This window comes from Caloenas nicobarica, chromosome 1 (genome assembly GCF_036013445.1).
Source record: "Caloenas nicobarica isolate bCalNic1 chromosome 1, bCalNic1.hap1, whole genome shotgun sequence".
Classification (NCBI taxonomy): domain Eukaryota; kingdom Metazoa; phylum Chordata; class Aves; order Columbiformes; family Columbidae; genus Caloenas; species Caloenas nicobarica.
This window is the reverse complement of record NC_088245.1, coordinates 42,129,115-42,681,249: the sequence shown is the minus strand read 5'-3', so window position 1 is coordinate 42,681,249 and position 552,135 is coordinate 42,129,115. Positions and strand designations below refer to the sequence as shown.

At 41.6% G+C, this 552,135-nt stretch overlaps 9 protein-coding genes and 1 non-coding gene across 18 annotated transcripts; 6 read left to right on the top strand and 4 right to left on the bottom strand.

Moving 5' to 3' along the window:
* Window positions 1-135,293: 135,293 nt before the first annotated feature.
* On the top strand, window positions 135,294-253,627 carry ATF7IP (activating transcription factor 7 interacting protein). 6 transcript variants are annotated; one of them, XM_065658581.1, is made up of 15 exons: window positions 135,348-135,427; window positions 198,745-199,790; window positions 208,282-208,365; window positions 211,747-211,892; window positions 213,069-213,206; window positions 214,976-215,041; window positions 215,699-215,772; window positions 216,261-216,349; window positions 217,616-218,248; window positions 219,771-219,838; window positions 237,209-237,287; window positions 241,754-241,909; window positions 242,849-243,034; window positions 246,586-246,698; window positions 248,170-253,627. In XM_065658581.1, the coding sequence occupies exons 2-15, from the start codon at window positions 198,752-198,754 to the stop codon at window positions 248,584-248,586; spliced, it is 3,288 nt and encodes a 1,095-aa protein (XP_065514653.1). In that variant the 5' UTR covers window positions 135,348-135,427; window positions 198,745-198,751; the 3' UTR covers window positions 248,587-253,627. The 6 variants fall into 6 exon arrangements, with proteins under 6 accessions (XP_065514651.1, XP_065514653.1, XP_065514652.1 ...); XM_065658580.1 differs by having other exon boundaries at window positions 241,751-241,909; XM_065658579.1 differs by lacking the exons at window positions 237,209-237,287; window positions 241,754-241,909; window positions 242,849-243,034; window positions 246,586-246,698; window positions 248,170-253,627 and adding an exon at window positions 221,287-227,797 and having other exon boundaries at window positions 135,294-135,427.
* On the bottom strand, window positions 251,806-297,449 carry PLBD1 (phospholipase B domain containing 1). The gene is made up of 11 exons (XM_065658582.1): window positions 297,299-297,449; window positions 288,287-288,506; window positions 281,462-281,545; window positions 279,403-279,541; window positions 272,609-272,773; window positions 271,162-271,306; window positions 264,474-264,674; window positions 264,220-264,360; window positions 260,782-260,967; window positions 259,558-259,664; window positions 251,806-258,137 (listed from the first exon to the last, which is right to left on the bottom strand). The coding sequence occupies exons 1-11, from the start codon at window positions 297,378-297,380 to the stop codon at window positions 257,970-257,972; spliced, it is 1,638 nt and encodes a 545-aa protein (XP_065514654.1). The 5' UTR covers window positions 297,381-297,449; the 3' UTR covers window positions 251,806-257,969.
* Window positions 297,450-301,142: 3,693 nt separating this feature from the next.
* Window positions 301,143-352,485, bottom strand: GUCY2C (guanylate cyclase 2C). The gene is made up of 27 exons (XM_065652254.1): window positions 352,275-352,485; window positions 351,248-351,360; window positions 349,841-349,908; window positions 346,732-346,947; window positions 342,803-342,924; window positions 341,891-341,987; window positions 338,959-339,073; window positions 337,617-337,752; window positions 335,197-335,282; window positions 334,652-334,763; window positions 326,599-326,680; window positions 324,160-324,265; window positions 323,539-323,601; window positions 322,660-322,731; window positions 321,611-321,715; window positions 319,989-320,075; window positions 315,755-315,887; window positions 313,792-313,929; window positions 310,154-310,242; window positions 309,333-309,424; window positions 307,572-307,730; window positions 306,079-306,271; window positions 305,571-305,745; window positions 304,466-304,564; window positions 303,608-303,702; window positions 302,876-302,952; window positions 301,143-301,317 (listed from the first exon to the last, which is right to left on the bottom strand). Exons 1-27 carry the CDS (start codon window positions 352,483-352,485, stop codon window positions 301,143-301,145), a joined length of 3,216 nt encoding a protein of 1,071 aa, XP_065508326.1.
* Window positions 352,486-367,245: 14,760 nt separating this feature from the next.
* Window positions 367,246-414,941, top strand: IFT56 (intraflagellar transport 56). The gene is made up of 18 exons (XM_065640966.1): window positions 367,246-367,317; window positions 367,433-367,570; window positions 368,580-368,672; window positions 374,277-374,391; window positions 381,899-381,948; window positions 383,547-383,692; window positions 384,390-384,561; window positions 384,960-385,034; window positions 386,213-386,315; window positions 388,991-389,046; window positions 390,823-390,876; window positions 391,297-391,360; window positions 398,169-398,257; window positions 403,448-403,531; window positions 405,709-405,778; window positions 408,633-408,739; window positions 412,354-412,487; window positions 413,842-414,941. The coding sequence occupies exons 1-18, from the start codon at window positions 367,315-367,317 to the stop codon at window positions 413,951-413,953; spliced, it is 1,665 nt and encodes a 554-aa protein (XP_065497038.1). The 5' UTR covers window positions 367,246-367,314; the 3' UTR covers window positions 413,954-414,941.
* Window positions 414,942-428,453: 13,512 nt separating this feature from the next.
* UBN2 (ubinuclein 2) lies at window positions 428,454-480,847 on the top strand. Its single transcript, XM_065635818.1, has 17 exons — window positions 428,454-428,924; window positions 433,457-433,549; window positions 437,322-437,423; window positions 448,287-448,424; window positions 449,649-449,761; window positions 450,784-451,282; window positions 454,728-454,798; window positions 455,495-455,624; window positions 456,947-457,065; window positions 457,712-457,825; window positions 459,227-459,370; window positions 461,441-461,491; window positions 462,837-462,879; window positions 463,553-465,091; window positions 469,220-469,466; window positions 470,238-470,327; window positions 471,527-480,847. Exons 1-17 carry the CDS (start codon window positions 428,454-428,456, stop codon window positions 471,574-471,576), a joined length of 4,014 nt encoding a protein of 1,337 aa, XP_065491890.1. The 3' UTR covers window positions 471,577-480,847.
* Window positions 480,848-481,348: 501 nt separating this feature from the next.
* On the top strand, window positions 481,349-481,421 carry TRNAR-CCU (transfer RNA arginine (anticodon CCU)). The gene has a single exon. It is a non-coding gene; the product is annotated as a tRNA-Arg (tRNA).
* A 552-nt stretch (window positions 481,422-481,973) lies between these two features.
* On the top strand, window positions 481,974-517,457 carry LOC135990837 (putative RNA-binding protein Luc7-like 2). 4 transcript variants are annotated; one of them, XM_065638964.1, is made up of 11 exons: window positions 481,974-482,149; window positions 482,292-482,418; window positions 495,755-495,849; window positions 503,657-503,755; window positions 504,631-504,741; window positions 505,454-505,597; window positions 506,686-506,862; window positions 509,101-509,192; window positions 510,024-510,053; window positions 511,022-511,216; window positions 516,479-517,457. In XM_065638964.1, the coding sequence occupies exons 1-11, from the start codon at window positions 482,012-482,014 to the stop codon at window positions 516,669-516,671; spliced, it is 1,401 nt and encodes a 466-aa protein (XP_065495036.1). In that variant the 5' UTR covers window positions 481,974-482,011; the 3' UTR covers window positions 516,672-517,457. The 4 variants fall into 4 exon arrangements, with proteins under 4 accessions (XP_065495036.1, XP_065495019.1, XP_065495027.1 ...); XM_065638955.1 differs by lacking the exons at window positions 481,974-482,149; window positions 482,292-482,418 and adding exons at window positions 485,749-485,847; window positions 494,003-494,073; XM_065638939.1 differs by lacking the exons at window positions 481,974-482,149; window positions 482,292-482,418 and adding exons at window positions 493,129-493,154; window positions 494,003-494,073.
* Window positions 517,458-523,977: 6,520 nt separating this feature from the next.
* LOC135984434 (cytoglobin-like) lies at window positions 523,978-526,972 on the bottom strand. The gene is made up of 3 exons (XM_065626748.1): window positions 526,878-526,972; window positions 525,323-525,554; window positions 523,978-524,106 (listed from the first exon to the last, which is right to left on the bottom strand). Exons 1-3 carry the CDS (start codon window positions 526,970-526,972, stop codon window positions 523,978-523,980), a joined length of 456 nt encoding a protein of 151 aa, XP_065482820.1.
* A 5,296-nt stretch (window positions 526,973-532,268) lies between these two features.
* Window positions 532,269-536,312, bottom strand: LOC135984392 (heat shock 70 kDa protein 12A-like). The gene is made up of 4 exons (XM_065626671.1): window positions 536,016-536,312; window positions 535,233-535,457; window positions 534,706-534,877; window positions 532,269-533,556 (listed from the first exon to the last, which is right to left on the bottom strand). Exons 1-4 carry the CDS (start codon window positions 536,295-536,297, stop codon window positions 532,511-532,513), a joined length of 1,725 nt encoding a protein of 574 aa, XP_065482743.1. The 5' UTR covers window positions 536,298-536,312; the 3' UTR covers window positions 532,269-532,510.
* Window positions 536,313-536,615: 303 nt separating this feature from the next.
* LOC135985350 (uncharacterized) lies at window positions 536,616-544,600 on the top strand. The gene is made up of 9 exons (XM_065628627.1): window positions 536,616-536,732; window positions 537,923-538,030; window positions 539,144-539,206; window positions 541,016-541,102; window positions 542,022-542,111; window positions 542,593-542,770; window positions 543,391-543,495; window positions 543,910-543,990; window positions 544,541-544,600. The coding sequence occupies exons 1-9, from the start codon at window positions 536,635-536,637 to the stop codon at window positions 544,598-544,600; spliced, it is 870 nt and encodes a 289-aa protein (XP_065484699.1). The 5' UTR covers window positions 536,616-536,634.
* The last annotated feature ends 7,535 nt before the right edge of the window (window positions 544,601-552,135 follow it).

Sequence of the window (552,135 nt, the reverse complement as noted above, 5' to 3'; positions counted from 1 at the left end):
ATCTCTCATCCTACCATCTAAAATCAATAAGCATTTTTTGAAAGTGTAAACACCATTGTTTTCTTGCTCATCCTTTGCCTTATTCTCCTCATCAGAAAGATCGAGATGCACCTTCTCTGCTTCACAGAGTTCGAAGGTTTAATTATTTATAGTATTTAAAGTACTTTTGGCTCTCAAGTGATAGAAGCTACAGGAGCTGAGAATATTATTATTGCTTTCCATTGCACTTCCCCGAAGGCAGCAATGTCTTCTTGTGAGATCATACCCAACATTACTCACAGGATCCCAAGAGAATGTATTAAAACCTGTATGTCCAAGATCTTCAGGACAATAAATCCTGGTTTAGCAAGGAGCAGAGAGAAAGGAATTGCTGTAATACCATAAATAGTTGTCCGTTTCCAAGCAAAATCCCTGATATTCAATATCAACTTTGCCACACTGACTCCAACTGCAAAATACTGCTGATCAGTAGTTTCTGATGAAACAACATGTTTTCAGCAAATGCCAGTTTGTTAAGCCTATTCTCATGAAAATATCTCAACTCGCGACACATTTTCACCTACTCCAAAGCAGCTTCCTTGCTGGCAAGGAAGAGCAACAGCAATGAAGAGCTTCAGAGTGCAAGGCAGAGCTGCAGTGAGCAGCCAGCCTCCAGGGTCTGGGCTGGAGGTGCAGCTCTTCTGTGAACCAGACCCCATATAACGAGCAATTTTAATCTGGGCCTAGAAATCTCCTGTTTCATCAAGAGATCCGCCCTATGGGTCTGCCACAGATCCAGGGAGTCTAGTTCCAGCAGATCTGGGACGGTGGAAATATAAATTCCAGCTCAATATTAATTCACTTGCAGAAATTCGAAATCCAAGATCTCCTAGCTGTGGGTCTAAGTGGAGACCCGCAGACCTTGGGCTTAAACAGATCTGGAGACGGTGGCCAGACCAGAGTCACCAGGCTTTTATAGCATGGCCAGAAAGTCCTGAGAGCTCTGGTTCCCTCTAAACAAAAATCCTGGTCTTACACCAGGGAACCTGGAGACCCTGAGAGTCCTGGCTTGGGGCTATGGTGTCAGAGGTGCCAGAAATCTGGGATTCATAGAGAAGTCCTCAGGTGTAATTCTGAGGACCCACAACCTCAGACAAGACCATTAGTCAAAGTGACCCACAACTACAAACCCTACAAGCCCTGGAAGCCAGGAGAGGAAACCAATAGCTTTGGCAGTTTTACAGCAGTTATTAGTCCCTTTTTTTGGTTCCTCTGAACTTGTAGTTCCCCAATATTTCCGGGTTGCAAGGAGGAGGAGGGAACTTTGCCATTAAGTTTGGATTAAAACTAAGTTTCTACCTCTGAACATCCCCCCACCTGGAAAACCTGCCTACAGCCTGCTGCCCTGTGATTCTGTTGGACTTCACAAACTACACTGTGTGGAGAAACACAAGGGTTTTTGAGGGGTGATGGCAGCCACTGGATATCTGTTGTCATTGATGAGTTTACAGAGAACAATTGCTCTGCTTTGGGGGTTATTTTGCTGAACAGAGACAGGAATAGTCCTGAAGTCAGAAAAGATGTTGTAGTCCAACCCAGCCCAGTTCCTATCATTTCCTGGTGTGCACTACCATAGCATAGTGTTGAAAGACTAGTGCATTCCCACTCCAGCACTAAGTATAAAGTAAAATGAGGGTGTGTATGTGCATTTGAAATATAGATATTTACATACACACTTCATATATTTATTTGTAAATAAATATTTTTTAAATTATTGCTTATATATATATATAAAAAATTAGTATTTATGCACTCCATCTCATCTTGGACCAGCAGACAGGACTGTATTTCTTTGAGGGAGGAAAGCAGGTGAGAGAAGCAGCTCTTTGCAGAATGGCCAGTTACCCCTTTCCTGCCAGACCTGAAATGCCACCAGTTCCTGAAGGTACTAAATCCCTATATTCCTGAAAACAGGCAAGCTGAAAAACGGCCCTGGGAAGAGGAAGATTAAAAAAAAAAAAAAAAAATAGTGGAGACAATTTTCAGGTTGCATCCCTTTTACATCCAGGCTGGTTCTTGTAGGAAATCAGTTTCCAAGATAGAAACCCAAACGTTGCTGCCATGCCAGGGGTCAGCCCCTGGCTGCTCTCCCTACCGAGAGCTGTTTCTGGGACAGAGGCAGAGGCATCATTCAGCCAGGAGGTGGGGGTTTAATGGATATGGTGTCAGGGCTGTTTTCACACTGCCCATCCTGAAGTGCTAGAATAACGCTGAGATGACAGTCCTGTTTTGTGAAGGGCTTTATACAATCCTGAGGTTATAATGCCATATAACCATCCAGTTAAAGCATTCAGTGACAAGCTGCAGTCTTCAGCTAAGTCTCACCCTTGTTTGTGTATGACAGTACCAATATTGACATCCTGAACAGCCAAAGATTATATGCTGCAAATATCACCCAGTCCTTAAAATGAAGTACAGAAAACGAACCACCACACTACACTGGGCTACACTGACTTTAGGGGTTCTTTGTTTCCCCTTCTTATCACAGCTTTGACACTTCTCCAAGCCACAGGGCTGAACTGTGGCCCCACATAGTCACCACTTTCAATTAAAAAAAAAAACAAAACAAAACACACACACCACAACAAAAACCCCACAAACAAACAAAACGAAACACACATTAAAAAAACCAAAACAAAAAAAACCAAACCACCACAAACCAAAAAACCAACACAGCCCCTAAATTCCACCTATGCTGGCTTCCTGCTTTGGTGTCCTGTCAGGATGACACTGTGACAGGACCTTGTTTCAAAGACAGGAGGCATTTTTGCACGCAGCTGCATCATTATACATACAAAGGTATCCAGGTACAGTAAAGTTCCTGGAGGCCTTTTCACTACGCATTTCCACTACCCCTATGCCAGAGGGGTGTGAAGCCTCTCTGGTCTGATGTGGCAGCATTTTAAACCCACTTTGCACGTGTTAACACCTTTGTGAGGCACTGGATGCCACGGGAGGGGGCTTACAATCGATAAACACAGCACACATCCAGACAGGAGCCTCTTGCTGTGCTCTCCGTGATTTTTCATCTCAGGAGAGAGAGGGAAAAGCTGGAACAAACAAGCCATGTATGCATTACCACCTGACTACATTGCCATGCTGTTGCTTTTGGGATCCCCTTCCTTTTGTTTGTACTATCTCCTGAGCCTGCAAAGCTTCAGGGATCCTAAACCACCTCCCTGACCATAACCCTAGCACAGCCCTGTCACCACCCCATCCAGAGGCCAGATGAAAAGCAATACCCATTTATCACTCCTCTTTTTCTAATTAAAGAGATCAGAGGACATATCAGACCACGGCTGAGCTCCTAGCCCTGGAGCTGAGGTGAGTTGCTGGGCAAGCTGTGCAGCCCCTCCAACAGATTCATTTACCCCGGCTGCCCTGGCATGTGGCTAAGGGACCAGTCTCTCCATCTGCCTTACTTCCCCCACTGATAAAATTTTAATTTCTTTATAAAGAGCAATTGCCTAAAAGTATACATTAAAAAAAAAAAAAAATCATCAGGTACCCTGGCATTAGGAAAAGGAAAAGCACTCGGGCAGTGCACAAAGTCCCCAAGGGAGGTGCTCAGGCATGACTTACTGCCAAAATGACATCTGTAGGGAAATAAGCAACCAGATGCAGGGGAATGGACTGGAGTGGCCCAGAGCAAGGGGGCGGGGAGAAGAGCGAGAAATAAAACAAGAAATTAAGCAGGCTGGTTTGCCCGTCACTAGTTATTATGCTTTACACAATTTACAGGTGTCTTTCACTCCTTATCTCTGCTGAAGCAGCTTCCCAAATGTCCTAATACCTGCTTCAAACCATCTGGCCTGCCAAACCCCATTCCAGCAGACTCCCAGCCAAAAAGGCTTCAGTCTCTATTGCAGCAGAGCGAAAAAAGAGCCATCTTCTCTAGCCACTGTGACCTGCCTCTCCCCTCCACCTAAAGGGCCTCCACTTCTCTTATAAGCAAAAATAATCTCATGCACAAGCACACACATCCCAGCTTTAAAAGCAATGCACCTCCCTAACCATCCCTTTGGCAGCCATCATGAGGACACAGTCCCATCTCCCTCATGTCCTCAAGCCCACATCGGTGCAACAGCAGTGGTGGTGTGAACACAGGATATGTCCCTTGCCAACAGAAGCATGAAATAAAGAGGATGATGTTTCACCAGATGGCTTCAGACTTGTCACATCAGGGAGAGAAATCCACTTGGAAAACCTAGCTCTGGCACTAATCGACATCTCTTGGACTGGTGGTGCAAGACCATGAGAGCAACTGAGGCTGAGTACGAGGCGTGAGACAAGAAGAATGTGGAACAGCAATCACAGAGTGAACATAGAGGCAGTGAGAACCACGAGCTTCCTCTGGGACTGCAATGACGTGTTCAGGCAGGCAGCACGCTTGGAGCATGAGCAGAGGAAAAGATGCATATACCAAAGAGTCAAGGGAGCAAGATAATGAAGAGTCAAACCACCTGACTACAGCTTACAACAAACAGCATCAAATAGTTGCAAGCAATGGGTGAAAGGAGAAGAGCAAGCTCTAGAGAAGGCTCTGCAGCATAAAACATGCAGTGCACCAGCCTGCCTATGGAGCTCACTAGCCCAGGAGACTTTACCCTCCCCAACTCAGTATCAACTTAGAACCACAGCAGGTGCCAGTGATGATTCATGTTTCACACAGCCCCTCTAAAGGGCCATCTCCTTAGACCTCATGCCTGAAAATTCAGATGATCCCCAGACAACTGTGAATCCTGCTGTTGTCCAGCACACTGAAGGAAGTGGAGGAAGGTCGTTGCCCCTTCTGCACTGCTTGCTGTGTTCCAGGAAACAAGCCTCTGCCAGTACAGAAAATATCGTCACACACTGAAACCTCACCTAGAGATACACCTTTTCTTTTTTCCCACATTCATTCAACTTCTGTTTTTGATGGGCCTTGTCTCAGCACTGGGGGAACCAGCCAGTTGTGTGGGCACAGCTGACACAGAAGTCTGCTGCAAGCCCACAACTGGTAGAACAAGGGGACCTCATGGTGAGGAACGTGACCATGCTTCCATTTGGATGACTGAGCCCATGCACTCCTCTCCTAAAAAAACATATCAGCCAGAAAGTGACTTAAAAGGAAAAAGGCTGCCTGATAGTCCCAGAGCAGCTGTTGCATGTGCCAACAGCAAGACAGACAGAGTTTGCAGACAGATGAGCTGCATCATGAAGAAAGATAGTAGAAATGCGTTGCCTTTTATTGTCCCCAGGGTGCTCCCCTGAGTCAAGAGGTACCCACTCCCCAAAGAGGCCATCAGCCTGCACCCTCCTCGAGTTGTGTTTTTCCGAGGAGGCAGGAATGCTCAGTTAGATGCAGTCAGTGCCTCCACCCCTCCATCATGGGCTGATGTCCACTCCAGGGGCAATGTATGCAACCACACACTAGTGAACAATGATCACAGAAAGAGAGGAAAAGTTAAGGGGAAGGAAACAGCAGGGCAGAAAAGGTGAGGATAAGAACAAAAGTGAAAAGTGAGAGGGACACTGAAAGAGTAGTTAAGGATGGGAGGGAGAGTGGAGAGGGAGTTACTTTGCAAGCAGTAGCTAAAAATCTCCCAACGTTTACAGCAAATGATGCATGAAATACACTGTCAGGAATGTGATGCCCAGAACCTATTACTGCTAAATATTTAATCTGATTGGCAGGGAGCCATTAAAACCTCAGTGTCTGGATCTCAGGCTCCTACAGAGCAACAGGTAAAGTAAATACATCAACATGTAGTGATTCAGCTTGGGTGCCACCAGCCTTTCCAACCTGCAGCGCTGTGCAGGGGAAAAAAAAGTTGTCAATAGATATTAACAAGAGCAGAAACAGGCTACAGGAAAGACACAGCTTATGTATCTTGGCTCCCACTGCAAGCTAGGGACAAGTAGAAGGTGGACATGCTGAGTGTCTTCTTCAGAAATTACAACACACTGCTGCAAAGATCTCACATGATGCAGTTCATGCCTCTCAAGCATGATTAAGTCACGCAGAACTGTGGTACATCAAGGCTGCAGCTCTAATGGCCCACACTTCCCTGCATGTAATCCCCGAAGCCAATCTGCGAGCAGACCAAAAGCTGCCTCCAGCAATCAGCTTCTACCGTCTGTCGAGCATGAAGCAGGTCAGAACGTCCTATATACATGTGTCCTAACGCCAGCACACAAGAGCACAGCCAGGCTGGCTGGGTATGTGCAGGTATGCAGTACTTTGGGGTAGGAAACCTCATTAATTGATACTGCAGCGTGCTGAGGGAACAACAGGACAGCCAGCTGCTAGCAGGGGCACGTAAGTGCGTACATTTGCACATCCAGTGCAACCTCCCACTTTGCTGACTCTACCCACACAACCTCCAGAGCAGCTGCTGCCCCTGTCAGCTCTGGTGTCCCTGAACCAGCACCTGAGCAGAGTCTGTGCTCCCAAACAGCCACTTCTTGGAGCTTTGCAAAGGAGAAGGCTTATGTCTGGGCAACGCTTGTACAGTTTCAAACTACAACTCCATTCTGACTCAAAGGCAAACCTGGCCACTCAGAGATAATTAAGAAGAAAATCTGTTTCCTTCCCCAGAGTATTTGGTATCATTCAAACAAACTCATTTCTAGAATGAAGGTGTTGGGGGGAGTTATTTATTTATTTAGGTATAAAGTAACATTTTAAATTTTCCGAAGCTAACTTAAAGGTGGAAACATTCTGTTCTGCTGTAGAAAGCTCCAGACCAAGTTCCTCACCATCATCCAGTACACCAGCAACAGGAGTGCAATTCTTCCCAAGGACTCTAAGTCCAGAGCACGTGGTCGACTTGCTGACACTGACACTGACCATTCACAGTCTGCACAAGCCCAGTGGCTGCCTTCCAAAAATAAATAAATAGATAGATAAATACTTACATAAGAAGTGGAAAGTCATGACGGATGTGTAGGGAAAAGCAACATGCCTCATGCTTGTGTCACAGAGGACTGACTGTATCTAAAACCCCATATCAAGCAGGACATCTGAAAATCTAACACTAGCTGCAGAGCCTTGGAAGTCTGGGGTGAGGACTTCGCAGGTAACACAGCACTGAGCAATCTTCTCTAGGCATAGATCTTGCAGGACTCATCATAGACTAGTATCCACCAGCATAAATCTATCATCGCATTCCCACTTCTGTATTTCTGGCTGCTTCCCTGTCCCTGTCGCAGCTGTGCAAGAAGCTGACTTCATCAGAATATGCTTTGTGAAGTGCTTTTCTGCTCTGCATGATGCTTTTTCTTTATTTCTTTCAGTAAGTGCCAAAACACTGAAGAATGCCAAGGGTAGAGCTCTGAAAGTCAAGACCAAGAGTAAGTACTTTTCTATGGCATCATCAGCTGAAAAGTCTCAGGGCACCTCACGAACACAAAAGAAGTTGTGACTTTTGAATACAGCTGTATGGTGTGTGTGTCCATCATCCTGGCTCACAGATGCTGAGCGACTTGCTCATGAGCTCTGACAAACCCTGCTACTGTTTAAGACTTGTCCAACCCCAGCTTGCCATGCTCATGAGAAGGTACTGCCTGTAGCTGGCAAGGCAGAAGGAGATGTGTGCCTGCATTTCAGCCACTCCAGCTGACAGTCCGACATGCTATCCTCAACCAGCAACGAACGTGGGTTTGCCAGACCACTGAACTGCTGCAGGAGCAAACTGCTGGGACAAGGAAGGGAAATTACTTTATTGACCACAGCTTTTGATTAACTGAATAAGAACCAATGCATGGAAAAGTAAGATATGAGACTCTGCTGACTTGCTTCCTGTCTTTATCGCAAGATGAGACTTCCCTGTCGCCCAGGACAGCACAGCCCCACTTGCACATAGTGCATCAGCCTTTTCCTTAAAATGTGCTTTTCTAAGTTTACAGCAAGACCTGTTTCTCTGATCCTGGGCTCCTGTCACTCTTTGAACACCCCCTTAAAATTGCCTAGGAATTAGCTGTGTCACTGGGACACAGTCACTGTCATACAGGGAACTAAGCTAAAGCATTTATTTTACAAACAGCCCTCCAAACAGTTATCACAAAAGAATATAAATTTAGGATGCTTTTCACGTCAGGCTTGACAGAGCCATTCACCCAGAGAGACTGGAGCCACTGGCTGAGATACTGCACCGGCTCATGCCTCTGTTTCTTATCCTTACCTCTTCATTTCACTTGGAAATGCACTCAGTCTTAAAAGCAGATCAGGAAATTAATATTTCCAGGTATGGAATATCCTCCTAGCATCTGAAAATGGATTTTATATGAAAAAATGCAGAGACTTTCTTAAGTACAACTGCATGAGAAACACTCTGATAAAAACTCTTGCTTCATGATATTTTCCTGTGCCTGTCAAAATAAGGACATATAGTACTGTACAGAGATCCTTTTTTTAAAAAAAAAAATAAAAGCTAATTAAGCTATTTCATACCTCAAAAAATATTCACACCGAAGCGGGGAAAAAAACCCAGCTAATCCACACTCTGCTGGAACTAGCTCCTCATTGCATTTTTTATAAGAAATGTGTATTTCATACATAGTCCTTCCCTTGCAAAAGGCAGCATTCAAACAGATCCATAATCAAATAAGAAAATACAATTAAACAGAAACATTAACATGTCCTGAACAAATAACCTGCAAGGAAAAAGCACCGCAGCACCAGCTCATTTAGAAGCTCTACAGTCTTTTAAAGACTATCATATGAAATCTTGCTGAAAAAAGATCTGTTTCATGATGCCTGTGTCGCCCCCTGACAAACAAGTGTTTAATGTCATCCCTGGGTATCTACACTCACGGCAATTCCCCCACCTCCTCCAAGCCTCCTTGTCACTCGACACTTAGGCTTCTCCTTCATATGGAACCCACTTTTCCCACCTTCAGCTAAGGGCCCATTTTATTCCAGATCTGCCCTTAGTGAGTAAAGAGAATAATTGGCCCCTGTTCTCTCTTTATAACAGTCCTTTACTGGTTTGCAGACAGTTAGGTTTCCACCCACAGTTATCTTTCCTCTAGACTGAACATGCCTGGCTCTCTTAGCATTTCTTACGGAACTTAGTGTCTACTGTCGTCTGCCTTGCTTGCTGCCCCTCTAGCCTGCAAACTATCATTTTAAAAACACTGCACCCTGACATGAATGCAACACTACACAATCACAGCCAAAAGGATGGGGGAGAAATGATTGGTGGGTCCTGCAGATCAGAGGGGGAGGATTCCTGCAGGAACACCGCATCATTTCCCTCCTCTCCTAGAGAACTTTGGACACTGTTTGTAGCAAAGCTCACAGGGCTACTGCTGTTCCAAGACTGCCATCACTTCCCTAGGAATGGTACTATAGCCTCTGCCACACATTCCCCTCTTCACAGCGGGAACTGTGCGTCTATTGGGTGCTTCTTTTTATTCGGTTTGCTGCTATTGTTTGGTTACGGCTACTTCTCCTTGGTTCTGGTGGGACTCCTAAACAACTCCCCTGGCAGTGCAGACCAGGCATCCAACCAGCCGCCGCTCCGACAGCACTAAACCATTCCTCACTCTCTTTCTCTCTTCTCGGTGTTTACATTCTTAAGCACACACTTTAAGGCAGTCATCACATCTCCCTTTTAATTGTCATTTGGCCAAGCTAAATGTAATTAGTTACTTTAATCTTCCCTCTTAGATCAATCCCTCCAGCATCTTAATCATTTTTGTTGCTCCACTGAATTTGCTCTAATTTGCTGCCATCTTTGGGGCACCGAGTTCTATAAAAATGAACTCAATATCCTAGGTACACTCAGACCAGGCACGTGAAGAAAACGTGACTAGAAGTAGGTAGAAAACATTTCCTTGCTCTGAGATGCAATATCTCTGTTTATGCAATCCAGAAATCACATCAGCCTGTTCGCTGCCGCATTGTATTGCAAGCCCATATCTCATTTGCTAACCAGTGTAACCCCAGTGTCATTTCTGGCATTACTGCTTTCCAGGGGTGTACCTCTCATCTCTGCTTTCTTTATGAGTGCAGTCTGATTTTAACTCCTGCTATTCAATTTATTATCCACTTTGCTAATCCTCAAATCCTATTCTGAGGTATGACTGCTTAGCCAGCTATATATCTCAAATCTCTTTGATTTCCAAAGGAAATACTCTCACAAAGCAAAAGGCACGGGGTTTGTCATCAGAGTAAAGTCAAAGCACATCCCTAAATTCACAAGACAATATGGATTTTTCACACACCTGTCCTCAGCATCAGTCCCTCACAGAAAACTGCCAAAGAGTTTTCAAATGCTGCAGTTCAGCTTTGGTGGCGTATGAACGTTGTACCGCTGTGCTATGGCTTTGCGTCAGGCCCTGCTGCTCTCAGAAAACGCAGTGGCCCCTGGAGACCCATGCACAGCTCTGTGAGAACAACTGGGAGCACCGGGTAGGTTCAGATTAAGCATCACCTAAATGTACCACTGCTGGGGTCCATTTCTGTGCACTGCTTTTCTCCTCACGCACCCTCAAAGTGAGCATGGCACCTTCCTAACAGCCTGCACATCAGCTTCCTCTGAACAGTGGTGTCAAAGGCTCCCCTCCTCCTTCATCCCAAAGAGGGGAAGGCTGGGGAAGGTTTCTTCAGAGCCTTTCTGTGAGACACTACATTAGTGCAAAGCACCCCAGATGCTGCCCAAGCACTGAGCAGTAACAGATGTGAGACCTTGGTGCAAATAGGGTTTTTTAGGATGCTGAAGGAAAAACCTTCCCCCTCCTCCAAACCTTGTCCCTCTGAAATCTCCTCCAAAACTCTTTCTCTGCCCCACTATTCACCCCCTCACCCACAGACACCTCCAATAGCTCCCAAACTGGTTCAAAGGCAGTCAGACAGGGTGGCTTTGCCCCCCAGCCCCACCCATCGCCTGCAGGGCTGCCCCAACCCTGAGCTCAGGATGATGGCATGAGTTCCACTTGAGCTTGTCCAGCGTGAAGAAGGGGAGAAGAGGCTGGAGGACCAAACGGAAGGTAAGGTACAGCAGGGTCAGGGTGGGTGGAGAGCCATCCCCGGGCAGCATCGACGCATCGCCTCTGTGGTTGTTCAGCTCTGTGGGGGAGATGCTGCTCAGCTCGCTCCTGCTTCCACAAGCTACAAGGCAGCTGCGGCTCAGCAGTGTCTAAATGAAGTGGATCAGGGGTCCACGACACTATGCCTCTGGCTGTGCTCTGCTCTGCGGCCCAGGTGGAGGGAGGCAACGTCTACCTACACCCAGCAGGCTGTAGCACCAGTTTGCCCAGAAAACGGGAAAACAAAGCACTTGCTGCTCCCTCCCACCCTCTCCTCTGCATAGGTACTGCTAACACATAGATTTATGAGTCAGCCCTCAGTCCCTCATGGTCCAGGCTTTCCTAGGACCGGAATGCAATTTACTGCCAGTGAAAGTCCAACGAGGTGTATAAATCTGCCGTTCTGCCACCACCTATTCTCATGACCCATGTCAGCCCACCTCCTCCTCACTGGCAGCAAGAGAAGGTCTTCTGCTTAACTTTCCAGTCTCATGTGCCCGCAGAAAGAAGTGCGGGAAGAGGCTTAGCACAACCCAAGTCACTCGAAAAGCCACAATATGTGTGAATTGCCTGGATTTATGACAGTGTTTAGTACCGCCACAAAGATCCTCGCTACAAGTAACAGGATCAGTTTGAGCAGAGAGAAAAAAAAAAAGTAGACTGAATAAAAGCACAAAACTGCAGAGTACCCATCCTTTAGATGTTCAGAAAATGTGACACATGGGGCAAATGCACACAAACACCTCTGCCACCTCTACACTTCGCACTGACTTGATGCCCATGGGTCCTCCTTGCAGGAGGCTGGTCCACAAGATCTTTGGATGCTTTTAGCCTGAAAATAAAGTCCAGACCTATGCATACATCTAGAGGAGAGGAACTCCAGCCAAACCACCTGATCGTATCTCCTGCACAGACCAAGGATGGGCATTTTCTGCCAAATGCTGATCGGCATATACTAGACCAGCTCAGCCAGGATGGAAAAGGTCAGCTTGGCTTCAGCCAACTGGGAGCAGCTATGGCCAAGAAAAATCTTAGTGTGGCTCTTACCATCTTGCCCTGACAAGCAATGAGACAATTCTCAATTATGTCTTCTCCAAGCCCTCCAGTTTTGCACCAAGGAGCACCACCCATTCTGTGCACTGCAAGTGGTGCTCCAGGTCGTATGGCTGCTCCACAGCATGTTCTTCTATTTACTGGTTTGAAAGTATAATGTTTCATTTCCAGTTAGATTAAGTGGCACAGCTTAACCTGCTGCTTCTAAGTGAAATTTGCTGTCTCTTTATTTGCTATGTTGATCTTTCACTGAACAGACTATCTCTGGATGCTTTTATCAAAGTTCTGTATTGCTTTAGCTGGTGTGATAAATGTGGCATTTCAGTAAAGCCAAGGTTCAAGTTACATCTTTGCATAAAAACTTCTCTAAACCTCAGGCTTCACCTGAAGTACATGTAGATTTGTCATACGCTGGAGAAGCATTGGACCAAGCACTGTCTTTTTGCCTTCTCCTTTAAGTTCACTAAATATTTAGACATCCTATAATAAAGGAAATGAGGGCTTTAAAAGGCAATTTAGGTCTTTTATTCTCCCTCTGGATCTCTGATAGTAAAAACAAGTTCTATGATTTTCCATCAAGTTTCGTCCTCCAACTTTTAAACCATTGTTTTGTATTACTCTTTCAAAGTCATTCAGATTATGATAAAATACCGTTAAATTGCTTTAAAAGTCTCAAATTCTGTTCAAAAGGAAATTTCAGCTATGCCGAATACTGCCATTTTAAGCAGTTCTTACCAGAGAGTCATTGATTTTTCTCCTCCAGGCACAGTCCATGAGGCTTTGGGGGAGGAAACTCAGCACAACTTAATCTAATCCCAAAACTGAATGTCAACCAGATTCTATACTTATTGCTGTTTTATACTGCAGGAAAAGCAATACATTAGGCGATCAAGAAGACACCTGAAAACTTATACAGCAAAAGAAATGTTAATGAATCTGTTAGTGTCCTTAAAATTACATCATTTAATGCTTGAAAAACAAGAAAATCATCAAATACAAAGCCAAAATGACACCCATTGTATGCAACTAACATCAAGGGTTTATGCAGCATTCATTGCAGGCACCAAAATATCAACCTAGACCGTGCTGCAATAGCTCATTGAGATGTTCCTCAGATGACAAAAGTGAACAAGTTTATAAACAATAATACTTTGAAACGAAGCTGATTTAAAGAAATATTGCAAGCCCTTGTGTCTCATATCATTGAGCAGACATCTGAAGTCAATTCAACCATCACCACAGCCAAAGCCAAGATTCTGCCCAACTTCAAAAGGACAGCAGATCTGGCCTCTGGGCTGCAGCTGAGCCCTTCTGTAGGTACACACAATAATTTGTCCTGCCATGGCTACCGAACTACAGCATCACAGAAGGCTATCATGTCAGAGAAGATACACGGATTTCTGTATTGCCCTATGCACTTAAAAAGACACAGATAGGCTGCAGGGGCAAACCTTCCCTCTAATTTTCTGGTTTGTTCGATTTTTATGCTTCCTCATGCAAACAATATTTTCTTATGAAACATCTTTCTTGGTGGAAATGGGCAATGCTTCTAAATGCATGCAGGCAAAGATGTAGAAAGACGTATAATTAAATGACATTCTTACATCAGCTCCCTCCTGGGACACAGTGGTTATAGAAGAAGCAGGCCCTGACCCTCTCTCCTTCACCTTCCTGCAGCATCCTGAGGGACGGTTCTCTTGTGGAGTGCCAAGGACTAGCCCTGTGATACCTGGTCATGTCAAGGGACCTCACATGCCAACTTGCCACTTGCTGGCTTGAAATTCAGGTCTGAGAAGCCCAGAGATCGTGGCTGGGCTGAGCTATATGGACATCGCTGTTTCTTGTAAATTCAAATCACGTTCGGGAACCATTTACATCAGATCCAGACTGAGGGATCTCCAGGCCTTCATGCTCAAAAAGAGAGACAAACTATCAGGTAGCCAGTTTTCTTACAGTGGAAAAATACAAGACAGAGGACCAGGGATTTGGAGACTTTGGATTCCTCTTCGATCGTGTCTATTTTCCAAGCTGGGTGGCAAAGAGGGATATTTTAATACAACTACTGTATCTTCCAGCCCCCAACCCTGTATATCGTGTATACACACAGAAGAAAAGAGAGACTTAAAAGCCTTTTAGGAAATTCACCTATAGGCTGCATTTGCAATGGGAATTAGCTTCTCCAGAGGGCAAGCTGGAGCACATTCTTTGGGCTCCTACTCTACACTGCCCTTCGAAGGAACCCCTCTTTCTCCATCAACTCCCCACAGATCCTGTGGAAACAAGTCTCTCACAGCTAGTGTTAGCTTCTGAAAATACTCCCCTTTCCATATAAAAGTCAAACATCTTGCCAAGCTTATAAAGGCAAATGTATAACGAACAACAAGGGGGGATGTACCAAGGGATACGAACTGCAGGAATGAAAATCCCAAGTGATTTTAAAGATCTGAAGACAGCTTTAAAAAGCTACCTGCACATTATAGGAAATGATAAAAATTTTCATTGAGGCAATAACTCTGGTTTCCTCTCACAGAGTCTCTGTAGTTCTCATCTCTCATCCTTTGTTTAAGAGCATTTGCTTGAGGATCAGGCCTCTGTTCCCTGGGAATTCACCTCCTGCTGTCACTTTTTCTCCCACCTGGAGTCAGCACTGGAGCTGGATGCTAAATGAAACATTTTGTTGTCACTGGGAAATACAAATGCGTCCAAAGCAGAACAAGAACAAACCTGCACTGCCTAATTTGGAGGGAGAATTAGCTCCCATGTCTCTCGTATCTCAGAGGACTCCACAGCCTCGGGGCTATGGGGCCTGCTTCTCCATTTCTTTCATGCTGAAGTCATTTCCCTTTATATAAGTAATTACTTTATATCGGGCCAAAGAAACAAACTACCTCCACAGCCCAGTCACTAGAGCACTCCCTCTCCAGCACAATGAATAGGCATTTATATAAAGTAGAACAGCTCCAACTGGAAAAGCTCCAGCTGAGAAAGCATTACTGCAGAGGACCCAGTAGCCTGAGCCCTCACGTTAGCTAGGACAGCTCTGGGGACAAGTCTGCTTCAGAGCGTGTTGAGGAAGAGGCACTCAGCTTCTGCAAAGTTCTCTGAGCCCTGAAGTTCAGAGAGCCTTTTAGCCTCTTTACTCCCCACTGAAATGGTGCAAATTGGAAGTGGATAAAGCATGATCCTTACGGCTCTCTCTGAATCCCTGGTTTGAAAGTTTGCAAACTTCCAAACCAGGGATTCAAACAGAGCTTTCTGTAAGAGTCACTATGTCTTTCAAGGCAGCCGTCCCACAGCTGTCCTATTTTTCTAAACTACTCAGTTTTTGTCTCCTCCTATTTAGAGTACAGGCCCCCCATCATGTAATGAAAAGATTGCCACGTCTTTTCTGAGATTCCATTTATGCTTTTGAGGCATTTACCACTATGTTACCTCCAGATGGAGTCTTAAAAGCTTCCTCCCAGAACACTCAAATACATTGTACCTCAGACCACATCCAAACTGCTTTTATACTTTGACTTCCAATGTTTCAGGACACTATCTTTGCCATTTTAATTATATATAATATTCACCTTTTCAGTAATAAATTAGAGGGTAATTTCAAGTTGCACCAAAAACATGGAGAGCTGAGGAGAAGAGACTGTGAGAACAGCTTATGTCATTCTGTCGCTTTCATTAGACTCTCCCTTGGGGATTGTCAGCCTCTGATGTTTCAGCTTGCCTTTGCTGAAACATGTCTGACACAAGGGAATCTCCCCCGAGATGTTTAGGCCACTGACTACAGCAGCCAGCAATACCAGAGAATTATAAAGGAGGAGAGAGAGGGGTGCGGGGATACGCAGATCCCTTCCGCATGCTTTCCACACAAGCGTAAGCCTACGTGCAAGTAGCCGCGAGCTAGCGCATTTTTGTGCGCTTCCTCTGCCACGATGCACTTCAAATGCATTTCTCAGCAGAGTCCTGTGACAGAAATTCCCTAGCAATCCATGTGCAATTAATTAACATCCTGCTTTACCTGGCACAAAGAGATTCACAGCAGCAACCCTTTCTCCATCCTCCTCCCGGAGCGGCTGGCAGCATGTCTACACCTTTCCATGCAGCAGCGGAGCTTGTCTTCTCACTGCACAGGTTTCTGATGCACCTGCCCCCAGCTGCTGTGAAGATTTAGGATTGCCCTTGGAATCAGAGCCAGCTTTAAGCTCCTAGCAGATCTTTTGCAATTCGTTTCCAGGCAGTATTCATTTGGAGCCTTTGCCTTTCCCATTCCAAACATCCACTGTGTATGCCCAGGACCTCATTCCCAGCTGGGGATGCTGGAGTAGCAGAAGTCCCATGTGACAGAGGGAAGCCACAGTCCCTTGCTATGGGAGGGTACAAGCTCTCACCTACCCACATCCACCTGTGTCCTGTTCATGGCCCACGGCTGGATGCAACAGCACAGCCACTGCTGTCTTCAGCTATCATTAGGCTATTATGCCTATCACCTGAAAACAATTTTCTGTTCATTAGGCAATCAGCTGTGATGTAGGACATGGCATTTGTGCTAGTAAATTATCAGCATGTTCATGACACCAAATCTTATCTGTCTCAGCTGGCTCCTGGTAAGCATCTCACCTTCTAGTCTGTTTTGAAATAGTGGATTTATTAAGGTTTACATTTCTTTCCTTTGGCAAAATCCCCCAAATTCTTCAGAGGCCATACATGCAAGAAACTACATTCACGTGAAAGAGTTGTGCATATTAGCTCCTCAACAGTGTATGGCAACCCTAGCTAAGAGATGAGGAGAAGAGGTGAAAAAAAAGTAGTTAAATCCAAGTATAATAAAAAAGAGAGCTTATAATGTCATTTCCTCCATTTGAGTTTGAGTTTGTCCTGGACACCTGTATAGAAAACCCCTGATTCTTACAAAAAACACCAGAGGCCAGGATTACACACTTGCTATTTTGCTAAAAAATAGTGTAATCCAGCAGCAAGGTTGTACCACAGTCCTGGCTTCTGCTGATGCACAGGAAGATAAAAACTGACATAGGCTTTAGGCCACACAGCACATTCCTAATGCTGGCCAAACTCACAATCTCAAAATGGCACTTTCAGCCCTCTCAGCTACCGGCCGGGGATTCTCTACTGACTCAACATAGGGAGACCCCTCTCTGAACCTATTAATGGGCCCACCCATCCAAACCCCAACCATGCACAAGAAGCTTCTCCAGCTCAGAGCATAGAGAGGTGCAATTTTGAAGGCTGGATAGAGAAGCCAGTAATTCTCAGAAACCACAACACTCATAGCTCCTCAAATCCCATTTTATCTTCCGGACGCAGCAAAGGTGAGTAAACAGAAGGCACCTTTAAACTGTTGCTCATCTTGCAAGACAAAAGAATGACATCATGAAAGAGCAAGGCGTGTATTTTCACATTATTCACTATGTGATGACATACGTCCCCTCCCTTTGCAGTATCAGGTTTTGGCACACTAGCCTATTAGATGCTGTGATAGTGTAAAACATTGAAAGCTATGGCTACAGATGGATGAAACTTCTTAAGGAAAGGGACATGGTCTCAATCTAGGGGAGCCCATCTTATGCCAAAATTCAAGAACTACACCTGCAAATGCTAAAGTGTCATCGACATGGGAAAGGTTTGTATGTCTCTTACACGCAGATTTCTATACTGAAGCCCTAGCCGTCCCCCAGGACAGGACACACTGTCACAACATACCAGAGGTTTTGAAAACGAGACATTTTTGGGGAGGTCCCAATACACTCAAACTGTGCCGCCTGTCAACACCATCATGTTGACTCCTACAGGTACCATATGAGATTTGGAGCACAGGACCAAACCCACTCAGGTGGGGAGGGTTTCCTCCAATGGGACTGTCAGTCCCTCCCTCCTGCACACAGAATAGATCAACCTCATTATCTTCCTTCCAAAGTTGTTTCATTAGGCATGAAAATATCATGACCTGTTGTTCACTGGAGGCAGGCTTTATTAGATACAAAATCCTGATAGTTCAGCACCTACATCTAGCTTTAAATATCTTTGGTCACAGCCGTTCTGCCACGTTTATCAGCATCTTCTACTGTCACTAAACCATTATTGCAGTAAACATTTAATTTGATGTTTAATCTGTATTCTCTCTGCTTCATCTTAAACTCATTTATTTCCTGATCTGTCCTTGGTGACTAATGAGAATAATTGGTCCCTGTCCTCTTTCTGTAATGGTCTTTTATGTATTTCAGACAGTTAGGTATCCACCCACAGTTGTCTTTTCTCCAGACTGAGCTTGCCTGGCTCTCCCAACCTTTCTTTACAGGTCTTGTTTTCTCCGATCTGTGATCATTGTCTTTGTTCACTCCCCCACACTCTCCCCAGTCCTTCCCTCTCTCAGAAGTGCAGCCCCCAAACAGAATGCAGTTATCTAAGCAAGGCGTAGCCACATCTGCAAATAGGTGTTAGACACATCATTTCACCATTTTGAACAAACAAGGATTGCTTACAGAGCTCACACTTGAGCTGGACAGCAGGTCCAGTACAGGATGGTGGTAGCTGGAGTGATTCATTTCAAACCCAGACTAGGAGTGTAGTAAGCAACAACTGGCCCCATTTCCCAACTAGATAGTTACACACAGATCAAGTAATGTAGGCTGACTGCTACCTTGAGAAATAACATACGAGTTGGTCACATGGAGAGATAACTGGATGTGGGCTCCTACATGCCCAGCATGCCAGAGGAGAGCAGGAGGGACACAATAATGTCCCATAGATTACTCAGGTCAGATAAACCGGTGGACCCACACCTGGTTTAGTGGATAAGAAATCCACAGGCAAGCCTTCAAACAGACCATGAAGACCAAATTCCCACTTTTCCCCTAAAAGTGTTTCTTCCCTATAAATGTTTCAGAACAGCCATGCACACCAATATTAATGACACTGTATGTGCTCTGGGAATACAGAAATACCTTCAGTATTCAGAGCTGGCAACCTAACATTTTACGTGAGCCACTCTCAGTGCCTCTTTCCAGTTTTGAACCTTCGTTGTGGATGGGGTTAGAGGTGTAGGGAGTGAATGCTGCAGAGGTCTCAGCTTAGTATCTCTTTCACTTTGAGACAGTAACCACACTCTCATTTGTAATTTCTCTTTTTCCCCAGATGCTTAATCAGTCTATCTATATTGATGGCTCTGAAACATGGTCTTTGATTGGTTGTGTTAGGCAGGGAAGAGGGTCACACAGCATACTTTACAGTCTGCAAATACCCTCTGTATTAGGAAGTAACAGCCGACAGTGAATCTCAGAACACATACCCTTTCCCTCTCCCCTTTTTAGTGGCCTTGAGCAGAGAAAAAGCAATATTTTTATTCCCCTCACATTAAGTATATTCAGTGTATGTGTACAAATTAAAGAGAAGCCAGACTCTCCTCCTACCCAGAGCCATAGTTCTCTCCTGCTTCTAAGAAAACACTGAACAAAATGCAGCCTTGCCTCAAGAGGTCCAAATTAGCCATGGTTTGAATTTACTTGATTGCAGCACAGTTTGCACACTGCCTAATGCCACACATTTGTTTCTGAGTGCATAGAATGTTTTTTTTTCTCTGCAGTTGACCTCAGGCACATGGCGGTTTTCACAGATCACCACCGTGCACTTGGTCAACTTTTACACACACCAGTTCACACACTGATAAACAATTCCAGCTGCAAGCTGGTGGTTTGCAGCTTAAGGAAGCCATGAGCTCTTGAACTATGAAGAGTGGGTTTATCTGGATTTTTTTTTTTTCCCAACATGAAAGGTAGCTTTTACATTTAACCCTGCTGGGTCAGTCTTCTGGTTCCCAGGCAGTTAGCACCATGTCACTAATTTTGCCAGAGCAAGTGCCAGTCCATACCTGCCAGGAAACTCTCCCATCTTTGGAAGAGCAGACAAGCAAGACAGATTTGTTAGGGGGACAATGGAGTCCCCTTCATGGCTGGAGAAATGGTCTTTTTCATTCCCTTTACAATGCACCTAACTGAAGCAGAAACACAAAGCTCAGAGGAAGGGACTAGGCAATGGTAGCAGGAGGGCCATGCTTAGCTCTAAATATCTTATTTTCCTCTGTTTCCCCTTCCATATATTTCAGTGCTGCAATTTTCAAACTGCCATTTCATCTTATGCAGGGAGGCATCCAGGGCAGTAGTTAGTTTGTCTGACTGCGGCGAAGCAACAAAATGAGTAAGTTGATTCTCTGTGGTTTGAAGAACTCTTGCAGACAGGTGGGTTCTCCCAAACACTCCCTGCTTTTCCAACAAGTATAAATATATCTCAAAAGAAGGCTAATCACAGAACTGCAGAAGAGTCGGGCAGTCTTAGAGACCCCGATGCAGGGCAGAGCCAACGCTACCAGCATCTCGCTGTAGATTAGGCAATCACAGTACATGAAGCCATCTCAAATAGATCATCCAGTTCATCTCTATTAACTAATCCATTTCTTTGTGATAAATTGCAGCTTACACGAAGAAAATAATTTTTTAAAAACTCTGCATATTCTCCAGCTGCAAGATAACTCTCCCTACTGCTCACCAAGCCATGCTGAGAAGTAGAGTACACACACAGTAGAGCTGTGGCCTCTCTAAAGGCTGAGAAGATTAGACCTCTAGGGACCAGCCCTCAGTCTGACTATCTCATAGGCAGCTTTTGCGCATCCTAAGGAGCAAAAGACAGGAGCAGGGAATGAAGCCCATTGCAGAGACAAGCAGTGCTGTCTATACAGCACTCCCATTCTCTGCCAGCCCGGGGGAATGAGAAAACAGCACTGGGAATCAAATCCAGACCTCCCACATGGTACTGCAGAGACACGGATGCCCGGTGCCAGCCCAGGCAACGTGAGTCCAGCGTGAGAATCCGCGCTCAGCTCCATGCGGTAGCGCAGAATGGTTCCAGGGCCGGAACCGGGGTCCACCTGCCCCCTTCCAAACCAAGCACAAGAAACAGCCCCAGCTGAGCTCCAATAGCAGAACAAACACAGAAATTAATGCCACCACCTTTTCCCCATGTAGGCGATGGTTTGGGGATAGGGTGCTGGTTCGTAGGTTGATTGGGGTTTTATACAGGAGCACTTGATAATCCAAAATGAGAATGAAACAAACTAAAGCCTAAATTATTAGACGGGGATAGAGGGTTGGGATTTTTACCCCTCTCTGTACGTTCCATCTCCACATGATCTCTTTGTGCTCTTACGTACACAGGTAACAATGTAAAATTCAGCGACCAACTGAGAACCCTTCCCACTGCCAACTGAGAACCCTGTTGGGGGCTGCTCCTGACACCTTCCTTTGCTCAGCTGTGGCCTCACTGGCAAAGGGATCATGAGAGGCACCAGGACTGGTGTAGGCTGAGCTGGGCTGGTGCAGCAGGTATGTGTCACCAGACCAGAGCCCAGGGTCCCCAGGAAGAGGAGTAGCAGCTTTGACCATGCTTCATTCCTTTTCCCTGCTGAGATCTGCCTCTGTGTACCAAAGGAGGAGCCAAGGGGAAGTTCAAGTGTCTCACACCCGCCTGGACTGCTTCCCCACTCTGCCCTCAACCTGCTCCATCCTGTCACAACCCTCTGAGACCCCAACCCAGGACTGGGAGACAAGCTGGTGCAGTGGGAGACCAGAGAAAACCAGGATACGTGGAGGTGACATGAGCTGCTGCTTCGAGGCGGCGTGGGTGAGCACTTGAAAATTGCCCATACCCACATCTCCCCTCTTGCAGAGCACCCTGCACCTATGCACGCACTGCTGCTCTCTCCAGAGCTGCAGTTCGGGCACAGCGGGTCACCCACACCCCTGGGTGCCATGCAACTGCTCTGCTTCCCAAGGTCTCGGGCAGCGGGGCAGCACTGGGGCCCCATGAGCTGGGGGTACTGCATACTCAGCCCTTCCTGCCTGCCCAGGGGGCAGCTCAGGGTGGACTAGCTGCGCCCCCCCCCGTGCTGCTTACGAGGCCTGAGGTGGCTGTGCTTTTATGGTGAGGGACAATATTAGAAAGCACCTCTTTTTGCCCATGCTGGAGCTGGCAGGGAAGGTGAGGAAGAGTCCCAGGTAAAGGCAGCAGCAAAAGACACTGGGAGGTAAAGGTGGGATGAGGATGGGGGCCCATGCTCCCTGTCTCCACACTGAGCATCAAAGCTGCCCATTCACCCTGCTCTACCTCTGCCCAAGCCTGGCCCAAGTCACAGCTGAGAAGGGCCATGGCAGGGATGTGGCACCCGCTTGGGCCTGGAGCCCGGCAGGCACGGCTGGCTCCTGTGGCGGACACTGGGCAGGCTGCGCTGGGCACCGCTTTCCAGACGCTCTTTCAGGAGATCCGAGGCAGCTTCCCCCCTCCCTCCGATCTGCCTGCAAAACCTGGGGCAGGGACAGAAGCTGAGCCGTGCTCACCCAGCATTTCCCCTTATCTCCCCTTGCTCTGCTCCATGAGGGGTGGGGGTGCATCCCACCAGAACCCTGCTGCTATACTCCCCCCGGGGGCTGTGCTTTTAGGGGCTCCCATGAGGAAATAAGGCCCGAGGGATGGGTCTGCAATCCCCCCACCCTGGGCGGTGCTGGGGTCCCGGGTGGATCCGGGCAGCAGCTGGGAGCTGCGAGGCCTGAGAAATTCCTCCCGAAAACGGGAGAAAGGCTCCCAACACGCCCTCCTCTCCGCACAGGTAAACTTTCTACTCCCACTTGCGGAAGGAGCGAGAGGGAGGGAGCGCTCTAGCAAGGAGGATCCAGGCGCGGTTAAACCCTGGGAAGCCTTAGATATTTATAGAAGCACAGCCAGAATATGGTAGGAAAGGTGGCTCTCAACTGCTCGACGGGGAACCGCTCCTGGTTTTTAACCATAGCACGAAAAGATGCCCTCAGAAATGTGGGAAAGAGACACTGGAAGGACCAAGGGAAGGGAGAGGGTGGGAGAGGCGCGTCCCCTCCGCAAGATGACCTGGGTGCCTCAAGGGCTGGGGGCCCTCGCCAATGGCCCCGGCCCACCGGCTCGCCCGACGGCAGGGCTGGGGGGCCGTGCCCCTCCTCCTCCGTGATGTGGGCTGAGTGCACTGCTCTGTATTGCGGCCCCCTCCCCCCTCCCCGCCCACTGCCAGGCCTCCGGTCTGCTCTAGGGACGAGAGGCAGGGGGAGACGGGTCGCGGGGAGCCCAGGCGGGGGCTGGCGGTGAGGGTGAGGGGGGGGGTCCGCCTCGGGCGGGGGAGGGGGCTGCAGCAGCTCGCCCCTGCCCTCCCCGCCTCTCTCTCGGCGTGGGGGCGCGCAGCCCCACGCGTGCCGAGCGAAGCGGCGCGGCGGACACGGGCTGAGGCTGAAAATAACCCCGACACGTTCAACACCTTGTGCCCGGCGCTCCCGGCGGGGCCGCGGGCTCCCGCACCCCCCGGCGCTCCGCTCCCTTTGTCTTGCCACCATCTTACGGAAAGACTCACATGTCACGTTACGGTCGGGATGCACCGGTGTCTCTCGCGTATCTACAGCCGAGCGGCACGATAGCCATTTTGCATCCCTCCCAGGTGGGCTGGGGAAGGGGCTGCCTGCGTGGGGACGCGGGGTGCAAGGCGCGGGGGGGAGGGAGGCGCCGAAGAGGCGCCACGATGCCCGCTGACAGTACCAAGAGGACGGGAATAAATTAAAACCCGTGAAGTTGCCTGAATACAGCGCCTCGTAGGTTCAGGTTAAATCTTTTGACGTGCTTGGACTTAAAATAGCCCTTCACCTCCACGCAAGCAGGCGCACTCGCCCCGGCGCTGGGCGGGTTCCTGCCGCGGTGCCAGGGGCGGCCCCGGGCCCCCCCGGGCCCCCGGCCCCAGCCCCCGCGTTAGGCCGCTCACGATCGAGAGGCTGGCGTGGGTTTTAAGTAATGCACCACCCTCCTCGGCAACAAGCAGCTTTCTACGGACTGTTATTCCTAATGAGCTCTATTTTCACATCAAAGCGTGACGATGAGCCGCTGGACCAGTGAAAAGAAAAAGGCGATTTGCGAGTGGATGGATGGATGGAAATTATCTTCGTTTTCATCCCCTTCCAAAACCGTACTCCTCCTCTCGTGTGTCCCCCCCACCACACCTGCCCACCGAAAAAAAAAAAATCACAGGGGACTTTCCCCCGATTGACGACAAGGTATGTAACTCAAAGTATCCCTCTCGCCTTGTCTTCATGTCCTATTTGACGAACCAAGAGAGAATCAACATGTCTGGTGAATGTTTCCTCCTTGATTTTTGCGGTATCTGCTTCTAAGAGCAGCATCCCTAAACCTTTTGTTCTAGCGTGAGTGATCTTCCCCGAGCAAACCCCTGTACCAAAATGAGCTGCCAGCAAAAACACAGAAGCAGGAATTTCCCTACCTTGGTTTGTAGAAGCAGAACCTCTAGACGGACAGATCAAGGGAGAGAGCATGTTGGGAATGTCCAGTTTCCTCTTCTTGCTTGCATATCCACATAAGAAGAATAAGGGTCGGGGGGCAAATGTGGGGGAATGAGTTTTAAAAAATCCTGCTTGGCTGTAAAAAAAAAAATAGAGGATTCTTTGAGGCAATCTTGTGTCTTGAGACGGTGCAAATTTAAAAGCCGGAGAAAATCATTTCAGAGGGTATTCAGCGCGAGTGGTGAAGATCGTCAAATGCAGGTTCCAGAGTAAGCATTCCTTTCACCTTTTTAATGGTTATTCTTACAATTATTCTCTCTTTTTTTTTTTTTCCTGGAGCCCTAGTGGAGGAGGTTGTGTTTAAAGCAACTGGAGGTCGGTGCCGTTCTTCTGTGAAGCATGATTATCCTCAAAGCGTCCCCTTCCTGAAGGGAAAAATAAGCATCAATTTTGTATTAGAAGGGTCTGAAGGGGGTAAAAACCGCTCCCCAACAAAGACATTAATAAATTGAGAAGAAAGGGAGGCAAAACGCATTTCCCAACACTGCACACAAGCTGAATTAAAAAAATATATTTAAAAAAAAAGCCACAGCTGGCACGGGTCTATAAATAATTCAGATACGGGCTGACTACACCATTCCCGGGACAGGCATGCATACGAGACGGGAAAGTGGGCGCGATGTGAATCGCGGGAGAGAAAGCGAACCGCGCCCCCCCCTCGCGCTCACGGCCCCCTCCCCACGCACGCACAGCATTTCACCCACCCCCGGGCCCAGCCCCCGGAGGGCTGGCGAGGGCCGTGCCCACCCCTCTGCAGTGCTGCCGGCACCGCTGCCCGCCGCGCTCGGCTCCACGGGCAGCGCGGGGCGCGCTCCGCGCAGCCGGGCGCACACATACGCACACGCACTGCCACGGGGGTGCTGCTTCACCTGCGACGTGGCCGCTTTGCACTGCGCGGCCCCCTCCCCACCCCCCGATCGCCCCCGGTAACACAACCCTTGGCTCTCTGGGGTTTGGGTTGGGCTCTTTTTTTTTTTTTTTTTTTTTGTTTCCCCTTTCCTAGGGGTGGGTTGATGGCTGGGACTCTCCCCCCACAGCCACCTCCAGCACACACGGACAGGGTTTGCAGCTATGCAGACATTTATTTCATGAACTCGCAGGTATTTTTTTCATTTCCACACACACACACCAGGTCGCACGGAAAACAATTCACACTAACAGCTGTCATAAAATACAGACCCACATACATACCAGCAAATCCTGCTTCAAGCACTCTGGCTGCTCTGAGCAGCTACTGCCCCCCTCTCTCCCTGCAAGGCTGATCCACCTCAGACATGCTCAACTTCTTCAGTCTCTGATACTGGCAGGGTAGGAGATACGCGGCGGAGAGGGGGAAGTGTTCAGAGCATCACCCTAAAAATACATTTTAAAAAACCCCTCTGTAATATAAAAGCTCCGAGAATGCTTCCCAGAGGTGGAGAAAGCACGGGAAGATGAACTAATGAAGCAGCTTAATTATTAGTAACAATAAAATATACACTAGGAAAATGGTGGGGAGGGGGCAAAATCAAGGCTCGGGTGGGGGCTATGCGAGTGAGCAGTGGGGAAAAGGAGGGGAGAGGAGGAGAGACCGTGCGGGGAACGGGAGATCAACCCCTCCCCGTCGCCGGAGGGGGCAGGTCTCAGCCTCCGGCGGGGGAGAAGGGGGAGCCCGTGCCCGGGCGCCGAGACGCGGGCGGCACCGGTTCCCGCTGCCGGGCCGGGGCCGCAGCCGCCGGGGCCAGCGCAGCTCAGCTCCGCGCAGCACCGCGGGGAGCGCCCGGGGCTCCGTGGGTCCGGCCCCCCGAGACTGCGACCTGCGGGGTTAGAAGCGACCGAGAGCAGGAACGTTTTTTTTAAAAAAAAATAAAATATTAACAATAACCATAAAATAGTAATAATATGAAGAAAGGGACAGGCGCCCAGCCAGCAGGCAGGCAACGGAATTGGATCTGAACGAAAAGGAGAGCAGAGATAACACTAATATCCAAACTGGATACTCCACAATTAAGCCCGGTACTTTAATTGCTAATCTCAGAGCCCCCTGGAAGCTAAGCAATGTGACATCAGTCTGAAGAGAAAGCGACGTGTGTTTTGCATGCTCCTCCCTGCCCGCACTGCCCTGCCAGCGGGTGTCAGCACCTTTGCTACCCAGAGTGCTCTCAGCCTCCACCCTTCAGTGTGACCCACTCTGTGGTCACAGTTCTGTCCCTGTCCCCTCCTACGCCTGGGTTTAGCTGTGGGTGGCCTGAGCAGAGCATGCCCACCTGCCCTCCGCAGCACTGCAAAGCAGCCCTGGGGGAAGCCTGCCACAAATCAGGGCAAGCCGCAGAGGGTAACAAGGCAGAGCCCCTCCGAGTGGACGTGCCAAGTGCACCCTTCAGGACATGTAGTCATTCCAGGCTCACAAACACCCACCTTGCCACTGGCTGGGTCTTCGTAGGTTTGGGAGGGCTCAGTCGGGCCTTAGTGGCTCACAGCTACACTTGTCCTGCAGGAAACTGGAACCCAGGCCCAACACCATGTGCTCTGTTTTGGTGCCGATGTAGGCTGCACTGTCCAGCCTTTGCATCCCTCTCACCAAAAGCACCTTCTGAGGAAAACAGGTAGCCTCTAAATACCTAGGCATGCTCTGTGCCCAGGAGCGGTGAGGAAGGTACCCCTCAAATGACAGGCAGGGAGGGCTGGATCCCACATGCTGAAGAGTTGTGCTCCAGCGAGCAGCCAAGCGCTTTCTGACTCAGTGCTGGCGCTTTGTTGCAGGCATGTATCTGCAGGGCAAAACATGGATAAGGCAAATGTCCACATTAGCATGGCTCAGGTTCCTGGGGCAGAAAAGCTTCCTGAAAGCACCAAAGCGAACTCAGTCCCCAGGTCCTGCCAGTTTGTACCTCAGAGTCCATCCACATGGTTCAAACAGAGTTTGCTGGTCTGCAGGGAGGGTTATAGATGGCGATGTAGCTGTAGCATCACACATGTGTATCAGTGTGTCATATGGAGTTTAAATGACCTGCTGTGTCCATGTATGCTGGTGTACAGTGGTATTTTTCTTGCAGCTGCAGTGACCACAAGCAATCTCAATCTGTGCTGAGCTCCTTGCCAAAACCAGACACCAACATTTTAATTTCGACAGCCAGGATCTTCCTGAGGGTGGTGGTAAGGTTTGTTCTGTTAGAAAGATTTTCCTAACATTTTTAGGCATGGTTAAAAAAAAGCAACTATGATCTTTTTCATTCTAATTTCAGTAAAAATGGAAGACATATTAGCCAAAGCCTAAAGTAATCTGAAATTATCTTAGAACAGTTGGAGGAAAGAAATGTAGAGTGATACATGCAGAAGTTGCTAATAGCTGAAGAGATTAGTCATTTGACTTTCCCATTCCTTACATTGATTCTAGTGATAAAAGAATAGCAGATAGGATTTGGCCAAGGGATATTTTTCCTTTCTGTATGGCAAGAAGGGATAAACTAGGACTATGCAGGTCTTCCTGCATTCTTCTGGATGAAATAAGTGGAAAAGAATCTTGACAAAAAAGAAAGGGAATAATTTTTATTCAGCATATTACTTAGAAACACAAAATGGAGGGTTTAGAAGTACCTTAGGAATAAAAAAAAAAAAAAAAAAAAAAAAAAAGGAGCCTATCAATCAGAAGAGAACAGCTGCAATTATTTTAAGCAAGGAAGCAATATTTAAGATTATCATTCTCTGTGACCTTAAGACAAAGGAATTCATCAGCTGCAAGTTTTCTTTCTAAAACTACACTACTCCATGGTTACATGACACATGGCAGTCTGTGTTATTGCTCACTTCTAAAGATAAAGCTAGTTGCCTTTCTACTTAATAGATATATATGTCCATCATATGTAAACATTACACCTATGCATAATTCTCAAATAAATCATAAAGGCCAAGTTCCCTATAGCAATTAGGGGCCTGAGTGTCCCATTTGATACTTTTTTCAGCGAAAGAGGTTCGTTCCCTGCGACCAAAGAAATCGAGCTCACTTACAAGTTTGTAATTGGGCACAAAAAAAATGCGTATTTCTTCAGAATTATCTTCTTGAGATTCTGCACAGCTTCTAACCCACAAATTACTTTTACATTAAGATACAGTATTTATTGTAAACAATGGGTGTGGAGGCAGTCTCCAAATAAAAATTGTTACAAAATTTTCAACAGCATAGTACTATGACAGGGTTTACTCTCACTATTTGGGGTTGGCTTTTATTTTTTTCTTCAGTCAGCCAAGATGAATGAACCGCATAAAATGAAACAAATAGCATCTCTGATGGAAAATAGGTTTTTCAAACATCTCTTCAATTCAAAACCACTTAAATGTTATTTGTAAGACAAATTGGGAGATTTATTTTAAATGTGTCCATGCTTACTATAAATTAAGGGCCACATTATTCTTGTCCTGCCTAAGATTAAAGAATGTGGATGGAAGTTCTTACATCAAAAGCAACCAGGGCTGGATATGGTAGTGACAGTGTTGGGAAGGATGCGGAGCAGCAGAGCCATTCTGCCACTGCAGAACAGCATCTGCCAGCACTGACATGGACCGAATGCCCTACAGTGTCTTTAAACCTTTGTAAATACCTCACTGACTTTGTAAATCAGAGCCCACTTTCAGCGTGGTATGTCCCTAGACAAACAGGCTCTGCAGCTATGGGAAAAGATGGGCAATTCATGGATCACCTGCACAAACACAGATGCAGTTGCATCAATGTAAATGTGCTGGTTTGACTGAAACAGAGTTAATTTTCTTCATACACTTAGAAACTCTTATGTAGCTAGCACAGTCATTATTTTGATGTAGCTCGAGTATAGTAAGACAGGACCCCAGGATAGAGTTAATGTTTTCTTCAAGTAATTTTCCAATGTTTTTGAGTTGGACTGAAGAGCATCAAAGAACTTACTGATATCTTAGCCATTGCCTGGGAGACCAACATCTTTCTGGGCCTTCGATCGGCAAGTGTGAGGCAGCTAGGAAGAGGGCCATAGACGAGACAGACCTTGAGCGACATCCAGGTTGATCAATGAAAATATTCCATACCATTAATGTCATGCTTCCTATTTGATTGGAGTGCTGGTTAGACCCCATTCTGATTTAGCTCAGTTTCAGCTGAGTTTCTGTTCAGGAGTTCCATTAGTTCAATTAGTTTTTGTTAGTTTGGCCTTTTCCCGTTCTGTCATTTTGGAGTTGGCCTCTGGCCCTTTCTGCTTTTTTGGCCTTTTTGGTTTCTACCTGCGGTTGGCTTCTTGGGACCAGGGTACTCTCTTCCCAGGACCAGCTGCTTGGCATGGACAGAGCTTGCATTGAGTATAATTTATTTTACATTTTATCTTCATTTTATATATTATTAGTACTAATAGTAGTAGTATATTAGTATTATTTTGTTGATTTATTAAACTGTTTTTATCTCAACCCACGAGTTTCTCCTTCCCCTTCGATTCTCTCCACTACTTGGGGGAGAGCAGGGATTGAACAAGCAGCTATTGTGGTTTTGATTGCTTGCTAGAATTAAACCACAACAGTAAGAAAAGCCATGTCTATGAAGAGCAATTCCTTATAATCAATGAAATTGATCAATTGCTCTGGATAATTCATACCATAAAAAGGTTTTTCATAATAGCACTCCTTTGAGTGTTTACATACAGACTGCAGAGCATGGCAGCCAAGTCTCTGGCTTGGTGCTTCATGCCCTGCACCACTCAGCCAACCTGATTATAAAGCGGCCAAATACCAGTATGTCCCAGTTCTTCGCATTGTCTAAGACACTGTGGGAAGTCCTGGTATTCAGGTACTAGGCCTATGATGTTTTTGGCACATCACCATACCACTGGCCACACAGGTCCACAAGCAAGGATGCCATGGCATGCCGCATAAAGAACAGCATGAAGAAATTTTATCAGGCAATTAAAGGGAAAGCAAGTGGAGAAACAAGCATACAAACCTGACAGTGTCACAACCACCTGGCTGAAGGACTCAGCTGAATTTCGGCATGAAACCTTTTATCCTTTCTTTTGCACATAGCTCAGGACCAAGAGGTGCTAGAGCAGGACCGAGCCAAAAGCTACTTGGGTTGGGGGGGGCAGTGACGCTAGTCAGTCTCTTGCAAAGACACGTGGGCACAAGGAGACCGCTCACTCATCCTGCCAGCAGCCCTGTAGAAGAGAATCGTGAGCACTGTTGCCTTTCTTTGAAATTATATATGTGTTCTCTCAGCTGTCATACCAGGACACTTAGCTGAGCTCTCATCATTTTGCATCGCAATAGTTGCAGCATCCCCTACTCTCTCTGCCATGGTCAGTCTGTCCCTAGAAATCTTAAGCAACTAACAGATTGAGGTTTTTGTCACACAGAATCAAAATAAGTGTGAAGTAGATTAAAGAAGAAATAGCTTTCTCTGTGTCTTTATAGACTTGTTTTATTCATTTGAGTATGGAATGTCAGGCTCACTGAAATTGCTTTTCCAGGATGGTCCTTTGTATGTGAAATACATACACATTAAACTAAGAAACTGTGGAGTTCTTTCTTTCAAATGGAAATGTGTTATTTCTAAACTGCAAAAGCACAGACAAGATTTCAAAATGACACTGTCACTTATTTAAGATGTTATATGCAACTCTACCTATAGCACAGCCAGACTGAATAACCTGTCAAAAGCAACCATGTCTAATAATAAATAGTGATTATTACCAAACTATGTATACCATCAAAGCATGGTACAAACATTAGCCATACGTACCATCCCTTTTCACGTGCCATTCAAGAGCATGAAGGAAAGGCCAAAACATTGCCTTTCACCACTCCGAGAAAGAAGCCTTTCTTCTCCCACTCCGAGGTGCAAAGATCATTCCAGTGCCTGGAGATTTTGTCCCACCTTGCTGGTCTTCATGAGGCACAGTTTCCTAACACACTTGAATGAATGGGAAACCATAGCCCTCCACCCTGCTCCAACCCTGACAGACAAACAGGTTTTCTATTTGGTTGTGGGAGTTTGTTGTTGTTGTGGTTGTTTTTTGCATGTGTTGTTTTGGTTGATTGGTTTTTTTCTTTTCTAAAATCAAGTTTCTGCTTGATGGAAACCTTTTTGGTTGTCTCCAGATTTAAGTGATGACACTCATCTCTTTACTGGAGAAGCTGCAAAATGGATTGGGCAGATTGACTTTGAGGTTTAAAGGAAACTGGAAAACCACTTTTGGTAAGAGATAAAGTGTAGCTTTTGCCAGCTTATTATGAAGAAAAGCTAAAAAACAGTCTCTTCAAGAAACTGCCTACATTCACCTATTCTCCATACAGGGCACACAGCAGCCAGGAAAAATCACCCTTTTGTCTGAAAGCTATCTTCAATGTTCCAGCAGAGTATCCATCAGAGCATTCAAAACTAAATTAAAATCCCAAGCAGGAATAGGGTATTTAATTCTAGTTGCTCCCAGGAAATAAATTATTATTGGATGAGAACCAACACACCAATTGTCTGGTTTACTGCTCATGCTACTGAGAGATGCTGCACACACCCTGAGGAATCAGATAACATGGCTCTACCTAGTCAGTCTTGTCTTTAACACAATATCCACATAAAGGCAAAAGCTCAGCAAGTCGCATTCCAAGAAACTTAGCTTCACAGCTCCCAATGTTAACAGGGAAACCGTCCGCTACAGAAATATAGGGCAATAAGATTCAGTCACTTAAACTCTCTGCTTTTCACCTTTTACCTTGCTTTGTTGTAGATAATAGAATAGTTAATAACATGTCACTTCTTTGCTCTGTATGTTATAGCCAGGTCAAAGCATTACAGTATCGGTGCTGCCATAAATAAGCACATTTATTTTTCTTACACAGAAGGCTACACACTAGTTAAGTAGCAGACAAGCCCTACTCCATTTGAATGGTGTCTAGAAAAAGCAGGGGACATATCCAGCTTTTCATTTGCTATTCCACAGATTTCTCCAGGCCACCCAGAATACTTCACCTTCACTTACGTAGCCTCAAATCCTTAATACTTGCTCAATGGGACATTGCTGCAACATGAACCACCTCCTGTGGATGCAATAAGTAAAGTTAAATAGCTTCAAGACTGATAAAAGTGTCTGGAGCAAAAAGGAGTACAGACATCAGAGATGATATTTCACTCAGACTAAATGCTACGAGTTAATCAGTGCTATTATAAACTCAGAACATTAAGTTACTGCGGGTAAAAAATAAATCCTTCCCTCTGAAAAATATACATGTCACCACTGAGGCAAAAGCTGGCAGCAGCAGTGTACACAAATATTTGGTTTTCTCCCAGAGAATGTATTTTTTGCTTAAACACCTTATGACCTAAAAATACTGCCACCAAAGCACCACTACTTTTTTTCCTCCCAAACACATGATTCACGTCTCTTCTCTGTGTATTCCTTTTTGTCCCTAACACAAGGAAACCATGTATGCAAAACAAAGACAAAAATCTCACCCACCTCCCATGTCCTCTTTCACCTGCAATCCCTGTCAGAACTTTAGATACCATTTAATATACACAGGTACATATGGAGTGGGGTGTATCCAGTGAGTGGATTCATGTTAATGGCAACATGGCCAAGCAGAGACACTGGTTAGTGTCACCAGCTGGGCTCCCTGTCAGTGCAGCAGTTCTGACAAGCCTCATCGCTCACATCATCCTAACAGACCCCGCTTTTTTCCAGAAAAGTTTGGGGTCGACAACAGCACTGAGTTTCTCTCTGTTCCCCTCATTCCTCCTTCAGGTGAAGCAGATGGTATTGCAGGTAACTCATCGAGCGGGTGCTGGGGGAAAAAATGGTAGTGAAGGAAAATATTATTCATACTGACAGGGATCTGAACAAGGAGCTGCATGACATTAGAAAAGCAGATCACTTTTCTAACACAAAGATGTGGGTCTGAAAACATTCCTTGAAATAGAAGTAAGAATGATTTTTCAGCAGCGAGCCAAGAGCCTGTGAGCTGGGGATGTTCCCATAGGATTTGGGTTAGGTGCTCACCCCAGCATTTATTGTCCATTTGTATTGATCATCTAATTTAAGGCAAATGTTTTCTGTAGACATATTTTAAAGTGAAAAATTATCTCAGTTAGCGTGCAGATGTTGTCCTCAAGATAGCTCCTTGCCCAGGGGCAAACAGAGAAGAGATGTTAATGAGCTTAAAAGCAGCTCTGAAAACCACTGTGTCCATGGTCAGCTGAGAGCCAGCAGGATCAGGGTCACCTGCTCCTGTGTCCATTTATTTAGTAGTATCATTAACTGAAAAGGTGGAAAAGCGTAGGCTAAACCAGAATATTTACAGAGCAGGGAGAGAATATCTAGCTCCAGCAACTGAGGTTATCATGCTGCCCGCCCATCACCACTACCACCCCTTCCAGAAAAAAAGATAGTTACCCTTGGCAAATTACTTTATGCAGATGGAGACAGATTTCCTTTGCCTGAGCTGTTTTCAAGTGAGCCAGCTGACTCAGTAGTTCAGCCCTCTGGCTGGAAGAAGCATTAGGATTTCTGTCATATTGCTCTATATTCTAAAGAAAACCACCACCTTCTTCTCTGCTTTACTTAGACATCCCCTTATTTAAGCATCTAGGAAGAAGCAATAAGTAAAATACCTCCAGTACACCTTAGCTGCCTCTTTTAATCTACTATCAAATTGAAATAAAGGACATTTACCTCAACTGCTTTGAAGCCCAGAAGTCCATTTTTGCTCTCAGGTTAGGTCTGACTCAAAACTCAAGCCTCAGTGTCTTGATTGCATGTACTACCAACAGATCCTCTCATGCTCTGGCTATTTTTTTTTTTTTGCCATATATCAGCTGTAATCTGACCAAACCTTACTCAAAAATAAGTTCTCTTTTACCTCCACAGTGATTATGAACTCAGAGCATGATCTGGCTTCAGCTCCATTGGCTGCTGGTCAGCCTTCATCCTCCAGCAAGCAAGCAATTTTGCCCTCTCCCCTACACGTTACTCCTAGAACTCACGTGTTGATTGCATCTCTATGGCCCAGCAGAGGGAAAACAGGGAGTACGAACCCTTCCCATGAATGGGGTATGTCTTTTCCTCACACCTTACCAAGCACTGAATTCAGAAAAGCACATGCTCTTCTGTCCCTGACCCCTCATCATCTTTAGAATATGTCCACCTAGAGCTTTGGCCACACTCTGACAGCTTTCCCAGTCCAAGGCCAGAGGCCCTATAGACATAGCAAGGCAACGTTTATTTGGAAGGACAGCTCAAAGCGGCTCACAGTGAAAATTTCGGCTTCCTCTGGCACTCGTAAACAGGTTTGCCTGAGAAGGGAGAAATCTGTGATAATATTCTGTGCTCTTTTCACACCCTTCCCCTGCATTTATGCCGTTGTGCTGTTTCATTTATGACAATGCCATTTGTCCTTTGTTGTGCCCTTTAGATGCAGGTACATAAAGCTCCTGTGGAGCTGTGGCTTGTTCCCCTGGCAGAAGAGCAGCTGGGCACCTCTGCTCCGGCGCCCGTGCCGGTCAGGAGCCAGTGCTCTGGGCTTGCCGCGCTACCAGGCTTTCCCATGCTGACAAAGAGCGGGTCTGCAGGCTGTTGTGTGCTTGCTGGTCACGTCCTTATTCTAGGTCAAGGATGGCCACGTGTTTTCATGCTACCTGAAGGGAATTGTACATTTTTTTTTTTTTCCTCAAAAACTGATTGGTGTCTCTCACATGACTCAACTCCCATAGGCCCCCATCTTCACGCCTTTGCCGGCTAACAGCTTTGTCAGACTGGAGCCCAGCCTCTGCAGAGGACACTGTCTCAGGGGCATAGACAGCACAAGGGACAGTCCATGACCTAATGAAGGAAAAGCACAGGGAAAAGGGAACATCACTAATGCCACTTTTCCCACGTATTTTTATCTTCCGGACCATCACAGGAGGTCTATGTCTCAGGGAAACAAGTCCTTAGGTACACCAGCTATAAATAAACGGGTGCACACAAAATATACACCGAGTCATAAAAGCAGTTTCTTTGCTTAGTGAAAACAGCCTGGCAAGACCACTGATGCATCCTGGGGCACAGAACAGCAATACCGCAGGCAGCTGACAGCCCCATCCCCACCAAACTGTCACCAGGATCTGCATTACTCTTCTGTGCAGCTACCAGAAGCTGTAGCTCAGCTGAATAGAATTGAAATAACTAATCACACAATTTCAGGTAATAATGGTAGGCCTTGAGTTCCATGATTTCAAACATCCAGTGTATGTATAGATGATAAACGTCCCCTGGAGTTACTGCTCAAAAGACCGGTTTCAGAGTTTTCATCAGAAAGGACTGGCTCCTTAAAAGCCTGGTCTGCCTTTTGAAGTCCGACAGATGCCAGAACCGCTTGGTGTCTCGGTGTGATGCAATGAAAGGAATGTAATCTCCTTCAAGAGGGTGAATAGGAACAATTAGCTTCCTTATTAACTGCATATCTGACTGTTATTGCGTCTGTGAAATTGTTGTTTTCCAGCTTCTCTTGATGGCCGCAAGGACTGGAAACTGCAGGGGTGCCGTATTGACCTGAAGTGCTTGGCTCTGTGCGTGTTTTACAGTGCAGCGACAGAGGAACAGCAGTACCATGACTTCCTCACCATCAAAGTCACAGGATAGCAGGATAATTCAGGTTGGGAGGGACCTCAGGAGGCTCTAGTCCAACCTCCTGCTAAAAACAGGGTGGGCTGTGAGATCAGATCAGGTTGTTCAGGGCTTTAACCAGCTGGGTCTTGAAAATATCCAAAGACGGAGACTACGCAGCCTCTCTGAGTAACCTGTCCCATTGCTTTCCTGTCCTCAGTCAAGTCCTGGAGAAGTACACTCTGCAGGATCTTTGAGCCTGAATTTCTGAGGAAGCCCATGTTGGTTGTAAAGACTACAGCCCCCCATGTTCACCAGCATGCCTTCGTAAGGTCACGGGGAGGCATGCTCCAGGGTCCCCACACCCTCACACCCCATATATCTCTTCAAAACTCAGGTTGGTATCAAGACAGGGTGTCCAGCCTCCTCATCAACTGCTCTGCCCATATCCCTGTTCAGCATCAAGTTGCTCACCAGCTCCCTGTGCCCATCAAACTCACGAGGGAGTACACACACAGCTGTAACCAGACCCAGTATTTGCTCCACCACACAGCCCTGAGCAAAGCACAAGCAGTGTTGACCACCATGGCTATCGTACTTACCCTCCTCCCCCAGCTCTCCCTTCCCCATAGCCATGTCCTCCAGAGTGCCCCCTCCTCCAATATTGCCAACTGAACCGTGAGAACAGGGTTGCCAAGCAACACGAATCCTCCAAGTAACCAACCACAGAAGATCGCAGCAACCCATTGCAGATCAACTCAAAAGCTGGTGGGCCTGCCACCGTTTTCTCTCTCAGCAGCTCTTCCATCCAGCCATAGCTAAGAACTACTGAGGTCCATTCTCGTCTCTTCCCTTGCTGACCAAGAGCACTGGCCCTGGTACTCATACTGTTGCCAAGCAGCCAGTATGCCCACAACAAATCAAAACATGCTCACAACACACACAAGCACAGAGGCCAAGCAAGTCCAACCAGGAATGGCCTTCATACAGGCACCAAGCACTTCCCTGTCTTGCACAGGTCATTGGTCTTCTGTCATACCCCTTTTCTCTTCCCCTTAGCCTTGATTGTCACACATTGCAGGTGGTCAGGACACTGCTATACGTCATCCTCACAGAGCTGTCCCATCTCCAGATGGCATGCTGACCAGCCTGGTCTGCACAAATGCAAAATACCAATGAGGGCAACTTGGGATAGTGGCCATATCTGCAACGCAGGCCTTACACTTAAACATTCACCCCTACCTCCACCTAGCCCCCATTCACTCCCCAGCCTCTCTGCAACCTGACAGCTGCTGCAGGCTGTCCTCCTGTATCTCCAGAGCCAGGGCTGAGACCCAAGGAAGGGACTTGGCACTGCTCTCAGCCTAGACCTGTCTCTCTGCCCTTCCCATAATCATGCTACATACCAAGAGACAGCTCCCCCACATTAGACCAAGACAAATGACCCAAGTGCCCACTGCCTGTGTCGCATTTTCCTTCCCCTCAACAGCATTGTTGCAATACATGGAGTATTTCCTCCAGCCTCAATCTTTCAAAAAGAAGCAAAACGGTTTTATCTGACTTTGGCAACACAGCTGGTTCCTTGCAGACCCTCAGCAGATGCAAAGGCACAATCATCCTGTAGAGGAGGGCTGTTCAGCCAAACACCCCAGCCACAGGGTAGGCAGATCCCAGTTTCTCTTGGGCACTTTTGGAACAAGCTCCTCAGGGGATATAAACCACAGTGTCAGGAGACAAACACACAGCAGCAAGATCCACAAGTGACTATCTGCTGCAGTCCCTCCCTGCTCTTTCTTCCATCTGTCTCTTCCACTTTTCTTAAGGAGGCAGTCACAACACCTCCTGGGACCAGCACTAGTGACTCCCAAACACCACATACTTGGTCTCACCGTCACTTAGCTTCCAAGACAAGAGAGAGAGAGACAGGTCCCGACTGTGTTTCACTGTCCTGGAGTTTTTAAGCAAATACCATGAGCAAGTGGAAGGTAGTAAACTCTTGAAGGGCATTCATGGCACTCAGGAGAAACTGAAGGCTTGGCCCTGCTGCCTGCAACCACCTGAGTTCAGAGGTGGAGATCTCAGGGTGAGCCAAGTGCTACCTGTACTCAACAGAGCCTGAGAAAGAGGCTTCCCAGGCTGCCTTAGGCAAGCTCAGAAGCCACCCCAGAAGACAACTGAGCTCAGGGACTTACATGCTAGAACCATCTATCTGGTATGGGTAGCACTCAAGGGCAGCCCAGATAGCTAAAGGACTCTTTAGACACAGTTTTCACCAGGTATAATCGCCATTAAGGGCTGGGATCACCCCCATGGGTTGCTTCAACTTGACTGTCCAAGCACAGAGGACTCTGAGGAAGGCTCTGTCTTGTTCACAAGGCCACCAACTCTTAGCACCAGGCACAGTTTTAAAAGGAGCTTTTCAGAAGGGCCATGGCAGGACCATCTTGTCTTGGAGTTATTTGTGTTTTGCTTCGTGCCACACCACACATAGCCCAAAACCCAGGTCTCACTAAGAAGACAAAGATTCCCCCATCATGAGCATTGAGCAACATCTTGGACAACCATGAAGGTCAATGAGGAAACAAGGCTGCAAAAAGACCTGGTTTTTGCCCACAGACATGAGAAATGAAAGCAAAGGTGTTTCAGCCTAATCAAGGGGTTGCTTCTTTCCAATGCATGTGGCCTTGTATCCTGACTAAGAGACTTGAGAAAGGGCCTTGGTCCTCAAATTGAGTGACAGGCTTGACAGGGCATGTCTACACTGCTCCATGATATAGTGCACTGACATTAAAAAAGTCCTAACTGAGATATGTCATGATGCTAATGTGGCATTGCCCTGCCATTAATCAGACCTGGCACAGTAGCCTGCTGGTATGAATTCTGGATTTGGTCTGTCTAGACCTAGCTTACATATATCCACCTCCATCTCTATTGGCTGGGCAGACATCCGCTTGTACAGATTCATTTTAACTAGACTGCAAGTGTTCAGATTAAGTAAATCTATTCTTCCACATGAAAGGGGTTACATACACTTAATTAAATTGATATCTGGGCCAACCTGGATGAAACTAGTGTAAATTTGGGTATGGGCAAGGCTTTCTTTTTCTTACTAAAATCATTCACTAATCCAAGTTTTGATTGGCATTAACTGCATAGTAACAAATGTGAATCCTCAGTCCAAGGCAACACCCCAAGTGAGCACCCAAAAAAATGTGGCCCTGATGGGCATGGGGTCCCACAGCCTGTGTGCCAGTCTTCTAGTGCCTGTGTCTCCACCTAGCCTCAAATATGACCCACGAAAGATCCGAGCACACTCCTGATCCTGCTTTCAGAATTCATATTTAGTGAGTTCTTACCTTGAAACCCAAAAGGCCCGGTTAAGACTGATGCTTTTTCCATAAAAATAACTTTACAGAAGCATCTGCACAACCATTCCTCACAGAGGAATTTGGGCAAGGCTCACTCTTACAGAGAAGCTATAATTTCTAAAGAAGCAGCAGTTCACCGGATCATTCTGTTCCAGCATCTCATCTATGGGCCCTGTATAGGGATGATGGTATTATCCTATTTTTCCTTCCCAGCTAGTTAATAGGAAATCCCTTTGAAAAGGCAATTTCCATTTTAAATCACCCACATTAAGAGAGACATGTTTAATACCAATAAATCCGCTTTCTTAAAAGAGACAGAGAAGCCAGGCTCATGAGCTGACTAATTCCTTTCCCCCACCCCCATTGCTGCCTTGCAATCTGTAGATCTTGCAGAAGGGTGATCTAAGACAGCTGTAGTTAGCTATCTACACTCCTGAGCACTAAGCTGCTCCTCACTTTGTATTCACTCCGTGCCACACCAAGGTCACAGGGACACGAGGAGCTAAAAGACTCTTCTCACTCTAAGGGACTGGGAGTCTCAGCCAGAGATGATTTAAGGCTGAGTTTCCACATACCTCCCATGGGAGCCTCTCCCTACTCCAGTTTCTCGGTGTAAGTCAGAGGTGGGTGCTACCAAAGGGCTCTGCAGGTGAAACTACTTAAAGTTTTTTGTAGCACATCTAGGAGAACTGGCCACTGACTCCCAGAGGGATCCCTGCACCCAAAACACATGCCCTGAGGGCTGCTCCTCTGCTGTGGGGACCCCACTCCATCCTCACCATCACTGCTTCCCCCCTCCAGAGGCATTTCTAGCCTCGTGGCTCTTGCAGACAGTTTTACCACACCTTTGGCAAGGAAGAAGGTGGCAGCCTTTCCAAGACTGTCTTGTGTGCCTAAAGCAGCAGCTAACAGCGTGGACAATGCTCCATCAGAAGCCAGAAGAGGGTGACTTCAAAGGGCCCACCAAGATCAGGACTGCACCAGGGCCATGGCACTGGTACCTCCCTCACCTGACAGGAAAGGACACCACTGACTAAGCAGGGGGAGTATGGGGAGCTCTGAAATCTGAATAAACTCCCTCCTGCTGGGAAAAGGATCAAGAGCAAAAACTACAGACAAACTAAGATAAGGCTTGGGGAAAAAAAAAATTTAAAAATAATAAAAAAAAGAAAGGTACAGCAGAAAACCTTGGCCTGGATGCCCTTGGTGGTGCCAAGAACAGACTTAAAGTCACTCATGTGCTATTCTCCTGCCTCATCATGCAGCTCCAGTAGCCAGAGCTTCTGCTGGCAAGTACCATAGTGTGTCCCTGCAATAGTCTCTCCTGGTAGAGAACAACCAGCTCCTTCATCAAGCTGAGATCATGATGCAGGAGTAGGAATCCTGAAAGTTACTTTGAAATCTATCTGAAGCACATGTTGGATAGAGAGTATAATTCATCATATATTTTTCCAGTTGAAAATCTGAACACCTTATTTGGCAAAACCACTTTTTTGTTGTTTTGTCAGCAAATGGGTCCATTTACTCTGGGACACATCCCACCAAGTATGCAGGCTCCAGTCCTGCAAGCACCCCCATAGGCATGTATAGTTATGCACATGCATGCAAGAAACAGCGCGGCTGTCAGCAAGTACCTACCTGTGTACCTGTATAAGGTAGGGCCTCTCAGAGAGGGGGACAGAGCCCACTGACCTAGGAGGTCCCTTCGGTGGTGTCCCAGCCCTGCAGCAGGACCCATCTGAGCAGTTCCTTCCCTTCTAGGAACACTGCTTGGGCAAAACCTGTTGACAGAGGACCATTTCAAAAGCAGTTTCTTTCTTTAAGAAGCATAAAGGTAAAAACATAGGAGTCTTATTAGGAGACATTCCAGGCCAGGCTGGACAGGGCTCTGAGCAACCTGATCTAGTTGAAGATGTCCCTGCTCATTGCAGGGGGGTTGGACTAGATGACCTTCAAAGGTCCCTTCCAACCCCGACTATTCTATGATTCTATTTTTTGCTTTGTTTAAAGAACTTCGGCCTCATTCTGCTCCATGAGCCCATGGCTGACTGGGTGCTTGCTCAGCAGCAGGGACAGCTATTCCACTGTGGGCAACGTCCCTGTCTTTACTGCATCAGGAAGCCATCCTCCTCCTCCCTCGCAGCACTCTTTCTAGTCTAGATAGCATGGATAATTATATCTGCTTCCATGCTCTGCTCAACCAAAGCAGTATTTCTTAAACAATTCCATAAACACAGACAAGAGCACTAATTTTTCAATCTTGCACTTATTTTGCACCTGATTAAGATCTGTTTCTTGATTTTAGAGTGAATAATCCTTAAAAAAATATTATAATCTTCTTGTCAATAGGAGAAATAAGAAAGGGAAAAATCATGAGTTGTGGCTTATTGCTCTGCAACTTGTCATAATAGGTCATAGCAGTTAGGTTCTACTACTACACAAGACCTATGATAAGTAGACCAGAGTGAAGCATACAAAAATTAATACAAAATTTATACAACAACAACAACTTCTAAATACTGCTGCTACAAAGAAAGCAAGTTAAGGGAAATAACAGGGGGAGGGAGAACACAAGCCTCATTTGTTGTTATTCTTAGATCTTTTTACCCTGTTCAGTGGACAAAATATCTCACTTGATCAAAATCTTTTTGTTTTATAAAAAAGGTGAATTAGTACCCTAAGTAACTTCTGCCATGCCACAAAGTGGAGTTAGGTGTGTGCTAGAATGTTCCTATCTGTCTGTATCTGCACTGAACTGTTAAGCAGATGCTCACTGAGGAGAAAATAGACTGCAATAAACTGGTCCTGACATAGATCTGAATCGCTGGAACCGCCATAGAGATAAAATTCATTTAAGAAATGTGGTTTCCATTTCATTTTTCTTTTAATGAAAAGCTATTGAAACATTAAAAATATCTACTACTTGAAACAGTGCATGATACTTGTAAGTAAGAGAAGAAAGAGACTTCATTTTATTGATATAAAATCTGAATACATCACAATACTGGACCTCATGGAAGAACCAAATTAAAGTCTCTTTTCATAGCAAGGAACAAATCCCTGTTCTCATGTACACAGCTGACTAGTGCTTGAGGTCTGGTCCATTTTAGAAGCTGTAGTCAATGTATGAAACCCCTACAGACCCCAGCAGGAGAACCACACATGGGAAAGAAGAGCACATGCGGTGCAACACACCTAAGTGGAGGTTTCTGTGCTGTGTTGATAATGAACTGCCCTTCCCTCCCTCAATGGATCTGCTCTTCAGTCTTACTCCCAGCACTCTGTCTCAGCCACTGTGCAATGTGAGCCTATATATATATATATATGCAACATGAGCCACTACTCTTCCCAGGGTGGGGCAAGATGCTAAAACAGTCTATTCTTGGCACAAATCCCTCTGAGTTCTGCCCAGGCTGCTTTGACAGCATGTAATGAGCTCCTGTCCTGTCCAATGAGTAGTCATGACAAAGCCCTCAGATTACATATATAAATGGGTTTCTCCTCTCCGGATCCTGAGAAGAGCTCAAGCAATTACTCTGCCAAATTAACCTGCCTCCAAATCAAGGCTTTGTTCCTGCACTCTAGGAAGATTTAAGAGCATGAATTTGAAGTACCCTTAGTACTTGGATGATATCAGAAACAGGAGTGGAAAGCTATAATGGAGAGCTATATGTCACTGCATCCTCTCCAATAACCTCTGTAAGCCAGACTGACAGCTCCAGAGCTGGTGGTTGGTTGTCACACCAGCCTTCTAGAGATATGTAAAGGTTAGACAGATCCAACACCCTAAATGCCTGCCATTATGTACCAAAGAGAAAAATTACCATGCTAGCCTAATGGGTGATCAAGTCTTCTCTAACAATGTGAATGAAGATCACCATGGATACTATAAGTCACTGCATACTTTCAACTCTAAAGTAAAACAAAAATCTGAAAAGAGTTTCAAATTTCCTTTTTGCCTGGCTATGGTCCCCCCACACTCTGCCTTGCATATTTCTTCTGCAAATATTCAGCACCACAGTGTCCCAAGTCCCATCTCTTCATGCTCCCTCATACTCACTGTCACAAGGCAAATGAGATGCCTTGCACCACCCTGCTGTGAAAGAAACATGGAAGGTGGAATCTTATCTGTGTTGCCACAGAAAGTTTTCAGGTCACTAGTATAAAAGGACAGCAATCCAGAATTAGCAACAACATCAAAATCACCAGAAAAATAGTAGGAGGCTCATAGCTATGCTGAGTTTTTGGTCTCCACGGAGAAGCTAGGCAGCCTTTTCCATGTAACCACATCTTAATACATGAACATACTTGCACTGACTTAAGGAAAGCCAAAAAAGTAGCAGTGCTGCTTCCAATAACACCTAGAAAAGTACCTGCAATGAAGAAAAAGAAGTTGCAGCATTTTAGGGAGATACTGGAGACAAGACCCATGCGTCTCCCAAGACCTCTACTTTTCTTCGGACTCTGAGGGAGCAGAGGGTGCAGGCTGCTCTATAGGAAAAACCAAGAGAGGATGGGGACTACAGGGCCATGCTGTCACCAACACAGCCATCAAACAACCACCACAAACCACGTTCAGTCCAGGAAGCCAAACCATATGCATTAAAACTGACAGCAGACCTGCCCACCACACAGCTCAAGCACAGAGCAAAGCCGAGGCTATATAGTGTTCCCAGGCCAAGGAGCAGAGTGGATGAATGGGTGGGGGTCCCAGGTGAGGCTGCTCAGGGCAATTATAGCCCATCAGGACAGTCAGGGCTCACTACACAGCAGCTCACTTCAGGCACTGAGCAATACTTAGAGTCTCCATTTCCCATGCATGGGCTGTGAGTCAGCTTCCATGGCTGCTGATCTGAGTTTTTCACCTAGCAACAAGAGAAACGGATGGATGGGGTGGGGGGGTGTTAGGAGAGACGTTGAAGCAAAATGAGATGAGAAAGGTAGAAACTAAATTGTCAAGGAGAATAAGAGGCAGGTGCGGTGCCTGAAGCTACTTGAGTTTCCAAAGGGCAAAGATCAGTTTGTGAATAGCAGAGTCCCTTCTGCACTTCAGCCTCCCTGGGAAACCACGACCAACTCTCACAGGGTGAGGTACACGTGCAGCTCTCCCTTGAGTCACACTGTAGATCAGTGGGCTTTGTCCCGCGTGTCAGAAGCTCTGCACCGGCTTGGCTGTGACCAAAAGGCTTTACCTGTGCACGAGGTCACCCTGAGCCTGCCTCTTACCAGTCAGCACAACAGCCAAGGGGTAGCCATGAGGCAGTCCTCACCATGCCCACCAAGGTACAGCAAGTGACACTGCCGTAGCTGGTTGAACTGAAGCCACTGGGACGACTGGAAGGCGTGACACCAAATTCTTCCTTGGGGACAGCCCTCGTCAGGGGCCAGAGCCCTGCACCCTCGCCCATGACACACCATGCCGCAGCCAGAGCTGCTGGTGGCAGGCTGAGGACCAGGGGGAATGACTTGCCTGCCCCACCACCTCTTCCCAGAGGAGCGGATGCTCTCAGAAACTCAGGGGTCGGCACTAGGGAAGGCTGTGCCTCCTCAAGCTCTAAAAAAAGGACTTTATTCCTGCTCAGCATTTTTTTTTTCCCATCTGGGCTAAATCCACTCTTAGAGATATCTCTATCTCCAGGGAAACAGGCTCTCTGTGCTCACAGGGGCTCAGCCAGCTTCCCCTCTCCTTTTACCATGGGTCACTCAGCAGCAAGGCTGAGGCACGCGGTCAGTGGCGTGTTGGGCTCACGGGGCCACCCCAGGCCAGGAGCATTGCAAGTGCTGCATGCTCTGAGGCAACATGTGTTGGTCTCCATGCTGAAGCCAGGGTCACCACAGCCCTGGAGAGCTCACACAGGAGTGATTACAAAGACCAGCCATGCTCAGAAGTCTCTCATTACTGAGACTGACTCGTGCAGTCTGCTTTGAGTCTTCTTCTTTTCTGGCCGAAATAGCTCTGTGTTCTCAGCACCAGTTTTCATGAACTCACTCACTGCTCTCCCTCCCACCGCAGCGAGCCAGACATCCTGCTCACAGAAGTCCTCCCCAGCTGCACTACAGCACCCCTGTCCCCCATATAATCCCCCTCCATCCTCTCCCCACGCGGGCACTGCAGGTCCATGGGACACTTTGGGCAAGCTGTGGGGCCAAAAAGGCTAGGGGGAGAGGGGGTGACATGCCAACAGGCTGAACTCATCACAGAGCCCAACCGGCCCTTTTTCCAGCTCGCTCAGGATGGTTATCACCTCCTCTCCCACCTCCCTGACCACCGAGGAAGCAATTCATGTCACGGTGGAGGAAGGTTTCACCCAGCAGCTTCTGTATTTCCCATCTCTAGGCTCAAATCCTCAAATCTGAGCCCCAAGGAAATTCACACAGCAGCTGCGTTTCAGGGTGGTTCTTTGTTCCCACAAGCCTAACTCCATTTGAGAGAGTTGCTTTGCAGTAGCATCTGAGCTGGAAAGGAAACAAGCCTGCAAGTGTCTTCTGGGCTATAGTCCCTCACCCCTGTGTGGCCACAAGACCTCTCTTACAGACGTCAGCACAGGTAACTCTGCCCTTGCCTGCTTTGAGGACCAACCCCCAAACCTATGACTGCTGCTCCTGGGTGCCTCTTCCTTGCTCAGAGGCAGAGACATCCACTGCACCCCACATCACTTTGCGGGAGAGTTATACCCAGGTTTCCACGAAGCCCTGCCATCAGGTCTGCCCTGCTGGGACCCCAGTCCAAGAGCACACGTCAGCAGCGGACACGCACCTCTCGTGGCCTTCCTGCACCTCAGGCTTTCGGGCACAGCACGGTGCAGAAGCCCAGCCCTGACACGATGCCGGCATAGGGTTCGTTGCAGGATCCGTGCCTTATCTCGCCTCAGCATCTGAAAGCAGACTTTGGCTAAGTCCTACACGCTGCTATTTAAAGTAAGCCAATTTGTATTCATTCTGCTTGCTACATTCACCAGTTGTTCTGAATTGTGTTTGAAGCTGAAGGGAAGAGGAAATGTACAACAAGAAAAAATTATACACTGGTAAATTTTGTTCTAATCCCTTCTCCTCCCATTATCGCTTCCCCTTTTTTTGGGTTTCTTTTTTGTTTTCTGTGTTTTATGTATTATTAGCTTTAGCATAATTTTGACTGAGAAAATATGTAGCTGATAGGACGGACTAATTACACTACCTAGAAGAATTAATTACACCATCTGTGACTGACAGTGGAGCCTGACTCGTTGCTTCCTGGTAGATGGAGCTACAACACCAGCTGCCCCAAATCTTTCCCTGTAGAAGGCAAAAGAGGAATTACTGTAGGAAACTTAGTTTAAAAGCCATTACTACTCTTTTTGAGCAATTTAGCATCATTGGGTGACCTAGCCCGACTGGCCGAGTCAGGGACGAGGCTGATCTGCCATCCCTTTTGATATAGAAAAGAAATACTTCTAGACGTGCCCTGGCCCTCTGCTGCTAGCAATCAGCTTGGCTCAGTCAGTCCTAGGAGCTAAAATGGGCCAGGGCCTGTTTGCGAGGCAAGTGGTACAGTATGGCTCATGTCCCTCATGTCTTCTCTTCCTCTCCCTTCTCACCTCCTGGGACCAGTCCCTGGATAAAGCCATCCCTGGGGCAGGACCACTCACAACTTTGTCTGTGAGTTGGCACAAGCTAAATCTGTGCTGGGGGCTGCACTAAAAATGTGATGGTCAGGATGCTCCCAGGACAGCCAGTCCCCTGGCCCTGCCTGGTTTGCTCACAGAGACTCCCAAGATAATAATTTGCTCTCATTCTCAAAGTCCAGCAGAGGTGGGAGGGCACGCTGCTGTCTCAGCGCCCACCCACCGTGGATGGACCAGAAACTGCAACACTTTGGAAGAAGCAGGAGCACTGGAGGCAGTGAGGTTTTGCCTCACTGGAAAGACTGCGTTGCATCTTTTACAGGTTCACCCAAGTCCTGTCAGGCTGCTGCTGGCATGTTGTCATCAACAGGCTCTGGCTGCAGCCCTGGAGGGGTGGTAGCAGCCTTGGTCTCTGCAGACAGCTGAAAATCTGCCCTGGTTTCTGTCCTGCCGTACAACGGGCCCGATGAAGATTGTCGTGGCTGAATGTGGGTGATGGAAGATCTGTTCAGAAGCACAGCCTTGAATGTGTGTTTTCAGCTAAGGGAGGGAAGTGGTGCCCCCATGGGTCAGGAAAATTTAAATAGTCATGCTTTAAGGTAGCTGTTCCTGCCCTTTTTGCCTCCAGCTCTGCTGCAGTTCTTTTCCTCCCACTCCTCTTTTAAGCCCACTCGGCTTACACAAGATAAGCTGTTGTAGTTATGATGTTAGAGCAAAGCTCTTGACTGCATTAACACATTCCTAACTAAAACTGAGGACCCCAAGTATACAGTTGTATGTATAGCCCCTTGCTATTGTTTGTCAGGTGCACATTACATGGACAAAAAAAAAAAAAAAACAACAAACTGGACTGCCCAGCTCTTGATCCCTAGTTTAGACCAGGAATCTGGTTTCTCTCAGTGCTGAAGAACCCAATGCAGTGATCCTTAACCTGAAGAACCTGGATCCTTTTCTAGCTAACCCATGAAGAGCTCAAGACATCCACTAAGACTGGATGTTTTCCTGATTCAGTTTTTGCCCCAGGTCTTGAACAGCCCCCAGACGATATTTTGGTTAAGCCTCTAGGAAACACACACTAGCTGGACACAGACAGATCCTGGGGAATTCCCAGGCGCTCACAAGGTAAGCAAGCTTTATTTTGGAGTGGGTATTGGGAAAGGTCCAGAATGGTGACAAGGGACTGTCAATGCACAAAGATGCTCTGGCCTCATCCTGTAGGCAGGGTGTTGTGAGCAGCCCACGGGTCTCTAAAGGGCTTTTTTTACATCATGAAATTCCTTGGCAAGGGCTGAAGTACCAAAGTAGCATTCCTGCACTGCCAGAGCAAGGACACGTCTGGCTCCTAGCAAATATTTGCATAGAAGCATTTCACATGGGAGAAACTTTCCGAAATCCTCCTCTTCTGGAAAGAAGAGGAGCTATGGAGAGGAACCAAATTTGGTGGTTTTTCTCTCCTCCTCCCCAGGTAATCCTTGTGCCTCCCATTCTCATCAAAAGAAATTCTCCACCTCCAACTTGGGAAGTGCTTTGCACTGCAGACTACAGCCTCTCCCAGCTCCAAGGACATACCACCATTTTCTCCTGCAATGACCATTTTTTGCAATTTGCCAGGTTCTGCAAATGGGTGAAGGGTGGAAGAACAGTGGGCTGGCACAGAGTTGGAGAACAGAAAGGAGATGGGGCAGTGAAGGAAGAGGAACAAGAAGCCAGAATCTAAGGAAAGTGTATCCATATGAAGTAAAAGGACATCTGATGAAGTGGAACAGAGTCACTGGGGAAAAACAGGAAAAATTTGGGGAGCAACAACAGAGATGCAATGAGTGAGCAAAATGAGAGAGGGAAAGAGGAGCAGATGCCCAGAGAAAAGACAGGGAGATAGATGCCAGTCTGCTGTTTGCAATACTGGAAATAGCAATGGAGTGAAAGATTTGGATGTGATACAGGATACTCAAGCACATATTTTTCAAGAAGCTGTTCCTGCATTTTCAGCTGGGTTTTGCTGCAACCTTGAAATGTCACTTTATTTCTTTATAGTATAGCTTACTTACCTGTTACTTGGAGGTAGTGATAATATTTCCATCACAAGAGCATGGGTATGCTTAAACAAAAAGCTTCAGGATCACAGACAGAAGTGCAAAGTATAGTCACATTTAGTCAGATTTCACATATATACACGTACAGACACGCTTGGATGACCACATACATTGGTAACCACACATATGTAGATATAAATATATTACAAAGATACATATCCCTTTTTTATTTATTTAGGCCAAGCTGACATTTCATGGTTGCTTAGTTACCAGAGAACAATAATGAGAATCTGTTTAGTATATATTGCATGAAGAAGGAAAGGGAAAGGGCAGCTGGGTATCATGTCAGACACAACCGCTTGTCGGCCAGATTAGCCCTTTTGGTGGGAAACATGGAGAAAGGCAAAAGAGCTCAAAGCTGAAAGGAGTTCAGACAGGGAGGCAATGATCTGGGGCCTATGGTGTGCGTAGTTTTTGGTGTTCCCATGGCACCTCCATGAGTGTGAATCAAAACTCAGGTCATCAGGAGTCATGAAGTGTTCATTACTTTTGTGATATACGCCAGGTCTCAAGTTAAACAGACATTAGAGACATCATAAATGGTTACAAAATACGCCTCTTTATACCAGACCTCTACTCTCCTGCTCCCCATCCACAACAACGCTGACACTCTTCCTTCAAAACAAATGCCTTTATTACAATTCATATATTAAAAATAGAATTACAAAGCTCAGAGACAGGCATACAGCAATTAAAGAAAACCAGATTTTGGCTATAGTTGAGCTGCCAGAAGTTCACTCTCTGCTTTACTCCGTTAAAAAGACACGAGAACACATTCCTTTTATCAGGGATTCAAATTTTAGGTAAGAACCTTGTCCTGCGTGTTGCTCAGACACATACTGGATATGTCACTTATCTTAAATACATAGTTCCCTTACAGGGTTCCACTGGGAGTTAAGCCTTCCTCCCATTCTCCCCAGTCTCCAAGAACTCCCTATGACTCATAACATTAATATTTAATCAAGGTATGTTAACATTTCCTTCAAATTATTATTGATCTTCCTAACTTTAGAGTTGCCGTTGTTGTCTCTTGATCATATATAGGAACAACTCCTGACAAGGTAGTGAAAAAAACCTCTCTGCTGATGAAGTTAAACACCAATGTTTAACTTGACTCCAAACAAGCTGTTTGCATGTTCTTAAAGAAATATTGCTAAGACAGAGCATATGTCTGGTACTGGACCCAAAGAACCACCCAGACCAGTGCTCTGATTGCAGCAGGAAGCAGCAAAGGCTTAGGCAAAGTTGGCACAAATATACAGTGATGTTTCTCCTACTCTCTTCTCTCAGCAGCCAGCTATCCACTGCAGAGAGATTTTCTGAGACAAAGATCACATCTCTGTCAATGTGTTCAGTAGATCTTAATGGCCTTTTTTTTTTTATTTCCATAAATGTGTCAAGATGCTTTTAGAACTAATTATAATTTTGCCCTCCATACCATCCGATGAATTTCACAGTTTAAACATGCACCAGATGAAAAAAGGTGCCTCTTTTTGGTTTTGACTGGCGATTCCTACTTTTCATATTAAGAGAAAACAGCCATTTCCTAACCCAGCTCTGTGATCCTCCTAGACCTCTGTCATGTCCTACTCAGACATCTCTTCTCCAAGCTGAAAAGACCTAACACCCTACCAAATAAAAGGAAGGATTGTAATCTTGCTGCTTTATGAGCTGAAACATTAAAAAGTGTGCAGAAATGTAGAGAACAGTATAGATGTAGTATGAAGTAGATACATTTATACAATCGCATTAATGAAAATAACAAGTGCAGTTGATTTCCAGCCCTTGATGAGACTGGACAGGATAACAACCAACCTTTGGGAGGACAATGTGCTTGGGACAAACCATTCCAGCCCTGCTATTGAAGGATATTGTTACATCAGAGCAGTAAAAGCAAACATTTGCTCATAATTCCAACTAGTTTCAGCTCAGCTAAACTGACCCCAGATTCAGCTGTGCTGCCACAGAAATCAGATTTCTGCTGTATTTCTATGAACCACATTACAAAGCGTGTTCCACATAAGGCTGAAACCTATCCAGAAAAAGTGTCTCTGACTGCCTGAAATCTGATCTAAGTTACAGTTCCAGCAAGTCTTAGATCAAGCTTAATTGAGCAGGTTTTTAAACTACCTTGAATTTTGGAAACCCATTCTCCAGGTCTGGAGTTTGGTTTTTTTTGGTTTGGTTTTTCATTGTTTTGGTTTGTTTTTCTGTACCCCTGCACCCGGATAAGTAAAAAATATCACTTTTTAATCCCTTTTGCTGGACACATGTCGTCTTGCTGCCTTACCAACCTACCTTCTGGGCTGCTCCATAAACCATGCTGGTGTCAAAATGTACAACAGAAATGAGCTAAAGAAACAACAAAAGAAAGACAAATACCTAAAAACATCCACCTGTAAATTACAACTCAACTTTATTCTGCAGCCTATACCCTCAAAGATTGTGGTACCCGGAGCCAGATTCTTGTGATAGATATTGAAGTGACCCTTGACTATCATACTGCCTACCTACTTAGCAAGACATTTATTTCATGTTCATCATGCAATCTGAAATCATCCAATAATAAGTATTCTAAAAAAGCCAACCACGTTTTCATATTTAATGTACATACTGTAGCTAAATAAAACCACTTTCGAGGGGTAAATAATTGCAGAGGAAGAGAAAAATTCAAGAGCGTAGGCTATGAAGATGCACTTTCAGCTGAAATGTTTTAAAAAGCGATTAGTTGAGGCAGAAAAGCAGGAAAGCTGTTCCTATATGGCTAAATCAACACTAGAGGAGGGTTTCACACAAACTATGATAGATAAGTAGAAGAAAGCAAGGCAATACACATGAAGGAAAGGATGGGAAGCAGGATATAGTCTAGCCTCGCCTTGGATTTAGAGGCAAGTCCCTTCGTCTCTTCTGTCTGGCAGATTTTCCATTTGTACTGGGGGAGGTGGATCTTATGAATGGTTTATTGTGAGGATTAATAGTGCAAAGAGGTTTAGGAATATAAGTCCAGAACAGCCAGCTGCAAGAAGTGGAAAAAACAAAACAAAATAAAACAAACAAACAAACAAAAACCAACAACGACAACAAACATAAAAAACCAGAGCTGGACACTAGAAAAGAAATTACCAGATCCTCATATTTTTTCCTTCTGGAAATGCCACTGTGTTTGAACCGCCTTTGGAGCACCCCTATTTCCAGCTCCACAGCATGCAACATTCACAGAGTCACCAGCGTTCCCAAAAGCAGATGGTGACTTTGGATCATCTCTGCAGTGACTCTATCTGGACACTCAGCGAGTCAGAAAACCCAACTCCTTGCCACAAGTGTCAATGATCTCCCCCCATGCACCTCCCCGTCTGCGAGACCAGTAGTGAGTTATTCACTTCTCAGACCCACCTCTCCCACCGTTGTCCCAGCTTATACGGGTTACTTTCCAGTTCTCCACCTTACTCCTTGGCACACCTCTGCTGAGATTCTTCTTTGCCCTTCTACCCTTATCATGACCTACCGTGTGGGTTGCGGTGACACATGGTGGAGTAGGATGGGCTGAAAAAACACAACCACAGTAGTGTTCAAGTATTGATGTTTCTTTCTTGCCCAGGAGAGAAAAGAGTTTGGAATCTCTCTTTCTCTTTTCCAAGCCTGGTGCTACAATGCTAAAAGTGAGTGGAGCAAAACGAACTCAACCTGTTTTCCCCGAAGGTGAGAAGGCAGGAGCGCTGCGCAGAACATTTGCTCCCTCCACTGTCCACTGAGAGGAGGTCTGCTGCCCTTTCTCCCAGGTTAAAAACCAAGGTTTTCCAGTCTTATTCAGAATCTACAAAAAACCAGTAGCCATCTGCTCAGTGAAAGAAGGGTCACAGCTGGGGGCTCTGACCTGGCCAGAAACGTAAGGCAGCTCAGGCCCGGACCCCAGAGAAGTATCATGAGGTGATGTGGGGACCTTTTCCGAACAGACCTGACAGGTAGATAGGCTAGGCAAGGTCAGGAAAGAGTGTGAAATAAGGAGATAACGCAAAAATCAGCTCCTGAAACACATGGGAATTGCTCTGTTGGAGAGGAGCAGGGAGAAAACCTAGAGAAAGTTGTTGCAATGGACAAAAGGGATCTGAAGTAAAAATAAGGGCTTTTCTGGAGATAGAATTGAGTTAACTGGTATGTGCAGGTCACACACATTACCCTTCCTGTAATGACACCACCTCAGGGTGCTTCCCCACAGAAACAGCCCAGCCTAGATTTGGCCAGCAGTGGGACGAGCAGCACCAGGAGATGAAGCAGGAGCTGTGTCGGTGGCTCTGCAGACAGCGCTCTGCCACCGGAGACAGCCCTGGATGAGCACCTCCTGAAAGACTGTAGCTGAAGATGCTGTCGGCCAGATGGCCCCGAATTCTTCCCAAAGCTTTGGAGTTTGTCATGATTTCCTCCCATCTTAGGGCTATGAAATCCTGCCTCATGCAAAACGAGGCTTCGTCTGCTTTAAGCTGTAGTGAGGCAGACGGCTCGGAGAGCTCTTGGCATGGGAGACTGTCATTTCTTTCCAGCATTCACAGGTACGGTGACACTGCTCACGCCAAAGGCAGCCGCCACACACTGATGTTTCCAGTGGGGATGAAACATGTCTCCCCAGGTAGGAAGAAATTTGATGGATACCCTGTAAGGAGCAGGCTGGGTCAGGAAAACAGTTCAGGAACAGAGATGAGAAAGCAAGGAAAGGTGGTTTGTAAAGCCAAAGAGGACTAGGACCACGTTTTATCTCAGGTGAAGGGGCCATCACCAAAGCAACATGATGTGCAGGGGACCAAAAGTAGTAAAAATTAAGAAGAAAGAGGAGAAGACCAAGTAGGAAAAGGAGGATGCTGTGGGGCAGAAAAACAGGCAGATGAGATGAGAGAACGCAAGCTGGATAAACACTATTCTATCCCCTTTCCTTATTGAGCAAAAGCACTTTGAAAATAAGTCATTATTATTATGAACATAAAGAAATAATCCCAGTTTTGCTCTATCATCTGTCTGTTTGGTTGAGAAATGTCAGATGCTCGGGGAGGGGAGGTGGAAAGGTTGACATCAGACGAAATCCATTTGTAAAATTGTATCTGCCAGTTTCCCAGCAGCTGTGATCTCCAGTTAATATCAGAAGTGAATGTGAGAGGCTAGACGGAGGGGAGCTGGGGGAGGAGGAATTATGATTTTCAGTTCTCCCAAGCAATGCTTGGCACTAGAGCCAGCACTTGATAAAGAATTGACTCAGTCACTAACTCACGCAGGCTCCCTCTCTAGTAATGGACTCCTCTCTCATTAGCAAATACAATTGACAGTAAAAATAAACACTTGCACCCTCCCCCTCTTGTGCTGCTGACACAGTCCTGATTGACGGATCTCACAAGTACATCAATGAAAGGAGAGGACAGTTGCTGTTATCAGCTGGCTTGAACACGGGACAGAGCTAATAATAATATCTCATGTTTACACAGAGTCTTTCTGTCACGATCCAAAGCACCGTAGAGCAAAGACAGCAGTCTAGCAGGCTCTGAATGGTTTGCAGGAAGTAAATTTGAGAAAGGGCTCTTATTCTAAACTTCTCTGTTCACTTGCTCAAAATTTTTTTATTCATTTTCTGTTAGAACTGACAGTGAGCAATATCCAAATTTAACTGCCTAGAAAAGAGACAATAGAAAGCACCCAGGCTTTGTTTTGTTTGCAAAGTGAACAAAGTCCCAAACAGTTCCTTTGGTTCTGAAGCATGACTGCAGATACCTGTGCCTTGTCCCAATGATGAAGTACTCTGGCAAGCCTCAGGAAAAAAACTGCAAAGTTGTCATACCTGAGTTATCTGAGAAGGAGGAGGGAGGAGAGAGGGAAGAAAGCGTATTTGCTGCCTTTAATCAAATAATTAATCAGATCTTTTTGCACTGAAGTGTAAATAGTTGAGATTAACACTTCGCTGAGGCATTGTCATTACACCAGATCATAATGAAGGAAAAATCTTCATCATTTCAGAAGTCTGTCTAGGCATTAGCAATATACACATGCAGTAACACCAGAACATTATGCACAGAACATGCCCAGCAGTCTGCAGTGGCAGATGCAGTTTTGTGCAGAAGCAAAGCCTCTAACTCCCATCAAAGATTATACATTACAAAAACTTCAGCAAAGAGCCATTATGCACATACTGCACAGTCTATGTCTGAAGACACTATTTTGAGCAAGAGCCGTATGTAAGTCTTCCAGCACACAGTGTTCTGCATGCATTATCCCACTTCACGTTACTCACTGCATATATCCTCCTGCCTGAACTGTCAGCTGCAATCTCACCGAAAAGGGCAACAGAGTTGAACCCATTCCCCAAGTATTTAATATCATGGAGTCCATCCGCTTTTCTGGCATTCAGTTTCTCTCCTGAGTGGGAGGGTTTCTGGCAAGGCCCTACATTTTCCACGGCAGCAGAATTTCTTATGGAATACATTTTATGCCAGAGTATTTCTTCTTAAACTGCAGGACTTCATTCTTCATGGAATAACATTCTACTTTAAGGTTGTAGTGAAATCTTAAAATACCAAACAGATGTAATCTGATGACACACGGTCCTCCTGAATCCATGGCCAACACAGAAGCATCCTCTACTATTCTCTTCCAGGGAGGTTTTATGCCTGAGCCAGCTCTGTGGCACTTCAGCACTTGTAAGAAAGGCATAAACCCTTCCCTTTTCCTTACTAGAATCTAATCCAAATTAAAACAGAAATATTAGCTCTATTAGGTTCATCTTAATGGAGAAAACAGCTAAATGAACCTGGGGTTCCTTAGCCCCGTTACAGACAGCGGCTGATTTACCAAACCCCAAGTCATTGCCTTCTCCATCAGCTGGTTCAACAGTGAACCGAAACCGCTGCAAAAACTCATAAACTCATTCCATATTGAAAACAGAGATGTTATGCAAAACTAATTCAATGCAACCTCAGTACTGTTAAGGAAAAGTACAAAATATAAACCAGAACATTATAATTTTATATGTAAATACACGATTTAAAATAATTAAAAATAATAACCTCTACAAATGGTACATGCTAGAAGGGAGTTTTCCAGCAGCCATAAGAACAAGTCAATGGAAAGACACTAGTTCTGTTTCTAGCAGCTGTGTGGCAAGGCCATCTCAGACCAGGTTTCTGCAAAGAATCCAGCCTGGCCAGTTATTCCCCAGTCTCTACCGTCTTCTGCTTACCCAGCACACCCCACCTACTGGCATATGTTCTTCACCAGTGCTTCTAGACAGGAGTCTGTGGACATCAGCCTGTGGACTTGAAGAAAAAGGCATCAAACGCAGATCAGCTAAACTGGCAGTATTGAGGGGCATTAGAGGCTGGAGGCTGCCAAAATCTCAGTCACTTGGAGGCTGGAGATTAGATTTTCTGCATAGATTAAGGTCCTGGAGGAAGTAGAGAAAAAGTGAAAAGGTTTCTTTAGGAGGGAGAGAGAAGAGGAAAGAGACACTAGCTGGTCCTCACCTTTCCATTCAAATCCTCAAGAACACACCTATTCCTCCTGAATGCGCTGGGGCTGAGATGGAAAGCCGTCATTTTTCCTTCTCAGTCTAACTGTGGTACCATGTTTTGCACAAAAACCCATCTGTTGTTGATGTTCAGTGTGCTCGACAGTTCTCTGTTCCCCTCCACCACAAGCTGTTGCTGTAGGGTTCAGTTCTTCTCATCCCAAATCTGATTTGCGTTCTGCAGCCAACAAGCTGCAGCTCTGAATGACTCCTAAAGAGAACAGACGACATGCAGCTTCTCATCTTGCTAATGGAAGCATTTTCTTTGTAACCTTTATCTCTTTGTGCTAGCTTACAACAATTCCTCTGTGTACAAAGACCCCTTTATTTTTGTATGCATCTGCCCCAAATTTTTGCTCCTCCAACCTCCTGCATTGCATTCAGCACATCCCACCTCCTGGGTCAGACTCTTGTGATAACATCAAGGTGAACAGAATAGAAGCAGCTCCATAATAGCAAAGTATGTTTGTTTTAAATCTATATTTGTCATGCCAGCATGCAACAGAGAAGATTTAATTAGCCAGTGAAGCTCGCCTTTGGTATGTTTTCATGAATACAGTAAGAGTTTTGATGCATGACTTCAGGCTACTACAACAAACAAAGAAAACACACCATGAAATTAAGAAACACAATAATATACAAGGGAAGACACTTGGCTGCTGTTACATATTTCACCGAGAAATGGGCCACCACCAAACCTGGATCAAGCTGCCTAAATCTAGGGAGATTTATAAATTCAGACCTGAATTTTGCACTACAGTCTCAGTTAAATGCTGGAAAGAAGTTAATCGCATATGAGATGACTGCAGAGGACCCTGTGCAGAAACGAGGAGGGAGAAGAAAGCATGGGTGACTAAATGAATGGCCCTGATGTGACACATTAGCAAAACCCCAAGGTTGTTTTGCGTTGTTTTGACAGCAAGGGCTGCAAAAAGGCTGCTGTGCCAACCAGGACAACACCAGACCACAGCGTGATTCTGTCTGTATTTCTGCCATGCTCTCTATTATGGGTCTGGACAACTCTGAAGGGGACCCACCTAGCTACACAAGTGCTCACACAGCTCTTCAGAGCAGAGGTGTGCCTTGCTGGTGTCAGTGATGTACTGCAGGTGGGTAATATTAAGAGTCAGCAGTAAGAGTTAGAGCTAGACTTTCCACTGACCTTTTCTAAGCAGCTGCAAAATGGCATCCTTGGGGTAACCAGACCACATGTCAGTGAAGGAGGTCTTCTGCCATAGGGTGCCTTTGATTCAGTCCTGACTGTCACACGTCTTACCTGACCTTCTCTGATGAGCAGAAGTTAAATGATACATTTGAATTTGCAGGTATGTTATAAGGATTCATTATTTAGCATTTACACTTCCCTACGCACACTGCTGCGTGATGCTGTTTATTATCTTTCAGTCCTCGTTTCATGTTAAGAGGAGAAATCAAATACACAAACCAATTTTCAGACCACCAAGAGGAAAACTATCCAGCCCAAATTTCTAGCAACTGCTTTCAATTTTATCTACCGTGATTTCTAGCTGATACTTTCTCTCCCAGGTTTCAGAAATGCTGGTAACCTGCAGTCTGAGGGACAAGCACTACATCAGCAAGCTTTATCAAGTATGGTTCTGCTGGCAAATTCCTTACAGCTTTACCTGTGCTTGCAGCACCCATTAATGCATGTCTGTCTTTCTTTGCTACTGTTTGCGCATAGCATAGCACAAGAAAGAAAGTAGCACCTGCAAGCAGACACCTGGAGTTTGCGTCCAGGTGTGAGCAGCTGGGGCTTTTTCATATGACTTCAGGTTACAAGGAAGCCACACTTGGAGCACACGGATGAGGAGCAGTGTGGGAAGGTCTTACCAAAACTGGCTCTGTCACTCCAGGGCTGAAGAGAAGACTTCATTCTCCAAGAGCTGCCAATCTAGTACTTTTTTGCTAGTGATAATATTTTCTATGTTTAAAAATAAACTTAGTGAAGTATGTGCTACCTAACAATGTATGTCCCTTCAGTCTCAGGATTTATAAAAAAAGAAAAAAACAGACTGAATATCAAGCACTGCAAACCAGTATCAGGTATAACCAAATTATAGTTTAATATGTTCCAGGTATCTCATTTAGAGCTTCAGATCTTTCAAGGAAATAGGTTTTCCCCACTGAGAAATATATATGATGTATATGCAGTGAAATTAAAGCAACTTTAGCCCCATGTGAACCAAAAGTAGGTTGGATATCTATTTTAAATAATCACCCAAATGTTAATTTTTCATGATGGAAGAAAGGCCTGAGAGGAGAGGAATACTCCCCACTTCTAACCCTTACATTCATCTCTAAACTACTGTCTTGGCTACTCAAGCCTGAGGTATAATACAGCACATGGTTAAATAGGTAAAACCCAGCTTTGGTTGCTATTTGCCATTTTTAGAGACAGAGCAGGGCACCAGTGGCTTGGAGAGTCCTCCTTGAATATTTGAGGCACCATCCAAGTGCCATCTATCAGGGGAGGAGAGCAAGATGCCAGGGTGAGGGGGAGACCCTCAACATATGTCCAAGCATTGATGCCCAAACCCTTCTTCCATCTGACGTCCATCCTCCCTCTCCCCTTCCTCGTGTGGGAGGCGGATCCCGCAGGAACGCTGGCAGTCCGGGTGGCCGTGGGGCAGGGAGCTTGGCCCCAGCTGCATGTGGGGCTCCTCCGGCTCCCCCCACGCTGCCCCTCCACGCACCAGAGGGAAAAAATTCCGCAGGCAAAGGAGGAAGGCAAGTGCTGCTAAGTGGCTCATTGGTTTCTATGGCAACTGGCTCCGCTCTACTCCAGCTGCTTACCCCACAGTCCCTCTGTCACCCTATTTTTAGCTGAAAAATCAAAGAAAGAGGAAAAGTGGTGGGGGTTTAGGGAAGGAGAGAGTTGGGAGACTTTATTGGCTTTTGCAGAGAGGAGGTTAATATGGATGCAGCCTTTTCTTGCTTTTAATCACAAGTGAAATCCTCACTGCAGAGGTTTCCTATGGGATTCCTCGGCCTTGATGCTCAGCCAGGTCCCATATTTGCCAAAGCCATGGAACAGCATGCAAGCACGGCAGCCACCCCCGAACTGCACCAAGCAGCTGGGGTGTGAATTTGACCTTGGCAGCAAAAGTGGAAAGAGCAAGAAGGGTTTTCCACACTTGGGGAGAAAGACTTCTCCTCTCCCACAACCCGACACAATGAAGTGATGCATGTCAGCATACCAAAGTTTTTTTTAACTTTTTGGTCTGAAATGTTATTTCTTTTAAAAAAAAAATAGTTGAGCCTGCCCATGGTGTCGCTGTCCTGCATGGTACAAGGAAGTTGTAACACTGGATGCAACGTGTTTTGCTCAAATATCTCATTAATGGAAGACCTGGAGCCAAATCTACCTGGGCTGTACCAAGGCTCTACTTTAGTTAATGTATTTTGGTGTCAGGGACTTTGGTTGTTGAGCTGCAATATGTCTGCTGGTAAATCTACAGCAAAGATATTGTAGCCTGCAGTTTTAGCATGCACAGGAGTGTGTATTCACAAAAGCATGGGTCCTCTTTGTCTCTTCTGACTGACTAACTGCCTTTCTGAAATGGATATACTCAAATACTGTGAGATACAGCTATTTCAACAGATGTTTCTAGCTTCACCCACCTCCCTCTCTCCAGAAATTCTAGAAATTTTATAACAAAATGTTAAAATTATCCTCAGAATAATAATCCTTAAACTCCAAATCAAGGCAGATTGATGTCATAAACATCTATATTCACTCTTTTCATCTCAACTGCCATGACATTTGATACTTGCCTCCAAGCTGCTCCTGCTAACAGGGTTGTGGAAGTCTACTTTTGTACCGCTCACTTTCATTTTCTGCTATGAGAAGGGATATTGATCTGTGTATCTCTGCTCACACAGCAAGGCTTCCCATTTTGGAGCTGTGATATTGTCAGACTAAGAGGACAAGGAAAAGATCAATGATTTCTAACGATGATTGCTTTTAAGAGTAAGTGCATTGGTAAAACGACTTACTAGTCCAAGTATCACATTTGCAGTCTCGGCGACCAGTTCTATATCCTGGCAGGCATTAACACTCTTGCTGTAGATAAAAGCAATGTATTGGGACTGAATCGTCCACTTAAAAAAATGTTATTTGCTGTGGCATGTGATGATATAGACTGTACAGGGCTTAAGAGAAACCATGCGATTGGAGAAGGACACAGCTGACAGAGTCTAGCAGTGCCCACACCAAACAGTGTAAGAAGTGTCCGGGCACTGGGAGGGCTGGAGGCTCCCCAGGGACATCCCACCACTCCAATCAGGGAGCAGAGCAGTTGGGGGGCACCGGGGGCAGCCCCGTCCCTGGGTATCAGGTCCCTCTCTGGTGCAGCAGAGCCCATGGCCAGTCAGGGCAGAGCTATGGGGAGCTGGAGATCGGCACTGCTGCAGCGTCACTGGGGCAGGGACGGATGGCCCTGGGGGGCTGAAATTGGGTTCTTGAACCAGGGCAAAGTGGAAGGAGCTCCAAGAGATGCTATACAGGGACAGTCAGGGCTGTTGGTACCCTCGGAGCCCTGAAAGAAGTTGTAGTGGGAGGCTCGAGGAACATTTTAATTCCTAGACATTTGGAAACTGGCTCACTCCATAGAGCCACTGGAATTTTTTACTTTATTTTGTGACCTCCAGAACACCAAAGCAACATGCATCATGGTTTAATTACAACTGTGCAAAGTACTTAAGTACTGTATTTGCCAGTTTTTCCCCGAATGGCCCTTTGTTAGTTTCTGGAGAGACACAAGTAAAAGGTGTTCCTGATAGAATTCTCCATGCTACATCGATCAAGTCCCTTCTGACTAAATTACATTTCTTGAGGCCACTACCAAGCCCATCCTCCCAGAGAACCTTGTAAAACCTGTTATCAAAATCTGCCCTGTCAGGAAACAACACACTCCCCTTATAACCCTACTGCATCTCTGCACAGTTTGGGGGGATGCCAGGATGAAAACCCACACAAGAAATCAGAGAGAGGACTCAGAACTACAAATCTTCCTCTGACACCTGGAAGATGAGAGATCCCTGAGAAAAGGACAAGAACAATAGGAGAGGTACAGAATACCCAAGCACACAGTTAGGGGAGAAGACATCCTTTGCAGTGAGGGGCACAAAAGGCAGAAGAAGAGGTGACCTGAAGGGAAGCAGCAAGGCAAGGAGGAAGAGAGACAGACAGAAAATACATGCCAGTAAGTACATGCGCACAGTCAGGATGGATGGCAGCCTGTGCTGGTTGGTGATGGAAAACGTCATGCCTGGAGCAGTAAATAAAAGGGTGAGTGACTCCTTTTAAAAGGCACAGTCAAGGATGGAAGAGAAAATAATCAAATGTGCATCCTCACTTGCTTCTGCAGGTTAGGTAGAGAAGTGGAAACTCTGTGACTGTCAGACAAGGTACTTTACTGAGGAACCGGGTCCCATTTGCAAAATTGGAGGCTATGATCCTGACCTTCCTTGTAGAGCATTTTCATACCTACAGATGGAAATCACCAGCTATAGGTGGTGATTCTGATCATTATTTATTCTGCTTTCTGACAAGAGCAGTGTACAAGCACTTCCAGATGAAGTGTGTGTGCACATTTGATATTAATTTATGGCAAGGAGTCATGTGCAGCCTTGACATCTGTTTTCCATGTATACTAGCAACAGGAAACTTGAGCCTTTGAATGTTTATGAGAAATGAGCTCACATGCAAACAATGCTGACAGAAGATTATCTTCTTTAAAACCTGACTATTTTCACTTATTTTGCATTTCTCCTTTGTCCTTATTCAGCACATTTTAGCATGCAAACATTATCCTCAAAAGGTCGTAGGAAACTCAGACTATCAAATAAAGATGAGGCACTGAAAAGATGGTACTTAGTAACACATGCAGGCTGAGGCTGAGATAAACAGAGAGAAATCTTACAGAGGTCTGAGCATAGTGTAAGGTCTGATAAAAGAATCCTCCACTCATCAGTGGGGACTCTCAGCTCTATCTCCACCATAAAATAGAAGACCAAGTTCAAAAGAGAAAGCCATAGCAATTATCTAATGCAAACCAGAACCATGGGACAGCCTCTTGTATCCCATGTAGCCCATGGCAGTAAAGTGATACAAAACTATTCAGTTTTGGTGACACAGCCTAAACCTCAGGACTGAGCCCTTCCCTGAAGTACCAGGGTTGTCAACAAACATGTGTAGAGCAGCCACAAGGCATCAAAGTCTATTTGTTCTGCAGAGCTCTTGGATAAGTCCCTCCTGACAGCAATCCTCAGGATGACTGAGCTACAAAGCTGGTGGGTGCCAGTGACCACTCCAACACTTGCTGTCTCTCTAATGATCTCAAATCCCTCAGCCACAGGGGGAAGTAAGACAAATTTAAGACACAGACAGAGAGGGGACTCTCTCCTGGAGAGAGAAATAAGCTCTTTGGAGTGTCCCATCCAACAGTTCTTGTTCATGGGAGACACTCAAGGGAAGAAAGGAGAAAGTCAGATGAATACATTTTGCTCTTTCTTTGTAAGGACTGCTAAGCCATTTTGTATTAGAGGGATGTTCCTTTGTCCAGGATAACTCCATGGTCACCAAATCTCTTTTAGCAATGTCATGCATGAAGGTTTATCACCTGCTGTGTTAGACCTTGTCTGAACTTGATCCCCCTGGTATCAAGCAAGAGTCTAGCAGTGTCTATCTGGTTTTTATGCCATTTATGTGCTCTGGGTTCTGGGCAAAGAGACACAGACAAACCAAATCTCGAGATGGCTTGTTTCCTCATGAGTTGTTTTAATGAAGCAGAATAATTCCATTACTCTATACAGAGGGGACAGGCAGTCTATCTTGTCCTTCTGAGGTTGATTTTCTTGTTTGAAATTTGCAGTGGTGATCTTGAAAAAGCCAGTATAGTTTACAAACAGCCACTCTCCAGAAAGGAGATGCATCACTGAGACTTACTTGCTTAAGCAGGCCACTGTCGACATCACCCAGTGCAAAAGGCCTGTAAGCTGATTTCCACTCTACCTGGTGTCCTAAGTCCATGTCAGTCTGATGTTTGCAGTGCAGGAGTTTATTCAGTTTATTCACATCCTTAGAATTTCAGCTACACCTTGGTATCCAGTGACCCCGGTTGCCTTGGCTGCAAAGAGACGGCAGGGGCATTTCAGGATCTTGTGCCAGCAAAAGAAGCAGAAAGAAAAAAGGAGTAGGACACTGTGTTATACAAGACATTCAGGAAAGAAATTATGCAGGACACTAGCAACATCCTGCAAGACAAGCAGACTTCTAGGTATTCTTTCAGATACTGACAGTGTCTGAAACATCACAGGATGATAATGCTGTGACTGCTTTTGTGCTTCAGCATCTCCATCAGGAGACAGCTCACAAGGTGCTTACACTGAAAAGCGGGAAATAGCTGGAAGTTAGGATTTCACAGCAGCAGTGTTCCATAGGAGTGATCCAACCACCAGGCACAAGCATGCACTGGAAGAGTGTGAAACACATATCTTACAAGCAACTGTGGCTCACCTCTCAAAATAGCCTTTCAGTTGGATCAATGAAGACTCAGTTCAGAGAAATGATGTGGTAACATACATCCTGCTGAGTTTGTCAGGCACTGGACTTCTTTGAGGATATTGCTGCTTCCTGATCTGTCTCTCCTGCCCCATCCTGCACAGGCACATCTTTTTCTCCCTAAGGCTTACCTTGATGGATCCTCAAGGATTTTTTTTCACTGATGTAATATTTCGAGACACCTTTGCAGCAAATTACATGGCATCATTCAGCAAGAGACAAAGGTCTAACAACCAGCTTGGGAGTGGGCTAGTAACATCATACTGCGTGATGCCTAAAAAGGGCTCTAATAATGGGGATAATGTAAGGGACTGCCGTAACAGCAATCTGACAATTTAGTGTTGCTATGCAACTCGAGTTGTGAACAGACTTTTGCAGTTGCTTCTTGTTTGTCTGTTGAATGCTCAGTGACAGTGTCTGGCAACCTTCTCCCATCATCATTTTACCTAAAGCAGCAAGAGTTCATGTGCAGGTTACATGCCAAGCTGCCCTCTTCAGCTACTAGTCTGAGCAGACTGAGGTGCAGACACCTACAATGCTTTTTCCAATCTGAATGAGATTCCCGTTCTGCAACACAGATAAACAGCTACATATATTCACACACATTTCTCCTTTCCTCTGATTCATTGCATGTCTTCCCCTTTTTCCTCCTTTCCTACCCTAAGGTCATCATGTTGTCAAAGAAGAGCACTGTCTTTGAAAGCTTTTCCCTTGCCATGTCCCAGCTCTTGTCATGGAGTTCATACTCATTTCCTAACTTTGTACATGAGGTTCCTTCAGACCTTGTTATCTTTCTCCCAACTGTTTTCTCAGACATACACAAAGTGGGGATAGATATGGCTATTTGCTCCATCTAATTTTATTCACCTGTCCTGATACTGCCCTATCCTGTCTCGAAACTTTGACCTGTTTTAAAACCCTCCAGCAATGACATCTGCAACCCTTTCCTTGGGACTTTGACAGTCTGATAGAACTCAGTGGTTAGGGAAGCTGACCTGCTCATCTCCCCGGCTGAAACCTGACTACTCCTAGTGACCTCTCTTTGTCCCACACTCCAAAGCTCTCCCTTGCATGCTGGTATCACTTGAGTATCAAGGTGACAGCTATTCGGCATCACTATTAACCACTATTCGTTCCCTATAATTTTTGTAATCACTTCCCAGACAACCCTTGCAGTCCTCATTCAGTTTGTTGCTTTTCTCTGAATTCCTTTGCTTTCCGCAATCTGTGTCATGGTGTTGCTTGTGTGATGTTTAATAGCCGCAGCTCAGAGTTGGCTGCATTTCAGTGGTAGGAGGGGGAAGACAGTGAACTGTGAACTGAAACTCAATATAATGTTGCTAGAGATCAGAACAAGTAAAGGAGGGCTTGCTACGCATGTTATCTCCAGAAAAACATCTTTGCAAACGTGTATCTGTGCAGGCATTGTGGAGATAGGGATTACGTTATGCAGAGGGGGAAAAGAGTTGACTGACAGGAAAGATTTGCAGTCTGTATCGATGTTTCACAATTGTGCATCTGTCTGCAGAACAGCCATGGAGCTTTCGAAGTCATTGCACTAGAAAAAAAAAATAAGGAAAGATAAATCAATAACTTCACGCACCCTTTCACCACAGCTCAGAGGGCAGAGGAGAAGAGTGTCGTAACAGCTCACTCTAGTAAGAAAATTTTAATCAAAACAATCTTCAACCAGAAAATAGTATTTTGATAAAATCTAAATTTTTCAGAAAATCATAAGTACAAATGAAAAATCCCTACGGAAAAGGAGGCTCAAACAAAAACTTCTGTATTGGCAAGTTTGCCTCAGGAAAAAATATCCCAGATTTTCTTTCAAATTAAAATACTCATTTTGAAAGCAACCTTAGATTTTCTTACCATACTCTATGGCTTGTATTGTTTTTACATTCTTCAGTTAATAATGAGAGACACTGTCGCATTCAATATCCTGCCACTAGCATGGAATCAGGTTTCTAGGATATTAAAAACAATTGGTCCCTAACTAGTACCCAGCACATTTCTTCTTCAGAGTGTAAAAATTTAAATTGTTTCATTCAGCACAGACTAATAAAGCTGGTACCACTTTTGATAGAAAACTCATTACTTGGTAGGAAAATAATTTGTTTTGAAAATAAAATATCACCTGTACTAAATTATATAACAGAATATTTAATTATGATATTCACGGTATGCTATGTTACTGGTAAAATTGCATAATGTGCCCTCATCTGAGACTTCTTTTGGTGTGACCTAACTCAGCATTACAAGTGACACGTAAAACGGTAACAAAATTTAACTTATTTTCAAAATAAGACACTATTATGTTATTAAGTTATTTTTCTAAAAGTATCTAATTGAAATGTTCATAATTTTCAGTTCTTCGGAATACATTGAAAACAGTATTTTTATCACTAAGAGTAACAAGAAGCTTTAAAATCATAAACTTTGAAATTTCTCTCCAAATGAACATTTCAAGTTTCATCTGGCTCTCACTTAACCTGTGATTCACTCTTTGTACTAACTCTAAATTTCCCTATTTGGAATAGTTTTAAGATTGGAGGCCTTGTCGAAAGCAATCATCATAAATACAGCATGCATTTCATCTTAGCTCGTTCTACCAGCATTTTTTGCTAGATAAATCAGCTCATCAGTACTCACTCTCATCTCAATTTTAATACTTTTTATATGCATTCACGGGGATCTCAAAGTTACCCCCATCAGGATAAAAATGAGGATAAAATAAATCAGGGTAAATAAAATGGAGCTTGCAACCGAACCACACCCAAGAACTAGAAAGTCTTCAACGCTCCCCCCACAGCCCTGCTCACAAAATCCTCTTGCAGGAAGGAACTGGGATGGGACAGACACTTCTCCATTCCTCTGCTCATCCCATTCCGCACCTGGAAAGCTTGGACTTTCCTTTCTAGCATGTGAGAGCAGCAAGGAAAGGAAAAGATGTCCCTTCTGAAGCACCGAGTCCTCTGCTCTTTCCGCCTTCACGACGGCGGTGGAACCGCAGCCCAAGGCCTCCACCTAGCGTCTGCCGGCACGCTCGGCACACCACCCCGCCCGAAAATGTGGGGTGCCAGTGCGTGCCCTGAAGCTCGCAGATAAAGAGCAAAGGCTTGGTTTATTTTCGAGCTGAGAATATTTTCCTTACGACACAAAAACGTGTCTCGGCTCATTATGAACCACCCAAGCCTTGTATGCCATCACCTAGAACTCGAACACTAGATTCTGGTTTATGTGTGGGGAATAAGATTATCTTTTTTTTTTCCCCATCATACAGACCGTTCTAAAACCCAAGGCTTTAGTAGGATGCAACACAGGAGAGAGAAGCTTGTTGGATTTAGGCAAGACTGCTCTCCCACACCCAAGGAGATCTTCTTAACGATTTTCCGTGGTGCTCCATTCACTCCATGGTCAGCCCCAAAGAAAACTGAAGGGCTTCCTAATACTTCAATAGCTACTAATTGAGAGACACTTAAAAATTAAGCCTAGCCTCTAGAACAGATACGTGATATACAAGCAATTTCTTTCCACCTGTGTTTGACTCTCTGCTCCACGTTCATTTCATAGACTTGGTGGGAATTTAGGTAGAAAAAAGAACCAAGGACCTTATCACCAATTATTTCTGCCTATCCCTTTTTCCATCCCAAGAAAAGACAACGTGTTTGCTGTTAGGTTTTTTTTCCTCAAGGGCAGCTAAAGCAGTATGATCTTGACAGCTGTCAAAGCAGCACCCTTCCTGTTCATTGTCACCCTCATATGGTGGCATCTACCTAATGTCCTCTACATTCTCTGGTAAGTCCAGGTTTTAAAAATCTCTAGTGCAGGTGTTTCCATGATCTTTCACAAAAGGCTGTCCCTTCCTGGTTTTAAAATGCTACTCCTCATCTCTTCACACTCCTTGCACTCCCCTGTGCTTTAGTTTATGGAGGCTACAGGCCATGCTCTCTTTCCAATGCCTGTTATTAGTCATTTGAGCAAGTGAGCATGTATATATAGATCCATACGTACATCCATTCACAAGAAAACTCTGTTAAGAGGAGCTCAGAGCTTACAGTGCAGCACCAGAGCTTTTTAGAATACAGAGTCACACTTGGAAACTGGAGTCACTGAACACCATAAAAACTCCGCAAGTCAGGAAACCTAATCCAGCTGCCCCAGCATCCCACTAGCCCACTTCTCTTGCCTGCAAAAGTCCATCTTCCTTCAGCCACTCAGCTACCTAATCTTTTGAGATGTACATGAAATTCAGGATATGTTCTGTGGGGTCTGAAGCCCATTCTAGCTGAATCTGTCTGTGTGCAGTGAACAGGTAAAAGGGAAAGGAGAAGCCATAGATGGAAGATATGGTTGGAGCAGATGCACACACTTCACTCCTTGAGCATAATGAAGGCATCGTGCAGTACAGACGCTTCAGCATCCTTCTCACATAAGACCACCAGACTCCTCTGCAGGAGCCCCACCACTGTACTGGTAGAAGCTATAGGGTAGAGACAGAGGGTATATTTTACTGACGTCACCAGCCGGCATTACTTAGAACAGGGCTAAGCACGATTGCAAAAAGAACTGCCTCCAAGCTATTCTATTTATATTCCTACCAGAGCTACCATTGGTAGAGTCATCCTGCTGCTGAAATCCTGACCCTGTCATTGCCAGTGTAGCCACAGACCTGAGAAGATCATTTTGGATCATTTCAGAATTTGGCATGTCTTAATACCAGCAAAAGCAGCATTGGCAGGGGGTGGAGTGTGCTATTTGCACAGGACCTGCGTCAGGATTGGCATTCAGTGAATAGCAAGACATATGAAGGCATTTTATCCCAATATAGAGAATAACGCATCTTCCTCTGCGTTGCTGGTGGTAACTTTGGCAGTCCAAGGAACAATGGTAATTGCTTGTTACTGTGGAAACAAGACCTCCAGAAATAACACTAATGAGCCAGCAGGGTTGTGGGAGAAACACAAGCATACTGTCTCCTGCAAACACACATGATTTGGCTGCACACAAGAGATGGGGCTCTGGGGATAGGATCAATTTATTTGAACGCAACAGGCACCCTCCACAACCTCCATTCATCCGCCATGCCAGTCTGAGCCTGCAAACAATTTAAATTACTTGCAAAAAAGTTCAGATAACTTTGGAAATCATTGCTTTTCACCTTCCTGACCACCTTAAATTTTTGGGGACTTGATTGGGAGATGCTCCCTTTGGAGGGAGCCATTTTATGGTCTGTGTGATATACCGGATAAGAAGGTGTCTCCAAAAATCTCTGGGGGGAAAAACACATTCTTACAAATTTCTCTACCCAGTTCTGCAGATGCAAGGGTATTGGTAATCTGGGAGATGTGTCTATAAGCCTCTGAATGGCAAGGTCCTTTTCCTAATAACAGTCTGTTGGTGATCCAGCACTCAAATCAAAACAACGCAAAAGGAGGGGAGCGTACAACAGAAGAGGGGGAAGAGGGCAGGAGACACCAGAGAGCTTAGTGCAGCCTCACCACACCGTGCCTTTTTCCCCTTTCATGCCGTGTTGCCCTTGACAAAGAGAGAAGATGGTGTAAAGGAACTGAGGTGGTGGATGGCAACCTGTGAACGCAGTTATTTCATGCTCCACATTCTTCTACTTGCTGCCCCCAGGCCCTACTGGCACACCAGTGTGGTCAATGGCTGCATATTTATAGTCAGCTCAGCCTCATGTGCAAGGTGTCAAGCAGCAGACCTAGTGCTAAAACTGCCTTGAAGGAGACTTCCCTCTGCTTGCCAGTGACTCTGAGGCATTCAATTTTTTTTTTGCCAGACTCTATAAAAGAAATGGTTTACCCTTGAGAAGAGCAGGTAGGAGCTGGCAGCAGCTATGTGTGCCACCTATAGCCTCGCTGCTGCATTTGAGATGGCCTTGCAGTAGCCCCACTGCTCACTGAACACTCCGTGCCAGCTCAGAAGGAGCAAAATTATGTTCATCAACAGTTCTCTTCAGTAGCTTTTTAATCTATGTCAGGCAGGTCATGGGGCAAAACATAAGCTAAGAACCATTGAGAAAGAAATTGCTGCTGTATGCAAGTACCCCTCAGAGCTTTACCCTTATTAAGAAGCCACATTCAGATATATTTCCAGTGTACTCAAATATATGTGCTAACCAAGAGCTGATGGGACCTTAGCAGAAAGTATAAACCAGCTGCTTGGTTGTTTTCTAAAAAAAAGTCTTACGAGTGACACCGTAGCACAGGTCAGCTCCTCAGAGTAACTACTGATGCACAAGCTCCTTCCTCAGGATTAATCCAAGGCAGTTTTTCTCTCCTTAGTGAAGGGTGAAGTACTGCAGATTAGCAGACAACTACCAAGGAGCAAAGAAAGGCACAGAAGCCAGAGCTGGCCCAGGCCAGACAACACTTGAAGTCACACCCTGCCTTAATATGAAGGAATGTTTTTGATGGCCCACACCCTACGAGGGAAAGAAAAGAAGGAGTAAATGTCAGTCATAGGGAGAAGAAAGAAGTGGATGTACTCAGATGACAGGGGTTTATTTACTGATAGATCCTGCAGCGGGCCAAGAGCTACTTATATTTCATCTTGAATACTGTGTTCAGTTTTGGGCCCCTCATCATAAGAAAGACATTGAGGTACTGGAGGGAGTGCAGAGGAGGGCGACGAAGCTGGTGAGGGGTCTGGAGAACAAGTCCTGTGAGGAGCAGCTGAGGGAACTGGGGCTGTTCAGCCTGGAGAAAAGGAGGCTGAGGGGAGACCTGATCGCTGTCTGCAATTACCTGAAAGGAGGTTGTAGCATGGAGGGTGTTGGTCTCTCCTCCCAAGTAGCGAGTGATAGGACAAGAGGAAATGGCCTCAAGTTGCATCAGAGGAGGTTTAGGTTGGACATTAGGAAAAATTCTTCACAGAAATGGTTGTCAGGCGTTGGAACAGGCTGCTCCGGGAAGTGGTGGAGTCACCATCCCTGGAGGTGTTTAAAGGGTGCTTAGACGAGGTTCTTAGGGACATGGTTTAGCGCTAGAGTTAGGTTAGGTTATGGTTGGACTCAATGATCCTGAGGGTCTCTTCCAACCAAAATGATTCTATGATTCTGTGATAAGCAAAAAAACAGGTAGGATCACCACTTTGGTTATTACTGCATTCCCTCAAATAATTTTTATTTACTATTTATTTATTAGTGACACCAAGAAGCTTCAGGTAAAATCAAGCCACTACTGCACAGATGAAGAACATCCCTGACTCGAGCGCTTGCCACACTGTATGCCAACAGAAAGCAAAAGGACAAGAAGAAAGATTGTGTGTTGTCTACAGACTAGGACCTCAGGCAGAAAGACACTCAGCCTTGGTTACCCCAGGAGTTAGTGGCAGAGCCAGCATTTCACTAACAGCAACTACTGTCAACACAGCCTTTGTCCAGAACTTTAATTATAAACTCCTGCCTTTTCCTGCAACCTAAAGGCCAGAAAGAGAACCTAGGCAAGCAGTGGGATACAGTTTGGCACATAAAATGGGAAACAAAAATCAGAAGTTAAATGATCAGGACAGTGACATGTCCTTCAAATAATATTGCATTGAGACAATATTGTGGGGGAAGGTTCTCTAAGGCTTTAATCACTTTATTTTCAGAAGTCTTAATGCACATTTGTGTCAGTTTTTTTCCCTTCAAAAATAAAAAATAAAAAATAAAGCCAAAACAAAAAAAATGTTTAAGGCCCCAAGTCACTTTCAGACATCTATGGCAACCACAACTATGTGTATATTGAAGCCAGTAAGTGAACAGCATACTCTCCAATGCCGAGCTGCTGGGACCCCAGTTCAGGATTTTTCTGTTTCCCCAGCAAGAGTGAGTGACATTGCAGACACTGGAGCAGAGCGTGGTCCAGTAGCTCCCAGATAGCTGAGCTGGCTTGGAGCTGCAGCTAGGGAAGAATGGAGCCAGTTCAATAAGCGAGGAAATTGCCCCAAACACTGCTCCTTTCAAAGAAAGAAAACAAGAGTTCAAATTCATATGGCCTCCCTCTGATCTGGTTAGGTGAGCAGCTGCCCAGCGTATAAGAACCTCCTAGCTGTTAAAGAAAGAAAGAAGAAATTAAACCAGATTTGGATAACAATTTCTGAGGTTGCGGACACATATTTGACTAGAGCACCCCGCCCCTCCAAATCCAGAAGGTTACCATGGTGACAATTTCAGCTGTAGGTAAGAAGAAAATGTTTCTGTATGAAAGCCATTTTGTGGAAACATAAAAACCAAAAATTAAGCCCCAATGCACTGTTTATAATCTTTGTTGCCATATATTCACAACTAGATGAGCTTTCTCATCTCAGGAATGGTTAATCGCAATGCAAATAAGCTGCTTTTGTTTTAATTCATGTATTCTGCTAATGGAGTTCATCTCCGTACAGTAAAATAACGCTTTCAAAATTTAACAAAAAATGGGGATATTCATTTGCTTCCAAACTGCGTCTAGGGGAGTTATCAATACTTCTGATTCTCAGAAGCCAGATCTATTCCATTGCCTGACTGCGAATTAGAAGAAAATTATTTTAAATCATGTTTGGATCCGATTCACAGCACGTTAAGCACGGAGAGTCCCTGGTGCAGCCCACAGCATGAAGACACAGTGGGGACCCAAGCTCAGCTCACATCACAGACCTCCTCTCAGTAACTCAGGGGAAGGTCACAGCCCAGTGCTCACACATTCACCAGGCCGAAATCCTACATCAGCTCATGAAAGCCACCACAGTAAACTCCCTCTGCCCCCATCCAGGGTTCCCCAGGTGTTTATTGGGCTGCCATTTCCTTGGTTTCCCCAGGTGTTTATTGGGCTGCCATTTCCTTGGTTGCCCCAGGCTGAGCAGCTCCGCTCACACGGCTTAATTCTTCTCAGACTTTGCACAGCAGCAGACATAGGCAGTCACACAGCCTTGGATCACACCACATCATCACCTGGGAGCTGGGGGCAGAGTTCTAGCTGCTAGAAGGTCCTGTAAGGTTACTGACCTTAACACCACTGAGGATCTGGCTTTGTGGCATTCAACGATGCCTTTCTCTGCAAATTCTTCCTCACCTGCTGAGTCTTACATAGACACCAACATGTCTGTAGCTGTAAAACCACTTCTCACAGCCATGAGCGCAGCTAAGTCACACTCTGGCTATAGTAGGGTCAAACAAGCAGCAAGACAGCACCCATGCTGTAGAATAAAACCATGGTTTAAGCAACATACCTCTTTAATGGGGAAAAAAAAATGGTGCAATGTTGTCACACCCCACTACTAAGTGCAGGTCCATGATGGGATTTGCAATGCATTCTCACCTCTTTGCCTCCAGTTCAGGAAGGAAGGCTTGATCTTTCCTTCTCCCCATCACTCTCCCCATCACCCCATGCAGCCATGTACTGCTTGGCCATCTCCTGTCAGCACACACAGCCACATCGCAAGCATTGCAGAGCACTGCAGGTATTCTCTTTTTGCTGCAAATCCTTTCAAAAGGCTTACAATCTGAAATCTCAACATCCTGCTTTATTTAGTCTTCAAATTGCCTTTCAGTAGTCACTGAAATGTAGTGATTACAATCCATTTATTGTGCAAGGATTTACAGTGAACTATGCCACAGTGAATTGTGCCAGGTTAATTGTGCACTAAGCTCCACAAATACACAACCAAAGTTCAGCCCTTGCCTAGCTAAGAGAGGTGCTCTCTGGATAATTTATTATGTCCTCTAGCCACAGGCTCAGAAGAGGGGGCGATCACTAGCCAGTAAAGCCAGCAGCAGTTTTGAGCCTTTATCACACAGTAGCAAATGTGCCCTTGTGGTTTGTGATGGGTTGAAGATCCTTGCTGCTCGTCGTTCTTCCTCAGATTGTCACAGGACTATGAGTAACGTTTGTACTGGAGAACCCAAGTTAAGCAAAGGTCCAGCCTGGTCAGAGTTCAGATGGGAGCAGGACCATGTAAGCAGTCATTTCATTCACTTCAGTAGGACCAGGTGTCAAAACCCACCTCCAGACATCTTCACTCCCTGCATCCTCAGCCAGGAACAGCACCAGCTGTGCTCAGCTCAGCCACCAGCCCTCCCACTGTCTGACCAGGCTCAGGCCCCAAATCTCTGCCCCACACAAATCTCTGCCCCACTTCCAGAACTGATGGGTATTATCCTGGCAGCCCAAGACTGCAATTCCCCATGGGAAAATCATGCGGGAGAAGGAGGGACATTCTCTTGGGAATCTGAATTTTCCTGGTGCTGGGAGTTGTCTTCTTTCTGGATGAAATAAAAAGCCAAGGTTCTTCCTGCTAATAGTCATTAAATAACTTTTTTTCCCTAGTACTATTTCAGTATTTTGATCAAGTTCCAGCTTGGTTTAATTACATACTTTCTATCTGAATTCCTGCCCAAGCTTCATTTAGAGAAATTATTCATTTCCCATCTTCAACATTATTATTATTGTGCTTATTTGCACGATGTGCTTAGAATTCATTGTACGCATCTTCGGTGCTCTGATGGGCTCATCAGAGTGGTGCCAGTGGGATGGAACAGAAGAGCACTCCTCATTCGCCACCCTGAAAAATCAGCCTTTCTCCCCATCACATACAGGAAATTTTGCACTGCTGCAGATTAGTGAATGTTCACAGTCACATCTGAGGCATCACAAAAACATAACCAATTCCTCCTCAGGACATGTCTGAATGCTGAACAGTAATGTTATTTAGAAACAAAATCTTTATCTGACTGCAAATAACAAGTCAAAGCGAAAAATGTTCTTTCAAACTATTACGTTTCCCAGGACACATCTTCCCAACAGTGAAGATGACAAGGAAAAGTTGAGTGGGACTGGCAGAAACACGTCCTGGGAACAGTTTTCATTTCCTTGCAAGGATAAAAGATTGAGCAGTCTTCATCTCACATGACTGTCCTGTATGAACCTCATGAAGCATGTGGTTTTCTGTCACATGGTAAAGGATGTGTATAGAGAATTTCAGTTTATGAAATTTAGTCATGTTGAAACTGACGTTCTCCTTGACCCAGTGATTTGTTTTCTGCCCATCTGTTTTCACCAGCTTTTAGACTTCTCAATATCTCTCCTGTAGCCCCCGGAGTTTTACTATACAGGATCAGAAAAGAGCACTTTTTCATTCTTCCCATCTCAGCCAGGGACTTAGTTTGAAAACTGCTGGAGACTGGCAGAGAGACCAATATGACAGCCATTTTGCTGGCTCACTGACACAGGAGCAGGACAGCCAGAAATGGAGGAGTGCAGAACCCCACACATGCACACACACACAGCTGTGATCATTCCCAGCATGTGAGGTCAGGCAAGCATTATTTAATATTATGATGAATATAAAATGGATGATCTGACACCAACTGCATTATATACTGTTGATGGGTAATAATATCCCCAGGACAAGAGAGAGCCTGGCATAAATGTCAGAAATCAAGCAAACACCCAGACAGCTTATTTTAATACATCAACTGCACTCCAGCTCTTGGGGTTTGTTTGCTTTTTGATGCCGATTAGGATCTGATTCCAAACACAAAGCAGCAGCAGCAGCATCCGGACAGGGAGCCTTATATGAGACAGCTCCATCTGTATCTAACTGTGGACAGACACAGAGCAGCGATGGAGCAGAAGTTGACATATCACTATCCAGTTGGAAATCAGCCTCCTTCCCAATGCTGAGATAAAACACAAAACATTCAGTGGCTCAGCCTCAGTCTGAAGGGCAAACAAATTTCAGTGAGGTGACACCTGATCCTCTGCTTTCTCACTGTGCTGGTTTTGGCTGGGATAGAGTTAATTTTCTTCACAGTAACTAATATGGGGTTGTGTTTTGGATTTGTACTGGAAACAGTGCTGGTAACACAGGGATGTCTTAGCGACTGCTGAGCAGCTCTTACACAGAGTCACGGCCTCTTCTGCTTCTCACACCACCCCACCAGCAAGTTGACTGGGGATGCACGAGATGCTGGGAGGGGACACAGGTGGGACAGCTGAACCCAACTGACCAAAGGGATATTCCACGCCATATGACATCATGCTCAGCATATAAATCTGGGGTAAGAAGGAAGGAGGAGACATTTGGTGTTTAAGCGTTTTGTCTTCCCAAGTAACCATTATGTGTGATGGAGACCAGCTTTCCTGGAGATGGCTGAACACCTGCCTGCCCATGGCCAGTAGTGAATTAATTCCTTATTTTGCTTTGCTTATGTGCACGGCCTGTTGTCCCTCTGTCCTGGGTGTTTGGTGTTTGCGCCGTTGTCTCTCTGTCGTGGGCATTTGGGCCGTTGTCCCTCTGTCCTCAGAGCGTCTGGTGTTCGGGCCGTTGTCCCTCTGTCCTGGGCATTTGGTGTTTGAGCTGATGTCCCTCTGTCCTGGGCGTTTGGGCCGTTGTCCCTCTGTCCTCAGAGCGTCTGGTGTTCGGGCTGTTGTCACTCTCATCCCACTGCAGGGGAACAAGCGAGTGGCTGTGTGGTGCTTAGTTTCCAGCTGAGGTTAAACCATGACACTCGCACACTCCTTGCTGCACTACCAGTTACTGAAATCTCTCTTGAGAAAGTGGAAAGCCCCTTAGAGGCAGGAACTTTCAGTGTCTGTAATATCAAGACACGTTACCAGCACCTTTCCAGCCTTGCCCTAGGTTAATCACACATTTATTCTACAGAGAACTGAAGGTGATTTAAGGCATTAACATTCCTCAGATGCATGTCACCCCCAATCTCCTCAGTCCTAGTAGGATCCTCACTCCCACTGCCAGGAGGACAGAAGGTGCATCCACTGCCATTCAGATCCCATTATCTGAGCTTAAACTGCTGTGGAAGGTGATTTAACATTCCCATCACACCAGCTTGGTTGGGGAGGCAGAAGTCTCCAGCACTGGGGGAAGCTGAACAGTTTGGGATAGGAACATCTTAAACTACCTTACCAGAAAAAGAAAACCTGTCCACATCCTTAAACATCTTGCACATCCTCTAAAATCACTCTAGATTTATCTTCCCCTCAACACATGTGAACATGTATATGTCCCACCCTGGGATTTAAATCCACGTTCCTCACAGCACATAGCTGTGAATCTCACCAATTACACAATCCTGTAGTAGTCACTCCCAGCACAACTGTTGTGATACCTGATGGCTTCGTGAGTATTGCAGAGGTTGTAATCGGGTAACTACCCTAGAGTCCAAGACATTTTTTTAAGCACATTTCTAGCTTTCATGACAATGTGGCAAACTTGCAAGCAGACAATGCTCCAACACCAGACAGCAAATAAAAAGAATCCAAAATGTAGTGCTCTAGGTTATTGTTGGTAGTGGTTTAATCTTGTAATTTTAAAGGCAATCTCATTTTGGAAGGACGGCTTGGCACATGATTTCTGTATGTTTGGGCTGACAGCATTGTTTTGAATAAGCAAATATCCTGCCATACTAAATATGTACACTTTCAGGGACCAGCTTGTCATGGATATGTTTATGCAACATATTTCTGGTAGCCACAAGCTCACGCTGGCCCATAATACACCATGTAGACACACCCGGTGATTCCCCAAGGAAAGAGGTCTTTGCTTCACTCTCTTTGCTTGCTACTGCAGAGACTATCCCAGCTCTCAGTACAGTTTGAGAACTGACTTCTCTGCAGTTTGCTCTGAACATGCTTGGTGTTTAAGTGTCACTCTTCCCCCAAGCCATTTGCTACCAGCTCCACGCCCTTTCCTGCCTTGCATGACTTCAGGGTTGTAGGAATCCAAGTCAATGACATTTTAAAACAAAAAAATATGCTTTGTTTTTCCAGTAGACTCTTTCCTGTCAATAGGTTGTTAAGACTGAAGAATCTACCTCTTTTCCTAACTCTCGGTGCAGTTACCTTCAGTTTGCCAGAGCCAGGATGCTGCCCATGTCCTGCTTAACTTTCTACCTCCCTAAACAAGGTCCTATCTACTTTGGAGTTTATTATGGCTCTGGTTGTATTGGGCATGCTATGTACAAGCAGAGAACATTCCCTGCACTGATGGTAGCTCCTTCCCATTTGTGTAGTCTCGTCTTTGCCATCATGGAGGTTTCCCATGTGGAAATGAGGGAAATTTTTGCATAATCTGACATAACATGACTATGTCAGCAGGACTTCACAGCCCAGACATAGCATCACTCAGTGCTCTTATGTAGAAATTACAACTTGGCCTGGGGATGTTTAGACTATGTACCTTTTTCTTTATTTAATGTTACATATTTGTATTATTTAATTCAAGGCCTTATTCAATCCTATTAATATTGACTTTATCAAACTTTTTTTGTTGTATGTTTAAGCGCAAAGCCTACATTTGTGTCATATGCAAAAGGCAGTTGTGCTCTGCTAAGTCTGTGGTAACGCTGGCCAAAACCAAGGAGACTCCAAGGGGGGATGCAAAAAGGAGTACTATTAAGTAGTATGGTCACTATCAAAATTTCCATTAAAAAAAAGAAACTATATGACTGGAATAAAGACCTTACAAAGAAAATTCACATTTATTCCAGACAGAAAAGAAGAAAAAGGAAGAAGATACATTAAAGAAGACTGTGCAGATACTTACAGTTTAAAAAGTTACTAACCACTACCCCAACCATAACCCCAGAACCAGAAAGAAATTCCTCCATCATGGGAATCTGAAACTCAGTTTCTGGAGGGCTTCAAGAAGTGATGGAAGAATTTCTCATAATTTCTGGGGTGAGGGCCCAGATCAAAAGTCAGCAAAAGGTGCTCTCTGAATGCTGGAGGGGGAGATCACAATGTGTCCTTCAGAGGAGACCAAGTATTTTCCAAAGTGGGGAAAAGATGAGGAACCCAGGCGGGGGGAAAAAGGCAGGAGAATCAGATGTTTAAAAAGTAAAAATGGGATTTGTGTGATATATGTGATTGTTAAAAATCTCAGTGCAGAGGAGACAGAATGCCTGTGGAGGGGAAGAAAGCACACGGACTAGAAGGGTGGTTGAATCAAATCCTGCAGAGGGAGGGAAAGGGTTTGGCATTCGGCAAAGGAGGTGAACTGGCACCTCTAGAAAAGGGAAGACAATTACATAACACAGACCTGAAACACAGTTGCTTTTTACAAAGAGAATAGCTAATGGGTAAGAGGAGCCAGATAAAAGGCTGCTGCAGAGATGTCACTATCGGTTCACATAGCTTGTTGCAATGCTGCATGGCCGTCCTCAGTATAGAAGCAGCAGAGAGGCTGAAAGTCAATAATGCAACCAGGTGAGAAAGGAAAAACAAGTTTGTCTGGTAAATTCTACAGAGATACCTGCAAAGATCAGCTGACGAGCTGGATGGGAGCTTCAGTGAAGCGCCATCCTAAAACAAAGGGAAATAAGCGACAGCACCTGGGAGCTGCTGTTTGAAAGCAGCAGGAAGCAGAAAAGGAATAAAAAGCTACCAGGATTCCCTCTAGAGCTCCCTAGAAAGCTCATCCATTTTATTAAACCACAAGATCTTATGAAATCAAAGCAGCCTTGGCTCTACTTTCTCTTTCACACACACACACCTTTTTTTTTCCTTCACTCTCCTTGTTTGCTCCTAAACAAACCAGCCAAAGAAAAAGTGTTTCATTTCTAAAGAGCCCTTAATCAATACCACCATTACCCTGTTCCCAAAGCATGAGGCCACTGGGACCTACTCAGTAAGAAGCACTAACAAACACAGGGGCAGCAGCATGCAGCCCTGTATCGGTGCAGGACCACACAACGACACAGGATGCTGCTCTGCAGCAGATGTCAGGACAACAGGACACCCAGGCCTACAGCATGTGCATTCAGAGAATCAGGGTGGGAGACACCTCTTCACTACTTTTTTAGCCTGCACAAATGCAAATGATAGCCACAGCCTCAAAATTATCACCCTAACACCCCTCCCAGTCTCTGAAAACTCCACTTCTCCTCCAAACGCAAGTGGCCCACTTCTCATTTCCCCAACAAATTTCAGCTTCTCAACAGCTTTGTTTTTCAGGTGTCTTTATAAACACACGCCACCTCTCCTCCACTGCTGCTCCTCCCATTCCAAAATAAATGTGTGTAGCAGCAGGATTTCATTTGGGGAAGAACAGAAAAGCAATTTCAAACAAAATGCATCTTTAAAACACTTCTCAGATCTGATTGCCAGGCCTCTGTCAACCAGCACGGGCTCTGATATTAGGTCATAAATTACCTACCCAAGAGCACCACAAGCAGAAAGAGTCAAAGAAAAATAGTAATTAAAAAATGCCAGACTAACAAACTTACAGAATGACATTACAGCGGGGTTTTCTAAGGAGACAGATGTGAAATTGCGTTACAGATCCAAATATTTCTGAGTCATGAGTTCTGTTCCACTTTAGATCAGTATTCTATAACATAAAACTTCTGAGCAGTGTTAGAAATCTCAAACCAGTTGTCACAAAAAAGGCACCCTCATTGGAAATGTACCACCTCATATTGTAAGAGGAAAACCAGAGAAGTCCAAATGAAACTTTACATTTACTTATCACTGATTGTAGACATTTTAAAAGGATTTTTAAAAGCATTTGTGGAAACAGTTAGACTGGCATAATTGTCTTTATCTACAAAATGCATTGGCCAAGACAGGAACTATCATCACACCAGTTTGTTTCAGTCTGTCCAAGAGGGAGTATAGTTAGAAACAAGGACAAAGTTCATTTTCATCTGGCTGCAGAGATTAGATCTGTTGAGAAATGTTATCTTCCATTCAATATAATACCTAATCATATTAATTTTCAAGATAGATCGAAACATAACTAAAACTAAGTTTGGGGGTTTATTTTGTTTTTAATTCAGAAATAATTTCAGTAGGGTTCTACAGAAATATTCTATCTCAATAATTTCAAAATGATACCTTCAGATTTCACTGTTTTCTATATATAGTAGCTTAAAAACAACTGTCATTTTAACCCAAAATCTTAAACTTCCACATTTTAAAACACTGTTAAATTGGAAAGAAAAAGAGGGGGGTGGGAAAGATTTAAAAAAAAAAAAAAAAAAAAGAAAAGACTAAGCTTTTTGTAAAGCTTCAGGAAAATATAAACCTATTGAAATCTACCCTTTTCCATTAATTCAGTCAGATATGAGAAACTAGTATCTTCCAGTGACAAACTTTCTGGCTCAAGGGAAAGAAGAAAAAAAAAAAACCACACCACAAAAACCACAACAACACAACTAAAATCTCCATACAGAATTATCATTTGGAATCAACATATTGGATTGCCCACTGGAAACTAAGCTAAGACCCTATTTTATAGAAACTCCAAAGCAACCATTGCTTAGTAAGAGAAAGTGGGTTTTCAACTTCCATGAAATCAGAAAGATTTTGTAGTCTCTACACCCATCATGGCTTCCAGTCATAAAAGAGACCTTTTAGGAGTCCACAAAGCACATAGTACTACTGGATGGAACTATTGTTTTGATTCCTTTGATCTCTCTGTTTCTCAGTGTTAATTTTTAATTCGAATGACAGCAATTCAGAACAACCTCGAAGTTTGTGTGACCCAGCCAGGGAAGTTATAAAAAAATATAAAAGACTGAAAGTAGCTTTGCTTGAGGTAAATGCAGCTATGTGTTTGAAGAATTTATATAAAAGTTGAGAGGCTTTAGGAGGAAAAAAAAGTAATTTGTTAACTCCGAGGTTTGGAGGGGTCTCCGTTTTGGTTTTAAGAAATCTGACCATACAGCCCATCAATTTTTAAGGGTGGCAATACCAAAAAAAAATCAAGAGATGGCAGCATTGGTAAAGCATCTCACCGCTCGGCCAGACTTCAATACAATTGTTTCACTGGTGCTAAAATCCCGACCTCAAAAATTGTTATGATTAAGCATTCGCTGTCATTTTGCAGACCTTGTTTATGAGTGGTACAAATGTGGACTGAGAAAAAAAAAAAAGAAAGAGGGAGTAACTACTCTTCTTACTGGAACACAGGCCAGCTTTCAAAGACTGGAACTGCCAAGCATGTTACTGTCACATGTATAATTAAGATTAGTAACTGTTTGCCTTCGGTCCCCAATGTTCCAATCAGAACTACATCTACCTGTAGCAATGCTGCAAAAGCATATATTAAAAGGCAGTCCCTGCCAAATAAATTTACAATGTAAATTAGGACACACAGAATGAAAATCCACTAAATCACTGAAAACAAGAGGAGTGCAAAGATAACACAGAAGAATCATTCTACATGTGATAGTCGACCCTCATACATATGACTTGTAGCAACATGAAGATGTACAGTGAAAAAACCTTAATAATAATAATAGTATTTTATTGAAAAATACCTCTACTTATCTCTTCAGTGTCTCCAGCATTTTTAAGAATCTAGCCATCTAATTCCTATTCAGATCCAGGAAAAGGGTTGCACAGTGCAAGCTAGTCTTTTTTATTTCAGTAAGACTTCAGCCCACCTTTAAATATAAACATTTGGCTGGGCCGTGTCTTGGAAGATGATCTGAGGTTCAGTCTGAAAGATATACTACAACAGTCAAGGACTTAAAACATGAGAACTAGATTAGAAGAAAATCAAGCGGGTTTTCACAACTTCCAGCCCACTACATAAACACGTGTGTTTCTGAAGTGACCGAGGTCACCATGAGATCCACTGCCAAACGTTTTTGTGAAGATGAATTTGTGGTACGCCACGTATTCATGACCAGTGTTGGAGATGTAGTTAAAGAAATAGCTTTGGGGGACCTGCAGTCATCCAGCTGATGCTGTGGCCAATGCAAGCTAGGTATATTGTCTTTGATCCCATCAGTTCAGTGTAACACAGGCACCCTGTCAGAGAGGCTGGGAAGTCCTTGGGACATGCTGTTTGTGCCCATGATCCATGGACAGTCACTGGAAAGGGGAACCAGTGGTCCCACTGCAGGGGAAGCCCAGGCTTGTACCCACACGGGGCTAGAGGGAGATCAGAGGACCAGGAGTCTGGGCCATGGGGCAGAAAGGGCTGCTCTTCTTCTGCACCTCTCAGGTTGAGACTTCATGAGACACCTCAGCCTGTCCCTTCAAAGGGGAGCTCCACTCCTTCCCATCCATCCTCTGCACTTACCTATACCCTCCCTCCCCTACAGCACCCATCTGGCCCTTTGGTCAACCAGTGCAACTTGCTCAGGAGCAGAAAGCAAACCAAAAGTACAGCAACAATGGTTTTCTGCTACTTCAGCAAGCACTCAGCTCCCTAAAAGTCACCCAAGGGGACAGAAGTATACATGGGAGGAGGGGAAAGGCAAGCAGGACTGCCCTTTTCGATAGCCACGAGTTATTTGATCAGCTCCAAATATCATGTGAAACATCACTCAATTAATATCTGAGGACTACAAGTGAGGAACTTTCACATAACATCACTCACAACTCTATGCTGGTGATGACTTAAATTTTAACAGACCTATTGAACCACTTAGACTTTCAATCTCATAGTAGACTTAAAATCTCATGGTACAACAATCTTAATTCCAAATATTTCTGTCCTTCTTTGCATGTTCAGAAATGCTACAGACTGTTTTAACACACAAGCTTGATAACCTAAAACCCACACCACACTGGATTGATTCCAGAACAATGAAGGAAATGTTAACAGTCTCTTCTTCCGTATTTCTGGTCTCCTGGAAGTACGTGAGCCTTTAAATGTTGGATGGTGGCTGAAATAGAAATATGGGGAGGCCTGGCAGATTGATTTTATCACACTCCCACGAACCTGCCACAGCAAGTGCCATGTGCTTACAAAGGTGGAAGCAACCACTGGATGTCTGGAAACATACCCTGTGCCACATGCCACCACCCAGAACACCATCCTGGGCCTTGAAAAGCAAGTCCTATGGCAATGTGGTACCCCAGAAAGAACTGAATCAGACAACGGGACCCATTTCTGAAACAACCTCATAGACACCTGGGCCGAAGAGTATGGCATTGAGTGGGTATGTCACATCCCCTGTCATGCACCAGCCTCTGGGAAAACTGAACAATACAATTGACTGCTGAAGACTGAGCGCAATGGGTGGTGGGACCTTCAAACATTGGGATACACATTTAGCAAAAGCCACCTTGTTAGTCAATACTAGGAGATCTACCAATCAAGCTGGCCCTATCCAATCAAAACTTCCACATACTGTAGAAGGGGATAAAGTCCCCATAGTGCCATGAAGAGTACATTAGGGAAGACAGTGTAGGTTAATCCATCTTTGGGTAATGTGGAAGGATGAGGCAGTCTGATGTGTACTTCAAGGGGATTTGATTTTACGTGAGAATTGTATGATATTAATTGCTACATAATACTGTACATCATTACTACTATGGTTGCTACATGCCAGATCGACAGTATTATAGGAAGAATCATGTCGATTAATGAATTAACTTTGATGAAACCAAGTTAAGTGTAGGGATGATGGAACCAGAACTGACTTCAACAACTAGCAAACAGCAACTTTCTCAAGATCAGTATCTTCAACCCACAGACCAGGGGCATGGACTGCACCAGATACATCAGCTACAAGCTTTGGATGCAGCAGTGACCTGACCCGAGCTGGCTTTGGTGCCCAGTAATTCCACATAACACACCACCTCTCCTGCCCTGAGTGACCACAGTAACAGATGGAGCTCAAAGTCATGGATTAAATGAACTCAATAGACATTTTACTGGCATTTTGCAGAGGTGGTCAATAGACCAAGGGAATGATATCTGTGTATTATATCAAAGGACGGGAAGGGTCGTAGTGGGCAATGAGAATGCATTGGATAGTGTGCGAGCTAAGCATCATGTAAATGATACAAAATAAGGGGTGGATACTGTCCTGGTTTTGGCTGGGATAGAGTTAATTTTCTTTCAAGTAGCTGTGTTTTGGATTTAATATGAGAAGAATACTAATAATACACTTGTATTTTGGTTGTTGCTGGGTGGTGAAGACCTTTTTCAGCTTTTTGTCTCTCTTTAGTGTCATGACATACAAACTTCTAGTAAGAAAGAAATTGATTTCCATTTAATCCTCTTTCCTCAAGTTTTTTTAGAGAGAAAGCTGCAGCAAATATTACTGTGGCATGGTTTGGATTCAAGATGAACATAATTTCAGGGAAGAATCTCCACTAAGGATAAACTTGTGGTGTACAAACTTACATTCATTATGAATATGGTAGTAATTTAAAAAAAAAATCAAGTTAGAGTCCACCAAAAAGGCAATGTCATCCCACCTGTGACTCAGGACACTGCTTCTTGTTTTGACCATGCAGCCAGTATGTCACTTTCATTGTCATAAGTAACAAAGAAAATGATCAACAACATTTCCTCTTTTGGTAGTCAATGTATAACATAGATAAGATGAACATGAAAACTATGAAGCAAAGGATGAGTGGCTCTCACATTCAGCAACATAAATCAATCTGGTGGGCAAATGATTTACAGCCTTGCACATGAGAACATCAATAAAGTGCCCCTAAGGTGCTCCGTTGACTCCCAGACTGAAGATCCCAGGTGACCTTGCAGGGCTGGGTGCAGACTTTGTTGTCTGTCTTCCCACCTCCCCCTGCTCACCAAGATGCTTGGTGAAAGACAGTGAGAGCACAGTCTGCACTCTTGCGGTTACCAAAGCAATAAATCAGGGCAGGGCTCAGTAAAGCAGACAGCAATCGAGACAAAGACACTCTATCATCTAACAGACAAGCTTCACTGGATGCACAGGATACAACTATACAACACTAAGTAAAGACACAGTTCTGTAAACAAGGCCTCACTAATCTCAGCAGCCTTGGGGACCTGGAGGTGGTATATTGCAGAGATCCAGGCAAATGTAGCTCCTTTATATTCAGTGTTTATGGGTCCTTTCTTCTTGTAACTTCTGATATTTTTCCCAGTTCTTTTGAGTCTTCTAATGCCTTCCCCTACTTCAGCACTTGGTTTTCTTCCCTCTTTTCTAAATTCTTACAAAGACACTTTCCTCAGCTTCTTTATCTCTTTCCATCCTGCTTAGAAGCTTTGAAATCACACAACAGCAGCTATTCTTCTTTCCAGTTTATTTTGCTGGTACAGTTCTGGATTACTTAAGCCAACTACTGCAGATGCCAACTACAGGCTGCACCAGCTACATTAGAACTGCATGTGTAATGATTCTCTGACAATGTTTCTTTCACTTGAAATACAGTGCCGCAAAAATGGGTTTGTAGCATGTTGTGGTTTAGCCACAGCCAGCAACCAAGTACCACATGGCCGCTCACTCACTTCTCCCCCCCACAGTGGGATGGTGTGGAGAATCAGAAGAAAAAAAAAAGGTAAAACTTGTGGGTTGGGAGAAAAACACTTTAACAGGACAGCAAAGAGAAGACATAAACAACAACAATAACAACAAGAAAAGAATATACAAAGCGAGGGATACACAATGCGATCGCACACCACCCAGAAACTGATGCCCAGCCTGCTCCCAAGCAGTAATTCCCACCCCTAGCCAGCTCCCCCAGTTTATCTACTGAGCATGACATCATATGGTATTGAATATCCCTTTGGCTAGTTTGGGCCAGCTGTTCTGGCTGTGGCCCCTTCCAACTTCCTGTGAAAATTAATTCTATCCCAGCCAAACCCAGGACACAGCACTATATCTGCTTCTGTACATATTTTTCAGCTGACACTACATTGACCACCTTGAGGATTTTAAAGTATTTCAAGACATTTGAGGATGACAGTATTGCACTTAGGAATCTAAAGAGAGATGATGCAGCAAGATCCCATGCCAAATTCTGGCTATCCTCTATACCTAGGTTGCCATGAGTATTATCAGGCTTTATTGTAGGGATTCAAATTCTTGCAGGGATTCAAACCCTGTGTTAATTTCTGTAACCATGGCAAATGCCAGTGAATTCTCAAACCTAGATGAAATAAATCATAGGGATAAAGAACAAAGGTAAATCCACATATCTGTATGGGGGAAAATAAAACAAAACAAATAAAACAAAGCACACATAAATTTACATATGTAAATTCTGATCTAGCAGTCTTTCTTATTAAATATTGATTTCAAATCTATTATTTTTAATGTACATTTCATAGTTTCTTATGCACTTAATTATACATTTCTTACACACATATAAATTGTTTGGCAAATACACAGAACCAAAGTGGCAGAGGTGCATTTGGCAGCAAGAATCTCCTGTAGATTCTGCCGAAACAACTTTGACCTATAGCTGTGGCCAGCTCCCTCAGTCAGCTGCCAAAGCTTTAGGTCTTACAGATCCCTAATAGGTCAAGACACTTCTGAAGCCTGCAGGCACAGTCTACCTGGATCTCCATTAGATCCTTAGAGGCTTTCCAAGATTATATGCCCAGCAGCTGTTACAATTAATCAATTTATCCAAACTGAAAGAGTGTGGTTCTCAGGCAACTGGTTTTTTGCTGAAAAAAGAAAGGCGTGTGGATGCAAAAAGCAGACTAATTAATTCTGTTGAAAATCAGTTTTCCATAAAGCTATCAATACTTTGTAAAATCAGTAGCAGTACCACCAACATTAGCACATAATAACTTTTGTCATTCCTTTCTAACTTAAACTGACTATTAAATGAACATCAAAGAATAATCCTGTTCACCTCCCTGCCTGGCTCCAGACACTTTTTCCTGTTGCTGTCCTTGGGCTGGCATTACTGTGTGCACTCTCGCAGTGAGGAAAACTAGACTAGCAAAAGAAAAATTAGCTTTCAAGCAGTGTGGTTCCCTGAAGCAAGTCATCACACAGCCAGGAGCATGCAAGTCACACAAGGGAAGTGGTGGAAAGAAGTGGCAGGAGACAGTAGGAGAAGGAAAGCCAGCCTGCTCTTTTCAACAGCAGCCAGTACTTCCGCCAGATTCAAACAGCAGTGTAACAACAGTCTAAACCACTTTGAACAAAGGAGGGAAGCTGCTTCCAGGAACACTTCTTTCAGGTGTCCATAGTAGAACATCTGCGTGCTAAAGGCAAAGCATTTAATTATGACAAATTGTGGAAAAAACAACACGTTAAAAAATCTTCCAGTTCCGTCAGAGTAGGAGATCCCAGTGAGTTTAATGAGCCAAAAAGTTTGAAGAGTTATCACAAGACAGTCATAGAATTGAAGAATGGGTTGGGCTAGAAGGGACCTTAAATATCTAATTCCAATCACCTTGCCATGGGCAGGGACACCTTCCACTACACCAGGTTGCTCCATCCAACCTGGCCTTTAACGCTTCCAGGGATGGGGCATCCACAGCTTCTCTGGGCAGCCTGTTCCAGCGCCTCACCACCCTCATGGTGAAAAATTTCTTCCTTATCTCTAATCTAAATCTACCCTTTTTCAGTTTAAAGCCATTACAATCCAGGACGACAAAAAATATTTGACAAACGACTCTCCTAAAGGGCTCTGACTAATTTACCAATACACTTGAATTTTCTAAGAATATGCATTCTGCATTCAGAGCAAATGCTGGTGTACTCTTAGTAAAAAGTACAGTTGCTGAATGCTTGTTTTGCTTTTTAAACTGAAATGCAGGAACAGAATTGTTTGAATTTTCATTACTTCTATACTGTATATTCTGTAAAGTAATTCTTCAAAGCTTTTTTATGTTGATTATATTTTCCTTTGCCTTCTAAATAACAAAATAATCCCAATAACTACTTTCTTGTAACTCAGACTCTGGCATTCCTTATGCATCTCTACAGTTCTGCCCTTTTCTCTCCTGAATGCATCGATACCAATCACTAAAACAAAACAACAACCACGACGTAGATTTGCAGTTGAAGGACAAGTTTCTGCTTATGACTAGAAGACTATTCTGAAATAAGCCTGTGTTTAGTTTCCATATTTTAAAAAATGGGAAAAGGAGGTGGCATAGTGGTGGCAGGAAGGCAACACAGCCACTGTACAAGTGAATACAGCTCACTGATACATTGGGACATGCAACTAATTGGAATCTTTCGGGCTACAGGATACTCACATTCTTCTGCAGCCCATAAATGAAATTAAATTGGAAGGTCTGTTTGTCTTAGTCTAAATAACACATTTTATCTACAAAAGCTTCACAACTAGACACAATTAGCTGTCCTGTCCACAGAAAATCCCTGATTAGACTCTCAGTGTGCTGAGGGTGATGCCTCCAGGGTCCAGAGGTCTGTGGAAGTCTGGACTTAACTGGCAGTTTCCATGGATAGTGGCTGAGATGGATTTCAAAGACAGAAAGTGATGGGAATGAAACAGTGGCTAAAATTTCTGATAGGAAACTATAAGGATGCAGAAGAAACATGCTTGGCATTGTGCAGTAGGTCAGGAATGCAACTGAGATGAATTACCAGAACTGGGACTATTGGGTAGCCCTTGAGTAAATACTGCATTTGGGGAGTAACAGGTTCTGTCAGAACTATACCAGGAAGATTATTATCTGAGTACTCCTTAGTTTATTCCCAGGCTCTTCATTATACACAACAATAAATTAGTTTGTTGTTGTTGTTACATACATTTTATCTATATGACTCATTAAAGCAAAAGGTAAAGATTGGCAACCTGCAGTGTATTATGTCAATACTAAGCCTTTAAAAGGTAGAAGAATTCCATTTACTATACCAAAACTGTCAAATTCCCTTAAACTGACTGACTCCACCTCTTCTCCCTGTCACCACCTCTTCAGAAATGCAACCACCGCTTGGCTCCACTATTCCTGGCATCATTCCAGGGTGCTGAGCTTGGCTGAAAGTGAGCACTCCCCTTAGCAGATTTCTCTGGCTCATTTTCAGAGATATGGCAAGATTTATGTTTTCATTTCAAGTCTGCAGAGGTGAATTTTTTAACAGATAAATATTTATTTAACCCTTCAATACACTGAAACAAGTATGTACACATAAAATCTATTTTGCTCAGCCACATATTCACTTTAAGTTCTTTGCGTACTGCCAAAAGCCAAACAAAGACTTCCCTACCCAAACTCCACAAAAATCTAGAAAAAAAAATAACTGCCATTGACCAGGAGAGGGAGACAAATGAAAACAGCCAAAATCGGGACTGTTGGTGCTCATCCTAACTGAGGCATAATGTACTATAAGGAATTTTTTCAAGTCTTGTTTCAAAGAGGGCAGGTGGGACACGCCTCTTACAAAATAATCTGTATTCAGTTGCAAGGTAAAATGGTTTTCTGATTCCCTACTTTCCTGAATGTTTCTACTTTTTTCCTTTTTTTTTGCCCCGATCCCTGCAGTTACAGATAAAAATCCAAACCTTTTCCCTCGAGTATTTCAGAGACAATCTTACCTGTCTTTCCCGAGAAAATTAGGGAGAGTGCAAGGGCACAGGGCAGGCAAGTAGAGCAGACTTTCCCTTTGTCGGCCTCCCAGAGACAGATGCAGGTCTGCCAGCATCTGAAAGCCATAAATATAGTGTGAAAACAAGGCGATACTTTTGATTCTATGAAAAGCGTGAGAATGCAAGTATTTTCTGCTGGCATGAGGGCTGGAGGCAATGGATATGGTGGGGGAAGGGGAAGCAGAGCTTTATATAAAGGGGCTAGTCCCTTTTAGCAGAGGCAGTTGTTGGCAGACAGTCTCCTGTGAGATGAGAGTGAGACTCTTTTTTTCCTTATTCTCTTAAATCTTGTCTGTTTTAAGGCTAGGCAGGAACTACCTGCTTTGAAAAGCAGCATTCTTCTACTCCTGGAGCAGGGGGTCTTTGAAATGGATACCTAAAATGGAGCACAACTGCAAATCACCACAGTGCAAATCCACTTTGTAATGTGTGTGCGCGTGCATGCGCATGTTTGCACATGTACATAAATTCCCCCCAAGGTCATTGCTGTGAGTAGAAGTGTTTCCTTCAACAGGCAGTGAGGGCAGTGTGTGAACAGCCTTCTGTAATACACTCTGCAGCTGGTGAAGGGAGTCTGCATGCTGTGGATGGAAAACTGGAAGGGGACGGGTGAACAGGCTTGATGGCTGGGCTGCCACTCAGCAGCACTCCCAGCAAACAGGAAAAATACATCAATAGAAACCTTGTGAAGTTCAACAAAAACCCAAATGTGAAGTCTTGTACCTGGAACAGAAAAACCTCATGAGTCTGTAGAGCTTAGGGGATCAAGTATAAAGCAGTTTTCCAAAAAAGGACCTGTGACTCCTGATAGGCACGAAGTTAAACATGGCTCAGCAGTGCACTTCTGCAGAAATCAAGGCCAACTACTGAGCTGCACTAGCCAGAAGCAAGATTCAAGAGAACTGTTATTTCCCTCTGTTCAGCATGTGCAAAAATACACCACTCCAAAGTAATGTGTCCTGTTTGGTCTCCCCAGTACTAGACAAGTATTTGCAAGCTAGAGCAAGCCCAGTGCACGGCCACCAAGATGGTTTTGGGCCTGAACTGGATAAGGTAGGTGAGAGGATACAAAATGTGGGAAATAATATTGCAATATTGTAGCAAGAATGGAACACTCTACAGGAGGAGAACGTGATTTCATGTTAGAGAAAAATTGGTTAAATTTACTTACATTTGGTCCCAATGGTCTTGTCAGGCTTCCCCGCAATTATAGTTAAGTGATTCCAGTTACCAAGTGCTTCTCAGATTTCCTGGATTCATAGCTTTGTGTCAAGACGTTCTGGTAGATGTGGGGTTTTTTTAGTTTTGGGTATAGTTGGCTGTGGTTTTTTGGTAGGTTTTAGGAGCTGACACTAACTGGTCTATCCACCTTCCAATCTCTGTGAGTCATTAGGATATAATGACAGTCTTTTGTGTTTGAATAAGTTGTCTGTAGAAGAATGCAGATCTTGATGACCTGCTAATCTAGGTGCCATCAAAATATGACATTTTATAGCCATTTTTTCTGCCATTCCTTCTGGTGCCACCACACCCATTCACTCCCCATTAATATTAACCTTAATGTTTTTGTCCTCTACAAGACAGCTGGGTTTCTTTAAAATGGAAAGGCGGCCATAGGGGAATCAGATTGCTGCCTTGAACTACCTATAGGAAGTTACAGAGTAAATAGAACTGCACTTTTGTTGGGGGGAATGTTAAGTAGGTATAAGGGAAAAAATCTTCACAGCAATGATGCTGAAATATTGGGGTAAGTTGTCTAGACAGGACACAAAACTACTGTCTTTGGAGACATCAAAAATTTGTCTGGGCAATGCTGGGAGCAGCCTGACTGACATGGAAAACTGGCATTTTTGGCAGGAGGGGGCCAGAGGATCATGGCACCAGATGACCTCCAAAGGTCCTTTCCAACTTCAGTCATTCTGTGATTTCACAACTCTAAGTCCCATACTAAGTGCAGGTGTCCTGGTGTTGGCAGCGGGGGCTGCAGGGGTGGTGTCTGTGAGAAAAGGCCACTGTACCAGGCACAGTCAGTTCCAAATGGCTCCAACAGAGGAGAAGGAGGATGAGGAGGTGATCCATGGCAGAGCAGATGCTCCTTGCAGCCCGTGTGGACCCATGCCAGAGCAGATGAAAAGTGTGAGGCAAAAGGAGTATCAGAGAGAGAAACTGCGATGTACTAAGCGTAACACTCCCCCTTGCCCCACTCCTCCTCACTGAAGTAACTGAGTGTGACCTGCAGCAGTAAGAAGCTGGTAGGACAGGCATCTGGAGAGAAGGAGCAAAGTGAGCTTGGGAAATGGGGGAGGAAAGGAGATTTCCCATGTTTTTTATGTCTGTCATTTTGTTTTCCAATACCCAAATCAGTAATTCTATATACATCTAAATTGCCAATAAATTAAGTTACTTTTCCCAAGGTGAGCCTGTTTTGCCTGCAATGGTAATTTGTAAGTGATACCCCTGACTTTATCTAGACCCAAGAGCTCCCTCATTCCTGTTATTCCTATTCTCTCCACCACCCCACTATGCATGGGGCACAAGCGAGCAGCTGGGTGAGAGCCCGACTGCCAGGAGGGGGCCAACCCTCCACAACCCATTTTGCATGAGGCTGGCCAGCTAGTTGCATGTGTAAGATCTTTTCTTCCTACTTTCCTTGGGGAATCTCCACTTTTTGCAAACATTTGTCACAACATACCAACCAGATGACTTGTGCCTGTTGTCTGTGCCATCCTTGAAGTCAAAGGAGTTGTATACGTATTTTTACATCCAGATGTGGATGTGGATGGCATGCACCTAGTTGAGAAGTCTTTATAGCTATAGTACCTATACTCCTAAGAATAACGAATATTTGACTTCCAGAGATTGAGGTGGAGGCACACATCATTATATGTGGTTGCCTCTCCTCACTAAGGAGGAACTGTTCAGGAACAGCTTGACAGTATCAGTGAGAGAAATGAACCATTTGCTGCCACAAACAGGGTTGTTTATTCCTCTGCCACGCCCCACTTGTGTAACAGACCTACTCCAGAGCTGGCCACAGCATTTTGCTGGACTCTTCAGTGAGCCAGCTCAACTCATGGATCTTGAAAAACATTCCCCGTGGAGAATCTACCATGTTAGTGGACTAAATTGGCTCAGTGAGGTGTCCGACAAATGCCACCCTTTAGAACTTCTTCAGCAGCAGCCAGCTGCTAGGTCTACTCAGCTGAATCATCAAAGCCCAGGAGGAAAGTGGTAAACATATACCTGTCCCTCTCTCTTGAGGTTGTGGGAAACATCCCCCTGAGGCGCGTAGAGTCGCTACCTCAATGCCTTCAGAAGCATGGAGGTCTGAAAACAAAGTTTTTACTAAAACTATAAAAAATGCAGCAAAGCTGGCTAAAGCCCAAGCACACATACCGCCCCAGTCTGGCAAAAAACCCTCCATGCCTGACAAAAACACTCAGCCACAGAGACGCCGTGCCAGCCACCGGCTCCGAACGGCAGAGAGGAATCCTGCAGCACCCAGGGGACGAGGCGCGCTGGCTCCCTTCTGCTCCAGATGCTGCTGGAGGAAATTGCTCCATAGAGGGAAGTCAAACCTCCCGGCAACGTCCTCTCCAAAATGGAGTCCAGGTGGTTTAATCTGTAAGAACGGGGGATGGGTTAAAAAAAAAAAAAAAAAAAAAAAAAGAAGATGGATTGTTCTCTGTATTTATGGGGTGACAAAGCCAAGGTGTGCTTATCTTCCTGGTGACTGTGTGGGCCAGCAAGCAGAGAGTAACACCCAGGTTTCTTTGTCTTCTGTAGTGACAGGGGGTGACTGGCCTGACCATGACTGGGGGAAAGAGACGGGTGGGTGCAGGGGGGAACCCTTCTGTGCCATGAGGGTGGCGGGCAGCAGAGCTGCATTCCTCTTTGCAGGGCTGTGTCGAGAGGGGACAGAGCAACTGGGGTCCGTATCTTTGGGGGGGTGCACGCGTGCCGGGGTGGAAGCAAGAAGCTGGGCCTGGGCAGGGAAGGGGCCGTGTCCCCTTGCTTGTGGGGGGCAGGGGCCTGCGAGAGGCCCTGCCGCAGCCATGTCCACTGCACAGAGGTGACTCTGACCGCTAAGGGCAAAGCTGCTGGTGTGCCCCTTCCCAGAGTGGAAGAAAAAAAAAAAATCTGTGGAACATGCAGTATTTCCCCGGTTGTGGCGGAGAGGGAACTGTTGAGCGGGGCTCCAGGGCAGAGCGGCAACATGCGGATTAGATTGAAGGGCAGCAGCACCGCCCGCAAACGCGGGGGGGTGGCAGCGGGCAGCGCTCTGTGGGGAGGACGCGGGGCTCCGCAGCGCCCCGCCGCCCGCCCACGCAAAGCAGGCCCGGCGGTGGGGAGCACAGGCTCACGGTTTTTCTGAGAGAAAGGCCGGGGACGTGGGGAAGAGGAGCAGAAGGAGGAGCAGGGGAAGGGGGGGGGCGGCAGGCGCGGCTCCGGGCCAGCAGATCCGGCTTGAGCCAGTTCGAGCCGGTTTAGGCCGGTCGGAGCGATGGAAGGAGACAGCAGCTGCTGAAGACGCCGCCTGCATCCGGGCGGGCGGTACTCTCCGGACTGGATCGCGCAGAGCCCTCGGAGCGGGGTTCCGCGCCACGTCGCCCCGCGCAGTCGCCGCCGGCAGCGGCCGTTCTGGGCACGCCGCAGCCTGGAGCTGGAGCTGCCTCCAGGCGGAGATCCACCCCTGGGTTTCAGTCTCGCCCCGCGCGGCCGCAGACTGCCGGAGGGGCAGGGAGGCCTCCGGTGTCGGGTTTCAGGCGGAGCAGCGGGTTGTGCGGCCGGCGGGGGAGGGGATCGGCGGGGGAAGGAGCTGCGGGGCTGGGCCTCATGGGTCCTGCCGCCCGGGCCTGTTCTCCAGCGGGCCCAGCAAGGCAAGGTTTCCCCGGGCCACCCGCGCAGTCGTTGCTCGTCAAACGGCCGAGTCACCCCCCGGGGTGCTGCCCGAGGCCCGGTGCGGGCCGCCGCCGTGCACAGCCCGCTCCTGCCCGGCGGAAAACCCAGAAAACGGGCTGGCCCGGCCCTGGGTGTTCTCCGCCAGCTGCTGGGAGAGCAGGGGTGTGGGGCAGCGCCTCTGAGGCCTTTGGCTCACTGGCCACACGTGCAGAAAGGAGCTTGGTTTTTCCCGGTAACCCTTGAGCACTGGGTTGTTTCGGGCTTGTGTGGATTCTGCCTGGAAATACCTGCCCAACCACACCTGTTTTCTCCTTCGCACTGTATTCGCAAATACACAAATACTGCATTTGAAGCGCTAAAAGGCATCTGAACCGTTTTGCAGGGGAAAGGGGAAATCTCCCCTGAAATCCATGTGCTGTTTTTTCTCCCGTGGCTGATAAAATCTTGTTATTGAAGCGTCCGTCACTGCAGCACAGAGCCACAGGCTCCTGGTTTTCTTTGGGGAATTATTTTACGCTTTATTAAAGTGCCTAGTAGAAGGCCCTCAGCCTAAATTACCCTTTTATTACATTGTACTTTCTAGACAAATGTTGAATTGCCACTTGCAGCGTAGTAAGTCAATCAGCTTTTAAGGAATGGTATAGTTGTCACTTGTACCCATTACTTGAGTGGAGATGTGCAATTGCAACAGATGCAATTTCTGGGTTTTGTGTTCTTTTGTTCTTCCTGTTACACCAGGCTGGGAACAGCCGTGGTAAACTGGCTCGTGGTGTTTCAGCCTAAGGGCTAATGCAGTCATCTTATCTTCGTACTGAACAGGGAAACAACAGCCTTGTCTCCCTCTCTTTGTATTAGATCAGATCTCTCTCTGTGTCCTTCATTTCCGTATAAGCATTTGATCTGCTTCTACCCTGCTTCCCAAAAAATAAGACGAAGCCTAATATTAATTTTTGCTCCAAAACTTACTGCTTTTTTACATGTATGGCTGCCTGGACACTATTTAAATTGACTTTTTTTATGCACTGTAATGAAGAGTTGGGTTTTTTTGTTTTGAGTAGGGCTTATATTTCGAGCATCTTCAAAGATCCTGTAAAATTATACTAGGGCTTATTTTTGGGGAAACAGGGTAGTTTCAGTCTTTCACCTCTGCCTCTCTTACTGGGCTATACTGTTCTCCAGATAACCCTGATAAAGACAGGGTTTTCCCTGTCCATCATCAACAGTGGTTTTACCACCTTTTTTTCTTCTGGCCCTGAGGGCATAACCATGTCACTTTTTCACCATTGGCACAGCATTGGGAGGAGTGGGAATGCTAGTGCAGACAAGGTGCTCCCTTGCTTAGACCCATTTAGAGAGGGTATTGATAAAAGTGCTTGTGGCCCCACAGATTTTGCCTACAGCAAGTATTCTCACAAGTCTTACCAGCTGCTCTGATAACTCCAAAGAGTCACAGGAGCTATCCTAGCTCAGGCAGAAGCTAGGGGTGTAGGAAGAGATAGGAACTATATTTTGTTCTTCAAAAGCCCAAAGGAGTTGGCATTTGTCAATATGGACAAATTGTATTTTTGTAAGCACTAAATATGGACAGAACCACTGGGCAGATGTGTTTATGTTGCAGCTCGGTATGCTTAGTACTTGGGGTAAAAGAGATATCTTACATCGTTATTCCAAGGAGATATGCAAGTAAGTATAGCTAGCAGGAGGTATTCTTTCTCCTTTACACAAAAGGAAATGAAGCAAGAGAGCTATTTAGTGTTTATATTGGTTGCTACAGTGCAGTCATCTCTGGCTGGTTGAGCAAGCCAGTTGTGCTGCACTCCAATAGTCCATATTGTCAAAGGATGGGGATGGGTCCCATCCTGTACTGTGGAATTAAAACTATATTGAAATGCATGGGACAACGTGTTCTCCCAGTACTAGGTCTTCTAAGTATCTTTTTTTTTTTTCTATTATAATAATGAAACATGTACCTGTGTCCCATCCAACTAAGAAAAAGATAAAAAACCAAATGTTTCTGTTCCTTTGGTTCTGTGGATATTGTGTCTTGAAATATTAATGCAACTGAGAAATACCTGATTATCCATGACACCGATGTAGGAACCATAAAGTCTTGTTACAGTCAGATTTTTTTACCCATGCTTACTTGAGAAGTGTGGCTTGATGAGCAAGCGTTTTCTTGGAAAGCATGTGTCTCTTAAATATTGTTGAATTTGTGTTGCTTCAGAGTTGCTATGCTAATTTTGTCGTGTTTGAAGTGTATTGCATTTTTATAAGAAAAAAAAAGTAAGTTTCTAAATTATAAACCAGCATTTTTCTTTCCTCTTTTATCCCAAATGTCTCTCCCAGTGTGTTTATTTGTTATAACATGCTGGTGTTCCAGGGAGACACCCATAATTCTAAGAGTGCATGTGAGATATTACAAGTGAGTCAAACATTAAGCAGATTATTTTAGTCATTTGCATATTTCAGATGTCTTGGCTAATATATTGCGTGGTAAGCTTGTGTTCTTGCACTTTTAAGACACAACATCATATCGCCTATGTCACAGATCCTTTTATAGGGTAGGCATGAAAAAAATCTGATCACACAAGCATGAGAATGAAGTTAAGGGAGTTGCTGAAGGTGACTGCAAGTCGAGTCATGCACAGGACATCGATCATCTGACAGCTAACCACTAGACTATACTACTCTTCTCAAATTACCGGGGTTTACATTTTTAAATAAAATTGAATTGCCACTCATCTTTCACCTATCTGCAAAGACTAGAATTGAGGATTGCTGTATAAACAACTGAGAATACTAAAGGCATCTAAAGCAATGTCAGATATTCAGTGAAATATTTTGCTTTTGTTGCTTTCATCCACTGCTTCCTTGGCAACAACGAACTTTGAATATGGTCCTGACAGTTAAATGAAAGAGAAATACAGATTTTTTGATGTAAATACTACATATACAAGCATACTGTAAATAGTTGTTTAGTATAGTTGAGTACTATAAATGGAATTTGGTAGTTTAGTCCTCAATTTGCCTGATTAATAGACTTTGCCAGATTTAATAGACTATAAAACAGGAGGACTAACAAGTTGTTCTTCCAGAAGATCTTGGAGCATCTTCGTTCTTGTCACTGAAATGGGTGGTTAAATCTCATGTCTTGACCAAACTTAAATTTGTGTGATTAGGGTTGGTCAGCTTGAGATTCCTCTTGCCCTACCCCAAGCTGTTGTGTTGTGTTCCATACCATGTGTGTGCAGAATTACAGAGATACTTTTTTCTGCCCCAGACCTGGCTGAATTTTAACCACGCAGACAGATCGCTTTAGGGTAACCAGAGGCAACTGTCCTCACACCCATTCTCTCCTTTTCACAGCAGGGGGAAAAAAGCAAAGTGTCTGTGTCCATCCTCTCAGAAGGTCTGCCTGCCTCAGTCTTCCATTTTCCTTCTCTGCTGTCAAGACAGGTTGTGTGAAAACTCGAGATACTTAGTCATGCAAAAGTAGCACATCTGTTGGTAGCAGGATGTTAAGATGTGTGAAGCCCTTTCAAATTATCCATCAAACTTGCATAAAGGTAACTTACCTGAGTTACCTTTCCTCGGATATCCTATTATAGGGTCTGTATCTCTTGTTCTTCAGGGCAGGGACATTTTCTGGTCTTATGCCTCAAAATGCACCTTATTGTTAGAAAATAAGCTCAAAAATATACAACAGCAAGATACAAGTGAAAGTCTGTAGTTAAACTTTGTGTATCAGTGGTGGAGCTAAGGAAGACTGAGATAAAACGGAGTTAAAGCAGGGAAGTTTGGTACCTACACTTTATACCTGAGGACACAAATAGCAAAAGGAAAAAATGAAAAAGCCACCAAATGTTGCAGAGGTATATACCTTGCCATAGTTTCAGCTAATGCAAATTTTGACTTTAAAAGTCAATTTATGGTCACTCTTCACCACACAGCAATGCATATGCATGCAGTTTCTCCCCCAGTGCCCTCCCCAAGACAAAAACACAGATGTGAATTTGGAGTATAATACTGCATTGGGCTGAGAAAGAGGATTAGTTCAGGAGTGTATGTGGAAGGCTACAGATTTAAGGTCAGCTTACTCTCAAAAAATTCTTCAGGACTAATAGCAGGGATGAATGGAAAATGAAAATGTCTTTTTAAGGAATCCACTAAACTGAGACATGGAGATTAGAACTGGATGTGTTTGCCACAAATCTATACCTATAATCTGGGAAGCAATGAATAACACTTTTTTTTTCTAGAAAATAAGAGGTTTATTTGTATTGGTGATTCTGTCTTACAGGAAGGACTGAGCACTACCTGTTGTTAAAGTTGACTGCACTTCCTATGGTAAACCTATTTCCGTTCGCAAAACCTTTCAGTAAACATTAACCATTCAGGCTAAAACTGTGGCTGGATGGCTGGTGTTTGCATTTCTTCTGATTACATTTTAATTTATTTGGGAAATTGCAGTCAAAAACATTCATCTATTTCCAGGAAACAGGAAAAAGAAGAGACTGTTTTCCCCTGTTAAGAAATTCTGATGTCCTCTACGTTAGGAAGCTCCAGAGTAACTTGACATTTTGGAGAGAAATGGCCTTTATGATGGGGATGTGCTTTTTGCTATTCCTCTGAAGATCTGCACACATTTGGCAAGTTAAAGCCCTTTTAAAAAACATAGGATTTTTATGCTTTCAGCAGGCATCCTAGGCAGTCCTTGCCTCAGAAATGTGCCGATCAGGATGCTTGGAGCAGGACATCAGGTGGATGTAGACAGGCTGGTAAAGGAGGTAAGGAGTAGGGAGTTAATGAACTGCTACTGACCAGTGAGATAAATAGTGGTCTCACCAATATATTAATCACGTTTCTTGCATCAACATCAGGCATACTACAGCCAAGGACTGAGCGCGGTCGTTGCTCATAGCTCTGACACGTTTGTGAGCTGGACTATAGCCAAAAACCAGGACTAAAACCAAGATGCATGTCTTGGTTACTCTCTAGCCTGTTGATGCCCAAGCACTGTAAAGAAGGGACTTAATTTAAACGGAAAAAGGGCCAGGAACTAGGTATGGGAGGTAGAAAGACATGTGAGGCATCCTAGGGATACAACTAGGAGAGCAGAAGGAAACAGAGAAAGCAGAGACTGTGATTTAATATGGAAGTACAGTAGACTGGCTGGTCAAGAAAATTAGGTGGAGAACTGAGGAAGAAGTGGAGTCTGGGGTTGTTGAGCTGTTTGGCCTAGCCTTATACAGGGATAATATAAGCTATGAAAGTAGAAGGGGTATTAAATCATCCATCTTGGATCTTGGAGGAGATTGGAACTGTCCTGGGAAATGGTAGAAATTTGGCATGATTCAGGCAAGAAAGTATGGGCTAGAAATAGAGGTAAGAGAGAGCAAGGAGTCAACATGAAAAGACTGAAGCAGAAAGGGTCTATTTCAAGGGAAACAGAGGAGTTCAAGAGGAGCTACTAGATTTCTGTTTCAGATCTAGAATAAAACTCATGACTTCTCCATCTCCCCAGTCCTGAGACATAAGCAAATAGTAATGAAATCCACTTGCAAAAGCATGGCATTCTGCATAGCAGATGAAAACATGCTACCTCAGCTATTGCTCTGCTAGCACAAGTCACAAAGTCTGTAATTTGGTCTTGTCCAGGACAGAAGTGTCCACCTGACATGTGATTGAGTTTCTGGGGAAGAATAAGAAAATAGGTCATTTTTTTTCCATTTTCTATTAAAAATTACTGATAAAAATCTCTGTTTAAGCCATTGTTAAGGGTGCAAAATCATGTATTTGCTCCAAAAATAACAGAATGAAGGTTGCCAGCACAACTGTCGTTTATCCTGTTCTTCCAGTAAGCTTTATGGTCATTCAAAAGACCTTCGCCAGATGCAGTGTACAGTGTTGTAGGAATAAATCAAGACTATACAATAAAAGAAGCATCCACAGAACCTCTGCATTTCTTGTGGAAGACAGAAGTTGTGTGGTAGGTTACCATTGTAGTCTGAGTATTGCTCACGGTTTTTAACAGTTTACACCTCTAAGAAGCCTCTAGATTTGTTATTAAGTTGGGCCCTGGCTAACAGCTTTTCTTGGTTTTAATTGTAAACAAGCCTGATTCATGTTTTTGGTGTTTGGACTCAGCTTTTAACTTACTGGTGATACAAAGAAATGTGGTCTCTTTGATGGTTCTTTTCTTTATGACATCTGAAGAGTATGCTGTCCTCTTTTGGGACATACTGATCCTGGCTGGTCACCACTTGTTTGACATTTTCTTTCCTTCCTCCATCTTCTTATATGCTTTTTGTTAAGCATATAAAATAAACCAAAATATTTGTCGTTGTAGCATTCAGGAAATGCTTTGCATCTTGTTAGTGTTGAGGATTAAAATACAGACAACAGGATATATTTCTAGGATGAGTAATTGCTTGTTTGTGTTATTCTGTTTTCATTTTCTATTGCAATTTATAGATAAAAACCTATGTTAAAACTTTACATGTAGTTCTTTGATTCTAGTTTAGCTTTATTTAACAGCTAGGGTAGAAAGATTTTCACTTACTCACTTGCTTTAGGGAATTCTAATTATGTTCCAATGGAAAAGGGAGTGTAATGTCCTTCAGGATAAGGGAGACTAGAAGTAATCTGGCTTCAGAGCAAGTTTACTATTGCTCTAAAATTCTCCAAATTTTTCAGAGTAACAGTTTCCTCTCTACTTCGGGTTCTTGACCACAGCAGTGAAAACCTTGACAAATAATATATTTAGAGATGTCTTGGTTTCAACTGAGATAAAGTTAATTTTCTTCCTAGTAGCTGGTATAGTGCTGTGTTTTGGATATAGTATGAGAAGAATGTTGATAACACAGTGACGTTTTAGTTGTTGCTAAGTAGCATTTGTACTAAGTCAAAGACTTTTCAGCTTCCCATGCTCTACCAGCAGGGAGGTGCACAAGCAGCTGGGAGGGGGCACAGCCAGGACAGCAGACCCAGCCTGGCCAAAGGGATATTCCATACCGTATGACATCATGGTCAGTAGATAAACTGGGGGAGAGCTGTCCAGGGGGCTGGGATTGCTGCTCAGGGACAGGCTGGGTATCGGTCAGCGGGTGGTGAGCAATTGGACTGTGCATAACTCATTTTGTATATATTATTATTGTTGTTGTTGTTATTTTATCTTCTTTTGCTGTCCTCTTAAACCGTCTTTATCTCAACCAAGAGTTTTACTTTTTTTGTATTCTCCTCCCCATCCCACCAAGGGAGGAATAGTGAGTGAGTGGCTGTGTGGTGCTTAGTTGCCAGCTGCGGTTAACCCATGACAGCAGAATAAAATGTTTTCTTTTCCCCTCCTGGTAAGTCAAACAGAAAAACAAATAAACGCAGATAAATTAATTTCGCATAGAGCATTTCAAAATACCTTCTACTGAGATTAAACATGGCAAATTCTCGAGGCTTAATGTGGAAAACTTAAACAGACAAATACTTCAAAAAGTCCCATGTATAAAAGTTTGTTATAATTAGAACAATTTTGAAGCCTCAATTATGATGCACTCACAGGTGTCTGCTGTAATGCAAATAATCATATCTAATGAGTAATGGAGACTAGTAGTTGTTTTGGGGGTTTTGTGGTTTTGTTTTTTTCTCCAGAAACAGCTGTAAAACTCCCATTAATGTTTTCTGACAACAGGATAGAGTTATTGGAGAGACTTATGGGATCGGTAGTCTCCTCTGTAACCATCTAGCCTGCAGCTGGTATTGGCTGGGGGTCTCTCTTAGTTACCTGAGAGGGAGGAACCTGAGTTGCTGCACAAAAACTTAATTCATTCACATCATGGCTACATCCAGCCCCAAGCACCTTTGAAAAACTGCTTGAAGAAGGTCAGAGAGGAACCAAGAACTCCCTCGCTGTAGATTTCCTGATGAAGAGTTTACATTACCAAGGTATTATGCATCTCCATACTTTTAAATGGCAGCACAGTCATGAATGCAAGTTTTTTACAGTGTTAAGTATTTTAGTGATTCGGAACTTGCTGAGAAGAGAGGAGGAAGAGAACAGGAAAGTGAAACTATCACCAGTCTCTTTTCTTGCAGAATGTAAATGTCAAATTAGAAGAGTCAAGGACAGGTCTCGTGAGAGAGCAGCAGAAGGGAAGCAAGTATGGTGAAGAGAATGGAAGAGAAAACGGGTTGGGAAAGTTACACAAGGCATAGGAGGAAAGGGGAAATCATTGCAGATTGAAGAAAAACGTGAAGTGATGAAAGGCTGCCATAGGAAAGGAATAAAACTTGAAGTAGAGCAAACGAAGAGTAAAACAAACACACAAAATGTAGGAATTGATGGACAAATAGATTTATATTCTTCCTTCCAGAAATCCTTTGAAGGTCAAAATATCTCACTGGACTCCAGTAAAAGGTCTATTTTTTATTCTCCCAGATTTATCTCCTAAATGATATAAAGTCTTTTTTGGTATAGTGTAGTTGAGAGGCCATATACAGCACAAAACATGATATAGCTTGGTACAACAGTGCAGACTATAGCTTATAAATGTCCATATTTACAGGTCTTTAAGCTATAAGATGACCGAGTAATTGTAATTCTTCCAGTCTTTAGAAGCTATTGGACTTTGCCTCAGAACTGGGATAAGGTTATTAATGTGATATTCCTGGAGGAGTTTTTTAAATGACTTTCATTGATTGGACAGTAACATTTGTCTGAATTACAGTTTTTATAAAGGCAATTTTCAGATTTTTGTAGTTTACCCATAGATCGTGGTGGTGGTGGGTGTTTTAATGAATGTGCCCTGTAATACTTCTTTTCCTGAACTGGACTAAAAATCTTTCAGCATTAATTTTCCATTAGAGTGGAAGAGTATCTCCCTTCAATTAAGCAACAACTGCCTCGTTTCAACTGAGAAAAGTTTGCACTCCTTTACAGTGCCAGAGAATTATCTCCTTCACCAAACATATGCATGGATTGGCAAACAAAACAGGCAAACGTCAGACCTGTATGGGAGAAATATATTTTGCTGACGGTTTTTAAAGAAAGTGTCTCCTGTTATTAGGTTCCTGGTGATTTCAAGCAATGTTACTGTGTACAGTCTTTCTGAAGAAGTGGAACTGATCAAAGAGCCTCCTACTTCTGCTGTCATTTTTAACATACTAAAAGTAATTCACAGTTCCCCTGGTTTTAACAATAACTTGGGTAATTATGTAAGATATCTCACCAGTTCTAGATCACACATTGCCCCATACTTGTGTATCCCTTGGCTAGAAACAGGAATGTATGTGCTTAAATGTCATGGATTTCACATGCATGTTTTTAACAGTGCCTCTTACCACAACAATTCATCTGTTAAAACAAGTTATTTCTCATTTTTCTCTCATCATGAGTTCTTTAATGACGGGGTTTCACAGAGCATTCAGTGTTTGACAGCATAGAGACTAAACTCGCCAAATGTCAGCAGAGGTGTGTAAAAACCTGTTTCCTAGGATGAGAGAAAAAATGCTGAAAACTGATGAGATGCTGCAGCAGAATTTGAAATGGCACTAATTTATGTCTAGCTGGTGGGAGTATATCATAGTTCCAATGTTTTCTTAATGTAATTTGAGCAGGGCACATATTTTCAAGCAAACCGTACATCCATATGGAAAAGGAAAAGGCAGAAGCGCTTTGAAGTCTTACTGTGAAATGCTCAGTGCAACCAGGGCTATGAAAGCAGTGGAATATAATAAAAATACTTTATCATTGCTTACACTAACATTAGGATTGCTAAAAAAGGGGGGTAAGGAGGGAGGAGAGAGACTTTTTCTCAGTGACCATTTGAATACGCACATTTGAACAATAGTGCTCTAACCAAAGCCCATGTCTGGAATGGAAATCCTCTCCCACACCCTTCCAGGCTGACGTTCTCTCCCCCCATCTGCCATAGCTCATATTTCAGAGCTGAGCTGGTTCCCAGCAGACTCTGCGCTGCCTGGAGGAACGTCTTATTTGCTCAAAAGAAAAGTAGATGAGCAACTGTTAACTGCCCCCCGTGCCCTGCAGAATTAGATATATCTGTACATAAGAGATGAACTTGCTATTCCTCATAGGTACAGCAAATCTCATAAAAACCATCATGCATGCCTGCCTACACGAGGGCTTTATCATGATCAAGGGGCTGCATCTCCTCCCAGAAAGTCCAGTAGGTCATTGCAGCTGACTCGTCCCTGTGTTCCCATGGGATCACGTCCTACAGCCCAATCCAGATTGTGTTTCTCATGTGATTTGGGCAATCTGCGCATATCTGGTAGGCAAAGAAGACATGGATCAATAAAAGCAAAGTTTATAAAAGGACATCAAGATTATGCTGTTGCTCTTGGGCACAGGACATCTAACAGCAGGTCTTGCCTCTACTGACAGATGTTTATGAAGATAGTCACCTGTTTGTACTGGCAGACTTTGCAAGTGGACACGCATCGGTAGTTGAGTCTCTTTTGCCCATCCTCTGAGTAAAAACAGATTGGCAGCAGTGCCCCTTGCGCTGTAGTTGCATCTGTTCTTAGACTTTTTGGCTCTGTGGTTCCGTTGGTCATGGAGACTGGGAGGGCTGAATTTTCTTTAGCTTTGTCAGTCAAACTTTAAGAAATTAGGAAGAATGGGGTAAAAATCTTAAATGAAAAATGCTCCAATTTTACCAAAGGTTTACAAAAGCCAAGAGTATTTTTGCTTTTCTTCTCCATGTTTTTTTGGCAATAAATATTCACTCACTGCTAATCATCAACCATCATTACAGCATCTTTGCGAGTGTGTGCACACTGTGCTTGGAATATATTTTGATTCCCAGGTACATTTTACTTTATGTGGAGGAAGACCTTCCATGGAATTAGCTGTGATGAGGCAAGAGAAATTACTTAGAAGAATGGCTGGACATAGTGAGATGATGGCGCTGTAACAAACTAAATATTGAACATTCATAAATAGATGAAGTAATTCAGCGCAATGGCATTGGCTTCTGTACAGGAATTTTTATTCGAATAACCATTCAAATATGTTTTTTCCCCTGAAATATTCATATTAGTCCGATAAACATTCTTTATATCTTGTTATCATGGAAAGTGTGGAATGGAGAGTTCTCCCTACCAAATCTAGGCATTTTAGTGTGACACAGAAAAAAAAAAAAAAGGAAAAAAAAAGTCAAGACTGTCTATATAAATAAAATACTGTAAAATAAGCTAGGCTGTGAATTTAAGAGGACAACAGCTATTCTCACCCCTTCTTAAGTAACAAGAAAAGCACTCATTCTGTCTTCAGTTTTCTATGTTATATTGGCAGGTAGACAAGCTCTCAAAAAGATGTTTGTTCTAATAGCACTTCGAAGTTAATGTGAGTTGGGGGAAGGCAATGAATTTAAAAGTGTAATGGCTGCTCTGAAATGGCTGCACATGGATATTCCTATTCAGAACCACAGTATCCACACGTGGCCTTAATCAGGAAAAGCTTCATGTGTAAACGAGTCTTAATAAAGTATTTACTTAGCATCTAAGTGACAAAATTTGACACTCAAAGGGTGGTTGTTCATTCATTCCGCTTAGAAGCTACAGAGCTGAAATCTAGGCAAGGCTTTTGGATAAGAAACCAGACTGTCCTTCAGCTCAGAGCATTAGGTGGGCAAGGTGTCTGAGAGGAGGTCTGCAGCCATCTTTCTTTTTTCCCCTGTCTCTGGACCTAGCTTAAAGCCAGACCCATCCATTCTGTGATTGAAAGAGGTCGGAGGGCACAGTTAACCACAGAGGAGTGATCTTCTAGGCATCAAATAACCTGAGATCCTGGAGCACAGTTCACATGTGTCGACAAGACCTGGGTCCAGAAGTATTGAGTCACGAATGTCTTTGGCTTGATGTACTTGAGAATATTGAGCATCAGTGCCACTTCCCGGCCTCAGCAGATCAAAACAGTTTTAGAGAAGACACAAGTTTGGGCTTGTATGTGCAGGTTTCCCATTGCCTTTATCTTTTTTTGCTCTTTATTGTTAGATAGAGGGATTCTTCCAAGCACACGGGGAGACACAGTCCCATGCACGGATCAATGTATGGGAAGGCATACAGAGGAGCCTTCTAACTCTCGTGCGCTTCGTCTTTTTTTTTCCAGGTGGGGAAGAAGACATTGCCAGATTGCTACTGTGCCGGAAATGCTGACAGCTCCAAGGGTGTTGGGCCTGGGCCAGCTAAGCCTGTTAAACAAGTATAGCAGCTCCCACACATGACCGTGCTCCAGAGCTGCTCTGGAGGCCCATCTCTGACCTGCAGGAATGCCTCTGTGCAGTGCTGCTTGTGGCCTGTCCCTCCAAAAGTGCAAGGCAGAAGTCATTAAATTTTGGGTTTGATTTCAGGTTCCAATGCCAAGGTGCAGTTGTTACCAACTAAAAGAATGGATCGTGTCAGCAAATATGCAAGCGGTGGACCAGTACTGGGTCAGTCTGCTCCTTAAACAAAGAGTGATTTGAAGAACTCCTTATCAGGACTTGCTGTCCTTGCAGTTTAAACATCCTGGGACATGTGTAATTAGTTGAGTTTATTTAACATGTATCTTAAAACTGTCAGATAGTGTCCTTTAGATTAACTTTTCTCATTATAAACTCATAATACTAAAAATCACGCCCACAGATGCACAGATCTCTGCCCAAGCAAAGACCCTAACCCACAAGCATATTATTATGTAACCATATGTAAATTATTAACCAAACCGGGAAAGGGGATGGAAATGTGGGGAGGTACTAACCAAAAATCGAAAGTATGAATGATGTGAGTACTGTGAAGGTGTGCTAGCTTCGTGGTTTTATCACCTAGCACCTGACATTGCGCAGTCTTGTAATAAAACGATATCTCAACTGTGCTTGCACACCGGGTAAAGAACCCCACTTTTGGGACAACAGATGGATGGGTGGAGTGGTTGCTTATCAATAGAAGTGCCTCTAGCCACTCCTCATGGCTTAAGCTCTTGCCATCTCATATTTTAAATCAAACCACATTACTATTACAGCTACCACTGAAGGAATGGGTTGAATGCATAGAACTTCATTCCCTGGTACCAGCAGCCAGTTCAGCTGAACGTGGACCTTGTGCTTACAAGCTAAACCAGTCCTGCCTAGATGTCTTCTGAGACCAGCTGCTGCCCTCCCCCACCAGAGGTGACTGGCGCTGGAGCATGAACCTTTGTACACCACCTTTTCCAGCCAGGATAACTAATACTGTCTGTGTGACTGTGTCACGGGAACAGCTGTTAGGAGAACAATAGAGTTGCTGGTGACCAGACCCATGTGCAGGGCTGGTGTGGTGGGCCAGGTGCAGAGCTCTTCATGACCTCGAAACCTTGTCTGATGCAGCTTCTCCCCATGCTCCCACAAAGTCCTTCAGCAGATGACCCAAAGCAGTCCTTCCAAACACTGTTTTCTCAGCATCAGATCCTGATCCCTAAGATGTTTATTTCTCCTGCTGCTTCTCCGTCGCTAACACAATTTATCCCTCCTCAGTGAATCAGTATAAAGGTGTGTGGAGCTGCACTGTTAATTAGGTCATTGAAAAGGTGGGAAAAGAAAAAAAAAGGCTAGCCTATTTTCCCCTCATAAACTTACATTCCAAGCTGATAATTTCTGTGATCTGGTGTAAAGTACGTCTTCATAAAGGGTTTATCAGCACAGTGCCGGGGTGGCAGACAGCTGGGGGTAGGAGCAAGCAGCTGACCTTTGCGGCCCTGTTAAGCTGACTTCAGCCCCAAACCCAACTTGTGATGGTACAACTGGTGTTTCCTCCCCCTCCATTTGAGTGTTAATAATACTAGAATAAGGTACTTTTTCCTGCAGATGTTCTTGAAAGAGAACCTTCTGCCTTGGATAGACCACTGACAGTGAAAGTCTTTGTCCTCAGAAGAGGTGAGGTGTGGGTAGGAGCATATGAACTTCTACACGCGCTCTACTTCTTCCTTCCCTGTGTGGTTCTTCTCTGAGCCCTCGAGACCCCTGCTAAAGCAAAAAGCAGTTTAGTTTTCGTGGTCTTGCTATAATAGGCCTTCTAGTAGAGATTCCCAACACAAGGACTGATTAGTGACCTGTGAAATAGAGGGCTATGAACACTACTTCCTCAGAAAATAACCATCAGCTCCTTCTGGAAAGGCTGCCGAGAGCCACCAAGCAAATGAATCAGTTTCAATCACTCCTAGACTGAGAACAGTTTGAAAAATCTGAGTGGCAGATTCTGTTTTATTCATCCTTTTAGTTTATTTTTTTCAACACTTGTGAGATGCTTATCCTGCCTTTTCACAGTAATAGCATGAGAAAGTCCCTTCACTGCTCCTTTTACCTCTTGCTGTTCATCATCCATGTTCAATTTGGGGTTTTTTAGCCAGCTGAGCCCTATTTCCATGCTGTGCTGCTCTTCACCTTCTTTCTTCCCTTCCTCCACATCTTAATCATCATATTTCCCTCTGTTTCTTTTTTTTTCCTATTCCTGTCAAAAATAGTAGTAAAAAAAAATCCATCAGATTTGGACAACATTGAAAAAAGTATTCAATTTCATTTGCCAACCCATAGTCCCCAAAGAGAAAACAATCTTGCCCATAAGACAGAAAAACACTTTGACAGAAACAGGAAGCATCAGGAAAATTTGCAATCTAGCAAGATGTTTCTCTGGGCATTCTACAGCAAGGAAAGCATTACTTTGCCAGATTAGAGTAGTTGAATCTAGTATGCTGTCTCCTATAGTAACCACTGTTACTTGCTTCAAGGGACGGTACAAGACGCAGACTAACTCACTCAGGAAAAGTCTCTTTGAGCACAGGCCATCCTCCCAACAGAGCTTGTCTTCACTTGACTTTACCTCAAGTTAACTAACAGCCAATTAGCTTGAGACAGCTGGTATTTGTAAAGGTTATGTGTGCACTCTTCACACAACTGATTCAGGTTCTAAAAGTTTATTCTTTAACCTGAGGCCACATCTTCATTGACAAAAAGGGTTATGCATGTGTGTATTCATAAAATTTGTCATCCTGAAACTCTAGTGGAGACAAACACATCGGCAATATCTACTTCGCTATAGCTAGACAAGATCAACATTATGTTGTATTACAGTCTTCCCACTCAGACTAGTTGTAGCATAATAAAAATTACAAGGCTCTGACTTTCCTGGGATTTCCTAGCAAGATGGTTACTAAAAAAGGAAAAAAAACTGTAATTCTGTCCGTTAAAAACACGGGCTGCTACTTGCTTTTGCCTGGAATCCGTTGGGGTTTTTTTTTTCTTCCTTTTTCTCCTATTTAAATATCATTCTTGACTGATGACTCATGGCAGGAAATGGAGCTGCCTTTCTGTCCTTGTGCAAGAGCCAGAAGGCATATGTAGGTCAACAGAGCATGTACAGAATGTCCTGCAAACTTGAATGCAATGCACTCCACATTGTAAGTGCTTAAACTAGCAAGCATTCATCCGTCAGTGCTAAAAGAACTGCTGAAACACTGTGTCATGAAAAAAACAAAAAGGAAATCCAGTAGCAAAGAATGGCCTTTGCTAGGAAAGATCTGGAGCCTTCCATTTTGAGAAAAAAGCTACTTTTTTCTGATTACTGTTTGCTAAGTTGTCTAGAGGTGCAGAAACCAGAGAACACCATGAAGTTTAGGTGATGTGCAAATTCTGATTAAAAATAAATAGATTTTGAAACTGGGTGGTGACCCAAATAACTCTTTCCACTGTTCAGCTCTTTCCATTCTCTTGTACACCTTTGCTGTATGACAATGATCTCTTGATTCATAGAAAGTTACAACCTGCATGTGTTGAGAGGTTCTGCCCAGACACCAGTCAGAAGCATCCTTCAAAAGTATCAGCCATGATTCGTGTGAAAAAGAACATGGAGCCTAACCATAAGGACAAAAAAAGTTTAAGATTTGTTCAGATCCACAGAGCCTCAACAATGTAATCTGGTTTGCCATTTTATTTCCAAAAAGCCCCAACATCCACTTCATGCTACAAGCCATGCATGAGGAACTTAAATAAACTTCTGAGGACTTTATAGATAGCTGACACTGGGCTGATGTAAAGGTGGATACTACTGTAAAACAACACAGAAAAGTCAATATATATGCAGCCAATCTCGAAGTCAATTTTTCCAAGTACTACTCCTACATATAATTCTACTGTGTCAGTTATTACAGCTTTTTACAATCAAATTTTCCTGTTTCTCAAATTGTCTTTCCATCAGTACAGTAACAGGAAAATACAAATTAAGGAAGCTGTGATTCTGACTGTGCATAAAATTGTAAGTTTAAAATGTATAAATTCCCCTCCCAGTAATCTCTCTCAGTTGAGCTGGGAACAAATATAATACCACTTAATTATGGTGATCTTATGCTTTACCTTCCCAGCTCTTTACGCTCTCCCGGGGCCATTTAGGAAAAATTCTACCCTTTCTACTATGTATTCAGCCCTGCGGCGCCAACAAATTTAGCTACCCTGGAACTGTGAATGCTGGTTGTCAGAAATAATTTCTAATCAGAGGGAAATATGTTTTTAAACAATCCTTACACTGCAAGGAACCAAAATCTTACGCGCTTTTCCTCTTGTAGACAAAACTACAAAGTATTGGTGGATAAATTTGGGGCCTTGAATTTTTCCACAGTGAGACAAGATGGAAGGCCGTCCTGTAACTATGGAGGGCCTACATTGCCATGATGGGGAGTGTATGTGTGTGTATGCACATGTAGCACATGAAGTGTACAAGACTTAACAGAGAACAGAGAGATGGATCTTCTCATTTTCCCAACAAAAATCAACATTTTGTAGCTGTTGTGCTTCAGTATACAGGAGTAAAGGAAGTAAAGCTGGAATCACTGGGAGGAGATGAAGTCTGACTTAACTTCACTCTTTTGTATGTCAGTCACAGAGAGAGAAAGGTCCAGATGAAAATAATTATGCAGGTTCTTGTTGGACATATTCAGTATATTTCCCTTGCAGCAGCATTAAAAATGTGTCTTTGTTAGAAAATGCCAGTTATCAAACGCACACAATGTCCCTGGGAAACGTAAGTCACATCCAGAGGTCAGAAGACCTCTATTTAGGCTGCAGATTTTACCCGTCTCATCTAAGGGGATAGGACTACTTGCTTTGGACTGGAGAGAAGTCACACAGAGAGGGGTTTGAACAAGGTCAAATGAACTATGCAGAGGCTGAAATGAGCTCTGCACTGCAAAGAAAAGGTTTCAGCTGGGGTCCTTGTGGAAAATCATCCATCTCAGCTCTTTCAGCTTCAGCCAGTTGGGCTTCTTCATAAGCCCTGTCAAGGAGAGGCATCAGATCAGTGAATGCCTCTCAGCTGTGTCTTTCTCTTACCACAGCCTCATCCTCTGTGGGTTGTGCCTGTGCTGGGTGGGAAACAGTTTTCATTGCATTGTGTGACGGAAAGGGCTTCCATAGTTTTTTTTTATATTGTAAATTCTGAATTCTATGTGATCACTTTAGTGCAGGCTTGAAAGTAGATCCATATAGCTTTGTAATGGATTTCAACTGCTAAGCACCGTTTCTCCCATGCTGTTAGTTAGCCTCTTGAATTTGTACTAGCAAGGTACCTCAGCCGAGGACATCTTGAAATTGTAGCACGATGTTTACATGCCATGTTCTAGTGCTGTGTGAACATGAACTGTTTGGATTTGGCATTGCTAGCTGAAGACCTGAGGATTGTGTGGGGTTTGGTTTTGGCAATTTCTTCCTCATCCAGGTAGGTAATCTCCATCGTTTGGTCTCCTGACTGTCTTCAGATATTGTTAACAGTTCAGGAATAAATATGTTCCCCAGCATTCAGCTGCAATAACACAGATTTCTCCCCTTCAGGTCTCTGCTGACAGCACAGAAAAAACAGGTTTTGGGGGAAAAAAAAAAAAAAGGCAGGAGGTTTGAACCCTGGATGTTCAAGATTGGATATAATTTTATTTTCTTCAGAACTCTCCTTATTTAGGATGGGCTCATCATAACGCCATTTCCTCAAAACAATCACTAAAATGAATTCTTTAATGTGTAATTCTGCCAGCAAGTGTTCAGATCCTGTTTGTTTGGGGGTTTTTGTATTGTTTTGTTTGTGGTTTGTTGCTGTGGAGGGTTTTTTTGGTTGTTTTTTTGCTTTTGTTTTTAATACTTAAGATCACAAAATAGCCTATTTTTAAATTTGTCCATTAAAAGTCTATAAAAGTAAAAGGCAGATTTTCAAAAAAATTAAAGCTATGCAAAATACCTAAATAAATGGCCAGATCATTGTTTCCACGATGCTGGACACTGAGTGTCTTTGGAACTGTGACCAGTTCTGGACAGATTATTATCAGGGAGTTGTTTCTTACTGTGTGTGAAACAAGTTAGGGACTGTAGTTTCTAATGGTTAGATGATTGCTTCTCACTAACCACTAGCGTGGTTATGAGTGTTGCCGGTTTTTAGCTGACTGAATTGAAACCAAGAGTCAAAAGCCTTAAACTCTTTCCTGTTGGCAGAAACTGGGAGTTTGCAGTACTAATAGTTGTTTTTCTTCAGGGTACCAATACAGAGATACAATACACATGGCAACTTAGATTTCAGCACACAATCCACTTCCTGTGGATGAAAGTGTCAGCCTTTTATGGATCTTATGGAAAATAAAGGAGTTGCTTGGCTACAAACTGATCACCTGCTAAGTGAGAGGGCAATTCATTTACAAACCTGTTGGGCGGGTGGAGGGCCTTATGATCAGGTGGTGATTTCTGAGTAGTGTTTGCTTTGGGTGGCAGGTTTTTACTGTGTTTTGCTCAGTAACAGTGGCAGAGATAGCAGCCTGTGACGTAAATGTGGAGAGACTTTCTGGATCGATTGAATAGCCTTTTGTATTGGGTTTGCATGGCAAGGTTTTGGTAGCGAGGGGGCTGCAGGGGTGGTTTCTATAAGAAGATGGCAGAAGCTTCCCCCGTGTCCAATGGAGTCAATGCCAGCTGGCTCCAAGATGGACCTGGCACTGGCCAAGGCTGAGCCCATCAGTGATGGTGGTAGCACCTCTGGGGTAACATAGTTAAGAAGGGGAAAAAAAACCCTGCTGTGCAACAGCAGCCCCAAGAAACAAGTGAGAATATGTGAGAGAAACAGCCCTGCAGACACCAAGGTCAGTGAAGAGGGAGAGGGAGAAGATGCTCCAGGCACCAGAGCAGAGATTCCCCTGCAGACCATGGTGTAGACCATGGCAAGGCCGGCTGTCCCCCTGCAGCCCATGGAGGTCCGTGATGGAGCAGATACTCGCCTGCAGCCTGTGGAGGACCTCACACTGGAGCAGGTGGATGCCCAAAGGAGGCTGTGACCCTGTGGAGAGCCTGTGCTGGAGCAGGTTCCTGGCAGGACCTGTGACCTCATGGAGAGGAGCACACACTGAAGCAGGTCTTCTGGCAGGACTTGCGACCCTGTGGGGGACCATGCTGGAGCAGTCTGTTTCTGAAGGACTGCACCGCCTGGAAGGGACCCATGCTGGAGCAGTTCGTGAAGAACCGCAGCCTGTAGGAAGTACCTATGCTGGAGAAGTTGTGGAGGACTCTGTCCCATGGAAGGGAGCCCACACTGGCGCAGGGTAAGAGTGTGGGGAGGAAGGAGTGGCAAAGACAGCTTGTGATGAACTGTCTGCAAACCCCATTGCCCATCCCCCTGCTCCACTCGAGGCCAGGGAGGAGGTACAGAAGCCAGGAGCGAAATTGGGCAGAGGAAGAAGGGAGAGGTGGCGGGAAGCTGTTTTAAGATTTGGATTTATTTCACATTATCCTACTCTGACTTTTTTTTTTCTCCAAAACAAGTCTGGTTTGCTTGTGTTAGTAATTGGTGAGTGATGTCCCTGTCCTTATCTCAACCCATGAGCCTTTCATCATATTTTCTCCCCACAATCCGGCTGAGGAGGGGGAGTGATAAAGCGACTTTGGTGGACACCTGGCATCTAGCCAAGGTTAACCGACCACACCTGTGAGGATAGATATGCACAATTTCTGCCTCTTCATCCAGGCAGTTACTGTCCTTGATCAAAGATCAAGTTTGAGCAATGGGAAAAGAATGTACTTATACCAAGGAAACTGAAGAAACGATTTTTACATACTATATAAATTGATGTAATAGGAGGAAACTGTAAGTCAGTGAACTCCCAATAAAATTCCTAAGAAGAATTTTACATAGTAAAAATATTATTTATTCAACATCATAATGATAATCTAAAGTGCATAGGGAACAATGACAGAATTTCCTTTCAATTCACAACAAGTGGAAAGCTTGCTAAATTCTTAGCTATAGAATAGTATGTCCAGATATGGGCACTACACTCCAAGCAAATATACATGTCTGAGAAAATCTAAAGATGAATAACAAAAAAATATATGAAATCCAGAAAACTTAACCCAGGGTTGGAATAACTGGACATGTTTAGTCTACGAAGAATGAGGGGAAATGTGGTTACAATTCAAATACTGAAAAGTTGCTGCAAGAAATAGAATAATTATTTTCTTTCATGTCCACTGGAATAGAACGAGAAGTAAGAAGGTGGAAAGAGAAGAAGGTAGTTTCATATTAAGAATGTTTAACAGTTTTAGAAAAACTTTTCTAAATGTTATGATAGATATGTACTGAATAAATCCCAATTGGAAGGCTGTGAAATACCTGTCTTCACTTGTCAGCTTTCTGGTCATTTTGCTGAGATGCAGATATGAGCTCAGCAAGTTTGTCCTTCATCCCTCTCTCCTCCTTAGAGCTTTATCAGGTACCCAGCAGATGACAGCCTCTATCTACTAGGAGTGCAATGTGCAGGTGGAAATAAAGAAGAAAAAACCCACACAAATCTTTATTGTCCAAATACTAGGCCAACTGCCAGCAAGGATGAAATTGTATTTTGTCAGTTTTTGATGATTCCTATTCCTAATTTGAAGAACACTTGAAAAGGACTTTTTTTTTTTTTCCCCACTTGCAGCTCATTTCTATGGGACCTTCAAGCCTATACAGAGTTGGTATTTGCTTGGAGAGAATCTGAGGAATTTGCAGCCACAGTTGCGTAATAATTTCATGCTCAGACCTACAGGCTGTCTGGATAGAAGGTGTTGTTTGAGATGTGTTTCAGAGGGCAGAATGGCTTCATTCAAAAGTCAGTGGCCTTTTTGGAAATATGCATCATGCTGTTTGTAAGATTGAAGTTTCTAGGCTGAATTAGCAGGAACACACTGTGGGCAACCTAGAAAAGGTACCATTTGTCTTGTGAAACATTTGTTGAAGTTTAACACACATGGCAAAGATACACATAGATATGAGTAAAATACAAATAATTGCAGTGAGTGCCTTGCATTGCATTCAAGGAGACCTAATTTTGTGAGTTTGCATTCTAAAATGTGAAAGGTAAATAAAAGGATTTAAGAAAATTTATTTTTCCTTCCCCCCGCCCCCCCCGTATTTTTCCTGTTTCCACACAAAGGCTGCGGGATATATCTCTGTGAAATGAGCCTATTGAAAATGTAACTCTTTGATGCACACAGTTTTCATGCACTAAAATGTGCAGACAGAACCTGAGGAAGCAAAAAGGGTAACTGTTCGCAGTGTGACAAATGCCCAAACGCTATGAGGAATGAGGTAGCTTTGCTCTCTCTGTAAAGGAATATGATATACAGCAGGTAATGGTAGATGAGGTCTGTGTACCAGTTTCAGGCTGAGTCTTCACCTGGTTTCCAGGAGTATCTGTAGCATCTGGATCTGTATTTCTGGGCCACATATTGGCAGGGGCCACTTCATTAGGGGCTGAATTTGTTTGGATACTTTGTGAAACCAACTTCAAACTTTATAGAACTTCTTCTGGGGTTTGCTGGTCGCCTTTGCTGTAAACATTTAATTTGTTCCATGTAGTACGAGTGATCATGTCAACAGCATTAACATAAGTGCTGGTGTTGCCTTTTCCCCTATTGCAGTCCTGCCAGTGGCCCTTTGCTTTGTAATGGCTCTAGTCCATGTGCCATAAATACCCTTCCTCCAGTGTTGGCACTGCCAACCACTTGCAGATCTTGGTATTTCAGAAGCTGCTCAGCTAGGATTGGATGTGATCCTCTCTCAAAAGAACAGGGATCTGCCCAGGGGATCCTGAAAGGGCTATACTGAAGCACAGAAGGAGAGAAAAGTGTGGCCACTCTAAGAAGGTCTGTACCCTTTTCTGCATATACTTGTAAACAAGTTGTAACTGCAAACACTTGTACTGCCTGGTGCACTTGCATTTAGAACAGGAAGGTGACATCAAGTCAAGATGATTTGAGGACAGGGGAAAGGTGTACACAAGTAAATTGAGAAGTTGATCCAGGTGTGGAGGAATGCCGTATGGAGAGCAATGGGCAGCACAATGGCTCATCTGAAACACAGATGCATTCAACATGGCACTGTTTCCTGCAAGACTCTAATCTGTGCAGCACTGGAACAGATGAGATGACTCAGTGCCAGCTTCTTGGATATATTTGACGGTGCTGCTGTGGGAAGCAAGAAACCACCAGGAAGGTTACACAGGTCTTTACTGTGTTTATCCTCAGGTATAATGCGGTCATTCCTTCTCCTCTTGATATAATCTGGCAGTGACTACTTGGCCATTTCCTGAAACTATGTGAGTCATATTGACTCATTAGTTTCCCTTTGGTTTTCTTTATAAAGAATAAGTGGGTTCTAAGGTGAAGAATAAACACTCCTGAGGCTATTGTACTTTCATTTTGGCATTGTGGCTCACTGGTGTGTTTTCAAATGTCTTCTAAGTCTTTCCTTTGTTAGCCATGCTAATTTAAGAGGAGTCCATTGATGTTGTATCCTGGGCATCATTACCACCACTGCCTTCCAGAATCTGTTTAAATTTTTTTTTAGGTTTTGTTTGTTGGTTTGTTTTCCTGTTATATACATTCAATCATTTCAATGTAACTTCTTGATTGTTTGTTTGTTTTTGTTTTGCATGAGAAAAAAATGAAATCATTCTTGCAAAGCATGTCTTTGGAAGGAGATAGACAAATTACATTTGTAATATCAAGAGGAAGCTGCTGGCTTTCCCCCAAAAATGTTTCTAGAAAAGTGACTTGGATTGAGGTACACATACAGATAGCATCACTATATTTCTAGGTTCTTAAACAGATCTCACCTCCTAAGAACTTATACTTTTTGTTGTCTACAGTATGGCAGTCTCAAAAACATCTTGTCATCTGTCTGTTTAAGATCAAAAGGCAAAAACATCCAGTAATCGACTGGTAGGATAGCCCAGCATTAACATGGTGTAATTTGTCTGTGCATTCCATTTTCCCTCTTCTCTGCCTCTTGATTTTGGGTATTTATAAAAGTGAGCCATTCATATTTAAGGTTCATATGTTGGGTTTCAAGTTAATCAGTTCTCACCACCTAGCATGCCCATACAGGAGAACGCCAAGGAAAACCCGTTCACTTCAGTAAAAAGAATAGATTTTTTTTTTCCCCCCATGCCTGTCATTTTAATAAGTTTGATAAAAAAGGATGTTAAAGTACTTCAAAAGAGGGAATGGTTATGTGATTGTCCAGTACCATCCCACCTCAGGCATGGTTCCATTGCAGAATGAGGGTTTTCCTGCATTAGAAGTTATGCACTGTAATAATTGTTCTTTGGAGGAAATGAGTTGTTACACATTCATTATAACATTCTTCAGTTGTCTACACTGTTCATACCAATAGCGTTACATATTTATGTATGCCATCATAAAACAGACCCACCTATGCACTAATTATTACCACATGAATGTGAGACACTGAAGGTCCACTTAGGAACATACTAGTCTGTTCATGCATGAATATATATATAATGGTATAATGGGCATAAATATTGCTAAGCCTTGCTTGGTTCAGGTACTTCAAAGACATGTTTTCATAGTTACATTAACCTGACTTTATTGCATGCAGGTAAGGTGAGCACAACAGTACACAGGCTTAGAAGTTAATTGACTGACTAAGCTTGGTAGCTTACAAAGTGAGTCTTCTTGAGAAGTCACTAATGAGAACCTCATTCCAAGTATTTAATGCTACCTTGCCATGCTGCTGTGCAGGCATGCAGCTGTGGAAGGAATTTGAATATATAACCCTCCGCTTACAGATGCAGTAATATAATGCAGGAGAGTATGTAGTGTGCAAGGCTGCATTAGCTTTCTTGCTCCTAAAGAGAGGAAGTTAGAGGAACATGCTGTTAAAACTTAACTGTGATGACCAGTGGGATTTCACAACAGAGATGATGTTGCAAAGGCATTCTGAATGATAAATGCGTACCTTGACTTAGCCACACATTTCTACTTTAACTACCAAATATGCAGAAGTAGAATTACAGGGACATTGACAAATAAGTCCTTTTCATCTGCGTTCTGTTTTCAGCTGTAGCTTAGTCTTGCTGTAGGCCAAGAATCATTACTTCACACCTCATCACTCACTGATGTAGTTTCCATGCAGTCATCTTCCCAGCATCATTCAGTGTTTATATGAGCTAAGGGGAAGCGTAAACATTTTCCTGTAAGGACTCCACCAGAGTTTGATGCTGGCAGACATAGTCACAGAAGTAATTTCAGTGGGCTCACCGATGATGTCATTGCACAGAACTCTTTGTTCCTAACTCTCCTGACCCTGTCTGACAGACTGCTTCCCCTATGGCTCTCACTTCCTTCTTTCGTCAACATTGCACTTCCTGCCTCCAATGGTCCTTCACATTTGTTCTCTTTGTGTTTCCTGCAACCAAACCCTTCCGTTTTTCTGCCATGTAAAGCAGGGGGACAAAGCCACACCCCAAGACTGAAAAAAACAAGACAGAAATCATGGAACCAAAAAGATCGCCGCTACTATTTTGCCCTACCTTTGTCTTTTTTCTCCTTCACACCTGCCTTGCTCTTTAGATTATAAGCATTCCTTACACTCTGTAGTGGAAGAGTTAGTGCACCATAAAACCTTAAATATTTTCAACAATTTAGTGTGAAAGCTAATGTGAATCGTGCCACTAATAATGTGGAACATTTAATATCTTAGTCTTTCTAAATAGCTTCAAACTGTGGCGACTTCTCAGTATTTATTCTAGAAAACTAATATCACAAACCTAAAATTCTACATCTTTCCTATTTATGAATTATAAAAGCATTGAAACCATGTTCAGAATTGTTTCATCATACTCAAATAATTCAATTATGATATTTTTTTAAAAGTGTCATTTCAACACATACACATTATAAACAATTGTAAGTAATTGAGATTAGAATAAAGTCACTATATCAACTTTAAAAATGATGTGCAATAGTTGAAATGTTTTGTGTTTTAAACATATGGGATATCAACATAATCACACAATGATTAATTACAGTGTAGTTTCAGTCCAATTGATACCTGGTTACAGTAAGGTCATGCTTTTTAATGATTAGTTGATGCCAATACAAATATGAAGTAACTATACAGGTATTCCAGTTATTCCCCCTCTATGCAACACGTGTATCTGTATTCTACATCTGAATTCTACATATATGTATAGACACACAATCACATCTATATATATATGTATGTATATAAGTATGTACATGTATATCAGATGTACATTGTGTTCACATGAACCATTGTGTTCACACTATAATTATTCCCAGCCATGCTCTTTGTGGTTACGTGAATTAGTGGTAATTGCAGGATAAAAAAATTACTGGTGTAACTATGCTATAATTTCAGTGTAATTACAGTCATTGTATTATGAATTTTAACCAAATATCGAGCCTGTACTCTTTCAAAGCAGAACATCTAAGTGCAACCATTGCATAAAAAAACTTCAAACTCATTTCACTTTCTGAAAGTTTCCTCTTTCTCTCCCACACTAGTGCCTTTCTTGCCTTTTTAATAATTAAAAAAGAATCTGTGGGCAACTGAAAAACTCATGTATATGAAATATGCTTGACAGAAAAAAAAGTCATGGAAAATTAGCCTTTTCCTTCAATTGCAGAATTGAGAATTATTGAATCCTAACTCTGTATTTTTTCTGAAGAAATCTACAGTAAATCCAATACTTGCAACACATGTTTATAAGATACTATGATATTATATTTTTCCCCTTGGATCTGACTTTTAATCAGTATAATTCTAGTATTTATCATTTCCATCTGTCACTTTACTGAAGATGCATGCAAGTCACATTCTAGATCTCTACACTGGTGTTTGGCCAAAAAACTGGGCATGACACCTTTGCACTTCCAAAAAATACAATCATAGAATCATAGACAAGAAGCTGTTGAGTAAGCCTGAAGCTTCCTGAATCAGTGATCCATAGTCCTAAAATGTTTATTCCTAAAACGTTTATTCCTAAAACGTTTCATTATTAGTGCAAGTGTCAGATAACAGTGTAAAGATCTAAAGGCCTGCCTACTCACTACCCTAAAGCTTATGACATCATTTACAAAATTAGAATTACATATTAACAAATCAGCATATCAATACACATGGTAAAGTGTGGGGCAGAGGAAACCCACACCTTCATATGTGTTGATGAGTTTTTACAGGACTTTGGTCATCTGAATGTGAACAACCCAGTGTTTCAAAGATAGTCATTGTGTATTGTAAGCCAGGCATGTAGAAACTGCAGGAGGAGAGAAACGCCCTAATGCAGGTGCAGGGAGGAAAGCACCCAGTTCTGTATAACCGCAACTGTGTAACTGCAAGTCGCATTCTGAACCATTTGCTTCTGCCAAATGGATAAGACCGCTACCGCTTACTTTTGCCAAAAAGAAAAGATTCTGCTTTCTTGTGATTGATAATAATAACTGAGTAATGCTCTTCCTTGTTTAAATAGAAACATAGATGTATTACGTAATCCTGTAAGTTGTAACATAGATACAGTGCATAATTGTGTTGAAGAGGTATAAATGCTCCTGTGTAACTAATAATAAATGGGGCTCATGATGATCATATTGGTCGTGTTGTGAAGTCCACTCGCACCCTCGCGTCACATATGGAACTGTTAAATAGTAAAAAAGGGCACATGCAAAAGTTGGATATATGAAATAAAATATGGTGCTTTCAATAGCATAGTTGACTATAAAAATGTTACTGCTCTGTGCTTGATATTAAATGTGTTTTCAGTTTAAACTCAAGGTGTGAGACAAGGTCTCCTTACAGATGGAATTATTCTCTTCCATATATCTTATAAAGAATAGCATGCATTCTTTTCTAGTGCAGCAGACCATAATTTGACCAAGTGGTGCTGGTAGTAGTAAAAAACAGGGAGACAGAAAGCCAGGGAAGTTTATCACATCAGCTAGAAACTGGGAACAAAATTCTACACTTCAGAAATGCTATAAAGTGTGCTCACAAATCATAAAAAGAACTTATAGGCACAGTGCTTGTATTTTACAGTAAAATTCTGATGTCTGAATAATTTGGAATAGCTTGTGCTTTTCTGCAGCAACGGAATTTGGGGGTGATGTGGCACTTAATCGGGAACTTCACAAATTTTGTTTTAGCATTATGGCAGTGAGTCTGCCTAGATACTTCCAGCATGGCTCGTCATCAGCTGCTCCTCAACATACCCACTTCACAGTTAGTAAGAAAGTTTATACTAAAATGGCCGTTCTAAAATGATGAACAGAAGACTTGTAGAATAGATCTAGTACCAGAAATTCAGATTGCCATGTAGGAATTGTAAAAAAACCAATTAGAAAATTCTTTCCCATTGCACAGTTTGATAGTAATGGGAAAAGCTCAGAGCTGGTTTCTCTTGTGGACTCAAGAGACACAATTTTAATGCCTGGAGTAGAACAAAATTCAAGAAGATCAAAAGTGGATATATTTTTATTTGAAATATCTTAGAATATAGAATCACAGAATCATAGAATAGTTTGGGTTGGAAGGGACCTTCAAAGGTCATCTAGTCCAACCCCCTGCAATGAGAAGGTCATCTTCAACTAGATCAGGTTGCTCAGAGCCCCATCCAACCTGACCTTGAATGCTTCCAGGAATGGAGCATCTACCACCTCTCTGGGCAACCTGTGCCAGTGTTTCACCACCCTCATTGTAAAAAAAATTCTTCCTTCTGTCTAGTATGAATCTCCCCTCTTTTAGTTTAAAACCATTACCCCTTTTCCTATCACAACAGGCCCTGCTTAAAAAGTCTGTCCCCATCTTTCTTGTAAGCCCCCTTTAAGTACTGAAAGTCTGCAATAAGTCTCCCCAGAGCCTTCTCCAGGCTGAACAACCCCAACTCCCTCAACCTTTCTTCATAGGAGAGGCTTTCCAACCCTTTAATCATATTTGTAGCCTCCTCTGGATCTTCTTCAACAGGTCCACATTTTTCTTCTACTGAGGACTCTAGAGCTGGACACAGGACTCGAGGTGGGGTCCCACCAGCACGGAGTAGAGGGGCAGAATCACATCGCTCAGCTTGCTGGCCATGCTTCTTTTGTTGCAGCCCAGGATACAGTTGGCTTTCTGGGCTGCAGGCACACATTGCCCACATTGCACATATCTTACGAACTTGTAGGCCTGGTTTCTATTTGTGTGATGTAGAAATTGCATATGTTTAATAGTTCGGGTCTGGCGAAGCTGCAGTGGTGATAAGAGGTGCCATACTGGAGCAATTTCTTTCACATCAGATGGAGTATGGGCTGCACCAGGCAGTTCTAATATGGAGATGACAACCCCAATAAGCTTCCCGACTGCTGTAATTTAGTACATCCATAGTGCCGTGTCTTTCAGTTTTCACAACATGCCCTTGACATGTTTTTTGAAAGCACAAATAGAAAGCATGAAATCTCTGTGCCACTTGGTATTTTTCGTAGCTTTTATAGCTGTTGTCACTTAATACTTTATAAACAAAACATTCTCAACTTTTCATTCTTGTTCTAATCAATGTTTTCAGACATCTCTGAACTCAGATTGCTGTAATGGTGTACTTGTTTGAGATGTAAGTATCACACCTGAAAACTATTTCATATGAGAGAATATAATTTAGAGATGGAGAAAGGATAATATTCTACTACTGTTGGTGTTATTTTTCTTCCAATTTTGTATGTCTCCTCATATTTTTCTATTTTACTTTTTAATTGTTAATTCATGCTCAGTGAAGATTTACGTGTCCATCATAACCGTCAGATGTCTTTCCTGAGGAATCAATGTACGAGCCATCATTAGATCTCTGTATTACACTTTCTCATTCTTATCTGTTGTCTACATTATGAAAATTCCCTTCCCTAACTATTATGTCAAGCAGTATGAAAGTGTATTAACTTTGTTAATATATATTAGTTCACGTTATACACTGCAATGTAATGAGGTAGAGGAATTTTACTGGAGACATCAGCATTGTTCATGCTTAAGTAAAACAAACTAATGGTCCAGCTCGTGGAATGGACCAGAAGGACAGCCCAGCCCTGGAAATAAGGACTTTGCTTCTTGGAGGCTTAGAGTTGCCCCAACAGACAAAAGATATCCCTGAACAGCCAAGATAATGCCAGCATCCTATAGCCCCTCTAACACGTCTTTGAAACCCTCCCAGCACCATCTGGCATCATAGATAAGTAACTATACCGAGACTGATGCCTGGACCAATAGACATGCAGCCAGAATGCTTCTGAAATTTAGTTGCTTTGCAAAGTTTAACCATGATTAGTAATCAGTAGCGTTGTGTTAGTGGTCAGTCAAATCGTGTTGTAACCGAACACTTGAAAGGTACAAAAACCTTGTGTGAAACTGCCCTTGGGGTGTCCCAGTTTGGCTGGTACACTTCATATGAGTGAATAACTATTTACCCTTGTAATTCTATACTTCGTGTCCTAGCCTTTCAGTTGGCACAAGCCAGTTGCAAATTTTCGTAACATCTAGTTCAAAAACCCAAAGAAAAGTAACTGTCATTATACAGACATCGGGTTGTCTCCATTAGCTTCCTCTGGATGTCTCTCACTTGTGACCTCTCTTGTCGGGACGCAAAGTCTAGATCTCATCAAGTCTCCCTAAACCCATTCTGTTTTAACTGTGGTTTACCTATTGGCATGACTAATCCTACTGAAAAAATACAAGTACTGCCCCGGTGACGTGATTTTAGGAAGCAACTCCGCTGCATGAGAGCAATAGGCTCAATGAGCCCTTTGTGATCTCCGTCTCCACCAAGAAAACCAGAACTGGGGCAAGAACATACCGCTAACGTCCTTTCACATCACCACACGCTCTTCGGCTTGCCCTGGCTGCGCTGCCCTGTACAGCGATGAGGGGAGATTTGCAGGACAAGCGACACGCGCGGGCAGCGCTCCCGCCACCCCCGTGGCGCCAGGCTAATGCTGTGCTGACGCCCCAGCACCTTCCTCTGGACACCCGTTGCGCCTCTCCTGCCTCAGCCCACCCTTCCACCCTCCGTTTGCCCGGTTTCGGGCCCATTTTCAAGGCGGCCTCCTGCTCCCTCCCCTCCTCCACGGCTTCTTCCCCTCCCCCCGCTCCACCGGCCGCGTCCCGAACTCTCCAGAGGCTCCTCGTGCCCGGAGCCCCGGTTGCCAGGCAACGCCGCTTACCTCACGCCCGTTGCCATGGTGACAGCTCCGTACGCCCCGTCGCCGCCGGGCGGGCGCAATGGCGGCCCCTCTGCGGGAGGCCCTGGGGACCCCCTCGGTATGTGGGACACCCCGAGCTTCCCGGCCCAGGCTGCCCTGGCCTCGGTCTTTTGGTCCGGGAGGTGCTCTCAGCTGTGCCTGGCACAGTTTCGGGACCACCGTCCGCTCCACGGCTTTGAAAAAAATATATGAAAATAGGTTGTTCGCTAAAAGCAGAGATCAGGAATTCAGGGATGCGGCGCAGCGACCCTTCATGAACTTCACTGCGGTCACGGTTAGGCTAACGAGCAGAAATATTTTCACTTCTCTACATGCCATATGTTGGCGGAAGTAGGCTTCTCTGAAGGACTTGAAGAGTGTGCATGGCCAGAGTGGAGCCATCATGAAGGGATCATCCTGAGTGGGAAATAAAACCTTAAAACATTCGGTTCCCTATTCTGGAGAGCCACTCTCACCACTCTACTGGTGAACCAGCAAGTAAGTAAAACCACAGTTCTAACCCATAGCAAGAAGCAGATTGGTATAATGGAAAAGTATCAATTATTCCATTTCGATGTTAATACCATATGCTATTGGAAATTACAGAAAACATTATTATTATGTATATGTTTTAAATTGGTTGTCTTGAATAAAATAGCTGTTATACCTGTTCTTTGGTGACTGTATTATTACCACAGGTTCAAATCAGGCTTCAGTGTTTATTTTTGTAAATAAAACCTTAAGACACTTTTGGAGGATAGTAGAAGAGAAATAACATTATATATTTTCAGCTTTAACTCTCTCCAGTGCCACTTCTGATGAATGGAAACTAGGAATCTGCATAACACACCCTAACCTTGGAAGGGATAAATCCAGTCCACAGCAAGCCTGTTGCACATGCAAGTGATTGATAAACAGCTCAGAATACCCTTTTGCACCTGCGCATGATACTTGAGTCACAAGCAATGGACTTTATAGTTGTAGAGCAGGTATGTTTCATAGCTGTTGCCAAATCAAAATGAAAATTTCTGACAAATAGTTGAAATAATGAATCCTGTCCCCTGAACAATGGAACTAATTGGGATCAAAGGAAAACAAGCTTCGATAACACTTAATTCAAAGCTTACAAGACATGTAGCCCCTGAACATGAACTGGTAATAGCACTTGGAGATTCTTACAATCTTAGCACAGCTGAGGAATGAAAGCACACAGAAGACTGCTGGAAGAAAGACGAGAGAAAGGAGAAGTGGAAAGAGTCAAAGGAGAGTATGTTGCAACAGTGGCAGAGGATGACAACATTAAGGGATGGGGTAAATAGAATAGATCGAGAAGATAAATGCTTGGCAGCTCTAATTTCAGTCCTACTATTTGTCATAATCAATTGGTCCTCTTCCTTTTAATTTCCATTCTTCTCTTGTCATAGGCAGGCATCCATCCAATCTTCACAGCCTTCACAGCCATAGGGAATGGCTGGTATAGAACGGATGCATCTCACACAAAACTGGGAATGGAGAAGTGATTTCAGGTCCCTGTATTGTAGGGAATGTCTCTGTGAGAGGACCCTGTTATACTACTAGAGGGATAAGAATGTTTCTATGTGTACATGTTAGCCTGTTAGCCAAATTCTGAGAAGGTCTTCTCAACAGTGGCTCCTTCATTCAAATTTTGGGGACTATGCTTCCCTCGTGAAAGGGGCAGGAGAGGCAACCTAAACTTCTCTCCCTCCCCTCCCCTCCCCTCCCCTCCCCTCCCCTCCCCTCCCCTCCCCTCCCCTCCCCTCCCCTCCCCTCCCTCTCTCCCTCCCTCCCTTCCTTCCTCCCTTCCTTCCTTCCTTCCTTCCTTCCTTCCTTCCTTCCTTCCGACCTGTAGGACCCCTACCTCAAAAATGTAAAAGCTCCTTCCTCCCTTCCCCAAGCACACCAGTATCTGGAGAAATAATTTAAAATTATTCTGCTAAATAATGGAAATTAAATGTGTTATTAAGTAAGACGGTGGTACCTGGCAATGGCTGTGTGCTGAGTTCTCCATTTGTTGATGACGTTAATCAGGATCAGTGAATATTACGTGTTTTGGTTAGTCACCTGCCCCAGTATTGGAAAAAATGTTTCCTGTTTTCTAAGCTATATTTATACAACAAGTATTGCTCTTGTTTTACCACATAATAGAAAGAACCTATAGGAGGAAGTCATGAGTGAGTATTCAGAATGTGGTAAAAAAAATCAGATGACAACTTCAGTTAGGAAAAAGCTTTAAAGGCAAGATAATGATTTGTAGCAAAAAAAATGGGAAACTTAACACTGACAAAACCCCAAACTTCAACAGGTTCCTTTTTATTTTTTTTCAAAAAGAAGCATGATTGCTTTTTTAAATTCTGGCATAAATATAGTGAGTTTCGAGTTGCCTTTCATTTTTGCTTTATGTCGCTGTGGAGAAAATTCAACCCAAGCAGGAAATACAACAGTAATAAAACAAACAATAAAAAAATAAATAAAACCAAACAAGCACATTTTACATTCCACCCCTTTTCTGACAGCCAAATTTTTATTTACAAAGCCTCCATCAAGTCAATATGAGGCTGATCATCCTGTGTTTAAGACCAAAAAAAAAGAGACCTTTCAAAATACAACTATGGAGATAATGAAATGTTCTTAAGTCCCAATTATTTTGTAATTAATGTCTTATTGAAAAAGTTCACTGCAGCTAAATCCAAGTATTTTACCTTTTTAAGTTGTTACTAAACAACTCTGCATCTGATTCCTCACTGGCAAATTCCTGCAGATACACATCATTTATTGAGAAATTTATTACTTCTATTACCACTTGGATTTGTTAACTCGTGAGTCTTCCACTTTCTAGAAAGATCTAAAGCATGTATTACATTGAAAAAAGCCCAAGGTTGGAGCTGAGAAAAAGAAATTGAGAAAAGAAACTGTTTCACCCTGAGGGTAAGCCTTTTTAAACAATATAGAAATTTTTCTTTCAAATAAAGTATTTGCATTTCTAAACATTCAAAAAGGTCAAATATTTTTCATTCATTTAAACTAAGTAACATGACTACACAAAAATCAGCCCACACATTTCAGATTATTGGCATAGCTTGTTTACTGAAGACATTCCATTTTTATTATATTCCAGAGTGATGTTCAGATAGATTTCTTCGAGTAGGTTGAAACATGCTCCCATGCCTCCATTTTCTTCATCAGTTTCTTCTTCATCAGAAATATTCTTCATCAGTTTCTAAAAGTACTTAAATGTATTGAATAAAACTTAATGAGACACATGTTCATAAAACTTTACCTGTATAATTTGGAGGTCAAGCACACTGCATCTGAGACGTATTGTGGGAGATCAAACTGAGCACTAATTTCTCAGCCTCTACTGTAATAAAAATGCTACTGCAGTAATATTTTGCAATTTTAGGGGAGAAAAGGCATCTTCCGAACCAAGCTACTTTTAGAGCAATTATCTTTGAAGTAATGGAAAGAAAGTTGTGTTCAGGAAGTAAGTTACGTAGTCAAAAGACTTGATGAAAACCAGATTGTTCCGTGGCCACCACATGAATATGTCTAGTGATTGAAAATAAACTGTGAGAAAAATAGCTAAAACCAAAAAAGGTTTTATAGCTTGAAGGTTCTCCAGTATATCAGCTGCTGTTTTTACAAGTAGGTTTCACAACTTGCTCATATCAAAGAGTAAGTGGGACAATGGGAGTAAAGGTATTTCCAAAAAACAGATTCGTGATCAGTGCTTAGAATTGACTTAATGATTAAACCCTTTGGAAAAGGATCTTCATTTAATCAGTTCCAATTGTCAATCAGGTCACATTTTGTTGAAATTACTTATTCTTTCAAAGTGTGATACACTCTTTAGCTATATGTGAAGCACAAGAATTCATGGTGCAGGTGATGCTTGTATCTCAAAATACTGATAGTTTAGTGTAGTAGAACCAAATTTAACAAGCTATAAAAACATGTTTTTGTCACTTTGTCATTGAACTCTGCACTTGCCATCTAACTATATAAATCCCTATGGCACAAAATACAATTTTCTTACTAAAACCAGAAATTAAGTTGGATCTAGTTTGTTATGGTGGAAGTGGAAGGTAGCAAAGGGAGAGGACAACTCAGAGAAAAAAATGACCAGTAGGTGTTTAACCTAAACATATCTGCTCAGTAAATGAATGAATTACTTAATACAGCAAAGTCACCACAGAGTAAGTTTGATCAAAAAATAGCTGAGCAGCAGAATTTTTATTTAATGATTAGTAAAGTTTATTTTTAAAAACTGTTATTAAATCAGAGAGGAATAGAGTAGATTTAGGAATTTTTCCCAAATCCTCTTATTACTCTTAAAGGTAATAGAAAATATTAGCATATTTTACAAAAGTCACGTTACAGGAAGGTACTTAATCTGCAGTGAAAAACAACCTAAGGGAAATGCCTTAAATAGCTTTAATCCGTTATATTAAAATTTCCTCAAGTATTTTGCTTACCTTTACCATGTGCTCTTTGTGTGTTGTTAAGTTTATGCTTTTTAAAAAGTTTAGGAAATGTCTTAACATATTTTCATATATTTCTTCCTGCTGGCTGCGCTTTAAGTTTCTGTATTAAAAGGGGGGGGGGGGGGGGACAAAAAAAAGGTGCCCTTATATGAAAAAGGAATTTTAAAAATCTTCTCTGTTTTTCTTCACCAGAAAGGTATCATGCAGTTCCTTTTTCAGTGACATTTTAAGCCTTCCTATTGAAATTCTTAAAGTCTCAAGCAAGTAATTACATTACAGATTATGTTGTCAGAAAAGGATATATTTTTTTCTTGCCAGAAATATTTCTGTTAGTGAAATTACTTTCTGGTATTATGGTGTTTCTTTTGCCCTGTGTAGGAACTGTTTATAATCAGAGAAGTCATAATCATTCCATGCTATTAGGCTATTACTATGCAAAAAATACTTATTAATCTAGTCGATTACCAAGAAAAATTAAATCTTATTGTGTCAAAATTGTTGTCCATTTAGTAGGTGACCTCTTGTAAATAAATATTTTCCAGCAATGGCTTAAAAATAAAACGTACAAATAAAATGACTTTTTTTCCCCTATTACTAACAATTTCATATGACCATATTTTAATTTCTTTAAAAGTCAATAGCTTTCTGTATATAAAAAGTTCATTTTCATACTGGTAATTACACCTCTTCTGTGCGTCACTTTCCTCTTTTTCCTTTCATCATTCCCATGTTTGACTCTGCAACATCTCCATTAACAATTATTAAATCATATGGCAAGACTTAATATTTGGGAAATATTCAAGGTGTTAAGTCTCCTTTTTCTAACACAATTCAACATACAGAAAGAAGGATTATGCAATCAGCTTACTAGTGATATGTAATTCATAGGTTGGGAGTTGTCCTATGACAGCTGGAAATAAGAAAATGAAATGTTCTATGCATACTTCAAGCCTTAAGTGCAGTGCAGAACTGAGAACATCAAGAAGAAATTCTGTGTTGCACATAAAATACTTTGTTGTTGTAAACTGCATTGGAATCTATTGAGTTTTTCTCTGTGATTATCATTACAATGCCTCAACACATTTTCAGAGTCCTCAGACAGGAAAGTCAACTACATGGACATGTACTTTTCTGTGGTGTTAAAATTTTAGTATCTTAACTCCCGTGTATTGTTTGCTTCATAAATCACTTTCACAGGAAAAAAAAGGAAAATTTATAAAAGGGCAAATAAAGAAAAGCTGCTGAAGTCGTATTTTCCTGACAATTTTTCAACTTCTTGCAAAGAGTCTAAGCGATATAAACTGACACCATTCCTTTTTTAAATTTATGACTAGTCTGACTTCAACAAGAGCAGTTAACAGAAATCTGGACTTTCGCTTCCTCAGATTACTGACCTGATAATTGGTCATTGTTCTTCAGATTGATTCTTCATTGATATGGTTATTGTTCTTCAGATTCAAGGATGTTAGCCTACTGCTTATACTGGTATCTGAAATGCCATAGCAAGGCACTTACTTGCTGTAACAGCTACATTAATACAACTTTGGAGTTAATTAACAAAAACTGTGGAGTACGTGAATGAAGTAAATAAAATACCAGTTGGGTTTTTTTGCTTTTAACTCTGACTGGGAATACTGCCTGAGAAAGAAGTTCAAAAAAGAACATCGGCATTAAAAAATATAATGGCATGTACTCTTTAGTTTTTCTATAAACCCATTTTAAAGCAATAATAGATCACCTTATATGTATTTGTAATGAAATACAATGACTGTGATATCATAGTGAACATATTACCATAATTTGTGCTAAGCAAAACAAGAACGGAAATAAATTTTCCATTTAAAAATAATTTTAATGCTGATTTTCTGTTACTCTTTATTGTCTTTGTTGATTAACAAGTAGTTCTGAAAACAAAATTAACTGATTTTGTTTGCTTTTTAATAGTTTGGTTTTCTGTAACTGTTTCAGAGCAAAGAAGGTTATTATATTCCACTTTCATCACTGTTGTAAAGCTTTGGTGAAGAACACCTGTCTTTGCAAAAAGAATCCATCTACCAAGCTAAATTTCTAGGCAATTCTATATAAACTTTGAATTCATTTATTTCCTGTCGCCTTTCAAGTAAGTGTCTTGTTTGTTTGTTTTAATGCCTTTCTAAACAACATTTGAAATATTTATAAGTACTTCTTAAGAGACAGCCATTGGTCTACTGAGCCTGGCAGAAACTTCCCCATGCTATTTAAGTGTGAGATTTCAATGGCAACTTTCACATTTCTATATTTCATTACAGAACCAGCTCTCTGAATTTCTTTCAGAGATTTCTCAGTTTCCGTCCTTGTGAACAATGTACAAACTCTGGACAACTGGGTCCTTCAGCATTTGAAAGAATAGTAGGATGTTTATAAGCAGACTTATAAAGACTTCAGAGAATGTTGGCAATCTAGATTACCAGGGATAATCACAATCAACATCATTCCATCTCTTCTAGCGGTAGTCAACGGGTCTCCTCATTTGCTGATTAAACTGCGTCCTCTCACCAAATGGAGACAGATATTTGGCCTGACTAATAGGATTTTTTGAGGCACTCAGATTTTTGGTACTATCTTGTCCTCAGAGATCCAAGACAGGTTTTTGTAATCACTCATTTCTTGGTGCATGTCTATATTTTCTATGTATTTCTGAGGAAAAAAAAATCAAGCTAGTAGCAGCAGTTTCATATCTAAATGCAAACATGGCAAACTGTATATTTTTAAGGGTGACAAAACCATCTTCGTTCTCCCTTTAGGTGCACAAAATGCACTGCAGAGGACAAAATACTATGTTGCTGTAACAGCTTCCATAATAAATTTAGTTTGGAATAACACCAACTGTTATCCAAAGAAATGGCTGTAGTAATACCCAGTCTTCCGAAAACGTGCATCTTTTAGCCAGAAAGCGGTCCGTCCTGATTGACTCGCAAAGGATGTATATGCATGGACGGACCCTGCAGAAATGCTCACCAGCAGTGAAATTTCAAGTTAAACAAGAGGTGTGGCTAAGAACTGCCCACTTCTGGATAGTTCTAACCTTTTCTTTCTGAAATGCCTTATCATCTGACTGTGCGCCAAAGCACAGAAGAGTCAACTAAAATTCAAGTGTTCCTTTTTCCAAGACAAAATGTTCCAGTATTGCTCCACAGCTCGAGAAAGCTAGCTATGAAAGTTTAAGAAATTACAGTTGCAGGTATCTGCCACACTTTCTCTTAGAAATTGTCGTGCTTGCAGCAATGGCAGCAGAGCAAGATGTATGTTCACACTTCAGTAGTTAAAGTTCCCAAGCTAGTACACCTGCTTAAAGCACTGTTGCTGACACGTTTGCACAAATTTACGGGCACGTGTAAACATTGCCTTCTTCCATCTTGGCTGTGCAACGGAAGCACGTAGCAGAGAGGTCAGGCAAACCACTGGCAATGGCAGCATCTTAAAACACTGCCCCTCGATCCACCAAGCACATCTAACAGGACTCTTACAATGGCTATGTCATAGGTACTGTTTCATTACATGCAGGAACAGAGCACTTTGTTGGTCAGCCTGGTCTGGATGCAACTGACAAAAAATTCATATTTAGCTTACTATGGAAGTAGGTAAATCAGGATGCCATTTTTCACACCTTTAGTAGGAAGAAAGTGAGCTTTATTTGCCTTAACAAAGACGGAATAGGACTCTTTATTATAGGGTTAGTAGGTGACTCGTTCTTGAATCTCACCGCCAGATTAGCACAGGTGGTATATAAGCATTTCTGCTGAAAACTCTACACATGTCCTTCTATGCTCTTGTTCTTTCTGAGTACCTGAAGATACAGCTGCCAGTCTCTCTTGTGGACCTCACCCGTGTCTCATGGAACAGACCAGCTGCTGGCAATGGTCATTCCTGCCTATGGCTGAGGTACAAACGGCAACAAGTTCTGGACCGGATTAAAGCAGGTCCTGTGGTTTTCTCCCCATCCCACTTGTACCCCTTAGGCAGAAATGGAGCGTGGGTGGGAAATGGCCACTTGCAGTTTTGACCTGCAGATCATCCAAGATAAACCATATACCTTTGATCTGCTTAAAGCACAACCAACAGTACCGTTTCTTGACACTCTTGAAACCCGAAGTTGGTTGCCTAAAAAAAACCCCAAACCTCTGCATTGTGGCCAGGTGCAACCTGTCATAGAGAAAACTTGGAGTTACCATGCACAGAGCCCTGAACCTTGACAAGAGTAAGTGAGCTGCAGCAAACAATGCAGGCAGCTGACAACACAGGCTATTTTCAGCGATGCGCAGTGGGCCTCAGGCAGGCTTGTGAGGTTGTCAGAGAAGCTCCACGGACACGCAGCCCACAGCTGCTCTAGTGCGAAAGCAAAGGACGAAGAGAGGGTGGAAGGAAGGAGGGGAGGTGAGGAAGGAAGGAAGGGAGGGAGGGAGGTGAGGAAGGAGACAAGGAAGGGCGGGCCGGCTGCTGCCGGCTGCCCCCAGCGCTGCCCCCAGCGCCGCTCCCGCCCCGCCACAGCGCCCCCTGGCAGCAACGGCTGCAGCGCGCCTCTCGGCCCCGGCACGTTATCGCGAACAACCGTCCACCACCGCCCGCCAAGGGGCGGAGCCACCTGCTCATTTAAATAACCCGGCGGCTCATTTGCATGCTGCCGGGATGGCCGGCCCTGGGATTGGCCGGCTCCCAGGCAACCCCCGCTGCCGGCCCCTGTGCCCACGGAGGGGGCGGGGTCAACAGGGAGGGGAGGGGACACGGGGCTTATTTGCATAACGGCCTGGCGCGTGCGACGGGGGAGGTGGCGTTGGTTCCTGGAGCGGGTTCTGGTTTGGAATCTGCGGCGGCAGCGCCGGGAAGGCGGGAGCGGCGGCGGCCGCGAGCGCTGGGGCAGGAGCGGCTGCGGGGCGCCGGGGCACAGGTACCGCACGTCCCGTCCGGGGTGCGAGCGGCCGGGCAGCGGCAGCGCTCTGCGGAACGCTGGCCCGCGCGGCGGCGGCGGCGGCAGTGCGCATGCGCCGGGGCTGCAGCTCTGCACACGCTCCACTGCGCGCGCCAGCACTGGCTCGGGAGCGCAGCGCAGCTACGCGGGCGCTGCATGGGAGCACGTGACCCGGCTCCAGTGCAGGCGGCGGCGCGCATGCGCGCTGCTGTTTTCGCGCAGAGGTGGCAGCAGGTGGGGAGCGGGGTGCGGGGAGGCGCTTTCCTCTGCCCCCGACGTGTGGAGGGATCCCTGCGGCGGCCGCTGCGGGTCACAGGTAGGTCTGGCGTGGGGCAGAGCGCAGCTTGAGCTCTCCGCTGTGTCCTGAAGGCGTGGTGAGCTGGGCAACACCAGGCGGTTGTCTGGTTGCATTCTGCCTTGTGCATGGGTGAGGTGAGGTGGAGGCGCCTCCCACACTGCGCCGGGCGGGTGTTTGGGTGGGACAGCGGCACGCCCGGCTGCCTGGCGCCTCGAAAGCGTTTCCATGCTCTCTGTGTGAATTGGGGTGGCATGGTGCTGTATGCAGCCGGTGGATAACCTCGCAAATGCAGGAGGTGTTGGTGTTGAGCGTTGCGGTGGATGGACCTGGTGGAAGCAAGGCGGGGAAGACTGGTTTTCTTGTTGTTGTGCTCAATAGCGCACTGAGGAACTTCAGATTAAAGTTCCTGAAGCATCTGGGGATGCTGATTTCCTAGAAAGGAGAGTGTTTCAATGAGGAGGGAAAAAAGAAAAAAGGCCTAGTTGTGCCTCATTTATGTGATGTCATTGGTAAACAAGGCCTGAGTGGCTCCTCCACGTTGTCATGGAGGGCCACATCAAATAATATCTCGAAAGTTAATAGTTTAAGTAGTGTGTACATAGAATCATAGAGTGAATCTTGGCGTTCTGCGCAGGGACAGGAGCTGGACTTGGTGATCCTTGTGGGTCCTTTCCATAAAGAATGGATGTTAGAACTTCTAATTTTCTTTGAGCTTAAGCATTTAAAATATTGAACTTGTGTTCATGGTTAAGCATTTAACAGTTTAATTCTGATGTGACATTGGGGCCTGCTAGAGGTGTAACATTGTCCTCAAGCAGTTTTTTTCTTTTGACAGGTATATCCTTATTAGCTCTCCTAATCTTTGATAGATATTCAAGGGCAATGCATGCATTAGAATATTTTGTTGTGTAACAGTAATCTCAAAATAAGTTATTTATGGTAATGTCAGTGTGACCCTTAACACAGATGGACTTATTGAATGGGAAAATTGGATGCCATCGTTGATGGAAAAATATTCTCATAAAACAAAGGGGTGAATAGCTCAGTTCTTGTAGGCAACAATCAGCCTGAAACTGCAGTCTTCATGCAGTCACAGAAAAATAACACTTGTGCATCTAGTTTTATTTGACATACTAATTGGCAGAAGTAACAGTATTTAATAAATATGTTTGGTCAATATCCCACATTATACAAGCAAATACAATACTATTATGAAAAAAATTATTGGAATTTGCATCTGCAAGATCCGTACATTCTACAAGCGTGCTGATGGGCTCTCTTTTGCAAGTTAAAATATATTTGAGGCCATTATGTGTTATACCAGTTTGATCCAGTTACGATTATTACAGTTATTAATATTTATTTTAGATTTAGGTTTTTAAAAAATAAAAATGTGAAGAATGTTCTAATTTCTATTTAAATCTGAAATTGATAAGTTAAATATAAAATATGTATACAAACAGCAGATATTGGTGTAAGAAATAAGTATGTTTTTGCGATTAGGTGCTGGTCGTGCAGTTCTACAGGAAGGTATGAAGGAGAGTATTACCTCAAATACGAAGAATTCTTTGGAAGGGGGAAAAAAAAACAAAAAAAAACCACAAAAAAACACTGCAATTTGATAAATGATCTTGGGTTGGTAATATCTCAGTGTTCAGATCTCTGAAATGGGGTTAATAGTAGTTGTGAGGTCCATCTTAAAATGAATTCACTACTGATTGCATGAGAACTTGTGCAATTCATGAATCGTGGCAACAACACCCACTATTTATTCCTCAAGTTCAGCAGCTATCTTGTTATTTTGTATGCTCCAGAAGTATCAAATCAAGTCCCTATGTACATATAATCCAGAAAGGAATTGTACTAATGATTTTGGATAGAAATACATTTTTTTGATAAATGCAGAATAATTAAAATGTAGAAAAACTTGTTTTGTCAGTGTTTATAAGGGACTGCTCATTGTGTGTTCTTTTTCAAAGAATCTCAGGAGTTGTTTTGTGTTCTCAGCGTTATGTTCTTAGTTTAGTAGTCTTACTACGTTGCTTGGAGTAAAAGGCTTTTTATCAGCTGCAACCTTGCTACGAAGTGTAGCAGTGCTGAACTTATGCTTGCTGTGATAATGTGGGAACAGTGTTGAATTTTGCTGTGTGAATTAATTTGACAAGACTATATTGAATGTTGTGTAGGCTTGAAACTGATCATAACATAATTGATTCATAGAAGGATACGATAATTATATACATCAATTGAGACAGTCATTTTGAAGCTTTTATTGAGGGACCTCTTGATTCTCTTTTCCTAGCCATTGCGAAGTCCGTTTTCAGTAAGATGCTAATCCAACTAGATAAGCGTACATGCCATACTCTGCTGCATTTGCTGATACTTCCTGCGTTAGCTTGTATTGTTCTGCCCATTTCACATATTTAGAAGACCAACCTTAACTGTAGTATGTTAGTTTTCCTGTAAAGGTTCCTTTAGTAATGCTTCCATTTGGGGAATAAAGACAGAAAATATGGTATAATATTTTTTTCCTCCCAGCACAGAAGGTGATCTTGCTAGCCAAGAGACTGAACAACCTATGAATAAAAATAGTTTAATTTTAAATACTGATTTTTTCATAATCTCTTGCAAAGAGAGACAGTTTACACGTTAAACAATTTTTAAAATCCTATTTTAGTAACTGATTTTTAATTAGCAACTAAATTCTCATTTTCCTCGTGTTTTTTTTGTGATTTTGAGGAGAAGGCTTTTTTTCCTGTTACAAACAGACGGTACTTCCATAGTGAAAAGTAACTGACAAGAAAAATTACGGGGGTCTAGATGTTTTTAAGAGTATAATCATTAAGTAGGCTTATCTGGGCTTATTGTCAGAAACTGTATTTATGCCAAAAATCTCAAGGTTATTCATGAAATGTAGATAGTAAGGCGAGAAAATACTTTACAAGTATGTTACTCTTCTCTAAATAGTTTGCAAATTGAATTCATTTTTTCCATTTGCTCTCCACCTGGTGTTTTTCTATATTGTGGGCTAGTTATAAGTTTATGGGTTTATTTTGGAAATTACTGCAGTGACACAGATGTACATCACAGTTTTTGTAATGCATACTAGATGAGAAAAATAAGTTGCACGTTATAAAATTGTTATGATACGTGAATTTGGGTTTCTTTCTTTGGCTTTTTTCTTTCCTCCCCAATATATTTTTATATAATATTTCTCTTAAATACGGTGAAATACAACATTGTTAATATTTTCCAGTTAAATCTGTGTCTGGAGTCTTTAGTATGTGACGTTACTTTGAGAGATTTACTTCCATGCCCAAAACAATTGGGAACTCATAAACTGACCAAGGCACATGAAGCTTTCATGATGCATATTTGTAATTCTGGGATTTCAGTTATACTCATTGCACTATATGCTGTATTATATGGAAAAAAAAAAGAAAAAACAAAACCAAACAACAAACAAAAATAAAAAAACCCCACACACTTTTCTGGTTCCACCATACTGTAAGAAACTGTTCATCAAGCAGCAGTGACCTACCTAAATTCAGGATGGTTCACCAAGGAGCAGTGACTTATCCAAATACAGGATGGAGAGCAAGATAGGGTTGTTGTGTGGGGCAACAAAAAAGTAGATGACTTTTTTTTTTATTTTTTTTTTTTTTTTGGTGGCTCATTAGGAAGCAGAGAGAAAGTTAGGTTGTTCTCTAAAGTAATCTCTGTAATCGGCTCTTCTTGTTAGTCTGGACAGTTACAGAATGTCTTAATCTCTGAATAAAGTTTAGATGTGAACTGCGTAATAGTCCATATCTTAAATTCCTGTAGGTCAGTTTTGTTCTAGATATTAAAGCTTGGTGGCTGATCACACAGAAGGTAAATGTGATTGCTTTAGCTTAGACATTTTTCAGTCAGGAGGATCTGGAGTGTATATTTTGTCAGCCTTTGAGTTCTGGTTATCTTTTTAAAAGCAAAATTTTGCATGATGATGTGGGATCGCAATCTTCATTCACCTGCAGAGGTTTTGTGTATCATTTGTAATGTGTTTAGGTGCCTTTTTTTGTTTGTGTGGGGTGTTGTGTTTTGTGGGGTTTTTTTTTTTCCCCTCTCTATTTCTCTAGCAGTGGGGGTCAGAAAATCCTTGAGTTCGTATGTAGAATGTTAAAGTGTCTGGAAGCATCTGATCATTAAAGTTCATTTTTAGCTTGCAGATCAGACCATAAAAGTGATTGTGATCAGTTTTAGAGGTACTGATATTAGTTATCCATAAGCTGGATCTGCAGAATGCTTTAGTATTTTTTTTTAGAATGGTAAAGTTTGAACTAAACCAATACATTCTCTAGCTTTTTGGGTTGTAAACAATTGAATTGTGATTCAGAAATGGCAGTCTGGTTGTCTTGGGGTGTTTTGGTCTTTTATTTTAGTTGCATATTCTAGTTTTAGTTAACATTCTAGTTCTTACCTTTGTTCTATCTTGACTATTTGCGTGCATATATGCAAAAAATGATCGCAAAGTTGAGAGCAGAATTTCAGCCACACTTGAGTTTTATGTGGCTTTGTGTTTGTTTTCATTTGAGATTATACTAGACAGTATTAAACAAAAACCAGAATGCTGTTAGTGAAAATGCCTGCATGAAACTTTAAAAATGCATGAATAGGGTTATTAAGTGGCACTTACAAATTTTACTATTAAGACAAATGTGTTTAACAAATATAAATTATCTTTTTTTGCTTAAGCAGAAAATTGCAAAACAGGCTTGAGGCGTGGATATGACCTTACAACCTGTGAGATTGTAAAGAAGGTGACAAAAATGTTTAATTATGCCATAGCCCTACAAGTGTTAACAGAAATCTTCTCAGTTCTAGTATAGTAGTCCAATTTTATGTGATCAATGTTTGTCATTGTTCTATCCTTAGTAATTCTTGAAAGACTTGTTGGGTTTCAGTAAATTTGACAGAGTAGTAAGTATCAGAGGTAATTAATTCCTGCAAATTTTGTGAAAATAAGCAACTGAGGTGAGGACTGGTTACCATTGTCCCCAGTGAGGGAACTTGGCAGTTATATGTTGTTTTGGGGGAATAACTTGCTGTCAGTCAGGACATAGGTATTGTCTGTCTGTCAATGCAGTATGGAGGCTGTCACATCAACATGCGGCTTTGGACTAGACATGTAGGTGCATTCACTTCCCAATGTGGTAAGGCACCAACAATAACCTGAAGTTACTCTGATAAAAAGCAACAAGATGATGTTTATAAATCTGCAAGAAATGTGGTTTCATTAGTTCCATCGTTCACTTATTTTGTTTAGTACCACTGTAGGATACTTTTCTAAAATTGTCTTCCACACCTTTTTTTTACTTTATTTATTTATGTTTTAGTAATGTGTCTTTGGTGATGTAGCTGAAGGTATAATAGTAACTGTGCGGTATTAAACAAATGCCTGATCCTCAGTTGTATGTCGGCTGCCATCATATCACTGTGGAGGAATTCAGAACACCATGTATATATATTGTATAAATGCCCTTTCTGTTCCTTTGAGATTTATGAATAACTAAAAAAGAAAAAAAGATGCGCCCTTTAAGATGTTTTATTTTGAGCTGTGCATATTATACATTTATGACTAAAAACTGTACTCATGAGTTGTCAGCTCTTATTTCTTCTAGGAACAAACATCAAATCATGTGAGATCTTAATAAATTAGATGGTTGTGTGCAAAGTATTTTTTTGAATAATTTATTTTCTAGGATATTTAGGTAAACTAATAGAGCTTGTGTGTTGTGTTTTACTTGGCTATTTTTAATACAGGAAAAATGTTTTTCTCTTCTAGATCCAATTTCTGAAAATGCTCTTAAGTAAATTCACATACTCAAAACACAGGTTTTATGAATGATATGACTCTGGATATGTCAGCTAGCTGTTAAAATAACCTGTATATTTGCTCTGTCATTTTGTGCTGTCATAAGCATTATCCTCCATTTCACAATAGTGTAAAGAAATGTTATGGGAGAGAACAGGGGAAAAAAACCAAACCAACCCACAACAATGACAACAACAACAACAAACCCCTCCCACAAACAACAAACAAACCCCATCAACAACAGCAAAAACCAACAAAAAACCCCTGATGTTTCTTCTACCTTTGCCTCCAACCTACTGTAGTTTCTAGAAGATCATTTTGAAAAGATGTTGCGTTCGGTTTTCTTTTTTAAGCTTTTCAAAATGTGTTTAGTAGCAAACTAGGACATAAATGTACATGCTTGTTGACTTCAGTCAATACATTGAAAATTTCCTTCATTGGTCCTACCAGCAAGTGGATTGTAATTACGGGAAGACCTCAAATGTTGCACAGGCTTTGACTTTCTGGACTCCAGTGTTCCTTGTCTCATGATCGTGGTGGACTATTTCTTTTCCCCAGTAGTTTAAGTAGTTTTTATATGTGAAGTTCTTGCAGTCCTAGATGAGAGTTGAGATGCTTCTTGGCGTTAGCCTACTGGCCTGGGTAAATAAAGGAATAAAGGAGGCTTTCAGTAGGTGGTCTGTTGACACTTCAATTCAAATGCATAAAAACAGTAGTAGTCTCTCACGAATTTCATTTATGTAAGGACTGTTTTGTCCACTTAGTGTTAATTAGCATACATAAAAAAACCCCCAAAACACAACAAAACATTAAAAAACAACAGAAGAAGAGAGTAAATGAGAAAAGTGAAGGAGATGTGGTTTGTACACAAGGAAATGTGGATGATATGTAGCAAACTGGTTTCTAAGCATATAATTAGAGCAAAAGAAATTATTTGGCTACTTTTTTACTGCCCTTGTAATATGAAATGACATAAAACGCTGTGTGGAATTTTCTGCCTCCCCTTGATTCTTCAGGGTATAAAGTGTGACTCTTATGTAATGATATTATAAGATGGGGGGGTGGGGTGATATACAGGGCGACAATTAGAGAAATAACAGAGCACCATTCTCTTGAGTTTCTTGTTTGATGTTCATGGGAAGGCTGGAAAATGAAAGCTCTGTTTTGAAGTCTAACTTACAAGTAGAATAATTGAACTTGCTGAAATGGTACTGCAGCATGTTGACATGTCATCAAAAGAGGGCAGAGTTAAGCTTGTTCGATGTTTCTGTTACGTATTTAAGAGAAATCTAAACATAACAGGTTAAGTTTGAATTTCATTCTGCATCTTTTTAAAATGACCAATTATTTTATTTTTCATTTTTGGAGTCTATGTATAGATGCCCCCCTAAGTAGCAATAAAAAATTATGGTCCCATGCTAATACAGGAATTCCACATTATTGTAGGTTCACTTTAATATTTCCTGGACCAAAGCATTCTGAGGTGTTATTTCACTCCTAATTTTGTGTTTAATTAAATGTCAGGTTTTATTTTTAAATTAGTTTTGTTAATATTTTTAACATGTTAACACACCTGTGTATGTTACGCAAAAAAACCCTGAAGTGAACTCTTGAATAAATACATATTGTTTCTTACCACTCAGCTAGATTTTTTACAACTAGGTGTCTATATCAACATATCGGTAGCTCTGCATGTTCATGAAGCTTTCTGACAAGGTAAGACAATTGACTGCAGCAACTGGAGTGTGACATGGGTTCCGTTTTCTCTGGCTCAGTGAAAGTATTCTCTGGAATTTTTTTTTTGCCAAGTAGTTATGCCTATTCAAACCTATTTAAGTCATTGAGTTTACATATATATATATAGATATCCAGGACTGAATGTTAGAGAGTGCGGTGTTGTACAAGTGGAGCTCTTGGGTTTTTGTTGAGTTTCTAGGAGTGGAAGTCAGAATTTACCTTTTGATGTAGGAATTTTGTAGGTGTGCTAAACATAGCATTCTCTTCTGTTTAAAGCATTGCTAATGTGGAGATCAAAGTGTATGTATATTTGTCATATAAATGAAGTACTAAGTTTGAATTTTTAAACATCCCAGGTTACTGTAAATCCCTGTGAGCTGAAGGTGTTCTATGTGTGAAGTTCAGAGTAAGCAACATGGGGTTATAACTGGCTAATAGAATAAGTTTCTTTTGAATTCGTCATAAGCTTGGTTTTTGATTTAGTAATCGGACTTATTGAAGAAAAGCTTGTATTAATTGTAATGAAGTCGTTCTCCAGTCTTCACACATTTGGTTTTGAGACTTGTGTTTTGGGCGTTTGAACTTCAAGAATATTTTAATTTAGTCCTCTGAATCTGTACAGTATTATCAAAGATAATAATCAATGTACTTGTTCATATGTATGTGGCATGTGCTTTTTCTTGTGTTGCAAATCATGCTTTTCCTTTTGTCCTTGTATTAATCAGATGGTGTATTTCAACATTTTTAAAGTTTGAAATACTGTTATGCTGATGGGTGCATCAGACAACTACTGCTGGCATTATTAATCAGTCCTGAAATAACCAGCTGCAGCTGGCAACAGACATGCAGTTACGTAAGTTTAGACATTTTCATAAAAGAAGTAGATAGAGGGCATGTTCTCCCATTTTTTTGGGGTGGCTTACTGTGTTCAGCTACTTTTGGGTCGCAAAAACTATTATTTGGTAGAAGGTTAGGAATAATTCAACATTACCTTCCTTCAGGATCGCCCTGTGTGTGCTTGCGTTTACTATGTTTTAAAATAGGCATATTTGGATTTTGTGGAAGAGGAGTGTATGATGAAGTGAGGCAGATACAGAGGAGCTCCCCCTAGAACTGATCCACCATTTCCTGGACAAAAGTTGGTGATTGGAGTTAATGAACAGATACCAAAGAGGAACCTGTATTATAAGGTTGGTGCAAAAGTAATTGCAGTTTTGGACCGTGAATTTTAAATCATTATAACTAGGCTCAAACACATCTTTATTAATCAACATAGGAACCATCACAATCAACAGTTTTGCCAAAGAGAAATAAGTTTGTTTATTCCTGTAGCATAAAAATCCATGCTTTGGGATTTGATGAACTGTTGGAAAGCATTTTCTGCATCCCGCTGGTTGTGGAAGCTTTTTCCTTGCAAAAAGTTGCTGAGATACTTGAAGAAGTGGTAGTTGGCTGGCGAGAGGTCAGGTGAATATGGTGGATGAGGCAAAACTTCATAGCCCAATTCTTTCAACTTTTGATCTGTTGGTTGCACAATGTGCGGTCGGACGTTGTCGTGGAGAAGAATCAGGCCCTTTCTGTTGACCAGTGCTCGCTGCAGGTGTTGCAGTTTTCAGTGCATCTCATCAATTTGCTGAGCAGACTTCTCAGATGGAATGGCTTTACTGGGATTCAGAAACCTGTAGTGGATCAGAGCAGCAGCAGATCACCAAACAGTGACCGTGACCTTTTTTATTGCAAGTTTGGCTTTGTCAGTTCTTTGGAGGTTCTTCTTGGTCCAACCACTGAGCTGTTGTTGCCAGTTGTCATATAAAATCCACTTTTCGTTGCATGTCACAACCTGATCAAGAAATGGTTCGTTGTTGTTGCAAAGAAGAAAAGAAGATGACACTTCAAAACTGTGAAATTTTTTTTTTTTTAGTTTTGGTCAGCTCATGAGGCACCCACCTGTCGAGCTTTTTCACCTTTGCAATTAGCTTCAAATGCCAAATGACCGTAGAATGGTCAACATTTTCTTCAGAGCTTCTCATGCAATTGTAAGAGGATCAGCTTCGATGATTGCTCCCAGTTGGTCATTGTCAACTCCCGCTGGCCACCACTACGCTCCTCATCTTCAAGGCTCTTGTCTCCTTTGTGAAACTTCTTCACCCACCACTGCACTGTACATTCGTTAACAGTTCCTGGGCCAAATGTGTTATTGATGCTGTGAGTTGTCTCCGCCAGTTTACGACCCATATAAGAAAATGGCTCAAATTTGCTTTTGGCCTAACGTAATTTCCTTAGTCTAAAATAAATATAAAATAATCAGCAAGTAATAAGTCAGCAAAAAAGCATGAAGTGAGAAAAGCACATGAAAATGACGTATAACACAACCACATTTATTTAAGGATGTATTCCAATATCAAACGGCAAATTTCAACAATGCAAAAACTGCAATTCTTTTTGCACCAACATAATATCTTAAGTTCTGCTTGCGCTAAAATTGTATATTTCTTTGACAACCCCTCTGTCCCTCTGATAGGTTCCCAAACCAGTTCTTTAGGAACAAACTACTCAGTATCGTTACAATAACATTCTGGCAAAATTGTTGAGGGGATTCTAGATACGGTTGTTCTTTGAAAGACTTACATAGAAACTGCATAGAAACTGCATCATTTATAAAGAGTTAGATACTTGATTTCTGTGGGCACTGGAGTTCTAGAGTGTTCTGGGTTTTTTTGCTAGCTTCCTTATTTATAAAGTGAACTCCCCTCCCCCCTCGCCCTGTAAAACTATTTTATTGGGCAACTAATATTACACAATATTTCAAAATAGGTGGTGCTGTTAAAAGGTATAGATCAGTTTATTAGGCTTTTTTTTTTAAGACTGAAATGAGGCTACTCTTGAAAAGTATTCCCTAATATTTGTCAGTTTTATGCATGATCTGGCTCTGTATCTGTGGCTGTTAATATGTGACATGGATTCTGAACTGCCTGGAGTCGGGAGGGATTTGAAATATGCGATACAAATCCTGTATCACAGACCTAGCAGGGCTGCCTCTCGGTGGTTTTTGGTTTATTTTAGTTTTCTCTTTCCCAGTGGTGCTCTGAGTAGCTGCAATGTTGCATTAACCATTTTCTGCCTGGCAAAGAAACCATTCCTCTGGCCCCCTCCTCTGCCTGTGCAGCTTCTTGCAGTGTGGCAAAGAGGGAGGTGCTTTGCTGTATAAACGTTTTATCCACTACCGAGTTGTCACGGAGTGGCTGGTCATGAGTGCACGTGGCAGCCATCTTAATCACCTTTTCAGTGCAGCTGAGACAGTGCAGTTTCAAAATGGCTGACGAAGTGCTCTTCATGGCAGCAGTTTAGCTTGGCTGCATGCAAATGAGCGGAGCTGTTGGCATCACATGCTCTAGACCTTGGAGGTAAGCGCTGGCTTTGCTTTGCTGAGAAACAGACTTTGTTTAGGCAAAATCAACTCATTTTAAGCTGTATAAAATATCTCAGAATATTTTCCTTTTTTTGTCAACAGGATTTTAGTGTGTTGGGTTTTTATTTTGGTTGGTTTGTTTTGTTTGGTGTATGTGTTAGTTTTAGTTTTGTTGTTGTTTGGGTTTTTTTTTTCCCCCCCTCACTGAATTAATTCATAGACTTCCGTACTTCCTCAGTTATGTGGTAGGTTGGGTGGGACAGGAGAGGCCAAAGGTCACACCCATGTGTCTTGCTAATCAAATTATTTCATTTTGGCTTACTTCCTTACAAGGCCAGAAGAGTTCTCACTTCATGCTGCCCTTTCTCAGAAGCTTGCTTCATACTTCAACTAAAACATAACATAAATTCTCTATGAACTTTGTTAGATTTTTGTAACCAAGTGGTTAGATTTACATTTGATTATCACATTTTCAACATGTAACTTTTTCCAATGGTAGGACTACAAAACCTGCGTAAATACATGGGAATAGTAATGATTATATGCATGGTAACTATTTTGCGAGTAACAGTTATTTGCTGCTAAATTCTGCAGAACTATTACAAATGATAGAATGAAAGATTCATGGTAAATTATTTTTTCTTTTGTATAACTTAATTGAAATCTGAGTTCCAATGTGCTAGTGGTTTCACATGGCCTGATCCTTTCCTTGTGTGTTACTGGTTGGTGCCCTGGCTGTCTGTCATGCTTAGCACTTAGTCAGAGGTAGCTGGTAGGTGTCAGCATCCAGGGACATAAAGGTGGGAGAAAAGCAGTGCTCAGGTTTTTTTCCACTGGAGAGGGGGAGAACAGAAAAGGAGGAGAAAGATGACATTTTTCCTCACAAATCACTCATTTTCTGGTTTTGTGTCTGTGTCATATACCTAGTTGAGGTCTTTATGGATCTTAAGCTGGATATGAGTTAATTTGAGAGTAATTAAATAGGGAATTACTTGGAAGTTCCCCAGAAATGTAATGGGAGCAGCAGAAGTGCTGAATAACTCATCAGGAGGTAGCTCATAGTATTTTCTTGTCTGAAGTTGAACTTAGTGCTAAGGATGTGAAAGTCCATAGTAAACACCTAAAAGCTTAGCCTTCCCCCAGTATTTTTGCATGTTACGTTGGCGCTTTTCACATACTCTGTAACAAGGCACTTGTTTAAATTAGTTTTTAAATATCTGTTCCCATAAATGGTCTTCTATAGTTAATGACAGTACACCATTTATAAAGAAACCATGAATACTTTATATTCATTGAAACGGGGGAAATTTTATGTCTAAAACATACTTTACCATACACATCCGGTGGTGGTGGTGTTTTGTTTTGGCATTTGTTTGGTTTTGTTTTTGTTAAAGGAGCATATGAAAATGTTATAAAACATTAAGCATATAAAAACTGTCAAGTGCTACTGGTTCTGTTGGTTTGGGGTTTTTGTTAACTCCCTCTTTAATGGGAACATGAAAAGGAAAAGTAGTGTATTTTTTGACGATCATTGTAAGGAGTGGTTCCTCACATGTTACTACATTTGAGTAAGATATTGTACGTTCACACCGCATCTTTCATACTGTCCTTTTTGTGCCTTTTTAGTTGCCCATGTTTTCTTCTGTGAGCTGAGTAAAGCTCACTCCCATTTTACAGACAAGGCACAAAGAGATTGCCAGAGTTCAGAGGAAAACTCGTCTCCGTGTCTTCCCTCCCCTTTGATTTAGTCTACTTTGCTCTTTAACAGGCCATTTTGAAAACTGTATCATTCTTGAAGTTCTGTACAAAATGACTGGCCCAGCAGGGAGCTGTAGCATTTTGTTGTAGAGAGCTGAGTGGGTGATGTGGTTTGGGTTTTGGTTTCTTTGGTTGGGGTTCAGTTTTCTTTCCTAACGTGAGTGTTGGAATGCATAAAGTATGGTAACTTTTGAAACCTGTGATGCATATGGAACACATCCGTGTTTCAAGAAGTAATGCTTGCCGTGCTTGCTGTACAGTAGTACCGGTAGCTGACAGTGTGATCTCTGTTCTCTCCTGTGGTGTTAACAGTTTATTCTTTAGTAGTCAAAAAGAAAATGAAAAACACAGATTTACCTGCATGGGAACAAGGTACTTCAGTGGATGCTAAAAAAAATATGCTTTTATTAAATATATAAATATGGTATTCATTATTTGAATTAGAAATAGCTGTATATAATGAATTAACAGCTTGACCTGAATTGATCGCTATGTATTTTTAATGCGAGATGCATTTTCAGATGCTGCTCTATGTTCTTGTGTCTCTGTTTTCTCCACTTCTGAGACCTGCTGCATTCTAGAACAATTAGCTTTGTGCTGTTGATAGGTAAACTTGAAGGATAGGCTTTCAGAAGTAAAGAAATTGCTAATAGGGCAGCAGTCTCAAATACATGTGACTTTCAAAGAGAAATACCTAACAATAGTTTACTCTGAAGGAGTGTATAGATTCACTTTTTTTTCTTTTTTTTTTTTTTGAAAATGGTGTATTTGACTGTAAGAACATGATTCTACTTTATTTTAATTTGTACTCCAACTATTTGGGTAGTTTTTCATTACTGCATAGTACTTGCTTGGAACCATTTTAACATGGCTTGATTATGTTCTTCTTAAAAGTCCTAATCGTCTCAATTCATACAGCTGCATGTTCTATTTTGGTAGATATTTTGGGAGCAAACAATTTCAGGCAGGATTCGAAACAAACTGGAATGGACTGCTGAATTAACACAATACTGTTTAATGCATGCAAATCACTTTCATACAGCTGACTTGTTTGGTTCTTCAGGTACAAGAAATAAATGGTTACCAAGTGCTTAGAACTGTTTTGAATCTTAAATACTTAATCACATTATGACTATTATTAAACAGTTAAATTGGACTTTTATTTTTAGCTGTAAACTTTACTGCGTTTTTCTCAATGTAGTGTCTTTGAAGGGATTATTAGTAAGGCAAATGCTAATTTTTTTCATCATCTTGATTTGCAGGTTAAGATCTGTCAGCTTTTTGGTATTTATTTAGTAACTGAGAATTCTTCATGTAAATTTAAATGAGCAAATACAGGGTTTTTTTTCTAAAGTTGATAAGGACTCAAACTGAGTACTTTCTGAAAGAAAGGCAGTGCAAAATTAAACTCTGTTACTGCCTGGAAGTTACCCATTTCAGACACTTTCTTCCCCCTTTTCTCCAGTGGAAAAGTGGATACAGCCAGTGTCAGCCTCCCCCACCCTCCTTCCTTTTCCTGCCTTCCCTGGTTATTCTGTTGGTATAGGCTTGTGCTTGTAAAATATGTTGAAGTAAACCACACTGGCTGAGATAATGGATTGATAGACAGTTCTCTGCTTCAGAAATTAACATCATTATCTGTGCCTTTCAAGGACCAGTGGGAAAAAAACTTGGAAACTGCCAAATTTCTAGCTGATGTGCATGATAATTTGTTCTGTTTCATGCTTTGGAGAAGAGGCAAAGTTGGAGGGGCAAGGGAGTGTTTTGGAATCTGTGTGTGTTGCCTACAGAAGGCCCAAGGCCTTTTCATTTTCTTTTGCTCTGTGGTGGGATTTTGGTTTGGTTTTGTTCTGTAGATCAAGCTGTTAGTGAGAGATTTAATTTTTTTTTTTTAAAGACTTCGTAAATTGGATGCTTTAGTATCTAAAATTATATCTGAATTGGGCAAATCATTCTGTGGCAGACTTTTTTGTACCTTTCTCTTCTGAGATTAAACAACTGATTTAAAATTTGAGGATGTTGTCTTCGATATGTACCAATTGAAACTATACAGCTAATAGTAACTACTTTGAATGCAACTGGCATTATTTTTTAATGTAAAATCTGTCCAAGGTCGCTTCTGATGCGAGACTATGAAATTGTGTGCGTCTTGGAGGAAGAGTCTGGTTAACCGGCTTTGAGAAGGCAAAGTGATAAAAGCTGTCGGGTGTTTCCAGTAACTGCATGCTAAACATGAGAAAGGCAGGAAGGAATTTTGGCATTTTCTGTAGTGGCAGGATATAATTGAGTATGCTGTTGTTTATTCTCCCAGGTTAGACCCTTGCATTTTAAAAAAAAAAAAAAAAAAAAAGACAAGCACACCTTAACCCTGCCCCCCACCCGAAAGAAAAAAAAAAAGGGGGGGAAAAAAAAAATCCATGACGTGTTTTGGAAGCAGCTGAAGTGGTCCCTGTGCTGGCTCTCAGGGCGGGCCGGTCGGCAGTGCAGGTGGCCGGCGGATGTGGCTGCCGGGGGTGAGGAGCCACGGTCTGGGGCCCAGCGAGCCCCCGGCCGCTGGAGCTCAGCGCCCGCTCAGAGGCGGCCCCTGTCCCGCACAACCGAGCCGGTGCGTTTCTGATTAACGAACTGGTCACTCCTCCTCTGCGCAAAAACACTTTGTGTTTGAAAACGAGCTTTTGTGATGGCTAGTGGTGCGAGAGGCAGGAATGCGCAGAGAGGAAGAGGCAGCTCCGCGACTGGGGGTGACTCTGCCAGAAGGTTCTGGAAGCGGGGTGGTGCCTCCCCCAGGCCCCCCCAGATGGCAGATGGAGAGCTCGCCCTCGGGGCTGCCGGCAAGCTCTGGCCTGGATTTCCTTCAGCGGACTGGAGCCGAGAACAGAAAATGCTCTGAGTAAAGGCTCTTATTTTGCAGTAGCTGTTTCACTGTGTTGAGAATCGCGCTGTTATTCTGATAGTTGTGCACAAGGCTGTAGAGCTGGGCGGGGGGGCAGCTGTATGTGGGAAACACAAGGGCTTTTTTTGTGGTTTGTGTGTTTTTGGGTTTGGTTTTTTTTTTAAAGCAGCATTGCTGCCCTTTATTTTTAAGCTCAGAGGCTGTTCATCCGATGATTCATTCTGCAAGTGATAACAGCGTCACTGAAAGATGTACTCTGCACAGCACTTAAATTTGCTAACATACACAAATCTGTCTGAAAGTAAGATAAATCAGAAGATACACGTGACATAAAAGAACAGCAATACCAGATCACTGCTATAGTTAATGGCTGTCATTTTAATGTGACAGTCACTCTGGAAAAGTAATTATTTTTTCCCTTGCGCATCACTCTAGGCTTTTGGATACAACAGCTGAGGATGAATTGTAATAACCAATGAAGAGTAATTTGCATTACTAAATACTTTCAGACACAAATCCGATATCTTTTTGACATCACAGATGGGCAAATTGTGTTATGCTCAAATAAGCTAGAACCAGCCATACAGCAAATTACACTTACAGTGGAAAAGGTGACATGTAAAGTAATTTGACTGTATATAGCCTTGACACTGTTGGCATTCTAAAGAGGAACAGTGCAGGGAACTATAAGAGGCCCATGGCACAAAGCAGGCTCTTCTGGTCCTGAAGAGGCTCAGCCTTTTTTCTACTGGAATCGACAAGCATCTCTGTCTCCGTCACTTTTCCACTGAATGGTGCCAGGCTGCAACTACAGCAATGTTGATGGATGTGTAGCTAGCAGAACATTTCTGTAGGTTTAAATTTATTTTATTTAGCATTTCACAAATTCGTGTTTATAGTTAGTATAATAAATAGTATATTTATTTGCATTGTTTTGTGCTCTAAGAGTTTCTTGTAAGGCAGCAAATGAGGGGAAAAAGGTATTTGTGAATGATTCAGCCTTTACGTATGCACACTTTAGAAAAGCCTGGCTTCTTTTTTTCCACAAAAAATAGTATAGTGACTTTCAGAATAAGCATTTGTAAAATCTAATACATTTATTAATGTAATTTGACTTTGACTGGAGGGAAAAAAAATGAAGAATTAAGAAATTAACTGTTCAGAGTGAGGCTGAAATCCAAGCTTCTGCCTCTACCTTTCACTGTACCTTTTAGGTACTCGAGAAGATCGAGTCCACAGCTCCAGATGGGGGACTTTTTTTTCTTTGTCTGCCTAGTGAAGCAAAATTAAACGTGAAGTGGAAATAGCAAATTAAGTGGCCAGACGTGTTACCCATCAGCATTAGGTTAAAAATGGATCTGCCCTACTTGGAGGTGATAGTTACTTTTTTGCTATTGGTAGGCTGCAAAATATTGGAAATACCAGTTTAAGAAAAGCTGTTCGCTGAGCACTGAGCTTATGCATTTTTTCGGTGTTATTTCAGTTACTACAGAGTGCTCACCAGAATCACTATTAACAGTGCAGTGTGTAGCATCCTACTAGGAACAGGCTTCAAGGTGGAATTTCTTTTGTAGAGGCTATTGTGAGTTTTCGTTTATATAAACAGTAAGAGCAGCACTTGACTTTTGACAGGGATCTGGATGATTAGTAAGCAAATAACTAAGAGATGTATTCTAGAACTCCTAGTAATCTCACGGGGGGGAGAGGAGGGAGGAGGCTTTGCTCCGCGACTGTCCTGCTGCAATTTAGCCTTGAGATGAGGGCCCCTTTATGTAAATTTTTTCTGGCGCCAGCTAGCTGGAACTTGCAGCCTGGCTCTGCGGCGGCAGCAGCTAACATGTGTCCTGGACTTCCCCTGTGCACGGATTGCAGCAGCACTCTGGTTTCTGGACCAAAAGAGCCACACTGAATGTAAAAGTATGTCCAAAGGAACCTAGGTGTGATTAGATTGCTAGTGAGTGAAAATACTGAGGAAATTTCGGTGCTTTTTTTTTTTTTTCAGTGTGCTGTCTTGCGCTGTACTGTAATAAATTTTTGCTTGTCGGTACTACTGTGTGGTATGTGGGAGGTACTTCACTGCACATAGTTGCTGCAGTGCTAATAGCTGGCAGCACAGAAGGCAGTACAAAGAGTCCAAGTGGAGGCACTTGCAGTTGCAAGGTTCCCTGTGGCATGCTCAGGGAGCTGCAGGAGCGCTCCCGACACGGTTAGCCGCTTGTGTGGAGGCGTGGGCGTTCCAGCAGGCTTTAACAGGCAGATGTAGGCTGCTATCTGAGAGATACAACAGCGTAGCGCAGGCTGGCTGAAAAATAGTACTCATGCTGCTGTGTAAACAAAACACGATCTTAGTATCAAGATGGCCGACCTGGAAGTCTACTTGTAGCTCCTAATACTTATGCAAATGAGCTGCATGTCAGTGGTTTACTCAGAGGAGGAAGCTCATTTTGCACGTGCCACCTTCTCACCAGGTAAGAAAAGCAACTCATTTTCTGCGTTAATGCTTTAGAGGCCTTTCAAATGATTTTTTTTCAACTTAGGTGCCCATCCCCCACTTCGGCAAAATGCCAGGAATTTGATTTAAATATAAGAGGAATTTTCTGGGAAGCCCGGAAGTAATTTGTTCCTGCTGTAATTATTTTTGGGTCAGTGTTGTTAGGAGGAACATCAGCTAGCAATTACTGTAAAATGTTTACTTAAGTAAAACTGAAGACCTTAAAAATCTTAGAGATTTGAGTATGTAGGTTTTGCTCCTAATGTTGCTAGTTTTGTTTGGTTCAAATCTTTACTGTTTTGTTACTGTGTATTTTTGTCTCTATAGTGACATCAGTTGATGCACATGGAGGCTTAGCAATACTGTGAGCTTACCCCTGAAAAGAGTGCAGAATTAAGGTCAAATCCACCAGTGGTGTGGTTTTTGCTTCGTGGTGTTATGGAGAAACTTCATTATCCTGGTCATCCATTCTTTTTGAGATGGCAAAGCTGTTTAAAATATTGGACACTGAACAGGTGTCTGCGTGTTTTTTAGTATAAATGCACATTCGCGAGTGCACTTATGTAAATTTTAAAAAGGTGTATTTGTAAATATGGAAACAGATTTGAATACGATATTTATCTGTTCTCCCTCCTCAGAAGACAATAACCTTGCCTTAGAGAAGCAAATTTTAACAAAATGGCAGTGTCGCTTATTACATAATGTACCGTATTGTGATTATGCATGTAGTGCGTGAAATGACTGCATGGGGCAGATGTGCTAGTTCTGCACAGATGATTTGTGTTGTTCCTGCTTTTACAAGTCAAAAAGTTATTGTGACAGGGCGGGAGGTTGGAAAAGGGAGATGGTGAAAGAAAATTACTGGATCTGGGAGTTCCCAAGGTAGAGAAAAGGGAAAATTGGAGATGTATGAACAGGCTAAGGGAAACATGGTTACTTAAAGGTAGACAGCAACTCAAGATAGGGATGTGGACCTGTCAGTAGCAGGCCTTCGTCCAAATGAAGGAAAAATGAGATGAACTGAAGAGAATAAAATTTAAAAGGTAGAAGGGCAAAGTATGCAGGTAGATTATTTGAGCCTAAAATGGCAGTGATAGGGACTCAAAGTGTGATAGTCATTCTGAAATGGAGTGTGAATTAAGGCCAGTAGAGAATATTTAAATACGCTATGAAAGAGAGCTATAACTGGTTGATATTGAAGAGGAGGGAATGTAATAATAGTAGAGAAAGGTGCACTTCTACATTGATATGGCAGAGTAAAATGCTGCAGGCCAACAAGTTGGGCCAAACGAGGTTGTTTGTTTGGTGTGGTTTTTGTTATTGCTGTTGGTCATGGTGTTGTTGCTGTTGGTTTTTTGTTTGTTTTCATGTGTATCTCATTCACTTTGAAACCTTTAACTTTTTTTTTACTGGTAACTTAAGATTTCATGAGGGGTGCGATTTTGCCTGTCATTTAGAAGTCTGGTTATATGCATGTCCAGATGAAAAAAAGTACAAAAATGGTGTGTGTGAGAAAGTATGTAAATAAGTATATGGTAGATTTCCAGATTCTTGTCAAAACTCAAGTGCTGCTACCTTAAATATTTTTAGGGTTTTTTTTAGAAATAAGTAAGATTACATTATAATATCATGCAGGTGACTGAAGTACTTAAAATATAGAAGTTACAAGGAAGATACTGAAGAGTCCATGCTAGACATTTCTTTACAAAGGCTATAGCAGGTCTTTATAATCTGAACCCAGGAGTTCTAAGAGAATTGGCTGAGAGTATTTCTTTTCTAAGTTGTCCCTCCTGATAAATCTTGAAATACAATGTAAATATCAGAAGACCTTGGAGACTTCTTATTTAAAAAAGTCAGGCAGGATGACCTAAGTAACTATTTAACTTCACATCAATCCTGAAGAAAAATAATGGAAAGGCAACTGAGGGATTCGGCAAATGCAAAAGAATATTATTAGAATTAATGCTGAGGTGGTTTATGGAAATAAAACTTCATTAAAAAAAAAATCCTAAGTTAATTTGTTTGAGAACATGGTTACTTGGTGTAAATACCCAACATGTATAACACGATTATGGCTTGATATACTCTTTCTTAAATAACAAAACAATTCCCTTTCCCCCACCCCTGTATCGATAAAGCATTAAATTGATTTAAAAGCTTTTTAAAACTTCTAAAGGGGAGAGGGGTAGGAAGCATGCTCTAAGTAAAGTTTCTTTATGGTTGGTATTGTAAAGCAGTTACTTTTGTTAACTTGTAGAGAGTAGAAAGATCAACTCTTACAGGTATCTGGAACATCTGCTTGGTGGGACCCACTCAAGCAGTTTGCTATGGCACAGCAAAATCCGAAGTTGTATATTTAGAAACCAGCTGTTATAGGACATACCTGCTTAACAGGAAACCTGAAATTAAGTAGGGAAAGTCCCAAATAAGAAGTTAATGTAGAGGGACTGAAATTCTGTTAAATATAGAGGAAGAATAAGGAAGTCATACACTTTATTAATCTGCCTTGGTTATACTGATGGTGTGAATTCTGCATGAATACAGGTTCCAGTCCTGTTGTCTGTAGGGTTTTTTTTAGAATGTTGAAAAAGTAGGAAGGGTCTTGGGAGAAGGCGCAAAAATCAGTCTGGCTCAAGAACACAGAATCTTAAAATAAGTTAAAAGTTGAACCAATAATTTAGGTTGGAAGGGACCTCTGGAGGTTATCTGGTCTGACATCTTCTTCAAAGGAGGGTAACTTCAAAGTTAGATCGGGTTGCTCCTGGGTTTGTCAAAGCGAGATTTGAAAGTCAGTAAAGGTGGAGATTCCATAACCACTCCGCACAAGCCGTTTCACTGTTTGAGCACCCTTGTAGAGAATAAATGTTCTCTGTATCTATCTGGAATTTCTCTTGCTGCAAGGTGTATCTATTTTTGCTTGTCAGTGTGCTGTGCATCTCTGAAAACAGTCTGGCTTAGTCTTCTCTGTGGATGTCAGTTAGGCGTTTGAAAAGAATGATAGGTTATTCTCACTTAACTATTAATTCTTCACGCTACACAAATTCAACTTGCTGGTCATATCTCATCTGTCATGTTCTCCAGACCTCAGCCATCTCGGTGATCCTCCACTAGACCTGCTTATCAGTATCTCCTTTGCATTCAGGGTCCCAAAACTTCATACTTCAGATGCAACTTCGTAGGTGCCAAGCAGAGTGAATTAATAATTTCATTTGATCTGCAGGCTATGTTTTTGTTTATGCAGCCCAGTCTTGAGTTTTAAAATAATTACTATAAAGCGGTAATTCCATTGAATAAGTTTCTTCAGAAAGCAAAAATTACTGGTAAAATAGGGTCTGCAATCCAAAGTGGGGAGGAATGATGGGAAACTGCAGGCAGATGAACTTTTTAAATTACGCTGTGAGTGAGTAAAGGAAGCAGTGAGTTTTCTGTTTTCCGTTCTTCCAGAAAGACATCTCATCTTGATTTGAAGACAGGCTTAAAAGAATGGCCAACCTATGGCACTTAAATGGCTTATGGACTTGGAACAGCTGATGTATGACTTGTCCACTATGGCAACCCCAGAGCTGGGTTACACGGGGTAGTGCTGTCATGAAGTCTTCCATGTAGGGTAAATTTCTCGTTATTGGATGCAATTAGCTAAGTAGGGACTGTTACAACCTTTATCAATCTCTTGACTTGGAGCTGGCTACATATGTAGCCAAACCATGGCCAGCCTTATACAGATGTGGTGAGATCTCACAAAAATTGTCTAGATTTTCTGCCCAAGAATAATTTCTGCACTGTCTCATCTTGTGGCCAGATTTATTTAGATGATGAGATCAAGAAAGTTAGCCAGCTTTGCATTAGCCACGTGCCTTTCTGGTTTCAACAAATGGGTGGCTAAGAGCATTTAATGGTCTTATGAGACTAGAAATGGTTTCTTTTGTTGTCGTGCTTTACAATGTCTTCCTTAATTCTACCAGTTTGATATTTTTCACCAGACATGTTGTAGTGATTCTGGATAGTTCTGCCTTCCCTCCCCACCTTCTGACAGAACAGTGGTCAAGGCTTAATTTCCATGCGGCAAAACTTGTAGCTGTTGAATGAAAAGCCTTATGGTCAAGAGAAGTAAAATACCTAATAATATTCAGACATCCTAGTGGCATGTAGTCAAGGACTTTATCTTCTTTTTATTTACAATTTTATTTCTCTCCTGTTGTGAGTCTTTTTCTTAAATTGTGGTTAGACCTGCCCTAAAATTTCACCTCATGTCATGTTTTCCTTTTGCACTTAAATCTGCTTTTTTTTTTTTTTTAATCAGTCAAAGATAACAACATTTAAAGCTGTGAACAGCGTGGCTCTTATACTGCCTTGTTTTAAATAACATTTTAAGCTTACTTATGATCAGTAACAAGCACAGCTATTAGTTGCAACATAGGCCTATGCTCTGTGCGTGTGTTGGGGTGGGAGGGGAAGACATCCTTTGTGTTTTACTTCAGCAACCTCATGGAGGGGAGAGGGAAGCCTTGTTTAGCTATTCTGAATAGATGTAAACTGTACTTAGGAAATATCAGCTCATCTGTGCTGGACAAGACTAATATATTACCTTTACTGAAAATAGTTACCAAGTTTTCCAACTTTGATTCAGTTAAAGCATCAGCAACTTCCAGTGCATGTAGTTGGTTTCATTATGGGACCAGGAAGGGGAAATGATGAAGCTCTATCAGAACCGGATTTGTTATCACAAGATGCAATGGAAAGAGAATTCTGAACATGCTATAGCCCAGGATTTTGTGCTGACTGTCCTAATGGCATCTATTGCATGTTTGACAGCAGCAGGGAGAATGAAACTAACATCTCATGAGCTAGGTCTCAAAGTGAGAAAGCTGTAGAATTGTGTCTGCTTGCTTTTTTTGTCTGGGAGAAGCTGAATATTGTGCATGCCAACACAAGAGCTGCCTATGTGTTCCAGGAAGCATTGCTGACAGTATAAGGCAAATTTTGTAGATAACTTGCGTTCTCCAGGCTAGGAAATTATCAGTGAATAATGGAGGAGAGGGATTACAAAACCAAGTCGGAGACTATTCATCTGGCATAGAAACTCCAGCTATTATAGGAACTACCAAAATTAAAATGTTAAAAATTAACTTCAGTGCCACTTAGACTAGATCATGCAGGCCATCAGTTGGTTTGCACATGCCATGATTATTTCTAACTTCGTATGAGAGATGATCTTCCTTTAAGGGGAAGTCTTTGCTTCTGTCTTCTAAAGAGAAGTGATTGTTTCTTACAAAGAACTGGTGTTCATTTAATGAGGATATTGGAACAGCAGCCTACAGAATAATGAAAGCACCTAAATGAATGAAAACCTGATAAGACTGGCTGATACTTCAGCAGGGAAAAGCTAACCTTATTAATCCCTTGATAGCTACAGTGCTGTTTCCTGGAGGCAAAATCTGACCAATTTTTAATCTCTTAGAACAGTTGTTATTTTTGTTTTGGTTTTGTTTGTTTGTTTGTTTTAATCTCAAGTCTGTAAATGAAAGCAGCATGTGTCCTTGACTTATTAGTCCCCCCTTTTCTTCCCAAACAGCTGTGGTAATTAGCTATTCCATTCAAATGCAGCATATGTAGTGGTTTGAAAATTGTTGATAGGATCTTTTTCTTCACACATTGAAGGATTGCTGTGGTACTGCTGTAGCTTCTGCATCATTTAGGATGGCATCATACTGTTAGTAGCAGCTGCCTTTTCTTTGAGAGCTGTGCACTTTGAAAACAAGATGGAAATTCTCAGGATTCACTGACTTTTTTTTAAAAAAAAAAAAAGGAAAAAAAATACATGTTAGTACCTATGCTCAATCAGTTCTAAATAATAAAGTCATCTTAGAATTGTTGGAATTTTGAGAAGAAACCACATGAGTGTCCGGTGCCATGTTATGATTGTCAAGAAGGCTGGTCCAGACAAAGCATCTGCACAGGCCCTGAAGTCAGGGAGTGCTGCAAGCCTGAGTCAGTACTATGAACCTGAACCCATGACAGTAGTATGTTAAGATTTGGAGCCTTGTGCTTTGAAACTTTAACATAAGCAGATTAGGTCTACCCAAAAACATAACAACCAGGTATAATTCTAATATTTTAGGCAAGTGTATTATAGTCTTGATATAATGTCAAGAGATTTCACTGAAGTTTGGATCTGGGTACCAGTTGTGGGAGTGGGAAGGTTTCTGTGGACATCAAACTAACCAAATACTTTCTAATCTTATAGCTTGCTCAAAGAATTGCTTCTTGATTTGTGTTACAGTTTATGTGCCAAGGAATAGAAATGGTTTTGATATTAGGCATTTTCAAGTTGAATGTAACTTATAGCTGGATTTTAGTCTTCCTGTAGGTTGTCATGTTCTGTTAAAACATGCAGGATAATGTCTTGTATTTTACAAAATATGAAAAGAAACAGCTTGTTCTCCGCTACCTATTAAGCAAGTGTTTTGTTTCATGAATCACCTTCATTACTGTAAAGCAAATCACTTATTTGTTTGGGAGATCAGTCACCAGGTTGAAAATGTTACATAACTGGAAATACATATTTGGAACTACAGTATTCCAGATGAGTGGTTTCTCAAGTCAGTCAAGAGGTGAAGTGATTTGATTTCTTAATTTTTATTAGAAACATGAAATTACTTTAATTCTGTTTCGGAAAGGTAAGGGACCTTGACACCTTCAAGATTCTAATGTAATTTCTAAGTTCTTCTGAGCTATAATTGTGGAAATTAGCTGGAACAAAACCGTAGTGGTGGTGCTTCTCATTCACATAATATGAACTTTGCATATGAGAATCCACATTTTTTATTAGTTGTATTCTTGCAAAACTGGGCCAGGCTTCTTATTTGAGTAAAAATGTGGAAATGATACCGATTCACTGAAGAGCTCTTAACCTCAGTCCTTTTTAGAGATTAAATAAGCCTTCCTTTATGTACAATACGAAATTTTCGTGAATTTGAGTTACCAAGCTAGTACAGCACGTGTAATCTATGCTGTTTGTTGAAGCATAAAGGATAATATCGAGTTGGAGTTTGCTTTTGATATGTAAAAGCATATGAAGAAAATGACATTTGAGGGATTGGGGTCCTTAAAAGTATACTACAAATTATTAGTTTTATTACATGGCTTAGGTAGTCCCCGGGAGACATCCTCTACTGTAGCCAAACCATTTGTTGTTGTGTAATGAAGGGAAGATCCTTACTTGGTAAAATATATCATGTACAGTGTTATAATGGCCCAAGATCAAGAATTAAACCCAGGATATTCAGAATCAGTGTTAAGCTTCAGAGAATATCATGCCAGGTCATAGGAATTAATGATTTGATAGTCCTCTAACCTTACATTTTCCCTCAATACCATGTAATTTCACAGGAAAAGCATTTGGGGTGCTTTGTTCCAAAAATTGCATGATGTGTATTTTCAGATTTTTTTTTTTTTAAGTTTACTTGAAAAGCAATGATTTTATGTGAGATGCAGATTTTAAGATGATGAAATATGTTCCATATCAGTTGTGAACTTGAAATGTATTGTCGTCTTAAAAAGCATAAACTAGAATAAAAAAGCTGTCTTTTCAAAATAAATTTGCTTTTGTATTTACTTATGTGTTACTGAGTCTTTCACTTGTACCTGGTGACGAACTGAAGCTTTTTTTTCCCCAAGGAAATGCAAGATGCAAGACTCTTCTAGATCACTTTAACTGTCACAATTCCTGGCTTCTGGCAGTAGAATTTATAGAAAAAGACTCGTCTGTATCTCACTTGGCAGTCAAGAAAAAACGAGGTGGGAGATAATGTTGCCTTGACAGGGCTAAATTGTTGATCATTAATGGAACTGAAATGGAAATAAGATCATCTTCAGCACTAGTCTGGTGCTTTGTTCTCCAGGTCATAGTATCTTGTGCCTAAAGGTAATGATATACCCTTCTTCATGATTTATCATTGTGAGGATCAGTCATTTGGTGACCATTTTGGCCGGAGCCGTATGTACAAAGCCACATGTATCCATTAGGAACACGTGTGTGTTGTCCTGCCAGCAAACGAGCCGACCTTGCTGTAAAACTCCACTTGTCCAGCAAAGCATAGAGAATTTTTTGCTACTGCATTCTTGACCCAAAGACTTCTGGTTTGTTCTCTCTCTCTTTTTGCTTTTGGTGCTTCTCTGCTTTTAGGCTGGTGTATATTTGCTATGGAATTTCTGCTCTTGGCATATGGAGACTTTGCAATCTCCTGGCCTTTGGGCCTGGATCTAGTATAAATCTTTACCCATCCCCTCAGACTGACAGATGTTGAGAATGTATCTGACTCTACTTAGCTATATTTAGTATGTGTGCTGTCTGCTTCATCTCACCTTCACTGCCTGGATAACCTCAAAGGTTATGAACTTGACAATATTATGGATCTTTGTGACTAATGAAAGCCCTTCTCATGGAACCTCAGATTTGAAGAAATCTTCGACAGAGAAGCTCAAAAAGCCACACCTTCAAATGCAGAGAGCAGTATCCAGAATAAGATGATCATGCAAGAATCTGAGCATTTTTGGTGAGACTGCCTCTACGCCTAGCCTGGTTATTGATTATCTTTCTGGGAATTGAGAGGTATAGAGGGGAAGGAAGCCTGGTAAAGGAAATAGTTAATTTTCCAGAACACCCTTTGGTGGCAAAGTTCTGTTATTTTTTTAGGATTCAGTTCTTGGCATGAGAGACCATTACTTCCTTAGATGCTTCTGTGCAACATTCTGAATATTCCACGACCCATATGACTTCGAGGGTCACAACTGTATGGTTTCTTGATACCTTTTTCAAGATAAGTTTCAGATATTCTTCAGGGTTACATTCGAGGGTGTTGTCTAGGATGGTCAGACTAAGGACATGCATCACTCCCAAGCAAACGGTGTGAAGATTAAGAGATGCTGCTTCACACACAAAGAAACAACCTTTATCTCCCACATAAGAGAGAATCTGCTTCAGCCTGTCCTGTCCTGCTTCATAATTGTCGGTGACATCTTCCTCAGCCACAACTGGAGAGGGAACCATGTGTTACAGACACACATAGATGTCTATTTCAATCCTTCAAACAGATTTTACCTTAAGGTATTAATAATTCTGATACGTATCTGAAGTTCTCTGTTTCTGTAGAGGTGTGTGCATTTTCTGGACAGTGCTAGAGGCAAGGCCTGCCCCTGCCATCCTCAGACAATGCAGGAAAGCAGACTTCTTTTATAACAGACCAGTGTTTTGGCTTCATTGCTTTATCACAGGAGTGGCACAAGCACCATGCTGCTTTTTCAAAGGTAGATCAGGTTTCTGGTATTTCTGCCTTGTTCTCTTAGCTTAGATATTGGGAAGCTTTTGGCGATAGAATGGACAAAAAAATAATGGTATGTTCCAGGGTGCAATTTTTGGCATGTTGCTGTGATAGATCACATCCCTCGTAATTTCTCTGTTTTTTCTCAAGGTGCTTAGTAAGCCAGAGCAAGTTGACTTACCTACATTGTTTAAAAAATATAGGTAACTGCTGTGTTGTTTACCTATGGAAGATCAGTTCTTCTCTGCATGGTGTTAAATTGCTTTTGTGTATTTAATCAATCCATTTCCGTTGCTGTAGTTGTGACGGCTTAGTGAGATGTAAACATAGTCTCAGCCCTAATAGCTTCGCAGCTTGAGTCCACATCTTTAGATGAAGTATTTCTGTGTGTGTGTTTGTGGAGAGGGGAGGGAGGGGTATAGCAGGCATTTATGTATCTGATACTGTGTTTTCACTGAGCGAGATTGCTAAGGAATTATTCTCTAAGAAATTATGAAGTTCAACATGACCCGGCAATGTACGCTTGCAGCCCAGAAAGCCAACTGTATCCTGGGCTGCATCAAAAGAAGTGTGACCAGCAGGTTGAGGAAGGTGATTCTGCCCCTCTACTCTGCTCTTGTGTGACCCCACCTGGAGTACTGTGGCCAGCTCTGAGGCCCCCAAATTAAGAAGGACATGGACTTTTTGATGCGAATCCAGAGGAGGGCCATGAAGATGATCAGAAGGCTGGAGGACCTCTCCGATGAGGAAAGGCTGAAAGAGTTGGGGTGGTTCAACCTGGAGAAGAGAAGGCTCCTGGGAGACTTTATTGCACCCTTTCAATATAGAAAGACTGACGTAGACTTTCTACCAAGGCCTGTAGTAACAGAACAAGGGGCAACTGTTCTGAACTAAAAAAGGGTAGCTTTAGATTGGACATAAGGAACAAATTTTTTTGCCACAGGGGTGGTGGGACACTGGAACAGGCTGCCCAGAGAAGTTGTGGGTGCCCCGTCCCTGGAAATGTTCAAGGCCAGGCTGAATGGGGCTTTGAGCAACCTGGTCTAGTAGAAGGTGTCCCTGCTCATGGCAGGGGGGTTGGAACTAGATGATCTTTAAGGTCCCTTCCAATCCAAACCATTCTATGAGTCTTAAGTTTTCTTTGTTCTTGGTCATAGTACTTAATCTTATTTGGAAGGCTTCTTTTAGTTTTTTGAGCATTAGTTTCAACTGCTGATATGAGAACAGTCTTAATTTTTATTTGTGCTGAACCGAAACTTTATGGAAGTTTTCTCAACTGTTGGTTTTCATTACCAAAACACACAAACGTTTCATCTGTCCAAGAACTGTTTAGTTTCATATTGGAATGTGCCAAAGCTTGCAGTGGTGAATCAGTTAAAGGTGGTCAGAGCCTCTGTGTTCTGCGGAAGCTGACTCTATTCTCTGGAATATGTCTATCATTAAGTATTTTTTCGGGGCAGTCCTTTAGAATTAGGTTAAATATCAAAGATCTAAAGAAAATACTGTGATGGGTAAAACATTATTTTCAGAACCTGCCCACATTATGTTCTGAAAGTGGTCCACTGGTGTGGTGGGGTGATTGTGGACTTCTTCAAAAATAAATTTGCAACCATTTAGAAAAGTTTAATCAGTAGTTGAAATTCCTTGAGATGCAGATTCTTGCCATCTGTGGCTTCATTTTTTGACTTCCCAGCAGTCTTGAAGGAAGATAGAGGTCACTGATTGATAGAGCTTGGATGGCCTAGTTTGGGCCAGCTGCTCTATTCACTGTTGTTCAGCTGCACAGATTTTTACTTGCTTGACAGCTTTCTGAATTTTTCTGGCTTACAGTGACACTTCAAGATAAATCTTTTGCTAGTTTTGGTTCATCTTTAACTACCTTATAATGTTGAACAGATCAGCCATCTTTGTGGGAGTAAAAATGCCCTGATGAGTCAAAAGCATGAGGTTTTTTTTTTAAGCTGATCTGCTGTCGATCATGGGCAAAGTGGAGTGCACACCTCTATCTATGTACAGGGAGGAAGGAACTCAGTTCAGAGTTTTGAGTATGCAGGCGTATGTTGTGGAAAACACATCTAGACAGCGTAGCTGGGGGAGCTTCATATATAGGTGGACACACGGGCACCCACCCTGCCACACACACCACATAATCTGGTGCTAAAGTACATAAGCCACCAATAGTTGTAGCTTGAGTAGATTGAAAATGAGTTGGAAGTAACCTAAGCTGTGATTTCAACATTTTGCATCAATGTTGCTTAAGCAGCCATTGCAGCTGCTTGGTTCTAGCTACTCATTCTAGTTTTGCCATCCTGTTCATTATGTTGTCGCAGCAAGGAGCTGGATCAGAAAACTGATCTGAAAGGCTCCTGGGAGGGAAGCTGGTTCAGTGGCTTGCTGTGCTGTGTCTTACAAACTGTTCTGCCAACAGAGTAGAAGTGGAATAGGGTGGAAATAAGGGGTTGAAAAACTTGGGTGTAGGATTTGTCACAGCAAAAATACACATTGATCCTTCACTTCACTGTCAACAACCCTGTAAATATGTGCAGTAATTGTAGAACAGGATTTGTTAGGGTTTTGAGGAAGGACCATATTCTACAAGGACAGAGAAATATGAAGAATTCTTTGTTTCCAAGCTCATTACATAATTTTTGTGTGTTTAAGTTTTGCTTTTGTTCTGGACGGTTTTGGAGGCTAATCACTTTTACTGAGTTTGGAAAGTATTCCTATTATGTTGGCTTTACAGAAAGCTATGTCCGTGTAAAATAAAAGTGAGAAAGACCTATAAATGTGTGGAAGTTGTGGTGTAATGTGAGGTGGTGTGGTGTGTGGGTTTTTTTTTTTGTCACACTGTCATTTAGTCTGACTGAATAAATGCCCTTCTGTTTTCAAATCTAACTTCTGTTGAAATGCTTCCTGCCTTAGGTCTGCCTTCTGTTTCGTTTCCTTAGCTTACTCAAATACAGTGCAGAACATGAAGAAACATGTAGAACATTGTAGCATGTAGATGATCTCTTTTTTTCTTTTTTTTTGTTCCTTGGAGAAGTCTCAAGTCCTCTAAATGGTTCAGATTGGAGCAGTATTTTTTTTCAAGGTTTTAAGGAAGATGTTCCAAGAAGTACTGTCAGAGCCTTTGTTGTAAAATCTCTTTTGCTTAAAAGAGAAGAGACTCCTCCTTGCCTGCATAAGAGTGGAAACACCTAAGAACTTGAACTGACTGAAACAGTTACTCAGCTCTTCTAAAGCTACCGCGGCAGCAAGGTATTGGCTAACAGGATTCTGAGACAGAGTAAGTGCTGTAAAGCTCATTGCTCACTCTTCTTATCAACCTTCATCACCTTTGCTCCGTTTCAAAGTGAACTAGAGCTGTGTCATACCAGAAATGTCAGCCCAGGTTCATCTCAGCTGAGAAGGAACTCTGACGACTAGTTCTGGATCTCATGATTTAGAATCTGATATTCTAGTTGTGGGCTGAGCACACTCCAACTGTGACGAACGATCTCCATTGAGCAAAGCAGAGGTGTCAAGGAGGCCCTTTGTGAAGTCAGTGTTTCAAACATGCATAGGCCTTCAAGTTAAGACTGCTTCAGAGGCTAAACCCAGAGTCCTGCTGTCAGAAGACTACTATCTCAAATTCTGCTCTACATGATAAAAAGAATGCAAAAGGACTAAATTTGGATCTTGCTGTGAAGCAAACAATATGCCACTCCAGCAAAAAGGATACAAAAAGGATTGTGCCTTTCTTTACTCTGAGATGGGGAGTGAGAAAATTTAAAGTCTAATTGACAAACTCAGTGAGGAAAAACAGTGAAGGAAGCAGTTAAGTCACTGTCATGTGAGGATTTTGCTAAAACATGCGAAGCAGAATCTGTTTCTCTCTATTGGCGTTTTGGAGAGGCCATCCTAATACTGCCCATCAGAAAGCGTAGCTACCTCCAGTTCTGATGTAGTTCCAGAGAGAAAGATATCTGGCAGGAGAGTTTGTGTTGTCCCTACCAAACTATTCGGTATTTTAAAAAACAACAACAATGACAACTAAAAAAAAAACCCACCAAAAAAACCCCCAAAACAGAACCATGAAACAACTTTGATAAGGAAATCTCTACAAAAGAGGAAAAGCACTCATCCAGTCTGAGGTAGAATCCTTTTTCAGTATCATTCATTTCAGAACAAAAAAACTTCGTTTGGGATGAAGGCTTCTTCCAGGCACAACTGAAAGACTGCTAGGTATTATAATTACACTGTTCATTCAAAATAAGATTCTTTATCCCTCTGTAAGATGGATATGCTGATACACAAAAACCTATTGGTATCATAAACAGAAAAAAGAAGTGAGGTTTTTCTTAAGGGTTACCTGTTAACCACTTCATTTGTTGGACCAATAAATACTACTGTAGATTAGTAATCCAGCATCTGCTAAAAGGCGGGGAAAAAATTAACCGTCAATCTAGGCTCAATGCCAGAAAAGAATCCTCAGATTCCATATTTATAGTCAACTTAATTTTACCCCAGTTCATTTCTGTTATGATACCTACAAGGTATTGCCATTTGAGGAAAACTACTATGAGCATTTTAGGAGGTTGGTGGTATTGCTGGTTAACATTTTAACGATGGATGGCTTCTTTTTGAAGTATTTGTTTTTGAATCAAAATGTCACAGCTATAAAGCAGAGTGTTCCATTATCAGTTTTCTCATAGACAGGTGTGGGTGGTGTCCTTTAACGTTGTCCTGGCACATTCGTTCTTGAATACTCACAGAAGACTTCACAGCAATTTGCCTTATTTCAAGGGAGAAAATAGAACCTATAGAAAAACTATTTGAAAGGATAAATGTTCCCTGAAGTGTCTCTTCAAGGATCAATAGTTTCTTTTGCAGACAGTTTTCAGTGGAGCTGTACAAGATTTTAAAAAAGCTAGTAACAGTTTGCAAAGAAATTTGATTTAGAAGGATTCTCAGGAGGTCGTCCAGTTCAATAGTTTCTGCTACCCTTTCCTCAGTGTTCTGTTACTTAGAGGAATTCTTCTCCAAGAAGGTCTCATGGTGACAGATGAATACGACCTGGTTAATATTCACTTTCTGGATACATAAATAAGATAGCTTTGTAATCACAGATGCAGACTTGGAGATGGTCACACATACAGAATCATCAGGAGAGCCTGGAGTTAGTCTTCAAAATAATCAGGAAACAGCTCAGCTATGTTATGTGCCAGCACATGAAGAAAGGATTTATTAATATATTGATATTTTCAGTTATTCAAAGAGAAATATACCCTTTGATTTTTGGGATAAGGTGAAACTGCAGTCCTTTCTTTACAGGAAGCAAGCAAACAAGCATTGTGGCTTGCTGGTTCACCAGGCAAATGTCAGCCCGTGGAAGAGCTACATTCAGAATATTCCTTTTGATGTTGAAGATTTCTGAGTAGAAACTTTCTGGAAGTTGGGCTATTACAGCTAAATTTAAATCTTAAAAAATTAAGACAGCTTTCCTTGGAGGCTTTTATACCATTTGTCAGTGGAGGCATTCCTGAGTGTAATTCATACTGTCTGCCCCTGGCATCTAACTCTGGGTGGCATTTGGGAAGCTTTCTAGACAAGAAAAATGGAGTTTATTGTAGAGTGACTCTGCGGATGCATTTTTCTGCATGTAATTTTCTATGGAGTTTGGGAAGGCAAGCAGTCTGAAATACCTGTATGAATTCTTGCTGTGCTTCTGTGCCTGCAGTGATGGTGCTCCTGGATTGTTGCTTCATTGACTGCTTTTTCTCCTCCCACAATGCTAAAATGAAGGATGCTTTTTATAGAACTATTTTGAGCTCTTCAGAAAGCAGTTTGGAGAAGTCTTTTATAGACCAAGTATTAACCACTATTGAAAGTGCTGGCAGTATCACTATAGGCTGGCCATGGTGTTTTAGGTCCAGGCTCAAAAACTTTTCATGGACTGTTCTGGCAAAATCATTGCCAGATAATATACTGGTTAGGCTAAACTTGCAGCTCCCCCCCCTTTTTTTTTTTTTTTTGCATTTTATACTACTGTGAATGCTAGTTTGTTTTATGCAGACTATCAGTGTTTCATGAATTTGTAATGTATTACTTTCTTTATTTTTAAAGATTTGCAGTAGTAAGCAAAATAATGACCTAATTACTGGATGAAATGGAATTTGCTTTTGTATACTTCCATCCTTTCCACCTAGGAATGCAACACTGGCATTGGAGGTGGTTCTGGAAGTGGTTTTTTTGAGCAGAAGGAGGCATGGGTCTTAGGAGGCTTGTATCTCTAGATATATCTCTTGAGTTCACCAGGCTAGTATCTAAGATCTTACCAATCAGCATCAAGAAAATGTTGATGGCTGACAACTTCTGTCCACAAGTTCACTGCCAGTTAGCATGAACAGTTGGTGGTGTTGAGTGACTGCAGACTCATAGCTGTCTTTGAAAAGAACTCCACAGGAGAAAAAAACAAACCAAACAAAAAAACCCAAACACACACACACACACAAAACCACCAAACAAACAAAAAACCCACCACCACCAAAAACTATCATTGTAGATGTGAAGTTTAAAGCCAGGAAATGCCTTTTATAGTGTTTCTTGTGCAGTTTCCATTTATGTCCTCTAAAAAACCTAGAGCAAGAAAGCCTGCAACCTACTGTTGTGTTCAAGAAGGCTGTCAAGAGGATATTTTGCATATAACTGTTTTCTACTTTCTTCTTCAAGGGCCTTTCTCTAATGTATTGAGGAGATGCAAAGAGATTCTTTCTTGGTAATGGAGAAGAGATGCCTTCAGACTACAGATTTTAATTTTATTTTCTTATCTTTGTAATATTAACAATAAGCTGTAATTCACGGAAAATATTTCAGATTCCTAGTACTAGTGTTCTGCTTCAGGTATGGTTCTTGGCATTTAGTCATCCTGCAACACAAAAGATAAATACAAGCTACTTAGCAGTTAGAGCGCCTTGTTCATAGCGATTGGTGACTGAAAGGTTAATCCAAGTGACTTCACCCTTGTAAGTAACCAGCTTTCTTTGAATAATTTTAATGATTTTTTAAGGTTTACTGATCACAGAAATCTAGTCTTCAGAGGGACCTGCATCAATATGAATTTGCAAGAAAAACTACTAACTGAAGGGAAGCTTTTTAATAAAGAGATCTTGCCAAAAGTATACATATGATTTATTGGACTTACTCATGCAGCTGGATGAAGCAATATGCCAGACTTCAGAAGCCATCTGCAGAAGTACCTCCATGCAAAAAATTTTTTAGAGTGGATTGTATCTAGACCAGTGACAGTGTGAGAATCTCAGCTGCAAGCATCCTATCAAACTCTCTCTTGTCAAATGGATGTGAAAAAATAATGCATGCAACATATGACCCATCACTTCCCCTTATCAAGCCATTTGGGAAGGATACTTCCAGCCGGAGATGGATAATCTAGCTGTATCATCTTTTAAAGTAATAGAATTTCTTTGAAGATGCTGAAGAATGTTCTGGGAAATATGGCCATTTAATTATTCTGCCAAGCAGTTCTACCTTTCCATTAGAGAGTTCAGGTACTGACAGAATAACAGCAGTGGGGTTTACGTATTCATTGAAAAGGAAGAACCTCATCCTTGTTCTTTCAGAGCGCCAATACATCTGGATTGTGAAGCAAGATAATGTTCTCAGACTGGTATTTTTGTAGAGTTATCCAGAGACGTCTCTAAAACATCTCTTTCCTTGAAGACTACAGTTCATGTGTGCTTCTAGATACAGAAGATCCAGAAACAAAAGTTAGAATAGACTTAAAATTGGTCGTGTAGTTTCTGTGCACACAAACATATCAGTTGGTTCTCAGTGTCTGTCTCGCTGATGTGGTCTGGCAGTATATGCCTCAGAAGGTTCTACTGTAAGTCCTGAACTAGACTTATTTATATCAGAAGTAAAAATGAAAGCCCTTTTTCTCTGCAGTTTTTCCTTTGTCAATCTGATACTGCTTTGAAATTTTCTCTGACTTTCATTTGTGATACTGATACAAAAATTTATATTTGACGCTTTTTTGTTAAGATTCATATTGCAAGATGAGAAAGTGCAATAGCTGGATTACTTTTAGGTAATTTTTTTTTTTTTACTCTGCGTCCTTGAGACATCTGTGTAATGTTAGTTGGGTTTGTCGTCTTCTATTTCAAATGGTTAACTAAGCATTTGCTTTTTTCCCTGATCATTTTAAGGCTAGGATTTGAAGAGCTGTTGCCTGAAGTGCACACATGATTCTTCTTACTTAGTATTTCATAGAAATATAGCTACTTACAGTTCTTATCGCAAGAATATTACATTTAATTATTAGAATTTCATCCTTTTCTCTTTCTTCCTCAGTCCTTACTTAGCCTAAAGGGAGATTTCACAGCATATAGTTCACATAACGGAACCCTTACTACAAGGCAATCAGGAGTATTTCTTAATGCTTAAATGCCACTTAATAAGGTCAGGAGAGAGTTTATGAGAATGGTACTATGTATGAACATTGACTTAACTGTTTAAGACAGTGCTGCACAGCAGTGGTGGTGCTTATTCTGCTAGAGTTCTGGAAAACTCATTGCCTCTTTTGAATACAGTTATTGTATTCAGAGTGTGCAGAGTAACTGTGTAGGGCATAGGATGCTGTCCTGTAAGGCATCATTTGGTAGGAAGCCCCACCGGGTTAGATGAAAATCCGTGTGGGAAGTCTCTCAAGGAGCAGATGCCTCATAGCAGTATTATCTGCAGGAATATGTTGACTGCATGGATTTTTGCAGCCTGTTTTCTTTTCCTGCCACTGTGGAATCCTGCTGCTTGACGTCTTCATATTGGTGGAGTCACCGAAAGTTGTTTAAATTGGTCCTTTTTTGGTAAGATAGAAGGAGAATGTGTAGATCTGTGTGATATTCTTTGACTGAGAGGGTTCAATATCATTTATGGAGTATATGTATTCCAAGAGTAGAATAAAGCCAGATAATATGCTAACTGCTTGTGGGTTTAATTTATTATTGTTATTATTATGAAAGTCTCTACTTTCTGTTCTTGCTTACCTTAAGTGGAGAAATTAGAAATCAGAAAAGGCAAGACAGTCACTGAAACTGAGTGGGGTTTATGTAGTGCTGTTATGGCTGTTTCTTGCAATATGCAAATATTCGAAGGTATTTTATCTGTAGAAGATACACACAGGTATTTAGAAAAGCATAGCAGAAGAGGTTTTGCCATATTTTTGTTTGTTTTGTTTATTTTTCTACCTCTGTTTTTTTGATGGCTTAGTGTGCAGACTTGGGGCAAAAAGTCTTCATGGGGGACGATCACCAAAACAGAATTGTATAGGCAGATTCCTTGCACTTGCTGGTCCCTGAAAAATCTACATGATTGCATTTCATAAAACAGTTGTGAAAAGCTCACCTTTTTAATTGGTATCTGATGTTTATACAATCAGTGCATTATAGATATTTGAAAAAAGAGAAGAATGACATGGGGTTATTAAAAGAGTGTTGGGTTCCAGTGAGTATTCCCAAATAGCAAATGTCAAAATTGAGATGAAACTTGAGAGTTATTGCTTAGCAACTGTGGTAGTCTCTGGTGGCCACAGCTGAATGCAGTGAGTGTTTACAGCAGCAGTGCTGCTATTAAATGAAGATGTGCAAAGAGGATGTCTAAAACTGGTTTTCCTCATGGAAGTCAATAATTATTTCTTCATTATTGTGGTGAACCTTCAAACCACCTTTGTCAGGGATGGGAAACAAGAACCTGGCAATAAAACTGATTTTGCAAATTTATGTTTCCTAGTGGTAAACAACACTGTCTGTAAAATATTTTGGTATGATATTATATTTTGTATTATAGTAGCAATAAGGTCTAGTATTTCTGTTCCTTGATTTTTCTTCAGAATTTGAGGCAGGATTACACTGGATTAGTTGTGCATAGGCTATAGTAGCAGAACTTGGAGAAAAAAGATTTAATTATATCTGAGGATAAATTGCTTTCAATATTTTTTTCATGTTGCATCAGCCCTAATATCCCCAGTGACCCTTGCAATGCTCCCTGCTGTATGTTTATTCAACTGTATTGGGGATTTTCAGAGAAGTTCTGCAAACCCTACTGGCAGCAGCTTAATTTCTTCTTTCCCTCACTTTAATACTTCCTAGTGTAAACATATTTTGAAATCTAACTTGACTCGTGAAATGTTTTGAACATTCTTCTGAAACTAAATTTTGCAGGCGGAAGATGAAGATGACTGTAAATGGGATGTGAAGGATGAAACCTATGTATGAAAAGTACAGTCTAAATTTGTGGAAATGTTAATAGTACTCATTTTAATCAACAAGTTTCGTAGGTGTGAGGTTCTGAATTAAAAATGCATTGCATTGCACTTCCTCAAGTTTAACCTGGTGTTTTCACTTGAATTCTTTGCATTAAGAAAAAACACACAAAAAAAATCAAAACCAAACACACACAAAGAAGTGCTATGTTTTTGAGAGGCACTTTAAAGCCTTTGTCAGTTGCTCAGTGTCTCTTAGACTGGACTTCTGAAAATAACCTTCCCCTTCCAGAATGGAGTTTTTAAGCCTTGCACCTCCCCCTTAAACACTACTATGAATGTCTTTGTTTTATCAGACATCCTGTCTGTCTACACTGTTATACAGGGTATTCCTAACTAAAAACAAATTCTGACACATACCCTCTCTTTTTCATTACTTCTGCTTCATCCTTAAATATTAAACCCACTGTCTTGCTTCCTAAGTATGTCACACAACTTGAAGAATTTTGTAAGATCCTGGTAAACTTAGTATTTTTGCAGTGTCGTCAGGTATATTTATATATTTATTAGCAGCATTTATTGAATGAATAGTTTATTTCACCATCTCGGGTCAGTAAACAGTTAAAAAATTCAAGATGCAAAATGAAGCTCTAACTGTATTGGTTGATGAAAGACATGGAAGTCAGGTACTTAGAATGCAGATCTCAAGTCTGATAGAAGTCTGTGTCTTACATCATATAAATTAGAAATTATGTTTCAGAACGAGAATCTTACTTGAGTTGTGTCAATTTTTTGCATATCTGACCAGAGATGCCAAACAAGATGAACGTGTTTTCCTGAGAGGAAGGTGCCTAAAGCTTAATTCTGCTTATTTCAGTCTGGCCTTCTACTGTTTGCATATATTTTTTCGACTTCCATATACAAGAATTATATTTTTAAACTCTGTGCAAATAAAAACTAGGTCCTTAAGTTCACAACCTAATTACCATCTTTTAGACTTCTCTTATTGTAAGCCTGCATCACATTTTCTCTAACCATACATATCTATAGAAATACAAAATATATATACAAAATATATGTTTGTATATATTTTGTGTATGTATATAACATATTCAAAGAGGAGTACTTTTATTGGCTTACTGTATTGGGAGAGAGTTTGACTTGAAAGGTACCTCCTCAACTCTGCAATCACTGCTTGCTTGCTGAAGATGTAATACTTCTTCAGAAGACTGGTGGACTAGTCATCTGTCTACCTTTAAAGGTCCTATTTTAGAGGGGTTTTTTAATAACTGGCAGGTAATGCTGATCTTTTGGCCATAAGATCAGCCTTATGGCTAAGTTTGTAGAATACCCCAAGTTGGAATAGACTTCAAAAGATTATCTGGTCCAACGTTCCTTGGGAGGGGAGCCTAGATAAGATTATCTAGCACCCTGTCCAGTTCATAGAACAGTTTGGATTGGAAGGGACCATTTATTTGAAATATCTTAGAATACAGAATCATAGAATAGTTTGGGTTGGAACAGACATTGTAAAGGTCATCTAGTCCAACCCCCTGCAATGAGCAGGGACATCTTCAACTAGATCAGGTTGCTCAGAGCCCCGTCCAACCTGGCCTTGAATGTCTCCAGGGATGGAGCATCTACCACCTCTCTGGGCAACCTGTGCCAGTGTCTCACCACCCTCATTGTAAAAAATTTCTTCTTCATGTCTGTCTTCTCCTTTAGTTTAGAACCATTAATCCTGTTTCTGTCATAAGATGCCCTTCTAAAAACTCTGCCCCCATCCTTCTTATAGGCTCCTTTTAAGTACTGAAAGGCTGCAATAAGGTCTCCCCGGAGCCTCTTGGAAACCTTCAGCAATGATGATTTTACTACCTCCCTGGGGAGGTTGTTCCACTGAATCATTGTTCTCACTGTAAAAAAAGTCTCTCTTATAATGACATGAAAATACTTCCTCTTCACAATTCTTTACCCACCGATTTCAGCCAAACTTCGAAGGTATAGAAACCTTGACGCTGGTTCCGACAAGCTTTATGAGAATTGCTGGTTGGATAGTAGTAGAGGAATCTCAAGTTAGTGTTCCTACTGAGGCAGAGTCAGGGCTTCTTTTAAGTAGTAGTCAGCTCATCAATTGGTATAACTTTGGACAAGCTAGAGGAGATGCTTTCTTTGTTCTCCTGGGAGAATTCCAAAGCCTTTATGGTGACGAATAAGTTATGCAGAACTGGAACAATCTCCTATTTTCATATTTTTGTTCGTTGTTTTTTAAAATGTGAAAATTTATGTATATTTTTTTTTCTGCCTACTTATTGTTTTTTCTTGCTCATAACCACTTTTTTAAGGTAGCCTGCAATGGCATCAACAGAAATAAAGTTTTTTCATTTTGTCTTTTTATTCTGGACAGTACCAGAGAATAGAAGTGTAAATGCTCACATTGCGTCTTTTGGAGTTGCTATGTTCGTCTTTGTACTGCTTCTCTTTAGAATGGGTTAGTACTGATCTGTTGTCTTGGTTTCAACTAGGACGGAATCAGTTCTCTTTTCAGTAATTTTTTGTTTCAGTTAAGTTTCTTCTAAGTAACTGTACTTTCTGAAGTTTACTACAGTTTTCGGTCAATATCCGCTGCTAGAATTGGTAACAATTGATGTTTACAGTTGTTACTAAGGTAAGGGTAGAAACGGTATGCAGAGGGGCCCATGCTTATATTTATCCCTATAGAAACCAAGGTCATTGCTAAACCTCTTATGTTGCACAAGTCAAGAGGTGTAGAAGGGTCGTGCCTGCAGGGAGGAGTGGACATGTGACCAAAAATTGACCAACGAAGTGTTCCATCCCATACAGGTCGTACTCAGTTTAAAGCTGAGGGATCACAGGGGTTGCACTCTGTTCTTTCACAGCCAGCATCCATGAAGGACTCTGCTCGTTCTCCTGCCTCTGATCCCAATCAGTGCATTCCTGAATCTGGTTCCCATCTGTTGCGGTGTCCAGACCAGGACTTCATGGTGCCTGCCCTGCAGCAGCAGTGGTGTGCACAACGCAATACCATGTTCATCATTGGGGAGACTCAATATTGGCTTAAGAATTAATATTATTATACTCTTTTTTATTATTGTTGTTTTATTAAAGCTGTTTTAATTTTCCAACCTGTAGGTTTCTCTCTGTTTTCTCCTTTCCCTTCTGGGGACAGAAAGGGTTAGTAGAGAGCATCCGTTGTCTGTTTAATTGTCAGCCCAGCTGTAAACGGTGAGACCTGTCAAGAGAGGCTGCTGTCCAATAAATAGTGAAAACTAAATCTGTGCATTTGTGGCACTTGCACAGGTTACTTCAGTTGTATTTCAGCTGTGCTAAATGTAAATTTTGTTTGAAGGACAGAAGACTCAGTTTAGTTATCTGGGCCTATCATGGAAAAAATAGAGATCATTTCTTCAGGTTATTTCTGCTACAGGTTTCACCACTGAGAAATGTGATTTGAAAGGCACTGACAATGACACTATTGATCTTTCTGTACTTATGCATTTAGTATGTCGGGTTGTTTGTTTTTTCAATGGTGGATTATCAGCTTGATCTTTCTGAAAGAGCTGCTAATAAAAGCAAACCTAAGTGTTACTAATTGTCATGTAGAATAACTAGGAACCTTCAATAATTGTAGGTTAGCCTAGGAACTACACTCCAGAAGAACCTGAAGTGCTAGAGAAATAAGAGTTTAACCTTTACCTGCCCAAGGTAAAATCTTCTGAATACATTTTGTTCATCTTAGGCTTCTGTTATATACAGCTACAAGATGTTTACAAATCAAGAAATGGCACAGGACTGATGCCAAATGCAGTCTTCGTTGTCTGTCCTTTCTGCACTAACTGTATCAAAATATCTTTGTAGTTTCATTGTATTTCTCAAAGCATCTTAAGAGTACTAGACAGATTCAAAATACAGGTTTAAGTGGGCAAAAAGGGGTATATGACACTATATGAGACTATTATTTCTTCAGATAGCGTCGGGAGTTTTTTTAATAATCCAATCTAATGCAAGACCTGATCTTACAAACTGGGTCAGTTTGGAAAGTAACAGTTTACTGGTGGTTTACTGTTATTTTTCATCAAGACAAGGCATAAATGAAATGAAGGTAGGAGAGACTTCAGAGTCGCAAATTGTGAGAAGTTTTTTTCATTGCTGTTGTGGTTGGTTGGCTGGTTTCATTTCTAGGCTTTTTGACTGATCTGGAGTAAGCCAGTTAGCATCCCTTCTCTGTGCCTCAGTTCTCCATCAATAAAAGTGCAAGATATATGCATTCAATAGAGGGATAAGCCAGGCCTTTGTTAGTGAAGGAGCTGTAAAGTACCAATCACAATAAAAGTAAATTTGACTGCTTGGTCACTCTAGTCATAATTAATTTTTTTCATAATGCGTTTAGATAGATTCCTATCTCTTTTTTTCTGTCTCTCTTTCCTGTCCCTCCTTCCCCCCACCATGTTTCCACTTCTGTTGCATGAACTATGTGTTTTTCTGCAGTAGCCTAAGTCTGGGAAACACTTGATGTTCTCAATGAAGTATGTGTGAGGACAGAAAAGATAAACTGGGTAAACCAGCTTTGTCTAAAATTGTTGTTGGAGGAAAATGTTATTGTCTTTCTGTATACATTAGAATTCATTTTCATCTGTTTATCAGCATTTTTGAATTGGTGTTGAATAATGCATAATTTATTGTCTTTACGCAGTTTTGGATTTGGTACTTCAGTGTTTGAAGTTCTTCCTTAGGGATTCAAGGCGTGAATGTAATCCGTTGAGATCAGAATGATCATGTCTAGAATATTTATTTAAAATTATTTCAGTATTATAAATGTAACAGAATTTCTGCATGCCTTGTTCAGGATCAGTATTTGATATCTAGGTTGAAGACAGGTGTGACTGCAGGTGGCCAGCAAAAGGAAGGGGAGCCATCTAATCCAAACGAGTTTGCCAGTAGGAGTATTTGGAATGCTGTGCTCCAAACAATTCTACTTGTATGTTATTGTTTGAAGGGTGTGTCCTCCAATGTTCAGATCAGTCATTGGATGCCAGTTCTCTTGAGACAGGAAAGCTGCATCAAATTTGAATTACTGTATTTACAGGAGACTTTTGGCAACTTAGTACAGCTGCATTATAGTTGGCTTAAGTTAGCTTCTCTGTTGTTCTCTGTATTTTCGAATTATCTCATAAGTTATAAACTCTAGAAGTGATTTTAATCCCTAGATACTAAATGTGGATAAGCTGCACAAAAAGGTACATTTATTATTTGCATTTACTGTGAATTCCTACTGTACTATGTAATTAAAAATCACAAATTATTACTTGTAAGCTGTCTTTAATACTTAGCGAAGAAGTTTAGATGAGTAAAAACTCTGATTGCTTGGTATATGCCAAGCAGAACTAGTGTTTGGGGGATTTCATTCGTTTATTTTTTTCCTAATATGGTATCTCAAGTTAATTTATTATTATTTTCAGGAAAGAATAGAGCCAGGGAAATCAGTTTTCTGTCTTTGTAGCAAAAATGATCGGAGGGGAGGGGGGGAAATGCTTTAATGCTGTCAACCTCTGCTAAAGATAAAAAATTTTCTGTTGAGTTTTAGGATAATCTGTGACCCCTTAAGGGGTTACTTTTCCCTGTTAGTCCTTGTCACAAATGACTATTCTCTTTGATTACCAAATGCAGACACATGAATTTTGCAAATCATGTTTATGTAATTACTTTTAGGCTAAGCCATTTCAAGCTTCAATAGTTATATTCCCTTAAGGATACTCTGGCACATTAGACATGGGTTTTTCTCAGCAGTCTGACCTTTTTAGTTGATTCAATACTCAACTTTGTGATGATGACACTTTGTTTGGGTAACTGAATATTAAGTGGAGCCATCCAAACCAGCTGTGGGTTATAAGTACACTCTTCCTTAATTCATTTTCCTGGTACGTTTAAAATAGGCATCAAATCACTAAATTAATGCATAATCCAAGCAGATGAGCAAGTAGAGAATTTCCACAGAACATGTCTGCAGCTCACATGCATGTAACTGTGGATTTATGTGACCAGGAAAGCTTGCGACTATTATGGAACAAAGTTTGTCATGCAATTTAAAGCACCAAAGTAACATTTATCAATAGTAATAACATAGTTGATTACCATCAGGTCAATTAGCAAAAAGCTTAGTATGAGCCACCACCATGAGCTTCATATGAGCCACCACTTTTTTTTTTTTTTTTTTAAAGAGAGAATAGAATATTTGAGCGTTCTGCAGGATGTTCACTGAAATATTTTGAAAGGGGTGGGAGTCTATGGATTTCCATATTTTCTGTACTAATATGGTATTGAATTCATAATACAGATTATAATCAACATTTAAAAATCTGTAATTGAGTACATAAGTCTGAAAATATTTTTTAAAAATTCACATTAGGAGCTTGGTATTACACATAGAGCAGAATCAAAATTTGTCTCCCTTTCTTGTTAATAGAGTGTTCTAGTATAGTCCAAAACCAGGAGTTAAATTAGATCTTTAATCTGCTTCTTTACAGTACTTTATTTTTGAAGCTTTAAAGAAATAACCACATATTATTATATATGTAATTAATATTATTGCACATATTACTTTTATGTCAGAGGAGCAGTTACGAGCATTTAAAAATAATTAAGAAGACATACAGTTGAAAATATCAAATATATTTAATTGTGGGAGCAGCCTCCTTGCCCTGTCCCTAAAAAAACCTGAATAACCAGATGAAGCCAACTTCATGGGACACCTGTAGTGCTTTGTCAACCTCTGGAAGGTCTGCCTGTCTATTACAGCAAGTCTTTAACTCATACATCTACACCCAGAAAACCCAAGGCTGTTACGTGTTCTGGTGCAGCAGCCTCGGTGTTCCTGTGGTTGGTTGTCAGCCAGTTCAAGGAGCTGAGTTTTTAACAAAGCACTGCTCCTACTAAATATATATCTGTGGGTTAAGCTCCCTGATCTAGCCAAGTGCTGTAGTTGTACAGGTAATTAAAGTTAGTACTGAAACGCTGGTATGCTGCACACCAGCCTTGAAGTGGTTCCGTTTCCCCTTCCGCCTGTCTTGTGCTGCTTAAGTGTTAAAAGCAGCTGCATGGTTAATAGCATCAGACAACGGATCTGAGCTGAGGCTTTTTTCACTTGCTGGGTTGTTTTGTGTTTGCTGGGTTAAACTAAAAGGTTAGCTGTAATGTAGCTGAGGTCTCTGATCTGAGTTCGCATGCCACCTCACCAGTGCTTGCATCATATTCTCGCTTTATTTCATCCTTCATATGCAACATGACTGCGTACTGTGTAATGTGGTATCAATGCACTTAATGTGGAGTGCATGCAATTTTATTGTTCATATTCATTCAAAAGCATCGATAGGAAGGTTGTTTTTTGGTTTTGGTTTGGTTTTGTTTTATTTTGGTTTTTTGTTTTTTGGGTTTTTTTTTTAATGAACCAAATACAAAAGTATTTTCCCATCAACTTGAGCAATTACTTTCAGGGCATTCCTTTGGTCCTCCTTTGCTTTTGTTCAAATATATTTGTTTCTCAGAGTATCTAACTGAGTTGACATGCATGTATTAGCATTAGGTATAAGTCAGCACCTCAGAAATCAATAGGGTATATCATACTTTGCTTCTTGTTTAAGGTGCTGCTCATGCAGATGTATACAACTGTGCCACTTACAGCTGGTGTGACATTATTTCAAAATTCACACCTACTCATACTGGATTTTAAAAGTGTGGCAAGAAGGTACTACGGAGAAAAGAGACTTTCATACAGTAACAAATCTGAGATACTGCATTTGGTCTCGAAACAACTCAGGCAAATGGGGTATAGCGAGATTGTAAGACGACTGACTATGCAGCAGGTATAGTCAGAAAAGGTGGGTATGTTGAAGGCTCTAGGAAGGAAGAATACAGCAAGAATTAATACCATTTCAGGTTACTTTTTGCCATCAACCCCCCTTTCAAAACTAGTTCTATTGTTCTTAATGTTTATTTCCAGGGTTGGAACTATGTAAAGAAACCACTTTGTTTTTGTCCACTTTCTGCTTCCTGTTCCTGAATTAATTTAAGTCTGACAGCCTGTGTCTGCAGAGCTGGTTCTAAGCATGCTTAAGTTGAAGAATCATCTATGCTATGGTTGCTTACGTGTTTGATTATGAAATGTTTAAAGTGCTGTTTGGGTAATACCTTGGGTAGTTTTTCTTACAAGTCTTCACAAGCTTGAGTAGTGACAAATCTTTGCCTAGCAGCAAATACTGAAAAATAATTGTCTGCCCATTGACCCAAGAGAGTGTAATCTGCTGTACATTTTTACTAGGGTAAATAAATCTTATTGTATGCTTGGTATAATAAGAAATTGACTGCAATAGAAATGTTAGAGGGTGACTGCTTATTGTTTTAAAAACATGAATTACTTGCATTATCAAGGTTTCTTAGCATATTAATACAGTGGGCTACCAGCACTAAAAACATGCTTTTTGATTTTTCTCTTGTGTCTAGTAATGACTGGTGGAGTATTAGGTTGATAAGCTTTTCATTTCCCATCCTTCTCCGACATTAGTTTCTTTTGGAAAACATTTAGCTTCTCTTGATTAATGAATAACTGTCTGGTAGGCAGGGGGGCACAGTTGCTAGTAAAGTTCATTAGCAGTAGCTAACTAACCTCTGTGGAATGAACTACCTTTCTTGAAAGAAAGATACTTGTGATGAATAGTTTTAACAGTAGGTACAGGTAATCAAGTTTTGGTAAATTGTAGCTTCTACAAGAAACTTAATCATTAAAATTTTTTTCTTCTGATGTTATTTTGAAGATCTCTTATTAAAATTTTTGCCTTCCTTCACTTTAACCTTCCTCTCGTGATTTCTGGTTAATTTTTGTGATTCTGTTTGAGTCATTCAAAAGCTATCAGCTGTTGCCAGTGGTCACTCTGTGACCATCTGCGTTGGCTACCTTTCTTCCTTCTCTCCTTATTTAATTGTGACAACCTTGTAGAAAATACATACATTTTTAGGTACCAGATGTGCTTACAAATACCTTCTGTGTCAGACAGTGCTTTTCAGGCTGCTGAAGACCTGGATTAGGCAGCCATACCTGCCCCATGTGTGTTGGGTGCTCTTCTCATCTGTGTCACTGTGTTGGCTTTCACCTGCCTTCAACCAATTCCATGAAAGAGAAACCTGAGGGCAGATGTGGTAGAAAGTGCAGAAACCTCTTGGCTTGCTTCTGCTGCAGTCAGGAGAGTTTATGCCGTCAGTTCAGTAGTACTGAAAATCAAACTTGCCTGATGATACCTGTTCTGTAGGTTGAAAATTGTACACTGCTGCACATGTAGAACATTGCTTGCTGTTATTTATAATAGAACATGCATTTACATGATCATTTTAAAATCGTGTGCTTTGCTTATACTGTTTTGTATTTCATTTTTGTCCTCAAGATGCCTTTCCTATTTACAGAGTTTCTCTTGTTGGTTCAGCCTGCTCACCTTTCTTTAGTTGGAGTGCACGAATGGCACGGGTGCGTCTCTGGTGAGGTGGGGCTTACCAAGGGATAACTCAGGAGCCAAAAATAAGTCTTTAACTTCAGGTATGAGTCCTCATTTAATGAGGATTCGATGACATGTGTTGTGGTGGGGTGGATGACTCAGTTTTCATGTCACCAGACTAACATGGGATAGTAAAGAAAGATGGTTTCTGTTCATGCTTGCTTAGAAAGGACGGAGAGGAAGAAGCAAATGTGCAGATTATAATAGTTAATGCTTCGATTTGAAAAGAGAATGACTGCAGTGCTTCAGAAGTTATTTTAAAAAAAAAAGATAAAAAAGTACAAAAGCCTAAGTGTGCCATGCCCGCACTTAACGCCTCTGCTTTTGTCACAAAATGTGAAGACTGGGTGTCCCTTCGTTCCTCGAGTCTGCAGTTGCTGTTGCTCAGCACCTGCAGCGTGGCGGCTGCTCGTGTCGCGAGGAGGCGGGCCCGCACGACGTGTTCCCATGCGTGCTTACGTCACCCCGGGGAAGTCGCTCCATCGCTCCCCGTCTTGGTGACGCGCTAGGGCGCCCGTTCTATTTTTAGCCGGTTGCCGGGCGGATTTGCGCAGGCCCCCTGGGGTGGCTCCGCCCGCGGTTGCGCATTGGTTTATGCTAAACAACTGTCCCGCAGCCAATCCGGAGCGGCATGCAAATTGCCCGCGCTGCCCGGCCATCGGGCAGGGCAGGTTGGGCTCTGCCGGCCCCAGAGCTGGTGCGGGGGAACGTGGGTGCAGGGGCTCCCTCCCGTAAAGAAAAGACATCATTTCATGTGGAAAACAGGCAAATAGCCTTCCTGCCTCCAAAACCTAAAAATTATGAAAAGTCCCTACCAGGCTTCATTTAGATGAAATTATGAAGCGGATGATTTTTTTTTCATAACTGAAGACCTGCCTCCTCCAGTCCCAGGTGATGCATTTGGTGGGAGTTCAGCAGTGACTTGTGTGTGTGGAAGGGCTGGTCTGAGCAAGGAACAAGCAACGCAGCAGGTGCCCTGCCCTTCCTGAGACAGGGTATCTTCCCTAGACAAAATACTGATAATACTTTATAAACCAGCAGATTCCCACAGCCAACCAATCAACTGCTATTTTAGTTCAGTTCTAAATCGTTGCTTTTCGCTACTGAGAAAATGTAATCTTAGCCAAAAAACCCCTTATAAAAGGTGCTTGTATGCATGACAAAAACATTTTAATGCAGCATCACCTTTTTTGTTGCAAGTTTTCTTGCCGCTTAACGTTTCTTCTGGCATTTGAGAAGCGACATCAAGGGACCACTGTTAGCATCAAACAGCTCACCTCTGAAGTCCTATGTCACCAAGTCGCAACTGTTTGACAGCCAAAGTTACGTCACTACAGTTAGTTGTGTATGTAATATGTGAGCTAGTGTAGAAAATACGGAATGTTAATGGTAAATAGATCATTTTTTACGTTAGTGTTATTCTGCATTTTATCTAACAGAAGACTTGTAAAGAGGTCTGCCTTTAAAAGATGCAGTTCTTCATACATTAGCGATACCTTCTTACGGCTGTAGCCTGTTGAATTTTCGTTTGAAATTTCACCTGGAAAAGTAAAAAATATTGTGTTTTATAATGCACAGAAAAGCCTAAACATTGAGCAGAACATCTTGCCTTTTTAAGAAAAGAGTTTATAATATTTTTTGCTCTGTGTGTACATCAATGATTAATTCAGGTTGTTCAGGTTTTAAGTTTGGAATATCAGAAGCTGGAGAAGTTTTTAATTGTAGATGTGTCCTGGAAGTTACTGTCCACTTTTATGGAATTATTAGTTTCTCCTCATATTTAAGGATAATGGTAACTGTTAATCCTGTGCCAAAGATTGAACTGCAATATAACATTTAAACTGTGTATAATAATATTCCACAAATGTATTTTAAAATGCACAAATTCAACTTTATATATAATTTTAGCAAATCCATTTTTTACAGAAATAAACGTACTTTTAGATTGTGCTAAAAAAATCAATAAGAAAGCTGAATTTTGCTGTTACAGATATTTCAAACAGCAGTATTAGTTTAGTGTTTGGAGATCTCACAGCTGAATTGAAAGCTTATGTTTCGAGTTGTTGGTAAAAGTTGAAATATCTAACACTTGTGGGAAGTAAAACAACACAGTATGTACTGCGGTTGCTCTGGCTGAGTTCCACTCAATGAATTTTACTGGTTTAATGACCTAAATAGCTGTTAAAATTTAGTTTACAGAAAAAGAGAAACTTATTGGAGAATGAGCTTTTAAGCTTCATGCATTGAAGAGCGGATGTTTATAAGGCACTTGAGTTGCGTATATAAGGCTAACTGGAGTACGTATTTTAATTGAAAGTTCTGTAGGAAAGATTCTCACTTGTTTTCCATTCTTCCATCTCCAAAAGTGTGCATTTTATGTTTAGTAGTTACCAAGGCATAAACTGATGAAACATGTAGTGACCATTCCGCAAAACCACCAGCAGATGAAAGATCTTAGATGTGTAAATGGACTTGATGGCCCTTTTTTCCCATGAGGAATCCATTTTTCCCAGGAGGCATGGCAGCCCCATGGGAAGAGAACTCTAAAATTACTAATTTAGTATGAGAAATGGGTTCATGAGCCAAAGTCAAAGGCGGTGTTATCCTCTGGAGGGAGAGGAGACACAGGACAGCTGCTTAATTCACTGTGATGCCAAAGCAAGAAGACCGTAGTTCAAGCTTGTGCATGAAATTGTCGATCAAGTACAGTACACAAAGACCATACAATCTGTTTGAAACCATACTGTGAATTTACTCTGGTTTACTATGCCTGGAACTATACATTTGGTTGTTTTTCTTAGGCATAGATACACATGTAGAGTTAATGTTTTACTAAACTGCTTCCTCAAAAGGCAGAGCGCAACGGTAAGGGAGAAAGGCCTCCACTTTCAAGGCAGAAGTCATATTGCATTTGTGAAGAAACACAGATTTTGATGCCTCTGTTGGGACACTATAAAAGCACAAGCATGGCATGGCATTTTAAGAAAGGAAAGGTTAACAGCTGCCATACTTGAACTCAGGATCTCAGCGGTATTTTTGATTCAACATTTAATATTGCAGAAATTCAGGAGTCTTAAAATAGCCTAAAAATGTTCCTGCATGTTGAACACCAAATATTTATTGAGGCTGTGCACCTCCTGTGCACTGCACTTGTGGGTTAGCGCTTTTGTGCAGCTCTAGGTCTCAAACAGAAAACCCCTAATTTTGTTATTTACCAGCTCTTCGGTAAGTCTTGTTCATTCAGTTTGTTCAGTGCAAACCTGTTCACCTGTGCGGTGGGGCCCCATGTTCATGCCCTGCCTGAGCTCTTGCCAGCAGCCTCATGGGGGTTTGTTGCTGGGTAGAATTTAAGGAGCTGCTGTCTGATTTGCTGCGGTACAGCTGCACCTTTCAGCCAATCAGATACAGGGCCTGAGTCAGTTCGCCTACAGCGCTGACGTGAGGGCTGCAGGCTGGCATATTGGGGGGAGAGGATGTAGAGGGGGCGCGGGGCTGCAGCGCACTCACCCTTGGGTGCTCTTGTGAAATTACAGGGCTCTGCTGCAGGGGAAAATGCTGCTTGTTTCCTAAACCGTGAACCTCGTTACTGGATATTAAACATGGCGGAAAAAATAATGCTAAATTTTTTAAAAATTATAGTGCATCTTGTTTTATTGTATGCACATGTCCTTGTTTTGGCTGGGAGAGTTAATTTTCTTCCTAGTAGCTGGTATAGTGCTATGTTTTGGATATACTGTGAGAAGAATGTTGATAATACACTGATGCTTGGGATGTTGCTAAGCAATGCTTATATAGAGTCAAGGACTTTTCAGCAAGGAGGCTGGAGATGCCCAAGAAGCTGGGAGGAGGCACAGCCAGGCCAGCTGACCCACACTGGCCAAAGGGATATTCCATACAATATGACGTCATGCTCAGTAGGTAAACTTGAGGAATTGATCAGGGGACGGGATCACTGCTTGAGTATAGGCTGGACATTGGTCTGTAAGTAATCGGCAATTGCAGTGTGCATCACTTGTTTTCCATATTCTATTATTATTTATTATTCTCTCTTCCTTTGCTATCCTCTTAAACTGTCTTCATCTCAACCCACGAGGGTTTTTTTAATTCTTTCCCCAGTCCCACTGGGGCGGTGTTGTGAGCGAACAGCTGTGTGGTGCTCGGTTGCTGGCTGGGGTTAAACCACAACAAATGCACTAGGTGAAACAGGACAGGATGGTGACTCAGTTTTTTTCTTAGAAAATGACACATTCTTCTTTCACTTTGTTCAGCCAATAATAATTTAATTTTAGTCTAAAAGGAAAACTCAGATCATCTGTTGCATGTTCATATGTCCTCTGTTTTGTTTATTACCTTCTAACATAAAGGCTTAGTTTTATGTGGATCTTAGTAGGCCAGTGGTGGGTATCTTCCATTCAGTCATATAAGTAGGCTTGTATTAGCAGTAGAAAAACAAATCATAGGTACATTTTTTCAGTGTATGTTCTGTAAGAATAGATCGCAAACTTTTTTTAAAAATAGTTTTTAATTTTATGACAATTTATATCAGCATTGCTATAGATGATTTCAACTGAAAACTGCTTTTTATGAACTACTACTTAAAAGTACGGTCTGTTCACCCCTTCAGTTCTCTGGGACTCTCCATCTAGAAGAAAATGTTCCTGACCATTTGCTGCCTCTCCTTCCTTGGTTTGGCTATGCTACGTTTTAAGTAGACTTTTGCATATTTGAGCACTGATTTTCGTGATCAAAGGTTTTACTTCCTCCATGTAGTTCTTGTGCTTTGGCAAATGTTTTATGGTTGTGGTGCTTTTAGCTGGCACTGTGTGCACCTCAGGGACCCTGTTCCAGTGCTGTTCTAGACTGACGATACTACGCAAACGCCATTGTGCGTTACTGTTTAGATTGCAGCCTCTCTTCCCTAGCCATGTTTCCATGACCTTCTCTTTTGTCTGCTGCCTGTTACCAGGCAGGCTTCAGGCAGCTGCTTGCTGATTGGCTAATGTTTTGAGCAGCTCTTGGGCTGCTCCTATGAGCACACAATGATAGGCTAATCCATAGCAGCTAAGATAATACTTTGCTCTGTTGATTTAGAGCTGTGATCTCTACAGAGTAATAATAATAATAAAAAATAAGCAGAAAGAAAACTTTTTAATTGGCTGAAAGAGGAGTCCTTTGCATATTTCTTGGTGCACTGGCACATTTTGGTTTTGCCATGTAACACACATTTGGTCATGAGAGAGAAATCTCCAGATATTATTGGAAGAGGGTGCCTGTTGGTGTGTTTGTGTCTGTCATGCTGAAGTATGCATGACTTTCAAGCTTAAAACGAAAAAGAGAGTTTTCATAAATTATACAGAAACAAATATATACAATGTGTGTGGTGATGTTTCAAAATCGATTATTGTATTTTAAAAATCAAAAGCAACCCAAAACCTACTATCTTATTTACAGCATTTAACCCTTGCACACTTAGCTCTACGTGCAGAAGTTGTTTTGTGCAGTTCTGTACAAATGCCTTTCTTTGAAAGAAAATATTCCCCCCTGTTGGCTTGGTGCCTAGGCCACTAGTTTTCTTCTTGTGACTTGGTCACACAAGGAGTAAAAACTGAAAATACACAAGCATCAGATGAGGGAGGGGCATAGCAAATGTAGCTAAACTTTGTGTTAATTTTTAAGTACAAAGGGAGACTGCCAACAAACTAGAACACTACTAGTTTTAAATGTTTTATGTATGCAAGACTGAATTCACGTAATCTGCTCTGGAGTTGCTCTCTGAAGGGCAACCTCCTTATCCCTCTGAAAGACTGGAAGGCATTTTTTATGAAATGGCTGCTGATTGACTTGCACAGGTAGGACCAAACCTGTCTGGACTGGTTACAGATTTATTTTTTCCTCTCACATGAGATCTGTTACTTGGCTGCAGTGCGCTCCCTTGTGGATATAGCTGGAAATGCTTTAAGGCTGATCTGCAGTGATACATGATATTTAGCTGTTAGCGAGCATTTAGTGTTCATCTTTTAATCTCATCTATGATTATAATTTTGTCACTTACAGTAGCTTTTATTGGATGTTCTTTGGTTGCAAAAGATTGTGGGATTCAGCTGAAAATACTCATGACTTACTCAAATAACTACCTAACAATGGAATTTTCTGAGAAGCATTTTTTTTTTGTATGGTTTCACTGTAGAAATGCATTAGAGGTTTGTTTTTAAACACGGTTTTGGATACTGTCCTAAGATAGAAAGTTGTCCTGGTTTTGGCTGGGAGAGTTAAATTTCTTCCTAGTAGCTGGTATAGAGCTCTGTTTTGAATGTAGTATGAGAAGAATGTTGATAATACACTGATGCTTGGGATGTTGCTAAGCAATGTTTATACCAAGTCAAGGGCTTTTCAGCTAAGAAGCTGGAGATGCACAAGAGGCTGGGATGAGGGAGCATGATCAGAACAGCTGACCCAAATTGGCCAAAGGGATATTCCATACCATACGACATCAGGCTCAGTAGATAAACTAGGGAAAAGTTAGCCAGAGGACTGTTGCTTGGGAACTGGCTGGGTGTTAGTCAACATCAGGTGGTGAGCAATTGCATTGTGCATCACTTGTTTTATATATTATCATTTTCATTATCATTATCGTTGTGTTTGTTATTTTTTCTTTCTGTCCAGTTTAACTGTATTTATCTTAATCCATGGGGTTTACCTTTTTCCACCCCCCCACCTCCGTTCTCTCCCCCACCCCACTGAGGAGGACATAGGGGGAAGCAAGTGAATGGGCATGTGTGGTGTTTAGCTACCTGCCGATTTTAAACCACAACACTCCTTTTGGTGCCCAACGTGGGGCTTGAAGGGTTGAGATAATGACATCTGACCAGCATGCATTAAAATAAATTTGTTACAAGCATCCATTATATTACTTCAATCATCACTGGGCACAAACTATGTTGTTTGCATGGTTGTATTGTGTAAATCCTTACTTGGACTATATATTCCCTGTGGTGCTGTTTATCACTTCTCGGAGATGGATCAGGTTTATTATTTGGGTGTACTAGGTAACATCGGTTTATGATATGATAGCATTACTGGTCACAAGACTAACTTGTTATTTTTACTCTGCATTGCTGTCATCTCTGTACCCCAGGTGCCATCTCGCAGGGATTATTAGTAATCATGCTCTTTACCTCTTTTCCTCAAACAACCAATCTATGGGGAAGACAGGGGGATACTTGCCCCCACTCTTTCACCTTCCCTTTCTCCTTCAAGCTAGTTACTACTGCTCTTGAGAATTTTTAATATCTTTGGGATGTTCAAGCCAGCATGCTTCTATTGCTGTGTCTCCTGAATGTATTTTAGGTCTTTTTTAAGGTTAAACAACTATTTAAAAATATCACCCAAAGATCTCCCCCAAGGCTGGATAGAGTGGTCGTGTACATGGAATAGTATGGGCAAGTACCTAGGACAGTGGACGTCTCCAGTGTTTTGGAATGTCATCCCTGAACAAGTGGACGTCTCCAGTGTTTTGGAATGTCATCCCTGAACAAGTGCAGAATCCTGAAACACTAGTGAAATATTTGGAAAAAGTGTGCTGTCACCTTGGCAATTCCTGAGAGATACAAATCACTGCAACATGCTGGGGCCTGATCCACGCCTACCGAGCCCTGTTCAACATTACTCAGAAACCTCAAGGAGAAGAGTGGTCTCTGGATCTGACAACAAAATGATACGTACTCTGGCCACTTCAGCCCTGGCAACAGGCACTGCAGATGGGCCGGAGGGCCAACCCATGGTGATATCAGTTGTCCCTATACAGAAGAAGAAATCTTGGAAGCGAAAGTCAGCTTGTTTAGTAAAGGATAATGAAAAAGCACGACCATCACAAAAAGAAAGAAGATGGTAACCCTAACCTGATTCCTATCACTGAGTGGGCTGTGAGATATGTGAAAATATTTCAGACGCCATCCCAGTGAGCACTTTGTCACCTGGCTGCTCTGATGCTGGGATAATGAGACCAGTAGTCTGGAATTTGAGAGTAGGGAAGCCAAGCAGCTGGGATCCCTTTCGTGGGAAGGGGGTGTTGACGAAGTGATTGGAAAAGGGACACAAGCCCTCAGCCTCTGGAGGTGACTCCTGTTAGGCATAAAGGAAAGGTATCCCTTCAAGGAAGATATATGTAGTAGACTACCATGGAGAGATGTATCCAGTACCTGAGGGAATTAGTTGTGCTGGAGGTGATTTATAGTGACCTGGACAACAAGTAGTTACCTAAAGATCCAGATGATGTCCAGTGCACACGACCCATGTGGCAGAAGGTTGTATGGAGTGCATTACCATCGTATGCTAGCTCATTGGCAGTAATAAACTGGAAAGATGGAGAGGGACCAACGGTGGATGAATTTGCTGGCCAACTCTGGCAGTAAGAACTTCTATCTTCCTTCCTTGTTTTGGTTGTGGAGAAGCTGTCCCGGAAGGTCCCACAAATCGAAGAGGGTAGGTCTTACTCCCCACCCGTATGGACCAGTGTCTCAGCTATCAGGAGTAAGTGTTCTTTGTTCAAGAGAGAGGATATAAAGGGTATACACCCCGGGGCACCCTCTGGGTTTACCCACATGGCCATGGAGAGGATGAGAGAAAGTGGGAGGAACCCTACTTTGACCCTAATGGCACCGGTATGTGACTTGCAGGGAAAAACTATCACAAATGGAGGTTCTTCCAGGAAAATTGCTCCTCTAGTCTCCAGTGGGCAGCTCTCCAGACAGAGTAGAAGGGCTGATCTTATTTCTGATCCTGTGGAAAGATCATCTGATTTGTAATTACGAGAAGCACATAATGAAAAGTATGACCTGGACTAAAGGGGTCCTGCCTCCAGCTAGGTGGAGGAAAGAGACAAGTGGGTTGATTGGACTGTGTGGATTCAGTGGTGTGGCACATCACACCCCCAGGAGTATAAGGCTCTAGTGGACACCAGTGCACAATATATACCCTAACACCATCAAACTATAAAAGGTCATAATCCTTTTATATTTCTGGATTGACAGGGGGATCCCAACAGCTTTACTGAACTGAAGGCCAAAGTGAGCCTAAGTGTGAATGAGCAGCAAAAGCACCCCAGTATTACTGGACAAGAGGCTTCGTGCATCCTTGGCATAGACTAGCTCAGAAAATGGTAATTTAAGGACTCTGAAGTGTACCAGTGGGTTTTTGGTGTAGCAGCTGTGGAGATGGAGGACATCAAACAGCTCTTTACCTTGCCTGGTTTCTCAGAGGACCCTTCTGTTGTGGGGTTGCTGAGGATCAAAGAGCAGCAGGTGCTGATTGCTGTCATGACAGTGTACTGGCAGCAATATTGCACTGAGACTCCCCGTTCCCATCCATAAGCTGGAGATTCCCATCCATTGACTGGAGAGCCAAGGAGTGATCAGCAAGACTCTCTTAACCTTTAACAGTCCCATATGGCCAGTGCAAAAGTCTAATGGAGAGTGGAGACTAACAATAGACTATTGCAGCCTGAGTGAAGTCATACTGCCACTGGGTGATACCATGCTGGGCATGCTAGAACTTCAACATTAACTGAAGTCATAGGCAGCCTGGTGATACACCACAGCTGATATCACTAATGTGTTCTCAATCCCTTTCGCAGCAGAGTGCAGACCACAGTTTGCTTTCATTTGGAGGGACATTCAGTACACTTGGAATTGACTGCCCCAGGGGTGGAAACACAGCCCAACCATTTGCCAGGTGCACTGGAACAGGGTGAAGCTCCAGAACACCTGCAGTATGTCGATGACATCATCATATGGGGTAACACAGCAGAAGTTGTTTTTGAAAATGGGAAGAAAATAGTCAAATCCTTCTGAAAGCCAGTTTTGCCATAAAATGAAGTAAGGTCAAGGGACCTGCACAGGAGGTGCAGTTTTTAGAAATAAAATGACAAGATGGACATCATCAGATCCCAGTGGATTCGATCAACAAAACAGCAGCTATGTCTCCACCAACTTGTAAAAAGGAAACACAAGCTTGCTTAGGCACTGTGGGTTTTTGGAGAATGCATATTCAAAATTACGGGTTGATTGTAAGCCCTCTCCATCAAGTGACCCAGAAGAAGAATGGTATTAAATGGGGCCCTGAGCAACAACAAGCTTTTGAACAAACTAAACAGGAGATTGTTCATGCAGTAGCTCTTGGGCTAGTCTGACCAGGACAAAATGTAAAAAATGTGCTGTACATCGCAGCTGGGGGGAATGGCCCTGCCTGGAGTATCTAACAGAAAGCACCAGGGGAGACTCAAGGTCAAACCCTGGGGTTTTGGAGTCAGGGATACAGAGGATCTGTGACCTGCTGTACTCCAACTGAAAAAAGAGTTGTTGGTACTGAAGCAGAGCTTCTCCTGGCACCTCGACTGCTGGTGTTGGGTTGGATGTTTAAAGGGAGGGTCTCCTCTACACATCCTGCAACTGATGCTACGTAGAGTAAGTGGATCACACTGATCACATAATGGGCTTGAATAGGAAATCTGAGCCATCTAGGAATTTTGGAAGTGATCATGAACTGACCAGAAGGCAAAGATTTCAGAATATTGCCAGAGGAGGAGTTGATGCATGCTGAAGAGGCCTCACTGTAAAATAAACTACCAGAAAATGAGAAGCTATATGCCCTTTTCAGTGGTGGATTCTGTTGTAGGGAAGGATCGGAGGTGGAAAGCTGCTATATGGAGTCCTATATGACAAGTCACAGAAACTGTTGAAGGTGAATCAAGACAGCTTGCAGAAGTGAAGGCCATCCAGCTGGCTTTAGATATTGCTGAATGACAAAAGTGGCTGATGCTTTATACTGACTCATGGGTGGTGGCAAATGCCCTGTGGGGGTGGCTACAGCAATGGAAGCAGAGCATCTGGCAGCACAGAGGTAAAAGCACTTGGGCTGCTGAATTACAGCAAGATATTGCTGCTTGGATAGAGAGCTCGGTTGTAAAAGTACGTCACATAGACACTCACGTACCCAAGAGTCAGGCCACTAAAGAACATCAAAACGACAAACAGATGGATCAGGCTGCTAAGATTGAAGTGGCTCAGGTGGATCTGGACTGACAACATAAGTGTGAATTATTTATAGCTTGGTGGGCCCATGGCACACCAGGCCACCAAGGAAGGGATGCAACATATACATGGGCTCATGATCGAGGGGTGGAGTTGACCATGGCCACCATTGCACAGGTTATGAATGAATGTGAGACATATGCTGCAGTCAAGCAAGCCAAGCAGTTAAAGCCTCTTTGATATGGAGGATGGTGGCTGAAATATAAATATGGGGAGGCCTGGCAGATTGATTATGTCACACTCCCACAAACCAGCCAAGGCAAGTGCTGTGTGCTTACAATGGTGGAAGCAACCACTGGATGTCTGGAAGCATATCCTGTGCCACATGTCACCACCCAGAACACCATCCTGGGTCTTAAAAAGCAAGTCTTATGGTGGCATGTCGCCTCAGAAAGAACTGAGTCAGACAACGGGACTCGTTTTCAAAACAACCTCATAGACACTCGGGCCAAATAGCATGGCATTGAGTGGGTATATAACACCCCCTGTCATGCACCATCTTCCAGGAAAATGGAATGATACAATTGACTGCTAATGGGTGGTGGGACCTTCAAACATTGGGATACACATTTAGCAAAACTACCTCATTAGGTAACACTAGGGGATCTACCAATCAAGCTGGCCCTACCCAATCAAAACTTCCACATACTGTAGAAGGGAATGAAGTCCCCATAGTGCACATAAAAGATATATTAGAGAAGAGAGTCTGGGTTAGTCCTGCCTCAAGCAAAGACAAACTCACCTGCAGGATTGCTTTTGCTTAGGGATGTGGGTGCACTTGGTGGGTAATGTGGAAGGACGTGGAAGTCCAATGTGTATAATACCTCAAGGGGATTTGTTTTGGGGTGAGAATACCTAATGAATTAAATTGTATGATATTAATTGCTATATAACCCTGCCACTACATGTCATAACTCCTGTAGTTGCTATGTGCCATATCAGTGGTATTACAGTAAGAATCACCCAGATTAATGAAGAATGAACTTTGATGAAACCAAGCAAGGTGCACTAGTGATGGAACCAGAATTGGCTTCAGCAGTTGGCACCCTGCAACTTCCTCAAGATCAAAATATTCGATCCACAGACCGTGGGCATGGGCCATGCTAGATATACCAGCTATGAGCTCCAGACATAGTATGCAACTATCCAGCACCATGCACCATCTTTCCTGCCCTGAAAGACTGTTATGAGAGATGGAGCTTAGTCATAGACTAAGCAAACTCAACAGACATTTTACAGGGATGGCCCATAGTCTAGGGGAATGATATCTGTGTGTGTATATCCAAGGACAGGAAAAATGGTGATGATTGATTGGAATGTATTGGTGAGTGGGGCATGATGTAGATGGTAGAGAATAAGGGGTGGATGCTGTCCTGGTTTTGGCTGGAGTTAATTTTCTTCATAAAATAATAATGGTAATAATAAAAAGATATAAAACAAGTGATGCACAATGCAATTGCTCACAACCTATCAACTGATACCCAGCCAGTTCCTGAGCAGCAGTCCCCCAGCTAGTTCATCTACTGAGTATGATGTCATATTGCATGGAATATCCCTTTGGCCAGTTTGGATCAGCTGTCCTGGCTATTCCCTGTCCCAGCTTCTTCTGCATCTCCAGCTTTCTCGTTGAAAAGTCCTTGACTCGGTGTAAACATTGCTTAGCATCGACCAAAACATCTTATACTAAATCCAAAACATAGTACTGTACCAGCTACTAGGAAGAAAATGGTTATGTTAATGCGAAAGTAATTGTGGTTGTGGACCGTGAATTTTAGATCATTATAACTAGGCTCAAGCACATTTTTATTAATCAGCATAGGAACCATTATAATCAACATAGTTTTGCCAATGAGAAATAATTGTGTTCATTCCTGTACTGTGAAAATCCATGCTTTGGGATTTGACAAACTGTTGGAAAGCATTTTCTGCATCCTGCTGGTTGTGGAAGCTTTTTCCCTGCGAAAAGATGTTGAGATGCTTGAAGAAGTGGTAGTGGGTTGGCGAGAGGTCAGGTGAACACGGCAGATGAGGCAAAACTTTGTAGCCCAATTGTTCAACTTTGGGAGTGTTGGTTGTGTGATGTGTGGTCGGGCATTGTCGTGGAGAAGAATCAGGCCTTTTCCGTTGACTGATGCTGGCTGCAGGCATTGCAGTTTTCGGTGCATCTCATCGATTTGCTGAGCAGACTTCTGAGGTGGAGTGGTTTTGCCAGGATTCAGAAAGCTGAAGTGAATCAGACCGGCAGCAGATCACCAAACAGTGACCATGAACTTTTTTGTTGCAAGTTTGGCTTTGGGAAGTGCTTTGGAGGTGGTTCTTGGTTCAACCACTGGTCGTTGCCAGTTGTCATATAAAATCTACTTTTCATCACATGTCACAACCTGATCAAGAAATGGTTCATTGTTGTTGTGTAGAAGATGACAAGATGACACTTCAAGACGATTTTTTTTTAAATTATTATTTTCAGTCAGCTCATGAGGCACTCACTTATCAAGCTTTTTCACCTTTCCAATTTACTTCAAATGCCAAATGACCACAGAACAGTTGACGTTGAGTTCTTTGGCAGCTTCTTGTGTAGTTGTAAGAGGATCAGCTTCAATGATTGCTCTTGGTTGTTAACTTCTGATGGCCGGCCACTACACCCTCGTCTCCTTTGTGGAACTTCTTGACCCACCACTGCACCACATTAGCAGTTCTTGGGCCAAATGTGTTGTTGATGTTGTGAGTTGTTTCTGCCGTTTACAACCCATTTTGAACTAAAATAAGAAAATTGCTTTTTGTCTAACATAATTTCCACAGTCTAAACTAAATAGAAAATAAACAGCAAGTAATAAGTCAGTAGCAAAAATAACATAAAGTGAGAAAAGCACATTAAAATGATGTATAACATAACCACATTTGTTTAAGAATGTATTCCAATATCAAACAGCAAATTTCAGCAATGCAAAAACTGCAGTTACTTTTGCACCAACATAACTCCTCCATCTCAGCCGAAACCAGGACACCTTGCCAAAATAAAACTTCTAGGCAAGATTGGTTACAAAGAGGGTGGAGCCAGATTGTTACTTAGAGGCGTGGAATCTGTTTTGTGAATTCTAAAACTTGGTTGTAGAAAACTGTGGCTGATGTAAGCTAGTGTTGGCGATAGTCCTGCTTTTCTACCAAAAGATCAGCAAAATGTTATATTGCACCTGACAAGACAAAATGCAGTTTATTAATCAATTTCTTAGGTCTGTGAGTGAAAGTGTATTGGGGGAATATACAAAATGAACTGTACTAAATATTCGATATGGATCCTTTTTGTAATAATTCTCCTGCATCAGTGGTATAAACATTTGCTTATCTGCTGCTTGTGGAAAAAAATTTAAAAGAACATATAGAATAACTGCCTGATTTATTTTCTTTTTTTTCTACTTGCTGAAATATTTTTAACTGCCCAAGTGAATTTTTGCGTGTTTTGAAAAAATGAGGAAGAACCATATCCTAAACAGGAGTAACTTAGGATGGTATAGTAGCTTCAGTAGACCTAAGTTGGTTAGCATCAGCTGATTGAAGATCTTGGTTGCTGAGTTTCATTAAGGGTATAACAAGTTCCTTAACTGTGCTCTGCATCTGAATAGTATTATCATATCTAATCCTTTAAAATAGGGTTCTAGAACAGACCACATGGGGGAAAAATATAGCTTTAAAATTTTGTATTTCAACAAAATTATTTCAACTTCCTAAGTAATAAGACTGAATTCAACTCCATTTATTGATTTGATAAAGTAGATTTTCAAACATTAATTTCCTTAATTTTTTATTTATTAATGTTCTTATTTTTCTTAATATTTGCATGGGTGGATCAAATGAATAAAATTATATGGAGGGCAAAACTACCAGTTTTCCTTGAAAAAGGAAATTTTTCTAAAAGGAGCTACCAAAACTCTAGTTTTCATAAGCACAATGGTCTTAGTACAATATTATTGCAAATTGAATGAAAGTGCTCTTAAAAAAACAAGTTCATTTAACCAATGTATGAATGTTGGGGACGAAGGTTTATTAGATCTATACAGAAAAAAAAAAAAGTATCTTAATGACACGTTCAGAAATTCTTTCAATTTAGTGGAATTTTCTTAAAAGTTACTTGATATAAAAATCTTGTCATTTACCCCAGTTGTTAATTCTCTTTGAAACTCATGAAACTACATGTATTTTTTTTAATTCTAAAACTATGTAAACTGGTGGAACCAAGAACATTTCATAATTTTTTTTTTTGTGAGAAGAGAGGCTACTGGATCTTACATTAGTACAGTATCTGTTTCTAGCTAGAAAACCTCATTGTGTTTTGCTATAACAATACTACAATACGACTGGTCTAAAATGTGCAATCAGAATATTACTATGTAATGTTATCGTGTGATCTCGCTGATCTTCGCATATATGTGTTTGTGCAGCATACATAGAAACTCGTACTCACTTTTTCTGAGGACAAACAAAATTTAAGTGTGTTGTCGGGTGTTTCTTTGGTTTGGTAGACACAGTTGAACCAGTTTGCTTTAAAATGTGCTAAATTCTGCAGTCTGTCTTAGGAACACTGTAATATGATGATAATAAATTGTTACTTTCACAATTCTCTTTGAACTTTTTTTTTTAAGGGTCAAGATGGATAGCACAGAGGAACCTCAGAAAAAGGTCTTCAAAGCACGAAAAACAATGAGAGTAAGTGATCGACAACAACTTGAAGCTGTCTATAAGGTTAAAGAGGAGCTGTTGAAGACAACTGAAGTTAAACTGTTAAATGGAAAGCATGAGAATGGAGATTCTGATTTAAATTCTCCTTTAAGCAATACAGACTGTATGGAGGACAAGAGGGAAGTCAATGGCCTAGTGGAATTGTGTGTTAAGTCTGAAGAAGGCAGAACAGCTTCTGAGGAAATTAGTGAATCCAAAAGCCCTGAAAGTAGGGCAGGGAACATAGTCAATGACATAAAACCCAGATCTCAAACACTGTCTCCAGAGAATGTTATTCCTGAGCAAGATAAAGATACTGGTACTGCTTTAGCTTGTGAGGCTGAAAATGGAATGCTTAGTAGCAATAAAGACAACTTCCATGAAGAAAATAATAAAAAAGATCATTTGGACCAAAGAAAGAGTGACATCCCATCAGAAGGTAAAAGTAAATCAGTCTGTGATAGTAGTGACTCTTCTGAAGAGAAGAGAGAAACAAGTGACTTAACTATTAGTTCCAGTTCATCTGGTGAGGAGAAAAGGACTGGAGAGGTAACTGTTGAAGATGCTGTTGGAGAAGAAGCCATCTCTAGCAGGATGGAAGTTGACCAGGAACCAAAGGACAAGCAAGTCGATACTGCAGATCTTTCAGAAGTCACTGTTCAGAAGACAGTAGATGAGCCAAGTGAAAGTATCTTGGACCATACTGGCTCTATGGAAACAGATGAAATTATTCCAATTTTGGAAAAACTAGCACCTGCTGAAGACAAGCTGAGCTCTCTTTTTCCAGTGGATGACACAGCCCCAGACTTAGAAGATAAAACAGATAGCTGTTTGGGTTCACCTTCCAAGCAGGAAAGCAATGAAAGTCTGCCAAAAGAGGCTTTCCTAGTACTGTCTGATGAAGAGGATCCCTGTGATGAGAAGGAGGAACATACTGAAGAGATACTACCGAACAAGTCTTGTCTTCCAGGTAGGAATTTTCTAAATTGGTACTTTTGATTCAAGTCTGGGATTTTGTTCATTTCTTAGAACAACACACTCATGACAGGTTTCTAAATCAAAAAGGCAGTCTTACCCACCAATTCTGTGTTACGTAGTTTTACAGTTTTCAAGGATGGAATTTGAGGCCCAGGAGAAAAAAAAAAAGTAACACCAAACAAACTGTTATCTTCAAGATTTGGTTCGTTTTGTTTTTTTTTTCCTCATAGTCTTTACAAACTGGGATGCTGGGTGGAAGAAAAGGAAAGATGAGTAATGATCTGACATGGAATATAAAGATGTGTGGGAGGAGAAATGTGCTCATTTATTGTTCTTTAGGGGGAAGAAAGGATTTCAACTTTCTTTATGTGAAAATATATAGTAAGAATGAAAACATACTGGTAATCCAGGCATGCCACAAGTCTCATTTGTTTTGATTTCCTGCCCCCCCCCCCCCCCCCAAGACAGTATTGGAAATTATTTCATGAAAAATGCAAGTCCATATATGGTTTTCGTGCCATATAGCTTTTATTCATTTAACTCATGATGGTTTTTATCTAACTTTTATCTGATGACTATGCCAACTGAGTAACATTTGAAACTATTAAATGTAGGAATATGCTACTTTAGTCTCTTCATATAGTTAGCAGAATTTTTTTTATGTTAAACTGAATGGATGTCCTCTATAGTCTATTGTTGTCCTACAGTTTTGTAAGCATATCTATTTGGACACTCGTTGGCATACTGTTGCACTTCTGAAAATAAAACAGGTGAATAATTTACGGATAAATTGACACTGCTCTTTTATCTGTAATTAAGAATGCATTTTTTTAAAATTATCCTTTTTTTCCCCTTTCTTTCTTTCTTATTTTTTTCCCCCCATTGTATAGCTTTTTATGAAACGATGACTATGCTAACCAAAATGTGTTTAAACATTCTTGACTGGTTAGGAACTCCATAGGTGAAACAAGATTCAGGTGTCTTTCAGTCTTTGGAAAATTTGTAACCATAGTTTCTCAACTTTTTTTTTGCTAATGATGAAACTCTGTCTTTCACTAATTCATGATGGCATTCTGAATCTTCAGTCTCTAAACAACTAGAGAAGGGGCGATAAGAATATGTCTCTTCAGCCTTGTTTCAGACTCTTCCTTCTCTTCTGGTATTTACCTATAAATTTATGCCAGTTGAACAGAGAAAAGGTAGGTTCCATAGTTTCTTCAAAGGATCTTACTTAGGTGTTGCACTGAGATTGCAAAAGTGACACCTCTGTTGTGCAACTGAAGGCTTCCAGAAAATATTTGGAGGTGGGGGGCGGCAAGGAGAAAGATCATTGTGTGTACTTGTGTCAAAATTGTAGTGTGTTACAAGTCTCTTTTATAAAAGATACAAGTATATTGGTAATCTTAACCAATGAGAAAACACACTGTTGTCGGAGAGGAGATTTTGCTCTGGAGCAAAAAGACCAAAGTGAATATTAAATACAGGACTACAGTTTGCAGGAATCTGAAATTATTGTATCCAGCAATAAATTTTCAGATTTTCAGTTTTGGTGACTGGACAAATTCTCAACTAGTTGTTTTATTTACTGGCTGTAACAGTTTGTAACTTTTACAGTTGCATTGCTGAGACTGTTCATGAAATTAAAGCTGGCCACTGCAGTATGTTGTGTCTTTAAACAGCAGTAAGCTGGTGATTTCTATGTTGTAAGCATCATAAAGCTTGCCCATCAAGTTGCAGAGAAGGGCATTTAGGTTTTGCTGAATAGTACATTTTGTGTGAAATATTTCAAGCAAATGTTTTGGGGACCAGTTTTGTATTAAATTTAACATGGTATTAATGCAAAAATTTTGCAGTCCTTTCGTGAATTTCTGTCTTTCAGTAACAAAGGTAATAGAGTTGAGGTTGCAGAGGCAGGAAACAATTGTATGAAAAAATAGGTTGAGTTGTCTTAGAAGATGAAGATTAACATTTTGAAAGAGCCTGTGAGAATTAAGTCTGTGGAGATGGAGTGGAGATAATTTGAAGATGCTATATTGGAGGCACTGGGTGCAAACTGCTTAAATAAGAAGTATGGTTCCTAAAAAGCGCAGACAAATCGATATGGCTAAAAACAATGAATGGTACTTTCTTCAGATGGGCAGATTAATATAATCTTTTTCTCAAGTAGAATTAGTAAATACAACAGCTATATTGGCACTCAAGATTTTCATAATGGAAGATCATACATTAGAAAACCTTGGAGCTCTTCGGGTAAGTAGCAAGCGCATGACAAGGAAGACCTAGTTGATGTGTTTGTATTCTTTTGGATATCCAAACACAAATGATTTCTTACCAAGAACTTTTGGAAACAGAACTGCCTTCAGATAAGATGGAGAGTTGTCAGGGGGGAAATAATCATTTGAAGAACAGAAAGTAAATCTACAGTGATCTGTTCCAGAGACTGCGGTCCGACAGAATTAATAACTTATCTAAAACGAAGGGTGATTAGCAAGGCAACAGATTGCTGATGATACTTTGAAGAGCTGTAGAAGAACCTCGTAATGTTGAATGACTTAGGTTTAAAAATGGCAGATGAAAATGATTGTGGTTAACTACAAGTGGTAGAGATGAGTACAAAAACGTTCCTAACTTGATAGGAAAATAGAACTGGCTCACCACTCAAGAATCATTTTCTAGGATTATAGTAGGCAGTTCTGTGAAAGCATTTATAGAGTAGCAGTTGAAGAAAGCAAATAAATAAAGCTGGGAATAAATTAAGAAACTGAGGAAGACTTTACTATGGGACACCAAGCTCTTAAATGTTTTGTGTAATTGTTTACTTCACGCACCCCATATCAAAGAAGGTGTCACAGAACTGGAAAAGGTACACGGAAGAGCAATAGAGAGGATGATGGAATTGCAAAGTAGTTTTAATTCAACCTCTGATGGTCTTTATTCCAACCTCCTACTCAAAGCAGGTCCAATTATGTCAGATGGCTCAGGGACCTTGTTAGTTTCCTTTTGTGCATCTCCAAGGATGGATATACCATAACTTCCTCTTGGGTAGCCTAATACTTAACCAACCTCAACAGTGAAAAACTTTCTGTGTAATTGGAATCTTCTGTGTTCCAACTTGTGTCCATTGCCTGCTGTCCTGTTGCTGTGCACCTTAAAGACTAGTGGCTCCACCTTCTCTCTGCCCTACCATTATGCAATGGAAGGCAGCGATGCAATCTCCAATTAGTCTTCACTTTTTAAGGCTGAGCAAAGCCAGTGCTGTCATCTGCTCCTCATATAGCATGTACTTCATCCCATTGACCTTTCTGGTGACCCTTCTCTGCATTTGCCATGGTTTTGTTAGTGCCTTTCTAGTCTGGAGATCCAAATTCCAGATACTAGTGCTCTGGATGGGGGTTTCTCAAGTGCTGAACAAGGGAGAATCACTTCCCTTATCCTGTTGGACACATTTCTTGTTAATACAGCCTGAAATGCTATTGAACTTACTTCACACTGCTGACTAATGTTCAGATTGTTTCCACCAGGAATTAAGGCCCTATTCTATGAAGTTAAATTCTAGCCAGTCACCCCGTGGCTTGTCATGTTGCATAGGGTTATTCTACCCCAAATGCAGGACTTTGTGTTTGCACTTGCTGCACTTTGTGTTAGCCCATTTTTCCAGCCTGACGGTGTGCCTCTGAATAGCAGCTGTGCCCTGACAAATATTTACCGCTGCTCCCAGTTTGTATCTGCAAACTCGTCAAGTGTGATCTCCTGCCCACAGGTCCAGGTCATTAGTAAATACAATAAGCTGCATAAGCCCAGTATGGATCCCTGAGGACTACCTCTAGTGCTAAGCCACTTGCTGGATTGTTGCCAATTCTTTGAGCCCATTGTAAAAGCTAACGGTTCTGTCAGGCACGACTTGCCCTTGCTAAATCCAAGCTGACTGTTCCCAGTCACCTTCCTCTCAGTGAAAGGTGTGAAAACCTTGCCTGCAATGCCTGTCATTCAGACAGATGTTGATCTTCTGGATGCATGCGCTCTTACTAGAACTTTTTCTTCTCCCAGTTGATTGGGAGGATTGGTGATAATGCCACCTTGGCCCCTTATGCCCTTCACCCTTTTCTGCAGAGATCCATTGTCACGTTTGGTATGCTTAGAATTGCTTCAGGTAGTATTGTTGCTGCCCATGTGGATAAGCAGCAAGGGATAACAGGCTGAAGACCGGCAGAACCTTGGTCATCAGTTGGCAACATTGGGGATCCAGGCTCTCAGCAAGCAGCTAATGTCGTGAGGGATGTGGCTAGGTTGCTGGGTGGAGACCTCCTGTGGAAGGGAGCCCCTGGTGATTATCACCAGTCTCTCCTTTATGTGGACAGTTGGTTCGGACTCAGTTGGCTCTGATGCCTCTCTTAACAGAAGATTTTGCTCTTAACGTGTTCATCAGTGCTATACCTGTTTGGTAACTGTAGATATGCAGGGAGAGAGAGTCTTCAGTCTGTTGCTGGAAGCCGCAGTCTTCGTGCCTCCTCTATTTTGAAAATCTCCATTTTGAGTATTGCCTCTGTTTTTGAATATAGCCTGTCCCTGTTCACTTGCACTATAGGGCTTGGGTTTTTGTCTGTGCAGGGTTGTAGTTTATTCCCTCTCTCCATTTTACACAGTCAGCTCATCTCCTCCTACAGCTTCTTCACTTTCTGACCTGTATCAGGTCAGAGAGAGAACTTTTAGACAAGATTGGACTGTATTTCAGAGTAGGATCTTTCAGCCTGAAAAAAAGAGATGGAGGAGAGATGACACAAAGAAGTGTAAATGGTAAGTGGTATGGAGAATGGACATTTGCAGTCTTTTCCCTTACAAGAGCCTCACGTATCCAATGGAGGAAAAGAAAAAAGTGAGAGGCAGAGTCAAGGCATAGAAGAAGAGATGGTTCTGCATGTGCAGAGCTATGGAGCTCCTTCCTAGCAACACTGTGACTGCTAAAAGTTTGCCTACATTCATCTTCTTTGCAAGAGGAATTTTTCTGAGGGCTATCAAGTGCAGAAACCCTAAGGCTCTTTCACTATGTTCTTTTCTCCTCCTTATATTCTTCCCCACTTGATTATCTACCGTTGACATGAAAGTGTTGGAGATAGGATCCTGGATTAGGTGAACTGTGTGTTTTACATAGTGCAGCGGTTGCTATGTTCTTTCCCTTAACTTAATCTGTACCTTTAAAATTTGACCAGCTGAGGATGACTACCAAAGGAAATCCGAAGTCTGTCTTTCTCAGAATTGCTGGCACTTTGAGTGCATTCTGGACGAGGCTTCTCCACAGCAGTGGCATTTCATGCCCTCCAGGGATAGTTTGAAAGAGAACAGACTTGTTGCTGTCTGTTAAGGAAGTCTGCACACCCAGGTACAACGTTTTAAGAATAAAGAGTGCAGTTAACATTTAAAAGGATACAGCTTGTCTTCTAGAGAGTAGCGTTTGAAGAGATCTTCAGAGTATGTGAATGGCAGATAAACAACTAAACATGAATTTCTGTTCCTGCGTTGTGATAGAACCAGCTGTCTGAATTCTTGAATTCACAAACAGGAGAATAAGTTATGCTTAAATGGAAGCGATGAAACCACTTTTTTGCAATAATATTTCTGTTTGTGGTTTGTTTGTTTGTTTGGTTTTTTACTTCAAAAAAGGATAATGGAGGGCTTTCAGAGAGTTGGGAGACAAACTTTATACTGGAAAGCTTATAAGAGCATGAGTTTTGTTCATCCAGTAGAAGATTAAGGATGCCTGTAATATCTGCAAACAGGAGCTGAATATATGGTGGAAAGAAGTTTCTTTAATGTAGCAGACAAAGAAACAACTGCTGCATTTTTGATCCACTGGATTTTGCAAACCAGAAATCAGGCACACTTCTGTCCAGCAGACTTGGGAGGACCAATTAATGGATGTTGGATTAATCAGTTGTAATCGTTAAGTCCTTTATGGATTTTTTTTTTCTTTAACTAAAAATCTGGTAAGAAATAACTGAAGAGATACTGTGTTTTGTGTTTGAATCGCTTGGGTTTGTGGTGGTGGTTGCTGGTGTTTGGTTTTTTTAATATATATTTTATGATAGGTGGGAGGAGTTGTGACCAAAAAAATAGAGTAGTTGAGGTTGGGAGGGACCTCAGCAGGTCTCAAGTCCAGTTTCCTGCTCAAAGTGAGGTCAGCTGTTGTTGTCCCACAAATCAGGGTTCTTTTACCCAGTGTGCAAAAAGCCAAATAACAAGATAGTTGTTTAGTTCATGTCTGTGCAGAGATGAGTGCTCCATGCTGGCTATCACACGGTTAGCATTTATCAGTACATTCAACAATGCTTAATCAACCCTGTTTTCATTGGTTCTTGTAATGCGTGTCTTCACTTAAAGATTACAGTGTGTTTTAAATTTCCAGTGCATGCTCAGTGGGTGGTAGTCTTTGACTGGGCTGTAGGCTTTATTGCTGGAGGTGTGGTTTTTAACATTATAATGAGATTATAGTGAATGAAGTGCCAAGGGGCATGAGTTGACCCAATCTCGTGGTAACTTCTGGGATCATGATGGAGGGAGGATTCCCTGAGCCCCCAAATCAAGATCTGTCTCTTTCCTTATATTTGTTCCAGATAGCTCTGCTATCTCTTGCCTGATGAAGCTTGCTCAAAGCCCTGTGCTGTGAAATACTTCCTTTGTCTTTTTAACTTTTCATCACTGTGAGATTAGACAGAGTAGCTTAGAACTCTATCCAGTTAAGTCTTGAAAACTTCCACTGATGAAGGCTGGATGATGTTTCTGGGCAACCTGTTCCAATTACTCTCTTCATGTTGAAAATGTTTGTCTTTCTGTTAGTTGGAATCTCTTGTTTCTGCTTACACATGTTGTCTCTTATCCTTTGCCATGCACTTTTACGATGAGCCTGGCTCCATCTTCTCAAAAGCCAGCTTACAGGTGTTGGAAATCTGTTTTTAAGTCCCCATTAAGATTTGTCTTCTCCACTCTGAACAAGCCCAGCTCCCTCAGCCTTCCTTACAGGTCATGTTCCCCAGCCCCTTAGCAGTCTCTTGCTCCTTACCAGGAGATGGCGTAACAAGTGCCAAGCAAAGGGCAATAACTGCTTCCGATGATATATTGGCTCTGTTCCTGCGGGTGCTGTGGATCTCCTTTGCTGCAGGACACGCTGTTGGCTCACGCTTTGCTTGCTGCCAGTGCAAGTCTGCAAGGCAGAGCTGCTCCCCAGCTACGTGGGCTCTAGCCTGTGTCATTGCAAGGGTTTACCCCAGGTGCAGAACTTTTGCATTTGTTCTCGTTGGGTATCATGGAAAAACTATTCTTGAACTTAATGACTCTCCTTTAGATTCTTAGGTAAATGAGTCCTAGTTTATTGATAACAGTTAAGTACATGAAGCTTATCTATGAGTCTTAAAAAGCAGGTGGCATAGACACTATGCTAATTATTGCCTTAAAAATGAATCAGATTGGTTTTGAAGAATTTATGTGGTACGAATATTATTTCTTGTATAAATTAACAAAAAAATATTATTTCATTTTTTTGTTTTCTGACTCCTCCCTTTTTCTGACTTATTAGGTGACTTATTTTAAATCATTCAAATGTTCTTCATAATAGAAGTAAAATTTAGTGTTAAGAGAGCATCAAGCATGTCTTTGCAGCCAGAACTTTCTCTAAAAAAGCTAGTATACTTTGCTGTAATAACAAAATAAAAAAAGGAAATTAGAGAAGTATACAGATCAAGATGTGCATAACAGTGCTGACTTGTTCTGTTATATTCTGGAGAGATTTTAATGTAATCTTAAACATAGTGGAGGTGGCAAATGCAGCCTGTATAAAACACATAATGGAAGTTCATGGAACATATAATAAAAGTTTTCAGGAAGTGTTACTATTTTTCATTTTAGTCTGTGTGCATTTGGGGGTGTTATTTCAGTTTTTACTTAAGAGTTTACTAATATCTATGTCTTTGAATGACTAGTCTTAAATTGTGAGATTTGTATTAGAAAGAAACTTTAAAATTAATATTTTTTTAAGAAAATAAGAATCTAGACCTTTTCTACCATGAAGATTATGGGTAAATTTGCCAGTTGTGAGTAAATAGAGAAAAATATTAGTATTTTGCTACTATTTTTACGCTTTTTTCCTAGATGAAAATTGAAATAAAATTATTTTTTGAGAACTTTACATTAAAAATACATCGTTACAACTTTGTTGTATTTTGTTGATTTTAAAGCTAAGCAAATCCAGAAGTGAATCATAATATGTTGTATAGTGGTTCAAATTTTTGCTCTGAAGGTATCCTCTGATTTTTTTTTTTTTTTTTTTTTTTTTTTTTTTGTATCACTGCATTCCCTCTGTCATACTTGTTTCTCTAGCCTTCCCCAACATGTTTTTTCATAAGTATTCTAAGTCCAGTAGTCAAACTAGGACTCTTATGAGAGTTTTGTAGGTCAGCATAAGTAACACATGGTGTTTTTTCTTCTGTTTATAGAAGAGGTGGAGGAGAGAAGAAAGGAGAGCGAGGAAGATAAGGAAGAAGAGGCCCACAAAGAAGAAGAGAAACACACAGAGAGAAGTACGTAATGTTAAAACTATTATGCTTCACTGGTGGCATATGTTAGAAACACAGAATCGTTGAGGTTGAAAGGGACCTTTGGAGATGATCTAGTCCAGGCCTTCTGCTCAAAACCAGGTCAACTAGAGCAGTTTGCTCAGAGCCATGTCCAGACAGGTTTTGAATATTTCTGCAGGTGGAGACTCCAGCACCTTCCACTGTTCCACTTATGGTGTTTGACCACTTTGACAGTAAAAAAGTTTTGGTATGTTTGAATGCAATTTCCAATATTTCAGTTTGCATTCTTTTTTTCTCATCTTTCACTAGTACTCACAAAGAGTCTTGCTCTGTCTTTTTCACTCTCTACCTATCAGGTAATTTACAGACATTATAAAATATCCCCTCACTGCTTTCTCCACTTGAACAATGCCGGCTGTCATTTCCTCATATGGCAGGTGCCATATGTCTGTAAAACATCTTGGTAGCCCTACACTGAACTCTCTCCAGTATGCTCACATCTTTCTTGTGTCCAGTTCTGGGCTTATAAATAAAAGACTCAAGCTTATCTCACAGCACTGATTAAAGAGGAATAATTACTTCCCTTGACCTGCTAGTGATACTCTTCCTTACTTGTGATTTCATCCCCGTGGCTTGAATGGACTCGTATATGTCCATTTGTTTAAATGTTAACTTAGTGCTCCTCCACCAAGAGCAAGTCTGCCTTTGCTCCAGACTGTCCCACTGGTCTCAGGGAGCTGGTATTACTGAAGGCGAGTCTTCTCATTAAAGTCTGAGGTGAAGGCAGCATTGAATGCCTAGGCTTTTTCTGTGTCCTTTGTCATTTGCTCCCTTGCCTCATTCAGTGGGGAGGACGTGTTTTCCCTAGTTTTTCTTTTGCTACTGGAATACTGCTAGAAGCCCTTCGTGTTGCCTTTCATGTCCCTCACCAGATTCAGCTTAAGCTGAGCTTTGGCTTTCCTAACCCTATTCCCACCCACATAATGCCTTTATTTCTCTCATAGGTCGCCTGTCCCTAGCAGACAGGGACCTCCACCTCCTGCAGCCCGGGAGTCACTTGCTACTAAGATGTGGTGCTACTGCATGGCTCAGGCTTTGCTGGTTCAGATATTTCACTGGGCACAGCTCCCAGCCCCATATCTGCTACGAGGGCACTGAACCGAATCCGTCCTGTACATCTGCAGGTGGAGTGTGACCTCCTGTCCTGGTGCTTCCAGCCTTTGCCATCATGGGTGTCTGGATAAGCTCAGGCTCTGCCCGTTACCTTGTTTGGTACAGCTGGGGGTTGCAGTTCTTGAGGCTGCAGGATCGTGGGTTATATCCAGTCAATCTGTTTTCCTGCCATTTCTGATGCTGTACCATCCCCTGACCTCCTCCCATAGCTCCTCTAACTTGGTAACACAGCTCTCCCACTAGTTTGTACCTTCTGTAGCCAAGAAGCTCATCTCCCTCTGCCATTGCCTCAGCCAGAATGGGAGGCCCTAGATCGTCCCTGCATCCCAAGGCTTGCAAAGAGTTGTTCGAGTGGCTGCTGCAGACCACACGATGTGACACATCACCACCATCACTGAGTGCAGGGACCATCCGCCTTCTGTGCACCCTGCTGTGCAAGGTCCTGTGTTTGGGAGCTGCGCTCTAGGCCCAGCAGTGATACAGGCCTCTCCCTTGTACCTGCTGAAAGGATATTTGAGCCTTCATGAGCAATTAGCTGGAGCGTAAGCACAAAGCTCCCTTTGATCAAGAAGAGCTGATGCGTCTCATAGAAGCTGATGGAGTTTCCTGGAAGTCACAGCCTCATTTAGATACCCTTTCCACTAGTAGCCAAGCAACTTGAAGCTCTTCAAAGAGAATCCAACTGCAGTAAAATTAGATGTAGCATCTGCTTCAGAACAAGTTACCTAAACATTGAACGTGTTCTGTTAAATATGTAAGTAGTCTTGCATGTTACAAACTACTTGTACTATTCAGCAGTTAGGCTTCTTCTAAAGAGACCAACTGGGGGTAGGAAAGAGTTGTGTGGGAGATCCTAATAAACTTGTCTTCACTGGCCTGGGAATAGTGTTGTAACTATTCAAATTTATTTTTTTTAAATTTTATTTCTACAAGTTTTTCTGATGGATGGAAGGAAACTAGGAAAACAACTCTTTTTCTTACTGTCATTCTGAAAAAATAACTAAAAACTCAGACTTTATACTGCTTGTAAATATTGAGCATTCTGCAAATGTTTATGAAGAGCCCTGTGACGTTATAAAACATACCTAAAATCTGAGGACCTACACTTTCACAAACTTTTAAAAATAACCTCGGTTGTCACGCAGATTTTAAAATATTGCTTTTTAATCATTTTTAGTGCATTTTTATTGAAATTCTCAAAAAAAAATCAGAAGCCATCAGAAAATCAGATCAGAATGAAGCCATCAGAAATCTAACCATCAAAAAATCAAATTATAAAAAATTTGTGAAATTATAACTATGACTCAGTATATGTAACATAAATAAAGAAAAAAACTGGCAGTGGAAAGTAACTATTTGTTACTTCAGTGAATCTTCATCGATGTATTACTAATTCTGTTGTTCTGTATCAGCCTCAGGTTTGGGGTGGAAAGGTTGAGAGCTGTGGTCTTTGGTGTTTTGGTGGTGGTCAGGTACCCACAGTGTGCTCTGTAGCTCCCCTTCCTGATGATTCACCCAGGCTTGTTGTTTTATGTATGGATCTCTAGAGATTACAGTGCCAGGAGCTGGAGGAGCAAATGAGGTCTCTGGTTCTTTTGTGCTTTATGGCTGTGATGAAAATGACCTTCATAATTTAGTTCTGTTTTGAGACTGCTCTTTTGCCACATTTTTATTTTCCTTCTTACCCCAGAAGTAAGATAAAGCTTTGAATGTTTTTTTTCAGCCATGGATTGGAAGTACAGATTAAAACTCCATGACAGGTAGAAAACAAAGTAATTGCTGACACAGGCAGAATGAGATGTAGTTTTATCTGGCTGCAATCCTGAAAAGAGGGTTCTTTTTTCAGAATCATGTTTTTGTTTTGCTTCTCAGAAGCCACGTTCCATTGTAGGATCTTGCTGATTGGAGCAGGAAAAACGGGAGGCAAGTTCTGGAGAAGAGAATGGTGGTACCAGAGACATTTTGCATTTGGGGCAGTGGTTTGGTGAATCACAAAGCAGAACTCATCGACAGGGCAGCAATGTACAGAGACCAAAGGGACTGTTCTGCTTTGGTGTCATCCAACATCTTCTTTCTCCAAAGGCATTCTTGCTGTTTTAGGATGAAAAAGCTTAAACTGGGGAAAAATGAAACTCCATAATAATTATGGCATTCTGCAGGTACCTGTTTTTTCAAAGGTTCCTCACGAGCAGTTGTATCTAATTGTTCCAGGTGAAGTGTTAAGGAGAAAGCGTTCCAAATCTGAGGACATGGACAATGTTCATTCTAAACGTCGTCGATACCTGGAAGAAGGTTATGAAGCAGAACTCCAAGTAAAAATTACAGCCAGAAAGGATGTTGACCAAAAATTACAAAAGGTAGAATGGAGGTGCAGAGCAAAGATGGAAAACACGCACCTGTCACTTGTCTTAACCATCTTTGAATTAGTTATCCCTTCCCACGCACTCCCTGACTCGCAAACACTTCATCTTTTTTGAGGTTGAAAATTGGATGTAATTCAAGTAACAAAGATGGCTTAATTCATATAAAGTCCTATATAGCCCTACTTTTAAGAAGAGATGAATATCATTTGAAAACTATGCTGGAAGAGTTATATTTGAAATGCGTTAAATATTTGAACTCCCAAGTCTCATATGACTGTAGATGGAGATTCTTAGCAAAGAGGATATTTTAGCATGGTAAAGATTTATATGTGGTACGCTTTATTGTGTGCCCAGCTCTAAAGAAAGTCTGTTTCCAAACAAATGCAATCAACATCACATTTTGCAGATTTTTATAGAGCTGTTAATTGCCTCATTGCACCATTGGAATGTAGAGAAATCTATGGTCTTGAAGAAAAAAAATTGTGCAATTCTTTCATTAGTTAGTTAGCTAGTGCATCCTGTAACTTCATTAATGTAGGGTGCAGAAAACTGAGTCACGTTTATTGCTTGTTTATTTTTGTTTCCTAGGGAAAATTTTTATACCACAATAGATATAGCAGGGAGAAAAAAAATTGTATCAAGTAAACTTTGTGGAAATCAGTCTCTTCTTTTTCCATGTTTAGCTTCTGCGAGAATAGTAACACAGGACATTTATTGTAGGGGAAGATGCATCTCAGAAATAAAGTTTTGTTGAATGTCTTTACTTTCTGTTCTTTGAATGCCAGTGTCCCTCACAAGAACAGAAAAGTAAGAGGAAAAATTAATTTGTGTAAACACAGCACTTTATGAAAAGATCTTCTGCTACTAAGGTTCTTTTTATGTGTAATAATGTTTTATACATTTATCATACTGCAAATAAATTAGTTTGTTGAATTAATGTCAAAGAGGGACCATTTGTATTTGCAAAAATACATGTAGAAACTTTTCTTAGCTGTGCAGCCACATACTTACTGGTGATTGTAGTTTTATTTCATTGACAGGGCACAACTGTTGTCATTGTTCTTTTTGTAGCAGGACACTTGTTAAACAAGTGGAGAATATCTTTATAGATGGTCTCCCAAATTCTGGGATTGCTCTTTTATTTTTCTTTTTTTAATAATAATTTTGCAGATTATCCAGAAACTGTTAGAAGAAAAACTTACTGCTTTACAGTGTGCTGTATTCGACAAGACTCTGGCGGACTTGAAAACCCGAATAGAGAAAGTAGAATGTAACAAGAGGCATAAAACTCTGCTTACTGAACTACAGGTGAGTGTTTGTATGTTGAACTGCATACTAGATTAAAATTTAAAAATAAATCTCTCAACATTTAGTAGTAAGTCTCCTGGAGCTATCAGGAAGGAACCTATTTTGACTCCACAAAGGGCACAGGGCAGGGTGGGGGGAGGACAAAAGAATTTTACAACTCAAAAGCAACATTAGTATTCGCTGCTATTTCCCTACTCAGAAAGAAGCAAGCAACCAATTAATCATAAAAAAAACCCAAAGCACATCTTCCTGGCAAACAGATTCATTAGCTGGTAATAAACCGCTTTTCCACTCTTCTGTTCCATTTGGACATTCTTCAAATAAACACGAAGTATGAAAACATCTAATGCTTCTATGAAGCCAGAAATTTGTTTAAAAACGGAAAAGTGCAGAAAGGAGAAGACAGTAGCACTGGACTTTGTAGGATGTTCAAACAAATAATCATCATATGATAGTTATCCATGATATTTGCCCAGAAACTAAATCATTCACTATGTTCTAGCAAGGAATCAAATAGCTAGTGTTGAATGCAGTATGCTTTCTTACATTCTTTATAGAAATTATGTCCATAGTGGTAACATGAGGAACACCACAAAAATCAAAGAATTTTGAAGTGACAAGACAACTAAAAGCTTGTTTCATAACAAATTCAAACAACAAGGCCAGTTTAACATAAAAAATAAGTAGGGAGTTTGCCAGGGTAGTTCATACTACATAACTCTTCCCCCTTGCTGCCCTAGACATTGTATATTGATTTTTTGTTAAGTGCTAGCTAAGATGTTTTCAATATACTTGTTTATCAGTGTCTTTAGCGATCAACTACAGGGTCTAATTAGTAACTAAGGCTGTGAATGCAATCTAAGCTTACATGGTTTTATTATGCAAGGTGCTCCAAAAGACCTCTGCATTGTAAAAGATAACAGAAATTGAAATCTAAATGTAATTAAAGGCAGACTATAATTGTAGCCTGTCATGTTGCTTTGTAAAAATGTGAGAAGTGAGGTTTGTAAATGGACCAGCTCCTTTTAGGTAGGAAGTTCCAAAATCATGGTATATGAAACTTGCTGATTAAAAAAAAAAAAAAAAGGTCCCTGCTTAGAACAAGTGGCACAGCTACTGCCTGCAGAATAAGTCAGCCATCAGAACTGCAACCTAGGCAGGGTAAATGAGTATCCTGTAATGCTGAGGTAATTACAGAAGGAATGGTTACCAAATAGTATATTGAGGGAAGCACAAGAAGTAACAGACAAGATGCAAGAATGGTGCCTAAGAAGATAATGAACCTGACATCTGAACATCAAATAGAGTAGAACTAAGCTGACAGTAAGCTGTGTGTGATATGTAGTGCGTCAGTGAGAGGGAGAAATAGGACAAATGGGAGAAGAGCAGGTAATATGAAAGGCAAAAAGGGGTGCATTTTTCAATATGGTTGGTACATAAGGCGTTAGAACAGTCAAATGCATTCAGTTGCTTTCATTCATGCAGAATACTGTGTGAACCTCTGCAGGATGGATTCTATTTGTGCAGTTGTGAACATGAGGGAAAATAATTCCAGTTGTCTCCAAGATACCTTGATTTTTTTGATACACGCATGTGTCTTTCTGCTGCTCTGAAGTCGTATAGTTAGACTGTTATTTCAAAGAAGAATAATTTCCCCTGATATGAAAACAGCCTCGACTTGATGTCTTTTAGTTTGTATGATTTCTTTGATGGTTCTTGGGAGGATATTTATGGTTTTGTTTGTTTGTTTTCATCTTCTTCTCATTTAGGCTAAAATTGCTAGATTGACAAAGCGCTTTGGAGCAGCCAGGGACGACTTGAAGAAAAGACAGGAAGTAAGAACTAGATTTGTTATATTTGTTTTTCTGAGTTAGTCTAAACATTGTGTTGAATTCAAGACATTTTATGTGCAGAAAGATGCGACCTGGTTGTTCAGTGCTATTCACAAAGCAGGCTCGTCTAATTTGGTTAAAGGAAGTGATATCAAAGAATAGTCTTAACATCTGTTATGTAACCTTGGTTTGTACAGAAGGTTCTTTAGGCATTATTAGTGTGAAAGCACCTTAAACTCTATGTTAGTAAATCTAACTTACTTCAATATGAAGAGTATGGAGTCAATAAGAGTGAATCCTTGATTATTGGGGTGAAAAGGGGAGGGGAGAAGAATGGATACAAACAATAGTATTTCTCTGTGTCTAGAATGAATATTTTTGATTAATTACTGTGAAGAAGTGGAAGCTAAAATTCCGTTCTTATTCTCATGCTATAAAAACCTGAAAGCAAGAGAACAATGAAAAGGGAGGATGTAGGAAAGGGAGGCAGGTTGAACCAAATTGGTTTGGGGAGGCTGGGAAACATGTCAAGTTCTCCTGCAGTGTAGGTTTCAGAAAATGTGTATCTCACACAGAAATAAATGAATATGAAATATAATGACAGCATAAGTTTGCAAGCTGACTTATGGTTGTTTTGTTATGGCATTTTTTTCTCTTCAGAATTCACAAAATGCACCTCTGTCTCCAGGGAAAGTAACAAATGACACCGCAAACACAAACAATGTGATCTATAGGTAAGCAAACCACATCGTTGCGACCATGTTAAAATTTACAATACCTGATGTAATGGATAATCCTTGTATTTTCGTTTTTTAGTTCAAGCACTCTTTCTTCTTTGCTCTTCAGTTGTAAAATTGTGGTTTCTTTCACAGAAGTCATAAACGGGCGGTATTGAATCCATTCTTAGGTAAACCGAGATGGGTGTTGTCTCAGCAGTTAAAAAATAATGGATAAAATGGAAGTTTAATTTCAAGGAAGGGAAGATTCTCACGGTGGAAGGCAAACCGGGTGCAAGCACTTGAAAATTTACAAATAGCTCTGCATTTTTTTAGGAGGGGAACATCCAAATTTAACTTGCATGGGAAGCAGAAAATACAAGGGTTTAGAAAACCTCAATGAAAAGAGTGGCTGTAAAATAAGGATTTCTTTTCATCATTGTGCTGTTCATAATTATACCTGGTGTGGGTCATTGAGGAATGCTAACTGGAACTTTGTTCCGTAGAAATGCTGGCACAGTGAGGCAGTTGCTGGAGTCAAAGAGGAATGTAGGAGAGAGCACACCAGCAACTATTCAAGCCCCTGTGAATGCAGGTAAGAAACTGCCTGTGGACTATATACGCACTTCTTAACAGTTTTATTGCTTTCCATTAAGTAATAACTAACCCAACAGAGCAAAACTGGGTTTTATGACATCAAAAAATCATTATTTTTAGATCCCTACTACATTCCCAGTTTATATTTGTGTAGTGTGCTTACCAGGTAAGGGAAAAATGCGTTGATTTGGCCAACCAGAACATGTGGGTAAGTCAGATGCTTCAGCAGACTGTATGCTGAGTATGGCAGCAAAACTTGCAGTCTCTCGGCTGCCAAGAAGTGAAACACATGGCTCACAGGCCGTTTTTTGTACTTCATTGTAGTAGGATGGTGATGTCTTCCCCTCTATCTAACAGCCACAGAAGTTGAGTGGGGAACTAAAGGAAGTCATAAGCTCCGTTTCTTAAGGGAATCAAGTTGAAAAATTGAATTCCTAGATTAGAATTTTGTAGGGAATGTAGAATCAAAACCACTGTTAATTACAATGATTGTAGTCACACCATCCTAGATTTTAAAAATAGTTTACCTGGTACTGAGTGCTTAATCTCTTCTGCAGAATCATCTAGTAGTGGCCATATATTGGCTTTCTGTAGTGTATAACACTCTTGGTCTTTAGCTTTAACCCTGAAATTTTGTTAAATAAAAGCGAGTATCTTCTCTGACACATTAATCCTTGGTTTCAGTAGAACATTCTGGATACAAGGTCCTACCTATACATAGCAAGTTGGTCATAACTTAGTTTTTCTGTTCTTGTGTTTTCTGAAGGACCAGTTTTTCTTCCATTTTGGTAATGAGTGTTTAAAGTGCTGTATTTCATGTGTTTTGTATGTCTTAATTTTTTGCCATTTATATATCGTTCATTCAAACAAATATAGTACTGACTATCTTTAACGAGGCTGTTGGATATCAGTGTACAGCAGAAAAGGAGTATCTATAGCCTTTCTTGGCAAAAAAGCTAAAAATATACCACCTTTTTCATAGAATGATAGAATGGTTAGGTTTGGAAGGGACCTTTAAAGGTGATCTAGTCCAAACCCCCTGGCATGGCCAGGCCATCCTTCATTAGATCAGGTTGCTCAAAGCCCCATCCAGCCTGACTTTGAACACTTACAGTAACAGAACAATCACAACTTCTCCCGACAACCTGTTCCAGTGTCTCACCACCCTCATAGTAAATTGTTTCCATTTGTTGTGTTGGAGTGAAACTTCCCACTTGGTTCAAATACTTTTTTTTTTTTTTTTTTTTTTTTTGTGTCATGCCAGCTTCCAGTATTGCTGCTCCTCCAACAGTTGTCAGTGGACATGCTAAGCCTCAGCCTCCAGTGACCTCCACCGGCTCTTTGACAACGACAATTCTTCCCACAGCTAACACAGCTACAGTTGTCGGCACTAACCAAGTGCCCAGTGGCAGCACTCAGTCGGTGTCTGTCTCATTGCAGTCTTTGCCCGTAATCTTCCATGTACCCGTTGCAGTGTCATCTCAGCCTCAGCTCCTGCAAGGCCACACAGGAACTTTGGTCACTAACCAACAGTCAGGCAATGTTGAATTCATATCTGTACAAAGCTCATCTGCAGTTGGTAGCCTTACCAAAACTACAGTGTCTTTGGCATCAACTAACTCAACTAAACCAAATAACAGCCCATCTGTGCCCAGTCCTGGTATTCAAAGGAACTCTCCAGCCAGTGCTGGGTCAATGGGCACAACGTTGGCAGTACAGGCTGTTCCTGCTGCACATCCTGTTCCCCAGGCCACAAGGACTTCTTTGCCCACAGTGGGTACTTCAGGACTTTATAACACCACCAGCAGCCGAGCCCCCCTACAGATGAAGATTCCCCTCTCTGCATTTAATAGTACAGCTCCTATTGAACCACCCACCGTTACAGTGCCCAGAGTTGGTAAGTTATATTTGGATGTTGACACTGGGAAAGGAAAATAGTTGTCAAAGAGAAACACAAAACTCCACTCCTGTGGAAACTTGTTTGTTTAGTGCGGTTTCCTGACATGTTTGCTCTGGGTTGCCTTTCTGACAGAAATCGTCAAGATCAAAATCATCTCTTTTGTAGATGTGTTTCAGCCGTAGGAGTCAGCAGTGTGGCTCTGCAAGTGGTCTTTTATTTAGAACTCGATCTATATTGTTCCTAGCATGAAATCAAAAATGCCTGTTCTGCCATTAACAACTTGGTATTTAGTTTTAATATAGACCCTCAAAACAATCTGGCTGCTTTTCTAAGCAAAGACATACTGAAAGGAAAGTATAATAATTTATTTTCACAACAGTTAAAAGTAAACAAATGGGGGAAAATGCAACTGAATACTAACCTAGTTCCAAAGAAGTACATTTATTGCATTTAAAAAAAAGTTTGAACACAACTATTTTAAAATACTTTCTTTCAATCTTTGGCCATGCCATGACAATTCTCTGCACTTCTGATTTTATATACCTTGACTTTTTTTTCTAAGAGGTTCTCAAGATTTCTGAGTGAATTGGAATGATATCAAGTTTCTCATTGGCACAATATAGTGTTAACATGAACTCAAGCAGAGCTTGACATCAGAAGTAGTTTTATTTCATTTTCCCATCTTAAATTACCTGTATTAGAATATGTCTTCCATAGAGCTGGACAGTTATATGCTTTGTATTGATTTTTAGCTCTAAAGCTCATATAATGATTTAATACAACAGATCGGGCACAGTGACCGAAGGAAGGGCGTATGTGTCCAAAAATGTGTCTCATTTTCTGCAGTTCACATAACCTTAGTGTATAACCTAGGAGTTTTCTCACCAGAATTGAAGCACTGCTTTGGGCAAGTACTATTGCTGATAGGCTCTGCTTAAAATGAAAAGGAATGAGAAGGGAGAATTTAAATCCATAGACTTAAATGTTTGCATCAAATATTCAAGCAATTTCTGCTTAAGTTGCTAGCGTAGATATATGTTTGGCTGAGCTAATAAAAGATACTCAGTCTCCTTGCACAAATCGTCTCAGTATTTTGCAATGTGTTTAACCATCCGCTGTTCAGTCAGTTTTTTGTACAAAAATGTTGAATAATTGTAATTTTTTTTCAGTTTAATATCTTGTCAGTTTACATACAGAGGGAGGAGAGTTGTTTTGTCCTCAGCTAGGCAAGGGAATGGTCCATAAAATAATTTGAATACACCGTCAGACTTTCAAGGAAGGAAACATACACTGCTTCTAGACCGGAAAGTGCCATTTTACTTCTTTGTATCTTCTCTTCCCTCTGAAAAATGGTAGTAATGAAGCTTGAACACTTATAATTGAAAATTAGGGCTGAAAAATGTTAGATGTGCCACATACTGAATGTTTAGTCGTTTTGACTATTGCCTCCAAATTTGTGTGTAGTGGATAGCAATATTTAGTACTGATACTGCAAATGAACACTTTCTTGACCCCTCAGAAAACCAGACAAGCAGGCCACCAACAGATACTTCGACAAACAAGCGAACCGCTGAAGGAACAACACAGGTACGTTGTTTGATTATGTTTCTATATAAAATTCTAAAGTTACAATCCACAGGAGAAAAGTTCTTTATTGCTCATAATGAAACGACTTTAGTTTCTTTTCTGTGCCATGCTTTCTAGTTTCTGTCCATTTGTATTTTTCTTCTTCTGATCCAGAGTATTACTTGGGATATGAGCTTCTAAAAATCTTTTCAGAAGTTTTCTGATGGAGTTTGTGTAAGTAGGCGAGTTAGTAATTCAGGAGCACACTAAAATTGTGTCTGATACAACAGAGCTAATATACTAAAGAAAACCCTGCCCAGTTTTTGTCTGAAGGGCTTGAATTTAAAGCTACAAATGTTTTGTAAATGATTGCGATGCTTTCATTTCCACACTAATGCATAAGTTAATAAGAATTTGGATTCCGATATTTCATTGCCATATGTCATAGGGGGAAAAAAAAGGTAAAGAAACTTCTTCAGAAATAACTACTTCATGGTAAAGAACTTGCAGTAATTCTGAATTCCTCGTGTTAAGATTTGTTGAACTTGCTTTGAAATTTAAAGGTTGACATTAAGCTATTTTAAATTATTCATAATTAATTTTATTTCTGCATACAGATATTTGACAAAGCATCTCATATTTACATTGCTGTTAACTGGCAGTCATTTTATTAAGAGGAATAAAAATAATTTCTTCTAGCTAAAATTTCCACATGTAACAGTGTTTCAAGATACAGTTAAATCTGAATTGCATTTCAAAGCTAGAATAAAATATACTGGACAAGATTCTGGTTTTCACCCGTCACAGAAATAGTCTGGCAAAGATAACCAGTAATGTAGAGTATAAAATGTGTCTCACTCTGCCTTTTTATTAAGGCATTTCATAAAGAATGGTTGTTTGGAACTTCATTTTTCAAAGATACCTGTGGATTATAGCTGTTAAAACATTCGTCAGTACTTGATATGTAGGAAATTCAGTACCAGAATGGATGAGAGATTTATGATTTTAAGATTTAATTTTCAATGTAAGAAGCATATTTTGCAATTTTTCTTCTTTGGTAGAGCCTGAAACCCGGAAAAATCTTTGGAAAAACAGATTGTGTGTGGTAGTGGTATTTAGCAATGGAAGGTGAACAAGAAGGAGGGAAATAGGAGACAGGTGGTGATTTCCGGTTTTCAGTCTTCTGTTAGAGTGTATGTTTCTAGGTTTGCTTTCAGTCAAATCAGTTAAAGCATGTGTAATGCCATGGTTAATAAAGAAGGACCTGGTGAATATTACTTGGCTAGTGAGGTATGGAATTGATACACCATATCATTTGAAAAATCCAGTTAATGCCACCTGCTTTTTGTAATGTAAAATCCAAAATACTATGTATTATTCCACGCTTCTCAGAACAAAAAGTAGTTCGCTGTGTGCCGTATACCTGTGGCATATTTGATGGTACAACTTTGATCAATTGTTTCGAAAAGCAGTTGAAACAGGAAGAGACTTCATCAGAAAATAAAGAAGCGGTAGAAGCAGCACAGACGAATTTTAACTTCCCTGAGGATGTCCTCTTTGACTTGGAGGAAGAGGAAGAGGATGCTAAGAGCATCAAAAACACCCACAAGCAGACTGGCTGGGCAGCTAACCTGTTAAAACAATGGCTGACCAAAAATGGCAAGGATCCTAGCTTTGAATTGGTCCCAGTAAGTGAACTCAATGATATCTTAAGAGAGTTCTATTACACAATAAGGAATCATGATGGAAATACCTACAGTGTGGCAAGCTACAAGTCAATGCGTGCTGGCTTAAACCGGCATCTCAAAATGCCACCTTATAACCGTCAGATTTGCTTAATGAAGGACAAAGAGTTTGCTAGTGCAAACATGGTATTTGTGAGCATGCTGAAGATGCTGCGCATGCAGGGAAAGGATGAGACTCACCACCGTCCTCCTATAGCTGCCGAGGACTTGCGTAAGATCAAACAATCTGGTGTGCTGGGACTGCACAGCCCACTGGCACTCGTCAACAAGGTGTGGTTTGATTTACAGTTGCATTTTGCCAAACGAGGGAGGGAAATTCTAAGAGATCTGGCTCCAGATGCTTTCGTTGTTGAGAAGGACAAGAACGGGCGTCGATATGCTATGTTTAGGTATCCTGGCAAAGGAAAAAATGGAGAAGATCCTCGTAAAATGGGTAAAATGTATGATATGCCAGGGGACCCAAACTGTCCTGTTTTTTCCTTGGAGCTTTATTTGTCTAAGTTGCCTCCGGAGCCCCCTGCCTTTTACCTGCATCCTTTAAAGCTAACATCAGAGCAAATGCAAGAACAGTCTGTCTGGTACAAAAGAGAACCGATGGGTGTGAACTACTTAGGTACCATGATGCCCAGGATAAGCGTGGCAGCCAGGCTTTCTCAACGCTATACCAATCATTCTCTCCGAACTACCACCATCCAGCTACTGTGTGAAGCAGGACTGGGGCCTAGAGAAATCATGGCAGTGACGGGCCATCGCTCCGAGTCTGCTATTAGGCACTGCTGGGGAGCTGCAGAAGTTCACTACAGAGCTTGGTCAGATGTAATGGAGAATAACCCCCCCAATTACCTGTATAGCAAGATCCCAGGTGAAGTGATAAAAGAATCACTATCTGGTGCCTCCACCTCTTCTATAAACCACGTTGTTGTAGAACAAAGCAAAATTTTGTTCCCTAAGAAGCCTGTGGTTCCACCTGGCACAAATTCTGTGACTGTAGTCCCTGAGGGACACCCAGCTCTGAGTTCCAAGAGCACTGTCCTGTTGAACCACAGTTCTTCCAAGGTGTTTCTCTCCAAGAACATGGCCAGTGGTAACCTGACTGACAGTCCCCTTCAAGGCTGTTGTAAGGAACCTGTCTTTATAAAGCGTGTGATAAAACAAGAACCAATGACTTGATGATTCTGTAATGGAAATGATTTTAAATGAATTCCTAAAATGGAAATAATATCAATTTTGGTTTTTCATTTGGTCTCCTAAGGTCTTCTTACGGTCTAGTTCAGCAAGAAGTATCCTATGTGCACTCCTGAAGTGAGCTATGGCACAGAAGCTTAAGCAGAGCAGAGCTTGGAGTTTGTATGACTTTCTCTGGCAGCTGAGACTCTTTAAGTGGCTGAACCAGAGCTGTTTTAAAAAAATGAAACAGAGGTATTGATTTCCACTTAGCTGAAGAGCTATGCTTTCTTCGCTAAGTGCATGGCTTTTATATTTTGTGAAGAGCGTATTTATTATACCATTTTGTGCCTGCTGGCACTAATGTAGCATCTTAAAATTCATACTTGATTGCTGAAGAGCACAGAGAAAGTAGAAGCTGAATCTAATAGATGCAGATACACTACAAATATATACATATGCCTGAAAACACCTGGAATTGCTTGACCACTGTCATCTTCTCTGTTCAAATTGGTTTTGGACCTACCAGAGGATTGTGCCTTTTTTTTTTTTTTTAAAACATTCTTCTAAATGGATTTTCTCTGTGAGCTACAGATTTGTATGGAAGGTCTTTCCTTTTCCTATTAAGTATTTCTGGCTAAGATTCACTCATTCTGTTCTCCGAAGGCACTACTTGATACAAATGATATTGAAATTGGGGTCCTCTTCAGTTGTGCTTGTAATGGGGAAAATGTTCTGAAAAGAGTCCAGAACAGGTTTGTTGCTTAAATGGCAAGTAATTAGATTTGAAGTGTTTTTTCTCTATGTGCTTATATTGTGAGAGGTTTTCTGTATTTCTTCTTGCTTGCTGCTTCACTTACATTTCTCATTGTCTTTGCAGTGTAGTCAGTATAGTCTTTGTCAATATAGTGTGATTCACAAGAAGCACATCCTGCTCTTCCCCAACAAATCCTATCCAAATACTATTTTTGATTTTAGCTTCTTTAGATTAGTTCACTATAGTAAATGGAACTTATCATTACATTTTTCCTAGGAGATTTTTACAGTTTAGAAATTCTCAGGGTAGTGGATGTGGATTTTGTCTGAGAAATTAAATTGGAGTTTAAAAGGCTCTTTAATGATGAAAAATTACAAATTAGGAGGGCTGCTCATAGTCAATTTTTAATGAATCACACTTGAGTATCTAACTCATGGTTTGGCTCTGCCATTCTATGCTATGATTTTCATCAGAAATTCTGACAAACTGAGAGATCTTCCTGTAAATAAAAATGGAAAACTGGTCATCAAATCACAAATTATGGTAGGTCTACTTTGGAAGTAAAAACAGTCTAGCATTTAAAACTGCTTTCTATTATATTAACTGAATGGAATAAGAAAGGCTTCATCCTTTCAAAATGCATGTGTATATGTGTGTACACACAGGCACCCACAGATACACAGTTTATCACACCAGGGACTTTACTGTTTATGTTGCTCAGCAGTGGACAAATAGAGGAAAATTCCCAGTTGAAATAACAAATTGACCATTATAAACTCCTAATTCTGTGGAGAACTTCCTTGCTGGGAAAGGCTTTCAAATATTGAATGAGATTTATCCCTTTGTAGTCTGAACAGAGGACTCGATGCATGAACTTTGGAGTTTTTATCTTGGCTCATAATGTTTACCTTTGTGGCCTTGGGTAGGTTATTCATACTTACTGCATCAATTTTCCAAAGTGTAAGACCAGCACAGTGTTCCATTTTCTGGTGGATCACATTGAAGATTAAGAGGTTTTCAAAGTGCTATATTCATCTTAAGTGTTGTGTTTACAGTCACTTTTATTTGCTCTTGTTATAATGATTGAGCTAGTTGATCAGATATAATTGTTAATATAAAAATTACACCTGCACAGTCCTACACTTCTTTAGTTGCAGCATTAACTTATGACGTCAATGACTAGAGGAAGGAAATAATGGTTGCGGGATTATAATTTTGTCAAGCCTATAGTAAATCAAATGGAAATGGTAAAGAAAGTAATGCTTTCTAATGGCTAGAAAGAAGAAAAACTAAAAACCTAAGAGCAAAGAGTTCTCAAAATACAAGAGAACTGTGCAGTAACTTACCCTAGGATATTTTGGATTAGCATAGATTTCCAGATCTTAGGGATTCATAGAATTCGTAATTCAGCCAGACTGGAAAATTTAGTTTGTTGTTTGAAGGTATTTACTCTGAACTTTCACCAGGATGAATATGCATTATTTTTAAAAGGAAAAAAAATCCTGTCTTCATCTCAGATAGTTGCTTGTTCCAGCATTCTGGCATTGGACATTTATCCTTCAAAAACAAGAAAAGTATGTTGCCAGGAGACTATTCTTTTCTGTTTCTTCTTGCCGTGCATACTGTGGTCATACTGCCCACAGTACCCTGCTCTGGTCCTCACTGCATCTACGTAACTTACTGTAAGAATGTATTGCTGATTGTTTCATTCCTTAACACACATCTAGTTGGTGATTTAAATTGAAAATGGGACTCTTTTGGCCAATCTAGGCATGTCTCTGCTTTTTAAATTATCATTTGGCTTCTAACTTGACTTCCATTCTGTTAGCTCGGAATTGGATATTTTTGGTTTCTCATCTGTTAAATTCTGTTGGTACCCAACTGTACAATGTCCTCTTACTATCTTCCATTTGAACCTGATACTTCAAAGCTACTAACTGCAGTATTACTAGCTTTTTATTTTTGTATGGGAAAAAATATTTTTTGAAAACAAGAAAAAGCATTCCTGGTTTGGCCTGGAAGTATTATTGCTTCACGAGAGTTGGAGTCTGTCTTCATTAAGCTCTCCACTAATATTTGAATTAATTTTGATTAGTAGAACATATTTGCTGCCTTCCAGAACTGAAAAATCTTTCTTTTGTTCCCCCTCCCACCCAAAGTGTTAAATGAATCTTTCCTACATGTATTTATTTCCTTTCTAGAAAAACTGAAGTAGGCAAATAGGATGGGTGTTTTGCTGATTTTGTGAAGTCAACTTTGGCTATGTGTACTGTAATATGGGGAGCAGGGGGTCTTTTTTTTTAACTGTGAGATAAAATTTCAAGTCGATCCTGTTAATTGCAGTACAGGTTATGCTGTGTGAACATCATGATTTATGTGAAAATGGACGTAAATTGGACTCCTCAGTGGCAGTATCAGCAGAGAACCTGAAGTAGCAGCATAACCGAGTTGTGTGTGTGTTTGTTTGTTTTCCATTATATTTTCATTATAGGTGAAGCATGTTGGTGAACCAGCAGGTTAAGTACGGTTTGTCTAAACTTAAATTTAGACTTTGGCTGTAAACTTAGTACAAAATTGTTAATCATCATATAAATTCACTTAAAAAATCTGAATATAGCAAAACATACTTTGAAAGAAGTTACCATCTATCAGAACGGAATTAGATATTTTCCTAAAATAATATTTCAGTTGCAAAAAAACCCAGCACTTAGTCTTAACCAAGTCAACTAAACTGATTTTTTTTAAACAATGGCTGCCATGTCATTGATTAAATTCCATTTCCCTTGAGAGAGTTGACTCTGAAAACAGTGAGGAGTGATCAGAACCTTATATAATGCACCCATATATTTAGTTTTGCATCTCATTTTCATAACAAAGTTTTGGTACTGGTGCTGTGAATCTGCAGCTTATTTCTGTGCTTTTTCCTGATACATTTGGAAATCTCTGCTGTTACTTCAAGGAGTACCCTAATTACCTTTTTTAAATGAAGTTGGTACAGTATCTTACAGTATGTTAAATTTTTTATCCTTTTATTGCTATTTATATAATTCATCCCCGCTGTAAAGTACTGTGATCTACAGCATGGCAATCTAGAAGGTAAATGTTCTTCACTATATGCACCTTCTCTGTGCCCCCTGAAGAGCTTCATTGTGCACAATGTCAAATAACCTGAAGGCATTGGAAGGAAGCCTTGAAATTGAATGTGTTCTTGGCTTTGTTGTGGTTTTGGTCTGGTACATCTCTTTTGGTTATCCTGAGCTATACAGCTTCTCTATAGTTACATACAGTTTAGGTCAGTATAGTCTTAAGTTTTCAGTAAGTAGCTTGGACGTATGATTTTGCTGTGTGACTGTTGCTCCTTTTCAGCCTTCCTCTGCTTCTTGCTCCAAAAGGGATGGCCACAGGGATGTGGGAGAGGGCATCTTACTACCTTGGGATTAGTCTCTCAACTTCAACTTTTTCCTGCATTCACAGAAATTTAAGGGTCATTGTTCAGTCCCAATTTTACCCATGGCCGTTCCAGTGCCTCAGGTCCTAGAATTGTATTTCTGAAGACATGACAAATGTTTGTAATCTATTGGGGTAAATACTACTGTAATAGAGGCAAAGGCATTTTTAATTATATAACAAGTCTTTAGAATGGTTTTTAAGTATTTTATTATGAATCCCAGTTACAGATACAGGATTTATATCTATATATATTACATAATATATAAATATAGCTATGGTATATTGAGGGAATCTATGAAAGCAGTTTTTATTGTGTTGTGATATAAAATATCAGTGAACAAATTTGAATGGGGTTGGATGTGTTAAAAATGGCTAGCATAAGGTTAATCTATTCAAGAATGATTTTGTTATATTTATTAAAACACTAGGTCAGGTGGATACTGTTTTCTTCCCTGTTTCTCACTCCAGGTGCACCTTATCCTCTTATGGAGTAAATCTTTTTTCAGTCTGAATTTCACATGTGCATTTCATCTTTTCAGCCAATAGTAGGGTTCTTTTAAAAAGTCCACCAGTGTCCTATCCATTTCCCCTTGTTTCTGACATGCCTGATTTGTTTGGTTGAACTACAGTTTAATTTAAGCTATTTTACTGACTGTTGGAAATTCATATGGTAAAGTGTTAATAAAGTACATTTATAACTCCTATCCCTTTACTTTGCAATGTGTAACAAACTTTGTGAATGTCTGTTGGAAACAATGTGAACAAAGTGGATATGTCAGCTTACAATTTATAAGCAGCTATTAATTCTATATTGCTGAAGCATTATTGATGAGTATGTTTCCTTTTATTTCATGGTTTTGTCACTGAAAATAAACATGCATAATTGTATATGTAAAATGGGATACTTGATTTTTGTCTCTGACCGTGGGGCTATGTTTGTGCTGTTTAAAATGCAACTGGCTCTCATCTGTTAGGTGGAACCTTCACCTGAGATAATTAGAAGTCTAAATTATAAAGATGTTAGCAGGAGGACAATGTAAAAGTCATACAAAAATGGATCCACTTGAATGTTGTTTATTACAGCAGCCACCCAATTCAGCTACATGACATCCTGTTGGGAGATTTTCAGTTTATTTTTTTAAATTCATTTTTTAATGTGATTTGTCCTTTGCTGAGATCATATCTATATTACCTAAACCAGCCCCGGTTACTGAGAGGAGCTATGATTAGTAAGATCATAGACTCATAGAGTGGTCTGGGTTGAAAGGGACCTTAACGATCCACTAGACCAGGTTGCTCAAAGCCCCATCCAGCCTGGCCTTGAACACTTCTAGGGATGGGGCATCCACAACTTCTCTGGGCAGCCTGTTCCAGTGCCTCACTACCCTCATGGAGAACAATTTCTTCCTTATCTCTAATCTAAGTCTACTCTCTTTCAGTTTAGAGCCATTACCCCTTGTCCTATCACTACATGCCCTTGTAAAAAATCCCTCTCCAGCTTGCCCTCTTTAGGTACTGGAAGGCTGCTACAAGGTCTCTCCAGAGCCTTCTCCAGGTTGAACAACTCCAGCTCTCTCAGCCTGTCTTCATAGGAGAGGTGTTCCAGCTCTCTGATTATCTTCGTGGCCTCCTCTGGACTCACTCCAACAGGTCCATGTCCTTGTTATGTTGGGGGCCCCAGAGCTGAACCAGTTCTCCAGGTGGGGTCTCAGGCAAGTAGAGGGGGAGAAGCGCCTCCCTTGACCTGCTGGTTGTGCTTGTTTTTATGCAGCCCAGGACACGGTTGGATTTCTGGGCTGTGAGCACACATTGCCAGGCCATATTGAGCTTCTCATCAACCAACACCCCCAAGTTCTTCTTCTCAGGGCTGCTCTCAATCCATTCTCCACCCAGCCTGTATTGATACCAGGGGTTACCCCAACACAGGTTCAGGGCCTTGCACTTGGCCTTCTTGAACTTTGTGAGGTTTGCGTGGGCCCACCTCTCAAGCCTGTCAAGGTCCTTCTGGATGGCATCCCTTCCCTCCAGCATGTCAACCACACCACACAGCTTGGTGTGGTTGGCGAACTTGCCGTGGATGCACTCCGTCCCACTGTCCGTGTCACCAACAAAGACGTTTAACAGCACCAGTCCCAATACCAAACCTTGAGGAACACCACTCATCCCTGGTCTCCACTTGGACATCGAGCCGTTGACCACAACTCTTTGAGTGTGACCATCCAGCCAATTATCCAGCCAATTCCTTATCCATCAAATCCAGGTCTCTCCAATTTAGACACAAGGATGTCATGCAGGACAGTGTCAAATGCCTTGCCACAAGTCCAGCTTGGATGGTGGAGGTAGATGATCTTTCATCATCCAAGCTGGCCATACCACATAATGCTGTTGGGAAACTGTCAGTGGGCTTTGGGGAAGCAAGGTAGATGTTTCACCTTAAAAGAGTAAGAACCAGTATAGAGACGTGTGCACATGAATGCATGAATGTGTGTATTATATACCCTTTTAAGTGTTTGATTAAGGAAAAACAAAATCACAGCAGTAGAGAAATACTTTAAGCATTGTGCCAAGTGTTCTTGTATGGCTTTTAGTTGGAATTATGATTGCTAGTGCCTAAAATCAGCATTTCTGGCAACCAGTCTCTCAGATGGTCATCTTGATTTATGATTCTTATGAAAAGGGATAGCAGAGCCAATGTCTACTCTTGGCACCAAAGAAATGAGAGGGTATATAATACATAGGGTTACTAAGACTGGTTATTTATTTTTTCCATGCTTGCATCGTTTTCATTCTGGAGGAAGTGTTGCACAGTACCCATTAAGTCTAAGGGGAATGCAGTAATCTCGTAAATGCAGTACGTAAAATGTCTGTTAATGGTGTTTGAGTATCATTGCAGCATGCAACCACACACTATCAAAACACGTGTTGCAGCCCTGTGAAATTTTGTTTGTGCAAACTGTGATCTCAGTAAACTGCTGACTGTATTGCATTAGCATTTTCATTTTTATCTTGGCAAGAGATGACAAATACATTTGGTACCTGGTTAAGTAAACTTCCATGACAGTTTTGCAAGGCTGGAATAATTATTTCAATTTTGTGGGAGTCACTGCATTGGGAAAATAACTGTTAAGGAGTGATAGTCTGGCATTGAAGCAGTTAGTGACTGAAACATGCTCCAAAATGTATTAAAAAAATTATTTCTACAGCTGCTTAGACTGTGCTTGAAATATCTAGTTTTGTATATGGATGACTAAAAAAGTAATATGGGCCTTATAATTATGCATACAAGCACAGTATTACCACCCTCCCCACACCCACCCTGTTCCTAGAACATATTTTTAACATTGCTCCCCACAATTTCAGGTTGATTTTTGCTATTATATAACGCCTTGGTGCGTCGTGTATGATTGCGGTGGTGTGATGCTTCATGGATTTTTTTTCTGTTTTGTTACTGTAAAAACTGTTAATAATCGTCTGCACTGTGTCAGTGTGCGACACGTCATCTTCAGAATTTTGATCTTTACTACCGTGGAATTAATTTTTGATTTGTGCTCTATTTTTTTTATTGTTGCCTATTTTTCCTTTTGTTTTTCACTTTCACAAACTGAAATGTTCCTCTATGAAAAGCAGGTGGCATTACAATGAATAGCTTTGTTATTACTATGTGATGAACTGAGCCATGGCGTTATATAATACCAAACCTTTTTTTTTTTTTTTAAATAATATATCAATAGAGAAGTGCATATGCAGAACTTTCTGCAAAATACCAACATTCACCTCTTGGTTTTTCATGTGGTACAGTATATGAACATGTTGGCATGTGTATGTATACTGTTTTATAAGATGATGTAACGGGTACATTTTTTGTTCAATTTGAGTTTTAGAAATTTCTTTCTCAGTTTTCTTCAGTAGTTTGCAGTTGACATATATATGCTGTGATGTTCTGACCACTTCTTTCTGTTTTAAATTTCGCAATTGCAGTTATGGTGGAAGATACCTCTTTCTCAACATCATGTCTACCAAATGTGCTTTGGCCTCCAAATTTGGTCTCCCTCTTTGTATTTTTTTCCCCCCTCATGGAATTGGAATAGCGTTTTTTCCCCCTCCACCCCCTTTTTTTCTTTCTTTCTCATTATTTTCTAAAATTTCAAATGATGAATCAACATCATTTGCAGCAGTGCTGATCTGAAAAACTTGTTGGATAGCAAAGCTGAGGTGATATTCTTTCTCCCACTACAGTGTGTTTTACAACACTGTGAAGTGGTCTCAGCATGTGGAAAAAATGGAGCGTAGCACAGACGGTAGTAAGTAGCCTGTCTCAGTGTCCTTACTTTTCCGGAGGCAGATGAGGAACCTGCTTCAGAATCACTTAAACGCCAGAGACATCCCTTCATTTTATTGCAAGGCTGATCCCTTTCTGATTTCCCTTTATTAATTTAACTATCGACTAGTGCGTAGGTTCATTATTACATATTGCAGTCAGTGGCATACGGGATATCACGACAGTCTTCCGAAAGAATGAAGAAAGTTCTTAATTATCCTGTTCACTGTATTTATGCATTTTTAACAAGTTCTGGGGGTTTTATTACCTCTAAGAACTCTTTTGCTACTATACTTGTATTTTAAATTTCTACATCCATGTGGCATTGGTTCTAGAGTGTCACTGTATAATTCTTTTCTTCCTCAAGGAAAACTATTATTGCTGCTTTTTCCTAGCACTTCTCCCCACAAGTATAGCTTATTTGTCAGTACATCTTCTTCTCAGTACTTTCTTTAATTGTTAAAAAGACTTCTGTGGTTGGGATTTGAAGGAAGCAGATGTGGTGCTGTCGTAGTATATGCAGTGGAGAATGCATGAAATTCTGAGTATAGGACACTTTTACCAGTCCTTTGTAGAAAACCCTAGACTGAAGTGTAATTACGGTAATATGAATAGAGATTTTATGTAAGAAATTAAAACAAAGTCTGTTTCTAGTAGTTTTCATGGTTAAAAACAATCTGAAAATGTTACTTGGAACAATCAGTACTATAGATCACTTTTCAGCAAAAGTTTTACAGCTAATAGAACACTTAGAAATACCAATTTGCAATATTAATTTGAGAAAAATGCACAAACCTGAAGGTCGCATTCATTTTATACGTACTTTTCATTATTTAATATTCCATATGTGCTATAAAGCAGTTTACATTTAACTGATTAAGTGGTGTTTAGAGGATGTTGTGGCTTAGCAACTGTTTCAGGACTCAACCAGGTTTCACTCAGGTACTTGAAAGGGATAAGGATTTACTCTGGGTTTTGCCCCTCTTTTAGGGTCTTTCAGTTGCTGTTTTTACAAGTTACGTGCTTGGAATTTAAATACTTACCCTTCATACTTGTCAAGTGAGATGCTCACTCGGGGCATTTGACATGCAAGCGGAGCCCAGGGAGAGTTAGATACTGGTAAATGTGGTAGGTGTGGGCATGACTGCAAACTGAGGGCCTGCAATTTGCCAAGATTTTCTTTAAACAACACACTTTTCAAAACAGATCAAGCCTGTAAATGTGAAATGCCTTCTCCGTGGCTGGCTGTTTCAGGAAAAATACACAACACGGAATAAGAGAGTAGCATTACAGTGCACTTGCACCATCCTTCTGTATCTGGGGTGGTGCGTGCTCAGCTGCTGCTTGGCTTGTAGTTCTCTTCATCCCTGCTGCCTTTTTTCCTCCTTCTGCTTTAGTTTTTTGCCTTTCTTTCTGCTCTTAATCATAGAGGACTATGACTAGGGAAGTGATTGTGACTATGACTAGAGAAGAGATTGTGCCACTGTACTCAGCACTGGTGAGGCCTCACCTTGGATACTGTGTTCAGTTTTGGGCCCCTCAGTATGAGAAGGATACAGAGGTGCGGGAGAGAGTTCAGAGAAGGGCAACGAAGCTGGTGAGGGGTCTGGAGCACAAGTCTGAAGAGCAGCTGAGGGAACTGGGGCTATTTAGCCCAGAGAAAAGGAGGCTGAGGTGAGACCTTATCACTTTCTACAACTGCCTGAAAGGAGCTTGTAGCATGGAGGGTGTTGGTCTCTTCTCCCAAGTAGCAAGTGATAGGATGAGAGGAAATGGCCTCAAGTTGCATCAGGGGAGGTTTAGATTGGATATTAGAGAAAAATTTTTCTCGGAGAGGGTTGTCCGGCATTGGAACAGGCTGCCCAGGGAAGTGGTGGAGTCACCATCCCTGGAGGTGTTTAAAAGGCGCTTAGACGAGGTACCTAGGGACATGGTTTAGTGCTAGAGTTAGGATAATTGTTGGACTCTATGATCCTGAGGGTCTCTTCCAACTGAAAGGATTCTACGATTCTATACCTTGCAGTCCACTTCCCCCACTTCATCTAGTCTTTTGCCTTTCAACTCCAAGTTGCGTGCATCTTTGGCTGGATCTACATTAGACTTAAGTATGAAATGTTCAGTTACAGGACATGTTTTTGTGCAAAACTTCTTATTGCAAATGGAAGTTCACCAACCAGATGAATAATAAAGATGTGACTATGTTAAAATTAGAAAGTCAGGAAAAGGTGTTTTGTATTTTTATTGCTCTCTTCCTGATTTTTTTTTTCACATTTATCTTTAAAACTGCGACATTTTGAAGTAGGATTTGTTAAGTGTCATTTTTAATTTAATTCGTTGCATTGGTTTGTGTTAAAATTGATACACTGCTGGCTGCTCTGTGAAAGCAGGGAAAGATTTAAACTAAGGCAGCTTAGATAAAGTTGTGGTTAATCGGATGGTTCAGTTTATGATGTTACTAGTTAGAGGTTGTACAAAATTACCTCGTCAGCTATGGATAAACAGCATGTACATTAACATACATGAGCTGTTAATAAGGATGGAAACGGGAGTTGGGTAGTTCATGTTTATTTTAAATCTCTATGTAAATTTTTTCTGTTTGACTGCTGGAAACTACCCAGATGCTGTTGTAAACTTTTAAACCATCACATTTAAGTGCCACTTCTGTCTGTTTGGAGACTGGTGCTCTGGTTCTGACAAATGATGAAATGGTGGTTTTGGGAGTTGTGGTTTTGTTTGCTTTGCCTTTTTTTTTTTTTTTTTTTTTTTTTTTTTTTTTTTTTTTGGTAACTGTGATCTTTAAACAGACAGAGATCACTTCATATTACTCTATTACTGTGGTTATTTTGTTTCCGTTCCAGCTTGTTATATATTCTAAGGTGACTGAATCTTCTATTACTCAGACGTGCTAGGCAATATGTGAAATAAAGCACTGGGCATATGGTTTGGGATCTCATTAAATGGTTTTAATTATTTCATTAATGTGACTACTACTGATGAAAAGGTGTTATGATTGCATCATCTTGCTCTTCTGCAGAGATCAGCTGAAGCAGGTTCAGATTCTTGGCTTACTGTGTTTGGAGAAAGATAAAAACTGAGAACAGACCAGAATGCCTTGACTTTGCTTTTCTGTGTTAGCAGTTTCTGCCCAAACTCCTCTGGAGACCTAATATTAAAGCACTGAAAGACTTGTTCTCTTACTTCAGTTTTTGACAAATGTGAAGGTTGTTCATACATGACTGAAAGTCCAGTGTCAGGCTTCCCTTTGCCTTCATCAGGGCCACAAGCCTTCTTAAGCTGGCTTCTGATTTTGCTCAGAGCTGTTTGTCTGAGTCTCTTCTGATGTGTGACATGGCAGTCTCCTCCTCAGAATCCCATTCCCTGCTATTTACAGAAGCAATAGCAGTTGTTCCTCTCTAGCCTTTCCTCAAACATAGTTCTGTTGTGAACTGGAGTTTTCACAGGTCCTTGTAGCAACAAAAATTTACCTGAGAGAATTTCTGAGTAAAATAGTCATGATACTCAAAGGAAATAATTTTATTTTCTTGGTTGGTTGGGCACAGGGTGTTCTGAAAACCATTTATGACTTGCTTTTGGCAGGGATTACTCCAAATGGTTCTGTGTGTAGATCTTAACCATGCAGATGGTAACCGGCCACACTCCTACACCATCACCTCCCCTTCCGCCCCCCCAGGCAGGAAACACAATGTGCAGCATTTTCAGTGTTTCAAGTTTCCTTAAAATTTTCCTGAACCACTATATTTCATTCAGGGGATACGTGCAGTGGTTGAACTAGAGGAGTCTGAGTGGGGAGTCAGGACTTCAGGGTGTGCTGTGTGTGGAGTTACGGCATCTTAGAGTAGCTGGTGTGTGTGCCATGGAACCAGGGCTGGGGGATGTACCACAGAGCATCACTCAAAACGCTTTCCTGAAGATCCGCAACTTCTAGTGTGGGTTGTGGATAGAACCCAACTGCTTACAGATAGTTCTGTTGAGGAGATTGCTACCAGAGTTGTTTAGTAGAAAACCTTGAATAGTGTGCCTAACTACAAAGGTCTTTCCTTCCAAGAAATGCCTGTATGAAACCTGTTGGCTGATTTGATTTATCATTTAATAGTTGCCTGTTTAACTAAAGATTTTGGCTGTTCAGACACAGCAAAAAAAAAAAAAAATATACATGCAGTGACACTTGCTTATTTGGAAATCCAAAGAACTTTCTTGACTGGCACAGTGAAGTAGGGCTTCAAAACAGTTAGCTCTCATACAGAGTATTTTTCTAAGGATTTAAATTTCCTTGTGGAGGAAGAACTGACAGGAATGTATTTTATAGTGGGGAGAAATTAATAGCTTAGTGAGTTTTGTATTTCTCGATAATTTTTTTCTTTCTCCAGTTCCTTATAAATCTCCCCCTCCATTTTTCAATCTGCTTTCTCCTGGCAGAGAGCACCATAGTTCAAAATAAACATCACTGACTGGGAAGATGACCAAGTTGGAATGAAATTCCTCTTGACTTTATGCCAATCAAGTAATCTGATTATTGGAGTGTGCCTTTTATCTTAAGCTTTAAGTGGGTAATTCAGCTCATCATACTAAGAAAACTGAAGCTGGAAAGTCTTTGAAATAAAAATCCCTCAACAGAAGAATTCCATGGTTCATAAATCTGAAAGGTGTTTTTCTGTGTATAGCAAAGATAGAGTAGCTACAGAGGTCTCCTCTATTGCCTGTGAACATAAGTAGTTAGATATTTCTTACTCAAATAGTACATCATGTAGGTTATTAGCAGAATTTCATCAGTGGCAGCATCAGAACTTAAGGCAAGAAGAAATTGGGTTGTAATAATGCATAAAGAAGAGATCGGTTGTGTCAGGCACTGCAAATTCAGTGACCGATAATTTGGACCCAGCGTTTTTTTGCTTTTAGGAATCACATGATACCTCTTTTCCCTCTCCTCAAAACCTTGCCTGTGTGAGAATTGTCTTTAGGGACCTCCCTAAAGGCTTAGTTTTCCCCATATGAAAGGTCACGGAGGAGATAGGCCTTTTGCATCTGTCCCCATCAGACTACACAGAAAAATCTCTGATCTTCCCAGGATTTATCATGTTGGTATTTGTACAGGCCATGTGGGGTGTATAACTTAACACTTTTTTCCACGTTAATTGTTCAGAGATTTTTATAATTATGTTGCTTTCCTAACCCTTTGTCTGTCCTAAGGAACCTGGTTTACTCAAATTAATCATAATAAATGATTAGCAGTTCAGTATAACAATACATAATTTAAGATTTTTTTTTTTCCTGGAAAGTATATTTAAAAACACAGGAATATATAGGACCTCCCCCAGTATTTTTTGCATAACCAGGAAAATATTGGTGGTCCCTCCAGCCTGAACAGCCAAGGAACAGCAATTGATCCAGAAGATAAATGTTGTTTGATGGTCTTCTGGGTCTTTTTATAACATTTAGCCTTCACAATAGCTTAAAAGATCCCTTTACCCCCTCTAAAGAGGTGGTTACAAACGGCTTTATATGTAGAATAATAGAATGCTAAAATTTGTAATAATGCATAAAAATACAATAATGAAATTGCTTTAAAAAGCTGGATACAATTGGAGTCTTCTGATGGCTCAGTTACGAAGTCATAATTGAAGGATACTTTGTAAAAGCAAATTGTTATTTATTTATCTGTAAAAGAACAATATGCTACTGGTCATCAGGTTTATTTACTCCCTACAAAGCTAAAAATACTTAAATATTTGATACCGCAATACAATCATTGGTTATTGCCTGTTTTTCAAGTTCTGGGAAATTTGCCTGAAATTTCCTCCTCTTGCTCATTTAATCAGTTCCTTTCCAATAAGTTCATCAATTCTGAGACCTCTCCTTGTCAATGCTCACTTCGTATCCCCTTTTCACCTGTGTTCCCTGGATTTGCTTTTGCAAAATGAAGGAGTTTTGTCTTTCAGAGCGGGAAGGTCACAGGAAGTGATTCAGGAGGTGTCATTGATCTTACACTGGATGAAGAGGATGATGGTGCTTCTCAAGGTAGGTGAAAAGATTTTGCTAGCTGCAGGGGTAGTTGAGCTACAAGTATTATTTCATCCCTTGAATGACAGAAGGGAATAAATGTCTGTTTCTGCTTAGTGTGTTGTATTCCTTGGTGTTTTAGTTAGACAGGACTGTTATTAAAGAAATCTGCTAGGCATTAAATAAAAGGAATTCTACTTACTGTAAAACAGTCTTTAAGATTTTTTACCTTTAATTTAAACATTGTTGCTATCTGCTCTCAAATCTGTTAGGCTTGTGGAATAATTTGAGATGTTTGAATTCTTTATTATATTTTGGAAAATTATTCTAGATGTATTTCCTTTTTTCTGTTTACTGATTAACTAAAGACCTTTTAATTCTACGTTGATATTCAGGCATTAGGTTATTACAATTTCTAATCTTTTGTTTAACTGCAAAACTTTGTTTACAAGAATTTAGATGCCAAATGCAGATCTGTTCTTTGCTTTGGAACTGTATGCCAAGATTAGAGTAAATCTAGTTGTATTCTTACATCCTTTGGCAGTGTGGATGCACTTTATCTTACAAAAAATGCATTCCGTTAAAAGTCTTGTGTAACTGTGGGCGGGTCTAATTATAAATGAGCATTGTATTAGCGAAGAATCATAGTATTTCAGAGAAGTAATAAGTCTGTACTTAAGACTACGTATTGCACTGTCATCTTCTTTGAAAAATTGATATTTCTACTATTAGAGATAAAATTTTAATTCTGCATAGTCTCTAAATGGTTGAAATGACCTGAGATTCAGGTTCAGAGTAAATTTGAACATTGTGGTAGATGTTTTTAACTTGTTCATGCAATCTACTCTTCATCCCTTCCTTTTGCCAATGAAGCTTCCATTTGGATCAATAATTAAAATTAATATCTGTAATACTCTATAACAAAGTATGCATATAGAGTAAATTAGACTTAAACTTTAGATTGAGAACTATGGACTTTCTAGGTGTTTTGTTTTGTGAGGTTATTAAACTGAAACCAGAGTTTCTGTATTGGGTCATCGAAGAGTGGAACTGTAGAGACTGTCACCAGGACCAGTCTTCAGTCATAGCAGATAGGCCAAGCCCTGTGCATTATTTTTAAGGGCTAATAATGTTTTGAAGCAGGGGGGTTGGTTCTTTTTTTTAGTGTCATAGTGACTAGGACCTCTAATCATGTGCTTGAGCCACTGGGTTGGGACACAGTACTCCTGCAAAACAGAGTTCCCGTCCTTCAAGAGCTACTGCTTTGGCATTTTGAAACCTCACACTTCTATTAACGCAGAAATACGTGTCTCTGGCTTTCAACCCTGTATTTTACATATAACAGTTTGCAATCAAATAGTGCTTCGTGTGGAAGGGGGTGGAAAGGAATTACCATCATTTGCATTTCCTCTCTTCTTTACCTTATGAGACAAGCAACGCACAGACGATCTGTAATCAACAACATATGAAGGTTTTCCTGATCACCTTCACTGCCCCCAGGCAAAATTTCCCACATTAATAGTAGAAGTTCTTATCAATTCTTATCAATGGCTGATGTTGGACTCTCTGCTGTCATCATTTTTGTAGTTCCCAAGTCTTAGCTTTGTTCCTGCGCGCTCTTTTGGTCCACCTCCATACTGGTAGCATCTTCCAGTTAGTACACTGGCAACTAAATTTAGTGCACACTTCCCGATGTGTGCAAAAATTATTAATGAAAAAATTGTGTAACATTTGAGAAACCGTGGTGTTAATTTCTGTCCAGAACAATTGTTGTCATCCTTTTATCAGAGTAGTCTTAGACACTTTTCTCTGTGCAAGTATCTTCTGACACTTGTACAGTCCTCTTGCTGTCCTTTTTATTAAGTATTTGTGTAGTGCACTGCATCAAATTATTTCATAAAAATACTAAAACAACGAATAGATTTAGCTGATACCTATCCCTAGCCTAAAGCAGATTTGTAATCTAAGAAAGACCCCAGGCTGCCCAGGGAGGTTGTGGATTCTCCTTCTCTGGAGACATTCAAAACCCACCTGGACACCTTCCTGTGTAACCTCACCTAGGTGTTCCTGCTCCGGCAGGGGGATTGGACTAGATGATCTTTCGAGGTCCCTTCCAATCCCTAACATTCTGTGATTCTGTGGTTCTGTGAAAGATACACAAGGGTACTCTTGAAAAGATCCATGTTCTGCTTTTTTTGCATTTATATTTTTGTAAGAAAAAAATATTTTTCTGGAATATTTTTTTCTCATTCTTGAACATACATATGCTGTCTTTGCTGTTCTGTAATCCCATTATACCACTTTGAATTAGTGTGTTGCTTAAAACTCCTTGCTGCTGTAACTGCAGTGTTGTAGGCACATTTGCTGGCAAGGAACGTAGCCCCTCTTCTTTTCCTTGTGTTAGATTTGGAGCTTTACTTATACCACGAGTAGTAATGATTTCCATTTTATGCTCATTTCCATAAATCAGATTGTCTTGTCTGCTCCAGTTCCACATTTTTAATGAATACGATGCTGTGTTCATTTGGCCTTGGAACTCTTCCTGTATTACTTTTAACCATAGGCCTGTGCTTACTGTGCACCCAGTCATCCTGTTTTCCTTGCTGATTTTTTACTTATGTGGCTAAATTAGCCTTTGCTATTTGTTTCCATCTCTTCAGTGAAGTCTAGTTGGTTACCTTCATCACTTCCTGAGACTGGTGCAATCCTGACCTGCCTTACAGCAACTGGAATCTTCACGGGGCTCTTGATTTGTCAGGCACGAATGAGCTTGCTTCTATGTGAGATTAAAACAAAAACAAAAACAAAGAAGCCCAGACTGACATTTTTACTTGAACGGCATTTTTTACAGGAGTAGCGTGTCTGGGTTTTTACTAGTTGGATTGTGAGCACATCTTCTCTGGGTCACGACTAAGAATGCACTCACATCACTTAAATTATCCAGTGGCAGCTGAAGTGTACATCAGACTGTAAATATTCAAACTAAACAGGTGTGTGCATCTCTATAGGATTCTCTTCAGAGTCAAATAATTTGTTGAACACTGGAAAATCCCTCATAGAAAATAAAAGAAGCTTGAACTAATCACAAGTCCTGTTAGTTGATGAAAGAGCCAGAAACATCTCGCCTTTTGTTTTCAAAACGAACATCCCTTTACTGCTCCTTTTATAGACTTTGAAAAAAAGGAAATCGTATTTTCATCAAACGGCTTCAGTGAAGTAATTCGGCTGTTCAGTCTACAGAAAGACAGTATGGTCTGCAATTTATGTTGTATTTTATTTTTGAGGTCTTGAATTGTATTTAATTTATCATACAGCAGATTGTGAAGGGTACTGCTATTTCAAGCTATTAGTAGTTGGTGTTAAAGACAGCTCTGTTAGGCCATCAAAATAATCTCCAGCTGATAAGGAACCCAACAACTTGAGTGACACTGCCATTAACCCTGTTCTTAATGCTTTGAAATTTAGTTAGGATACTTAATTGATAGATTCTAAATGTGTTTTTAATATACTGTTGATATGTTTTCTCAAGAGTAAAATACATATTAATGCTTTTTTATTTTTATATTGTGCACTCTTACTAAATTAGTGGCTGCTGCATGTACAGTTTCATTAGGGAAAATCTTTTTTGAATGAGTGCCCTTAAAACCTACTCTTTTATCTTGTGTTTTTTAGTTTTTGATGGTGCCCTCTCTGCTCACTATTACTTTAATCTAGCTGAAATATCCAGGCGAAACCTTCTCAATTTTTCTTTATTTAGCTTGTGCACAGGCTTGATTACATACAGACTTAAGTGAATATTTTATGTTGCCACAAATAAACTAAAGCAGGAAAAAAGATTTCTGTAATAAACTACAGATAGAGACACTGTCACTTGTCAGAGTAAGTCATGTTGAGGAGGGTGTCAATGTGAGAAAGCAACTTAAATTCTCTTTTTAAAGTTTCCTATAAGTAATAAAGTGATTCCTCTTTTTTTTTAAGAAAATAGCATGGAAAAATCAAACCAGCAATAAATGGTGCTGACTAAAGATTGAAGAAAGCAAAGAATCAGCAAATAATAAAAGGATGTAATCATCAAAGGTAGACAAGATTTATTCAGGGAGCTCTGTCACTTTTTTGAAACAACTTGAGTACAGCAACATTTAGACCTTTTTAAGGTTTTGGGCTATTCTTTTTTTAATAGAAATTTTGAGGGCTTTGGCATAGCGTTCCATTAAATTCAGGTTTCCAAATTATGCTGACTTCATGATGATAGAATAAAACATTATGGAGTATGGCAGGGGGAAAGATTGAGATTATGCAAGTGAGGGGACTTGAATGAGTTTTCTACAGTTTTGTTTGCAGAATGAAAATATCAAAGTAGTGTCATGCTAGGGAATGTCCTTTGCTGATCTGTGAATGTCAGAGGGGAAAAAAAGATTTTAAAACTCTGCGATGTTCTAGTTTCTGTTTGCTGTTGTGTACAACTTCATTTCATTTTAAAGCAGATAGCAAGAAGCAGAACCAGACACCTGTTACAGGATTGAGCACCCCCACCCAGCCCACAGCTCGACCCTTGCAGCCTGCGCAGCCGAACGCTGCCCAGCAGACAGGTGTGCCCACAAGCGGCCCTTCCCAGAACACCGTTCATGTGTTACCTACAGGTACCTTCGTTTTACATCCTGGTGTGAATGCACTGACTGCTTTTTTTCTTAAACTAGACTCTTGTGTGTTCTGCGTTCTGCTAATCTTTCCAGGTGAATGTTCAGAATGTTTGAGGCACTTTTTAGTCTTCCGTTCTAGTCAGTTTCCCATAACTTTTTTTTTTAAACTGATGAAGTGAAAGCAAAAGATAGCCAGTTGTTTTGGAAATAATTCAGGATCAAATTAATTCCATGGAGAAGAAGAAATCCTGCTAAGGGTGGTCATGGAAATTATTAAATATACTGTTGTCTGTAAAAGTGTAGCAGTTGCATTATTTAAGTAATGGGGAAAAAAACATTAGCAACATCACTCCAAGCTCTCTTCAACTACACTTGTCAATTAATCCTCTTGGCAGAATGAATGGAAAGGCTGACAATGAACTTCCATGCCTAGTTAAATGTTATTTTGTCTGCTGTGTTATTTTTTGATTTTTCTTTCTAACATAAAGAAACATAGATCCTCTTCTTTTTCTTTATATTACTCTCTTCTTCTGTAGATGATTGTTGAAGATTAGTTGGCATTGGAATTGTCTTATGACTGATCTGTTCTACAGACTCTTTGGTGGTGGGTTTTATATTCTTCACAGCTGTGCTTAGATTCAGGACCTTGCCAAGGGCGGGGGGAGGGCAGGTATTACATTTATCTTTTCTGTTTGGCATTTGTGTGTGTGTATATATATATATAAAGACATTATTATTTCAGGTGAAAAATGGTGTTTGTTTAGGCTGTTTTCTCTTCTCTTGCATTATCAAAAGCACATAGCATTTCACAGATACAGTTTTTATTGTGTGTGACTCAGATGAGTCAGTTTTCCAAAGGAAATGTGTACTCTGGAATACACACATCAGCTTTAATGTCGTGGAATTCCATTCTAGGATGTGATCTCTGTCTTTTTCCAGCTTCAACAACAGTGAATGTAACTCATCGGCCAGTGACTCAAACTGCTGCAAAACTTCCTATACCAAGAACCCCCGCGAACCATCAGGTGGTCTATACCACTCTTCCTGCACCACCAGCTCAGAATCCCGTCAGAGGAGCTGTCATGCCAAGCCCAGGTCTAAGGCCAGTCAGCGCACAGACTGGAGGTAGGGGATGCTTTTCTTCCATGCACAGTTTAGCATGACACAGCTTGATGTGTTCTACCTGATGGATGTGGTCTTGTGGTTTTTGGTTTAGATTTGTTGCTTGGTTTTTTTTACATTTCTAGTCCTAATTATAGAGGTTAGGGTTGGGGTTTTTTCCACCATAGAGAGCTGAGTAAAATCTCAGACTGTTAAGAAATCATTCCCCCTGCAGCTATGTGAATGAGCAAAAATGGAATTTAAGTCATCTCAGGTACTGACTCTGCCAATTAAGCATCTCCGGATGACATGCCCAACACTTTACTAGGTAGCAGAAGGTAATGTGATAAGCACTGCTGTTTTGTAGAAAGATAATTAGAGATCATTTTGTTATTATGGAGTAAGATTAAAACATAAGTAAATTGTATTTGATTTCCTGTCTAAAAGTTACGTTTATATCAGGCATCCTAATGTAATTCCTTAACAACCTCTGATACCTTATGCCCAGTGAATTTTCTTATTTTCTGTAGGCCTGGACAAATGAAATTTCTCACTAAATGTATCAGAAATTAAGGCAGGCTTGAGTTTCTTTGACTAGAGATTTCAGCAAGTTCATCTCTTGACTTTGTAAACCTTACTGGTATCTTCCCTTAGCAGTAACTCATTTTCAAAATTGAGTAGTAGATATCAGCAGTTACCTTAAAGTTAAATGTTAATTTACATTTTGTTACTAAGTGGTGGATATTAGCTGGCTTTTTTTAGTATCCCACGTTTTCTACACAATGGTTATTTTAACAACATTATATTAAACGTAAATTTCCCTGTTCCAGTGCAGTGGGTATGAGCCTACTTTTGTGATGTCCAGGTAGTGATTTTGTAGACACCATCTGTATAAGCCAGATTCAGAACATGGTGTGCTTGAAACATGTAAGACTGTTCCTCTGTAGGTTTTTGCAGAAATAATGGATTAATTGTTCTGAAATGACAATTTTTGGAAAGGAGAATATCCATGTATGTTTGGAGCAATTTAATTCTAAGTATCTCTTATGACTGGATTCGGCTGCGTTGTCATAGGATATGAAAAATCAGCTGTGCTAGCTAAACAGAAGTTGATCAGACAGTTCCTGAGCTACCTCTATGAAATGTCAAGGTGTGAGGAAATTATTATTTTCAGACTACTTGTTAATATTTCTTAAACCTCTTACACTCTTGTGCCATGTGCATTTGAGTTGGGGTTCTGCTGACCAGCATCTTTTGAGGGCCATGTCTGCATCTTGTGTTCCTGTTGGCAAAAGGCCGTAAAAGACAAGGTACCCTCAGCCCATGCTTAGTTTTCTTCATCATTACCCTTAGCTGCAAGTTAGACATATGTGATCTACTTGTTGTTTTGGAAGGACTGTTGAGTACTTAACCGCGCATTCACTTCTGTTAATTATTTTTAATAATATTTTCTTCTTTTGTACCAAAATATAAAATACATGTTTTTGTCAGAATCTACCACTTCTTAGAGCAGTTATTATGGCACGTCACTAGTATTAATATCTACAGAATACTTTTTAGTGTTAGACATGCAAGATAATTAACATGTTGTTGAAGAACATATAATAGATAATACACTATTTTAAGGCCTTTTCTAGGAGAAGTCAACGAGATAGGGAATTCATATGCTTTTTGGTCAAGGTCATCCAAAAACAGGTCTCTGTGTAATGTGCTTCTGATGTGATGGTCCAGTGATACAATGAATGCTTGTCATTCAGTTGTCTGCTTATGAATTCTCAGAAATCAAGGCAGGTTTCCATCAAAATAATTAAGATTCAGCTTGACCAGACCCTGAATAACCTAATCTAAGAGCATTCTTTCAACAGAAGGTTGGGCCAGATCATCTCCAGAGGTCGCTTCAAACCTGAACGTTTCTGTGATTCTGTTACAGGCAGTTTTGTTACTCTGGCTTTGAAAGTAGTATGTGTATTATGCAGTATTGTTGTCTGACAAGCCACCTAAGACATAAGAAAAATATGGTTCCTCCATAGCATTGTGCATTCCCTGTACCTCAGGACAAGGAAGCCAGATAGTTTGCCTGAGTAAATAAAAGACCAGTTTAGTTACAATACAGATTATTTGCATCCTGGGCAGAGAGGCTTCACGTACTGTTAACCAAAATGCAAGCATGTTTCTTGATCCCTTTTAGCTGTCATGAGTTTTCATCTTTGAGTCCATTCTATATGTTTCACCACCTTTGTTATGCAGCTTTCAGAAATGCTGCTACTGATGCCTATTGGTTTATATGATCATTGAAACAGTCTTTAGTGTCAGTAGCAGATGCTTCAGGAGTAAGATCTCTTCACTTTGTCTTTGAAAGATTAACCGTGAGAACTCATCCAAAGTGTTTTGCAAATTGTAGTTTTGTACTTCAACTTGAACCGAGTAGTATGCCTACCTAGAAATAATGCTAAGTTTGTACCTTGCATCTTATTAAGGCGTTTCTGTTCATCTTTCTTCAGATTATTGTAATTTCCTGAGATAGTCACAACCATGCTGAAGCAGTGTATCTGACTGGATTCTCATGGATGAGAAATAGCCAGTTCAGGCGACTGCTTATCCTATAGGAGTTTGCACAGCTTCATTAGCTTCTTAGAGCGATGTGTCAATAGGAAAAAAATGTGCAGCAGCTACCTAGAGTTCAGCATTTTATTATAAAAGCATTAAGATTTAGCACTCTGAGCTCCCTGCCTCAGACTCACGGATTACAGACTTCAGACACTCATCACCTATGATCATAGCTTGATGCCTGTTTATATGGAGAAGAAGGTGGTGGAGATTGTGCCAAGTCATCTATTTCTAGACAGAAACAGAGGGGCTACCCTAGGCAACCCAAAACAATGAGCAAAAGCTTTGAGCTCACAGAACATACACGTTCCAACAGTAAATGGACAAAATATTACTGAAGAGAGTGAGATGTAGTATAAAATGAATGAAAACTTGTTAGTTTGCAAGAGTTCCAGATATTGTGTACAGGACTATTACATTTTCTAATTTGTTCCCGCCAGTCAGGTCAGTTTGGGTTGGGAATGAATGAAATGGTAACGGCTGTATGTAACATCGTGGGGTCTGTTCTGTGAGGGAGGACAAGCTTCTTGGACATTGAATTACCTTTTTTGGTTTTGGTGCCATCCACAGCACAGTCTTCTGGCATTTGAATACTAAGTGGATGTAATACTGCTGCTGCAGCATTTATCTTTTCCCTTCTGAATCTTAGTGATGTAATTTTTCTTTTCATACTTAAGCTCCCTGTATCTCCCACCTTCCCCACCCATTTCTTTCATGCTTACAAATTATTAAAACATCATTCTGTCCCCTCTGCAGTCATAAGCGCTTGCTCTCACTTCTACAGCTTCAGGGATTGGAAGGTGGTTTTGTTATTGTGCAGTATTTCATCAGTCTGCTGGCAGTTTGAGGAGAGTATGTCGGTTTGAAATCTGGTGTCATCCAGCTGAACCAAGGAGCTGGTCTTCCAGTGTTCTGTTTAGCTGATTTTAAGTATTGAATACTCAGAATATTCACTGTGCTTCTTATAGGTATGACGGTACGAATGCCTCAAACAACTACATATGTTGTGAACAACGGGTTAACTCTCGGATCTGGAGCACCCCAGCTTACAGTGCATCATCGACCACCACAAGTGCATGCTGTGAGTAGTCATTTTGAAATTACTTAATGCAATTTCAGGCTTGTCTCTGCATTAATGTCTTTCAGATTGCTTCTTAGTGTGAACTGCAGAATATTGAAATGCCTTGTAGACACTTGGCAGCCAGTTCACCTGCATAGCACCGCCCTGTCACCTACAGAAACTTCTGCCAAGAATGGTAAAAGCTATGCTATCTGTTAGCTTACCCCAGAGTTCTCCAGATCACCAGTAGCACATATTGAAGAATGGTGCATGAATTGACTGCAGGTGACTTGTGGAGTCAAGGGGATAGAAGAACTGCCGCTAAAAGTTTAGTCATGGTTTGCCTACGAGTTGGATGACCGGTTTCTCAGTGCAGCTGTTTGCAAAACTGAGGTAGGAGGGCAGAGTGCAGACAAGACCCTCAAGGTTACCAGCTCTCAAATTTCAGAGGGTTTTTTTGTCACTGTTGGGGGTGATTACTGCTGCATCACCTCAAAGCCCTTTTCATAAGTATTTGAGAATTTACTCTGACTCGTTTCATACGCTTCTGTTGTTGAGACTGAACCAACTGCATTGCCTGCATACTCACTGTTGGGCAGTCACATACATCACTTGTGATGTGCTGAAATGGTAAATAGATTACCAACAAGGTGGCTCACAATTCTTTCAGTCTAGACACCATTCAACTTCATGCATTGTCCAGCGATAAATCATGAGAATAAATCAAGCCTGTATCACATAGACCACTTAAGATGACAAAAACTATCCCAGATTCCAACCTGAAGGGCCCCTGACTTGAAGAATAACAAAATTTTGTACTCGTAACGACATTCTTAAATTCATCTTAACTAATGCCAAGGACAGTTTCTGTGGTGAAAAAAAACACCAAAAACAAAAACAAACCCACAACAACAAAAAAATTGAAAGCTACGTTTGTGCCCTTATTTCAAAATTTTCTGGAAACTGAGGCTGAGCTTTTGTGATCAGTTTAAGGTGATAAAAGCCATGTGCACAGTTACCCATTTTCTCCTTTTGTGACTGAAAATCTGCCTGTTGAAAAGGTGATGAGTTGTCAGATTAATCCGTTGCCTGGGGTGTTTTGGGTAATGTGGGAACAGCAGCTCAAATGTAGATTAGCTCAAAGTCATTGTGCACCTGCCTGCTTGGTCCTTGGCAAGGGACACAGTGTTCAGTCAATCACCTCTTGGGTGGGAAGCAAAGAGAATGTAGGGAAATAACAGTGGCAATTATCACCTGTACAGTTATGGATTTATATGGAAATAATAAGAACTTAAGGCATCCTTGGTCCTGCCCCTTCTCAGCCTTTGCTGCCAGTCTCTTGCCGGTGTCCTCTCTGCACACAGGACTGAGAGCTGTGATGGTCGGGTGACTGCAGGCTCATTTGCTTCCATTTGCCTGGGGAATGATGAACTAAACCTCCTTCCACTGCTGTAGCCTCTGACCTTGCCCGTCTTGTTTTTACATTGCTTAGGAGCCACCACGCCCAGTACATCCCGCCCCGCTCCCAGAGGCCCCGCAGCCACCACGTCTGCCCCCTGAAGCTGCCAACACTTCTCTGCCTCAGAAGCCCCAGCTGAAGCTGGCACGGGTACAGAGCCAGAACGGTATCGTGCTGTCATGGAGTGTCACGGAGGTGGACCGCAGCTGCGCCACCGTGGACAGTTACCATCTCTACGCCTACCACGAGGACCCGAGTGCCACCATGCCCTCCCAGTGGAAGAAGATTGGGGAAGTGAAGGCCCTCCCGCTACCCATGGCATGCACTCTCACGCAGTTCGTGTCTGGCAGCAAATACTACTTTGCAGTCCGGGCTAAGGACATCTATGGACGCTTTGGACCCTTCTGTGATCCCCAGTCCACAGATGTGATCTCTTCCCAGAGCAGTTAAACTAGGGATCTTTGGAGCCTTTAAACCTGTCCTACTACCAAGAATTACCCCTGTTTTGGGGGGTTGATCCCATGCATGAAATTCACTTTTAAATCCACTCTCTGCAGGATTATGTTAGACAGTTGTGTGATACACTACATGCATTCAGAACCAAAAGAAAAATAAAATCTCACCTGCAGCAAGAGGACCTGTTTTTTCTGGATAGCTCAAGTCCTGGGCCATTTTAAAATTTTGTTTTCCTTTCCATGACAGCTGTTTCACCTAGATACCTACCTACCATTCATCCAAGGGCACCCTGGATCCCTGGGATTCTGCTTCAGAGCGGGAACAAAATAATAAATTACAGTTTATCTGAAGCAAAACATACACATCTGTAATATCTATCAAGGCACTAATATGAGAGCAAGAACAGATTTGCTTCTTGCCCCCCACCGCTCTGTGAGCAGGCTGTGATATGGAGGGTGATTCAAGGTTTCATTTTGTACTGGAAGATTGAGTGGTTTTGTCTTACTTTACAAACTGTAATGAGCTCTCTGAGGGGAGGGAAGGGAACTTGAGTCTGGCTGGGGAACCAGTATGCGTGTAGTTTTGGAGGCTGTGGGGAAAAAAAAGTAAATCACCCCACTACCTCTTACCTCACCTAGATGAGAACGTTCCTCGACTTTGAGCATCCTCCCCCACTCACACCAGGAGCATGTCCAAGTCAGATCTGAAACTGGATTGTGGAGTTGGCATTCACACCTCTCTAGCTCAGATAATTTCTTTGCCCCTCCCCTCATACGTCCAGCCCTGTTTTTTAGATTTATTTTGTGCCTTAAGGAATAATTTCAGAAATAAATGTAGCCAGATACCTTGTGGTCGTCTTTTTTTTGCTTGGGTTTTTTTTTTCCCTTTACCCTTCCAGCCTTTCATTACTGCTTCTCATTTTCCTGGCCTGCAGTAATTATTATTTTTGTAAAGACCAGGAAGTGTAACATCTGCTGATGCTGGATTAATCTTTATCTGTGGTATCATTCAACCTTTTCCTCACTGTAATTCTTGAATAGCTGGTTTTGTCCTGTCAAGAATATTAGAGTGTACAGACAGTATTTCCCACCAGAGCCTTTCCCTGTTCTTTTGGGAAAGCTGTATCCTGCAGTTCAGCCAAAGAAGAAACCTCTGTGGTGTGGCACCATGAAAGCTGCTCGCTGTTTGCACTCGGTTTGGGTGTTCAATTAGTACAAAAAGATAAGAAGTTGGCTTCCCAATTCTCTTCTCTCAGTCACCTGCCTGCCTGTGCAGGAAAGTAGCACACTCAAAGCAGTTCAGAAACAATTTTAGACACTGGCCTAAAACTTGTGGGCAATTGCAGATGTTAATAGATGTTTTCATGATGCTTCTGAGCTGAGAAGAGAAATTGGTGCATCTGCCCCACTGTCATTGACATGTTAAACTTGCTTTTTGCAGAACCAGATTGTAATGCACCTGAACAAGAAAGTACATGTAAGGTTTTTATTTTGGCACTTCTCAGAACAAGAACTGCAGTCTCATTCCTGCCCAGCAGAGCCAAACAGTGGATTTAGAAGGGAAAGAGGGGTTTTTTTAATCTGCTTCGCCATGTAGCAAAGCTATAGAAGATAAAGATTTTTTAATTTAAATGCTCTTCTTCATAAAACCAACATTTTAAAATGTAAAGCAATGTTGAAAAAGAGCAGGAAAAATGAAATCCAAAACATGGCTGGTGAATTACACTGTGAGATGATAGGTTCTTTAGTTGTGTTCCCTTCAAGACCTTGTATCAATCGGTGAAAGAAACTGCATTATAGGCTTTTGTCTATACTGTTTTACTGCACTCCTTCATGTAGCTGGGATTGTCACTTCTGTCAAGTGAGTAATGACTATTTTCTGTATGGAAACTTGCAGTTAAAGCACAGCAGTTTTACTGATTTGGGTGACCAAAAATTCTGTCAAAGTCCAAGTATCATGAGAGAAGGTTCCCACTGAATCTCATGTACAAACAATGTGTAACCTTTCCTTCAAATGACAGTTGTCCTTGTATTACTGGTGCCAATGATCAATAATGCCTTGAATTTTTCTATGTTTAATTAAATGTTTTGTCTGCCTGTTTCAAGGAATAATCATTTAATAATGCATTCAGACTACTAACGGAAAGTTGGTTCTTTATAAAGCCAGTTCTGTATTAGAGGTTAGAACAGTTCATTCCAATTGATGGCTGTCAAGTCCTCCTTGGGCAATTTTTTTTTAATGTGTCTTTGAGTTGGTACCAAAGGGCAGTTGGCCGTATCAGTACAATGAGGTTTTATAGTTTGAAAGTTAAAATAAATATTAGAATACGACCTAGAACTTAAGCTGCTTATTTAATTGTGATTCCAGCCCAAACTATACATGAGCTTTTCTATAGTTTGTGGTTGCATTTAGGTCACGATTCTTCTTAGCGTTGTCTTGCTTAGGATAGGTGGGGAGTGAGAGTCCTGCATTACCATTTATTTTTTTTTTTTTCTTTCCTCCAGTGGAGGTATCATTAGGGCTGGCCTGGTACAGGTTTGGAGGTTTTTGTGGGCTGTATCTTTAGAGAAAGAAGACTCATCTTTATTTACTAAAGAAAGGTGTAGTTTTCAACTGAACTCTATTGTAAAACCTGGCTTCTGGCTTAATTAGATCCATTTCTGCTGTGTATGGCTGAGTGCAGGTGCTGTTTTGTGAACTGATGAAACAAGCTGGCTGCTGTTTTTTGACTGAAGCCATGGCAGCTTGGGGCAAGAGCTGATTTTTGTTTTATCCCAGCAGAACTGCTAAAGGTCCCATTTCAGGATCTCAAGCAAGTAGTGGTGGCAAAGTATGTGATAAAGTGCAGTTTGACTTTTAGATGCTTGGTGCAGTTTGGAGACCTTAAAGGTAGCTGGTTCCTAAAGCACTGACACGCAAAGGGAGAACTACACCATTTCTGCAACATCATTTCCATGGCGGAGCAGATCTCTGCAGTGAGTATTCACCCCTTATGCCGACAAACAGGAGTATTGCTCAGTTCTTTAACTTACAGCACTTTTCCCTGTGTTGTGGGGTAGCTGGTTATTTTATTATCCTTTGCCTCCCAGAAATGATAAAACTATTGCGAAACTAAATTTCTGCTAGCAAAAAACATTCAGAAATCATTTATTTCATTTAATAGACTTTATTTGAAAGTATTACCAAAATATCTAGGAACATTCAGTGCAGGTCTGTTAACACTGTGCTTCTAGACTGAGCTCTTCATGAAAGTGTTAGTTGCTGAAGGCTTCCAATAATCCACTTTTGAATATACTCAAAATCTCTATATGGCTTTTAAGTGGAAGGGTTGGTTTTAGTTTCTTCTCTGCGCTTCATGCAAGTTTTTCTGTCTTATTGTCAGTACCCGGGTATAAAGTTGTTCCTAATTTAGTGTTTTGCTGTTGCCACTGGGTATGTGACATTTCAGCAGTTCCACCTTGGATCTCATCCCTGTGTTTTAGCAAACACGGCACTGATTCTACAGCTGCGTTTTCCATCCTCGTTTCCTTTCTGGTTTGTTTTAGGTTTGCTTTGTTTTCTCTGCGATACAAGGGCATCTGGATGTCCAGGTTGACAGTAATTTGAGTTGGTTCAGTTTCTGGTTGGAGACAAGCCCTGCTGTGGAGTGCTGATGGCAAAATGCCATTCCTTTCCACTGCGTTCCTCCTAGTTACAGCTTCACTGACCTCCTTTATTTCAATATATGTCTAAAAAAAACTGTTGGATCCAAATAGCTGAGCGCGACGAAGGGGACAAACTGTAGGTAGAGCATCTGTACCGTATCTGCGGTGGCAGCTTCAGAAAACGTGAGGGTGCAGAGGCAGGTTCCCCTCAGCCCGGATTTATTTCCATGCTCTGACCAGTTTCCCTAGGGGCAGCAGTTGGTCTTGGACTTTGCTTTTTCCAGTTATTTGTGCTACTGTTGACCATGTTGGATCTCTGAGCACAAGCACTGAGGCACTCGCCCATCCCGAGGGTTTTAGCACAAGGCTGGAAATGCCCATGGTGTCTTCCCTGTAAAAATCAGGCGTCTTACCCTGCTTCCTGTGGAAACAACAGCAAAACCCATCATGCCTTCAGTGGGAGCACGATTGGGCCCAGTAGCAGGATCTGAGCACTGTTTTGTACTGTAACAGAAACAGTCACTTCAGCCCTTCCTTTATGCTGTTTGGCTTAAATGTCCAATAAATTAGAACCTGTATTATATGTAAGGACAGCTTAAATCTGTTCCTGCTCCCCAAACAGCCATTCCCCAGTGTTAGAGTATTGCGTACACTGTACAAAATCAAGCTGTGATTCTGCCTTCTTATAAACTCTTGAGTATTTTCATTTAGTAAAAAATATCTATCCAGATTTTTTAAATAGAAGCATGATATATTAAATATATATTTTTTTAAGTTGTTGGTTTGGGTAGGGGTGGGCATTGTATGAAAACACTGGAGGGAGAGGAGTTCAAATGACACTGAGCCAGCCCTGCCACCAAAATCTATATTCCCTTCTAAACACATTCTGAGGGGGGAAGGAAAAAAATAAGGATAGCTGAGAGAAAGCAAATGAATGAATTTTCCTTTTCATCCCTTCTAACTACCCATCAAAATGCACTTTTATTTCTCATTGCCATTATGCAGGCTGAGCATTCTTTTTTCTTTTTTATATATATACACACACATATATATATTTGAAGTGCTGTCTTAATTTAATGGGGTATAGCTGTAAATAAGATAACTGGGTAGTAGCTGTTTGGGGAGTCCTGTTCAGCTTTAGTAATTTATTGGCTATTGAGAGTCAAACGTGCAACATCTTTTGTTAGAGAACTCAGAATCTAATTTCTTGTTTTGTTTTGCAGAAGAACTTGTAAATACAAAAAAGTAGGACTGACTGACTTAATGTCCAATTTAAACTGGGCAGTTGCAAGCTCTCCCCATTTTTGTATGTACTGTAGATTAGTGTGTGTGTCTGTATTAACTGTAGTGGGGTTTTGTCTGACAAGCCTGAAATTTATACTTTGAAATAAAATACTGGGTTTTTAACATATTGAGTCATCTGTGCTTAGTTCCAGACATCTCAGGAGGCAACTCCTTTGAAAAGAGCCCAGTGCATGCTCTTCACTTTCAGAAGCATTTCCACCTTGCTCAAGTAAGGTTTAGCAGCAATGGTTTGGCTCTAGGGCATTCCCAGAAAGTCAACTGCATGATGCTGCCATCCCAGGCTTCTCACAGAAGCAAATAACAACAAAACCTGAAAGAAATGCTAAAGCTTCTGGCCAGTCACCTTCCAGGGACTTCTGCAAAGCAGAGAGGGGCTACATATCCTGGACACACAGAAGTTGTCGCAGAGGGAGACAGAAATGGAAACCAGTTTGCTGGTGCCGCTCTCCTCACCTCTCCCTCCAAAGGGCTGGGTTCGACCTCTAGAAAAATACTCTTTCTTTTAGCAAGAGGCGAGGCTTTGGACAAAGTACAGCTGATAACTACGATTTTCAAAGCACCCTTAGGCGTTGGAGCCCTGAGCCTGCAGCAGCAGCCCCAGGGTGCCTGACTGGCCCTGCTGCTCTAGGCAGGGGCTGTTGTGCACAGCACTAATTACATCAGTCAAGGTTAATGAAATCAGGAGGAATAAAAAAGGTGGTTTTGTGCAGGGATCAAGAATGTCTGTGTCCCCCACCCTGTTGCTTTTTGAGGGTAGAAGTCAGGTATAGCACCATGAAATATGTTGTGCAACCTCGTTGAGAACCAATAAACTGCCTTACCAGAAGGCAGCACGGTAACAGCTGCCTCTCGGACCCAACTCTGCTGCTGAATTGTAGAGAACTCAAAGTGCTAAAACTTGGAGTTACTGACATGCCTACCCTGAGTTAGTGCTGGGCCCATACTTCAAGGGCATATAATTAACTTGTGATGGTAATAATTAGTTTCTTGGCACTTAAGAAATCTTGCTTCAGGTCACTGACGAAAAGATGATGGACTCCAGTGAAGTGATGCCTCAACACAATCACACTTGAAAGTCCCGAGTTTCTCAAACTACCTGTTTACCCTGAGTATACATATGGCACAGAGTTTAGAGCACTACTTCTGTCATACAATGTAGTGTAGCCACACTGCTCAAGCACTGTTGCAATTGCAATCTGTGCTGGTATAAAGCAAAGTGAGTAATTGAACACCCAGAGCACTCACACGGTTTTGCTGCAAGGCAGCTCTGCCAGACACTCAAGGGTTATACCTGGAAAGATGCTACAACCTCAGAGCAGAGTGTATGTACAGCAAAGTGCACCCCCTGTAGCCCACTGGAGCTTCTAGTGTGTAACACAAGGAAACAGAAAAAACAGGAATGGGCCAAGAAGTAACCTGACCCAGCAGCACAGCATCAGGATGCTGACAAAGTCATAAAGTTGGTTAGTCCCTGGGGAGCACTGTGCAGTTTTGCCTAGACAGGCGCTGCTGAGACCTCACAGGGGTTTCTGCTGTTACAGGAGCAGAGTGTTGACAGACACTGCCACCTCTGAGAGCACAGGGGATGACCAGTAGAGCCAGTGTGCTGAAATGTGACAGGCGAGCAATGGTGAGTTACAAGGATGGTAAAAAAGCAAAAGCTTTCATTATATGCTGGGAGGATTCATTTCCTCCATAGGCATTCTCTAGTGACTGAACAACAGGGGTGTTTTTTTTAATTGCGAGAGCAGTTTATCATAACCACCTCCCAATTCCATCACCATGCCAAATGCAGTCCCTCTCCAGCCAAGCTTGAAAACCCAAAGTTTAAAAGGCAGAAGCCACAGGACTTGGAGAAACCTGGAAGCCAGGTATGGAAAAGGGGACGGCTTCTGCCACAAACCCTCTTTTTCCAGCAGTGACATCTGCAGAGGGGAATAAGATGGTGAAAGAGACCTTTTAACTTTGTGCAGCTGCCTGAGAATTAAGCTGTCACTGCTCATCTGCCTGCCCGTGGGTCCATGCTGCCCTACTCAAAGCCTCGTCTGGTCCCTGACGTTGCTGTGCTGAGGACAGGAGCTGGAGCGAGCTGCTGTGGTCATGGTTGGCAGATCAATCTGGGCTGGCCTGCTGACAAAGGAAGCACATGGGAGAGGAATGTACTGACCTTTAACAGCACAACCACGAAAGGAAAAAAAAAGAAAATAGCCACAGTCACATGGATTAGAGTCCTAAGGCTCGTATGGTCCCACTGATGTCAACATTTACTCATAGAAATAAGGGCTCTTAAAAGGAGAGCTGTTTTCCCACAACTCTGGGTTTGAGCACAAAGCAGCTCTTGCCTCAGGATAGGAGGCTGAAGGTGGGAGAAAGGCAGAGCTCCATTTCCATGCATATTTACAAACAGGCACATCACATCTGTGAGCATGTCACATCTGCTGCCTCCACTCCCTGCAGGAGGAAGCATCTAGGTGTGCCCTGGATCAAGAATACCATTCAACACACTAATCAACTGGCAATTTCTGGTGACCAACTTTTAAACAATACTTAGTATTTTTATGTAAGGTTGGGTGAAAAGGCAGTAAATAAAACCTACAATGTTGCTGAGTTGCTTAGGAGTGACAGGCAAGTAGCCAACAGCCATCCTCCAGCCACTCCGTGCTTCCAGCCTCAACATGAAGCAGATTCTTAGTTCTTTGCTTGCTGTCAGCTCACATCCTTGTGCTGCCCTTCATGGCCCAGCTCAAGTCCTCCTTGAAGTGTGCTCCTTAAAGCCTTTTACAGCCTGTTCAATTCAATTCAGTCTGCAGCAGTGGCTCTGTAGCTGCCAGTCTCCAGTATAGGAGTTTAAAACATGTCCCTCCAGGCAGTGACCGGCAGCAAACACCTGAGGGCTTCACAAAAAAGTACTTAGTTCATATTTGGTGCCTAGCCAAAAACCATCAAGATTGCTGTGCTGTAAGGCTGGAACTGCAATCAGCGAGTCAACAGTGAGAGCTCAAAAAGCTGACAAGCCAGGCAGAGGCTGAGCCACCCCTGACGACAGCCAGCAGGAACAACAGACAAACCCTTCCCAGGCTCCAAGCAAACAACACAAGGTAAGTGACACACGGTGGGCAGAGCTCCCCCACAGGCAGAGCTGCCAGGGCCCAGAGGTGGGGCTGTGCACCTGTGCAGCACTGCCCTCTCCTCGCCTCACAAGAGGCACCAAGCAAACATCACACTCATGCCCCTCCAGCATGGGCACAGCTGCAGCTGGCACACGCACCAACGCAGACGCTTGGGGTGTGGCCGGGTACCACGGCTGAGTCCTCTTGCTCAGTGAATTTTGCCCAACACAGAGCTGTATTGTAGCACAAAAAGCAGCTCTGTGGCGAGCGCTTCAGCAGTCAGTCATGTCACACAGTGGTCTCCTCTGTCCCACCTGCTCCTCCTACCCCTGGCACATGGTATGGATGCTCCTTCCAGCCTCTCACACTTATCTCCTCCTGCTCCAGCAAACAAATCACTTCAGACCCTGCATGGATTTTTTTTTGTCCTCAGCAATAGCTTTGCTGTAACTTCTGGTCTCCTTCTTCCCTTGGCAGAAATCAGTCCTACTGTGACAGCCAAATATTTAGGCTAAAACCTCACTGATGCTGCAGTGCATCACCCCTTTTCCCACCACACGAGCTTGACCAAAACCTCACACTGCTCGTTCTTCACCTCCATAATACAGGGCAATGCTTTGCACTGTATAGCTTGGACCATGAAGGCCATGAGGAAAGAGCTGTTTATTTTGTTTTACTTAATTACATGTATAACATCTAGCACAAAATAACCCAGTGACTGGACTCCTCAGTGTAAACGCAGGCAACTAAGAGTAATAACATACAGCCCCGGCCCTCACAGACATCTCACTGTCACATTCCACTTCCACAGCTGAGGGAGAAGGCAAGGAGGTCACCAAACAACTGCAGGGGCCGATCAGCAAGAGAGCCATTGCACAGACACACACGTGTTCCGCTCAGACAAAAGGAAGACATCAAGCCAGCGCTGAGATGAGGCCACCATGGCCCAGAGCAGCCACCTGGCTTGGCCCAGCCCTGGACGCAGGTCCTATGTCGCTACTAGAGACAGGTCACACTCATCGATCACACTGCAGTTCAGTCCTGCTCGGGGAAAAGCTGTTATGATGCTCAGATCGCCAGAACGCAGTGCCACGCTCCCCGTCAATCCTAGTCAGAGAAAGGTCACCTAAATAGCTCAGAAGAGCAGAACAGGCATGGGGCTGCACCGAGCTGGCCAATGTCAGTGCAAGGCACCTAGTAGGCAGGACAGGGGAAAGCAGGTATGGCACAGGGATGTGGACATCCAGGTCGATTTATTACACACAGGAATGAAAATTTCTGTTAAAAAAAAAAAAGTTTGGGAATATTGATGCTGGTTTTACAGGATCGGCCTCATGGTGACGAAAGGAAAGTTGTACGATTCTGGCAGGCCCTGGTGTCGCGTGTGGTTGAACCGCCTCCAGGTGAAGACAGGGAGCCCGCCCTGCACTGGGGGACCGTTGATGGCAGTGGCTGTGAACGCTGAGGCCAGGCGGAAATCTGACACCTGTAATAAAGGGCAAGAGTTCAGGGCAAAAGGGTTGGTGGTGTTTGATGAGCATCCATCCCACAGAGCAGGAACAGCTCTGGGAGATTTTATAACTATATATATATTTTAACAACACAGTAACGAAAGCAAGAAAGTGGCCACGCGTGCTGGCCAGGCTACGTTCCTCCCCTGCACAGGGCCATCTGCAGCCACAGAATCGCCAGCACTGCAAAGCAGGGGCCAAGCACAAGCACAGGCTGCCCTCCAGCCTTTACACTATCCAGGGGGAGAGAGGCAGCACATCTGACCTCAGGACAAGCCCCCCTGGGTTTTCTTGTCTCCAGAAGAGCTGGAGCTGCAGCAGGCAGCCCAGAGGGTCTGCCCTAAGCTTTGCTGCTGAAGTGTTAAGCACTTGGGATGTCTCCTGGGGCACAGCCAGGGTAACTCAGGAAAGGACGGAGGCAGCACAGAGTTAATATTGCTGCCCAGACCCTGTCCTGTTCCTTCATTATCTCCCAAGAGGTCCTCAGCCTGCTCCATTTTCCCAAACTCAGAGACACTAAAATTGTCTTTATAACCTACTCCCTTACGAGACACCTCTACACAGCAATTTTCTGCATTCATCTGACAATCCCCAGCTCTGGCAGCTCCTAGTGGCCACACTTGGGCAAGCTGGCTGGACCCACAGCACTGGCGATGCCAAAACAGCCGCCACAGAACCCATCCCAGCAACCAAACTCAAAATCCAGAAACGCAGCAGACTGGACCCCACAGCATAAAACACTCCGTCACTTCCCAGCACACCAGGGCTGGAGACCTGCTTGCTCAGATGTCGCACCTCACAGCAAAAATACCGCGCAAGCTGCCTAGAAAAACTGCTGCTTTCTCCAGGACAGTGGGTCTAAGGATTTTCCCCACATCCCCTTAGAAAACAAGCGGTTTCACAGAGAGGTGGAGCCCTGGAGCAGGGTGACTCACTAGAGAGCCAGGCTTTTTATCAATGTAAAGGTAAAATGAGGCTGAAAACACATTCATGTGGGCTCTGGGGAGGCATCCACACAGTCCCCATGAACAGGAGTCTGAAGCTGTACAACAGTCACCTTCCCTGCATGATGGAAGACTCATTTTGGGCTCCTCCTACTGCAAGGCTTTGGGGTTTAACCCCTAAACACTGCAAGTTCCCATGGACATAATTCTTTCACACACCTCCCCTTGTACCCTCTGCCACTGTGCCAGGACTGGTGTCAGGGACAGAAGATGCAGCTCTGCACAGAATTACCATCTCAGGATCTGCCCAAGCACCGGGACAGCATGAAAAGAGGGAAGAGACAGGCCTGGCCATGTCGGCCCTAGTGCAGGGAAACGTGCTACGGGTCTGACAGGAGCACAAACAGGCTGCAACAAGCATTCAGCAGATATTGAAATAGGGGTAATTTACCTTGGAGTCATAGCAGCCTGCAGGCACTGGAAAAGAAGGATTCAAGTCTTCCCGGCAGCAAATGGTGTTGCAAGGATTGTGTTCAGCATAAGGATCGTGCTGGTAGTCTGGGGAGAAATGCGGTGGGGAGGGAAGGAAAGAAGAAAACAAGTTAGTCTCCTCACAAAAAGCTGATGCAAAGTGCTTGAGCCACTAAAAGCTGGATAAGCATGCTGGCAGAAACACAGATGTACCACATTCCTCTCATGCTTCTCCCCAGGTACCACCTAGACATCAGTTCTCGAGACAGGACATTAAGTAGACAAGCTCCTAATCCAAGTCCATACAGCTGTTTCTGCATCCCAGGGGCACTACTGCCAACCTCTGACCAGAAACACCTGCAACGGTGAAAGCTTGCAGGAACTTTGTGAGGAAAAATAAAAAAAAAAAAAGAGAGAAAAAAGGAAGGAGGGGTGAAGGGAAAGGAAAAGTGCAGCAGTTAGAGCCTTTATTTTCCTGTTCTGGACTAAAATAAGTGGCAAGGAGCAAAGCCTTCAAACACCCACTGTAGTAGCTGCAAGCTAGGAGGGCAAGGTGGACAAGCCTCAACGTCTCTGAGCATCCTGCTACTCACAGCCCTACAACGGCAACACTCCACCCTGGGAGAGGCCTCCAAACCCTCAGCCTGGTAATCAGCATGCTCCTTATAACTGGGAATAAAAACATAGCATCTAAACCTATCTGCACTTAGAGGTGGGATAGCCAGAAGTTAATTAAGCTGGTTTTAATTCAGTTAAGGAGAAACCTGTCAGGGAAAAGCAGAGCATTACCTGTGAAAGATCATTTGCCTGATCAGGGAAAAAAGATCTGAAGTTTTACACTAAATTCTCTGGTCTGATCTGACCTAACTGTTGCTTAGGATTTAAGGTTTTCTAGATTGACAGGCTATAGGTGTATTAGGTAACAGCAGTCCACAGAGTCTCTTGGAGAGTCAGAAGCTCTCTGGAAAGGTCAAACAGCAAACCCAAAGGCGCTCCTTCTAGAAGGAATGCAGTTTTGTCTCTGTTAGAGTAATTTTAGCCTGGTTTCCTACATTGACAGTAAGCACATGTTATCTTTTGCTCTGCACCTAGGGTGATATAACTCTGATCTGTATGTGAGGCTGTAGCTTCCCACTACGATCCAAGGAATTAAAGTAACACTGCTTTCTTAAGATCAGTTCTACAACACAAAAAGACGTCTTACTGTTGTATCTCATTATGTACTTCATGCTTTCCAAGTTGGTCACCTTGCCCTGGTCGCGACGGAAGATTTTTGCTCTTGGAGCAAGCTCGTAAGAGAAATCCATTCCATACTTCTCAACGTACGCCGCATACCCACTGAGATTGTAAATCTTTTCATGGAAAGGGATATTGTATGAAGGCCAGTAACCTGCCAGAGACAAAACCCAATCTGTTAATTACTTAGAAAAGTTGAATGCTCTTGCTTATATCAAAAGAAAAATAAACCGTTTTCCATACTGCATTGCCTGAACAGCATGTTGAGGAATAACACATCAAACTGGTTTGAACACAAGAAAATAAGGCAATAGTCACTGGCATGGCCAGAGATGACTCCCAGTATAACACTACTGGAGACTGTACCCAAGTAACCTGCCCCAAACTTCCACCCTGAGGACTCATCCTGCAAAACAGCTGAGATCTGACTTGCAGGATTCTGAGGTGAACGCACAGAGCAGCCACAGCCCTGCAGAGGCTTCCCCACTCATCCTCAGAGGAATGCAAGATCATTTACCTCCACCAAACTTCCCAGCAAGAAACCTGAAGTCACTCCTTTTTCCCTCCCTCTGCCCACCTCACCAAGGCAGAGTCACACCTCGTGCTGAGGTGTCAGGGATGGATGGACACAGACAAACACACACGGACCACCGAGCCAACAGGGGTGAACAGGAGGCAGGACTGCAAAGAGCACACACACGCTTTGTGCGGTGGTGGCTGAAAAGCTGTGGTTGCACACGGTGAAGAAGGGAAGGGCCGAGGGGGAGCTGCACATTCTCCAGTATCTGCCTTTGAGGGTTGAGAAGTGATTGAGCATCACAGCAGAGTCCTGCCCTAAATTTTCGAAGAGCGAGTGCGAATCCTGCAGTTTTGTTAACTCTAAGGGGCAAGGTTACCAGCCAGAACTCCAGAGTTTTAAGTAGGTAACATACAACTCTGTGAAACAAGTCCAGTCTAGAAAGCAGAGAAGCTTGTAAAGAGCCAGGAGACCATTCAGGTCAGGATCTGGGTACAGCAAGTTCTGCAAGAAATAAAAATACATACCTATACCTTAACTTCTTTTTTTTTTTTTTTTTTTTTTTTTTTTGGCAAGGTGGGCACCAAGGAGTGTTCAGGCAGAGAGTATATAACATGAGCTAGTCCCAAGAGCAGCACACTTTCAGGTTCCCTCCAAAGCACTTGTGTTCCTGTTGTTGGTGGGGAATGTTGCTTCTCAGATCACACAACATCAGGATTTGGCTGAGAGATTCACTACCCAGACACTGGTAAATGCAGCACTCTGTGTAATAACATCAGCCCAGCACAACGTGAGGAGTCTCGCTGTAAGATGCTCCAGAAAATCCACTGGGGCACACTAGGAGTGATACACACAGATACAAACCAAACTTCCTGAAGGAGAGGTATGCAGCGTAAGCTTAAGGACTGCTATAAGCTGGTGAAACCTGCCTGCTAGGCCTGGCAGGGTGAACAGTGACAAAAAACAGCAAACAGCAAAAATTCTCTGAAACAAGATGCCTTCTCCTCTGCCCATCAGAGCACAAGATCTCAGCAATATCGAGAGGCAGAGCAATGAGAATATTACACATGTGGCGGAAGAGATCAAGATCTCAGGTTCGGATCTGATGTGTTGCATTTGATGCTGAGGTCGATGTGCTACTCGCTCATCATCAAGAAGCACAAACTGCAGCCCACTCCTGTGCCTTGTCTCTATACTAGAGACAGTATTGCCTCCCCCTGGAAAGGTCAACATAAGACATTCCTGGTTTTCAGAACTCACCTGCACTGGCCTACAAAACAAGCTGACAGAAGCCATAAACAAAACAAAAAAAACCCTTTCAGTTTTCAAACCCATACAAGAAAATGTTTTTTCCTCAGATACAGGGCTTACTACAGCAATGCCTGCCTTTTCTCACCTGAGAACTCAATTCTTATTCTCTGTTGCTTCTGGGTTTATGCTTGAAAGACACTTAAAAACCCAGTGCTGCTGGAAACTCACTTTGACCAAACCAGAGTGTCACAAGTGCATTATCTTTGGATACCAGCTACAAGGCAATTATGTGCCAGAGTCAACTACTCTACAAATGCTTTAAGCCAGCACTGCTCTTGAGAAAGGCAAACTCGTCCTGCACCTGGGCTGCTCCAAGCACCTGGGAACAAGGCAGGGGCCTTGATGGGACTTGTCTGGTGTCCTGCATAGCGTGGCGGAGTCCAAATCCGCTGCATTCAGAAGCAGTTCTGGCTTACAGCAGCTGAGGTCTCCAAGGCAGCACTTGTGGGGTGTTCAGCCCACCCTGTGTGCTGAGGACTGTCCTTCTGATGTTTAAACTCCCAGAGACTGACTGCTGCTTTATCCAATACACACAAGGTACGTTTAGATACCTGGCAAAAGCCATACGGTACATGTAAAATAATATGTTTCACCACCTGAGCTACACACAGACACAGGAAGATGAGGTGCAAAAGCCTGCTTTCAGATCTTCAACAGATAAAGGAGCCAGAGAAGCATAAGGGAGAGACACAGGATTTTTCCAAGTTATTAATGAGAACCATCTTATAAAACCATATTGACATTACAGCAATGCCTAAAATAAGCCAGAACTTTCCAAGGAACCAGACACAATGAAAAATTCTAAAGGGAAACAACCCCAGCTGCTAACAGAAATGCATGACCAGTCATTTTCATGATGAACAGCAATTCATCGATTCACCTCTTCGGCATGTGATTAGAGATGGGAGCACAAAGCACCAGACACACATTTAAATTTGTGGAATGAGCTCAGGCTTTTGGATGCTGACAAAGTGCCTAGAAAACACTTGTGAATGGAACCTGACAGTGGGCATTTTGCTTTACCCAGATTTTTACTTGTTTGTTTTCTGTGGAGTTGTTGCTAGGGGATTAAGGAATATTTTAAACAACAAATATCTATCAGATAACAGAGCTCCAGAAAAGTGCACGAGCTGGTTCTAACATAGAACTTCTCTCATATTTAGAAGTTCATCTCCTCGCAGGGTGACCCACTCACCAAATATTTTGAGTAACCCACAGGGTCACAGTTATTTAGTAGTGCTTCAAACAGACCTCACTTTTTTCTTCATGGATCTCTGAGACAGGACAAAATAATACTGGGGGGGGAAAAAAAGAAAGAAAAAGAAAGAAAATAGAAATAAGTCTATTTTTTCCCTCTCCTGCTTCTAAGAAACACAGATGCTCACCACATTTCTGCCACAACATACAGGAGAAGTTAATACAACACAATAGACCTGGCAACAGAGGGATGCTCTCACAAAGCTTTCTAACTTAGCATTAGTCTTCACTAAACCCTTGCCATGTACAAAGCACAATTGTCTATCAGCTGGCACAAAGAGATGGCTTTCCTAAGCCAGTAACTACTACAGGAGCCATTACCTTTCCGGAGAACGTTCGTTTGATCAGAATACTCCACAAGGGTTGGGATCTGCTCAACAATGTACAACGCACCCTCATCAAGGCTCTTCTGCAGCCTGACCTTCTTCAGGTCCAGCACCATGTACTGATTGTTGTAGGTCCCTTGGTATGAGAGCAAAGAGTGAGTTACATGTCCTACCTGGGGAAGGAAAAGGGTTCAAGGGGGAGAGGGAACACATCCTTTTTCTCCAAAATTCCTATGAAAGTGTACTTACCAGAGTTGCACCTCGAGAAGGTTTCTGCCCAAGTTTTGCCATCCCCTGCCATCATGTTCGCAATGCGGACCCTCTGCCAAGCAAACAGGGATTCAGGCACTACTTGCTTAAGGAGGGTTTCATTGAACACACTGTTGGTGGTCTGCAACATCACTAAGCCGCTGCCTAGTATGTAAAAGTCATCCAGGGACACCAAAAAGCCTTAAAGAGCAATAAAAAAAAATTATCTTTTTGAACTTTTGATCTACTCATAGAACAAAACAGAGAGACAAGCCAAGAGGATGTGAATGAGTTAATGTGTATGTGTCTGAAATCAAACTGTACAAATATTAAAGATGAGGTGGCAACTTCTGAAAGTGCTTTAAGGCCACCTGGCAACACAGTTTCTCATTTATCATGCTTTCCATACACAACCTAATTCTTTGTCTACAGTGTTTGCTTCATATTTGCATCCCAAGCTTGGAAGTTTCTTCTTCATATGTTAAGCTATGTCCCCTCCTTATGCTGAGGATGATATATTGTAAATGCCTAGTGAGTGTTTGTTTCTAACAAAAAGCACCTCTTAAATCATAAACCGCATCCTGTATACGGGAGAAAGTTTTACCTGCTCCTCTTTCTGACATGTCATTGGGTTTTTATGGCCCATCAGCCCTGCAAACTGAACACAGTGATGGATCTCTGGGCAGGATTCCCTTCCAGGTTACATGCCAACAGAAATCCCAGGTCCAATTGCAGATCCCAGGCCAGGAGGTGGCAGATGGAGCTGCAAAGGTCAGCTGTAATGCCATGGATAGCATGGTGACTACTTACAGAGCAGAAATAACTTGACTTTGAAATTCCCCAGCAGATACAGGGCCGCCAGACTGGGGAAGAAAGGGTGTTAACTGAGCTCCTGATGGGGAAGTCATCCAGAACCCAGTATCTTGTTAATGAGTTTTTAATGGTATCACTCTTGTCAGAGTACAAAATGCTGCACAACAGTGTAATAGTTGAGTTCCACTATGAAATCTTCTACAGCAAGCTTTATAATGCCCTCTGCAAGCAAACTAAGATCAGCAACCCATGACAGCCAGAAAGAAAACTCAGCTCTGCCTCCTGTTCCTGGGCTTTCATGAAAAGGCAGATCTCCTTCAAGCAAAAATAATGCTTAAGGGCTCTGTTTCTGCAAGATTTCTTTAAAGTCTCAAGTTCTCAAATCGGAATGGGTTCAGGAAAATATACATTGTGGTCACCTGTTCTCTAAAATTTATGTCAGTACAGAACAGGCAGAGCACCCTGGCAGGTTGTGGTTCCTCGTATTTTACTCTTGGAGACAGAAAAAGCGCATCAATAAATTATGTACATCAACAGCAGAGCTCCCTCTTAAGTAAGGACAAGAAGAGAAACACTCTAAACCTGACCCTGCCAGTCTATTTTATACAAAGACGTGGGACCCTCCAGCAATAAACTGTTGTGTAACAAGTCGAGTGGTTGCCTGGAGTTCAGAAATGAAATTGTTAAACAACTGTGATTCAAATTGAACACCAATTCCCATGGGGGTGCCAGTACCAAGTGCCCTACTTCAAAATAAACTAAACAGTTTTTTCTTCTTTTTCAATCAACAGCTGAGATAAAATAGAAGAACTCAAAGCAAGTGTCAACACAAGGAATGATGCCGAATTAACTGAAGTTTGAACTCTATAATTCAAATAACTTGCAAAACACAGCTAAGCTGAAAACCACGGCATTTTCTTCAAGGCCTCAGTATTTACCTAGTTTTATCCTGCAGTGTTTTATAAAACAGCGTGTCCTCAATGATACACTATTACTAGCCTAATTATTCTGAGGAAACATATATATACACCATTTTGACTTAAGGCATAGACACTCTTGAAACAAAGGGAAGTTAAAACACATACAACAGGTTTACCCAGGGCAAAGACATCCACAAAAACAAGAGCTGGGTGAAGCCTAGAGCTACTAACATATACTTGATGTCCTCTTGTGTCATTCTTGCCTTCTTACGTATGAGATTATGCTGTAATTGAAAATGTCTTTTATGTCATCTGTTATCTCCCTGTATGTTTCATCTACTTTTTCTGTAAAACCATCTCCTATTTTTACCCAAAACACTCAATCAAATTTGGTGTTGGTTGGTTGGTTTTGGTTTGTGGTTTTTGTTGTTTGTTTTGTGGGGGTTTTTTTGCGGGGAGAGGGGTTCAGGGTTTTCAGGGGTTTTTTGTGTTTTGTTTGGGGGGGTTCTTCTGGGGGGGGGGAGGCAACGTTTTGTTTTGTTTGTTTTCCTCTCTCTCTTTCTACATAGAAACAAACAAAAGCACTTCTGATTGCATCTCTGCATCTGAGCCATTTAGATTCAGTTTCCAATCACCACTGAAAAACTGAAGTTTCCAGAGTCTGGAGTTTCATTCATCATGACAACATTAATCAGCCAAGAAAAGCAAAATATTTTTTGAAATCTGAGCCGCAGTGCTCTCCAGAGAACCAGCACACCAAGGAGTATGTGGGGGGTAAGAGGTTCCTGGCAGTTATTGTTCCTGAGGAGGCAGGCTGCTGCTTTCTGAACCAGATGGCATCAGGTTTTTTGGTGTTTTAAAAGGTCGTTGTGCTCATTCAAGCACAGAAAGGGTCAGTATTACAGGCTGGAAGTCAGAGACATGAGGTCTATCCACCACCTCACAGAAATGAGAGTAGCTCCCGGCTGAGATGCTCAATGCTCTAGGCTACAAACACGCTTGACAATGAGAAAGGAGATGTCTTCTCTGGATTAGTTTTCTTAATCCCATCAGCAGCTGCTTCTCATGCCGAGACTGAGCTCCTGCCAGCTGCCTGCTTCCCACTTGCAGACCTCTCCTCGGCACTAAGAAATAGCACATCCCACACTACGGCTCTGGCTTCTCACCTCCAAAGTGCATCAGGCATTTCCTCTGCTTCCCTCCAGTTGTTGGAGGGAGCAGGGAAGCAAGAAACGGTCTGGCAATACCTCATGAGCAAGCTGGTCCCCTGAATACAAGGCTACCACCCTTTCCATGTCTTGTTCCTTCTACCTTTTGCTCAGGCTGTGGGGAAGGATAATGCTGCACTTTCTGATCCTGCACTCACACCAGATTACTTCAAGGCAAGGGACACGTTACCTCCCTCTCCTGCCTTAGCACCACACGAGCCATCCATCAAGACAGCTTGTGCCACATCGTTCCCATGTCACAGCCTGTCTCAAGCACGCAAGATCCCGACAGCAGACCAGAGGAGCAAAGGCAGCAGCAAAGTTCTTCTCAGTTGTTTTACTTAAACTGCTAAAATCAGAGTAACAGACTTGACAAGACTGTGGCTCAGGTCAGAGAAAGTAGGTCTCTACCCAAACCAGAGTGCTTGGGTCCAAATGGCAGGTTCGCTTTCCTAAATGGTCTTCAAAACTAACTGTTCAAGAAGTGGTCCACCCAAACGGACAGAAATCTTGGGAGCTGCTGTCCAAGGAAAACTGCAGCTTTAATCAGTTAATTGGGCTCATTTCTTTGAATGCCTCAACAAGGCAGCGCAGAGCAGTGACTGCACCGCAGGGGTGGGGACAGGACATACTAGATACACAGGACGTATTAGATATGTCCTGCAAAACACAGCACCTACCTAGTCTCTGTCATCTCGTTTCTTACCCTCCCAAATGAGCACAGCTTCACTCAACATTTGTGACCAACTGCAACGTGTCTGTTCCATTTAAGTGCTCTCCGCCGGGTACAGATTCACCAACTGCATTAAATACGTATGTCCAGAACCTGAACAAGACACTGAAGTCAGGGGTGCCCAAGCAATCAGCTCAGAGACTTTCCTCCTTTCCAGAAATTCATAGGGCTGTCCTACATGCAGCTCTGCACAGATGCCTTCAACAGAAGAGAAAGCCAAGATTGTGAGCAGAGTCCAAGTGAGGATTAGGATTAGTGTGGAAACGAGGAGCAAGTGGCTAAATCATGCTGCAAAAGCAGAGATAACTACTACTGCTCATCTCTACTTGACTGCACTCCCGTTGCTCTGAGAAAGGGACACAGCAGCAAAGAGAGGACCTGCTGTAAGAGGGGACATTTGAGCAAGCTGGCAGGAATGTGGGGAGCTGCTGCAGAAGCTTGGATGGACTGCAATTCCTGCCTGTCCTCCTACCTGCTCAGTCCCAGCAGAACCAAGGAAGCATGAGGCCCTCTATCTGTGTCATCACGCACATGCTGACATGCATCACGGTTAGTGAATAGTCTTAGATCCTTTGAGTCACAACAAATATTAATTTTTGCAGTGTAGCAGCCTGACTTTTGAAATTCAGAAAACAAACAATCTGGACAATTTACTCTCTGATTTCAGGAGAAATCACAGAGTTGGCACATTTCTTCTGAGAAGGCAAATGACACCTTGAAGCTTTCCTGACACATCTTCTGCACAGCAGTAGAATTTTACTTCACATCCAACCTATTAGATGACAGAAATATTTTAATTACTCAGGTGTCACTGAAGGCCTGGAAGGACAACTGTCTTTTAATGTTCTTTGTTTCCTCCAAAAGTCAATACTTCTGTGTACATTAGGAGACTTTAGTAGCTTGGCCATTATTACTGGTTCTTAGTGTCTACCAGGATGTAGAATAAGAGAATAACTTGCATGCAGGGAGAAGTTACAGTCGTCAAGTTGAACTGTGGCCAGGACCTGCAAATTCCTTGGTCAGATACCTTGAAAATATAAGGCTTCATCTCATCACAACACGGAGCAGATGAATTTGGCACTTCCCTCCTTCCTGCGTGGTGTCCCTAGATCATTACCAGGCCAGTGCTTCGGCACTTACTCATCCCCTGGAAAACTGCAAGTTCGTGAACTACATCCTCAGCTAACGCAATGTGCCATAGTCAATGGATCTTGCCTACCTAGTGCTTCTGAAAGCATCCTGTAATTAGGCAGCCACCGAGTACGCTTTGCATACCACAGGTCTCTCAGACTTCACTGTAGCCATGGGAATTATGTTTTGCAATAATTCTAACTCAGTTTCGTCGGTGGAAGTATACCTTACCATATCCTCACGTCAGAGTCTACCCAGCACAAGCAAGCTTTTAAACGAGCCATCTCTGCAGACCTCAGCCACCCCACAGAAGCGCGCTGGGATTTTGGACACTAGTGAACAGACCCTGACCATTTCAGCATAGTAGTAGGTGATCGTCAGGTATCCTTCCATCCACAAAAGTATCCCAGACATATGACCACAGACACTCACTAAAAATAAAATACTAAATGCTCTGCATGGCTGATCCTGACCCCCAATTTGAATCTGCAGCACAATGCAATAGTTGTGAAACAGAGCCACATTCTGCTGAAGGACAGTACTCTTCTCAAGAGTATTTCTGCTGAGAGGTATGAGATCCAAAATAACCTCCTACATGTTCAGCCGATGAATAGAGTTCAGATAGAAACCTTGGCTTTCTACCAGGTTACATGAGCTTGGCAAAATTCCTTGCAGCAAGCGAGTGAAATTCCTCCAAAGGAATCAGAGATAAACCCAAGCTCTTGAAAGGCTGTACAGTTAGGCATTTGCCAGAATACCTCTACTCCTTCCTCAAAGCAAAAATCCCAGTTGTCAGAAAATGCTCATTCCTGAGGGTCACCGAGGATGGTCAGAACCCCACAGGAGAAAAAAAAAAAAAAAAGCAACTGCTTTTCAAAACAGTTTCCCAGTCATAATCTCAGGACTCCCTGCCATGAAGGACCCTTGCCTTTGTAGTAAGGCAAGCACAGTAATTCAACAAAGCACGGTTCGAAATCATCAGCCAACAAAATTTCATCAGAATCAGACAGTCTCTTATGGCACATACATCACTTTTTAAAGTTTATGAAGATTCCTGAGTGTTGGGGCATTTTTGAATTTGAAATTACAGCTTTAAAAACTTATGCAATCCTTACTCTCAGAGTCACTTCTGTTTTTCATGTCCATGTTTCTTGGTGCTACTCTGGCAAGAGCACACATTTTACTACTGAAATATTAACTGCTGGCAATTTCTAACATACTTCCAGGGAAGCTGAGAATATTATGTGCTGCCTAATGTTCCCAAGGGAGATTTTAAATATTCCATCTAGCTATATTACTGACACATGAAATAAGCATGGAAAAATATTCCCCTCTGCAATGTCTTACAGAGAAGCTGGAAGAGCGAGATGTGGAGATAAAAACAAACAACAAACCAAGCAACTGAAGGTTTGCTAACCCAACACCAAATAAGTCAATACAATTTCAAATGGCAAATGTTGATACTCTCTAATAATCCCATTACAGCACGAGTCACTCCACAGTGGTAAACAGAAGCACTCAAAACTGTTATTACCAAACACACGAATGCTACAGGCAAGGTGAGAAGTTCAACACTTGAGGTGACTGCAGAATACACCAGCAGAATTCAAAGCAGCAGGTTTGTGCCAGTGGTAGAATATTTAACTAGTACTACTCAGAGCACTGAGGGTGATTAATCAACAACAAAAGACAACGACAACATCACGTTCAAGCCAGAAAATTGCAGATGACATTTTGTCCTCTCAGTGGCTAAAAGTTTTAAGGTAGCTTGAAGCCAGTGCTTGTTGAGGTGTCAACCTTCTTACAGACAAGACATCTACGAGACAGTAAGATGGTCCATGCTATCTTGGATATCAACATTGTTATGGTTTTCTTGACTTTACCTGGGTAACTGCTGAATGAGACGCGGCTGGTGCTGGTGTCTGGATCACCTATATTGAAGTTCCAATGCTTATATATTCTCAGTGTGGCTGCATACGTAAACCAACTGGAATGGGCAAAATATATATTCTCATATCCAGGCAGAACCTGGAAAACAGAAATAGAAAGATTAATAATTTCAGATCCTACTATACTCTGAATGTTTTGTACTTGATAGAAACTGGGAGAACAACTTGTTTTAAGTAGTTTGATTAATTGCATTGTTCAAGAAGGAGCAGATTCTTGTGCTTTTAACTGTGTACTTAACAATGAATTTCTGAAACCTCTGAAAATAATTCTTGTCTATGTGTTGTTTTCAAATAATTAGTTGCTATTTTTCAAAATGAAACAGCTTAGGGTTTTTTGTGACACCTGTGGGACACATGGAATGTTTTGTTTCCCTGGGTTCCTCTTGAATATTTGTATTTAGGTATTCAGACCAGCTCTCTGCAAACATATCCAACATTAACTTAGAACATGCTGTTTCTGTGAAAGTGTCTCTGGGTGACTTTAAAGAATTGAAGCAAATGCAAGGAAATTAATTTTGAAAAGGTAAATATATATTGATAGGACATATTTTCAAAGTATTTCCCTGCTTCTAAGATTTGTTGTTAGCTCAGAAACCTCTAGCAGTAGGCAAATGAATGCTTCTCAATTTAAGGTGAATATTGTTACTCTGGGATACATGGCATCTTCATATGCTGATTAGATCTGTGATAATTTTAAGTGAAAAATTGAATCACCACCGTGATGTATCAGACACTTATTTTAAAAGCTTTTTTTCTGTCATTACCCTCATTGGAAAGCTTGTTCCAGAGTATCACTGTCAACACTTAGAAAACATCAGCTACTTGCACCCATTTGTTCTTCTGCTAGCACTGCCCTTTAGTTTAAGTAATCCTCTTCCTCCCTGCTTGTTTGCCCCGTGTATTTTGTAGACACAATACCCCTTTTCAGACTTCACTTGGCTAGGTGAAGCCAATTACCCTCTCCCAGTCTCCTCTCCATGGTAGTTCCCCATTCCCTAGTCCAGGGGTCTCAAACTCATTTTCACCGGGGGCCACATCAGCCTTACAGTTGCCTTCAAAGGGCCAAATGTAATTTTAGGACTGTATAAATGTAGGAGTAGTTACAAAATGAGTTTGACAGCCCTGCCCTAGTAACTCTAGTAACTTTTCCTTGTCAATCTCTGTGGTTTTGGTTTGTTGGGGTTTTTTTTCCCTTCCCTTTAAGACGAGTAAAAACAGACCCAGAATCCTATGGAGGCACAAAAAACAACTGTGTAAAAACACACTGATTGACAGGAGTCTCTTTATGCACATGGCATGTAAACAGTGAAGTCTCCAGAAATGGAGACTCATGACACGGCAAATCAGCACAGTCACTGGAGATTAAGTTCTTGGCGCTCACCTTGATGAGGGCAGAGCAGTGACCCATATCCCACTGGTATTTCCCATGGCCTCCTGGCTCCACGTTGCACTGCCCACTCCGTGTGGGATACTCGAACAATGCAGGAATGAGGTCCAACAGGTCTCCAACAGCATTCAGAAACTGGACATCAAAGATGCTCAGTGGCTACGGAAAAGGAGGAAAAAGACCACAAGAGGCACTTTCAGAGAGAAAAGCATCAGGACAGTCTCAGCTGCTACAGTTTCTCTTTTGCTCTCATAGGAAGTTCTTATGTGGTCTATGAAATACCTGCTCACAAGGCCCAGATGCTCTAACTCAGTGTCAAATTAGGCACCAAGTTATTTTTAAGCATCTGGCCCTTGTAGTGGCATTACCAATGCTAGCATTTCTGACAAAAAAAAGCAGATACTAGCAGTAACATATAAATTCAGTGTCTCTGCAAACAGCATACCAATCAGTCTGCTGCCACTGTTATGCTGGGATAAAAGTAAGATTTATTTTCTTTTTGGTTTATCCACATGCCTTTGAAGAGCCTCACATTAACAAACGCTCTGGGCACTTTTCAGATTTTTATAAAGACTGCAATTTAAGACATCAAAAGGAGGAAACAAATGAGGGAAGCAAGATATGTTAACAATACTAATCAAGTAGGGAAGCAGCTGAAGAGAAGAAGTCAGTCAAAAGGCACTCGCTATGCTACGTGCTTACAAAAATCCCTTATGGTTATAGCTAGCCAGGGTTAAACACACACTGCCTGTTGTGCAACACACTCTTCAGAACCTTCTCTTAATTTGCCTCTTCAAAAATACGAACTTAACAGTGGTTTAACCTCAACCTCCAAAGACTGTTTTCTAAATCTTCCTTGCTCTTGCTTGCACTGTGCCCTTAGTAAAGGCAAGACTTAAGGAAAAGAAGTCAGAACGCACATCACTATAGACATGAATAGTAATTTTAGAATGGGACATAATCGTATGGCAAAGAAATATTGCTTGCAATATAAATCACTGTTATTAAACCACATAGATGACCTCACTACAAACCGCAGTAAAGGGGAGACAAGGACACAGAAAAAATGAACAGCGTTAAATCCATTTACTTTTTATTCAGAAAGCTGTATTCAGGAATTTATAACAGGAAAACAAAAATAATGTAAACTCTAGTCTATATATCTCAGGTGAACGAATTAAAACTTCCCACAATGCTTACCAAGACAAGTGAGAGAAATAAGCCATTCTCACAACTAAAGTCAGACATTGCAGAAGGCCCTGAGAGCAGCTATAGTTTGAGGAGGAAATCCAAAGCAAACTTTAAGTTACATTGCTTAGTTCATCATGTTTTTACTGTAAGGACCCAAACAGTGAGCAGCAAAGGCCACAAGTGATAAACATCACGAGATGTATCGTTGGATAGTTTTAAGCAACTCAGTGGTATGAATCATTTACAAACAAGTCCAAACAACTGCTGTCTCTTTGGAACCTATATAGAGAGACTTGGAACTGTTTCAGCACAATTTTTCCCCATGCAGCGGCAGTTAAAGGTCTGGAAGCCCACCAAGCAACGAGGATAAGCTGGTTTTCAGTGTCCAATTTACAGAGGAATTACTGTACAGTACCACCAAGAGGGGAGCAAAGAGGATTGCACGTGAGAATGCTCAGCCAGCCCCGAGACATCTGTTTGGCAAGTACATATTCTCCTTCATAAAACCTGCCTTCATTGCAATATATACAGGCAGCTACACTGATCCTGCTGCAGCATCACTTGGAATTGCCCGTATATTTTTAAGAAGTCTCACATTTCTGTGCTATCTTATGCTCATTTCAAGTCAAAAATTCAGTAACTTCTAGGAAGCTCATTCAAGCTAGAACAAAGCTGCCAAACAAAGAAGCTATCGGAACTATATGCACAGAAAGGTGGCCAGAGAGCAAGAGGAAAGACCCACTCAAAGAAAGAAGCAAAGGTTATGTAAATTCCTAGGGCTCCACTGGGTGAGATTAGGCTACCAGCCAAAATATCAGAGAAGTAAAAGAGGAACTAGGTTGTTAAGTACCCACTAAGGTTCTGGCTTTTGTTTGCCCTTTTGAGGAGGGAAGCAAATTTTGTTCCAATTTTTTTTTTTTTTTTTCCAAGAGCTCATTGCTCTGCTTGGATAAACCTGGTTTTGCGTTTAAGATTGTCTGATGCTCAGTGACAGCACATAAGCACAGCGCAAAGAGGTTCTACAGTGTCAGTCAAACAACACATTCAAACAGAAGACTTTGGAGTCTGCAACACAGGCCAAAACTGGGAATTTCAGGAGTGGCCTGAAGCATCTGCCACAAGGCTGAGAGCCCCAGTTCAGGAATTAACTACCACTGATTTCCAGGATATACTGAGAAGTCTTCTTCTTCAGGAGTTAATCAGTGTCCACCAGCAAGAATTAGACCAAATAAAAAAATCATTAAAAGTGCATCATATAAGACATACTAAAACGTTTTGTGATCACCCTCTCCCATCTCACACAGCAATGTCAGAAAAACTCCTTGCACGCATGGTTTACATCCTGAAGAAGAGTGAATGAATGAACTAAATTGACAAGTAGAGAGATGGTATAGCCATGACAAAAGAAAAAGTCCTCTTGCTAGAATGTGTGGCTCTTCCTCTAGGGTACTGTCCTGAATAGCAAAAAAACCAAACAAACAAACAAACAAACAAAACAAAAAAAACAACCAAACCTCAGATTGAGTTTGAATTTCATCAGCTATAAGGAGAAATAAACTTACAAAGGGGAGCAGATATGCAAGAACCAACCTTAAATGCTTGTCTACATGGAACATTAAAATAGACATCATTCTGTAACAATCGTTTTCCAGTAACTTCCCCATGCATGAGCATTCTGGACACAAAATAAGGAAGTACAAATAGAGAGCTGTCCTAGAATCATTGTGCTACTTAAAACTCTGACAACCTCCTTATTCAAGGGTAATTTCCCTGTGTAGACAAGCCCAAGATTAATCACAGCGTTGGTAGAGCATTAGGCAGATGAAAAGGTTTAATGTTCTTTGAGTGCCCCTCCTTCAGAAATTGTCTTGACAAAAGGGTTGGGTTTGTTTACTGGATACAAAATGTTGCTAAACCAGATGGAATAATGTCACACTTTAACAGGAAAATGTATTTAGATTTTGACATCATTCTTAATGATACCTGTAAATACAAAATTCAAAATACAGAAGTCACAATATACATTGCCTTCATGCAGGTCTCAATGGAAGCACATACCTAAAATAGCCCTGCAGGAAACCAGACTTGATGCCATAAAAAAAGAAAAAAGTTTACAACAATACACTATAAAACATCTGCTTCATACACATAGGAATAAAAAATATGTACTAGTACTACTATCAAACAGTTCAGAGTCCAACTCAAATTTTCTTTCTTAGTAAGGCTCAGTTATTTGTGGCAGACACAACAGTTCTACAGCATTCAAGTGAAGCAGACCTGAAGTTCAGAGCAGAAAGAAAAATAAAACATTGAGCGACCTGTGTGCACATAATGCAACTCTCATTTAAGCACTATGTGGAAGCTACCAGCATTGCACAGGACAATGGAACATCAGATCACTTCACTTGCCTTCCTCAAATAAGTGCACGTCAACTAATCCACCAAACGTAAAGCTCCAATTACTTGTAAATTTGAAAAAGTATCTGTCCTGCTGATAAGAAACCTCAACACATGAAATCTGTAAGATTAAAGTCAGATTAGCTATTGATACAGCTTGTTTCCATTCTCCTGAAAACAAAATAATTTTGTTCGACTTTGCCCAATGCTCAGTGTTGAAACCCACAGACTTTGGAAACGCAGTCCCTTTTCTCCAACTTTTGACCTCTCCTTGTTAATCAACGCCTCAGTGCTCAGGAGAGCACTGTGTCCATGCACAAGCATTCATGGGGAGCAGGGCGGTGGGGGGCAGGGGGAGACGGTGTGAAAAATCTAAGAAATTTGAAATCCATCTCCTCTATTTCTCTTCCCCATGTCTCTGATTTCTTGGGAGTTAGAGGAAAAAGACTTCCCATTCTTTCTTCTGCAGTATTTAGCCTTCTTTTAAGCTCAGGACATGGTGGGGGAACTTTCTCTCTGCACTTAAAGAGTAATTACAGAGTAACTGTTATTTTGTTTGGCTTTGTTGCTTTTTTTAGGGGGTGGCATTGTTGAAAAAAAAAAAAACACAACACAACCAAACCAAACCAACAACAAAACAACCACACACACACAACCACAAGATATACTCAATATTTCTTACATTCATTACCACTGTGAATGCAAACTACTGCACCACAAGAGATCAAAAGATAAACTCATTCTCAATGATAATCCTAAACCAATACACATATAGAAATGATTCTTTTTTTTAATTAAATGGAAGTATTATCTAGGAAAACATGCAATAAGAATGAGATTTGCTTTTAAAAACACACAGAATTTGTTGTGGGGGCTTTCAGTAAGAAGTTTAATTATTTTTTAGGTGAGAAATGAGTAATAGAAATAGTAAATGCTTATTACTGCAGTTGTTGCCCAAAGATCAAAAGAACATTGGATAAACTGAACCAAAGTGTAATACTTAGAAATAAATTCATGTAATAGATGGGGCTTTTTTCTTATTTGCCAAACATTCTACTTACTAACAACCCAAGGAACCTTCTGAAAATTCTTGTAACACCTACTGCAAGAGCAAAGTTTAAAACAGCCTCTTTGAAGGGCAGGTTGTTCTTCAGTCACAAGGAAGAAGGAAGATACTGTTGCTCTTCCCAGAGGGGCTTGTGTGTGTTTTGTTTGTTAGTTTGGTTTTTTTGTTTGGTGTTATTTGTTTTTTGTTTGTTTCGGTTGTGGGGGTTTTTTGTTTGTTTTTGGTGGGGTTTTTTTTGCTTGGTTGGTTTTGGTTTTTTAACTACCAACGGTTTACAGATGCTGGGTTGATTCTCAGGTAAGCGGAGGTGTCAAAGAATACTCATCAGTAACATTGCATCTGCATCTGTTTTTATTGTCCGTATAAGCAACAATCTTCAAGCTCTTCATTTCCTGAAGGGGTCCTAACAACAAATATGTACACAAATAGCACTGTTGTAGCCTAGTCTACCAAAAGTACTTTCAAAGTAGCATGGTATCCAACAAAGTGAACTGCACGTACTTTGGCAGAGCTGTCATGTTGATGCCAAGGAATACCAAAATGTAGGTGCAAAAGCAGTTTTCCAAATTGCACCCAAAGGTAAGAGACTGACGTTAATTTATTGGCTCTGGCAAACAGAGTAAACTGCAGCACCATCAAGTGAGAAAGAGACCCAGGGAAATGGTTTGCTTTTAATAAAAACATGGATCCCTACACAGGTGATAATGCCAAAAGCATTATTGTGAATGGCATAGGGAGGAGTCAAAATAAAACCCACCATCTGTTCCAGGCACATTTGGGAAAAGAATTACATATGTCGACTGCATATAACTAAAAAACAGACTACACAGATATTTTAAACTGAACCACATATTTGAACTTTCACTAAATGCACCATTTTATATAGGTACGCTGATGATATATCTGAAAAGAAGATTGACTCTGTCTCTTTAGAGGTCAGTGCTTTTTAGTATCAAACACACAGTTAAATAAGTAAGTATCAGGGAATACATGTTGCAGGTAGGACATGTCTATTATAAAGAAATAGCTCAGGCACCAACTAGCACTTTCCCCCCCATCTGAATCTAAAGGATTCTGAAGCAGCCAAAAGAACTGATGAGCTTTGCAGGGCTCTTCAGATATAGGTGTTAAAGGGAATTAATAAGTTCTTTTCGTAGAAAGTCAAGGTTTCTTAGTATCTTTCTTATAACTCAGGCCCATCAGGATGGATCTTTTGATTATTGTGAACAGTCTTTTCTTTTAGTTTGAGCTGATTCTCCATTCATGAAAGCCCGAGAGCAAGTTCTATGCAAGAAAGAGGTGTGCATGTAACTAAAACTCAACTATTTTTTATTTAGCCCTCCCGACTTCTCTAAATTCTTGATATGGTTAAACCAAGACAAAAGGGGTCAACTACAATTACTCAAGTCCTCCCTCTCACATTGAGAAAGCTATTAGACATTAGACATGAGGACAGCATTGTATTTACAATAGCTCTACTGGAGTTAGAGGTCAGCTATTGCATACAAGCTGACAATCTGGAACACAATTCTAATTGAATTCAAAAAAAAACCCCCAACGAAACACAAAACAAAAAAAACCAAACACACACGTATCCTATTTGGCCTGCCACAGAACTGACCATGTATTTTGTAATGGGAGACTTCAGAAAAGTAGAACACATTTAGCAATATAAAATATACTCCAAAATAGAGTCTTTTAAGATTTGAAATCTGATGCTTGGAAATAAGAATGAAAGCTTTAATCCACACCCTATCTGCTGATTCATGCTGTTGTAGCTACTCTTTGTATCTAGAGTGTCACTTGCTCAATAACAAATGTAAAGTGACAACCGCAAGCACTTCAGAAGTGTCTGTCCTTCCAACATTCACACGTGGCTACAAAAGCCATTTGCAATCTAATCAGCACACGAGTGCCAAGGGTTCCAAGTCCAGTGCAAACGATCCGTGGTGACATGACCCGAGTGCTCAGTCACATTATCTACTTCGAACTGCCACTGAAGGTTTTATAGAATGGCATGCAGAATGAGTACTTGGCACTAATTATCTTTTGTTTAATATCAGATTCCCTTCTCCCATCTTTGTCTGCTGACATCCCATCCCCAGCTACTGAAAAAGACATGCAGTAATCTTACTGTTTGTTTCTGTAGTTTAGCCCACTCGAGGGCTCCCATGTACAGACCATCCAACTGTGCAATAATATAGCCAGCATGCCTCCAAAACGGATCATCCTTATTATTTCTGATTTGTTGTCTTGTCCATTGATCTTGTTTCCTGCAGAGGAACAAACAGGTTGGGGTTTTCTTGGTTTTGTTTTAGAGTATAATTGATAATGCGAGGAAGGGGCAAATGTATTATGACCCAGATGAACCAACCTTCCTAGTGTTTTGAGGCAAACCATGTTTTGGAAATCCTGTAGACATAAATGTTATATCCTCTGGGTGTTTATGTTCAGATTCATGCAACATATTCTACAGCAGTATGCCTCTACCAGACTTTAATATTGAAGAAATAGTTGGACTCCACCTCTGTGGGTTACTCTGCTACATCAGATAAAGCATCCCCTTATGGTCAGTAAAGGGAAACAAGCATTTGACAGGTGAGATGAACCATTCCCTTGTAAATCCCTGTTTAAGGATAAAAAAGACTGACCTTTGAAGAGCCTATTTCTCTTCCTTACTTTCCCATGCAATGAAGGTGTGCTGCTGTTGCTGCTCAAACACTGCATAAGGACTAGTGCTATCCTCCTCCTCTGAGGAAAAGGTGGGAGGCCAAACACAACCATCCCACGTACCGAAACCAGTCAAGAGGTTCCTATCTAAATAACCCAGGTTTAGAGCAGGTGGCAACACAAGCTGAACAGACCCCGTGGCAAGTGCAGCCAACATTATAAGGATCTCCCAGAGTTCCCTCCTTTGCTGTGCGCGAAGGGTCATAGAAGAACCACAGGTGTTAGTCAGGACCAGATACCAGCCTCTTCCAGCCTCCTGTATCTATCCATCCAGCATCATGTACAGCAGCAAAAAAAGGGAGACAATGAACCTGGCAAGGAAGCAAACTCTTCCAGCAGTCTTTGGGTGACAAAACCAGCCAGACCTAGCTTTCTGGAAGTAACAAGATGCAAGAAGTCAGAGGAAATGGGGATATGGTCAGGGCATTTGGGGCTAAAGATTTTCAGGACAATGCAGTAGCCCATACTGCTTCACTCTATTCAGTGAAGTAGCAATGCAGGAGTCCAGGACCTAGGCAACAGAAAAATTATACAAGGCCACCCAGTATTTCCTCCAAAGCGTCTTGGGGGATACAGCTGCTACACTGAGTCATTCTGGAAAAAAAAACAAACCATACTCATTGGTACAGTAGCTAGCCCGTTTTTCTCACAAGGAGGACAACGATGCAGAAGAATGATAGTAAGGGAACACTAAGATTTTTTTTTTCCTCTTCTTTTTGGATAAGCTAAACCAATTCAACTTCGTATATGCACACCAAAACCAGAACTAGTCAGATACATAACCCCTTGTGGAAAGCACAAGACAAAGGAAAGATTGAAAAAATAGTCTCCAGAAATGACTAAAGTTTCACATCAGTATTTGTAATGGAAGAAAACATAAGTCTAAGCAGATTGAAATAAGTGGTAATCGCAGTTGAGTTTCCCTGTATTTGGCCTGGTTCTTCTCCCACTTGTAGCTTCCCACCAGTGTAGCTGCATTATTTGAGCAGAATTACTTTCTATTTATACAGCTGAAGAGAAAAAGGATCAGGACTTTTGTGATTAGAACAGCATTTATGTCAGCGGTAGAATAAACGAAATGCTAACCTAACAGCGGAAGGAAAGGATACACAGTGCTAGAAGATTAAGGTACCAAGAGACCAAACTGTTCAGTGTAACAACCAAAATACCAGCTTTTTACAAAAAGGATTTTGACTAGAATGACATTCAGAATTCATTTGCATTATCCACACCCCTTTGGAGCCATGGTTTTAAACATTTCTTTGAAAGAATCAGAATTAAGGAAAGGTATATGCCCTTCTTCATGTATGTTTAGAATGTTTTTTATGCTAATGGAATTCAGAGGGAAAGGAAGCATGTATTTTCTTTAGTCCATAAGGAAGAGAATAAAAAACACTTGAAAGTTCTGTCACACTCCAACCCCAAGTCTCGAGTAATTTCTTTTCTTATAACTAAATACATACGCCATAAAATTCTGAACTCCACTTCGAACTGCAGGATTCTTAATTAACTGTGGATACATATTTGCAGCATGGTCATACATGTGCCTGAAAGAACAAGAGTAGCAGAAGTTATTTGTTTGCATCTTCCCTTCCTTTTGCTTACGAAATCATTAGTCAACAAGCACTGATAGACAAGCACTACAGTCCACAGCGTAAGCTTTTCCTAATCACAGAATCATAGAAATTACTTCATATCTTTGCTGCTTGTCATGCAATAAAGGTAACACAAATGGATTGTTGAAATTTAACATAAATAAATGACCCTGCTAACACTTGCTCAAACTGCTGTATAATGGAAAAAGAAGCAAGAACGAGATTGAAATACTCCATGGCAAAACTTCACGTTCAGGGAATATTTGTAGGCCAGAAGCATCTTGGAAGCCTTAGTAACATTAATTTAAATCACAACAAAAAATTTACTGGACAGCTGTTCTATTTGCAACCAAGAAAACCAAGAGGTGAGGAGAATATAATTTGCTGATTCAGCTGGGAGACAGAATTTCAGCCTGTAAACTAGCAGGTTTTACTTACTATTAACCATGTTCCTTCCCTACTGACAGAGCTAGGTGTCTCTATTTTAAAGCTTGTATGCATTGATCCTACATGTTCCCATAGCAACTCCTACTCTTGCCAGCCATAAACAGATTCAGCTTCATCGAGACCAAAATTATTGTGATTTTTTTTTTCTAATTCAGTTAGCTGTTTCAACCCCATTAGCTAACAGAAACAAGAGTTGTAGGGCTTTTTTTTGGTTGGTTGATTGGCTGCTTTTTGGTTGTTTTGTTGAAGTGAAGAACTTTACATTTCAAGATGCAATCAACTGCCAAAAATTGCTCAGGAGCCCAAATGTTAAAAATTACCCTTCTGTTTTAGGTCAAATTTAACTGTCTGACCCAAGCCAGAACCAAACTTCCAGATTTTCTCATTCTTCATAATTTGGGTCAAACTTAACCACTTTTTTTTTTTTTTAGCCAGTAAAAAAAAAAAAAAAAAAAAAAAAAGGAGGGGATGGGGGTCAGGGAGGAATATTTAATTCTGGGTGGAAATCAGCAGAAAATTATTTCAGTGAGGTCCAGAGTTGGTAGAACTACATCAGTCATTAGTAAAATTAGCTCCTACCAAGTGCTGAGAGAAAGAAAACAGACTAAGAAACAGATACCAGCCTCAAGGAAAGTACATGCCAGCAGGACAGATTTACCTGCATTAAAAAGTCATGAGGCCAACTTCCTCTGAGAGGGATGTAGACAGGAGCTCTTCTCCATTTCCCTCACAGCATAATTTGAGAACACAGCCAGAGATGACTGAATGGTTTGCTGATAATTAGAGAATCATCCACCGACCTTCTCCCCTCTCTTTCTGTCCCCTGCCCCATTCCCAGCTGTTTAAGTACTTGATTGCATGACCCTGCTGCCTTAGCTCTGGTACCATTCTGACTACCAAATCTAATTGTCAGCACACATTGAGGCAAAACACTAACCCAGCAAAAAAAAAGGGAATATATTTTTCTGGCAGTTTGTAGTTTGAATCAGGTTGTTACATAGACAGACAAGCAACAGAGGTAGTGCACAAAGGCAGCTCTCTACTGTATTAATAAACAGACTGATGCATGAAAGGGCAGACACAAGTTGGGGGTTTGATCTGTGGAGGGAGGTGCTGGGGCAAGAGGGGAACATTCAGCAGCTTCACACCATTACACCTTTCACAAAACTGCAGCCATAGTATCAGTTTTAGTTCTTGAGTTTCCTTCTCCCGTTGAACACAAGACTACATGCTATAATCATAACCTACTCTGAAGAGGACATAAAAGTTGAAGAGACAGATCGATATTCTCCACCTCTGCAGTCACAGAGAATTTGGCAAATAAAAATCTGAAGTAATTTTAGGAAGGAAATTATAGTGTAACACACTCCATACTGCAAGTCAGAGCTGTCATGGCACTGGAGAAGAGGAGCAACTGGCACAAGACCATCCCATCCATCTGGCAGATGGTATTTTGAGAACCAGATAAGGAGGATAAAAGTGACCAGGATACTACTCTAATCACTACCTAGGCCAGGACACATGGCCAGGCTTCCACATTCAACCATCAGTTCTACTCTCTTGATTTTGCACTCCAAAGTTATGCAACACAAGGCAGATCTTACACTGGTAGTATCTTTAAGTTGTGATGACTGATATAGAGACTTAGTTCAGAATCAGTGGACTGAAAACAGCCTCTTTAATGGCCTTCCTTCTTGTATATGCTAACAGAGGACGTACAATTCCTGCAATTGATTTTTCTTTTTTAAATGCCCAAGATTGAGAATTTTTCCCCTAGTAGCCCTGTTGGGTTTTTTCTTTTTTTTTGGCTTTGTTGTTGGTTTGTTCTTGGGGCTTTTTGTTTGTTTTGTTGGAGTTTTGATTGGGTTTTGGTTGGTTGGTTTTTGTGGGTTTTCTTTTTGCTTTAACAAAGCTCCCATGTGTGTGGCTTGCATGTTTTTATAAGGGTATTATCCTCTGAAGTAAATTGGATCATTACAGTAAGGTAAGGCTTTGCAACTGTATCTAAGGCCAAAAGCAAGGCAATTACAAAGCTGGGACAAGAATTCAAAGTCTAAAAACAGCAAAGCAAAGCCCTGCTGCTTCAAATTAGAGAGGAAGATGACAGGACTCAGGTCAGCTGAGGTTGTATCAGGAAAAAAAAAAAGTACAATTAGTGTTGCATCAAATTTAAATACTGCTCTTAGGCACCTGGCATGCCCCAATTGGAACTGATTAAAAGTATGTGCTTAACATCATGGATTTGGATGAGCTCTGCCATTCCCCAAGTAAAGCAAGGCCTCATTAGCACTTGCGTTTGTAATGGGGGAAAATAATTCATACGCAAGAAAACCGCAGCAAACATGTTTGGCTGGATGATAGGACTGGACCTTAGAGAGAGGCCAGAGACTGGTGATAAAAACAAATGTCTGATCTCCAGACACTACAGACTAGAATTAGATTTATTCCACGTCTAACTACATGTTTTCAAAATAAACAGCTACTATCTAAATCAGGTGACAACACTAGAAAGATGAATCATGCTCTGGCAAAGGCCTGTGTTTCTACCCTTACTGGTATCAGGTCTGACTAACTTAGTTTTTTCTTTTTTCTGCCACAGACCTATATAGCTGGAGCTGAGATTAATTCCTCCCCAGTAATCTGAGATAAAAAAAAGAAACATGCTGGAACTGTCTTTTTTTTTAAATCTGGTTATCTTACATTCTGCTTAGGTTCCTACTAAGGACAAAGCATACACTTTTAGGAGAGTATTTTGTCGCCCTTTTGCTTTCATCATGAGGTCTAACTGTGCCTAGAAACCCTCCTTCATGACCTAAGCGTAACATAAGAACTGAGCTAGCTGAGAATTCCTGGAGATCTCCAAACTGCAGGCACTGTGAAGCTGGAGGTTCTGCTCACCAGACAGCTTCTGCAGGAACCTGTACTTCAGCTTGGGATCCAGCTTGCAACATATCTTCCCAAGAATGAATCACATCAGAGCTCTTCCTGGTAGGACTTCAGGGTTTCTGCAAAGAGCCACCTTGGGTCATATCTGCTTCATGGAGTCATTGCCATAAGCAGATTCAAGACAGCTGGAGACCTTAGAGATGTCCAGGCTACAGGTAGCAATGTGCTAGAAGGCCCTTCAATTACCAGGCACACCCAGTGTACTCACGCTGGGGGCTGTGCCTGAGCCACCCCAGGTGGTGCTTGGACAGCCAAGTGACACAAGCATCTTCGCTCCAGTAGCTAAGTGGCTGTTGATGCAAATAAAGCCTTCACCACAGCCAAACACATTGTTAGACTATTCCTTGTTGTTACCAAGTTTTTAGAAAGGAAGGTTAAGCTGTGTGCAGCTACTGTTGGCACTGATGTTTGCAAAAGCAGAATGAGAGTGTTGGAGACACCTTCTCATAAAAGAAGTCACACTGGTGCTGGAGAGCTTCCCAGCAGACAGGCTGAATGGGTGAGGCAGCCTGATGGGAACAGAGTCACAGATTGGGAAAGACCGTTTCCTGGTTTTACTTCAGAAGACTTGTGTAACTGTCCCAAAGAAATAACATCTGCTTGCATGTTAATTAGGATTCTGTGAATATCTAGGCAAGATAAAGAAAGAGAAATGGAGCTCTGAGAGCAATCTTAACATCTGCAAACTTAACGAATTCTCACTACTTCTGTGGTTCTGTAAACTGCAAACACACTTTATAAGAGGATTCATTAGTTGCAGGTTGCTGAATAAAAAACTGCCAAGGTCATAAAGCTAAAACCTGAAGTCATAGGTTCCCAGCCTTCTCAAGGGTCAGGGCAGTACATTCATCTCTGCTCCTTAGCTGGCACATTTTCAATAGGTATTCTTAGCTTCAAAGAGAAGCCCTCTTTATCTGGAATAGCTTTTTGAGACCTGACAGAAAGAGCTTATATTCATCACTCCTAGTGAGAAATATGTTTCCACTGCTGGTACAGATGTACAATGGGGCAAAGACATGGCCAAAACCCAAATTCAGATGGTAAGTATAGTATTTGATAGTCATTTTAATATGATGGTAAGCATCTTCAGGTTTTGCACTGTGAGAATTTCTCAGGGGATTTCCTCAAAAAGTTTCCTCAGAAAAGAAAGGCTTTGGCTTCTTCCATTTTTGCATCTTAACCCACTCTCACATTTGAACTCCTTTAAAACAGGTGAGTTTCCCATGTTGCTTAAAAGCCAAAGTTTCCAACCCTGCTTTTCCACATCGATATAAACCCTCAGCCTCATTCCTGCAGACTTCAAGATCTCTGTTCATTACTATTTCTGCTATACTCACTTCCCTATAAAAGGCCACTCAGTGCTGGAGCTGGAAGCCCTACAGTAACAACAGCTGGGGCTAGGAACCAGCCTCAGTAAGCACCTGACCTAGAGAAGGCAAAGGCCTTGAGCATAATAACTTCTGTGAATCTTCACTTAACACCCATGGAAAAAACAAAGGGGAAAAACTCCCTCCTCTAAACCTAAACACAGACTAAAACATCAGATAAAGTCCCTACAGACACTGTTTAACATTCAAATCCTGTTTATAGGAATGAGCATACACTTAAGTCTGTTTAAAAGACAGCCAGAAAGACTTATAGATCTACTGTGGAGGCAGAAGGAGAACAGGGTGTAAGATGTTGCTACTAGAACATTACTTGTCATCTAATTGGGCTTAGTATGGATTGCGCTCTCTATGTAGTACAACAAAGCTTAAGCTTAATCACTTAGAGATGAGTACACCTAGGTAAAGCCTTAGTGAGAAAAAAATATTTTGAGCAATGCTCAATTTTAACAATACTCTAAATGTAATGCTAGGATCCCCAAGATCCATATGCAGTTTACATAAACTGACTGAATAGTGCATAACAGTAACCTCTCATGCCAAATAATCCAACAATAGATGTTCAGATCTCTCATGCACTTTATTTCCTTTCCTGCCTGAAGTACAGGTAGTACACTCAGAACTCTAGGATTCCTTTGCTCTTTCCCTCCTAAGTGTAATATTTGTCAATAACAAAACATTTTTGAATTTCCTTTATACTCTCCAGAGACCTAGCTGCCTCTCCAGCAAAGTCTAGTAGAGAGTCACATTAACATATGATCAGAGGACTATCCATAAATTTTAACTGATCTTAAAATGCCTTACGAATTAAATTAATATCATCTCATCCAGCAGCCACACCTGACAATTGTTCAGCAGACAACCTTCCCTTGCTGACCTGCTCAATGCAGCCTATGGGTATTTATTTTAGCATTCTGGAAGTAAAGCTGGTGAAACCAAATTCATGTCACCGTATCCATCACAAGCACCTCCCAACTGTTCTCCAGCCATGCATCAGAATTTGTGAATTTTTCTTTTCCTATGACTAAGTTGACAAAGTAAAAGATGGCATTTGTATGTCATGTTGTATATCACTAGCTATAGCCTACCAGTTAGTAGGTTGTAGTGCCATTTTGTCTTCCAACTTAGTCGATGAAAGCATAGGGCTTGGTTTGGGGTTGTTTATTTTTTTGGTTGTTTGGTTGGTTTTTTGCTTCAGAAAAAAAACTTCTCTAGATTCATAACAAGTACAAAACTAAGTTTTCACAGATGTGCATTGTGGGATTCAGTCCCTCATTTTCCCTTCAAAGGGCCTTCAGGAATTCACTGACTCCTCTAGACACACACACCAGTCTGCCTTCAGGCCTATCAGTATTTTTTTAAGTTTGCCCAAGAGAGATTAAACTCCCCATGCTGTGAAGTTTCAGTATCTGCTCCCCAGCAGTTTCTTGACAGTGCTCGGCAAAAAAGGTCCTTAAAGAAGCCCTGTAGCCCTTGCTAGCAACATCTCTCCCCATCTGATCTGCTGTCAATTGTCTCATCTGTTGTCAGTCAGTCACCTAACCATAGGCTGGAAAGACAACTACTCTTTCTGCTACCCCTTTTGTAATTATTTACAACATAAGGTTACGCACTTCCTTACGCATACACTATTCTGTGATTACATTACTTAATCAGTACTATAGATACAGTAATCATCTATCTCACCAAGGTGTGCGCAAAGCCTGCAGGATGAGGAGAGGGAACATCTTGATCCCATAATGAAGATGCTACACTTCATACCTGCTACTAATTAAAAGAACAGCACACAACTGCAAAATGTATGGTTAGTTTAAAATGGATGGGAATTAAGGGAAAGGGAAAAAAAACCAAACTCACAAGTATACAGAAATCCACTGGAAGTGTCATAAGTTGAGTTGCTTCCTGAGGTACTTACGGAGCTGTAAGATAGCCTTCCAAGAAGCCAGCTGCATACATGATATCTTCATTGCTTAAGGTCTGACTGCCATAGCCTGCTCTGATCTCCAGAACTCCCCAACCTGTTGTCTGTATAGTGTTGTTGTAGAAGCCATAGGCATCTCCACTCCTGTCCAGTATATTTCTGACCTGAAGTGTTTTTTCAGCTTTACTCCAGTACACAGTTGCATAGCGGATTTCTGTGGTGCGGAAGAAAGGGAGCAAGGAAAAAAAACAAATGTGAGTAGGTATTTCCTATTTAATACTGAAATGTCAAGACAATATTTTAGCAATTTAAGAAACTTAATTTGACAGCTTTCCATCAGGTTTAGTTCTGCTATGGAGAGCAACACTATTGCTAACATACTGAGAAGTGGCATGAGAACTAACTGAACTGGAGTTTTACCCAGAAAAAAGCTTACAGCTAAATATTCTCGTGTTACTCTTCTGAAAATTTTCTACAGCTCTTTCAGTCCACAACTCCAACATGGCTGAGTCTTGACATAAAGAAATACTTTTCTGAATTTTATCTGGCCCAGAAGAAAATCTATCCAAAACTTACTGAAAGTTATTTTAGAAGACAGCACGCCTTAGCAACTGCAAAGGATTATAAACTACTGTTGACTTTGTTTTCCACCTTAAGACTCAAAAGGCTACAAAAGTTTTCTAAACTCTCTTTCTGGGCAACTAATCCTGGAAGTGGCATTACCCAACAGGAGCACTAGAACTCAGTGGATCACAAGCTTAAAGACAAAAGCACCACAGGTATGCAATCCTTTATAAAACACACAATCCCTATCACCCAGCTGGAATAGAATTGATCCCAAGTGCGAAATTAATGGGAAGGAAGGGCACTGGGCTGCTCAGAGTTCTGCTTGGACTGCTGCTTAAAAAAACATTCTTCATTAGTTGAGTTCTAACCCTACTGAGCTGAAGAATGAAGAGCAAAGTAAACTGCCTTCCAAAAAAACTCTACAACTCTAATTCAACCTTCCTTAAGAGAGGACATGATTACATCACATCTCTGTTCATGAGTGATCAAATCACTACTATGGTACTGCAAGTGAAAAGAGTTCAAAAATCATGAGTCAGAATTCCCAGAATTATTTGAAAAATATTAAGGAATGAGCTCATAAACACTCAGAAATACTGAGAAATCAGCAATGTTTTTATTCCCCTGACCCTTCCCCAGTGCATGGCAACTAGTCCTGCTAGTTTATAGCCAGAAATTACAATTTGGTTACTCCTCCTCATAACAATTCGTTTTGTGCATCATGCCCATCACAGCTGCAAAATAGAGACATAGATCTAATTCTGGATGATCTCACACAAAATACTTAGTATGCATGCAACGATAATGGAATCATAAAAAAGGCAATATAATGCCAGCACAATACCTAATGCTCTTCAAAAAGCTGTAAGCAAAATGTTTGTGATTAAGCAGTGACTTTGATTTCAAATTAAGTGCACTCGGTACTCCAAGACATAACATAAGCAATTTTTATTAAGAGCCATGACATATTAGAATAAAAAAGCAAAAATATTTTCCAAGAACTGAACTCTTTTTCCAACTAATCACTTTTTCACTTAAAGCAACTGAGTAACTGCTATGTCAGTTTTCATCCATTTTACCAGACTGTTGAATAATCTGTGTCATTCAACAGCCAGAAAGCTGTTGCCTCCTAGTGTTCCAGCAAGAATAGCTAAAACTGTTTCTTACTGAGAATCACAGAATGGCTGAGGTTGGAAGGTACCTCTGGAGGTCATCTTGTCCGCCCCCCTGCTCAGGCAGGGTCACCTAGATCAAGTTGCCCAGGATCACGTCCAGACAGCTTTTAAGTATCTTCAAGGATGGAGATTTTTCACAACCTCTCTGGGCAACCCATACCAGTGGTTCCTCATCCTCATAGTAAAAAAGTGTCTACTAACGTTCAAAGAGAACCTCCTGCATTTCAGTTTGTGCCTATTGCCTCTGGTCCTGTCACTGGACACCACTGAGAAGAACCTGGCTCCATCATCTTTACATCCTCCCTTCAGCTATTTTTAGACATTTACAAGATCCCCCTTTCACCTTCTCGAGGTAGAACAGTCCCAGCTCTCTCAGCCATTCCTCAAGTCAGAGATGCTCCAGTCCCTCAATGACCTTTGTAGTCCTTTGCCAAGCTCTCTCCAGTTGCTCCAGATTTCTCTTGTACTGGGGTGCCCAGAACTGGACGCAGAACTCCAGACATGTCTTTACCAATTCTGAGCAGAGTAGAACGATCACCTCCCTCAACCAGCTGGCAACACTTGTCGTGATGCAGCTAAGTAGACAGTTAATCCTTTTTTTGCCACAAGGGAACATCAGTGGCTCACGTTCAGGTTGGTGTCCACCAGGACCCCCGTGCCCTTTTCTGCAAAGCTGCTTTTGAAATGGTCGCCCCCCCAGCATATATTGTTACATGGGGTTAGTCTTCCCTGGGTGCAGAACTTGGCACTTCCCACTGTTGAACTGCATGAGGTTCCTGTCAGCCCATTTCTCCAGCCTGCTGAGGTCTCTCTGGATGGCAGCACAACCCTCTGATGTATGAACTACTCCTCCCAGTTTTGTATTCTCGGAAAACCTGTGGAGGGTACACTCTGTCCCATCACCCAGATCACTAAGGAAGATGCTGAGCAGTATTGACGGCTGGCATACACCACTAGATACCGGTCTCCAGCTAGACTTTGTACCGCTAAGCACTATGTCGGTCTTCATGCTGTACTTACTAGAGACACTTCTCATGAGAACAGGAAAAGTGTTAGCAAGAACAGAATTCTAATAGGGAAGGAACTGAGGTTTTTTTCTCCCATCCTATGAATGGAAGTTTTTACATGAATCTCTAAATAGAGATGAAGTCATTTTAGGGACTTAGAACACAGCATTTAAAAACATGTTTTTCATCTCTGCCAGGTACTGAGGCTATTTAAAGGACTGAGACATGACAGAGTTCGGATAACTTTTCAAGCAGCTATAATCTTACTTTTCTGTTGTCTCCTTAACTATCTTCTATTGCTACTTTAGCTTAAGGGTAAACACGGGAATCACTCAGATGGAAAATCTATAAAAAGACAAGCGGGCTGATGAGGGTCATGACCGAAGAGGGCCACAGGCATCCCCGTCCTACAAATCTAAAGCTCCCATAAGCAAAGAGGTCAGGGCAAGGGAGGTCCTGTGAAGAAGTGGTGCAAGGGGTCAGCACAGAACACAACTAACCTGTCCAACAGTAGAGGGGAAGGCTGATTCCAACCATGAAGCCCACTGCAGGGCAGAGGAGATATGTGTCAGGTGCCCAGTACGCAAAGACAGCTGAGGAATGAGTAAAAAGAGCAAGAACAAAGTAGGGGAAAACATGATGATCTTCCATCTCTTCAGCAGGCTGTGGAGAGGTGGCGAGTAGTCAAGAGGAACCAGGGCAGCTGAGAATTAATGCCCACAGAGTAAATAGGTACATCAAAGAAACTTTCTTCTGCCTAAAGCAAAATAGCCATTGCTTTGTTTTTCAAAACAAGCCTGATGCGGGTGCCAGACAGACTGATCTGACACAGGTATTCTAACACAGCAGGCTTAATTTCTGTGTTTTATGCTCTGTCAGAGCATGAACACACAGCTATTTTTAAAAATCAGAACAAACTTCAAAATTACCCTTGGAGTTTGCCCTGCCCCAACTTCACTATATGACAAACTTAAACTGAAAAAAAACAGGACTAGAAGAGGATGGGAGGGAAGGGGAAACATTAAATTACAGGATAATTTGCAATAAACCTGGAGAGGCCTTTAGAGGAAGAGCATCAAGGTAGCTGTCATAGATGTGGCTTAACAGTGATGCTGGAAAAGACCATTTCCAATTACTGATTTATTCCCCCACCCCAACTCATTCACTCATCATCTCATTTCACCTCAATAATTTTTATGTCAGTTTCTGCAAATCTAATTGCCCTAGTATAAAGTGTCAAAATACCTACATATGAAATTGTCACATTTATTCCAAGGAACATACACATAATCATACAGTAATTGTTATAATTTAGAAATCTTTATCTTGCTACAGATGGAGTTAAAACTACAAGCTTAAATCTGTGTACACTTAAAACACAAACTACAGTGTAATCAAAGCATTTGCTATAACCCAGTCTGTTATAACTTTAATTTGCTTTGATCTAAACTAGCAGCACTACCTTTGCCAGAACTGAAGTATACCATGGAATATAGATATACAAGAAGAAACTGCACATTTCCAAACAATCCCATATGGGTCCCAAAACAAAAGGAACCTTCCCTTTGAATAATACTGCCATTTTTGTATTTATTTTTGGAGGGTGAAGCAGAGGCCCTGAGCATCTCTTATCTCAGCAGTTGTTTTGGTAACTTCTTACATACAAATCAAGGAACAAGTGACAGGACAAGAGGAACCGGCTTCAAGTTGTGTCAGGGGAGGTTTAGGATCTTGGGAACAATTTCTTCCTTGAAGGGGTTGTCAGGCATTGGAACAGGCTGCCCAGGGCAGTGGTGGAGTCACCATCCCTGGAGGGGTTGAACAGATGAGGAGATGATGTTCTTAGGGACATGGGTTAGTGCCAGGGTTGGGTTAACAGTTGGACTCGATCACCTGGAGGGTCTTTTCCAAATAAAATGATTCTATGATTCTATACAACATGTCCATTTATCTACAAATCATCCTTTTATCATCAAAATCAGACTTCCCAGTGTGTAACTGAGAATGCTGACAAGTATTTCAGCCTATCACCTGCTCTCAGGACTCTGAAGAACAGAAAAGACTGTGATAATCTGTGGCTATTCCATAACACTATTGCTTAGAGTAACTTAAGTAACAAACCAAAGCACATGCTATTTACTGTGATGAATGACTGAAAATCCCCGGGGACAGGGAGAGTCAGCAGAGTCACCATTCCCCTCTGGGCAACCAGCATCAGCGATGCGCAGATCCACCACAACCACCAGTGCGCTGTGTGGTGGGAGATAGAAATGGAGAAGTGCAATGACAAAACAAGCCTGGAAATAAGCAAGTGTTCCTTCTCCTTTCTGTGGTCAGTAGGGACTGGAAGGAACGTTTCCTCAAACTGCCTGTTTTTGAAGACACATCAACCCCTCCGCCAAATAAAGATCCAGAAATGGGGACTAGAGTTGGAACGGTGCTGGAATTTCTTCAGCAAGTGAGGAGTATCTGCTTTTTGCCAAGATTACATCCTAAATAATGGAAAAATGAAGATATTTCAGCTATGGCTAGGAAGTGGCGCTAGTCCCCTTGTTTTTCAGGCTGAAATGCCAGATCTGTTCTCTGCCTTTTTGGCTCAGTAGAGGCATTGCCAATGTTACTTTAAAAGCAGAGCTTGTCTTTTATTTGGTGGCAGTGGGAGAGTGGAAAAACATGCATGTTCTTGAGAATATAGAGAAAGCAATTAAAAGGAAATACTAATTGAGAGGACTGAGGCAAGATGGAAAAAAAGAAGTCAGATGCTAAGGACACAAAAGAGTAGCAACAACTTGTAATGAAAAAACAGACTGGAGAGAGAGAAGATGAGGAAGAAAAAGGAAGAGCAGTACAGTGGAATGTCCCAAGATCATCTAACAAATGCATTATTTGATAGTGCCACTAATATTTATTAGATAAATTACACCTACAAAAATAACACCTGACATGCCTTAAGAATGCCAGTAAAATGTGTTTGGCAATATGCAACAGCTGCTTTTCCTTATGCTTTCCCAGCAGTAAGTAGTTTCTAAAACATACACATATCTAGACAGGTTCTTGGACTTTCTAATTAGAGAAATTAACAGAACTCCCCCTTCCTTGCAGATGAACAAGCTACAAGGTTTGGGGGTGAGAATTAATATTCATATTTTTTCCTTAACCTGAAAAACAAGCTAACTCATAAGCAATGGTTAGGTTGCATGTAACAAGCCAAATTAAGTTAACAACTGTGAGCATTTCCTAATAATAGGAAAACCACTGGCTTCCTTGACTACTAATTTTTATCTATATTTTACATGTCTATGGCTTTTCAAAGGTGAAGCCTTCTTTTGTAGCAGTGTTCATATGTACTTCATAGATTCCACCTGTACACTTTCCACTAAATAAGTAAGCTATCACTCTACTGTTTCACTGGAAACTAGTTTTGCACAACTTAGAAACACAAAAAACCTTGCACGAAGTTGCACATCTGTTTTCCTTACACCCTCTCCTACAGCTGATGTTCAGTGGTAAAGATTGCATTAGCATGGTATAGAATTTAAATATTTCAGGTCAGCCATAATAAGGAGCATCTGATGTTTCTGTTCAATTTCGTACCTGGATAGAGCGTGTCCTATTTTCCCATTAAATATTTTAGAACCATGCTTAACTGTTTAAAAAAGGTCATATACCTCTAAAGTACAACTGAGATTTCAAACTACAGTTATGGTTGGAATCCATTCCAAAATGAATGCTAAGTACCTCAGGACTTCTTTAGAGATTAGCTTAAACCACACAAGTACTTAACACAGAACCCAGTAATTTTCAATTAAAGGAGTAAATGCTTTTTCTGCTTAAATATAAGATATTCGCATTTACTATTCCACTGGCCTTAATTCATCCCATTTCCTCATACATTTCAGGTTTAGGTAATCTTTCAATTTGCCTCTAACAGGTCTATCATTATTTGAAGCCTAATCCCCTGATTTGTACTTACATGAGAGAGAAGCAATATCCAAATGTGCGCTATAAATTAAGAGTTTGAGTCTTGTATGGTTTTCACATTCACAAGGATACTTACTAGTGAAGTTTAGCTGATGCAGAAAACTTGCCAAAACAGTTATAGGGCTGCAGCATAGGTCATCCACAGAGGAAATAAAAATAATGATTTCCTAATTAGTTTCACTAATCTCTTAGTCCCTAAATTTAAGTAACTTTTTTACCAGAGAACATTCTCTAGAAACAGTTTCCAAACAGTATGATGAAGAATCTTCAAGGGGATCAAAATGCTAAAGAACAATGAAACAATTAAAAAAAAAAACTAGACAACTGACAGTGCTGAAGGCCAAGTTTACTCCATTAAATAGCCTAAAGGCATTTCTATTTGTTACTTAGTAGTTTTCTACCACCAGTTCAATTATGATGTGAGGAATCGGTCAGGTATTAGCTGAAACTACTTTGTAACCTAAGCTTCCTTTCATTCCCACTCTGTGTGACTTGCAGTTGACCCTTCCTTCAGTCTTTCTTAGTACTCAAGTAAGTTTTGAGAAGTAGGTCTCCAAGATGAAGTGGGACCGTCTGCAAAATGATATGTTCGTAACATTCTGGATATTAAAAACACTTTTACCTTAATTTCTGCTTGTTTTGTAGCAGTTAATAAATTAACTAGGAATTTCATAGAGGCACTGAATCCAGCCCCTAAAGTTTTGGAATTCACTGAAAGCAGCAGAAGGGGAGCAAATCTCAGCAGGAGAATATCTCCCTCAACAACTATTACCATCAGATACCAAATGGTATCCAGAATTCTCTAATGGGTATTCTGCTCTAAATGGCTGCTGTCTACCACTAATTTTTACTGATCCTCCAGAGGCAGCTTCACTTTCACATACTCCACACTTGATCAGCAACTGTTAAATTCCTCCCTTTAGTGATTCCTTTCCTGTTAAAAAAAAAAAAAACCAACAACAACACACTTATGTTCATACCTGACTGGTAGGTCTTTTCTAGCACATACTTAGCTACCACAGAGTGTGTCTACAGGTGCAATATTTCTCAAACATACCAAGGAAGAACTCTATTTTTAAGTGGGAAGCTGAGATTCTACGGAAAACTGTGAAACTCATCAAAACATGCCATTATGGCATTTGCCAAATTCTGCTCGCATCCAGATCTGACTCCGAAGTTTCAACAAAAACAAAGCTCCAAAATCAAGACATAGAAAGAGGGTTGGACTAGGTGACCTTCGAAGGTCACTTCCAACCCAAACTATTCTATGATCCTAGAAAAGTCAGAGGAAGATCAAAAGTGTCACAAAAGTTTCAGTTATGGAATTACCCTAATTGGAGTCCTACAACTTTGACTGAAAAAGTATATTATGCAAATATATGATGAAAAACAACTGTGAACAGAAAAGCAGCACGAAGTGGTGTATGTACCGTAGAAAACAACTTCAGTTCTTAAGTTAATTAGATACTGGTAAGTTACTCACTCTAATGGCAACACAAGTTTATCTACTCAGAAGACATCAGGCATAGGTAGGAACTCTGAAACACAGGTGATGACCGGTACCCACAAGCCAGCACTAAAGCTCTGTTAGAGATGCAAGTCACGACACGCTGTACACAGGCCACAGCACCAAAACCAAGTGTCCACCCTACATGATTCCTGCACGCATGTATCATATTAGAACCCAGCACCATTGGGCGCTCAAGGCAGCTTCCCATCTGTTAAATTCTTAGTTCGGTTCTCCCAGCCCGTTCCGGGAATGATGTTTTGGAGGCAGGAATCCAGTACCAGCACTTAACACCCATGAGGCAGCAGGGCCGAGCCCCCCCAGCCGCCGGGCCGTGAGCTGCTCTCGGGGCAGGACCATGAGGCAGCCGGAGGGGCTCAACCGCTGCCACCGCCCCAGCGCTGCCGGGGGACGAGGCCCCTCGCCGCCTCGCACCCGCTTCCAAAGCGGCATGGGGGCCTTTCCCTCGGAGCTTGCCGAGGAGGAGGCGCAGCGACTCTGCTCAGGGCGAGGCGCGGAGTCCAGCGGGTTTCCCGGGGCGGGCCCGGGCGAGCCGCGCTATCTCCTCCTCGGGAGCCGCGGCTGAGCCCCGGACCGCGTTCCACCGGCGGGACGGCCCCTGCCTGTCGCCTGGGGGCACCGCCGCGGCTGGGGGCACCGCCGCGGCTGGGGGCAGCCCCGCTGTCTCCCCGCCCGCCCCGGTGAGGCAGCTCCGGGACGAGGCCCCCCTGCCGCCCCCTCAGGGCCGGCCTCTCCCCCCGCGCCTCACCTGCTCGGCCCCCCGCCGCCGCCCACAGGAGGACGAGCCCCCAACAGCAGCAGCAGCAGACGCCGCCGCCAAGCCGGGCCATCCTGCTGCTCCCCCACGCCGCCTCTGGGGAGCGAGAGGCGGCGGGACTTTAAGAAGTTCCCTGGCTCAGGGCAGGTCTCGCCGCTGCCCCCGCCTCCTCCGGCGCCCGCCCCGGCGCCCCGTGCTGGGGGTGGCCCTGCGGGGGCCAGGGCTGCACCGCGCGGCGGCCGCCCGCCGCTCCGGGCCGGCGTGTGCCCCGGGGGAGGCCGGCAGCGGCGGCCGGGTTCTGCACCGCGCTTCCCGCCAGAGGTGCCGCGGAAGAGACCCCCGAGACGGCCGTTGTGCCCGGGGCACCGGCTGCCCCGCCAGCCCAGCCTGGCGTGGCAGGAGGCGCTGGGGAAGGCATTCAGTCAGGCTGGGTGGCAAGCCCGGGACCCCGGCATCTTTGTGCCCCGGGCCCTTGTTTGGAGCCCCCCAAGCCTGGCCGGGATGTGGGGCTCACTGCAGGCTGAGGCCGGGCCTGGCCACCACGCTGGGCAGCCTCCAATGGCCGTGGCATGGCCGTGAGGAGCGAGCCCCAGGCTGGCGCCTGCTGGGCCGCCGGGCTTGCCAAGGGTGATGAACCGAAAAGGGGCGAAGGTTGATCGGAGATCCCTGCAAAGCAACACGAGTTCGGTGGTACCTCGACAAACTCTGCGTTTCACTTCTGAGGAAGAACAGCTTTTGGCTCTGCTGAGGAGAACAACTGCTGCGGGTGCCGCTGCAGAAAAGCCGAGGGATGGTCCTTTCCTCGGGGTTTATAGACTGGGACGACTTCTCGTGGGGTGTGCTCCTGCCCTGCGATTCACATCATTTTCAGATGCTGCCTGTTCTTCTCCCCCAGTGTTGGATATTCTACCGCTGTCCTAAAAGAGCCATTATTGGGACTTTGTGCTTTGGTAATTGTTTAAGATAGTTCAAATTTGATACTGGTGCCTGTAATAGCCTCATATAGCAAGGTCACATGCCAACCAGTTCAGGCCAAACAACAAGACTTGGCCTCAAGCCCAGGGTAAAAGCACTATAACTACTGCTGGCTGTGCAGATCCTTCCATACCATCACTGGTTTTTTTTCTGGGCCACTTTTCACCAAGAGAGAAGGATAAAGCACTGTGCTGTTACTTTTTTTTGTTTGTTTTATCTTCCCAGTGAAAAATAAATGTCTAATCGATGCAGTGTTTGCTTTGGAGGAATATTTTCCAAAGGCTTTACCAAATGAGAAATTCATATCTGTCACATGCTGCTCTCAATTTGACTGTGTTGGTGAAGTAAAATCCCAAATTATGTTTTCCATAGAATTCCCTGTATAGGATTGTCACAGAAAAAATATATTTAAAACAAGATTCTCTGGGCACAAGCGATGGGCATGGCCAGGAATTGGAGGCACATGCGAACCAGAGTAGAGAGTACAAATATACAATGCCGAAACAGGAGTGGAGTACGGATACATGACAAAAATGAGATGGGGGAAAGGGAGAAGTCTGAATTTGATCAAAGCTACAAAGCTCTTGATGTGTATTTGGAAAGATTCACTTCCACATGTACCCACCCCAGGGATTCACAGAATTTTTTTTTTTTGAGTTGAGTTCAAATGAACAGTGATGGTGCAGCCAAAATCCTTTCCACTTGCAGAACAAAATTATATCTCACACCAGGTTTTTAAGATAATGTTTCACTGCTTAAAAAAACCAGGATAGGTGAATGGCTGCACCTTCAGTGACAGATTTCTGATGGTGAAAGGCTCTTTGATCTAACATTTAATAACAGGATGCAACGGTAAAACAGATTCAAACCAGAAACCAAGAGCGAATTTTCAAAAAGGGTAGTCAAAATTGAATGTATTGTGATGTGCAGGTTACAGATATGTGCAGGAACAGAACCATGGAGAAAATAAACTTACCAGAAGATGGGTCCATCAGCTCGTTGCTAAGGTAAGTGTTTATCTTCAGAAAATGATATGAAATGTATGATCTGAAGAATGCAGGAAAGAAAAGGGCTACTGAAAACTAAACACTGTTTAAATTAATTGCCTCCATCAGTGTCAGCAGGCTCTAAAATAATTTATATCTCAGAGGTGACAAGGGTGGAACCCATAAAACTCCGCTTTAAAAATAGACTCGAGGAGTCCAGCGCTTGTCCCTGCATTACAGCTGCAGCAGCCAGAATAGTCCAGTGGTGCCAAGAAGCACAGCAGTTGCACCCAAGAATGCAGACACAGAAGCGAAGATCGTTGATTGGCACCACGGGGCAGGAAATAGCAGACTTTATACTTTTTTTTTACTGTACTGGTGACCTTTTTAATACATTCCAGTTTTAGAATACCAGACATTTTGTTCTATCCTTATCCCAGTGAACACTTTCATTAAGGCACAGACCGAAGAAATAATGGTATGTTATTAGTGCCAGTCGAAGTTAAACATTATCTGTAACCAATCTGAAAGCTGTGGCTGTTGGTTACATCTTATCTGCTATTTCTGTCTATATCATGTTCCTAGGTGTAGGAATTTGCATTTGTTAGGCAAGGCTATAAGCCCTAAATCACCTCCTGATTTAATTTTTCCAGGAATTCTTGCACTTTGGATCTGTCTATTTACACCTAGGTTGTTTTTGTGTCTGTGCGTTCTCACAAAGCTAGCTTAGGTTGATAAAGAAAAAACACAGGCAACTGGCTTGCTTGCTCTTTTTTAACATTTTTAAGTTGTTTACTTGAACAAAAATGCTGTTCAAAACCATAAAAGAATGATTTTGCACCAAGTTTTATGGTTTGAATACTGACTGATATTTGACGATGGTGAAAGAAGTAGCTCTACCTTGAAAGCCGCCAATGCACAAGAGGCCTTTGCAAAAATTTCACTCACTAGTTCTTATTTCTTCATATGAAAGCTGATTTTCTTTTATATGCATCACCTGTGCTTTGGTTGATCTTTAAAGCTGTTTATAAATGTCATGGTGTCAGTTAATGAGTGAGTCATTTCAGTAAAACCTGAGTTCTGCCTGGTTGTGAAACTTCATCCAAAAGTTGAATTGAAAGTTTCTGAGGTTTAAGAAATTCAGATGAGTTTGTTTCCTTCATTTCTGTTGCACTTCTGGTTTGGGGACCAAAGCAGAAGTGGAGAAAAGATATGAAAGTCCCTGGTTTTGCAAGATTTCCAGTTTCATTTTGCAGGTCTGAGAGATTCAGATAAGCTTTAGAGACCATACAACTTCTGGAGTAATCTCCCAAGGTAAATAACAGAAATGTTGTCTCTTGAACAAAGTCAACTTGATTAAACAAAACATGTGAGGCACAGGGGAAAACAAAAGAAGAAGCAAAATGGCAACATATCCAGGATTTACATATGATATGTTTAATGTTATTTTAAAATATATTACAGCAAATCTTTCTTCAAATAAAAATTACAATTTAAATACAACATTGAAAAATCATGACAAATTAAGGCTTTGCTGTGAATATTTTCAGAAGTGGACTATTAAACAGGCTATCACATTTTAAAAAACTAACTGAAACAAACAAAAAACCCCCACCTATTTTCCAGACTCAAGTGCAGATATTTTCATTTACCTCAAATTCGGCTGCGTGTATCCTACTGAAGTCATCCGACAATTTTGACGTTACAGTGAAGAGACGTTTGATTTACAGATAGCAGGTCGGATAGTAGAAAGGATGCTTAAAAAGGTATTTTCTTTCTCTCTCTTCTAGCTGACAGTATAAGCCTCCACCCTTCATATGAAATACTCCAGCATGAGTTACTGTGGCTTTTTGAGGCATACTAGACATCTAGTTTTAAAGATATGTGGCTGACTTCTCTGTGCTGGCCAGTTGCAGGTATTCCAGGGTACCCGATCGGTAGCTGGGTACGCGTGAAAGCTCCTGTGTCTTGGATCCTTCCTTTTCCCTTTTCTGAAGAATATTTGTTATCATCTCTGCTAAATCATCTTGCAACCGCTGCTGATTCTCCCTGTAAGTGACAGGATGGAAAAAAATTTCAGTGATTCACATTTTGTTAGTGATCCCCAGTGATTTTTAAATGTTTCTATTCTATGTTTCTCTTCGTGACGTTCACACACTACTGATAGAAAGTGTGCGCAGAGCCAACTTCAAGTTCTGGATTTGGGAACAGAATTCAGGATTTACATATGATTTTTCCAGATAATACAGTTCACTATTTCTGCGCAGGTCTGTAGCTGTGCCACTATCGACGTTAAAAATATTTCAGCATCATTTGCATGGAAAGGAAGACATGACTTAGATTAACTCCAAATTAAACTAGATTCTAGCTCTTAACACCATTTCTGGCACCAGCACTTCCACTATTCAACTTTAGGTGGCCTTCAGTAACAGTTGCCATCTTTTCATAAATTTCTGCAGCGTGTCTGGTTTTTGCTGGAGTACCCCACGTACAACAGTTTTAAGGGGCAATGTTATCAGTCACAGCCAATATGAGCAAGTGAAAACAAAAACATCACTGACTACAGTAATCCATTTCAAGAGGTACTTCAAGTAGTTGATTTCCAGAAGAATTGCCAATTTGATAAATCTGATAGTCTCAATTGATCGTATTAATTCAAAAAACCAGGAGTTCTGGGTTTACAAAACAGTAATTTCTTGCTCAGTCCACAGACAAACACTTGTACTTTATATAATTGCTTCAAGTCGTACTGGAACACTGTCATTTCAAAGCAGATGGCAGCAAATTCCTGTTTAGTAAAAGTAACTGTACACAGGAGTTTAGAGCAGAAAGTGAGGAAATTCCACATTTAGTGAGTTTGCAGGAAATAATGCAGTACCCATATGCAAAATACACATGAAATAAATACAACCACTTACCCTGACTTCAATTTTGCATAGTTTCTCAAAAACAACACTTCTGCTATTACTGTATTTTATTCAATACTAGTGCAAAATTATAGCTCAGTTCCAGGACATCAACCTCATATTTTTTTCTTGATAATTTATCTCACATGTATTAGAAAGAAAGCTTTTGTTCAATTTTTAAATATTTTTATACCTGTGCAATACTACAGTAACATTGTCCACCCCTTCTAGCACAATACTGCTCGAAATAGTCTCAATTTTCAGTCCTCCTACAAATTCCCCCACAGAGCTCCCAGGTGTAACAGTATTACAGGGAGCTGCACCTTCAGTTGCTGTTATCCACTCACTGTATTGTCATACATAGGTGCCATTAGGACTAAAGTTTTGGGAATTCTTGTTTGTTTGTTTTTCTGTCCATCTCTTACACTTGCAACATTAGCAACTTGTCCTGTCTTACTTCCCTTCCAAGGAAATGAGCCTGTTAAGCACTTACGTATCCAAATAACCTTCACCACACGCATAGTCCCATGTCCTGGATATTTACACATGTTTATATGCACATACACTGTTAAGCCTCTAAGTGCTGAAGGCAAGATGAGTGGTATAAAAAAACCACAACAAGTGCCAGGGAGGAACAGTGAAGGCTAAAGCACAAAGACTGGGAAATTCTCTTCCATTTTCACATATAAAGACCATCTTACACGGAAGGAGGTGTTGGGAGATTGTATTTCTTGTCCTCAGTACCCGTCAACCAGTAGGTAATCTCTGTTCCTCTGCCCTAAATAATTATGACAAAGAAGAGAAAGCACAATTTAGGGATTGGAATGCAATTCCGCATAGTTAATTTACTTAGATAATACTGTAATGCACATTGTCATGTTTGCCTTTGCTTGTTTTCAGTGGCTGAAAGCGAAGAATTAAAAGTCAGGTGTGAGAAGCAGAATAATGGGGGAGATGCAGCTCCACACCCGCTCCCTTGGTCCATGACCTGAAACACACACCATGGGAGAGGTGAGCTGTGCTGCCTGCATCAGCTGCCAAGTACAGACATCTGCCAAGTGCAATGAAATAAACGGGCAGAAATAAAATGACTGAAATAAATGGATTGGTAGATAGTCAGATATCTGAGCGTGAACAAATTAGCAATAGATTCAGCTTCCCTTCCATCTGATGAATTCACAATTTTCTGTTACAAATGGTATGTTTCATTTAATCTCCACATCTTTATGTTGCTTTAATTTATGACTTAGGGGGCTCTTCGTTGCCTGCACTGTCTTTATAGAAGTGTTTTCAACCACTAGAGACTGTGATACCAATTGATCTGTAGCCCTTGTTCCCCAGCTGTTAATTAAGTTGTGGGGTACTCTCAGCTGTATAATACTTTTATACTAGCCCTCTTCTCTGCGTTCATGCATGTACATAGGAAAGGTTACCTTCAAGTATGTTTCTCCTCTCACTTCATACTGGAATTGGCAGTCTGTTCTTTTCAGGATGTTAATAGTGGAACCACTGACATGAATTCTTAAAGCTAAAAAATAAAGACACAATGAAAGCTCAGTCTGGAAATGTACCACATAATCATATTAAGTATATGTGAAAACTGGTGCTATGGGAAAAGCTCATCCAATTATTATCAACATAAATTCTGAGAGTCAAATTAAATGAGAATCTATTACACTGCTGTACAGAAAACCTGACCCCACTACATAGCATTGTATCTAGGGAGGAATAGCTGGTACAGCCACTGATCTGAAATACAGGTGACCATGGTATCTGTAGCATTTAGACACCAAAAGGAAAAAGGCTAACTGGGGGAAATGCAGAGCCTACACAGAGAATAGTCGCATGAAGACAATGGGCGGAAGGAACTGCCTCTTGGCACAGTTCCCTAATGGTGAAGTTGAAGACATAATTACTTCAACTTAAAATATACAGTCAGCATATTTACACAACCGAGCTGTAATACAATTCTATGTCAAACTCAAATCTGCCATTCATAGAGTAAAATTAAACCTCAGACACATAAGTATCATATCTTCCAGAGGAACTCAGTCAGCAAACGAGCCTCTGTCCTCCCAGTTACCAGCACTGAAGCATGGACAAGGAACAATTCTTCATTGACCAGCAGGACAGTGAAACAATTGGTAATCAAAATAAATAGGGCTTCTTAATCGTTAAAACTTCTGCAAGCTGATAGTAAGTTGTTCTCAGCTGAAAACAGACACTCCAGTCACAAACTGACCAAAAGCCTTTGGTTCAGTTACACTTGACAGCTGAAATTAAATCCTTACGCAAGCCCGTGGATTCCATCCGTGAAGCTGTATTCACTGTATCTCCAAACAAACAGTAACGAGGCATTTTTATTCCGACCACACCAGCTGCACATGGACCTAGAAATGGGATGCAGAGAAAAAAAAAAAAAGGTGGATCAAGATACTATTTGTTTGGAAGGTGTCTCACTGTCGCAGAGCAGCGCGGTACCTGCTGGAGCACCACGTTCCTCACCGATGACAACACTCTGTACCTCACTTCCCCAGGTATCTGGTGGTCTCCCACTCCAAACCAAGCCTTGCTCTGTTAGTCTTGCGTAATCCAGTAAGACCATAAAAAAGACATGGCTGCACAGTACTAGTTGTATTTAAACACTATTTTTGTGCAGAAAAAAATGCAGTTACTAACTATCAGTTTTGGAAGGAAAAGAAAATAAGCTTCATTATGGAGGGGTGCATAGTGGTGCCCCAAAGAGTTTTCCAGTGCCTTAGTGATACATTCCTCCCTGGCAGCTGCTGTTCAGGTGGTTGTTGAAACAAATAAAAATGAAGAGCGAAAAATTCCCAGAGTACTTCGGAGCTATCTGCTTGATCTATCTGCAGTTTCCCTTTGAGAATAATCATTTGTACGGATTAATTAAAACATGAATTCCCACATAGGCTTGTCAAAACTTTTTCCTCCAAAATCATAAAACACAGGCCTGCATTTTGTGGCCAGACAAACATATCTGGCCATGCCCGATTGCTCACTTTGGTCAGGGAGAAGCAATCTGCAACGGCTTATTTGATACAACAGGCTTAATCATGCCAGGAACAATGGCAGCTGCTTTTCCTAGCTACTGACTTAAGCTATGAATGAGTTCACAGAATCACAGAACGTTAGGGACTGGAAGGGACCTCGAAAGATCATCTAGTCCAATCCCCCTGCCAGGGCAGGAACACTGAGTTGGTATAGGCTATTTCACTATGGGGAGGCAAACCAGTGGCTTATTTACTTCTGTTGCTCTTCCTCCAGATACATTGTTTTCAACCTGATTTTTCATGAGGAGAGCAGTCATGTATGATTACCACCAGATCTTCTAGGGATGTCTGTTCTGTTCAAAGACAAGGCAACAACATTGCGTACCAGAGTGAATTCCAATGCGAATCCAAACAGGCAGACCCGGCAGATGTCTCAGTTCAAAAGATCCCATGAAGCTGAGGATGTCCAGCGCCATCATAGAGATGTCCACTGCATGCCGGTTGCCATTCCTGTTTGGTAAACCACTCACCACCATGTAAGCATCACCAATGGTCTCCACCTGTGGAAACAAAATTAGAACTCACTACCTGCAGACATAGCAAAATCCATATTTAGATAAAAGCAGAAAGGTTATATCAGATCCTCTGGTTCATGATTAAACATTTCTTCTCTGGACAGCAAGATTGATTAGTTTAAGGTAGCTGACAACTTTTTGGTATATGAGTGTTTATAACTGTACCCAGCATTCCAGCATATTGAAATGAGGTAATCTTGACCTGGTTTTCTCTCATTTGTCTTTGTTTAGAAGGCAAATTCCCAAATCTACCACATCATCCAATTCGATTTGTGTGTCCCCTGGTTGTTAACTGAGCAAAAGTGCGAAGCTAATCACCTTGTAAACATCATGATGGTCAAGAATGTGGTCAAAGTTCTTGTAGATATCATTCAGCATATCTACCACCTCCATAGGAGTGCTGTATTTGCAGAGTGTGGTGAAGCCAACAATGTCACTGAAGTAGATAGTGACTTCTTCAAATAGCTCTGGCTCTACCAGGCCGGTCTCCTTCAAAGACTTTACTACTGGCCTGTGGAAACAGAAAAGGCAGGAAGACAGATAAGTAGTCTGTGTTTCATATTAAAGGTATTTTCTCATGCAACCCAATCATATCATTGCTTTCTGTGTAGGAAACATCAAATAGTGTGCTGAAAACTGCCACTGCAATCACATTTTGGATGCCCATAATGCCTTTTAGCCAGGGACCTCAAAGCACGTACTAATGTTAATTAATACACTACAGCCTTACAAAATCCAAGTGTGTTAATAGCCATGAGGAAACTGAGGCACAGGAAACTGAGCTTCTTGGCTAAGGTCAGAAATAGGGATATTGAGTCAAATTTAAAACTGAAATTCTGAAACTTCTAACGTGTAGACTACATTCTACTGATAATTACATTACCTCATCCTGATTCAGATGATATGTTGTAGTCTGATAATTTTATGGAACAAAAATTCAATACCATGACTGTCAGTATCTATTCAGAGGGACTTCATTTTCATGCATTTCTAAATCCAGGAAAATATCTGTTCCTAGTGGTGATATTAGAACAGAATAACCAAAAGAGACCCAAAAAATTATAGGTGTTGCAAAATGCTGTATTCCATCTACAATAAGACAATAGTAGAGGGGTAGGAACAACAAAGAGTGGAAGGAAACATGGATTCTTTATCACATAGTATACACAGCCAGATCATTTCAAATTTTCCCTGAAACTGGATTGAACATATTATCTTTTTTTTATTTTGAGTCAAAAAATCAATACCCCAACTACTTAAATACCCTTGAAACTAGTAACAACATACCAGGATAGTTTTACTATTCCAAATATATGCAATACCAAAATTACTGGTATTACCCACATTATAATATCAATAATACTTGTCCTATACCATGCTCTGAAGCATGCATCTAGCCCAGTCTGGCCCAGCCCACCTCAGCCCCTCTGTTGCATTGCTAAACCCCAGCCTGAAGCTGGACTGCTCTCCTGCACTCCTTCTACCTAGCAAGGTGCTGGAGCAGAACAGAGCTCTGTGACGTGGGATCACTGTAGATCTATGTGTTCCCAGGAAGGCAGTGGAAAAAGAGGTTTGTGCCAGGATCCTGTGTGTGAAGGGAGGTTGAGGAATATAACGGGTCCCAGTAGCATCCTGGCATGAAACTCCACCATAGGGTGGACACCTCAGGGACAGCTTCTTCTTTCCTCACTAGCAGGATCAGATTAGAGGGGAAGGAAATAGAAGATTACTTTTAATCCCAACCTCCACTCTCCAAGAATCAGGTGATGTATGTAAATACAATGCCAGTGGAAATCCTCCTGGCCAGTTACCTTGGAAGTAACATGAAATTAAGCCTGTCTGCTCTGTCTCGCTCTGCTTTGTATAACTCTGTTCTTTCCTCCACCAGGTGCTCCAGGTTCCGGGAATACAGCTGCAGCCGCCGGATCAGGGTATCCATGTAGCTTTCATTGCTCTGGCCATGGTAGTTACTGTGAATAACAGAAATGCACAGGAGCCAACAGGAAAGGCTGGTGGAAGCACATTTTTGAGAGAGGCAAAAAAGGAGCAATGGAACTTCTCTAGTGTTTGACTTTCATGTAGTTAGGATGCAAAGTGCTTCAAGTGCATCATGCTTCTCCTTGCTTGGAGGGCTTATGCACATGAATTGAAAGTCTGTGATCCACACTCGTCACTTGGAGCTGGTAATTCTTAAAACACACTTAAATCACCTAGCCCTGCTAATACTGTCAACTCCAGGTTACCTTGGGTAACCCATGAGCATTCATTTGTAAAAAGTAACTGACCAGCTCAAATCCTGAGAGGAAGCTAAAGATGGTAGGTAGAAAATTGCATATAACATTTAAATGGGGTCATCAGCCAGAAGGATTAAGACAATTTGGGGCTGCCTGTGTAGAAGACAGAACAATTCAATGGAACAATTAGTAGCACCTGGGCTAGTTTTGCTTACAAGATCCTGCAGACCTCAGCCTATTAACTCCTGGAAGCAGAAGGATGGTAACACAAGCCACTCATAACCCCTGTGTGTCTGGGCAGCCTGCACTCGCTGAAGCCATCTGAAAGTAGATTGGGCCAGGCCGACTGGAAAAGTCAGATCAGTATCATACCCAACTGGACTTTAAAACCACTCTTACTTTAAACAAATCTTTATGTCAGGGGTGCACCATCTTAGACCCTCCATGAGGAGAGCACCATGTTCCATGTGGCAAGAGGCAACCTCTTTGCTTTTGTAAGATGTAGGCTTAGGAGCTGAACCAGCTTTCTGTTCAGTTGCAGTGAGGTTATTCAATTGATACATTCAGTTTTACATAGTGAAGTTGTGTTTCTGCCCGTGTAAAGTATAAAACTATGTGAGTACTTTTGAGGTCTCTTGATGAGCTTTAAAAACTGGGGAGCAATTTCCCAAGAGAAGTGATTAAAAGCTTACTGTTTAGATATCCAAAATAATTAATTCAGACCAAACTCTGTAGAAACAATGCAGCATTGGCCAGGTGAAAGGCCTGTACAACCCCACAGGGCTTATCCAGCCATGGCCCTTATTATCCCACAACTTCATACCAACAAACCCCTGTAATTAATACTTCTGGTGAGTTACAACCCAGCACTTCTAGTCATCTTAATTTGAGACCATCCAAACTCATTTATGGCACAACCCAGCTCATCCAAACTTTCTAATCATCCTCTAAACATTTATGTGCATCCATTTCCTGAAACTAAGACGACATGAGTCACTATCCAATTCTTGACTAGAGATGGGGGTAAATTACTTGAATTGTCTAAGTCTCTAATTAACCAGCTTGCTACTTTCACAATGTACCAATCTGAGGTATGGTGATTGTCGTACCCTCACACAGCTAATACATGCATGGATGTTCATGTACACACATGTATACATATATATGCATGTGCTCACCTACTTTTGTGAAAAGAATAAAGGAGAATCTAAGTGAAGACACTCAATTTTTCCACTGATTGAATCATAATCATATCAGCTTACATACTTAAAAATCCGAGCTTTCTAACACTTAGGAGAAGTTGGGATCATCTTAAAAAATAGAGACCCTGCTGCTCACCTGAATATTTTAGCCAACGTACTCTCAATTTTCTTAAAGTCAGGCCTTTTCTCTGGATCTTCCTCCCAGCAGCTCTTCACTAGTGTATACACCTTCGAACAAAAATTTAAGGAAAGTCCACCTGAGTAATGGATACAGAAGGATAATAGTGCTAAACAGCACTAGTTCATTAGGGAGTTCCCGTTTACTCTTGACCAGCAAAATATTAATATGTGTGACTAACTGGTTTGGATCTATGGTTAGGACACTCATTGCAGGCATCTTAACTCTGTGGTGACTAGTGACATGATCTTAACTTGAATTTGCCATACATAAATGAATGGCAAGTAAATGGATCCAGTCTTGTAGCTGGTGCCAGATACAGTTATTGACATGGAGGTAAATGCTGTGGTAATTATATTTCCAATATCCTGAGTTTGCAATTTTTCTGAAACTAGTGATTGAGCCAAGAAGAACAGGCTTCATTGCTGAATGTGTGGATGTCTGCAATACAGATATTTTCACCTGAGCAAGAAGACTTAGAGGCCATATAATCAGTGGAGAGAGGTATATTTGAGTTGTGATTCGTCCCATCTTAGAGATATCTAAAATAGGTCAGAAGAGTGGCACCAGATAAGCATTCGTTTCTTTCCAGTGAAATAATTTTCATGAGTTACATTTCATTTAACTTCTAACAACTACAGAATACCATTTTTTCGCATGAGGTTAGGGCATTTGGCATAAAATGTGCATAGCTTTCATCCTCCCATAATCATGAGCTCTAGTTTGGCCAGGGCTTCCATCCTTCACCCAGAAAATGGCTTAGTTAATTATTAACTTACTTCCATATCTCTTTCTCCCACTGTTTCCAAGGACAGGTCTGGTCGGAAAGGCTTCACTCCTTTGCCATTCTCCACTCTGTAAAGTTTCTCTAACACAGGAAGAAGATACAAAGTTTTAAACAAAAAAACATAAGAAGGACATTTTTTGTGGATAGCGTCCTATGATGTTACGAATTATGTATAAAGAGAAGCTTTGAAGACAGTTCTCTCGTTTTGATGTGAATTTCAACTTTGGAGGTTTTCTAAATATATGGCACAAGATCAAAACAGGGCTGGCATGAAGGCTCCTGAAAGCAAAATGAATAGGAATGTACATTAATATTTATTGGTCACGGTAGACATGGTTATGGCATCTTCCCAAATGAATGTTAGGCATTATTAGTGTGCCTGTCAGCATGAAGTATAGCTATAGTAAAAAACAATGGGAAAAGCCCGTTGCAACTTGAGCAAAAGTGTGTAGACACACAACTCTCATCAGAGCAGTTCTAATAATCCTGCAGATGCTCATCTTCCTTAAAACTAGGCTGTTACTGTATATGGTTTAAAAACGTTGCATTTGTCAGCTCATTTGTACTCTTATTCATGAAATCCATTCTATGAAAGTTATTTGGGTTCTGAACATATCAGAATGCAGGCTGCATTTGCACAAACTGATTTAAGCACAGTAAGTGAGAGCTGAAGCAAAAATATCTTTCATTGTCCTTCTCCTCCAGACCTCAACAAGAGTTTCAGAGAGAGAGAGTTAAAAAGAGGAGCAATCTTTTACCTCTGGCAAAGAGAAACTGAAAGGAGTCTGTGAACAAGTGTGAAACACATTTATTAATATTGTCTGATTATATTTGGGAGACAATTTTACTGGAGGAAACATATAATGAGATGAGGAAGGTTTGTTATTGTGGTGGTACATGCAGGTATAGAGCAGCTAGGGATGCCTAAGCGTGCCCAACGTGTGTGATCACCCTAAAAAGATGCAGTAGCTTCCCGCTTTGTGCTACCAAAATTACAGACTAGAGAAGGAGCAGGAGACTCAAGTCTCCCAAATGGTGTGGAGAGACTCCTAAGAAGTCTTCTGTGGGCTGAAAGAAGAATCTGTGTAAGTCTCATGTATGCAAGAGGAGTGTGTTGGGTTTCCATGCTGCGCACATACCTGAGAGCAGAAGGAACAGCAACTATTAGCAACGCTGCAATTAGCTGGTGGCAGAAAGTGGTGGAACAAGTAGGCAGCTTGAACTGAGAGTTGGTACGTGACAGGATTTCACAGCCTTGAGCAGGGAATGAGGTGTTTCTGCAGCAGAGTGGAGAAACCAGCTGGCCTAACAGCTGTCTTGTGGAGAAGTCAGTGAAGAGGACTGTGATCTAGTTACTTCTATACATTAGAAATCCCGTTCTGTATGGCCATAATCTTTTTGGGACTTATTTTCTCTCATTAGTAGCAATACTGTTGTATGTTAAGTTGATAGATACATATTTGCAGGTTGAGAAAATGGGCTTACTGAGTACCTGGAAGCTGAGTTTAATTTTCCTAAGTCCTTGAACATAGTCCTTGCTGCTGCTGAACATAGTCCTGGAGTGGTTAAATCTATTGTCATGAAATATCAATATCGTGTCTTCTAACTTGCAGAGATTAACTCCTCTGATCAGAGATTAACTAGCCATTGAAAGACTATCTGCAGGAGACTTAAAAACCAAATGAATCTAACATGCAACAGGGACATTTCTTTGCCTGTTATCATTGACTCTAATTTGGTATTCTTTTCCTTCTTTGTACCTTAGATATTTGTAAATTAATGGTCATCCCAAGTTTGAGCTACTCGCTTCTGAAGTTAGATAATGCCACAAACAAAATCCAAAGGTATTTGAATAAGTATGGTCCATCGCCTTGCTTCCTTATCTTGGTTAATGAATGAAACCTTCTTTCTGGTACATGAAATTTGATGAACTGCTGAAACTAGCCTGAACACATTTACTCAAATAGCATAATCAAAAATCAAGCATAATACTAGAAGCCATTAAATCAGCAATATATATCTTAGACATCTACTAATGCTTCTAAGGAGAAAGCTTTGGGGAGGAAGCAATCTCCTCACTGAATGAAAAACTTAAAATTTCAACTGAAGTTTACAAAGCAGACTTTTTTTAAGCTACATTGAATCCAAATTTACCAAACAGGCTTCAGGCCCAGTAAGTTTATTGCTGTCTTACTAAACATGCAGTGTGTGATCATTTCCAGCAACAGCACCTAGAGGTGCTAAAAATTCTTTCAGTTGGATGGATTAACCCAATGCTACTTGAAAGGGACAATTTTTCTAAGATGACAAAATGCAGTGTTAAGAAACAGGTAAAAGTTAAAACAAGGAACCAGACTCTGACTGTGACAGCCAGGGTCAAACAAAGAGCTGTGAGGATGCCACCATATCTCAGAACAGCCCAGAAACAACTCTGTGTCTGAGGCTAACTCAACAACCATTTACATAACACAGAAATACTGTAACTACTGAAAAAAGAGTTAAAAGAATGTAGTTTGCTATGAATTTGCTTTGGAAGTCAAAATGAGCACGGAAAAACATCACTCTTTCCTTTCTCCATCTGTTTTGGCAATATTTGTAAAATCATTGCATTCGTGAGGATTGTGCCGCCTCTTCCCAAGAAAAAGAATAGAAAGACTTTTATTTTCTCTACCTTATCTACCATGGAGTCCTGACAAGTTTGTTTGGGGAACAATCTAATCTCTTCTAGATCTACATTTATGTTTGAAAGTTGCTGATGTGAAATCCTGTGTTCCCACAAATATGAACGTAGATTTGCGATAATGTAGGATGAGGAACATGCCTCAGAAGTTATTCTCAAATGTAACTCAGGAAAAGAGCTATTAGGCTGTCCAGCTGCTGCTCTAGATGTTTTAACAATTGTGAGGCGGATCTATCAGAATGACTCAGAGGTAAAGACAATGTCTAAACTTGTTGTTGGTAACTGTCATTAGGAAAATCCCAAACCCACACATGCTTTTATGTCAGTTCCAATATAAAATCATGCCTGGATTCTGGGAACTGGAATTGACTGGGCTGTTAGCCACTGAAAAACAATGTCACGAAATGCATTAAATGAGGTTTAATGGATGCATTAAAGGAGGAGATGCGTTTTCTGACAGAAGTTAAATGACTGAAGTTAATTTTGACAGTCTCGAATAAAGTCTGAATTGCCGGTTTTAAAATGCCAACTGCTCTTGTGTCATGCTGCTGAGTTTTTGTTGCTCTGTGTTGACATTTCTGATTTACGATGCCTAATATGAGTGAATTATTATATGTTGTGCACAACTCATAATAGAAAAACCTTTGTGGCCTCTAAATGTTACAGTAAGCATGGACAGCACTGTATAATGTTAACTTTTTTAGTGCCGTGGCCAAGGTGAGGAGGAAGGAGAAAGCGCAAGAAAATTCAATGCAAACTTCATTTACAGAAAGAATAAGGACATTTGCCCCCACAGTGGGATCCTTCAAACAGGCTCTTCATCACACAGTGAAAGAAGCAGCAGTTCAAGCAGCTTTCAAGACAGTGCCTTTCACAAGATGTGGAGAAGGGGCCAGTTACAGCTACACCATCCCAGAAGGCTGCAATGGAGGAGAAATTTGTGGATTTACCTTTGTTGTCTCGGCAGTGTTGAGTGTAGAAGGTTTCCCTGCGTAGGATGATTTCTTGGGCGATGATCCCATAGCTGTACACGTCACCCTTCTGAGATACATCAGCATGGCGGAGATGCTCAGGAGCTGTCCACAGGTCTAAAGATCCAGATGACAATGGGGGACAAGGTAAAGGAGGAAAGGAGAGAAGTAATTGAAAAAGGGTGATCCTTCTCAGAGCATCCGTTGTCTATAGTGTTATTTCCTTTTACTCCTTCCATATCAAACAGAGCCCGCTGGTACTGTTTGTTTCCAAATTTAGCATTTCTTTCTTGATAAGCTGACATCAATACAGGTTAGATAAACCTCTGATGCAGTAGTTTGCTATTGTCTGGGATTTGCTGACACTACTATTTTCCACTGTTAATGAAGACTCTCACACCTCCAGAAAAGTTATGGTTACTGGCAATGAACTTGCTTTTCATAGCTACCTTTCATGGGCTTCTTAGAAACAGCCTATGCATCTGTATAAGACAAAGGAATGCCAGTGCTATAAAAAAAAAGCTGAGCCATAAATTATTGAGCTAGATGCATGGGCTTTGTTATGCAAGATGTCAGATGAGAAGGCTGTAATATTTCCCAGCAGTCGTGGTATCATGAATCTACTGAAATAACTCTCAAGTGTTTTTGAGCCTGATATAATATTACTTGCTCATAACCACTTTCTTGCTACAGAAAATATTAATCTGTATTTCTAGTGCAACAAGCACCATTGTACCTCAAACCAAGAACGCTTCCATGGTATGACAGTTTGTTCTGACATGCTGGTGATGTATCATAACAGTGACCTGGACAGTGAAGACAGTGTTATGATATCAGGCTGCAACATCCAGCCACAATGAATCTGTAGATCTCTTGTGAAATCTTAAGTTTTCTTCAAGGAAAGAAATCTAGTAGCCAGAAATTTTGAGGCTGCTTGTCAAAGCATTTATCTGATGAGCAATGGAAGAAAAGAAGTGCATTAAAATGTAATAAAGATATAAATGTAAATATGGAAGTTGTAAAATGAAGAATTAATAAAACATTTACATTCAGTGTACTTTTCTTACTCTTTTTTTTATGTTCTCATTGCTAGTCTTGAGCATGTTTTTATCTGAATGTAAAAATTTTCTCTCAACCCAGTCGCAAACACAGTTTCTTCTCAGGTCATATACTAGAGTTATGGCACAGTGCCATGCTTATTATGCCCCAAGCTCTACCATACAGATTCAGATGACATAATTTCAGACGGGCTTGTCTTTTCATTCAAGATCAAGTAACAAGGAAAAGATGAGTAGAAAGGAGTGCTGTATTATACAGAAATGTCCTATAAATGTGAGATGAATAGAAAATATGAAGAAAAGCTGTTAAAGTTATTCCAATCTGATTGAACATGTATTTCTAGATTCCTACTTAAGGAATCAAAAACATTAAGGTTATCATCGCATATCCTTACAGATTTTTTTAAGGATGATCAGTGACAAGTGTTAATGTTTAAATCACAGAGCACTGTGCTAACACGTGCATCTGATCAATGACAAAATCATGTGGTACTTCACTACTTTTTTTCTTCACACAAGTTCAGCCTTACTGCTGAAGAGAGCTGTCTGCATGAAGGCCTTGGACGCTGAAAATGTTTCTTGCATCTCAGCCACATGTGAAATCTCTGTTTGCTAACCTATAAGTTGAAAAATCATCTTTCCTTCCCTTCTCACCTATGCTGCCTAACTTCTTTACCTACCAATAATTCTCTTTCATTGTGTTATTTAAGGTAAGACAGTGTTTTCAGATATCATTTGTATGATGGCTGCTACATGAAACAAAATCATATTGTATGTTTTGTACTACATACAAGATGTAGTTAGGCCCTACTGGACTATGAATATAAGAAAATCCCATTGGGTTGGAAACCATGAAGGAGAGTCCAGCTGGGTACTGTTTTTACCTTTCCTTGGAGGCAGAATTGAATTACAGCCAAAATCAGTGATCTTCACTACCATACGATTGTCTACTACACAGTTTGTGGATTTGAGTCGACCATGGACTTCAGTTTTGCTTGAGTGCAGGTAAGACATCCCCTGTGGTTGATAATAAAAGAGGAAGAAAGCAAGACTGTGTGTGAGACACTCAGCTGTTACCAGAGTCAATAAGAATGTGAAGTGTTAGTGTGATATTTGTCCAAGTAATTAAATGTCCTTCATCAGCAATGAATATGCATAAACCACAATTCCCTGCCATGGAGAGAAACAAATATTATTTTACAGAGGAGATTTTCCAAGATGGCAGAAACAGTCAATGTTAAGAAATGAGGACATGGATCATCCTTCCACTTAGTCTGACATAGTGTCTTAGGTTTTGATAAGATTAGAGCATGACTAAGGAAATGAGAAAATTTCTTTCCTCCTCAGAAGTTTTGATTTCACTTGCAATAAATGCTCTCTTTTTTTGTAAATTTAGTACAGATTCGTTGGAATGTCACACAAAAAAGTGCTTCCAGCTACATATTCATCCAATGGACACCATAGCTTTGAGAGGAATTGCTTTTTATGTCTGTATTGTCTTTGAAGATTACTATACACCAGAGACTTCATTCAGAAATACTGCAGCAGATCCTCTTCTGCAAAGCAGAGGGCTAAAGACGGGTCAATGCAGAGAGTGTTAGATGATGCACTGAGGCTTATATAATGCAGAGGATCAGATTAGACAACCATAAAGGTCTCTTCTAACCTGATGTATTATCTTTTTCTCTGTACTAGTTAATACACATCAGCTATCCATGAGCTAAACTTGGAAGTGGGCACCATGAGCTAAACTTGGAAGTGGGCACCATGAGGACTGGCTGATGCAGTTTCAACTGTATTTCCTGACATTCAGATTCTTGACTCACAACACACAAGCATATGAAGTTTGCCCCTTTTTGCTCATCACCTCTGAATTGATCTCAGTCTAAGACACTTGAATACAGTGCAATACATGAGAAGGGGCTGGCATTGAGGCATAGCAGGAAAAGAACATTAGTAAGTGGGCGTAAACTGAAGAAGGGAGTAGGCATGCTAATTTGTACCCTCTTGCTATTGTTTATTCTGTTTCTCTCTTCTGAACTACTTAAGCTCACACCTACTTATAGCCTACTGCTGGTTGTTTTTCTTCCTGTAGTCCTCTTTTCTGTATCTCAGTATGTGAAGCACAATTTATATTCTGTGGAAGCCAGAACAGGTACGTCATGTCTGTTTAGTTTCTTTGAATGGTCTTCCACTTAGACCCCTAAATGTGTAGCTTATCGTCTTGTATGATAACTGGTAGATAAAATTTAAGCAGGCTTACATAGCTCATGTGGTCATGAATACACTGTATGACATGCTGGATTTTCTCTCATTTGGTGCCCATATTTGGGAATGGATCAGCAAATGCTACAGGAGGTCACTGAGATATGAGCTGAGTTCTGGGTACAGTAGATGTATGCCTGAGACACAAGCAGGCTGCAAGAGATGCAATCCCTGGAGAATGTTGTTAAACTGGTTATCCTGGGCCTATCTAGACCATGTCAAAATTTACAGAGGCTGCATGCTATATCCAAGGAACACATTTCTTGATTAAGCAGCTTTTATCATGCAGTCCTGATGACACTATCCAGGATATGTTTTGCCTGCTTTTAGTCCTAATTTCTCCAGCTGTGCCTTCTTCCAGCACCTGCTTTCATCAGCCAGGAAATACACACATTGCTACAGCAGAATTCCTAATGAGTTTCAGCATCAAATGGCAGGCAAAGGTAATTCCAATTTCCTTATACCAGGGCTTTCTTGTTAACAGTTTCTGGAGGCAGAAGTCTTCTAGATGTGCCTGGTAAAATTCTCCTCTTTCCTTCCAACTATCCTATGCACCTACCTGAAAACACAGAACCTATTAAGGACCTACAATGTGATTTTCAAAATTTATAATGACTTTCAGTGCAGTGCTCCTAAAACCTTGACGTATATTTGTAATCTCTGTTCTGAAGCTCTGAAGCTTTAGTTCTGACTGAAAACACTTTTCCTGACACCTTGCAAGAGTATTACAATCCCTTGCACAATATCCTGCAGCAGCCCTTTATTTAATGGTGTTGCAACAACAGTGTATGCATTAATAACTGCAATGCTTGATTTCTGCAATTCCTTCTTAGCAGACCTTTTATCAGAGCTCTTTAGTCACACGTAACCAAATCTATGTAGCTACAGATGGTGCCATCAGACCTAGAGACAGCAGAGATAGGAAAAAAAAATGAGAGGGGAAAAAGTAAATGGAGCAGACTTAGGGCTTCCCCTTCGGCTATTCCACCTCCTCTAGTGGACTAGGGGATGCTCAAGGAATAGTCACTGCTTGGCTGGCTGTACCAGGGAATAGAAGAATAGAAATGATACAACCTCCTCTGTTCAGAAACACTGATATAGCAGCTTTTCTGCCAGATGAAGAGTAAGCGAAATCTAAGGACTGTTTGGGCAATGGTGAAAGCAGGGTTTAGGAAAGTGGTGGTGTGGAGAGGGAGTACCGTATCAAAAGGAAGCCAAAGGAACTGCAGGAGCTGGTCATAGGGATTTTAGCAGCCTGGAGAGCTGGAGCTGGGCTTGAAAAGGGCAGATGCTGTGATGAAAGGAACTGGAGCTGAAGGGCTATGAAGTGACTTATGTAAAGCAAGAAGCCATTCAGGTAAAAAAGACAGGGTGCCTGGACCTTGGAAAGCTGTGGTTTGGGAAAAGCAATACAAGAACTTCACGGAAATGCCTAAGTCCCAGAGGTTCCAACACAGCATCAGGTCAAGGAACAGCAGGGGCTGCAGATCATCCAAATGATAGTAAGTTTCCCAATATTCCTAGGTACATACAAGTTTTCAGGAAGATTTTGTGAACCATCTCTACCTAACACGGCTAATAATGCTCAGGAGTCATTCCACAGAAAAGATGTGGTGTGCCGCCCATCCTCAGACTCCGTGTCCTGTCCCTGTTACCAACAGCGCAGGGAAGAACTGATTGTTAAATCCTAGTCCCAGTGTGGTCACTGGGCATTTGGTTGCTCCCTTCAGAGAGACTGGAATTTCTCGCTCCTTCTCGTAAACAGAGCCAGTACTAATCCCTGTTTTCTTAGGAAACATTGGAGGGCAAACTGCAAAGGGTTAAAAAATACCATGTTTTTTCATATGCTAGAAGGAAGAAGGGAAACTCCACTGCTGCTATTTAAAATGAAACTAAATGCTGAACGTTAACTCAACTTGAAAGTGATTAACAAGGCCAACAAACTGTGACAATTTGGATTAAACGGGCTTTAATAAAAAGCAAGATTTTCAGTATCTCTTTAGAACAGCCACAGTGGAGTCTGTTCATTGTGTCAACCAAATCTGAGCTGATGCATGTAGGGAAATGGAAGGACTGTCCACCTGCAAACCAGCAATAGGAATTGCAGTTGAGCACTAGCAAAAAGGCAGAGGTAATTCTCTACATTACCTGCAAAGGTATAATGAATTATTACACCTCTGAATTATAAAGGTTCTTTAACTACCAGCTAAACAAGTACAAGTCTCTAATGTAGAACAGAATTTCCTTTACTGTTCATATTGAGTCTTCCTACTACAAGGACATGTTGAATGCTACTGAAAACCAGTGTTCATTTCTGTACAGGATGAATTTCTTCTCTAACTGCCTGAATTGGATAGCTCTAGTTTATAGTTTCTCACTCTACTGAGTGAGAAAATCAGGATGCAAATTAAGCAGTTTATTTTGAAAAACTTCATTCTGTCTCTGGATACAAATTGGAATAATTCCAGCATTTTGAAAAAACACAGTTTTCCTTTATATGCCTTGCCTGAGGCCAGAGAGCAGTGTGTTTTGCGGGTCTCGTGACTGCACAGGCCCTACTAATCAGAGTCACTGGTCAACAGATTGTAACCCTCTGATCTTTGGGTCACGTTTCTTTTGGGCGTACTTTATTTATTTAGAAATAGCCCAAAGACAGCTCTGGCTCCCATTTCCCCCTTTAATTTGAGAGCCACTGGCTCCTCCTGCCTCATACACCTATCCCTGGGAAAGAGTGGAAAGTTACGCATCCTCTAGAAGGGAAGGAGAAGACTCTGAGAGCTGCCTTTGTGCAGAGGATCCGTTCTGCAAGACAGGACAGGTTGATTAACATTGCACTGTCAGCAGCCCTCTTACCTTGGCAATATCGTACATGACAGAGATTTTAAATTCCCAGTCCATGAATGTGCCATCAGGGTAGGAGATTTTATCATTTAAAACATCCTGTGAAGAGAAGAAAAGAGTGGTTCTAAACGAGATCAGGGAAAAAGGAGAAGATGAGATATGAGTATCTAAATCACACACCCTTTCAACCAGCGAGTGAAAGAGATAGCCTTCATTTTCTATAGGGAGTACCTGCACTAGAGCAAGAGTTGACTCAGAAAACAGGGAACATGAAAAATGTTTTGTGCAATTAAAGGTAAGTAGTGAATTTCCTTTGAAAGCTGAGTCCTTAATAAAGCAAAATAGCTGAGACAGAAGTGGGCAAGGTGTGCAAGAGGAAGGGAAAGGAATTTCTGTGGTTTGTGCTCACAGTCCATTTCCTATCAATTTACTCATGGCCTTATGAGTTCAAAGTAGGTTTTTCCATTATCTTAAAAGTGCCAGTCATTCACAGCTCTTCCAGCCACTATGGTGTCCATTGCTAAAAGTAAACCTCCATGAGTATGACAGTTTACAAGAAAAGAACTAGAGATAGAGCTGTTATTTTGATGCCTTGCTATGAGTTTGTTCCAGAGATCACTGCTGCTGCTGAGACTCTTTGTATGAACTCAGAAGCAGAGACAATGTGTGCCTGCAGAAGAGCTGATGTCAACATTACTTCGTGATCACAGAATCACAGAATGTCCTGAGTTGGAAGGGACCCACAAGGTTCATTGAGTCCAACTCCTGTCCCTGTATGTGACAACCCCACAGTTCACACCATGTGTCTGAGGGCATTGTCCAGTCTCTTCTTGAACACTGTCAGGCTTGGGGCCGTGACACCTCCCTGGGGAGCCTGTTCCAGTGTCCACCACCCTCTGGGGGAAGAACCTTTTCCTAATGTGCAACCTAAACCTCCCCTGGCACATCTTCCTGACATTCCCTCAGGTTCTACTGTTGGTCGCCAGAGAGAAGAGATCAGCACCCGCCGCTCCTCCTCCTCTTGTGAGGAAGCTGCAGACCGCACTGAAATAATATTAGTAGTAATAAACCACAAGTCTTTCCATAACTCTTGCCAGGCATAAATTTACTATTTCTTTTTCTAAAAATAAATGAAGGGCTGTTGTCCCCTACAGCATAGGATTTGCCATATTCCAGCCTCAAATTCTTTGTCCCTTATTAATATGGAATATATTATTTTCTTTATCCTTTCACACTCTGGCAGCACTGGGAGGTCCACAAGGTCATCAGCAGAGACAACAGTTACAGCTTGGAAGATAAAGAAAAAGTTATATCCTATATGTTCCCAAGAGGGGAGACAATACAAACACTATCTGTTGCTGCTGTCTAGGCAGAGCTCTGCCTGTACTTTTCTTTGCTTGCATCTCACCTCATCCTCTGGCTGCTGAGAACCATCAAACTGATGGTAGCTGCAGCAGCACCTGGAGAAGGCTGCAGACAACCAAGCAAGGGAGAGGGAACTCGGAGTCAGAAACCTGCCACCACTTGCTCAGTCCATGGCTGCTGCATGAAGGCCAGAGACAGAGATGGGGATTTTTTTATTACTTTGAAATTTGATAATTTGGAGGTGGAAGGAGACGTGCAAAATTCTTTACCCGCAGAGAACCTCTTTCGCAGTATTCAATCACTGCAAAGATCACGGTGTCTATCTTCACAGTGCCGTAGAACTTGGTTAAGTTGTAGTAATCAATCTGTAGGAGCTAGAGCAGAAACATTGCATCTATTTTTAAAAGCCATCATTATTAGTACAGAACCACAGGTCAAGGATACTTGTGTGACGTGGCTTTTTATCTCAGGCCCTGGTAAGATGTACGAGTTTCCTTTAAACCAGTGTGTACAAAGGCACTGAACTAAGTACTTGAAGACATTTGTTATTCCAGAGCCTTCTGGATTAGGGAGATAAGAGTGGCTGCAGTTGGATACTGCAAGTTAATTCCAGAGCTCACTATGGTCTCCATTATTGCCTCTGTACTCAAACCTCCCAGTTGACCATAATAGCCATTATGAGTGACAGAATGTTGTGAATCAGTCGGTAAATGAGCAAGTAATAAAAATCTAATGATGCTGCATGATATTATGGACTTTGTCCATTTATTTAGACAACTTTAGTTTACTTGGAGGTATTTTTAGAGCTTCTTGAATTCACAGTATAGCTGTGTTGTGTAAAAAGGAAAACCATTCAAAAAAGACGCAGTAATGCAGCCAAATTAACCTCTCATCTTGGAAGTGTCTGTATACACAAGTCAGCAGAGAGTTACTTATATTTACAGGGCTACACTTGGCATTCAGTAATAAGATTTAACCACAACATTTCACTACTAATGAATTAGCATGACATGAGCAAAAAGAGTGCACTGCCTTTTAGCATCAGTTATAAAAATTTATTTAGCGAGGCCATATGACTGAGCATGAGTTACTTCATTCATCCTCAGCTTCACTGGCATACAATTCAGCCTCTGAACTGGTGATGAGATCACACACTCGAAGAGAAAGTTCATCAAGCTCATCCTTTGAGGAACTCATTACCAGTCCACTTCACAAACATGCACAAGTATATGGCTGTTGGAGTTGACAGTGGAAAGCAACGATTTCACTCAGACTCCATCCCACCCTGCACTGTCCAACTGCTATGTGCAACAGTTACCTTGTTCAGTTCTACTTTTTGCTTCTCTGAGAAATTACCGTCATTGGTTTTGAGATCCTTTAGGATCACCACCTGAAGAAAAAATAAATGGGTAAAAATTCATAGGTTTAATACAACAGCAATTCATCCTTCTTTTCCAATATAAGTCCATACAAAGATATACTTAAGAAGCACCTACCTACTGCTTTGCTGTTGGAGTTTCAGTTAATCAGCTAATAAGTAACGGAGTTATATTTCCTTCAAAAGATTTACCAGGTAGACAGGAACTATTTATAACTGTCAATGATGCAAATTTTAACTCAACATGAATATATCTCAGTCAGGCAGATACCCTGTTTCCCTAAAAATAAGACCTAGCATGATTTTTCAGGATTTGTTGAGGATACTCAAAATATAAGCCCTACTCAAAAAATAAGCCCTAGTTACAGTTCATAAAAAAAGACAATTTAAACAGTGTCCAGGCAGCTATACATGTAAAAAAGTGATGAGTTTTGGAGCAAAAATTAATATAAGACCCTGTCTTACTTTTGGGAAAACTGGGTAGCTCTACTGAATGCACAAGAATTGCCTTGTAAATGGCCTGTTCTCCATTAATCCATGAATCTCCTCAGTACCAAAATGCATGAGATTTCTGGTCCATCTCTTTCTGCTTCTGCACTTCTGGACTAGGCTAGGGGTCAATGCAGTCTAATATTTTACCTCCAATCAGTAAGCAAAATGCAAAGCACCTGATACAGAATAAATGGCTTGTTCCTTTCATAAGGTCAAGTCATTTTGCAAGGTCAGGAGAGGCAGAATTGTCTGTGGAGAGGAACAACCTCCTCCCGAAAGAGCCCACCTAAGCCAAGGAAGCGAGCATGTACACTGCAGTCAGGTTACCTTCTTGTCATATTTGCCTTGGCGCAGTCTCTGGGTGGTGTCACGTCTCTTATCTTCATCAATCTGAGAACAAAGAAGAGTAATTAACATGCAGTTATCACCCACTCCCCACTTGGCAGGTCCAGAAAGATAAGTAATGTCAGCGTGTGCCAGGCAGAGAAGCATAAGCCTTTCTCTCTAGGGAGTGACACTATGTGCCACAGAAAGTGTGGGACACCCATGCCACTCCCACGGCTGATGGGGCCTCCATCTGCTGCTTTCATGCTCTTGGGCGTTTCAGAGGCATAACAAAGCACAGGGAAATAAGTTGTAACACTGCTGGCATGGCAGAGACTGCAAATCAATACCCAGCCTGTTCCCCCATCACAAAATGACCTTTACTGTGGGGAGACAGACGTATTCTATCAGGAAGCAATAGATGGGGAATAATATCTTTTTTTTTCTTCAATACAGCAATCGAGGGTTATAAAAAATCAAAATAGAAAAAAAAAAAAAAGCCCAGATACTAGTTCTGCCAGATCCATAGCCTGTATTGTAGTCAGAGCATGCCAACACCCCAGCATTGATGGTCTTTAGAAGACAGAATCCCAGACCCAGCTTCAGGCATGGTGCTTCTCTTACCTTCAAACTAACATGACTTGTCTCACTGGTCTCCAGAGGCAAAATTTCCTCAGGCGGTATATGGGACCATTTCTTCCACCGACGCTCATTATCTCTTCTGTACTTCCTGCAAAATGAGCAAACTCATTCAGAATATCTTCCCAGTGAACTGAAACTCACAACAGGAGATTAGGACAGGGAAGCTTCTAGTGTCAGGATGACACAAGGATCAAGTGTCAGGTGGGCAAGTCTTGAGCACGAGCCCTGTGACTCTCGTACAGTTTTCCATTTTGAGGCTGCTATAATTCCTCTAGCTTTGGGAAAGCCTAAATGCTAATTTAATTCCATAGACATAGCAGAAGAATAGAACAGATTTAGCAGAACAACTGCTAGGCAATTGCCAGAGTCTCAAGGGAGGTGAGAACAATTAAAAGCACAAAGGACTGTCTGGATTTTGTATACCCTTTCCCTCTGTGTTATTAAATGTATTCTGAAGGGAGATCCCACCAAAAAATGCGAACCAAAGGAGGTCCTGGTATCAACGCTGGATGGTAAGAACTGGTGTGAATACAACACCAGGAGAGGAGGTAACAAAGAGTGTTGAGATGAGACGCCTTTTTGTGCATGTCCTTTGTATTCTGCACATTTTGTAAAAATGAGAGAAGAGCCCTCAGAACAGGGAGAAGGAAACTGCTATCTCTCTTGCAGAACTTCAGAGCAGACACTGTCTTAGAGAAAAGCTGCAAGAAGACCAGCACTCATCAAACTACCCACTTACCCATGCAAGTCCTTCCTCTATTAAAAAAACAGGACTGACTGGAGAGACTGCAGGGGAATCCCAACACTCTGATGACTCCTGGCAAATGCTCCCATGGGAGAACTCATGGTATTGACTAAGAAAACAAATATTCCCTTTTCCAACATATTTTAACTCACACATGTGTAAGAAAAGGGGGATCAATAATTGTGGTAAGAACTGTTTTCCTCAGTTGAATTTCATAAGCTGTGTTGTATCAGGATGCACTGCAATTCAAACTCGTATCAGCTGGTGTTTAAGTACATATCGAACTGAATGGAAATCTACTAGGTCTAATATTTAGTTATGTGTTTTTCGGGACTTTGCCTTTTTACTTAGCAGTCAGAACTACACAGGGAGTTGTGGGATAGTTCAAGCATCCTAGGAACTCAGGAGATAAAGAAGGGATAATGAGGCATTTTGTTCATTTGCATAGCTGAGTCTCTCTTTTCCTTCCCTTGTTGGGATACAATCTTTGGTAGCAGTTATAGTAAAGAAGTTTGCTATTATTTCAACATTAAAAGGGCAAGCTTTATTCTAAAAAATCCTCGGGTATCTCTCCTATATTTGATGTTTGGGAATATTGCAATGATATGTATACAATAATAATGTAATAAGCTAAACAGAATATTTAGATTTTGTGCATCTGCAAATATGGAAGAGTACAGAACCTTTTGCAACAAGTCCAAACTCTCTCCAGACACATTTTTATCAATTCTCATAATAGCCATTAAAAACTTTACCTGTCTGTTTATACGTTAGTGCTTAGGTGTGGCAATGATTAGCTCTTCCATTTCTTGTGTACAAATGGATGTGTAAGAGTTGTATGTCTTCATCTTGGATTTTTCCATTGTGAAAAGCTTTAGCTGGCAAGGCAGATTGGTCCACTCAAAATAAGAGACCTTAGTTAATACCTATTTCTAATCAAGTTTTCTTAAGACCTGATTTTCTCACTTTTTCAGTTCTCTGATACATGACAAAGAGGGATGCTGAGCTACTGAAAACAGATGCACAGGTGAGACATTTTTTTTAATATGAAAGAAAACCATGTACTTTGGAAATGGTGTGGCATTTCTTCCAGCAAAAGGAGACATCATTGATTTCTATTTCTCCTTTTTCCATCATGATAAAGCTGAACTGTGTTATACTTATGAAAGTCTTGCTGTTAGAAAAGCTGGTATGAGGTAAGTTGGACTGAGTTGCAGGAAACTGAAAGACAGGGTGGATTCATGCAAAGAAAACACCAAAACCTCATGGTGTTTTGATCCCTGCAGTGACTCAAGACAAATACCTCCTTCTAGATTGAGCTTTTATGTCACCAATAGATTAAAGAATCATAAGTGAACCCCAAGTAAGCTAAAGATAGGTAGTAAGTGGAAAAAGTCTGAAGACTGATCTGAGATACATGTTTCTATATGGAATCAGAGCTTTTTAGCAGATGCAAAGCCTCTGAGCCTTGCTGCATCTTATCCCTTGATTATTAACCTGACATAACAATGCTATGGATGCAAACACTACTTGGCATACACTAAAGAGTTCACAGTGAGGGCAACCACCCAGGTGCGTAAGGTAAGCCAATGAATGGCTCTTCAAGGAAAGATCAAAGGCATTGCCCTAGGAGGAAAACTGCTCAAGGACAAACAGAGAGCCAAAGGAGTTGGTACCTTAGAATCAGCAGAGAAATGATCAGAACCAGAATCACAATTCCGGTGAGTGTAAAGACAGCAATGGTCAGGATGTGTGGGCCTGGATTAAAAAAAAAAAAAAGAAAAATAAACAACTTGACAGAGGACACTGAAAAACAATATTATATTTAAGAAATTACCCTCACCCATGTACATGCAAGTCACAGTAGCTCAGTAGCTGAGGAGGGATATTCTTTGGTTACATTCAAATGGAGGGGCTTTGGTAAAGTCCAGCACTGCCTAGAAATGACATGTGCCTGTCTCTTTCACTGTGAGATGAAGCACAACCCAGATCTGTGCAGTCTTACATCCCCACATGAGGCATGGGCACTCGGTAGGGACGCCCAGCTGGGAGATGAGTTAAACAGCACTTAATCTCACATCAGCTAGGCTGCAGTTTCCTCTTTAAAAACGGTCCAGGAATGAAGCTCACTTTTCTTAGTAACCACATTTTAAAAAATGAAGCAGACAGATTTCTCATTTCGATAACTTCTTAAGAGTGGATGGTGGAGGCAAACCTTGGGTACAGCTCTCTGTGGAATAGGGATGTAGGGATGTAAATGGGGTAAGCAGTTGACCATTTGAAATCAGAGTCACTGGCAGGCAGGAAACATTGTTTTCCCGCAGCATACCCAGCGCTTAAAGCAAAATTGGCCTTCCATTGACTTCTTTCGATAAGGCTTTCTCTGAACTAGGGAATAAAGGTTTAGTCCTTACGGTTTTTATCATTAAACACAATCCTCAGTGATAACTTTCTGATTCAGGCTTTATAACTTATGTCTTTTCCTTTCCAGTCCTGTTGGTTATCCACCAGACATGCATCTTTGACAGTGAATTTTCCACAACTACCCATACCTTTGTCACTCAGAGTCTTTGCTGATATTATTTGCTTCAGGATGGGATACACCTGAAGACCACAGCTTCCACACAGAATTTCAGCTGATACAGAGTACAGCCACTTGTGGATTTGAAAGGCATTTCTCACAAGAACTTGTTATCCAAGAAGAGGTCAAGATGAAAATCATGGTACAGCTTTTAACATACACAAACATACACAAAGGGAATCCCAACACCCTGATGACTCCTGGCAAATGCTCCCATGGGAGAACTCGTGGTATTGACTAAGAACACAAATATTCCCTTTTCCAACATATTTTAACTCACACATGTGTAAGAAAAGGGGGATCAATAATCGTGGTAAGACCTGTTTTCCTCAGTTGAACCTCATAAGCTGTGTTGTATCACCAGGATGCACTGCAATTCAAACTTTTTAACATTTCGCACCTAGATTCTCCTCTCATTGGCCCAGTTGTTTAACATGATTTTGTAGCTGTTGTAGGCAGGGCTTTGTAGACTGTGGACTCATTTCTGAACACATCTGTAGACACTATGTTGGGATGACAATTGGTACTGAGTGGACTCTACTCTTAAAAGTGAAATTCATATTCTGTGGAGGGAAATTAATCTGGTGCAGCACGAATCTGCCAGATTAGTGTCATTGGAAGCTGCCAGGTGCCAAAAAATTTGAAAATCAGGCTGTTCAGGCATCTGAGGACTTAGACCCAAAATCACAGAGCACACGAGAGTCCTAGTCCTAAGCAGGCAGGCAGGACTGGAGAGGCCGGGAACCGATTACTTAAGGTTGTAATTTTGATTGTCTTAATGTGGAAAAGTGAACTGAAGCCTGCCTTGAGTTAGTTCCTGGAGCTCAGGGATACTGGGAAGGAAAGGTGATGGACCCCCTGCCCTGTCGGGCAGAGAGGGAGGATTTGAGAGAGCCCCTGCCCTGTCGCTGTCGGGCAGAAGTAGGGGGCCAAACAGCTGAGGAGGGTTGGAAGCGAGTTCCAGTTAGGCGTCGCGGGCAACCCCCCTCCCTACCTGCTTTGCTTCCCCAGGTGCCCCTCCGTAATAGGTTTGAGGCCCTGGATATTGAAGAAGATGTAGGTGGGGATGTGGTGCAAGGGCCACCTACGAAGTCACATAGGAAGAGGCGATCGACTCCACGCCTCAAGACTGCCTCCAATAAAAAAGAAAGAAGGGTAATTGTGGTAGGCAATTCCCTTCTGAGAGGGACGGAGGGCCCGATATGCAGAGCTGACCCTCAGCATCGGGAAGTTTGTAGCCTACCTGGAGCTCGGATCAGGGACATCGCCAGAGCCCTCCCCAAACTGGTGCGCCCAACGGACTATTACCCCCTACTGATCTTTCAGACAGATGGGGAGGAAGCGGCATCCCGTAGTCTGAGGGGAATGAAGAGAGACTTCAAGGCCTTGGGACAAATGGTGAAAGAGTCTGGGGCTCAAGTTATCTTCTCTTCCCTCCTTCCATTTTCGGATGATGATGTGGGGCGGAATAGAAAAATTGAGTCCGTAAATGATTGGCTTCGGGACTGGTGCTACAGGCAGGGCTTTGGGTTCTTTGATAACGGCTGGTTTTATAAGACACCAGTCCGGTCAGTGATATGTGGGAAAGGTTTATCCCACAGGGGTAAAAAGATGCTGGGACAGGAATTAGCAGGGCTCATTTGCAGGGCTTTAAACTAGATTTGAAGGGGGATGGGGTTGTAGCTGGGCTTGCATCAGTGGGGCAGCACACTGGAATCAATAAAGACCGGGAGGCCCCCCAGGCCCCTAGGGTGAAATCGGTGTACTCGGCTCGCTCCCTGAAGTGCCTGTTCACCAATGCGCGCAGCATGGGGAATAAGCAGGAGGAGTTAGAAACCTGCGTTCGGTCAGGAGATTATGATCTGGTGGCAATTACAGAGACATGGTGGGACAGCTCACATGACTGGAATGTGGTCATAGATGGCTATGCCCTTTTCAGGAAAGACAGGCCAGCCAGGCGAGGTGGTGGAGTTGCTCTTTATGTGAGAGAGCAACTGCAATGTATAGAGTACTGTCCAGGTGCGGTTGAGGAGCAAGTTGAGAGTCTGTGGGTGAGAATTAAGGGGCAGGCTGGCAGGGGTGACACTGTTGTAGGAGTCTATTACAGGCCACCAGATCAGAGTGAGGAAGTTGATGAGGCCTTCTACGGGCAGCTGAGCGTGGCCTCACAGTCACAGGCTCTGGTTGTTATGGGGGATTTTAACTACCCTGATGTTTGCTGGAAGGACTACTCAGCCAGCCAGCCTCAGTCTAGGAGGTTCCTCCAGTGCATTGACGATAACTTTCTGATGCAAATGGTGGAGGAGCCGACTAGAAGAGGTGCGCTGCTGGATCTCGTCCTCGCTAACAAGGAGGGTCTGGTCGAAGCAGTAAAGGTGGGGGGCTGCCTTGGTTGCAGTGACCATGAGATGGTGGAGTTCAGAATCTCCTGTGGTGGGAGCAGAATACCGAGCAGAATTGCAACCCTGGACTTCAGCAGGGCCGACTTTGGCCTTTTCAAACAGTTGCTGGAGGAAATCCCGTGGGCAAGGCTGCTTGAGGGTAAAGGCGCCCAAGATAGTTGGTTAACATTCAGGGACTGCTTCTACCAAGCTCAAGATCAGTGCATCCCGACGCGCAGGAAGTCAAGGAAGGGAGCCAGGAGACCTGCGTGGTTAAACAGGGAACTGCTGGGCAAACTCAAGTGGAAGAGGAGGGTTTACAAATCATGGAAGGAGGGGCTGGCCACTTGGGAAGAATATAAGGCTGTTGTCAGAGGATGTAGGGAGGCAACTAGGAAAGCTAAGGCCTCCTTAGAGTTAAACCTGGCGAGAGGGGTCAAGGACAACAGGAAGAGGTTCTTCAAATACATGGCAGATAAAACTAACACCAGAGGCAATGTAGGCCCACTGATGAACGGGGTGGGTGCCCTGGTGAGAGAAGATACAGAGAAGGCAGAATTACTGAATGCCTTCTTTGTCTCTGTCTACTCTGCCGGAGGCTGTCCTGAGGAGCCCCGTACCCCTGAGGCCCCAGAGGAAGGCAGGGCAATGGAGGAGTCTGCCTCAGTTGATGAGGACTGGGTTAGGGAGCAATTAAGCAATCTGGACATCCATAAATCCATGGGTCCAGATGGGATGCACCCGAGGGTGCTGAGGGAGCTGGCTGAAGTCATTGCTGGACCGCTCTCCATCATCTTTGCCAAGTCTTGGGAAACGGGAGAGGTGCCTGAGGACTGGAGGAAAGCAAATATCACTCCGGTCTTCAAAAAGGGCAAGAAGGAGGACCCGGGCAACTATAGACCGGTCAGCCTCACCTCCATCCCTGGGAAAGTGATGGAACACCTTATCCTTGGTGCCATCTTAAGACATATCAAGGATAAGAGGGTCATCAGGGACAGTCAACATGGCTTCACCAAGGGGAAGTCGTGTTTGACCAACCTCATAGCCTTTTATGAAGACGTAACAAGGTGGATTGACGATGGCAGAGCAGTGGATGTGGTCTACCTTGACTTCAGCAAAGCATTTGACACCGTCTCCCACAGCATCCTCACGGCAAAACTGAGGAAGAGTGGACTGGATGATCGGGTAGTGAGGTGGACTGCAAACTGGCTGAAGGAGAGAAGCCAGAGAGTTGTGATCAATGGGGCGGAGTCTGGTTGGAGGCCTGTATCTAGTGGAGTGCCTCAAGGGTCAGTTCTGGGACCAATACTGTTCAATATATTCATCAATGACTTGGATGAGGGAATTGAGTGTACTATCAGCAAGTTTGCTGATGACACCAAGCTGGGAGGAGTGGCTGACACGCCAGAGGGCTGTGCTGCCATCCAGCGAGACCTGGACAGGCTAGAGAGTTGGGCGGGGAAAAATTTAATGAAATATAACAAGGGGAAATGTAGAGTCTTGCATCTGGGCAGGAACAACCCCAGGTTCCAGTACAGGTTGGGGAATGACCTATTAGAGAGCAGTGTAGGGGAAAGAGACCTGGGGGTCCTGGTGGACAGCAGGATGACCATGAGCCAGCACTGTGCCCTTGTGGCCAAGAAGGCCAATGGCATCCTGGGGTGTATTAGAAGGGGGGTGGTTAGTAGGTCAAGAGAGGTTCTCCTTCCCCTCTACTCTGCCCTGGTGAGACCTCATCTGGAATATTGTGTCCAGTTCTGGGCCCCTCAGTTCAAGAAGGACAGGGAACTGCTGGAGAGAGTCCAGCGCAGGGCCACAAAGATGATTAAGGGAGTGGAGCATCTCCCTTATGAGGAAAGGCTGAGGGAGCTGGGTCTCTTTAGCTTGGAGAAGAGGAGACTGAGGGGTGACCTCATTCATGTTTATAAATATATAAAGGGTGGGTGTCACGAGGATGGAGCTAGGCTCTTCTCGGTGACAACCAACAGTAAGACAAGGGGTAATGGGTCCAAGCTGGAACACAAGAGGTTCCACTTAAATGTGAGAAGAAACTTCTTCTCAGTGAGGGTGACAGAACACTGGAACAGGCTGCCCAGGGGGGTTGTGGATTCTCCTTCTCTGGAGACATTCAAAACCCGCCTGGACGCCTTCCTGTGTAACCTCACCTAAGTTTTCCTGCTCTGGCAGGGGGATTGGACTAGATGATCTTTTGAGGTCCCTTCCAATCCCTAACATTCTGTGATTCTGTGATTCTGTGAAAGTTGCAGCCACCAAATTCCTTTGAAGAGCAACAGGCCATTAGTGCAGAGCTTTGTCTGGTGGCCACATGTCTGGAGTGTACCTACTGTACCGAGCAAATCTCTCAAGCAAAGAAGGCAGAGGAGAATCTAGTTTTGCAGATTGCCATGTTGGTTATGGATAGTATACAAGCTGAACTACTTGGCGTTACTGAGGCTAATGCACTTCTGCGCATGCTCAGGAACAGAAATAAAGGAATACAGGAAAATGGTGAAGTGTAAAAATCAATCAATAAATAAAAAGCAACAAGACACACACTAGCTTCCTCCAGAATCAAACACCAGCTGGGCAGGGATTTTTAACATACCAATGTAAGTGGCATAGAATTCAGTTTAGGAACTCTAGATATTTGACCCAGCTTAATGGCTTTGAATTTTTGTTCTGTGTATCATGTTTCTCCACCTTCTTTCTGTGTGTTCACCCCAGCATCAGTCTGAGGGCCTCCTAGTAACTTCATATTAGTCTGATGCTCTCAATTGAAAACTGTTAGCACTACAATTTCCCTACGCTGAGGAACGACATTAAATTACCACTATTAAAACAACATATATATGAGAATGTGCAAAGCCATTTCCTACGAATTCTCTAAAACTTAAGCTTTGTGAATAGCGGCTTACAGCTTAACGATCAGCAGGTTGAAGTTGCCCACAGAAGCGCTGTGGGACCACAATTTCCCGTTCCTGGGGCTCTGCTACCACCTCCTGGCACTCGGCATTACAACACACAAAGGGAGGGTGCATCACAAATATACTGTTTTCAGGTCCTCTGGAATCAGAAATGTTTGTGTATTGAAGGCTGGCCTTATCTATGTTTAGAGTGAGGGTTCACACTTTCTGAATAATGGCAAAATCTGGATGAAACCCCTGGTTTTTTAAGGGATGCCAGGAGGAAGCAGGGTAGCAGAACTCAGTCAGCTGTTCTCAATTACAGTTTAGGGAGGAGCAGTGCTCTGGTTGCTGGATTTGTTCACCTCCCTGGAGGAAAAAAAGCATATTTCTGGTTCAAAAGTTTTGACTGGCTTTGGCCATACTTAAACTTGGCCATAAAATGTTGCACTTTGGTGGAATATATTTGTTTATAATTACACTGCAGGAAGGTTTATTTCTAAAAAATGTGAAAACAAAATAATCAAGTACCTGTGGGAGGTGCTTTTACTTTGATTTAGTATAGCTTGGCCACAAAGTCAGGCCTTCATTAAGCACTGAATGTTAAGCTACTAGTTTGTAGACACTGGCTTTCTGCAATTCCTGAACATTTTTCTTTTGCTCTTGTACAACAGCTTCAAACAAGGATGTACTCAGAGAATGTTGTAAAGATAACAGAGATCCTCTGGACAACACAGCATGTTGTGTGGACCAAGGGATGAATGACAATGTGACTGGAGCAACACTGAGAAGGCTGGGGCTGAGCAGCAAGCCCTAATTTGAAGCCATCTGATTTAATTTACTGAGCAATAAAAGTTATTTAATCCATGTACCACTTTTAGTTATCAGAAGGTGTTTTTTCCTCCAGTTATTGTTTTGCATTGTAATATTCCCTAGTCGATGTAAGCAGTACAGCAAACTAATGCAGGCCTTTAGCAGAGAGACCTTTAACAGCGGCACCTTTGGACACTCACTGATGGGAATGACTCAGGTTAAAACTAACCCGTTGTGCACTAACCCTTGCAACCACTGGCACTGCAATAATTTTTATCCTGCGTATCATACCCTGAAGAATATACCTTTCCATTGGCAGTCACCATGTGGCAACAATCTACATAGGGAAACAATCTCAGTCTGCTCAGACTGACAAGGCTGTGCTCTGCTATGCTGAATTACAATGGGTTCAACTCTTCCATCCAGGAGTCACCAAAAACTCAAAAGAAAAGTGGTGATTTCTGGGATTTCAGCCTTAAGTTTGAGCTGAGATAGAGCAAGAAACTATTTTCCCACTGTCTTTCTGCAAGGAGCCAGCTCATCTAAGAGACCCCTCCAGAGAAGCACTCTGAATCTGCACAGTGCTGTGTCCTCTCCCCAGCTCCCTACAAGGATAAAGGGGGAAGCAGAAGCCACTGTGCTGCACCAGTGATACAGAAACGCAGAGTCAGATAACTCCTCATAACCTTAATTCTGCTGCCTTTTCCTGGACAGTCTTTCAGACAGTTCATACCACCACCATCTTCTGGTGAAGGTTTTATGTTCAGGGGTCACCTCTTCCAAAACATGCCATGGTATTCCCCACGATCACTGGTCCAGTAAGAAGTCTATGAAAGACTTGGTAGTGCCTAAACAGAAATGCACATTTAGAATTGGGCTGGAAAGAACATGGAAGGCTGGGGCAGGGGTAGAAAGATGATTTTCTGTCCTCAGCTCTTGGCATCACTGGTTGGGGACAGCATGAAGGTAGCATGCTGGATTGAACAGCAGATGGATCTTTGGACTGTGTGACTTGCCTTCAGAGAAGAGGGAGGTTTAACGGGTGTCTCACCAGAGCTTGGAATATCACTGGGCAGTTTGTGGTTCTTCCAGACAAAATCCGGACTGTTAGTCACCGCGAGTGTCTCGTTCTTGTGAGTGTTGAAATACAGAAGCGGTTTGAACTATGAGTGTAGGAGGGAAGAAATGCAGTCAGCAGCTGTGCTCTCCCTCTTTTGTCCCTTGCTTCTAACTACCCTTAATAAATGTATTGCCCAAACTCCAAGGAATTCTTGCTCTTTCTGCTACAGTGGTGTATTCCGCAGCTTAGCAGTATGCTTGGCTGCCATGTTCTTCCTCATTCCTCCCCCCTCTCTGAAAATAAATGTATCAGCCCCACGAAGTACCAGCTGCAATTCACTTACTGAATCACCAGCTGACATCAATCCTGTCAGTCTCCAGCACGCCTCTCATGACCCACTTCTGGCATGCACAGTATGCCTGGGCACGCCACCACCTCTGCTCTAGTTATTTTCATCATTCTTATGCAATAGCACATGGCATTTTGTTTCTCCTTTCATATATAAGCTCAAACAGTTGCTCCCTAGACATACGTACATCATTTGCAGTCTCTGACGTGTACAGCAGGGTCAAATTGTTATCAATGTCTCCAAATTCATCTAGAGTCACAGGACCCAGTACACCTGTGGACATAAGGAATTAGTTAGAGAGCTTGCGTTCTCAGAAACACAAATATGTGGCAGGAAGTATGAGACAAATAAAAGGATTTCTGATGCTCGGGATATTTTTCTTCTTTATGTACATGCTAGAATACATATCAGCTTAGTGTGTGGCACTATTTCTCCCTTAATGGCATGCTACATTTTCTCTACAAAATCCAATAAAAAGTGTTGAACTGACTGCACTGAAGAGGAAACTCTCCCTCTAGCTATAGAAAAATGTATTTATTTGGCTTCTTCCGCATACCAAGAATGTCAGAGTAACCTCCCTTGAAGGGACCATTTTAAATGTGAGAAGGGAAATTGCCTGTTTCCACATGCAGTTTGAATCTACCAGTAAGAAAGGAAACATAGGGATGCTTTCATTACCCTGTGTGCTTGGCTCTAATAACATTCTTTTAATCAGGTTCTTTCTCCCTTTAACCTACTGCCTCTCTATGTCAGCAAATGTGCAGATTGAGGAATTGCCTATGTAGCACATTCCAAGGATTTTTAAGGTGGAACTTTCTGAGTCCCTCAGCGTGGCTTGACTTTGGTCTCTTGAAGTCGGTAATTTGAACAAGAGTACAAGCTTAGCCAATATCCACCACTCCTGAAAGACTTACCTTCATTTTTTCCCTTATTTTTCCAGGACAGTGTTCTAATCAGCTTCAGATTGCTGTCTTGCTGCTGTTGCTGATGACTTACTTTACTTTTCCTGAAGTTCAGCATCATCATTATTTTAGTTCAGGAATTACCTTCTCCATTTTTACATCAAAAAGTGATGCTAAGTTTTTCATGGTCCACCTTCTTAATATCAAAATAATTATTGTATGGACTCCCTATTCTACCAGCCTCCAGCACAAGAAAGAATGAAGGTGGTTGAACACCTTTCAGTTTTAGCACTTTTTTTTAAACTAAACCGATAATTAATGTGGAGCATTACAGTGCAAGTTTTATTTCAGATAAATAAAAAAGTTGTGGAGCTTACTTTTCAAATTTAGAGTGAAAAGGAAGAGATGATACTCCAAAAAGGATGCTGTCTCCAGGAGGAATTAGTAAACTATATTTTGCTAGGTTTGGAATACCATGACTGAAGCAAAGATAAGGCCAAAACCTGTCAGGCCATATTAGGAAAATCTGGGAAACTTCTATACATATGTTTGCTGAAAGCAGGTGGGATGGAAACACAAAGCTTTGAGTTGTCTTTTTGGTACAGATCTCTGATGGGACTTTGCTCCTAGAGAGACAGTGTTGTCACTCCTTTGTGTAAGTCTTGCCTTTGTCTTTTTCTAATGATCAAATTCTATGATTTTAAGCCTGTGGCCTACAAAAGCCTGCTGGTGCTAGACAACCTATGAGAGGAAACAGAAATTTGACTAAGAGCCAACTCATTGCCATCTGGTTTACACTCACACCGCAGGCACCCGAGTCTACAATGACTTTGTAAACTGCAAAAAGGTTGAAATGACTTCATTAAAGCTTAACTAAGTAGACTTCAGAGTCATTTTAAATGCCAATCATGTTTCATATGTAATAGAATCATAGAATCATCTCAGTTGGAAGAGACCCTCAAGATCATCAAGTCCAACCATAACCTAACTCTAGCACTAAACCATGTCCCTAAGAACCGCGTCTACAGGCCTTTTAAATTTGCCTTTTAAGTATGTTCTGGCCTCAAGTGAAGGCTAGACCTTGGAGGGAAAGTTGTGAAACGCCACTGTCACAAATTAAGAACCTGAATGCCAGGTTGCCTCTGGAAGAAGCACAGACTCTGAAACCTGCCTGTATGCTTCACTGTTCCAGCTCCTTTCTTATTCTCCAAATAGTCTCCCTATAAAGAGCTCGGCTCTTTGTCGAAAGAATGAGACCAACTTCAGGTCATCCTCCCCGTCCTCCATCTCTGCTGGCTGGGAAGCTCTGTCTCTCTTCCTTCCCCCACCCCTCCTTAGGCAGCAAAATTCTTTAAATGTGCTCTGTACTTCAAAGCAGCAGGAAAGACACAACAGCCCAGAAAGGAGCCCGGTCCTCAAACAGTCTGTTGCTAATTGTAATGTTTCAAATGATCATTATTTTGCCATTCTACCTCTTCTGTGTTGCATGCACCGAGATGATTCTGCACAACTGCTATGTAGTGCTTCTGCTAATACTGAAGATATCCTTGGAAAAATAGAAAAAGAAAAAAGAGTGGAAAAAAAAATTCATTGAAGGGCTTGGACTTGTTTAGTGTAGAAGTGACCTATTCTAAGAGTCCTTAAAAATAAATTTCTTTCCCCTTATCAACTTAGTGAACCCTGCACAGGACTGTACTTTTTTTACCTTCAAAAGTGGTGTTTCGGAATTCGTTGATGAAACTGAGAGGTGACACTGGGCTCTGGGAGAAGATAAATGTCTTCAGAACATGTCCAAACAGCAAGACGGCATTAAAATAGCCAACAACAAAGTCATCGTTCATCTAGAACAGGAGAAAAAGAAAAATGGCAACTTGAGAGTTCAAGCTTCTGCCTTAAAGCTACAATATCTTTGGTGGTCTCTATTTGGCAAAAAGTCCAGCATGGAAGATCAGAATCTGCAAAACACTGAGTAGGTGAGCACTGCCACATCAGTGTTCTCACTTGGAAAAATAAAGGTAAACAAAATATATTTTTGTCGTATGAAGACAGGGAGGTGGTGTAAACTTAAAAGAGGCCAATGTAAAGACCTGGCATGCTGATCCTGGTGCAAACAATTATAGAAATCCTACATTGTAGGTTCTGGGCAGATTTGCTCAGTGGGACCCAAAGCCCCTGGCTTTGGATTAGACTTTCTGTGCAGATAATCTAGTGTGGTGCCAGCAAGTCTGGGCTTCCAGATGGCCACAGCTCAGGGACAAGGGGCTGTGCCAGAATTTCCAGCAGCCTGCCATAGAGCTGGCACCCAAAAAGCCCTGAGCCCAGGCTGGGGGATCTGGAAGCCCTATAAATCCGTCCAGAAGCTTCAGGCTGCCTGCCGGAGAGCTGGAGCTCAAAGCCGAAAATCCTGAGGGGAACTGTACGTATAGAGTCTGGTTCCTGGGCAGACAGCAGGAGTATCAGTTTCACTAGGCAGATATAGGGTTTGCATTGTTTCTGTTTTTCAGGAAATTAAAAAGATATACCTTTTCCCTACAGGGGAAAAAAAAAGGTCATGTTTTTGAAGTTTAACTGGAAAGGCTCTGGACAGAAACAGCAATGATTGCCACTGCTTATACATATTTGCACAAAAAAAATCAGTCAACAATTATTAGTTCTGAACTTTCCGTGCTCACATCTTGATTACATCTTTAGGTCTTCCTTCAGTGATGGTTGCAGCTACATGTAAGATTGCCACTCAGAAGGCGAGTCAGAAGGCCACGTACCTGTAAGTCTCCCTCATGCCCCTTGACCATGACACTTGTAAACCAAATTAAAATCTTGAGTTGAGCTTCACAAAGCAGCAATATGAGAGTTTGCATGTTTGCATCATGATATTATATTTTTACATCACTACAGAAAGACAAAATGTCATCCTACAATAATGTAAGAAAATATCGGCACAGAAGCATGATGTGAGGTGATTACAGCAGCATTTTTAGTTTTCATTTCCTAGTGCATGAACATGAATGACCTGAATGCAATCATCAGATATAACATAGTGTGGTTACCAGCATGGCCTCCTCAGTGCTTTCGGTAATCAAGCTGTAATTAGCTGGTGGCAGAGTCAGGACAAGTACATGCCGCATGTAATAGTCTGAGACGTTGTTCCTGTAGTATGTGTTACTGCAAAGCAAAGCACAAGAACCCCATGAACAATCAGCAACAAGAGCGGTGGTAACCATGACAGAATGACTCTCTTCCCCCAGTGACACTGTTATTTAACAGGTTAAAACAGTAGTTCTAAAAATGAAATTTCATCATGGACAAAACTCTATGTTGTTCATTCCCTGATGCCAGCTTCTGTGCTTAACTACATTAAAAGGTAATATCAAAGAGATCTGGTGATCTGAAACTCAAAGGTTGCAGTGAATTATTATTATTATTGTAACTGTTTTATTTCTGTTCTGTTTGTTTCCTCTTCTTTCAAGCAGGAGTTTATTAAAACTGAGTCTCTTCTTGGAATCTGCAGTATTGCAATCTGTTGTTCCTGTATGTTATTGTGCATATTTCTGACCTCTTCTGCTCTCTTTGGCATGTTCCTCTAATTTTGATATTGCCTGCTAGAATTGATCACAGCAGGATTTGCACTAAAAGCATTTAACGGAAGAGTGTGAAACAATTGGAGAGGTGAAGAGAGCATCTTATTGATTTACTTGTTTAATTCAGTGAGCCAGGAAAATCAGAGGAAACCATGTGAACTTGAAAAATATGCTAAAACAAGCAGAAAAGCTGAAATAGCTTTCAGGTATCTTTGGTTTCATCACCCTGACAGGCCATCTGGAAGTACTTCGCAGTCTGGCAACCACTGGATACAAATGTTATGGAGAAGGGGTATCAAACTCATTTTCACTGGGGGCCACATCAGCCTCTCAGTTGCCTTCAAAGGGCCAAATGTAGTCTTAGAACTGGTATAAATGTAACTACTCCTACATTTTACACCCCTGTTATAGAGGAATTTAGCAATAGATATCAGTGTCAAGTGGCAGCATCTGTCATTGCTATAGCTAGATTAATTTTTAAAAAAAAAGTATGAGCCTTCTCTCATTATTTATGTTTTATCATTCTTTTTTCTTTTCACTCAGTACTGTATTAAGAATTTTTGGAGACCACAGGCTCTGCTCCATGGCCATCAGATGGGATCCTGACACTAGAGCCCTATCCCTGCCTTTCCCTGAATCTTCTGACTTTTATATTGCGTTTTTCACCCTGAAGAATTTCAAAGTGCTTTTCATTCAGGCTTGGACTGAACTAGCCAGGTTAAAAGGAAACCTCATTAGGCTCCACCAGACTGACTAATACTACAACATCCCACCTCCCCTGAGGAAGTCTTAAACACTGTGTTTGTGTCTTGGCTGCCAGAGGGCTCAGAGCTGAAGAAAATTTAAATCAATCACTTTGTCTGAGGGACTAGATTCCTGGAGAAGCACAAGACCTTGCCTACTGTGTTATTCTACAGCTCAAGTTTGGATCTAACATATGTCTGTATTTCGTTTCTGGTTTAAGAAGAAGAGCATGGTTTGGGATATTCAGCAAAATCAAGGGTATGTAGTAAATTTAAAGAGGACAGCATATGAAATGGGCTGAGCCAGCTAGGTATGTTAGAAGGATGCATATCACAGCAGAGAAGCCCCTAATCGCCCTCACTTATTGTGAGGCAACAATTATACATGCAACACCAGTAAGTAAAAGCATTCACATATGTAGTCCCATTGTACATTTGCAAAAAAGAGGAAATGTGGCCAGCTGCCTCAGGAAAAGCAACTGGGGATTCCTAGTGACTGGCTAAAGCAGTGTAAAGTCTAAAGCTCTTAGAGGCACTGCTGAAAAATATATATGGTGAACTTGAAAGTGTACAGGACAGAGAAAATCCCGTTGGTACTTGAACCACAGGCTCCAGTTTGAATCCAAAGGTTAAATGACTGAAGTCATTAATCCAAAGTGCCTCAGCCCTGCCTGGTCAAGGGCAGCTTTAGACACGAGGGCTGGGAGGTCCCACAGGCCCTGGAAGCTCATAGATTCTTTTGCTACATCAACAGTAAAATACGTAACATTGAGACACAGGCACACACATTTGCCCTGTGATCATCCATACCATTAAGCTGCCAGCACAGTCCCAGGCGTGGTTTTCATCTAGGCCCACAAGCTTTCTCCTAGTCTTGCTATGGTGACCAGAGGCATATCCAAAAAGCATTTTGGGCATCTACACTTAGCTGCATGGATGTGAGCTGTGCTATGTCACTTACGCTTAGAGTCAGAGATCAGCTCTCAGTTCTCATATACAGACAAATCTTTTGAGGCTACCGTTGATAAGCCCAGCTGATATCAGTCCTCATCTATAACGATTTTTGTAATTAGTAATTAAAGACAAAAACTGAGCAACACAAAAATAAAACTAAGAAAAACTATACTAGGAAATGTCTCTGAAAAGTTGGATTTATGTAGTTACAAAGATGTAGAAAAGACAGTTATAAAGTAGAAGAGCTACAAAGTGGAAGAGACAGTTGTACAACTCTTCTGAATCATTTTAAAATGGAATAAACAGAGCTTGGAAAAATATACTGCAAGCCACATTTACATAACTGTCTGGTTGGGTGGGGCATATGAAAAATGTACAATATCTCATATGAAAAACTCATGACCATTCTGACTCTAGACTCCATGGTTATCTTATGGCTTCCTGCACTGAGGAGTCCACAGGATGATGTTAACATTACTTGCTCTGTCACTGCCTTAGAAAAATGTTATGTGAACTAAAGGGGATGTTGTAGAGGATGTGCCAAGTATCTTAGAAAAATGGCATGACATAAGGAAAAATGGCAACAAAAAAAATTTTGTGAGAGAGCATTTCTTCAACAAAACAATTCCACTCAGACTATTTCCATTATCTCCATCCTTCAGCAAACTGCAGAGAAAAGAGGAAAAGCAAAGGTGATACTTTACTTGAAGAGATCTATCAGGATGATGACAATGTCGTTATCCACTTCCCCCATCCCTAGGTCTGTGCTGACGTCAGCTGTAGAGCCACACATGATGATCACTACAGATTGGGCAAAAATGGAAACAAGTTGGTCAAAGGCACAGACAAGAAGAGAACATTTGCTTGCTCCTGCTGTGCTGGGACCCAGGCATGGAGCTACGCAACTCTGTAGTGAGACCAGGATATTTGAAGGAAAGTGATAAAAGGTGCCTTAATACCTGCAAACTTTTCTGCCTGATTGCACCAAAGCATTGCCATTCTTTCACTCAAATAAGCATTAGCAGTTCTGATGTAATATGGACTACAGAATATGAACTCTTGTAAGTTAAGTGGCATTCAATTAACAGTTTAATTGGCTTACTTAGAACTCTTGCACTCACTTGGTCTGCTGATACCAGGTGCTTAGTCTTAGAAGATTTTTATTTATTTACTCATCCATTTTTCTAGTTTAGGTGGATCACTTCCAGAAGAAGTGCCCCTTGATGGCACAATTGAGTCCCATATATGTACCAGGGCTGCAAACACAGAGATGGTAGAGAACTAAGCATTCTTGTGTTATCTAAGGCTCTTCTTAGGAGGAGTTGTGATTCCTGGATTTCTGAATCTTTCGCAAAACGGAGCTTGTGCCTAGATAGGATAATTCACTCCAAAAGCTCCCTGGAACCAGGATGTTCCTCCATGTGTTATGGGCATGGAGAGACAAATCTAGGAACTTTGTGCCATTTTATGTTTGCATCCATGTGAAATGGTATATCTGTGTTTCTCCATCATTTATGTGGAAATACTGTCCCTAAAATGTAACTAAGGGGTAGGTCTGACTTCCTGGGAAAAGCAACTTACCTGTGGAGGCGAGTGCACCCTCAACCCCCCCTTACCATTGCTTTTCCGGTTTGGATCTTTCACAGTACTTTTAAGCTGCTCTGGGGTCCTTAAAGTCTCCTTGAACTTCAGTTTTTCGGAAAACTCTGTGATTCCAGCATCTAGTGCATTCATGTACCTGACACAAGGGAGCACAAATACTGTCAGAAAATTGCTAACTCCTCATATTTTCCTAAATAAACCAAAATGCAAGATCAAATGTTGCCAGGACACAAGAGTGTTTGTAAGGCGGTATGGAACATTTTTTTCTGCGGCAATAGAAGACAGAAAAGCGGTACAGGGCATGAAAGACTTAAAACTGTTGGGAAAGTCACCCAAAGGTATTTGAGCCTGGTCATACAAAGGATGGGTTTGGAGAATACAATGATGTAATAAGGCATTGACAATTAAGAAAAGAAATGAGGGATATGGAGAAATTACAGTAAGTAAGACTAATTGGGAGGCAGAGCCAGGTAGCTCTTCTGTTTTAAGACATCAATGGTAATCTCAGAAGACACCTATGAAGGTTCAAAGGAGTAAATGGGAACTGCAGGAAGAACTGAGATAAAAACACACATGTACCCTGACTGTGAGAGAAGCGAAGGAAGGAAAGTAGCAACAAAAAAACCCAATACTGAGTTAGTTAAAACTTGAAGGGGAAAAATGAGGACAGCAAAAAAATACAAGTAAAAGCTAGCTAAAAGATTAAGCAAAAGCAGACATCTCCTGTATCCTATTCTTGCCTCAACATGCTATGTTTGAGAAGAGACATTCTGTCTGAAAAAAAGTTAATGCAGAGGGAAAACCAAAAGAAATCTCTTTGTTTTCAAACGGCTTAAGTTTTGATCTAGGAGCACTGAGATCCCAGTCCTATAAACTACTAAATATTTTGCTTTCCATTTTTTTTTTTCAGGAACAGAATCATTAACCATTAATTTAAAGGAACATATGCATAGTTGAGACATAATCTGATTTTGCTGTCACTGTCAGTATTCACCTATTTTTATGCATACATGGGGAAAACAATTAGCCCGTGCAGTAAAACTCACGCTTAGCAAAAATTGATTTTTTAAATTAGACAGGTCAAAAATTTTCAAGCTGACAGTTACTATTAAAGCAGAATGAGGTGCATTTTTACAACTACATTAGGATGAAAAATGGGCAGAGATACAAAATTTTTTTTTTTTGTTAATTCAACAATAAAGAAAATTAGCTTGAACAATTCTGAAGTCATAAAGAAGATGCTGCGCAGAAGTATTAATAAAGACAAGGTAAGAAACACTTGGGAGATAACTTACGTACATTGACTTCCCTGAAAGGTATGAAACCTCCAGGCTTACAGGGATTTAGCTGAAGTGTGTGTAGTGTAACAGCAATTATAGTTGCAAACATGTAGAAATAGCGATTATAGTATGAGATAAGCAAAAGTGCACTGATGTTTCAAAGCATCAGAGAGGTAATCATACCAATTACATAATTGACCAAGTTGCTGTCTATACCAAAAAAAAGAAGGAAGAAACAATAAAAGTCCGTAAATATCTACAAAACAGTGAATTGGAGACCAGTTTTTAGGCTCCCTAATTCAGAAAAAAAAACTTTATACAAAATATTTTGTAAGTAGATGCTTATATCACTCTGAAGCCAATACAGTCATAAATTTTCACAGAAGCAAAGAATGTTAGGATTGGAAGGGACCTCAAAAGATCATCTAGTCCAATCCCCCTGCCAGGGCAGGAACACCTAGGTGAGGTTACACAGGAAGGCGTCCAGGCGGGGTTTGAATATCTGCAGAGAAGGAGACTCCACAACCTCCCCGGGCAGCCTGTTCCAGGCTCTGGCACCCTTACTGTGAAGAAGTTTCTTCTCAAATTTAAGTGGAACCTCCTGTGTTCCAGTTTGTATCCATTGCCCCTTGTGTTATCATTGGTTGTCACTGAGAAGAGCCTGGCTCCATCCTCATGACACCCACCCTTCATATATTTATAAACATGAATGAGGTCACCCCTCAGCCTTCTCTTCTCCAAGCTAAAGAGACCCAGCTCCCTCAGCCTTTCCTCATACGGGAGATGCTCCACTCCCTTAATCATCTTTGTTGCCCTGCGCTGGACTCTCTCCAGCAGTTCCCTGTCCTTCTTGAACGGAGGGGCCCAGAACTGGACATGATATTCCAGATGCGGTCTCACCAGGGCAGAGTAGAGGGGAAGGAGAACCTCTCTTGACCTACTAACCACCCCCCTTCTAATGCACCCCAGGATGCCATTGGCCTTCTTGGCCACAAGGGCACAGTGCTGGCTCATGGTCATCCTGCTGTCCACCAGGACCCCCAGGTCCCTTTCCCCTACACTGCTCTCTAATAGGTCATTCCCCAACCTATACTGGAAGCTGGGGTTGTTCCTGCCCACATGTAAGACTCTACACTTTCTCTTGTTATATTTCATTAAATTTTTCCCCGCCCAACTCTCCAGCCTGTCCAGGTCTCACTGGATGGCAGCACAGCCTTCTGGCGTGTCAGCCACTCCTCCCAGCTTGGTGTCATCAGCAAACTTGCTGACAGTGCTCTCTATTCCCTCATCCAAGTCATTGATGAATATATTGAATAGTATTGGTCCCAGAACTGACCCTTGAGGCACTCCACTAGATACAGGCCTCCAACCAGACTCTGCCCCATTGACCACGACTCTCTGGCTTCTCTCCTTCAGCCAGTTTGCGGTCCACCTCACTACCCGATCATCCAGTCCACACTTCCTCAGTTTTGCTGTGAGGATGTTGTGGGAGACGGTGTCAAATGCTTTACTGAAATCAAGATAGACCACATCCTCCACTTTGCTGTCATCTAGCCACCTGGCTATGCCTTCATAAAAGTCTATGAGGTTGGTCAAGCATGATTTCCCCTTGGTGAAGCCATGTTGACTGCCCTTAATGACCCTCTTATCCTTGATATGCTTTGAGATGGCACCAAGGATAAATTGTTCCATCACTTTCCCAGGGATGGAGGTGAGGCTGACCAGTCTATAGTTACCCGAGTCCTCCTTCTTGCCCTTTTTGAAGACCGGAGTGTCATTTGCTTTCCTCCAGTCCTCAGGCACCTCTCCTGTTTCCCAAGTCTGCAAGTTCCTTACATTATGAATTGGAAAGATAAATAATAGTTATTTCCACGAATTCTTGGCTCCCTTTGAGCTACATTTACAAAAGTAGTAGGAGAAACATGATCATTTTTAATTCATTAATCAGCATTTTATGTCCCAAAATTTAAAAAAAAAGGAGCATAGAAACACTCACAAACTGAAAATTATGTGAGTCAATAATAGAAGAGTAATGATAAATATCAATCTATTTTACTAAAAACAGCCTTTGATTTTAGTCAAGGAGAAAACCCAGCATTCTTGAGAACCAAGCACAGGCTGATGTTTCAGGTCACAAAGTGAAAACTGTCTCCTCTGCTTCAAACCGGTGAGGGCACAGCTTAAACTCTGCAATCGTTGGGGGGAATTTTGTTCAAAGAAAGATACAGTTTGAACTTTGGAAATGTTTTGGAGTAACAATAGCTCCCACAGATTGAAGCCATTAATGTGGAGAAACATTACAAGAGCTTGATAAGATCCCTGAACTAAAAAGGTACCTATGGAAAGCCCAATGGAGGAGTGTCTCATGTCACACTATTTACATCAAGGATGTAGTAAACAGGTATTTCCAGCAGGGACAACATGTGGGCCATGCTGCCCATGGGAAAAGCCGAGACTTGAGAACACCTAAAAGTAGATTCAGCACAACATTCAGATATGTAGTACAGCTAAAGGGCAGAATTCATCTTTTCCTTCTCTCCTTCCTTGGTAGCCATAAGGCACCTCCCAAAATGTAGGACTCAAAGGAGAGCTTGTAAGAACAATGTCCAAGGATGGAGGTAGAGTTTATCAACAGCCAGGTCAGAGGTGGATCCAGATCTTACCAGAGGCATGCCTCCGAGTTGTTGGTCCTCTTGTAAATGTAGGCAGATTCCCAGGTTTTGGTTTTGAATGGCAGGCGAGTTTCTTTCCAAAAATAATAGAAGAAATCATTCACTTTCCTGGCTGGGGTCAGAAGGCGGGTTAGGTGTACTTTGTAGTCACAGGACAGTCCAAAACTCCCTACAGAGATCAGAGGCAGGCTCAGTATTGTTTCATCTCTGAAGGGAGAGACAAGAGGACAAGTCTGAATGGATTGTTGTTGCACCAAGGCAGCTACCACATGATTTCCATCCTCAGTTCCCTCTCCTCTTGTGCCATGCATTAGTTTAACAGCACTTTGGGCCTGAAGCAGGAGGCTCCTCAGAAACACAAGCATATTTCGAGTCACTATTGGCACTGAAAAGCCCTGTTGAGCCTGGTCCAGGTACCTTCTCTCACTGCCCCCAAATCCCCAGTTTGGGTACCATGCACCATTTCAGCCCAAGGGCTGTGACAGGAATCCAAAGGCTTAAGGACCCATCCAATTCTGCTCCCCAGCTGCCATTAACATCGGATTGATTTGATCTTTTTGTTGAGGCAGTGCTGGAGGGTGACAGCTTTTTGCCATCAAAAAAGCTTTATTCCTACAACTCAAAGGAAAAGTCTTTTAGTTTAACTACGCCATATTTTAAGAGCTGTACAATAACAGCAGTCAGGAAGTAAAACTAAGCCAATCTTCCACTGGTACAGAATTTGTAAAACAAAGTTACTTTTTATCCACAGAGACAATAAGTATTTTCCTAGATGCTGCAATCTTATCAGACTAGACTTAAAGTATTTTGTTTCTTGTATGGTATTTTTCTATGACAGGGCCATTTAGAGTTGTCGGCATTATTGTGGAAAAAAAATTATTTTCCGGGTAAAGTCCACTTACCAAATTACAGGGTTTATATTTGTTGCAACAGAAACAGACAGAGATGATGTAGTAAGTATTGTCAGGGAGAGTATGTCACTAATGAAATTGACATTTTTCTGGCCGACTTTAGAATAAAATAGAATAGAATAGAATAGAATAGATGAAGGGACCTACAATGATCGTCAAGTCCAACCACATTGACCACCTCTCTAGGAAGCCTGTTCCAGCATTTGACCCACCTCGCAGTAAATAAATGCTTCCTAATGTCAAGTATAAACCTCCCCTGGCTCAGCTTTGAACCATCTCCATGTGTCCTGCCACCGAGTACCAGGGAGAAAAGCTCAGCACCTCCCTCCCCATGTACCCTCCTTAGGAATAACGTTGTCCCTCAGCCTCCTTTTCTCCAAACTAGAAAAGCACAAAATCCTCAGCCGCTCCTCATAGAACATACCTTCCAGCCCTTTCACCAGCTTTGTTGCCTTCCTCTGGACCCATTCAAGGACTTTAACATCCTTCTGAAATTGTGGGGCCCAGAACTGCACGCAGTGCTCAAGGTGAGACTGCACCAACATTGAACAGTGCAACAATCCCTTCTTTTGGCCAGCTGGTTGTTCTGTGTTTGACCCCCGCCGGATGCGGGTTGCCCTCCTGGCTGCCAGACCCTGCTGTCAGCCAGCATCCTCAGATCCCTTTCTGCAAGGCTGCTCTCCAGGCACTCCTCTCCCAATTTATATTTGTGCCTGGCGTTACTCTGTCTTAGGTGCAGAATCCATCAATTTGACTTCTTAAATTTCATCCCATTAATAATTGCCAAACGATTTCTTGAATTACAGGTGGCGAAGAAGCTGGAGGTAGACAGCTGGTCTAAGCCTAAACCACACTTGTTACTTCCACTGTTCTGCCGCAACATCCCAGCAGCTGTTGTGCTTCTAGAGCTCTTACAGTTAGCACCCAGAGTCACTTAATGTCCACTAGACAAGCCAAAGATGAAACCTAGAGAGCGTAGGCAGCAGCCAGACCACTGCAGGCCCTGCACTCCTGTCCTCCCCACAGCACTCTCCTCACACAAAGTGCTGCAAAGCAAGAAACTTGTTCTGATTTGCAAAACTATTGCACCACAGGCAAAAAACAGCTGCCTGTTTGTCAGCATTCTTCATTGTTTTGCATAAACTTCTGCTGCTCATACTTTTTACTGGTTTGACTGTGTCAGAGTCCGAGGAAGAGACTTTGGCATCATTCTGGGCAGCTCCATATCCAGCAGACAGAAAAGCAAACATAAAGGTAGGAGGCACAATGAATAAAATAGGGTATATTGCATAATATTTTACCGTGGTCCTATATATATGTAAGACTTATTATCTTGATTTTTCTATAAATCAATCACGTGATTTCACCAGTAACATTGTTTTCACTTTAAGTCATCCCACTCAAAGATAAGTATAGAGCTAAAGGCAGATAAAGCTTGAAGTAAAAGTGTCTCAATCTTTCCAGTACCTCTCAATGAAACCAAAAGGCTTCCAAGTTTTAAAGAGGGAAGTGATTCACACGGGTAACAATATGGATTTGTATACCATGACTGATGGGGGGAGTTAACTGATTTATGCTGGAAGTCTGCAAATTCAACTTACATTTTTCCTAATATCTAAGAATGAACATATTGATGTATAATATAGCATAGAATAGAATTTACAGGATCGTATATAATACAGTAGTAGAGAAATTCATTCTTCAGGAGAGTTAGGATGAAACTGGCTGCTCCCTATCTAAACGATCTTTACTGAAGGTGGTTGAGGTTTTTGAATCTTCTCTTGACACATGTAACTCAGGCCCCGCTCAGTGACTGAACACCCCCTGCAGAAGGACCCCTGTTGCTGCAGTACTGCAATGTCTACATGCCTCAAGCTAACATCTCTTTCCTGCTTCAGTTGCTGCAGAGTTAAGTCTTTTGAGCCCTTAATCAATCAATCAATCAGGTTACGGTCATCAATCAGAAAGTTTCCCTGCTAATAGTGGGATTTCATCAATGGGCTTTGGAAGGGGATTTTCTTCTCCCTACCAAATATAGTGGCTACACATGAGAGTTTTACTGTAGACCTCAAGGTTTCTGATGTATCCTAAATCCCAACGTCTCTGCTGGCTTGCTGTACACAAAACAACTTTGTTCAGCAGTCGATATCTTTAACACCACAATATTCGGGGCAAGAGGTGGTACTTACGAGACCATTTGGTAGGTGGCATAAGTGCAAGCAGGTCCTATGACAACACAGCCAAGTGAGCCAGTATCCTGCAAGGGATCAGAAATGGTCAGTAGTGGGGCCAGTGCAGAGGACTGGCAGAGAAAGGAGAATGGGAAAATTAAGAAAACTTTGGGATTTTAGAAGGAGTCACAGAATTAAACCAGCAAAAGCAAGAACAGAGTAGCAAAAGAGCTATAGAAAGGTTGAAAGAACAAACCTAGAGTGAATGAGGGAGGAATCACAAGAGAGCTAAGAAAAGGCAGAGGACAGAATAGTGCCTGTGAGAATGACCTTCATTAAGAGACAGACAGCAAGTTAGGATTAAATTGTTGCAATCGTTATAATAGCACTTATGAAATTACACAGCCCAGCAGTGCTTGCATTTGCAAAAGACAGAGGGATTGGAATTACAAGATACTGTGTGTTAGAAAAGGAATAGTTATGTACATATGAAGCTTGTATGAAAGAAAAATCCTTCCTTGACCACCAAATGAGGCACTGTGTGTCATGAGGGACAATTTCTTAACAATGTGTTCATACCTTGGTAGATTTGAGAATTCACACTGGATTGACAAAGATTTACTCAGAAGTGACAATTACTTGACATGAGAAAATTCACCGAAACACAGCTTCTTGTAAGGCACCAGTTCTAACTGAAGATTTTCCCCATATTGGATACTCACGTAGTTTCTCTCATGTGACTTCGGCGATTTCTAGTAAGAAGTGAATACTTCATCTTTGCACTCTGGGCATAGTTCCACACGTGTTTCTTTGGTATCAGTGCCAGCCTAATAATCTCTCTGGCTGTGCTTTACCATCTTTGTACAGCTCCCTCCTTTGCATATTTGTGATAAACTGATGGTGAACCAGATCAGGGTTCGATCCAGTTGGAAATTAACCTTTTTTGCTATGCTTGGGCTGTGTGTTTGTGGGTTTTTTTGGTTGGTTGTTGTTGTTGTTTTGGTTTTTGTTGGTTGGTGTTGTGAGTTTTTTTAACGGATTTCCTTGGCTGTGTGGCCACACAAAAAGATCGGCAGATATTGGGAAAAAAAAAAAAAGGGGGAGGCGGGGGGATAATACTACTTCAATGTAAGAAAAGCAGCCTGAAGTCGGAGGCTGCTTTAGCCAGCTCTGCCACCAAATGTCTAAAGACAGCCTCTGGGAAGCATTCGCAGAATCTCTCTCCAGTATTTGCCTACTTGTCTTCTCAAAACCTATAGGTGCATCCTGTCTTTGAAAACTTCACTTCCTTGTCAAATTTGTTTGGAACTGAACAACAGGATCAACGTTAATAAGGGAAGACAGAGAGACATGTGTGCACACACATGCAGAAAGAAAAAAGTCCCGTCTTCTTAGGAAATCAACTTAAAGAAGCCTGCTACTCACATAAATTTCCTTGATGAGCTCCACACCTTCACAGGTGCTGGTACGACAGCCCTGTGAGGGATAGAGTGATGAGGTAAAGCTGTGGAAGGTGGCATTGACTGTAACACTTTCTCCTGTAATACAAACATAAAAGTAAACAGCATCATGAGTTACAGGTAACTACTAATACACTGTGCTCCTCTTCTTCTGACATGGGTCTGAGCGGTCTTATGCTAGGATGTCTCCCACCACAAAGCTGCTAGAAAGTCCACCTACTACCTAATGCCTACCACTTAATATAAAACTGTAAAATTTGCTCAAGTGTGGACCGCTGTCTTCTGCTGAGTGTAACTACTTTCAGTACAAAGTACTTTTAGTGTTGGCCATTATTAGAGACACTTTTTAAGGCTCACTTTCCAATAAAATTGGGCGAAATCTCTTCAACTAGAGGGCAGAAAGGGAATACGTATAATTTCTTTGGAGCCTCTTTTTCCTGTGATAATCCTAGAGAGTGACAGTAGATTGTGATATTGAAAGGAGAGGTAAGATATCAAAATAAATAAAACCAACATCTGCACTGACTCTAAACGAGGGAAAAACATATGGGCTGCAGATTCTTCACACTTCAAGTCATAATGCAATCAACAGATGGGGTCAGAAGAAAAAGTATTTTCTGAAAGCAGAGGCTAATCCAGCCAGGAAAGGAAGCGAGAGCACCCCAGTTACTGAACTAGGTGGATCACTGGTCGTGTCTGATCCAGTTCAGCAAATCCCATGTTCCCAATCCCAACTGAATATCTCCAGAAAATCCTGCAGGAAGAGTCTGCCCGAACAGCATGAAAGCAAATATGGTTCTGCCCATCTGTAGAGCACTTCTGTTTTTACAGAGGTAGGTCACTATTTCTGTAAGATCTACGTAAATGGAACAGACAGGCAAGGAGCCTGTCTGAGGAGCAGTTTCCTGAAGGTCAGATGAGTAGAAAGCTGTGGCACAAAGTCTGACAAGAAATCACGACAAGAGAGGGATAACCAAGACCCATTGCCTTACCTGCTGCCTGGAATTCATTTTGCACCATTTTTAAGGCTTGGTTCACAGCTAATTTCAAACTATCAATATCCGATAGGAAGTCTGAGTAATTCATGAGCATCACATTGATCACATAATTGTCTTTTCCGCACTCATTTGAAACAACTTGCTGCAGCAGCTGGAGCAAGAAAAACAATGGCCAAAGGGCCTGACCCAGCATCCGTGTCTTCATTATTGCTCAGTTTAAACCCATTGTGCGGATCTTTCTTTTTTTCTTCCAGCCCTTCTTACTTTCAGATACTCTGCATCGTTTTTCTTCCTGTATAAGACAAAAGAGATCTCCACGCCGTAGATTCAAAGACAGGCTGTAGGATACTTCTCTCAGGCACTTCCCTGTCCCCCTCCCAGCCTTCACTTCTGCCCGCCTCTCCAGCGTTCTAGGTGGCACTTCTGTTTGTGGAAAACTAGCAACAGCAAAGCTCAGGAGAGGAGAGAGGCTAAAGGTCGCTGTGAATGTTTGCTCATGGAAAGGCTGAGGCTATAAAACTGAAGCATTACCTGAAACCTTACCTGATAAGGGCACTAACTTTTCATCACAGGGATGAGCAGAGAGAAGGAAAGGGAGGGAACGAATGGACTGTAAAGACAACTCTTTAAAATGGAAATAAAATACGAGGTCCATTAAAGCCTAAAGGAAAACAGATGGTTACTTCATGTTTGCATTGCCCTACATCTCTGGTTACATTGCCACACGATCTCTGCTGGCTGGCATCATAAATCAAGGGTATATTTTCTTCTGTGATAAGTTATCAATTTCATTCCTTTAGCTTTTACCATTAAAACACCTTTTGTGTTGACAAAAATGTCTGACTTGCAGTCCTCCAGGCCAAATCCTTTGTTTCTATTATACTTACAGAGTAGAGTCAGTGCAAAGCTTGTCCTCTTGTACTCATCCAGCACTGAGCACCAAAGCGCCACAGGTCTGCTCCAGACACACTGCTCCCATGCAGCACAGGTCTCGTTGCCCATTCCCACCTTGTCAGATGGTTCCTCGAACTGGGGCACAACATACTCATACTTCATGTGATGCAACCTCTTGCATCACGTAAGGATTAGCAAAACTGAAGGCCACATCTCAGACTTTTGGGACCAATAATAATTATAAATGACATTGCTGAAAGGTACACCTTAAAGGATACTACGGTATTGTTCCTGGCTAGGGCTCTTGGGCTTTCCTGAGTATTTTTCCTAAGCATGGTCTCAGGGAAGGTAGGTAGAATGAAGGGAAAACAAAAAACCCACAAGCCTTATGGATAAGTCTGGGCACAAAGGAGAACTGCAAGGTAAAAGGAATCAACAGGCAAATTTAAATGAAGTACTGAGTGTGACTGTTCTGAATGTGGGGTGTTTGTGCATACCTACAGCAGCTTCTGTTTTCCTGCTGAAACCTGGAATTGGGTTGTCAGATAATAAATCAAATTACTTCTATTATCTTCCTGAAATAATTTTAAGGCAAACAAAGAAAATAATCAGCAACAGTGTAAGTAACAATGCTTTTGGTATAAAGCAGAGCTGCAATTCCATGTTTTCTTTCAAAGCCTGTTTTTAGAAGGCATTGAATACACCTCAAACATATTTGCATAGACTTTTTACATGATCTTTTTTTAATAACAAATCATTATTGCTTGAATCTTTCTTGTACCATACAACAGAGGAGACCATGAGCCAGCATTTAAGAGCAGACCTTGAACACCTCAGCATATCTAATCTAGCATTTGTAATTAGTAATACAATAATACTAAATTAGCAGTCTGTCATGTAAACATCTGGACAAGCATGGCTGGCTAGAGCCACAGACTGAGAATGGAATATAGCTTTTTGTGCTGAGATCATCTGCTTATCACTGCCCCTTTTTACAGGCATTTACAAAGTCCTTGAAACTTATCCCATATAAGTCAATAAGAGATTTGTCATTAACTTCAGCAGAGCAAGATTTGCATTTTTATACTCTTCTTAGCCTGACAGAAAGTTAGCCAGCATGAATAACGCAAGTAGAACTGAGTATTTTACACTACTGGTCACACAGGGAGTATGTGATGGCACTGAGGTCTCCCTGGTTTTATATCTATTCATGTATTTATTTGGTTTTCACAGCAGCTCAGAAATGTCCTTTAAAAACAAAAGTAAAATCAGCTACAGCCTTAGTATAGCATTTCTTTTTACTTTCTCCCTTGCCCTCTGCTTTCACGGTGCCACAGAGAGTCCCCAGCCAGAAGATGTTACAAATGAGTCGTTGAGCTCTCAGCTTTTTAATTGCCAGGTGTGTGTAGCCTCTCAGTGTCAAGCCCCATGATGGAAGCACACCTTGAGCATCAGGTGATATGGAGCAGGAGAGAGTACTGCAGGAGGCTGCAGCCGATGTGAAGCCAGCGCTCCCTGGAACCGGCTGAACACCAGCCACACTTTCCCTTGTACCTTGGGGCTTTGCACATCAGATGCAGTTGCCTGGCAGACTGAGCAGTAACATCTGCTTCATGGTGTAAGAGAGATAAAGAAAAGCTGTGACACCATGCTGTAAAGGTGAGGGTTACTGAGACTACAGAAGATTGTGAGGGTGGAGAGAAGAAAAAGTAGATGAGTGAGTCATATGTGAAAAGCACAAAACTTGATGGGCCTGCCACAAGCAAAAGCAAAAAAAAAAATCTATATATTTGCGTATGTCGCTGCCTGTGCCTGAAAGATCTTTAGTCCTGGGGAATAGATGAAGTGAGACACCAATGCCAGTCCATTCATAGTGCCCTGGCTGCAGAATGAAACTGAGCTCCCAAGGATCCCAGCCAACTTCATCTAGTTCTTTTGTAATATCTAATCTAGCAGTCTATAAAACCAAGAGGTTACCAGTGACACAAACCAGCCAAATACTCTCCAAAATCTTCTGTATCTCTTCAGGGCACTGCTACCACTATCTCAGTAATTTTTCTCCAATTGTGAGCCAGCTCTTGCACTTCAAAGATTGGTCAGTGAGGGATACAGTTCAAATTATGTGTGAGAGAAAAGAAAAAAAAAAGCTTTTTGACTTCTACAGGCAATTGCAGCTTTAATTGGAAATCCTGTCTTACAACAGAACTACAAGTAATGGTAGCATCCTGAAGGCAATGTAAATGAGACTGCCGTCTTCTGAAACAATGTGATGACATGAAGCAAAGCCTCTTGCTCAAACACCAGGAATATCCTGCCTAAGGTAACCTCTCCTGACACCTCCAGGATAAGCCACAGAATTTATCCCAAAACGTCTTTAAAGCACATCTTCTAGAACTACTGTTTCTCTATTAAAAGAGTCAAGATTTAATCACCTTCTGAGGAATAAGGTGCTAAGCAACTATATCTGACGTCCCCGGTGCATTTTTTCTAGCTGTGGCTTTTAGGGAACAACTACTGTTATGTTCTTGTCAGAAAGTAAAAAAAAAAAGATGCCATCATTAAATATCTTCACTATGTGCAAGTATCTACAAAAAAATCAATTCTTAGGTGTACATCAGATGAGTACCTAACCTTTGTAATCCTGGCATTATTAACAGTCAATGGAGGTTTGCCCTTGAATCACTGAATACAAACCCTGTAGTTTATCACTTATTCTGCCTTCAGAAGCACAGGGACAATTAAGATGCAGATAGGCAGGCCCTGTATTTATTTGCCTGAGGATAAAATTCAGTCCCTCGCCAACAACAATAATACCTGTGCATATATTGCATAGATACAAAACACCATGATAGGTCTCTCTGTGTATTCTTATAATCTGTGTTAGATTAGAAATACCAACTCAAATTAACTCACAGGAGAACTGCATTATTGGTTTTAGTGAAAAGTGATTTTTAGTGCTTGATTCTACAGCACTATTTGTTTGTTTTGCTCTCTGTTTTATTGGATAATAAACAATTAGATGTTATAGGGTGTGTTTGAAACAGATAATCAACACTGACTTCCTGATCTAAAACTACTCTGATTTGCTCTCCCAGTCTTCTGGAATATTCAAAGACACTCAGAGAAAAAGAAACCGGAGAAGCAAAAAACCCCAAAGAGTTTTTCCTCTAAGCCTCCCAGCCTATGTAAGATCATGCTCTACAGAACATTTTCAAGTCCTCTTTTAATGGTCCATGTGACAGGGCTTTCCTCCTTTCAATAGCTTCTTTATTTTGTACAGAGTCCAAGAGTCCTGAAAAAGGGGAATAATAGGCCAACCTGGACATCATAGTGTCTCTTTGCCTACCCAGCTCATATTATAAAACTGCGGCCGTATTCAGAATGAAGCACTGTGTTATCTCCAATACATTTGCCATGTTCATTTTAGGGATCTTTTCACTGGCATGTAGCCTAATTTCATTTTTACTTAATTACAAATTATTACTTTCATTTGACCACTCAGAGAGGAGAAAATGGAAAGAAGATACGAAAATCTCAGGAAGCTCTGAAGAACCACAGTTACATGAAAGTATCAGCTGCCAACAGTCAAAATGCTGTTGTGAAAGTTGACAGCAATAGTCCTACTAAGCATGAAGACAATATAGCCATATTGTCAGCTCATCTTTAATATTTTGGTGCCAAAGATAACCCATGTAGCATTTTTCCAGCAACTATTTTGTAAAGAAGCATGCATTGTGATACAATTGTCTTATTTTACAGAATAAAATATTTTGAGTGTCCTTCAAAATGGAAATTTTTATATATATTTGCTACAATTATTTATTTTCTCAGTGTAATTTAATTGTGGTTGTTATGATCAATCTATGAGTTTCAAAATCGCACATTATTTTTATTTTCTCCAGAACAAGAAACTTTGATAGTGCACAAAAATCTGAGGTTCCATTAACATAAAAGAGATGCTGCAAGCCTCTAGAACCGCACAATTGGGAAATGTGAAGAGAAAACACATGCACACAAAAGAAAATATATGTAAATAAAAAGAACAGCAGATGCATTTATGTATTTGATTATCACTTTAAAAAAATTCCTTGGTTTCAGTGGCTAATGTTTTTGAATAAAGTTGTTCACACCATGTGTCTGAGGGCTTGTCCAGTCTCTTCTTGAACACTGCCAGGCTTGGGGCTGTGACACCTCCCTGGGGAGCCTGTTCCAGTGCTCCACCACCTTCTGGGGGAAGAACCTTTTCCTAATGTGCAACCTAAACCTCCCCTGGCACATCTTCCTGACATGCCCTTGAGTTCTGTCATTGGTCACCAGAGAGAAGAGCTCAGCGCCTGCCCCCCCTCATCCCCTTGTGAGGAAGATGCAGCCACCATGAGGTCTCCTCTCAGTCTCCTCCAGGCTGAACAAACCCAGTGACTTCAGCCACTCCTCATGTGGCTTCCTCTCCAAACCCTTCACCAACTTCGTAGCCCTCCTCTGGACACTCTCCAGTAGCTTTATATCCTTTTTATCCTGTATCACCCAGACCTGCACCCAGTGCTCCAGGTGAGGCCGCACCAGTGCAGAGCAGAGCGGGACAATCCCCTCCCTGCCCGGCTGGCAGTGCTGGGCTGGATGCACCCAGGACACGGGTGGCCCTTTGGCTGCCAGGGACACTGTTGGCTCATGTTCAACTTGCTGTCGACCAGAACCCCCAAAACCCTCTCTGCAGAGTTGCTTTCCAGCATCTCATCCCCCAGTCTGTATGTACAGCCAGGGTTGCTGTGTCCCAGGTGCAAAATCTGGCACTTGCCCTAGTTAAACTTAGTATGGTTGGTGATTGCCCAGCTCCCTAATTTGTCCAGATGCCTCTGTAGGGCCTCTCTGCCCTCAAGAGTGTCAAGAGCTCCTCCCAGTTTTCTGTCATTGGCAAACGTAGTATTCCATCAAGTCCTGCATTCAAGTAATTTATGAAGACATTAAAGAGTGCTGGCCCTAAGACAGATCCCTGCAGAGCCCCGCTAGTGACTGGTCACCAGCCTGACATAACCCCATTTACTAGAACCCTTTGAGCCCAACCCATCAGCCAATTGCTCATCCGCTGCATTATATGTTTATCCAGATGTATGCTGGACATTTTGTCAAGGAGGGTACTGTGAGAGACAGTATCAAAGGCTTTACTGAAATCCAAAAAAGATCACGTTGACTGGCTTCCCTTGGTCAACTAGGTGGGTAACCTTGTGGTAGAAAGAAATTAAGTCTGTTAAGCAAGACTTTCTCTTCATGAACCCGTGCTGGCTGAGACCAATCACTGTGTCATCTTTCAGGTGTTTTTCAGTATCTCCCAGAACAATCTTCTCCATCATTTTGCCAGGCACAGAAGTGAGACTGACACACAGAAGTGAGAAAAACGAAATTCCATAAAACTGAACAAAGTGCAGCAAAGATGGAACCAGAGCTCGCTTCAACAACTGGCATCCACCCACCTCGTCGATGTCGACATCTTTAATATGCAAACCCTGGGCACGAACCAAGCTATGAGTTCCACATGCAGTATGCAACAACGCAATGCTCCAACATGACAGTCCATTTTTCTTGCCCTGGGAGAACATCTTGACAGATGGAACCGAAAGTCATGGACTAAGTGGATTCAATGAACATTTTAGAGGGATGAGATGATATCATGGACTGAGTAATATCTGTGTGTATACACGTGTGTATATATATATGAATGACGGTAGTAATTCATTGAAATTTATTGGTAAGCCTAAGACCTAAGCATGACATAAATGGTGTAGAATAAGGGGCAGAACATGCTGGGTCAGCTGAGATAGGGTCCATTTCCACAGGCAGCTGGGAGAATGACACAGCCAGGACAGCTGGACCAAAACTAGTCAAAGGGGTCTTCAATGCCATATAAAGTCATGCTCAGTTATAAAAGGGGGGCTGGCCAGGTGAGCAGTCTCCCTCTTTCTCACTGCTGGAGGGAGGGAGGTCCGGGGTGCCCTTCGTTCTCTCTGGGCCATGTGGTTAGGTGCTATTGCGTTTTGGGAATGAGCCACTGTCTGGGATGGGGGGCAGGTTTTGGCACGGGCTGCAGTCAGGAATCACAATGGCTGCTTCAGAAGACATGAACTGCAGTGTCAGGATTGCCAAGTGGTGAGACATTGTGCTGTGTGTCCATCACTTTGAATATTCTTACATTATTGTTGTTGTTATTGTTTATTTGTTTGGGTTCTTTTCTCTTTTTCTTTTCTTTACTTTCTTTTCTTTTCTTTTCTTTTCTTTTCTTTTCCTTTCTTTTCTTTTCTTTTCTTTTCTTTTCTCCTCTTCTCTTCTCTTCTCTTCCCTTCCCTTCCCTTCCCTTCTCTTTTTCCTTTCCTTTCTTTTCCTTTCCTTTCTTTTCCTTTCCTTCCCTTTCCTTCCCTTTTCTTTTCTTTTCTTTTCTTTTCTTTTCTTTTCTTTTCTTTTCTTTTCTTTTCTTTTCTTTTCTTTTCTTTTCTCCTCTTGTCTTCTCTTCCCTTCCCTTCCCTTCCCTTCCCTTCCCTTCTCTTTTTCCTTTCCTTTCTTTTCCTTTCCTTCCCTTTCCTTCCCTTTTCTTTTCTTTTCTTTTCTTTTCTTTTCTTTTTTTTCTTTTCATTTCTTTTCCTTTCTTTTCTTTTTTTTCTTTTCTTTTCTTTTCTTTTCTTTTTTTTCTTTTCTTTTCTTTTCTTTTCTTTTCTTTTCTTTTCTTTTCTTTCCTTTTCTTTTCTTTTCCCCACTGTTTGGTTAAACTGTTCTTATTCCAATCCACAAGTTTCACCTTTTCTTTCCTGATTCTCCTCCCCATTCCACTGTGGGCAGAGGAGGGATGAGTGAGTCGCAGGTCGTTTTAGTTGCCGGCTGGGAGGGATCTGGAGCTAAACGATGACAGTCCTTTTTGGTGATCCAGGTGGGACGGACAAGGTGTTGGGATAATAACAGAACTGACCAGACCGTGTTGAAATACACATTCACTATAGTAGTTAAGAAGTTGCTGGTCATGATGTTGCTTTGTTTGTCCACATGGCTGTGTTATGTGAATTCCTACATGCCTTATGTATTCCCTGCAGTGCTGTTTATCACCTCTGGGTGAAGGATTAGGTTTGTCATATTGCTGTCCTGTGTCATATCAACTTAAGAGATGGCGATAGCTCTTCTTGTTTGCTTATATTGCCATTTTTATACAACATTATTGTAATTTCCATACCTTGGACATTGATACCTCAGAATTGATTAGCAATCACACCCAACCTATGGGAAAGATGGGGAGGGGATTTCACCCCCAACTTTTCACCTCCCTTTTCTCCTCCAGCCTTGGTGCAACAGTTTTTTATAATTTTGAACACCCTGAGGATATTCAAGCTAGCATGCTCTTATTGTTATGTCTCCTGAATGTGTCCCAGATCATGTACAGGGTTACAAAAGGACTTTTTAAGAATATCACCCACAGAAATAATATTTTCTGACTTTTAAATTATTTTTTCAATATTTCTACTATCCAGATTTAGAAGAGAGTAATGTAAATAATGACAAACAAAGATTTATAGTATACATGCATAGCAGTCATATAGCAGCTATGTTGGCTTTTCAGCGGTAATATGTTTTTTCTCATTTATTACACAAGAACATAAAGAAAGATTTTATAACTATTATTCTTTGTCACTGGCACTATCTACTAATAAAAAACAAGCCTGTAAAACAGCACGAAAATATGTGGGTCATATGTTGCATGTTCCTGATAGTACAGTATGATCTTGATCCAGTACAGAACCTGATAAAGTAGAAGTCCTCATTATATTGCCATTCCCATGGGTTATCAAGAGTTTAGGTCTGTTCTTGGAGTTCAGAGTTGCTGCCATAAATTAGAGTGGAATTACACTACAAAGCACTGACTGTTCTCATCAGAAGTTACCAATCTAGTAAGAGGAAATCCACAGACAAGGATAAGAAAAGTTGTAACTGGAATTGCATCATACTACCAGTAGCTTGGGTGACTGCCCCATCTTCCCATTGACCTATGTTGCCACATACCAGAAGATGAAGCTAAATATGCAATATACCATAAACAGCTAGCTCAGGTAAGAAAGTCTTATTCCTTTTAACCCTTTCACAACACATACATACTTTGAAGTCAATGTTATTTATCCATCTAACTTGTATGCTGCCAAAATAAATAGTAAGAAGTCTTTCCTCTTGACTGCTGATTTTGTACTCTTTCTCTAAAGGACTTTGTTTCCAGAGGGACAGGACACATTTTTCTTTTCAGCCTCTGTTCTAGACTCAGCAAGATACAGCTCTGTCAAGTGACACATGCAAGCTATCGGTGATGTGCAAACATCTGTTCTGGCTTTCCTTAGGAAGGTAAGTGTCTTGAGTGCGTAATAATTTATGTATTGGTCATATACATCAGTTTCCTTAAATTCTTTTTATTAAACATTATACAGATCTACACTGTGCGACGGGATGGAGTTAGATCTTCAAGCTAGTGCACACTTGACCCTGTAAATCCATATGGCAGTGGAATACTGTGCAGATATATCCTGGACGAGTACAGCTCCATTCTCTGGGATGTGGCACTTGCAATGATGTGGCTTTCTGTCTTGGGTAAGTTTGTGTGGATCCAGCTAAATATACTTGCATTTCCAGTTCTGACACTGACTCGTGCTGGATCAGCAGATTGTCTCACCTCCCCTTCCTTGGTTCTACATACATAAACTTCCAAAAACTTATCAAAATGTGGTGCTGAAATCCAATACAAGAACAGCTTTTAAACTGCTTTTATTAACTTGACTGAATCTTGGTGGCAGGTTGGGCACTAGAAGTATCAGGAAAATTCTGAATGTGCAGTTCCCACAAACCCATAAACATAAACTGCAGTGAAAATGAAAGAATGACAGTTCCCTACCAAACTAAAGATAAAAATTGTGATTTTTCTTTTCACTATTTGGGGGTCTTAAATCTACATGACTGTCATTTGCTTTCTTGGGATGGGCTATAGAGACCTGACAAGAGCATTAAATGAACACATGATCTGTCACCTCTGCAGGTGGTCAGCTTATGTATTTCACCTTCTCTCATCATGGGTGGTCTATCTAGGGCAGATTAAGGTTCAGATGTTGCTGACTCCATAAGAAAGAAGCAAATATTCTTCAAGTTCCTTGCTCTTAAAGGAATCATCTCCCATTTATTCATCTCAGGGATAAGTTCTTGTATCTTTAGCAGGGGAACATTTAATTGATCTCAATTTTGCATGTAATTTATCTTGAGATGTTGTCAGATGCATGTTCAAAGGTAAAAGAGGCAGAACATGGTGAAGCATCATTACTGAAAGAACATGATCTTACTCGGACGTTACAGAAATTGAAGCATGTGACTGTTGCTCATGCAAAGGTCACTTCCTAACCTCTGGCTTTGGTTATATCGGTATTTTTCCCACTTTGTGTTTTTTCTTTCTCTCCTTTTTTTCTCTCCTTTCCCTCCATGCCCTCCTTTTCTTATACCTCACTTTCCACTCCCTGAATTTTTATTTAAACACTGACTATACTCTCTGATGCTTAACTTTCTGTTTAGTCACAGGTGCATGACTTCCCTTTTGCTGCTATCAGTGTAAGTCAATTACCTCTCTCCCAGCAAATCTGTGTGGGAATAAACATGATCATCAGTCATTTTACAGGTGACAGCCTCCAAGATAATGCCAGTGGCTAATAGAATGGTGATGGCAAGAATGGCAGCAGTTTTCCAGCATTATTAATAGAGTAGTAGAGACTTGTCTTTAATTTATGAAGTGCCACCTTGACACTTCAAATGAGGAAAAGATTATAACACCTCTACCTACTTTGGTCTGCATCTTAATAATAATTTCTACAGCAGACAAGCTAAAAATATTTAGCTCAATTTGATGCTAATGAGAATACAAGATTAAATTACATGTGTCTTCCTACACAACCAGCTCCAGTTAACATTAGATATGAATGGAGACTCCTGCTGCTCTGAATGGGTTTTAGACCATTCCTGTATGCAGAGAGCCCACACCAATTGCCATTATGCCAAACTCTAGCATTTTGCCCCCTACTTGTGTTACTCACACACAACGCACAGGTCAGGAGATAACTTAATTTTTATGATGTGTTCAATCCACCTGTTGAGCTGAGCAATTTATAATTAGCAGCCCTTCTGATGGCAAAGTCCATGGTTTTGATTGACAGCTACTTGTGATCAGACTGGAAAATCAACAGAAATTGGGCTATCGTATTTTGTATACACCTCAATATATAAGCAGGCAAGGCTGGACATGAAATCAAACCCAGACCCACCACCTTTTTCTGTAATACTGCTGTAGATCTCACCTATGAGGGAATGATCTGACAGACAGAGTCACAGCTCTGCCTGCTGAGAACATGCCACAAGAATTCCATTTGAGTCATGCTGAAGCAGCTAAGAAGGATCCTTGCTGTTAAATGTAACCTACAGTTTTGCTTTACATACAACATATCTCCAGTTTTGTAACTGGAAGCCATATCATTATGTCCAGTTAGAATAAATCATTACATTACAGAATCATAGAACAGTTTGGGTTGGAAGGGACCTTCAAAGGTCGTTTAGTCCAACACCCCACAATGAGCAGGGACATCTTCAACTAGATCAGGTTGCTCAGAGCCCCGTCCAGCCTGGCCTGGAATGTCTCCAGGGATGGGACATCTACCACCTCTCTGGGCAACGTGCCAATATTTTACCACCCTTATTGTAAAAAATTTCTTCCTCACGTCCAGCCTGAATCTGCCCTCCTTTAGTTTAAAACTGTTACGCCTTGTCCTACTGTAACAGGCTCTGCTAAAAAGTCTGTTCCCCATCTTTCTTACAGGCCCCTTTTAAGTACTGAAAGGCCACAATAAGGTTTCCCTGGAACCTTCTCTTCTCCAGGCTGAACAACCCCAGCTCTCTCAGCCTGTCCTCATAGCAGAGGTGTTCCAGCCCTCTGATCACTTTCTCATGTTCTCATAGAATCACGGAATCATTTTGGTTGGAAGAGACCCTTGAGCTCACCAAGTACAACCATTAACCCAACACTGTCACTAAACCATGTCCCTAAGAACCTCATCTAAACACCTCCAGGGATGGTGGCTCCACCACTTCCCTGGGCAGCCTGTTTCAATGACCAACAACCCCTTTTGGGAATAAATTTTTCCCAACATCCAATCTCAACCTCCCCTGGCACAACTTGAGGTCATCTCCTCTCATCTTAGTGCTTGTTACTTGGGAGAAGAGACCAACCTCCCCTTGCTCCAACCTCCTTTCAGATAGTTGTAGAGAGCAATAACAGAATCATAGATGTTCCCATGTTCTCATGTTGCGGGTGAGTTGAAGCTCAGTTGAAGCTAACACCTATGGAATACAATATCTTTCATCTCTTTGGAGGCGACAAAATTACACATAATGGGGGTGGGGAGAAAGAGTGTACAGGCAGTGCTTAGGGGACTTGCCTCCAAAGCATAGTCAAGGTTAGAAGATGTCTCCCATCTGAGCTCCCCCTGACCTGTACAGAGCTGGCAGCACAGGAACACTGAGCACTCCCTGCTCCACATGATCAAAAAACTTTTGGTCAAGAAAATCCCCCGCATGGTGCAGATAGATGCTGGAATACCACTGGTGCCACGCAAAATGCTGTCTGCAAATAAAGAGTAGCTGGTTTTGCTGGTAGTACTTTTTATCTCAGTTGGCACTGTCCTTGTGCTCACAGCTCACCCACTGGCACTGCATGGCTGTTGGCTCTCACATTCCCCAGCTTTGGACCCACCACGTAAGAATTCAGGAAACTGGTGGGAAATGGGAGAAACCAGTGGCACAGCTGAGAGCTTTCTTCTGTTTGAGTCAATATTTTAGCTATATTCAGTATGCTCATTCATAGAACAGCACAATCTTGTGTAAGAATCTATATAAAAAAAGGAAGAAAGCAATGTAGTAAGATTATATTTTGTTACGTTACAAAATGTTGTCTAATTGTACTGTCTGCTTTCTTGCATTTCTGTCGAAGATACAATACCTCCATCAGCAACAGCTTCTGCTCTTTTTGTTTCTCCTGCTTTACTCAGTTTCCTTTGGCATCCGTATACTAAACACAACTCAAACCAAAATCTTCATTTTTCCTATCTTACTGTACAGAGACAGAACATTCTGTGGCAGTACTGGAAATTACTGTGAGGTCTTTACAACAAATATTATTTTCTTTCCATTTGAAATTGAGTACTTCTGATGCACTGTTTAAGGTGTGAAAGGGAAATGGCAGCTTACAACAACTCTGTCAATCTAGATGTTTTTCTTGATTTTGCACGGTTCTGATAGAGGAGGCTGCAGCTTTCTGCCCTGCAGAACACTTTTTTTCTGTTAGATAATAGAAAATCCTAGACAACTAATAAGAGGACAGATATTTCTATTATATTAATTAGTCTATATATATAATCTTGCCAACGTAGAAAAATACTTAAAATAAAATCTCTGAAAAGGCAAATCATTTCAGAATTATTTATGGAAAATTAATTTTCCCCTGACAAAAGTACCTTACTAAATAGGGAGGAGCTATAAAAGTAGACCAAATCACTAGCACACGTTCCTTATCAATTTGACAGACTAACTCAAAATTAATTTCTTGCAGAGAAATCCACTATGGGTGAGTGGATTATTTGCCTTCCTTTTCTATGGCCTGTGGCATGAAAGCACATTCATAAGAAAGGGACGCCATCACAGTGGTGTTCTGCTCCCGTGGTTCCTGGTTGCAGAGTAACCTCTCGACGACAGCTGCAAGCTGGGTGGATCGTTCCAGGGTTAAGCCATCTTGAAGTGATTGGGAGAAGGGGAACATGGAACCCATGCTCTGAAGAAGCAGCACACAGTTCTTTACTGCTGGACTGGGTTACAGGTGATTGCAGTATGACGGGAGACGTTTATTAATACCAAAAAAGCCTGTGTCTTTCTGACGGAGTGCAAAACATTTTTCTTCTCAAGGAAGAAATGGTAGCAATGCAGATACCTCATTAGCCATGTCCATGGACAGGTATTTTTTGGCTAGCTGAGTTGTCAGCAATCGTGTAATGTATTGCTCCTCTGCACTGGAATTTCTGATGTGCAATTCAGGCAGTATAAAAAATGAAATCTGGGGGATTCCACCACATTGCGCTCCCCTATAACAAGGAGAGATCTGCTTTATTCACAGCAAACCGCAATGTCAGAGATGCTACAGGAAAAAAAAGGTGATATCTGTGCTTGAAAATTACCTAGAGTTTACCAGAGAGATCAGCTACTGCATGCAGTTAAAATGTACATTTTGCTCTCCATGTCCATAATTATAGAAATACAGATGGAGTGCCTGTGTTTACCAGAAAAGTATAAACATCTGTGGGGTTGCCTCCCCATAGGGCTGTCACAGGAGAGGGATCAACCCATCGAGACCAGCAGGAGAAGCTCTGGATCACCCTGCAGACTGGATGGGGTTGCTGCTGTGAGCGTGAGACTCATTATGGGATGTCAGGGAAGGGCATTTTGGGATTGAACAAGACTTATTATGGGATGTTCAGGCAAAGGCGAAAAAAGGTAGGGAAAGGGAGAGATCAAGGTGGTTCGGGGAAGAAACAGTATGGAAAACAGGACAAGGGGATAGAAGGGGCTGGTGATGTGCAAACAGGCTGCTCATCGGTACATTTCTCTGGCCGTGCCCTGCACCTGATCAGCGCGGTGACCCGTCATCTTGTAGTCGCTGCTACTACCAATGACTACGATGACTACAACCTTAAACTCCATTTCTGACTACTTTCCTGGGTGAGGGGACTCTGTTCTGTGCGCGAGTGTGTGTGCGCGGAGGTTTCAGTGCCAGCAGCTGGAATTAGACCACAAGTCCCAGGGTTCCGTGTGTCCGGGGTGCCGGCAACTGGGGAGACTGACTGAGGGCCCCCCCGCTCCGTCCCGCTGTCGCTGCGGAGGCCGCCGCCGGCCGCAGCGGAGGCGGAACGCCGGGGGGGCGGCGCCATTCGCCAGCCGGCGCCTGTTCGCCGCCGCGCTCGGGTCTGCGCCGCCGCCTTCCGCCGTCCCGCGGTTACCCTGGCAACGGCGCCGTCGGCGAAGCGAGGAGCCCGGGCCCGGCGGCAGGATGGTGAGAGGCGGCGGGACGGGGGCGCGGGGCGGGTGCGGTGCTTCCCCCCACCTCGGGCGGGGGAAGCCCCGCCGGGGCCCCGCTCTAACCCATCTCCGCTCTCCTCTCTGCCCAGATGCTCTCCCGGGCCAAGCCGGCCGTGGGGGGTACCCCGCCGCCGGGAGACAGGCGGAAGAAGAAAGGGAAGAAGGTGCCGCAGCTGGAAGAGCTCCTGGCCCTGAGGGACTTCACCGGCGCGATCGCCTTGCTGGAGGTAACGCCCGCCGGGGCTGAGACCCCGGCCCGGGGGCGCCGCCAGCACCCCGGGGGTCCCGCTCTGCTCCCCTCGGGAGGGCGGTACCGGCGTTGCCAGGCCTGTGCCCGACAGGGCTGCGGGCCGAGAGGGACCCTTCCCCGCCTTGTGGCCCCCTCGCCTCCATCCGCACCCCTTAGGCCCTGTTGCGGCTGCTTTTCCCCTCGCTTCGCAAGACTGGGTTTGGTGTGTGGGGGCTGCCTGCTGCTTCTCCGTGCCAACCGTGTCCTGGGTGCATCCAGCCCAGCACTGCCAGCCGGGCAGGGAGGCGATTGTCCCGCTCTGCTCTGCACTGGTGCGGCCTCACCTGGAGCACTGGGTGCAGTTCTGGGCACCACAGGATAAAAAGGATATAAAACTACTGGAGAGTGTCCAGAGGAGGGCTACGAAGTTGGTGAAGGGTTTGGAGAGGAAGCCACATGAGGAGCAGCTAAAGTCACTGGGTTTGTTCAGCCTGGAGGAGACTGAGAGGTGACCTCATGGTGGCTGCAGCTTCCTCACAAGGGGAGGAGGAGGGGCAGGTGCTGATCTCTTCTCTCTGGTGACCAATGACAGAACCCAAGGGAATGTCAGGAAGATGTGCCAGGGGAGGTTTAGGTTGCACATTAGGAAAAGGTTCGTCTCCCAGAGGGTTGTGGAGCACTGGAACAGGCTCCCCAGGGAGGTGTCACAGCCCCAAGCCTGGCAGTGTTCAAGAAGAGACTGGACAATCCCTCAGACACATGGTGTGAACTGTGGGGTTGTCCTGTGCAGGGACAGGAGCTGGACTCTCTGTTCCTTGTAGGTGCCTTCCAACTCAGGACATTCTATGATTCTCTCAGAAATGTGAGACCAGCTCCACCCAAGTAGCATCTACAGCTGTCAAACCATCTGTGATATAAGATGGCCTTGTATTACTTTGATTATCTGTGGGGCTTTATAAACTGTGTGGCAGCTGACAAAATCCTTACATACTTTCTTCTCTCCAAAGTTTAAACGGCATGTGGGTGAGCAGGAGGAGGATACTGACCTTTGGATTGGGTACTCTGCCTTTCATTTGGGTGACTACAAGAGAGCACTGGAGGTAAGGTGGGGAAATCCTGCTCTCTGAGGCTGGAAATTGGGATCTTGTGATAAAACAATTACAACAGGAGGAAGATGTTCTGTAATAGGGAACAGTTCTGCCAGCTGGTTAAGGTACCAATGTATGGTAATAAGGCAGATGCTGTGGAAAGTGGTTTGGATTGGAAAAAAACAATATTCCCCTATGAAAATAGACCTTTTTAAATGTTGTCTACTATCTAATTTAATACTTGTCTCAGTAGCCTAATTTGCCCTTTCAAATGTCATAGTTCGTGTCCCAAATGTTCTATTCCCTTTTTGCTGCTACCTTTCCAGAGTTTTACTTTTCAGGTTTAATTATGTCTTTATCTTCATTGTGTTGCTTATCTGTAATATGCATTCTTTTAAAATTATTTCTTTAGAGGTTGATGCCTCTGGCCATTTAATGTACATTATTGTTCTTCTTTATGTTTGCTTGTATTAGGTAATTCAAGAAATGAGACATTCTTACTCTCCAAAAGCTGACTCTCCAAAAGTCACTAAAAGACCTTGATTATTCCAAAATGCATACGTTTTAAATATTTGCACTATACAGTGCTGTTGTGTCTCTTTCAGTGTATGAGTCCATATGCAATTCTCTCTCGTGTCCATTTATGTCTCCAATGAAACTGAAATTGTTGCCAGTGTCCCTGGGATCCCTTTATCTTCTCAGTTGTGCTAGCATATTTCTCTGTAGAAATCTTAACAATTTTTTGTTGTCTGCCTCGCTGTGTACCTCTGAGGGCTGGAATCAGTGTGCACACCAGAACAGGGAGTGTTGTGGAGTGGTGTGGTGATACCCACAAGGCTGCCAGTAAGCTAGTGAAGATTTGAAAACAACTCGGTCTGCCTGAGTATCATTCGTCTCAATGCTGTATTCCCACAGATGTGAATTGCTGGGTCCATACATTGCTGTATTGCACCGTTTAAGTCTTACTGGTTTTGCTCAATGTCAGCTGACACAGATCCCCATCACACTTCACTGTGAAGCATAATGGTGAAGTATAGCTGGTTTCACAGTCTTTTAACCATCTTTCCCTGGAAGAAATATTAAGAACAGATGACAATTTAAAGTATTAACAAAAGAAAATAGCCATAGAGAAATAGATTATAAACAATTGTGGTATTTTCTCTCTTAGATAAAATTAGGTATTTAACTATAGCAGTACATGGTCACATGCACAAGAGTTGTACATGAGGTGGAAATAGAATTTCTAAAGCTTCCGAGTAAGTTCACAAGGCACTTTCTCCCTTTAAAAAAATGAAGAGGAAACATCCATTAGAGACATTAGAAATGCTCAGTGAATCAAATTGACGGTATGCACAATATAGAATGTAGTATAGGACATAGAGGTAACTTAATATTCATGTTTAGAGCTGTGGAATTTAAAGATTATAAGTGTAACAATCAATTGCTGTACTTATTTTATATCTGGATGTTAGGTGTTAATAGGGAGTGAAAGTTAAAAAAAAGAAAAACATTTGTATACAATTGAAAAATAGCTGGCAATTTAGTTGAAATAAATTCTGCTATTTGGAATACCCAGGAGGTGCTTTTATAGACGGAGTAGATTTTAAATGTTCCCTTCAACGAAAAAGTAGCAGCTTTTTTTTTTTTTTCTGCAAGAGAGTAGGTTTTGTATGCGGTGTTTCATTCACCACTAGGTGATGCTGTTGATTCAAGTTCTTAAAAACTGCAATGTAGTGTCTCGTTCCCGTTTTTCTGCCCAAGTAGGGACAATGTAAGGCTTGTACGCATGATTTGTGGTTGGTTTGTTTGTGTGTGTTTTAAATGAGATATCACAGTGCCTATCTTGACAGATTTAAGCCTGATTTTTGGCACAGTGTTGAGTCCTGATAACCCTGTCATTTTGTTATGCCATGTGTGAAATGAGCCTGTGCATCTCAATCTAGTTTCAGGACAGAACACCGTAGCTGTAATTCCCAAGCTTGTAGTAGTCAAGGGAAAGAGTGCTGACTGTGGAGGCTGAATTGCCTTTCAGTTATCAGCTTCAAGGCTGAAGCGTAATGCTGTATGTTCTCTGCTATGTTACAGAGGCATTGTTGCTGTATTCTCAAGGAAACTTCCTCGATTATATATACCCTCTAGATATTGGAGCACTCTTCAAGGAGTACCAAGAGCACTGTAAATAAAATACTATGGATTGAAGATTCTGCAGAATTCTCCAGAGTGACATTACACACAATCTAAATGATTCACACTCCTAAGTGCCTGGAAGTGGCAACGCACAGTCTGTGTCAGCATATTCCATATGCCTGATGAGTGTCTTCAGAAATTATGCTGCTCAATAATCCTTTTATTTATAATGATACTTTCATAGTGAGCCAGATGTGCTGGTTGCATGGCAACTTTTGGAGAGGCTTGGGATGAGGTTGCCATCATCCACTACTGGGAGAAGTAGGGAAAAAATGAAAATGATGTGGACCTCCAGCTCCAAGAATATATTCAGAGATAATGATAACAAAATATCTGGTACATTCACATGAGAGAATTCACATTCTGCTATCATAGGCACACCAACAGTCAGGTAATTCTCTCGGTTGGGTGATAACCTCATCATCACTAGGATCACACTTTCCCCTCCTTAGGAGGAGGATCCTTTTCTCAAAGGATATGCCGCTAACACTGGTCTGATGGGATCATCCCTACTGCTGTAGACCAGTTTACAGATGGTACTGCACTGGACTTGACTCTTCCAGCAGTCATGGCGGCAGTCCCTCCCTGGGGACTGTCTAGCATCCTTCACTGACAAATTGATTTTTACTAACACTGAGTGGCCAGTGTCTTCCTGGCATCATATGGCAACCAGAACTCTCCTAGTGGATGGCAGCATCTAATTAGTTTTCTGGAGTCTTCCACACCTACTGCTCTTAATGGGGAAAAATCCACCTGTCTTTCTGCCATGACGTGTTCATAGCACTAATCTTAAATCTTTTCTGAAAAATTTCCCAGTGGCACCCAAGGATCAGGATCAGAGCATCAGTCCAATGATTCTGTTTCTCATCTGCCTGATCTACACATTGAAGCAGCTGAGAAAGGGAGCATTATAAGACATATTTGAGGTATTGACAATTGAGGAGAGGAATTGGCAAGGCCGGGGCACTGCTAGATTGGGTTCAAGAACAGGTTTTGCATTTTCTCTCGGCACTCTCTGACTGGGTTTAGGCACACAGAATGCTGGTGTGGTATAGCTGCCTGACACAGTGATGCCATTTTGATCTGTCAGCTACGCACGTGAGAGCAAAGCATGATCCCTGGGTCAGAGCCTTCAATGCATTGTTTCTGTCAAAATCTCATTAAATACTGCCAATGATTCTGACAGTCTCTCCTGTCTGAAGCCTCCGTCCTAGGTGATAATCAGGAGCCATTCCACCTCTTCATGGACAGGACCTCCTGCCTACCCTGACTTTGCTCAGGATAATTTCAGTCAAATAGTAAATCATGAAAGGAACAGGGCTATACTAGGGTACTGGTTCATCCATGAGCACTATCTGGTCTTGCTTGAGTACTTCTGCTGGCAGTGTGAGAACACAGGTACCCTCAAGTTACTGACAGCTGAAGCTAGAAAGTAAAAGGTGGATTTTTGGCTCAGGGAAGTTCTATAGGCTTCTCTATCATGACTGTAGCCAGGTTATGATTAGTATCTCCACATCTCCTTTGAGCACTTGTGGGGCAGCCCTGTAGGTTGGCCTGTTTTTTGGCTCTTCTGGATCTGTGTGGGCTTGGAGAATCCAGACAAGTAATAAGGGCACTGAGCAGAATCCTGCTGGCCTCAGCATTGTCAGTAGGTGTCTGTAGTTGTAGGCAATCAACCCGGCAGCCTGCTTCTGAGGAAAAGTGTATGTGTCTTGTGATGGGGGCGAGAGGTGGAGGAGGAAATAGCAAGAAGTTGTTATGCTCCTGGTTGGCAAAAATGTGCCCCAGGTTGGCAGTTGGGAAAGCTTTTTGGAGTATTTAGTTTAGTTTGTTTGACTTTGGTTTTTTAGAGAGGAGGGGGAAAGCTCTTGTGAAGTAGTCTTTGAGAGACTGGGATGTTGAATGCCTTTTAGTGAGGAAAGGGGCAACAGCACATAGTCTGGGCTCATGGCCCAGAACTACAGGGTGAGGAGCACTGATAGTCATGATTTTTATTTACTGTGTTTCCATAGATTCACATTGGTACTGCTAGAGCACTCTTTATTTATTGCTTGCTTTGAATGGCCAAGCCAGAACATGACTTGTGTTTATGCACTTTGTCTTTTCTAATTAATCTGCCTGAAGCCACAGCCGAAAGAGACGTTTGGGTGCATTTAATCTGAACAGATTTTGAAAGGTTCCAGATGGTCCCAATAAAGAGCAGTGGCCTGTCTCTCAGAGATCTGTGACTGGCCTGCATCAAGATTGAACTGGCCTCAGTAGGAAAGGTTGGCCTCTATGTAAATGTTTTTTTTACTTTCTTTTTAAAATTTCATTATTTATTTATTTTAAATCTTCTTGAAGGACAGCTAGCACCTGAAGTACTAGCAAGACTGAGATGGCTTTTAAGGGCCTACCTTACCAATACCTTCTCTGTTTTGGAGTGCAGTTTGCTTTCACTTGGCAACAGAAACAAAATTCTTTATGCTTGCAAGCTATGAACTTTATTGTTGTCAGTATGTTTCTGTTCATGGGATTCACTGCCCTTTGGGCATGGCTTGTTTTATTTAGTGCCATATATGTATCTGTGCCTTTCCCCCAGAGGTAAGAAGTTTTCCACCAGTAGTGGCACAATCAGGTAAACTCTCCCGAAGCAGCAGGAAATTCCAATTCATATGTTTGGAGGAAGAGTACAGAGTTAGTGAGGGGTTATGTTGCTGTCAGGAATGAGAAGCGTCTGGTGACAGGGAGTATGTGGATGGCGTTCTTTCAGCACGTCTGGTGAGAACCTTGTGTGACCCTGCCTGCTTTGCCTTATGCTGCCTGTTGGATGTGGGTGGATGGAGAGCAGGAGCACGAGCAAGAGGCACTTTCACTGGGATGGTCCTTCCTAGTAATTTAACAGAAACCCAAAAGAGGAAAAAAATAGCATTGAGAGGTCTGCCTGCCTCTGTTTTTAGTACCTATTTTGATACAAAGATGTTTATTTTCAGAAATATCACTGTTTGGTAGCTGCAGAGTTTTTCTCCATTAAAAAAGCAGATTGAAAGACTGATCTGTTAAGTTTTTACTGTTTCTCAAATAACAAGAAATGAAGCAGTTTATGTGATAGTATTAAGGGACATGTAATAAATGCGATGTTTAAGAAATAACAGAACAAGGTATCTAGTGGTTTTTCTCTAGCTGTTGGCTGTAAGTCTTAAAATGGGAAATCGTGAAGTTAGGCACAGTTTAGTAATATTTACTACAATTATCTTTATCTATTAGGAAGTCTTGAATTTGCCTATTTTCTAATAGTTTCGTTGTAAGAACTGCAATGAACTTGAGAATAAGTCATTTGATCTCAATAATTTAATGATACATTGTAAAATGGTGGAAGAAATAATGGTATTTAATACAAGTCTGTGTTTTTGTCTGTTTTTAAAAAGTCAACCCTCTCTTCTGTTACAGGAATATGAGGCCTTAACCAAACAACCGGCTTGCAATCCGGATGTTTGGGTGAACCTTGCCTGTACATACTTCTTTCTAGGGATGTATACACAAGCTGAACAGGCAGCCTTGAAAGGTGAGATATGTGCCTCTGATGGAAAGGGCTACTTGTTGATTTAACCCCTAAAGTGATTTACAAAGAAAGTATTCAATGCTTTTTTTGCATAGGAATAAACAATAATTTTGAGCAGAGATTTTTGTTTGGGGGTTTTTGTTTGTTTGTTTTCATTTAACAGGAGAGTTATGATGCAATTTGCTTCCTAAAAATACCTTGGGCAGGTGGAACATCTGGAAAATAATTTCTCTTATTAATTTCTAAATACAAAACCCAGCATATGCTGGCCAGCAACAAAAAATTGCTTTTCTTTTGACTGATTCCATGTCTCTGAACCAGTGCAGATGAAGTGAGTTAGGCTAGTGAAATTATAAAAAAATAAGCTTCTGAGAGAATTTAGCATTCTCCCTGATCTGGAGAAGAACTCTGTTCATGTAGTTTGAGTGACTTAGTGGGTGGTCTTGTTGCCTTGTAAGTCAGATATTAGGTATCTGATTCTTCAAGGCCTGGAATTCACTGCAGTCACATTGTTACAGTTCTACTTTAATCTGAACATACATGGGTTCATTTAAAGAATGGAAATTAGATTCCAAGACAATTTTTAGTTTAGCAGTTTAGTTTTGTTACCCATCACTTTCTATTTATCTTAGTGATTTATATTGTTTCCCATAACCATAGTATCTCAGTGATATCTAAGTAGAATTAATAGTAGTGATGTTCTCAGTTAACTTCTGACTCTTACCTTTTTAGGATAAAACTCTTATTGGAGTATGGGTTTTCTCTTTTCGTTCTTTCTTTAGTCTTCTAGTCTTGAGCTGAAAATAAGGTAGGGGGGAAATGATCTCATACTTTCTGCTACTGTGGAGGAGTGCCTTCAAAATGGAGTTTTCTAATATTTTTTAGAAAAAGTTAAATTCTCGTATCCCTTAAAAATCCTCCGAAAGATCATGCTGAGCTTGAATCCCATAGCTGCAAATGTTTCGTTTCCAACTGTAAAAAGTTTCATGCAGAGCTTTGTGATCTTTATTGTTCAAGAGGTGCATAAATTTATAATATTCACAGATAATAGTTTAATCTTTAATGTACCACAAATTTGAGCTTTGGAGATTACCGCCTAGGACATGAACTAGAATCTACAAATAACTGGGCAACACAGCCTGAGGTGTCACTTCGACCTAAACCATGGAGGAGACAAGCAGCTGCATTCTGTACCAGTTGGAGTCATTGTCGTCAGCTTCACATCATGTGAATTACAGTAATCCATTCTAGAGATGCCAGAGGCACAGACGTGCACCTTTATTAACTGTGAGCTGGAAGTGAGGGAAGGTTCCTTTTTTCGTGCCCCTTCAGATTAGTTCGCAGTAGGATATGGGCTGTGGTTAGTGGTACTTGGGTGCTGGAGGAAAGGGCAGGAATATTAAGAAAGGAGTGCAGGTGAGGAACGGAACAGAGAATAACTGAGTGTTCACACTAGTGATATCAGTTCCTGATTTCATGTAATTGTTTAAGAAGGACAGCATGCCAGTTTTTATAGTGAGGTGGTAAACCTTTCTTGTCAGTACTGTAACACTGATGATTTCTGGCTACTTAAGCTTGGTGGGGAGGCAGTCACAGCTGAAGATTTGTAACACTTGTTCTCTCTCCACTGAAGGCCTCTAAGTGTTGTATATTCCCCTTCCAACTTCCATCACTTTCTTACATTGAGGTTGAACCATTTTATTTTCTCTCCAGACAGATCCTCTTCTAGGTTGGTGGTTTTTTAACATATTAGGATTGCATCAACGATGGCTGTTCACAATATATTACTGACAGCTGAGGCCATAACATCTTGTGATCTCTTCCATGGTTTTGCAAAGATCCTGAAGAAGCAAAATATTTCATTGGACATAGACACAAAAGGTGAAGTGTCTAGAAGAACACCATTTATCCAGTACTGCCTTGAATACTGCTGAAAAAAGGATAGATTGTGTTAGGCTGCTTATCATTGCTATTTTGGGATTATTTTGCCTGAATTCTTGCATACTGCTTGCTGTTTATTGCTGCAGTTATGCTAAGCCCCTGGAAGTGTTAAACAAATGAGGGAAAAATAATTTATTTGCAGCTATAGTTCTGAATTTCTACAGTGAAGGAATCTTTGTGTGAAAGGAAACATAAATGTCATCTGGCTTTCTGGAATCAATTTTCCACACAAACATGTAAATATCATAAAGAAGTTCCTCCTTGCCATGTACTGTTGCTTAAGAAAATTATTGTTAACTGTCTGAGGAAAAATATGCAGAGTATTTAAAAATTAGAAAATTAGCATTAAAAGCCATCAGGTAGTTATTGCATTTCTTACAAGATATATAGTCCACAATCTCTTGTGGAGCAAAGTTTTATGTTTATTTTATAATAGATGTGAAGTGTTCTCTTAGCTTGTTGTTAATTAAAACTTCATGGTACATTCTCTCAGGAAAGAATAAATCTGTATATCAGAAGTCATATAAGCCAGAATTACTGCAAATATAACCTAAGAAGTAGAGCAAAAAGGCAGTAAAGAAAAATCCTTCTTTGAAGGTTTTTCATTACAGTTATACTTTATCTCCTCTAGGCTTTCTTCCAAATTCCTTTCAGATATTTCTGGCTTCTCCTTTTTCCCTGCTCTCCCATTACATTACAGTTACTACTATTCTTGGATCTGAGGTGAAGGGAGTGTTACTTCAAGTCAGCTACTGTTGTTTCATTGTCATTCCACAGTGAAGCTGCCAGGTGATGCTTTGTTTACTCCTTTTGCATCTGTGCTCTCATACATTGGCTAAACGTATGTTTTCCATGCTGTGTGCTAGCCTACCTAGTCTTGGGAGAACGAGGCTGAAAGTCTTCATTTTGTTTTAATAAACAGTAATAAATTCCTGGGTTTTAACCATAAAAACAAATAATCTTATATTGCATTCCCAGTTCTTGTGCCTTGCAGAGGACAAGGACCAGAAACTCAGCCTGGCACACTTGCACAGTGATCCTGGCAACTGATCCTAGTGTTTAGAAGCCCACATAGTGCTCTCAGAAGCCGTTGGCTAGCACTTCATTAAGAAAAATACAAGTGCTAACTGTGTTCTTTTAACCCACAAAATGTGCACGTAAGTGGGGCTGCAATTAACTGTTATGAAAAACAGTCTTTTTAGGATAAATGGAATTTTACAATTAAACTTAAGATTCATGCACAGACAGGGTCGTGTTGCTGAACCTGTCATTAAAGTTCTTTTTTTTCCTTCCTTCCAATTTTTGTTGCACAAAGCTTTGTGATTCTTCACAACTCTATGTGTGTCAGATCTGCATGTGGTTTAACTGAACAGAGATCCTTCTCATTTCACAGCCTACATTGCAAGGAGCAATATTGTACAAGAGCAGAACAGAGATGGGTTAGTAAGAAAAAAGACATTTTCCAAGCCAATTTTCTTTCCTTATTTATGTACTAATGTTTGCTGGGTGTCAGATAGTTGTCACCAGTGAAAATGTGTGGTTACAAGTGGGCATGGAAAAGTTGCTGGATTTTCTTTTTCTTCAGACTGCTTGTTCACCTACATGCAAAGTTATCTGCTCTCTGCTTGTACTATATTTCTTGAGAACAGTGTTTCATTTTCATTAAATTTTAGCTGTGGTTTTGAACTAGCAGATTTAGATATATGGAACTTTCAAAGTGCACAAGTGAAAATATAAATTTGTACACATTTAAAATTTAAAAACTACTAACCTTATTTTCCTGTTTTGCTTTTTAAAACATAGTGGAAGCTACAGAACAGGAATAATTGATAGTTTTTTGCTTTGATGATCTTTAATTTGCTGTGCCTAGGCGTGACTGAAATGAAACCTGTATATATTGCAAGTAACTGAACATAGTTGGACTGGTTTTTAAGTATTTTGGGAATGGGAAAATTTCAATCAATGTCCTCTGTAAATTTAATTCAAGAAAATTCTGAACAGTTGAGCTATTCAAGTGTGTGCAAGTGTGAACCTCACTGTCGGACCACGGATTTTCCAAACATTTTTCCCATACCCTTACATTTTCCCTCCACCAGTGAGACTGTGGTTTTACGGCATAGAGAGCTTCATTCAGCTACTGTCTTCAGGTGAGCAGGGCATTGTTTCTCAGGGACAGGAGAACAAGGTTTCCTCTGGTCATATTTTCTCTGCTGTCTGGCTGGAGCCATCTCAGCACAGTTCCATTCCTACCAGCTCCTGCCTGTGTATGTTTAAGATGTGTTCTACGTCTGTTAATGTGTGAAGTGCTGCTATAGTATAGGCAGATGTTTGCTAGATGGGATTTGTTGATGCTGGATGCATGACCAGCATTGCTTTGCACTCTCATGAGAGGGCACAAATGCCAGATTGTCTGTGACTGTATTTCATCATCTTCTTACTGCTTGTGGTAGCAACATGGAACCCACCAAGAGTCTGAGCTGCCATTTCTAGTGAGCTTAACATTTTCTTTAATAACTAGTGAAGAGATCTGTCTTCACTCTTACTGTAGCTGTTTATTATCCTTTAACAAATACTTCACTAGGTGCTTGTTCAGTGTCAGCACATAAAAATACGCAATATACTTTTAAGATCGATGTCAACTATGACTTCAGTGCCTAGAACATCAGCACTGATCACGATAGAAGTTCTCGTGTAGGAATATTGGTGTGTTTCCTAGCTGGAAAGAGATACATCCTATCCAGGTACCTCAGTGATGTCTTTAGCACAAGACAAATACTAGACCTGGAGCAGGGTCCAATTTGTTACCATGCAACATTGTCATCATGTTTGTTATGATCCCTAGATTGCTTAGTACTGATTTGAAGGAAAAAAAAAAAAAAAAGTACAGCCATCTTCTTGAAAAAGTATGACAGGAAAATAAGGTTGTGCTTCCTTGTGGCATTAGTAGATCAGTGACAGTGCAATTCAGTAGCAGCAGATGGTCATAAAAGAACAAGCCTTTTGTCCCTTAAAAATCATTTGCTCTGATAAGACAGTTGTATCACTTCCTGCCCCAGTGACTGACAACAGCTTTATCCAATATTCGTAACCAAATTCTTTCTGGAAACTAATCTGACCTTGTTCACATGTTTCCTTGTCTTCCTCAAAAAATGCATTTGGCATTGGGAGAAAATAAACTGCTGATATTGAATGTTTCCATGGTTCTGCTTACTATAACGACAGGACTATATATTTTGTCGTTGTTTTGCCCTTCTCCTTCTCTGCCTGGCATTAAGTAAAAGTGCCTTATTTTAAAGATTGTCAAATGCGTAGTATCATATCTTATGAAGCAGGGCATTTTTTTCTTCCTCCATATATCCATGCACACCATCAAAACTCAGATTTCATCTTTTGCCTGGTTTTAGGTGTAAAATAATGTGGACTAACCCTCCAGCTTTTGCCAAGAAGTAAATAATAATTTCGATGTCAGATCAGATGCCAGGTTTGCGAGGGCAGCGCTGCAGTCATTGGTTGACCAGGCAAATAATAATTCCTTAGTTTAGATTCTTGAGAGAGCATTGCTTGTAAGTCACAATTTTCACAGCAAAATTAATGCTAAAACCCACTCAAAAAAAGAAACAAAACCTACTCAGAAAGGAACACTGATGTCTTTATCCATAGTACCATGATTATACAGTACGTTATTTTCAATGTAAATTCCACAGTCTGTCCTGCTTGTATTTTTGGAGTCTTTGATGACCAAATGTTTTGAATTGTGAAGGGTGGTTGTGGCTGGTTTCACACAAAAGCATATGTGGGGTCCATGTGCAGCCCTTCTAAACTTCAATATTAAAACCTATCAATTAATGCTGGGGCACATGTGGAGTTACCACAGTATCATTGCTGACAACATTTTGAAGAATATGCATTTAAATTAAGGTACTCTGACTTTCTAACTCAAGGGATGAAATAATTTGTAGAATGTACCATCATGTTAGTTATATTGCTACTGTTGCTTATACAGTATTGATTGTAGATCAGAAAAACTTTCCGCTCTTTAATAATTAGGCTAATGAGAATTCCCACACATATCCTAGATTGAAGACTGTTGAGCTTCTTAACAACTTAGTGCTCTGTCAGTAATACCTCGCAGGGTGAGGTTTTGTGAGAACTCTCTCATACTGCCTTTGCCTTTTGGAATGTCTCTCTTCTAGCAGTTCTTTAAACGAACAATTCTCTGTCCTCTTTTTGTAGGAACATGGTTAAATAACACAGCCTGGGAAGGAGAAAACGGGAGAAATAATGGCTGTGTCTATTAGAAGTAGGTTGACAGCCTTACACTGCCAACCTGATGAGCACGGCCTGGGTTTTGGCATTTACTGTGTTTTACTATGTGGAGAAAGAGTAAGAAGTCTGGAAATGTCTTCCTAAATTGCTTTTTAAAAAAAATCTAACATATTACTAGAAAATTCCGTCTTGGAGAGGGGGAGGGAAGAGGTTTTGGTGGTTTGAGCCTTCTTTCATGGTTTAGGATGTCAGAAGAATTATAGCCTTGTGTTACAGACCATTGCTTTGCTAACTCTGCACTTTTGTGGCCTCATAAACACAGTAAGTAATTCTGCTTTTTGTAAAGATTCCATTTACATCTTTGTACATCCTTTCTGTGGAACATAGGTTGCCAGATGGTTAGTCTGAGCAAGAATGAGGGTGCTCATTAACTGAGTAGGATGAAGAAAACACAGGAAACAAGGGGAGGCTTTTTGGAAGACTGCTTGCAAAAGAAATAAATAGCTCTGTTGGATGAGGACCTTTGTCACTCTTGGTGAAGAACAAGGCTCTCTCTAGTGACTTAAAGCTCTACAGTTAACAATTTGTGTCATATGAAGTGAGTTAAATGGAATTCCTAATCCTGCTAGAGCAAGAAATTTCCTGAGCTTTAGTGGCTCTAGAAAGGAGATGTCTCCCTTAGATCTCTCACTGTATCTTAGTTTGAATCTTATCTGCTCTGACTGCAGGATTCTTTCATGTGCGTTTTGTTCCTAAGGATGGAAGAAACATTAGACCTAAGTATAGTATAATGTGCATACGTAACAAGATGGTAGCAGCAACAGGTTTTGCAATACACTGGAAGTTGACAAGATTCAGAGAATTATGAATCACAACTTACTTCAAATATGATATACTGTAAAAGGAGCCTTGATTATGAGTTTGTCTATTACTGCTTTTTTCTTTTTTTAAAAAAAAAGATGCTGTGCTTTGTGTCACTTGTGCAAAACCAGAAAACTATCCAGAAGGCCATGCAGGAAATTGATAGTGCAATTCTTGAAAGTTTTAAGGCTCATGGAAAGCAGAGGCCAATGAAAAGTTATTTCCAACAGGGATTTCAAAAGAAATGGGCAGGGAATGAAGACAGGAAGCAGGAAGGCCTTTCAACCACCCTAAAATTGGTAAAACCTGCCCCAGGACATGACCTGCAAAGACCTGTACTTGGGCTAGTTAATGAAAGAATATAAGTGCATCTATGTCTATTGAGAAAGTGAGTTAATGATAATAAGAAACAGTAGCAATACTTACTGAATTTTCCTTGCAGCACCTAAGAGTCGTCTCCAGAACCGTTTACTCTTTCACCTGGCACATAAGGTATGATGTTTTTCTTCACTCATGCTTTGTCTGTTTTCTTTAAAATTGGGTAATGTGTAATTCTTGCTGGCAACCTGGCAGAATAATTAAAATGTCTGCGGTGGCAGGAGAACAAACGTTTTCCACAGCCACCCTACTCTATTCAAATGTGGAGGAGAAAGAAGTGTGAAAACATGATCTCAGAATAGATGTCCTCAGCATGTATCTAATGAAAGTTTTACCAACTCGCTTCATGTAATCATACAACAGGAACCTGATGGCATTTTTGATCATGAGGAACTTGGGACTTTGAATAGAGTCAGAGATTTAAAGCCACTGCTTTCTTTGAAGTGTACCAAGTTTCCCTGACTTGCAGCCAATATGCTATTACTGGTCTTCCTAAGTCATTCAGTATCCAAGAAGCAATATTGTTTATAGCATGAAATTTAATTTAACTTCAACAAAAATTAAATGCTTATTTCACTTGCTGCACATAGCTATGTTCCCTTAAATTTGGTTTTGTACCATCCTGTATTATACTTAACAAGTACTGTGCTGCTGAAGAGACCGAGTTTTGAGTGGAAGTATAAATCCTGAATGTTAGCTTTGATGTCAGATTCTCTTTACTTAAATCTGTTAGTTTAAGAGAGAAAATTTAAAACATTTTATGTAGTGGCACTAGCACTTACAGAGAAGCTGAATAATTCCTATTTCATGTAATTAGTCTTTGGAAATAATGGCGTTTATGAAACTATGAAGCCCACTGCTGTTCTGTTAAGCAACTTCTCTTGCCTTTATATTGGAGTATCGTTTTGTGACAGGCTCAAAGGGGGAAGAAACGGATTTGGCAAAAACTGAGCAGGTAAATGAAAAACAAATATATAAGATAGAATTTTTGTGTAAGAAAAATTCATAATTACTGTTGAATCAGCAGAACCAGCAAAGGGAAGCACTGGAATAAATTATTTGAGTAGACTGATTAGGTGAATAGCCTCAACATTAGTATTGTAATACAAATATAACAGGTATGTTTAACTCTGCTCCTTAGTTTTACCCTTGTGTGTGTTATGTGCTATACAGCAGTGCTTTTAAAAACAAACCATTTAGTTAAAGGAACTGGAATTTTAAGGGATTGATGAAAGAAAATTTGTTAGTGCTGTAAAGAAGTCTTGTGAAAATTAGTGCTGTTGTGTTGGTAAGTCTTGCATTTTTCTGCTGTTCGTGAGAAACAAGATTTAGATCTACAGACAGGAAAATTTCTGCTGGCTTGATCAATAACAGTCAAATTTTGTGTTACAAAATTCTGTCTGTGAAATAATTAATTCAGCTCTTCCTCTCTTATCCATCAAGGCATGTGACCTGTAATTATGTCTAAATCACACCTTAAAGGGAAATGTGTACTTAGTTTTAGCCTCACATTTATCTAGTTTCACCTGATCTGCCTCTTTAATGTTTGGCTTTCTCCACTGGTCAAATTAACTTTAAAGTAACAGAATTTTTCCAGATGTTTAATATGAGTCATTTATTTTTTGCCAGCAAGGACAAAATCAATCCAGCTAATTAACAAAGCTTTTGTTTTCTCACTGAAGTCTTCTGAGAACGTGTCACACTTTTTTTAGTTCAGTGATGAGAAGAAACTGATGAGCTCTCACCAGAACCTGCAAGACATTACAGAAGACCAGCTTAGCTTGGCATCTATCCACTACATGCGGGCCCACTACCAAGAAGCTATTGATATCTACAAGCGCATTCTTCTTGAAAATCGGTGGGCATCTCTACTCTAAACCTTATTTCAGCATCTCTGATACTGTTGGTGTTTGAATTCCATTTAGCTGACTGGTTTCTGAAAGTAGGAATTTTCCCCAATTACTGTGTCCCTTTCCCACCACAAAATGTGCACAAGTTGCAGCCCCCTCAATTTTGTTCATTGCAAATCATTACTGAAAAAATGCATGTTTAAAAAGAAGTCTGCTCTCTGATGCTTTCTTTTAGTGATATTTTCATGTAATTCATTCTGAGATCTTTTTTTATTTTCTTATTTCTTCTGAAATGATAAGATCCATTAAAATATATTCAAAGTTTCATGTACGTATTAAATATCTTTGCACGTATTGCACAGAAAATCCTGTGCTGCCATGCCAAATACAGTGCTCATGTTCTGTGCATTTCCTTAGTGTGAAGTTGCCACCATTTCCCAAATTTGCAAACCAACAGTTTTGTAGGTAATTCTCTAAAGTTGCAGTAGCTACCATTAAAAAAGCTAATGTGGATTGGGATCTGTGCAACCTTACCTAACAAACTAGAGCTCTAAAGATACCTAATAAGCATTTCTCAGTAACTCAGTTTTTTATGTGTTTGTAAAAGATGTATAGACATGTGACAGCTTTATCACTGATTTTAATGTTCTGTAGTATAACTATCTGGTGGGATTTAAATGTTCTCTTTAATCCTCTTTCCTGCAGGGAATACCTGGCTCTGAATGTATATGTGGCCCTGTGCTATTACAAACTGGATTACTACGATGTATCACAGGAAGTGCTAGATGTTTATCTTCAGCAAGTTCCTGACAGCACCATTGCTCTTAACCTTAAGGCTTGCAACCATTTCCGACTTTACAATGGGAAGGCAGCTGAGGTATCTGTTGGACAGCCCTTCAGTTCACCTTTAGTTTAGTTCAAGATTCCGTACAGGTTTCTTTTCCTTGTTATCTGTCTAAATCAGTAATGATGATTATGGCATTTATCATTGTGTCCTTCTCTTAGGAATGCCACCTATTTTAGCTTCCCTGGTATTAAACCATCTGTTCATGTGTGCACAGTGGTCTTACAGTTTCCCCAAGTCACTTTTGACCTTGTGTCTATATGTATTATCCAATTGCTAAAATCATCCCACAGAAGTGGGAAGGCAAAAATCTTCTAGTGACCCAACGCTGCCGGAGATGTCTTTCTGTCAGCTTTGGGGCTCATATGCCCATTTGTGCTTGTGTGCTTTTTTGTTTTCATGTTAAAATTTTGTAATGTATGTAATTCCAGGCAGAGCTCAAGAACTTGACAGACAGTGCCTCATCGTCTTTTGAGTTTGGCAAGGAGCTTATTAAGCACAATCTGGTGAGTAATGTATTTCTCGGATTTGATAGGAACTACACTCACTTGTAGAGCTTATCATGATGATTCATTAAATGGAATATTTTGGGCATTGCAGAGCCAGTTTAATCTCTCCTGCCATATAAGTACCATTCCTACCTGTATAATCAATATACTATCAAGTGTATTGTTTTTCCTGGCTTTTTTCCCAGTGAGTTTGAGACTGTGTGAAAAAAATAATGATGTTGTTGCTTTTGCCCTCAAAGGCATATTAAAATAATTTATGTCCTGTAGGAATACCTTTGCAAGATACTTTGTGGAGCCCAGTCAATAAGGACACTGTAGAAATGAGTCAGAATGCATGACCTGGAACTCTTATTTGGTACGACAACAGAGTGAATGGAATTAAGATAACTCAGAAAAATGGTCTTGATTCGAAAAGTACTTAATAAGGAGTTAATAAGGAAAAATATGCTGATAAAAGCCAAAATACTCCTGTGTTCTACAGTAAGAGAGTCACTAATCACTTGTAAATTTTCCCTGTAAGTGGTTTTAGTACTTTGCTGAACGACCAGAAACAGTACATTGCTCTTATTTAATGATGAGCAGTTGCTTGCTTTGTTGTCTATCAGGAGTGGTCACAACAAGCTAACACTTTTTTTCCCCAAGAGTTAAAACTGCTTTCAAACTGGACTTTCGTAAGTTAACATTCTTTATTCGAATGTTGGTCTTTTTGCCAGTGGTTTATTGAATGCCAGATTCTGTTGGAGGAACTGTCCTGTGAAACTGAAGTATAAAGAATTGACTGCTCCTGATCATTTTAGGATCTTGTGGCATTCTAAATAAATGTAGAGTTGTTAGTCTATTTTTTTCATATAAGCAAATTGTAAATCTGTATGTGTTCCACTCACTCTTGTCTCAGACCCTATTATTCTTTAAAATCTTTGATATACAATGTATCACTGCTTTGAGCTGCTAAAAGTTAATCTTTATGGATGGATTAAATACTTTATATTCTTCAGAACAGAGCTTGTCACATGTCATAATTCTATAGTTATATTAAAGCAGAGATTATGCTAATGCCAGTACCACTGACCTTTTCCTGCTGTTAATAAAGGAATTTAAGGATTAACTTCCTTGAATTAAGAGCTCATAGACAAGACTTTGATACACAGTTATCAATATGCTGCTTTTCTCTGCAGGTGGTGTTCCGGGGGGGAGAAGGGGCTTTGCAGGTCCTACCTCCCCTGGTTGATGTTATTCCTGAGGCAAGACTGAATCTTGTGATTTACTATCTCCGGCAAGGTAAATACGCCTTCCTCTGGCTCTTTCATAGTTTCAGGGATGACATACATTTATCTGATCTCAACTATTCCATGAAACAACTTTTTTTTCTTTGCAGTAAAATGTAATTTATTTCATTTTCTGTTCCTCTGGAAAATAGTGGTGTAAGAGTTCCCATGGCTTGCAGAGAAGGGCTTTAATTGTGTGCAGTCAAATAAATCTACTTCAGCGGAGGACTGGAGGTTCCTTGGGTTAGAGTCATAGCATCATAGAATGGTTTGGGTTGAAAGGGACCTTAAAGATCATCTAGTTCCAACCCCTATGCCATGGGCAGGGACACCTTCCACTAGACCAGGTTGCTTAGAGCCCCATCCAGCCTGGCCTTGAACATTTCCAGGGATGGTGCATCCACAACTTCTATGGCAGCCTGTTCCAGTGCCTCAGCACCCTCATAGTGAAGAATTTCTTCCTTATATCTAATCTAAGTCTACCGTCTTTCAGTTTAAAGCCATTACTCCTTGTACTATCACCTTGTAAAAAGTCCCTCTCCAGCTTTATTGTAGGTCCCTTTTGTGTACTGAAAGGCTGCTATATGGTCTCTATGGAGCCTTCTCTTCTCCTCTCTCTTCTCCTGACTGAACAACCCCAACTCTCTCAGACTGTCCTCACAGGAGAGGTGTTCCAGCCCTCTGATCATCTTCATGGCCTCCTCTGGATTCACACCAACAGGTCCATGTCCTTCTTATGCTGGTGACCCCAGAGCTGAACGCAGTTCTCCAGGTGGGGTCTCACAAGAGTGGGATAGAGAGGAGAATCACCTCCCTTGACCTGCTGGCCACATTTTTTTTGACGCAGCCCAGGACATGGTTGGCTTTCTGGGCTGTGAGCGCACATCGCTGGCTCATGTTGAGCTTTTCATCAACCAACACCCCCAAGTCCTTCTCCTCAGGGCTGCTCTCAATCCACTCTCTGCCCAGCCTGTATTTGAGTTTGAGATTGCCCCAACCCATGTGCAGGACCTTGCACTTTGCAGGAGATGGCTTTGGAGGTGGCGGTGTTTATATGTTTATAGAGAGAGGATCTATCCTCTGAATATATGAGAATGGTAGGAATGTGTCCTGTGAAGGCAAGGATGACTTATTTCTGCGAATACGGCACAAACAGAATATTGGTAATATTAACAATTATTGTGCCCAATAATATTGTTAATACTAATATATGTTTTAAATGAAGTTCTGTTTACACAGAAGCAAAGCACATCTTCTGCATCACTTAAAAAACACTTTTGTTTACTCATTCACTATCAACCTCGCAGTAATTTTCATTAGTTAGGTTCATTTCTTCACTGTGGTATACATGTGACTTGCATACTGCCAATGAAGGCCAAGGGGAATTAAGATTAAAACCTCTTTCCTGCTTAGGCCAAGTTTCCATTTGAAAGTCTTGCTAGTGTAGCAGCATCAGTTAAGAATGTGAGTAATCATTACTTCTAATGACTACAGCTGCCTCTCCAAAACTTACAAGGTCTCTGATAAAGGTAGGATTGTGTTAAGACATGCTCTGAGCTGGAGTGATGGAAGCACAAACATGCATCTTATTTTTTTTCAACTCTTTAAGGTAGTGACTTTTAGCAGGGTTTCGGGCCAGGCATCCAGTCATAATCTGCTCCGTTGAGATTTGCTAGAGCTGTTGGAGCCTGAAGAACATAGTTCTGTGTTGATGGCCTACACTGATGAAAATAAGGGCTGCTTTTTTTTGTTGGTGAGCTGTGCTAGCAAAAAGTAACACAAAATCTATTTCTACTAAAAAAAAATATAAAAGAAGGGATGACTTTTGGCTAGTCCAGTACCTTGTGCTAGCTTAATACATGACTGTTGAAGGGAAGAGATAGGAAAGCAGAGAGGTTGAATGGGAGCCTGGCAGCTCTAATGGATATTTCCATAAGTCACCCCGGAATGCGGTCCCCACATTGTATATATGATATGTACTAGCAAAAAAAAAAGAAAAAAAAAAGTTTTATTTGATAAGGCTTGTTCTTATAGGCAGCTGGTATTATGCAGTATTAACAAAATTTTCCAGTACAAAGGGCATCTGTACCAGATGAGACCATAGTGCAAACATCTTTTCTGATTTAGGTAAAGTTTAGGATCTTTTCAGCTTACTTATTTCTTGGGTGAGAAGGAAGTTGTTTTTTGAATTCAAACTTCACATTTAAACTTTTATACTAGTAATGTGTTTTGCTTGTTAGAATTAGGATCCGGTAAGAGCTGCTGGACAGATTTTGATACATTGATAAGGAAAAGATGAAGTTTCCCTTCAGAATCATGTTACTCTATCCTCCTTGAGGGGTAAATAAATAAGAGAAAAGGCAGGAAGATGATGGATTTATTATCTTGACTTTGTACTGTTGAGAAGGCAGCCACTGGATTATGAACCAGGGAGCCAAGTCCTAGGAAAGTACTAAGAAAACTGTAGTAATAAAGAAGCTATTACTCTCTCCATGTTTGTTATTTGAGTTCTGGAAAACCATCACTATTGTGATATAAATTCACAGTGATTTATAGTTACCTTTCTCCTCATGTCTAAATGCTTTATTTTTTAGTCTGTGACTACTGGGCAATGTTGTAGAGGATGAGTGATTTGTTCTAATACAGCGTGCTATAGGTTGTCATGAATTCTAACGTCTGCTATTTCAGATGACGTGCAGGAGGCTTATAACCTGATTAAGGACCTGGAACCTACAGCTCCACAGGTAATTGGAAACTGATGTCATGGTACACAAAGGCAGAGGTTATATGTTGGTATGAAATCTGCCACATACAAAACTAGTATCTTGAGGACAGCTTACCCCATTCTCACTTTTAAAACTCGTGTTTTCCATCTCTTTATCAACACTAGACTTAATGTGCATGCATAAAGAATTATGTATGAGCATAAATGAGTACTTATTATGTTTATTGCTGTACTACCTGAAGTGACTAGGAATACAGCTCTGCTGTGTGCAGACTTGATTCTAGTGAGCTGACCATTAATGCACAGATAAAAGCCCTATTTCAACTACAGCTGCTTGTCGCTTCTGCCCTGGTAATGGTTGCCATCCTGCAAATCTACTAGCTCAGATGCTCATGTGGTTTGTCCTGAAGCAATTTCAATAAAAATAAGATAGATTAGATTAAACAGTTCAAATAATAGGTCTTTTCTAATTCCATCTCACTTTGGCTGCAATGAGTGAAAACTGCAGTGTCCATTGGCTGCTACTGTAATTTTCTTCTGTGGCTGTTCTAACATCTTTAGTCTCTGATTTATTCCTCTTTGCAGTTTATTTTCCAAAGGTCACATAGCTGGGCATGAAAGGGACCTTTCATGAATCTGTGTGAGGATTAGATGGAGGGAAGGAAAAGGAAAACCTGAAGAACACAGATCTGGTGATTCTCTGCTGAGGAGTGTCTTCCGCTGCTGCTTTTCAGTTCTTGCATTTTTTGGTATAGTAAGACTTACTTGGACAATTTTGTGCAGCTATGGGTCCTTTAGCCTCCATTTTCCCCAGATATGTGTCTAATATAAACAACATAGTATCCTTGATCACGTTTTAAAATGAGTATCTGTGCTTTTTTCCTTTTTCTCGCACTTGTAAGGAACTCCCTGCTAAGACTTGCAAAACTACTTATGTATCCTCCTTCAGCTCTTCTCAAATTGCATCTTTGTCATGACGTCTGTAGGATAATAATTTGGCATCTGTAAGAGACTTGGCGTGCTAAAATGATTACTTAGCATACCAACTAGTACTCTCAGATTGTTTCTTTGCACTCCATTGTTGGTCTGTGTATGTGTCTCTCTTTCCATGTTCACATCTGTGGCAGGGCTGTCCAGGTTTATCAGGAGTGCCTATTTCAACAGCTTTATAGCAGTAACTCTTAATTGTAAGATATGAATGAGACAAATGAGTCTGTTACATGCTGAAAAAAATGCTTGCTCAGAGAAGAATTAAACTATAGTTGTATCTCATAGTAGAGATTACAGGATACCCTAATCCTATTCCTAATTTCAGTAGAGTAACATGAGCACAGAGCACCAACCTGTTGACATTTTTGCCATGATGCTACACATTTTGGAGCAAGGATGGTAGTGGTTATGGTTAACCAGTGTGTGTAGTTGAAGTGGGATCTGTGCATTAATATAACAATATTGCACTTGATAATTGGTCATACGATGGAGGGCATGATAGTATGTCATGGTGTTCCTTCTGGTGCATCATCTTTGAGCATAAGACTTAGCAAAAAACACGCTACCCTTTGCATCCCACATATTTAGCAGAAGTGAGTAGCTAACAAGTGGAATGGACTTTTGGGGGCTAACTTTATACTACTATGCTGAAGCACTATCACAGCATCATAGTAACCAGCTACCTATTAAATTGAGTTGGCATAGAGCCGAATTTAGGAAGAAAATAATATTCAAGTAAGCTTTTATGTGTCTCCTGAAATCTTCACCTTGTCTGATCCTTTTTACTTTTTTTGGTTTTTTTCAGGAATACATCCTCAAAGGAGTGGTAAATGCAGCACTCGGATATGAAATAGGCTCGGTGAGTGAAGCCCATGAGGTTCTCCAGCTTCTCCAACAATAGGTTGTGAATGGATCAGTAGGGACTGGAATGGAGTGAAAGAGGCAGTCATTTCTCATTTAGATTGCAGGATCTCTGAGTCTCTTTAATCTTCCTCTGTACAGTACTCAGTCGAGAACGAGAGAAATGCAAATCTCTGTTGATAGTCCTGACAATATATCAAGCTGCATCTGGCTTCCCTGTCATGCTTCCAAAATACTGTTTGCTTTCTACAGTGTTCTTGTGCATCTAGGCACATACAGTGGTACATTTACCTTTTCTTTTTTTACTTCAGCCCTAGTTTGTCTTTTAGTTGCCCCCTACCTGTTCCTCAGGGTGTATTTTCACTGTGTATTGTAGCATCAACTCTGGAACTCATGTTGGATTTTTTTGCCCTCCTAGAGAGATCACCTGAAAATTGCTCAGCAGTTCTTCCAGCTGGTGGGTGAATCGGCCAGCGAATGTGGTATGTTTGAAATGTTCTTTCTCCATTATGTAATCCCTCTTACAATATCCAAATATATACCATCATATCTTTGTCTAACTGCTGACTGTTAGCATGACTTTTGCTAGGCATTTTGTTGCTATAGTATGAGTAATAGAAAGTGTAATTTGGAGTCTAAAACAAGTTTGCAAGTTTAAATTAGAAGGCTCAATTAATTCCAAACCTTGCTATATGAATTTGGCTGTAAAAGAGGCTATACTGCAAACTGCTAGTTTTCACTGATAGACATTTTGGCAGCTTGCCTTCAACTAATAATCCCCATTGTGGAAACAGAAGACAACAGCCTAATTAGATGAAGTGTATGGCTGAAACTTCACAGGTACAGAAACTCACAGGGACAAATCTAGGCCTGCTAATGAAAACCTATCAAGTATGTAGATTCCTAGCATGAAGTGTGTCCTGGAACTGACGGGGATAAAAATGTGAAGAGGAATTTGGCTACAGGGAGGAATGGAGGCTCTGGGACTAACTCCTTAGTTGAATCAAAAAACAAAATTCTAAAACCCAACAAAAAAAAATTGATAGATTTTCAATATTTACTCTTATTTATCCAGTAACAGAGCAAAACAAGACCTTGTCTTCCCTTTCTCTTGCCAAAGTAAATCCAAAAATCCCAAATCAAAAAAGCCGGTAGTTGGAACACAGAAATTCAGATGAAATGGGGCTTCCCAGTTTCCTTTGTAAGCATTGTTAGTGGGACTGTTTCTTTAGGTAGCTTATGCATGTTTATGGTGTGACAGCTTGTGGTCCTCAGAGGCAGAATGTTGTCTCCTGTGTCCATGGTCACTAAAGAGGAGCTCAAGAGACAGAGCGGCAGCACTGATGAAACTTGCAGAAATACTGCTGAGCCACTCTGTTCCCCTTGCGGCCCTCATACCATTGAGATCGTGCAGCAGAGAGCTTCATGTTGGAAGGCTGGAAGTGGTTCCATCGCTGAGCGTTCCCTAACGCATTCCTCTTGCACTGAGGGTGTCCCTTTGGAGTCAGGATCCCAGCTAACAGAAAGAAGCGATATGAACTGTAGTAGTGAAGGATTGGGTTAGTGGGCACATAGCCAACTGAGTTTCTCAGGCCAGTAAAGTCACAAGGTGATTGATACAAGGGTGGTGGACCTCTTAATGTCCATAACAGTCAGGCAGTTGTGATGAGTGACCACAGCACACATGGATAAAAATAATACAGAGATAGTCTGAGAAAAGATATCCTGAAAAGAGGTATAGCAAAGATATAGGCCAAAACTGAATTTGTTAGGAGGCTAAAAGTCTTAACTTCACTGTGAAATATTTTTAAACCCATATGCAAAGTAAGAGAGGCTGAGACTGGAGGTATGGTTGATGGGGAAAAAAACCAAACCAAACAAAAAACACACACATACAAACACAACAAAAAATAACAGAAATGTAGTCCAATTAGGAAGATGGGTTAATTGAAAAAAATGAGTCTATGGGAAGGATTGCTTCCAACTAAGGGTAAATGGAAACATTAGTACTGCAAGCATCTTATACTCTCAGTGCATCTGTGTAAAAACTGTTTTGTCATCTTTTTAAAAACTTTTGGGAGAAACAAGATACAGAAGAGCAAACAGTTCAAGGTAACTCCTCCTTTAAAGGCAAAATAGTGTGAGGGTTTTTTTGTATCCTCAAATGAAGGACAGGTGGAGATCAACAAACAGTAGATAAGAAATAGAAAAAGCAAACAGAGTTCAATTTAGACAGGACATAGCAAAAAGGCAAACACATGAAGACCAAATATGTAAGTGTTTTTATACAAATATTAGATGTTTTACAGGAAAATGAATAAAGTGTAACACCTGGTTTTAAAAGAGGAAGCTATAAACCTAAAATAACTTAAAATATGATAAGAGGAAGGTAACATGTAGGATATTGTTCCTATTTAATTTACAATGGGGTATTGCTAAATAGATTATGCCAGTGGAGAAATGGTTCTAGACATTATAGAAACCTTCCCTCAAAATAAAGTAAATACCTTTTCTTTATCAGTGAGTAACATGAAATTCTTTTAAATTACATGCTCAGGTAGGAGACTCATCGTATTGAGGATAAATTATTCACCAGCCAGCCTGGGTGGGAACAGTGACTGACATATTAAAGAGACTAGAGATTTTATATAGACAGATAATTAAATAATAGTTGAAGACTTCTGTTGACCTAGTAAATGCAATGACATGGCATCATACAGAGAACAAGTTTTTAAATGCTGTTTTCATTCTTTCTTAGAGAACACACAACTGAACAGGTGACTCTAGACCACTACAGAGATTACATAGAACCTGATGTGAAATTTTATTATGAAAATCCAATTCTGTTCCAGTGATCTGAGTATAACCAAATTCAGAATCCATCCATTAGCAAATACCTCAAAACATTCCACAGTACTGCTTTCAAGAGGGGAAGATACAAAATAACCTTTCTCATTTCTAACAGAAAATTTTCAGTGAAGTAGCAGTGAAAAGGATAAAATGCACCTGATTTCAACACTTGAAAGAACCTTTTGTTTCTTTAAAGAAAGGGCTTGTATTCATAATTAATGAGCTATAGGTGACAAATCATGACATGACTAGGTTTGCTAATGGTACAAAATTACCCATAGTAGGAAAAATGAAAGCTTCCACAATGACGAAAGCTGTGGAAGAATATATGAGGCTGGGTAATAATATGCAAATTAGATTTATCTTTGATAAATGTGAAGTAGTACATGGGGGGAAAAGAAACCCTTAAACTGTATTTGCAAAATTATCAGAGAAATTGAAGAGAATCTTAGGAATTGATGAGGAAAGAGAGAACAAAACAAAATAATTACTGCATCCTAGTATATGTGGTTCCCTTTCTTGAATACTGTCTGCAGTTCTGTTTCTTACATTTAAAAAAAAAATGGTAGGACAAGCAAGGGTACAATGAAGACAGCAAAGATGCTCAGAGAGAGGAGACAGCTTCTTGAAGAAGTAGAGATTAAATAAAGGAGGACACATGGGTTCAAGCTGGAACACAAGAGGTTCCACTTAAATTTGAGAAGAAACTTCTTCTCAGTGAGGGTGACGGAACACTGGAACAGGCTGCCCAGGGAGGTTGTGGATTCTCCTTCTCTGGAGACATTCAAAACCCGCCTGGACGCCTTCCTGTGTAACCTCACCTAGGTGTTCCTGCTCCGGCAGGGGGATTGGACTAGATGATCTTTCGAGGTCCCTTCCAATCCCTAACATTCTGTGATTCTGTGATGGCCTGGAAAATGATGACTGAGTTTGATTATGTTCACAATACAGAACATCACAAATGACAAGGAGAAGAAGAATAGTTACTGTACCATAAAGGACAAAGACCGTTGAAATAAATCATCATGCAAGACAATTAAAACAAACAGCACAAATTACTTTTTCACATAGCACAACTTATTTGACGTAGAATCTTGCAAGAACCAGGAGGTATAAATAAATTTGTAGAAGAAAAATCCATTGACTGTTTAACACAAATTTTTCAACGATGATCAGGAATTCCTCAGTGCAGATTGTTAGAAGCTGGCAGAAACTTCAAAGGAAGCAGCATTACACACCACAGCATGTATTAGATGTGAAATCAGAATCTCTTCTTTCTGTAGCTGTGTATTCTTACTCAGCAAGCTTCTAAACCAGACGGACTTCATATCCAATATGATCATCTTTCTGTTCTTGTGTAACTTAGCATATTAGCCACTATGTTATACATTTGTGGTCATTTTTGATCTGCTGCATTTGTTTTGCTGGATTTAGAATGGAGAAGAGAATTCTTGCTGTTTGGATACTTGCGCTTTTGCTAAATAGCCAGCCATCCTATTGAAGCATGTAAGTCATGCTTCAGCACTTCACACTGTGCCAATCCTTGCAAGGAGCCAGTACCACTAGATTGTCTGTTTAAGATCTTTATCAAGTCAGTTAGCTGCTTTGCAGATTTATGTTACAAAAGTAGGTTGTGCTCGCCAGAGTGAGGAAATCCTATGCTCTGTCTTTGCTCGCAACTGGGCCTACAAGGCTTCTGATTTTAATGTAGATTATCCAAAATTAATGTATTAAAATGAAGATATGGAATATTTTTTTTAAAACCAGGTCCTGTCTTTCTGCCTTGTTCTTTTTAACTGTAGAAATCCTGTGACTGCAATAAGAAAAAAGCAACATCAGGCAGTTTAGGAAGAATACGGTGTCGTGTATTTGTAAAGTCATTTGGAGTCATCATTTAAGTCCTTTGCTGTTTTTAATTAGATCTCTGACTTGGATGTTGAAGGGACATAGAGCAAACAGAGATAATGTGAAAGTTCATGTTTCATCTCATGTTGGAAGTTTACTTTAAGAGGAGCAGGGACACCCAAAACAATAAATAAGCAGGAAGCACTTACAGTGTAGGAGTCAATATTCACCCTCTAGCAGCAATAAATAACACCTATAACAGCATATTGATTTACCGGGTTTTTTAAAGCATAATAGAAATTCTTAATCCCAATTACATGAAATGGAACTGTCATTACAAAGAAGCATATAAGTAGATTTTTGTAGTTACTTATCATGCTCTTCTCCCAGGGTCACAGCTGGGTGGAAAATTAATCTGATCAGATTTCTGAGCTAAGTTAAGGAGAAAATGAGGCAAGAGGAACATTAGTGAAAGTAAATGAACATTAACATTTCCACTAATTGTGATGTTTCTGGTGCTTAACGTAAATCTTACGAACTGCCCTAAAAATACTGCAAGCATAATAGAGAAAAGCACCCCTTTGATTTTCAGTGGTCTTCTTTTAGGACCAAGTCAGGCATATCCAGTGTTGGGCAGGAGGAATGAAACATTTCTTCTGGACTTTGTGCAGTCTTTGAGGTATTCTTAGGTCACCCTAAATAACTTAGTCTTCTTCCTTCATGGGTCATATGGGATGAATTAGAGCTATAAAACTCTAGTTTTCCTGTCACTAGTAGTATTCATTGCTGAGTTGTATGAGATTTACAGATGTTTCACTTGTTTGGGTTTTTTTAAATGAAATCTTTCACTAAACATATATGGATGATAATATACTGTGGACATAAGAAAAAATAATGAAACTTAGAAACTCTCCAATCATACGTGGGAAAATAAAAGCGTGGTTCTAATATTTTGTCACTGTGATTCATTTTTATTGAAAATATATTCTCAGTTTTAAGTCTTCTTTGCATGTTTATTTGCATTTTAAAAAATGTTGTTTAAAATAAATTGCTGTGAGTTTAGGAACTTCAAAAATTGAATGCGAGAGAAAAGGAGCACTTTTGAGGTACCTGCATTCTCATTACAACAAAAAAAAAGAGCGAAGGAACACAGAGGAAAACTGTTTCTGTTTTTGTCCTGTCAAGGCATATATGTGTCATGATAAGTATGCCTGCATGGAACAAATGATAGATAAATATACAGGCCAGTTTCTGCTCTCAAGTGAACCCTTCATAAATAACCAAGTAATTTTCTTAAGCTGCAGAATGGAACGATGTGGTTCAGACATAGATAAGGATGGATTGTCTCTATATGGAAATGACGGGACATCCAAGCTCTGTATCACCTGGCACTAAAAGATAAAAAATGATAATATTCTGCTATCCTTTGTAATATATTTTGAGATCTTATATAGTGCTTTCCAGGAATAATTACTATTGTACCTTATTTAAGGAGAATGTACAATTTTTCAGTGGAATGCTGTATTTGTGTTGTGATACGGAGTCAAAATGTTTGTCTTCAGACACATGAAATTTCTACATACAGAAAAGGTATTTTAATTTTCTAGTGTGGACAGATTGATGGTAACTAACTTACAAGAGCAGATTATTTCAGGGCTGTCGGTAGCCTTAGGATCTTATGTCCTGTCACCTTAGCAAACTGCTCAGAGCGGCGTGCTCTCTAGTGATCATCTAACCTAGTGAAATAGTAGCAATTTGACATCGCTTCCATTTATGCCTTCCCAGCTGCTACTTGGGTTCATCCATCTCTGACCAATCTCTGCTGGTTGGGTCTAAAAAAATTAGTCCTAGTAAGCTTACTTGAGACTCTCTAAAAAAGCTTTGAAGTAGTTTTTCAGTAACACGGCTTGCAGTTTCAGAGTAGATGACAGCAGAGTATGATGGCAGCAAATTTTATGATGACATAGATGGCAGCAAAGTTTACTGATACTCATTTGAACTGATACACCGAACTTATTGATGGCTTTACCACTTGTGGGCAATGTGGTCATCCCAAATGCATGGAAATTAATTTTCATATTTTATCACTGAGTATTTTTCGTGTGCGTGTATTTTTTTATAACAATATTTTCAGTGTATCAAGTTTATTCTTTTACTTGAACTAAAATTAAAATATGTAGACCTTCTTTGTCCAGGATAACCAAAAACATATTTTTAACAAAAAAAGGCTAATGAGTTTAGAATAACAAACTTGGGCTTTGTATGAAGTATCATTTCCTAAGAGTAAGAATAATTCACAGTAAAATTATGGTACATAAATTGTGTCATGGAAAAGGCCTGGTACTTAAACAATTTGTCTCTGTAGAATTTGCTGTTGAATACAGTCTTGCAATAGTTATTGTATACTGTAGAGAAAGTTGACAAGATGATCTAATAGGTTTTCTAACCTCTAATATGATACTTCGCCTGAAAAGGCAAGTCACACTATTTTTAGAAGTGAGCTGCTTTCGTAGTTGCCAGCGATCTTGGCAGTGATTTCCATTACCATGTGATCTTTAAACTCTACAAAATCTGCATTTCTCTTTTGAATTTTAGATACCATACCGGGGAGACAGTGCATGTCCTCCTGCTTCTTTCTTCTTAGACAGTTTGGTAATGTCCTGATGTACCTCAACTCAGTCAAGGTTAGTAGTATTATTTAGCATTGGTAGTACTCCAGTGCATGGAATTGCTACTTATGGAATTACACTGTACTGTGTGAGACACTATATAAACATAAAAAGATACAGAAACAACAGTAACAACAAAACACAGGAACAACAGTGGGATATAAGTGGTCAATACAGCAAATAGATCAAAATGTAAAGAAGCAGTTTATAAGATAGCAATATGCAGCATGGTGGGCATGATGGTCTCATTACATTTGCAATTTAACCATTATCAGACTGCCTGGTGGAATCACAGAAGGTGAGGAAGATAATTAAAGGAAGATAATAAAAAAAAAAAAGTGGGCAGCATGGAGGAAAAAACCCAAATGTTTTCTTAGGACTTATCAAATGAGTGATGAAGATTATTGTCACTTGTTAATAATCAGGGACAACATTTTAATGAACAAGACTATGTAAATAAGATAGGACATGAAGGACTCTGAAATTAATAATGCTTATATTTTACAGGGAAAGCAGTCACTGAATGGCTAAGATAGAGCAGCATTACCGAAGCAGTAAGCTAAGAATATTATTTTTGCAGAAGTAGTCTGAGTGGTACTCTCCAGGCAATGTTGCGTTTTTCAAAGTAAGAGAAGGAGTTTGCAGTTATCGTAATGCCCCAACATCAGATTACCAGTATTCAATGGACAAAATTGATATTACTTACAGATATCCAGTTACAAGTCGGATGTGAGGAAAAAAAGAGAGGCTGGAGTGTGATTATAGTGTTAAGTGATTAGTCTTGTCCCAGTGATTTGAAACTAGAGTTGTAAGAACTCTATATTTACTAGGAAGAGGAACAAAAATCTATAAAGAAATTATTAGGGAGATATAGAAGTTAGGCACAATTACAGTGTTCTCAGGAGGGTGAGATCTAAAGAAAAACATGTGGTTGTAATGGTGCCAAAAGCAGCCGATGGGTGAAAAATTATGAAGGTGTAGTGGTTTTAAACTTTGTCTGGAAAGAGGTCATTGAAGAAATTCCAAATGGCTGTAGCCAGTGGAATGGCTCCACAGTAGTGGAATGAACAGACACCCCACCACCACACCCCCCCTAAATTACAGTGTGTGTGTAATTGAAGAAAAGGAGAGCTAGAAACTAACAGTGAGATTTGTTTTGCCTAACTTGAGCCATCTAAAAGTCAGGTTTCTAGTTATAACTGATCATCTGGCCTCAGCTTGTAGCCAGCGGGGGCAGATAATAATTTCCAGAGGAGAATTCATCCTTTGTATTTCTTAAACGTATCTTAGAATGGAATGAGTCGCCCCATAGAAATGTCCAGCTCTTTCCATTTCCTTTAAAAAGTTCTTAAACAACTAGTTCGAACATGAAAAAGTTAAATGCAATTACCACCTCTAAGGTATATGGGAAAGCTTAGAAATAAAAGAGAAGAGTGGTATCTGGGGTGGCAAATGGATTTGTCATTAATATTGAAAGTAAGGCTAGTGTTTGTAAAGGAAAGAGCCAGAAATGAACAAGACACTAAACAGAAATTAAGAGGGTAAAAGTGGGCAATAGAGTGACTGGAGGATAGGTCAGAGTCCTGAGGCAAGAGAAGTGCCACAGGGAGGAGATTGAGACAATTCTGCTTCAGTGAGGGTATAAAGGGAAGCGTTGCAGGAAGGGTTAGAAAGAAAACCTGAAGGGAGAAGGAAGAGCACAGAGTACTCGATGTTATTTTCTTAAGATGTTAGTAGGAGCCCATGCAGAGGGAAATATAGGTGAGGAATAGATCTAATGTTTAAAAACTGTCAGGAGGGAGGCAGAAATAGTGAAATAGTGACAGGTACAGGTATGCAAGCTTTCAGTCCTGCTATATTTATCAACTGGAAGAAGAAGTGTTCTTACCTTGTCAGATTTGGGAGGAATGATTTTATTATGTGTGCATGGGAGAGGGGAAGGGTTATCTGACTGCTTGTTTGGGTGTTTGGTTTGGTTTGGTTTTAAAAACTGAGCTGTTTTGCTGAAAGCATGTAGAACAACTGTCACACATAACATATGTATGTGGATCTCGGCTCGCAAGCTGGACTCGTCCACATATATATGCCTTTGGCATCAGAAACCATATATCTGTTTTGATAAATGTGTTTGACTGGACACATATTTAGGCAAAGATAATGAATATTTTTTAAAAATATTCCATAGGTTTTCACAGTTGTAATGTGAATGCATTTATAGATTGATTGCCTTTCATTGCACAGCGGTGTACGCTTATTTGAAATACTGGCCACTACACCCTCCAACGTGGAAAGAAATGTCATTCAGAAGATAATTAGAAACTGAAATATTGTCTTAAGAGATTTAGAAGATAGATATTATTTGCTATAGAGGGAAGTTAAGAAAATAAAATGATACAAAATGAGGATTAGAATAAACAAGGTAGATTTAAAACCTCCATTTTTATTAGGAGAGGCTGAAAACAAGATACAGCTTGCTGGAATTGCAACAAATTCACAATGTCTTTTCTAAGAAATGCGTTTTCTCTCCCCCAAAACGCAGCTGGTTTATTGAACAACTTGTAGTAGTTCAAGGTAGGGTTGAGGTTGCGAGTTTGGAGGGTTTTATAGATTGTATCTAGTGAGCTGCAAAATGATCAAGCTTAAGTAAGGTATGTATTTGTTAAATTCTTGAAGGAAATCACGAATAGTGGTAATTTGAGATGTAATGCAGTTGATAAATAGCAAGCACTAAGGACAGAACTTTTCTGCTGATTACCACTTTCCTTGCGTGGTCCTTTTGAAGTAGTTGATCATTCTCAACACTTTTTAGCTGAGACTAGCCACTGCTCAGATTTACTTAGGTCATTCCCCTTCTCTTCAGGTCACAGGGATGCAAATAATTCTTCCTGTACCATGTTACAGGCAACGTTTAGGTGACTTTACGGTCACCTTTGTGTTTCATTCACAGAATAAACTTCAGTAGAATCTCTGCAGCTCTTTAGCTGTGCACTCTGTGAAGACTGCTTGCACGATATTCTCTCAGGAAACATCACCTTCATTCATGATTGATTAAAACCACTTCAGGCATGAGACCATCTCAAAGGACACCTTATTATAAATGTACTGCCAGCTGCCCTGAGGGTGACGTTATATCACTGAGGATCAGCTGAGAAGATAAGCTAATTCAGCCTCAGCCGAGTTCTGGCCACAACGAATGCTTCATAGTTCAACTGGGTGTCTGAGCATCTCATTGAGACGGGCATCACTCAGAGCACAGTTAGTTTTATGAAAAGATGGAAGACCACTAAAAAGGCCACAAAAGAGTGAAGTCCAGTACCTGTAATGCGGTTTAAAATAAATAAATAAATAAATAACATCTAGCTGCTGCGGATGTGTTGCACTATCAGCGGCACTAGCTCATTTCTACTGGTTTGGTTTTTGCAGCAGGTCTGGTCTCTAGCACTAATACAGCCAGGACAGAACGACAAAGTTTTTGAGTTTGGTTGGTGACAGAATTTCTTTTCCATTTTAATTCAAAAATACAGCTATTTGAACAGAAAAAAACTGTTCATGCAGTAGAACTAGCATCTTGCTCACCAGCTTTGCTTAACCTGGGGCTTGTGCTGATTCACACGAAACTCTCATTGAGGAAGAATACAGTAAAGTGTTGTAATTCTCATATGGTGAAACCAGTTAGTTCAGCCTAAGGGTACTGAAATGTTTTCACAAACTGAGCTTAAGATTCAGTTGATTGGTTCATCCCCATGTTTTCACACAATTTGCTATATTGGCCAGTTTTTGGGCCCTAACATAGACTATTGGGGTGAAACCTAGACATGGGCAAATGGAGGCAACCCCTCACCTCTTCTGTCAAGGCAGTAGCTTGATGTGTATGGGTGGACTAGATCAGTACCTGTTGTTGACTGCCTGTGACAGGAACGGGAGGAGGTTCCTCAAGTGTTTCTACATCATGAAAGAAGACAGAGAGCACTGGGAAAGGGTTTTGCCCCTTGCTTCCCGTATCTTTTATATAGTCCCAACTGTGCTTTTTACCTCCTCTTCACTTTTTAATGGGGGAACAAAAGTTTGATCTTCCTACGCAAGTTCTGTTCCTTTTATAGATGTTATATAAGGAAAAACCTTTCCTCTTCCACACACCCTGCTGTCATACACCCAGGAAGACTTTTCTTACAGTAATTATAGTGGATAAACCACCCTGATTTTTCCTCATGGTCTTTCATAAGCACTGCACCTCCCCTTGGCAGGGATCCTCAATCCCATCCACGCTTGTAGCTGTGGTGTTGTGTTCCACCTCACCTCTACTGGATCTACCAGTGCAGCAGTGGGGGATGGTGATGAATGTAGAACACAGCTGACTTTTGGTCATCTGCGTTACACTTCAATCTGGGCATCTGACCATGATCAAATCTAAGCTATTTGGGTCAAACCCAAATATCAGACTAACCTGTACCTAGAGTTGTATTTCCTGCTTTGGCCCATGCAGCCTCTCAGAAAAGATGCACGATGCTAACCTAATCTGCCATTAACCAGGTGTGCCCAGTCTACAATTAAGAGAGAAAAACTTAGTGTTGCACTTCAGATAGAGAGAAGGGTGCCTGTGAGCAAGGCTTGAGCTCAAGGAGGAGCTTTCGCATGGTGTGCTGCCTGGCCGCAGCGGGGGACTGTGGCTGCACCTGCATCATGTGATCCAGTGTCTCAGACTAGCATCTGTCGCATAACCAGATCCACAGGATCTCTTTTTCATCCTTGAGAAGCCTTGGAAAAACAAACTGTTCATCTCCTTAAGCCATTAGGGAGTCAACTGCCTATTTACCTCCCTAGTGGTGAAATAAGTGCTTGGGAGGTGAAAGACACCATGGCAGCGCAGCATGCCTCCGCATGCCCCAAGTGAAAATTATACCCACAAAAACTGCCACTGCAATTTAAAGCTTGGAGAGTGCTCCAGATCTCTCATGGTTAATACTGTGGAATGTTCCAGTCGTGTTTGTAGTCACGAATGTAGGATGGAAAGCCAGTCCATAATTTTCTACCCACTGTTTATAAATGTCATATGTTCATAAAGTGGGCTTTTCTTTTTCCTTCACATTGTCTTGATATACTCTGACTCATATTTAGAGAGGGGATATTTTTAATGTTATTATATCATGGGAGGAGGGATTTTTTGTTTTATTTATTTGTGTTTCGTCTGTGTGGCTTATTTTCCAGAGTTACTTCTACAATGATGACACTTTTAACTTCAACTATGCCCAAGCCAAAGCTGCCATGGGCAATTTTAGTGAGGCTGAAGAGGTATGTATTTCCTCTCTTTAAAAAACAACAATGGAAACATTTCCCACATACTCCTCTCTTTCCTTCCTTTTTTGTCCCTCCAGATCTTCGTGTTGGTTGATGTGGGGTGGAACATCATCTTCCACTTCTTAGAGGAACTGAAACTCTCAGTGAACATTATTCAGAAAATATTATCTTGCTAATCTTGTAAAGTGAGGTATATGGGGAGTCATGCTGCTTGTGCTGCATCACAAGAGTGCTTGCAGCTATCTCTAATTGATCAAAGAATGCCCTCTTAATCAGATTTCGTAGGCTTTGTCTGGGATCCCAGGCAGTCTTTTTGTTCAGACTGACTAGGGCATGCTGAGTAAAAGACACGGAATAGTTAAGAGCTTTTAGGTGTCCCTAGAAATTTGTGTTTAAAAAAAAATTCTTCCTCTGGGAGATGTGGGAGGAAAAGAGGAAGTGCTCGCTATCTTATTCAGCAGCATCCACATGCAGCTGGAAGAGATTAACTTCTACACACAGCATTTTTTGTGTCTATGTGCAGTAGAAACTTAATTACAACTAAAATATGCAAAAGCAAATAGCTATTATGAAGATGGAAGCAACATTTTCCACAAGATCAGAAAGAAGACAAGCCAGGAAAAAGAAATAAAACAAAAAAACCACCCCCATAATCTAAAGTGAATTATATAGGTTTGGTTGCTCTGGTGTTTTGTTTTGTTTTTTTAGCTTTGGGTTTGTTTGTTTGTGTTCGCTTCTTTTTTCTTGTCCCTCTAACTTTTTAGCTCTTCAGGTTTCTTAACAACAGAGCCCACCCCCCCGCTTTTTTTTTTCCCTTCCTCCTGACTCCACCCCCCAGCACCCACCTCCTTAATTTATGTGACCTGAAATTTCATCTCTATTTAAGAAAAACATCCAAGACTGTCAGGCAAAGTGGATATGTATTTCAATTCATCCAGTCTTAGTTAGTTTATTGAAAATGCAGGTGAGTAACTCAAAACTATGATAGAAGGCTACGCTGATGAAGAAGATAATGCTATAAGCAAGTTCTAGCTGCAGTCAGGTGACAAAGAAACACAAAGGTGGAAACTGCTGTTAATCCACATTTTTCCTCTTATGTTCTTACAAATGATTCACTCTAAACTTGTGTTATGTAGCTGATGCATTTAAATAACAGGATTATGTAATTAAATTGATTAGTCTATCCTAATGTCTGATCTTTGCCTGTGATGACACTTTCATATGAAGATCACCCTTCCCCAGTGTCTCATAAACTTGTAATATCTCTATGTATAGCACTTATTAACTTATTAAAAAGCTTACCTCCCTGGACATAATGAAATAAAACCTATGATAAAGTGCTACTGGTAATGCTGCACTTTTTTTTCCCCACCCCTAAAATTAGGGGGTCGGCAATGTTTAGCGAATTAAAATCTCAGTAATTTGTGGAACTCACTGTTCCAGTGCATAGATCTGCTCCTATAAAGGTATTTTGAGTTTTGCCAGTAGCATCCTAGTATACTTACAATTATACCTGCAGAGAGGCATAAATAGCTTTTTTTTCCTGTAAATAAAGCCAGAGTACATTTTAAAATGTGTAACTTCCCCCCCCACATCCACATTCCACTATGTAGAATGTAATAAACCTGGATTTGTACAGTAAGTTACAAAAGATCAATGTTTTGCCTTGGAACTGTACTGAAACCAAAATGGTTAGAAGTGGCTTATTGCTGACCTGGAATGATCTCTGACATGTATGGGGAGGAAAGGCTCCTATAGATGTGAAACTTCTGGTATTTCAAGAAGATGCTAATGTAATTGCTTGCATTGCTTTCTAAACAAACACATTCCAACCAGCTTTTCCCACAGGCCCAGGGCTCCTTTGTGCCGTTTGCCTTGCATGGCCGCCCACTGGCGCTGGTTCAGAGCAGGCTGCGCCCTCCGCACGGCTCCACAAACGTTTGGCAGCCGCAGAGGCCCTCGATAAGCAGCAGGGCCCTGTTTGAACCTCCCACCCACCCAGGGACCCAGAGAGGTGCCCCTGCACTGCACTCACATACCCTCCCTCTTCTCATGAAGCAGTTGCTCGGTGTGGTTTAAGCCTCAGCTGCGTGTTGAAGCAAGGCAGGTCTGCCTTCATTTTGTTTAAAAGTACATGCATGTGTAATCTTCTGTTTTCCTTGTTCCTGCAGGTGTTCCTTTTGATCCAGAGTGAGAAGATAAAGAAAGATTTTGTTTACCTTAGCTGGCTAGCTCGCTGCTGTGAGTCACTTTACCCTCAACGTTGCAGAATACAGATCCTCCTCTATTGCATCAGTCTTGGCAATCCACTTCCTTAATTGAATGTAATGTTGTAAGTGGATTCAGGACTGTGAAAGTGAAAAGCTGATTGCACTAGTTATAGCGTGGGTCGTTATTGCACTTTTCATACATCTGGCTTTAGTGAACAATTACTGCTTCAGTGCAGTGCTGTTATGGTTCTGGCAACGCAGCTTTGTCCTAACCAATGAAGCTTTTTCTTCTCAATAGTCTACTCAATTGCTTGAGTGAAGATTTTGTGTCTTAAAAGACTGAGTTACAACTCTAAAATGTTCAGAGTAAAACAAAATAAAATCATCCATACTGGGTCAGGCCCAAGGGTCTGTCTAACTCCAAGAGCAGCCAATGTCAGATGTCTAGGGAAGAGAAGAATCAGGCAAGCATATGTGGTATTTTTCTTTCTACCACGTTGTTCTTCACGTTGTCCAAACTCCTGTGCCTGAGGGATGTCCTTTATAATCACCAGCATGCTTTATTCTTTCGTAAACCATTCTTCTCTTGAAACCAGAAAATTTTGCTGTGTTTAACATTCTACGGCAAATTTTATTTAGTATTTCCAAGTCAGTTTTTAAAACATTGCAGACTACACCTCAGTATAGATACAGATGTAGCACCACATGCAAAATAGTATAGGGGTGAGCTTTTCTGACCACTCAAGTCTGAGACTCCCCAGGCTAATTTGTTTTCTTTACAATGCCTCAATATAAAAATATTCTCTTATCAAACAATTTTCAGTAGTTGTACTTGGAATGTAAATATTTATGTTTTGGTACACTATATCACGTCACAGATGCGGTCAACATCGCCAATGTGAGCTTTCCAGGCAGGCATGTCACACCTACGGATGCTTATCTATTACTCTGTTTTTAGGATATGCCAGTTTATTTCCTTTTTCATTAAGCCGCAGTACCTGGTTGTGTTTGAGTATTTTATATAGGAATGTTTTATATGAATTTTTTTGATGGGAAAATTTCCATTGCAAAGGGAAATCATATTTGTTCAGTAGGCAGTGTTCATCCCTTTGATTCTGTGCTATAGTAGTTCTTCGGCATACATCTGGGAATCTAGAGCTCTTTAAAGGTCCTATTTGTATATAAGAGAGAGAATCAACACCACGTTATCAATTAAAAATGTTCTGGCTCTTTCGTAGGAGTTGCTATTTATTCTTGACTGTGCCTTTTGCCATTCTGAATTTCTGCAGGAGTTTCAGTAGAGCTGCTGTGTTCTTTTGTATCTGTCTTAAAATTTTGGTTTTTTTCATTCCCAAACAGCTGGTAGAATTCTTTGCAGAAACAAATGTTCAGTGATGAGTATAGTTATCTTTTTGTGTCAAGTATGTAAATTACTATTAGATCCTTCTGGATAAAAGCTGCTGTAGAAATTACAAAGCATTGTAATATATTCATGTCAGAGTATGATTAGGTATTGAATCGTAAACAATTCAATGCCGAAATATTTCCAGAGGACAGAAAGTACCAGAGATGCATCTTTTTGGATGCTAGATAGTATTTCTTTGTTTAATATTGTCATACTATTTATACCAAATTCTTCTTGAAGAGAAGGTTAAAAAACCATCGAATTGGCACAGTACTCCCTTTCCCTAGATAGATAGGTTGATATTTGGAAATTAAGGCCTGTTTTTTTGCCACTGCATATGGTGTCTGGAGCTGATGAAGGCAAAATCTGATTTGATGTCTTGTTGCCTCCTAAATGAGAAGTGTCTATAAATCCTGTAATTTGGTGTTACGTGTTTATTGTTGATATTGCCACCCATTCTACCTGCAACATCTTTATTGGCACAGCGGGCACAGATATAATAAGCTAAACAGTCCCTCTTTTGAAAAGAGTGGTCCATGTGGTCCAGAGTACTCTATGAGCAGCTGGCTGTTCACACATGGACCACTCTTGTGCTCTGTGAGTAGCTGGTAAGACTTGGAAAAGAAAGGAATACTTAATTTCATTTTTTTCCCCAGTACTCAAATGAGTCAGGAATGACCAATATCCACCTCAGATTCAACAGAATGGGTTCTTATCTCCAGATAATCAAATTTTAGAATTCTTTGTGTTCAAACACCCTGGTAGAATTTCCACTAGCTGAGATGAAAGATTCTGATTCTTTTATTTCCAATTGTGTATAGCAGTCATGTTTAAAGTTAAAGGCCAATGAAAAATTGTAGTCACGTAGGCAAACTTAAAACCAGCACCAAACCTCAGGAATTTGAAAATATTTTTTTTCTAGTAGATGCATAATGACAAGTTTTGTTATGCTTGGAGGTGCTTCACCCCCGCTTTGGTTTGCTACAATTCATGGGATTTGAATGTTTAGATTGAGGTGGGCTCCAAGTATTAGAGACCTCAGTTCAGTGCCAATTTATTTTTTTCTGTGTGTAAGAACACATAATCCTAAATCTCGCTGTCTAAATGGATTGCCACAGTTCATTGTCCTGCATAAAATAACTTCTCTAATGCTTTCCATTCTAATTCTTAATTACATCTGAAATCATGAGACTTGTGCTTATTGCTGTATCTGTGAAATGTAAATGGATGTGCAGTGGCATCTACATGGCAGATGCAAATGCCATAATCATTCCTCTTGACATTGGTATTCTCTGATGAATTGCTGTTATCCCTAGTAAGGCAGAAGATAAGGACAAGGTGCCCTTCCCAACCTCATGCTCACAGGCTGAGGCATTAATTTACCTTAAGTAAAGAAATTTAGGAACATTTATCCACCTGCCATTGAGTATTGTGTGTAGCATATTCTTTGCACCATCCCAGCTTGTTGTTGTTATTGCAGATATTATGAATAAGAAACCACAGTTGGCCTGGAAGCTCTACCTGAAGATGGAGACCTCAGGGGAGTCCTTTAACCTTTTGCAGCTCATTGCAAATGATTGCTACAAAGTGAGTCTTCTCTTTAGAACTTGGTGTATGGCATAATAATTCAGTGATTGTACCAACAGCTTTTTTTTGATACTTTCCATCATTGTCGTCACAAGTGAACTTTCTTTTATAATGTTGGGATGTCTAATAACATAGATGAGTTGGCCAGGATTAGTCAGTATTTTGACCTACAGGCCTTCTTGGTTGACAAGCCACTGATTAAAATGTTGGTAAATTACTGCATGCTTGAGCTATCAATAACGATAACAGTTTCTGCTCCTACTGGGGATTCGTTGTTGGTAGAAATGACAAGAAACTTTGAAGAAAAAAAAATCTAGCAAAGATTCAGCAAAAGCCTCATGCTACATTTTTTTCCGGGACAGTGTTATTTTTTCCTTAGAGCTTGTAATGGCAATGGGAGATACTCCTTTGTTCACCATAAGGAAATGGAAAGAGAATTCCCACAACTACTATTCTATCTGCCCAAGTCGGGCAAAGAGACACTGTGTATGTGTAGTCATTAGGCATAAAACTACTCAGAAAAAATGGTGACCTTAACTGCCTACTGCAGGACCTGTGCTAATACATAGTAGTTCTTTTGAGTCTTTTCTAGAGCAGTCTTTTAAAGAGATGAGGTTAGGCTAAGCTCGCTAAAGTTTTTAAAAGTCAAGCTAGGCAAGACAACGTCCACTTTAGTAGGTACGCTCTGGGCATTTTAGAACAAGTTAAAATATATTCTACCTTATTTGTACTAAGCTTCTAGATCGTGTTTAATAGTTCTGGTGCTCTGTGCTAATACGCTGCTGGCACACCTCCAAATTCTAGCTTATATAAAGCTATGTTAATAGTGAAGAGATCTTGGGAAGCTGATAACAACTCTGCCTAAATTCCTAACATCTGAATCTTCAAAAGGTGTCTGTACACAGTGAGATTTAGCTCTGATTCAAGTTTTTTTGCTGTTCTGCAAAGCATGGGAAGAAAACACAAGAGCTTCAGCTGCAGGATGGATGTAGAGGCATATAATGAAAACCTGTTTAAGAGGATTGTAAATGGCACTATAGGAGAAAGAAAAATTGGTCCTAAGCAAGATTTCATTAGACACTGCTGGGGTGCCGTATCCAGCATCTTCTCTGCCATCTACAAAGGTGATTGCACTGCATCAGGACCTGGAGGAGTAGCAGCTCAGTGACAGGAGAAAAGGATGTTCTTTTGAAAAGTGTCATGGTGAGACACAGGCCGTCCACTTTTCGGAATGTATTGGCCAGAGCCAGAAGGTAGACTGAAGATATTTAGGAAGCAACCATTTTAGATTTAATTTAAATTAAATATAGAATATAAAGACATTGTAATTTTGTGATGGTTGAAATCTAATAGTTCACTGTTTTAAGAAGGCAGATGGGAGAAGAAGAGCAGAACACAGGTAACAGGGGTAAAGCTCATGGAGCTGGTTCAGTGGAGCCTAATGCAAGTGAACACACAAGAGCCTGCAGCTATTAGCACAGGCGTATTAGAGATACAGTGACCAAATTTGCCATCTCAAAGGGAAGACAGTAAACTGAGTCCTTATGGAAAACCTCCCAGTGATTCTCAGTTTGGTCCAAAGAGCAGCAATATCCACACGCTATCTGTAACATTCTTTTTTGCTGTTTTCCTTCATCTGACAAAGTAACATGTGCTCAAAATCCTGACAAGCACATAACTGAAAGTCAGAAAACCTACCTTGTGATCTCAAAAGCATTCTTCTACAACTGAGCAAATTATCTCTCCCACATCTTTCAAGTATTCAATCCACCATCTCACCCTAAAAGTCTTGTTGCTCAAGCAAGTGGCTGTGCCTCTGGTGTTTCCCGTAGCCGCAATTCATGAAAGCAAGTTGACAATCAGACTTTATGTAAAATCTCTCTCTAGACCATTTTAAGTCTCGCTTAAATCAGTTGATTGCTTTACCTAAGTTCTCCTCAAAACTTTATTGTACTCTAGAGGAGAAGCAGCTTCACGCTTTGGATTTATCTAGAGCTCTTAAAAACTGCGCTTACAGGACTAAATTTTTCAGCCTAATTATGTGTCCACATATGGCCATAAATGACAGCTCCAAAGACCAAGGAATTCTGTGCAAAAATGATTACTATAGTGTTACAACTTTTCTTTCTACACTACCAGCTATTTGTACCTCTTCCACTAAATGGCAAGGTCCATATTTGAGTTTATGTAGCATTTTCCAGTTGTTTCTGAAACATTGTATGGTATTGGAGGTCCAGAGGCAGCACCATAGCTGTAAATTAAGGCAGTTGCACTGAGCTTTACACAACAGAATGCTGACAACATGGATGGAGTGAGGTCAACAGTGTCCTCAGAACAGGTGTAGCTGGATGTCCCAATGCTATGCTGATAGAAGTTGTTCAGTGAGGGAGATGGGATGCAGGGCTTCTGGCTAATTTCTTGCTGCTTTTCATGGAATGGCCCATCTTACCCATACAGGGAACAGCATTCACTTGGGGTGAAGCATTTCCTGCTGTTATGTCAGATAGAAGGAGGACATTAAACAGGTATTTGCTTAACAGAACTAGATCAGATGCCAGTTTGGAGAGATCAGTATTCAATTTTTCCTTTTTAGCTGATATATCTGATACTATTTATACTCACTGTCTTTACTCCCATCCATTTAATTGCTTGCCAGTGACCTGTGGCTAAAATCACCATTTACGTGAAGAAAGGGAATTCCTACTCATTCTGCAGTACCTGTGTTTCTCTAACATTAACAAACATCGCTACCACAGCCTGTACTTTTTCCTCAGCAGGTACAGGCTTCCAGCCACCAAAGGATGAGAGGTTGTGCCCAGTCTTCTTTCTGTGCTCTCTCGGGGGAAGATGTAGCCACAAACAATATTGCTGCTAGTCAGGCTTGCCCAGGCGAAGAACACTCACAGTCATAGATAAGGTCCACATGAGTTACGCTGACTTCAAAAGCCACAGTTACTGTAGTCACTCATTTCACACTGACTGCTGCCAACCAGCTTGCTTCTTGTTCCCATTTACAAGTAGAGGACCTAAGACAGAAAAGATAGGATGCATAGTGGATTTTCCTATGCTCAGGAAAACTTTGGATGATAGAGTCATTGAATCTTACTTTGTACTGTACTGTAACAGTGAATAAAAAAAATTTAGCTCAAAGTTATAATAAACCCAAAAGACATCAAAATATGTCTCTGTGACCATCTCTAGATGAGGAAAAGTGATTCCATTTTCAAATGTTTTGGCTAGTTCCAAGTTGATATTCTATCAAGGACTTTACTATAGTTGGCACAACACTAGATAGGGCACCTCATAACAAAGAAGTTCTGTAAACCAGTGACATCTGTATATGATCAAAACAACAGTCCTGACCATTGCCAAGTTCACAGTGCAGTTTGTCTATAACATGTTCAAAGATGTAGACCAGTAATGTTATACCATCTGTTTCCCTACGTAGAACTGAAATGTGCCTGTTCTGTGTCACTTGCTGCCTGCAGAACAACAGGAAAATGCACGTTGCTTCTATGACTTACTGCTGATTTCAGAAAGCTGAGTTCAAAATGTTTAATTCCCTTCTGAAAGGTGGTTATAAAGTCAGGAATAATGTTTCACTTTTTGTGCAGATGCATCAGTTTTACTATTCAGCCAAAGCGTTTGATGTTCTGGAGAGACTGGACAGTAATCCTGAACATTGGGAAGGCAAGAGAGGTGCTTGTGTGGGAGTCTTTCAAATGATCTTAGCTGGCCGAGAAGCAAAGTGAGTATTCTGTGTTGTATCTGCATTTATTTTGCTTTTTCTGTTGCCAGTTAGCTGTAAGCCAGAAGCATAATCTTAGCTTTAGGACTACAAATCCTCTTCCAATTCTTTATTGACCTTTCAGAGGATACTCTGGCCAGTGGTTCCATATGCAGTGTACAATTTGAAGTGTATCTTAGGCACCAACAGTTACAGAATACACGGTGGATAATAACAGCAAATGCTATGAACTAACTAAAGGAAAACAAAATACATGAGTCATTATACTAGGAAGACCTAGGTTATAGATGTAGTATGTTCATGAACTGAGGGAAAAGAACCTCATTTCATGATGATGGCATAAGAATGGAAAACTGCCCCATGACATTTTAAGGTTCTTAGAGCAAAACTAAGGAAACAATTACTCAGTGCTGTACGAAGGACACATTTTCTAAACAATGAGTAGATGAGACTGTGTTTTCACTGAAAATTGCTTTCTGAAGGCACTGCCCCTGTCAGACAAATATAATTACTTGATGGAATCTTAAAGGAAATTATCTGTGTTACTGATAATTTTGCTTTTGGCCCATTTCACTGGATGGGAGAATGAGCAAGAGTAGTGAGGCTGTATTTAAGAACTGTTCCCTCGTGAATATTCTGCTGTGATGCCAGATGGCCATCCACCCCTGGCCAAAGTTGCTGTTTCGTACATGACTGGTAGGTGTATATCTTGGCTTCTGCACCTTCCTTGCGTTCCCTTCTCTGCTGGCATCATCTCATTAACTACTGCACCCTTCAAGTGTCCTTTTAGCGATTACTGCAGTAGATGCAGTAAAATACACATAGCTTGTTTTTCAATATATATATATGAGTTCTTGCTGTAAAGGAGCTGACAAACTGCAGCCTCATACTGGTTTGTCGTATTGGTAATGTTCATTTCCATGTTATTTGTATTTATGTGTAAGGTGCTTTGGCAGCATTAAGCTAGATGTTGCCGTACCGAAGAATAGCAAGTAGCGTTAGAAAAAAAAGTTTGTTTTGTTCTGGGGAACTATGTTGCAAGAGTAAGGATTTATATATAAATACAAAAACATGCACACACTAAACACCAAACTAATTACATTAACTAATTACATTTTTCTGATTTTTTTTTTCTTTAATTTTTCTCCTTGTTACAATTGTGTACAAGGGTTTTTTGTTTGTTTGGGGGGGGAAGCTGGGATCTAATCTGCTGTGCTTTTTTACCTGTTCTGCTCTATGAATGGACCTCTCTGTCTAGAACCCATGTTTTGCAAAATAGTTTGGATTTGGGTAGTTGTTTATTGTATCAGTTGGGTCTCACCCTCATTTAAATCTTTGCTTTTCATCTTTGTAGAGAGACTCTGCGGGAAGTGCTGCATCTTCTGAAGAGCACTGGTAATTCTCAAGTAGAATACATTGTCCGCATCATGAAAAAGTGGGCCAAGGAGAACCGAGTCCCTGTTTAAGTCAGTGCCACAAAATTAACCGGGTCAGTTACTGGTTGGGGGGGGCTGTAAGATGTGGGTCTTGGTTTCTCCTGTGCATTCTGGGTGTCTCCTTCCTTGCAGGACTTTAGACTATCAAGCAGGTTGGCCCAGCTGAGCAGCAGCGTAGTGCAGTGAGATGACAAAACATTCAGCAAGTATTTTGTTTTTCATTAAAGCTTTATTAGTACCTTTTCTATTGCACCACCCTCTATTCCTCATTCAAAGTTTCTCATTGTTTTAGTCATAATTCAAACTGTCCACAAGTCAAAGTGCTCCTCAGATCTTCCCTAGATTTCTCAACACAGTTACTGGAGTGCTCTGTGGGGTTTTTTTTCAGCAAGTCTTCTGGGCTCTGGAGAAGAATCATTTGTTAAATGGCTGAGACAAATCTACTTCAGCAAGAGGTGGAGTGTGGCAAATAGAGGGAATGACGGTGACAACCGAAAGCCAGTAGTAGGGTATCAGAAAATACATGAAGACTTCTATATGTTAACTGTCTGGGGTAAAATACAAACCGTATTCTGAGCACTGTCCTTTTCTGGATAAATCTCAATGACTAATAGCTTCATCTCTTATTTTTGTCTATAAGGATTGTTTTCTCTCTTACCGTTAATTCTGAAGATGAGAGTTAATCAACCTAAAATGCTGAGCTACAAAGTAGCTTATTTGCTTTCTAGGTTGGAAGCAAAGCATGACGGTACCGTCTTTTTCAGAACACGGAGATTTGACTGACTGTATTGTTCAATCTTGCTTTGAGTTCTGATGCTCAAAACGTTTGTTCATGTTAATTTAATTTGTGTGAGTAATCCGTTTAGTTTAGCACTCTGACAGATAAAGGGACTGGATGTTTTAAATAATTTTCTTTAGCATTTACCACCCTAGTTGGCAATGTATTTGTTATGCTTTTGGATTTATTATACTCTCCTGTTTTGTTAGGAAAACAGTTCAGGGAATACATAATTCTAAAATAAGGCAACAGTTGTAACATAGAAATGTATTATGTTTTTCAGCAAAAAACATTTGTATATTATTTTTCGAAGGAAAATTTACAATTTGTAAATTTGTAAAATACTTATGAAGTATTTTTTTATCTTTTGAGGAAAAAAAATCAAAATATTGTATTCTCTACTGTCTGTGCTCTAATTAAAGCTCTTAACTGTATCTACACTTGAACGTCTTGTTGGTCTGTGTTGCTTCATAGTGAAGAAATTGAAATAGTATGTTCATTTTGCTGTGGAAGAGGGCAGATTTGTGCCCGGTCATTAAATGGATGTTCAGTAATCAGCCAAAGGCAAGTAAATGGCCTTGATCCTGATTTTGTGGTGTTTTGATACTGAAAATAAGGAAGCTGGGTGTATAAGGAACAAATAAACTTTTTTTTTGGCCATATAGCATGTCAGTATCTTAACTGCTTTAAGCAAAAACTGTGGGTATCATCATTCAGGTATCTAGAGGTACACTGGTAGTTGTGGCTACTTGCATTTACATATATTTATATCTAGAAAACTGATCCATCATACTAGCAACAACAGCCTTTGAGCAGGGGCAACATTGCACTGATTCAAAAGAGGTGTGAAGGAGCAGTGTTTTCACTGGAAGCACTTAAAAAACACATTTCACTTGTAAAAGGCATTTTTGCTTTCCCTCCCACTTTAGTTAACTTGGAAACAGACCAGTAATAGAATTATGAGTCTTGGTACAAAGCTTCAAAAAGTCACGTTGGTGGCTTTGCAGCAGATGTTGAACGCATCTAATTACTCGCTTTATTGAAGTTTAACCTGCAGGAGAGCTGAAGAGCATCCAAATCCATTGCAGACCATTTTACATGTTGGTTGAGTCTTCTGAAATAAGTGTGATGGCATTGCAGGGGGCTTGGGGACTAATTTTAAATTCTTTGTCTGTGATCAGTGAAGCGGTTTTTGAAAATGTCACCTTTATTCACTATAGTCACAAAGTCATATGCAATATGCTAAATAATATAGTTCTTAGCACACTGGATTTTACTAGTAATAAGCTAGTCATTACTAGTAATAAGCTTTTGTCATTTAAGACATAAAGAACTGGGGACTGCAGGGCTTTGCCTTGAACAGTGGTGAAATAAAAGATATATGACATATTTTCCTACATATGTAGAGTGTTGGTAATTGAACCAATATGTAGCTACTATTAAAATGGAGAACAAAAAAATATGTTCTAAGAACATCTTACTTTGTTTAATCTCAGATCATACTGAAAGAACAAAGGTGTGAATAGAACTTCTGTTAGCTGATGCAGAAAGGGATGTCAATCAAGAAATTCTAAAGCTGTTTATCAGGGAAAGTTAACAAAATTTTATGCCTGCACATTCCCATATTTCCCTGAACTGTGGGAATTTAAGGAGTCAAGGTACTCTAGATAGGACAGCTAGGAGTGAAGGTCAATGTGGAGAAAAACAACAAAAGTGACCTATGCAGAACACGCAGGCAGTGAAGAATGTATGTGCAGAGTCAGGGAAACAGGTAAGTTTATTGGGTCGGGAGTAAGTGAATATAAAACTGAAACAGCAGCATTTTAGATAATCTAGTGGAAGAGAGACTAAGGCAGAAAGAAATTGCTGCATCATTAGAATTTCAAAGAAGAGCATGGAAAACAGAGTTCTTTCTTACACTCTGAATAAGCATCTGATTCTGGAAAACGGGCAATGGAGAATGCACAAGGTAGTGTGCTAGCAACCATATCATTAATAGTGACTGGCAGAGAAACCCAAACCCAAAACAGAGTTTAACTGCTTATAGTTGGGCACTGACCATTCCTGGTAGATAAGGAAGATGACCTTTAATTAAACTTGGTAATACCCAAACAATATTTTTGCCAATAACATCTAAGTGAATTACATTGCAAGGGAGGACACTTATCCTGCCTGTTGCTGCGAGTTCCAGAATAACACCCACATTGGCCAACATCTGAACTGCTCCGATATAGCAGCATCACTCTTGGATTAATTCTGGAACCCAGCATATAACTCCAAAGCGCAGTAACAGCTGGAGCCAAGTCATGGGCTGGAGGTGGCAAGTTCATTGTGAAGGAAAAGTCACGTCGTGTTGCAGTTCTGTGCACGGCAGCAGGCACTGGGGCTGGTGAGGTTCCCTCAGCTTGAGGAGCATTCATTGATATTCTTAAGGAAGTTGTCGCAGGTTGAATGAGGAACTTGGCCATTAGCTAGTAACACAAAATAAACAATTACATGTATAGCCATTACATGTAGCTTTGCTATATGGGAGCTATATATACATTGAGAAATATACCTGTTTTCTGCCCATTGGTTTACTCCTTAACCAAATTTTCCCTGTATTATCTCCAGAAGTAATTTCTAGTCACTCTTTTTTGAGTTTCACTTCCAGACTTCCTTCTCTCCATTTCATCTATCCATATGATCACTGATAAAGTAAATAATTGCATTAAAGTGTCACCAGTGACCATTAAAATGAAGACTTTAATCAACTATTATAGTATCCAGTCTGACCCTACATTCTGCAAGATGGTAGATTTCATCTGCTAATCTCTGTTGAATCCAATAACTTGGATTTCCATAAAAATATTTGCCAGAAAAATTTGAATAGTCTTAATTTGAAGGTGCATAATCAAAAATCTATGGTTTTACTTTGCAATTTATTCAAATGTTTAAATCGTCTTCGGTCTTTTAGAAATTGTACCTTAATTCTAAATTCAGCTTGTTCGGCCTTGTTTTCTGATATTTCATTCTTCCAGTGTTTATCTTTGCTGTTAGTCATTAAAGCCTAGCATCCTTTGTTTTGGTTTGTGTTTTTGGTGGGAGGTTTGGGTTTGGGTTTTTTTTTCATCATTAGGTATGCATAAACTGCAAGCAAGTCACCTCTGTCTGTACTGAAGACAGCATCCCTTGTAAGGATATTTTCCAGGCTGGAAAACTGGCAGTCAGTTTGTCAACAGATGTTTTTGAAAAATGTGGCCATGAAACACTGGGCATAATTCATCATGGTATGTGACACTGGAATATTCTCCATACTGCTGCTCCTGTTCTCCTACCCATGGACTTAAAGACTGCATTTACCCTTTCTGCCGTATTATCACAGAGGGAGCTTGCATTAAAGTGCTTCTCGACTGTGACACGACATCCAGGGTTTTTCCAGAACTGGTACTATATTTTCCAGGATACCGTCTGCCCTTCCAAAGAGACAGCCTACCTTCAGCTCTACAAAAAAATATATTTTGTTTGAATGGGCTCAGTTTTCCAGTTGATGACTCTGTGTGACTATCTTATCCTCACTAATTACTAGTCTGTTTCTCTGCAGCCTTTTATTAGTGCTGGTTTACACCTATATCTGCATCATCAAGGGATGTGTTGGATCCTCTGTGCTTCCAGTACCCCACTAAATTAAACACCCAAAACATTCTATTAATGATGACTGATGGGTACTTTTCAATATTTGTCATTCTCAGCTTATTTAACATGAACCTTATGGGTATTGTATTATGTTATTCTTTTAAATTAGGTATATGACATCAGAAATTTATGTATTGTGTTTGTTGCATTCAGCAAAACTTGTAAAAGATTCATGTCATGGGAGCCGATACTTCCCTTTCATTCTTTATTAGATGAACCTTACAGTGCCCAGAAAGATTGTTGGAGTCCAGTTGTTCAAGGCTGCTTGCAGAATTTGACACAACTCTTTTTTTTTTTTCCCCCTGTAATCACATTTAGAAGCCACACACCAAAAGCTTACTTTTGACTGTGTAGAATTTAAACTTTCATTTGGAACAAATAAAGCAGACATTTCACTTCTCTGGGCAAGGAACAGTTCCTAAATTCCTTATAGGCCTTGCTTAATTGATGAATTACACTAGCATCTATTTATAGATTTAAAATAAAAATCTATATTTAGTAAGAGCTGTGACTTTTGAGAAGACACAGTGTATTCTTCAAATAAAAAAAGAACTTCTGTTTCGGTTCATGCTTACACAATGTATTGTGCTTAATTGCCCCACATTATATTAGTAATTCTTTAAGATAATTTAAAATAATGCAGTAAAATAAGTAATGGTCTTTAAAATGTTTTTACAAGATCTTTGGGAACCTGGGACTTCAGTTATTTTGACAGGAAAGATGCTATGGGATAGTTTGTAGCAGTTCTCAGATACAGCTAAATCTAACTGAAAAGTGGGACGCTACCTATGCTGTTGTCTCTGAATTCCACTTTCATGGACCGAGGAGCTGAATTGCTTTTTTGGAGTCCTCAAACCACACTTTAAGCTGGCCCTTAACTAGGGAAGAGTGATGAGCCTCAGACTCCACCATCTGTTCCTTGATCACTGTCAGCAACTTCCATGTGGTCAGTTCTGTGAAAAACCACATATAACAAAGCAGAATTCTGTAATACACAACAACATCTTTTAAGAATACATATAATAATGTTGAGATGGTTTATGTCCCGTATAAAAGAACCATGCTTCAATTCTAACAGTCAAATTGTGCACTGCAACAGATACAATTTTCTTTGATGATTTTGTCCTTCTTAAGAGTGACAGGATCCTTATGCCCATCTACTCTCAAGCTACTGGTTCATCATCTTCTTGCCTCATGCCAGTGAGTGAGGCCATTATAAGACAAAACACAATTTCTTACTTTGCAGAGCTGGTGAATTAATTCGTATCACATGAAGTAAATGTATCTCTTGAATATCAATGCATGTGTGATAGCTGTGTCTAAGAAAACTTTAGAAAAATTAAATTATAAAGGTCTTAAACTGCCTGGTATGTTGCCAGTAGCAGTGGTTATCATAATATTTGTATTCTACAAGTTCAATCTTACTTTTGGCTGACTTATTCAGGATGCCACATGTGCTGAACATAGTCATCACTGAACAAACTGGGAAGTTTTCTATTTATATAAAACAATGGTGGTTTTCCCCACCATTTAAAGGCAGAAGAGATATTTTCAGGTCACGGTAAAATAATTTCTGAGGCGAGTTTTACAAGACTTCCCACTCAGTTTAGCTAGTTATCCCCAAACAGGTTCTGTGCCTGTGTCCATTTCTCGTTTCTGCACGTTCTCTTTCCCTGCGGAGTGTTTTCCCTTCCCATCCATCCACTAACATGATCGGCCTTACCACCACGTGCTGCCCAAGTGCTGCCGTGGGTTTTCCAGGCACCGCTTCCTCCCCTCGCCCCCCCTCTGAGCATCACTTGCCTCATTCTGCTTTGCATGCATTCTAGGCAAGATTTATTCAAATTTGTAAAATATGCGAAGTCCTATGGAGGACTAGAAATCAGCACAACACTAAGAATTAACTCAGTCTCTTAAAACAGTGAGGAAGTATTTGAATAAATACTCCGTTTAAGTTAAATCCGACTTTACAAATACTTAACAATGTAAGGGGGAATTCTTTAAAGGCCAGGAAAATGACATTTGAAATACAGCTGTCAAACAAAAAACATAGCTTGTTTTCACAAGCATTTCTGATATGTAGCATCCACCCTCTTCTGAAAATCATCACCGCTATGGCTGCTATTCTCCACTTGGTTTAATACTGCCAAAAATCTTTACATTTCATATGTCTTCTCGAAATACAACTTGAGGTGGTAAGAAAACAGAGTTTAATAAAATTCCATTTGTCTATTTAAATTATTCATGTATGGAAAATCATTTTTCATAAGTGATTTTTCGGATGCTGTTTTTAATGCTGTGGCAACTCAAAAGCAGCTTTGTGTTGAATCTGCAAGCTCAGTATGCAGTTAATTCTCAGTGATGAATATGTGCTTTGCTTTTTGAAGGCAATTTGGCTTGGAAATAAAATCATGGAAGTATGAAAATGCTGAACTGCACATGCAAAGTATGCTTCTGACAGTTCTGATCATAAGCTTGTGTGAATGTTAAAAATGTAGTAACTTGTTTATGCAATCACCCTCAGCTGTCTGTGATAATGTGCACTTATTTAGAGGTAGAACTTTACACAAGTAAAAGCAGTTTCCAAAGTGCTGAAAGGGATTGGGGAAAAAAAATGGTTAGGAAATTGGATTGGTTTTGGTTGAAAATCAGTCTGAAAGCCAAAGGACAAACTACAGAAGAAAGAAATAAAATTCCTCCGAGGTCACAGCCAAGTATTGTTTTATGTCTTCATGATTCCTAGAAGGCTGCATTGCAATTGACATATATATTACATGTAATTCTCCTTTTTGGGAGGGTGAACGTTGCTTGGCAGTTTTTTCCTGAACAGTAACTATATACGGTATATTAAATACTGTAGTATTTAATAAATGAAATAAATTTCTGGTAATTATTAAGATAGTTGTATTTCATTAAAAACCAAAAAATACCACAGTGTTGAGAGACCAAGGCAAGTCTGGCCTGCAGTCGGACTGGCTTGGTTTTCAAGGGCACCGAGGGCGTTTGTCTTGTCCTGGGTCAGGACTCACAAGAGAAACCCTCAGCAAGAGCAAACCTACGGCCCATTGGCTTTTGTAATGCTGAGAAGCACTTCCAGACCCTTTTAACCTCACCAAACAGCATTACTACTGCTTTTAGTGTAGAAATTGCCATGCAAGCTGAGAATTTGCTACACAGGCCGATCTTTCTTATCCGCGCTACAGGTGGATGGGGTAGCTACTTGAAATCATGACTCATATATTTTTGTGTGGTTTTAATTCCTATTGGAAGAATCAAACCAGCAGACAGCTGTGCAGAGACAAGACCAAAACCTGACTGCAAAGCTTCAGACAGGCTGGTCATCTTCGGCTGCCTGCAGGGGTGCTGCTGTGATGGGACAGGCTTTGCACCCCAGATAAGCACCCCATGCTGCAAGTAATCTTGAAAGAAATGATGCAAATGAGGAAAAATGTGAGGGACAACCCCCCCCAGAGCACATAACCCCTCTCAATCTCTGTGAATATCTAGGTGCTTTTACACTGTCAAATGAGCAGGTGTGAACCATGAAAGAACTACCATTAAGGAAATCTATTCTTTCCAAAGGAAGCTCCTGTTCAATTTTAAACTCAGCTTAAGTGCAGTTTAAGTGACAGTGATAGTCACAATCAACAAGTGACAGGCAAATGCTCCTCAGTTTAAATTTCTTCACCAGTTCATTGAATTCTGCCCCCTTCCTACACCTTTGTATGTTTAATGAAAAAAAGCTTTTTTGTGTGTGTGTTGTTGGGTACAAAAATCCATTCTGTGTTTGTTTCTGATGTATCCCTTTTGCTGTTCTTTATATCTACAAGAAAATTCTGGGATTTTAGCTAAAAGGTTGTTTTATCTTTGGTAATTTGGTGGTTTTAATTTTCTTGTGACCACTTTAAAGGTACATATATATTTCTTTTTTGCCTCTGTTTCTTCCTTCTTTTTAGAAAAGTAAAAGGTAAATCTGCAAGGAGGAACTTCCTAGTGATTTTAGACCTCAAACTGATCTTCACTACTCAGCAGAGAAAACCTCTCAGATGCTGACATTCCCAAATTTCAGCTAAGACAGAGTCCACACACCACTTCTCCTAAAATCCTTACTGCTGGAGACGTTTACAGCTTATTTGTCAGGCTCAACTGAGTTCACCCTTAACATTAGGAAAGCTTAAAGATGGAAGTTGCATGCTTGCTCCAGCAAGAAATCTTGACACCAGAAGCAGAAACAATTATTAACAATTAAGTAAAAAATAACATGTAACTAGAAAAGTGTTCTTATCTAGCTAGTCACAATTGACTTTGCTACCGTTATCTGAGGGAATAAATGACCTACGTTCTGCTTGGTAAATGCACCTACTTAAGAACCGCTGTTTAATGTCTTAATATCTCGCCTCCTCTCCAGGATGCAAAGCTTTTCCCAACAGCAGTTTCTTTGAGAAGCTTGCTATTCCTTGGCCAAAATGCAGTTCTTTCCATTTTCTCTCATCCCTTTTTCTTCCTAACCTGCTGTTCCATGTAAACTCAGCAGTTGAGGCTTTGAGTTTTCTCTGAGGTTCCTTTAAGTCAACAATCTTATTCTATTTATTAGCTTAAAGAATGTTACAATGTTCTGCAGAGCACAAAAATCATCAGCCATACAGAAGCTGTGTCAGATCTCATTGAGAAGCTGCAGGTGAACAGCACAGACGACAGATAAGACCCCACCTTTGGCTGAGGAACTCACACACGCTGCCACAACACAGGCACTCCTGCAAATCCCTTTACTTTTCCAGCATGAAGACTTGCCCTGGTTTCTGCTTATTTTTAATGTGAGATTAAAGCCAACATTCTGGTTTCGTCAGCTACCTACCAAACACCTTGCAGTGCCGTTTACACTGTCCTGGCACTCAACATGGTATTGGAACATGTTCCTCATTTCAGGAAGTGAAGACGCACCGAAATCCACTTCTAAAGATAAAAAGTGTTCCCAGTTACAGGAGCAGTAACTACCTTTTGCATAAAAATTTTTGCTACTCTTAGAACTTCCTATTGCCATTTAAACGTTGAACTTTTGATCAGGTTTGTTCAAAGCTTTTCTTGAAGTTCTTGAAAGGAGTCCAGTGTCTCATAGTCTCAAACTTTCATTCTCCAAGAAGGAAGGTTTGATGAGTTCATGAGGAATAATATATTAATGCATGGGATAAAGTTCACAGTCACAGTTCCTCTGCCTTGAAATTGTGATAAATGAGTATTACTGCCCTGGCAAAGTATATCCTAATTACCTGAAGCTAATGCACTCTTTCTAGTCCCAACATGTGGCATTTCTCTACCTGCCTACAGTCCTTCTAAAGCACTGTTTCCTTCACTGAATAGAGTACTTTGGATTTTTAAAGGATGTGGCAGAGCAGCTGGTCACAACTCTAAGGATGTGTGCCTGAGGAGAGAAAGCTAGACGTATGTTCTGCAGGAAACAATATTTTTAATTAAAAAAAAAAAAGAGGGGAAATGATCCTGTAAATAAAATAAATTAGTTTTCCAAATGGTTTGCAGGGCATTGGTGCTTGGCTTTGGGAAGAGAGGGGTTTTTTTTATTCTTTGATTCTGGATTTGGCAGGAAGCAACTTCATAAAACCATAGGAGGGAAGACAAGTTAAAAAAAAGCACACTTGAATTCAGAGAGCCTCATTAAATAGAAAACCAGTAACACCAGCCACATTGTTGGTGCAGCGGATTCTTGTGATGCAGCAGCAGTTCTAGTAAAAGCTACACAAACACCATCCTACCTGCAGCTGTATCATTTCCCAACACAGCAGTGGAAGTTGCGGCAGCAGTTTCCATGAAAGCACCATGAGGTTCAACAAGACATCTGGTTGGACCACAAGAAACTAAGACACCAGGAGGATACAGTAAGGGAGCAACCCATGGTAAATGAGGATACTATCAGGAAAAAAAAAAAAAAGGAAGAAAAAAAGAAAAAAGAAAAGCCCAAACTTGCTAGAAGTATCTCGATGTGACTGGCACAGGTATGAGCTGGCTACCAGTGTGGCTCCTATCTCAGTGTAGGTCCCAGTGCTCACCTTAAGCAAAGCAGAAGATAAACTGCCATCCTGTGCCACCTAAGCCTGAGCAAGGAAACTTACTATTGATATAAGCAGAACATGTTTTCCCCCACATCCCCATCCTAGGGCAAGAGCCTCACAGCTCACGGAAGTAAAGTATTCAGCCTTTGAAACAGAGAGCAAACTCCCTGGAGACAGACACAACCAACCATAAGGACAGCTCTGCCTTCTGATGGAACCCTGGGCCTGCTGCTGTGGGGCCTCCAGCTCCGAGGAATCTGTACAGGTGGAACAGCAGCTCCCATCAGGTCCAGGAGAGCAGCTGGCACTGGTCTGTGGCGGCACAGGGTACAGCTCCGGCTCTAACACGGCGAACACCAGCAGCCCAGAAGGAATGGAGCATGCTTGGAGGTTTGTCTCCCAGACAGAGGAGCCGTCCCAAGGCAGAGCAGGAGGATCCCACCTGCACCCAGGCAGAGGTCTCTGGTGGCTTTCTGGGCTGTTTCAGTCGTTTTCTATATTTGAAACAAAGTCAGGTCAAGAAACTTCCACAACCTGATGTGGCTGCACCACCTGCAGATCTGTTCATTCTGGATTTTGCCAATGAAATAAAAAGCAGCTTCAAATTCACCTCAAAATTACTCTCTTTTTGCAGTTGCTACATTTTTAAAAAACTCTTAATGTGCTTCTTTAAAGAGGTATTTTCATTATTAAATGTTCTTCAGATAACATACAAAAGGAAGGAATCTGTATTCTGTGTTGAACTATTTTAGCATGGTCATATTCTGAGAGAAAACAAAATAATTGGCAAAACATATCAAATTATGTTGTTGTTGTTGTTATTATTATTATTATTATTACTATTATTATGTGCTCCACTGACAAGTGCAGCACATTCTACTACATACAAACAATACCTGAGACAGAGCCTAATGCCAAAGAAAAAACAGGTAGCAGAAACAGAAAAACAACAATGAAAAAATACAGGTCTAACTCCTCTTGAAACTGTTTGATATGGCACAGGCCCGGAACTCTTCTGGTGTATTCAAAACTAAATTATTTGAGAACTTAAGATCCGGTGGAGTTGGTTTATTTCTCGGGAGTCTTTCCTGAGTGCTTCCAGTATCTCAGACCAAACACAATGATGACATATTCCAGTAACTGCTCTGCTTGGATCTGCTGCCAAGTCCCTTTCTGATTTAGTTCAGATACTCAGATCCAGAGCAAACTGTCTTTGGCAACGTCACTTTAAATTCAAAGATCCAGAACTACTGTTTGTCTAGTTGCATAAAGAAATGTTGAGGTTCATAAAAAAGAAGATGCATGCTCCAGGATGCTCAGAGGTTAGATAACATATAAATATGAGGGTTTATTCATCTAATTAAACTCCCAGAAGAGAGAGGAAGAGAGGGGATATATAAACAAACCAGTAAATATCTATGAAAACCTTAGATGTGAAAGGCTGCTTCTACTATCAAAGTCCATAATCTCAGAACAAATGGTTACCTGAAACTATTTCCAATAACTAATTCTGTTTTTCTCGGTAACCCTGTCATGGGTCAGATGAATTATTCCTATCCGCCTTATTTTTTCCTACTTAAAAAGTGTATGAAAACTCTGATGAGGATGAGCTTCCAGGTGTATTCACACTACAACCAAGCTAATTTAAAGTACTGAATTAATTTCCTTGTGGAGTACCTCTCCTGCAGTAATTACTGCTGAATACATATCTAGGGAACTGAAAGACAGAACTGAGTTTTAGGTTGGATACTTAAATGCACAGCTTATATTCAGCCCTTTCTGTGGATATGTCCAAGTATTACCTGTGAACAAAAATTGTTGTGTTCCTGTTCTACTTGTTTCAATGCCTGGTCTCCCATCTGGTAACTGAAAACAAGCATTCAGCAGAGCTGCAGAAGAGCCCATGATTTCCACGTAAGACTTTCGTTTGCTGAGCAATAAATTGCTCTTTTGCTAAGGAAAGGCCCCTTTCTACCATCACAAGGTTTGATGACATAGAATACACAGAAACTTTGATGAGAACTGGAATATTCCTGGCGGGATCCGCAGTTCTGGAACTCGGCGATACTCATGCAGTTTGAATCCAGGAATACATCGCCTATTATGTGCATCATCCAATAGCTGTATGGAGTTCTTAACAGGAGAACAAGTGGGATTTGCAAATAATTTTATTATGACACTGAAAGTAAAAAGATATTTGAGGAATACCTCTACTGAGCTTGCTAGTCATACTAGAACATGCCAAGTTTCCAGATAAACCAAGTCCCTTTGACTATAAAGCTCAAAAAGCCTTTTAAGCTTCAAAAGGAGACAGCCTATGTTTTGCAGATCAGGTCAGTCATTCTACTGACTCCCTGCTGCAAGCATATTCTGGAATGTCCTCCATTCCCAGTGTCACAGATCTTCTCGGGAGTGAAGGTGAAAGTAAGCAGTCAAATCAAAAGGCCTAATACGCAATGAGAGGAAAACATCAAGCACTGTGATGAATGCAGTTTGGAAAGTGGAGTAATGCACTGCACGGAATGGTCTGCTATAATTATCAAAAGTAATATACATACCTAAATTACATTTGCTTTGTATAACATGAGTACATTTTTAAAAAGAGAACAAAACCTCTCCTACCCAGTGTTTCTGAATCTAAAAAAAGGGGGGCGGGGGGAGAAGAAGACAGCGCCTTCTCTGCTCCAATGAAGCCGCAGAATACAGTGTGCATTAAGATGTTCAGAGCTTCCTGAAAACCTAGCAGTGCCTTGGTGGCACACCTCCATCTGGAAATACCAGCCATCAGTCTGTCAAAGTAGGTGGCGACTGCCCGAAACATTTGCACTGTTTGCAGGCAGCTCCTGCTCATGAAGGCAGTCTTGCTGCTGCTCACACCCGGCCTTCCTGACCTTGTCCCCTGTCAAGAGGGCAACTCTTCCTCAGCCGTCCACAACCGCTCCCTCCAACTGGTGCCCTACAGACCAGGCATGGCCACAGAACGAGCTGCGTTTCCTCAGAGGCCAGGCTGGCAGCCAGAGCATCTCCTGTTCTGCAGGAGCAGGCTGGGCTCAACCCTTTACGGAGCAATTTTGTCAAACCCTGACCTTCTCGGCTGATCCAGCAGCGCTTCACGCGGCCTGTGTTGATGCCACTGAGACGAGGTGTGTTCACAGAGTCACCCTCCCGGCCTGGAAATGGTCGGTTTCCCCCACAACCGAACTCTCGATTATGTTTAGGATTTAGGGCTGTTTTTTCCTCACGACTGAACTACAGCCGCTCAATTCAAGCGGCCTCGGAGCACCACCTCCGAGCAGGCCCGCGGCCCGGCAGCCATCCCACGCCGCCCCGAGCGGACGAGCTCTGCACAGCCCTGTCAACACCCGCTGCCGGCGGCGGGGGCAGCCCCGATCCCGCCGAGGGCTCCCGCCGCCGGGCCAGCACGAAGGAGCCCGGGCCGGGGCTGCCCTGGCTCCCCTCCCGCCTCAGCGGGGCCGCTCCCCTGGCGCCAACGGCCGCTCTGGGGCAGGCGCGAGGCGGCGGGGGGAGGGGAGGCGGCTCGGCCGCCATCGCCCCGCGAGGCTGCGCCGGCGGGCGGGGGCGCCCCGCGCGGCTCGGGGCGGCGGGGAGGGCGGCGGGCGGCCCGCGGGGCCTTGAAGGCGGCGGCGGCGGGCAGCGTGCACATCGCCAAGGCAACCGGGGGCGGGCGCCGGCGGGCGCGGCGTGCGGGCGCCGGCGGGCGCGCTGACGTCGCGGGGGAAGCCGAGCAATAACAACAGCGACGCGGGGCGGTGCGGCGGCGTCGGTGTCCGCGCTGCGCTTGCGCGGCCTGCGGGCCTGCTTCTATTTATGTGGGGGGGCGCCAAGATGGCGGGGGTGGAGGCGGCGAGGAGAACGTAGGGGGCAGCTCCGACCGGGCGGCGGAGGGGGGAGGGGAGAGGGAGGAGGAGCCGGTGGGAGGGAGCGCGGAGAGCGGTGTCACCGAGCGCGTGAGGCGGGGGCCGGCGAGCGGGGGGCGGGGGCGCGGCGGAGGATGGCGGAGCCGCGCCGGGTGCCGTTCATTAGCCTGTCACCCGTGAGGCGCCGCGAGGGCGAGAGCCCGGCGCTGGAGCGGGAGCCGGGCGACCGCGAACCGGAGCCGCCGCCGGCGGGCCGCGAGGCGCCGCTGTTGGCGCCGCCGGAGCCGCCGCACGAGCTCTCCCGGCCGGAGCCGCCGCCGCCGCCCCGCGAGAGCGCCGCCCGCCTGGAGCCGCCCCGCGAGCCCGGCCGGCCCGAGCAGCAGCAGCCGCAGCGGGAGCCCCCCCGGCCCGAGCCGCCGCCGCTGCCGCCGCCGCAGCTACCGCCGCCACCGCCGCGCCAGGGCAGCCGGCAGGAGCCGCCGCCGCCGCAGGAGGCGCTCCCGCTCCGCCAGACGGTCCGCCTGGAGGTGGTGCTGAAGGACCCCACCGAGGAGGGCTGCGTGGAGTTCAGCTACCCGGAGCTGCTGCTGTGCGGGGACTCGCGGGTACGGGACCTCCCCTTCCCTTTCCCCCTCCCTTCCCGCCGGGCCGGGCCCCGCCGCGCTCCCGTCTCCCCGCCCAGGGCCCGGCGGGCGGCTGCCCGCGCCCCCCGGCCTCGCCGATAGCGCTATCGGTCGCCGCGTCCTGCTCGGGGGTGGTCCCGGGGCGGCGCCCTGTAGGGAAGTCCGGCGGCCTCGCCGTCTCTCCGGGCTCCTCCTGACGCTGAGGCTGCACCCGGGCCCGTGGGGGAAGGGGAGGCTTCGCACTTGTCCCCGAGCTGGCCCGGGGCTCCCGGGTGGCTTTTTCCCTGGCGTTTGCTGCCAGTCGGGCCGGGGGAGCGCGGGTGTCTTGTCCCCTTCTTACCCAGCTCTCCTCCCCTCGCCTGCCTGGGGAGCCGTAGCGTTGCATCCTCCCTTCTGGGAGCTTTAATGGGCAGCTGAATGAAACTGTTACCATGCCGGTCTGTTTTCGGGATTGTCTGTGGGCTGTGCGCTGGTAAAGGAAGAGCTATTAGCCCAGCTCTGCCACAAATCTTGAGAAGCAGTGAAGTGAGCATTAGCAGACTTGGAGATGAGTTTCTGCAGTCTTGGGGGGACAGGGAGAGTTAATGTTGTCGAAACTAGAACCTCACCTTAACTCTTAAGAAGATAATTCGAGGAAAAAAAGTACTTTTCCTATTCCTCCTAACTAGAAAATATTTGGGACTCGAACTACTTTAATTTTGAGGGGGAAAAGTTCGCGCAGACAGCTTTAAGAAGCAGAAAGCATTAGCCAATCAGCAGGACCCAAGTTCAAGTAGGAAGGAGAGACACGTGTCCTTAAGCTGGTCGCACTTAAGCCACTCATTCCTACTTGAGGATACAGATGAAGTTGTGCTCGATTTAAATACTTGTGGCTTCTCTTAATTCTAGTACACAGTTTTAGAGAAAGTTTACATCTTATTGGAAAGAGCAGGGGGAAGGGAAGTAACTTAGAAGGTTGTGATAGCTCTGGTGATAAAAGCAAACCTCAAATACCAGTACTGATATCACCATTGGATTTTTACGTCCAGCACTCGAGAATAGTTAAAACTTGTGTTTTACAAACGAAAGTGTTTCTAGGTGATGTTGGTGCCGGAACTGTATCTAGCAGCACACTCACTTTTTATTCTGTAGTAGGAGGGGTGTACACACTGGGTTGTGTTCAAATGTGGAAGACAGACAAAAAATCAATGACTGTGACTTTAATCCCTCTGAGATCTTCTGATGCAAGTTAAAAGGTTCCTTCTGTTCATCCTGTCCTATAGCTGTTGTGGGCAAACAGTGGCAGTTGTGATTCCTCTGAATTGGTGCAGCATAAGCATGCTGCCCTGTGACGTGCCATCTTTCTGAGCAGTTCCTGTATGAAGATGAAAATCATGTTAGTGTTAGAAGTGGTTCAGTATGTGGAGGTTGACTTTTCCCCTTGGCAGTTCCCAGTTCCATAAATGCCTTTTTTCTGTAGGTCGGTAATTTGTTAATCATATATTTGGGGGGAAAGGGCTTTTTTTTCTGTAGTTCTGGTACAAATTCCATGACTTCTGGTGAGGAGCATTAATTTAGGGGATTTTTGGTACAGATTTGGATCAGAGATTGCTTTTAAGGTAGAAATAGTGACAGAATTGCTTTATAAGAAATCGTGTATGTTTTTCAGCTCTCTGTAGAGTCCAGAGTGAAATGGCCTGTCTATTGCTGGGCCGTGTGGAACAATCAGATGATTATGTAAAATAGTGTCATAAATTGTGAACCGTTTAAAGTGATTCTGGCCTTTTATTCTTGTTTAAAACCTGATGTATACTTGGCCTGTCAGTTTAACTTATTGTATAAGCTGGAAAAGCTACTCTGGTATGGTAGGGAGGATTTAAAATCTTGTATCAATCAGCATGAAAAGAGAGGGGAAATTGGTTTTATCCAGCAATAAAATTAGTGCATGCTGGTTCCTTCTTAGTTAAAGCAAATAAAGGTGGAGAATTTGCACAGTGCAGGAGGCTTAGGGTGACAGAAGTCTGTCTTTTACCCTGGTTGTTCTCAGACCAACAAATTGTGTAAGTTGTTCAAAGTCCTAAAATAGAAAAAAATTGTGAAAGGAGAACTTATCTGGCTTGTGGAGTAGCATAGTGATGGCGATTTATACCCGTTAATGCAGCAGAGAAAACTACCTCGCTAAAATGAAGCTTGACTAAGAAATGCTCACTCTCTACCACTTTTCTGCAGAATCTGAGATTTGCTCTTTCCAAGTAGGTAGTAACTAGTTGGCAGTTCATGCTGTGGTTTTAAGTGTAGTTTTAGATTTCCACATTTTTTGTTGTTTTAGTAATGATTCAGTTTAAAATAAACAGTTCATATAAACTTAGCTGTGCAAACTGCTTTCGTAGTGTGAAGATTGATTAGGTTTTCTGAAAGCTATTGTTGACTCTTTATCCCTTACAAGAAGTTGCTCAACTTCCTTATAACTATTCCAATTAAAGTTCAACAAAATTAGGAGCTTGTCTTTCCATCTTGTTGCTTGGAATTGGAGCAACCAAGAAAGGTTCTCCAGGGGCAGGCCATTCCAGGAGGACAAGGGCTGGTGCACAGGCATAACTGTGCTTTAATTTTGTGCTTTAACATTGCTTTAATAGGTCTCTTAATGAAACAATAGAGAGTCCCAAAACTTATTTGACAGGATGAATGTGACTTATGCTTCTTTTTTTTTTAATTGCGAATTAGGGTTCCTAGCCTGAATCAGAAGCTAGTGGAAATGTTTGTGAGAAACTTGTGCTGTCCTTGTCCTGCTCTTTTGCCTTGATAAAGAGAACATCCTTTGATAGGGTTGCTGATAGAGTTCATCTTTTGGGTTGAATTATCTGTGTAAAGTTTTTGGATGTGAGTAATAAGTTAGTGTGGTTGAAGAGTTTATTTGCCTCTTAAAAACTGGCAGAAGTGAATGTGTGTTCTCTTTTCTGTTGGCACAATTGGGCGGATGAGCCAGAAGCCCAGGTTGGCTCCTGTCAAACAGGCTGTAGAGGCGCTGAAGTAGTAATGTCTTAAAGTTACTGCCAAGCCTGCGAGCCATTCCTCAGAGCCCCCAGAAACCATCAAAACTAGAACTTGCTTGAATTTGAGGTTCCAGTAGTGCTTAACTAATCAAAGTGGTAGTCAGCTGCAGCTTTGAGAGTTTGGTGGAGAAAGGCAAGTTAACACTTAAGTACGAAATTTTACTTGATCTCTGGCCTCAACCTTCTCTCATTTCACAATTAAAAACAAGAACCATGTTTGCCTTGCAGAAGATTTGGAATAGATTTTTCCCAGCTAAAGTAGAGAAAACAGTGCTGCATGAATTGAGCTGTATTTTATATTTAATTATGCCCCAGGAAATAGGAAGGTTATGTTTCAGGATTAACTATAACCTCTACTAGTTTTTTCTTTAAGTGCTTTCTTTAGAAAATGTAAAATAATTGTGTGGTGTTTGCAGTTTTGCTCAGCTTACCTCCCTCATTACATTGGTCTTGATACTATTGAGCTAATTTGTCATGATTTGGTCACCATTTAGTCGATACATTGGCTGTTCATACTGTGGAGGAAGGATCTTGCATTTCTGAATTTAGTGTTGATTTTTGTTCTGTCATAGTCTAATGAATCTTTGTTCTGTATGATATTGTATTCATTGATGAATGGTCTATGTGCAGTGAAGTTAAGTCGCCATCCATAAAGCTCCATAAAATGGAACTCCATTCCACCATATTTTACCATCCTAGTGCCTTCCCCCCACTTCCAACAATTGCTGTCTATTATGTGAACTCTAATTTGAAGAAGGCAGCCCTGGTTTTCTGCTATACCTTATTTTAAAAAAAAGAAGCTGTTTGTATACCTTTGATTTTGTGCAAGTGAAAACCTCTTTCTCAAAAAAAAAAGTGGGATTTCCTGCTTATTTGTACAGCTGGAATATTAAATCTATTGTCCTGTGGCTGCCGTAGTGGCAATCTTGTGGAATTCATGCTATGAGTACTGAAATTACCTGAATAAAAAAATAACAGCTCAAGAGTTAAAGGAGTTACATTACTAGTCATGGTTGTAATCTTCTGAGCTTTTTAATCTTCTGGTTACTTCCCTGCACATTAGCGTACCAGGTACATCTTGTCTGTTGTATCTATAAGGATCACAGCACCAGTAAGAGGCATCAGTGCAAGCAGAAGTGAAAAGCAGTTGTACATACATATAATTCTTTCTCTTTGAACCTCAAATGGCAATAGTTCTCTCTTGTGCTTACACTTTCAGTTGAGGTTGTAGTGGAATGCTTGGGCAAATGTAAATGAGTCTCTTAACTTTTCTGTTTGTATTCTCATTAGAAGAAAAGTAACCAAATGATAAGTGAACAAGTCAAACTATTTTTTAGAGAATAAGGTAAGTATTTGGACTCTATTGCTATAAATTCTGACTATTATTCATCAGGGTGTTGTTTATTGACATTTAGTAGGTTTTTATTAGAGGTACTCTGTGTGTTTCTTATGGAATGAATATTTAACTTTTGCATTTTTCAGAAGAAGCTGGTTCACTCTGAAGATCCATTTAATGATGAACAACATGAGCGTCATGAAGTAGAAATGCTAGCCAAGAAGTTCGAGGCAAAATACGTGAGTTACTGTGCCTGTATTAAAATATACAAATACTTAATAGTGATACTGTAGAGATGTTAACATCAGGGTGGTGTGGCCTTTTTTTGTCTGAATAGGGTTGCTAATGTAGGTTCAAATGACTTCTGTACAATTCAGACCTGACTGTCTCATTATATTTCATTTAAGCAGCTTGAACCTGCTACAAGCTTATTGGACAAGTCCGCTAAATAGATTTGTCCATAGGATGTTAATAGCTTGTGAAGCTATTCTTGGAAAAGCTTCCTATATAAATACAACTCAGATGTAGGTCGATATTAATGATAAATACTGTGCTGGAGGAAAGAATTTTTATGTAATACTGTTGTGCGCTATTGAACAGCTCTTCTGTTTGGGCTCAATAGTGATGAATCTGGATGAATTTCTGACTAGTTTGGAATGCTTCCATAGGAAGTTATTGTTGAATAATAAGTCATTGCTTGATGAGTTTATCTTGTAGCTGCCAGCTGCCTAAAGATACTCTGCTGACTCCTGGAAGTGTAGCATGAATAACTTGAACAACACTAGGTAGTAACATAGAGAGGCTTTCACTAGTAAATGAAGGGAGAAATCAGAAAATGTAGACTAAAACCACACCCAAACAGGTCTTTAAGAATATATGGGTAGGGTTGCGTGATTAATTCCAAGCTGGCAAGCAAAACTCATCATCATGCTTAGGCATGTTGATATTCTGGATTACTAATAGAGCACCTCAATAATAAAGAAAGGAAACAAGAGCAGTCATTTTTATCTTTTGCTATTAATATATACAAATCTTTCTTGTCTGATATATTTGTTTTCTGGCAAAGGCAGATTTCTCTTCCTGGTCTGTACATTCTGTGGAAGTAATTACTATTTCAGGACATGTTAGCTGTGATACATAACAAAAGAAATCCTTAAACTGAAAATAATAATTTTAATCTTTTGGAGGGATTGACAGAACCCAGTATGTCCAGTGAATTGAGAAGGCAGTTTCAGAACACTGTCTGCCTTTCATTTGAATGATAAATTAGTTTTTGAACATGTGAGGAAAAATGTTTCAACTGTACTTTTGTAGAAAACACATTTCCATAATACAAGTTAAGGATTTTATAATGTCCTGAAACAAGTTGCTTAACTACAGCAGATTAAAGTCAGTGTAGAGCATGTATGTAGGAGGGAGTGGTGGTAGAAGCAGTCTTAATTTTACATATACGTTTATGCATACATCAAAGCTAAATATGTACATTTATGGGCAAAACATGGGGTTATTAGACTTACAAAGACTTGAGTTCAATGCTCAGTTGTAAGAAGGGGCAAATAGGTAGTTTTTGTTACCTACTGCTTTCCAATAGTTAAAATTATCATTTACAGCAGTTTAGATACACAGTGTACTTGGATCTTGATTACTGTTTGCACTTCCAATTTCTTGCCTTTCTCTCATTCTCTACCATACCTTATACCCCCCAGCCCCACAAAATCCCTGGAAGGGGAATGTCTTCTGTATAAAAAACAACTTAATTAGGTTAGGGCCACTAGGCACAGAGGTTGGCAAGGGATTAATAGTTCTTGTGTTGGATAGTTCCCGTCCTTCCAATATGAGAACCATCAGTTTCCACTTACCCTCCATACTCAGAAGAATTGCATCTCTCTACACTGACCCAGTACAGTTGCTGATGCTCTGACAACATCCAGCCATCTCCTGATTCTTGTGGTGAGGCATTCACTCCTTGGCTTAAACTAGAACAGGGATCCTATGAAGTAGAGAGCCATTCTCTTCTCTACTCTTTTACAGTGCTTTATTGTAAAAGTAATCACTGGTTGAATGAGAAAGAAGTAGAGGGATTTTTAGAGTTGCAGGAAGTACTGTATCCTCCTTAAACTAATTAGCTATTACTTACCTATATCCATTTAAAATTGAGTCAAACAATATTTTTAATCATAGCGTGTGTGGCGGTACTTCTGAAAAATTTGATGCGTGGAGAAGAGTCTTCCCTGAAGACTTTTTACTACTTTTCAGATAAAGTTCTGTACTCTTAATCAGCGTAGTACAGTACTGGATATATCCTGCAGGTATTAAGAAAAAGCCTATGAATAAATGTATTTTCATAAAACAAGATGCATAAAGTTAATGTACCATTTGTTTACTTGATTATTCAGAACTGTTTTGCAATTGGTGCCTATTTTAAACGCCAGCATAAAAATCCGTTCCCCATGGTTCCCATTTTCAGTCTTTTGATTACTGTTGTTCTCTAGACAAAATCAAACACTCCATGCTGTAAAAACGTGATATTGACTCTCGGACTATATCGTACACAATTAAAATTTTTTTATTGGGTTAAAACAAAGGTCCATCTAATGAATGGTAGCATAGTCCTCTGACACTAGTGGAATCTCATACTTGAAAGTATAAGAGAGTAAGTGTGCATTGTTATTGCTTCACTGTGCCTGTCTAGTAATACATGGCTTGATGTCTCCCAAAGCCAAAGGTTATGTGTTTAACTACACTTTGGATAGGTTTGTACTGTAAGTTTGCCAGATCATTTTGAGTTCACTGAATTTCACATTGTGTTCCATGGCACTGAGCGTCGTGATGATTATGTCATATGAAAACATACTTTCTTTTTAAACCTGATGAGTTCCCTTGGTGATCCATAGTTTCTCTATTGTTAGAAACAACGAAGTATTTCCTGTTCTTCCACATGATGCATCTGATTCTGATGCTATTGTCTAAATTCAGCCCTTTTCGTTCCCCAGCTGAAGTGTCTTAACATTCTGTTATTGTACAGAAGTAGTGGGTTTTACCTTTAAAAGTCCGTGTTGGCTTACTGTTCCCTTTTTTTGTTCTAATTTTTTTTTAAATGAAAGTATATTAATGGTAGGATGCCCTGATTTATCAGTGATATAACGATGACTTCTGGTTTTGTTCTCTGTTCCTTTTTTGTACGCCCCAATTATTTTCTTTTTTGACCACTGTTCATTGTTGAGCAAACTGTCATAGAACTGTGTGTAACAACTCCAGTGCTTTGTGAGAAGCCTAAAAAATTTGGAGCACACCGTATTTTTACTTATTTGGGTTGTACTTCCTTTGTGTGGATTACCTTGCTTTTATTGATACTGAATTCAATTGATTGATTTATTATAGTAAGTCAACATGATCAGCATGAAGTAGTTTTTTCATTTCAAAGGATTTTATCTTAATATGTTTTTCTCCGGTCATGTTATATGAATGCTGTAAGTTCTTGAAAACTCATAGACACCATATCTGCCAGCACCAGATCAATATTTTTCTCTTTGACTTAGGCTTCACTTTTCTGTAGAGAAGCAATGCGTCTTGCATGGGGAAACACTACTGAATGCTAGGCTATCAGTATTTTCCTTTGTAACAACTCTCTAACATACTGAAAAAGATTACACTTTCTAAATTATCCCAGTTCTTCTGTCACTAACAGTCCTGCCTCTATGTTTTGAAATATAGAACAGCGAGGCATCTCTAAATAGGAAATGTTAGGAAGATCTCAGTCATGCAGAAACCAGGTGTCTGATGAACACCTTTCAGGGAGGTTTCTGTTGAGGCTACAGCAAAGCGTGGCTGCCAGAACTCATTCCTGTGTGAAACTTTTAATTAGTCATCTAGACTATCCTCAAGGAAGCATCCAAGAAAGCAAAACTGTGAATTCCCTGACTGACTGTCCCTCCAGTGCCTTATGTTTTGTAGACTTTAGTACACTGATTCCCTGTTTCCCAAATGATATAACATCTGCTTTGTTTTCAGGGTGGAAAGCCCCACAAACATCGGAAAGATCGCCTGCAGGATCTAATTGATATAGGTTATGGTTATGATGAAACAGATCCTTTCATTGATAATTCTGAAGCGGTAAGTAAGCCTCATCAAAGCAGCAACAAGAAATAAGACAATGCTTTTTTTTTTTTTTTTTGATAAAGAAGAAAGGTAAGGGAAATAACTTTGAGCTTGTGTATAACTGGTGTGGATCCAAAGGGATAATACTTTGGGAATCCAATGAATTTGTATTTGTAGTCTCATTCAAGTATCATTATGTACTGCAAGAATTAAGAAAGATATTCCTGTATCACATAATTTTCCAGCTTTAGAAATTAAACTATTTTCATTTATGCGCCTTATTTACTGTGGACTGAAATTAAACTGTCTCTCTTTAATTTTTTTGCACTAGCTGTCTGGATTATTGGTCGATTACTGATGTTAGATTTCCTGCATTAGATCAGGATGCTATTCCACTCTTAAAAACCAGTAAGAGTAGGATGGTTATTCTAAATATTCATTGAATACTTCTGAAAAAATATGAGAGAAACCAGCTTCGTTAAACAGCAGAATATTAGAGCTTATTTTGTCTGAATATTTTTCAGAAATTAAAACACATCTTGAGGTAAAAGAAAAAGGCATTAGGTGCAGGCAGTATCAGGAATATCAGAGGACACCTGAAGATATGTTAGAGGTGATCTATGAAATTCTGAAAATGAGGAAGAAACTTGGAAGAGAGAGTGGATGATACAAAAGCTTGGATACCTCCTATAATTTTCACTTATTGGATATCAGGAAGAAGTAGGTGTACTGTTCAGTCGTACAAACAAACAGAACAACAAAAAACACCTGACACTTTAGTCAGTCTTCAGTTTCCTCCAGTGTTGAGTGACACTGGACAAAGCAGTAATGGTCTCCTGCTCTGAAGAGGAGGGAGCTAAAAGTCTGAGTGGGAAAGGAAAGATGACGAAAATAAGTTGTGGGAAAAGAGTAAGAAAAGCACAGCAGTGAAGTGCATTGCTTGGCATACATTATATCAAGCCTCCATTGGAATGTGGTAGTAGATCTGGGAAATTAACTCTGTAAAGAGCTTCTGTGAACACTGAGCTGTGAGGTTTGTGGCATATAGATGTTGCAATGAGTATTGCTCTTAACATCTGTGTGAGGTGCACAGGAGATGTGCTGCAGAACTGTTACCTTCTTGAGCAAAAGAAGTTGAGCTGTGAACTACAGTGGTTAGCAGGCTGAGCTCATCTGTCTGTATTGGTAGTTTTGAAATAGGTCTGAAGGCAAGTGAACAAGTTGTGTGAAAAGTGAGTTTGCTGTAGGTGCTTATTGTAGCTTGTATAAATTCGTGCTTTTTCTTGGTCTAGATAAAAATTTTAATTGAACTTGCCAATATTAAACTGTTATATCGTTATCCTTCAACTTCTGTTTGTGCTGCTGGAACACTATTGGGGCCTAAGCCTTGGTATGTCCTTTCCGAAGGTCAGTTTCTGACTTTCAGCTCAGTAAAAACCAATGTGCTTCACTCTTGCTGAGAAACCACTTGAGCCTATAGGCTTATCTGGTTTCTAACTGTTGCTGAAGTTAACAGTCCTCAGTTTTGAAATTTCTTGATACAGGACCTAAGTGGTATCTTGGTTTTTGTGGATTTATTGTGATGTATCACAGATCTGATACATGATGTGGATAACTTTCACTACACATAGTACAGGTCTCTATCAAAGACACACATGAGACCAGCAGGGTTGGATGCTCACTCGGGTATTAGTACTTCTCATACTGTGCCTCCTTCCAGTGCTGTTCTTGTTACCAGCAGCAGATCCAGTAGATTTGCAGGAGCATTTCCTTCTGATGTCTCTGGCCAGACTCCTTGCAAGAACATACAAAAAGCAGTTGTCAGAGGACCAGATGGTTGCATCATGTGGTAGCTGTGGAAGCTACTGGGGAGAATGGTGTATTCTCTAAAGATTGCCCTCCTGAACAAATCATTGACTTGTGGCTGCATTACAAATACAGACTAGTGAGAGGCCATCTCTGTTTTGCTTTTATTCCCATTTCTATCTAGAAAAGAAGAATGCCGTGTGCTAGCTGCAGAGCTTAAGTTGCTGTTGCAGAGCTTAAGGGTCCTGTAATATAGGAGTTAAGTTAAACAAAGCCTCTCATTCCATCTAGGATGCAAATGGGAAGCGTGGAGAAGGAAAATCTACATGTCTGGCTTGTTCATCCTCTGTGTGGCCTGCTATTAAATCACTGTGTACCCTGAGAATTGTCAGAGGCAGGCCCAGCCTGGACTTCCTACCTTTTCACAGAATCACAGAATGTTAGGGATTGGAAGGGACCTCGAAAGATCATCTAGTCCAATCCCCCTGCCAGGGCAGGAACACCTAGGTGAGGTTACACAGGAAGGCGTCCAGGCGGGTTTTGAATGTCTCCAGAGAAGGAGAATCCACAACCTCCCTGGGCAGCCTGTTCCAGTGTTCCGTCACCCTCACTGAGAAGAAGTTTCTTCTCACATTTAAGTGGAACCTCTTGTGTTCCAGCTTGAACCCATTACCCCTTGTCTTACTGTTGGTTGTCACTGAGAAGAGCCTGGCTCCATCCTCGTGACACCCACCCTTTATATATTTATAAACATGAATGAGGTCACCCCTCAGTCTCCTCTTCTCCAAACTAAAGAGACCCAGCTCCCTCAGCCTTTCCTCATACGGGAGATGCTCCACTCCCTTAATCATCTTTGTGGCCCTGCGCTGGGCTCTCTCCAGCAGTTCCCTGTCCTTCTTGAACTGAGGGCCCAGAACTGGACACAATATTCCAGATGAGGTCTCACCAGGGCGGAGTAGAGGGGAAGGAGAACCTCTCTCGACCTACTAACCACCCCCCTCCTAATACACCCCAGGATGCCATTGGCCTTCTTGGCCACAAGGGCACAGTGCTGGCTCATGGTCATCCTGCTGTCCACCAGGACCCCCAGGTCCCTTTCCCCTACACTGCTCTCTAATAGGTCATTCCCCAACCTATACTGGAGGCTGGGGTTGTTCCTGCCCAGATGTAAGACTCTACATTTTTCCCTTGTTATATTTCATTAAATTTTTCCCCGCCCAACTCTCTAGCCTGTCCAGATCTCACTGGATGGCAGCACAGCCTTCTGGCGTGTCAGCCACTCCTCCCAGCTTGGTGTTATCAGCAAACTTGCTGATAGTACACTCAATTCCCTCATCCAAGTCATTGATGAATATATTGAATAGTATTGGTCGCAGAACTGAACCTTGAGGCACTCCACTAGATACAGGCCTCCAACCAGACTCTGCCCCATTGACCATGACTCTCTGGCTTCTCTCCTTCAGCCAGTTTGCAGTCCACCTCACTACCCGGTCATCCAGTCCACACTTCCTCAGTTTAGCAGGGAGGATGCTGTGGGAGACGGTGTCAAATGCTTTGCTGAAGTCAAGGTAGACCACATCACTGCTCTGCCATCGTCAATCCACCTTGTTACGTCTTCATAAAAGGCTATGAGGTTGGTCAAACACGACTTCCCCTTGGTGAAGCCATGTTGACTGTCCCTGATGACCCTCTTATCCTTGATATGTCTTAAGATGGCACCAAGGATAAGGTGTTCCATCACTTTCCCAGGGATGGAGGTGAGGCTGACCGGTCTATAGTTGCCCGGGTCCTCCTTCTTGCCCTTTTTGAAGACCGGAGTGACATTTGCTTTCCTCCAGTCCTCAGGCACCTCTCCCGTTTCCCAAGACTTGGCAGAGATGATGGAGAGCGGTCCAGCAATGACTTTAGCCAGCTCCCTCAGCACCTGCGGGTGCATCCCATCTGGACCCATGGATTTATGGATGTCCAGATTGCTTAACTGGTCCCTAACCCAGTCCTCATCAACTGAGGCAAACTTCTCCATTGCCCTGCCTTCCTCTGGGGCCTCAGAGGTTGGAAGATTTACTTTTTTACACATAAAAAGTACTGGGCACAAACACTTGAAAAATGGGCATGAGTGCCTCTTGAATTGCTCCAGGATTGGTGACCTGTTGTCTCCCTCTGTATCCCAGGAAAAAATAATGGAAGTCTTCCTTAGAGTTTTAGTCCTTGTTCTTGTCACAGGTGTGAAAGAAATACTGAGCTGTTTGGCGCTGAAACAGATTTATTCCATAGCTTTAGAGATATTTTCCTTCTAAAAACAGATTTTGAGATAATGCCATCGAATATTATTCGTGAAATAAAACTAGCCTGTTTTTAGCAGGCAGTGTAATGGAGTTAAGGAATTCTGCTTCCTTTGGATCCATTTTCAATTAAGCAATTTTGTATAGGTAACATAGATGCATATATAAAAAATAGCATATGTAGCAAAGCATTTGGGTCTTCCAAGGATGCAGGAAGGCAGTAGTTCTGTGTGTTTTCTTGAGGGTAGGGATCAGGGTCAAGTGCAGGGAATCTGCTAATGGCACAATTCTCACAGCCAGTTCCTACCTCCCATCTTCCTTCAGACTTGTCTCCTCTTACATGAGTAAGTACATAGTTACAGGTTGCTGTTTGCTTTGGATGTATCTGGTATATATGTTGTTCAGTTTTTTACCTATTTCCTTGTAAAACTTTTAGCTGGTCCTGTTTGGAAGAAGTGGCTTTTCCTCTCTGAATGCAATTACAGGCAAGTGAAAAATCCATGCTTCAGTCTGTACAGTGGATATTTTTGGGTTGGGCATTTTGACTGTAGTCAGGAGTGTCAAACTAATTTTCACCAGGGGCCACATCAGCCTCGCAGTTGCCTTCAAAGGGCCGAATATAATTTTAGGACTGTATAAATGTAATTACTTCACATACAGTCCTAAAATGAATTGGAAAATGAATTTGACACTCTTGCTGTAGTCAGTGGGTCGTGAACTTTTCATTCCAGAATAAATCAAGACCATCTTACCATTGTTTCTAAGCGCTGTGTAGCAGTTAGTCTAATGACAGGTCATAATCTTTGCTTATCTTAATGGACTTCTGGTAGTAATACACAAAATAGTCGTAACCTGCAAAGAAAGCTGTCCCTCCTCAGTCTTTCCACTGCTTTGATGTTGGAATCAGGTTTTGCTGTAAACTGCCCAGAACTACATTCTTTGTGGAATGGTATTCCTGCAGATTTCTGCTTCCAGTCTGTTCTTGCATGCACACATGCATACATGTGCGTATCAGTCTGGTTTGGCTCGACTACTTGCTCTTGTGATGACCTCTGAATATTTGGTTGGTTGAATACCTTCCTGACAATGTAAGCTTTATATAGGTACAGATTCCAGGGGAATACAGTGTTTTCTGAGCTTTCTGCTAGGTAATATAGGACCAGGATCTGAAGTAATATATGGTGCTTTGTGAAAAAGTATGCCATTTTGTCTTAACTCAGGGATAATAAGACTTGCACATCCAAAACAAAGACCAGCTAGCATCTTGCCCCATTTTGGTTAGATGAACAGAGAGGAAGAACCATCCACCTAGAAATCTGTAAGCAGTGCAAGCTGTCTTTTGAAGCAGCGATACCAAGTAGTCACACTGACAGGAACTGAAGCAAAACGTGAATGCCAGGAGCAATGGGAAGCGTGCAGTTCAGTACTTTGGACATCCAGGGCTGTATGTCAATATTTAACCTAGTTGTCTATATTCATGGTTTTACAGCAGCCTTCTAGACACTGGTGTGAGAGTCTTGTGCTGCTGCGTAGGGAAAACTAACCTCCCAATGGTTTCTCATACATGGAGAGTTTCTCCAAAACAGGTACTTCAACTTAAAGGAAAAACTTGTTTTATTTCAGCTACATCTTGCCTCAGGAGCTCAGACCCTCTTAAAAGACAGTCTTTCAAGAACTTTATGTTGGTTTTTAATAATTCTAAACACATCGGTAAAAGAGTTGCACTTTTTCTATCTGGGTTCCCTAGAATACTTTCCGTAATTTTAAGGGCTTAGTCTTTGCAAAAACTCTGTGTCATGAGATTCAGTTTTTATGCATTTTCAGGATAAATTGGGTTTACTTCATCTTGTAATCTCCAGGCTTATTAAAGGTGTGATAGATTTAATAACCTCTCCCACTCTGGCTTCCCCTTAAGAGTTCCTGTGATTGTGATCTAAAACTTGAAGCTGATGTATTGCCAGTAAGAGCATCTTTCTCAAAACTCTTGAATATCAAGAGATGCTTTTTCCCAGTGACAATGGTATTTGTTTGGGGAATGGCAGGGCTCACTATGCTGATGGTAATTTTTACCTTTTTGTGAGGTTGTTTTAGGCCAACTTGATGATGTTCTCTCATCCTTCGTATTCAAAGGAGCTTGTTTTATGCATAGCTATGGAGATCAGTGTTGTTGCTTGAGAAAGATAAATGTCTCTTAAAAAAAGAACAAAACAAAGCCACCAAGTTGCCAGTGTTAGAGGCATATACAGAAAAATGCTACATAGGATCCATTATTAAATATACTTTCATGATGTATTGAGAGAGAAATTTAACATTCCTGCATTTTTTCATGTGGTAAAAGCCACCTTTGTAGATTTCTATCACAAACCTCATGCACTCCAAATACATGAGAGTGCATTAAAGTTTTGGTGTTGTTTGTGGTTTGTTGGGTTTTTTTGAGATTGACTTACTAGCTGTTTCATTGGCTATGGATTTGTGTGCTTATATTACTGGTCTGTCTTCCTTGTTCATTGTCACTCTGCTCAGTCTTGGGAGTTTCTGTTGTTGGGGAATGGTGCTCACTTAGCTGAGTGCACCATGTCACCTTTAATAAAAGATGTCTTGCGTGCTTCCCAGGTGTCTTCAGGGTAGATCTGCCGGTTGGCACCTGACATGTCATATGCATTTGAGTGAACACAAGGGCAAATTTCCATTAGGAGATTCTTTCTTTGCTTTTTATCTCTCCTCACCCTGTTGTCCCCAACCCCGTGATAGATTAAGGTGTAAAGTGGAGTATCAAACAAATAGGATACTGTTCCACTTATATCATTTCTTAGGAAGGAATAAGTAATTTCTTCAGTTTTTTTTTTTTAATCCCATGTTCTGGTCTAGGTTTCAACCAGGTGGTTTAGGACTGCTTGTGTGTTTAATGACCTCAGTGGGAAAACCGGGAAACTGAAAACTCAGCATCTGCATAGGTACCCGGAAAAAACTTGAGACCTATCTGGCCTTTCTAGTACCATTGTTTAAATTTGTGTATATCAAGAATATAAGAGTAAGAAATAATTATGATAATTGGGGTAGCAACTTCTTGCTTTTTGCTAAATTTAATTTTTTGAAGAGCACAAAATCACTTTTATAGGATCATTTCTGCAATTTCCTACACAGAAAAAGCTAGTGCAAAGCAAAAGTCTTGGAAGTAATTCATCAGAAGATTTAGAAGTTGCAAGGGCCATGTTCCCTTTAACTGAGAGTCCTGAAGAAACTTTAGAAGGAAGTTTAGCTGTTGCCAGTATCTTATACAATCACATTCAAACTTTCTGTTCAGTTAGGGCCCTAGAAAATAGTGAGCTTACCTCAAAGGAGGGAGCATGAGGTACATCGTGGTCTGCAGACCCCAGTTTTAATTAAGTTGAAAATAAAATGAGACGTTGAGTTGTAAGTTATACCTTGTTCAGTAGGCTGAGAACAAACCAAATTTTGGTTGGGAAAAGTAAACTCTCAAGGATTAAGGAGAACTGAATGTCAAAAAAGTCTTTGAAAGTCTGACTACATTCATAGTCCTCAGCAAAGCTGTTGGAACCTGAACTGGTAGGTTACGTATCCACATCTTGCTGACCTTGTTTGCCCGCTCACTGTTATAGGATAGTTTGTTCATCTGTATATTGAACAAATTCTGCCTTTCTGGTTGCCTTGTTCCTATGGATCTGTGCCACATAGCATGTTGATCATTCTGATTATCTGCTGCGATTCATGGCTTTCTCACTTGAGGACCATCTCTAATACATACTTTTACTTGTGTGTTCTCCAGGGCTTCCTTTGCTGCTCCGCAGCGAAGTCTTTACTGTGTTTCCCGTTACTTGTTCTTTGCTTCTTATGATAATGGTCCCAGCTCTGACTGTGCTTTCTCCTTCAAACTTGGCAACTACTGTATTCTTCTGTTTTGATCTTGTACTGTCCCAGCCTAACCAATTCAGTTCACACCCTGTCAGCTCAAAAGGGAAGTGCCTGCTCTATTAGGCACTGTGGATAATAATTTATTTTCTTTCCTTTTCATCTTCCTTGTATGTAATGAAGCTGTTTCTGAGAGCTGTGGAAAAACATCAGATTTCTCTGAAATTCTCACCCAGCCTCCACTCTAAAGTTTACTTTGCATCTCCTACTTTGCATGATTGTCCTTGTCTCTTAAAATGAGTAACGAGTCTGCAGCTAAGCCACTTTGCTTTCATTTTGTCCAATTAATAGATTCTCCTGCTTTCTTGCACTAGTCTTTCATACGATCTGAGGGTATTTCATAGATCCTGTCACCACTTTTCTTTTCCCTTTCTGTACTGTTTCTTAAGTGTTCCATTCCAGGAAGATAAAAGGTGATGACTCATGGAAATTTCTAACTACTTATTCAGATCAGCTTCCTTGTTGGAGTATACATTTTCCTCTTCCAGTTAGCTCCTCTTCTTGTCTTAATGCTTTTGTTAGCCCAGACTTTCTGGTTCTTAAACCATTTTATATTCAGTATATTTTGCATAGTGTGCAGGGGGAAGTGCAATAAGCTGTTAGCTGACACTCCACTTTGCACTGTGTGTGTTCCCTTCATGTAGGTGATCTCAGGTCTTCATTTAGTGTTGTGCCAGTTAACACTGCCTACTAAATTATTCAGCATTTTCAATTCTGTTTTTAACAGATATGAAGTGGAAAGCCTGCTGGTTTGAACTTCAAAATAACAAACATATTGTTTCCTTCAAGTATCTTACTTAATTCTTAATCATTTGGCTTGTGCTTTATTACTTGCAGCTGTAACTCAAAATCAACTTTTTTCTCTGCCAGACTGAATACCTCTGAGGTGTGTCAAAATCCTCCCCTTTCAGAAGAAGGGTAGAAATTGATTCTTAGTCATTGCCCTGTTATTGTGTCTTTCTGGTACTTCTGTAACAGTTTCTAGGTTCTGTAAATGCTTCCTCCTCATCCTTGTTGGCAGGTATGTGTCTCAGGCACTCTGGTTTTATGGTTCGAGGCAGAACACAGCTTCCAGAATTGTATTTTTTGCTTATTAAATTCACCATCTTAGAATTTTCAGTATTTGTAAACAAAGACTGGTAGTTCAAATTTGGAGTAGTTCAGAACAACATTATCCTTCTGTGTAGTGACAACAGCATTGTCCTGGCAACCCTCCCTCAGTTCTGTTGCAAACACTTTGTGACTTGTTTTGTTGATACTCATGCATAGAGCTAGAATGAATCTGTTCATCCTCCCGACTTTTTTGAGAGTTTGCTGTTAACAAGATATTTCCTAGAGATTAACAGTTTTCTGGTAATACTTGGGGGAGAATGTCATTCTGAGGAGGCTGCTGGTCACAAAATAATAGAACTAATATTGTCTTCCACTATACTTAATATTGACCACGTTTCCTGTGTCTTTGGATTTCAGTATTTCTTAGGATACGGCTTTGTAATTCTAACTTGGAAATTTCTTCATAAAGACTAAGTGCTTTTCAAGTTAAAGTATGTATAAGAGTTTGAAACTTTTTGTGGTTTTAAAACTATCTAAATAGAGCAAGAATATATCTGACTTTCAATGAAATAAGTCCTAGCATTGTGGTAGTTGTATAAGAGGCGATGTGATATTCAACACCTAAAATTGGAAATAAACTAAGAGATACTGTGGCTAAGTTTGTCATGTGTGGGATAGCATTTTTAATGAAAGATAATTTCAGAGAACTTCATAAAAGAAGTAGGTTTTTGAGCAGGGCACTGTGGTTAGAGTTGGCACTAAATGTAGTGTGTGTTGAAACGTCTGCAAGTGTGAAGTGCACTGCAGAGACTGGTATTAATGAAAACCGTGGCGGTTGTAATGAAGCAAAGCATATAATCTGAGAAGGTTTTTTATGCCTAATGTACAGAACCATCTCTACTATCTTCAGTCCTATTTCCTGGATATAACATCCAATTCTGTAAAAATTCTTAAATAGATTAAACTTCTTTCACTGCGATATAATGATTGTTCAGACTGTCATCTTTCTTTAAAAATGTGGAAGAAATAGGTTCTGGAAATAACTATAGCTATCACTTACAGATACACTTTTATCACAGACCTTTTAAGTTATGTCTAACAGAAGATCATTTGAACTGCACAGTGTCTTATAAAATTGAAAGGTATTCAATAGAAATATGAAAACTAAAATTTAAAATTAATAGAGGCAGATTTGAGGGGTTTGGGGGGGATTTTATTTGGTTGTTGTGTTTTTTGTTTTTTTGTGGGTTTTGGTGTGTGGGGTGTTTTTTTGGTTTGTTTTTTTACAAAAACTGTTGTAAGGCAGTTGTAGCTGAAAACGAATAAATCACTATGTGCCTGCCTGCTCTGTGGACTCCAGTGAACAACCAAGTGAAGTTGCTAATAGGCAGGTGGTGTATCATTGTTCATATGGTTCGTGTGTCTTGATATTTAACATCTGGCATAATGTAACATGCTCTCAGACAGAATATTGGGGGGAAAAAAGTTGAAGTTTTTGTGACTTCCCCCTCCCCGCCCAGGGAGAGGAAGGCAATGCCTCTGTGCCCATCCTCATTCCCTTCAGAAAGCAGTGCTGTAATCCTGTCTTCCAAAAAAAGGGCATTGGTTTGAAAGTAGAAAGGTTATACTATGATATCAATGTTCTGTGCCTTGGCTAATAAGTTTTCAATAGCACTGCTGTCCTGTTTCTACTCTAGCAAGCTATGCTGTGTGCTCATATATAACTTTTGATGTATAGGGACTGGTAAATGAACTACACATTCATTTTATTAAGAAGTGCTGATAAACTCATCTTTTTCCTGCCCAGTATGATGAATTGGTTCCTGCATCCCTGACAACCAAATATGGAGGGTTTTATATCAACACTGGTACACTGCAGTTCCGCCAGGCATCTGACTCAGAGGATGAAGACTTTGCAGAAGACAAAAAGCATAGGCCACCTAAAGTGAGTGATCCTCAAGTGATCTTAATTATGCTTTTTATACTGAAGTTACAGCCAGGTGGACATTGGGAAATACTCGACATGCTTAGAATGGCTCAGATGAAGAGGCTGAAAGCAGAGTGATGCACAGCACTGTTCTGTTGCATTTTCTGTGTTGTGGCTCAAGTACTAGAATATGGGAAATAACTTGGGATGTCCACACGCTGTCTTATAACGCTAACCCTCGGTTTAGTCAAGCTAACAAGTTATGTCCGTCCATTTTGAAGTGACAGATGATTCTGTAATTTTATAGGAAATCTATTATACAAGATGAAAACTTAAATTCTCCAACACTGCTTTTTTGATTTTGCACAAAGTTTGCATGATTTGGGATTTTTCCTAATATTCAGAATAACACCTAAACCAAAATATCTGTTAAAATAAACTCAGCACATAAGAATAACTATATTAAAAAGTGTATATATGGTCTTTCCCAGACACCGTGCTGTGCTGTTCTGCGTACTTTGAAAAGTTACGATCAACTTAATTGCTTGTATATGACATTTACAAGTTCTGTGCCATTCCAAGAACTTCCTGCTTTCTCATGTCCTTTCCTGCTCTGGAATTCTTTAACATAATTTTAAGGTTCTTGTATTGGATCTGCCTGGGATGGAATTAACTTTCTTCACAGCAGCCCTTATGGTGCTATGATTTGGATTTGTGACGAAAATAGCGTTGCTAACACACCAGAGTTTTGTTTGTTGCTGAATAATGTTTGCACAGTGTGAAGGCTCTCTTTTTCCCTGCCCTGTACCAACAGGTAGGCTAGGGATCAGCAAGAACTTGGGAGGGGAGACAGCTGGTCTGAATTTTCCGAAAAGATATTCCATACTGTGTAACTTCATATTCAGCAATGAAACTGTGGTAGCAGCAGAAGAAGGTGGGGGGAGATTTGGTCTTCCAAAGTGACCATTGCTCATACTGGCTGGGCATCAGTCTGCTTGTGCCTTAAAGTATTTTTCTTATTGAAAACTCTGAATTCAATAACTGTTTAAAAATGATTAATGGTTGAGACTTGTCAGTAACTGTAATTGCTGCTGAGAATCTATTGGTACTGTTTGCCTTTATGCATATTGAGGTATTTTTCCTGGCTCTGAATTGGGAAGTGTAAGGAAAATGAAATGTTTCTTGCTGTAAAAGTCCCTTAAGGTGGAAGAATCACTGTCCTTTATTTGATCTGTTTTCTAGATAGCAAAGTTAAAGGAAAGTGAAGATCGTGGAATGAAGAAGCGCAAACGGAAAGATGAAGGGACAGAAAAGGAGAAGAAGCCTCGGAAAATGAAAGTTCCTAAGCAGTTGGGGTAGGTTTCTTTCTTAAGACAAACCCTTGAATCGTATGTGAGATTTGGTTTTGAGATTGTGTGCCATAGCAAGATTATTACAGCTGTTTAGAATATTGTATTTTTAAACTATAATTAATAGCTAATAGTTTTGAGGTTGGAATGTGTGGAGTTTTTGCATAAATAAGTCCTACAAGCTGTTTATTTTGAACAAGGAATAATAAAACGAGGAAAGACAAATAACAGAAAAAAGATTTGAGTATATGAATAGCTTTATCTATCATAGTTTTGCCCGAAGTCTTACGTAGCACTAAGAATTACATCTTCTAATGAAAAATAATTTTCTTCCTATCCCTTGGTTTCTAATCTGAAAAACTATAAACACAACTTATTCTACATGTTTCTCACTAATTTTGTATGTGCTTTCCCGAGTTCTGAGGCTAGCATGGAAAGATTAAGGTGGTGAGTTTTATTTTTAATCAGCTTCTAGAAAACTATCATAGAGTGAAAGTTTTCTTATGAATATTCAAGTTGGTACTGAAAATTTATTGATAGTAGTTTTTTATCAAGGTGATAAATTGGCAGAAAATGCTCAGTTTAGGTAGCATATAGATGTTGAGACCGCATGTCAAAATTCTTAGCAATGAAGAGAATTTTTTAAAATGTACACAATGTACCTAGACTTAAAGCGACCTGCCACCATTCAGGAGTCTTCCGAGAGGCAAGTTTAAGTATTTTAGTAGCATAGATCAGTCATGAGTTCAACAACTGTGCCAACATTTTTCTAATTGCAAAGTCAAAAGTAAATAACCTTTGCCTTAATGTGTATAAAATGTAACAAAACAAATCAGTTGGAGGACATGAAATCACATGACTAGCAAAGATTTATTGTAGTTGATAGAACAGACTGAAGATGGAAGCACAAAGTACTTGCTTCTTCTCCCATAATTTTTTAATTGTACTAAACTCTCAGATTTTTGTTAAAGGTTATTAAGACCTCAAAAGTCACATGCATTCTAATGAAGGATTTCTTTCTTCTGCAGAGTAATGGCCTTAAATTCACACAAGTCTGAAAAGAAGAAAAAGAAGTTTTATAAAGACTCACTCTCTCTGGCTGCCATGATCCGTAAATTTCAAAAGGAGAAGGAAGCCATGAGGAAGAAGGAATCTAGTCCAAAACCTCCAGTGACTATTGCAACCTCTACCCCTAGTAAAATTCCTTCTTCCTCTCTCAGTGCAGGAAACGATATCTCTGACTTGAATCTTAGGATCAATGACCCTGTCCTCTCCATTTTTGGTAGCACAAATGACCGTGAGCTCCTGCAAGAAACTGAAAGTGCCCTGGAGATGCTGGGAGACATTGACTTTGACAAGTTGCTTGATGGCACTTCTGATGGCAGCCCGGTATCTGAGCTGTCAGGAGAAAATGGAAATGTCACTCAGGCAACCTACACCTCTCAGGTCATGACACCCAAGCAGGTGCCTGCCCTCCCAGAAGGTCTGCCTATGCTTCTTGAAAAGCGAATTGGAGACCTTCGAACAGTAAGTATGAATTCGCTGCTAAGGAATTGCATTCAAGAATCTGAGAGAACGAGGAAGAGTAATTAGGGCCTGAGTTGTCCTCCTTCAATTGCTGACTGAAGCTCTAAAAGGTAGAATTTGTCTTAATGTCAGTCTTAATGGCTTTACTTATACTGAGGTGAAAACTGGCACAGAGGTGATGCAGGTCAATTGTTAAAGCAATGTTTGTTTCGCAGTTGAGACAAGGTTTTATAAATCTTTTATGTATAATAATTTGTAATGTTTGTTTGGGTTTTTCCATAATGGAAATATCAGTGTTGTTTAACTTGAATTATTAGTTGGTGAAACGGATGGGTCTCTTCTTGTGTTGGAAGAGGAAATCTTAAATACGACTGCAGCTTTTACAAATCAATGTCTTGATTTTTTTGGCTTTGTAACACAAATGGTAACCTGCCAGTTTAAAAAAACAAAACAAAAAACCAAAAAACCAAAACCAAAACAAAACACCACCACAGCAACAACAAAAACCACTAAGAAACACCACCCAACAAAAAAAAAAATGCAATAACCACAAAACTGAGTATTTTCTTTTGGAAGATTAGAATGGAAACCAAACTTGTCAATATTAAAGAAAAGTATTAAAACTGCAGGTTACAAACATCCCAGTAGCTTATTGAAAGGGATCAGAGCTGTTAAGGTATTATATGCTCCTTGTTTCAGTTGTGGATGTTAATCTGTAGTTGAGAATGAATTTGTTGTTTGTTTGTCCAGATTTCTGATATTAAAGCTTTTCCTCACTGAGAATAAAGTGCAGCTTTTCCTTACTCAGAGCAAGTTTTGAAAAAGCAGTTCAAGTTACTACCTTTTTTTGGGGGAAAAAAAAAAATAAACAGCAAAGCTTGCTTTGCTGTATGTTAGAACAATGATAAAACAATGTTTATCTTACCTGTATATAAATGTCTTATAGTGTTCTTATTTTAAAATATACCAAGCTAAATACAGCCAAGGGGTTAATACTTACTCAAGTGAGATTTATTTTGCTATGAATCAACAATAAGCTTCTAGCAAAACAGCAGAAAACTGGATTAGCCCAAAAGTCAGGAAGTGTTAGTGGCCTGCCCCAAATTCATGCTGCTTCCCTGTATAATGAGTCCCCCTCAGCTGGAAGAAAGATTTAATTCAGTGGCTCTTGGAAAACCTAACTCTGCTCTCTTCTGCTTTCAATCATGTCTTCTGGAAGTTTGGTGATGGCTGAGCAGAGCAAGTGTATCCATACACTTGGGGAAAAACTAGACTGTGTGTTGACTTAGATTGCAACTTCCTTACCTTCTGCAAATTACAGTTAACTGCCATATTATCAGTGGGGGAAAACATCTTCTAAAAAGCAGTAAAAAAGAAATGGGTCTTGTGAGATACTCAGCAGGCTCACAGCTTTAGCGCTCTTTACTGCAAAGAAAGCTAACCAGTTTATAAAGCTGTAGGAAGAAGCTTGTGTTCCGTGAATGGAGTATGATATATCTAGATTAAAAAAATAATTTAGAAAACCATCAACTAAATACAATAAAAACTTCCTGACTGACTTTTGTATATTAATGTCTTCTAGTTCCCTAAGTGGACAATTCTTAACTACCATGACAGAAGACAATATTGTACACAAGCATAAAAGTAATAAAATGGCTTTTTTTCTATTGTGAAGGTAACTGTTAAAATAATCTCTCAATGGAACACAACCAAACAAAACAGTTCAGTGATAGCAATGCACATTTTGAATCCGCCAATGCTGCTCTCTTCAGAAGCCAGCAACACTGTCCGCTATGATAGTATAATGCTGAAATCAGCTTTTAATGTCTACGTGGGACTAAAATGTCAAAGCGTATCTTTCCTTCCACTTTATATAAACCAGAAGATGATGATAATCCTTGTGTTTATTATGCTTAAAGATGCTGGGTTTAAGACTTTCAAACTTGTCTTTTGGTATCCTATCACTTTTAAATATCTATACCCTTTCTAATTTTTTTAGCAGGACAAAGGCTTCAGTATTCTTAAACAGATAGTACCATCCCCTCAGCAGCTGAACTTGCAGTAGAAAGTAGTGAGCAGAATGCAGTCCTGACAGGAGCTTAAAAAACCTCTGGTATCAATGTTCATGACTGAAGCAGTAAAGCATTCAAACAATGGGCTACCTTATGATTTCTGATAGACTATCAGACTCCTGTTTTCCTGTGCAGTATAGAGTTCACAATTCCAGAATATACTTCTTTTTCCAAGCGTAAATGGGTCAGTTACAAAGAGCAAGAACAGTAAGTATTTCATAGCAATAAAGGGATTTTTATCAAGTTAACACTTGCATTTATTTGTAGTTTTTAGCCATGATGTCACAAGTCACTACTTTTTTTTTTTTTAACAAGGCAGTATTAGTGGGTTTTAATTTATTTGAATATTTGGCCTCTTAGCATGTTGGCTGCCTCTAATGTTTGTCAGCCATTATACTCTTCTGCATGCATATCCTTTTCCAGCTCCTCTAGGTATGCACTCTCTGGTCCAAGTGTCAGAATGTAAGATGACAATAAGCCTCTAAAAGTGTGGGGTTGTTTTTCTCTTCTATAAATCTGCAGAGTGGATGAACACTAGAGAGAAAATCTTACTGATTTTTGTAGAATGGTGCAGGGAATTGGCTTTCTCCTCCAAGCTGTCACTGTGAAAATAATCTAGGTGATAAGAACAAAGATAACGGGATTCTGTGTGGGAATTCCTGAGAGATCAGTGAAAACTTCTAAAAAAAGGAAGTATATATAGGAATAAGTCTCTTGTTTGTTTTTTTTTTTTCCCCACCTCGAACAGACTCGGGAAGAGACCAGGCAAAAATACTAAAGAGATATAGTCTAAAGATGGTGGAAATGCTGGAGAGCACCAGAACAGAGGGATGAGGTATTCCTCTAGCACACATAATCCCTTTGCAGAAATTGCAATGAAGGATTGAGGTGGATCTGAGAAGGCTGAGAAGTTGTAACTGGGTGAGGGATGTAACAGGGGTAGAAAAGCAGCCTTTTGTAGATTGAGAGTAGAAATGTGTTGATGCTCTTGCCCGCTTGACTTGTTAATCAGTGTTCTTCCTGTTGAAGCAAATGGTGGTAGTGGAATCTTGCTGGTGGTGAGATAATGAAACATGTCTACCATTTTCTTTCTGTATGCTTATCGAAAAGATGAATGTGTTAACATGAGTGATCTAGGCAGATTCTAAATAGAATGATTATTTGCCCTAGAGCAAGGAGTTTTTGAGTATAATAAGAATCCTCACCTCTTTTTCTGAACAGCTGAGTGTAGTTTGGTTTTGTTTACTTTTTTCCGAGTAATTCTATTCTCCAGAAAATAAGAATGTGATACAGCTGTAAAAGTAAATATACAACGGTTGTTGGGATAAAATGCTCTATGAACTTTTAGATACTCTTTATTACTGTATTTTCAGGCCGCCAAGATGTTTGATGAAGAAGGCAGGAAGAAGTTTTTCACACAAGACATGAATAATATTCTGCTGGAGTAAGTGCTTATCTGTACAACCTTCCCTTTTTGGAAAGGGGGTGAAAGCAAAAGTACAGAAGAGGAAATATTATTGAGGTTATTCCAACAAAGCCCTTAAAAGTCAATGAAGGTAGATCAGTCTAAGCTAGTTATTAGCTAAAGAGATTTATATATTAATATAATTCCTGTCATGACTGTCTGTCTTTATCCAGTGTAAAGTGTCTTGTAATGCCGTGTCCTTGACTTCATGCGTGAAATTCAACAAAACTGCCATTATTTCTTCCTGTCCCCCACTTCCATAACTGAAAACACCTTCAGCTTTCATGAAGGAAAATGCCATCTCTTTTTACGCTTAACAGAGTTTAATGTAGAAGGTTCTGTGTTCATAATCTAAGAAATAAAAAGTAACCTCTAGAAGACTGTAGCAGTCAAAATTGTATCAAGATTGATGTGAAATGGTGGGAGGTTTTTCTTTTTAGAAGTGAAATTTGAATGGCAGTGTTTCAATATGGCTGGAGAAGTATGTATATGAATGGTTTCTTGCCATTGATTAAGACTTCCTCCGTTTGTAAAAGAGTTTAACTGTCTGAAAATGTCCCAAGCTGCTATTTTTAGTATGCATTGCTAGAATGTTACAAAGCTTCCTTAGGTTTCTGTTCAGTTGTCATCTTCATCTTGGAGTGCCTCACTGGTTGACTCTCTTTTGTTTGTCAGTATTGAGCTACAGTTACAGGAGATAAATCCTGCCATCCGCAATGGAGTGTACTCTCACCTCGAGGCTTTTGTGCCGTGCAATAAGGACACACTGATAAAGCGTCTGAAGAAGTTACACCTCAATGTCCAGGTAACGGAGAGATTAGCTCCAGCAGGAGTCGTTTATGTAACAGTGGTGAGGACAGAATGCCGGAGAGTAGAGCAACAGCCACAGAGTCTCCAATAACGCAAAAGAGTTTGTATCAGTTGCTAAATCAGCTTAAAAGCTTTTTTTTTTCTGTGTACATGCTATTGTCAGTTCTTCAGAAACAAATATTTTAAGTATTTCAGACCATTTATTTGAGAATGAAGTGCTTTCATCTTGAAAGCTGGATACAGGATACTTATCAAAGTAGCAGAACTAGAAAGCCACAGTAATCATAGTTATGACAGCCTAAAAAAAAAAAATTACTGTATTCATTTTTGTGCTGAGAAACTAGATAGGTGAGACTGATAATAGATGACCCAGCCTGTACTGTTTGTGCAAATTTGCCTTTGTGGCTAGGTCTTACAAATACTTTCTATGTCATTTGCAGTTTATTTGCTCTTAAAGAATATGCCTGTTTAATAAAAAGTTTTCTGTGATCTGAAGTATCCTGACCCAATTACTTAGATGAAATCCAGGACTGAATCTTGCAGAGGGGCTGAGGATCATGAATGCAGAGATCTCAGAACTTGCTAAGGCGACAAACAGATTCATATGCTATTTCTAAGCAGTAAGACATAATAGCACATAGTACTCTAGTTCGTCTCTACATTCTTAATCATAACTGGTTATTGAGACAGAAGATTTAGGAAGAGAATTTGAAACATGTAGAGAAGTATATAGTAAACTACTTCAATGTTTGACATTCTTTATATTTGGAGACAATTCTAAATATGTAGTCCTTACCTTTGAGGTACAGAAGTTATATATAATAATATTCTAATACTCAGATAATCTAACACATATGTTTTGTTCCTTACCTAGGATTTTTTTATACCACAGAGTTTTTGGAGACTTGATTAATTGAATACTTATTTGCAAGTGCTGAGATACTTGGTCAAGTCATCTGTTTTTTTCCCTCCAGTGTTTTTCCTTTGCCTATTTTTGATAAAAAAGCATAATTTAATGAGATCATGCCATGATATTTTGGGATATTCATGAAGATATGTTTCCACATGACTATCTTTCATTGTTCCTGGTCTCAAGACTTACATGAGTTGTATGAGAAATTTCAAGTATGTGTATTTCTATAACGCTGTTGCACCTAACAGGATTCAAGTGCCATGTAGGAAACGGCTGTTGCAGTCTCTAGTTAGCACTGGGAATATTGCCTCATGAGTGAATGCGAAATAATTTTTGTGAAACCATCAGAAACATTCTTTACATTGCGTCTAATAGGGCTGCTTTGGTGTTTTCTCTTTTCACAGGATGACCGCTTGAGAGAACCACTGCAAAAGCTAAAACTGGCTGTCAGTAACGTCATGCCTGAACAGTTATGCAAGTACCAAGAGGACTGTCAGGCCCGCAATCAAGCCAAGAATGCCAAGTAGGTATTTCTGGAGTCTGTGCATGCCCATTCTAGAGTCCAGCTGGAAGTCTGTCACCATGTTGTTCATTCTCTGAGCTCAGCAAAGTACTCAGCTCCAGTTTACAGGTGTCTGTAGGCTTTTAATTTACAAAGTACTTAGTTTTGTGTATGTGATGTTGTCACCTGACTTTAGAAAGAAATTCCGTTAACTGAATGAAGTAGCTTTTGTGAGAAAAAAATTATGAACTGTGAGGAGGATACTGGAGATTCCCAAAATGCCAGATTAATGGAGGAAGATGGTGTGTTCAGGTTCTTGATATATTTTGTCCTTGTTCACTGTAATTGCTTCCCTCATAGTTTACTAATTTTAGACTTAGAGAACCATTAATAGATTGATAAGCATCCTGCCATTTCCCAGTAGAAGTGCTACATGAAGCTTATAGCCAACATGCTTGATAGCATCCATGCAGTGTGTCTTTTATGCTTGTCCCTGAGGACTGTGAAGGAGAGGGAGATGAACTGTTTACCTTTTCAGAAATGGTATAATGAGAATCTGAAGACAGGTCCTTTTTTTTTTCCTAACACCTAAACCCACACTCCTTTCTCAAGGAAACATTTTGTCTGTGGTGTACACCTATAAAAAACCCAATTGTTCTAACTGTAGGTTGCAAGCGGAAGATGAACGAGAGAAAAATGGATCAGAGGAAGATGACGATGAGAAACCTGGAAAGAGGGTTGTAGGACCCAGAAAGAAGTTTCATTGGGATGACACAGTGAGGTGAGACAAAACTACCTTTTTTGCCAAGTTTTTCACTGACTTCACAAAGGGATCTCCAAGGGAATGTTGTTATATGATACTGTTTAATAAATAATTGTTCTCAGAAGTACACCTCAGAAGTTTTGGCTAGTGTTGGGGCTAAACAGGCAAGCAAGAATGCTGCAATGGTAAAACATCCTTTTAACTTGAAGGTCAGGATAATCCTATGTGCAGCCCTTTTTTCACTGCTTGTTTGTCTGCTTTGTCCAAATACATGAGAGTTTTCCTGCTCCTAGGACTTCAAACTTCTTTAAGCAAAGAACAGAGGCATAAGCAGAGTTACACCTGCTTCCCACCATTCTAGGAATAGGTCACAAAACATTGTCACCCGACGAGCGGTAAAGATTTCTGATGCAATAGAGCAAACCACCAAAGTTGATGATGCTGTTTTGGCAAACCTCTGAGTTCTTGGGCAAGCCAGCATCCAGAACACATGAATCTTAACTCCTTCCATCCCCTCTGAACAAAAATTCGATGTTGTCTCTCAAGAGCAACACAGATTCTTGTCTGAAATGATGAATGTTTGGTTTCCTGGAATAGAGTTAACTGAAAACTGAAATTACTATTATTAATCTAGATAGGCTTTTAAGCAAGCAGATCTTTCTATATTAGTTATTTCCCGTGCAAGATCTAAGCTAATTTTACTACAAGTATACATACTATTAAAATGGGCTGGTAGACTTCTCACACTGAGTCTTTTTAGTATGTTAAGATGACCAAGAAGCGAACTTCATGGAATATATACAAGCAGTATAGCTTGGACTGACCTGGAGGGAGCCGTACTTAGAGATATTTAAATCTTGCTTGTGGGTTTGGTTTTGGTTTTTTGTTTGTTTTGCTTTTGTTTTTTTAATTCAAGAGGCTCTGAAAGGCCAATGCTACTTAACTGTGTGCACTTCAGTGTTTGGTTTTTTTTTTTAGGGACAGTAAAAGACAGCATCCCTGTTCATCTTTGAAATATTCAGTGTAGAATGGATTTTACTTGCTTTCAGACATTCTCCATCTTAAATGAGATAAAGGTCACTGTGCAAGGTCACTGTGCGAGGTCACTGTGAGCAAAGTGACAGGAGATGTTTCAGCTAGGAGGAAACCACAAACAAAATGTAAAAGCAATTACAAAATGATAGTAAAGATGAAAAAAAAAAATGAGCCATACAATCTGCTGGAAACAGATAAGTGACATTGGCAGATAATACCAGTTGTAGTGGTAAACTTCCAAAAGAAACAATGGGAACTGAGTTCTTCCTACAACTGGCAATACACAGCAGCTGTACAGCATCAGTGCTTCCATGTCTCAGCCTTTTTCTGCTGAGCTTTTGAAAGGATTGTTAATTTCAGTTTATTTATTGTTTCTTTCTGCAGGTCTCTGTTGTGTAATCTTGTCAAGATCAAGCTGGGATGCTATGAGCTAGAGCCAAATAGAAGTCAATCTGCTGAAGATTACCTCAAAACCTTTATGGAAACAGAAGTGAAACCACTTTGGCCTAAAGGCTGGATGCAGGCAAGGTAAGATACCTGCTTTATATTTCTGTTCATTTTGTTGTTAATTATTTCTAGGATCTTGTTTGTCATACATTTGACTCAAGCACGTACTATTAGTATTGGTTAAAACTTCAAAATATGTCAGTGGAACTGGAATATTTTAGAAGAATTAATGCTTTTCAGAAGTTACCTTTGTCTTGTTTACGAGCCTGAGAGATTAAACCCCACTGTTCTCCTTGGAGAACTATTTGCTTTTGTCATCTTCTGGAAACTGAGTTTACTGATGTTCACGCCACATTGCATGATGCTTCATTTGAAGGGGCAGTATGAGGCCAGGAGTGACTGCTTGGGAAGTTTTTTCTGTCATATAGAAAGTGATAGTGGTTTAGAAAGTAGTTTTGCCTATATGTTGTAAGCAGTCCGATAATGCAGTGTGACATAAACTTTAAAATTATAGGCTGGAATTTCAGCACCAGAATTCACAGAACACTGAGGTTTGTGCTCTTTATTTCCTGTGTGCAACTGGGATGCTCTGTGATGCTGCAGTTAAAAATATACCAGTTTCTTAATGAGAATTTATACTTGTTTCCTTGTAACTTAAGAGGAAATAGTCACACAAAGAGAAAAATTTTTAAAAAAAGCGATAGTAATCACTGTGAAATAAAAATTTGACAAAGTTTTCAAACATTTTGAAGTGAAAGAAAAGTAGCAAACATAGATGACATAATTTATTTCTTTCTGTAGCAGCCATTGCAAAAGACAGTTTCCCATCAAATCTTGACTTAACTGTAAAAGCTAAATGATACAATAATACTAATGAATTTTCTCAAGAACACCTTGATTGTAGATTACTGAAATCTGTAAAACTGTAAAAATAACTGTACGAAGATACTTCCTAGAATAGTCAGTGTAGAAAATGAGGTAGTAATAAGCTGCTTATAAAGTAGTAATGAATGGAACAAATGAAGTGTTACATTTCTTAGCGTTCAGCTGATGGGGAGCAATGTAATATAGATTTGGAGCCTGGTATGGTGAAGAATATGTGAATGTGGAGATGAAGTGGAATCTGAGAAGAAAGACACTGGAACTGTAGCAAGAGGATGTCAATGTTTTCTTACTAGATTACATGAGATTTGTGGATACTTGGATTTTTCATAACTATTGCAGCTCTACAGGATGTGTTCTCAGTGGTGAAAAGCTCTTGTTCATGATGTGGTCAGTGCTAGTGTGATGGCAGTGGTGTAGGAAAATCTTGTCTGTTCTAGTTTACCTACATGGAAACAAGGAAGGGCATCAAGTTTTCATTAACTGTCTGCTTATAGCTGCATTTGGGTAGCAAGCTGAAATATAAGTACAGGGCAGGAATCATTTTCAATTCCACATGTCAGCTCAGGAGTTGATAACACTTCGCATGCTTTTATTTCTGTGTTGAGATTTCTCATACCAGCTCTTGCTATTCATTGGCTCTGCAGCAACACGTGTAAGTCCAGTGTAACTGAAGTCACAGAAATGGTACACAATGGGCTATACAAAATACTAAAGAAAATTAGAAACAAGTTTGGCTACTGTATTCCAAGTTTTTTTCCTCTGTGCTTTAAAAAAAAGTAACACTCACCCCCCCCCCCCCAATAACCACAACCAAAAAACCCAAAAAAACCACCACCAAAAAACCACACACCACCACAACAGACTAACTACAAAACCCAAACCTATGACCAATGTGTGGACATGTAGTGCAAAGAGTTTACAAGATTATTGTTGTTTAAAATATTTCATTAGTCTTTGAGAAGAGAGAATTCAAAATGTATTTTTTCTGTCTAGCTGAAGGAGGTAATATTCCATTATGTTAACTTCTGCTTGCCATTTACTGAGGTAGTTTGAATGTAAACTTGAAGTGGTTTTGGTTTTGTAGCATTCTTCTGTTTATGGCACCGTGTAACTGCATTGTGATGGCAATACAGACAAACTAGCTGCTGTGGGGACAGATAATCAAAGGATTATTTTGAAAATTCAAGGTTACTTGAGTACTTGGTGGTCATATGCTGATTGTCCCTGTAGAATCACCTTACACTTCTTTTCTTGCTATTCTTTTAGGATGCTTTTTAAAGAAAGCCGAAGTGTTCACAATCACCTCACTTCTGCTCCGTGAGTATAATATTGGCAACTTGCTAGCATCTTTAGGTTGTTCATAGTATTTTTTTCCTATCTTCATGCTACCTTTTTTTGGACAGAGGGGAGGAGAGGGGGACATTTTGGGATTTGTTTCAAAATATATGTATTGTTTGTAATTTATTTTGATGCTTTAATTTAAACATTTACCTGTAATGTTCTTGTAGCATTGTATTTTAACTCTGTTATTAAGTGGTTAGATACCTCAAGTAGCTATTCATTCTTGGGTTAACATCTTTTTCTCAAAGTATTTTGAAGCACTATACCTAAATTTTGCTGTGCAGCACATTGAACTGAGGAGACTGCAGTACTTCCTGCTCTTTTCCTCATAAATACCTCTAGCCACAGAAGGCTGTGTGTCTTAGTGGAATTTTACCTTCTTGATTTTTTTCAGACAACGTTATGTCCCTCCCAGAAGCTGCCCTCATTCAGCCATAATTCAAATAAACAGTTATGACTTTGAGTAGCACCCAGATTACAACCTTGGTGATAAATATGATTAATATAGGATATTTTTTTTTTACACAATAGCAAAACTGAGTCATAGTCCACCTACAGTAAGGTCTTTTTTTAACCAGGCATATTCCTAGTTGCCTAGGAAAGGAGAATAAGTGACCTATAAGATGGAAATGTGTTGATCGTCTTGAAGAAATAGAAATGAGAAAAAACGATGTGAAATGCTTCACTTTTAAGTTGAAGCTGATGACTTAATTGTTAATGCAGTCCTTGCTCACAGAACTGCAGTTGGTGCTACGGTATTCGCTTACACTGCAAAAGAACCTGGAAGTTTGTTAAATGGCTTTTTTCAACAAACAGAAGTTAGATACAACTATTTCACAGTTGATAAGCAACAAAACACTTTTTTTTGGGAGGAGGGGGGAAATGCAACAAGTGTACTCCTCAGTGACAGAAACATCAACATAACGTGAAATTATGTAACTATTATAGGTGACTTCAGTATAGAAAAAGCTCTGCTAAGTAGCCAAACTCTATAAGGGGCTGAAATTACTTGATATTTTGAAGTTTCTCTAAATCAGAAAGGTAAAAAACAGCTCTCCTGATATGCATCAGGTTATATCACAATTCAGTGAATATTGCAGGTAATTTGCTTAGAGATACATGACCAAAAAAAGGATTAAAAGTGTGCTTGTTCTACCTTCCTCCCCCAACCCATTTTCTATTTCAAGGTTGTTTTATTATTAAAGCTGGACCTGAGTAGTCATCCTTGTATTTGATTGAAATATCATCAGGGTAACAGTTAAAACTGAAATGACTTGCCTTCCTTTTCTTTTCTGATGTGCATATATCTCCTCTGCTTTAGGGCAAAGAAGAAGGTGATTCTGGCACCTAAACCCAAAGTGAAGGTAAATGCCTATTTAAATATCTGAATTTTATATGACTGTTTGATACAACCTGTTTCATGCCTCTGACCCAGAGAAATTCTGACAGAAGGGTTCCATCAGGAGATGCTATAAGAGCTTATTGACTTGGTGGTGTATTATTTTATTTAAAACAATACAAAATACTATAAAAGCTTTGTAACTTTAGGATATATTATTTTTTTGAAAATTGACTATGAAGAGATACTAGTTCCAGAAAAGTTTCACTTTTTTAGTGTGTGTTTTGTTTGTTTTCAGCTTGTATTAAATTTGCAACACTGGAAAAATGTGTGGTTGGGAGGATGACCTAGTAAGTTGATCGAGGTTCTCATTAGACATGACTAGGTGTTGTCTTAGTTCTGTATGAATTTTACCTAGTGATCAAATTAGCTGCCCTGTTCTTCACAGCATCGATTATTCTTAATTGGGGGGGGGGGCACTTCTGGTTGTGTGGAGCAACTGCACTAGGTTTTAAAATATAAATATTGAATTAGCACATGGGACTCCAACACCTAGATATCATAGGTATCTTAACATGAAAATTACAGTAGTAGATCTGTGGTTCATCTGAAGTTACAGAATAATAGTATTGCAATAAAGAAGACTTTAGATCCACGCCAGAAAGGCTATGAAACCTGTCTTATCTCTTCATTCTCAGGACTCCAGTCCAAAGAAAGAACAGAAAACGTGTGTGTCTTCGGTCAATTCAAGTTGTGCTACTGTACTGAGTTCCAGCACACCTGTCTGCACCCCAGCCAGCTCTAGCTGCACACCAGCTCCAGAGACGATCTGCTTGGACGACTCACTGGATGAAGATCTCTCTTTCCACCCACCCTCACTGGACTCTATTTCTGATGCTCTGGCCGTTATCAATAATGGTGCCAAGGGATCACCTCTTGGATCCACTATAGAGACACCAACATCCAGACCTCGCCCGGGGCTGAGGGAGGAGAAACTAGCAAGCATTATGAGTAAGTTGCCTCTGGCAACTTCAAAGAAAGTAGAGCCCACTCAAACTCCCCATTCATCAAGTCTTATTGCTGGTCACACAGGGCCAGTACCAAAGAAACCCCAGGACCTAGTTCACACTGGTATCTCTTCAGGCCTTATTGCTGGATCTTCAATTCAAAATCCTAAGGTTTCCTTAGAGCCTTTGCCAGCCAAACTACTTCAGCAAGGACTACAGAGGTCAAGCCAGATCCAAGCTGCTTCCTCCTCTTCACAGACTCATGTTTCTTCCTCTAAGACCCAAGCAGCTATTGCCACCTCTTCTCAAAGAACCAAGGATGCTAATACCTTGGTATCATCTTCTGAGGCTCAAGGTGGTTCTTCCTCAACATCACAAGTGACAAAGGTGCACCAGCATTCAGCTGTACAGCAGAAATATGTATCTCCTTTACAAGCAACTATTAGTAAATCACAGAGCAATCCAGTGGTGAAATTGAGTAGTAATCCGAAACTGTCTTGCTCTTCACCAGTCATCAAGGCTCAAGATAAGTCTGTAGTGTATCGCCTGCCTTTGTCTAATCCCTCATCTGGAAGTGGATCTCAAGTGTCTCACCCACTGGTTTCTCGGACAACATCCAGCACCTCTACCTCTAGTAACTATTTAGCCAAGGCTATGGTGTCACAAGTTTCTTCCCAAGGTTTCAAGCCTCCCTTCTCCATGGCTGCCTCTCCCAAACCTGCTGCCTCTCCCAAGCCCACTGCATCTAAGCCCTCTGTGACATCCAAGCCCAATGCATCACCTAAATTTTCATCCAAGTCCACCTCATCCCCCAGGCCTGCAACAACACCCAGTTCTTCCAGTTCAAGTGCACTAGTTTCCCAGAGTAGTCACTCCAGCAACAACCCCCTTCATAAACAGACCAGTGGTGTAAATATCAGCAGGCAGTCTCCCACCATGAATTTGCTGCCCTCTAATCGCACCTCAGGCCTTCAGCCTGCAAAGAACCCTCAGGCTTCTTCGAAATTGCCCAACTCTTCTCCTTCTGGAACTGTTGGTAAAAATAATGTGGGTGGAGTTGGAATGAATGTACCTGCCAGCAGAGGCAGTAACCTTAACTCAAGTGGAGCTAGTAGGACTAGTCTGTCTGGGGGAGCAGGAAGTGGAACACAGGGTGCTACTAAACAATTGTCAACTCCACACAGACCATCATCTGCCTCAGGGTCTCCAGTTGTAGCAGCCAGTGTGCAGGTACGCATCTAATGAGTTTACATTTAAACCTTACATTCATACTTAGCACATTTATTCTGTAACTGTCATTTCTTAGAGTATCGTGGTTTGAAAATGGGTCATACATTTAATGTGTACACTTTACTAAGCATGAATGCTGATAGTGATGAAATTATTTCACTCTAGCGAATAGATATTTCCAGCTTATGTGACATGCAAGGATCAGTGTGGAACGAATCAGTGTAAAATGTTGGTCAGCCTATACTGTGGAACAGAATTCACTTTTTGTTCAGGGTTTCGTTTGGTTTGCTTTGGTTGTAGGTTTTTTTTTTTTTAAGAACACTAGAAAATATATGCTTTGTGTGACCATATTTTCAGGGGATGTGGTATTTTCTGCACTATTGGATTTGTGTATTCTTGTATATTATTTGTAATGATGGTGGTCATATGAAAAGGGGTGGTGTCTTGCTACATTTGTTGCCAAGCTTCATGATTAACTTGCAAAACTAGAGTTCAGTTCGTTGTGGTTTGAGTATAATGCAAGACTTGTATTTAAAATAAGCCTTTCTTGCAAGGGCTTTTCTTTAGTATTCGCAATTAAATATGTATTGCATTTTATAGGATCTAGTCACACTGAATGAGACAAGTCATTAATATATAAATATCCTAGAAATTGTTTGAGAGTGCGCTTATGCAGAACTTCATCACCGAAGATAATACAAGTAATACAAAACAAATATTTTGAAAATACTGTTGTTCTAAAACCTGTGCAAACCTGTTATTCACTGAGAAGGCAGCCAGCTTTCCCAAGTCGTACATTCTTCTTACCGGGAATGATGTAATTACTGAGATGACTTGAGGTTTTCCTTTCTTGTTATTGCTATCTCTATCCTGAAGTCTTCACTACTGAAGTAAAATTCAGAAAAGCAATATCGCTGTAGATCAGTCTTGGTGTACCGCAAATGGAAAAGCTTTGTGTTGTTCTGAACAATGTACATAGCTACAGCGTGGTAGTGATGTATACTCAGCTTTTGGCAATGGTTTATAATATTTTCATTTGCTATCACGTTTTTCTTAATGCAGCTGAGTAACAGGAGGAAGGTTATTTTTACAAGATATTTCTATGGTCTTTCATACTACTGTACCTTAAGTCTGTTACGGTAAACAAGGGATGTCTGGTAGGCTCTGACACAGCTTTCTCATTATTTTGGGTGCTTTGAATGAAAAAAACAGAGGTACTACATAGGTCCTAAAGAAGAGCTGAGCCAGATATGGTGCAGTTTGGGTACTCCAGAAGGTGCCTGGAGGAGACAAAGGCCACAATGAATGGACTGCAAACAGAGTTGGGTTTGTTTTGTTTTTTTCTGGTGCAATCAACATAATCCAGTGGATACAGTTACTGTGCTGCAGAAGAAAATGTGAAATGGGTGTGGTAGTGCTTAAAGATAACAGGCAAGAGAAATTAGTATTGTCTTGCATGAGATGAATTCTGGCAAACCTTCCTCTAGTTAAAGGCAACTAATTTTTTTTCAGAAATACTGATCACTTGGGGAATGAAATGCATTTTGACAGACAGTAATGTTGAAGAGGACTGGAGTGGGTGTGGTGAATTATCAAGTAACATGAGTGCATACTGTAATACAGCAAAATAAGGTGTGTTGGTATATATAAGGGGGAAAATTAGGCAGGAGTTCTGAGCAGCATATGGTGTCACTAAAATGACTGTGACTTTACATGTGGGGGTTTTTGACACTTCAGAAGTTACTTTTTGGTAACCTAAAAATGTTTAGGAAGAATGGTGTAAGGAAGATGAACCATGGAATAAGGCTGTTGCTACTGTGCAGGCTGAGGCTTAGTGAATGAAGTATATTCAGAATCAAATTACCTTCCAGTCTAAGTACACTGAAGGGGAAGAGATTTGTGATCAGAGGGCCTTATTTGGCCTTAAAGGTCTAATGGTTGGCTGCTGAACGTAATAAATACCAGACTAGTTGTTGGGTACGATGTATTAAGGAGTGAGTTACCTCTTTTATAACTTTGCATAAGACTGAAAGTGAATCTCCTTTCCATTAGAGTTTAGGGATTTAATTACTATCCAAGATGCTAGTCATTGGTCAGAAGATAAGAATGATGCTTGGGTGGCTCATTAAAATATCCTAGTCTGCTTACACTGAAGACTAGATGATTTAATGTGATAATAAAGATGTTCCTAACTAGGGAGAGTTTCCAGTAAGTGTTTCCCTCTTTTCCCCTTTTGATTGACACAGTTACTTACCAGAATAAAATACAGCACCTTATACCTGCTGTAGCTCCACAGAAATTTTACTCTAGAGTACTCTAAGTTACATCTACATCTACATCTTACTAAGTTACATCTTAAGAACACAAAGCCAAAGTAATCTAAAATTCAGCAACCACTGCATGTGATTTCTTTAAAAAACTCTACCTGCCATTAGCACTCTTGAGCAGAATCTGGCCTTGACTTCTAAGGATCTTAATGACTCAGATTTGCATCACCAGGATGAACCTTTTTATGAAGTGCTATCATAGGTGAGAAAAATAAAAACATTTGAACTGCAGCTCTTCTAGATCATTCTATGTAGCTCTCTCCATCACTGCTTGCTTTCTCAAAACAAACAAATAAACACACACACAAAACAACAACAAAAAAGAAAAAACAACAAAAAAAACCAAGACAGAAGTTCAAAGTCTTGACAGAGCACGTTATAAAGCTTCTTTCTGTTTCAGGCATCTTATAAATCCACAGTTGCAGACAGTGAATGGTTGTAATTTTTTGTACATAGGCTTATTGTGAAATTAGTACTTTTAAAGGCAAAAGAATAATGTATGTTGAAGTTTTGCATCCATGTGTTTTCTACTTCTAGAATGGACTATGTCTTAAAAGCTGTCACTCTTAAGATGACCAACACAAACACTTGCTACCAAGTAACATCTGCAGTTGTTCACAGGGTTACTGTTTTTAAATGTTGTGTTTTCTCTTAAGCAGCAACTAACATTTCTCTAGCTGCTTTTCATCACTTTGTTTCTGTAAGTTGGTATTACAGAACTCAATATTTCATTTTAAGGTCATGTATTTGTTAAATTAGCCTAAGTTTTGGTTTTAGTTAAGGCTTACTTGTCTAAATGCAAAGGTTTGAAGTCCTGTTTAGTCTGAGTCTAAAATATCTGAGCTTGAGTCTGATTCAAGATGCTTTCTATATTGACTGTTTTGTAGTAGACCATTACAGAATTGAACATTAGCATATAAAATTACTACATACACAGTGAAGGAAAAAGTGTTAAACTAGAATGAGCTGTTCTAATGTTAGAAGAATGAATGCAATTTGGGAACTGTTGTTGCTAAAATGTTCTGGCTAATCTTGCATTTTCATTTTTATATGAAGTTAATTTAACTTCATTGTGACATATTCAAGAAGTATTTGGACAACGCCCTCAGACACATGGTGTGAATTTTGGGGTTGTCCAATGCAGGGGCAGGAGGTGGACTCTGATCCTTGTGGGTCCCTTCCAATTCAGGGCATTCTATGATTCCGTGATATGTAGAGTGATTAGTTTATTTTCCTTTGCCTTTTGCTTTGACATGTGCATAGATGTCTATACACATATGTATGTCTGCATCTTGGTAACCTGATTTCTCTTGAAGTGTGGGAGTTCTTATGTATGAATCTGAATTTTCAAAAATCATGGCTTCTAAGTAACTTCTATAGGGAAAAAAAGTTAGTATTCTGTCAAGACAGAGATTTGGAGAGGGGAGAGTAGTACGGTGCTTCTAAAGAACTTCAGATCTTCATGTGATATTTTCATATTATCAATCTAATAGATGATGTTGCATTAGATTCTGACTGTAGACCCAGTGCATAATTAGAAAGGAGATAGAAGAAATTACCTGGAAGGCTGATGAGAAAAAGATGGGAGATGAGCCATACTATCATGTCTGAATCTGAGATATAATTGTGCTTGCTTAGCAGATGAACGGTAGGAAGACCTCCTAGGTGGATAAGTGGATATTTATTAATTATTTAATACACTTTTTAATAGGGTCACAACAGAAAATGGTCGATTCTTATTTCCTTAAAGGATACAACTCGAAGCTTGAAAAATCTTAAAGTACTCCTTTTCTTTGTGCAGTCAACAGCAGGAGCATCACTACTGGCTAATGCGTCACCTCTGACTCTCATGGCATCACCCCTGTCTGTAACCAGTCAGAACGTGACGTCTGCACCATTAACTCCTTTTGGGATGCTGGGTGGCCTTGTTCCTGTGACCGTGCCCTTCCAGTTTCCCTTGGAGCTGCTTGGCTTTGGGACGGACACAGCTGGAGTGACAACCACCTCGGGATCTACCTCAGCGGCTTTCCATCACAGCCTAACTCAGAGTGAGTGGAATTAGTTGTCACACCATCTGATAGGAAAAGATGCATCCTGAAAATGTAAATTAAGAAGGGAAGCAATAAAGTCCTGAGAAACTCAAATTTGGTCCATGGAAATCCCTCGAGAAGAGTAAATGTGGTTTCTTCACTGGTAAAACTTTACGTAATTATGCAAATGTTATGAATCACCTTGGTAAGCTTAACTTTATTGTTACATTCACGGTATATACTTAGTCTTGAATATGCCTTTTGGGGTTAACTGTTAATCCCTTACTTTTAGAAAGGAATATAGCTTAAGAGTCTCCAAATTTCACAATATAAATAAGACTTAATATGGCAATTCTTCAAAATATCCTTTAGCTTAGTAATGGCTTAAACTCTCAGATAACAAACTGTTCTCTTATGAGGAAACAACCACTAAGATGGCATTTATTTTTTTTAATTGCTTAAAAATTAATTATTTAGGTTTTTAACCTATATCGGTTTTGGTCTTTGTGCTCAAAGAAATGGTATGAAGAACTGCATCCCAATAGTGAGGCATGGTCCTTGCTATGATTTTGATTAACCGTATTTGAATGAGTCTGTTTCTGTTGACTTATTCCAGCCATCAGAATGCTATCAGGTATTTTTTTGTTATTGAGATATATATTCAGAAGTCTGTGTAAATTAACATGCTACTATAGCTACACTATAAAAATAAAGACTTCCTATTTTATAAAGGCTGCCTCTGTCCTTAAGAGATATTTTTCATCTGTGTTGCTTTCCTCTTTTTGCCAGACTTACTGAAGGGTTTACAGCCAGGTGCTCAGCACGCAGCAACGCTGTCTCACTCACCTCTGCCTGCTCACCTGCAGCAAGCTTACACAGGTAAAGACATTGTATTTTCCTTATCACTTATTTTTAACTTAAAAGTCAGATTTCTGCCCTAGACTGAAATAAAATGTACACCAAAACCGAAATTGTTTTAGAGAAGACACAACACAAGAACAACCTTTAGTAGCAGCAGACAGTGTACATTCTATCATAGCAATATTTTTGGAACCTGAACCATTTTTTTTTCTACTTGCCTTCAGTTTCAGGAATGGAAAAAGTTCAGAAATTTCAATTTATTCTAGCAGTTCTAGAAACTTAAGTATACAAATTCAACTAGTGGGGAAGACAGAAATACGACTTACTGAATGCAAATATGATTGTTGATAGGCCACATAAATCCTGTATTGGGGGATTGTTTTTTCCACTCAATTTTAATTTCTCCTTTGGAGAACAAACTGACCTTGCAGCTAGAAACTTCTTCATGTTTCTTGTAAGAGTGTATACTTGTGTGAACAGTATGATTGTTTCCTAAAGGAAGACCTGCCTTCCCTGGGAATTTTATTTTTTATAAGAGTTTGCATATTTTGATTGAGAAAATAAGTTTGAAGTAGAAAATCTTTTTTCTGTTTGTGAGGCTTGTAGAGCTGAAAAACTATCATAAAGCTTTAGATGGTGCAGTTTAGAGTGTGCTCCTTTGCCACCTGTAGGTTTTTGGGGTTTTGGTGGTGGTGGTGGAGTTTTTTTGCCAGGAGAAGGAACAGGAAAGGTGGCAGTGGCTTGGTGTGGGTTTCTTCATTCCGTTCTTAGAATTCTCAGCACCAAAAGAATGAGCAGTGTTGCTCTAAGAGGCTGTAAAAACAAACCAATTGGCTATATTGGGTACAGCCCTAATTTATGTCGCAGTGATTACCATGGTTGAATACTAAAAATGCTTTATTACAATGTAAAGGCTTCTAAAGACAGGCTTGGTTTTTTGGTTTTGGGGGTTTTTTTTAAATCCCAAATTGCAACTTAATCTTTTGAAAGATAGTATATTTTGGTATGAAGCCTGATATCTCAGGTTTCAACAGTACTATTTCTAATAAATGAACTACTGCGAAGATGAAGAGTCTTCCACCCTATAAAGACAATGTGGTTTTTGTGATGCTAAAGCTAAATGTGCCAAATTCCTCTCTCTTTTGCTGTAAGTTATAAAAATAAAAGTTCATTAATGATTTTATTCTTCCCCTTCTTTTCCTGTCTCTAAACTACAGATGGAGGCCAAAGTAAAGGGGACACTAAGTTACAGCGGAAAAACCAGTGACTTCTGGACAAGCAAGGGAGCTGAAGCAGTTCTGGTTGGCTGACAGAATCTGCCCAGTTGGGAAAGTGCTTATTGTCACAGGGCTGCTGTTTCTGTCGATGTTTACATATTCTGATCCCAAGCACTGTGGTGAGAGGAAGAAGAAAAAGAAAACAATACTTGATCAAAGAGAGAAGGAAAAGGAAGACTGGTCCTCCTGGTCATGCAGACTGGTTATAGTTTGATCTTGCCTAAAGAAACAAGCTTTTTTTTATCTGTTCTGATTGGCTTTTAAAAGAAATTGATCGTCAAACCCACAGCAGCACAAACATTTTTTTTTTTCCTGAGTGATGTCCAATGAAGTGTTGAAAGTGTGAGAGGAGCTAGAATAGATTTCTCCATCCTTTGTGTAAGGTGGAATCGTCCACTTCACTAGTGTCCAAAGTGCCCAGTAGAAGATCATGTAGGTCCTGAGTGTACTGTATGGTTGTGGACCAAAGGTTATGTAGATGGTGTAGGTGGTGCTGGGATACTTTGTGTTATAATTAAACCCTTACACAAATGCAGTTTCTGGCACGGGCATATTTCCAGCTTTACAAGGCTGTTTGGCTTTAGGGAGCCCACATATGTATGCAGTCTCATTAGAGAGTTGTCTTCAAAAACAGATCTGCTGGTACATTGAGATGTGAGAGTCAGACTACTAGGAAATCCCTTGCTCCTTGTTTGATTTTTTTTTTTTTTTTTTAATATAAAGATTCTTATTTAAGGAAGGAAGGCGATAGAAATATTTCCATTTACGTAAAAATGAAACCCACATTTTATTGCTCAAACTAGCATTTCTTTCGCACATCTTTTTTTTTTCTTAAAGGCACACTGATTTTTCAGTCCACTCATTTGTTGAATTTTCTTTGCCTATGCTTATCTGCTACTGAAATTCAGTAATGTTGTATTCATGTCTTTTACCATACAACCAGTTCCTTATTCATTCTAGATCTTCCTTATCTTTCATCTAACTCCTCCCAAAGTCATGCATTATACTGATTTCCTAGTTTAAAGAAAGCCGAGTGTGACCTATTCCAGAGCCAGGTTAATACTGCTTCAGGCATTAGCCAAAGAAGAGTCGTTCAAAAGCGACCAGAGGTGCCTTCTCTTCTGGGGGCTGAATGGGTTGTCTCCAGCATTTCCAGCCCCTGCTGGCCTGGGGAGTTCCTGACCTGAACTCTTCCTTACATGGTAGCACAAGACTGCAAAGCTGGCTTTTTTAGGGTTTTGGGGTTTTTTTGGATAGCAATACATTGACTGATTCATTTGTAAGGTTAGGAAATATCCAGCACATGTTGCACTTTCGACACTAGGACAGAACTTTGCTGTTGAGTCCCTTGCGCTGTTAGATAAAAGATGAGAATGGCAGAAACTAAGTCATAGGGGAAAGGAGCAAATAAAATAGTATATGCCCTTCTCCTTCAACCCCAAACCATTCCTTTGGTCAGAGATGCTGAAACTCCTTCTAGCTAGTCTTTCCAGTAGTTTGATTTGAGATTGAACCAATGACTACTGGTTATCTCTCACCTTCCAGAGAGACTTTGACCCATGGGTAATGAATCTTCAATGGTTTTTGCTAGATTAACTTATAGCTTTCAGGTTTCTTTTACATGTGATTTATTTTTCTTAGACAACAATTTCTTTTCTATTTAGAGCTCATTTTAATTTTATATAAATATATATACATGAATTTAAAATAATATATATTGTGTATTTAGTCTAAAATGTTGGGTTGAGCTCAGCAATAAATGTTTTTGCACAACACTTCTGTGAAAGACAGATTGAATTAAAACAAGATGCGTTAGTTCATTGCTTTCCACAGCATCTGCCAATTAAATGCTTTTTAGTTAGTGCTAATGTTTTGTATGTGGCGTGTTGATTAGATGAGCTTGCATCTCCATCATCAAGGTTATTTAGAATTGAAACATACAGCTATGTAGACTCTGGCATTTTTAATACTGTGCAAATTCTGTCAAAATACCATAAACTATTTAGAATGCAAGCTTTATCTGACTTTTTTTCTCTTTTCTCTGGGAAGGGTTGAAGGAAGACATGTTTTGTTTTTTGAGGCCTAACAGTTCTGGCAGGATGCTGTTACTATGAACTGTGTCAAACCTGATGTTTTTTTAACAAGGCATGTAGCTTAAGGGAGTTGCAGCAGTGAGCCGTCAGACAGCAATATATTTAAAAGACCCTGTCCTAAGAGAGTTCTACCTCTTCTATGTTTTCCTCATCAAGGCATCTCATTCAGATTGCCATCTTTTGTCTTCATACTTAATGAAATTTTAGATTGGGAGACTTGGAGCCCTCTATAACTACAGCACAAATTTCCTTTCAACATTCCTCTCTTCCTGGAAGCATGCCTCATCTTCAGTGGAGGAGTATCCTCTCTAAATCTTACAGAGGGTAGGAGTAGTCCTGTCTGTGTAGCCTACTGAGCTTCTCAGTCTTGGGAAACAACTATACTTATTGTGGAAATAGGCAGTAGGATGATGAAGAGTAAAGATGACCATATGTTGTTTGTGCAGGCAGTTCTAACAGCCCCTCAGAGGGTAACTGTTCCAATCATTACGCTCTTGAGCTTCTTTGGAATCGGCAACACAGCGATGAAAGGGTCTGCGTTACCTGTTGCCCGTTCTCCCTGGTTAAACCCAGCAAGGCCAAGTCAAGGGAAATAATAGGGTGGCTCCCAGAGACCTTTGCAGGCAGCATAAACAGGATGGAGAAGTGAAAGATTTCTGCAACGTCCAAATGCAAAATTAGGTTAATGTTTTAGTGTTTTCTGCACAGCAGCTCTTCTAAAGACATTTTCCCCCAAGTTTTTACTACTTTTAAAGGGCCTTTGTTAATATATAAACTGTAGTTGTACATACTAAATAACCCTCAGTATTCACAAGCAATAAGAAAGCCAAGTAGAGCTGTCTTTTCCAGGCAGCAGGGCTGAACTTGGTTTGGGGACTGTACATGAGCTAACATGTCAGGCTCACTGAAAGCCCCAAACAAATGCAAGCAATAATTTCAAACACCGGTTTTAGATGTTAAAACCGTCTGGGTAATAATTTCTGCTACATGATCCAAAGTCCCAAAAGCCGCGGTAGCTATTCTAAATCCTTTTGAGACACTTACAAAGAAAGAAGGCAGGCTAGATGAAACACAGGCTGCAAAGTTTCCTGATACCTTGGACTATAACTGCAGTGTTCTCCCACTCCAAGATGCAAGTGACCTAAATCACTTTGTGCAGCCTTCTCCATTGATTTGAGATACATGACTAATACCGATCAACTAAGTCGCAAGTGTGGATGCTGTGGGTTTCACATCTGTTTTCTGCTAATCAGAAGTAACTTTTAATTACCTGGGTTCTGCTTCTTGTTTGAATCCAATCAAAGTTGTCTGATGCACAGATTCGGGGGTGGGACAGGTGCCAAGAGCCTGTTTTCCTTCCTGCAGTCCCATCACCTGACCCTTCCTCCACACTCCTTCTCCACTTGGTGCAAGACCCTTGAGGACATGAAAACAGAGAAATCCTGCAACTCTCCCAAGCTGCCATCAGTTGTGTGAACCATTAACCCTCTGGGAGTCATCTTGGACTCCAACTAACTAACTTTATCACATTTGCTGCTACATTCGTAAAATGAACTTTTGGCTGTATTTATTAGCAAATTTTAATCTAGTTTACAGTTTGTTTGGTTTTCTTTTGAGTAGTTTTTGCCCACAGATGGACTAGAAGTGTTGGGGTGTTTGGGTTTGGTTTCTTTTATTTTTTTGGAATGAACTGTTGAAGGCACAGTGGTCCCTCCTATGTCTTTGTTTTGGATTTTTTTTTTAAAGATGCATTGCAGGGAACACCTGCAGCCAAGCCAAGCTGTGGAAGGCTTCCTCCCACACCTGACTTTCGTCTTTTGCTAAACTGAGGGGGAATCACTAAAGGGACACTTGCTTTTTGTTTGGGTTTAGTTTTGTTGGTGGTTTTGGTTTGTGGTTTTTTTTTTTCCCCCCCATAAAAGGAATGTCCTGTTTTTGTTAAAAACAAGTTTTTAACAAAACCAGGACAAGGTAAAAGCAGTAGGTAAATGACTGATTAATTAACACTTTATGCAATTTTAATTTTATAGAAATTTGTAAAAGGTTGGTAGATTTTGACTGGTGAAATGGCTGTTACCCTCCATGACTTGATTCAGGCCTTTGTCCTTTGTTTAAGTGCCTTTTTTTTTTTTTTTTTTTTTAATTTCCTTACCCTCTTTAAACTGTTCTCAGAGATCTTGAAGTGCTGGAAGGCATTTTGGAGGAAAATCTTAAGCTTGCCAAGATGGCTTTATGCTGTTATACTATTTTTTTTTCCCTTTTGTAAAGAAAAACAAGTGTGTAACGTGTGTAACTTCATAGCTGCTGTACCATGGCGTTCGTTCTGTGTGCTTGTGCTTTCTTTCTCTCTCACACTCACACACATGCGCACATACACACACTTATTCCTGAGAATATCCCTGAGAATCCTGTTCATCCTTCTGCACTCTGCTGGCTCTGTTTAACATTTTACTTAAAGGTGAACGTTTGTGCAAAGATGGCAGTACAATAAAAGAGTGTGTGGGTGTGCGTAAATGTGCATGAGAGAAAGGAAGTGGCTAATGGGAATGAAATTTCTTGCATTTTTCTCTGAAGGTTTTAAATTTGGATCTAAATTAGGTCATGAGTAAAACATTATGGGCCCTGTCTGGCATCCTTATTAAATACTGGACCACTTCACACGGTTACTGAGTCTGAGGCAAAGACGTGTGACAGACAACCCCAAGGAGGTGGAGGAGAAAGAAGGTTAAAATAGCAGTTTGCAGCAAGTTTGAGATGAATTGCAAGGAATCTTGTGTGCAGCTCATCACATCTGCTTGATACCAGTTATTGCAAGGATTCTCACACTTACCTAAGTTGTCGCTTTCTACCATGCATCACATGTAAGAAGGAATTTGGTGAAACCTGCAAAGAGTGCAGCTGCTAATTGAAGTTAAACCTGGCTACGCTTCACAAGCTGCCTAAATCTTTCACCGTGAAGTACTTTTATAGTTGTACTTTTTCTCAATTTATTGTGATGTCATTAATGGTTTGTTCTTTTAATATAATTAACAGTAAGTTCATGTGGTGGTAGCTGCAAGTGAACCCTCATAATAGCGTCTGTGCTTGTTTCCTTGTTCTCTGACAAAATTAGCGATCTGTAATAGATCATCCAGTGATTTTGACATTTCTGTGCTGAGGATCTAGTTTAGGGTTATTATAAACATGCATACCTGAATTAGCAATTCAGTTGTTGACCAAGTGCTAAACTTAAGGTAACATACGTATGCATCACTAGGCTGTGCTAGATCTGTGACGTGCTTCCTGTGGGGAAGATCTAATTTTGTGTTGCAATATGTAAAGGAAATATATACCTTCTCTTTTCAGAAACCAGAATGGGAATGGAATGGAGAGTCCTTCACAGTTAGATGCAGAGCAGATCTAGAGAGCAGAAAATAAGATATCAAACATGTTCATGTGGCAGAGAATATTCTAACTGCTATTTCAGTTCTTAGCTTATCTTTACACATTTGAGTTGAACCTCTTTATGTAAACTAGGCTACAGGCAGATTTCTTCTACTGAGCTAAGGGTTCCAGTCAAAGATAGGATTATTGCTGGTACCTCAGCCGGCTGGAGTGATAGCAAGGCTGCTGCTTAATCTGCGTAAGGTGCACCAGTGAGGCTGCTTCAGTGGAGTTTGCCACATCCACCTCGGCAGTAAACTGAGCTAACCCGGCTCTTCTGTTGCTGTTTAATCCGAGGCTGATCTCTGAGTTGGGGAATCGACAGCTGGTGATGATGGTTGACTGTGTCTGTCTACTGCTTAAGAAATCACTGCCAAATAAGCAGCCAGAAGTATGCTGACTGGGTCACTGGAGAGATAACTGTTATGTAAGGGAATGCTTTGTGGAAACTTCTGGTGTGGCTTCATCATCCTTTTTCTATGACCCAGTGATCCCTTGCTGCTGTAATGGCCTTTTGGGGCTATAGAAAGCCCTGCTGCTGCTATGAGTTATGCTGAGAGATCAGCATGGCCTGGAACTGGCCCAAAACTGGGGAAGTACAAAGATTCCCTACAGCTGTTTTTGCACACTCCTCATAAATAAAACTGTGCTAATCTTGTCGCTAGTCAAGGATATAGGTCTGTATTTTGTAGCCATTTTTGACAGCTATAATTCTACAGCGCAACTCTGGAAAAAAAAAAATCATGTTTTGTATGTAGAAGTGAATTTCAGTCTTTTCCCTTGCTGTCATCTCCTGCTTAAATAATAACTATGAACTAGTAAGTTTTTCTTTCTGATGAAGTAATCCAAAGCAAGCAGTGTATGCTATGTTTGACTCCTATCATGCTCAATACTATGGGGTTTGGGGTTTTTTCCTGTGCCCAGCAGTGTGTGCAGATATATTTTATCAACAGATACTTATGTTTGTTACTGTCCAGTACTAAGAGAAAAAGATGGGGAGAGAGTCGACCAAAACCAGTCAGGAGATGCCACCATCATAGGCCAAACCAAGTAGCTGCTGCAGCAGCCAGAGCTTGAGAGTTACCAGATTTCACCAGTGGAGTTGGGGGCTGGGGGAAGAAAATGTATGTTCTCAGCTTTTTCCAGATAAGGCCTTAGTTTATATTAGTGACTACTAATCAAACTATGCAGAGAAGTATTCTTTACATGTTTCAGTGTTACATGCATTCCTTCCCCCAGCTGCCCCTCTTAACACATGTTGAAGTTCTACCCAAAGAAAATTGAATGCTTTTTTGAATGTCTGTACTGCGGAAGTCTTTTTTGGTAACGTGAAGAATGAAATTTGTATTTTAAAAAAGAAACGCTTTCACTGGTGGAACACCTAGTGTCAAGTGTCATGAAGTTGCTTCAAGAGGGAAGCTAACATGACCTCTTGTGATGGGTTTTAGTCTGAGAGTTTTTTAGAATATTCAGCTCTCAAAATTGGTTTAAGAAGCCCCAGTGATGTTGGTTTTTAATGTACAGATTGGTAGTGGAGAGAAAGTAATGAGACATCCTGGGTTTACTTCCGGTATCAGAAGTAAATTAAATCAATTTCTCACTTGAATGAAGTTGCTTCTAAACAAGGGGAGGTATCAGCTGCATGGTAGCTGGACCTTTAAATAAAAGCTAAATTGTAATCCCCAGGTATTTCTCACTGTTCTTTTAGTATTGTTGTATGTAACTACAAATAACAATTTAGCTCAGAGGTGAGAACTATAGTGTGTGTTTTCTTGCCGGTGATTCCATCATGTAGCAATTAGTACCATGTTCTTGCATTGTTCTCAAGATCTGTACTGGAAATAGATGGAGAAATTTTATTTTTGAACTACTGTTTAAAAAAAAAATTACAAAATTAACTACTACTTTTTATCCCCAAAAGTCTACTGAGCAGCATTATATTTTAACAGTTAAACTAGTACCCTTGTCATGTGATTTGTCTCTTGTAGTCTTCTTTTTACTGAGAGAAGCATTTCATGAGTAATCCTTAAAATGTTGGCATTCTCTAGCTTAATGTCAAGTGCTTATAATAAAAGTGCATCTGTGATAACTTCTGATAGTACAAAAGCACTATGTTCAGAATATTTCCTTGAGGAAAAAAAAAAAACAGGTATGGGTGCAAGCCCCTTTAGTTCTGCCTGACAAAGGCTCAGTCAAGAACAGAGCTTCCAAATTCCTGCCTGCACAGCTAATGGTAGCTGGGATCATCCCCTCAACAAAGGTTTGGTCTCTGTATCCTTTGTTTGGTCTCACTTTTAGTATTTATTTATGTTTTAGCAAGTTTGGATATAGCCAGCTTTGCTCTACCTGACTTGCCGATCCCCAAGACAATGCAAGGCTGAGAAACAGATGGACAAAGTGTTTTCCTGCCTTTCAGTGCATAGCTTAGAACAAACAGCTGGCCAAGTGTTTTTTTTAGAAACCAACAGTTAAATCACAGCTAGAATTCTCTGCATTCCTCAGTTTCAAACAAAGGAATGCACAATTACTACGAGATGGCAAACCTGCTTGAGTTGGTGATTCCTGTGTTGCTTTACTCAGTCCAGCATGAATTTGTACAAAGTCACCTTCCTCCTTTTAATATTTGCGTATTTTGGATCATAGGGCTTAGTGATCGAGAGAGGATCGCCATGGCCATGTGCTTACCTGATGAGCTCTCCAGAGAAACTCCCCTGTGAAATGCTCCCCTCTTGTGACAACAAGCCTGAACAACCAAATGCAGCTACATGTGGGTGATTAGCACCACTTTCATTTGGATTTTTAGGGAGGTGTGTTCCAGAAACTTCAAGGGATACTGTATTTTACATGTGTGATTTCTTTCTGCTCTCCTTATAAAAGTGGACCTGAACGCAGGTTTTGAGTTGGTTTTTTTGTTGTTGTTGTTTGGTTTTGGTTTGTGTGGGGTTTTATTTTTTTTGTTTGTTTGTTTTTTGTAATAATCTCAGGACCTGAAAGATTGTAGCATTTAGTGTGTCTTAAAAATGATGTACTGTACCAGCCATGGATTTTGTAAATACACCTGTCTCCCTTTTTTTCGTATTTTAATTTTTTAAAAGTGTGTAAGGCTCTTTGCCAGAGGAACTGGTGCCTGCTTAATTTCCATCCTGAACTGAAGCAGGAAAAGGAAGAAGCTGCTGCCACAAAAGCCTGCATCAGTTCCAAGTGTGTATATTGTTCTGGTCAGTTTTAATGGCTGTTAAGTCTCTTGTTAGTTGGGAAGCAGTTTGTTCCCCTGCACATTCCCAGTTGTGGCTTAGCCGGGCCCTATCAGGGAGACTAATTTTAACTCTCTTCTGTGTAACTACTTGACGTTTTCACTCCTACCAGATACTCAGGTTTGCTATCCCTGAGAAGTCCGATGTTTTCAGAGGTCAGGACTGTTGGGCCTCTGCAAGAGCAGTTGGATACAGTTTCTCATTTTATCAGTGCTTTGGTCCAAACACGGTAATGGGGTTTGTATCCTACAAGCCTTGCAGATGATTCCATTTGCACCTCTTCAGAGAGAAACTTGTCGTTTTGTTTTCTGCTTTCCTGAAAGGAGTGCAAAAAGATTTTTTTCTTTTTTCTGGCAGCAGACTCTGGGATCCAACCTTGCTGGCAGACCCCTGTTCTGCAGTAGGAGCCTTACTCAGTTCGGCGTAGCTGTTCCCTGTCCCTGACTGTGACAGGCTTTTTTCACGAGTGTACTTTTTTTTTTAATGTGTCATGTGTCCGTGCTGTATTAAATAAAGATGAATGTACATATTGGCCCTGTCTCTTGTGGTTTCTCACAAAAATAAAGATGTAAAAAGGTTTAACTCGAAGGGCTGTTGCTTGAAGACTCTTAATGGTGGTGGGTGGGTTTCTTTTGTATTTTAGGCAGTTTTCGGTTGGGGGGGTAGAGGGAGCCACGGCTTTCTTCAGTCATAGCAATCACAAAGAAAAGGGAAACGCTGCCAGCGTAGAGGAGCATTTTTAAACCGCCGGAGGACTAGTACAGAAGGGAATTCGTCCCTTGCGGGGCGCGTTACTCCAAGGCAAAGCCTGGCGCCCCGGCTGAGGGACACCCGCCCCGCGCTCCCAGGGGGCTGCGCGGCAGACACCTTCCGGTCCGCGAGCCGCGCGCGAGGAGGCGCTGCTCGCTCAGCGCCCTTCAGTGTGTTCCAAAAAAGGAAGAGGGGCGGGGACACGCCAGAAGTACCGACATCGCACGTTTGCGTCTGCGGCAGCCCCAGTGGCCTAATGGATAAGGCATTGGCCTCCTAAGCCAGGGATTGTGGGTTCGAGTCCCATCTGGGGTGGGGTTTTTTTTTTCCCCCCCACCGTGCCCGGCTGAGGCGGGACAGCGGGAACCCGCAGGAGCTCCGCGAACCTCAAACCGCGCCGGCCTTCGCCCGTGGGCTGCGGCAAGCCTGTGTGTCCTGGGCTTTCCGAGCGTCCCCCGTGGCTTCTAGCGAGCTGTAGATCGTTTTAAGACCAGACACCTCAGAAACACGCGTGGGCTGCGAGGGAGCACGGCCCAGCTCGGCTTCCCGCCGCGGCGTGGGGCCCCCGGGTGCCTCCCCGGCATCCCGCTCCGGTACATTGCCGGCCCACGCGCGCCGCGGACAGGCCGGCGGCGAGTCGCTCCTCCCCCCACCCAACGGCCAAGCGCGAGGCGGGGGAGGACACGCGCAAGGGCCTCGGTTCCACGCTCGACCTTCAGCACGTGACCCCCGCCGGCGGCGGGGCGGGGGAAGCGGCGATCGTTCGACTCGGCGCTCAACAGCCGCGCCCCCTCGCGACACCCGGCAGGAGGCGCGAGGGTGAAGCCCGCGCGCGCCACCCGCTTCCTCATTGGCCGCCGCCGCCGCAGCCGGGCGGCAGCGCGCGAGGGGCGGCGCGCGGCAAGATGGCGGCGCTGGGCTCCCCGCTGCGGACCTTGCGCGGGCTCCTGCGCGAGCTCCGCCGCGCCAGCGGCCCCGCCGGCCGCCCGTACCGGGACACGGCCGCCTACCGGCACATCCTGGCGGCCTTCCGCGCCCACCGGGTACGCGCCGCCCCACCCCCGCCCCTCCTTCCTGTGGCCTCCCTCCTGGGGCGGCCCTGCCCGCGGCCGCGCAGCCCAGCGAGGGAGCCCGTGGGCCCGGCGGGAGGTCAAGGGTTCGCGGCTTGTTCCCTTCTCCGGGCAGGTGACCAGCGAGAAGCTGTGCCGGGCCCAGCAGGAGCTGCACTTCCAGGCCGCCACCTACCTCTGCCTGCTGCGCAGCGTCCGGGAGCAGGCGGCCCTGCACCAGGAGTACCACGGCAAAGGGGAGCGCTCGCCGGAGGAGGTCGCCGGGCTGGTGGGGTTCAGCCTGCCGCAGCAGCCCGGAGGGAAGGGTTAATGTGATCGTGTCTTGTTCCCTATTTATTCCCGAATAAACATCCCCGACTGTGGAAACCCGCTGGGTTTCCTCGTTTGTGTTTTCTGTCGGGTTTAGGTTGCCGGTCTGGTGTGAAAGAGCCATAGCTGGGAATCCCTCACTTGGTTTGTCGTGCACCACTTTGGCCTGAACGTGTGGTAGGACACGCAGCCTCCACGGAACGAGAGGAAGGTTTGTAGTGGAAAAACACGACAAGGCCTTCACTGCTAAACTCATTTGTCTGAGGAGTTGCAAGAGTTCGTCTCTCAAAATCTGTAGGTAGTAGAATTTGCCTCTCCACTGTAGGGTTTTCCAGCCGCGTTCTCTGCGTGGGGGATTTTCTACCCTACCAAGAGCAAAGGTGCTTTCTTTGGAACATTAGTGGATTCTGGTGAGCACAAACCTCTTTCATCTTGAAAAGTTTTTCCATGGTGGTATGCTAGTGGTAACAATTCAAAGACACAGATAATAACGAATTAGGTGTTTCTCAGTGTCTCCCAGCGGTCAACTCTGTGACTGTAGGCTTCCTATGCTGTTCTTACACACTGAGAATCTCAGAAAAAACTAAAATGAACTGATTACCACCAGTTACACTAGACACACAAGTCAGGCTGCCATTTTCTTGCTTATCTTGCAATCTAGAACAGCAAGTTTCTTTTTATAAGAAAATAAATACTGGCTTGAATTGTTGCTGCCCTCTTTTCAGAAGAAGGTTTAATTATATGCAAGATGTGTAAGAAATCTGTAGTAAGAGTGACTTATAATGGCTAAAAATTTGAGGCTTGTTTACTTGAGGGAGAAGCCATGAGCAAGGCTAACAAAAGAGTGCTTGTTGGTGTTTGGTTGGTTCTTTTGGGTTTTTTGGTTTTGGTTTTTGTTTACTACCAGGGAAAACAAAAAGTATTCTGTCAGAGAAGCATTGCAAATAGAATTCCTTCATCTAAATCTGTATATTCCCCTACCCCTTTATTTAAAACTTGGGGATAGTTTAATCCCCAGAGTATGGTAGATATGCACACTAGATCCTTAAAACTGGGGAGATTTGGGCTACTTAGGTAAGGAGATGTGAACTACAAGTTTTAAGGTTCTGTAGACCAAAATCTGATTTGCAATTCTTGTAGTGTCTTCCTAGTTAAGCAGTGGTGGATTTTTAGCAATGTGCTGACATCACAGGTGGGAAAGTACCAACCTGCTTGCAGCTCAGTAGATGAAAGTTATGGGAAGTCACCATACCCTGAGAATGGCTGTGCCCTGTTTCTTGCTCTGAGTTATTTAATGCAGCTACTACATTCTGCTTTTTCCAGGTGGACTAAAGGTTCGCTCTATCCAAAGTCTGTTGTGTATTGCTCCAGAAGAAAATTACATGGCTCACCGAAACCAGTTTTGAAAGAAAAGCTGAAATTTGGCCAGAAACAGATGCCAAAAGCAATCTTTGCTCTTTAAAGAGTACCTAGAGCTAAAGGTTGTATGGTGTGGCTACAAGTCATAGGTAAAATGTCTCCATTTCCCCTGAACATACTATGGTAGTAAATAAATTTTTAACTATATCTCTCCAGTTATTTCCCCATAAATCCAAACTAACGTAATGACTAACAAAAGTAGATGTATATGTTAAAGAAAAAATGCCAGGATGTGTTCTGCACAGCTGAGGAGCACCAGGTAGGGAATATTTTTTTATGCTTGTTATAAAGGACTCCTGGCTGAGAGCTACATCTTCCTGTGTGATGTCCACAGAATTTGAGCAGGGGCGGGGGGGGACGTTAAGGTTTTTTGACGTTTTCTTTTCTCTCTTGTATTAAGCAAACCTTGAAAGTTGAACACAACCCTGGCTGTTGACAGCTAGAACTGATCCTGGTGACAGTCGTTGGTGGCTTTTTTGCACTAGATTGCAACACGATGGTTAGAAAGGGATAGTCACAAAATGCAGGCATTAGGATAGGTAGAAATAGTGAAAATACTTTTTCTGAGACTGGATCTTGTTGCTCTGTAAGTTGAATTAGCTGCAACACAGAACAGTACCTTCGCTTTTAAGGGAGGCTCTCTAAAAAGTGGGTATTACATGGGCTTTTTTCATTGACACAGCTGTACTTGCACTTGATGGTGTGAGAGAAGCACGGGGCTTTAAACTGGTGCTGAATGTCAGTCAAATAAAGAGAATTGTCTTTAAGAAGCGTATTTCATCAGTGTTAGCTCAGACATACCTACCTGCTCACCATTACTCCTACCCAGCCCAGGTGCACCTGTGCACCCTCATTTGTAATGCGCTCCTGTCACTTGGTGAGCATCCCAGGGAGACATGCCTGTGCTGGGACGAGTGAGTGGGGACACGCTGCTGGGCTGTGAGGTGTCTTGCATCCTTTGGTGGGGGTGGAGAAACACTGGCCCAGGTTGCCCAGAGAGGTGGGAGATGCCCCATCCCTGGAGACATTCACGGCCAGGCTGGACGGGGCTCTGAGCAACCTGATTCAGTTGGAGATGTCCCTGCTCATTGCAGGGGGTTGGACTAGACGACCTTTGAAGGTCTCTTCCAACCCAAACTGTTCTATGTCTGTTACACAGCCCAGGTTTCTCTCCTGCTTTGCATTAATTTCAGTTCAGCCACGTGCTTTGGCCTGTTAGAATCACCCTCATGGAACTGTTCCACTTGGTTTCCCCTCAGAGAGGCAAGAACCCGGGACGGACCCATCGGGCCGGGCGCCGCTCGACCTCCGCCTCCCGGGCGCGGGCCGGGAGCTCCGGGCGCCCCGGTGTCGCTCTTGCCGGGCGCGGCCGCCGCTGACCCGGAGACCGGGGAGACACAGCGGCCCCGCGGGGCCGCCCGGCCAATCAGCGCACCCCGGGGGCCCAGCCCGGCGAAAGGCTCGGCGGCCCAATCAGGGACCTCGCCGCGCGGTGCGTCACAGGCCGAACGCCGCATGCCGTAGCCAATCAACGGGCGCCAAGGCCGGACCGCGCTGACGTCGCGGAGCGGACGAGGGGGCCTAGGGCGCGTGCGCGCGGGTTTCCGTTACCGCTGGCGCGCGCGCGTGGCGGGCGCGTGAGGAAGCGGGAGGAGCGGAGGGGGGAGGGGAGGCGGCGGTGGCGGCGCGAGGCAGGTTTCCCGCGCCGCCTTCCACCGGGAGCGCGAGACAGAGGCAGCGCCCGCTTCCCCCCGCGCGGCATCGGGGGAGCGGCTCCGCCCGGGCCCGCCAGTGACGCGAGGGGGAGGGCTGAGCGCCGGGCCTCGGGCCTTGTAGGCCGCTGTCGGCGTGACTCGGCCGGGCCGGCCCCCGCGCGCTCAAGATGTCGGCGCAGGCCCAGATGCGCGCCATGCTGGACCAGCTCATGGGCACGTCCCGGGACGGTAAGTGCCCCCCGGCCGGGGCGGGGGAGGGGAGGAGAGGGCGGAGCCGCCGAAGCCCCTGAGGTCACGGCGATACCGGGCAGGCCGGCCGGCCGTTCACCGTGATTGGCGGGTCCGGGGCCCGCTCCCTCGTACCCCCCCGCGGGGGCGGGGCCTGGCGAGGCCGTGGGTCAGCGGCGGGTGGGGGCCTTCGGCGCCACCACGCCCGGGGATCGGGGCAGTCGGGCACCGCCTCCCCCCGCGGAGCTGCCGTCTCCAGCCGTTGTCCGGGCATCGGGAGGCGGTGCTGCCATTTCAGCCGCTGTGTAAGATCCGGTCCCCGCGGTGCCCGGGGCTCGTAAGTGGAACCGCACCGCTAAAGGCGGCCCGCGGAGCCTTCCCGCGCGGCTCACCCTGAGGGGACGGCGGTTGGCTGGATCGGGATCACGGGGAGGGGGGAAACAAATAAATTAAAAAAGCCCCACAAAGCACCAGCCACTTCAATAGAGCAGTGGTTTTTTTGTGTTACTATAGTTTTGTCTAAAGTCTGACCCAAACCATCATTTCAGTCAGCAGGTGGGTATGGCTGTTCCTTTCTGAAAGAGAGACTGTCGTTAACCCAAGCGATCGGACTCTTTTAACAACAAACAAGCCTCAAGCAGCAAACTAAAAGCTTAACATCTAGAGGCAGTAATGCCAAGAGAGAGATAGTAGGTGTACAGTCAGGCCTTGAATCACTCTGCTGTTACATTCTGAAATGAAGATTATCGCTGTGTAAAGCTGCTGAGAATTTTTGTCTGGGTGCGTGGCAGTCAACATGAAAGTTTGAATTGGCACTCATCCATAAATCCACATAGTTTGGGGACTGCTAGAAAAGAGCAGTTCCCGTTATGCTGTGTAGTATTTTACCTATAAACAAGAGAATGCTGCACCCGAGGGTACGCTGCAGTCAGAGATTATTTGAATGTTTGGCATGTTGTACTCGCTCCTGCAGGCATTTGCTGAAGCTTCATGCTGAATTAATGGTTACCTCTTTTCCCATGAACCGAGTAGGATATATGAACTGGGATGTACCTTGTATGTGCTGGTCATCTGTTGGTACTGGGGTAACATGATCTGATGCCTTTTTTTATTGCAATCTAGAGTTTTAATTAAACGTAACTAGTTTTCACATATCCAGTATAACATGAATGCTGTCTGTGAAGTGCTTACAGTTGTTTTAAACAGGGGTGTGATAATTTATTGGAAAATTACCGCTCTGTGGAGATTGCCTTCCAGAGCAAGGCTGGTTGGTAGTCATCATGAAAGACCTGACTTAGGGTGGTTTTGTCTTGAAGTATTTGAAATACTTCATGTGGTGGTTGCGCGTCTTAAGTTGTTGGCAAAGTAACATTCATATAACTCAAGTCTTCCCAGTGTTGGCACATAGATCACTATCTCGGACCTACCTAAGGCTACACAGAAGGTTTCAAGAGGGAGAGGCTGTTTCAATTTATGAATGTATTTTCTGTTGGGTGGTGGGAGAAGAGCATGATTTACCTGTGGCAAGTGCTCAAAAATGCAAAGGGACTAAGATCTAAAAGAGGAAAAGCAATTTCAGACTTGATTGTTGTTAGCATTGTAAGAAAGGAGTTATTTTATTGATAATCATACCTCCCCCCCCCCCGCCCCGCCGCCTACCAAGCCCGTAATTCCCAAACCGCATCTGCTGAACTATTTAGAAACCAACTGGCTAGAGAGGAAGCATTTAAACGAAATTGTCAGGGTGGGGAAGGACAAGGAGAAAAGACTGTTTGCAAAACTGGTATTCATTTTTGGATTAAGTGAGAAATTGAGGAGCATGGTGTAACACCATTCTAGTTTGGTTTTTTATTTTAAATATAAAATCCAGTGGAACATTCCTTAAACCGAAGTGCACACAGGGACTGAAAGTTATCGTTTTCTGCAGAGCTGGTGCTTATTAATAAATTCAAGGCCAGGCTCAAGGTCATTGAAATATTGCTAACCTTGAGGGTAGTGTGTTTTGAGGTCATTTGGATTTTTATGTTCCTATCACCTTCGACAAATATTCTATTTTTAGTAATATGCAAATAGCAGCCTTTCATCAGAATATGGCATTTTTTTCATTTATTGGTAGATCGTAGCTCTCATTTCAACACTTATCCCCATTGCCTTTGATTTTGCTCTGCCTGGCAGAACAATAGAGTTTAAAATGTTTCTAAAGAAATAATCTTTCTTGGGTGATGTTTGTGTTTTATGTTGTTCAAGATTACCAAAGTGTTTTTTCATTTCTGTGTTTGTACTTTGTCATTTGAGGGGTGTTTTTGGTGATGGTGGGGTTGGTGGTTTGGATTTTTTTGAGGAGCCCAGACTGTGTAAGTTTAAAATTCTTACCTATATTAGAAAAGATAGAAATCAAACATTTGATCTCTTCAGTGAGAATAGAATGAACTGTAAATTCAAAGTTAATGTTGTTGCCTGAGTCTGTAGTCTGTATTAATTTTTTTGGAGCTTATAGTGTCATTCATAGAGAACTGGAACATGCTCTGAAAATTATTTTGAGAATTCCACAATGAGATGCTCAAACATGGTTTTAGGAGATGAGCTGTAGGCTGTAATTTGTGGAGGTTTGTGCACACTCATTATACTGATGTCTCTGGGGCCAGAATGGAGAAGCTTGAAGGAAGTGATTATGAAATGTTGTTATGGATTTGCTGTTGAGCTCTGAGAATACCAGGAAAGCACAGGTCTGTATTGGTCAAATTGATTCAGAAAATACCCACTGAGCCATAATGTTGCTGCAGGAATATTTATGAAACATAAACTGTGTTAGTAAGGTGGTTTCCCATTTCAAACAGAGTTGCCGAGCTTGTGACTGTCTTGAACTGGGTATGTGGCCCTGGGCCTGCCCTGGCTGTGTCCTCTCCCGGGGGGCCCTGTGCTTGTAGGCAGGGAGAACCGAGAGCTTTGTGACTTGCTTTGGCAACCTCCTTCCTACCTTGTCTGAATTTTGACAGCGGGATAGATGCACTTGTAGTTGCACGGCGTCGCTCAACGTGTGGTGAACGGCTGCCTTGGTACCTGCCAGGATGTGATGATGTTCAGGCGGCCTCTTGCCGGCTGCCCACCCGCTCTGTGCTTGTCTTTGCTCGTGTGACAGACACCTGACAGAGATGCAAAATAGAAGGGACTTGGCAGATGCTTTTCAAGTGTTTCCAGTGAGTTGCGGTTCTTAGAATTCATCTGGGATATCTAAAAAGCAGTTGTATTGTTAATGTCAATACAGTGAAATCGTTCTGTAAATGGCAGATATGGTTCTGTTTCGCATGTGGAAAAGCACATATTTAAAAGCAAATGTGTTTGTTCTTTTAATACCTGAAATATACCTAATTCAAATTTCTCTTACACACTTCTCTGGCAAGAAGTAGGAAACTGGATTGGATGTGGACCACGCCAAAATTTAAAGGGGGGAAAAAAAAAGGCTTAGATTTTGATGTTAGTAAAAAGTTGAACTAATTTAATATAGTCATGATTGCAGGCTGAAAAAATCTTCTCTGAAGTATGTCATTCCAAGTACTGATAACTTGACATACTTAAAAAGAGAGGCTTAAATATAAGCTACTGAATAAATGTGAGTTTCCCAAATATTGAGAAATAAAGAGTCCTGAAGACCAGGTGCTAATCTTATGTACTTAAATACAAATGGTTTTCTTAATTTTTTTTTTCTTACTGTTAGCAGTTAAAATAAAGGACTTTTTTTTAATATATGTCCATAGTTAAAAGGTTAGTTCAACTTTATTGTTAATGACCAGAGCTGCAGGAACTTGTCTCACAGAAACATTAGAATTAAACTGATAAAAAAATTAAAATCACATTTTTCTAAATACAATTTAACTGGATTTTTTTTTTTAAATAGTATGCTTAGATAAACCCTGGTTTTGCCATCCCTATTCTCTAGAAAATAGGAGTGATCCTTACAGATAGGATAATAACTGTTTTAAACAAGTCATTTACAAATTGAGTGAAATCTTAAGAATTGATATTAGTACCCCAGGAATACTTTTTTTTCTTTCAGAATATGGCTGGAATGAAGAAAGATTGCCAAGTTTTCTTTAAAAGGCCTGATTGTAAATATCCCGTTGTATCTTAAGTCAGCTTATCTTGTTTAACTGATTCCTCTTCTGCCTGTTTATTACCTGCTCTGCCTTGCCGTATGAGCGCTAGAGTCTGTGTGAGGAGCTGGTTAGAATCAGAGGGTGGAGCAGAATCATTCCTTCTGACAGAACTGCAGAGGCAGAGCAGATCAGAATGGCCCTGGAACAACACAACATCTTGAAACTACTGAGACTTGACTGTTGCAAAGAAATGTGGTGGCTTGTTTTTGTTTTTTTCAAGATTGCTGTTACATCAAAACTAGTTTATACTCTAGAAATATGAAAAACTAGCAAAGTTAATTAGATTTCTTCTTAAGAGACAGGCAGATTTGTGTGTGCTTCTGAGACTTACATGTGTTCATGAAAATGTTCTCCCAAGCATCCCAACAAATACTATGCTACGTGACTAGCGGAAAAATCTTTAAAGCCTTTAGCTGTACAGAACCCATACGTAAGAAGTGCCGATCAGCACCTCCTTTGCTTCCCCTGCTGCCTTTTTGAGCTGAACTGCTGTGTTTGGAGTCTTTAAATCAGTTCTTTAGCTGTTAGTAGGAGAGCATTTTTATTTTCTAGATCATTGTCTTCTGCCATGGAAACTTAAAATATCCTTTTTGCATCTTTTCATATCTTAATCAGTTTTTCTGTTTTACACTAGCCACTTCAGTTACCCTTAGTACTGGTTACTAATGTGTGACTTTTTTTGTCCTCTTTGTTTGGGAGGAGTCGAAGTGACACCCTGTGCTTATCTCAAAAGTCATCCTGTGTTTGATGACACCGCTTATGTGGTAACAGAGGTGTAATCTAGAACTCGTAACCCATTTTTTAATTTGTTTCCATATGAGATTATTGAAGAGTTCTCTGTCTACTTAAGGATGAGTGGTGTGTTGAGGTTGGTATTTTCAGGGTACGTAGATTTTGTTTTCCACTTTGCTTTACATTTGGAGGTGGAGGATAGTATGTGCTTTTGAAGTCAGTTTTCAGTATGTTGTTGTCCATTACTGGAGGACTGCTGGCCATTTCAGTAGCTTCGTGCTGAGAGCCGGGTCGGGGAGCCAGGAGCCTCCTCTGAGAGCTCTTCTTACGAACATGGATTGGCAGAAGGCAGAAAAAAAGTATCTTGTATACAGGAATTTCTGCAAAACCTACCCAAAATGTTAAATTGATATCAACTTAGAAACCTGAAAATAGTAGCAACACACAAACTTCATGAAAAGATTCTTCATTTGTCAGTTGGGAATGATCAGAAGGTTTTAGGAGCAATGGTCATGTTTAGTGAATTGTGTGTTTGCTGGCTTCATTCTAAATTCTGGTACTTTAGCCCTTGAAAATGAGGGGAACAGTGAAGGGCCTGAGGAATTTTTCTGGTCTGGTTTAGGGGCACTGTATGAGATGGCATTTATGAAGAAGCAAATGGGCATATTCATACCTCAAAGGTAATCTTTCCTATATTTGTTCAAGTTGTAATGCATTGGCTAATAAATGATTTCATTATATTCTCCATTTACAAGTATTAATTCAGCCATAGTGTAAACCAGAAGCAATCCTGCTTAGAAATGTATTATTCTAAAGGTGTTATGGTAAAGATGTATCCAGTGTTTGTGAGAAAAACATCAGAATTAGCTGCCTGCTCAGTGTGTAGCAGGAACAGGATCTTCTGTGACTGCGTGAGCCTCAATTAAATAATGATGTTGAATACTTGTTATACAGGGCTTGCTTTGCTGATGAAATTTGATACACAGTCTTTAACCTGATATTCCACTCGGTCGCTCTTCATGAGTAAAGCTTTCAGAGTCCCTTGCCAACCTGTTGGGACTCATGCTTAAAAAATGTGAGTGGAAAGCTAACTGGTTTTGATTGATGTAACTTAACGCAGAACGTCAACAGCATGAAAATGCCCATTGTTGTGGATGGATTGCACCATCAGTTTGCGATTGGAGGTTACAGTTGGATTAGAAAGGGTAATTCTCATCAGTGTGCTGGGATTGTTGTCAGTAGTATATTAGGATACCTCAGAATAGCAAAAGACACTGGATCAAATAAATCGTTGTTATAAGCATGTTATAATGCTAAGCATAGTTGGTATGTAAGTGTTCATTCTGCTGGTTTGTGATTAAAATATACTGAATAGAAGTGACATTGTGGAGTCTTGTTAATAAGTTAGACTTGGAAATTCAGAGTGGATTGTATAGTACAAGTGAACATTGTGATGCATGCAGTTGGCAAGTTTAATACAAACTAGAAAATTTCCTTTAAAAAGTTTACTGCCATCATCTCTTTAATATTTATTTCTAACATGCAGTTTTCTTACACTTATAAAGAATATGAGATATGCAAGCGTAAAATTTCGTTAATGTTTGGCTTTTTTCTTGAATGGTTTCAATTCTGTTTTAAAGTTCTCCATTCATCTGAAAAGTAATCTTTTATAGAAATGTGGTTTGGGACAGTACTTTAAGTAAAACTAAAGCTACTGCTTCTTTAGGATTTTTTTTCCTGTATCTCCATATAAATTTCATCAATCATATGATTTTTTTAATGGAGAAAATCTAATTGGAAAAACAGGGATACCTTATAGTAATAGGTGTTGACTCCTATAATGCCCTGCTAAATTACATCGATTTCTTTAATGAGCATGAGTCCTAAAGATCAAGTAGTTGAATGCTCTGCTATTCTTCAGGGCCAGGGTTAAATAAGTTGCTATTCTTAGCTAATTTAATTATTTACCTATTAAAATAGAACTTGTAAGAAGGTCTAACATATCAATGATAGTGTCCTCTTTATAAACATATGAGGATACTTCTGAAATGTAGATGACTGCAGCTACTTGGTACCCAGATATATTGTTTTCTTACAAAATATATAAAGCCTTTTTTTAAAATACTCATAAACATTGTTCAGCATTCACTTGATCGTTTGACCATAAAAAGAGTGTATAAACCTAAGTATAGTTTGACAATGAGAAGTAGCGTCTTCATTATCTGACATACCACTTAAGTCCTTAGCTTAAGAACATGGCTGTTCATGTTTTAATTCTTGGAAGGTACCTGCAAAACTCTCTTTTGCTATGCGTTGAATGTCAGGTGTACAGTGGATTTCAGTAAAAGATTTTATTCCGCACTCCTCCCCTCGGCAACCCATGTAGACCACAGGTCATCACCTGCTCAAGATGATTCATTTGTAAGTCAGCAGTAGAATTAATCTTCTGTCTTTGCCAACAAGTCTGCACTGTTTAGGGGTATCAGAGCTCACAAAATTAACAACGAAATAAAAGCATTTTCTGAGGCTGTCAGACTCTAGAATGAGCTGTCAGAGGGGCACAAAATTCAGTCACTGTTAGGACATAGTATATGATACCTTTTTGCTAAACCTTTCCTTCTGAAATAACATAGATTAAAAAGAAATGCAAATGTATGAAACTGCTTTTTCATAGGAAGGAAAAGGTAAATACCTGAATGTTCTGTGCATGGGAGCCTTCCAGAAAGTCTTAAATACTAGACCAAAGGCACAGTGCAGAAAGAAGTGTTTAAAATGTAAATATGGAACATGTTCTTGAGGCTGTCATTGGTCAGTTTCTGCTACCTCTTTTTTTTTCTTTTTCACCCCTTTATATTGTCTTGTCTCAGTTTGGTAATTGTGATTATCGTACTAGCCACTTAGATGAAAAAGAGACTGTATTGTAGCTGTAGTGTCAAGTTCCTCGTTGTGGTAGAGGTGTGGAAAAAGCTACATCTAAATGTTGAGGTAACGTCTCTGAAAATACTACTTTCCAATTTTACGTAAGGAACCATGAGTCTTTGAGCAATTTTCTGGTCTTGATAACTCCTTGATTCCTTATGAGTTAGTGCTTTTAGGCCATCAGTTGTGGTTTTTTAAAATATTTTTCTTGATTTTTGTTTGTTTGTTTGTCTTTATATAGAAGAATCTTTACAGTCAACATGTGTTTCTAGATGCTGTGTTAAAATTGCTGGCAGAGTCTATTATTCTATACAAACTGAACAATCTGGCCCCTTGTTTTATTTATAAAGGTTCAATGTATCTTTGCCTGCCTACATCAATCTGCAAGGGAGTGTCAGAAAGGCCCCGCATTCGCCGAGCCGTGAGTTATCAATAACTTTTCAGATGTGTTAATGAATGTGGAACAAACGCAGTTATGTGTTTAAAAAAAATATAGATCCACCTCCTAAAAAGAGGGGGAAAAAAAAAAGCAAAAGCAAAAAAAAAAAGGCAAAACTCTTTACTGCAGTAGCAGGCATGATTATAAAGGGATTGCTCTAAACTTTTTGTAGTGTAAGTATAACTAAGCAGTAAGGTCACTCTCTAGAAAACCTATTGTTGAACTGCTTTGAAGCTGTCTTTAGCCTGTGGATTACAGGTTTTAACTGTTGCAGCCCCCAGGCAAATTAAGCATCTGGTGATTTTGGAAACGTCCGTTTGCTTAATAATCTGAAACTTGGCCCATCTGAAAATGTTATATATTAGCATCCTATGCATAGAACTATATTTAAATATCTGATTACATAATAGGAGGAAAGGCTTGACTGATAAGATATGGGGTTTTTTATTCACCTCTGTGTTTACCTCAGTAATGAATTTGGCTTCTTGAATTGTTCAGTAGATTCAAAATTCTCAGTGTTTCAGGTCATGAAGCCATAAACCTTAACTGCAAAATGTATCTACACTCTTAAAAATATTTGATGAAATGGAAAAGGCTGCTATCGGAACTCATTGTATGTCTTCTTTTTTTTCCAGCAGCCCTCCTTGCTTCAGTAATTCACCAGTAGGTTTTCAATGATTAGACATCTTAACAAATTGCTATCTTTTAAAAAATTAGTAAATAGATACATCCTGAGAGAAATTAAGGTGTTTTATCATGCCTGCGTCTTAACAACAAGAGAGCCGTAGCAGTGATCGCTCTTCCGAATCTCAAATAGTGACAATTATGTTATGACTGGAAGGAAGACATATTCCCACCCTCATCCCCAAAATACCAGCTGGTTACTTTATTCTGAAGACTTTAGGTCTTGCTCCAAGATGGGGTTATTTAAACTTGCAATTGGACCTCAGTGTGTGGGCGGTTTGATGCTTCTGCTGATGCAGGAGCTACAACCTGCCATGATGAAGATATAATTCATATGTTCCCAGCCCAACAAACAGCACATAGAAAAGAAAAAAAATACAGCTTATGATATGGAGATATGCAAACATCTGTAAAATAATTTTGCATATAGGCTATGTCCATATGTTTGACTGACTTTTTTCAGGTTCGTAAGCATTTAAAGTCATTCTTCTGCCAACTCTATGCTACTCCCATCAGAAGCAAGAGGGTGCATTGCATACAAAAGCAAAATCATAAAATGAGTATCAAGTGGGATTCGGTGAAGACTCAATGTGTATCATTTTGTGTTTATGAGGCTGCTTTTATATGCTAATTGTTGCATACAAATACATCACTATTTCATGCAAAATCTGACTAGAATGTCCTATAGCTCATTTAACAAATGCTGTTGTAACAAAGTGTTTTTAAGCTAATGCTGTCTTTCTGGTTTCAAGCACTTTTCACGCTGCATTTTTGAAGGGGAAGTGTGAGAGGATTTTTAAATAGCATTATAGAGCATTAAAACATGTATTGGTGTTTTTTGGCAAAGAAGCATACAGTTCTAGTTTCCGTAGACCTTCACTATGTGACAGGGCAATGTTAACGCTTTGCATGTAACCTGTAGAACATGTCTGGCTTCCCCAGATTTCTAACCTGGAGTGTGCTGATTTCTATATTGCAGGTGACACGACCCGTCAGCGAATCAAATTCAGTGATGACAGAGTTTGCAAGAGCCACCTTCTCAACTGCTGCCCTCACGATGTGCTCTCTGGAACTGTATGTAGCTAAATCTTGTGTTTTATTTAGATAAGAATGGAGAAATTGAATTATATTTGTTCTTTGTGATATCTCTTAATTTCATAGTTTTCAGCAGCTATCAATCTAGTGCTCTCAGGTGGTTCAGAGGGGCTTTTATAAACAACTAATTAATGGGTTATGAAGTTAATTTTTATAAGTTTCTATATGGTAATTATTTTCAAATTCAGTGTTGTTTGCTACAACAGAAAAATAAATAAATTCGTAATGTTACCTACATGAATTGCACTATAGCAGTTTTAACTGGTATAGTTGCAACTAGTAGCAAAAAAAGGACATATAATTTATGCATAAATTATTCAAGTTACTTTCTTAAAACTTTGTTGTAGTGAGAAAGTATCCCACACAAATATTTGTGTAGGAGAGAGAGGTGATTTTTCTTTGTTGAGAAATACTTTAGCGAAAACAGTTGAAAGTTCAAATAATTACATATCTAGAAGCTGAGATATATTTAACGTGGTAGTGACACTTATTGTATGATACCCAGTTACTGGGCCATTTCCACAAACTCTAAGGCAATTTGAGAATCTCCATTTATGGCATATTAGTAACTTGTTTAATTTGGATTTCTGTGTCCTTTAGAGCAGAGGTTCTTCTGCCTGAGCATAGCAAACAAGGGGCTTAGACACCTGCCAGTAGCTTTGTCAGTGTGTCCATGCTTTACCTTGTGGTGCCTGATTAACATAGTTTATTCTTTGTGAAAAACAGAGTTTACATTGCATTGATTATGTAACCTACTGTTCCATGGTGTTAGAGTAATTGACAGTAGAGAGATGTAGTGGTATAATATGCAGAGACTTGTGTGCCTGCCATTCTTAATGCTGCACTTTGGTGGCTTTCCTTCTTCAGGCTGGCACATTTTCTTATCCTGTGGCAGAGGGAAAAATAAGTACTGGAAAACCTGTCTTAAGGGTTATTTGAAGCATTATTGGTTGTCTGTGCTGTATCATTCCAAATGGTTAACTTGGCTGGAGCCTTTAATGAAATACAGAATGAAATTAATTTGCAAAATGGAAAACTGAAATATGTAGACTTAGTAGCTGATTTACCTGTTGCCTGGCCTCTAACGTGCTTTCCAAGTAGCTGTGATTTTAAATTACCATAACATTTTTGGTTGATCAAAGAGCTTCAAACATGCATGCACACACAAATTTTGTTTTACTAATTTTGGTTCTTGTACTGAGAGACCGGTAGTTACAGTCCGTCCTTCCCTCCTCTTCAGAGTCCCTCCCTGCAAAAGTAGGCACAACTGTAATTGCTGAGAAGCACAGGAAGAAAAGGCAAAATAAACCGTTGGACAGAACTAGAGAATTTAGCATTTGCCTCAATAAAAAAGGCAATGGAACAGAAAAGGCCCACAGTTGACCTTCTTCATAAGTCTTGTGGCTTCCTAAATTTTTTTTTCTATGCTTAAAGACACTCTTTCCTTCTGCTTTTGTATCGCAAAGTTCTATCATACCACAAAAATCAGATGTCTTGAAAATAATGTGGTGTGTTTGACATATACTGAAGGTAATTCACACTGAAGATAATGCATCTTGCACATTTTTCCTTACCTTCAAGTCATTCTTTTTTTATAAGTTATATCAATGCTTTGTATACCAATGCATATGTAGTTTTATTTTGAACTGTTCTGTGCATTACTGTCCGAATCAAATGGAGGAAAAAGGGAGAAGAACGTGTTTCTCTTCACCCATCTGTTATGTTGTCCGGTGTTTTGGTTGTGTGATGAGGAAAATAGCTTGTGGTTGGGGGAAGATATGCGGCATAACAGTAAGCTATAAAAATATAGAGTCATTGGTCAGAATACACAAGAAGATACTATTAAAAGATTAATTTGACAGCTTTTCATTGTGGTCTAGTTTCTGTAAGCAAAGATTTCTAGAATGGCTGTCTTTAGCAATGAAGAAATGTTTATCTTTAAAATTATAAAAGTCATAGTTATCAGGCATCGGTGCCACTTACAGTGCAGACCAAGCCTGTAGGTTAGGCTTGCTTTAAGTCCTCACTAGAAGTTCTCATCTGTTTCATACTCTTGGAGTATTCAACTAAGCTTATTCAGTGAATATCAGCCTTTTTTTTTTCTTCCCCTTCCTTGTGATGCAGTTAGTCATCAGACCACAAAATGTGTTCCACTATGTAATCCTGGTTCCAGAAAAACAGCGACTAGTTTAATCCTTTTAGTGGGAGTAGTAGAAAAGGGCTCATAAGAGACAGGCTTTATCTGACCCGTGTGATGTTCAGCTGTTTACCTGGTCCTGGGTCTGAAGAAATGGACCTTCGCTCTTAATAGCACAGTTTTTAAAAGGACAAGAAGCATGCAGTGTGACTGCACAGTTTATCATTGATTTGGAAAATGATTGTGGAGTTTTCTCCACGGTTTTGATACGAAAATTTTGATGCATGTTCATGTTCAAGATCTGCAGGTAACAAGGGTTTTAAAAATTTTAATTCAAATCCAGAATCTTATCCTTCTGAAAGAATAAGTACTCTGAGGACATTTCCTGAGGTTAAATATCTTCATTGACTAGATTACCAGTAAAAGACTGGACCTGAATTGCTATTTTTTGTGTCACAAGATAATCTGTGCAATTCCTGTGAACTGCATTTTACTGCTCTAGTCTGCAAAATGCAGACTTCTGTGCTATTCCAAAACACCCACTCTTTCAAAAGCACTCAAGGAGGACATTCACAGATAACGCAAGACAAACGCAATGACTCACATGAGTAGGCTCTGTTAATTTAGTGTGTTCTTTTCTGTAATGGCCGAGTACTCAAAACTCTGCCAAGGAATTGATAAATAATATCATGTTCCCCAGGCTGCAGTATGTATTGGTCGAAGTAGTGTGTATGTGTGTATACTTTTTTTAGAAGGTTGAAGACTTTTTCTTTGTTGTCCAGATTTCTGCATGTATTCTCTCTTCTCTTGTAAGATGCAGTGTGTGTGTATATTTAAGAATACGGTATGAAGTCTTTTATTATTTCTAGACTTCTCCAGAACGCTTGCAGTAGGTTTTTTCCTCAAGTTTCTTTGATCAGATTTATCTTTTGGTTAACAATAGAAAACGTTTTGGGGAAAAAAGCAGCTGTACAAATTAGTAGGGTTTTGAGTTTTACTAGGAGACTTCCATTGTCTAGATTGGCAACAATGCACAGCTGCTTACTTTTTTGAGCTTTCTTTTGCACTTCTCTGTGTCTTGCTTCCTCTGAGTAGTTGGTATTTAAAGGAACAATAAAGTTGTATTTAAAGGAACCGTTAAGTATTTGACTTTGGAGTGTAAAGCCATAAGAATTAGCTATATTTTGAAATGTAATTATTTTTCCTGACTGCTGTTGCTAACAGCATTCATTCCATATCAGTTACCCTCTTGTTCTACTTTTCTAGATAGATTTGTCTAGTTGTCTGTTAACGAGCTTCAGTTGTTACCTACTTAAATCAGGAGATTTTGGTTACATTCCTATTTTATTTCATTTTACTTAGGGACATTTTTTTTGTTACTAGCGTGCTTGTTTTGCAGGCTTGAAAATTCTAAGTCACCTAGTCAGAGGTGTCTTAGTGCTTGCAGGAAATGATTTTGTGTCACTTCAGGGAGGGTATGGGTTTGATTTTTTTTTTTTTTTTTTTTTTTTTTTTTTTTTTTTTTTGTGGTCTGCTTCTAAGAGCAATGGGAATAATGGGCTACATGGAAGACATAGGTAGAATAGTGAGTCCCAATAGCAAAAATGTAAAAAAAGAGAAAAAAAGAGTCCTGTTTCAGTCTATTAAATTATAATTGCAAATCTGTTTTGCTTTGTGATTATCTTTTTATTTGACATGTGTTTTGAAGTTTCTGTGAGGCACATAGTAAACTAAGTGGTAATATCACAGGAGTGGCTTTGTATTCAAGGTTGTAGAGCTGTGTCTGTTCAAAACCTGCTTTTGACAATGCCTCTCACAAAAGCTCTTTTATTTTTAAATAACGCTTTTTTCAGGTTTTGGTGCTCTGCTTTTTCATAATGATTACTTGGGCACTGGTTCATGTGCGTAAGTCAGTGGTTTAAGAGTTTCCTCATTCATTTCAAGTTGAGAATTTTATAATAATAGATTAGTAACACTTTGGAAACCTTAGCTACGGGGACATGCTGAGTAATTTGCCACTTAAAGTTAGCAATTTTTATTTTTCTTTTTTTTTTTGTCTTAAGGGATTAACACACTTTACCTTTTTTATTCTTAATGGTTGCTGATGATAAGGCTTGTGTGGTTTTGGGTTTTTTGTTTGTTTGTTTTTCCAAACCGTGGTTCTTGAGTTATTTCGCATTACAAAAATGTTTGTATTTATCTCTATTAAGAGATTAGGACTGAAAGCTACATGTGTAGGAGTCACTTGACTCCCCCGTAATGGTACAAACCTATTAAGCAATATTCTCTGGAGGTAAGCTCTGTGCTGTCTTCAGCAGGTTTTACAAGATGTGTGAGAATGTGTTTTCTCTGTCTTTGTTTCTGAATGAATAGCTGAGTACTCATGTACTCAATGACAAGGTGGGAAGATTTAAAGAAAATGCTTTTAGTAATTTTAAAGGTAGTAATGTCCTGAATATTTATAGTAACCTGCTAGCTACCTTTGAAGAGCCCAAGCACTTCAACACTTCTGCAGCAATCTGGCTTTCTTATGGCTTGATTGTGCTCCCCTGTTGAAAAAAATTCGCAAATACTGTATGTGATTTTGCAAACCATGGTTGAGAAGCTCCTTTCTGCTTAGTGGATTAAATTGTATTTATATTTATATGTATTTTTTGAGGAACATTGCCTTTTGCATTTTATTTATATTGACATCAAAGTATGCCATCAGCTCAGTCCTGCGGTTAAGTATATCTTTCGGTGCTCAGGAATTTGCTGCATTCTGTTCTTCAGAACTCCAGCTGACTAAAACCATATTGATTGATACCTTGGTTTAGCAATATACTTTAATACGTGATTAATCTTATTAAGGGTGGAATTCAGCTCCAGATTAAGACATCTGAATTTAGGTTTGAGCTTAGGAGCTAGGTGTGAAAGCTTGCACTGGAGTCAGAAGGGATCTAGGCTGTGGAACCTAAAGGAAGATTCAGTTCACTTGCAGCTAGAGATCTCTCTCAAGGTGGGCTGCATCGATTTAGGCTCACTGACTGTACTGTCTAGATCTCCTTCTACTGTGGAAGAGAAGTTTGAATATTTCACACGTCTGCAGATAGGTCTTAGTAAGGTGGTTTAGTCTGAAGTGTAGTTGCCGGTAGTCTCATTGGTTCAGTGGAGCTATTTCCATGCCTAAAGCTTAGGTGTGCCAGAGTGATTATTTGCTGTAGTGCTGCAAAAAGTAGAGAAATGCAATTTCATCGGTAGCAAGGGTGTTTGCATACAAATTCCAGTAGTTCTCTTGACAATTTGAAAAAGGGAGAGATCTGGTTCCTCCAATGTATTTTTTTTGGTCCTGTCAGATCTTCTTAAGCAAACAAACAAAAACCCCTTCTTTTGCTGTATGTGAACTGCTTTGGTATAGGTATCTTTATAGCTAGAAAGAATTCTCTATATAAACACAGAGTATCTTCTTTCGAAATCTGTCAAAGATGCATACTGGTTTTAGAAGCATCAATAGTGCATGCTACTGTGTCACACTTGACTCAACATTAGGCCTTTGTGTTTTAAGTAGCTTTGGCTTTTCTGTGGTCTTTTTTGCACTGTATATAGAGTACATTTAATAATCTAATATCTGAGGTCAAAGGGTTGTGTAGTAGTGGTAAAAGTGCCAAAATGGGGATTTTGCTGTAAATAGTTCAAGATGTGAAAAGAAAGCTGCCTTAATTTCATGTTCCAGAAACAGCATCACATCAGTGTTTCGTCTCTGGTTCAGCTATTAGTGTCAGCTACTCTGAGTGCACATTTATATTACAGATAAACTCTTCAGAGTATTGCCTGAGTCCTTGGCCAGCTCTTCCTTGTCTATTCATATTTAACTCATTTGATTATTTTTTTTGCTACCTGATTTGATTGGAGCAGAGCTGTGCATCATTGTTACAGAAATATGGATTACATAGATTTAGTTTATTAATACCAAAGGCATTCTAGCAGTTTTGTGGATGGGATGACAAAAATGATTTAGTAAATCATTTCAACATGAGATTGTTTGGGATGAAAGACCAGTTTTCTAAACCTCAGCTCTGGGAAATCAAGTAGCTTTAATTGCCCACCTATCGCGGAGAAATAAAGTAAGTATTGCAGAAAATGGTTAGCAAGTTGTTAGTAGGAGACACTAGTTTCTTAAGCGGAGCTCAGCTGTAGCAAAAGGACTCCTGATATCCTGCTTTGCATGTGGTTGCCTAGACTATTTTCTAGACTAATCTTCAGCAATAACTTTCAATTGTAAGAAAGATTCTCCGAATGTGTTGGCTTTTTTCTGGTTTTAATCTTGAGGAAAAGTGCAGTAACTGCAAAACCCCCAAAGCATGGCTTCATATATTCAATAAACCTTAGTTATATCTAGCCTGAGGACTTGGATGTTCTCACCTTTCTTTATCTGCTTTACTCATCTGGACTGCTCTGTAAATCACTTTTAGTGTTAAGTCTGTCTGAAAGTCAGTGTATCAGCAGTGGAAAAAGAACCTGTTAATGTTCTTCATAGCCATCTTCTGTTTCAAACGTGATTGATCTTTACATGGCTGACTGCCAATGCTTGTTCTTTGCCTCTGAGGGAGGGCACATCTTGGCACTAAATTGCAAGGTGGACATGTAGAAAATGAAAATAATATTTTACTGTATCTTTTGTCCATTTTCATCTGCCATTCATCTACTTTGCAGCTAGTCATATAAGCCAAATTATAATATGTCTTCTGTGTTTATTAAGGTCCTCGGCAATCCCTATCCAGCATAGACTTTTGACAGTGATGAATCAACCCCAAGATGAATTGTCTTTACCTAATGTTGCAGAAATACCAGCAGAAATGCTTTTTTAGCCTGATTTTACGTATAATATGCAAACTAGTTTTAGAGTTTTAAATTTTTTTAATGTCTCTTTACGTTGGGGTTTGCTAATAGAACTTTTAAGAAAGACATTTAGTAGTAATGTTTCTGTTAAGGTGCTTTCAAGGGATTAGCCAAGACTAGAACAGTCTGTGTTAAGGAGCAGTTCCAACGATACAATTTTTTTAGCAGCAAAGCTAATGAAAAAGAGTCATTTTCTCTTGCACCTGCTCATTCTTGCTCCCTGTCTGTTAAGCCATGTGAGTATTTATAAGGCTGTACCATGTTGGATCAAAGAGAGGAAGGAAAGCCAAAATTTCCTGTCTCCTGATAGAGACATCCGACAAAAAGAAATCCTCCCTAACCACCTCCCTCATCCCCCAAAATTGCTGCTAACATTACTGAAATTATTCAAGAGTTTCTGAAGTGGCATCTTGATACTCTAGGAGATCCTAGCTGTTCAAGTCCACTATTGCATTGCCCCCTACATATTGTCAGCACGTCTGTTTGTGTGGCTGCCTGACAAGCTGGACAAAGATACACTACTGAAAAATGCCCTCTGTCTTTGGTTTGCTAAGATACATTTTACCCAATCAATATCCAGATTGTGTTCAAATGCACAGGCAGATGTGCCAGCATCAGGTGCCACACCACAGAGATAACGGGAGGACAGAAAATTGTTCAGTAGTAATGCTGGCTTAGAGTGATTACCATCCTTTCAGGCTATGTTTTTTTAGTAAAACAACATTTTTGCAGGATGAAAAAATCATACCACTCTACCTCTGTCTCTTTCAGAGAATGGACCTTGGAGAATGTCTGAAAGTACATGACCTGGCATTAAGAGCAGACTATGAAATAGCATCCAAAGATCAAGACTTCTTCTTTGAGCTTGATGTATGTATTTTGTCTTAATGGTGGAGAGAAAGTATAATTTGTGTACCTAGGTGGATAAACTGAAAAACAAAAGTTAAGTTTTGGTACACACAAAATGAAAGCTTTTGGAAAGTAATTTTATAGGAAGAGGCAGAGAAACCATTGCAGAGTTACATAAAAGATACATGCCTCTTTATCAGTGAGTATTTAGTTTGCATTGGTAATCATTTCTAGGTAGAATTGTTAACAGCATTCCACAGAACAAATTATTGTAATCCTGGATGCTGTCTTAGTGTTATCAAGTAGCAGGCAAATGTTAAGGGTATGTATGCTTTGAAGAGAGTTTTAAATTCTATGCTTATTGAGGAAAGTAATTTTATATTTGGGATAACAAATCATATGCTAGATTTCAGTATAATGTAGTTTGAGTAATGCAGTTTTGAACTCCTGACTAGGAAGTTAGTCTTCACTAGGACAAAAAGGTTTGGGGTTTTTTGTTACTGTTTGGAGGGATGGTGTTAATATGCTTAATAGCTTAAAAACCTGATGGAAAAAGTCACAGTATAACATGTATTAACTGGGTGAGGTGAACCTGAATATCCTTTGAAGAACTTGAATGCATGTGTTAGCAAATAGACTGCCTTAGCTTTTTGAATTGTTTGGTATACTGCTTCTACAAATATTTATAGCTATAGCAACATGTAGACTATGATTTTTAGAATGTTATGTATTAATATATGTGATTAGTCACCATAAACTACTAGATTATTGTTTTACCAAGGTTTCACTAATAAAAATTTACGAAAGTTAAGTCTTAATAAACCTGGAAAGTATTAAGGCTAATGAAATATTCATGTTCTTGACAGCATTGATCGGTGTTTTTATTGGTGTTTTAGGCAATGGACCACCTGCAGTCATTTATTGCAGACTGTGACAGGAGAACAGAAGTGGCTAAGAAAAGGCTAGCAGAAACCCAAGAAGAGATCAGTGCTGAAGTTGCAGCTAAAGTAAGCATGTAAAACTAGTTACTGAAGTCTCTTTGAAGGTGTCTTTTTCTAAGGAGCCAACTTAAGGCTTTGGCAATCTGTCCAATCTGATAATTCATACTGAGGAGGGGAAAAATAAGATGTTTTCTGTGTCCTTCCCAAAACTGCCATTAATGCACAGAGAGGAGAACATATGGAAGAGACCTCTGTCATGTTTTTTGTGCTCGGGAAACGTGACTCTCTGTGATACCGTGCCATGCAAATGTTAGTAATTCTTAGTTTTTGATCAAAAACTTTATCCGTAAACAAAGTTTGATGTGGTTTTCTCTTGGTCTTCTAACTGAAACAAACAAACAAAACCCCACCACAACAACAACAAAACAAAAAACCATCCCACAACACTTTTCTGTTTTCTGCCCATATATGCACATGCTAGGAGGAATGGTTGTACAAATATTAATTTTGCAGGACTGTGGTATAGACAACAGTGGGAATTACTTGAAGTTTCTGAACAAAATCCTGCTCTGGAGTTGGTACATAGACTCAGTAACTCAGCCTTTCTCTGTGTGTTTTTACGAGGCAACTTCAGTTTCACTTTTACCTGGAGAAGTTCTCTGCATGTTTATTTTAGTTCTATCCTACTGATGTTGCATATAACAACTCAGCAGTAGTTCGGATCGTTTTCTGTAATTTAAAAGCCTTTCTTGTGTTAAGCTTTTCCTTGTCTTTCAAGGCTGAAAGAGTTCATGAATTGAATGAAGAAATTGGGAAACTGCTGGCCAAAGTAGAACAGCTTGGAGCTGATGGGAATGTGGAAGAATCTCAAAAAGTAATGGATGAAGTAGAGAAGGCTCGGGTAAAGAAGAGAGAAGCTGAAGTAAGTTGATTGTGTAAGGCTTGGATGAGGGAAAGGGCAGTGTCTGATATTAAATTGGTTGGCATCTGTGTAATGGAATATGTCTTACCTGCTGTCACATCCTTAACTAATTGCTTCAGATAAAACTAAAGAATTTGCTTGTGGCATCCTATATAGTTAAAGTTTCTACCTTTAAATACACTCCTATACTATTAAAATTATTCTCGCTTTTGCGGACGATGCATTTATCTTAGTTTAGCTGTATTGGCCAGTTGTGTCTGCGGACACAACAGTTGTGTCTGTGTTTGTTGTATCTTGTTCGGTCTCGTGGCTCTTGCTGTGGCAACCCTGTTGTGCCTCGTGCTGTGCTGATGTGGCTCATACTGGAAAGCTTCAGTGACACGAACCATTGTCTTCATGGAAAGAAATTAGTCAGTGGCTTGTGTATGATGCAAGTCAAAACTGTCCTTGTTGTAATGTTCAAGTAGCAGAACTCACTAAGAGCTCTTCGATACTGTGTTTCACAAAGATAATTAAATTTATAGAAAAAAAAAATCTGCAGCTGTTTTAATGGTACCAGAGGGGTTGCTGGCAGTCTTGCTTATCTGTCATCTGAGTGTCTAGATTAATTTTGCTCAGATAACTTGTTTAACTAGTGTCTAAAATGCAGGTAGATTTTTTTAGGAAACTACTACTGTTTTAAACTGGGTTCAGAATGAAAACTGGTGTCATGTTTTCATAATACTTTAATGTAGTAATTGTAATGTTAATGTGTATTCATTGTAGTGTATGAGAAAGTTGTTCATCCTTCTAAGTAGTATGATCTTAAGTAAAGGTAAAAATCACCCCACTTTTTAATTTGCAAAACCAGTTGCTGATGTCCTGCTTTTAAATATGTCCAGCCTTCAAAATAAGGAGCTTGTCTTGTATCTTAATGAGACAGCTGGCTTATGAATAATGTGAATTAACTGAAGGGTGTGCTGGTGTGCATCTAATTCAGTTATCATTTGTAGTGTATCTTTGGTAAAGTGTTACCTTTTTTTGTGCATTGAGAAATAACAGCTGGCAAATTGCGGTTTGTTGTGGGTTGTTTTTTTTTTTTCCCCTAGGAAGTATACCGGAATTCTATGCCTGCCTCTAGCTTTCAGCAGCAGAAGCTACGGGTTTGTGAAGTGTGCTCGGCTTATCTTGGTCTTCATGACAATGACCGACGACTTGCTGACCACTTTGGAGGAAAGCTACATTTAGGATTTATTGAAATAAGAGAGAAGCTTGAGGAACTCAGGGTAAATAATTCTTATATTTTTGTGTGTGTATATGCATATGCTCCTGCCTAATTATTTGCCAGGCCACCTAAATGGCATATTTCTTCCTGGGCATGTGAATCTTTTTCATATTACTTTAAAATTTGGAATTTCATCTATAAATCACTAAACATTCTAATATAATACAAGTTATCTGGATAATTTGATAAGATGACCTCTTTTACACTGAGGTATATTAAAACATGTTCAAAGTAACGCATCTTGGGAGCAGAGAGGTGTGATTCCACTTGTAAAATGGAAAACTATTTTGAACAAGTTATGTTGAAACATATTCAGCAGTCATAGGAGATAGGCAAATTAACTTTACTTTTAGGCAGTTGATTTGGCTAAAAGTAATAATGAGATTCTTGAAAATACAAGACCATGTAGTGGGCTGAAGTGAGTGATATTTATTTAAGTAGGCTAAAATGTTAATAGGACTGGTGTTGAAATCCTCGTTTTTGGTACCACTGCATGAGGAGGATGATAACACGGCAAAGTTTTCCAAAAAGATCTACAGAAATGCCTGGAGCTCAAACCTGCTGTATGGTGAAAGGCTAACACTCAATTAGGTTATTTTATCTGGACAAAGATTAGGAGGTGACTTGAATTCTGTAGGTACCAACAACTAAAGAAGATTTATTTTTTTAAGTTTTAAGTAATTTTTGAAAGCTTTTAAGCTTAACTGACAATAGATGAAATAAATAAGTTCCAACAACTCAAGGCTGTAGATATCCAAAGTCAGAATACAAAAAAGATGTATATCTTGAAGTCAGGGTAGCCATTAAAATAATGGTTACATGGAGGTTGCATGTTTTCTATAGCCTGAAGATTTGAAATCCAGTTGGAATATTACCCTAAACAACACTATCTTGACCATAAATTGTGTGCTGGAAGAAAGACTTATTGGAATTATATTCTAGACTTCTCGTGTTCAAGAGGATGGATTTGTACACTGAAGCCATTTATGATCTTAATATGCAAAATATGGAGTTCAAGGCTCAATTAAGCATTTAATTGGAGAAATCACTAAAGACAATAGCTGAAGGAGTTGAAGTCCTAAAAGCAGAAAATGCTGCTACTGAGATTGATAAAATTGGGTTGATTTATATTTCATAATATTCCAGCTGTCTTGCATGGATACTGTGACTTGCCCTTTGGAAATCCCAACTCTTTCCGTTGACTATATTGGCAACTTAGGCTTCTAAATATAATTGGTGTAACTTAAAACTTAGATGGCTAGAACAGATCATGTGCTTCCTCTCATCCCTCCATGAGATTGTGCAGAGTCACTTGAACAAGAAACCTTGCTTGTAGTTAAATTACTGATATTGTACAAGGAAGTATAGATATAATTTGACAAAGGGTTGAAATAACTGATTACACCATTCAGAAAAAAAAATGCATGGATAATTATTTCACATTCCCAAAGCATCAATAAAATAATCTTTTGAAGTATTTCGCTAACAAAAAAAGAAAACAATAACTATCCCCTCCTTCCTCAGAGCTCTCCTCAGAGATCTAATCAAGATGCTGCTGGGGCAATTCCACATCTCAGAAGAAGGTCTTTACAAAGAGTTGAATTTCTTGCATCATGTCCAGAAGGTGGCAAGACTTGGGTTTGGCCAGATCTCCAGTTGTGAGTTCCACATCTGAGGGCCCTCTACTGAGCGTGCCTTGTCCCCAGTAGTAGTGAGTTCAACCTGGGGGCCATCAGCTGAAGCGTCCTCTCTAATTATGTTTCATGTTCACAATACAGAAACAAGTAGCCTCGAAACTAGGTATCAGCCCAACCAAGTCATTTAAGACTAAGGATTTATTTGTGTCACAGCGTAGCTGAAGGAGTTAATAAAACAATTCACTCTCCTCATTCTGGTTCCTTTCTACCTTTCCCCAGTGGCTAAATTATGATAGGATTGGCATGGAAACTCTCAGATTAAAGGCATGACTTACTGCTCCGAATTCCCCTTTGTGGAAGCTTAATATAACTCTACATATTTCAGGTCTTCATGTAACACCCATCTATTTGCTGCAGCTATTCTGCAATAAGTTCTATTTCTTGGAGAGAAAAAAAATATATAGATTTATACTGAGGAAGAGCAAGGGAATAATACACACAAGGGAAAGAACTGAATGTTAACTGTCTAGATTATTTTTATAGCACGTTCATCTGAGAAATTTTGAAATGTAACTTAATGAATATATTCCTTTTGCTTTTAGAGGATTGTGGCTGATAAACAGGAGAAACGAAATCAGGAACGTCTGAAGCGTAGAGAGGAGAGGGAAAGAGAAGAAAGGGAAAAACTAAGGAGGTAGGAATCTATTTTAATTGCATATACATAATGACCTATTTAAGTTTAATGGGAAAACTATGATTGTAGTTCATACTCTTCTACATCTGCAGAATCACTAGTCTGCATTCCTTGGAAACAAAAGGGTTGAGAGTGAAATTCATGTCTCTTATAATCTGAGTCATTTTCATAGAAAGCCTTTTCAAAAACTACAGATAGAAATGAACAAACAGCCTTTAAATGAGGTAATTCTCAGGTGTGTACTTTGTTTTGAGACCTGACAGATGTAAGCTTACACAGATGTGGGTTTCTAACATCTGTCAGGTGTCAGATATTTCTTTACAGATGTTAGGAATTTTCGTTACTGGAAGTAATTGAATGTATGACTGGGGAAAGGAGTTCCCTGTTCTTCTATGAAAGAGTTGCTTCCAGGCCTTGCGGGGCTGGAGTGAAATGGGATCTGAACTGCAGTTCTCTTCACATGTCAGCTTCAGAGGTTGAGAGAGTAAACTTTGAAATCTGTTGCAGTCTGATAATATGTGCATGACAAGAAATAAGGAAGTGCTTTTTCTGTGGGAGTAGTGGCAATAAAAAAGCAGATTAGGTATTCTTTGGTAGCATGGTAGGCTCAAAAATAAATAAAAAAACCTGACAAACACAAAACAGTTTTCAGAGGGATGTATTTCCTGGTAAATATGTTACAAAGATATTAATACCAAAGAAAAGGCCTTTAAATAATTGCCAGTAAAGAAAGAAATACAATAACAGGTCAACTAGTTTGGTTTATTAAGTTGTGCTTTATTTGATAATAAGGCTCTGTGAGAAAAATTGATGTTTTTCCATTTGTTTCAGCTCCAGATCCCACAGCAGGCATGCCAAAAGGTACGCAAATTTGTGGACAAGGAATACCATCAGTGAAGTCATCCTTTCACAAGCTGGAACATTATAAGTTTGTCTAGCACTATCAGTTTAAGACATCCGTCTTTACAGACAGCATTCTGTTACATAGTCATCTCTTTGTGTGTTTATACAATATTTATCACCATGCTACTGAGTCTGTATGTGTATATCTATTTTGTGGCTATTGCAATGCAACTTTTTGTCCTAAATAATGCTTGCAACACAGATAATTGCTCTTTCTTCGAAACAGAAGCTTAAGGTTTGTACCGTTTGGTGAAAACTCATGTTGTTTTGAAGTCTTAAGTGCCAGGTTAATTCTCAACAGGTGACCCATGGGTTTTCTTCGTAACCTACACAGTTGAAGATCACCAGTGAGGTATTATTGCAAAGTTATTAAAAAAACCTCCAAAACAACCAAAACAACAGCAACAAAAAACCAACAACAACAACCAAAAAACCTTCTGAATTTGTATGGTGTTTAGAACCTTCCAGACTAGTTTGATTGTAGCAGCTATATGGAAGGGTACAGTCCTACTTTCTTCAAATACCATAGTACATTGGTTGTGGCAGATGATCCCTATCACTGCATTAAGGAGTTCTACAACTTTGCCTGATAAAGAGAAGGTTTTTAAATTCTAAAAGTACATTTTATTTTTTTTCTCCCCCACATTTTTAATTCCTTTTAGAAGCCTGAATTGGCTATGCCATAACCATACATAGTCTTGAATTAACTGTAGAATTGTCTGCAAACTCCTACAAAGGATTTTGTAGGATTTCTGATGTTGTTTTTCCCTCTATGTTTGCCTGTGATAGGACAACGGATTAGCTCTGAACACTGCAGGCCATTGTCTATACAGATTTGTTTATGCTTAGAGTGCATAATATTCAAAATACCCTGATAGAGTAGGTAGGTGAGTGCAGTGTATGGTTTAAGTCCTTTTTGTTCATAGATCTAGGTCCCGAGATCGCCGCAGACATCGGTCTCGCTCAGCCTCCCGGGAACGAAAGAGAAGAACTCGCTCCAAATCCCGTGAGAAACGCCATCGTCACAGGTCTCGCTCGAACAGCCGCAGCCGGAGTCGCAGCCACCATAGAAGCAGGCATAGCTCCAGGGAGAGGAGCCGAGAACGCAGCTCCAAAAAGAGGTAAATGTTGGACGAGAAATAAATGGCTTTTCCTAAATGTGTGTTGAGAATTTTCTTACGAAATTAAGTTTACATTTAGCACTTGATAATTTAAACACATTTTGAGACCGTCTCTGATTTCAGTTAGACCATTAGCACATTTATGATTTCACATACAGTAGTGATTTTTTTTTTTTCCTTAATAAAAATAATAGGGTTATGGAGGAGTGATATAAGGTGTCAAGTTGATAATACTACCAGCTTCCTGCAGTGTAGAAACAGTTGATCTCCATTTGAACCCAGGGGCATCAGCTGTTGTCTTTCTGTCACACAATTGGTTCTTCCCTTGGGCTCTTGTTCCCAGCACTGGAGCCCATCTGCTGGCTGTGCCAGATAAAAACCAATTTAGATATGCCTGAAAAAAAATTTGTTGTGTTGCATCTGGAGATGTTGCTTTACAAGGAAAGTGGCTCAACCTCTCTTTGAAGGATTACTGCAGAGAGCAGTCTGGGGCTGTTGCTTTTGAATGACTCAGTTGCCGTCTGCTCCTGAGGATTTGCTGGCTTATTTTAGATGAGTGAGGTAAGCACAATTTAGAGGTGTGTTGGAATTGCACAATGAGGCATCTGGTAGGGAGGTCTGCTCATAACCAGGATTCCTTTCTGGTATATGTCAGCCAGTGGGACATAGATATGAGTGCAGCACAGTGGACAGGGTGCCCAGTCTTAAAGCTCTGGCAGACTGTCGACTTGCAAGAAGAGAAAAGATCTGGTCTTGGAGTGGCTGCACATGTGGGGTTTATAATTGACATTGGTTTAGGAATTAAATCACCAAGGATGGGGAAATGTGTTAAATGTTTTCAAGTATCTCATGGGCTCTTTGCCCTAAAAATGAGCTTTTTTTTTCTTCCTGGAGTAGGTAGGCGACTGTAGTCCCATTGTGCTCTGTAAGAAAGCATAGAAGACAGGGTTGGGCCAAGTCTTTTGTTTCCTTATTTTTGTTGCGGATAGATAAAACTTCAGTCTCCAGCACTTTAGTTGATACAATCAGTAGTGCCTGGTATTTAAAATTCTTCAGGGTGTTCTTTAGTATCCTGAAGTCAACATTTTGGACTCTGCAATTTCCATCTTGATTGTAGCCTGTCATGACAGTTATCCTAAAAAGCCTGCTTCTTCAAGGCATTCACAATGGCAGATTAGTGAACTCTTCAAGCCTGTAGTTTTTCGGTCTTAAAATAGACATTTTCCTTTGAATTAACACGTTTATGAACTTGGATGAACCAGTGTATAGAGCAACTGCTCAAGTTGCGTTTAATTCTTCAGCTCTGAGGTCTGACCTTGCAAGACCCAATTTCAGTCCTTTGAAGAAAACTGTACTGATTGGTCATTCTGGGATTTGCATCATAGTTGCTCAAACTGTCCGATATGATACGCGCAATGCAAATGATGCATTGTCCTTCTGTGCGTTGGCAAAGAAATATGTAAGAAGGAGGAAATTATGTGAAACATTGGTGCTATCCATACAACAGTAAACCTGTCATTCCCAGCTACCGAAGGTGAATTGAAAAAGCACAAGGTGATGTGAAGATTAAGTTAGTGTCGTCTTACAAGATGCTGTCAAAGGATAAACCCTTCAATCCTTGTTTTGTGTGAATGAATTAAAAAGATGATGTACTTCAGGGCACAAGATTTTAGTCTTACGATATTTGGTACTGGAAATATTTTCTCACAGTATCAGTTCCTGCCTTGAAGGAATGAGACACACGTGTGTTGGAAGAATCCTTGGTGCAAATAAGAGGTTTGCATTACTGTTAACTTGAGGGGGAAAAAAATTGCTCTGCCATCATTAATTAGCAGCTCATACCTCTTATTTCTCTGAGGTCAAGCAAAATTTTTCCTCTTAAAGTATGTATATTGTGTTTTCAATAGACTGAAGAATCCTTAGAGCCGTGATCTTGCGGTGCTGGGACCAGGGTACCTATTAGATTTGCAGCCATGCTGGATGCCTCCTTTGTAGAGATGCCCTTCTAGCCATTAGAGCTGCTTTTCACATGGATGTGGGAGGAGTCTTTCTGTTGAATACCGTACAGCTGTTGATGCCACAATCCAAAATAAACCTGAACTTACAAGCTCGAATGTATTATACTTCCTTGTCTCCTAGAACTCTTTTCTAGTCCAGGGAAGTGTTTGTTGCCAAATCCTATTTTTAAATATTTTTTTTAGGAATTTCTTAAAATCCTGATATTAAATACTTTTATTCAAACCTGTCTTTCTTAAGCTCAAAACATTGTTGTCCAAGGAATTCTGGCCAAGAATACTCTCAAAAATAAGACAAACTCCAGCAAGTTAACTTCTTGAGGAAGGCGTCATAGCCTTAACCAGATAAATTCAGATCTGGGGAACATGGCGCTTTTGCCAAACTCTTGCAGAAGAGCAGAAGCAACCAGAAGCAACAGAAAGACAGCTGAAAGCTGCAGCAGTGGCAGCCCATGGTGCCCCTAGTTCTAGGGCCTTAAGAGAAGTGTGGAGTTGTGGTTGCTGTGTGGGAAGAGCTGCATCATTTTGTATTAATCTAAAGCCTTCAGTGTGACTTTTTTTTTTTTTTGTGGCCTTGGTTAAAGTACTGTAAAATACAGTTATAGCAGGCTGCTGAGTCCTGCTGTAAAAGCTATTTATGTGTCTGGGTTTTTTCAGTTTTCATTGCATCCATTATGGTTTCAACATGTAAGCATACTAGACTGTTAGACTCCTCGCTGGAGAAACACTGATGTGCTTCTCCTGGAAGTCATTTTCCCATTTTGTTCTGTCTAACATCACAGGTGAACTTGTGCTGAGTATTATCGTTTGCAGCAAACCATGCAGCTTCTGGTGTTCCTGTCCACTCTTCTTCAGAAACTATTTTCTAAAGAGCCTTTCACATAAAATGAAATGCTGCCACTTCTCAGATACTTCTTCATTCTGAAAGTAAAGGGATATTTATTGTGTACTGTATCTGAGGAGTTTTTACTAATACATAATTTTGTCTGACAAACATGTTTTCTTTAATCTTGTATCGTCATTCACCTTATGAAGAGATCGGTAGATTTAAATCTCTTAGTGGCTGGGATCTTGTTTCAAATTTATCAATATAAGGAGCGGACCTCTGCACTCTGTGGGCACAACCAAATGTATACAAAGCATCTGGAAATAGTAGCAGTGTGTCTAAGATAATGGGAACCCACCTGGTAATAACAGCAACATGCCTAAGGTAACAGGAACCCTAGGTCTACCCAGGCTTGGATTACTGGCTTATCAAGAGCAGGTATAAATAAAGTCCTGCTTTTCTTCATAGTTAGCTATAAGTTCCAAATAACTAAAATGAATCATCTTTCATCTCATTAGAAACAAAATACATATTTTGTGCTTCTTGATTGGCAATGGAAAAGTGAATATTTGCAGTTAGGTTTTGAGATGCATGCTCAATGATAAGATCAATCGTGACAGCAGACCTAAATGTGGGGAAATTGGGTCAGTATTCGTGAGCCCACTTAGAAGAATTCACGTGAGAAGGGCTAATGTACTGACAGATATTGTATAGACAGATAGAGTACCTGAAGTCATAGGATGGGACTTCATTTTGCCTGGCTTTAGATGACTAGGTCAGATGTAAATCTCAACAGTGTGGATACTGCCCACATGTCTGGTGAAGGGGTCTATTTCTGCTGAAGAATCCACTTGACCAGTTAGAAAGTCATGCTCTCCAAGCATTATAGATTATGTACATCTAGTAGAGGTTCTGATTCAAAAGGCTCTACCTTGCCCTTGAGAAAGGCGGGAATAGTATTTTAATTCTAAGTCTTCTGGTAGTAATACTGCTTCCTAAAGGGATTGTATAAACTTTCACACCACTATGCTGTGATTAATTAAAGCCAGTCTTCCTTCTTGTCAGCTGATTAGAGACACCTGTAGAGAGTTGGGATGGCTGGATGAATGCATCTTCCATTCCTCCAAAAATGCATTGAATGAGAAGCCAGAGCTGTGGATGGCATCTCATCCTGTCTGTCTGCCTATTCTAGAATTAATTACTAGAGTCAGCCTGAGTCGACCGGTTTGGAAGCATTGTTACTGCTGCTGGGGACTTGCAGCGCAAAATGCTTGTGAAACAGCTATATTAACTCTGGTTTTAACTTCTTATTTGACATGTATTTTGTGGAATAGGAGCAATGCCTGTGGATCTTAGTGTCTGCAAATACTAAGTCTTGCAAAACACTATATTGTAGGGAAAATAATCTTTCCAGCAAAGGAACTAAAATGAAAGGGCACTTCTTTGTAAGCTCATGAAGGGAAGTCAGTGCAGGAGCATGATGCAGACTTCAGTTTTGAAGCTTTGAGGTGGTGACAGTAACTTTACGTAAATGGAGAGAGTACAATCTTGCTGTCCAGTACACCAGATTTTTTTAACCAAGAAATTAGTAGCTGGCTTTGTAGCATGCTGTTAAGATTTTTCTGCAAAAGTATGTATTGGAATATTTTTATGATTACAGTACATCTTAAAATGAAAATGTGATGCCTTTCAGCAACAGGCTTAGGTGTACTCTCTGAGGGAATGTAGAGGTGGATGTCTAATCCAGTTTTTTTTCCAGTACAGATACCTCATTTCATTTAAAACTGTGGACTGTTTAACAGAATAGCTCTTTTCTGGCTTCATTGTAAAGTTTTTGAAAATGCTTATTATCAGAGTAAAATATCTAAAAGTAACACCACCCCAATATCATAAAATCACACAAGGGATAATTCTTCGAACAAAACCTAATTGTTGCACAGATTCCAGATTTGTTTTATATTTATCATGTAATAGCCTCACTCCAGAATAATGCAAGTTAATTTCTCCTTGCTTTTAATCAAACTCCCATTTTTAAAATACGTTTTGTAAGTTTGTTATTTGTATATCTGAGGTAGGCTAGACATTCTTCTCAAGGTAGAGACTACAGATGAGAAATTTCAATTAAGCTTCTTGTTAATGCAAGCTTTGAGGGTGGATGTTGAAAATAAGAGATTTAGTGAAGCACATTGACCTTAATCTGGATTCCGTAACAAATTGTGCCTCTATCAATATTTGTCTTTTGAAAGGGGAAGTAGGAAAAGGAGAAGAGTAGAATGATTTCTGATGTCTTCTCATAAACTTCTATTTATATAAATCTAAAGTTGGATTGGAAAAAGAAGAAAAATACTAAAATGGAAATGCTGTTTAATAGCTAAAGATTCGTGACTAACTTGAATTCTCAAATTTACTGCACTTTTTCAGATCCTCAAAAGAAAGATCTTCAAGAGACAAAGAACGTTCAAGAGATCGTGATAGAACATCACGTGATAAAGAGAGAAGCTCCAGAGAGAGGTCACCGCGAGATTTCAGAGACAAGAAACGTTCTTACGAAAGTGCTAATGGCCGATCAGAAGACCCGAGGAGCTCAGAGGAGCGCGAAGCAGGGGAGATATAACTGGCTGTATATTCACCTGATCTCTAGCTTCCTATGATGTTGCGTAATATGGTTTAGTTTACAGTTGTTCAAAGGGACACCAGTGAGCAGTTCCAGACACTGATCCAACTAGGGTAGATGTACAGTATATAAAAGTGGTTATAACCAAGTCAGAATTAAACCCCATCAATTAATGATGCCTAAAGCTGGGTCCTGGACTTCCACCAAGTTGTAAAACTTTTCTGAAAGATTTCTCTTTATTCAGGACAACAGTTTTATGTACCAAGATGCAGATCTCAATGTTTTTAATCTCCTTTCCAATACAAGTTAGTGAACAAATTATATTCTACTACTTGCCTCGGGTGCTTTTGAACCTTTATAAATTCTCCAATTCTGCTCCAGTCAAAACAGCAGCATTGAAAGGTTGTATCTTGGGGGATTTTTTTTTGTTTGCTTTTTTTGTAAGAGGGTGGGTGGATGGATATTAACTTACTCAAAGGTTATGTTCCCAGTGACGTTTTTGTTTGGGAACCTAGGAGTTGATTACAGTGGGAGCATTTAGACAGGAATGTGTGCTGGAGAAAACAGAAATGTCTTTTTGCAGTGCCTATTTAGACTTGGAAATTGAACAGCTGTTGCATTACATCTTTTTTTATTTCTACTTAAATTTTGAAATCAAAGCCAGTCCCATATCTGTACCATTTGATTGGTATGTGTTCAATATATTTGTTTTTTCCATAAGGACTCTTTCTGCTTTTTCTTGTGGGGTGTAAATGGCACATCCTTAATTGTATTAAAAACAAACAACCAGCAACAACAAACAAAAAATAATAACAAAAAAATTTAAAAAAAATAAACCACATTGTCCAATAACTTCACAAGGATATACTGGTCATACTGGTCTCTTAAGGTGGTTACTTAGCAGTTCAGTCATTTGAAAACTAATATTTCGTTATTAGAGTTTTTAATATGCAGATGTGCTCCAGGAGAAGCAGTCTTTCTGATTACAATCTTGACCATCCTAAGATCTTCAGAGGCAAAAAAACTTGGGGAATCATCATGATCATGGCACAGCCACTAACTCCTAAATGACTTCAGTTTCAAGAAGCAGTATTTCATTTGGATACAAGCTGCCTTTACGTAAAGGGATTGCTGTCGATTCTGTCGGATTGAAAGTGCTGTGGGGCACATAAATAATTCAGATATGCCCTATTCCCACACAGAAGAATTTAGAGATTGGTAAGTTCTCTTCCTCAAGATAGCACACCTGAGTTACTTCACAGTGATGCTTAAAAGCAGCATTTGTCATGATTTATTGGCTTTTCAGCAGATTCTGCAGACTCTCCTCTGTGTCTCCATAGTCCAAGTGCCTCTGCAGGCCTGCTAACAATGGGCGTATAATAGCACAGTAAATTCACTGTGTGCATTTTTCCTCAGTGTCTTTTCTGTAGCCTCTTCAGTGTGGTCAGAACACATGGGTGGTAATTCTAACACAGCAGATAATTCAGCATTCTTTTGGCTGGCAGTGCAAGCCAGAACAAGACCTTTACATTTCAGTGAGGATTTGTATCCAACATCGTACATACCCTCCAGTTTGGCATTCATGTCATTTTAAGCTCCTAAAGAAATACAGTAATAATGGCAGCTAACTACTTAACACTTTTATTTATCCATTGGAAATCTGAAGATGAGTTTTCCTCAGCATGCTTTATGATTTCCTGCGTGGCCCAGCTGTGTGATGGATGTAAGTTACTGGTGTTTGTCATCTGGTAGGAGCACACTGTGTTCTTGTCACACTTTGTTAGTGGAATTCTAGTAGTGTGACAAAAGGTGAACAGTCATTTCTAGATGCATCTTGCATAGCAGAATTGCCAGTGAATGGATTCCTAACTCCTTTGGAATGCCTTTCTGGAATAAAAATATTGCAGAATTACTGAGGACCTGTCTGCCTCTGCAGCCAGCAACTAGAAATTTTGAACCATAAGAGGGGATGGTGGTGGGTTGGGAATTTGCATACTGTGACAAAACACTGCTTAGACTCCTTACTAGCAAATTCTAGGCAATATGCCATTGATTTTACAAATGGCTTTTAAATTTAATTATGAAAGGGTGATTGGATTTGAGCCATTCCTTATTTATAGGTTTTCATGGGGTGGTGAGCTTCATAGTATCCAAGTACCACACCAGTGTTAAACAGAGAAGGTAAGTCTTACCTCTGGTGTCCTGATAAAATAATCTGAATTACATGTAGAAATACTTGTTGGATGTCTGAAATGAGGTCTGGAGTGCAGCTGGGAAGAGAACTAAGGCAGTCGATGAAACGTCTTCTGATGCAGGAGATCTGGAATATCTTTAAGTAAGGGAGAGTGGTTTATTAGTTGTGCCTAAATGAGTCAGCATCTTCCACCCTTCCATCAGAACCAAGCTACTTTAATTTTCAGGAGGGTGAAACTGAGGTTTTCATCAGCTGCGTCTCCTGCTGGACAACTGAAGAGTGGTATTGACTGACATTAGTTTGCATAGTCAAAAAGGTTATGAAAGGGTCTTGGGAGATAAATCTGTCCATCTCTGATGCATCACATAAGGGAAAGAGCTTTGACACTAATCACATAGGTTGGGCTTCATTACTTGTGGTCTTTTATTTCCCAGTCTTCAGTAAATGGTTCAGCAATTGTTAAACTTGACTTCTGGGCTAGAACCAGATCAGAAATACAATGGCAAGGCCATTCAGATCAACCCACTCAACCCACTAACCCAGATCAAGCATGGCCTGCAGGCAGGGATGTACCTTCTGCCTTCACAGCATGCTAAGAATCATCCATCTGCACTGTACTTGGGACTTCCCACACGGAGCCTGTTTGCCTGGCTTTTCCCCCTTTGATCGCTTGTTCAGCTGTTGATTCTTATGAGACAGCCAGAGGTGGGTGCTGGACTCTCAGGCGGTGGGTAGGGGTTGCTGCTGTGCGGCAATGTCACTGGCAGCACCTGTAGTGATCTGTACTGCTACTGATTCTTCGCTCAGGTCTCACAGCTCTGCAGGTCCTTGAGAGAGCCTGATTACTCGAGGACACTCCTGTTCAAGGAAAGCATCAAGTTCAACAAGGGCAAGTGCCAGATTTTGCACCTGGGACACGGCAACGCTGGCTGTACATACAGACTGGGGGATGAGATGCTGGAAAGCAGCTCTGCGGAAAGGGTTTTGGGGGTTCTGGTCGACGGCAAGTTGAACATGAGCCAACAGTGTCCCTGGCAGCCAAAGGGCCACCCGTGTCCTGGGTGCATCCAGCCCAGCACTGCCAGCCGGGCAGGGGGGTGATTGTCCCGCTCTGCTCTGCACTGGTGCGGCCTCACCTGGAGCTCTGGGTGCAGTTCTGGGCGCCAAGGGATAAAAAGGATATAAAGCTACCGGAGAGTGTCCAGAGGAGGGCTATGGAGTTGGTGAAGGGTTTGGAGGTGAAGCCACATGAGGAGCAGCTAAAGTCACTGGGTTTGTTCAGCCTGGAGGAGACTGAGAGGAGACCTCATGGTGGCTGCAGCTTCCTCACAAGGGGAGGAGGAGGGGCAGGCGCTGAGCTCTTCTCTCTGGTAATCAGTGACAGAACCCAAGGGAATGTCAGGAAGATGTGCCAGGGGAGGTTTAGGTTGCACATTAGGAAAAGGTTCTTCCCCCAGAGGGTGGTGGAGCACTGGAACAGGCTCCCCAGGGAGGTGTCACAGCCCCAAGCCTGGCAGTGTTCAAGAAGAGACTGGACAAGCCCTCGGACACACCCTCTTCATGTCCAACCTAAACCTCTACTGACACATCTTCCTGCCATTCTCTCAGGTCCAGTCCATGCCTTTGAGGCACGTTCCATCCTGCTCCAGGGGCAGCAAGAGAAAATAGGCGAACCAGCCCCATGAGCAAATCAATGCAAATGAGTGACTGTGTAAACCTTAAATAGCTTTGGGGCCAGGATCCTCTATTTAGCTGAAGGGACAATGCCAGCACTTGTCTTAAGACACCCGGGGCCAATGCAAGACAGCTAAAAGCACGGATAGGTACATCCAAAGAAATGCATTTAGCTGTAGGAACACACACAGCATCGCAACAGGAAGCTCCTGTGGTGCTGAAGGGGACTCAGTGAGACGTGTGTGACACATGTGCTGTCTCCTCCAGGACTGGTACAGACTCAAGCAGATGGCAGTTTCAGTCAGCATTAAACACAGTCTAAATGCAGAATGAGCTATGGGCCAGAGGGGATGGCAGTGCACTGTTCGAGGGTCTGCAGCACCCGATAGCCCCCCCCAGTTTACCATTATCCATCCCACATTTCACATCCCACCTTACTTGGTATAGTTGTCCTTTGTTCAGCAAACTGTGGAGGTTAGTTTCTTCTGCTGCAGTGGCTTATAAAAAGTGTAAATGCGATGTTCGTTCAATCCTGTATGGTTCTTGCTATTTTTTTGCTTTGATCACTTTTTTCTACTCGCTGCTTAATAAATTCTTGCATCGTTACTGCTTGTGCAATTCTTTATTTCTTTTTACTAAGACCTGGAGATCTGGCTTTCACTGCAGCCTACAAAACCGGGAAGGAGCAGAGTGCCGGGCAGGGGATTCCAGCAGCTGGGAATAGAGAGAGAGGAAGGAATGTTTGTTTTACTCTAGGCTTTCCTCTTTCTCCCTGGTTTCTGTTCTGCAGGCACACGATGGACAGTCAGTGGGCAATTAGAAAAACTCTCTCGTGACTTGTCTCCCCTGGCTCTGGCTTCTGATCTCCTGTTGCTGGGGAAACCGCACCTCAAACCACATCCCCAGGCCCTCGGGAGTGCTGTGCAGAGCACGACAGGTGAGCAGCGTCCTAGGAAATGCACCGCTGTGGGGTCGGGACCAGCCCGCAACAAAGCGGGTCAAAAAGGGCCTGATGGACAGCAGGAGCTGCTGCGGCTGTACAGCCCTTTCCCAGGCTGAAACGGTCTGGTGAATGTTGATTGTAGTAAAGTATTGGTGGTTATGCTGAGTTAGGAGCACAAAGGGTAGAAGTCGTTCCTGGGGCCGCCTCAGAGAGGCTGCGAACTTTCACAGCACCAGGACTCCACCAGCCTCTGTGTATCCATCACTAGAAGGTAACCATAGACTCATTCTGGTTGGAAAAGTCCCTCAAGATCTGTGTTGGGGACTTTGCATCGAACTACTGTAACTTATTAAAGTGGTGATATCTTCCTAAGCTCAAACCAGTTTGCAAGAGAGCAATGGGAGTAAAGACCTGCTGATTTCCAACAGGTGAGGGCACCTGCTACCTTGATGAAGACTGGGACCATAATCCAGGTGTCAGCTCCAATGTTTCACAGACGTTGTCTTCCTTGTCCCAAAATCCTGCCTCTGCTTCTAGCCTCCTGCAAAGCTCTGCTGGTGGCCTGTGCTGATGGGAAGCGTCAGTGTGATGTGGGGATCAGCCTGCTCTGCCTGATGCCCGCGCTCAGCAGCTGCTGGGTGTCCTTGGTGGGCAGCCTGGGGAGGCTGGATGGAGATCAGCAGCACCCACATCACCAGCAGCGTGTCCCTGATTGACCTGCTCCCACGTGGTTGTGCAGAGCGAGGTGAAGCACCGAGAGAGACACCACAGCATTGCTTCCTCCTGGGGAAATGCTTCCAGGGACGTCAGAAGCAGAAGCCTGGGCTCTCCAAGGCAAATGTATAAAATATTCCTGCAGTACAACAAGGCTGCTATTTCTACCGTCTTCACTGAATAAGTGAACGATTCAGTCTAGGATGCTGCTGACTCACACGAGGAAAAAAAAATCACTCCTACGTGTCTTAGGCTTGTTTGATTCTGACCAGTAAAACTGCACTGAACTGGCTCAAACCAGACTTTTACAAGTGTTGTTCTTTTCTTGCAATACTTGACAATGCTGTGCAATATGCTTCCCCTTCACCCCAAGCAGGAAAAAATACTGAATCAAACCAAGCAGCCTGCCTCACCCTCCCTCTCCTGCAAGAGTTCATCTTCTAGACTTTGGGATTCCAGCATGCTTTGCCTAACAAATGGGATGGGTGCAGAAACTATACCTTGAACAAAGGAGAATTCTGCATTTTTAGCTGCTTACAAAATTATTGTTTCACGGTCAAGCGAAAAGCTTCCCTTCCCACCACCCAAGCGGACTGGATACTGCAAGTGTAATGGGTGCCTGGGCGGGAGCTTGAGCTGGTTTTGGTAACCCCCCAGTACCACCAGTAACCGTGCACTATAACCAGTTGCTGCTCCTGCGCATCACACGTGCCTTTTCCGTGCTACAAATGAGAGGACGCATCTGCTTTCTCTGTGTTTATTGCACTGCGCTGAAGCGAAATGGCATGTGGTTATTTGCAGTTATCAGCTGATGATTTCACCATGCCTAAGGAATACAAGGAAAAGCAATTAAATAGTCTGGGTCTCGGTGGCCACTGAAGGGAGGCTCAGGCCGTGCGACAGGACAGGATGAGGGCAGCGCCGTGGAAATCCCATGCTGACCGAGCTGGCCACACCGCCCACTCAGCAGGGCAGCAAAACCTCCGTCAGATGGATGCATTTTGAGTAGGGCAGGAGCTAGTGAGCTTTGGTACTATCGTCTTCTCCTGAGTACGTGGCCAGAGCAATTTTCTGGGAGTAGCGCCATGAAATCCATGCACTGGAGATGTTCATACCTGCCCAGAGGGACCCACTGGTGACCACATTCAGCGGTGACAACGCTTGTGCTGAAAGTTGCTCCAAGAAACTTCTCCACAGGCTGGAGAACTCCGCTGGCTCACACAGGAGGGGACTTTCCCTGGGTCTTTCTCAGATATTGCTCTCTCCCATACACCACTCTCCCCATGGTTTTAGTTCAAACAGGAAACAACACCCTTATCTCTTAGATAATGACATCTACAAAGTCCTTGGAGATGCTTCGAAATGGTCTCCTGCTCATCATTCATAAGGATGGAGAGGCAGTAGCTGAGATAAAGAGCACCTGGTGCCTCTCTGGGCCGGTGCTGTTGGAAGAAGCAAGTCTTTCAGGAGTAGCAAGCTTAAAGTCATTGCCTTAAAACGTAGTCTTCGAGGACGGTGGCCAGAGGAACCCACTTGGAGCACCAAAGCTGGAAAGTACATCAGGATTTGTTGGTTGGCTTTGATGTATCTGCAGGTTTTATTTAACTGTAGAAACTCAGTTTGCTAAGGAAATTATTAACATTAATATCTACATTATATAAGCCTGTTTCTTGCTCTTTTTTTTTTTTTTAACTTTTTCGTTCTTCCAACTGTGGCTGGAAGCCCAAAAGCAGCAAATCAATGCTGGCAAGACATTTGAAGATCCTGGAGGCTGCGCATCCTCACCAACCTGCCTCTTTGTAGGCGTTGTTCAGGTGAGAGCAGATTTCATTGGTCACCTTCTCAAAGGAAGCTTTGCAGTCTCCGCCAAATTTCTCCTCCATCAGTTGCAAGATAATGTCGCAGATAATCTAAGCAGGGAGAAGGGAAGAAATGATCAGTGTGAGCTTTCTTCCACATTAGAGGCATAAGAACAAAATATATATTTTTTTTTAGTTGGGATTCTTAGAGGGCAGAAAGAGGGTACAAGAGCAATTTAGTAACATACAGCATGCAGAGCTGGAAATAAATTGTGGAAAATTTGGTGCATTATAGAATAAAGAAAAATGCGGTCACTGTTGTTGGTTTTTTTAACCATTCTGTATTTAGTTAATGTTGACTGCATCCATATACGAAGTCACTTAGAGACTGCCATACAGAACCAGTTCACTTGGTCCATCTACTGCAATAATCCTTCTCCCGGCAGTGGATGGTCCCAAATGTTTAGAGGCCACAAGGACCCGTGTGTTGAACACTTATGGAATACCCTGTTTGAGGTGTTTCTTCCTAATCTTTCCTGCTCGTTAGCTATCTAGCACTCTGTAGCAATGAGAGTTTGTCTTTACAGCCACTAGGTAGATAGTACACTTCAAAATGCCAGCTGCTTTTCTGTGCAGCATTTATTATTTTGTGTGCAACTTTACCCTGAAAAGGTCTTTTCAGGCTCCTTCCAGGCAGAAATCCTCACTTATTCTCCCATTTATTGAAAATCGGACCTGATGCTTTGGGAACCACCCTCCTGGTGCCCAAGTGACCTTTGCCAGAAGATTCCTCTATTTGCATTCTGTGCTGTGTAAGGCAGATAAAATAGTTATAAATGCACTCCACTGGTGACCTTAGGTGGACCTGGGCAAGTAATGTGATCCTGTATTTACTGTATTTGCCATTGTTGCTCAATATAAGCTCAGTTCCTGTTACTAGAGAAAAAATAGACATCATGGACTGAAGTCCAGTGTAAGCTGCTTTTCTGTGTCTTTTTATTAAAAGAGAAGTGTACGGGAATCCTGTTGCACTGGAAAAACCCACTGCAACTGGTGGGCAGCTCTGCAGCTCCCACCTGAGCAGACCCGCCTGCATTGCATCTTCTGCACAGCCTTCTTTCCAATAGATTCCAGATCCATCATTCCTGCTATCTTCTACCATCAATTGTCTCACCTTCCAACATCTCTACTCTTTGAAGCATATATATATATATATATATACACACTTATATGTACAAAGCCTGGTTTTCCTCAGTTCTTCCCCTCCAAGGGGAAGACATCATCCCATCACAATTACACCCCACTGGGAAGAGGGCTGCTGGCTCACCCTGAAGTTTTTGGGGTCAATCTTCAGCTGGGTGGCATGTTTCTTGCCAAGTGGGTTCACTATCCCAAGAAAAGCCTCGGAGTTGTCCAGGTGTTGCACCATGTCGTTGATGGCGGTGAAAACCTTCTTGCCGTGGCCCCTGACCTGATCCGACTGCTTCATCTCTTCGGCCGAGTCCATGCCTTTGAAGTGCGTGAAGTAGGACTTGGTGTCTGGGTGCTCAGTAAACATCCTGTTGAGAAATGAGGGATATTTTAATCCGCAGACCAAGGCATCCATGCAGATATGGCTTCATGTCCCAGGCCTTGCCTTATGTATTTATTGCCCTTTTTCTTTCTCTTTACTAGTACAGACACCTCTTTGCCCTGGATTCCTTGGTTCTCCTTTGCCATTCCCAGCTGTCCACAGCCCCTGTGCCCACAGCAGCCTGTCCCCTCCCTCCCCTCGTCCTGGGTCACTTCCCTTTGCTCACTCAACCTTAAAACCTACCTATCCTGAATTTATCCTGCTGCATCTGAAGTAAACATTTCCTCAGCGTTGACTCCGTCAGGTGGCTATAAAAGCCACAGAGAAGTGGGAACGTGCTCACACAGGTCGGGTGTGACAGCACGATATTCCCAAAGATGTTCTGGACGGCAGAAATCTCCACTGTGCTCTTCGTAGGTGTTTCCATGGAGAAACTCTACTATTGCTTTTGTTAATTAACACCTTCCTAGAGTCCATCCCAGAGCTTTCTTAACTGCCTGTGATGGATTGCTGGGTACTACTCATTTTGTTTATTCAAACAGTAACACAGTTCAATGACACTTGTAAAGGAATTGCCTTTGCAGCCATCTTGGTCAAACTCTTAAAAAAGCAGTTTACTCCATTGGTTAAACCAGTTATCCACCTGAAATAGCAATAGCAAATTCCAGATTGCCTTTCACAGAGACACAGAACGGTGGGGTTTGAATGGACCTCTGGAGGTCATTTGGTCCAACCCCCTGGTCGGGCCGATTGCCCAGGACCATGTCCAGACTGCTTTTCAGTATCTCCAAGGATGGAGACCCAAAAAGCTCCACAGGCAAGCTGTGCCGGTGTTCTGTCAGCCTCACAGTGAAAAAGTGTCTCCCAATGTTCAGAGGGAACCTCCTGTCTTTCAGTTTGTGCCCATTGCCTCTTGTCCTGCACTGGGCACCACTGAGAAGAGCCTGGTTCTGTCTTTGCATCCTCCTTTCAGGTTTTTATATACATTTATAAGATCCCTCTGAGCCTGTTTTGTTCCTGTTCTGCTTCATACCATCCTTTCTTTTATTTCCTTTAAATGGATGAAGAAATTGTTCCCATATCTTCTTCCCTTCCCACCTCTTCCCCAATTTCCTTTTACTTTTCTTTGTGTGGACCTCTCCTCTTCCCTGTTTCCTCCCTGAGGTGGGCTAAGCCACAGCAAACCAAAATGTTCCCAGCAAGGGCTGCGTGAAAAACATCAAGACGTGTTCCTAGGTGGTAACTCCATCCATCTTGCTGTTCCTCCTCCAACCCTCAGTGGCAGCAGCAGGATGGGCTCTTTCCTTACCTGACCAGCACAGTTGTCCCGTTGTCCTCAGCATCCGCATACATCTTCTCCCAGGCACCACGGGCACTTTGCACCTCGGCTTCAGAGAACGACATGTTGGAGGAGACTTTGGCCACGAAGGGTGCAACACGAGGGAGAAGGACAGGGAGGACCTGGCGAGAGGGTTCTGCTCCAGTTCTCTCCTCAGGGCTCCCTAAATACTGTCCTGGGGATTTAAGAGATCTTGAAAGGAGTCTTTGTCTCCCTTCCCCTCAGTCACATTTCTACAGGCTTTAGGGCTGCCTAATCACTTTTAATCAGGAAAGAAACCAACCACATGAGGAGGGAGGACTAGCGCTCTCGCTGTGGCGTCAGGTACTGGAGCAAAGATCTCGCGGTCTGAGGAGAAAAGAGAAAGAAGGGAGTTTTCAGTGAGGAAGAAAAAGATCGGCTCTCCTCATCTCTCACTGTTGCCAAGGCTAGTGCTTGGTGTCTCTTTCCCAAGGGCGATCCTTGCCCAAGCGCTAACTTTCCCGGCTGGTTCCCGAGAGCACCGCTGTGCTGCAGGCACCGTGGCGCCCTGCCTTCCCAGCACTTCGCGCGCCTTCAGATCCCGTTTCCAGCTCTGGCAACTCCCTCCAGTCCTGCCTTGATGCCGCGGTCACTGCTCTCCTTGCAGCCCTCTGGTTTAGGACAGGCTCACCCCACGGCCGCTGCTGGCCTCGGCACCAGGCGTGCGGGAGGCATCGCCAGCGCAGAGCGACACCGTTGTGGGGACAGTGACAGCAGCACGGGCACAGCATCTGTGGCCACTGTGCCCTGGCAAGCCGCATCGTTTTCGCTCGGGAGATAAAGGGGTGCAGGACACCCAGGTTGGAAGCACAGGCGTTTTGCTACCCTAATCCTCCTGGCTTGCAGCCAGGATCTCTGTCCTACCCCTAAGCCCTACCTGCCTGGGAGGGAGAAGGAGATAAGGGGCAGGAGAAGGGCCAGCGTGGAGCTGCAGATGGTGCATACGGGCCTGTTATTGTCACAGTCACTTGGAACCGGAGGCAAAAAACAATCTTGGATTATCCACACGGCATCTGGGCTTAACCTCTGCCAGGAATGTTCTGGTTAAGTCCAGGGCACGCAGACAAAATAAGGGCTAAGGGGCTTGAGGAACCGCTGCTGGACGCTGAGCGCAGACAAAACCTCGTATTGTTTGGGGTGGTTTAGAGGAGGGAAGGAACAGGCACGAGGGTGAAACGTGCGGCACGGGGAGCAAGACCAGCCTGATACCCCAGGCAGAAGGAAAGGGGTGGCTGCAGCCTCACAGAGAGACTGATCGGTCGCAGTCTCCGTGTGTCTCACCACTGGTGACAGATGCCTCCAATGACTTCACCAAAACTATCCCCCCCGCTTCCCTTCCTATCCCTTTCCACCACAGCAAACAAAGAGTGGTCTGATCCCACGGTGCACAGCCTCCTGCTTTCTCATCCCCAAATCCTCAGAAAAATGCCCCAGATTTCAGGAGAGCCCAGGGGAGGGCGGACAGGCTGTGCTGCCAGGACCGCTGACTCTTTGAAGGCGAACAGATATTGACTGAGAGCAGAACGGGTGGTTGTCATGGGTGGCTTGGGAGGGAGTGAGCTCCTGAAAAAAGAGCAGCACCACTTTTAGCCACAGGGAAAGGGCCTCCAGCAGGTCCGGAGCATGGAGGTGGAGCTGGTTTTTCATCAGGACGTGAATGTGTACAACTACTCGCAACTTTTCCTCCTCTCTGTAGGTGTCATGTTCTCCTCGTGGATCCTGGTGCCCCCTGACTTGCTGAGGACACTTTTCCTTGGGAGAAGCTGAAGAATAGTGGTGAGCCTGGCGCTTTGGCCTGAGCTATGGTAGCAATGCACATTGCTCAAGGATGCATCTTCCCTCTTAGCTTTCTTAGCCTTTTATTCTTCGCCTCCCTTGTTTGTCCATCCCTTCCTTCCCCTTTGTTGTTTTGTTTGGGTTTTGCTTGTTTGTTTGCAGTGGTTCACAAGCAAACCTCAGCTTCACTTCTCCTCTGATCTTTTCAAAGTCATCCGGGACATTGTGCTACAAAGGCGATCATTGACTCGCTATATTGTCAGCCATCCTGTCATGAACAAAAAAATACCCATTTTGACTCGGGAAATTTCAATCAAATTAATTTATTGCCAAGTAACAAATCAACCAACATTTAGACACCTCTCTTCCCCCTGATCCTGGTCCCCCACCTCGGTGCCATGTTACCCCCAGGCCCTTTGGCGAGGCAAGGGGCATTGCAGGAGCTGGGGGTTGGTGCAGGTGGGTCCGTTTGCTCTTGCTGCTCCTTGTGTCCCACTCAACTGCTTCAGCATGGGCTCTTCCCCAAGCCACTGTCCCTTTGGGTGCTGTACCAGCCCTGGCCTTGTCTCTCCTTTTTCAGCATTCACTGCCCTTTCTTAAACATGTTTCTTCAGGGGCACCGTAAACTCATCTGGTTTGTCCAGCTCTGGGGGTGCAGTGGCTCAGTTTTGCCTGGTGCTGAGGCAGCTCTGTGCAGCACTGGGCACTGACCTCCTCCTGCACAGACAAAATGAGCAATGATGCCATCAAGCATGTCACCAGGCTCTCTCTGACATGCTTTTCTATTCTTTCCTTTCGGCTTCAGGTGTTACTTTTACTGTTTTGGAAAATTACCTTCTGTTTTCCCCCTGCACTATTAGCTGAGTCCATGTAAAACGCACACAGAAACACCTTATAAAGCTTTGACATCTCCAATAGGGTTGTATGCATCTGTACAACACCTCAGAGGTCTCTAGATATTGAAACAAAAAAAGCTCCAGAAGCGTTTTTTTTGTTGTTTTGGTTTTTTTTTTTGGCCTTGAAATGGTATCGTTATGAAAAATTTGCAGTTTACTTGTAAAGTCATCACATTGTCGCCAACACCCACCCCCACCCCCTCTCCCAGGGTTTGTTTTGTTTAATATCGTGAAGTGAATGTTCCTAAGTGTAATTTCTGCTGAATGGGAAGAAATATTTTCTAAAGCGGGGGTGCTGGGCAGCACTGCAGAGACAGCCTGGACCCCACATGGGGTGTTCCTCAGCAGGCAGGGTCAGGCTTGGAGGGGCAGAGGGTGCTGGGAGATCCCAAGCAGGGAGCACAGCCCCAGTATTTTGGGTTGTGCATGGCAGCCAAGCTTTTCCTGGATTTGTCCCCAGCCGGGGAAACAGAGGACGTGCCTCCCGCTGCAGTGTGGGGAAACACCAGTGGTTCTGTGAAATGGGGTTTGCTGCCTTTCGGCTTCCAAGAAATCACGTGCTTTAGGCAGAAAGCAACTGGCAAGCTGTGGCGCGAGGAACAGATATCAGCTTCTACCCGCCCAGTCATTTAGGACCTGGCAGTGCTGACTGCCTGCCGAGCCTGCTGCTGCCCAGGTCACCGGCAATGCAAAGCTGGCCCTGTTTCCTTCCTGAAAGTCTGTGATCTGAGAAGTTTGATGTTTAATATAAATAAATCATCCTATTTATTATGCAAAAGGGGTTAATGCCCAGCTCAGCAGACACACCTATTGTAGACAATGGCTGGAAAGGGCTCAGCAGGTATAACTCTTATTTCCCTATCATCCTCTGTCCTGTCAGACCGAGGTTAGGGCCTCCCATAGCAGGTATCCCAGGTTTCTCTGATACTTAGCTTGGGATTCTGACACTCAGTGCTGCTTTTACAAAGAGCAAACCACCTGCATCTTCTCCATGCTCCATATCTGAAATTATCGACATTTCCAGCTCATCAAAATAAGCCAAATTAGGAGCTGCAATCACGACGGTTGGCGTCAATGTCCGAGTGTCAAAGCTCACGTAGCACATGGGTGGGAAAGACCTGGGGCAGACGCAAACAGCTTTTCCAGCTGCAACCAGAGAGGGGCAGTGGCCTGGGATGGAGCCGCGTTTCACTTTGCACTGGTGAAAGTCCCAAGTCCAAAGGATAAGAAAAAAGCTGGAATACTCAGTTTCTTGGAACCTAGCCACCCAGAATGGTCCTCATATAGTTTACAGAGAAATACCACCTGACACAATAGAAATGTACGCAGGTTTCTGTTGTGAATACTTTTATTATGTGCATATGATTTTAAATGTGAAAACAAAGGTGATGTATTCGGAATAGTTCAGCTTTTATTCATCACAGGGCATAGTATAAATACAAATTAATCCTCTGCATGTTGCTTTAATAATTAACAGCATTAAGTACATAGCCAGCAGTGATTCTAACAAAGTTGCTGCAGCTAATAACATTGCCAGTGCTGAGTTTTCATGTAGTATATCCAGCTAACCAAGTATTTGCATTGGGACAGGCCAGTGTTCAGCAGAAAAACTCTGCACCCTTAGTGAAGGGAAAAAAACCAGAACCAAAACCAAAACCAAACAAAAATACCTCCAGCAAGCGAGGCAAAGCTAGTCACCACATCTCACCACGATACTGGTGCCCAGCCAGTCTCCAAGCAATAGCTACTCTGGAGAAACCCCCTCTCAGTTTTGTTGCCGAGCACAACTTTACAGGGTATGGGACATCCCCTTGGCCATTTGGGGTCTGCTGTGTCCTCTCCCAGCCCCTCAGCTCCCCCCGCCAGCCTCCTCGCTGCAGGGGCAGAGTGAGAAACAGAGGCAGCCTTGTTGCTGTGCAAGCCCTGTTCAGCTATTGCTGAAACATCGGTGTGCTGTCAACAGCGTGCTGGTGATAAATCACACGGCAGCGTTAACTGCACCCCAGGCAGGCCCAGGACACTGCAGGATCACATCTTTCTCTCAGACAAATTTGGGCTTACATGGGCCACACTGTGCTGAACCTGCGCACAGGCGCTGTAGGCAGGAGGCAAAGAAAGGAGGTTTCATGGACACGGAAAATATCAAGCCCAAGTGAGAGATGTAGAGAGTAGACACAGCTGGACAGAGGGGCTCAGGCAGCAGTATAAGCACTATTCACATCTGTGATGTTACAGTTCAGATCTGCCCAGCTAATGGGATCAAACCGCCCAATGTTTTAATGGAAAAAACACTCCCACAGGCTTTGGGTATAAGCTACCGGACAACATCGAGTTACTGCTTCATAGCGTATCTTGACTGGGACAAAAGCTCTTCAGTTACACATAATCTACTTAAGTGATGTTCTGAAGAAACCGCAAATCCATTGAATGTCACCCCTGGCGGAGCTAAACCTGGGCACCAGGTAGGGAGACCTGATATCAGAGGAAGAGAGGACGTAGCTGAAAGAAGACATCAGGCTAAAAGAAATAGTTATAAGGTGGTATATATGGAATTTAGACACCAGTCCAGAAGCTTTGTATCAAACACAGGTAGAGTACAGGTGATTATATTGGTGGTATAGACTGTTGTGTTCAGAGATGCAGCAGGGCTAAGCTAGAAGGGCAAAAGATAAAGCAGCAGATAAACCTGCTGTCAGGTACAACAGGAAGGAGGTGTTGGATTGAAAGGGTGGTTGGTGAGGAATGGAAGGAACCAGAGAATCAGACTAGCAAACTGTTACCTGTGTGAACAGAAGGCTGGATGATGGACTTTATGGTCCATTTACCTTCTCCACTTTCGTAATTATTGCCCCCCACTAAAGCCACGCTCTCCCTTGGGTTGCTGTCCCTGCTGCTCAACGTACTGGGCATTTACACAGATAAAAAATCTATCATCACTGTCCGACTTTCATTGGAAGTAATGTCTGTACACGTGGCCTTAAATTCAGTGAGCCCAAATTTAATATCCAGCTTCAGCTCGCGTTTCCTCCCCAGCGTTGTGTCTGGCATTGGCACTGTACAGGAGCCAAGAAGTTCTATCCCTTCCTCATCTACGTACAGAGCATCCTGCTTTTCTGTACCATGGAAAGAAAAGAGTACACTTGTCTGATCTGGTTCTGTTGGATGGAAATTATAGTGGGTAACTTCATTTATACTCACTGACTCCTCAATTCCCACCAGTTTCTTGAAGATATCTACTGAATAAATATAGCCATCAGCTTTTGAGACCCTTTTTTTACGGAAGTCATGGATGGTAGCATCAAATTCCTGACTTATTGCTAGGCCATATGTCCGAGCACTGACTCTTGAGGCAACAATATATGGATTGACTCCAAATAAAACAGCCCCTTTTGCAACGGCCACTTGTGCCTCCAGTGGGCAAAAGATATGATACTTCTCACCAAAGGCCTGACTGATCGCATCTCTCAAGATGATGCTAGATGCAAAGCCCCCTACAAGCAAAATGTACTTGACTTTGGCTATCTCAGGCTTGTCAAGAATTTCCCTCAAAGCACAAACGATATTTTCGATACTGTAGTCAAAAAAGCTCTTCATTTTCTCATATGTAATCATGATCATCCCATCACGCCACACAGCTCCTTTTGCATTTTCGAAGAAGTGGGAGATGTCCTTCTTGGAGCTTGCCACTCTGGTCAAGTTGTAGTAGCAATGTATGTAGACTGCCTCCCTGCTAGCAGAGCATTTCTGTAGACTGAAGTTGTACATCATATGTTGTAATTCAGTAGGATGGTTCTTTACATATTCATCCCATACACCATCATCAAATATTTCCTTGAGGAAACCAGTGAAGTTTTCATCTACTCTGTTGCCTCCCCATCCACCTCCAGTTGCCTTGTGTAGCTCCTTCAAGTAATGGTTTTCTTGGATCTCATGTACTGTGATGTCTATTGTGCCACCTGCATACACATACAAAAACATATGAATCATAGAATCATTTTGGTTGGAAAAGACCCTCAAGATCGTAGAGTCCAACCATTGAAGTCAGCTCTTTTCTTTAAAGTACATGAGGTCCTTTCTTTCCACTGAATATAATCTTACCTTCTGAACTCCTGCTTCACAAGTCTGCTTTTCTGCTGCTTTCTTTTCTCATCCTGACTCCTCCTCTATTGCCTGCACACCTTTAGATTTCCTAAATTCATGCACTTCTGTTTAGAAGCCTAGTCTCTCAGGGCTCTTACAGTAATTGCTGAGGAGAGCTGGATGCTCTGACTTGCTCCCTGCACAAGCCGATGTCCTTTCTTATCACAAAAGGAAACTGGCCTCCTCACATAGAGCTTGTATATCAGAAGGCAGGAGTCAACTGTCTGAGTTAAGATGAACAGTGGTGGTGAGACTCTCAGAAACTCGTGGTCCTCTTGATGCCTTTTCAGTACTTGTTCACAGTCACCAGACTGCTCTTGGCAGGGAATTCATGTCACACCAAAACAAACCTCACACAGGAAACTAGAGGAATTGCTAAGAAGTGCTCCATCAAATATTCCTAATGATTTACTCTACAGGGCCTGCTAGCCAAACTCTTTGGTCAAGTCACTGGGCACTACACTTGCTCCCACAGGGAAGACACCTTCAGCCACATGGTGTGAACTGTGGGGTTGTTCTATGCAGGGACAGGAGCTGGAATTTATGATCCTTGTAGGTCCCTTCCAACTCAGGACATTCTATGGTTCTGTGATTCTAAGACAGTGAGCTCGGGCTATGCAGCAGCGCGTGGGTGCACGTCAATGGTGATGCTGGGACACGGTGCTGGCTAGTTTGGCACAACGGCAGGAGCTCTCGCTATGACTGTCTGGCCTGAAGCACATGGCAGCATGAGACAGTGACTTCCATTTGCCATGGAGCAGGCCTTTAGCAGTCCTGTCCTTTCCTCTCATTTTTATGCCTGCCCATGGGATCTCAATAAGTGAGAAATAAAAATAAAAACCCCACGATAAGCACAGCAGTGGAGTCCAAGCTCTGGGACTGCACTGCAGACCTTTGGGAACACTGCGAAACAGCCACACTCCATGCCCAGCAAAGACGGTACTTGCTAAACAGGGAAAATTTACCTCCACAGTCAACAACAATATACTGGATCCCAGGAGAGTCTTCAAACTTCTTCTTGTCACTGCTGTCTACCATAAACCCTTCCTGTGGAAGCTGTTTGCACCATAGTGATGCAGCCTCTGGTTCCAAGGCAAGGATCAGCTTCTCAGAGATCATGTCAGAGATAAGTCCTGCCTAAAATCACCAGAGAGAGGTGTCAGTTCAAGGTAAGGTGGTGAGATCACTGCATGAATGCCACCTGCTAGGGAGGCTGTTCTCACCCCAGGAGCCCACAATGGGATGGTGGTTCTTGCACCGCTGATCTCCCTGGGGCTCATTTCTAAACAGTGGTGCAGAGAAAGGGCAGAGAGGTTGCCACCGGCAGTTTGGGACATCCTTTCCCGCATCACCCTCAATGTGGGAGATTTCTCTCTCTGGTAGACTGAAATTTGAAATACAGGTTGTTTAAATGTTGAGGAGTTCCTCTGCCTTGATGGGTAAAGAAATCTCCGAAGATAATTTGAGGGGGTGGGATAACCCCTGCTTTTACCTCTTTCGCTGCCAGCCGCATGAACTGCCTGGCAGCCGCGCTCCATATGGCTGGGACAGTAATGACCCAGGTGATCTCCTCCAGGTCACAGACGGTTTGGAAAGAGGCCTCTTGGATGGTGTTCAGGGCATGATCCTTCAGGTAGCGCAGGCTTTCGGAAAAGACCGTCAGGGCGGGAAGCGTCTTTCCATTGCTGGCTTCCAGCGTCATGCTAGAAGTGACTTTCTACAAAATAAAAGGTCTCAGGGTCACACATGGCAGTCTCAGCAAGAGACCTGTGCACCTCCTCCAAATTACAGGGGGCCTCACTTGTTCCCTGTGGAGGACTGAGACAGGGAGCCCCAGAGGCAGGCCAGTTTCTCCGTTAAGCTCTGAAGCAGGGCAGCTTTCTGTTAAGAACAAATACCTGGCTTCACTGAGGTGTGCAGTCAGATTTCATTGTCTTCTAAAAAACTGTATAATTTTTATTGTTTTATTTATTTTTCTTATTTATTTATTATTGCTATTTATTTGTCTACTTGTTTAGTTATAGTTATAGTTACGGTTACAGTTACAGTTATAGTTATAGTTGGGTTTGGGGTTTTTTTTAATTGACAACGAATAGCATGATAGAGGAAGGGCCCGTAAAGCCTTCGGCTAATCAAGAAAATAAAGAGTTTCTGCTTCAGTTCATCAAAATGCCCTTTGATGTCCATTCATTCATCCTCACCAGCCACATCACTCAGCCCTCTTCACCAATTCCCCTACCCCCTCCACCCCTCAAATAGTAACCATTCCACCTACTGTGTTGTACAGCTTCATCTTGAAGTTTTGGAAGAAGTACCAGCTGTCAGCTTCGCCGGGGGGCAGGCTCTTGTACTTCATCACAGCATCGTAGCCAAACTTTTTGAACTCCTGATTCTGGTTGAACAAGATGCATGTGGGTGTCTTTGGGGTCTTGAACCCGTGCTCCATCCCCCAGTACACTTGGCGGATTTGGTCGATACCTGAAGCGAGGGAGAAGCAGTACCCACTGTAGGACGTGCCAAAATCTATAGCAACGACGAAGATTGACTTGGTGGCCATGGCTGGAGGCAGCACAGAGACACGCAGCTCGGGGAGCTACAGAGGAATAAATAGATGGGAAGGGGGTGAAACTGAAACTGCTCCAGTTGATATTGCTGAGGGAAGCCACACCTCTCAACTTTTATTGTCTGGAAAACAGCGAGGTACTAGTCACAGTGCAAAGAAAAAGTGCCTTTTCCCGTAAAAGGCTGGGCTTGTTTCTGTTATTTATAGCAGGAAAGTCCTGTTGCAAAAGCAAGGACGTGCCTGACGCTTCAAAAAGCTTCCTACACTCTGAGCAGCACAGTACCCTGTGCTGCCACTCATTTTGGCAAACATTTTCTGCTGCCGTAAAGTCATGGGTACCCCCGAGCTTTCTTCCTACGACAGAATGGTGATGCCTGAAGTACTGTCTAGGAGCGCTGGTCCTCAAGAGGTGACTGCAGGAGGCAGCAGGTATGTTGCACAGGGGATGTCTCTGGCTAAACTTACCGAGCTTAACCTTAGTAAGTCTGAATAGTTCTACGAAGTCCTTTGGGGGGCTGCAGCAAAGGACAGCAAACATTTCCTGACTCTGAAATATTTCAGTAAAAGCTCTGTTTTCTACTTCATGTCTGTCACAGGGATGGTTAATTTCCTCAAATTCAGCTCAAGTTCAGCTCCAAAGCATGAGGCAGATCTTAAATGGGAAAGATTGGTATAAATAGTGTATACAGATCCTGGTTTGGGGGGACTTGGTCTTTGAGGTCATCAGTTTTGCAAAGCTGACTTAAATGCAGATTTTATACTGGATTGTTGAGCTTCAAGAAAAAAACAATGTGTCCTCAGTGAAAGACTGGAAACTAAGTGATTTAACTGGAAGGGAGTCCACTCAAATAAACTAAACTAAAATCTGTTTCAGTGGGAGAGGGGAGGTGGTGAGAGAGAGGAGCAGGACAGTCCCTTGCAGCAGCCCTGCAGACTTGGATCGGCATGAACTGACAGTGGAGCCTCATGCTCAGGCTTTCTCTGGCATTGCCTTGCTGCAGGAAGGAGCTTGCTGTCTGCTCCACCTGCACCCGAGCTGCAGCAGCACCTCACCCTGGGACTGTATCTGTAATAACAACTGATGTTTGGGATCCTCATTAGGAAACAGGACACAGAGCAGCTGTAGAAATAAAAAAAATACCCTGCGAACACAGAGTTTTGTTACTCTCTGTTAAAACAAAACAAAACAAAACACAGCTATACATTGCAAAGTTGGCTTCAGCACAACAGTCGCGTGCATTTGCTGTTCCCCACGCTCTGCAGGTCTGGGGTGAGTTTGTTTTTCAAGAGTCGTTCCTGTATCCTACCCGCTTCATCCAGCCCTAATGATTGCTCAAATCCTCCTCCTATTTTTGGCAAACCCTGGCCTGTATGGTCCTCTGAACTGTAACAGGCGTCATCTGGAGCAGTGCTGGCTCACTTGTGCTAAAACCGCATCCAGGTGTGTGCTGGGCCACCACGTGCCCTGGAACCCCTGTCCTGGCTCTGATCTCTGGATGTAGCATGGATGTAGCCATGGAGCCTCTGCTCACGGGCTTGTATTTTATAAGGTACCTGTTCAGAGTATGTGATTTTTTTTCCCCCTTCGTTGTAAGAATTCCCTTTTCTTTTTTCCTCAGACAAACATTTGACACCTTGTGTGAATCACCAACCATTGACCGTCAACAATTCATACACTGTATTTCAAGGCTGACAGAAAGGCTGGCGCTGCTGGAAAAAGAACAAGGGTGAGTCTGGTGACCAGAAATTACAGTGTTTAGTGTGGCCCCTGATGATCAGCTGTAGCTGGTGTACACTGGGACAGGTTGGACAGAAGATAACAGTCATGGAGGCACCCCAAAATCAGTTTAGGTGTACAACAAGGTCCAAAACAAACTTTATTCTGGCCAGAACAGTACGGCCAATAAACCGACTAGAAACAGGGTTTATACAATTAGTTAGCACTCCGATAACATAAGATACAGGTTCAGATATCAAGTTGAGGAGATTATTGGGGTGCAGTAAAATAAGAATAATGAGGATCCACAGTGCGCATACCCACACTCACAAGAAACAAAACCAGAGCCCTCTGCCCCGTTTTGCCCACAAGAGATAAACACTCACCTGTTGCAGCAAGGACTTTACACTCGCCTGTTTCGGCAAGGACTTTATTCAAGGATATATTCAATAATTTATCACTCACCCAAACGAGGAGGTGAGGCGCTCCCAATCCCGGGAAGTTTCCTTAGACGGCGTCTCCATCTAAGGGGAGGGCTCCGGCGGGCTCTGCAGACCGGCTGCTCCGAGAAGACCACACAAAGGGAATCTTCAGCGGGAACCCCATTTTATAGTCTGATCAGATCTGGCTGTGGGCATTCCAGAAGCTTCTCAGCTTCTTTGGGTCCCTCGTCTGCTGACGACCCTGCCAGCCGACTCCGGGTCTCACAAAGAGAGCCATTAGCTGCCCCATTGAAGGCGCCAGTTCTGAGAGGGGGATGTGCAACTGCCACAATAACAAACAAGCCAGACATAGGGAGGGCTCTGAGTTAGCATCGAATTTTGTCTGGGCCATACTGGGAACCCAGAGCAAATTTACAGAAGCTGTTTGATCTGCAGCATATAACATGCAGGTCTTACATTTTCAGAGTATTTTATTTGCACTATTGGTACTGACCCCACCCACCTGGCAAAGCACAGCCTTGAGAAGTTTTGGTCTCTAGATTTTTTTTTCCTTATGTGCTGATAAGGAATTAGAGGGAGGAAGTCTAGCTTGGGCGTTTCTTAGGACTTTAATGGATACTTGCCTACTGACTCTAATGGGGTTTATTATTTGTTTCTTCCCCCAATGGATGGACGGACAGCCAGAGAAGAGTTTGGTCTGAATCTGTTGATTCTCGACTACAATTTCTGGAGAGATGGTGCAGGTAATATGATTCTTTATATTAAGAATATATATAAGCAGGTGTGCCAGTTTGACTGAAAATGGGTTAATTTTCTTCATGCACTTAGAAACCTTTTTTTTTCATAGCTAGCACACTCATTATTTTGATTTCGTTTGAGAAGAAGCAGATAACACCTCAGCACAGAGTTAATGTTTTCAAATACTCTGGTCTGAGAGCCAAGGACATTCTGAGCACTCTGCCCACAGGTGTGAGGCATCGAGGAAGGGGGGCATGGATGGGGCAGAGCTTGACTGACATCCAGACTGATCAATGAGAGTATTCCATCCCGTTAGCGTCATGCTTCAGATTTAAGGAATGTTCCGCTCTCTCTTGGGCGCTTTCTCTTGCGTGCATTGGTTTTTTTCTTTGCTCTTTTTTGTTTTCAGAGCTGGGGGAGTTTCAGTCAGGACGTTTAGTCTGGCCTTTTGCCATTTTGCAAAAGCCTCTGGGCTTTTCTGCCTTTTTCCACTTTTTTCTCTCTTTTGGATCGGCTGTTCAGGACTGGGGTATCACTTCCTGGGACTGACTGCTTAGTGTGGATGGAGTTCATTTGGAATTGCCTTGAGTATCTTTTCTTTCTATTTTACATATATATTTACTAGTAGTGTATTAGTATTTTGTTATTTTATTAAACTGTGTTTATCTCAATCCAAGTTTCTCCCTTCCCTTTTGATTCTCTCCTTTATTGGGGGGGTAGGGGGTGGGGGTGAGTGAGCGGCTGTTTAGGTTGTACTGCTAGCTCAGGTTAAACCATGACAGCGAGGAAACTCATAAATGTTTCTGCAGCTGTCACTGAAACATACTAAAGCCTTAGTTATCACAGCCCTGTCCTGCAGGGCACACCAAATTTTCGTTCTCCTGTTTGGCTGCATTGTCATGGCCAGACAAGAGCTGCCATTGAAGCAGGTTTGTCTTGGGGTGCAGATCAGGGTACGTGACCAGGGCACACGACAAGAAAACATCATGTTGTGCAATGAGCTTTCATTTCCATGCGAATACTTCCCTGAATATGTAACGGCTGCCTTAACACCAGTAGCCTTTAAAATAAAAGCATCCAGCCGAATATAGAAAGGGGAGGTGGTAAAAGCAACTCTGAGGACAGTTAGAGCAGATGTGCAGGGGCTGTCCTGGCTTTTTGCCATGAAAACTGCCCTCTTATGAATGAGGCAAGCACTGAGGGAAGACATAGTGACAGGAATACTGGCAAGAAGGAGGGAAATGGTTAACCAGGAGGAAAGAAAAAAAAATAATAGCCTGATGGATGGCATCTTGGGCATAACATGCAAACATAAGTAATTCTCAACGAGTAAGGCCAGGAGTGAATAAACTTCAAATACAACAGGTGGGTGTCCATGCCCTTCCTGAACAGTTTTGTGGAGAAGGGGCTTTCCTGATGGGATTTTCATGAAGACAGACTGTGGTATTCTAGTTTCTGATCACAGCTGTTGTTCACGGAGTATTTGCGGGGTCATGAAGTGCTTGCAGGTGTGCAGTCATGAACAGTCTGGTAGTGAAGGAATACTCAGACTTTATGCAGCCTTGGAGCTTTCTTCCGCAGTGGCTCAAGTTTGAGACTTGGGCTGATGTAAGGCAAAGTTTCCCAGACAGTGGTCCTAGACTCAGATGACGACCAAGCTCAGTCACTTGTCCCCCCCACTTTGTTTGCCTAATTACAGAAGACTGTCAGGAAACCAGTCTAGATCCAGATTACACCTCCTAAATTCAGGTCCTCATTCTTAGTTTGTTCCCAGGTCTGTCTGCTTAACATATCTTGTCTTCTTCCATTTCTAGCCAGCATGCTGAATCTGATCATTACAAGCCACAGCAGACCCACAACCCTGATCCTCCTTACCAGGAGGGACACAGAAGACACGAGGAGTGAGTATTGGGTTTTTCTGAAATTTCCTCTTCTCAGTATTGTCCTTTCATCCACAGCCACTCATCTTCCCCCATAACATGTCTATCACCTCCAAGGTTAGACAAGCTCTGAACACAACATTTCTGTGTGCGGTACTGAAGGTAATACAATTGACAAAGCAGTACCTCAATGGGATACTTCACAAGATCAAAATAGTAATAAAAGATGGTATGGCTTACTCTGAAAGGAGAGGAAAGAAACAAGGGACGAGAGGTCTCCTTTATATTAGGGCTGCAGGTACTCATTCTGAGATCTGTAATACAGAAGAAGACACAATCACTTAAAACATCTAGTGAATGATAAAAAGCAAAAAATTTCCAGCACTTTTTGGGGCGTGAGTCTGCAAACGACCTAGGGTCATGGCATAGAGAGGGTTTTTTAAAGCTCTAGTAGTATCACCTAAAGAGGAGGCACTGGAAACAGAAGAGTTTCACCTGCAGGAGGAATAGGAGACTGACATTACCCAGACATCTGTGGAGAAAGGAATCCAGGAGAACAGAACTCTCTGGAGAGTTTGGAATGTTTGGTGATAATGTTTTGGTGTTAAAGATGGAGAAAACAACTAGACAAAAGATGAGAGTAGATTCTAACAGGTGGAGAATAATTGTGTTTTCCTCAAGCCTTTGACCTCTGATCCTCACAACCCCACCTCCTTTTCTTCTGATGTAAACAGCTTTCCCCTTGATTTGAGCATAAATCCTAAGTGGAGGCTTTCAGGGGAGGTTGTTAAGCTCCCCTGGAGTTTTTTGTGGGTGCTCTGTGCTTTCCCACCTCACAGCTTTTTTTGCCAGAATTCAGACTATTCAATAGGGGCAAGTCTGCTGTTGTCTTAGTGTCCAAGTACAAATAAAGAGATCTCACAAGAGAAATCTGTTCCAGAGCATTTCCTGGAGGGGAGAGCCAAAAAGAGCTTCAGGAGAACGAGGAATTGAAGAAGCTGAAAGAGGAGAACAAGGAACTAGAGAGAAGGTAAGGTATTTATTCAGATTTCTGACAAAATGTGTGTTTCTACTCTGAAGGGCCACATAATTTTGCTTCCTCCAGTCCCTAGGGACTCCTTGTTTCCGACCAGACAACCTAGACAGCTTCTCCCCAGACTTTCAATTTGACAGCATCTCTTTGTAACTAATTTCTGGAAGATGGTTGGGGTTGTTCTGGAAAGGGAAGGAGACTTTCCCAGGGTGAACGTGTTAATAAAGAAATCATCCTACAATGACATAGTAAAAATGCTGCTCTTTGACCAGATTCCACTGTGATCATGCAAAACTGAGCTGAGAAAGCACTATTTCCCACACAAAAGCTGCTTGCTAACTATATAATATAGTTGAGAAGTGCATTGTAGAAAACACAGGATTCATTAAATAGATTCATAACATGCTGTGAAATAGTTACACTTATTCATTGTTTCATCTTGTCTTAGCTAAGTTTTTTAATATCCTTCTTGCCCTAGATTCCAAAAGCTCTTGTCTAAAGTGATGGGCATGCACGAGAAGTCTGAGAACATAAATGACCCTTTGCGTTTGTCTGCTGTGCTGAAGATGTATGAGATGCTCAGGCTGCATGACTGGGAAAAATTCCGGAGCTCTTCACCCTATTTGACTTATGAAACAGGCAGAAGCATAATTGAGGTTTGTTCATGCCCATTTTCTCAGTTTGGCTCTTATCAGATCAATATGGTGCAGTCAGTATAGCAGGCTTTGAGTACTGAGTATTTCTGTACCAGACAGGGCTGGGGACTAAGTCTGGGTCTCTGGTTTTCCAGCCCAGCTGTAGAGCGCAAACTGACAGCGACCTGCTTCCTACCGCCTTTCAGAATGGCACATTCAAATCCCGGTCCCGTATCTCACCCATGTTAAGTACAAGTGGGAAAGCAGAGTCCTGTTTCCTTATGGTGAATGTTTAAGTATTGGATGGGAGACCTTTTTCTGATGTCTGACTCACTGCTTTGATGCTGGGGGGATCTGAAGGAAAAGACAAAAATGATACACCTTAAAGGACGAGACTGAGATGAGGCCATTATTAGCATCAGTTGTGATGATAAGGCCCTGCAGATGCTGAAGAATGGGCTTCAATATGGAAATAGCTCAACAAAACAGTTTATTTCCCAGGTATTGAAGATATATTTCAATCGATTAGCGGCCCTACAATTTACGCTAATGCAGATGTGATTTCAGCACACACTTTCAACACTATGCCTTTTGTTCCACTGTCATTGCTGCCGTAACCAGCTGTTGTCTTTGTGCTGCAGAAACTGTTTGAAGCCTGTGAGAAAGATATACAGCAGAGGACAGCTAAAATATTTAAAGTTATTGGCATTCCACCTTCGAATGATGCTATGACCAACAGCAAACAGGTATTTTATGTTTCTGCGTAACTGGGCCTAGGCAGTGGGATAAAAGGGCCATCTGCCTCTGCCATTCATTTAGAACTTAGCTTTTGCTAAGGACACTGCTCAAAATGTATTGACAATGACAGTGGGGATAACTGAAGAGCTGAGGGGGGTGGAGGTGTGGAAAGCGAAGCTCCAGCAACGCTTCTGTGCCCCATGATACGCAGACATAGGCTGGCTGAAGTGCATGTATAAGTGCAGAAAGCGTTTTCCAGCCCTGTGTTGCTCTTATGGGACCTTCCTCTAAAGCTTGAAATGAGTGACTTCTCCATTGCTGATTGACACCATCTGAGAAACGAAAGTTCCCAGTGCTCAGGGACTGCACTGCGGGCCACACCACACGCTAACAGTCTGCTTCGTGCTGTGCTTGGTTTATAGGGGCTGATGCAAGCAATAAGGAGTGTCCTCAGGTATTCCTATTACGAAAACGACTGTGAGTTTTACAACAAAATTGTCATGGTGAGTAGGGATACAGCCCAGGAACAGGGTCGGTGGTTCAATTTTCTGGTATGTCTGTGCAGCTCGGTATTTAAAAAAAAATGGGAGGTCTCCCTTCTGCTTAGAGTTCTTTTCAACTTGTGGTGAGAGTCTTCCATCCCATATATTCCCAAATATTCTCACAGGCACGCACAGAGGCACATGTAACCTTGCAAGGGAGACACAGAGCTGCACCAGGAGCAGTGGAGAGCAGCAGGACAGGCAGGGCCATGACCACACCAGCAAGGGCACTGTCCTATCCAACCCAAGCATGGTGCAAAGAGCAAGGCCAGTGGCGGTGATCAGGGTCAGCCATAGACCAGTGATCACCAGACAAACCCACAGTGACCAGGCAGGTCCAGACCAAGCTGGGAAGTTGGTCTGTGGGTCAGGGTCAGCAAGGCTGGGCACAGGCATCCCTCCATCACCTGCCACCACTGAACTTGAATCAGCTCCTGGACTGAGTGGTGGACGGTCTGCGGGTGGAGATGAGTCTTCTCATAAGTTTTTCTCATCCCACCCTTTCTGACAGCTTAGCTCTTTCCGCAGCAGCCGAATCCAAGGTTATATGGCCACGCTGTATCAGAGCTGACCCTGAACACAAGCAGCCAAACTGCTGGGGAGGCCAGGGAAAGCTCACAGAGACTGTTGGTGTGCACAGAGCCCTGACACTTGCTAGCCAAACAGGCTATAATCTAGTGAGTTTTTTTTTTCTAGGAAATATATATCCATGTCATATAGATCATATATATATATGAAGCCTCCTAAGAGCAGCTTCCTCCTTTTGCAGTTTGCTGGGCCTTTCCAAAAGCTCAGCCTTATCAAGCTTTTTGCAGATTTCTCTATGAGGAAATAGAGACAGTTGCTGGATGCTGGAACAGTCCAGAAGCCCATACTTAGAAAACGAAAGGACCTTTGAAGTGACCTGGGACCTCCACCTGTCCCCCATTAGTTTTGACAGACTAAATTCTTCAGCACTTAGTTAAGGTGGAACAGCTACACAGAGCAAGAGCAGGGAGGCAATGTAACATCACATCAACATAACATTACAAAGCTTTGAAAACTCTTCTCACTTCATTTTCAGCAACCTGGCGTTGATCCAAAAACTAACATCCAAAACCAGTTTGCACTGCAGTGCTGCAAGACTTACTGTTTGCTGCTTCTTCAGGAACCACCAGTTGAAGCTGTGTGGAAGATCGAGGAAAGCTCGTGGCAAGATTTAGAGCACATAGACAAGACAGACAGGGAGCTCTGGAGAAAACCAGTATGTCTCTGGCCCATAATGAAATGTGGGGAACAAGTCATTGTGAAAGGTGTAGTCTGGGAGAGTCAAGCGTCAACCTACTCACTTATAAAAAGACAAAACAGCTGCTGCACAACATGCTACTCTTCTGCCTCCCACAAACTGCCTGATTTTGAGTGCTAGTAAGTTAGATGCTCCTGGTTTGGGACACACAGGCTAAATCCTTATTTACAAATATGTATTAAAAATTGAAGATGTTTGCCTCAGCAGCATGCATAAATTTTATGTAACATTTCTTCCTTGCTGTCTCTAAACGGCATTTGTGTGGAAAAAGAATCTGTGTTTCCAGCCTACCCTACCTGCTCTTCACAAATGCTTATTCATGACATCGTTAGGTGGCAGTGGGCATCTCAGCCACCCTGTGGAGGCACCTGCCTCCTCACCAACAGCACGTGGTGGACCCAACGCTTTGCAGGACCCCCAACCGCAGTGGTATCACCACTCCCCGCCTCTACAGCAGGTACCCAAACTGTGGGCCTGTGCTTTCTGCTAATGATTAAAGCAGCAAGGATGAAGGTGGCCTCTTGGGAAACAGGCATCCTTCTTGGCTAAAAATGTACTTAGCTGAGAAAGAGATCAAGGCACTAAAATACAAAGCTTGCAAAGGCTGTGACGGACTCTCAGAAGACTGGCGTGCATCGGTGTGTGTGCCCAGACACAGGGTGCCAAAAGGCCACTTGGGTTCACACAAACGCCACCTGCCTGTTAGTACTCAGCTGCTTTCCCACATCTATACAATTTACTGGTCCTCAGCCTTTCAGCTACATACCTGCCACAGCTCTTTGACCCTTCAAAGTGCTCTAAAAGTTGGATTTCACAGCATAAGCGGGATGCAGGGAGACAAATGCATCTTTATGTGCTTGTGGGACAAAATATTCAGCGAGAATCTTGAGATTTGCCAAATAAAAAAGACTGGAAATCCTTCTGTGTGCCTTTCCTCCCGTTCTGCTCTCTAGTCCAGCAGTTTCCTTGGCTGCGCAAATTCCCTGGCATTTTCTTGAGGGCCCCCAGAAAGAAAGGCAAATTTCTGAGCAGCGCTCTGCAAGCAAATTGCTCTCTTTCTCTCAGGAATCCACTATTCTGTGAGCATGTTGCAGGTCACTGACAACATGAGCTGGGATCCAGCAAGAAAATTGGCTTTTAGAAAGCCAGAGTATTCTGAGAAAATGACTGTAAAAGACCCTTACTGGAAATATTACGGAATAGAGCAGGTGAGTTAAAATTACATATGCACCATATTTCTTACAACTTTCACAGAAAGAAAGAAATACAGTAGTTAATTTTTCATACTTCGTAAGGTGTTGCAGACTAAGGTGGGCAGTGCATTAACACTTCATCTTGTCCAGGCTTTAGAAGGTAAATGACAGAGAATTTGTCCAGTACCAGCAAGTAGGAGCTTCAGCGGGACTCTGAGCCAAATGCCATGTGATTATATAGGTGTAATAGTACATATATAGCAAGCTGCCATGCTCTATTTGTTACTTGCTATTGAATTTTGTTAGCCTAATTTTCAAGACCCTGTGGCTCCTTGAGTCAACCTGGTCCTGTTCTGTGGATCAGTTTTATCTCCGAAGCTCATCAGCTTCTCATGCATTGTCCTTTCCTTTGATTTTTCTTTCTTTAACTTTTTTTTCCTCTTTTTTTTTCTGGCTTTAGGCTAGAACACTCAAGTTATAAAGCTTTATTTCAAAGGCTGATTTAAAAGCCTTCTGAAGGCTACACTAAAACACTCAAGTTACAAAGCTTTCTGTTTCAAAGGTTTCTTTAAAAGCCTTCAGAAGGCTACAAGCACTGGTGCACCCTTTCTAGCAGGCTTCACACACACTCCCTAGTCTCTCTGAACAGCAGGACCAGACTTTTTGCTCTGTCTGTACAGCAGCCAGCAGAATCCAGCAGACTTGGGCTCTGAGGTACTGCTGAAACATCTTTTTCCCTGTTACATACGCTCAGCTGATCTCAAAGGAGCAACAATTTCCCCTTCCTTGCAAAAGGTGCCATTTGGCCTAGAGTGCAGCAGCCCCGACACAGCGAATCCTGCACAGCTACAGGATTTTTAACCTCTCGCAACAGACCAGGTATGTCATCCATAGGCAACAAAGGTCCACGGATTGCCACAAAGTGTCTTCGTGCGTGAAATTTCCCTCTTGCCAGACTCTCACATCTCCTGGTGCAAACAGCAACATCCAGCCAACACAACCTCTTTTCCCAGTTCTTGATGTTTGAGGGTGAGATTTCACCTGGGCTGAACATCCAGTGCACCAGTGTGGTGGGTTAGGTCACACATCTGGTGTGGGTTGCATTCCTTAAACCACTCTTACCGGCAAAGCGAGATGAGGGATTTGAGTCTCAAATGTCCCTGGCTAAGTACTTAGGAGTGGTTGCACTTTGGAGCAACCAACAAAACACCATTGTTTTAGGAAGGTTGCTGGGGGGAGGGATAACGGTGGTGGCTGCTGCTGTGCTGTCCTGAGGTAGCCTGAAGCCTCCAAAGAAGAATGTTCCTGAAGAACGGGTCGAGTCACACCGATACATCCTGCCTTCCTCTGTGTTGTACAGGATGCCATCATGAAATAACCCAGAGCTGTCTTCCCTTCCTTCTTTGGCTCTACACCATCATTAAGAGACTTGGAGAAATGCTACTGCTGAAATGTTTTCCTCCCACAGCTTCTTCCACCCTGTATCTCTTGATCAGTGCTGTCAGTTGTGCCCTTAGGGTCTTGGATTTTTATTTTTATGGTGTAAAAGGTCAATTTGAGGATAATGAAACCTACAGGTCCTGCAAGACAGATGTCCTCCCTTAGTTATCCCAGAGCAAATACTTCATAGACAGAGCAGAAGCTCCAATCCCACCACTGTGATACCTGTATTTCTAATTATTAGACTGTATTTTAAGGAATTATGGAAGTCATAGTTTAGGAGAATATTAAGGTAGCAATCTTGAAAGATCAACCAACCCTGTAACCACAGAATCTTTGTATAAGCAGACCTTATAACCATAGAAGCTTTGTACTTGGTAATCATACCCTATTCTTAAAATTAACATAAATTTGCAACATATTCTTTCAAAACAGGTAACTGAGAAGTAACTGAGAAACATGTGAATGTTGCTTAGCATTGCTTAAATGGATAGCTTGTGTTAGAATAGGCATGGAATATGTTAATTGGTGTCAATTGTAATGAATATGTAATTTTTCTGTTAATATAAGCAATGTCTAACCAACTGGTCGGTGGCAGACCTACGGAGGGACACCCCCAGTCTGGCCCTATCACTGAATAAAGAAATCCTTCTTTTAAAACCCCAAAGTGTGGGTTTAAGAGTTTATTAATTTGCTGATTTTACGGTATCACTGTGCCTTCCTGTCAGAGGGAGAAAACCTGACCTCAAACACAGGCACCACCACACCTGGGCAGCAGCTCTGTATTTTCCCAGATCTTGCAACAACACATAATTAATACCGGGATTATACCACTAACTTCTCTTCAGAAGGTTTTTAACTTTTGAAAGTGATGGCCGGACTCTGGTTAAAATGCACGGAGATACATCTCACATGCTCATTTTCCAGAAGGCTACCTGGGAAGGCAAATAGCAGCTATTTCACCAGCTACTTTCCTTAAAAATTCGATATCCCTCATGACAGACTCCTGTGAGAATTAAGATCACTGAAATACCAACATGGGTAATTTTGAAGGAATGACTGGGCAACTGACCTGAGGAGCAATGCTGAGATCTTTCACAGCTGGAGCTGAGATGTTTCAAGCAGTTTAGTTTTCTACAAGGGCTTGTCTCGAGATACTGAAACCAAATTCTCACAACACAGGATGATAGACTGGGAGACTGTTCACCCATGAGTGAAAGAAGTGAATGGATTGACGTTTCTTGTCCCCTTTACCTCCCCCACCCAAATGCACACAAACCAAGGGACCAAACAGATAAACTGGCTGAAAAATGCATAGTTCATCATCCACTTTTTCAAAGGACTAAAAGAATATCGTCAACAGCATAGTCTCGATGAACGTATGCTATTTTATATTAGGGTTAGCTGTGTTTCAGAGCAAATATCTGTGTTATGAGTTATCTGACTAATTTCGCAGGCATTTGACAACTCACATATTTGCCAAGCCCTAGCTTGGTAAATCTAGCTAGAATTGAACAGTGCAGAAAGTGTGATAAATGCAAACACAAAATGCAGGTGCAATTCAAATTCTATGTGCATGGAAACCACTAAACCACAAGCTTTTATTCTTGAGTGATTCCTTCATTCACGATGCTCCCAAAACACAATGGAAAAGTAGAGGCAACAGCGGTTTAGGAAGTGAAGGGGACTAAAATTCCTCTTTTCAGGCTGCTTTGGATTACATTCTTGATGATATACTCTAAGAAAGCTCAGAATTTTAAAATGCTTGTTGAGAGGCTCAGAGATGCACCAGTTCAGGTTAGGGGTTGACCTGCTGGAAAGCAGCACTGCAGAGAAGGACCTGGCAGTCCTGGTGGACAACAGGTTGACCATGAGTCAACAATGTGCCCCTGTGGCCAAGAAGACCAACAGTATCCTGGGGTGCATTAGGATGAGTATGACCTGCAGGTCAAGGGAGGTTCTCCTCCCCCTCTGCTCTGCCCTGGTGAGGCCACATCTGGAGCACTGCATCCAGTTCTGGGCTCCACAGTTTAAGAGGGACAAGGAGTTACTGGAGGGAGTCCAGCGGAGGGCTACGAAGATGGTGAGGGGTCTGGAGCATTTTTCTTACGAGGAGAGACTGAAAGAGCTGGGTCTGTTCAGCCTGGAGAAGGCGGAGAGGGGATCTTATTTATGCTTATAAATATCTCAAGGGTGGGTGGCAAGAGGATGGGAACAGACTCTTTCCAGTAGTGCCTCAGTGATGGGATGAGGGGCAATGGGCACAGACTGAAACACAGGAGGTTCCATCTAAACATGAGGAGAAACTTCTTTTCTTTGAGGGTGCCAGAGCACTGGAACAGGCTGCCCAGAGAGGTTGTGGAGTCTCCTCCTCTGGAGACATTCAAAACCCTCCTGGACACATTCCTGTGCGATCTGCGCTGGGTGAACCTGCTTTAGCAGGTGGGTTGGACTAGATGATCTCCAGAGGTCCGTTCCACCCTCAACCATGCTGTGATTCTGCGATTTGGTGGCAGTGCCAGTGTCTGATGCCAGGACAAACACATTAACACAACCAGGTGTGAGCTGAGGCTTTGGAGGAAGGGAGCACGCGGCTCCTCTGGCCGGGCAGGAGAGGAGAATGAATGCTCCGGCAGCCAGCACCCAGGCTCAGAGAACTGACCTTCCCTGCAGCAGCACCCACGTCTAACCCGGACAAAAAACCAAGAACAACACAACAGGTCCTGTTCTGTTCTGGGGTATGTCCAAAGCAAATAACTAAAGTGCTCTGGCGTAGAAATGAGAAGACAATCGGTCCTGCTTATTTGCTTATAGACTTTTACCATAATAAGAATATCTCGTTATTTCTGTAAATGTTTGTTTTAGTCCAAGCTAATCCCAAATTGGGTCCTTTTTATTTTTCTGCTTTTATTTTTATAAAATAAATTTATTCCTGCTAGGAAACATGCTTCTTAATAAATAATTAACAGAGTTACCAAAGTCTCAGTTTATAGACATAAACAAACACTAGAACTCAAACAGAACTTACATTAGCTGGCATTCCTGGTATAACCTGCAAAAATGTTTATGTCTCTATGTCTTCAGTCTGAACAAAAAAGAAATATATAAGAAGTCAGGAGATTGTTATTGTAATAATTAGGATTCTACTTCAGTGTACAAAAACTGATATAGAAAAAATTACCCCAAGGCAGCTAATTCCCTCTTGAAATTAATTACAAAATTGTTTAATTGTTTTCATGCAAAATGTTTCTCTGTCAAGGTAATTATTGTGGTGATGGTATTAATGCAATTAAGGGGGAGTGTACTGACTACATACTCAATTTTTAATAGTTTTGTTATAATTAATGGAGAAGAATTAAGGTTTCTAACAGCCTAGCTGATTACGAGCTTTCCTAACTGAAGTCTGCTAGAAAGGTTACTCGGCTTCTGACACACGGGGCACGCAGGTTTCTGTCCTCTGAAGAGCAAGGAAACACATCTAACGCTGTGGTTGGTTGTCACGACAGATGGACTTTATCCGGACTGAGTAATGATGTGACCTTGCTCCACAACAACTTACCGGATATTTTTTCTGGCCATGTCATTCTGCTCTTAGCTGCTTCATGTGCCTCTGTATGACTCAGTGAGGGTAACATAAGTCGGATGCTGTGCCACATACTACTCCAAGGTTAATGTGACGTCCTTCATACGATTTCCAGATTAATATTTTTAAAAGGAAACTGGTGTGAGACAGGGAAATGATCTCCTCTGTTCTGACTTTGGTGCCCTGGGTCTCAGCTGATGAGGGAGGCATGCTCAAGGAATCTGCCTCTGAAAAAGCAAGGGCAGGCCTGGGAGTTTCCCAGCACAGTTGGTCAAGGAGCCTTTTGTGGGGACCCCAGCGCTCAGTGAGGTCTCTCTGCTGCTGCTCGCACCTTTCCCCCACTCCCAGCCACAAGGAGGGAAGCAGAGGCCTGGGCAAATATCTGACTTCTCGTTCACAGGTGCAATGAGGAACCAGGAAGGACCCGTGAAAGCTGAGCTGCAGCTTGTCACGTCTTGCGGCAATAGTAAAACAACCATAAACACCAGGAATGGAAGATCCTGAGGTTTAAACCCCTTGTGCCCCTACCAGCCTCCCAGAGACTTGTGCATGGGATGCAGGATGCCTGCAGAGGGAAGGGAGCTTCACTGAAGGAATGGGTGAGC

Excerpts from the sequence above, each read along its gene's own strand:
- LOC135990837 (XM_065638964.1), top strand. The coding sequence starts at position 482,012 with ATGGCGGCGCTGGGCTCCCCGCTGCGGACCTTGCGCGGGCTCCTGCGC. Across the intron at positions 503,756-504,630 it reads ACTTCTTCTTTGAGCTTGAT|GCAATGGACCACCTGCAGTC; the intron begins GTATGTATTTTG and ends TTGGTGTTTTAG. Across the intron at positions 511,217-516,478 it reads GAACGCAGCTCCAAAAAGAG|ATCCTCAAAAGAAAGATCTT; the intron begins GTAAATGTTGGA and ends GCACTTTTTCAG.
- IFT56 (XM_065640966.1), top strand. Across the intron at positions 386,316-388,990 it reads GATTTACTATCTCCGGCAAG|ATGACGTGCAGGAGGCTTAT; the intron begins GTAAATACGCCT and ends CTGCTATTTCAG. Across the intron at positions 403,532-405,708 it reads ATTTTAGTGAGGCTGAAGAG|GTGTTCCTTTTGATCCAGAG; the intron begins GTATGTATTTCC and ends TTGTTCCTGCAG.
- ATF7IP (XM_065658576.1), top strand. The coding sequence starts at position 198,752 with ATGGATAGCACAGAGGAACCTCAGAAAAAGGTCTTCAAAGCACGAAAA. Across the intron at positions 208,366-211,746 it reads AGAGAAACACACAGAGAGAA|GTGAAGTGTTAAGGAGAAAG; the intron begins GTACGTAATGTT and ends TAATTGTTCCAG. Across the intron at positions 215,773-216,260 it reads ACAAACAATGTGATCTATAG|AAATGCTGGCACAGTGAGGC; the intron begins GTAAGCAAACCA and ends TTTGTTCCGTAG.
- GUCY2C (XM_065652254.1), bottom strand. The coding sequence starts at position 352,485 with ATGAAGACACGGATGCTGGGTCAGGCCCTTTGGCCATTGTTTTTCTTG. Across the intron at positions 302,953-303,607 it reads GAGGAGAAACATACTTGAAG|GGCAGAGGAACAGAGATTAC; the intron begins GTAACCTTTCCT and ends ATAATTATTTAG. Across the intron at positions 301,318-302,875 it reads CTCCCAACACCTCCTTCCGT|GGAGAATCAGCAGCGGTTGC; the intron begins GTAAGATGGTCT and ends TGTCACTTACAG.
- UBN2 (XM_065635818.1), top strand. The coding sequence starts at position 428,454 with ATGGCGGAGCCGCGCCGGGTGCCGTTCATTAGCCTGTCACCCGTGAGG. Across the intron at positions 451,283-454,727 it reads GAATTGGAGACCTTCGAACA|GCCGCCAAGATGTTTGATGA; the intron begins GTAAGTATGAAT and ends CTGTATTTTCAG. Across the intron at positions 470,328-471,526 it reads CCTGCAGCAAGCTTACACAG|ATGGAGGCCAAAGTAAAGGG; the intron begins GTAAAGACATTG and ends TCTAAACTACAG.
- LOC135984392 (XM_065626671.1), bottom strand. The coding sequence starts at position 536,297 with ATGGCCACCAAGTCAATCTTCGTCGTTGCTATAGATTTTGGCACGTCC. Across the intron at positions 534,878-535,232 it reads TGCGGCTGGCAGCGAAAGAG|GCAGGACTTATCTCTGACAT; the intron begins GTAAAAGCAGGG and ends TGGTGATTTTAG. Across the intron at positions 533,557-534,705 it reads TATTGTTGTTGACTGTGGAG|GTGGCACAATAGACATCACA; the intron begins GTAAATTTTCCC and ends ATGTGTATGCAG.
- LOC135984434 (XM_065626748.1), bottom strand. The coding sequence starts at position 526,972 with ATGTCGTTCTCTGAAGCCGAGGTGCAAAGTGCCCGTGGTGCCTGGGAG. Across the intron at positions 525,555-526,877 it reads GGGACAACTGTGCTGGTCAG|GATGTTTACTGAGCACCCAG; the intron begins GTAAGGAAAGAG and ends ATTTCTCAACAG. Across the intron at positions 524,107-525,322 it reads TTGACCCCAAAAACTTCAGG|ATTATCTGCGACATTATCTT; the intron begins GTGAGCCAGCAG and ends CTCCCTGCTTAG.
- LOC135985350 (XM_065628627.1), top strand. The coding sequence starts at position 536,635 with ATGGGTACCCCCGAGCTTTCTTCCTACGACAGAATGGTGATGCCTGAA. Across the intron at positions 536,733-537,922 it reads GTGACTGCAGGAGGCAGCAG|ACAAACATTTGACACCTTGT; the intron begins GTATGTTGCACA and ends TTTTTTCCTCAG. Across the intron at positions 543,496-543,909 it reads CTATGACCAACAGCAAACAG|GGGCTGATGCAAGCAATAAG; the intron begins GTATTTTATGTT and ends CTTGGTTTATAG.
- PLBD1 (XM_065658582.1), bottom strand. The coding sequence starts at position 297,380 with ATGGCCCGGCTTGGCGGCGGCGTCTGCTGCTGCTGCTGTTGGGGGCTC. Across the intron at positions 264,675-271,161 it reads CTCATTCAGCAGTTACCCAG|GCTTTTTGGTGTCCCTGGAT; the intron begins GTAAAGTCAAGA and ends TTGCTCTTTAAG. Across the intron at positions 260,968-264,219 it reads AACGAACGTTCTCCGGAAAG|GTTACTGGCCTTCATACAAT; the intron begins GTAATGGCTCCT and ends TGTCTCTGGCAG.